The sequence below is a fragment of the Macrotis lagotis genome, chromosome 6 (assembly GCF_037893015.1).
Source record: "Macrotis lagotis isolate mMagLag1 chromosome 6, bilby.v1.9.chrom.fasta, whole genome shotgun sequence".
In the NCBI taxonomy this organism is placed as follows: Eukaryota; Metazoa; Chordata; class Mammalia; order Peramelemorphia; family Peramelidae; genus Macrotis; species Macrotis lagotis.
This window is the reverse complement of record NC_133663.1, coordinates 231,842,818-232,419,533: the sequence shown is the minus strand read 5'-3', so window position 1 is coordinate 232,419,533 and position 576,716 is coordinate 231,842,818. Positions and strand designations below refer to the sequence as shown.

The 576,716-nt window shown below is 35.3% G+C and overlaps 3 protein-coding genes, 3 long non-coding RNA genes and 3 pseudogenes across 17 annotated transcripts; 4 read left to right on the top strand and 5 right to left on the bottom strand.

Moving 5' to 3' along the window:
• Nucleotides 1-21,732: 21,732 nt before the first annotated feature.
• On the bottom strand, nt 21,733-160,684 carry LOC141491482 (uncharacterized). Of its 5 annotated transcripts, none has more exons than XR_012469624.1 (4): nt 155,616-160,684; nt 55,669-55,846; nt 34,249-34,436; nt 21,733-31,802 (listed from the first exon to the last, which is right to left on the bottom strand). It is a non-coding gene; the product is annotated as an uncharacterized LOC141491482 (long non-coding RNA). The 5 variants fall into 5 exon arrangements; XR_012469626.1 differs by having other exon boundaries at nt 21,733-34,436; nt 155,616-155,714; nt 157,470-160,684; XR_012469623.1 differs by having other exon boundaries at nt 21,733-34,436.
• Nucleotides 66,069-88,504, top strand: LOC141491481 (uncharacterized). Its single transcript, XR_012469622.1, has 3 exons — nt 66,069-66,120; nt 66,586-66,752; nt 88,289-88,504. It is a non-coding gene; the product is annotated as an uncharacterized LOC141491481 (long non-coding RNA).
• LOC141491535 (transcription factor A, mitochondrial pseudogene) lies at nt 88,607-100,641 on the bottom strand (annotated as a pseudogene).
• A 1,334-nt stretch (nt 160,685-162,018) lies between the features above and the next one.
• Nucleotides 162,019-174,076, top strand: HCCS (holocytochrome c synthase). Of its 5 annotated transcripts, none has more exons than XM_074192463.1 (7): nt 162,019-162,089; nt 162,913-163,064; nt 165,952-166,094; nt 168,112-168,260; nt 168,874-168,993; nt 170,758-170,844; nt 173,802-174,076. In XM_074192463.1, the coding sequence occupies exons 2-7, from the start codon at nt 162,953-162,955 to the stop codon at nt 173,998-174,000; spliced, it is 810 nt and encodes a 269-aa protein (XP_074048564.1). In that variant the 5' UTR covers nt 162,019-162,089; nt 162,913-162,952; the 3' UTR covers nt 174,001-174,076. The 5 variants fall into 5 exon arrangements, with proteins under 5 accessions (XP_074048564.1, XP_074048568.1, XP_074048567.1 ...); XM_074192467.1 differs by lacking the exon at nt 162,019-162,089 and adding an exon at nt 162,113-162,146; XM_074192466.1 differs by lacking the exon at nt 162,019-162,089 and adding an exon at nt 162,144-162,203.
• Nucleotides 174,077-191,363: 17,287 nt separating this feature from the next.
• Nucleotides 191,364-192,197, bottom strand: LOC141492364 (crooked neck-like protein 1; annotated as a pseudogene).
• Nucleotides 192,198-193,544: 1,347 nt separating this feature from the next.
• LOC141491476 (crooked neck-like protein 1) lies at nt 193,545-194,188 on the bottom strand (annotated as a pseudogene).
• A 411-nt stretch (nt 194,189-194,599) lies between these two features.
• Nucleotides 194,600-274,696, top strand: LOC141491479 (uncharacterized). The gene is made up of 4 exons (XR_012469621.1): nt 194,600-194,673; nt 251,335-251,455; nt 253,080-253,311; nt 274,433-274,696. It is a non-coding gene; the product is annotated as an uncharacterized LOC141491479 (long non-coding RNA).
• On the bottom strand, nt 198,777-546,823 carry ARHGAP6 (Rho GTPase activating protein 6). Of its 4 annotated transcripts, XM_074192459.1 has the most exons (14): nt 546,753-546,788; nt 462,881-462,982; nt 337,002-337,161; nt 291,229-291,300; nt 263,598-263,854; nt 261,185-261,380; nt 256,181-256,236; nt 253,093-253,243; nt 251,573-251,721; nt 242,809-242,988; nt 227,408-227,505; nt 210,728-210,990; nt 209,070-209,150; nt 198,777-207,338 (listed from the first exon to the last, which is right to left on the bottom strand). In XM_074192459.1, the coding sequence occupies exons 3-14, from the start codon at nt 337,138-337,140 to the stop codon at nt 206,617-206,619; spliced, it is 2,364 nt and encodes a 787-aa protein (XP_074048560.1). In that variant the 5' UTR covers nt 337,141-337,161; nt 462,881-462,982; nt 546,753-546,788; the 3' UTR covers nt 198,777-206,616. The 4 variants fall into 4 exon arrangements, with proteins under 4 accessions (XP_074048560.1, XP_074048558.1, XP_074048559.1 ...); XM_074192457.1 differs by lacking the exon at nt 462,881-462,982 and having other exon boundaries at nt 546,753-546,823; XM_074192458.1 differs by lacking the exon at nt 546,753-546,788 and having other exon boundaries at nt 462,881-468,137.
• AMELX (amelogenin X-linked) lies at nt 394,038-400,876 on the top strand. Its single transcript, XM_074192462.1, has 6 exons — nt 394,038-394,173; nt 396,049-396,117; nt 397,294-397,341; nt 398,777-398,821; nt 399,122-399,634; nt 400,733-400,876. Exons 2-6 carry the CDS (start codon nt 396,064-396,066, stop codon nt 400,736-400,738), a joined length of 666 nt encoding a protein of 221 aa, XP_074048563.1. The 5' UTR covers nt 394,038-394,173; nt 396,049-396,063; the 3' UTR covers nt 400,739-400,876.
• Nucleotides 546,824-576,716: the final 29,893 nt, after the last annotated feature.

Below are 576,716 nucleotides of genomic sequence, written 5' to 3'. Positions count from 1 at the left end.
AAATCCAGACTTCTACAGAAAGCCTTCCCCATTCCCTCTGAATTCTTGTGCCTTCCCTCTGTTGATTATTCCCTATTGTATATGTTGTAGCTAGCTTGTGTGTTCATAATTTTTTCCTTGTTGTCCCCCTCATTATATTATGGATTCTGCAAGGGCAGAGGCTTTCTTTGTCTTACTTTGTATTCCCAGTCTCTGGCATATAGTAAGCACTCAATAAAAGCTTACTGCCTAACATGAATGAATGAATGGGGAAAAAATTATTAAATACTATGTGCAAATCATTTTGTTAAGTTTTAGGAATACACATTAAAAGTAAGAGTGCCCATTCTCAATGAATTCACATTTTCATGAGGGGACAACACACATAGGAGGATTCAGAGCAGTCACAGGGAAAGATTCCATGCTCTATAGGGCACTGTGGCAAAGTGGATGGTAAAGCGTTTTCTACAATGCCTTTTCTTCTGATGCTGAGTTTCTGATGCTGAATTATTTGAGAGTGAAAAAAGATCAGGGGCAAGAAATTTCTTCTCTTGATTTATTTTCTTTGCTTACTATTCTGTGTGACTTGCCTAAGGTTCCTATGCCTGGGTAGGGCAGAGTCAGAGTAAACTCTGGTGGAGGTCCAAAGGTGTTCTGATGTACAAATCTGTCATCCAGCCTGGGATTCATCCCTCCAAAGTTTCCCTTTAGGATAGCTGAAACTCTCCCATAGCTCATCATCACATGAAGCATGGCCCAATTCTAAGTTTTATTCAGTCAAGATTATGATTAGAGATACCTTGAGGCTGAAATGATCTCAACCTATTCTCAGAATTTAAATGGGTAAGAAACCTGGCTTGGAGCTGGCTATGGAATGTGGGTACCTAGTGAACCACTTTTGGTAACCAGAACTAGTGCTGCAGGATGAACTGAATGTTGGATTAAGGAGCCTGATACTGACACTCATCAGACCCCAGAAAAGATGTTGGTTGATACACTGGTGCTTGCCTGGCATTGGTGGAGCACCAAGGTGCTTTGTTGATATGGGAGGAAGAGAAGCAAGGAAAGCCAAGGAAAGTCTGAGAGGCAGGGATGTTCTGACAGTCCACTGAGAGACAGATTCTGTCCCTAGATATCACATGCTAATATACTGATAGTACACAGTGTTGCCTCACTGATATGGGAGGTAGAGAAACTATTCAAGGACAAGACCATCTCCAATATTCTTGTTTCCTATCAATCATCTGGACTGATTCTGGGTGAAACAATTTTCGAAAAGGCAAGTGAAAAGGATGCCTTGCCCAGCATACTCCTCATTATAATCAACATAATTATTATAGCTCACACATCCAATAATTTGGTTAGTTGGTGTGGTCCTCTATTAGTAGTAGTAACATAAATAAGGACTACTAACAGTAGGAACATAAGTAATCAAAGCTGACATTTGAACCCAGGTCCTCTGATCCCAAATCTAGGGCTCTACCACACTAGACATTGTTACCAAAATGCTACCTTAAAACTTAGGATTGTTCTTAATTCCTTTGGCAGCATACACAAATAAGGCTGTCCCCCATTAGAATCCCCTTAATCATACTGCATAAAGCAAGGCTTGATGCCAAAATTTGGGTCTTTCCCACCACTAGGCTCCTGATCCCAGTCTTACATATATTACATCCCTAAATGTGTCCCCCCAGCTTCTACCCCCACAATGTAATCAGAATGCAAGCATTCCCTTCAATAGACTGTGTAGATATGTGCCTTTAAGTCACAACTTGTACCAGTAAATACATCTATTTACTTGCTTTCCTCACATTCATGAAATTCCACTTATCACATCTACTTCTGTGAGAAAAATAAACATCAAGGAAAGGTCCCAGAGTTTCCCTTACAATTCACTAGGAGTATGAATGTCATTAAGACCATGAGTCTACCTCAGTTTGGCTTGCAGCTATTGATTGCTCAATTTTAACCTTTATACTTTGTGTCAGTCCTTCCAAAGGAACAAAATAGCTCCCGAATGTACCTTTGGTAAATCTTAGCCCTAAGGTCCAAATTATCCTAGGGGTTTGGCAACATGGAATCATAGTGTGTCACAATAAGAAGGGATCACAAACTGCCTCTACCTTACCCCCCTCTTCCTGGATACACTCCCTCTCACAGCCTCTTTTTCAAATCCCTTTGTTCAGTCATGTCCCAGTTCTTCAAGCCCTTTCCTGGAGTAGTTTGTTATTTCCTTCTTCAGTTCAATTTACATTTACAGTTTTTACTTACATTTACAACTGAGGGAAACAGGGCTAAGTGACTTGCCCAGGGTCACACAGGCCTGAGCCCTGATGACTCCAGATCCAGGACTCTATTTACTGTGTCATCTTGTTGTCTTCAAAATCTCTTATTTCTTTTGCTGGGGTGGGGGTGGGAAGACAATTGGGGTTAATTGACTTGCCCAGAATCACACAACTACTAAGCCTCTGAGTCTGAATTTGAACTCAGGTCTTCCTGATTCTAGGGCCAGTGCCCTCTACTATACCACCTAGCTGCCTTTATCTCTTGCTTCTTTTAAAGAATAACTTAAGTCCCACCTCCTCCTTGGGATTCTTTTCTGAGATCCCCAGCTACTATAATTTCCCTTTTTTTTGTCTTTCATTCAGTTGTATCCAACTCTTTGTGTCATCCACAATAAAGATCTGATGTCCTATTGCGATGTGTAGATGTGTATCTAAGACCTCCCAGAGATAAGATAGTAAAAAAAACCTCTCCAGGCTTGTGATCCATATAGGTATAAATGGAACTTCCAGAAAAAACTTTAACAAAATTGCTAAAGTTTATTAAATCATTGTCAATGAACTGAAGACTTTAGTGATACAGAAAGGTAGATTTAGGAAGTGAACAGCAGATTAAGAAGCTGTTGTAGAAGATTATTTATTTAATTATAACAAATGTAATTTAATATGTTATATTTTATTAAGTATACAATTCAGAAATATTATTTAATAAGCAATGCTTAATAAATGACTTGACAATTGATCTGTATAGATAATACTCATGCAGATAAAATTAAAGATCCTTGAAAGAATTTTCAGGGCCTCTATGGCATCAGGCAAGTGGTAGCTTGATATAGTGGTCTGAGATGCCAGGAAGATATGGTGTCAAGTCCTGCATATTGCCTGTATGATCCTGAGCATATTATTTCACCTATCAAGGCTCTTGGAAATTCTCTTAGATACAAGTTACATAGAATATACTAAGCCTATATTGATAAAAAGAATATCCTCACCCAAGAGTACACCATACCAATGAATAATCAATTCCTTCCTAGCACATGGCACATTGATTGACTTATAGTAATAAATGCTTGTTAACTAATTATTCTTATGTGCCAGTTACTTGAGCTAGATGATGGGGATACAAAGACAAAATGAAACCATCATTACTCTCATGAAGCTGGCATTCGATTGGGAGAGACAACCAATTATGTAACTCTTATTCATATGTAACTATTATTATTGTAACTATAAATACCATGAAATTCAAAAGTATTTTGTGAGTGGTGAGACCAAGGCTTTGAGATGATCAGGAAAGGTTTTCTATAGAAGTGTTGCTTTTGCTGAGTTTAAAAGGAAATAAATGATTCTCTAAGACATATTTGAAAAGACTTGGGGGACATACAATGCAATTACATAGAGACATGAGAAAGAATACATTTTGGCTAAATCATAGAGGGCAACAAGAAGAGCAGTATATAATGAGACTGGAGAAATAAGTTGGGGCCAGGAAGGCAGAGGGCTTTAAAAATCAAATAGAATAGTCTATATTTTATCCTAGTGACAAAAGGGAATCACTGAAGTTTATTAAGTAGGGGAATGACTTAGTCAGGGCTGCACTTAGGGGAAATCCCTTTAGCAGCTGTGAGGATGATGTATTTGATTGAGGAAAGGGACCCTATCAATAGTCTAGGTGAGAGGAGATATCCATTGTGCAAACAAAGTACTATATAAATGTCTGCTATTATTATTAATTTTATTTATGAACTTTTAGGTGCAGGACCCACAATAAATAGCACAATGTAGTCTGAGAAATTCTTGAGGTACCACATGCTATATTCCTACCTTTTTGAGTATCATGCTTTGAATCCACCTTCTTTTCCTTTATTATTGTTGTTTTTCATACTTTCTTTCTATTGTTAGTTTTAAAAAAGTTTTTGGAATACATGTAATGTGCAAAGCACCAGCCAGAGCACTAGGTTCTTTGCCCCATAGCTGCTTTTAATAAAGCTGTTATTCTATTAGCCATTTCATCTTTTCTATTGCCAAACCTGCCTTGGTCTTTTGCTCTATCTTCCTTATCTATCATCATTATCCTAAAAAATAGTCCCTATAAAATAGGTACCTTAGAAACATAAATTTATACCAGGAGCCCAAATCTGGAAATTCATCTGATTTTGATGGTATATTGGAAAGAGAGTGGACCCTCCATTTGACCCTGAGACTATTCTATTTTTCTACTGTTAAATGGCACAGTGGATAGAATGTCCATTCTGAAGCCAGGAAGACTCATCTTCCTGAGGCCACTGACTGTGTGAATCTAGGCCAGTCACTCAATCTTGTTTGCCTTAGAAGCTTCATCTATAAAATGAAGTAAGAAGGAAATGGTAAACCATTTAGTATCTTTGCCCCCAAAAAAACCCAAAATAGGATCCCAAAGAGTCATATATGACTGAAATGACTGAACAACAACATTATATATATATATATACATATATATATATATATAACAACACACATGTGTAAATGTGTGATTATAAATATATATGCAAGTTAACTATAAAGTTTAAGTATATAATAAAGCAAGAAACTCATCAATAAATGCAGAAAAGCATAAATATTAAACACTTACCACAACACAATAAAGTTATCATCAAAAAGGAGTCTGAAGTAAATTCCAGTTGGAAATGAAAACTAAATAATTTAATATTACAGAATGGATTTATCAAATAAGAAATGATAGAAGTGATAAGTCATTTCATTAAAGAAAATTATATCAATGAGACAGAATTAAAAAAAATTGGGATATAGCCAAAGAAATATTTCTGAGAAATTCATGTTATTAAACACTTTTATCAATATAGGAGGGAAAGAACAGATCAGTGAATTTGGCATGAAAATTTTAAAGTAGTAAAGCAAAAAGCCCCAACTAAACTTGAAAATAGAAATTGGGAAAAATCAAGAAATAATAAAAAAATTGAAAGACTACTAAATATTTTAAATAGATACCTAAAATATACTAATCTAATATGATCTAATTTTAAAATGAAAAGATCAAATAACTAGATAAAATAGGAAGGAAATTGAAATCTTTAGCCAAAAAGGGCTCGAACTCCCTAACAAGAGAAATGGACATTAAGACAATTTTAAAAGAGTACCTTATATCCACTAAGATGATATAAGTACAAAATTAAAAATCCAGTATTAGAGAAATGGACACTCAAATACATTATAGGTATGACTAAAGATTGATGTAAATATTTTGTTGAGTGACATGGCAATATGCAATTTCAAAAAACTGATTATACTTTTCACCCCAGGTATTCAATGCTAGAGCTCTGTAACAATTTTTTTTTAAAAAAAGACCCTATCTTTACAAAAATATTAATAGCTATTCTATTTCAAACAGTAAAGGATGAGAAATAACAAACAAGAGCAAAAATTAGAGAATGGTTGAATAAATATACAATGAAATATTATGGTATTAGAACAATAAATAGAAAACATACAAAGAAATAAAGACCTATATTTAATTATATAGAATAAAATCCACAGGGGGGGGAAGAGGGTCAGAAAATAGGGTTAAATAAGGCCTGGACTATGATAAAAGTGTTTTTTTGGTTATTGGTTTATTTAATTTCTTTCTTAATTCTTTTTTGGTCCTGCCTTTTTAAAGACTTTCCTTTTATGCCAAATATGTACAGTTGGGGGGATGGCATTACATTTTGCTCCTTGTTTTGAATGTATATGTGTATACATGATATAAAACTTATTTATATGTAATATATGTAAATATATTTATTTACATGTTAATACATTTATATGCATATGTACACATCTATGTACATGTTTACTGATAGTTATTAAGGTCGTAATAATTTTTAAGAGATACCTGGAATGTAAGCACTCATTACTAGAGAACTGACTGATTTGCTATTATGACTAGTGTCTTGATGGTTTTAAGTCCTGATTCTTTTGTCCTACATATCTAATCTGCAACATTTAGTTTTGCCTGCTTCTCTTGACAGCTCTCCAGTTTGCTCAGACTAGTGCTTGGTTTGGGTTCCTTTCTGCTTCTTTGAATTTTAATTCCTAGCTCCCTCCCCACTTTGCTTCATTCCAAATGATTCTCAATGCTTACACTTGATTTAATCATTATTACTGGGAAATCAGACATTCCTTTTCTCTTTGGGCTGCTGACCACTAAGCTTTCACATGCATATATCCATACACACTGCTCTATTCCCCCCACTCTAAAATGGTAGTACTTTGACAGTGAATATCTAACAGGGTAAGCACAGAAATCAGAATAATTCAGACAACTAGAAATATAGTGCCAAAAGGAATCAAGACCAAGGATGATTCCAAATCCTAAAAACCAAGAAGTCTAGGAAAGTCAAACGTCAAGGTAATAAGGAGAGGAAGAACAGTCATACATTATATCATAGAGACCTTGTATCTTAGTGTTCTGTCCCTGCACTAAGATTTTTACATGGTCTCTATGTAGTAAGAACCAATTCTGGGAGAGCCAAGCTTTATGTGCTGGCCCAAGCAATTGGATGCATATGGTAGAGATGGGGTGTGCATGTATGGGGAAAGGAAGAGGTACAAAGATTAGCAAATTCTGACATCCTGACCTGGTTCTATTTCAGTCTCTTTAATCATGTGTTGATGGTCTGTTCTCATTCTACCCCCCAGCATCCTTGAATTTCTGCTACCTTATGAAACTATACAGACAATCTAATCCAAATGTATGCATTTTGTAGGGAAAAAAAGCAAAAAAAATTAATCTTGGCATAAGCCAATCAAAATAAAGGAAATTCTGGTTCAAATATACCCCCACAGAATTTTATGTACATATGTTCTTAGTGATACTGCTAAAGCTGACTTTCCTTTTAATGAATCCCATAATGTAAAACTTTCCAAACCCTTTTGAAAAGGACATCACATTGTAATGTACTAAACATTTAATCCATCCAGGAAAATCTTTGTACAAATAGTGTATGTTTGTCTGATGTGTCCAAGGAACATGAGGACTACAGCATGTATCTTCCCAAGTCTTGGTAAAACTTAGTCGACTTGTATTCACAGATCTATAGTGGCATTAAGTAAAAATGTTTCTTTGACATGGAGGCAAGAGAGGAAGGAGGCCATACCTTTAAAGCCATTTAAAATGAGTTTTATTTATTTTGCCAACAACAGGTCTTGGATTGCCATTATTTTGGTATTGTAAATAAGGTCTCCTTAGAGGTGCTGACAGCTTCATGAGCTGATTGTGACAGCACTCTATGTCCAATGAAAGGGAATAGGCAAGTGGGGAACAACTATGTTTTTTACAAGCTAGAATTAGAAGGAAATTGAGTGAATAAGCAAATCCTGTTACTATTTTTACAATTTAGGGATATTAACTCTTTGAAATACCCTTGTTTTATAATTATTGTTGTTGTTGTTGTTGCTTTTTAAAGAACTCTGTTTTGATACTTGGAAAAATCTGTTAGTTAAAATCTTTCAAAGCCAATAGGTTTCAGGGTACCTGCCCTTTTGCCTTACTTTTCCCCTTCCCTAAGGACCACTCATACTGGCAGGTTGCTAGTCTCCATACAGTTTGAAGGGAAGCAACAAAAAGGGGTGGCTTTTCTTCTTCTGTTCCCCTCGCTATATCCCCAACCTGGGCTTCTCCAACCTCACAGAAGAACTAAATAGGCAGGAGCAAAATAACCATTCATACTACTTGGATGAACTAAGAGTCATCAACTACAAGGCTTCTAGAGAGATGGAACTACACTTTGCCAGCAGCAAATACACTGTATTCTAAAGTCATCTGGATCTTACAATCTTTCTTGATCTATTCTTATTATCTATCCTACCCTCTTGATCCCTTGGTACTCTCATCAATCCTATTGATGCACCTATCTTAAGAACCCCTACATCTTACCAACTATCCTGTCATTGAAGCCTAAGATATCTGAACTTTTCAATTTTCCCTGCAACTCAATTCTTTTAAATGTGTTGGAGCTCTTTAAGAACAGGATTTTCTTATTTTTACTTTTATCTGCTTATACTCATATTTTAGCACAAGTCTTGCACACAGTAATTCTTTAATGTTATATTATTTATTTTGTGGATGGAGTCTTTTTTTTGAAGAACGGAATTTCATGTTTCATAAGTTGATGGAACTCAAAATTTCAATAAATGATGGCCAGCCTTCTGGTGACTAGGAAGACTAGTGATCAGAAGACATAATGTGAAATGTTTCCAACTTGACAAAATCCACCAGAAAATGAACTATATTAGCACAACTTTCAGGATCCTAAAGCAAGTCCAAAATGAGGTATCAAAGTGATTTCAATGAAGTAATAAATAAAAACTCCATATTAAACAGTTCCATTCAAAAACAAATTGAATAAGGCGTATGTATAGGCACTATATTTGATACTTCCCAAGAAGATAAGGCATGAGGTCGGTCCTCAAGGAGCTTAAGTTAGTAAGTGTGATATGACAATTATAAAAAATATGTAACAAAAACTTGACTCTGAATGTGCATAACAGAAGCATAATACAAGCTATTACTAAAAATTTCAAAGTAATAATCACTTTTTAATGAAGGGATTAAAGTTTTCAGAGACGATGCCTTTTTAGATGGGATCAGGTATGTAGAATTTCAAGTGGTATAGATATGTGAAATAGAAAAGGAAGAATCAAGACATAGATATGAGTTGTGATATTAAAAAAGGAAATAAAGGGCATATTTGGGGCATAGCAAGTAATCTGTTTTAGCTAGATCATTTGGAATGAGAAAATGAACATTGGGAGATAAGAAAGAAGCATTAGACAGAGGGTAGAGGAACTCAAATACTAAATTGGACTTTATTTGGTGGCAATGAGGAGTTATCAAGTCTTTGAGCAGGTTAAATGGGTACACCAAGAAAAGTACTATGGCAACAGGATACAGGAAGAATTAGACATGTTAAATATAGCAGATTAAAAGACATGTTAGGGGCAGAGCCAAGATGGCAACAAGGGATCCAGTCTTAGGCGCTCTCTGATAAAACATGAAACTAAGATCTCTAACTAAACTTTTGAGAGACAGAACCCATAAAGGGACCCAATGAGGCAGTTCTCCTACTCAAGGTAACCTGGAAAAGAGCAGAAAGGCTTTGCTCCCCGGGGTTGGAGGGGCAGCCCACGAGAGGGGTGGCCCGCCAGAGTGAAAGAACTTCAGCCTCCCGGAGGCAGCCCCAGGGCGCTGGGATCCATGGCTCACAGCAGCGGGGGAGTGTCCTGAGCTGCACTCCAGGGAGCACCAGGCACAAAGTGGGGGAACAGTGGGGGACCTCTGCCAGAGCAAGCAGGTGGAGCCCAGCCCTCAGGGCACACAGCCAGCAGCTTGGTTTTTCCGCAGCCCAAATACAGAAACAGAAGCAGGCAGAGCCGGTAAGCAGGAGCCTCCAGGGCATGAGCCCATTGAGCTGAGGGAGGGGAGTGAAGAGAGACTACAGAGCTCTGTCTTCTGCCTCTGGAACAGGACTCTGGGGCTTTGACCACATTCAGATCCTGATCGCAGTCTAGGCCCCCCATAGAACAGCAGGGACCTCCCCCACCTCTGTCCCGTGGCAGAGGGGGGCACATATGGTAATTCACACATCAGGAGAAAGGACAGAGCCTAAAACACTGAGACCCTTGTGGGAGTGTCCCAAAAGCTCAGGAAGCACCCCAAAACCAGGCCCAGGCTGGGAAAATGAACAAGCAGAGAAACAAGAGGAAGACCATTGAGAAATATTTTGAATATGAGCCCAAGAAGGATCAAAATACTCAGTCTGAAGAAGAGGGAGCAAAAGCTCCTGCATCTAAAGACTCCACGAAAAACAGAAATTGGGCTCAGGCTATGACAGAGCTCAAAAAAGACTTTGAAAATCAAATGAGGGAATTGGAAGAAAAACTGGGAAAAGAAAGGAGAGAGATGCAGGAAAAACATGAAAATGAAGTCAGCAGCTTAGTCAAGGAAATCCAAAAAAATGCTGAAGAAAATAGCATGCTAAAAACCAGCTTAGGTCAAATGGATAAAACAGTTCAAAAAGTTATTGAGGAGAAGAATGCTTTAAAAAAGCAAAATTGGCCAGATGGAAAAAGAGATAAGAAAACTCTCTGAGGAGAACAAATCCTTCAGACAAAGAATAGAATTCAGGGAAATTGATGAATTTACCAGAAATCAGGAATCAATACTTCAAAACCAAAAAAATGAAAAATTAGAAGAAAATGTGAAATATCTCATTGAAAAAACAACTGATATGGAAAACAGACTTAGGAAAGACAATTTAAAAATTATTGGAATACCTGAAAGTCATGATCAGGAAAAGAGCCTTGACATCATTTTCAAAGGATTACTACAGGAAAATTGCCCTGATATTCTAGAAGCAGAGGGCAAAATAGAAATGGAGAGAATCCACCGATCCTCCCAAGAAAGAGATCCCAAAAAACCAACCCCTAGGAATATTATAGCCAAGTTCCAGAACTCCTAAGTCAAAGAGAAAATGTTACAAGCAGCCAGAAGGACACAGTTCAACTATCATGGAGCTGCAGTCAGGATCACACAGGACTTAGCAGCAACTACATTGGAAGCTCATAGGGCTTGGAATATAATATACCGGAAGGCAAAAGAGCTTAGAATGCAGCCAAGAATGAACTACCCAGCAAGGCTGAATGTCCTCTTCCAGGGAAAAAGATGGACTTTCAATGAACCAGGGGAATTTCAAATGTTCCTTTTGGAATGGTCAGAGCTGAACAGAAAGTTTGATCTTAAGATACAGGACTCAGGTGAAGCATGGAGATTGGAGGAGAGGGGAAAAATATGAGGGAATTAATGATGATGAACTGCATGTATTCCTGCATAGAAAAATGACACTGATAATACTCATATGAACCTTCTCAGTTAATAGAGCAGGTAGAGGGAGCTTTTATTGTTGAAGCACAGGAGAAAGATGAATTTAAAGATAAAATATGGTGTAAAAATGGAGTCAATAGAAAAAAGGGAAATGTAATGGGAGAAAGAAAAAGGAGAGGGGGAATAGGCCAAGATATTTCATATGAGAAGATTTTTTTTATTACAATGAGCTATTGCAATGATATGGAATGGGGGAGGCAAGGGGGAATGAGGGAACCTTTGCTCTCATCAGAGATGGCTAGGAGAGGAAATAGCATATATACTCAATGAGGTATAGGCATCTGGAGTAAGAAGGAGGGGGGAGCAGGGGGAAGGGGTAGGGATGTGAATAAAGGAGGAGAGGATGGAGCATGGGGGGAGAGTGGTCAGATATAACACATTTTCTTTTTTACTTCTTGCAAGGGGCTGGGATTGGAAGGCCTGTCCAGGACCATAGGGCCAGGTGGATTCTGGGCCTAAGGGGTGGCATGGGGGCTCAGGGCTTCTTGACCCCCGGACCAGGGATCTGTCTACTGCGCCACTCAGAGACCCTACAGCAGAGTCAGAGTCAAAGGAGAGAGAAAATATAGTACATGGTAGTGGAGAAATAAGAAAGGAGGGAGTTGCAATCAGCAATGGCAACGTTAGAAAAATATGGAAGTAACTTTTGTGATGTACTTACCATAAAGAATGCAATCCACCCATGACAGAGTTGTTGGTGTTGGAACAAAGACTGAAGCACATTTTTTTTATCATTATTATTTGGGGGAGGGTGCAGGGCAAATGGGGCTGGGTGGCCTGCCTGGGGCCACATAACAGGGTGATCTTTGGGTGTCTGAGGCCGGAATTGGACCCGGGTGCTCCTGGCTCAAGGGCCAATGCTCTGTCTGCCACCCAGCCACCCCTACTATTATTACTATTTTATTTTATTTTGGGTCTTTTTTTTCCTTCTTTTAGGTTTTTGCAGGGCAGTGGGGATCGGGTGGCTTGCATGTCACATGGCTGGGTGACTGTTGGGTCTATGGGGCTCGATGTGGGCTCAGATGCTCGTGGCTCCAGGGCTGGTGCTTCATCCATTGCGCCACCTGATCATACCTACAATTATTACTATTATTTTTTTATTTTAATTTTTTTTCTCTCCCTTTTACTTTATCACCCAAGCAAGTCTATATTCATGGGGGGGTTTGTTTTGTTTACTCTTAAACAAGAATATTTTATTCATGTAAAAAAACATTTGTACAAAATGAAAATTAAAAAATTAAATTAAATTAAAAAATAAAAAAATTTTTTAAAAGATTTGTTGGAAGGATATTGAACACTTGGAATAGTACATTTTGCTAAGATGACATATAGAGAACTTAGGGAAAAATCATGATACATAGGTTTACATGGAGTTAAAATGCAGGGTTACAATAGAATTTATTATGCTTCAGGCAATATTTTTTAAAGTTCTCAGATAAAACAACAGCAAACAGAATTTAATAAAAAGGATAAACAAAGAAATTACCACATACTTAAAGGCACCATGGACAATAAATTAATGTCAAAATTTATCAAAAAGCTTGACATCTAAAGGAAATATTGTTTTACAGGAATAGACAGTAAAACTATGATATATGCAATCTCACCCTATTCAGACATATATTAATCTAACTAAAAGATTTTAAAAAGTTAAAGATCTAAATAGAATTTTAGAAGAGTTGAATATGACATATCTCTGACAATTGCTAAATGAAAACAAAAAGGAGTAAATATTTCCTGGCTAAACAGGACACCACTACAAAAGCTGAGAACTTTTTAAGGCTCTCATTTATAAAAAATCAAAATATTAAACACAATTCTTATTGACATACATATATGTATGCATGTGTGTATATATTATATATATATATGTTTATAGTGTATATGTATTTAAACTAGAGCATTTGAAGAAAGGATTAAAATTAATTGGAGGCAAAATAATTTAATGCTGAAGAATTCATGAGTCAAAGAATAAGTCATAGAAACAAGAGAAATTCATGAAAAACAATGAATCAATATGTCAAAACTTTTAGAATGTAGTCAAAATAATCTTGGAAAGGAAAATATGTATTTCCAAGCACTTTTCTCAACAAGTAAACGTGGTAGGAAAAAACAGATCAATAAACTGGGCACATGATGAAAAAAACAAAAATATTTAAACCCAAGTAAAAGCTAAAATAGAAATTCTGTACATTAAAGAAGAGATTAAAGCTTAACTGGCAAATAAAAGTAGAAGTTGCTCTTTAAAAAACTAGATTAGTCATTATCTAGTCTATTTTTTAAAAAGGAGAAAAAATTCAAGTTTTCTAACATCAAAAATGAAAAAGATGGTACAACAAATGAAGAAGAAATATAGGGAATTATTAGAAACTTGTCCAAGTATACTTCACCAAAATTTATTATTTAAGTGAAATGGATGAATATGTAAAAAAATACAAAATAGTCAAATTTAGAAAATAATAGGGAATTTAAATATTAAAATTAAAGAAAAGATATTGAACAAACAATGAGGGAACCTCTAACAGAAAAAAATTTAAACAAACCATGACCACATAAATTTACAAATTAATGTATTACCCAAAAAACCCACAATCAGTTATAACACGGTCAAATAATAATTCTGTTTACAAAAAATTTACAACACCATTTACAAAAATAGGAAAAGGGTTCCTAATTAATTTTCTCTATGATTCAAATATGCTCTTGATAACTAAAGTATGGAGAGAGAGAGGAGAGAGAGAGAGGAAATGTTAATCTAATATCTCTAAGGAATGTTAACTCAAAATTTTAAAAATGAAATGTAAGCAAAGAATATATAACTACACACCAGAAAGATTATAAACTATCCATTCAGAATTTATTTTAGGACTGAAAGGTTCATTCAGTATTAGTTCAATACAATATATTATGCTAATAAAAATGAAATTTCATGATTTTATCATTAAATGCAGACAGGTTTTTAATAAATGCATTTCTGTTAAAAATATTAGTTAAATGGTTTTTTCTTAATTATGGTGAATAATATCTATCTAAGACCAAAAACCAGCATTATATATAATGGAGATCATCTAGATTTATTTCCAATAACATCAGGGATTAAAACAAGAATGTACATTGTCATTATTATTGTTATGCAATAACATAAGAATAGGAATAAAATAAGAAAATAAAAATAAAGAAGATAAATAAAATAAGAAATAAAACAAGAAAAAAGAAATTGAAAGAGTAAGCATTGCCAAAGAAGAAAGAAAATCACCACTTTGTTCAGATGATATCCTACTCTACAAGAGAACATAGAATGTCAACTAAAAATTAATTGAAAAGATAAATAATGTCAACAAATAATCATGATATAAAATAAATCCCCCCAAATCAGCAGCCTTTCTATACCATATCAATAAAATTCAGAAGGAAGAGATAGAGAAATTTCCATAAAAACAACAAGAAAGGGGCAGCTAGGTGGCACAGCAGATAGGGCATCAACTCTGTAGTCAGGAGTACCTGAGTTTAAATCTGGTCTCAGACACTTGATAATTGCCTAGCTGTGTGACCTTGGGCAAGTCACTTAACCCCAATGCCTTAAATAATTTTTTAATGGGAAAATGTATAAAATATTTAAGAGAATATCTAAAATAAACACAGGAATTATGGAGGTGCTAAAGAATCATGGACTAGTAGTATGATTCCAATAAAGTCGGGGGGGGCAGGGAATGAAGGAAAGGGAGAGAGAGAAAGAAAAAGAGGGAGAATAAAAAGAGGAGAGATAGGCACTAGTCTCACAGCAACTTAATTTTATGTGTATTAACAAATCATATATGGGAAGTTACATGAATAGAGTACCAGGCTTGGAATCAAGAAAACTTATCTTTGGGAGCTTAAATATTACTTCAGACTAACTGTGTGACCCTGGACACTAAGGTCTCAATTTCCTCATCTGTAAAATGAGCTGTGGAAGAAAATAGCTAAATTACTCCAGTCTCTTTTGCCAGGAAAATCCCAACATATGGTCACAAAGAATCAGACATGACTGAAATAACTCGAGTACAGCATCATTTTTCTAAAATTCCACCTTCTACAAGTTATAGCATATGAATGTTATGAAGTACTAGGATTCTATAAGAAATCATGAATGGTTGGACTCTAGAGAAGGTTGAAATGAATTACAGGAATTGATGCTGAGCAAAGGCAGAGAACAAAAGGGAGAGAACACTGTACACATTAACAACAACATTGTGAGTTGATAATACTTGATGGATGCAGCTCCTCTCAGCAGTTCAGGGAACTAGGACAACCCTAGGAGATCTGCTACCCACATCCAGAGGAAGAAAAACAAAACAAAACAAAACAAAACAAAACAAAACAAAACAAAAAACCCTACAAAATCTGAATGAACACTACATTCACTTTTTAAAAATTTCTCTTATATTTTTCTTTCCAAGCTCATTGTTTTCTTTCTTTTCCCTTAATCCTAATTCCTCATACCAAAAATGACTAATCTGTAAACATGTTAAACACAAATGTGTATGTACAGTATACACCAGATTGCTCACAGCTGAGGAGACAGGGGTGGGAAGAAAAGGTGGAAGGAAATTATGTAGCTTAAAAATGTGTATATGCATGTAGATGAATGTTGAAAAGCTTTCATAACATGTAATTGGAAAAATAAAATAATTATCAATGGGAAAAAAATTCCATCTTCTACAGGAAGTCTTTTCCAATCTCTCTTAACTCCAGTGTTTTCCTTCTGTTGATTATTTCCTATTTATTCTGCATATTTATTTTTATATATTTGTTTACATATTGTCTTTTACATATTTACATATTGTCTCTTATATTAGACTGTGAGCTCTTCAAAGGCAAATAAATACTGCCTTCTGCATGTCTTTGTAGCTGTGTTCATTTATATACAGTGCTTACAAATGCTTATTGATGGGTTGACTTTTGAAAGAAAACCAGGTATTTTAATTTATTTCTGATTAATTTTCCTGAGATGTTGATGTCTTCACAGTGAAAAACTACCACTTTTGAGCCAGGAGCATTTGTATAACTAGAAGGATCACCAGGAGATTCCAAGTTATGGCTAAAATACTTAGTCATGAGTACCTACCATCTCCTTGTAAAAGTCAATAATCTCTTGATTGCTAAATTTAAAGGCCCTAAGACCTCATCCTTAGCTTCTCAGAAGTTTGTGACACTGTCATGCATTCCCACTCTCATTATAGCAAGCATGCTCACTCCACCTTCAATTTTCATGACACTTCCATGACAATTCTTTCCTGTTTTTACTACCTTTCTTATCACTCTTCAATTTATTTTTTGCTGTTTGTCATCTATCTCCCATTCACTGACTATAGGTGTTACCACAGGTTTGTCCTAGACCTGATTTTTCTATAATGTCTTAGTCATGTCATTAGTTCTCATGGGTTAAAAAAAAGACCAAAAAAAAAAAACCCCATGCAATAATCAAGATGATTCCCAAATCTATATATAGTCCTTAACTTTCAGTTGAGTTCAAGTACTACATCAATTGCCTGTAATACCACTGACATCTTAAACCTGATATATCCAAAAATAGAATTTATTTCCTTCCTCATTAAATTCACCCGTTTTTCCAAACTTTTGACCACCCTTTCATTTGCTTGGTCTCAGATTCTCCAATGAATCCTGACACTTTCCTGTCCTCACCTGTCCTGAATCCCCTCTCCATATCTCCATATGCTAAATTTTATTCTCCCACAACTCTTCTCTACTATGTACTAGCTGCAATTCTAGTTCAGACCCTTATCACCTCTCACCTGGTCTGTTAAAGGGGCTTCTAATTGTCTTTAGTTTCCCCTTTCCTCTAATCTTCTAGTTTCTCTTTCTCTAGTTTTATATTCTAAACTTATATTCCTAATGCATGGTTCAGACCACATTACTGCCCTCTTGAAGAAAATTCAGTGCCTCCCAAATTGCATTTTGATACCAAAAGAAAAAATGGAACTTTTCTGTTCAACCTTCACAATATGGCTTAATCCAATATTACCTAGTTTATTACATATTTTTTTCTTCTTTCTTTCAACTTTTTCAAAATTTTTTTACTATTTTATTTTTTCCCAGTCATATGTAAAAACAATTTTAACATTCATTTTTAGCCCCTAGGGTTCCAAAATCTCTCCCTTCCTCCCCTCCCATCACCCCCCCCAACTAAGAAGACAAGCAATTTGATATAGGTATACATGTGTAGCCATGCAAAACATTTTAATAATCATGTTGTGAAAGAAAATATAGACCCCCCCAAAAAAAACAAACCTCAAGAAAAACGAAGTAAAAAATGTATGCTTAAATCTGTATTCAGACATCATCAATTCTTTCTCTAGGGATGGAATGCATTTTTTCATTATATGTCCTTCAGAGTTGTCTTAGATTACTGTTCTGATAAGAATGGATAAATTATTCATAGCTGATCATCTAACAATACTGCTGATACTTTGACATTTTAAACTTGATAAATCCAAAATAGAATGTATTGCCTTTCTCATTAAATTCACCCATCTTCCAAACTTTTCACCACCCCCTCAGTCACTTGGACTCAAGATATTTCACTTTTCATCAGTTCATGGAAATCTTTCCAAGGTTTTTCTGAGAGCATTCTGCCCATTATTTCACACAGCAGAATAGTATTCCATCATAATCACATGCCATAATTTGTTCAGCCATTCCCCAATTGATGGACATACCTCAATTTCCAATTCTTTGCACTCGAAAAATAAAGGCTGCTATAAATATTTTGGTAATATAAGTTCTTTTCCCTTTTGCTTTTTTTTTAAATCTCTTTTGGGTTGTAGATCTACCTACTGGTGGTATTGCTAAGTCAAAGGGTATGCATGGTTTTATAGCCCTTAGGACATAGTTCCAAATTGTTCTACAGAATTATTGAATCCATTTACAATTCTACCAATAATGAATTAATGTGTCATTTTCTCCACATTCTATCCAACATTTGACATTTTCCTTTTCTGCCCTATTAGCCAATCCAATAGGTATGAGGTAGTACCTTAGAATTGTCTTAATTTTTTCTTCTACAATCAATACTGACTTCAAGAATTTTTTCATATGGTGATAGATTACTTTATTACTTCATCGGAAGACTGTTCATATCTTTTGTTCATTTATAAATTAGGGAATGATTCTTATTTTTATAAATTTGACTGTTTGGTAAATAAGGCCTTTATAAGAGAAACTTGCTTCAATATTTTTTCATTTACTATGCCAAGTTTATTTCCCTCCATCGGATTCTTTCCCCTGTTTATTCTATATTCTCTCTCTCTCTCCTTTCACCCTATCCTTCCTTAGAAGTGTTTTTCTCTGAATACCCCCCTTCCAATCTTCCTTCCTTTTTATCATTCCTCACCCCTCTTATCCCCCTTCCTTCCTACTTTCCTATAGGGTAAAACAGATTTCTACACCCAATTGAGTGTATATGTTATTCCCTCTTTGAACCAATTTTGACTAGACTAAGTTCCACTCACTCCCTTCTTTCTCTTCACTACACAGGTTTTTCCTTGCCATTTTTACATAAGATAATTTACTAAATTCTCTCTCTCTCTCTCTCCCTCCCTCTCCCCAATATATTCCTTTCTCACAGCTTAGTTTTAATTTTTTAGATATCATTCTTTCATATCCTATTCACACTTGTATGCTCTGTCTATATATATATTCCTTCTAAATTCCCTTAATAATAAGAAAGTTCTTATGAGTTACTAGTATAGAAATCTTCCCATATAAGAATGTAAACAGTTTAACCTTATTAAGTCCCTTATGGTTTCCCTTTTCCCTTTATCTGTTTATGTTTCTTTTTGTATTTGAAGCTCATTATTTTCTATTCAGCTCTGGTCTTTTCAACAGGCAAGTTTCAAAGTCTCCTATTCCATTGAATAATCAATCATCTTTTCCCCTAAAAGATTATGCTCAGTTTTGCTGGGCAGGTGATTCTTGCTTATAATCCAAGTTATGTTATCTCTCCAGGATCTATTTTCCATGTCACTTGTTTTTCTCCTAAAGTATCTCACAATGTCTTTTATTCTTTCCTTTTTTTTATGAGATGCTAGTATTCATTGAGTGCCTAAGGTTGGATTTAAACTCAAGTGCTCCTGACTCCAGGACCAGTACTCTATCCACTGTGCCACCTAGCTGTCCCTCCTTTTTTTTTTTGCTTTATTGTTTCTTGATTTCTAATAAAGTCATTAGCTTCCATTTGCTCAATTCTAATTTTTAAGAAATTATTTTCTTTTTTTAATTAAAGATTTTATTTGAGTTTTACAATTTTCCCCCCAATCTTACTTCCCTCCCCACCCCCCCCATGGAAAGCAATCTGTCAGTCTACTTTATTTCTATGTTGTACATTGATCCAAATTGAGTGTGATGAGAGAGAAATCATACCCTTAAGGAAGAAACAAAACGTATAAGAGATAACAAGATCAGACAATAAGATATCTGGTTTTTCTTCTAAATTAAAGGGAACAGTCCTTGAACTTTATTCAAACTCTATGGTTCTTTATCTGGATATAGATGGTATTCTCCATTGCAGACAGCCAAAAATTGCCCCTGATTGTTGCACTGATGGAACAAGCAAGTCCATCAACGTTGAACATCACCCCTATGTTACTATTAGGGTGTACAGTGTTTTTCTGGTTCTGCTCATCTCACTCAGCATCAGTTCATTCAAATCCCTCCAGGCTTCCCTGAATTAAGAAATTATTTTCTTCACCGAGCTTTTACACCTCTTTTTTTCATTTGATCAATCCTGCTTTTTTAAGGCATTCTTCTCATTGCTTAGGAGTGTTTAACCTAAGGTGTTACTTTCTTTGAAATTTTTGGTGTCTCAAAAAAAAGAAAAAAGGAAAAGAAATTTTTGGTGTCTCCTTTACCAACCTGTTGCTTTGTTTTTCATGATTTTTCTTGCATCATTCTTATTTCTCTTTCCATTTTTCCTCTGCCTCTCTTACTTGATTTTCAAAATCATTTTTGCTCTCTTTCCTGGCTTTAGGCCAATTCATAATTTTTCTTGAAGGAGATGGATGTTGGAGTTTTGACTTTGTTATCTTCTGGATGTGTGTTTTGATCTTCTTTGTCCTCATAGAATTTTTTATAGTCAGATTTGTTCTATGGTCTGCTTATTTTCCCATTCTATTTACTTAACCATTAATTCTGTTTAAAGATACTTCTAGAGATCTCTAAGTTTTTAGTTCATCTAAGGTAGTAAGATCTAAAAAGAGGTGTTTTTACTTACTCTCCTGGCCTGTGAATGACTACAAAACACTCTTTTCTGCTGGATATGTGAGGAGGGTCCTCACTCCCCTGAGATCACAAGCTCTGGTGCTCCTCCTCACCTTGGGACTGTCACCTGGGACTGGGACTTGGATCTGAGTCACATAGGCAAAGCAAAGAGTTAACAAAGACTCCTATAATCTCCTTCTGATCAATTGTCCAATACCCCTTACCTGTGACCTGAGAGTTCCAGAAGGAAGTTCTGTGGTTGCTAATTCAGTGACTCCCTAGACCTATGCTTATTTTGTTGGGACCTGACCCAGGCTGGCTCTTACTGTGTTGTATTGCACTTCTCTTTGCCTCTGGTGTAACAGACCCTCTCTGCTGACTCTTTAAGCTGCCTTGGGCTGGAAAAATGTTTCACTCCACCTTTTGGGGGATTCTGGTGCTCTAGAATTTGTTTAGAGTCATCATTTAAAGATATTTGGAGAGGTTTGGGGAGAGCTCAGGCAAGTCCTTGCCTTTATTCTGCCATCTTGACTCACCTTTCCATGCTTTCAACTTTCTACCCACACTAATTTAATTGTTGTTAACTATATGCACCAATTCATTTCCCATCTCTATCTCTGTCTCTCATTCTCTAATAGAAAAATATTACCCTGATCTCCAAAGTTGCTAATGTCTTCTCATTGGAAATTAATTTGTAGTTATTTTATATGTGTTCATAGTTATGTTGTTTCCCTCGATTAAATGTAAGTTCTTTGAGAGAAGGAACAATTGTTGATTTTGTGTCTCCAATGCCTAGAATAGTATCTGGCAAGTAAGCTGGTCCTTAAAAAAATGTTCTTTCAAAGCCTAAGTCTTTTTAGGCAATATCTTAATATAGTACAGGCTAGAGATCCTAGTCAATGAAAATAGACTCCATAAAAACATATGACTTTCTTCAATCCTCAAAGCAAAATTTTTTTATTCAGTTCAATTATTCAACTAGATTAAAGCTAAGGTTTTTTTTAACTTTAAAGAAAAGATTTGAAGATTTGTGCTTTCAACCCTAGAGACTTTTTATTGACAGATTCCAGGAATATGTATCCAATTTTTTCATCTAAAGTATTCCATTTTATATACTATAAAAGACATTTTTAGTGAATGAGCCATATCTGTGCTATTCAGGTCTCTGGCATAGATCCAGGCTGTTTTTAGTTTTGTATGTGTATATACATATACATATATATATATATATATATATATATATATATATACATACATACATATAAAATTGTTGTTTAACAACTGGCTCTCTGAAAAAAAGTAGTCAAGGTGCATTTCTAATTTCATCTTCATTATTAACATTTTCTTAAGTCTAGCCAATCATGAAAACATTAAATCAAGCCCTGAGTTGTGGAGTTGGCTGAATTCTAAAGTATAAATGAAAATTTACACTGAAAATTTAACACGTGATCTTCAAGAGTTGGTCAAGTTGGCTCCAGCAAGCCCCTGAATATGGCAATTTACATAATGGTAACTGCTTCTTGGGGGAAAGGGGTCATATTCTCTATTTTCCTAGAATCATTTGAGTTAATAAAATTTCTCAATCTCTCTCTCTCTCTCTCTCTCTCTCTCTCTCTCCCCTTCCCACCATTCTTCCTTTCTTCATATTCTCTACTCTTTCTCACTGTCTTTTCCCTGTAAGTTAACACAATGTAAAAATGAAGTATATTTTAAAGTGTCAGTATTACACTATGACACTAAATATAATTCAATTTCAATCAAGATATAAAAGGCATCTAGCAGATTACCTTCATGTGATAATATATACTATATGGATGAATAAAAATGTAAGAAGAATATTTTATGTTTCTCTTTTTAAAAAATTACCTCCTTCTTTAAGTTGTTCATTACTTACCTAGTCCCAAAATATTTTTCTTTTCTGTAGGTTATTGAGAATCTATGGATGACAGTAATGCCAATTTTTTATGTTTCTCTAGGAGGACTTTAGGAATATGTCACCAGGACAGTGAGGCTACATAATCAAAATTACCATTGCTATGCCTCACTGATCAGTCAATAGGTAAAATTCCATTAGAATTCAAATTTGAGCACAATACCAAAGCAAACTGAGATTGCTGTGAGCATTAAGTATCATAAACAGACAGAGGCAAATTGCAAGCTGTCTGTGGAATTATAAAGATGTATGACAGGGTGTGAGTTGGAGAGTGAAAAAAACAATAGGAGAAAAAGAGAATAAAAACAGGATTGGGGGTGCAGTTGGAAGGAAGAAGATACACTGAGCAAAGTATGTCTTACATTAGCTTAGTTTGTTATATAATAAAGGAGCCTATTTGCCATATGATCCTAATCTACTAAAAAGCTCTTTCCTCTGCAATATAAAGACAAATTCTTATTCTTTGTTCCATGTTCATATTTTGTTCTTTGTTTAAAAAGGAATGAAAACAACATATCCCATCTGGCATTGGTTCACTTTGCCAGCTTTTTGCTTTTGGTACCAGAGCTCAGATTGCTATTTAATTAATTAAGGAATTCCCATAAATCACATCTGTTTGTCCCATAATTAATTGGATGTGAATCCTTCTCTTGTGAATGAGATGATTCCATCTATTACAATTTCATTTCAACTGGGAAAATTTCTGTTTCATTTGTTCCACCCACACATTGCTGTCAGAAGAGTTTTTTAATTTTTTTAACTTCCTCCTGGACTTTTCTACATAAGAGCAAAATATCTACCAAATACAAACTAAATTATGAGATAGAAACCATCAAGGGAGAAAATGGAGGATATCCTAATTCTTAGTGTATTTTCTCCCTAGGGGGAAGGTATAAGACAGAGGAACCAGATGTGAGGCATGCAAGTGTATAAGTCTCTTGTATTTTGGTATACTCATAGCTTGAGGTATGACCTTCAGAGGAACTACATTTCAGAATAAGGCAAAGAAAGAGCCTTCTAGTCAACCAAAATATATGTCCCAAAAGGAATGGAGCCAGACCTTTGGCTTTGTCCCCAGATTGCAAATCCAGACATAGAATGAGAAGCTGTCTCTCTTCTTCATGATTTCTAAATGATTATTCCCTCTCTCCTATTATATCTCTCCAGGCTCCATCTGATGACATTAACACAGTATCTGGGTTCCTTATTCATCCTGTCCTCAACCCCTTCAAAGGTCGAGTTTCTTCCAATCTGCCACACCCTCTTTGGCTTTCTTTGTCTTCTATTAAACTGCTTCCTATTTTCCTATAGATTTCTATTGAAGACTCTAAGACTCTGAATTTCATAAACATAGCAAACTTGATCCTCTCAAATGCTCTAAATAACACCAAATATTTCATGCATTAACCATTAGCTAGATTACAGTTTTGGAAGATATAGCTATTGAATCATAACAGCACTGTCTTTCTACATTCATTTTATAATCTCTCCTTCCTTGTAACTCTCTATGTTTTTCTGTACTCACCATATCCTTTTCTGTTTTATAGCTTTGGGGGTCTATATTTATCTTTCCCCAAACTATAAATTTCCTTGAGAACAGGAGATTTGCCTAATTTGTTTGGTTATTTATGATTGGCAGTGTGGAACAGTGAAAGGTGATGGATATGGAAAGCTCTGAAACTTTGCTCCCCCTATGACTTTGAATGAGTCACTTCTGCTCTTAGAAATCATACTTTCCTTGGTACTGCACATATTAGGACCTAAATAAACATTTGTTGGACAGTGTTTTGCTGATAGCGATGAGCCCAGTGATTAGAGAATGGAAATACCATTTGTCATCCTGAATTCAGTTGGCATTATTATTTTAAGCACAAAATTTAAAAACAAGGTTTTAAATTATCAAGTTACATGTGGACTCTCAGTGTACCTATATTTAAAATGGAAACTAAGAATTTCCCATGGAGATTTCATAAATTGACTCTAGAATTGTTAAATAGTGTGGTCTATTCATTGTTATGTATATTTGTAATCCCATGTTCCCATATAAAAAGGTTATATTCCAAAGATAACCTTTGGATTGATCAATAACAATTTACCAAAGCATATATATTGTACCAAAGCCACTATATTTTTTCACTTTTTTATAAACCCATTCCTTTAAGCACCTAAATTGCTACCTAATCATTGAGTAGTAATAACACTAAAATAACTTGGCTGGTCTGATTCAGTTTTACTTCTTACTAACCTTGGGAATGTGGAAGAGTTTTACTCAGTCTTCTTTCCACTATCTGTTAAATGGAGATAATAATAATTACTCTTCCTATTTCACAAGTTCCTATAAAACACTTTCATTCCCACTATTCTACATAAAAGATGAATTACTATTATTTTGTTATTATCATTGCCAATAATAATAATAATAGCCTACAAAACATGCAGCTTACATTTTAAGCGCCTACTTCATGACTTAAATAATTTAGGCATTTACAATGTGGCTTCTTATGGTATGGTTACTCCTCAAGGAGTTTGTAATTAGAAAGAAATATATTTCCATTTCCTGATCTTCAGAGGTTAAGAATTTTTACTATGTTTCTCTCTTTATAAGAATGTGTTTTTTACCAAAATTATATATTAAAGTAAAATTGCTGCCTTGATTTAAGTGGAAAAGAATTCCAAGTTCCAAGACATATGGCCTCTTGTGGAACATTTACAAGGGAGTAGGAGTTTTACATACATCTGCTCATATATCCTTGAAAAATTAATAGTTTTCAATGAACCTGGCCAAGTTTCAATTTTGTAACTGAATGATAAACCAGGTGAGCTTAACACAGTTTTAGTTCACAACACACACACACACACGCGCGCGAGTGCCGTACAAATAAATAAATTGAGATTTATTTTTCCTTTTCCACAGAACCTTAGGCAAAGATAGGAACAATTTAATTGCTTTAGCTAGCTAACTCATCCATATAGCAAAGCAGATCTCATTTAGATGGTTAATTTAGATGCATATCTTTACAAACCTAATTTTCCCCCCAATTTGCTTATGTTTTATGTTAAAATGTTGTATGGGATACATTAAATGTCAAAAATACTTTAATGGGTAAAAAATCAAGAGTCAGGAAATTCCTAGTTAAGAATATTATAGGGGTGGCTAGGTGGCGCAGTGGATAGAGCGCCAGCACTGGAGTCAGGAGTACCTGAGTTCAAATTTGACTTCAGACACTTAATAATTACCTAGCTGTGTGGCCTTGGGCAAGCCACTTAACCCCATTGCCTTGCAAAAAAAAAAAAAAAACCAAAGACTATCATAGACAATGAGAACTTAGCACATTACACATCCTGTACAAATTTTGATGCACATTTGACAACATAGATACAAGGAATATTTTTAAAAGGGAAGCAGAGATTTAAAAAAATTACATATGTTCAGTAAATCAAAGTAATTATTCTATAGAAACTTTTGGAATTTCCTGACTGACTTTCTAGGGCTTGGATTTTTAGCATTCATATCAGAGTAATTGAGTACTTGCATTTCATTTCAAAGGGCTTATTAAGGTTCAAAAAGCCTGTTAGGTTAATCCTCAATTGAGAGATCCCTGACCAAAACATTCTTTATTCAGGTGTCTTAAATGAACTGCTAGGAAATTGAGGGGAGTGGAAAGAAACAGAGGGTGAACTAAGTTGCAATGTGTTCATAGGCTGTTCATTTAAACAATCATTAAAACTTGCTATATTCCTTTAAATATCATTTGATATTCTTTCCTAAACAATGATGACAATCCCACCACAGTAAATATATAACACTTTGCTCATTTGGGAATCTGAAAGCAGATATCTGAACTTCCTTTTTTTGGCAAGGAATAGAGCATATGGTTGAAGGAGATAGGGCCTAACTTATGAACCCATTTATCCTCTCTTAACAAAAGCCTTCTTGTCAATGAATTAAGTTCTTATCCTGACATACCTGTAATAAACTTTCTGGTTTCAAGTATCCAAAGAATAACTATATTTGAGAAAAGTGTATCCTTATTTAAGAAATGAGTAGATGACTGATAACTTCTATGTCTTTTTGTTGTATTATAAATGTATATTAGTTTATATCCAATTTTGCATTATTGAACTCTTTATTGAGCTAAATAGCCTTGCATAGAAAAAAGAGAGCATGCAATGTTTTGTAAGCTCAATTTGATTTTAGAAGGAGAGAGAAGAGGAAGCCCATGACTGTTTCTCTCTCCCAGATCAGTTAAAGAGAAAAGGAAACAAAGCATTTTAGGCTTTAACAGAACTCACAAGAGCAGGAGTAGTGCAGGTACATCTAAAGCTTAGGTGGTGAAAACTGTATAAGAGGGTTTGCTTAGACACAGAAGTTCTTAACTTGAAATCCATCAACATTTTTTAATACTGTACCTCAATAAAATTGATTTCCTTTGAATTCCTATGTATTTGTTTCATTGTGTTTAAAATATTATGAAAAAGGATCCTTAGTCAAAATGGTTCACAATACTAAAATGGTAAAGTACCTTTGATATAATTGAATTAAATGGTAATAAAAAAGTTAAAAGTTCCTACTGATCTATAGATTGATATGACTATTAACATATTACAAAGATTATATTTTATTTTATTTTTCCAGAACTAGGATGAAACTGAATGCTTCATTAGTAACAAATTTGATCTACAGAAGTAGATTGTAGAGTCATAACTAGCAATTTCTGCTGTGGCTGGCTGCCATTGGAGAGTTTCATCTGAGATGCTCAAAAAGGGGTAAATGTGCCTCCCCTATCTTCCTAAAGCCATTGTGAACAATACCATGACAGGAGCTGACAGAACAGTGCCAGAAGCCACCCTTTCAATTTCAGAAACCTTTAAATTGTCTAAACCCAATTCCTCTGCCCCAGTTAAAACTACAAAGGCTTATTTCTTGAACTCTTCCCAAATATCCATTTTATAAAGTATTTTTCCCTTAGACATGAGATTCCGTATATATGAACTCTATCAATGATGGTCAACATTTTGTCTCTTATTATCTTAGAAAATTGTCTAGGACACTGAAAGTTTAGTCTCAAAGTGTTATTAGTTTCATAGCGAGTATGGGTCAGAGGCAGGATTTGAACTGACATCTTTATGCCTCCTATATTAAGACGTCCCTAATATAGAAGATAATTAGGATATCAAAGATACACAAGTACCATCTAGTGGAGAAACAGGAATACTGCAGATGCACTACAGAATATAGTATAATGTTACATATGTTATAAAGTATATGTACTATGAAATTTTTATATATGGATATATTTTCTCATTTATACATGTTAAATATAAACATATATGTGTAAATGTTTATGTATGTGTATATACACACATATGTATATACTTATATATTTACATTTTGACATTTAGGTCAATAATTCAACTTAATAAGTAATTTTTAAGTATCTACTAGGCTTACTATGCTAAATCCTGGGGTTACAAAGACATACAACAGTCTCTGACCTCAAGGACATTGTACTAAGGTAAAAAACATGTAAATAAAAAAGTACATAACAAAGTAATTTGACAAGGCCAAGTCACTAGATTTTATGGCCAGGAAAGGCACATAGGAAAAAAGCATTTGAGTTTTGATGGAATTAGAATTCTATGAAATAAAAGTGAAGAAGGAATGATTCCAAGTATGGAACATAGTCTAAGCAAAGGACAGATATGGGAAAGACAGTGTAATGTACAGGAAAGAGGTCTATTTACCTGGCAAGTAGAAAATACGATAGAATAACATATAAGAAAACTGGAAAGGGTGGTGACAAATTTTAAAGGTTTTCTTAAAGTCAAACAAAGGTTTATATTTTATTCAAGAGGCAAGAGATTTGGAGTACTAATGATTATGGTCATACACGTGTTCTAGGAATAACAATTTGGCAGCTGTGTAAAAATGGATTGGAAAGAAGAGACTGGGCTGGAGGCAGAGTCCAATGATAAGTAAAGAGGTAATATAAAACTCCAAATGAGAAGTTATAATGGCATAATCTAGGATAGTTGCTGAGTAAAAGGAGAAGAATTGGATGAGAGAGATATTAGGATAGAAATGGAAGGGAATAAGCATTTATAAAGCACTTTTCTAAATGCTTCAGAAATATTATCTAATTTTATAGTGACAAGTCTTAGCAATCATTGGAAGTGTAAGGTTAGTGTGAGTGATGAATGAAAGTGATGATGACAATGCTGAGATTGGCTGGCCAGTAAAATCTACTATGAATGCACTTTGGGAATGTCTGAGAGGGGCAGCTGTAGGTCACATCATTCAACAGCTTCATTTTTATAGCTACCTTGTCTTTAATAAAGGAAACACAAATAGAATCAGGCTTTTAATTTCAGTCTAATAGTTTGATTATTGAACAAATAGATAGTAAATGTGGTTAGGGAATGTTAATACATTAAAAAAATCTTCTTGAATTAACCTCAAGAAATAAGGGCAAGTATAGCTACAATAATCAATCTTTTGATGTGCTAAAATTTAAGGAATAGACCCTATTGTTTTACTACTCATTAAATAGTCAGATGGACATAAGACAATCAAACTGGGAATTAAAAATATTATCTCACCCATCAGTAGTTATTTAATCTGAATTTAACATTAAAAATTTATGCTATCATTGGTCTTCAACTAATACCACAAAACACCAGGAGGTTCATTAGAGTTCACCTGCATGTTCTAGTTTGTTCATGGAACTAGAAAATGTCAGCTTAGCCCTTTGCATAGCATTTAGGTGATTCGTTAAAAAAAAATGTGAGCTGACCAAATTTTGTAGTATCTAATTCAATATAACTAATAATCACTGACATTTAAAATTCACTTTAAAGTTTACCAAGAACTTAATGTAGATAATCTCATTTGATCCTTATGACCAGAGTCATAATAAGCAAGGGTAACTGAGACTTTGCTGCAGGAGACAGCATCCTGGAGTTTTCCTCCTCCCCCAGTGAAATATCAGCCACTCTTCAGGGATGCCTCACTCCTCCTTCTCCAGTCTCCTCTGGTCATCATGTCCCTATCCCAAGACTAGCCTTCTTATCAGGGTAGACTGCCTTTGATTTGCCATTTGACCTGTGTCAAACAGTATCAAGCACTTTGGATTACTTTTCAATCACTGGGGTGGGGGAGACGTCAGTGCAAGCCCCCAAATATCTATAATAAATACAACCATAGTTCCATTCAGTTCCTTTACTTCTTTAACCTTCTTTTTTCTGTTGCATGCCCTGGAGCCCTCCTCTCTTCAACACAAGCTCTCCTTAGACCTAGATCTTTTCTTTTTATATTTATTTCCTGTGTTTGATACTTGTTAAACCCTAGCTTACTCTAGAATACACTTTTTGGCACCTTTTCCAAAGCTTCCTTCCTCATATTCCTAACATAGGACCAAGATAAAGATATGGAACATTCTTATTCTCAGCTGTCATTTTCAGACCTTCCTTTGCCACCATCCTATAAATACCACCTCCTCTTTCTTTAAATCTATTCCATCTTGTCCAGATCCTTATAACTGTCATCTATGGTTTTTGCTCATAGTATTTTCATCCTCTCTCATACTAGCTCTTCAATTTCCTCCCCTTCCTTGGCCCCTGTTCTCAGTCTGCACTAAAACAATCATAGGAGTGGGAATATTTTAGGACACACACTCAATTCAACCTAAGTTGCCCCAACTTCCAGAATTCCTGGTTATGAATCTTATGACAACTACCCTGTGAGTTGTCATAATACCCATGTATCATGGGTATTATCCCTATTTTATACATGAGAAAATTGAACATAGATCAGTTCAGAGGGTATGTTCACGATCACAAAACTAGTTTTGGAGGGAGAATTCCAGTCTAGTCCTTTCTGACTCTTTCCAGTGTTTTTTCCACTGTACTATACTTTTTTCACTGTACTCAAATATAGCCAATACAAAGGAGGGATTTAATTAGTGAACAGTATTTTAATCTAAGCAAAACAAGATAGTTATCTCAAGGTCCAATGTTTATGGCAAGAATTTCTTAGTGGAAAGAGTGCTGGTCTTGGAGTAAGATGACTTGAATTCAAGACCCTGCATCAATATTTATTAGCAGTAAGAAAATGAAAAATCTGTTTCATGTTGGGAGGCAGAGCAGTGGGATCACTGGAATTACAAGCAAAAGCCTAGGTTTAATTTCTACTCATCAATTCTTATCTTCAAGTTTATGGGCAAATCATTACCTCAGTGTATGTAATGCGGAAGTAACAATACACTATCGATTACACAATTTTATTGTGACAAATGAGTTTTGTAAACTTTAATGTGTAAATGGGACAGATAGCTTTACACTGGGATAAGATTTGAGACATTTGATAAGGCTATCTTGCCTCATACAAGATATATTTACATACTGTAAATTGGTATGAGTTCTACCATTGGTATGATTAGAATAAACCTGCTCTGTGCTAGACTAGCAAGTCAATTCTAATCCTCTGAAATCACTGGTTTAAATCAGTTGTCGAACTAGCCAAAGTGAATTTTCATTAGCCAGTGTGAATTACAAGCAGATAACCCCTGGATGTTGTTAAATTAATTCAGTATGCTAGTGGGACATTACATCATTTCCCTATAACATGGATTACTGTCTATGCTCATTTCCTTTGGCACAAAATTGATCTTTCCCAGGAATATCACTCATCATAGTTCATGCTAACCCAGTTGGATGGAAGAAAGTGCTAATGAATCCGAAGTTATGAGCTGAGCTTAGCACTGCTCTGTTTCATGACTAGAGGTGTCACCCCTCACACCTAATTATCTTGAAAATGCAAGATGTTGTTCATAAGAGGCCATAAAACTTGTATGGATTCATCTAAGGTTAACAACTCTTCTAGAAAATAAGAACTCAGAGAGGAGAAGCAGATTTTTATAAAAGGAAAAGAGTAACAATTCTGGAGCTAGGGCTTCACAAGTCATCTATTATAATCACTTCATTTTACAGATGAGAAGACTGAGGCCTTAAGAAGTTAAAGTACTTGTTCAAGGACACACAAGTAGTAAGCATCAAGTAAGATTTAAATATGGAACCTTTGATTCCAGGGCCAAGTGATATTTCTACTACCCCACAAAGCTCAGAATTATTTAAAGTGAAATAGAAAAATTACATAATAAGATAACATTTTTTAAATTAAAGGTAATAGTCTTCAGTCTTTGTTCAAACTCCACAATTCTTTCTCTGGATACAGATGGTATTCTCCATTGCAGATAGCCCAGAATTGTCCCTGATTGTTGCACTGATGGAATGAGCAAGTCCATCAAGGTTGATCATCACCCGCCCTGTTGCTGTTAGGGTATACAATGTTCTTCTGGTTCTGTTCATCTTGTTCAGCATCAGTTCATGCAAATCAATCCAGGCTTCTCTGAATTCCCATCCCTTCTGGTTTCTAATAGAACAATAGTGCTCTATCACATACATATACCACAGTTTATTAAGCAATTTCCAATTCTTTGCTACCATAAACAGGGCTGCTATGAATATTTTTGTACAAGTGATGTTTTTACCCTTTTTCGTCATCTCTTCAGGGTATAGAATCAGTAGTGGTATTGCTGGATCAAAGGATATGCATATTTTTGTTGACCTTTGGGCATAATTCCAAATTGCTCTCCAGAAATGTTGGATAAATTCACAGCTCCTCCAACAATGTATTAGTATCCCAGATTTCTCATCATTGTCCTTTCTGGTCATATTGGTCAGTCTGAGCTGTGTGAGATGGTACCTCAGAGATGCTTTAATTTGTATTTCTCTAATAAGTAGTGATTTAGAGCAACTTTTCATATGACTGTGAATCACTTTGATTTCCTCATCTGTAAATTGTCTTGCATATTCTTTGACTCTTTATCAATTGGGGAATGGCTTGTTTATTTTTTTAATTTGACTCAGATCCCTGTATATTTTAGAAATGAGTCCTTTGTCAAAAATACTAATTGTAAAAATTGTTTCCCAATTTACTACATTTCTTTTGATCTTGGTTACAGAATTTTGTCTGTGCAAGAGCTTTTTAATTTAATGTAATCAAAATTATCTAGTTTGTTTTTAATGATGTTCTCCTTCTTTTCCTTGGTCATAAACTGCTTCCCTTTCCATAGATCCGACAGTTAAACTATTCGTTGATCTACTAGTTTGCTTGTAATATTGTTTTTTATGTCTAAGTCCTGTATCCATTTGTATCATATCTTGGTATAGGGTGTGGAGTGTTGATCTAATCAAAAGTCATGTCTAACACTTCATGACCCCTTATGTGATTATGCCCCATATTCTTGCCCTAGATATTGAAAATTTGCCATTTCCTTCTCCAGCTCATTTTACAATGGGAGAAATGAGGGGAATAGGATTAAATGAGTTGTCCAGAATCAAGTAAGTGTCTGAAGCTGGATTTGAAGCCAGTCTTTCCTGATTAGACTGAGCACTTTCTCTACAGCATCACCTAGCTTCAAGTAATAAGAGAAGACTTTTTTATTATTTAAACATAATCCATGTTATGGGAAAAGAAGGAAGAAGGGGGAGGAGGAGGAGGAAAAGAGAGAAGGAGAAGGAAAAAAGAGGAGGAGAGATGAAAGAGGAGAGAAGGAAGGAAGGAAGGAAGGAAGGAAGGAAGGAAGGAAGGAAGGAAGGAAGTTAAATGTTTTGGAACGTTTGCTTATTTTCATAGCACACAATTCTCCATAAATTGTGACAATGTTAAATCCACATGGCATGATTATCAATTGCCTATAAAACTAAATTTTTTCCCTTTAAAATAGCAGGATCAGCTTAGAATTTCCTAAAGGGAAGAATAGCTATTTTTAGAAAACAAAATTTTGTTTCATTCTTGATCATCAAAACAAACTCAAGGATATGGCAAAGAAAAAAAGTTTTTTTAAATCATCCCTGGCTAAAGAATTAACTCTGGTAGCCTTAAAAAGCAAGAAAATTGTAAGTAATTAGTAGAGGTAACCCTGGCAGCCAAGAAAAGAACTAGCTATTATTACTTTCTACCTTTTTCTAGAAGTTTGATTTGTGTTAGTCGTATTTGCTCCTTATAAGTGTGCCTCAATTTTAGCAAACTTTTTTCCTCTGATACTTTGGACATTTGTAGGAGGATAAACCTCAAATTTATAAAGGGAATGTTTTCTCATTATTATTCTTATTATATATTTCAGCAAATGCCTATGCTTTGAGTTGACTGTCTCTCTAATTCATTCCTAAAGATAGAGGTTATGTATGTTTTGTAGTATTAAATTTCAATTGTTTACTAATTTAATGAACACCAAAAATCATTTCCATATACAAAATAGAACAAAAAAGAGATTATATATGAAATTGTGAGTTTCTATATATGTAGTTTTTTTAAAAGCACATAATGCATTCAATGTCATCTTCAAAGCTTTTTTGTGTTTCTTCTGAAATTCCTTGTAGTCTATTCTCAGTATTTAAATAATGTTTAAATGACTCATTTTTCTTTCTTTTCTTCTTTTTTTCCCCAACACTATAACTAGCTCACTTCAATTCCCTTCTCCCCAAAAAAAGAAAGAAACATGCAATCCTTGTAGCAAATAAGCATAGTCAGGCAAAATATCTTCACACATTTTTCACATCTAAAAATGCTTCATTCTGCACTTTGAGACCATCAATCACCCTTCAGTCAATAATGAGAAATGATGCTTTATCAGTTATCTTCTGAAGTCATGGCTAGTCATTTCATTGGTCAGAATTCTTAAGAGTTTTTCTTTACAATATTGTTGTTTTTGGCAGAAAACCTCAATCTGGGCCTGTCTGTTCTGAATGGTAAATTCCACTGTAATCCTAAACCCTTTCCAGTCACCAGTTGCCTTGACAATGTCATCACCTACCTTTTTTTGGGAGACAAACCCAAGAGACCAATTTTGGGGGCCAGAGCTGATGTGGCACCAACTTCACCACCAGTGCACCTTAAAAGCACAACTTTGATTTCATTAGGATCAAACTTGGGAGACATGGCAGCAACAAAGGTGGAGGTATGGTCTGGTGGCTGCAGGGTGGCTGCTGGTGTTGGATGAACCTGGATTTGGAACAACCAAAAGAAGTTGTACCTTCACCATCACAAGCTGGAGACAAAAGTATGACATCAAATTTAAATCTCCTTTGCTTCTTTACTCATTCTTCTTATTTCTTCCCTATGAGGTTAAACAAAGAAAATTTTCCTTTTCCACATGACAGTCCTTCAAATATTTTGAATCAGTTATCATATAGACAAGTAGAATATCACTAGTCCTTTAATTAAACTTTTTCTGGGTTATTTCCATGCTGCCACACTACAAAAATCCTTCAGATTCATCTAATAACCAAGTATATATTTCTCTATCTTTTCTAAAAAGACATCATAAAATTATTTAATAATAATGATAGTGTTGATTGATATATAATGATGGATAACAATATAATAATAATTGAAGCACTTATATGGTGTTTCAAGATTTGTAAAATACTTTACATATGTGATTGCATGTACTACTCATTACCTCATATGTTATCTCATTTATCAAACACTTTGCTAGAATGTCTACAGCACTCATACTGATACTTAGGAATAGTGTCCATATTGGGAGAATCACACAAATCTATCAGTTTACCAGGAGGGCAGCTAGATGACAAAGGTACAAGTCCTAGTTTAGTTTGTCTTATTAGAACACTTCAGATGAGAATAATAACATTCAGCTTGAACAAAAAAGATATGAATATCTATATCTTCTTATATTAATGACTGTGCATTTACAAGCCCATGTTTTATTATAATCACGAATATAATTTGAGGGCATTAGTGTTTTGAATTCCTTAACCTGTGTGAGTTTCAAAATTCATTGTTTTTATTACTACATACTTTTGTTATTTTTCTGAGGACAAGGTATGTAGGAGAGAGTTGAGTGGAAAAAAAACATATAGCAGCAATTTTTTTAGTAACTTTATAAGAAAAGTAGAAGAAAAAATGTGGAATTCCTTTAACACACAGGTAAAACATGCAGCTATTACTTCTAACAAAAATGCAAATGAAAGTAGAGTTTTTATTCCTTAATGTTTAAATGACTCATTTTTCTTTCTTTTCTTCTTTTTTGATATAACACATATATTTTTAAAGCATTGAATTTTTTCCAAAGTAATAACAATTTTAGTTATACTCTAGTTGCTGTAGGATCTTGGTCAGATTGACAGATTAAATAATTCCATAATACATTTCAAAGGTCTTTCACATCATTTTGTTCTTTGGCATTGTTAACATGTAAAAAATGCTAGGAATCTTATTTTTGGTTTGTTTAGTACATTGAAAGACTTGGAAATAAAGTTGGTGTCTATCAACTGTGGAACATGAATAAAATGGAATATTATCACACTAAGAAATGATAACTATGAAGTATTCTGAGAAGTATGGGAAGACAAGCTGATACAGAACCAGGAAAGCACCATAAACTATGACCATAAAAACTTAAATGGAAACTTTTTAAAAAAAAATGAAGCATTGTGTAATTACAGTGATCAAACTTGACATCAAGAAAAAAGCTAAAAGTTTTTGCAACTCCCTTCTTTATGTAGGCTGAACCATGGGGGTAAAATACTGCATATACTGATGTTTCCATTTTCTTTGATTGAATTTTCTTCCTCTTTCTCTTTTATTTGTTTATTCTATATATTAGAGTACAGTTTTTCCGGGTAGGGGAGAAGGAAAGGGTTTATGAAACAAAATATATCAAGAAATATTAATAAGCTTGATTGATTCTACAAATGCCTACTATTATTATTAATTTGTCTGGAAGACACAAGAACAAAGAATAGTATAAGAGTTAAAAAAAATCTCAAACCCAGAAGAAAACAAAGGGAAATGTGAAGTTATTCAATGCATTTTCTCTTAGAAATTATTCAGTCTCTCTGTGTGTGGTGTATTGTATAATCTGGGAGTTTTGTTCAGTTTCAATAATTAGAATGTTTGAAGTATGGAGCAATGGATAGGGTGTCAGGGTCAAGAAGACTTATTTTACTGAATTCAAATCTGCCCTCAAACACTTATTAGCTGGGTGACCCTGGTTAAGTCACTTAAATCTTTTTGCCTCAGTTCCTCATTTATAAAGTGAGCTGGAGAAGGAACTGGCAAGTCTTTGCCAAGAAAACCCCAAATGGAATGGATCACAAAGAATCAAGACTGAAACAACTCAATAACAACAGAAGCACCATGTTAGAGGTGGGAAGAGTTGAAAAATTTGGAAGATAATGATTAAGTGAAGGTCAGGAAAAAAATCTATGGTCCTGGATTGGCTGAGGTAAGATAAAACATGAGGAAGATAATTGCAACCTTGTCCCAAACGCTTTCAGCGTTGTGTACATCTCTAATAATAATTTCTAAAGTTCTGTTCAAGGAGTAGAATTATCTAGGATCTTTACATGGAAAAATATTGATAGAGTACTCTGTGTGTCTATATTTGCATATTCATGAGTATATATATATATGTATATATACAAACCGATATAAAATATTAATGTATTAATAACATACTAATTAGTAGGACATAGTACTAGTATTATACTATAACATAATATGATGTCTTATTTGAAATAATATGGTCTATATTATATGAAAAGGGGGAGAGAGAGAGAGAGTTGAAATCACCTTTCCCTTTAAAAGCTTTTCTGCTTATTCATCTATAAGGGGTTTGCTTTATCATCCAAAATATTGGGCTGCATGCCTAACCTAAAGTGGTTGGGGAACTAAAGTGCTAAGCTTCATGCATTCTCCTTTGAGGCTGTGTATTCTAGCCAGAGTAGATAAGAGCAGATTACCTCCCTTCCAAAAAAGAAAAAAGAAAAAGGAAGAAACAAAGAAAAGAGAGGAAGGAAGGAAGGAAGGAAGGAAGGAAGGAAGGAAGGAAGGAAGGAAGGAAGGAAGGAAGGAAGGGAGGGAGGGAAGGGAGGGAAAAAGAATAATTTGATTCTGGAAATTACATTAATTTAAGTAACACAAAGACTATTTGGTTCTATCTTTATGAATTACTTGTAATGAATAAACTGCAGTTTTTAAAACTAGAGAGATAATGCATTTTAATTAGTTAAATATTCTAATATTCCAGTAAAATACTAACAACAACAAAAGCACAGAAAATGAATCTACTCCAAGCCCTTGGCTTCTCCACTGAGGTATAGAGGCTGCAGAAGGGAAATTCTGACCTCTGACTTGGCTTTCACCCTTACTCCTTTCTAAATAACAAAAGTTCAAAAGTTCTAATCTGGGGAATGAATTAAATGAAACACTTGCTGGTTTTGCTTTGAGAAAAGATGAAACCTTAGAGACTAGAGCCAAAGAAGGTCAGTTCAGAAAAACAAAGTTAGGATTGGGGAAGGACACTAGCCTCTTAATAACAAAAAAAAAAATAGATGAATAATGTAAGATAATACCTGGGGATGTAGAAACTAGTGTACACAGAGACTTGTGGTACTTCTCTTTTTTTGCATTGATTAATGTAATTTTACTTATTTAATTTACTTATTTAATATTTAATGAAAATTAAATATTCCCCAGTTATGGGGCAGCTAGGTGGCATAGTGGATAGAGCAATGGCCCTGGAGTCAGGAGTACCTGAATTCAGATTTGATCTCAGACACTTAATAATGGCTTAGTTGTGTGACCTTGGGCAAGTCACTTAACCCCATTGCCTTAAATAAAAAATTAAAAAATATTCCCCAGTTATATTATAATCATTTTTACCATTCATTTATAAAAACATTTGAGCTCCAAATTCTCTCCCTCCCTCCCAATGCACCCCTCCCCCTTGAGATTGCAAGGAATATGATAACAATTATACATGTGAAGTTATACAAAACACAATTTCATATTAACCATTTTACAAATGAAAATACCCATGCAAAAAAACCAGAAAAAATAAAGTTTAAAAAGTAAGTTTCAATTTGTACTCAGAATTCATCAGTTCTCTCTGAAGGCAGAAAGCCATTATAAATCCTTTGAAATTGTCTTGGATTATTGTCTTGATCAGAACTAAGTCATTTACAGTTGATCATCCTTACAATCTTGCTGTTACTGTATACCTTGTTCTCTGGTTCTACTCACTTCACTTTGCCTCGGATAATATAAGTTTTCCCAGGTTTTTCCTAAACCATACTGCTCATCATTTCTTATAGTACAATAGTATTCCATTACACTTATATACAACTTATTTGATTGACATCACCTCAATTTCTAATTACTTGCTACCACAAAAATATCTGCTATAAATATTTTTGTACAAATAGATCGTTTTCTTTTTACTAAGGCAGACTTTAGAATTCTCCTGACACCTCCACAATTTAATTTAACACAACCAATAGTAATTATGCAACTTCTATGAGCAAAGCCCTAAGTCGGGTGCTGTGTAAGCTAAAATAAAGAATATTCAGGTCTCATTTCTTCAGAAAGTTTAAAATCTAGTAGGGGGACTAGACATATGTACGTGTGTGTGTGTGTGTGTTATATATATATTTTAAAACAAAATTTGAGAAATACAAAAGAAAGGTACAAAATATTAGTATAATTCAGAGACAACAGAGATGTCTTCAGGCTATGGTACTGAGTCTTCAATTAGATTCAATAAGAATTTATGTTCCTACAAGAACAAGAATAGTCTCTGCCCTCAAGGATCTTTCAATATAATGAGGGCAGGGTGGAATATTGTTCAATTTCCATTTTCAAAAAGGATCAATGACATCATATTTTGATTTGATATGAATTGGATTTAAGCAAGGATTCTGCAAAGACATTCACCTCATACTCTCTTCCAGAGTCATTGAAGATCAGTAGCAAGACAAAAGTCAGAATGACTGACAATGGCTCATGATATGGTGGATGACCTGAGCATTTTCCATGTCTGACCAAGTGCTAAGTGTTCCTCAGAGTTTATCTCATCTGTCTTCATGGGCATTGGAACAAATTGTTCTTATCTACCTAAAGGTGGAATGAGAAATGCTAAGGCAGATATACAGATATACAAATGAGTGGGGCAATATATAACCCTTCTGCCAAATGCTCCTCCTGACATGAAATACATTTTGGGAACTTTAACTTTTCTAACTCACTTTTCCCCAACCAAATAGAATCTGGGAGTTAACTGGTACTTCTTTATTGGTGTCACCAACTCTCCTAAAGACACTTAAGATCAAAGGCCTCAAACATAAAATAGATTTTATTGACCCAATAAAGCTAGGTGGTACAATAGATAGAATGTCAGACCTGGAGTCAGGAAGACTATTCCTGAGTTCAAAAACAGTCTCAGAAATGTACTAGCTATGTGACCTTGGACAAGTCATTTAACCCTGTTTATATCAGTTTCATCATCTGTAAAGTGAACTGGAGAAGGAAATAGCAAACCAGGTCAGTATGTTTGTCAAGAAAACCCCTAATACAGTGATGAGGAGTCAAAAATTACTGAGAAAAACAACTCTACAATGTATACAACAAGGACTCAAGAGAGATTTCTATTCTGTTAGGTCTGCACCTCCAGTGCAGGTCATTTATAATATTTTAGATATTCAGGAAAGAGTGTCATAATTAGTCCACTGAGAATCAAGAAATACATACCCTCATTTTAATTATACCACTGTCTTCCTCTAGAAGTCAATGTCATCTATGTGATAAAAAATAATGACCTGGCAGACAGAGAGGGAAGTAAAAAGGAAAAATGAAAGTTAATTCTTCTGCATCAAGTTTCCCTTTAGAAGGTTACAATGCCCTTTCATTAGTAGCACTTCCTATGAGTACTTTCTATCATGATTTTCCATTTTCAACAGATAATGTGGATTCTTCATGATCTTTGCACTCTTCTAATCACTGGTTCCCTTTCTCAGGAAATGGTGCCAGGTCTTGAATAATTGAACTTGACATACTGCAATAGCTAGTGCCCACCGGCTACCTACATTTCCTAGAGATTTTGTTGGAATTTTTTTCTATCCGGTAGATAGAAAATTATTTAAAACATTTTCAATTGTTCAAAATAAATGTTCCTTTAAGCATTTTTCCTAGGATTGAAGTTATCAGGGCTGAAAAACACTAGGTAAATCTTCTCTAGCAACAGGGAGGATAGTTCAACCTGGGTAGAAAGGAGAGAGACCAAAAGTATCCCGACAGTCATAAAGAATTTGTGAAAAGACTTCCAGCCAAGATGGCGGAGAGAAGACAGGCACAGTTCTAGAGTCTCCTGATCTCTTCCCCATCTATCACATGAAACAAACCTCTTAGAGGAAGTCTGACTCACGGAACCCAGAAAGAAAAGCCAGGAGAAAGAGGATCTACCTCAGGATTTGTCTTCCACTGCAGCTTTGGTAGAATTCCGGTGGGTGAGTATCAGCCCAGATCAGCCAGAGTAACGGCTGAGTTGGAACCGGGAGTCTGAGGGCCGGAGAGCCAAACCTGCTGGATCAGTGGTGGGGCTGGACAACAGGGGCTTGGGTCCGCGGGGAAGGAGAGGTACTGGTGTTGGTACTGTCTCACTGGAGCTTGGGGAGGGGACTGCGGGGAGAGGTCTGGTGCAGGAGAGTTGCGGACGCCATCCCTGGGCTCCTCTGGTCTGAGAAACTATGAATCCATGCCTCCATTGCACTGAGGCCTCCTTCCAAATAAACAATTGCAAACTACATTTGCCTCAGGTCCAGGTGTGTGAGCCAAAGAACCAGCCCAGCTGAGGAATGACCTCAGGCCAGGGTAAAGCCCACCACTGATTGAAAGCAAAAGAATTCAAAAGTTCCAACTCCTCCCTTTGAGCAAAGGGAGAAGGCCTCGCAACACAGGTAACAGATACTCCAGAGAGGGCAACCAGCACCTCCTACTGGCCAGCCAGAGAAACTGCACTCAATAAAGCCTTTAGCGACCCCAAGGCCAGGTGAACCAGCCCCCCCCCCAATCAAGGTCTTACCATAATGAAGAAGGGTCAGCAGAAAGGTGGATCCATAGAAAAATTCCTGGAAGGGAAAGACCCCAACTCAGAAAGACCTGGAACCTCTGAGGAGAATACAATCTGGTCTCCAGCACAGAAAGACTTCCTTGAAGAAATAAGGAAGGAGCTTAAAATTGGGGAGAGACAATTAATACCTTGCAACAAGAAAACAAAACCTTTGAAAGCACAACTGGACAAACACAAAAGGAGAATAAATCTCTCAGATCATCAATTGGACAATTACAAAATGAGAATAATTCTCTCAGATCCTCAAATGAGCAAATGCAAAAAAGAAATTAACTCTCTCAAAACATCAATTGGTCAAATGGAAAGCTCTTTCAAAAGTAGAATTGACCAATTAGAAAAGGAGTTGCAAAAGGTTAATGAAGAAAACTCCTCCCCCCCCCCCCAAAAAAAAGAATGGAGTCTACAGAAACTAATGACTCCAAGAGACAGCAAGAGTCAGTTAAACAAAATCAAAAATAGAAAAAATAGAAGCAAATGTAAAATACTGCATCAACAAAACCACTGACCTTGAGAATAGATCGAGGAGGGGCAACCTGAAAATTACAGGACTTCCTGAAAACATTGAAGAGAAAAAAACCCTGGACTTAATATTACAGGATCTAGTGATGGAAAACTGCCCTGATATCATGGAATCGGAGGGCAAAGTAATTACTGAAAGAGTAAATCAATCCCCACCAGAAAAAGATCCTAAAATGAAAACACCAAGGAATGTTGTGGCCAAACTGCAGAATTATCAGATAAAAGAGAAAATCCTGCAAGCAGCCAGAAAGAAACAATTTAAACATCAAGGAGCCACAGTAAGGATCACTCAGGACCTGGCTGCATCAACATTAAGGGATCGAAGGGCCTGGAATGAGATATTTTGAAGAGCACAGGAGCTTGGAATGCAGCCAAGAATCTACTTTCCTGCAAAGCTGAGCCTTCTCTTCCAGGGGAAAAAGATGGACATTTAACGAAATGGAAGAATTCCAAAAATTTCTGATGAAAAGAACAGAGCTAAACAGAAAATTTGGACATCAAACAGGAGGTTCAAGGAACACATGAAAAGGTAAAAAAAAAGGGGGGGGCGGTAAAAGAAAAAAAATGCAATCCAATAAGTTAGTTGAAACTGGCTATATCCTAGCATGGGGGTAAAAAAAAAGATCCTCATGAATCTTGAGAAATGTAACTCTAACAGAGAGAATACATCTTGCCAGAAATGATGGACATTCATGACCTATCCATGAGACTACTATCTAATGGGATATAAGTGGCTTTAACCCCATTTGGGAGAAAGACTCTGATAACTCTCAGGAATTTTGACTCTATTCGATAGAATATACAGAACTAGAAGGGTCAGACACTCAGAATTTCCTATGACTTATATAGAATGATCTAAAAAAAACACTACCACCCTAAAAAGGGGGACAGGAAAGAGATAGGAGGAGGGAGGGGATTGAATGGGGTAAATCTCATTACACTAAGAGGTACAAAAAAACCTATGATAATAATGGGGAAGAAGGGAGCAGAGGAGAAACACCTGAATCTTCTTCTCATCAGACCTGGCTTAAAGTCAACCTACACATACTCAATTAACTTATAAAACGTCTAACCTTTCAAGTATTAAAAGGGAAAAAGGGGAGGGGGACAGACAGGGAAGGGGAGTGGGGGAAATAACAAAAGGAAGGGAAGGGAAAAGGGAAAGAAAGGGGAGGGTGTGATATAGGAGGGCAAACACACTGAAGGGGGTGGTTTTCAGAAACAAAAGACTGGGGAATATAGATAAAAAGGGGGAAAGGGGGAAAAATACAAACAGAGGGAAGATAGCATGGAGGGCAATAAAGAATTAGTAATCATAACCTTGAATGTGAATGGGATGAACTCTCCCTTAAAACTTAAGCAAATAGCAGAGTGGATTAAAAACCAGAATCCTACAATATGCTTCTTACAAGAAACTCATTTGAAGCAGAGAGATACATACAGAGTAAACGTAAAAGATTGGAGCAAAATATATTTTACTTCAGATGAAGTAAAAAAAGCAGGGGTAGCAATCCTTATCTCAGACAAAGCAGCAGCAAAAGTAGATAGCATTAAAAGAGATAAGGAAGGAAACTTTATCCTCCTAAAAGGTACCATAGACAATAAAGTCATTTCAATATTGAATATATATGCACCCAGTAGGACAGCATCCAAATTCTTAGAGGAGAAGCTGAAAGAATTACAGGAAGACATAGATAGCAAAACTCTACTAGTGGGAGGCCTCAACCTCCCGCTATCAGATCTAGATAAATCAAATCATAAAACAAACAAGAAAGAAGTTAGGGAGGTAAATAGATTGTTAGAAAAATTAGATATGGTAGACTTATGGAGGAAACTGAATGGGGATAGAAAGGAATATAACTTTTTCTCTGCAGTACATGGAACTTATACAAAAATTGACCATGTACTAGGACATAAAAACCTAATGATCAACTGCAGAAAGGCAGAAATAGTGAATACATCTTTCTCAGATCACAATGCAATAAAAGTCATATGCAATACTGGGCCAAGGAGATATAAGGAGATATAGACCCAGAACAAATTGGAAACTGAATAACCTCATTTTAAAAAATGAATGGACCAAAAAACAAATTGTAGAAAGAATTAACCATTTTATCATAGATAATGATAATAATGAAACAACATACCAAAACCTATGGGATTCATTCAAAGCAACTCTCAGGGGATATATTATAGCTTCTAAATGCTTATATGAATGAATTGGAGAAAGAGGAGATCAATGAACTAAACATGCAACTAAAAAAATTAGAGAAAGAACAAATCAAAAAGTACTAAATTAGAAATTCTAAAAATTAAAGGAGAAATTAATAAAATTGAAAGCAAAAAAAACTATTGAATTAATAAATAAAACCAAAAGTTGGTATTATGAAAAAACCAATAAAATTGATAAACCTCTGGTGAATTTGATTAAAAAAAAAAGAAAACCAAATAGCTAGTATCATAAATGAAAAAGGTGAACTCACCACCAATGAAGAGGAAATTAAACTAATAATTCGAAATTATTTTGCCCAACTCTATGCCAATAAATATGATAATCTATGTGAAATGGATGAATATTTACAAAAACATAAATTGCCCAGGTTAAATGAAGAAGAGATTAAATTACTAATCACAGCACTTTTAACCGATGTAAGTACTGTTCCAGGTGCTATGAGTATTTTATCTCAGAACAATAGTTGAAACCAGAGGAAGAAAAAAAAGTCCTTTGTCAAAGGAAGTTGGAAGAGCTAGCTGTTGAAAATTTCTTTAATCATAGTGTTCTCTCTGAATGGGAGCATTTGGGTTTTTAGTTGGTAAAAAAATTGTAACCAGTTTCTGTAGTGGACCTTGTTTCAGAGGACCCTGTAAATAGAACTGATGACTAACTGGCATGTAAAAAAATGTTTTCCAGAAAAATTAAAGGAATTAGAATTGGGAAGGAAGAGACAAAACTCTCACTCTATGTAGATGGCATGATGATCTACCTAGAGAACCCCAAGAAATCATCTAAAAAACTACTGGAAACAATTAGCAATTTTAGCAAAGTTGCAGGTTATAAAATAAACCCTCATAAAGCCTCAACTTTTCTATATATGTCTAGCAAGAAACAGCAGGAAGAGCTAGAAAGAGAAATCCCATTCAAAGTAACCTCAAAAAATATAAAATATTTGGGAGTCTATTTGCCAAGACAGACTCAGAATCTTTTTGAAAACAATTATAAAACACGTCTCACACAAATTAAATCAGATTTAAATCACTGGGCAAATATCAATTGCTCATGGATAGGGAGAGCTAATATAATAAAAATGACAATTTTACCAAAACAAAACTATCTGTTTAGTGCCCTACCAATCAAAATCCCAAAAAATTACTTTAATGAGTTAGAAAAAATTGTAAGTAAATTCATATGAAGAAATAAAAAGTCAAGAATTGCCAGGAGCTTAATGAAAAAAAAGTGCAAAAGAAGGTGACTTAGCCCTACCCGATCTAAAATTATATTATAAAGCATCAGTCATCAAAACTGTTTGGTATTGGCTAAGAAATAGAGTGGTGGACCAGTGGAATAGACTAGGTGTAAAAGCAGGAGATGATTATAGTAAGCTCCTGTTTGATAAACCCAAAGAGTCTGGCCATTGGGATAAAAACTCCCTCTTTGATAAAAATTGCTGGGAAAATTGGAAGTTAGTATGGAAGAAACTTAGATTAGATCAACACCTCACACTCTTTACCAAGATAAGATCCAAATGGTTACAGGACATAGACATAAAAAACAATACTATAAGCAAATTAGAAGATGAAGGACTAGTCTACCTGTCAGATCTATGGAAAGGGGAACAGTTTATGACTAAGGAAGAGTTGGAGAATATCACCAAAAAACAATTAGATGATTTTGATTATATTAAATTAAAAAGCTTTTGCACAGATAAAACCGATGTAACCAAGATCAAAAGAAATGTAGTATATTGGGGAAGATCTTTACAACTAATGATTCTGACAAAGGACTGATTTCTAAAATATACAGAGAACTGAGTCATATTTTTAAAACAAAAAGCCATTCCCCAATTGACAAATGGTCAAGGGATATGCAAAGGCAATTTACAGATGAGGAGATCAAAGTAATCCATAGCCATATGAAAAAATGCTCTAAATCATTAATTATTAGAGAAATGCAAATTAAAGCTTCTCTGAGGTACCACCTCACACCTCTCAGATTGGCCAGTATGACCAGGAAGAATAATGATCATTGTTGGAAGGGATGTGGGAAATCTGGGACACTATTACACTGGTGGTGGAGCTGTGAACTCATCCAACCCTTCTGGAGAGCTATTTGGAACTATGCCCAAAGGGCAACAAAAATGTGCATACCCTTTGACCCAGCAATACCACTACTGGGTCTATACCCTGAAGAGATGAGGAAAAAGAGTAAAAACATTACTTGTACAAAAATATTTATAGCAGCCCTGTTTGTGGTGGCAAAGAATTGGAAATCCAGTAAATGTCCTTCAATTGGGGAATGGCTTAGCAAACTGTGGTATATGTATGTCATGGAACACTATTGTTCTATTTGAAACCAGGAGGGACGGGATTTCAGGGAAACCTGGAGGGATTTGCATGAACTGATGCTGAGTGAGATGAGCAGAACCAGAAAAACACTGTACACCCAAACAGCAACATGGGAGTGATGTTCAAGCTTGAAGGACTTGCTCATTCCATCAGTGCAACAATCGAGAACAATTTTGGGCTGTCTGCAAAGGAGAGTACCTTCTGTATCCAGATAAGGAGCTGTGGAGTTTGAGCAAAGTGCAAGGACTATTCCCTTTAATTTGGAAAAAAAAAACAGATGTCTTATGGTTTGATCTGGTTACCTCTGAGAATTCTGTTCTCTTTAAGGATATGATTTCTCTCTCATCACACCCAATTTGTATTGAGGTAGTAATGTTCCCCCAGTGTATAGAGATAATAAATAGTACATAGGCAATGAACATTTGGAAGAATGAATATACTATTTATAACATTAACTATATCTACAATATTAATGAATCAAAGATGATCATAGGATGCCATCCAGCTAAATCTCAAATCTGGGGGTAGCTAGGTGATGCAGTGGATAAAGCACCGGCCCTGGAGTCAGGAGTACCTGGGTTCAAATCCGGTCCCAGACATGTAATAATTACCTAGCTGTGTGGCTTTGGGCAAGTCACTTAACTCCATTTGCCTTGCAAAAACCTAAAAAAAAAACCAAACAAACAATAAAACAAAAATAAATCTCGGATCTTATTCTTTGGTGAGATATAAGAGAACATATTTATAAAGTAGAGAAGAAAGGGGGATACTCCTGGTGTTGCTTCTGCCTTTTGACATTTTTTTTAGGTTTATCAGCCTTTCTGCCAGGTAAAAGAATTCAGTTCATCAGATGTTAATAAAGTACCCACAATAAAAGTTCTCTGTGCTATCTCCTGGAGAAGACATGAAGAGAAACAAGACAAAGTCCTGTCATGGGATCATGACTTTACAGCTGGAAAGGACTTTATAGGTAATTTGGATATTTAATGATCCTCAGAGAGGTAATGTGATTTTCCCAAAGGTAGTGTATGGTCAACCTGGGAAGAGTTGAGAAGAAGCTGAACTTTCAGGATGAGTCAGTTGGTGAGACACAATTTCTGAGAGCTTGGAACACATTCAGACTAGTCTTTTGATGCTAAATTCCAGCACCACTTTCTGCTGTACTATGTTGTTTGTAGAATTTGCCAAGAAAAAATGAAATTCAAGTTGTTATACAGAAATAGTGGAAATCATTTTGAGGTTTATCTATGGTTTAAATGTTTTACATGCATGTGCATGTATGTGGATAAGTATGTATACATGTTAGATATGGGTGTATATATATATGTTATATGTGCATGTGTATATATTATAACTCCACAAATAAGATTGAAACTTCAATAAGACTTGTACAGGGTTAAAACTACATGAAAAATTTTTTTTACTTAATTTTTTATTTCTCCCCCCAAATTGGTGTTAGGCTATTTCCCCAATATCATTTTACACATAAACACATACATGTGTATATGTATATTAAATATATAAAATTCAAGATGGAAAATTCTCACCAGGAAGGCACTAGCAACTGCATAAGATAGGAAGAAGTTAATGGAGATAATAACACCTATGTACATATGAGATTGGGCTGCTAGATGGCCTGAAGACTCATTTTCCTGAGTTCAAATATGGTCCTATATACTTTCCAGCTATGTAACCTTAGGCTAGTTACTTAACCTTGTTTGCCTCATTTTTTTCATATGTAAAATCAACTGGAAAAGAAAATAGCAAATCACTCCAATATATTTGCCAAAAAAATCCCAAGTGGAGTCACAAAGAGTCAGATCAAACTGAAACAGCTGAACAGCAACATATAATAAATACATGCATGTATGTATATATATATACACATAAGTACACATATTTTTTCTCTAGATTGATTCAGCAGAATATGAATAGTAGTGAAGGCAGTAGATGGTGGGTGTAATAATCTAAGACTGATATGATATGGACAGTGACAGTATAAGGTGACAAGGCACTCAAATATAAGTGCAGTCAGTGAAGAAGTGACAGCCTGGGAAAAGATTAAAGAACAGAAAGATTCAAGGATACAATGATAATGAAGAGAAAGGATTGGGGATGGTAAGGCAGATAGAAAGATGACATAATAACAGATTATGATCGGGTAAAGGATTGGACTCCTTGAGAGCAGGTTCTGCCTTTTACTTTCTTTGTATCCCCAGAGCTTAGTACTACACCTTATCAAATAGCAAGTACCTAATAAATGCTTCTTGACTGATTAATAGAGGAATTTCAGAGTTAATGGCCTTGAAGTGAAATACCTGGGAAGATAATCAAGAAATAATGGCAAGATCAAGGCAACATATCCTGGTGTGTAGCTGAAGTGCAGTGGAAACATGGGAACTGAGAGATTGAGGAATTGAGAATTTAAAGTATTTGAAAAAGTATGCAAATAGATATAATACATATGTATATGTCTGTATATCCCCTGAGCTCCAACACTAGATTTGTTGAGGAAGGAAGAATAGTATAAACTTGGATTGAATGGATCTGGAAGGAGGAAATACTGAATAATGATGGAGTGAAAGATTGGAAGTGGCAGTAGGAAACTAGAAGTATCCCAGCTCCTCCTCTAGGATCAGTGAGTTGGGGGATGTAAGTGGGAGTATGAGTGAAAATACAACCATCCCTGGAAACAGTAAGCAGAGATGCCATGTCATCAGGAAGGAAACTTCAGTAGCTTCATTGATCCCTACAACTGTGAAGATCAAAACTCATTCGTGCCTTCTCATTTTGGTTTGGTTTTGTTTTTGCAAGGCAATGGGGTTAAGTGGCTTGCCCAAGGCCACATAGCTAGGTAATTTTTAAGTGTCCAAGGCTGGATTTTGAACTCAGGTACTCCTGACTCCAGGGCCAGTGTTCTATCCACTGCGCCACCTAGCCGCCCATGCCTTCTCAATTTGTATAACCCTTCTCCAAGTTTTCCTGAAAATTCCTCACAACGGGATACATTCAACATTCTGGGAAGTTTATTCTAAGTCTCTTAATATTATTTTGGCAGTATCACACAGGAACCAATATAGGGGTAACAAATACATGGAGATTATTATCTAAGTATCCCTAGAAAGACAATAAAATGAGAGTAATTAAGGTACAACTACTCTCCTACCTGAAAATGATATTAAAATGTCTCTTAAAGGAAGGAAACAGAGTCAAGAAAAGAACATGAGGCATCTAGGTGGAACAGTGCATAGAGTAATGGAATCCAAAGTCAGGAAGATCTGCTGAGTGTCCCTGGTCAAGATACTTTACTTCTGTTTGCCTCAGTTTCCTGATCTATAAAATGATAATAATAACACATGCTATATGAGTATCAAATGAGATAATTATAAAGCACTTAGAAAAGTCCCTGGTACAGAGTAAAGGTTAGCTATTATTATTATTATTATTATTATTATTATTATTATTATTATTATTATTGCAGCACTTATAACTTTAATAATTAAAAATTGCTTAGTTCAGTGTCTGGTTTACTTAGTAAGCACTACATAAATATCAGTTGTTATTAGCTATTATTATCATTAATGAAAAGTGACATCACCTATTAAAATCCATTATTAAAGAAAATAAAATAAAGGCCAGGCTATTTGTCTCTTACTCCTGATATCATCATCCCTCCTCCCACAACCTGTTTCCATCCTGAAAGCTATGGTTTTAATCATAATCTTTTGAAATTAAAATCTTGGCTGCATCCTGGAGAGTTCACCGGGTCAGTTGAGTGTCATGAATGCCCATATCAGCCCCATTGCCCAAAAGGAAGGAAACAGAATGGTTATGGAAGAATGTTGAACACTAGGAAGAGGTCTGTGGAAGGGACCAGAAGTGCAGCACTGGTTACAGTGAGTTAATACAAAAGAGAAAGAAATAGTAACCAGCATAAAGTTTGGGAGACAGGTAGAAAAGGGATTCAAGAATGAAGGATTTTTGGAATTTTGCCACAGTCATATCCTGTAGGACTCTCCTCCATTGGTTTCCAAAGTAGTTCTCTCCTGGAGTTACCTTAGGGACTGAAAAAGTTAAGTCACAGCAGAAAGAGAAAAAAAGCCATATATAGCAGATTCTCAGAGTTTCTATGTTGCCCTGTCCCAATTGGTTATGCTCACCCCTCAAGGGCTATACATATTTAATTCATATTTTTAATAAAAAACAACATAAATTTCAGGGGCTGAGAGATAGAATCAAAAGCACTATTCCTGTTAAAGTAAATGATAAATTTCAAAAAACAATTTTATGACACCCTTTTCAAAAAAAGTCATCAAGGTGGCTGATAAAGATAGACAAAAGCCAATTGAGAATTACAAATGAATACTTTCAAAAAAAAAAGATAAACTTTCTCAATGGAACAGCATTTCACAGTGAAGAAAAATGAGTGAAAATCACATAAGCAAATTGAGTATATTTTGCAAAGCCCACTGAAACAACATTAGAACAGTTCCCAGATACTCCAGAATGATTCAGGAGAGCAAGCAAAAAAAACTAAGAGAAAATGCCAAAGAAATAAGGAGGGGGACAAGGAGAAAGTAGCAAATCTAATAACGATTTAGAGCAAAAGAAGGATAATCTACAAAATAGGAGAGGTCCTGAAAATGAAGATAACAGAATTAGCACTCAAAAAATGCAGAGGAGAAGAAAAATAAATGACCAAAACACTGGAATATGAAAATCTATAAAACAAGAATAGAGAATTTTGTAAATAGGAAACAAAATATATAATCTAAGGAATATAGATCTTCCCAAAAACATTTTTAAAAGAAAAAATGAATGTTATATATACTCCAGGAAAATCAAAACCCTGCTCAAGGTCAGAAGTATTAGAAAAGGGTATCAGGGTCCAATACTGGGAGAACAGGTAAAGTACAGATTCAGAGAATTCACAATATATACAGAGAGAGAGAGAGAGAGAGAGAGAGAGAGAGATTGATTAAATTCATCAAGAAATACAATAGTGAAACTTAAGAATTACCATATCAAACAACAAATTTTATAATAAACAACAAAACATCCTTCCTTTGAATTCCAAATATAATCAATCCTAAGAACATAGAAGTATTACTTATATATAAGAAACCAAAGGGAAAATGACAATATGATATTCCAAAAAGCAAAGAAAAATAGTTGGCAATCCAAATAAAATATTCTACAAGGATGTTGCTAATGATCAAAGAAAAAAATTCCATTCAACAAGAATTTGCGTCTTTCCTTCAAAAGAACTCAGCAACAAGCAGGGATGTCAACATGAAAACTGACCCAAACAAAAGAAAATCAAATTGTCTTTTCTTATAGTAATGAAAGACTAAGAAAGGAAATGTTTGTTTTCTTATGATGGGTTAGACAATGCCATGAGGTGTGAAATGCGGGGGGGGGGGGGCGGGGTGTCTTTATTTTTTTTTTAACTTTGTACTTAAAAATTGCATATTGAGGAGGCAAAGAAGACAAGAATGAACTACAGACTCCAACAAGCTAACAATACAAAGGAGGAAAAGATCAACAGACTGCTCTAAGAGAGGATGAAGCAGAAGCTATCAATTAAGAAGGTCTAGACAACTCTCAGAAATAGTTTTGCCTCTGTTTCAGAAGTTCTTGGTCAATCTGAAAAGGAATATATTTCAGTCTTAGACAAAGAAAAGAAATACTTCAAGAGAATAATAACAGGCTTTGGAAATTTAAAATTAAGGTACAACAACACCTTGTCAGGGGTTCTTAATTTGAGGATCTATGAACTTATGTTTTTATATATTTAAACACACACAAAACTGTACTTCAACAAATTGGTTCCCTCTGAAAATCTATGCATTTAATTTTATGTATTGAAAAACACTCTTCTGAGAAAAAGTCCATACGTCTCACCAGCTTTAGGAGTTCATGATTCAAAAAAAATTGAGAAGCCCTGCCTAAAGCAAACAATTGGTACTTAGTCTTCAGTTGTAATAGGCACAAATACAGCATGTATCCATAGACAGAAACAGTATATATTATATGTAATATTCAGTCTTCATAGTTCTTGTGATCAGTTTGATTGAGAAAAGATCTTTTTTTCCAAAGTGCTTTGGGTAAGGATGATGACGAAAGAAAAGAAAGGAGGGAAATGCAGGGGGGAAATAATTGCAAGATGATCATTTTAAAATGATGAATTAGAAAAGATGGAAAGCCATCCAAATAATAATATTAACTTCAAAAACTAAAAAGAGATTTATTTTATTGACCAAGGTCAACAAAACCTCATGAACACAAACTTGCCACCACCATGGCTCTAATTCATCTGCTCCCAACTATGTAAGATACAATCACCAAGTTAAACAAGGCAATCTGATTTTTTTTTCTAGGTTGCAGATTTTTTTCCCTATGCTTTATGTCTAGGACGATTTAGTTTAAAACTTATATTATTGACATTTGACCTTTTTTTCCAAATGGTATGAAATTTTGATTTCAAACCTGAAAACTTTTCTAATTTTACTTACATACACACCACAAAACCCAAAATAGCACATGAAGTACTTAAAAATCTCTCTTGCAGAGAACTTCCAAACATTTTTCAGCCCACAAAAATCTTCCCCCCATCTGTGTATGTGCTCTGGGAAAGCTCTGCTACCAGATCCCCAGTCCCTGGCCCCTGTACTAAAAATCTGATGATACCATGGACCCTTGGGAGCCTCTCCTCCTGCACCCTAGAAGAGTCTTCTAAAATCTATCCTAAGAACACAGAACTATTTCCCAAAACAGACCCAGAGGACTCTTGGGTCCAAAAGATGAAACTACTGTCTAATTAGATTCCAAACTCTACTTGATATTAATTGAAGAATATTCTCATTAAACTTCAATGGACTCCACCTCAGACAAAGTTTACCAGAAAGCCAGAATTTCCCCTTTTAAAAGGGGAATTATTTAATAATAATTTAATAATAATAATTATTATTTAATAATAAGCCTTAGTAGATACAATTCATTCTTTTGAGAAAAATTCCAGGAGTTGCTCCTATTTCATCACATTCATGTAGTTCTTCACATTTGGTCTAAGCAACATGCTATTCTCTAAACTTATCATGTCAGATTTCACCATTGTGACTTTGCAAAGACTGTCAGCCATGTCTAAAATACTCTTCCTCCTCATTTCTACCTCAAAGATTTCCCAGCTTCCTTCAAAGAACATATTAGGTATCACATTCAACAAGAAACCTCTCCTAATTCCATTTTTTCCTTAACAAAATTATTTTGTATGTATTATGTATCTATTTTGTATTAATTTTTCTGTGTATATGTTTTTTTTCTCTGCTATACTATAAAGTTCTTGAGGGCAAGGACTTCTTTATTTTCTTTAGGTTTTATGTCCCTAAAACCTAGCATGGTACTTGGTATATTTTTCCCTTGATTTGATTTCTTTAATGGAGAGAACTTCCAATTGGATTGCAACTTAGACTTTGTCTAGTACAAGAGGTTAGCTTAATATGAGTAAATAATTATCTTTCCCCCAATTACACTTCTATCTTTATAATCTCAGTATTTTTGCTGAAGGAACCACTATTCTTCTGGTCTCCCAGGTACAAAATTTCAGAATCATTCATGAATCTTCCCTCTCATTGACCCCACATCCAATCAGTTTCTAAGTGTTGCTAATTCTACCTCCACACTGCCTCTTACATCTATCTAATTTCCCCCATCCCTTTTTCTCTCAACTCATATGGCCATATTTTAAATCTGTCTCTCCTCATTTCTAATCTTAATGTTGTTTTTAATCATTTTGGTATTGTCTGGTTCTTTGTAACTCTATTTAGGATTTTCTTGGCAAAGATACTAGAGTGGTTGCCATTTTCTTCTCCAGTAAATGTATGAAACTGAATTTGAACTCAGGAAGATGAATCGTCCTGACTTCAAGCCTGTCATTCTATCTACTATATAGCTTTCTAATTGTTCTTCTTGCCTCCAATAGTTTCCCTCCACAATTCAACTTCTTCACCACTGCAGATGATATATTCCTAAAGCACTAGATAAATCCTAAGCTCTCCCTTTTTTAGAAGAAGGGAGAGAAAGAAAAAGAAGGGGGGAAGAAGAAAATAAGCATATTTAAATACCTACTATTTTCTAACCTCATCTGTTTGGTTGAGTGGTTTCCAATTGTCTCTCGGATAAAACAGAATAAAAATGTTAATTATTTCCTATTTATCATATATAGATTTGCTTTGAATTTGTTTGTATGTTGTCTCTCCCATTAGAAGGAAGCTCCTTGAGAGAAGAGAATATCATTTGCCTCTTTTTGCAGTGCCCATCACATGGTAAGCACTTACTGACTGACTAAAATATGAACTCCTGTTTGGCATTTAATGACCTCAAAAATCTAGATCCTATCAGTCTATCTTTCCAGGATTGTTTCACTATTCTTCTCCTTACAACCTATATTTAAATTTGTTCTTCCTTGATACAAAATTACATTCTCTATTTCTTCTATCCACATGAGACCTATCTTGCTATCCATATTTGCTAGTGCCCCCCACCCGGAAATTACTTTGTTTCTACACTGTATATATTTTATATGCACTTACTTGGGTATATGTATGGTGCTTAAAAGATAAGTCACAAATTGTACAGAATTTTCACTTGCAATTGAGTATACATGCACAAAGCTGCTAACTCTCCCATAGAGTGCAAAGAATAAGACTGAACACTGAGCAAAAAAAAAAAAAAAAGTTTGAGAATCTCTATTGTATTTGTTGCTTTTTCCCTCAATAGAATGCAAAGTTCTTAAGAGCAGAGACCATTTTTTTAAGTCACAGTGCCAAGCATAATGCAGTATAGGAATGTAATAAATGCTGATTAAATAAAAAAGTTTTCCCAGAAACACAGAACCAATGTATGCCAGGGGCAACTCTTGTCCCTTCTTCATAGGATTTCTTTAACTCCTATCATTTTAATAGTTCTCTCAGATATTTTCTTCTTTCTGGAAGAAGCTAGGTCTGTTCCTTAGACATCACTCCAGATGGTTTGAAAATCAAAATATTCATGTATACCTCTTTGATTCTCAGTCAGTCTCTTGAACAAATATAATAAGTTATTAGAGAGATTCTTCACCTAATCCTGCTTGTATATATAAAAACCATAACACAAAAGCTATCCCTTTAATCAAGCAAAATTGGGCTTCCTGAATAGCTTATTGACATGGGAAGTCATACCTACTTGAATAAGTCCTCTATATGAGGAGATCAAGCAGCTTGAGATATGAGAATTTCACCAATTTTATGTAGGTATCCAAAGATCAGAAGGAGGCCATCTAGTTGATCTGGTGGCTCTAGCATGACTGCAATCCTTCATAGGATTGAAATCTTCAAATTTATTCTGGCCTTGTGCCTATAACCTGGTTGGGAAAGAGAGACAGCAGAGTCTAGTGTAAAGAGCATTGACTTGGAGTTAGGATATCTAAAATAACATCTTTAATGTGTTGCTACTTATCACCAACAAAAACAAATCTTCTTTTCCATGACTGCTTGCCTATAATGGTTCCATCTAATTGTGGAGACAAAACACTCTCTTTCATGCAAACTACATATTCCAAACAACATAATTCCCTGCACCCATACTCCTCACTAACATTCCAGCTATGAAGGATCAAATTAGTTAACCTCAAGCAACATTGGAGAATGCTCTGCCAGACCATAGCAACCTAAAAAGCCCCAATCAAAGGCAGTTCCCAAGTGAGAAAACTAGTAGAATTGGTTATGCTTTTTGACACAATGCCTCCATTCTGTCTATCCTTCCAAGAATCTGAATGGTTGTTAGCTGAGTTCCCTTTCCCACTATTACATTCAGATTTTGACAATGTCACCATATTGTATTCTCCCATAGTGCTACCTTTCTTATTTCCAAGACTACTGAAGGTCCGGAACTGAGACCTTCATTGTTTTTGTTATTCAGTCATTTTCAATCATGTCTGCCACTTTATGACACCACTTGGGGTTTTCTTGGCAAAGATAACTGGAGTAGTTTGCCATTTCCTTATCCAGTTCTTTTTAAAGATAGGGAAACTAGGGGCGGCTAGGTGGTGCAGTGGATAGAACACTGGCCATGGAGTCAGGAGTACCTGAGTTCAAATTCGGCCTCAGATACTTAATGATTACCTAGCTGTTTGGCCTTGGGCAAGCCACTTAACCCCATTGCCTTACAAAAATCTAAAAAATAATAATAATAATAATAATAATAATAATAATAATAAAGATAGAGAAACTGAGGCAAACAGTGTTAAGTGACTTTCCCAGGGTCACATGGCTAGTTAATGTCTGAGACTAGATTTAAACTCAGGAAGATGAGTCTTCCTGACTCCAGGGTCTAGCACTCTATGCACTGTACCATCTAGCTGTCCATTTCAGAGACAACTGAAAGACAAGAACTAGATCCTTAGACAACGCATATTATATAGGATTGTGCTGATAAGAACCCCAGAACAGAAATATTTCTGTGAGATGATATCAATTCAATTCAATAAACATTTACCATGTGACATGGGAAAACTACAGTGCCTAAAGTACCAAATCTGGAGTGCCAGAGATATAAAAAGAGACAAAAAAATATCCTACCCTCAGGAGCTTACATTCTAATGGGGAAAGACAACAAGCAAACAAATATAACCAAACAAGCTATATACAGTACAAATAATTGAAATAAGGAAGGCATTAGAATTAAGAGAGGTTAGGGAAGACTTCTTATAGAAGGTATAATTTTAGTAGGAACTTAAAGGAAGTCAGAGAGCTCAGTAGTTGGTGCAGAGGAGGGAGAGCATTCCAGGAATGGGGACAGCCAAAGAAATGAAAAAGTGATGATAATGGGGATTTTTTAGATTTTTTTTTTGCAAGGCAAATGGAGTTAAGTGACTTGCCCAAGGCCACACAGCTAGGTAATCATTAAGTATCTGAGGCCGGATTTGAACTCAGGTACTCCTGACTCCAGGGCCAGTGCTCTATCCACTGCGCCACCTAGCTGCCCCAATGATAATGTTTTGTTTGTAGAACACTCAGGAGGCCAATGTCACTTGATGGAAAAGTATGTTTTGGGAAGTAAGGTATAAAAAGACTGGAAAGGAAGGAGACAGCTAGACCATGAAGGGCTTTGAACATCAAACAATGCATTTTGCATTTACTCTTGAAAGTATGTACGACATGATCAGGACCTAGAACTTTAAATTTTTCACTCTATTCACAGTCTCATAAATCAAGGCTTACCTTAGAAGAGAGCCTAGTTTTGTGGGGAGATACATAATAATAGCAGTTCTTAAAGGTTTGCAAAGCATTTTTATATGTCTTATCTCACTTGATTCTCATATCAACTCTGTGAGATGGCTGCTATTTTTATCCTCATTTTGTAGATCAAGAAACTAAAGCTGATAGACTGACTTCCCATTATCTGATAGGTATCTGATAGTAGACTTGAACCCAGTTCTTCTTGACTTCAAATCCAACATTCTTTCCAGGTATCTCTCACATCTAGAAATAGCCATAAAATTTCCAAAGAGGTCTATCCTGACAAATCCATAAAAACTCATTCATTAACTCACAATTTCCCAGTTTCTACATCATTTCATCCTCCTGTAGTGATGGCCTTCAAACGTGTGGGGATGAGTTTGTCTCAATAGAGTATTTTTTCTCTTAGTCTTAAACCATCTCTAATTGTATTTTTCTGTCCTGGAATCTAGCCCTCTCCACCCTCCCCCCCCCAAAAAAAGAATGTATAAACATATATTCAACTTTTACAGAAAAATCACCAAACTACTAATCAGAGGCAAGGATTTGGACACATTAATTCTCCTATTTGTTCCTGGCTTTGGAACAATTTACATAATCTACAAGTCTCCAGCCAACCTGTCACAAACTGCCATTCTCCCCCACTTCCTCCAACTATAAATTGTAGATTTGCTTCTCTGCAGATGCAGTCTTACTCCTGGGAAAGAAAAAAACTGAGTTCACACACTAACTGAGATAATTCTCATTATCTTTTGAACTTGAGGATTGTTTCATTTTTCAAGCTCTTCTAATCAGCCTACTTAACATGCCGACATTGTCCTAAACCCATCCTAATCCTTAGTTAACCCCACTATTCTATACCTCCTTTCTTAGTCATAGGTGACTGAGTATTGTTGAAAAAGTCACAAAACTGAACCAGTTGGCTCTACTCTACAATTCAAATTATCTGACATCAATTGGAACTTCAGTACTGCTTGGCAATTATTTTATTCAGAATGGCTTCAATGATATATTTTAGCTAGTCCAAAACTTTGAAATTTTTCTCAAATCCTTAATCCCACTCCTCTACCTCTCTCACTCTCTGTCAATGACTTTATCACTAATTTTACTGAAAGGATTTTCCTTAACTTCCTTTCTCTCCACTTCAAAACTTCTCTGGATTTTCATGCTTCCTCTCCTTTTTTTCTCATGTCTCAAAGGAAGAAACAATGCTAACCCATCCATTTATATCCTGTCTTCTCTTTTCTCCCTTCCTCTGGCACTTTATCATTCATACACACAGAACTGGATGGAATCTTTGAAGTCATTGAGTTCAGCTTCCTCATTTTTCCAGATGATGGAATTTCAGTCAGAGAGAGATTGACTTGTCCAGGGTCACACAACTAATAACTAATTGAGTCGGGATCTTGATTTTAATCTAGTTCTCTGTCCACCATATGCCATATATCCAAAAAGCCCTTGCTCCTTCAATTATTCCCTTTCCTCTATCAAACTCTTTTCTCCTTTTCCTCCATCAAACTCTTTTTTCCCTTTCCACTGACTCAATATATTTCCCACAAGAACAATCTGATTCTTCCATGTATGAATGTTTGTGTGTGTACACATACATACACATATACACATATACAAATATTTTTATTACCAATGTGTGGTCACTATAGCTATAGTTATACATATATCTTATATATTTGTAAAATATATACTTATACACACACACATACACACGCACATCTATATGCACATGTATATTTGTTTTAGCCTACTACCCTTCATAGTTTACTCTTGCCTTCCCTTTACCATAATTTTTTTAAATAGTCTGTCTTCATTGATTTCAATTCCTCACTACTCATTTACTCTTTAAGCTCTTTGAAATCTAGCTTTTGGACAGCTAGGTGATGCAGTGGATAAAGTACCAGCCCCGGAGTTGGGAGGACCTGAGTTCAAATCTTACCTCAAACACTTAATAATTACCTAGCTGTGTGACCTTGGGCAAATCACTTAACCCATTGCCTTGCAAAAAAAAAAGAAATCTGACTTTTGCTCCCAGCAGTGACTTAAAATAGTCCTTCAGTAGTAACTAATGGTGGAAACATTGAAAACCACATGGAAAACCACATGGAAAACAACTAAATTCAAAAAGGTCTCATACTAATCTAATAATGATCCAAATATACTAATTATGCAAATGGAACTCTGGTTTCATTAATATGAATGTGGTTTTTTTTCCCAATAAAGCAGATCATTCTCTATGTCTGTCTATCCTATGTCACTCTTGTCCATATCTTCCCAAAAATTCGTAATAAAGGATCTACCCAAATTGCCAAGTCATCTTCCTCAGTTTTTTCTTAACATCACAAGGATATCAGTATGGTTCATAATCCTCTATTCATCCCTTACTCTTAAAGTCACAAAGATAAAATTGAATAGCAATAAACACAAAGTCTTAGGTTTTAGTTTAAAAAATCATTTACATGAGTATGGATGAAACAGGTCTGATTAAACAAAAGTTTTGAGGCTAGGATTTGAAGGTTTTAGTGAGTTATAAATTCAATACGTGTGAAAAGTAAAACATGGGGAAAAAACAAACAAAAACTCATGATGCCATGAACTACCAAAAGAGAGTAATATTGTATAGAACTCTGGATCAAACAGTCCAATTGAATACTTGCCCTAATTATGTCCCATGTAGAATATTACCTTAAGATTTGGTTGGAGCTTTAATGGAAGGAAATGTCAACTTTTACCTTTCTTGACCTCTCTAAACCATTTAATACTTGATTACCTCTCTTCTTGGATATTTCTTACTATCTGGATTTTCATAGCACTTTTCCCTCTTATCTCTGTAATCCTCAGCTCAGAAGGCTATTTGCATAAAACACTTTATTGATAGAATCTGATCATTCAGTTTTCCTTGCCTGCAATGAGGAACAGTGTTGTTGACAACTGGAAAGAAAGAGGATCTTGGCTTTTTAGAACCTTCTGATTTTGAAAAAAGAAGTTACATAATTTCAGAGTCTCTTCAGGTCACTTGAAGGACAAAAAATTTAGGAAGAAACCAACAAAACTCAGTGCTTTGAACATTACCCTATAACTAGTCTACTATACTAGAGATGTTAAGGACGTTTCCCCTGAGTTGAAATCTGGACCCCTCTCTTTTGATTGAGCTTTTGTTACCTTACTCCCAAAGGGAGAATTCATTTACTTTTTTTTTTTTTGGTATGTATTCTCTTATGTAATTAGGGGTAACTAGGTGATGCAATGGAATAAGGAAGATCCATCCTCATGAGTTCAAATCTGGTGTCAGAAACTAACTAGCTTCAAAAACAAAATACTGGGGAATATGGATAAAAGGGGGGGAAAGGGGGAAAAATACAAACAGAGGGAAGATAGCACAGAGGGCAATAAACAATTAGTAATCATAACCTTGAATGTGAATGGGATAAACTCTCCCTTAAAATGTAAGCAAATAGCAGAGTGGATTAAAACACAGAATCCTACAATATGCTGCTTACAAGAAACTTATTTGAAGCAGAGACATACATACAGAGTAAAGGTAAAAGGTTGGAGCAAAATATATTTTGCTTCAGCTGAAGTAAAAAAAGCAGGCATAGCAATCCTTATCTCAGAAAAAGCAGCAGCAAAAATAGATAGCATTAAAAGAGATAAGGAAGGAAACTTTATCCTCCTAAAAGGTACCATAGACAATAGTCATTTCAATATTGAATATATATGCACCCAGTGGGACAGCACCCAAATTCTTAGAGGAGAAGCTGAAAGAATTACAGGAAGACATAGACAGCAAAACTCTACTAGTAGGAGACCTCAACCTCCTGCTATCAGATCTAGATAAATCAAATCATAAAACAAACAAGAAAGAAATTAGGGAAGTAAATAGATTGTTAGAAAAATTAGATATGGTAGACTTATGGAGGAAACTGAATGGGGATAGGAAGGAATATACTTTTTTCTCTGCAGTACACAGAACTTATACAAAAATTGACCATGTACTAGGACATAAAAACCTAATGATAAACTGCAGAAAGGCAGAAATAGTGAATCCATCTTTCTCAGATCACAATGCAATAAAAGTCATATGCAATACTGGGCCAAGGAGATATAGACCCAGAGCAAATTGGAAACTGAATAACCTCATCTTAAAAAATGAGTGGACCAAAAAACAAATTATAGAAAGAATTGACCATTTTATCCTTGATGATGATAATAATGAAACAACATACCAAAACCTATGGGATTCATTCAAAGCAACTCTCAGGGGATATATTATAGCTCTAAATACTTATATGAATAAATTGGAGAAAGAGGAAATCAATGAACTAAACATGCAACTAAAAAAATTAAAGAAAGAACAAATCAAAAATCCCCAATCAAATACCAAATTAGAAATTTTAAAAATCAAAGGAGAAATTAATAAAATTGAAAGCAAAAAAACTATTGAATTAATAAATAAAACCAAAAGTTGGCATTATGAAAAAAACAATAAAATTGATAAACCTCTGGTCAATTTGATTAAAAAAAAGAAGAAAACCAAATTGCTAGTATTATAAATGAAAAAGGTGAACTCACCACCAATGAGGAGGAAATTAATGTAATAATTCGAAATTATTTTGCCCAACTTTATGCCAATAAATTTGATAATCTAAGTGAAATGGATGAATATTTACAAAACTATAAGTTGCCCAGGTTAAATGAAGAAGAGATTAAATACCTGAACAACCCTATCTCAGAAAAAGAAATTCAACAAGCCATTAGTGAACTCCCTAAAAAAAATCTCCAGGGCCTGATGGATTCACAAGTGAATTCTACCAAACATTTAAGGAACAATTGGTTCCAATCCTATATAAACTCTTTGGAAAAATAGGGAAAGATGGAACTCTGCCTAACTCTTTCTATGAAACCAATATGGTACTTCTACCTAAACCAGGAAGAGTTAAAACAGAGAAAGAAAATTATAGACCTATTTCCCTGATGAATATAGATGCAAAAATCCTAAATAAAATTTTAGCAAAATGACTACAACAAGTCATCACTAGGATAATACACTATGATCAAGTAGAATTTATTCCAGGAATGCAGGGTTGGTTCAATATTAGGAAAACTGTTAGTATACTCAATTATATCAATACCAAACCTATCAGAAACCATATGATCATATCAATAGATGCTGAAAAAGCTTTTGACAAAATACAGCATCCATTCCTATTAAAAACACTAGAGAGTGTAGGAATAAATGGACTGTTCCTTAAAATAGTGAGCAGTATCTATCTGAAACCATCAACAAGCATTATACTCAATGGGGAGAGGCTAGAGGCATTTCCAATAAGATCAGGGGTTAAACAAGGGTGCCCATTATCACCACTACTATTCAATATTGTATTAGAAATGTTAGCATCAGCAATTAGAGAAGAAAAACCAATTAAAGGAATTAGAATTGGGAAGGAAGAGACAAAACTCTCACTATTTGCAGACAACATGATGGTCTACCTAGAGAATCCCAAGAAATCATCTAAAAAACTACTGGAAACAATTAGCAATTGTAGCAAAGTTGCAGGTTATAAAATAAACCCCCATAAATCCTCAATTTTCCTATATATGACTAGCAAGAAACAGCAGGAAGAGCTAGAAAGAGAAATTCCATTCAAAGTAACCTCAGACAGTGTAAAATACTTGGGACTCTATTTGCCAAGACAGACTCAGAATCTTTTTGAAAACAATTATAAAACATTTCTCACACAAATTAAATCAGATTTAAATAACTGGGCAAATATCAACTGCTCATGGATAGGTAGAGCTAATATAAAAATGACAATTCTACCAAAACAAAACTATCTGTTTAGTGCCCTACCAATCAAAATTCCAAAAAATTACTTTAATGAGCTAGAAAAAATTGTAAGTAAATTCATATGGAGAAATAAAAAGTCAAGAATTGCCAGGAGCTTCATGAAAAAAATGCAAACGAAGGTGGCTTAGCACTACCAGATCTAAAATTATATTATAAAGCATCAGTCATCAAAACTGTTTGGTATTGGCTAAGAAATAGAGTGGTGGACCAGTGGAATAGGAAAGGATTATAGTAATGTGCTGTTTGATAAACCCAAAGAGTCAGGCCACCTGGATAAAAACTCCCTCTTTGATAAAAAACTGCTGGGATAATTGGAAATTAGTATGGAAGAAACTTAGATTAGACCAACACCTCACACCCTTTACCAAGATAAGATCCAAATGGTTACAGGACATAGACATAAAAAAACAATACTATAAGCAAATTAGAAGATCAAGGACTAGTCTACCTGTCAGATCTATGGAAAGGGGAACAGTTTATGACTAAGGAAGAGTTGGAGAACATCATTAAAAACCAATTAGATGATTTCGATTACATTAAATTAAAAAGCTTTTACACAGATAAAACCAATGTAATCAAGATCAAAAGAAAAGTAGTAAATTGGGAAACAATCTTTACAACTAATGATTCTGACAAAGGACTCATTTCTAAAATATACAGAGAACTGAGTCATATTTTTAAAACAAAAAGCCATTCCCCAATTGACAAATGGTCAAAGGATGTGCAAAGGCAACTTACAGATGAGGAGATCAAAGCAATCCATAGCCATATGAAAAAATGCTCTAAATCATTAATTAGAGAAATGCAAATTAAAGCTTCTCTGAGGTACCACCTCACACCTCTCAGATTGGCCAGTATGACCAGGAAGGGTAATGATCATTGTTGGAAGGGATGTGGGAAATCTGGGACACTATTACACTGTTGGTGGAGCTGTGAACTCATCCAACCCTTCTGGAGAGCTATTTGGAACTATGCCCAAAGGGCAACAAAAATGTACATACCCTTTGACCCAGCAATACCACTACTGGGTCTATACCCTGAAGAGATGAGGAAAAAGAGTAAAAACATTACTTGTACAAAAATATTTATAGCAGCCCTGTTTGTGGTGGCAAAGAATTGGAAATCCAGTAAATGTCCTTCAATTGGGGAATGGTTTAGCAAACTGTGGTATATGTATGTCATGGAACACTATTGTTCTATTAGAAACCAGGAGGGACGGGATTTCAGGGAAACCTGGAGGGATTTGCATGAACTGATGCTGAGTGAGATGAGCAGAACCAGAAAAAACACTGTACACCCTAACGGCAACATGGGAGTGATGTTCAAGCTTGAAGGACTTGCTCATTCCATCAGCGCAACAATTGGGAACAATTTTGGGCTGTCTGCAAAGGAGTGTACCATCTGTATCCAGATAAGTTGCTGTGGAGTTTGAACAAAGTACAAGGACTATTCCCTTTAATTCGGAAAAAAAAAAACCAGATGTCTTATGGTTTGATATGGTTACCTCTGAGAATTCTGTTGTCTTTAAGGATATGATTTGTCTCTCATCACACCCAATTTGGATAGAGGTACAACATGGAAACAAAGTAAAGACTGACGGAGTGCTATCTGTGGGGTGGGGGTGGGGGGAGGGAAGCAAAATTGGGGGAAAACTGTAAAACTCAAATAATATCTTTAATAAAAATTTAAAAAAAAAGAAACTAACTAGCTATGTCCCTGGGGAAATCATTTAGCCCTGTTTGTCTCAGTTCTTCATCTTTAAAATGAGTTAAAGAAGGAAATAGCAAACTACTTCATTATCTCTGCCAAGAAAATTCCAAAATGGGATCACAAAGAGTCAGATACAGCCAAAACAATGGACCAACAATAGATTAATGGGTTTATTTGCTATATGTTATATAGAAATGGCAATGAGTAGAAAGGAAGACAACCTTGGATATACAGCTTTGGCTCCTCCTTCCTCATTAAGGAATAGTAGTCAGGAATGCAGTATGAGATTAAAAATTATTTCTCCTAGATTAACAATATATAAGAGAGAAAAAGATTTAGTTCTAGTCCAGGGATCAACTCTCTCTGAGAACAGGGTGACTAGTCCATCAACTCCATCTTCCAATAAAAATCAATCTCCTTTAGAAATCTCCTTTAGAAAAGAGTAGGGGAAAAACTCTGGAGAGATCTATTCTTGTCTCTTTTTGAGTGGAGAGACCCATTAGATACACAAAATTCACATGGGCAAAATAATAACAGTGCAACTGCATATCACTTCCTACAGTTGTTAAGTTGAATTGAATTAAACTGATGGGAAGAAAGAGTGAGAGCTTGTTTGATTGTTCCTCTGAGTATCCTTTGCTAGGTCATCATACAAATTCTGTTCCCCTGAGTAACCAAAAAAACTCTATCTTGGACTGTTTTCTCTTCTTTCTCTTTGTGACCTCATAAGCTCCCAAGAATTCATCTCTCATCCTTAAAGGAGTTGGAGGTAAAAGGTAAGCCTTGGAAGAGCAGCATTAAAGAGATGGCTCCCTGGGAGGGAAGGAGGTAAAGGCTTAGAGACAGTTGTGCTACACAGAACCTTGGAATGATGATTAGGGAAGAAGCCACCCATGCCATAGGAAGAAGTAGAATCTCTCCCTACAAGAATGAAGGGCCTCTGCTTACTCCCAGCAATGGCATTTTTGAACAAACCTTTATTTACCTTAAACTCAGTGGGTCCAAAGTGTGACATGAAAAATTTGAGAAATATAGTTTCTGGGTAAATAATAATTTTATTAATCATACTACGAATGATTAATAAAGGTGAGTAGTGGCACTTTGAAGTGTCAAAGACCCGTCATGGAACCCCACTCAATTCTAATAAGTCCTTGGAAGAGAAGGTATTCCTGAGAGAGGCAATCAACTTTGATTGGTTAACAAGTAATGAGAAGAATGAATATTATAATGAAAGGTGGGCTTATTCAAATAAGGAATTGGGGAACTTAATTACTCATTTCATCTCTTATCCAGATTACCCCCCACCTAGGGCAATCTAGACAAAAGGAGATCTATCTCTATTCTAACCTGCTGAGTGGAACATAATGGATTGGAATTCACCTTAAATTATTTGTAAGGTTCTCTAGTTGGATGGGACAATTCCAAAATTTCATCTCATCATCTGCCAGCTCATCATAAAAGTAAGCTTTGACCTAATCACCAAAAGAGGAAGGAAAAAATATACTGGATCTCCCCAATATTTGGTTATTTAATAATGATTTCTCTCAAAAGCTAAATTCATCTTCATCCCAGAAACTATTCCTCTTCCTGACTTCCCTAATATTTTAATGACTCATCCTTTTTCCATATCTCCCATATCTGATCTATCATTAAGTCTCAGCACTTTCACCTTGGTGTTTTTTTTTTCCATTCTCAACTCCTTTTGTGATTAACATAGATCAATCCTTCTCACTTGATATCATTAACACAACCTCCTAAAAGGATTCTCTTCCTCTAATCTTTCCCACTACCAATTCATCCTGCACACCATTGTCTGATCAATCTTTTTAAAAACAGAACTCTGATCATGTGATCTCTCCTCATTAAAAACTTTGAATGATTTCCCAAATAAAATCAAACCATCTGGAATTTAAGATCTTTAGTAATTCAGTTCTTATCTGCCTATCTAGTCTTATCTCCCATTGCTCACTCTACATACTCATGCAGTGCTCTAACCAAATAGTGCTTCTTATTTAAATTTAGCCTATTCCCCCTTTGTTCCCCCTTAGCAATTGTTGAATTTAGCAAGGGCTCACCAAGTACCTACCATGTGTTGGACATTGTCCTAGACAAAATCAAAGCTGTCCCTGTCTTCAAGGAGCTTACATTCTCCAAGGAGGGGGTGAGAATCTGGGAGTAGAGATGGTACAGGTACAGAAATAATTCATAAAATATATACAAAATCAACCTGAAGACAAATCAAGGAGAATATCAACAATGGGAAATCAGGAAAACAGTAGAAATGAGGAGCTGCAACTGAGCTTTTAAAATGAATTATAGGGGCAGCAAGGTGACCCAGTGGATAGAGCACTGGCCCTGGAGTCAGGAGGACTGAGTTCAAATTCAGCCTCAGACACCTCTGTGGCCTTAACTCCATTGCCTTGCCATTAAAAAACAAAAAGCAAATAAATAAATAAATAAAATGAACTATGGATTTCAAAGGGTGGATTAGTGGAAGGGTGGGGTGCTTTCTAAACATAGGGAACAACCTGGGTAAAAGCAGGAAGACTTGAGCTGGCATGTCACATATGGAGAATAGCAAATGGGGTGAAGGGAAAGAATGTGTGTGCTTGTGTGTGTGTGTGTGTGTGTGTGTGTGTGTGAGGTAATATGTAAAGCAGTTTGAAAACTAAATTGAACTACTTTGGGAAAGATTTTAAATATGGCAGATAGGTGTTTTAAATGCACTCCTTCAGCTGCCAATATCTCACCAAAATTATTTCAATATCCTCCTAATAGGTCTCCTGATCTCAATAAACTGGTAGATGTTTTGTTCACATATTAACTATTTATAATCATGTTGTTTCTTTTTTCAGTCTAGACAAATAGCTATGTTACTTCAGCTTTAAACGTATACTCATTTCACATTTCTTCCTTAGAGACAAACCTCTCTAATCAAGGATTGTACATTCAAATCCTTGACTTTTATAATATGTGAGGAGGATAGCATGAATCTTGTATCTGATCACAGTATGGCCCCTTCTGCAAGTTTATTTTTTTGCCTTTAAGCTGGGAACAAAATATACTTGTCTGCTCTCTATGCAAATTAGATTACCTTTAACCCAAGTTGATGGTGTTTCAGAACAAATTCTTAGAATAAAATGCAGTCAGAACAGATCACAGATATATAATCTTATATTTAAATGCTCCTTTCATGCGTCAAGTTTCACAAAGAAATGAAATTTCCATATACAAAAACTATATCTTTGCATGGAGAATGATGTACAAGCTAAATGGAAATTTTCTTTGCCTCCAATAACTCTTTTGATTACCTGAGAAATCTAAAGCATTTCTTAAGATTTCATACTATATGTTTGCAATTAACCTATTCTGAGCATTAAGGCTGTGTGTCTATGTGACCACAAAGGAAAGAATTAATTATATCAGTTATAAAAATAAGCATTTGGGGGTAGATGGGATGTAAATCACTTGACCAACTGTATCAGTTGAATTGGGTGATGATAGTTCTAAAGAGAAATAAAGTTCCTGCCTTTTATAAGACTAAGGAATTAATTTTTTAAGCAAATACTTTCTTAGAGAGCTTGGCCTAGAATGAGGATCCAGAAGAGTTTATCTAATACAAAGCAAAGTCTTCTGTTCTGTTTGAGACTATTATTATAGATAGAATTCTTTCATGTTTCAGGATGTTCCTGAATGATTTCATTCAATTCAACAAACATGCACGAAGCAGATACTCTGGGCAAGCCACTTTCCAGGCTAGGTACAAGTCATTTCTATTTTCTGTAAAATATTTATTTCTGTACTAAGACCCAACAGGGACTCACTCTGTAGAACAGAATGACAAAATAAGACTTTGGATATAGATCCAGCAAGCATATCATCCATAATCAAAATTCCTGACTGTTAGTGTTTTGCTTTCCCCCTCTGAAACTTCTACAGAAAGACATGTTGAACAAGTTAGCTATGTCAATAGATGTGTGCTAAACTTATGGACTTGAATTCCAAAAACCTGAAAGAATTTTTTAAAAAATATTGTACTAGCATTGTTGCTGTGTTAATATTGCTGACCCAATTAAAAACATACATAGATGGTTTTGAATTTGTAATATTGGTTGTGATTTAAGTGACAAGGTGAATTTAAATAAAGAATAAAGATTAGTTTTGCATTTTCAAAAGTTATTTTTCTAACGCAGTGAGTCTGCTTCTCACATCATCTGTTCTGAGCATAGATTTACATAAACCTGAGGCAGAATGGATGTTTTCTGTAAATTTACACAAGGTCAAGAAAATGCCCTTGTACAACAATGGACAAACTTTCTCAGTTTTCTTTTCTGACCATGATCTGAGATTGAGGGATGCTCAAACATTAGGATTTTTCTTAGTAGTAGGGCAGGAACAAATTTTGGAAAAATATCATTCCTTCCTGCTATGTCTTAGGTTAATCTGCTTGAGCCTGAGACTGCCTACTAGAAAGAGAAATAGATGTTTTGCTGGGTTCCCCCACACACACTTGTCCCTTCTCCAAAATCTGCCTCCATGAAGGTAGCCCTCCCTAACATTTTCAGTTATATAGTGGAGCCTTAGATTGTGTGGATAACCTGCCAGAATAGATTCTTCAATGATTCACAAACTCAAAACCCATAACATCTTCCCCACTCTAGTGATTCTGAACCTCTCACTGTCATCGCTCAAATCTTGTCTCTTTCCCCTCTTCTTGTTCACTATTCACATCCCTCTGAGCCCAAACCAAACAACATCCCATTCTAGCTGCCCACTTCATTCATTCTGCTCTCTGGAATGCCTGCTTCATAAGTAACAAACTTGTTTTCATCTTGGAACTTTTCCTCTCTCATTCCTTCCATCTTCTGCCTCTCACTGAAACATGACTTCCTCATGATGATAAAGCTTCCTTGACCAATCTTTTCAGCAGTGGATGCATTTTCATTTTTATCACCAATTTGCTTATTAAGGTACTCTCTTCTTCCTATTGTCATTTCCTCTTTAGAGGTTCATTCACACCATTATTTACCACAATCAAGATTCTGGTAGCCATTATCTACTCACTCTCCTTCCCTCCGTTCTTTTAGAGTCTAGCTCACAAATCTTTCCTCTTCAACTCCTGTCCTCATTCAAAGGGACTTCAACATAAGAACTGTTATTCCCACAAATACCTTAAATTCCCATTCCCAAATTTACTCATTTCACATGATCTACTTCTCCCCTACTCACCTCTGCAACATAGAAAGTTATATCATCAATTTTGCCATCACCTACAAATGTACCTCTTCCATTTCAAGATCTCTAAATCTCTATTTCAGTCTTATATAGCATCTCTTAAACACACCTTCTTTCCCTTGATTTTGCCATTAATCTGGCATAGGCCCTTTACTTAGATTATTACAAGTGACTTACAGTATTACATTTCTCTTCATTTCAGTTTGTCCTTCACTCAGTTGCAAAATGATATTCCTAAAGCACTCACCTGATTATATCATTCCCCTACTCATTAACTCCAGGTTCTATTACTATTGATCAAATAATAAATTCTCTGTTTAATGTTCAAAGCCCTTCATATCCTGTCCCTCCCCACCCCACCTTTCCAGGGTTTTTTTTTTAACATTTTTCCCCCAAATTACATATTAAAACAATTTTTAAATTTTATTTTTATAGTTTGGTGTTCCAATTCTATCCTCCTCCTCCCCCCTCCCTCCCTGAAATGTTAAACAATGTTTTTACCCCTTATCCCTATTCCCTTACTCTAAGAATCAGTAACACTGGTCTCCTTTGTTCTTCCTTAGTTAAGACATCCTAACTCTAGACTCCACAGATTTTCACTGGCTTACCCTCATGCCAGGAATTCTCTCCCTTCCCATCTCTGCCTCCTGGCTTCCCTTACTTCCTTCAAGTCTCAGCTGCACTTGAGCCCCCCCCCCCAAAAAAAAACAGATAATTGGCATATTAGCTAAGATATAAGAGTAAACTTAGCTTGCTATATAGAAAATCAGCAATTCTGAAGTCAATTAAGTTCCAACCAGCTTGTAGCAGACCCTGAGTCTATTTGGTGGCTCAATTGTAAGTAGTATCTAGAACACCTGGGCAATGAATACTGTTTTAACCTCTCCTTGGGACTTCCCCTGTGGCATATGCCTTCAGGAACAACTGAAGTCAGGTGATAAGCCCCTCCCCAAGCACCACCCTTGTCCTAACAAACTGAAAAGGTGTTAAAGTAGACTTCCTCCAAGGGCTCCCCTTTTACTTCTTTGCTTCTCCCCTAGCTATATGCTAGCTCCTTTGCTCTCTCTTTACAATATGGCTCCAAGCCCCAAGCAGCTGGATCTATGTTGATCTAAGCTTTTCTCTCTCTTTCTCTTTTTAATTTAACTACTTCTTTCCCAGTTAGTAACTACCAAGATGGCCCCAGCTCCATGCTGGACATGGGTTCAGTCATTTCTTATAGCTGTTTTTGAATTCCTTTCCTCTTTCCCTTTAGCATTTTAGCTTCTACCTTTGTTATTTAGACTGTCCTTAAGTAGCCTGATGCCTCTCAGGAGGCATTTATACTCCTCTTTTACCTTTGTCTCACATGAAGAAGTGGACTTTCTCCTTCAGGCAAAACCCTCTAAATGAATATCTCATTCCATCCTACCTTCTCCAGCAGATTTCCTCTTCTATGGTCTCTATATCATCACCACTATTTCACTTATCTTCAGTCCCTTTCTGCTTGTTTTCCTATTGCCTACATGCTCATATTTGCCCATCCTCAAAATTCTCATCAATGCTAAAAGTTCTCAAATCCATCCAGACCTAAGCTCTCTTTCTAACCTCCAGACTCAAAACCCCCAGCTGGACCTCTTTGAATAGATAGTAGATAGATCTTTCCCTTCAATTTCCCCTCTATTTCAGTCTTATATAGCATCTCTTAAACATACCCCCTTCTTTCCCTTGATATTGCCATTAACCTGGCAGAGAGTTCAATTTGTGAACTATTTGTGATCTATAATATATGTGAACTTTGCAGGTTTGTGAATTAAAGTCTGAACTTTTCACACCTCTGGGGTCAATCTGTGAGTTTTTCAATTAGCCTGAACCCTGATCTTTAAGCTCTTTCTCTGAAGGAACCACCCTTTCCCATCATCACTTATTTCCAAGACTCCCCTAACTGTTGGTTATGAGGTACATCCTGGTTTGTGTTTTCGGAGACATCCTCTTATTAACTGTGCTCAGCCTTGAACTGTGTTCAGATTGTCACCAAGAATGCACTCTGATTTGTGTATCAAAGGGCCACAGCTCAGACACCTCAAATTGCTCCTGGATCTCCTCCTCCCCTCAGGGCTTCCTGATTCCTTTCTAGAATTTCCCACTTTTCTCCCCATTTCCTGGCCTTTCTTTGCTTCAAAAGCATATATATATATATATATAATTCTCCCCATCCAATACTTTGAGAGCTGCTCAGCATAGTCTGAGCATACCCTTGCACATGTTTTACTTCCCTGCTTAATTAAAAAAACCTTCTTTAATATCACAGGCATTGTCTTCCTCTGGTTTTCTTCTCTTTAGAGAAAAGGAGGATACATATTTCAAACATTGGCCTTTGGGTTCTCTAGATATCTTCCCCTTTTGGGGGAAAGGGATCTAAATTTCCTAAAGAGAGCAGCTGACTCAATTTACACAACTAATGGCCTACCTTCCATAAGATAACTTCTCCAATTCACTTCACTGCTAATGCCTTATTTCTGTTTTATCTTCAATTTTTTCTATTCATATCTTGTTTGTTCATAGAAAAAAATTGAAGATAAAACAGAAATAAAGCATTGATGATCTTCCATAAACTCCTGGAGATCAAGGACTACTGTATCCCCAGAATTTAGCACTAAAACAAAAACCAAAAAAAAAAAAACCGACTTGCTAGCTTGTCTAGAGGTAGTCTTCTTTTTAATAAGTAACTTGCCTTCACAGAAGGGCTTCATCCTTCCAATGACTCACTGAAATGCCTGGGCTAACTGGATTGACACACCATCTCAGGGGTCTACTCTTTCTTTCAGGGAGAGAACAATGAGCCTAAGGACCAGCTCCATTACTTGTCTCTGTAGCTTTCAGAGCTAAGGCTCCCACTAGTAGCAGAGTTTTAGGTCAGTTATTCTCTTCCAAAAACAGACACTAGGAGAAAAGTAGTGAAACAGATTTTTCCAGTTGCATCTATGTAGGACACAAGGTTCTAGGGAGATGGGGCAGAAGGAGAGCATCAGATAAAATGATCTACTCCCCTAAGTAGTCCTTGGACAAATACAATAACAAAGATTTAAAATTATAATAATAGTAACATATACCAAATCCTGTGGAGAAAATGTTTAAGGAATGTTTTATGAAAACATAACATCTTTGGAATGTGTATGTATTTATATCCATGAATGTGCACATATGTGTATCTGTAAATGTAATGGCTTGAACTTGAATTGAGCTGGGTCCTCATGATTCAGAACTAAAACCAGAAAAATGAGATGCTAGTAGTTTATCTAACAGCCAAGGAAAGGAGGCCACCTTCTTAGCCATAGCAAGGGAAGGATATTTAGACTAGACAAGGGATGCTCAGACAGGATTAAGTATAACTTGTGTTGAACAGTTTACCAATGTTGTTCATAATAATGGTCTACAGTTTAAAAACCTCAGGAGGCCTTCCAACTCAGAGAGGGGCTATTTTGTATCTAAGTGTCCAGAAAGCTATATCAATAGTCCAAGTCTTAGACCCCTCATCCAGTTAAATCTCAAAAACAAACCCCATACCTTTTAAGGAAAAAACCCAGTCTAACTTGGGGACAGGAGGTTGTGGCAGACTTAGTATATTTTTTCAACCACAAGATAGCCATCAGAGGCAGAATGGCATTGTGAACAGTTAGGAAAATCTGAGTTCAAGTTTTGTCTCTGCCCAGTATCTACCATTTGACCCTGAGTAAGTTTTTGGTATACCTTCTTGGTATAGCTTATCTGTAAGAAAAAGCACTACCCCCAAGGTTACAGACCATGCAGATTAAGCTGGTTTTTCTTTTAAAAGTGTTGAAACTATCCTCAAGACTTATAAACAACAAAAAGTTTCATACTTAGAGGCAGCTTCCTGATTGTCTAAATACGACAAGAAAGGAGAAGCTCTAGTTCCTCCCAGATGCTGACCAATGGAACATCATTGCTATTTCAGAGGTAAAGGAATTATGTTCCTTGATGAATATTCTTAATAAATATCCTTTCCCTACGAAGTAAATTTCTTCTCAATTGTCAGATCTTTTCTAAGTGCTTCATTTCATTCCAATATTAAACAGGCTTTGTCAACCCTGGCCTACAACACTATCAAGTTGCAGACTAGGTGCCAATCTAATAAAAGGAATTTATGCCTAGGGAGTTGTCTGCATAATAAAATCACAGGTTCAGCCCTAAAAAATTCCATACCTAAACTAAATGTTGTCAAAATGACATTTGACATTTATATGAGACAGAATAGTACTACAGAAATAATTCGAGCTTTGTAATCACAATATGACTCTTACTTGATATGTGTAATATTGAGCAAACTAACTTTTCTGGGCCTTGCTTTCCTAATCTGTAAAAGGAATTAGAATAAATAAACTCTAAAGTCCTGTCTAATTCTAAATCTATAATACTCTCATCTTTATGAATTAAGGGTTATAAAGAACTATTCTGACATCTCATTATGATTTGTTCCTAAAATCTATGATAATTGCCCCATTATATACAAACAATGATGTAATTGATTAATGTACTGTATTGTAGTAACAGGGCAGATAGATTGCACAGATAGAGTATCAAGCCTGAAGGCAGGCTTGACTAGCTGTGTGAGCCTGGACAGGTCATTTAATGCTGTTTGCCTCAGTTCCTAATTTGAAAAATTAGCTGCTAAAGAAAATAACAAGTATCTTTGCTGAGAAAACCTCATATAGGCTCCTGAAGAATCAGACACAATTGAAACAATTGAAACAATTGAACAACAAAAAAGTTGTTCTAGGAAGTCCTACTGAGCTAGAAAGTGTAGGGCCAGTGATAGACTGCATATCTGTTATCCAAGGGTCAGTTTAGCTAAATTAATTCTGATTCATCACCAGATAAGTCACAGAATGGTGAATTCTTTAATTGTAAAATTTTTGAACAGGTGGCAGTATTTGTTGAAGTATCCACACAGACAAAATTACATATCTTTGAAGTATATATTTCAGAAGATCCTATTGGTCAATTAGGATTAGTCCTAATTAGTCCTAATTAGTCCTAATTAGTCCTAATTCCTCATTCACATAATCGTGATTTTTCAGCAACACTTGTTTGCATCCACCAGAACTGCTTAATCCTTAGAATGTCTCCATTCCTCACACAGGACAATCTATTTCCTGTCTCCATCCTTCAATAAGCATTTATGAAGAGCTTATATGTTCTAGCTGTGTTGAGTACTAGTTACATTAAAAAGGGGTCAAAAATAAGATCCCTCAAGAAGTTTCATATTCTATGGAAAATACAACATGCAAATTATGTACATATAGGACATATAGTGTAATTAAGAGACAAGTCTCAGAGGAAGATTCTAAGGGATAAGAGAAGGGAACCAAGAAAGATCACCTTTGGAAGGTCCGATTTGACGTGAGTCTTGAAGGAAGCCAGGGCCATGAAGGCTTGAGGAAAGAGAGCATTTCAAGCATGAAGACAGTCAACGATAAAGCACAGAATCCATATATGGAAACATAAGGGACATCAAGAAGGCCAGTGAATTTTGGGGTTTTTTGTTCCCCCCCTTTTGAATGTTATTTTAATTTTCCTAATTACATACAAAGATAGTTTTCAATATTCCTTTTTTTGTTAAGCTATTGAGTTCCACATTTTTCTACTACCCTTCCTTCCCTCCCCCATCCTCATGAATCTGTTATTGGTTATACTTGTACAATTGTGTTTGACATATTTCTATATTGGTCATGAGGTGAAAGAAGAACCAGAACTAAAGGGGAAGAGCCATGAGAAAGAAAAAACAACCATAAAACAAGTTTTAAAAAGTGAACACAATATGCTTTGATCTGTATTCAGACTCTATAGAATTTTAGAATTTTCCTTAATCACTGAATTGCTGAGAAGAGCTAAGCCCATCATAGTTGATGAAGTTACAAGTGTTGATAGTACTAGGACTGCCTAAGCAATTTCAGTCATTAAGGCATAAGCAATTATTGCCTCCCCAATACTGGAACCCTCAAAAACAAATGCACAGTTTAGGATATTTTTCTTTTTGAGATGCTTTTATTAATGGTGAAGGAATGACTGTTGATGAACCTAACTGTGTTGACTTAGTTCCCTAAAGAGAAGTCATAAAATATGAACTTTCAGCAGCAAAGATATAAAGCTGGAAACAAATATTTATTTTCATGTCTTGCTTTCTCAAGACATCTTTGTGATAGAATGTGACATAAAGCTAGCTGTGACTAAAGTAACTTGTATTAAAGTTCTTCACTGGTTAAATAGTTAAGTCCCACTCAACACCTGAGCCAGTATTTATTTGGGTAGGCTTCAGAAAAGAGACAGATGCATTTAGGTGAGTTCAATTTTCCCAATTTTGCTGAGTAAACACAATTTCTCTCCATGTTTCAAACAAAGAAGAACAATATCAAATTATGAAGCTGTCAGATTCCTAAGGCAAAACAGAGGCTACACAGAACTGCCATAGAAAAACCCCATTCTTTATCATCAGTGTCCTCAAAACCATTATCAACAATCATGGAATTCTATAAGATCAACTAAGTTTAGGTTAGATGTGGTCTTTTAGTTTCCAAAACGTTATTTCTATGAGCCTCAGAACAACTGTTTTCAGTCACAGACCATCTCTCAAGCTATCTCAGAACTTTCACAATTTCTCCTTTGCTTGGAACAGCGCCCCAGCTATCGAGGAAATGACCAATAGTTTAGAGTCTCTACTTCCATCATCTGTGTATCTCTTGAAAATCTAATTTGGTTGATAAGTCCCCTGTGTATACACATTGGTGTTTTAAGCCATATATATCCTTTGCCCCACTTCCATCATATTGGTTATCTGTGTCTTCAAACATCCAAGAATATACACATATATGCAAATTATCATTAAATGTATTTACCTGGTTCTGTTCTCCATTCCAACAGAAGGTAAATTGATAACTGTTTTCAGATGGCCTTTATCTAACCCATTGTTGAATCAGTAGAATTTGGAAGCACAACATTCTTCAAGATAGTCATTGCTGGTTTCATAATACAGGCAATTAAATAACAATTGCATTCTGTCATCAGGGGCCAAAATTTCAAGATAATATAATAGTTGGACACAGAATATTCTCTATCCTCACATGATCCTAAAATCCTATAAAAACTATTGAATGACAATTACTTTGCATGTAGACTAACAAATGAATAATTTATGACTTTATTTTGTAATTATTGGTGAATATCATGAATGGGATGAGGACAGGAATTGGACTTGTGATTTTACTGATATAGGGAATTCCAAAAAAAGGAGACTCCATGGCCATGGTAACTGAGTCAAAAAAAAAAACCAAGGTAGTTTGGGATCTCTCTGCAATTTATAATCTTAAACCGTTGCTTAAAGCACTGGAAGGGGATGTGACTTACTAAGGTCATAAAGACAACATGTGTCAGAGACAAGATTTGAAGTCAAATCTTGACTCAGAGCCTAGTACTCTATCATGGCACTGCCTATTGAAAATATACCACTGACTACCACTGGCAATGTTCAAGAAAAAATCCGTTTACTCCTCTTTAATTCTCTATCCTCCTCATGACAGTAACTGTTCCAAATCTCTCTCTTCTTAAACTTTCTATCCTATTCCCTCCCCCACCCTCAAAGCTGAGGAATTTGCTTCATATTTTACTGGGGGCAGGGGGGGTAGGGAAAGACATTCTCTGTGAGTTCTCTTTTTTTTCCTTCTAGAACGACGTTATCTCCCATATTCTACTCTTTACTCCAGTCCCTGATTTTAAAAGTACCTGACCAAACCCTACACATTTTCTAAATTTTCTACATGTATCTAGTTTGCCCCCACAGTTGTTTACAACTCCTCTGATCTTTTTTAAGGTATTTATTTATTTATTTTGAATTTTACAATTTTTCCCCTAGTCTCAATTCCCTACCACCCCCCCCACAGAGGGCAGTCTGTTAGTCTTTACATTGTTTCCATGTTGTACATTGATCTAAGTTGAATGTGATGAGAGAGAAATCATATCCTTAAGGAAGAAACAAAGTATAAGAGATAGCAAGATCAGACAATATCAGTTTTTTTCCTAAATTTAAGGTAATAATCCTTGGTCTTTTTTCAAACTCCACAATTCTTTCTCTGAATACAGATGGTATTCTCCATCACAGATATCCCAGAACTGTACCTGATTGTTGCACGGATGGAATGAGCAAGTCTATTAAGGTTGAACATCACTCCTATGTTATTGTTAGAGTATACAGTGTTCTTCTGGTGCTGCTCATCTCATTCAACATCAGTTCATGCAAATCCTTCCAAGCTTCCCTGAATTCCCATCCCTCATGGTTTCTAATAGAACCATAGTGTTCCATCACATACATATACTACAGTTTATTAAGCCATTCCCCAATTGATGGACATCCCGTTCATTTCCAATTCTTTGCCACCACTAATAGAGCTGCTATGAATATTTTTTCACATGTGATATTTTTGCCCTTTTTCATGATCTCTTCAGGGAATAGACCCAGTAGTGGTATAGCTGTATCAAAAAGTATGTACATTTTTGTTGCCCTTGGGGCATAATTCCAAATTGCTCTCCAGAAAGGTTGGATGAGTTCACAGCTCCACCAACAATGTATTAGTGTCCCAGATTTCCCACATCCCTTCCAACATTGATCACTGTCCTTTCTGGTCATATTGGTCAGTCTAAGGGGTATGATGTGGTACCTCAGAGATGCTTTAATTTGCACAATGCCACTCATCTTCAATCTCCTGCTACCCACTAGATCATTCCCTACTATCTACAAACAAGCCTAGGTCTCCCCATCCTTAAAAAAAATTATGTAGGGACAGACTTCTGGCCAAGATGGCGGAGAGAAGACAGGCAAAGTTCTAAAGTCTTCTGATCTTTTCCCCATCTATCACATGAAACAAACCTCTTAAAAGAAATCCAACCCACAAAACCCAGAAAGAAAAGCCAGGAGAAAGAACATCTACCTCAGGATTTGTCTTCCCCAGCAGCTTTGGCCAAGTACCGGCCAGTGAGTCTGGGCTCAGAGGGAGGATCAGCCCCTATCAGCCACATTAACAGCTGAATTGGAACCAGGAGTCGAAGAGCACGGGAGCTTGGAATGCAGCCAAGAATCTACTTTGCTGCAAAGCTGAGCCTTCTCTTCCAGGGAAAAAGATGGACATTTAATGAAATGAAGAAATGCAAAAATTTCTAATGGAAAGACCAGACCTAAACAGAAAATTTGGACATCAAACAGAAGGTTCAAGAGACACATGAAAAGGTAAAAAAAAGGGGGGGGGCAGTAAAAGAAAAAAATGCAATTCAGGAAGTTTAAACTGACTATATCCCAGCATGGGGCGGGGGGAGATTCTCATAAACCTTGAGAAATGTAACTCTAACAGAGAGAATACACCTAGCCAGAAATGATAGACATTCAAGGCCTATCCATGAGACTACTATCTAATGGGATGTAACTGGCTTTAACCCCACTTGGGAGAAAGACTCAAATATCTGTCAGGAATTTTGACTCTATTCGGTAGAATATACAGAACTAGAAGGGAGAGACACTCAGAATTTTCTATGACATAGATAGAATGATCAGAAAAAAATACTACCTCCCTAAAAAGGGGGACAGGAAAGAGATGGGAGGAGGGGGGGACTGAATAGGGTAAATTGCATTACACTAAGAGGTACAAAAAAACCTATGGTAATAGTGGGGAAGAAGGGAGCAGAGAAGAAACACCTGAAGCTTCTTCTCATCAGACTTAGCTTAAAGTCAATCTACACATACTCAGTTAACTTATAAACCATCTAACCTTTCAAGTATTAAAAGGGGAAAAGGGGAGGGGGGAAGGAGAAAGGGAAGGGGAGTGGGAGAAATAAGGGGAAATAACAAAAGGAAGGGAAGGGAAAAGGGAAAAAAGGGAAAGGGGAAAGGGGAAAAGAAAGGGGAGGGTGTGATATAGGAGGGCAAACACACTGAAGGGGGTGGTTTTCAGAAACAAAAGACTGGGGAATATGGATAAAAGGGGGGGAAAAGTGGAAAAATACAAACAGAGGGAAGATAGCACGGAGGGCAATAAAGAATTAGTAATCATAACCTTGAATGTGAATGGGATGAACTCTCCCTTAAAACTTAAGCAAATAGCAGAGTGGATTAAAAACCAGAATCCTACAATATGCTGTTTACAAGAAACTCATTTGAAGCAGAGAGATACATACAGAGTAAAGGTAAAAGGTTGGAGCAAAATATATTTTGCTTCAGATGAAGTAAAAAAAAGCAGGGGTAGCAATCCTTATCCCAGACAATGCAACAGCAAAAATAGATAGCATTAAAAGAGATAAGGAAGGAAACTTTATCCTCCTAAAAGATACCATAGACAATGAAGTCATTTCAATATTGAATATATATGCACCCAGTGGGACAGCACCCAAATTCTTAGAGGAGGAGCTGAAAGAACTACAGCAAGACATAGACAGCAAAACTCTACTGGTGGGAGACCTCAACCTCCCACTACGGATCTAGATAAATGGAATCATGAAACAAACAAAAAAGAAATTAGGGAGGTAAATAAATTGTTAGAAAAATTAGATATGGTAGACTTATGGAGGAAACTGAATAGAGATAGAAAGGAATATACCTTTTTCTCGGCAATACATGGAACTTATACAAAAATTGACCATGTACTAGGACATAAAAACCTAATGATCAACTGCAGAAAGGCAGAAATAGTGAATACATCTTTCTCAGATCACAATACAATTAAAGTCATATGCAATACTGGGCCAAGGAGATATAGACCCAGAACAAATTGGAAACTGAATAACCTCATTTTAAAAAATTAGTGGACCAAAAAGCAAATTATAGAATTAACCATTTTATCCTAGATAATGATAATAATGAAACAACATACCAAAATCTATGGGATTCATTCAAAGCAACTCTCAGGGGATATATTATAGCTTCTAAATCCTTATATGAATGAATTGGAGAAAGAGGAAATCAATGAACTAATCATGCAACCAAAAATATTAGAAAAAGAACAAATCAAAAATCTCCAATTAACTACCAAATTAGGAATTCTAAAAATTAAAGGAGAAATTAATAAAATTGAAAGCAAAAAACAACTGAAGTAATAAATAAAACCAAAAGTTGGTATTATGAAAAAACCAATAAAATTGTTACACCTCTGGTCAATTTGATTAAAAAAAGAAAGAAGAAAACCAAATATCTAGTATCATAAATGAAAAAAGGTGAACTCATCACCAATGAAGAAGAAATTAAAGTAATAATTTGAAATTATTTTGCCCAACTCTATGCCAATAAATTTGATAATCTAAGTGAAATGGATGAATATTTACAAAACTATAAGTTGCCCAGGTTAAATGAAAAAAAGATTAAACACCTAAACAGCCCTATCTCAAAAAAAGATATACAACAAACCATTACTGAACTCCCTAAAAAAAATCTCCAGGGCCTGATGGATTCACAAGCGAATTCTACCAAACATTTAAGGAACAATTGGTTCCAATCCTATATAAACTCTTTGGAAGACTAGGGAAAGATGGAACTCTGCCTAACTCTTTCTATGAAACCAATATGATACTGTTACCTAAACCAGGAAGAGTTAAAATAGAGAAAGAAAATTATAGACCTATCTCCCTGATGAATATAGATGCAAAAATCCTAAATAAAATCTTAGCAAAACAACTACAACAAGTCACCACTAGGATAATACACTATGATCAAGTAGGATGTATTCCAGGAATGCAGGGTTGGTTCAATATTAGGAAAACTGTTAGTATACTCAATTATATCAACCACAATCCTATCACAAATCATATGAGCATACCAATAGATGCTGAAAAAGCTTTTGAGAAAATACAGCATCCATTCCTATTAAAAACCCTAGAGAGTGTAGGAATAAATGGACTGTTCCTTAAAATAATTAGCAGTATCTGTCTGAAACCATCAATACACATTATATTCAATGGGGAAAGGCTAGAGGCATTCCGAATAAGATTACGGGTGAAACAAGGGTGCCCATTATCACCACTGCTATTCAATATTGTATTAGAAATGTTAGCATCAGCAATTAGAGAAGAAAAAGAAATTAAAGGAATTAGAATTGGGAAGGAAGAGACAAAACTCTCACTCTTTGCAGATGACATGATGGTCTACCTAGAGCATCCCAAGAAATCATCTAAAAAACTACTGGAAACAATTAGCAATTTTAGCAAAGTTGCAGGTTATAAAATAAACCCTCATAAATCCTCAACTTTTCTATATATGTCTAGCAAGAAACAGCAGGAAGAGCTAGAAAGAGAAATCCCATTCAAAGTAACCTCAGACAATATAAAATATTTGGGAGTCTACTTGCCAAGACAGACTCAGAATCTTTTTTGAAAATAATTATAAAACACTTCTCACACAAATTAAATTAGATTTAAATAACTCAGCAAATATCAACTGCTCATGGATAGGTAGAGCTAATATAATAAAAATGACAATTCTACCAACACTAAACTATCTGTTTAGTGCCCTACCAATCAAAATTCCAAAAACTTACTTTAATGAGTTAGAAAAAATTGTAAGTAAATTCATATGGAGAAATAAAAAGTCAAGAATTGCCAGGAGCTTAATGGAAAAAAAGTGCAAAAGAAGGTGGCTTAGCCCTACCCGATCTAAAATTATATTATAAAGCATCAGTCATCAAAACTGTTTGGTACTAGCTAAGAAATAGAGTGGTGGAACAGTGGAATAGACTAGGTGTAAAAGCAGGAGATGATTATAGTAATCTGCTGTTTGATAAACCCAAAGAGTCTGGCCATTGGGATAAAAACTCCCTCTGATAAAAACTGCTGCGATAATTGGAAGTTAGTATGGAAGAAACTTAGATTAGACCAACACCTCACACCCTTTACCAAGATAAGATGCCAATGGTTACAGGACATAGACATAAAAAAACAATACTATAAGCAAATTAGAAGATGAAGGACTAGTCTACCTGTCAGATCTATGGAAAGGGGAACAGTTTATGACTAAGGAAGAGTTGGAGAACATCACCAAAAACCAATTAGATGATTTCGATTACATTAAATTAAAAAGCTTTTGCACAGATAAAACCAATGTAACCAAGATCAAAAGAAATGTAGTATATTGGGAAACGATCTTTACAACTAATGATTCTGACAAAGGACTCATTTCTAAAATATACAGAGAACTGAGTCATATTTTTAAAAGAAAAAGCAATTCCCCTATTGACAAATGGTCAAAGGATATGCAAAGGCAATTTACAGATGAGGAGATCAAAGTAATCCATAGCCATATGAAAAAATGCCCTAAATCATTAATTATTAAAGAAATGCAAATTAAAGCTTCTCTGAGGTACCACCTCACACCTCTCAGATTGGCCAGTATGACCAGGAAGGATAATGATCATTGTTGGAAAGTATGTGGGAAATCTGGGACACTATTACACTGTTGGTGGAGCTGTGAACTCATCCAACCCTTCTGGAGAGCTATTTGGAACTATGCCCAAAGGGCAACAAAAATGTACATACCCTTTGACCCAGCAATACCACTACTGGGTCTTTACCCTGAAGAGATGAGGAAAAAGGGTAAAAACATTACTTGTACAAAAATATTTATAGCAGCCCTGTTTGTGGTGGCAAAGAATTGGAAATCCAGTAAATGTCCTTCAATTGGGGAATGGCTTAGCAAACTGTGGTATATGTATGTCATGGAACACTATTGTTCTATTAGAAACCAGGAGGGACGGGATTTCAGGGAAACCTGGAGGGATTTGCATGAACTGATGCTGAGTGAGATGAGCAGAACCAGAAAAACACTGTACACCCAAACAGCAACATGGGAGTGATGTTCAAGCTTGAAGGACTTGCTCATTCCATCAGTGCAACAATCGAGAACAATTTTGGGCTGTCTGCAAAGGAGAGTACCTTCTGTATCCAGATAAGGAGCTGTGGAGTTTGAGCAAAGTGCAAGGACTATTCCCTTTAATTTTGAAAAAAAAACAGATAGCTTATTGTCTGATCTTGTTACCTCTTAGAATTCTGTTCTCTTTAAGGGTATGATTTCTCTCTCATCATACCCAATTTGGATCACAGTACAACATGGAAACAAAGTAAAGACTGACAGCATGCTTTCTGGTGGGGGGAAGCAAGATTGGGGGAAAATTGTAAAACTCAAATAATATCTTTAATAAAAATAAATTTTAATTTTAAAAAGTGATATAATCCTCAGTCTATCAAATCCTCAATCAAAATCTTTGAAAAAATTGTTTACACTAATTCCTTCTGTCTTTCCTCTTCCTCTTTTTAACCTTTTTAAATCTGACTTAACTTTATCAGTTATCTGAAACTATTCTCTTCATAGTTAACAATATTTATCTGATGACCTCTTCTCAATCCTTAATCATCATGATCTCATTGCAGGTCTGACTACTCTCTTCTTACAGATACAATCACTACTCTCTGGGTTTTTCTCAAACTATTTGTTTTCTCTGGGTTTTTCTCCTAACCATTTGAATGTTCTTTATCTCTTTTATTACTTTTATCAAGTTGGCTTAGTATCTCAGATACTTTTAAGAGGACTCCCAGGAAGGTACAACTAAATAGAGAAGTGGACAGAATACTGTCTCAGGAAGACCTGAGCTCAAATCTGGTCTCAGATACTTACAAGCTGTGTGACCCTGGGCAAGTCACTTAATCCTTCTGCCTTCATTAAAACAAAAAAGATTTCCATAGAAGGAAGATTATAAAGTCTCTGAGGGAAGGAATTATTCTTTTATACTGTCTCAAGTACAGTTTTTGTTAAAATAGTCCATTTTTCCTCTTAGCTATATGTGCGCCCCCTTTCCCCTTCCCCATTGGGTTCTAGGCTTTCTTTTTTTCTCCCTACATTGTTTTAACTTGTGACTTTATCATCTCTTGAGTTCATCATTAACTGTTATTCAGAAGAACTTGGAGGCTTCCCCTACTCTTCACTCTCATCCTACAAATCCAATCCATTGCCTAAGTTGATCATTCCTATATAACTGTTCCCTTTTTTTCCACATGAACAGTCACCATTCTAAGTTGGGATGTTACCTGTCTGTCTCTCATCTGCTCTACTTGTAAAGTAGATTGGTCTCTTCTGATTGGTCTCCCTGCCTCAAGCCTCTGCCACTCCACTCCATCCTCTATACAGCTACCAAAGAGATTTTCCTAAAATGCAGGTTGATTATACAATTCCCTGACTCAAGAAATTCTCTCTTGACAGAAACTATACTTGAGACAGTACAAAAGAATTATATGACCTAGTCCCTTACACACTTTATAATTACCACATACTAAAAATATTTTGGGGGGCAATCAGATTTTTGCTCAAGACCTATGACTTCAGGGCTGTGATCTATCCACTGTACCATTTAGCTGCCCCTCCCTTCTTAAAAACATCTGAGATATTCAGGCTACCAGGTAAAGGTAAGTTCCTTCCAGGAAATGAGTGGGTGTTGCTAGATATATACCCTAAAGGGGTGAGGGATCAAATGAAAAGCCCATATGCATAAAAATATTTATAGCAGCCCTCCCCCCTCCATGAATTAAGATCGATAACTATAATAACAATAATAGCTAAAATTTATACAGCATTTTACATTTTTCAAAGAGTTTTACTTAACCTAGTCTGCAGACCACAAGCCCTGATGGACTCCTAATGCTAGGAAGAGATTGTTCTGTGGGAGGAATACATGTGGAAAATGTGAGTAATATAAAAAGAAAATATATCAATAAAATCCATTTTTAAATAAGTAAACATTTTCAGGAAATAGAAGAACCATATGCCTATTCCTCCCACGTACAGGCAGGACCTGTAAAATCTTCTAGGATGGGAAGATACTTCATTAGGAATTTTCTGGTCAGCCCCTAACATAACATTTTTTTTAACTAGCATCTCCCCCCAGGTTATTCTCCCAACCCTGGGAGAATAATCATAGTAAAACAATCTAAGAGTTCAAGTAAGGGCTAAAGTCAATCAATGGACTCACTACGTACTACCTCTGGGAATCTGCTCTGAATTCTATTTGTTAGAAATGTCTGGCTCTGTGTGTGTGTGTGTGTGTGTGTGTGTGTGTGTGTGTGTGTGTGTGTGTACTTCAATAAAGGATGTAGTTGGTGATCTACATAATATATTAGAGTTTGATAGCCCAGGGACTTAACTCATCAACCAGATTTGTTTGCATACTAATATAATATAATAGAAAGAACAATGTTGTAGAATCAGAAGTCTTGAGTTTGAATCTCAACTTTTCATGTTATCAAAAGATAACAATGATCTTTTACTTTTTTACTTTCTTCTTTTCCTCTCTTAATTCTACTTCCTTTCCTCTTTTAATTATTTACTATTTATCCTACATATATATATATATATATATATATCCTATATATAGTTTGCTATATATTTGTTAGCATGTTGTCTCCCCCCATTAGACTCATTAGACTGCAAGTGCACTGAAGTATCTGGCACATTTGGTAAGCCACTTTCCAGTTGTGTCTGACTCTCTATGATCTCATTTGGAGTTTTCTTGGCAGAGATATTGGTGTGGCTTGTCATTTCCTTCTGTAACTCATTTTATATATGAACAATTGAGACAAAAAGGGCAAAGTGACTTGCACAGGGTCACACATCTAAGAGGTATTTGAGGTCAAATTTGAACTCATGTTTGACTAACTGATCAGGAAATAATAATTTCCATATTTTACATTTCCTTGTTAAGTCTAGAGTCCAAATCCAGTCTCATGAAATTAGCTGCATGATCCTGGGTAAGTTACTTCATCTTTATTTGCCTCAGGTTTTTCAATTGTAAAATGAGGATAATAATAGTATCTATCTTTCAGGGATGTTGTGAGAATCAAATGAGATACTTGTAAAAGTGTTTTGCAGGCTGCCTGGGAGAGAATAGTCACTACATAAATGCTTTTTCTCTTCCACCCATTTTATTTTATTTTTTTAATTTTTATTTTTTTCATCCATATGCACATGTATATTTTTATGTTACAAAATTGCCACCCTCTTCCCCTTAGCATCAAACAGTCAGGTCAGCATTGTATATACATATTTTTGATAAACATGATTACAGATTAGTCATTTACAGTATGAGAAATTAAAATTAAGAGAAAGACATTGAGATATTTTTTATAAACTGTTCACCAAATTATGAAGGGTTGTTTTTTGTTTTGTTTTGTTTTGTTTTTCATCTTCTGGATTTCTTTCCTCCATTTTAAAGTTTGCACCTAATTCATACAACAACCCCATGAAGTAGAGTAAGGTAATATAACTTCATAGTTTCATAGATTTAGATGATCCTGATCACCTGCTGACCAACTGTTTACCCATGGGTTAGGCAAGGCAACCCAGATGAAGCAGCCAAAACCTTAAGCTGGTAGTCACGTAACTTCCAGTTCTAAATAGATGATTCAAATTGGCATGTGACTCTACTATGGAGGGATGTTCACAAATGAATTTGTTTCTATCATTCTGTACTCCTAGAGAATGGTTTTAAGAATAAAATGATATAGATATAGATATATAGACATATATATGTGTATATATTACAAATACATACATATATATATATATATATATGCTAGCATAATTTTCCTCTTGTGGGGAAACTCATGTTATCTTGGGAAGTCGTGTTATATGAGTATGTTTTGTATCTTCCTGAGTGCCTCAGTTAGTTTACACCTATCTTTCCTGTGGCAACAGATACATCAAGAGGCTTTTCTGCTCAGGGCTGTGGAACCAATTGTCAGAGAGAGCTAAGACATTCACCAAATGGACTTGACTGTATCAAAAAAAAAGTCTACATATTCACCTATGTCTGCCTTGGAGCACATACCCAGGCAGTATGAAGGTAACAGCTATGGTAGAAGTTTCAGTGATATTCCCATCCCCTACCACCACCATACACATCTTTTTTCTTGTTTAAAAAAAGTGTAAATTCCCTCCCCACCCCCCAAAAAAATCCCAACTCCTCTACATCACTCAAGAAATTCCTTGATAAACACTCAGTTTCAAAATGTGTCAGAGGTGAGATTTTTTTACTTCTTAATTACTTAAGCATGAGAAAAGTAATGAAGTGCTATTTGTCAAGAAACATAAGAAAGCAAAAGACATAGTTAAAGGGTGGGGAATTGCCAAGAATCAATTTTAATTTTTAAAAAGCAAAAATAACTCTCCTCTAGAGGCCCAAGCATATCTCTAATCAGAACTATAATTTTCTTGGCTTAAATGTACAGCAGATGAGTGATTTCTTTATGGCTATAAGATTTGTTTAATGGTAGCTGTGTTTCATTTTGTTGTGTTTTAAATCAACTCTGAAGTCCTTGTGTTCTCTGCTCTTGCATGTTAAATTTTTCAATAAATAGCTGTGGGGTATCATATGCCTACTTTGGATGGTCACTTATTGTTAGCATCAATCAGTATCATGATTGCTTGAGTTCACTACAATTACTGAAGGACATTCAAAGCTTCCTTGTTTCATCAACTAAGAGGCATAACTAAATCTGGAAAATTTATATCTTGTTAATTCTTCCATGTCCATGAACAAGAATCTTTCCTGGCATATTATAAAGTGCAGAAAGAAGATCCTTTCATGGCTAACTCTGTGTTTTATTCATGGAGTTTTAGGGGTTTGGGGAAATCCTTAGCATGGGGAGAGTAGGCTTGAGATTACAATGCAGGGGTAAAGATGTTTTTGAAGCCTAGCTCTTGGCCAAACAAAAAAGTAGGACAAAGTATACTGGTATGAGCTGAAGGACAAGCTAAGGCTTACATAGCCAAATAAACTCCCCACCATCAGCCTTTTTCCTTCTATTTTCCACCTTTGCTTTCCTGTATCGTACAAATTCATAATATGAAAACTCTCTCCACTTATATGAGTCAGTCACTGATAACTATAATTTATAGTCTTGATAATTTATCTGTGGATCTGATAGATTAACTGATTTGTTTATAATCAATACTTATCAGAGGTAGGTCTTAAATACAAGTTTTCTCTAACTACAATAGTGGTTTTCTATCCATTACTCTGTCTTGCCCTCTAATAACTTGTTTCCAAGACATAAATAAAAGCATGTCCATGTATAAAAATTTTTTGATTTAATAAATGCACAAGGTATGTATTTAAGTATTCAGACTTGGTAAGGAAAACTCATTGCCTAAAATGAGAGCAATAAAATGATAAGTTCATAGTATTCTGGAGGGAATATTGACCTTAGAGATGATTTAATACATACACCTCTCATATTAAAGATATGGAAAATGAAGCAGTGAGAAACGATATGACTTGCTCTGGAGTGTAAATCAAGTTAAGACTAGAATCCTAGAATCCTTTACAACATATCTACAGAGAAAAATTAACCATAATAAAAACATTGTAAAACATATTTATTAAGTCAAAAATAGTGCACACTTGTTTCTTTTTTTCTTAATATTGCTGAGAGCTTTTTGCCATAGCACACTAGAATGACTTACAATGGAAATGGAAACTTAATGGTCACTTCTGTTCAAAGAAAAATTACTTTGATGTAGATGGGAAATTCTTGAGCAAAGCTGGAAATGAAAACCCAATATACTATGAAGTGACTGGTATTCTTGTAATGGTGAATGTTGGGGGAAAATGAGAAGAGAATCGTACATAATACATGTGGGTAGTAGGAGGCCAACTCATCCCAATCATCCACTCTAACAGAATTTCAAGTAAAAGACACAAATGGAGAAAGAGAAGGATAGTTAAAGCCAACCACCCTTTGAATTTCATTGATGTCTCATAACAAAAGTGTTTCGAAAATGATTTCACAGAGGTTAAAAGGTTAATTCTCTAAGATATGATCAACACTTAGACTTCTAAAGAAGACTAAGGATGATATTAAGGACATCAAAAGATGAAAGACCAGGGAAAATGTCATTTGGGATTAGAGAGAGTAGGTAAATGTTGGAGAAAAAAATGCTCACATTTTTTAATCCATCCAAAAGTGTTTTATGAGTTCAAAGGCTGTCATCCAAATGTAATAATAAAATTGAAATCTAGGAAGAATGTGTCTGACATCCCAAACAAAATTATGTGTATGGAACTATTCTAAGAACTGTGAAATGAATTAGCCTTTAATTTAGAGGATAGTATTCTCTTAAGGAAGCAAAGTAAAAAAATTAATGCACACATAAATAATCACATAATAAAATCATGTTTCTCTTAGATTATCTTGAGAACATCTTTAAACCAAGACAGGCTTTGCCCTGGGTCCTCAACAAATGGATGTGCTATCTCCTTTCAGCTGTCAGTAGATAGGATGAAACTACTGTATAACTATATTTGAAAACTATTAGGGGAAAAAAGCTATTGGGTTTTATAATTTCAAAGAATTCTAGATTTGAATGTTTAAAATGAATTTAAACTATTCAAAAGAAAAAATAGGTTGGTCTAACTGTGGCAGAAATTATAGTAAGCTTCTGGGAGCCTCACTCCAATAAAGAAACCTTTTCAATAAAAGTAGCATAATTATGTGATGTTTTGTAGTTTACAAAGCACTTTCTTCTTAAACTATTTGGTAGATAATACAAATATTATCAACCCCATTTAGCTGAAAAAATGAAACTACTTTACTCAGAGATTAAGAAAGATGACTCTTACTGCTCCTTGTTGCTACCTCTAGTTTGAGATAGAAAAAATAATGAAGGTTTTATAGAGACCCTGGTATCCAGGTTAGTTGGTATAATCAATCAACCTGAATTGTGTTGCTATAAACTCCATTCCGATTGGACAATGTAAGACTAAATGAATATCTGGACTGGGTTGACTAGACTGGCCTGTATAGTCCAGAGAAAGTCAATTTTATAAGTTTTGCCATTTTTTTGTCTTTAAAAAGTACAACTGTTCACATTAAGACCTAACAATTTCTAAAAGTCCTGGGATGATTAAGTTGAAAGTTTCTCTGTATTATTTTTGAGTAGAAAAGCTTTCTATACTTAAAAAGTAGTAAGGATCAACAGTCAAGCAGTTTGCATAAAGGCAGTATTTGTAGTACCAATATTCTTGAATGAACCGATAATATCAAAACATACAATCCAAAGCTATGAGCTATAAGCACTTGGGTCTTCTTCCCTCATAAGCTTCCAGGTTCCTTAACTATGTATCCATACATCATCGCAAATATTTTCTACAAAAGAGGGTATAGTCCAATTTTACATATGTATTGTGATATATTCATTATTTATGCACTGACTTTAGGATATTGTGTTATTTCTTTTTGTTAAATAAGTAGTTATGTTTATGATCTAAGAATATCATTATTATGCTTGGATGGATATGTAAATACTTTGTACTACAAGGATGCATTACCTTGTAAATACCTAAACATGTAGATTAAAAAACACATTGGATGGGAGTTCAAGAGCTAGAGTAGTGAATAGGATGAGTGTATTTTCCCTTATCATGGTTAACCTTAAGAGCATGAGTTTGATTCTGTCTGGTAGGTATATCTCTGGGAATTTACTAGGGTAAAACATAGGTAGGAGTGACATCACTGGGCAGAGAATAACAGGTGTTGGCATGCTTAGGTGAAAGATATGAGGATCTGATACTATGTTGTTACCTAACAATAACACTTTTAGTATGTTACACAGGGAACCTTAACTACCCAAAAAACTTTAGGCAAAGCTTTGCTCTGTCACTAATTTGTTCAACAAATATATAATAAGTTCTGCATTTCTATGTAAGATACTATACTATAAATAACAATTTAGAATCTATTGTAAGAGGAAGATATTAGAGATATATATACACAGATGCATAGAATATGAAATAAATGTGACAAATATAAAAAGAAGTAGAAAATTTTATTCATTTAGGTGAGAAAGAAATTACTTCCAACTGAAGAAATAGGAAGTTTGGGAAAGAAGAATATTTGAGGTGGACTTAAAGTATGGGGAAGAATTTCAAAAGGCAGGAGGAAGGCATTCCAAGCATTAAAAATAGCACAATCTAGTAATCCAATTTTGATGGAACATAGAGAGCAAGAAGAGTAAAATAAAGCAAAAATTGTAGGAAGAAGCCAGATGGAGAAGTCCTTAAATATCAGACTAAATAATTGGGTCTTTGCTTAGAAGGCAGTAGGCAGTCATTGTAGATTGTAGTAGTAGCAGTAGTAGAGGTAGAACATACTCTATTCTGTCAACTAAGTCCTATGTCTAATATCTTCATCATTATTAGGTATGGACTTCAACTCCCTGTCATAAACTGGTTTAGTGGATCTCCTCACCTGGAAACTTTTGGAGACATGTAAAATCAGCACTTATTCTGCATGTACTCAACCGTATATGAAGTAAGCAATATTTCAACCCTCCTTAACCACTCAACTTCTAGATGGGGCCCTGTCAAGGGCCAGAGTCTGCATCACTCAGCTTGACCAGGAACTAAATGTATGCTCTACATACAGGATGCTTCAGGGTGGGTGTATCATTTCCAATTAGGGAAAGGCATTTCCCATTTAAGAAAGACAAAGAAATTGTCACTAAATATAAGTTCAGCCAGACCCTTGGTAATTTAAGGTATTTGCCCTCTTGGAAACTAGACTCAAGCACCTGCTGACTCAAATTTTGGGTTCTTGAAGTTCAAGAAAGAAAAAAGATAGACCAAAGCTGACTTCTTTCATAATCATAAGATTTCAGAGGAACCGATAAATAGGCCCCTCTCCAAGGACTTGCAAACTTTATACCCATATGATCCTAATCTCTTTGATTTAAAGTTGCAAAAAAAAGGAGAAAGCCCCCTTCTATTGCTACCATTCTGCCCTCTTTCAGTTCTAATAAAATCAAACCCATCTCTAGTCACTGATTTTTTTCTTTCTTTGCCCTATCCTTTCCTTGTACCCTTAGAAACTCTAACTCTATTGTTAAGAAATTTATTTTTGGTCTAGACCTTTTCATTTCTTCCTATTTTTATTTTATGATGTTCATGAAAAGTTAGTTCCCTTCAAAAGATGGTCCTGTCTTTAATAAGGGGGAATAGAAATTGTCCATATTCCTCACAGCTACTTCCAGGCCTTCCCTCCACTTCAAGCATATGCTTCCTTTGAAGTTCACTCAATCCATCTATATTACTCAGTCCAGATTCCTGTTGCTTTCATCAAGAGACCTTCTGATCACACCCCCTCGTTTTCTTTGTTGTTCAAAATCTCTTGGTTTCCCTCTCCACAGATATACCTGTCACCATGCATGTTGTTGACTTGAATACTTAACTTTCACAGTTCATCAAAATTTTCATCTTCCATAACTTGAATATTCCCTGTACATCAATCATCCACAAAATGATCCTACTTTAGTTTTCACCATCATCTATATAACCATGCCACCTCCATGATTATGAACTCTGAACCCCCATGAACTTCCTATCCTTCCATGTCTCTCTTCCTCACTCCTATCAAACCTATTTATCATCTTCTCTTCTAACTACTGCTACTCCATCCTATGCTGTTTTCCTAGTCTATCACCCCTGCTCTAACCTTAATTCCTTCCCTTCACAGTTTTGGCTTTCTAGTTCAACAGAAGTGGATAAGAGTACTAAACTTCCAGTGGTCAGGAAATTATTGTTGTACAGTCATTTCAGGCATGTCCAACTCTTGGTGACTCCCTTTGGGGTTATCTTGGCAAAGATATTGGATGAATTTGCCATTTCCTTCTCAGAGGATCTGAGCACAGATCTAGACTTGGACACTTACTAGCTTTGTGACCCTGAACAAGTCACTCAATCTGTCTTCTTCAGTTTCCTCAACTATAAAATGGGGAAATGAAGAGCAATCTACCTCACAAGGTTCGAGGGTTTTTTTATTTTTTTTATTTTTTTTAGGAATGGATTAGAAGATTTTATTCTCTGTGATATAAACACAAATGTGCACAGAGTTGACATAATCTTTTTACTTTACAAAAAAAGGATGGACAGAAACATCTACAAATATCCTTCAGTAGTTTTTTTTTAAAAAGTCATAAATGAAATCAGCAATTCTATGTGTGTCTACTTGTCATCTCTGAATACTACATAAGCTAGTATTACCTAAGAATTAGAACCTGCCTAGGTATTGAAATTTACCCAGAGCAGTTAAAAATACACTAGTGATAGTTTAGACCACTGTGCCTTTTATAATTTAAGACAATTTGAGAAAAGCAAATGCTTATTTCCTCATTAGGGAACAAGAATACTTTCTTGTCGTCATCCAGTATCAAAAATATTTCACAGTTTGATTTACCTTTAGCCAAGGGTAAAATTAAACTCTCCTATACCTAGATGAATTTTTTTTGGCATTCAGTAGTTCCAAAAGCAAATTCTGTCTGAACTTCGACTGAGTATATACCAGCAGAGTATCCGTAACTAGGTACTAATAAAATATATGTCAGCATACTGGCTGAAGTCCATGCGTTAACAAAAAGAGATCAATATAAAATGTTCACCAACATCATTCTTGGAAATTTTGCCAGTCCAGTATAGTGAAACCTGATTGATTCCTTCAGTATTTATCACATTCATTATGAAGATACAAACATCAATAGATTTCTTCAAGGTGTTTTCCAATTTTGGCTTTTAGCTTTCTAAAACGTAAAAGATCTTCTCTTCCAATTGCAAGCATTTTTTCTTCCCATGATTTAATTTCATGTGCATAATGAATTTTATCATCTTGAGCAAGCTGCATATATACCTGCTTCCGAGATAATGACAGAGCTTTCCACTCTTCATTTAAAACCTTCATCATCTCCTGTGATGAAAGTCCTTTTGATTCCTTAAAGTGTTCAGAAATAAAAATATTACAACCTGAACGAGGTTTTGGGGGCTTTCCAAAGACAGTTAACTCCCTTTTTTCTTTATTATTTCTTTTCTAGCCTTTCTTCGATGCTTTTCTTCTTTCAAACTTTTTTTCTCCTCAGGATTAAGCTCTGCTTTATACTTAGAGACCTCCTCTTTGTATACTTTAAAATCTGCCTTGGTGGCCTCTTCATATACTTTCTTCTGTGATTCTGGAAGCTCCCTCCAAGCTTCAGCAAGCTTCTTTATTATCTCTTTGCTTTTCAAATCTGGATTTTGTTCTTTGAATACAGGTCATTGTTTCATTGTAAAACCAATGTCAAAGGCTTCTTTGGAACATTAGATAAAGTACAGTCTTTCATAAACCATTCCAATCCACAGATAGCACTGGGCCACTCCAGCAGCCCCCGGGCCCTCAGGCCCCCCCACCCTGGCCTCCATGGCCCCGGCCCCTCTCCCGTCCTCCCGCGGCCCACAGAGGCGGCGGCGCCGAGAGTCCGACTGCGAGCAGCCTCCGGGCCCCGCCACGTGCCAAGGGTTTTTTTTTAAGGATAAAATGAAATAATATTTTCAAAATGCTATGTGAAATTAGAACACTACATGTTGTTTTCGCTCAGATATTTTTTCAGTTTTATACAGCTCTTCATGACTTCATTTGGGGTTTTGGAAAAGATACTGATTTCCTTCTTCAGTTCATTTCAGGGATGAAGAAACTGAGGCAAACAGTGTTATATCAGAGTCATATGGCTAATAAGTATCTAAAGTCAGATCTGATTTCAAGGAGATGAGTCTTCCTTATTCTATCCATTGCTTTATGTAACTGCTAAAAAAAGTAATATATAAGTATGTTATTATTACTATTATTAGAAGGGTGTATTTCAAAGTTACACTATTACAAGTTGAGATGCATTCTAAGAAAAGGGATAGAAGAATAAGGATAAGCTAGAGTCATTCCCAATAAGATCAGGGGTGAAACGAATCTGACTGTTATCACCACTACTATTCAATATTGTATTAGAAATGTTAGCTTCAATCTCTGAAGTACCACCTCACACCTCTCAGACTGGCCAACATGACCAGAAAGGATAATGATCATTATTGGAAGGGTTGTGGGAAATCAGGGACACTGATTACACTGTTGGTAGAGCTGTGAACTCATCCAACCTTTCTGGAGAGAAATTTGGAACTACACCCAAAGGGCAATGAAAATGAGCACACCCTTTGACCCAGCAATACCACTACTGGGTCTATATCCTGAAGAGATGATGAAAAAGGGTAAAAACATCACATCATAGCAACCCTGTTTGTGGTGGCAAAGAATTGGAAATCAAGTAAATGTCCTTCAATTGGGGAATGGCTTAACAAACTATGGTATAGTATGTCATAGAACACTACTGTTCTATTAGAAACCAGGAGGGATGGGAATTCAGGGAAGCCTGGAAGGATTTGCATGAACTGATGCTGAGTGAGATGACCAGAACCAGAAAAACACTGTGCACCCTAACAGCAGCATGGGAGTGATGTTCAACCTTGATGGACTCACTCATTTTCCATCAGTGCAACAATCAGGGACAATTTGGGGCTCTCTGCAATGAAAGACCGTCTGTATCCACAGAAAGAACTGTGGAGTTTGGACAAAGACCAAGGACTATTACGTTTAATTTAGAAAACAAAAACTGATATCTTATTGTCTGATCATACTTTTTGTTTCTTCCTTAAGGATATGATTTCTCTCTCATCACACTCAATTTGGATCAATGTACAACATGGAAACAAAGTAAAGACTGATGGATTGCTTTCTGGGGGTGAGGTGGGGGGAGGGAAGTAAGATTGGGGGAAAAATTGTAAAACTCAAAGAAAATCTTTAATAATAAAAAAAGTTAAAAAATAAATTAAAAAAAAACAGTTAGAGGGCAGCTAGGAGGCACAGTGGATAAAGCACCAGTCCTGGAGTCAGGAGTACCTGGGTTCAAATCCAGCCTCAGACACTTAATAATTACCTAGCTGTGTGGTCTTGGGCAAGCCACTTAACCCCATTTGCCTTGTAAAAACCTAAAAAAATCCAGTTAGAAATGTTAGCTTCAGCAATAAGAGAAGAAAAAGAAACTGAATTAGAATTGGGAAGAAACAAAATTCTCGCTCTTTGCAGATGAATCCTAAAAAAAAAAAATCATCTAAAAAACTGCTAGAAACAATTAGCAACTTTAGCAAAGTCATAGAATATAAAAGAAACTCTCATAAATCCTCAGAATTTCTATATATTACTAATAAGATACAGCAGCAAGAGCTAGACAGAGAATACCACTTAAAGTAACTTCAGACAATATAAAAGCTCTATGAAAAAGAACTATAAAACACTGCTCACATAAATAAAATCAGATTTAAATAACTGGGCAAATATCAACTGCTCAATGATAGGCCAAGTTAATATAATAAAAATGATAATTCTACCTAAATTAAACTACTGTTTTAGTGCCTTACCAATCAAACTCAAAAAAGTACTTTAATGAGCTAGAAAAAAATGCAACAAAATTCATATGGAGAAACAAAAGGTCAAGCATATCCAAGGATTTAATGAAAAAATAACTGCAAAAGAAGATGGCTTAGCCTCATCAGATCTAAAATTATATTATAAATCATCATTCATCAAAACTGTCTGGTACTGGCTAAGAAACAGAGTGGTGAACCAGTGGAATAGACCAGATGCAAAAGAGATAGCAGGGAATGATTATAGTAATCTGCTGTTTGATAAATCCAGAGTCTAGCTTCTGGGGAAAAAAAATCTCTCTTTGATAAAAAAAACCATTAGGAAAATTGGAAGTTAGTATGGCAGAAACTTGGATTAGACCAACATTTCACACCCTATACCAAGATAAGATCAAAAAGGGTACTGGATTTAGACATAAAAGACAATATTTATAAGCAAAGGAGATCAAGGAATAGTTTATCTGGCAGATCTATGGAAAGGGAAGCAGTTTATGACCAAGAAAGAGATGGAAAATATTACTAAAAGCAAACTAGAGGGGGGAGGCTAGGTGGCGCAGTGGATAAAGCACTGGCCCTGGAGTCAGGAGTACCTGGGTTCAAATCCGGTCTCAGGCACTTAATAATACCTATCTGTGTGGCCTTGGGCAAGCCACTTAACCCCATTTGCCTTGCAAAAACCTAAAAAAAAAAAAAGCAAACTAGAGGGGTGGCTAGGTGGCACAGTGGAAAGAGCACTGGCCCTGGAGACAGGAGTACCTGAGTTCAAATCCAGCCTCAGACACTTAATAATTACCTAGCTGTGTGGCCTTGGGCAAGCCACTTAACCCCATTTGCATTGCAAAAAGCTAAAAAAAAGAAAAAAGAAAACTAGATAATTTTAATTACATTAAATTAAAAAGGATTTGCACAAACAAAACCACTGTAACCAAGATCAAAAGAAATGTAGTAAATTGGGAAACAATTTTTACAAATAGTATTTCTGACAAAGGACTCATTTCTAAAATATATAGAGAACTGAGTCAAATTTTTTATAAAAAAACAAGCCATTCCCCAATTGACAAATGGTCAAAGAGTATGCAAAAGCAGTTTACAGATGAGGAGATCAAAGTAGTCCATAGTCATATGAAAAATTGCTCTAAATCATTACTGATTAGAGAAATGCAAATTAAAGCATCTCTACCCTCCTCACACCTCTCAGATTGGCCAATATGATCAGAAAAGACAATGATCAATATTGGAAGGGATGTGGGAAATGTGTGATACTAATATGTTGTTGGTGGAGCTGTCAACTCATCCAACCTTTCTAGAGATCAATTTGAAATTATTCCCAAAGAGCAATAAAAATGCACATACCCTTTGAGCCAGTAATACCTTTACTGGGTCTATATCCTGAAGAGATTACGAAAAAGGGTAAAACCATCACTTGTACAAAAAGTATTCCCAGCAGCTCTGTTTTGTTGTAGCAAAGAATCAGAAATGGAGTGAATGTCCATCAGTTGAGGAATGCCTGAACAAAATGTGATATAGGTATGTTATAGAACACAATTGTTCTATTAGAAATCAGGAGGGATGGGAATTTAGGGAAGCCTGAAGAGATTTGCATAAACTGATGCTGAGTGAAACGAGCAGAACCAGAAAAACATTGTACACCCTAACAGCAACATAGGGGTGATGATCAACCTTGATGGACTCATTCATTTCATCAGTGCAACAGTCATGGACAATTTTAGAGTATCTGTGATGGAGAATACCATCTGTATCCAAAGAAAGAATATGGAGTTTAAACAAAGACCAAAGACTATTATCTTTGATTTTTAAAAATTGTCTTATGTACTACATAATTTTGCTATCTCTTATGTTTTATTTTTTCCTCAAGGATATGATTTTTCTCTCTACACATTCAATTTTGATCAATGTATAGCATGGAAACAATGTAAAGATTATCAGATTGCTTTCTGTGGGGGAGACAGAGGGAGGGAAGGGAAGTTGGGGGAAAATTGTAAAATTCAAAATATTACAAAAATGATATTGTATATAATTGGAAAAAATATTTATGTTAAAAAAGGGAAAGGGGAGAAGAAAGAAAGGTAGGGAAGGGAAAGTCATTTAACAAGGTAAGTACTCTAACTTTAAATAGAACTATATATTCTTTTGTTTTTTTGCAAGGCAAATGGGATTAAGTGGCTTACCCAAGGCCACACAGCTAGGTAAGTGTCTGAGTTAAGTGTCTGAGGCTGGGTTTGAATTCAGATCCTCCTGACTCCAGGGCCGGTGCTCTATCCACTGTGCCACCTAGCTGCCCAGAACTATATATTCTTTATAATACAAGAAAAGTAAAAAATATTCAATTCATTGATTGCTTATGTGTTTTAAGAAAAAAAATACTTTAGTTAAAAAACTGAGAATTTTTCAAATGGTTTACAAAAGCAAGGAAATACTGATATGGAAAAAAGGCTTTAAAATAATAGTATAAAAGTAAGAGCTTTGGTGGAGCCAAGAGGGTGGTATGAGGGCAGGAATTCTCAGAAACTCTCCCCCCCAAAAGCTCCAAAAACTGTAAAATGATGACTCTAACCAAATTTTAGAGGGGCAGAACCCCCAGAAAGACTGAATGAACCAATTTCCCAGTCCAAGACACTGTTCTGTTCCACCGGGACCTAGAGTTGGAAAAAGTTGCAGAGAAGCCACACTACAGCCACTCCACATAGGAGCAAACCAGCTCCAGCCTTCCAGCAACAGCCTGTTGGATACTTGGCTTCCTGGAGGCGCTTAGGTCCATGACAGTGGGAGTGGTTTCCAGACTTCTTGACCTGGGGATCACTGGAGATGGCTTGGAGGGTCTACAGGAGAACTGCAGCACCAGAGTAAGCAAGATTGGCACCAGTCTCTGGGCAGTGGCAGGAACCTACAGACCTCACAGCTCCTCACAACTCCTCACAACTCCTCACAACTCCAGGGCATAGGGATGGGCCTTTGGTCATCCACAGACCAGAGCCCAAGCAAGAGAACTGTCAGAGATTCTCATAAGTCATTGGAGGAATAAAGGTCCCTGGGGGAAGGGGGGGTTCCAAAAACACCCCAAAGCTTTGGAAGTGTGATAAATCAGTCACAGGCCAAGGAAATGAGAAACAATCGAAAAAGAACAATCTGACCAAAAGAAATCACTTTGGTCCCATGGAGGATCAAAATATATACTCAGAAGATGATGACGTTAAAGCTTCTATATCCTAAGCCTCCAAGAGAAATAGTCTCAGGCTATGAAAGAGCTCAAAAAAGGCTTTGTAAAGCAAGTAAGGGAGGTAGAGGAAAAGCTGGGAAGAGAAATGGGAGTGATACAGAAAAATCATGAAAACCAAGTCAGCATTTTGGTGAAGGAAATACAAAAAAAAGAAAAACTGAAGAAAATAACTTGTTAAAAATAAGTTTAGTTCAAGTGGACACGTAGTCCAAAAGGTAAATGAAGAGAAGAATGCCTTAAAATACAGAATTTGGTCAGTTGGAAAAGGAGATTAAAAAAACTCTCTGAAAAAAATAGGGCTAAAAGAAGCTGATGACTTTGTGAGAACAAAACCAAAAGAATAAAAAACTAGAAGAAAATGTGAAATATATCATTGGAAAAACAACTGACCTGGAAAATTGATCCAGAAGAGATAATTTAAACATTATGAAACATGAATGTCATGACCAGTAAAAGAGCCTAGACTTCATTTTTCCAAATATAATCCAGCAAAATTGCCCTGAGATCCTAGAAGCAGAGGCTAAAATAGAAACTGAGGTAATCCACCAATCACCTTCTGTAAAGATATTCTTCCCCCCTCCCCTCCAAAAAATAAGCTCCCAGGAATATTATAGCCAAATTCCAAAACTCCCAAGTCAAAGAGAAAATACTAAAAGTAGCCAGAAAGAAACAATTCAGCTACCATAGGGCTATAATCAAGATTACAAAAGATTTGACAGCATCTACATTATGGGCTCTTAGGAGTTTAGAAAATAATATTCCAGAATACAAGAGAGCTTAGATTACTGGGAGTCAGCTATCCAGCAAAACAACATTATCATTCAGGAGAAAAGATGAACATTTAATAAAATAGGGTTTTCAGACTTTCTTATTGAAATGACCAGAGCTGAACAGGAAGTTTGATCTCCAAGCATAGCACACAGGCAAAGCACAGAGAGTGTGAATAGAAAGGTTGAATTATGAGTAATTTAATGATATTGAACTGCGTGTATTCCTACATGGGAAGATAATACTGATAAGTCATGTGAACCTTCTCATTTATAAAAGCAGTAGGAGGGAGCTGAATATATGTTATAGTTATAAAGATGGAGTCAATGGGTGATAAAGGAAAGAAAGGTAAAGGAGAGGTAAAATGGGCTAAGATATTTCACATAAAAGAGTCAAGAAAAAACTTTTGCAAGGGAGTGGAAGAGGAGAAGGCAAGGGAGAATGAGTGAGCCTTCATTCTCATCAGAAATGGTTCAGTGAGGAAATCACATATGCACTCAAAAGGGTATAAAAATCTATCTTACCCTAGAAGAAAGGGATGGGAGAAGTGGGACACAGGGAGGGGAGGGGGGAAGTAGGTGATAGAAAAGAGAGGAAATCATGGGAGAGAGAGTAGTCAGATATAAGACATTTTTGAGGAGGGACAGGGTGAAAAGAAAGAGAAGAGAATAAATGGAAGTGGTGAGGAATATAATGGAGGGTAATACAGCTAACAATAGCAACTGTGGGAAAAAATATTGAAGCAACTTCTTTGATGGACTTATGATAAAGAAAGTAACCCATCCCAGAAACAGAACCAACAGTATTTGAACACAGACTGAAGTACCCTTTTTTTTTCCTCTCACTTCATTTCTCTTGAGGTTTCTCTCTCTTTTTTTGAGGTGGGAGGGGAGTTTATTTTTATTTTCACAACAAGATTATTGTAATAATGTGAAAATAAATAAATTTAAATTAAAAAGTAACAGTAATGTTGTAGGGCAATCAGCTGTGAATGACTTCCCTTTTCTCAAAATTCTATGACCCAAGAGAACTCTAAAGGATTTATGATAAAGAATACTATCTATCCCAAAGACAGAGTTGATGGTGTCTGAATACTCATTTCTTTTCTTTATTTTTCTTGAGGTTTATCTTTTTGGAGGGGGTTATGTTTACTTTTACAACATGACTATGGTGGTAATGTTTTTCATGACTATACAGTTAAACCTATATCAAATTACTTGCTTTTTCAATGAGGGGGAGTAGAGTGAGAGGAAGGGAGAAAATTCAGAATTAAGGTTTTAAAAGTGAATTTTGAAACTTGTTTTTGCATGTAACTGGAGAAAAATTAAGTTAAATTAAGATTAAAAATAATAGTATGAAAAAAACAAACAATTAGAGAAACTAATTTGAATTTGGGCTAGATATTTGGTAAATTTGCAGACAGAATCTTTTCCATAAATGCTTCATAAGAAATGAGTCTGTGACTGAGATTAATATTTGCTTAGATATGAGAATATATATTAAATAACACGATTTTGATCATCATTCTTGTGAATCATTTTATGAACCATGGACCAAAGATATGATAACATATAGATCTCTTTCTGATCATAACCATCCTCCCTAATCCCCTCTATCCAGACACCTACATGATTTCATGAAGACAGAACAAAATTTCTAAATTAAAAAAAAAAAGCAAACTCCTACCAAAAACTATGAGGCCTTTTGACATGTAAGACTACTAATACCCACACACTGCTTTAAGTACCTGTCAGACATTTATGACTGAATGGCCATTCTTTTTTATAAAAATCATGAACAAGCAATATATGTATGCAAAATAATTAATGCAATAAGCCTGTAATCAACTATCCCACACAAAGTCACTTGTCACCATTCCACTTAAGTTGTGACCTGGAATTTGGAAAGTTTGGTGCATACAAAGTCTTCCTTCTGTTAGGAATGCAATCCAAACAACAAGTTTTCTCTTTTGGTTTTTAACATAAAACGAGTCATCTTAGGACTTGCAAACATATAAAGAGTTGTTTCAGAACTGTAAAATTGGCACAGAAATAAGAGACATAATTAAACTCATTTCAAAAGAACATTTACCTAATATGAATAAGTCAGATGTTGTAGGTTCTAAGACATGAAGTTGCAAAGTCTAAGGTCCTGAGACAATAAAGAGGAAATGCACCCAAACATCTGACTCTAAATGAAGTTAAAAACTATCTCATCAGGAAAATTTGGACAATTAAATGGAGTAAGCAATCTTGAGACATGATTTTTTTAAATTAGTAAAGCTAAATTAAAAGTGGCAGTGAAAATACAACTGTCAAAGAATTATGGAAGAAGGGGGCATGTTAGGAATTAGAAGAGTCCAGACTTCCCACAGCCACCCTAAAATGTACCAGTTTAAAGGAGAATAAAGAGAATTACCTGCAGACTCCTCTACCTAGATTAGGGGTGCACAGAGAAAATTCTACTGAAATGTGGACTACAGTAATGTCAGGAACCCAGCCTAGATTTAGCCCCTAAATCAGAAGGTAGGAGAAAGGGTTCCAGGCAGCCCTATGACAAGAGTGAGGTCCTAGGCTGAAAACACACAGGAGGTACTCCAGAGTCCCTTGGCAAGAGAAAAATGAGGGGTCAACCCCAGTGTCCAGTGACAGGTTAGACAGAGAACAGATCAGGGTGGTCTAGAGTTTCATGGCAAAAGTCAAACTTCACAGCAAGAGAAAGTATGGTTAAGGGTTCTATGGATCTCTGTCGATGGAAAATGTCACTGAATCCCATGGCAGGGGAAATGAAAGAGGGTCCCTGACCATAGCTGAATGTAGAGGGGCCCCAGTAATCCCCACAACAGTAGAAGAAAAAGGCTTTAAAGGAGTGTATCTTAGAGCCTTGGCTGTAGCAAAGGAGGAATCCATGCAACACTGATCCAATTGAGCATCCAGGCAGCCTAGACCTGACCCAAAGAAGGAGACAATTTTTCCAAAAGGAAAAGCCTAGATTGGGTGACTACCCACAGAATTAAGCAAGGTCTTCCCATGATATTCAGGAGTACAAGAACAAAGATTGACCTAAGCTTTCTCCATCCTTAAATTAGACTCCATGGCTTCTGAGTAAGTCAACCAAAGAAAACATTAATCACTACAAGGAACTTGTACTGAAATATGCTCAAGGGAAAAAAACTCAAGGAAGTTCAAGTAGAGCAACAAAAAATATCCTAGGCACAAGGATTACAAGAAAAGCTATGGAAGAAGAAAGAATTGCAAGGTGAACTACTCTTCAAACAAATTCTTTGAGGAGGTAGATGGTGGAGTGATAGGAAGTAAGACAATGAGCTCCTCTTCACAAACTCCTAACAGATCTGGAAAAATGCAACAGACCAAATACTGATGAGGAAATCCAGAAAAATTCATAGCAAGTCATTTATCCATCTCAGCTTCATATAGGGCGACAGAAAAGGCTGCTGAGACTTGAGATAGGGTTGGGCCAAGAGTACATAGTATGGACCATTTTAGACCCAGGGAAAGGCGGTGGACTGGGTCTCTGACATATATGAGGACATCTCTGGAAGACACTAGGGCACTGTGGGGCAAACAGGAGCCAACTGTTGGTGTTGTCAGCCTCTACATAATACCCTGGAGCGGGATGAAAAGAGATTTCCAAGGTAAGGAGGCCCTGAGCAGTGTATGGAGGAAAGAAAAAGGTCAGAAGTCAACAGTAACAGCAACAATGTGGTTCAGACATTAGATAAAAACCAAGGTCTCAGGTCTAATATCTAGCCAAACCTACAGAGAAATAACCAGGGCAGGAATCCTAGACCAAAGGACAGCCTGTAATTTTGCCATTCTGAGTCAATAGTTTTCTGCCTGATCATTAATGGCAGAGTATAATAGCAGTCTGCTCTAGCTCAGGCCCAAACCCAGGTCAGGAACTTGCAAAGCTCACACTGGGCGGGGGGGGGGGGGGGGGGGGGGGGGGGATTGGCAGACTTTATCCTTGATCAGATGACTTTGGGAGCACTGAAAGCTTCCTGGTCTTCAGCTATCCCTGAGATCAATACCCAAGAAAATAACAATGGTGCCAGCCAGTCCAGATATTTCTTCCAGAAAGTGTTTCAGAGCTCAGCCCTAACATCAAGTCCTAAATCAGGAAGCCAGCTGGAAGAATGGCCATACGAATAAAGAACCACTCCATAAAAAGCTATTTTAGTGGCATGGATACTCAAGGAAAAAAAGCAAAAGAAAAGAATGAATTCAAAATATCCCAGGGTCTCAGATTAAAATACAACTTGTACAAAAACTCAACTAGAATTCCTGGAAAGGATTAAACAAGAGTTTTATAAATGAAATGAGAACACTTGAGGGAAAAAAAAAGAAAAAAGAAAGCCAAGAAAGGAAAGAATTGTAAAGTAAAAGTAAATTTTATCTCAAGAGATTCAAGCCCTTGTGTAAGCAACAAATGCCTTGAAAAATTGAATGGAATAGAACCAAGACTCAGGAGCAATAAGAAATATTAAAACAAGTTCTAAAAAAAATGGGGGGGATATAAGTTATCTCATAGCAAAACAAGTGACCTGGAAAACAGATCTAGGAGCAAAAAATGTTAAAATCATTAATCACTCTGAACATCAACATGACCAAAAAGAGAGACCATACATCATATCTCAAGAAATCTTAAAAGAAAACTGCCCAGATTTCTTAGAACCAAAGGGCAAAGTGGAAACAGAAAGACTCTATCAGTCATCTCTTAAAAGAAACCCCAAAATGAAAAATCTCAGGAACATTATAGTCAAAATCCAAAGCTTCCAGGTCAAAGAAAAAATACAATTAAGCAACCAGAAGGAAAGAATTCAAATTCTAAAGAGCTATGGTCAGAATTGCACACAATGTAGCATGCACCACTATAAAAGAGAAGAGTATTTGGAGTATGATATTCCAGAAGGCAAGGAATATGGGCTTACAGCCAAGAACAGCAACCCATCAAAAATAAGTATAATGCTTCAGGGGGAAAATGAACCTTTAATGAAATATAGGACTTCCAAACATTCCCAATAGCAAGACCAGAGCTTAGAAAATCTTTCAAGTTCAAACATGAGAGGTAAGAGTAACATAAAAGGCAAACATGAATTAACTAGACAAGTATAAAGTGTTTACCTTCAAATTATGGAGAAGTACATGTGTCCCTTCTGATACTTACCATAGAGGGAGTCCAATTAGGCAAGGAATGGGAATGGTTATATTTTGATGATTTTAAGAAAAGAAATGAGGGTAAGAGGAAGAGGAATACATTGGACAAGGAGGGAAAGGAAAAAAAGGCTAGGGTAAATTATCTCATAAAATTTTCTTACAAGGAGACATCGCCATAAATAAGGAGGGAGTGAGAAAAAGAGTTGGATCCTTGAACCTCCTTAACTAAACTGATCAAAATACACATACAGAGTTGGATATGGAAGTACATTTTATTCAACAAGAAATAGGAGGGAAAGGAGAGGAGGAAGAAGGGGAAATTAGAGGGAATTTAGATTAAAGAATGATTATCCAATGCAGAATAAATTCTAAAGATGTGTGAAAACATTTATGGCTCTTTTTGAAGTATCAAAGAAAGGGAATCTGAGGGGTTACCATAAATTGGGTAATCAGTAAATGGGTTTTGGCATGTAAACACGATGGAATACTATTGTACTAAATTCTTATCAGTGTAATGACCAACAAGAATTCCAGAGGACTAATGATGAAACATACTAAACACCTCTTAAAAGAAAAAATTCAATGCAGAATGAAAAATATTTTTTAGGGTAAATCTAAATTGGAAATTTGTTTTAATTGACTGCATGTACTGGCTTTTATTTTTCTTATGTTCTCAGTGTGTGTGTGGGAGGGATTTAAAATGGGAGAATGGGAAAGGGGATCTTGACTGATTAAAACTATACACATATGTATGTGTGTATTTATATACATTGATGTGTCTGTGTACATATATGTATATATACATATATATATACATATATATATATATATATATATATATACACAAATATATCCATTGGGTCATTCAGTTCTTGTGTTTTCCATATATTGTTTTTTAAATTAAATTTTATTATCAAATAAAGATCATCCTTTTTTCCCTTCCACTTTCCTACTCACCCAAAAAAGATGTCTTAAAGTATGTCTCATCCTGTCCTCTGAATCTGTTAGGAGGTAAATATCATGAGTCCTCAAAAATTTTCATTCATCAACATATTGATCAGAGTTCCCAAGTTTTTACACACATACACACACACACAGAAACAACATTGAAAGATTTTAAAACTCAGATCACTGCAGTGATAAATCACAAAAAAAAGCACACCATCTACCTTCTAATAGAAAGATGATGGACTCAAAATGCAAAATGAGACATGTTTTTGGATGTGGCCAATGTTTGCTATTCTATGCATATTTGTAATGAGTTTTTTTTTCTTTTTTGTTGTTACTGCTGTTGTTCAATTGCAGGGAGCAGTATTAAGATGAAAATTAAGAAGAAATAATAAATGCTTTTGAGAATAAATAAAAACAACTAACAATCAAACCAATAGAAATAAAGAGAAAAAACTACAGTATCCAATTTTCTTAATAAAAATATAATGTCAGTATATTGGATTGAGTGGATAAAGCACAAGTTCTAAAGTCAGGAGGACCTTAGTTCAAATCCAGTCTCAGATTCTAGCTATGTGACACTGGGCAAATCACTTAAGCCCCACTCCCTCAAAAAAAATTATAAAAAGCTTGCTATGCCAACAAGGAATCAAATTTCAATTGTAGATCATAATATGAAAGAAAGGGAGGAAGAAAGAAGGGAAGGACTGGACAAAAGGGAAATGCAGTCAGGGTCAATAAAGAAGGAAGATAATTAGAGGAAATCATTAATAAATATGTTCTAGTTCTACTATCAGGTGCTAATAAGGCAAGTCCTATGGTGCTCATAGCAAGGTATAGTGGGAAAAGCATTTAATAATGTGAAATCAGAACTCAGTTAAAAAACCAACTCTGCTATTAATTTTTTCACATAAATATTTCCATATTAGTTATTTTAATTATGTGGAAAAAATAATATCCTCTCATTGGACCTCAGTTTCACCATCTATAAAATGGAGATAGAGTACTAGACAATTGCTTATCTTTTTCAACTCTAAATCCTATAATTCTATCTTGCAGTGTATCTTCTCCCACTAAGGAATGTACCATCCTTCAGGTCAGGATGCTGCTTCATTTTTTATCTTTGTCTTCCCAGAGATCTACAAAGTACTTGGAACATAGGGAATACTTTAAATATTCATTAGTTGATCTTAATATCAAAATGTGCAATAGGGACGGACAGCTAGGTGGCATAGTGGATAAAGCACCAACCTTGGAGTCAGGAGTACCTGGGTTCAAATCCAGTCTCAGACATTTAATAATTACCTAGCTGTGTGGCCTTGGGCAAGCCACTTAACCCCATTTGCCTTGCAAAAACTAAAAAAATATATGCAGTAGATTTAAGTAAAAATTTTATTTAAGCCAACTTTAGGTATAAAGGTAAAAATGATTGATAGTATTTTAGAATTTAGTTTAGGTAAATAATCAATTTGTGCCTGTTTTTGCTAATGGCAGATTGATATAGCTTGAATAAAAATATAGAAACTTCATTTTTTTCAAGGGCTACTTCAAAAACACATTTTTCCTATGGAATTTACCTTCTTGTCAAAATCAATGTGCAGTGGAAAGATGGCAGAATAAGGTAGGAAATTACTGGGATCTCCCTAATTCCCCCTCCCTTAAATAAAATAATATCTCAAAGTAAATTTTAGAGTGGTAGAAATAAAACAAAAGTCAGGGTAAAACAGTTGTCCAGTCCAAAATAACTTGAGGCAATGTTAAGAAAGATCTGATCTTCTGGATGATAGTTTGACCTGACTGGAGTGCAACTACCTCCTGGTAGATAAATATGGAGTTCACAGACTTTCTCCCCACAAAGTATTTGAGTGATTGATCTAGGGAAGATTGTAGTGGCCCTCCACTGATGCTGGACCAGATGGTGTTGTAGTCTATGGCCCAGTGCAATGCAAAGCACACAGAAGGTGAGTATAGTAACAGACAGTTATGGTTGCAGGAGAGCTAAATGCCTGGTTTTGGTTCCTAGTTTGCAGAAAGAGTGTTTATGGTAACAGTGGTGCTTTGGATTCTGGTCATGACTCAGGAAAGAAAAGAGTACCCACGGTCACTCGTAAAGTAAGGCTTGAGCTAAAGGAGATCCCTGGTCTTTGAGTATAGAACACTGGAAGAAAGAAGAGATCAAAGACCCGCAGAATGAGCTCATAAAACAACAGTATGAAAAATCTGAAGCAGTAGACTTTATTTCCCATACCCTGAGAACAGAGCCCCAACTCTAGCATAAAATTAATAGCAAAGAAATATCATTTAAAAATGAGTAAAAAACTGAGAAAAAACCAGACCATAGATAGGTACCATGGTGATAGAGAACAATGTTCAAACTAGGAAGACAAAACTTGTTATAAATTTTCAAAGAAAAATGGTTACAAAAGTAAAATGATCACAAGCTCAAAAAAGAATTTTTGAAAAAGCTTAAAGGGACTTTTAAAATCAAATAAGATGATTAAGAAAAAAACTAGGAAAACAAATAAGTAGTATAGGAGGAGCAAGAAAACTATGAAAAATAAAGTCAATCAATTGGAAAAAAATCCAAAAATCTTACTGAAGAAAATAACTACTTAAAAATTAGAACTGGTCGGGGCGGCTAGGTGACACAGTGGATAGAGCACCAGCCCTGGAGTCAGGAGTACCTGGGTTCAAATCCGGTCTCAGACACTTATTAATTACCTAGCTGTGTGGCCTTGGGCAAGTCACTTGACCCCATTTGCCTTGCAAAAAAAAAAAAACTAAAAAAAAATTAGAACTTGTCAAGGGGAAGCTAAAGGCTTCATAGTGTAAAAAAATTAATAAAATGTGAGACATCTTAGTAGAAAAACAATTGACATAGGAAACAGATAAGGAGAAATGATATAAGAATTTTGGGACTATCTGAAAGTTAGGATCAAAAAACAAGAATCTAAATACTATATCTGAAGAAACTGTTCAGGAAAATTCCTCTGACATTCTAGACCAGAGGTAAAATGGAAAGTGAAAAAAATTCATTGATCACCACTTGCAAGAGATCCCAAAACAAAAACTCACAGAAACATTATAGATACTTTCAAAGCTCCTGAGTCAAAGAAAAAAATATTACAAGCAATGGAAAGAAACAATTCAAATATTGTGGGACTATAATCAGGATAACACAAGATTTAACAGCTTTTATATTAAAAAGCTTGGAGGGCATGGAACATAATATTCTGAATTTCAAATGAACTGATTTGGCTCAAATGAACAAGAATAATCTGCCCAGTAAATCTTAGCTAATTTTTCAGGGGAAAAGGGAATATTTAATGAATTAAGGACTTACAGGTCTTTTGAAGACCAGATCAGAACTGAACAGAAAATTTGACATATAAGAATCAGGAGAAGTCTAAGAAGGTAAATTTGAAAAACTCTTCTTAAAGGATTTAATAATGTAAAACTTTACTTTATGGGAAAATAATATTTGTACCTTTTGGCTGTTTGGTTCTTGTACTTCATTATCAAGGAAGACCAAAATAACATCACTATATTTGAAACAAATTACATTGTGTCCATCTATGGCTGATCAGACCAATATGAGTTCAGAATGCTCTACCACAGGTTGGACACAAATAGTCCATGAGAACACCTGGGGTGGGGACTCTCAGCTTACGTATGTCATGTTTCTTTTGAGCTGCTTCAATTCTGCCTTCCTCATAGAGTGAAGTACCCACACTGATGAGGGCACCCCAGGATGGGCAATCCTGTACCAGTGTCTCCCATGCTGTACAATCAATTCTAAAGTTCTTCAGTGTGTCCCAGTATCACTTCTTCTGACCCCCTTGTGAGCACTTGCCCTGTGTGAGTTCTCCATAAAATAGTTTTTTGGAAAGCGTACATCTGGCATTCTAACAATGCCCATCATGTTGGAATGCTAAGCAGTTTAGCTAGACAAAGGACCTCAGTGTGTCTGGAATTTTCTCCTGCCAGGTGATCTTCAGAGTATTCCTAAGACAATTTAAAGGAAGTGATTCAGTTTCCTGGCATAAGACTGGTAGACTGTCCAGGTTTCACAGGCATATAGCAATGAGGACACAAACTAATGAATGATCATAAAAATATATGAACAACTATCAGATAATATTAAATGATGGGATCCATTATATCCTTTATAAAAATGCTTCTCCTTTCTATTTATTGGCAATATGACATTTCTAGTTAACTACCCAAGAGTTCTGCTCTTCATAAGAGACAGAATCTAACAATGGAAAATTTGCTATTCTAACACAAAATGTTGTCTATGTGCGCATATGTATATTTCATGTATATACATATTCATACATATCTATACTATATACTTATTTTTATATATGTACACATGCACACATATATCTTATTATTGATATGTCTTTGAGACTAAATTGTTAGTGGCAACTAAGAAGGAACAGAGGAATAAATAAGTTATTCCCAAAATTATGGAAAACTGAGAAGCAAATAAAAGGAGAAAGCAATGAGTTGATGCAGATATTTTGATGCCAAATAAACACATTCCTATTAACAATAAAAGATCATACAAGCTTTTATAAGACTTTTCTCAGTGTGCATAATTAATCAGAAGATTTAAAAATGCATTTTCAAAGAGCAAGTTAAGTTTACAATAATAAAAACTGGAGGCTTAACATGAAAGAAGAACATAGAAAGAAATGGCAATCACTATAACATGATGAAAATTAAAACCTTATTGCCATCTACCATTTCATTTCTTGGCTGGGAAATATCTATTAAATTTAGTCTTTTTTTTTTCCTTTCTGAAGCTACTAAATGGGTGATTTTTTTATATATGATATTCATAAAGGAAAAAATTCCCAAACTATGTAATTGCATACCAGTGAATGGGTGGAACAACTCACCATATAATGGGGATTAAGTTTCAGATATTTGTAGAAGGAACTGCTTTTTGAAGCATGTAAGGATTCTAATTCCCACAAAGTACAGCTGGCTTTTATACTTAGCTGATATCTATTGTCATTCATCAGCAAACTACTTAAATAGAACTGAGTGAACAATGTCACATACAGTCCAATCTATGCTCAGTCAAAAGATAGACCGGTTTCCACTCACTGTGTTCTTAAGTTGGTACCCATTCTTGATGGATCAATGGAATAATCAAAAGGATTGTTAAAGTAGGTGAGAAACATCTACCCAACACATAGCAGCTCATGAGAGGTGATAGAAATGTGAACTTGAAGCACAGTACATAACAACTAAAAAAAAATCCAAATCTCATTTTGGAACTAGTTCCCTAATAACATCACCTCCCTAGGGTGCATTCCATGGGAAAGTACTCCAGGATCCTAAAGTTTAATTTCACCCAAGATATATTTTGAACTATCAGTATTTGTGGAGAAAAAAATGCATGAGATTAGTGTTGAGAAGAATATATTATTTCATAAAATACTAAAGAATAAAACTTCTGTCTTCATGAAACTATGAACACTAGCTTATTTGAAGAACTCTTTCTAGGCACAGACTTCTGTGGTAAATTCAAGTTTTCATTTTAAAGTTCCCTTATCATGATACTCAAACATAATAATTGCATACATCATAAGCAATGAAATTCTTTATCAAGTATTTATATAATAGGTATGAAGGTATAAGTTGAGGTTGATAAGGATAAGATGTTTCTGTCATAAAAAATCCTCAATCATTTCGATTCGATTGAGAGTGAAAAAAGGAAACAGCAAGTAGAATTGTAAAGAAATCCAAAAGAGGACCCTCAAAATACTCAAGACAAAGAAACTCCTTTCTTCAGACAGAACTGACTTACATATGCCCCCAAAAAGTTTATCGAGATGATATCTAGGGAATTTTGTTTCATCTTGGGATATTAATCTCTCTGCTTATCTTTTCTCCTTTAAATCAATCTTGCACTGACTTAAAGTGTCATGAAAGATGTGTGACAATCCACTCATGTCTCTGAAGCTTCCCTCTTTGCCAATTGAAGCTACACCTGTCTTAAGCTTTTTCTTCTCGAACCATCCAAATACAAAAAACATAACAATGCTTGGCAGTCACTATTTTCTTTGCATAACATTAGAGATAAATGGTAGCAGTAAAAAAACAGGGAGTAGTGGGTCAATAAAGTCAGCACCGGATATGGCTATCTGCATCAAAAACCAGATTTTCTTGCTTTAACTCTTTTTTTATATGGTAGAGAAGAGTTGAAGTTGCCTTCTTAAGAAGTGAAGCAATTAAGCCACTTCCTTAAAAATGAATGTCAAGAATTGTTTTCAACCTGTAATTGGGGCAAAATAAAATACTAAATAAGTTTTTTAAAAAGAAAAAACTAGTTGCTTTCTTTTCCTTCTCAGAGTCACAACTGAAGTAATCCTACCAAACCTTGCCTAATTAGTACATCTTACCCATCCCCTTCACATCAGCAGCAAAATAGCCAACACCTTTCAGACATTTTTTTTAATTTTATTTATTTAAAGGCAATGGAATTAAGTGATTTGCCCAAGGTCACACAGGCAATTATAAAGTGTCTGGGGCTGGATTTGAACTCAGGTCCTCCTGACTGCAGAACTAATGCTCTATCTACTGTGCCATCTAACTGCCTCCCTTTTTAGAGAATTTAAAGGGAGTAGCAGAACACAAATTCAGGGATCTGGCTAAATACTTGACTCTGCAAAACCTACATGATACCAGGATGGGAGATAAACTCCATTCTCTCTATATCAAAATTCAATTTCATTCTCCTAGCTATTTCTTAAAAGATGTCTAAAAGCTTTGACACTGCCCTTTTCAGGAATCCAAGTGATAAACATCTATCTACACCTAGTGAATTATGCAGTAATGTCTTCCTCACAACACATGGTGCCCCATAGATAGTCAACCTCAGTATTTTTGGAATCTGTCACTATTTAACAAAAGTACAGATTACAATATTTCATATGTATATATATATATATATATATATATATATATATATATATATATATATATACATATATATATATATATATATATATATATATATTAAGGGCAATTTTCCTGGCATTCCACATAACTATCCTATAGTAGCATTAATTTCAGGCCTGGAACTCTCTCTCCTGCACCACCTAGCTGCCCCTCTGTCTACTTCCATTTTCTCAATGTATTGATAGTATTTATAGTAGCCACCTGGGGATATAAACAATGAAATTTTGTTATTGTTTTATAAAATTTAATGCATGCTTTTTTAAAAAAATTGATAATGTAAGAGAAATTCTTGACTTCTTTTATAGAATACTCTTTTTGTCCCCATTTGGAATGTTTTTAGTTATGATTGCTTTAAATTTAATTGAAATATCAAAATTTTTAACTTTTGATTTAATTCAATTTAATTTTAAAAGAAATTTTAAGTAAAGAAAATTTGCTTAGAAAAAAAGCATTTTTAATGTAGTCTACTAGTGAAGTAGCTACTTATATAAGCAACTATATGGGTAAAACTACTGGTGTAAGAGATTCATACTTTGAAATGTCAATATAGCCTAAATAACTCACCAATACTTCTAATACTAGGGCATATAATCTTAAGGCAATGCAACATTCCAAAAACAGTACTCAGAACATAAAACAGACTAGACAAAGTAGAATTCACATTGGGGTGAAGGTTGACAGTTAAGACTTCACAGAAATAGGCAGTATTTGAGATAACCATGAAATCTATGAACTCTTTGAACCCCTGATTCTCCTAAAAGTCCTCCTAGCCTTTGCAGGAGCAGAGATATAGCAAAGCGACAGCTAAATGAAAGGATATTTTCTGGAATGTTCCTTGGACTCCTCAGGACACTTGACCACCTTGCTTTGCAGTACAAAGTGACAACGGCAAAAAAGCCTTTGGAATCTCAAAAGAGCTTTTGGATTTAATATATTCAGAAGATAAATTTGGGCTGGAGGCAACACATTTTCATATAGACATGCCGGGAATGATTTTTCAAGATATCTCAAAGGGGAGACAACTATAAAGGGAAATGATCACAAGACTATTTTTACCAAAAATAATTACAACCAAAAAAGATAATGACCCATATGCCTACTTTTTCATGCCCATTTGAGAGTATAGGAAATGGTCAAAAAGGAATAATTGAAGATGCAATTGTAGTTACCTTAAGACATATTCATCATTGGCAAAACTTTTGACTATATATTAGTCTTCTTTCTATTGTGGATGACAGCAACATAGAGGAAACCTGGAATTATCTTTACAAAAATTTTTCTATTTTAAGTTGTAGTTTTTTTAATTCCAAATTCTCTCCTTCCCTCCAGTCCCCCAACCCCTACCCACTGAGAAGGCAAGCAATATGCAACCCATCATATGTGTAGAGTCATGCAAAACATTATTGATTCAATATAATATATAACACCAAGGAAAATAGAAAAGTTTTCTGGGATGAGGAAAAGAAGTCCTCATACTCAATAAGCTACTTCTTTATTCATTCCCAGATCATCTCTCACACCTACCCAAATGTCACTCAAATATGAGTCCTAGATGTTCTGTCTTTTTGACTGTTTCCCTCATTATAATTATATTAATATTCATGAACACAGTCCTTCACAGGCTCAGTTCAGACTCTCTATTTTATTAGACATCAGGATTGTAATGGCTTGAATTTCAGTGATTCAGTTCATCTTCCTTGTAAGGTACCTTGAACTGCTCTCCATTGATTCTGAATTCCTTCCCCAGAATAGTGTAGGATAAATTCTGTGTCTCAACCCCAGGAGTAAAGAATTCCTACTCTTCCCCTCTTTCTTTCTTCCTCTGTATACTTGGGTTAACAGGCTTGCTATAATACATTTTGAGAGTGAAACTAGGAAGATATTCCAAATACCAGTAAGAGACCTTCTCTTTTACATCTTTGAAGCATGTAGAAACATGTGCTCAGGGATCCATCCCAACACTTAGCCATTTTTATCTCTTGAAAATCAAATTATACAGCCTAGTAGGAAAAAAAAATTTTTCCATGGATACCCATAGGAGAGAGAATTAAGAGGGGAAAAACAGAAAAAGCTACCTAAGTCAATGGATTTCACAGTCACACTTTTCTTCCACAAAGAAGTTTCACCTAGATCAATACATTTTTCTCCTCCCACAATAAAAATGTAGCAGTTGTGTGATGGCTCAAGCTTTACTAATACCAACCAAAAATGATGTTTTTCTGAACTTTTATGAGCTGCTTGTAGACAAAGATAAGGAGTCATCTCAGGGTTACTGCCTGATATGGTGGGAAGGGTATATGATTTGGAATCAAGGAACCTGTGTGACTTTGGTCAAGTCATTTAACCTCTTTTGGTCTTAGTCTCTTAATCTTTAAAATGAGGGAATTAAAAGGCACAATGGATATAGTTCAGGACTATAGACATAGATAGTCAGGAATGTGAATATAGAGTCGGGAATACCTGAGTTCAAATCAGACCACAAATACTAGTTTGACCCTCGGCAAGCCTCTTAAAGCCTATCTGACTCAGTTTCCTCATCTGCTAAATGAGCTGGAAAAGGAAATGGCAAACCACTCCAGTGTCTTTGCCAGGAAAATGCCAAATGGGGTCACAAAGAGCAAGATATTACAAAATGACTGAACAAAAGAAACAGCAAAAAAATTGATGATCTCTTAGGTTACAAATATAAATTTGTTAGCTTAAGATTTCTGATTCACATATCCAACAAGACAGAGAATGAAACATTTTCTCCAATTCTCAGTCTCTCAAACCTCTCAAAACCAGTAATATGTGCAAGAAATAAATCAGTTTCAACTACTACCCATGATCTATATCACATGAACCCTCTAGTGAAGTAATTCAATAATATAAAAACAGAGAAGGCTAATTCCTAATCGTAATATGATCACTTAGAATGACCTCCCCCACCAACCTCTATTCTGGTCGTGTTGTAAAGTGAGGACAACACTGAAACAGAGTGTAATATTCATGTGGCTGCAAGGTTCAGCCAGAGAATTAAAGAACAGAGGAAATGGACTGGGCACCAATGTGTAGGGACTTCATCAGACCTGAAGCAAAGGAATTCACATCCAGCTAACACCAGTTCTTTCCCTTCAGAAGTCATTTTTGGGGGGGGGGCATGGCTAGGTGGTGCAATGGATAAAGCACCAGCCCTGGAGTCAGGAGTACCTGGGTTCAAATCCCATCTCAGACACTTAATAATTACCTAACTGTGTGGCCTTGGGCAAGCCACTTAACCCCATTTGCCTTGCAAAAACCTTAAAAAAAAAAAAAGAAGTCATTTGGGGATAAAGACTGAGATCAATGAAAAATAGATTTTCCAAAATGTGAGGAGGCAGAAATAACTTTGAGGTTTTATTCCTGGGAACCTGCTTATCCAAGGGAAATCAGTCAAAGAGTGAGAGATACGGGAACATTCATAAGTGGAAAAGATTGAAATCACCAGACTTCAAGAAGAGAAAAACTAAACAATCTCGATCACAAGCACTTAAACCAAGCAGGAAGATCTCAAAAATGATGGGAATATGGTCTCCAGATTATCTAAACTAATTTAAATAACTATGGCAAATATTGCAAGACAAAAGAATATGAATCAACACCTGGTGAGGAAAAGGACCTCATAGTTTTCCAAGAAACTATGAAACTATAGCAAGAAGAACCCAAATGATTCAAGACAGAAGTAAGAATCATCATGAAAGATGACTTACAAAGCAGAAATAATCAGAAGGAAATTTTGAATCCATAGTGACAAATCTTAGCACAGAAAAAAAAAAGGAGAACAACTGACTAGGAATGTGAATAATACAAGAGTGAAAAATAACCTGTAGAAAAGAAACAAAAAGTAATAGTATTAAAAGAAAAGATAATTTCTGTACAAGCAAAACAATTACCTTGGTGTAACAATGCACAAAGATATCATAAGGATTATAGGTCTTTCAGAAAAGCCCAAGTCCAAAAAGCTGTACATAATGATTTAAAAAAATACAAGAAAAATACCTAGAATGTATATAACAAAATCAGAAAACAAAATGACAATCACAAAAAAAAAAAATCTATAGATTACTTTCAGGAAAAACAAAGCAAAAGCACTTATGCTGTAAACTCCACAATTCAAAATGGTTAAATAAGTGAAAACCAATACATTTTATAAATATAAAGGAAAGGAAATGCAAATAACATAAATCTGTGAGCCTAATACAGTGTATGAGATTGGAGGAGTTTGGTTTAACAGGAAAGCCAGAAAGCCAGTTCCTCCAAGACCCAATTTCATGTGAGTAGTCACTTTTTCCCCAGTTTTATCCTCCAGTGGTCTCCATTGGCATTATTTTCCCTTAGTCAACTCCTCCCCACTCTAAGCTCCCATTAATCAGAAAATAATTTTTTTTGGTGTTTTGCAAGGCAAATGGGGTTAAGTGACTTGCCCAAGGCCACACAGCTAGGTAATTATTAAGCCTCTGAGGCCAGATATGAACTTAGATACTCCTGACTCCAGGGCTGGTGCTCTATCCACTGCGCCACCTAGCCATCCCCAGAAAATAAATTTTAAAGGACTGGAGAATTTGGACTTTGTCATTAGCCTCCTAACAGTGTCTCTTGGAAGAGCAGAGATTGGTGTTAGTGATGCATCAGGAGCCAAAATCAAATGAGACATACTAAGGAAAGGCAGTTTCAAGATTCTGCAGGAAGCCTAGAAGAAAAAATATGTAAGGGAATTCTTAGGCTACTCATCTCAACAAAGAAGAGAAAAATACTTCCACTCACCAGGAGCTGAGTTACCCTTTTGTCACATAGGATCCCTAAACTGTGTCCACTTTATCCTACATCTTTATGGACTGGTGAGAGTGTGCCCAAGACTTTTGGGAGAATATTTTGCACTAATTCTCTTTTGTTACTATCTTAGTAAACACCCTTCTAAAAGCTACTTGTCTGGCTGATTAATTAACATCAACTGATAATCATAAGGAGAAGTACACTATTGGGAATTTATAAATGATAGCATTAAAACAGATTTACCTGCACCTCTATCCAAGAGGGCCACCAGAGCTTTTGAAGGAAGAAATACCAGCTGCCCTCTAAAGATCCATCCTATTAGTTTAAATTGGGACAATCTATGTATTTTGTTTTGGGGTGAAATATGGAATATGAAAATCAACAGAATCTTCTTTCATTTAGCTCCAGAAACTCCAGTCTAACCAAAAGCTCAAATAATTTTCAACAGAAAATCTACTTAGCTCTATCTCATTTCCTTTCTCTGTATACCATAATTATTTCTGTCCTTTCCAAATCCTTAATCCAAAAACCAAAATACATACAAATCAGAAATTATTATTATTGATGATACTTTCTCTTAAGCCATTAGTTTATACTATTTAAACAGAAATGTAAACAAACCTTAAAGAACAGATAAGCTTAGGATTTAATAAACTTTTCTACTAGGCTGGGAGAACAGGAAGACTGGTACAAACAGGCAAATCCCCATCTATTGTCAGTTGCCCTGTAGAGACAATGCTATAACTATACTCAAGCATACTTCACATCACAGCCTCAGGCTGTTCCTCTGGTTATGGTGGGGCTTGAGCCAGCTGGGCTCCAGTGGCTGCTCAAACATCAACCAGACTCTTGCATTTCTCTGAAAAACTCACTGAGAGTCTCAACTTACCACCCTGCACCTGCCACATCCTGCCTTTCTTAGGAGTTGCACTTCGTCTTCTTTTTAATACTAGAGGAGGAAAAAATTGTCTTTTCAATCAAATCCAACCTCCCTCTCTCAGGTAGTCTGAGTTAGAGGAATTTACTTATGACTGTAGAAACTGATTTTCCAATTCTTTGCTACAAATCTGAGACCCAGCTGCTAGCTAGCCACACACTCAGCTGCCCCTACTTTCTTAAGTAGCAGCATCATAAGACTAGAGGATATATAATAAAAATCATTAAGACAAAATTGTACCTCAATCTAAGGAGGTTGAGTTAGTTCCAACAGCTCATTTGACAGAAAATAGAAGATTTCTGCATTGTTTCTTTAGGGTGGTGAGTAATAGAATGCTTAAATTACAACTGTGTGTGCATTCATACAGCCACAGATTCTTGCAAATAAAATACAAGTCTCGTGGTCAAATAGACATGCAGAATAAGCCACCTGTTTCTTATGCACCAAGAATCTGCTGTACAATGAGTTACCAAGTCCTGACACTCAACACCCAGCCTGCCCCCTTCCCTAATATGGGGCAATGGAAAAACTGCCAAATTTAGAGCTGCAGGAACTGAGTTTAAACCTTGGTTCTACCATTTGTAACCCATATGTTAAATGATCTGGTTTCAGTTTTCTCATTTGTAAAACTATGGGGTGAATTAGGTGATTACAGAGGTCCCATCCAGATGAACTTCTATGATCCTATAATTAGAGCTTGTTTATTCATCATTCTGGCTCATCAGAATTATTCCTGTTCACTCCTCTTCAGTCCCTAGAGACAAGAGTCTGAGAAACCAAGCAGACAGAGAATAGTGAAGGGTCTCCTTCCTTAATTTCTTTTAGTCTGGAGAGTCTAGGAAAGAGTCAAACTTCCACAGAGGACTGAGAGGGTAACCAAATAGAATTACAGGCTTCCATTTGTTCAAGGGACTTGAAAGCTATGGCAAACTGATGAGGGGAGCATGTCCCTGGACATTTTACTGACCTTTATGTCAAGGAACTGAAGGCAGTGGCTAATTAGATATGGACCAAAGGCTACTCTAGAGAGCAGATGAGAGGAACAATAGAATTGTTGGGGTCAGGTAAAGAGAGCAGGTAGAAACCTTTGTTCCCTCTGCCCTTCACAGGGAGCATAGTCCAAAGAGAACATATCCCTATACCTCCATTCTTATTTTTTCCCCTCCTAAAGTACAAAAAAGGGTAAAAAGTGAAGAGCGAGAAAGAAAAAGGGACTCAATCACCTTCCTGGCTGTTATCATTGGAGTCTGGACTTGGGAGCTTCTTCCTTTAAATTCTTAGAAATTGCACTCCTGCTACTTTATGCTACAGATCAACCAGTTATTTGCCATGCTTATCTCTGAGTTTATGAATGCTTGGAGCAAGAATTGGTGATGGGAAGCATAGGATGCATAGGAAGCATGGAAAGTATGGGAAGAATAGGAGGCAATAGGAGGGAGAAGTTGAAGACCAAAATCAAAAGCTAGTGTGAGATAAACACTTTTTTGTAGCACCTATTCTATAACTATCACTGGTGAGGTAAAATATTTATAAAGCTAAGTAAATAGAAGATAATTTGATAATGTGAAGAGGCAGAAAGTACTAACTCTCTTTCAGGTTGACCTTCATTTGACTTCCCTATACCTCCCATGTGCATACCCCTATGAGAAAGACTTCAGGTTTATTACCTGTCTTTTCTACCTGATCAAATCATAGACCTCGGGTAAAGAATTGCAGGACTTGCATTTGATTACCAGTTTTGCTGCTTGACCTTGGGCAAATCATTTAAACTCTGTTTCTTCATCTCTCAGGTGCTTTTCAGTTTTATGTCAATGATGGTATAAATGGGCAATGGTTTACAACTATAAATCATTCATTCGTGTAGTCTGAAATTATTCAAGATTAGAATGAAGATACCTAGAGGAGAGATTCTTCTAATATTTTTTTTGTCTTGTGATCCCAGCATTTAGCATGGTATTTTTTTTTGATTGATTGAATCAAGGTGGAATAAAGATTCTATGAAAGTACATTATTGGGGTGGCTAGGTGGGGTAGTGGATAAAGCACGGGCCTTGGAGTCAGGAGTACCTGGGTTCAAATCCGGTCTCAGACACTTAATAATTACCTAGCTGTTTGGCCTTGGGCAAGCCACTTAACCCCATTTGCCTTGCAAAAAAACCCTAAAAAAAGAAAGTACATTATTCCAACATAGAATATCTATAATGATGCAATAAACAGAGCACAGTCTCCTCATAGTAATCTTATCATTAAATTCCATCATGTTGCCTATCTCTTTATAATTCCACTGTCCATCCTAGCTCCTCAGAATTTCTGGTAGCAAGAGGCAGAACAGACTACATCAAAAATCTTTGTCAGGAAATTACTAGCCCCCAGACCATAGTTGAAAGAACTTTATGTAGGTGAGGTTGATTTTTAGAAGGTTTCAATTATACAAATTCCTCATTGTTAAAGTTATATGTTTGTATTCAATTGTTTTTTTAATTATTACAAACATGTTACATGCCCAGAATAAGATGAAATTACAGAGTTATTTGTTCCTCATCACACATAAAACAGAAGATATTGTTTTCTCATCTGAGAGTTACTTGGTCAGAGCTCAGACATTCTGTTGAATAAAACCATACTGATTAATTGGTGAGTGGTGGGATCACTAGTCATGCAACAGATGTCCACGGACTAGTTATGCATTTGTTCGGTATTTATATTAAAAAGAGAGGCAGGGGGTGGAACTCAACTGCTTTGGAAGAATCTCCTGCATTCACTAAACCTTGGGAAAGTGAGGAATTAGAAAATGTTTGCAAATGTTTATTCAGGTGCCAAACTCAATGCAATAGTAAAATATGATATATCTGAATTGTGTCAGGTGAGAAGATGGGAGTTGGGGAAAATATGGAATGGTAAATGAGGTAAGGAAGAGAAGGAGAAAACAGGGGAAACAGAGGTAAAAGTTACTATATTTATTTTAGAGGTATGAATACTGATTCAGTTTCCCTTACTTGGATGAAAGCAACATCATAGTCAAACCAGTGATTTCATACACAGATGACAAGAATTCAGAGAGAGGCAGTGAAAAATCATTTGTTTAGTGTTAATTATTGACAAAGCATCACGGGGGCAGCTAGGTGGTACAGTGGATAAAGCACCGGCCCTGAAGTCAGGAAGACCTGAGTTCAAATATGGCCTCACACACTTAATAATTACCTAGCTGTGTGACCTTGGGCAGGTCACTTAACCCTACTTCCTTGCAGAGAGAGAGAGAGAGAGAGAGAGAGAGAGAGAGAGAGAGAGAGAGAGAGAGAGAAAGGAAGAAGAATCATGGAGGAAGAATTTTATAAGCTATTTAATTTAAATAATAAAAAACAAAGCAATACTATTTTTTTCAACAAGAAAAATAAAAGTAAAAATCAAGAAGATAAATAGATACAGATTTAAATCTAGTTAAATATATTCACTAAATCTCCCAGAATAAGACATGGTTAGATGTTTGAAATGACCAAAAATTACTTCCACAGTTAATTCACAAAGTAGAAATTTCTGAATCTTTTCTTTCTCCAAAAATCTGGCTTTTAATGAGTTGTGTATTTTTTTAAGCTCTATGCAGATTGTGCATATCTATGAGTGCATATGGATAGCTAATATGCATGAATGTTTATGCATTGTTGTGATTATGGTGATACTATTTTACATATTAAGGAAAGATCTAGATTACTATGAAAGGGAATAGAATGTAAAATGATTACCTCAGAATATTTGTATATTTCTGCTGGAATATATTCAAAGATATTTCTTTTTAGGCAATGCATTTTCTTTCATTTTTCTTTTTTCCCTTTTTTTTTCTTTTCTTTCTTTATTTTTATTTTTTGTTTTTGCAAGGCAATGCGGTTAAGTGAGGCTGGATTTGAACTCAGGTCCTCCTGATTCCAGGGTCGGTGTTCTATCCACTGTGACACCTAGCTGCCCCTAGGTAATATATTTTCAACATACATTTTCTTACAGGTTTTAAACTATATTTCAATACCTTTTCTTCAAAGGCTATAGAAACTTGTTATTATCTCTTTAAGGACAGACAATCAAAAGTTGCCATTTTTAACACTCTGACATTCTAAAAAGTCAGGACATTCATCAGTTCCGTTTCTATTTATGAGGATCACTAAGGTAAACTATAGAGAACACAGAGAAACATAGTAAGGAGAAATTTCTTTCTTGTTATAATTGTTATTTTATTAAGAAACATAAAGAGAAACTAAGCGATGAGTGAGTCTGTTGAGAAACTATTTAGAGAGAGTGATTAAGGGAAGCTGAGAGACAGATGGACATGGGAACAGAAAGAGAGACAGACAGACAAAAATATAAAGAGATGGGGGAAAGAGAGGAAGAGAGGGAAAAGTATAAAGGATGAAGTGAAAAGAGGAAAGGGAACAGAAAGAAACAGGGAGTTAGAAAGAAAGGGGAATTAGAAAAAGTGAGAGCGAGAGAGAAAGAAAGAAATATAAATCAAGTTATGGTGATGTTTAGCATTAATTCTCATTGTTATCTTTCTTATAATTAAAGCATTTAAAATACTTATTTGTGGATCTTTGTTATTATTGCTTCCATTAATAAATTATATAGTCAGTTGCTTTCACATTGAGATGATTCTAGAAGATTAGGAGTTTTGATATAGACATAAAGACCTACTTACAGGAGGCAAAGTTTCATCCAGTTTATTAATTTGTGAAATTTAATATTATTTATATAATTATTAGATTTATTTTGTTAAATTTATTAAATAATATTTAATAAGATGGGGTGGAAGCCATGAACCAATTCATTAGTTAATGCAAGAAAAATTAATCACTTATGCTGGACTCTCTTCCTGGACTTTTTCCTTTCCTCTTTGTCTGCCATCATGCTACCCTGGAGAAACTTCTGCTAAAAGACCCTTTTCTCCACATTGGTGACTCTCTCCCAGGTACCAACATTAGAAAAGAAATTAGCTAAGTTTCACCCCTCTCACACTAGTATTCTAGTATACTACTTTGTCTCTGATCCAGTTAAGCCAATTTCTCAATATTTCCATTTGTTCTTTAAATCTCTGTTCAATCAAATCTAAATAGCTGAGGTTATGACAAGAAGTGTCCCACTTTTATATGTAAATCTTTCTATCTTTTAAAAAATTATTTGAAAGCTATCCCTTTCAGAGTAGAAATTATCTCCTCCATATTAGGAGAATTGGGTCCAACAGTGAATAAAAATACTCTTCAGTAACTTTATACAGTAGATAGATTTTGGCAAATAGAAAAGAATAATTTATCTTTTGAACTAAAAGAAAATAACTGCCACTAATATAAGAAATTAATAAGAAGAGTTTTCATTCTTTAAAAGTGATAAACTTTTGTTGTTTTAGGAAAAGATGTAAACTAAGGGTTTGGGGAAAGCTAAAATGAGCTTTTGAGTAAAATTTCTTTGATAAAAATTTTTTAAAGGCTTTCTATTAGCCCATTTCCACCATGGATAGGGAAAGTATTGATGAGAAAAGAGAATTCTCAATTTCTAGAGAGATAAAAGGAAGTACTGAACTATTAAATGGTCATCAATAATTGATTAAAATTGACTTAGAGATCTTGGGTATATACTGAAAATACTTTTTTAGTATTTTCCTCAGTTATTTTTATTTTGTCACACAGCCCTGTAGTACTATCCCTGAATTTTTCTCATTAGTATTACTTGATCTTAATCAAAGGAACTGGTAGTGGTTTTATAAAGTTCTTTTATACATGAAGAAAGTGAAGCACAGAGAGGTTAAGTGAGTTGCTGAAGTCACAAAGATACTAAAAGAACCAGAGGTAGAAACCAGGACTCCTATTGCTCCTAATGAATAATGTACCCATTACTAAGGGTACATCCAGCAATTAAAAATCTCAGTTTCTCTTTTCTTGTCTGTCTGTCTCTATCTCTGTTTCTCTTTGTGTGTGTCTGTCTCTCTCTCTATCTCTCTGTCTCTGACTCTTAGACTGTCTTTCTCTCTACTTCTATGTGTCTCTATCTCTTTGTCTCTTTTGCTCTGTCTCTTTGCCTTTTTGTGTGTCTCTCTCTGTCTCTCTCTGTCTCTGTCTCTCCCCCCCTCCCCTCTCACCAGTCTATATCACGCACTTCCCCTTTAATGACTTACAATCTGGAGCAACAGGCTACCTATGCTTCCAGGAAACACCCCTATTCTAATAACCCATTCCCTTTTCACTGCTCACTTGGCACTCTTATACTTTCTCTGAGGATCCTACATACACCAGTCAAAAGCATTTCTCTGCTTTCCCTTCCCAATTTACCTGCCAGATGTTTCTCCCTCCTACCACAATTTACCTGGTCCCCATTTTTCCCAACTATATTTCTAGATACAATAGTTTGCTCCAACATAGTTGCTGAGAAACCTGCTTAGTTCTCTATTCCCTTAAGTAAGCAGTTTTTCCTCTTATTAAAGTGACATGTGAATAAGACATTCTAGATATCAGTTCACACTATTAATGTATAGAATACAGTGTAAAAATATTTTAATGCCATGCTTAGATTCTGAGGCCCTAGTTCCAGTAAGATTCTTCAATTCTTGAAAAGAAAAATATTTTCACCAAGCTCCATTTCTCCACTGGAATTTTTGGCAAAGGTTTTCTTCCTGATTCATTGCTGCTTTTACCAACCCTCTGTAGGAAAAAAGGCCTGCATAGTGTAAAGCAGCATAAAACTAATTTGTACTTCCTTGCCAACTTCTGTTCATTCTCAGTTTATTGTTATTTATTCTAGAAAAATCCAATATGCAGCTCCAAGTGAAGGGGATCACATCTCTTGTCATGCACATCCATGTGCTTGGCTTTAGAAGAAAGTAACTAACTGTATATACTCAAATGTAATTTTTTAAAACAGTGTAGATATAATAGAAGCACATTAAACTAAAGACATTTGGTTTATTTAGACAACTTGGTCTTCTTGCCAAATACAATATTAAATACTATCTTGATCTTAAGGAGTTCCTTTGCCAAGAAATTTGCCAACCTTTACAGATGTTAGTGCAGTTCAACTAATATCCCTTAGTAACAGTATAGATAATAATTTCCTTTTACTTGGATTGGTTAATTCTGTTGGCTAGATGATAAGAATAAGTTCTGTTCTCATATAGATCAGATAATTTTGCACAGAGAAAAATTCTGTTCAGTAAGTCATATACCATTGCCCTTCATCAATTGTGCATGGTTAGACATGATGGGGAAACAACTAGGTGGTACAGCTGGGTATGGTGTCAGGAAGACCTGGCCAATTCACTTAACCCTGTTTGCCTTAATTTCCTCATCTGTAAAATGAGCTGGGAAAGAAATGGAAAATCAATCCAGAGCTTTGCCAAGAAAACTCCATGTGGGGTTCACAAAGAGTTAGACACGACTGAAATAACTCAATAACAATAGCAGCAGCAACAACAAATTCTAATGGGGTGTATAGATAGCTTATTGTAACCAACCAATTACTATTACTGGGAAAATAGCACTTTATTTGTACCACTAATAATGAATGGTCAAAGAAGAAAAGAGCAACCTTAGGAGTTCATATGCTTTTAATAATGTTATACAACCAAAGTCCATGGTAGTACCTAGTTAAAATTCCCTGAATCTCTATAATTTATAGTCTTAATCATTTAAAAGTACTTCATCATCATTTAATTCCTTCTAATTATTCAAATGTATTTATCTTTCTAGGTTTCCCTTTTTTGTTTTTATTTCAAAATATCTATTCAGTTCTATTTTTTTAATTGTCAGAAATGTTTGAAGTAGCTCTACATTATTAAAAATCCATTTCCCTCTGGGACATTAATACATTGTTGGTGGAGTTGTGAACTGATTCGACTTTTCTGGAGAGCAATTTAGAATTACACCCAAAGGGCAATAAAAATTGCATACCCTTTGATCCAGCAATACCACTACCAGGTCTATACCCTGAAGAGATCATGAAAAAGGGTAAAAACATTACTTGTACAAAAATATTCATAGCAACTCTGTGGTAGCAAAGAATTGGAAATTGAGTGACTGTTCATCAATTGGGGAATGGCTGAACAAATTGTGGTTTATGTATGTTATGGAACACTGTTGTTCTATTAGAAACCAGGGGGGATGGGAATTCAGAGATACCTGGAAGGATTTGCATGAACTGATGCTGAGTGAGATGAGCAGAACCAGAAGAACATTATACACCCTAACAGCAACATGGGGTTGATGATCAGTCTTAATGGACTTGCTCATTTCATCAGTGCAACAATCAAGGACAGTTTTAGGGTATCTGCAATGGAGAATACCATCTGTATCCAAAGAATTGTGGAGTTAAACAAAGACCAAAGACTATTAACTTTATTTTTTTTAAAATAAAGTTATCTTATGTAATTTTGCTATCTCTTATATTTTATTTTTTCCTTAAGTATATGGTTTCTCTCTCAACACATTCAGTTTTGATCAGTGTATAACATGAAAATAATGTAAAGACTCTCAGACTGCCTTCTTTGGGGGGAGAGGGAAGTGAGATTGGGGGGGGGGAAATTGTAAAATTCAAAAAAACAAAAACAATAAAAAAGAAAATAGAACAGTCCATTTCTCTCCCTATATAGTATTATGTTCAGTTTTGCAGGGTAAATTATTCTTGACAATAAGCCTTTATGATTGGTTATTTGAAGTGTATTCTAAGATTCTCTTTCCTTTGTTGTAACTGTAGCTTATTGGGATAATCCTGACTACAGTTTATTGATGCTTGAACTCTTTCTTTCAAGTTGTATTTTTTTTTAATGTGGAAGCTCTGAATTTTAGTTATAACATTCCTGGGTATTTTCAGTCTGGGGATTTATTTGAAGAGATAATTCATGGAGTCATTCTTTCCTTTTTTCACTTTGCCATCTGGTTTTAAAAGATCTGGGCAGATTGTTTAAATGACTTTTTAAAATCAATATGGCACTCAAGGTTTAGTTTGGTCATGATTTTCAGTTAAATTAACTCTTCCTTGGGACTTCGAGGGGTGGAGGCAAAATGGTAACATGAAACTAGGAAGCTCCTGGAGCTTTTCTCAAAACAACTTTAAAATGAAGCCTCTAAACAGACCCTAAAGTGACAGAACCCACAAAAAAAGAGAGAGCAAAAAAAAGTTCTCTACTCCAGATACTGTGGAGGGATTTCAGTCAAGGTCTGCCTTATGTGGGTAGAAAGGGAGTGTATATAACCCAGTGTAAGTGGGAAAAAGCTGGAAAGCCAGTGGAAGCTCTCAGACACAGTACAGCTCAGGTTTGGGCTTAGCAAGCCAGAGGTGCAACAGATCAGCAATGAAGGTCCCAACCCCAGCTTGGAAGACAAAAAGTGCAACAGGTGGGACTAGGTCGGGCTACTGTAATGCAGAGAACAAACTACTAGCACCTGAAGTGCCATTGGCAAGCAGTAAGCCAGGGATCAGATCTACACAAAAAATTTGGGACTGTTCTCCCTTTACCCCAGGAGCAGAATTCAGCCATCAAAATGAGGAAAAAACAAAAACAAAAAAGCACAAACCATAAAAGGTTACTATTCTAATCAGGATTATAAAAACAACATCTTAAAAGAGAAAAGCAGTATCAAACACCTACATGTGAAGCCTCAAAGGGGTCTTTGAATTGGTCTCAAATTCAAAAAGATCTATTGGAAGAATGCAAAAAAAAATTTTTTTAACCAAAGAAGGGAGGAAGAAGAAAAATGGAGGAAAGAAATGATAGTCATACAGGAGAATTTTGAAAAATTGACTGAAGAAAACAATACATTTAAAAATTAAAATTAAAAAAATAAAATTGGCCAAAGGGAAAAAGAAGCACTTGGAAACACAAAAGCTAACTGAAAAAAATAAAATCCTAAAAATTAGAATTGGACAAATGGAAACTACTGAATCTATAAAACTCCAAGATCCCATCAAATAAAACCAAAAGACATTAGAAAATAGAAGAAAATGTAATGTACCTCTTAGAAAAAATGACCAACCTAGAAAATAGATCTAGAAGAGATAATTTATAAATTATTGTTCCACCTGAAAGCCAAGATCTGAAAAAGATCCTGGACAATATCATCCAGGAAATTATCATGGAAAGCTGTCCTAATATCCTAGAACAAGAAGATAAAATGAATCTATTGATCACCCCCAGAAAGAAATCCCAAAATAAAACCTCTAGGGAATATTGTAGCCCAAAATTTCAATATTCTCAGTTAAAGATAAAATACTGTAAGCAAAAAGCAGCAGGCAAAAAGAAGCAATTTAAATACTAGAGATCCACAGCTAGGATCATGCAAGAGTTAAGAAATTAAAATAAAGGACCAGAGGATCTGGAATATGATATTTCACAGAACAAAAGAGCCTGATTTACAACCAAGAGAATCAACTACCCTGCAAAATTCATCATATTCTTTCAGGTAAAAAGATAGCTTTTCAATGAAGAAAGGACTTTCCAGCTTATCTGATAAAAAGACCAGAACTGGACAGAAAATTTGATCTTCAAATATAAGACTCAAGAGATGCATAAAAAAATCAAACAGAAGTTAACTCTTTGAGAACTATTTCTCTTAGAACAAAGGGTGTAGGTATTTGACTGTGATGTGATCAAACTTTTAGCTCTTAAATGATTTTTCTTTACATGATACTTTAGCTCATGAGTATTGTATTTCTAAAGAAGGTACTTGGAAAGAAGGTGTGGTAGAAATTGTAATTTGATGATGTTTATGGTTCTTGAGAATTATAGTTCTAATGGGAGCACACTAATTAGAATACACTTGGGCAGAGACTACAGCTAAGAAGTGACTGTGAATTAATGTTGCTTATAAATCATTCAATAAAACAAACAATCCTTTAGAATTGTACAGATAAAAGGAGTATATCTTGATAGAGGTTGTGTATACAAGACAAGTTTTAAACAATCAAGACAGGAAAAGAAAGATTATTCTAGGGGAAAACAAAGCATTAGAGGATAAAGCAGAGGGAAAGAGTGTGAACACTGAATAAATCTTATGCTCAACAGATTCAGTCCAAAGAGGGAATAACATACATTCTCAAAATTTATCCTACCCTTCAGGAAGATGAGGGGAAGAGGAAAGAAAGAGGAAGAAGGGACTGATAAAAGGGAGGGTAAAAGTAAAAGCCAAGGTAAAGTTAAAGTTAAAGTAAAAGTTATAAAGAAAAGTTAAATGGGAAAGGGAGAAGAAAAGGGGAAAGGACTGATAAAAAGAAGGGCTGATCAAGAGGCTGGTGCAGAGAAATAAGGGGAAAGGAAACAGAAAAGTATAAATGGGGGAAGATAGCATGGAGAGAAAAATATAGCTAGTAATTATTACTGTAAATGTGAATAGGCTGGGGGGTTTTTTTCTTTCTTGTGAGATTTTTTTTCCTCTTAGTTCTAATTCTTCTTTCACAACATAACTAATATGGAAATATGTTAAGCACAAGTATACATATACAACTTTTACCAGATTGTTGCCATGGGGAGAGGCGAGGGAAGGGAGGATAGTTGAAAATGTGGAATTCATAAACTTGCAAATGGATGAATGTTGAAAACTACCTTTGCATGTAGTTAGAAAAATTAAATTAATTTAAAAAAAGAAATCATAAGGGAAGAGAATTCAGAAAAGCCTGTAAAGACTTGAATGAACTGATGTTTAGTGAAGTAAGCCAAATCCGAAGTGTACACATTAACAGCAATATCTTGTGATGATCAAGGTAGGGGAAAAATGTGAAACTAAAAAAGCTACCAAAAAGTGATTATTGAAAACCATCTTTGCATGAAGTTGGAAAAATAAAAAAATAAAATATTTTTTTTAAAAAAGTGTTTCTGTTGGCTTCAGATGCATTTTCTGTATAGGAATGCTGACCTAAGGTACAACATTTCACATAATCAAAGTCCTCAATGTTCTTTCTATAAGACTGTCTTTCAGAAAAAGCATAAGAGGGAAAGGAACAATGAGGTGATAGGCTAGAATTTTTTATGTTAATACATATTACATATGGATACAATATAGCTGTAATATATATAACTGGTTATGATAAATTTTCAATCCCTCTTCTCCAAAGTTCTATACAAAGTTCAGACAATCAACTTGGGACAAACAGCACATAGTATCTAGTTAGATGAAAATAAGAATGGCAGGGATTGGATTGGAACACTTCCCATGGAATTAGGTGTGCCCAATACAATATCCTACTGCACAAGGAAAATCAGATATTACCACGGTGTTTTAATACTTTCCTGAATCTTTGCTTTTGTTAATGTAGATACTCCCAAAGATCAAAATTCATTCACACTTTCTCATCCTGTTCATTTCTTGTCTATATATTCCATAGTCCTTTTAATAAGGTTCATGCATCCCAAACATTAACTTCTCTAGCATGAACCTCCCTTGTGTTCACAAAGACCCTAAAAATCAAATAAGTTAATGAGTTACTCCTACTTTCAGAGTTGAAACAACTTGTTATTATTGATTTTATTCTGGTTCACTCAAGAAATACTAAATTTATACCCAAACTAGTAAAAATCGCTCAAGATAAAAAGGATGGGTTGAAATCTGTGTCAATGGGGAGAACACTAGCATCATTGAGGTCACACAGTCTCTGAAGCTCTAAAATAATTTATCATGTAAATAAAATAGCTCAATTGATTCTTTCAATCAATGAAATTTCAATGTTGCATTTCTAATTTAAATTTTCCGATTTGAAATATATAACACAGAACCATTGTCAGAGCTAGAACTACCACAATTTAGTTGGGGCTCTCCTTCAGATGCTGAAAATCTGGGGCTGTGCGTCTTCCCCATCTTCCAGCCCCACCTAATACTTGCTTCCTCCAAAGACCTCTTGCCTGGTCCCTGGATTGCTATATCCCAGAGACCCATGACTGCCTCTCTTTAAGATCATCTTCCCATTTAGGATCCATATCCAATATCACCAATGGATTAATGATGAAAGAAAGTACTGACACACTGGCCATACCAGTCACTGTATTTCCTATCTCCTCTCTCCACAACAATAAATTCAACCCTGGCCATGTTCAGGCTCTAACCTCATTTTTTAAAATATTATTTTACTTTAATTTTTTCAATTATAAGCAAAAATGGTTTTTAACATTATCTTTTTCTAAACTTTTGCATCCACATTTTTAACTCCCCTTCCTCCCCACTCCCCATGGCAGCAAATAAATAACATATGTGCAATCATGTAAATCATTTCCATATTTAATCATATTGTAAAAGAAGAATAAGAACTAAAGGGGAAAAAAACATGAAGGAAAAAGAAAAAACATAAAACAAGTTTTAAAAAGTGAAAATAGTATCTTTTTTTATCTTCATTCAGATCCATAGCTTTTTCTCTGGAAAGAGATGGCATTTCCCATTTCAAGTCTTTTAGAATTGTCCTTGGTCACTGAACTGCTGTGAGGAGCTTGGGCCATCATAGTTGATCATCTCACAATGTTGCTGTTAATGTGTATAATGCTCCTGGTTTTGGCTTACTTCACACAGCATCAGTTCATGCAAGTCTTTGCAGGCTTTTCTGAGTTCATTCTGAGAAATCATTAATCATGATTTCTTACAGAACAATAGTATCCCATCACATTCATGTACCATAAGTTGTACAGCTATTCCTCAACTGATGGGCATCCCCTCATTTTCCCAATCCTTTGTCACTACAAAAAGAGCTACTATAAATATTTTTGCACATGTGAGCCTTTTCCACTTTTTATGATCTCTGTGGGATACAGACCTAGTAGTGGTCCTACTGGATCAAAGGGTATGCAAAGTTTTATTGTCCTTTGGGCATAGTTCCAAATTGCTCTCCAGAATGGTTGGATCAGCTCACAACTCCACCAACAGTGCAACAGTATTCCAGTTTTTCCACACCCCTTGATCCACAACCTTGATCATTTTCTTTTCTTGTCATTTTAGGCAATTTGTTAGGTGTGATCAGAATTGTTTTAATTTGAATTTCTCTGCTCACTAATGATTTGTGCATTTTTTCATATAACTATAGATCACTTTAATTTCTAATTCATATCCTTTGATTATTTATCATTTAGGGAATGACTTGTATTCTTGAAAATTTGACTCAGTTCTCCCTATATTTTAGAAATGAGTCTACCTTCATTTTTAAAAGTGTTTTCTGTAACATTTCTCTCTTTTGCTAAAAGGAAATTATTTCTGGATTTAGGGTCAGAAAAAATTATTTTGAATCCCAGTTCTATTGCTACGAGTTGTGCAATGTTAAGCAAGTCACTTCAACTCTCAGGGGCTCAGTTTCCTTCTCTACAAAATAAAATGGTTTAACTAGAAACCCCTAAGAATCCTTCTGACTGTAAACCTCTGATCCAAGTTCTCTTCCTCTCAGGACAAAAGAAAGTCTGCATGAACCTTGCTCCCCATTCTTACTTTAAGACTCTCTATCTACCTCCATCACTCAGCAACCAATGTAACTCCTTTAAAGTTCATGGCTACATGTCTAGATCTTTATTGTCAAAAACTTGGATCTCTAGGTTATTTTCATTCCCCTCCATTAAGTTCAATTCTAGGCAAAATCTTTACCCCACATCAACTCCTGCCCTTTCAAAGACCTTGGGTTCCCAGTTCTTAACTATCTCAACTCCCATGACCTCTGTTGCATTCTACTCCAACAACAAACAAAGCATTTATACCTCAGGACTGCCCTCCTTCTCTGATGAACTGTAACCCAAACCCACTATCATTAGCTGCTTAGTTGCTTAGAATACAACACATAGTTCTATTGCTTACAATACAACACATAGTACAATATAGGATAAATGAATTAAATAGACAAAATAAGATGTTACATACATGAGAGGTCATTACTAACACAAAATCAGGGAATAATTCATGAAATATATGTATGAGTATATACACACAAAAATATATTCAGAGAGAGAGAGAGAGAGAGAGAGAGAGAGAGAGAGAGCAAGAAGTTTGGCCAATATATCTGAAGTATTAAAGTTTGAGACAGGGAACACATTACCATGCAAAATTATCATAGGAATAAAAGATTTCAAGTTAGAAGAGAATTTGAGTCTTTTGTGCAATTCTTTTGTTTGATAGATTGGGAAACAAGGGAGTGAGGTGACTAATTGTTTATACATTTCAACTTCAATATACCATTATCCAAATGGTATAAAAAGATTTATCACTTTAATTTCTTGTGCTAAACCTCCACATAAAGAATTGCAACAATGAGAAAACATTATTTATTTGCATTCTTATCATCATTGCTTTTTTATTAGATATTTTGCAAATTAAAATTACAAATGTTATTTGCCTTTCACTAACATTCTATTTAGTTGCTTCTTCATGGCAGTGATCCTCAGTTCTAAAACACTATGTCAGTTTAGCAATTCCCTTACAGACAAAACTAGAAAACTTCAAGTACAGTCCCAAAGATGACAGTGTGACTACCCTTTGTGAACAAGTCCAGTTAAGTTCACAGAAACTCAAATTACCAAATGGATGGTTAATAAGAATTCTTTTTTTGACAAGGAGTGGGGACTCAAGAAGACTGCCTCCACTAAGGCATGAGAGGATAGGGTTTCCATAGGGTTTCCAGGGGAAGGAAGTACCCAACCATTAAATAGCATCTTTTGAAGAATTTAAATTAATGCTTTGTGTATTTAAGGCCATTTTTTTCCATAGACAGGAATCATTTTTAACTTAGGAGAAATGTTTACTTTAAGATAGCATTTTTCCTGTTATACATTTTATACATTTCTTGTCATGCATATTTTTGAATCTGAATTCAAATTTATAAGACCTTAGGCAGGAGTTTGGCTGAAGTTTACTTTACCACTTTCTATGAAAGAAGGATTTGTTAAGAAAATTAATAGTTTAAAGAGATGTCATGAGAAATGTGACAATCTATGAACTTAATAGAAAAAAATCTAAATAATTAGAAGCATGTTTTCAAATCATTCCTTCATTGATATGCTAATTTTACATTCTGAAAAAATGTGGATTCCTCAAAGTAGATTCCTGTATTTATGAAATATCCTATTAGACAACTTCAAGCAACTGAATATATAAGAAAACAAAACTGCATCTCTAAAAAATACATAATCTACAATTCTGATTTTTCATGAATTCCTTCTGGTTTCTTCTTAATGAAAATAAGTCAAGTTTTCTTGGTATATGCTTAGCATAATGCATCCTGATTAACAAACAAAATTAGTAAAAGATATAAAAGCCAAGACTAAAACTAAAATTAGTCATGGATTAGTCTGAAGCATCTGAGAACAAAGAGCCTTATTTTGCTTTCAATCTTATTGATTTTAAATAAATTTATATGAATATAAAGCTCCAAGTTTCAATATTCTTATTTCTTTACTAACTGTTCTGTGTGATGCCTGTCTAATTTAGAAAGGAGGCAAAGTTTACCATAGACAGCTTCAAACTAAAAACTAGACAGTATAGATGTACACTACATAGACATGTCTTTGTAGTTACTGCCTTCTCATCTTTCCTCCCTCAAGCTTCTTCAGGGCACTGCTGTCAAAGTCAATATTCCTTCCTCATTTTTCATCTTAGTGTCACGTATACTGCAGAAAAATCTACTTCTGTCACATACTACCTAAAATTGACCTTACTTTTTTCTAGCTTAAACTTGTTTTTACTTTGAGCCATACCTCATATATCTTCCTATTTTTAATATATTTTGTATGCCCCCAATAAATAAAACCTTATTATCAAATACATTCACAATTCAATTCATCAACCACTTATTAATAGCTTAATGTATATATATATATACATATATATATATATATACATATATATATGAGAGAAATCAGGGATTTGAGATGGAAATAGGAATAGGGATGGGGATAGGAACTGGACCTTTAATTTAACTGATAAAGGGAATTCGTTAAATGGAAATATTCTATCAATTCTGCTTGATATCTTCTCTATAACTTAAAGTTTTAGAGAGGTATCTAAAACACTGAAATGAGAAGTAATTTGTATAATCAGTATATGTTTGACTCAGAACTCTAACCTGAGTCTTAACTCCAAAGCCAGGTATCTATTCACTACTCTAAGATAACTTATATAATACATGAGGGTACGACTTAATGTTCAAGGACTAAGAGAAATAATCAAATTGAGATTAAAAGGCCCTACCTTAATGAAGCTTGTTAATAAAAACATCAACAATTATCATGTGGCATTTTTTTAAAAGGAGGGATGAGCCTACATATGGTATGATATTAGTGTGAGGGTATTCGCAATGTGGAAACTCTGTCCACAGATACAGTTCAGCAACTTGCATGTGATTTACAGCTTAGAGTTGCTTAGAATACAACACATAGTTCTATTGCTTACAATACAACACATAGTACAATATAGGATAAATAAATAGACAAAATAAGATGTTATGTGACATACGTGAGAGGTCATTACTAACACAAAATCAGGGAATAATTCATGAAATATATGTACGTGTATATATACACAAAAAATATATTCAGAGAGAGAGAGAGAGAGAGAGAGAGAGCGAGCGAGCGCAGTTTGGCCAATATATCTGAAGTATTAAAGTTTGAGACAGGGAACATATTACCATGCAAAAGATCATATCTGTTTATTAGAGAATATAAGACAGGAATATACATAGAATTAATAACTCAGTTACACTCAAATCTGGATATGTACTACCATAGGTATCATCTAAGTATTCATCAACCAAGAAGTTCTTAAACATAGATCAAAACTGGAATATGTATGATCTATAAGAATCACAATACTTGAAAAAAGTTAATTGACAACATTAATAAATGACCCATCAAATTAAGCAATTCAGAATGACCAATTATGGATAAGCATTAAGCTTGGTCATTATAACAGAGGAACAGGATACCTTCCAATTAGATTTGAGTAGAGGTATATTCAAGTTATATTTTATGCTTGTAGAGAAAAATATTTCTGGGCTTCCTATCTGGATCCGATATGCATGTAAAAGCATAGGAAAAAATTCTAGGAAACCAAGTTGGGGCAGGAAATAACAAAACATAATGACAATTTTGAGGGTGTGTCCTCAAGAGTGGGAATATGCGAAGTCATGAAAACACAAATATTATTTTGAACAAAAGTCCCACAAATATCTGTATTTTATGATCCACTATAAATGTGATATTTGATATGGGTCTTAAGAAGTATTCAGCAGGGGAATATGGGAAGTGAGTATATTCTAAACATAGATAACAGCATTTAGAAAGGCAAAGTTCTTGAAGAGGGAACATGTTCAGAAACGAGAGAATAGGTCAAATTAATTGTATAGAGAATATTATACATGAGATGAGGTTGAAAACTTGAATGGCAGTAAATAAATGCTAGGCAGAGGAATTTGAATTTTATTCAGTAAGCATATTAGCTTCTATATATTATGTGCTTAATAGTTGTTTGGTTGAATTAAATAGGCAAATTAAATAGGTAGCCAATAAAGATTTCAAAATAGAGAATTGCCTGATGGATTTGTCTGGCAACAATGTGAAATAGGATGTGAAGGTAGAAAATGAAGGTAGAAAGCTTCCAAATTTCTGAATGATAACAAATATTTTGTATTCTCAGATAATATCCAATTTTTTCAATTCATATTTGAAATAAAATTCCAGAATAGTCCAGTAATTTGCACAGCATTTTTATCTTTTGTAAAGAGATTAGATCTTTAGAAAATGGATGGCTCAGGGAACACAGCCTGTGTCTGAAGACATGAAGACATGAGTTCAAGTCTTGTCTCATCCACTTACTAGCTTGGTAACACTGGGTAAGTCATTTAACCTGTATTTGCCTGAATCCACTGGAGAAGGAAATGTCAAACCACTAAAGTATATTTGCCAAGAAATCCCCATGGAAAGCATTGACAAGCTATGGTCAAAAGGGCCACAAAGAGCCAGATATAACTGACTGAACAATTGAATAACCATCACAAATAAACTAAACCTTCAGAACTCCCCTACAGATTCCCATAAAGATGTGTAGGGTGTATTTCCTTTTCCCAGTTACCTGGTCACCAGAAGTTAATATATTTGGCAAAAAAAAAATTCAAAGAGAAAACTGATTATGTTTTCCCTTCCATATACTAGGAATCCTTAAAAATACAACTGCCATTATTCATTTCAGTGTCTTATCTTTGATTTCTATGACCCTTTCTTATATGTATCAGGTTGTTTGCATTTTAGAATTTTGAAATTTTAATTGTTATCTTTCCTGAGGGGAATTTAAACTGATTGATATCTCTTGCTATAAAATATAAACACACATACATATATTTATACACAATTATATTAATCACAAAGCCTTTCTTCCATGGCTAGAATCTTTCTAGATATCATTTGAAGTTTATTCTCTCCTTCCCTATAGAATCTGAGTTAGCTTTCCTATATTGAATCCCCACAGGAAAAGCCTTAAGTATCTTCCTTGAGCCTCCAAAAGAAAATAGCCCAAGGATACTTTCTTTTCATTGGTCTGGAATTTAAGAAACAGAATTCCCAGGGAATACCCTTTTCATATTAATTGGCTACTCTCCAGTATACCTATGTAGTTTTAATTGCTTATTGTTTTCTTTAACTTCACTCTAGAAACCAAACTTCAGATAAAAGGCTTATTTTGATGACATACCACCTGGGATCATAGATTAGATCCTCCAATCAACCACTGCTAGCCCATCTCAAGTAAATGAGGAAATATTCCAATATTTAATTCATTTGGCTCTCAAACAATTACAGTATTCAAGGATTCCAAAGAATATATCTGGAAGCAAAAGGTAATAGATAACACAGTTACACACCAATCTTAATATATTCAGAGATGAGCCTTCTATACAAAAAAAAAAAAAGAAAAAGCTGGGAAGTCCTCTTGGGATCCTGTAGGAACTTGCTGTACTATTCCTCCCAATCTGAATGCAAATCTGGAGGACTTGGAAACCTACTCACATTTCCATTTGATTGTTTTTAAAAAATCCTCTAAGAAATGTCTTATAGATATCTTGTGCTTGGGTTTCTTTCAATCCCTCCTTCCCCCCTTTCTTTTCCTCTTCCTTTCTCCTCCCCCCATCCAGGGCAGATACTAGGTTACCACACAATTATTCATTTGGAGAGGCATTAGCCATCAAATGGAGATATTAAAATGGTTGGAAAAGTGGATCAAATCTCCTCAATTTTAAACTGGTCACACACAAAGAGCCCTCATTCTAGCTGCACAGCCAAGAGTGGCTAATTTATCTAGTGATACTCCTTTGCTCCTAAGATTCTTGACTATGTGCTGGAACTCTTTTTTTTCCTCCTTGTATATTAAAAAAAAAACACTTAATATCATTAAATAGAAAGAGCACTGATTTTGAATCAGAAGACCTGAGGTTGGGTCCCAGCTTTTACACTTTACTTGTTCATGATATCTCATCTGTCAAGAGGAAACTATAAGACTTAGACTATTTTTGTTGAAAGGAAAGATGTTGATAAACATCAGCATCCTGTGTTAATATGATTTATCAAAACTCTTCACTTTGCCTAATGTCAACAATTTCTGGGGACATTGGTAATTTCCCTCTAAAAACTGGCCCCCAAAGGATGACTCAAGTAAAAGGGTAAACTGCTGCCCATCCCTCCCATTTCACCACCCTTTCAATTGATGTTGATGTTTAAATCATTTTGTCAGTCTAACACATCATAAACTTCTCAATTAGATACAAAGTCTCTGCTTTAGAAAAATTACAGAAATGTGTAAGCACAGGTTTAAACCCACTTAGACTCAGAAGGAAAGAATCAATAGATTCTGTATAACAACAAATATTTTCCTGGAAACAGATGGTTGATCAGAAACACTTCCTAACCTCTCCCTCGCTATGTTAAAATGAAAAATGAAAAAAAAATTTACAGATGAAACAAAAGCACTGAGGCAGAAACACAATTTGAGCTCAGAGGGAAGCCAAAGGTGATTTTGGTTTATTTGGTATAGTATACAAAACCACAAAGCATTTGGGTCATCAGGTACTTTTTAAATAACTTAAAGCCTAGAAACATAAAACAAGAGCCTGCCATGTTTGTTCCAGAAGCAAACAAAGTAATTCAGGCACTTAAGTCAAGCTTGGCACTCAACTTCTTAGAGTTCCAGGACCACAAATGAAAAAGTAAGTTGCAGTGAAGAAGACAAATAACCTCTCTAATCATCTCACTAGAATAATTAAATATTTGTCAAGAATTTTTTTCTATGCTTCCAGACATGTCCAGGCTTTCTCCTCTTAAAACACACACACACACACACACACACACACACACACACACACACACACACGACGTCTTTTTCCTTTTCCAATATTCATTAAGAGATGAAAGATGTGCACTTGGGAAGAAGTAGAAAGTTCAGGTCTTGTATCCCTAATGCTAAATGCAAGGATCCTAAAAGATCTTTTTTTTAATCTCAATTTATCCTTTGACTGAAGCATAGAAAATAGTGTTTTAATTTCTAAAAACAGTGTACTTTGAATTCTTTATGGAGAGCAGTAATCTTATTCCTTTCTCATAACCACCTTCTGACACAACTAGTATGTGAGGCAGAATGCAAACCCAGATACTTTGGACTACACCTTTAGTATTCATTCACTATAGTTAATAACATCCAGGGTCAAGCTGAAGCCCACCTTTATCAGTGATTAGAATTAATTGTTAAATTTGCAGTGTTAGTATCTATACCTTAGAAATTGGGATATGCTACAAATCATGACTTAATTTATGTTTTGTGGACTGTCCAGATTTAATAAAGTGATGTGAAAATAGTAATACAGCAGATTAAACTTAAACTTTTCTCTTGGGAATAGCTTTTTTGGAGAGTCAATTGTTAAACATTTACCAGTACACTCTTGATCTTCCCTTCTTTTTTATCAGCTACAAAGCTTTTAACTAGACCTTTAGTTGTTGTATCAAAAGAAGAAAAGATCAGGCATATGAACCGATTAACTAATGGACAGTATCTACTCAGACTACTAGAATGTTCATTTGGATTGAGCTGGGTTTAAGGTTGTTTCACACAGTACTAAAATAAATAGATTTATTTAAGTTTAGTTTTAAAAAAAAATGAAACCAGGTATTTAGCTGAATTCACTTCATAGCATTCACACCACTTAACCTCTTTTAGTTTTCTCACTTATAAAATGGGAATGATAATACATCAGAGTGTCTCAAAAATCCTTTGTATAGATTTAAGTCACTAAAACTTCCAACAGCAGTAAGACTTTGGGACACTTAGAATTAATATAGGTATTTTGTAAGAATCAAATTATATAATGTACATAAAATCTTACATCAATTTCAGCTTTTTTTGTTGAAAGTTAACCTTATAGATCATCTAATTGAGCCTTTTTAATCAGTCAGTCAGTCAAACATTCACTGAGGATCTGCCATGTGCTGGATACTGAAGACTCAAAAAAAGGCTAAAAAAAATCTAATGGGGGAGACAACATACAAATAACTATGTATACACGAGCTACATACAGGATAAATTGAAGATAATCAATAGAGTCGAGGCACTAGAGTTAAGAGGGCTCAGAAAGTCTCCCTGTAGATGTTGGAATTTTAGCTAGGACTTGAAAGAATTCAGAGAAGCCAGGAAAATGAAGCCTAAGAAATAATGATTTAACCAATGTCTCACAAAGGCAATAGGCAAACTCAGGTCCTCTGATTCCACACTCTAGTCCCAGCACTTCATAAAAAATGTAGTCATGCTAGTCAGATATGAGCCTCAGTGGTATTTAGAGTTTTTTTCATTAATTCACAGCCATTTACACATTTGACTGATAATTATTAAAACCTACTATATAGTAAATAACAGCTGAGTGGTAAAGTGGATAGAAAACTGAATCTGGAGTTAGGACAACCCATCTTCCTGAGTTCAAATCTGTAAGCCTATGTTCATCACTTAACCTTATTTGTCTCAGTTTCTTCATTTGTAAAATGAGCTGGAAAAGGAAATGGTAAACCATTCCTGTATCTTTGCCAAGAAATCTCAAGTAGGCCCTGAATAGGACACAACTGAAAAATGACTGAACAACAACAATATAGGAAAAGATACTATCTTAAATAATCTCCAAAAAACATTTACCCCTTTTCTCTGTAATCTGTCCTTGTTTTGGACCCTTCTCAATTGTATCAATAGAAGCCAAAACCAGACATAAAGACTGATTGGTTAATGGACAGTATCTACCCAGACTTCTAGAATATTTATTTGAACTCAGGTACTCCTGACTCCAGGGCCAGTGCTTTATCCACCTGCACCACCTAGCTGCCCCTAGAATATTTATTTGAACATGAATTGGATTTGGTTAAAGCTATTTCATATAATACCAAGACAACTGAGTGATTAAATTTAGTTTTTAAAAATCAAATCTGTTATTTAGTTGAATTTATCACTTCATTGATTAAAATGGCTATATATATATATATATATAACTATCTATCTAGATAGATAGATAGATAGATATATCTGAAAGAGAGAGAGAGAGAGAGAGAGAGAGAGAGAGAGAGAGAGAGAGAGAGATGATATAAGCAATAGGTCAACCTAGGTCCCGATTCTACATTCTAGTCCCAGCACTTCATGTAGAATGCAGCCTTGCTAGTCAGAGATAAGCTTCAGTGATCTTTAAAACTTTTTATTAATTAGCAGTCATTTACCTATTTGGTGGATATTTATTAATTATATTAAATATTATTAATTTGTAATTATTTATATTAATTTAGAATTAAATAATAAATATTATTAAATAATTATTTATTACAATGTAGTAAAGAGCAGCTGAGTAGTATGGTGGATATATATATATATATATATATTCCAACTTTATTGTACAAAAGAGAAAATTAAAGTAATTTTGCCTTAATAATAAGGTTTCCAGATGATAAGACTTGAAAGAGTTGATAAGACTTAAAGGGAACCATCAACAAAGAAGCAAAGTTCTTTCTTTCTTGAATCGTTATGTTTATTGAATACTCCCTATATGCTTAGCACTGTTGGGGATTTTTTATTATATTTATTATATTTTTTATTATAAGTTATAACTCTGTCTTTTCCTACAGAAGTATAATTATAGGGTGAAAAGAAAAGGCAATTATCCTTGGAGAGCCCGGAGAGAAGTAGAAATGGAGATATCTCCAATGTACCCTAGACCCCAATATAGCTCAGCATCAGATTGTAGAGCAAGAGCTAGAAGGGACCTCAGAATCCAGGTAACCCAACTTTTCATTTTACAGATAAGGAAACTGTGGATCAAAGAAGTAAAAAAAGGGTTTGCACAGAAAGTTTCAGAAACCAGATCAGAAGCCAGGTCCTCTGACTCCAGAATCAATATCTATAACATTCTGATCAAGAAAATAGAGCGGAAACACCATTCTTTGTCCACCTCTGTGTGAACAAATAAATCAAGATTGCTTGCAATATCATATATCCATGCACATGTACTTCCTCCAGCAACAATAACAATTTTAGAGTGGGAACAGATGGTGGAGGGATCCAGCATAATAGGAAGAGAGAAGTCCAAAAGTACCTCTATAAAGCTTTTGATTCTTCATCTGTAAGAATAAACCTAGGCCCATTTTTCTGCCATTTATTAGATAATTTAAGAAATAGAATGTTTTGGGTAGATTCATACCCATAGTACTTGTTAATTTTTCTGGTACTGTTAATTGTTCCTTTTTCTTTTTTGCTTTCACCTCTAAAATCAATTGAGAAGATTTCCCATGTTCTTCTTTAGGTTTTTTTTTAGGTTTTGTTTTTTGTTTTTTTTTGCAAGGCAAATGGGGTTAAGTGGCTTGCCCAAGGCCACACAGCTAGGTAATTATTAAGTGTCTGAGACCAGATTTGAACCCAGGTACTCCTGACTCCAGGGCCAGTGTTTTATCCACTGCACCACCTAGCCACCCCTTCCATATTCTTCTAATAATAATTTCATAGATAAATTTCCATCTGGGCTCAGATGAAATCCCCTTATTAGCTAACCTTGAGTAAGTCAGAGGACATTCTATTTTCATGCTTCTGCCCTTACTGCCCTTAAAGATTGCTAAAGTGAAGAATTGCTGCCTCTGTAACTGCAAATCACAACTTTTCTGAACCTCTGTTTACTCATCTTTAAAATGAAGATAATACTGTAATTGTTTTATTACTTTCTTCATTGTTCTATGGGAAATGAAATTTGTAAACCCTCCAATGCTATATAAATATCAGTTATTATCATTAAGAGAAGGGGAAGATAATAAGTCAGAAATATATTAGGAACAATTACTTCTGACACAGACAGTATTCTTTCCTAAGTCATTTCACTTCTCTTCACCTGAGTTCAATTCAATTCAAATGTCTGCAAAACACACAAGGTACCAGGAAAGATACAAATGAAATATGATCCTACCTTCATGGAATTTATACTCTAGTAGGGTAATTACTTGTGTAATATAAAATAATATATGATAAGTACCTTTAAAATGGTCAAGCAAAGTATTCTATGATATCCAAAAGGAGAAAAAATCATGATTCATTGGGGGAAATTGAGGAAGGTTTTCTAGAAGAGACAGCATTTGAGTTTAACTTAAAAGTATGGATAAGAAATAGGCAGGGAGTAGGTTAAGTCATGCCAGGAATAGGAAAGATCATGAAGAAAGGTGCCAATGTGAGAAGGGTGGATCAGTTTGGCTGAAACATAAATCATTTTGATTTTGAAGGAAATACCATGAGATAATTTTGGAAAGCTGGTATGGAAATTGTGGAGGTCTTTGAATGCTAAGTTATGGAACTTGAAGTTTACTTGATAAGCAATAGTGAACACTTGAAGATTTGGGGTTGGAGGAATAATATGATACAGTCTATGAAAAAGAAAGATTATTCTGCTGATAAAGTGGAAAATGGATTGGAGACAGAGGAAAATGGCAGCAAGCAGATGTAATTGTAATGATATGTGCACTTGAGTGATGGCAGTGGGAACAGAAATATGGGATGGTTTAGAGAAATCTTGTGCCTGTCAAATTCATAATGCATGGGAAATGTTTAAATATGATATGTGAAAGTGAGAAATGAATCCAAAGTTTTACTTAAATTTGTAATGTGAGAACCTGGATGAATGATGTTGCTACATTTATAGTAAAAAAGTAAAAAAAGAGAGATTTTTTTTTTAATTTGACAGGAGCTAGGAGAAGGGGTTGAGGGCAGAAATGACTAGCCCTGTTTTAGATGTGTTGAGTTTAAGGGGCTGAGGAATAAAGAGGTAGAAATATTCTGTAGATAGCTAAATAAGTATAAATAAGTATAAATAAGTATATATGGACCTATGTGTGCAGATAGTTATATTCAATACTAGATCTGCTTTCTGCAAGACCAAATGCCTATCCAAGTTGACTGATGTATTAATGCCATTGCTACAAATAAGGCCTTAGTTTGGTGTTTGCAGAGTTAAGCTTTAAAAAAAAACAACCTCATATTGAATCATGGAGAAACATGGGTACAATGCGAAGAAAGCTAGATTTAAAGTCAGAGGACCTGGACTGGAAGCTACTATACCTGTGTGACCTTGGACAATCATATGATATCTTTGAGCCTCAGTTTCTTCATCTGTAAAATGAAATCTGGGTTATATGGCCTCCCTGATTTTTTCCAGTTTGAAATCTATGGTCCTATGATCCTATCATTCATCTCAGTCTCCAGTAGCATAAGGACAATATTTGTTTTCAGGGACTATATTCCCCTAAGCATATAAAATGTGTTTTATATAAGGTTATATTTTAATAAGAGAAAGTTAAGTTTCTTTATTTGAATATCCCTGCAAATAATTATGCAGATCCAGGGGAAAATTTAAAGATCAGTTTGAGAGAAGGGATTCTCAATCCAAATGCTACTCTTTGTCATTAATTTGCATCAAATTTCCTTTTCCTTTCAATATTTTGCTTAGACATTGCCTTCCTTAGTTATATAGGCAAAGAAACCCTGGAACTGCATCCTGCATTTCTTCCATAGTCATAGATATTAGTCAATTTGGAAGTAATTCCCAAATTTTCATTTTTGGCACTCAGTACATCCTTTTTTAATTAGGGTAGATATTCTTCAAATTACCTATAAAGGTAACCAGATCTGTTCTATTAGTACTATTTAAAAGTGGGGGGGGGGGGAGAAAAATGCAATTTTGTTATGTAATGGTGCATGATTGAGGAATTCCCTGATCAATTTGATGAGTTCTCCAATCAACCTCCCCTTGCAAATATATGTCACTATGGATACATCTTTTACAATCATTTTTTTTGTCAGTCTCTTTCTTTGGGGAAGTCCACATAGATCAGATTTTTCTAAATGACATAAGGCATACATGGAGTATTAGAAAGTCTTTTTTGTTCTTCAATTTCAGAATCTCAAGTGCTACAAATCATAGAATCTCAGGGTTAGAAGGGATCCCAACCACTAATCCAACCCATACTCAATAAATAATTCTTACTACAATTCACCCAACTAGTGTCTTCTTAATAACTTCCAATGAGGGGGCACCTATTCCCTCCCACAGAACCTTGTCCTAATTTTGGAGAAGTCCAAGAAGTTTTTATAGAAATCAAGTTGAAATTTCCTTCTTTGCAGCTTCTACCCATTTGTCCTAGTTCTTGTAGCTATGGACCGGATTAGCATCTTAACTATGAGTCAGATAAGCTTAACAGGGCCCTGTGACAGGTAGAAAATAAGGTCCACCTATCCCAGCCAAAACTCTGATCTAAGTGGTTGGGGAAAATTGCTTAATGTTATTTAAACTGTGTGTTGACATGTGTCTGCAGGTGAAGATAAATAAACCCCCTTTTTCCTTTGTTCTGTCATTTCCTTGTAGTTGAACTTTTCCCTCACTGTTACAGACTGAAAAAGGGAAAAAAGAGAAATAGGTTCAGATAAAAATATCATAGGAAGAACACATTTCTATGATGAAATGGGATGGGAAGCAAACAAACATTTTATGTGATAGGCAGCATGCTAGTTACTTTACAAATTATTTATCTCATTTGATGAAATCTTACCAAGATGATAATTTCATCATCCCTTCATAATTTCTCCTCTAACCCCTATCCTCTGATTACTGTGATGTCTATTGTCCAAAATCAGGATTTCCCCAACCTTTGATAATTCACTCCTTAAGAACTAGTCTTAAATAAATAAATAAAGGTGATCTTTTGGCTATGGGGATGATGTTAGTTTATGAGCTTCCACTACCCTCTGTTGGCTGTAGGAGCAACCAGCAACTTCTTAGTTCTTCCTTTGAAGCTTTAATTCCAAGACTTCTGTTAGAGGTTATAGTCCTCTGTTCCTCCCAAGATGATAAAAAATTTCACACGTTGTCCATTATAAAGTGTTAGTTGCATGCGACAGCTCACTAATTAGTCCTAGTTAATAGCTGCTGGACTACAGGGGAATAGAATCATGCAACTGATGGACCTCACTAGCCAGAACTCTCCACTCAAGTATCATTCAAACAATCTGTTCTGTTATTTGCTTAACTGCAAAACCCGATTTAAAAATGATTAGTCCCAAATGATTTGGTTAAAAGGAGCCAGAGGACCTATATCTGAGTATGCTTCCTCTAGACCAATTAAATCACCCTCTCCTCAGCTGTTTTTGTAAAGATGTGCTTCTGAAAATGTCACCTTTCACAAAATTCTTTATAACATTTTCCAAGGAGGTGAGAAAATATTTAAAAGAGGAAAAAACATGAGGAACTGCACTGGAGTACATTTACACCAGCCAAGAGAAATACACAAAACAAAGACAAGATTCACTCTTAACCATTTGTCAGGTCTTGTTATAGACCAGTTCCTTTGCAGCAGAATTGGAGTGCCTAGGAAATTGCTACTCCCATTTGCTACCATGAATCTACCCAGTTTTAAAGTCAAGAGAAACCAAAAGTGGCAATCATAGAGTAATCTTTCCTTAGAATAAGTCAATCGTTTTGATTGGTGCCTATTGCCTTCCATATAATACCTATTTTTGCTACAGTAACAAAGCTATCTCTTTCTGAAAATCGTTCTTTTTTCTTTTAAAAGTTCTATACTGAACAGTCACCAAAAAATGAACATTTACCTATATAAAACAGAAGAAAAAGGGGTTTAAATGTAAAACTGTGAATATGTTTCTCATATTGCTTACTTAAAAAAAAGTATTTAAATTCTACACACTACTTTCAAAATTGTCCTGCTTGCCTGTGTTTTCATCTGAATTTTCTTTTGCTTTTTTCTATGCAATAACAAAAAAAAAAAAGTTTCAGTGTACTCTTTTTTTTTGTCTTTTTTTCTTGGCACCACAAATGCTAGTTCCTTCTACCTAAAAATCATTATCTCTCCAAAAAGAAATTATCTTTAAAACACCCTTGTAATGTAGAAGTCGGTTGGTTGGTTCTTGTCTTTTGTTATCAAAAAAGACCAAAGTGACAAGCTATGTTAGTGTATCCAATTATGACTAATCAAACCAATGCAAGGGATGCTTTATCACAGGATGAACACAATTGCTCCATAGGAACACCTGGGATGGGTACACTAAACTTAACCATTTACATTGCCTTTAAGATGCTTCAATTCTGCCTTAATCATAGAGGACAGTATCCTCTGATAAGGGTACGACAAATTACTGTCCTGTGCCAGTGACTCCCAGCTGCATTATCAATCCCAATGTTCTTAAGAGAGTCCTTTAAAGAATCCCTGTATCACTTCATCTGACCTCACTGTGAACAGCTTTACATAAAATAGTCTTTCTGGCAAGCATTAGATTTGGCATTCAAACAATGTGGCCAGTCCATCAGAGTTGTACACTCTGCAGTAATGTTTGAATGTTTGGCAGAACAAATAATCACAAACAAAACAAATTTCCACAATGGCTGTATTCAAATATATATGTCTCTCCACATTTTGAATCCATCACCAGGAAGTGGATAACAAGCTTCATCATAGGTGCTCTGGAGCCACAATTGGTCATCACATTGATCAGAGTACTTAAGTCATTAGAAATTGTCTTGTTTTATATTGTTGTTTTTATCACATAAATTGTCCTGATTCTGCTCATTTCATTCTATATTAGTTTATATGTCTCAGAATTCTCTGAAATGATCTTTTTATTTCTTATAGCAAAATTTGCTATAACTTATGAAACATAATATATTCAGCCATAGTCTTGCCTTGCTATTCAATAATATAATCCCTATCAAGTACTCAGATAAATTTTCCTTTCTAGGTTACCTTTGACTCTTGGTTCTGCCTTTTCAAAGTTTCTTCTCCGTTAGGGCCTCCTCATTTTGGGGGTTTTGCTCCAGGGACCAAGCTCTGCCACCTGCTATATGTTTAGACGGGATAATTAGTTCTGCTTGGTCTCATTCAGAGTTAATCTGCATTCTTGCCCTGAAATCCACCTCCCAGGGTGTACCTACAGTAATAACACTAGAAGGTTTTAGGCCTTCCGGGATTGCTTTTCAAAGTCCTCATGGTATCTCTAGTCAGAGCATTATAGACTTCAAAGCTCTTTAGTCTGATTTGTCCCAGTATGAGTACTGCCTACTCATATCCCCATATCCCCAATCATTTCCAAATTCTATGCAGTGGGTTTTCAACCAATCTAGTGATTATTAAAGGAGCCTTTGCTTCTTATTGCCCCTGAATATGGAGCCTTGCAGACTATATCACTAGCCCATCTCTGGTCATGATGGAATTCTTCTGGGTTTTGCACTTGTACTTTTTTGGAAGATCATTTTCCTAATGTTCCTGGGTTTCTGGTTAATTTTTTTATAATCTAAGAAAGATGATGTCCCCTTATGTGGTTTCTCATTAGATTTCTTGATCATTATTTAGTTTGGCACTCTTTTTAGATTTTTACTGCAATATGTTCTTGGGAATTAGAGTGCTGATATCAGTTGAGGCAGCCTGAAACCTATAAATATCTTTTTGTTGGTAAAATAGAAAAAATAGAAACCTATAAATATCTTTTTTTGGTAAAAAGAAAATTGAAAAGGAATGGTGGCAACAACAATATTGACAGAAACAAGAAGAATTGATTATCCCACTCAAAAATATAGTGGGGGGAAGATCTTGGTCCCTGGAATAAAACCCCAAATTTAAAAAGTAAGGCTGGAGATAGAAACAGACAAAGTCATCTATCACTATGCAAAATTATATATACACAAACACTCCCCCTCAAAAAAAAAAACTAACAAAGAAATTATTTCTACAATTTCAAGCAAAGATTCAAAGGAAAAATAGAATTTCCATAAGGACTACACAAATATCTAGACTAAATTATATACTCTGATGTAACCTTATGTGTGATGTAGGAGTCAGGAGTCAGGAGTCAGAAACAATCTGAATTTTCATCCTAATTCTAACTTTTACTGGTTTGTGACTTTGGGCAAACAACTTCAAATTTCTGGGACTCAACTAAATGTAATAAATGTATAATATATTCAAGTTCACTTTCAATTTTAAGTCCTGGAATTCTGTTGCTAGACTATAGCAATGGTTACCTAGGTCTAGTAGCAGTCTAGGACCTCTTGATCTCTGTGTGATAATGGTGGGACTAAATCCAAAGATGATCCATGGGCTCCCACTGAGGAAGTATGGATTTGTTTAAATCATTCTTTGTCCATGTCCATGAGACGAACAGTAACCCTGCTGAAAAACTGCCTCTGAGTCAGCTGTGCAAACCTTCAACTACTAACAACCATCGGATATCGGATAAATCAGAATGACTCCCTTAGCACTCACAAGATTTTAAAGACTAAGCAGATTAAAACAGAAGTTATGCTAATTGTGATCTAGCTATCTATCTTCCATCTATCTATATATCTCCATTTTATCTATCTATCCATCTTATTTATCTATCCATTTATCTATTTGTCTATCCATCCTTTAAAAGACTGATGCTTAGTGTACATAAAATCAAGACACTGAGTCTATCTGGAAACTGTATTTTATAGTTGGTTATTGTCCTTTCATCAAATCTCCTCTTTTTCTAAATAAGAGCTGTACTCATTAGTCATCTTGTTCAAATTTTAACTACATTACAACTTTTTCAAAAGTGTGAATAAAGTTTGCTTTTCCCTGATGACCCAGATATCAAACAATAAGTGTACTATCTGTAAAAATGCTATAAGTTAAGTATTTTGAAGAATGGCAAAGTAAAACTGATGTTTTACACTTTCTCAGAGTTGAAAAACTTGAAAATCTCAGATAACTTGGAATTTCTAGAACGGGGGAAAAAAAAGCTATTTAAGCATTCAGGTACCTTTGGGCATTTGCATAAGACTCTCCTAATTTGTGGAACAAATGATTTTTCAAGCTCTCTGCTAGCTTAAGGGGGAGTTGTCCTGAGGTTGTGAGAGGAGGATTCTTCTGGCTCCAGGTTTCAAGGGAGGACATACATAGTTCACAATTTGCTTCAAGGAGACGCTCTTGGAAGGAAAGAAAGACTCAAAGAAAAAGCTGGCACACAAAGACCGAGGCACCTTGAACTAGACCTTATTTCCAACTTGCTACAACAGAGATTTTAGTAATATTTCCCCAAGGATAAGGTAAGGGAATTTCTTAGTTGAATTAAGATATCTCAGTCCCAATGAGAAAGCTCGGAGAAGTAGTTTATAGATAGATAGACGAGAGAGAGAGAGAGAGAGAGAGAGAGAGAGAGAGAGAGAGAGAGAGAGAGAGAGAGAGAAAGAGACAGAAAGACAGAGAAGACATAGAGATATAGAGAGATAGAGATATATGTGTACTTCTCTATTTTTGTTTGTTTTTAGCTTGAATAATTGTGTTCATTCATTATGATGATGATCTTTGAACAACAGATCTAACTAACATTTGGTGGGAAAGAAGTTAAAATAGTTTCAGCTATAACTTGAGGCACATTTTCACCATTAAAGGATAGTAACCAGGGGCAGCTAGGTGGCGTAGTGGATAAAGCACCGGCCTTGGAGTCAGGAGTACCTGGGTTCAAATCCAGTCTCAGACACTTAATAATTACCTAGCTGTGTGGCCTTGAGCAAGCCACTTAACCCCGTTTGCCTTGCAAAAACAACCAAAAAAACCTATTAAAAAAAAAGGATAGTAAACAGAAACAGACGTTTGAAATTAAAAATCATTTCCCCTAGATTAGTAATATATTGGGGATCAGATAGATATAATTCTAGTTGGGTACTCCTTTTCTAAGGGAAGTAGAACAGACTAACTTCTTGAATAGACTAGCTTCTCCCACTCTTTTCCTACCTGGCAAAATCATTTTTCGTTGGGGAGAGATGAGTAAGATTCCAAAGATATATCTCTATGTCTCTCTGTGAGCCATACAAATAATGTACATGAGTAAAAACCTTACCCTTGAAGCCTTTATCAACAATTTGAGAGGGTTGTTGGTTTGAACTAGCCAAAATGTTGTCAACACATTGACACCTTTTCTGTAACTTAAGAGTTTCCTAACATATTAAGACTTGCCCAGTCACACAGCCAATATGTTTCAGAAAGGGAGTTTTTTCCCTACTTGAAAATTATATTAATGTGATCATAGGTCTAATCCCTATCTGTATCCCAATTCTCTTCTGGTTGATGACATAACACATCTGAAAAAATAATTTAAGTTACTGTACTAATGTTTTAGTACCTCATTTCCCCTCTGATTATTTGCTTGTGTAAGTTAGTATTCAATGAAGTAAATAACATGAAAACCTAAGTACCAAGGTAGGATTAGCAGAGAGGATATTTTGGGCAAGGAACGTTATTCATATGCTCTTCAAATCATACCAGGCAGATGGTTACTTATTCCAATTACATATAATGGCTCAAATTTATTTAGCAATTTAAGATTTAGAAGTTCTTTACTTGATAAAAACACTATTGAGATAGATAGATAAAACAAAAATTATTTCACCCATTTTATAGGTAAGGGAAATAAAACTCAGTGAGATCAAGTGATTTTCCCCAAGATCATGTAGCTAAATAAATGACAAAACCCGAGATTTAATTTCAGGGCTCCTGACTCCTAAATTTAGACTCCTTAATATTATGCTACATTTCCTTTCCAGAAGAAAATACCTTCTAACAGTCCACCTGAGAATAAGAAACTCTACAACATTTCTAAAAATCTTATAATGTTATGAAAGGGTATCAGTATTCAGATAGGTCTGTATTCTCCTTGGTGTGGGTACTTCCTAAATGATAGCAAATGCAACCCATCCTTACTTTCTTAGCCTTTCCGTAAGTATTTGAAAGGACTCTACCCTACATTGTCAGGACTTTCCTCTGATTTTCATCTTGATGTTGTATGAATACTAATAGAAAGTTTGGGTAATTCTTTTGTTATCCCTTACTCACTACATGACCAGTTCACCTTTGTGATAATATCTTTCATATCTCATTTATTTTTCTCCAAGATCTAAGAGATATAGACATACACACACACAAACACACACACATATATAGATGTATATATCTTATGTATGCATCAAAAGAGACATACGAAAGTATACAATATTGAGATATATATCACAAGAGATATATACATATAGATGTATACATATGCATATGTATATCTCTTAGACCTTTATAAGTTTATAGAACATAAATTGAATATATACACACATAAGCATATATTTATATTACATATATACATACATCTATATGTATATATATATATATATATACATATATATATATGAAGAGAGAGACAGAGAAAGAAGTAACAAAGTAACACCGATAATCTGGAATTTTTCAGAATTGGAAAGCTTGGAAAACACTGAGATAATCTGAAATATCCAGTATCTAGGGAAGAAAAAAAACACTTAAGCAAATTGTTAACTCAAGGCTCAAACCTGGGCATTTGCATAAGACTCTCCTCATTTATGGAAACAATGATTACTCACACTCTGTGCTAGCATGTGGAGTTGTTTAGCTGTTGGGGGAAGAAAATTCCTCTGGCTCCTGGCTTCAAGGCAGGACACACACACATGGTTCAAGATTTGCTTCAAGATATAGATAAAAAGATATACATATATACATTTATGTATTTGTATATAAAGATATATATAGGTGCATATTTATAATCATACTGATATATGAAGGATACATCAGACAGAAGGATATTAGACAATACTAGCTCTAGAGATTGTCCATCAAACTGCAAATCATATCTTAGACTACAAGTATCTTAGACTTCAAAGGTATGAGAAGGAAATAAAATTTTGAATCACTAGAGGGGGTCGGAGCCAAGAAGACAACAAGAGAGGATTGTCTCTCTTGGGCGACCTCTCATAAAAATTCTAAACTAAGGACTCTAACTAAATTTTTGAGAGACAGAACCTACAGATTGACCCAGTGAGGCAGTTCTCCTACTCAAGGTAACCTGGAAAAGAGCAGAAAGGCTCTGCTTCCCGGTGTTGGAGGGGCGGACCATTAGGCCTAAACTGGTTTTTAACATATTATTTTCTTCAGTATTTTTTTGTATATCTTTTTATTTGGTTTTCATGATTTTCCTGCATCGCTTTCATTTCTCCTCCCAATTTTTCCTCCACCTCCCTTAATTGCTTTTCAAAGTCTTTTTTGAAGTCATCCATAGTCTGAGCCCATTTTCTATTTCTTTTGAAGGTTTTGGATATGGAAGCTTCAACTTTGTCATCATCTGAGTATGTGTTTTGATCTTCTATGGGACTAAAGTAATTCTCCTATGGTCAGATTCTTCTTTTTCTGTTGTTTACTAGTTTCCTCAGCCCAAGACTAGTTTGCAGCACTTCCAAGGCTTTGGGGTTGCTTTTGTGGGGGGGACACCCCACTGGGACCTTTATTCCTCCAAGGTCTTTGTGCTTTGATATGTAGATAGCCAGTACTTCCCTCTGTCCTGGGGCTATAAGGAGACATCCAGCTATCTTAGTATGGAAGCCCAAATGGCAGTATCTGAGTGTAGGCAAAGAGCAGAGTCCTACCCCAGGGAGAGTAGAGAAATCTCTGCAGACTTCCCTTACTGTTTCTGGTGGTTGCAGGCTGCTTTCTCCTGATTCTTGCTGCATATTCTACAGCTGTGCTGCTCACTCCACACTAACACAGGTGCAGCAGAGTTCTCTCACCACCCCTTCAAGCTGTTGTTGGTGATCTCTGGGCTGGGCTGGGCTGCACCACAGTTTTTTTCCCAACCCCCAGTCCTGGTAAAACACACCCTTCCCATGGAACTTCTAAGTTATCTTGGACTGGGAAAACATATCACTCAGTCTTTCTGTGGGTTCTGCCCCTCTAAATTTTGGCTAGAGCCATCCTCTGTTTGGGGGGGGGGGGGGTTTGGAGAGGCGGAGGTCCTGGGATATGCTGCCTTCAAGCCACCATCTTGGCTCCACCCCCAAGTATGTACCTGTGCCTTTAATGCTACATAATTTTGAATTTTTTATTTTCTTGACACTTTTCACTTTCACACAATTTTTACACTTGAATATATGCTCCACTCCTTTCCTACCCAGCAAGGTATTTGTAACAAAGAAGGAAAAAGGTGGATAAAATAGGTTCAGCAAAACTAATCAGCTTATAACATTAATTTGACAGCATAAAGCTGAATTACCTTTTGTAGTGCTATGGACTCATATTGAGCTAATTGTCTAACTATGAAACCCCTCATTCTTTACTTGGGCAGTTATCTTTTTGAATCCAACTTAATGAATACTTTTTGATTGACTGGTGATTAATCTCAAATTCAACATGTTAAAAACAGAACTTACCCTTCTCTTCAAACCTACCTCTGTTGAACATTCTTATTTTTTTCAACGGCACCAGCATCCTTCCAATATCCCAGATTTTTAGTCTCAGTGTTATCCTTAATTCTTCATACTCCTTTGACCAAAATATTTAATCCAATGTCAATTTTTTCCATTTGTATCTCTTCAACATTTCTCTCATCTGTACCTCTTTATTCACCCAGGCACTTTTTTTTTTTTTTGCAAGGCAATGGGGTTAAGTGGCTTGCCCAAGGCCACACACTTAGGTAATTATTAAGTGTCTGAGGCCAGATTTGAATTCAGGTACTCCTGACTCCAGGGCGGGTGCTCTATCCACTACATCACCTAGTTGCCCCCACCCAGGCACTTCTTATGGCTATTTTGCTTTCTTTCTTTCTTTCCCTCAGACATTCTCACCTAGACCTTTGTTTTTCAGCCTATCCTCAAGTAACTTTCAGCCTATCTACAAGCTCTTGGGAAAATGTTTAATCTGTGAATTGTGAAAAATTGATAAAAATCCTAAGCTTTCAATCTTCCAAGACTAGTCATAAGTTTTTCTACATCCAAGAACCCTGATCTTGTGGTGGCACCACCAATTTCCCTGTCACCAATTTCTCATTTCTAGGTATCTTTTTAGGCTCCCAAGACTCATCACTTGATGGCTTTCACTTTTACACAATTTTTACACTTGAATATATGCTCCACTCTCTTAGGAAGACATTTCACAACTCCTCTTAATTCTAGTGCCTTCCCTCTTTTAAATACTTCCTATTTGTTTTATATGTAGTTTGTACAGATATACTTGCATGTTTTTTGTCCCATGAGATTGTAAGATGCTGGAGGGCAGCCAATCTGTATCCCCAGTTCTTAGCATAGAGATTGTAATATATATGTGCTGAGTAAATCAATTGGTCTATTTCAAATACCTCATAATTATTTTCTTTGCTTCAGATCTCTCTACCCTTTTGGTATCTTCCACATAGCTTGCAAAGTGACTTTTTACATTAAAAAAATGAAAAATATTTTCTCTCTCTCTCATCTCCTCACTGACAGAGAAAAAGCACAGAAAAAACCCTTGTAAAAATATGCATAGCTAAATAAAATAAATTTTTACATTAATCTGTCAAATGATCCTCTTAAACTGGGACAGCAATGTGACAGTGGATAGAATACTGAGCCTGGAGTCATAAATACTGAGTACAAATCTAATCTCAAGCTTATGAACCCTAAAACTGAAAAAAAACCCATAAGGTTAAAATAAAATTGACAGAAAGTATAGTTTAGACATGCAGTATCATTCTTTGGGCTTTACCATCTAAACTTAACGCGGAGGCTGTTTCAGAAAAAACAGAGAATAGAGAAAATCATTAACCTGCTTTATAGCCTAACCATGAAAGTTGCACAGTATCTCCCAAAACTGCTCCTCATCCACGTCCAATACTATCTGGTCCTTTGTTGTCTCTCCCCGGCAGGGCATGTCTCCTATGATCATTGTCCTCTTGAATTTGTAATTAACATAGGATAAGGTACATGGGATATATAATGTCTTACAGTTTGGCAAGGTGATTGATAATAAGGCTGTGTACTCTAAAGAAACCAATCTTTTAACAGAATTAAAGATTTGGCAAAGAATTGGAAATCAAGTAAATGTCCTTCAATTGGGGAATGGTTTAGCAAACTGTGGTTATATGTATGTCATGGAATACTATTGTTCTATTAGAAACCAGGAGGGATGGGAATTCAGGGAAGCCTGGAGGGATTTGCATAAACTGATGCTGAGTGAGAAGAGCAGAACTGGAAAAACACTGTACACCCTATCAGCAACATGGGGGGTGATGTTCAACCTTGATGGACTTGCTCGTTCCATCAGTGCAACAACAAGGGACAATTTTGGGCTGTCTGCAATGGAGAATACCATCTGTAACCAGATAAACAGCCATGGAGTTTGAACAAATTTCAAGGACTATTCCCTTTAATTTAGGAAAAAAGATATATTATTGTCTGATCTTGTTATCTCTTATACTTTTTGTTTCTTCCTTAAGGATGTGATTTGTCTCTCATCACATTCAGTTTGGACCAATGTACAACATGGAAACAAAATAAAGACTGACAGATTGCTTTCCATGGCGGGGGGGAGGGGAGGGAAGTAAGATTGGGAGAAAAATTGTAAAACAAATAAAATCTTTAAAAAAAAAGAATCATAGACTTGGGAATATTATACTTTGACAATCTCTTATTGGCTGTGTTGCCTTGGATAAATCAGTTAACCTCTGATTCTCTTTCCTCAACTATAAAATAAAAATAATAATGATACCTACCACCCAGGGTTGTCCTGAGGATCAAATGACAAAACATTTTTAAAGTACTTAGCACATTTCCTAGCATATAATAGAAAGTATATGTTCTTATTCTTGTTCAGTTTGTTTCAGCCATGGTAGATTCTTCATGAATCCATTTGTAGTTTCCTTGGCAAAAATACTGGAATTGTTTGCCATTTTCTTCTCCATCAGGCAGAGGTTAAGTGACTTGCTCTGACTCATGTCATATAAAGTGTTTGCCATTTCCTTCTCCAGTGAATTTTTCCTAGGGTCACACAGTTATTAATTATTTCAGGACAGATTTGAAGTCAGGTCTTCCAGATTCCAGACCCAATGCTTTACCTAGCTATCACTAAATGCTTATTTTTCCCTTTCTCAACAGACGTGAGATGAGGAGTTTCAGTATTTCTTGTTCCTTAAAGCCTTTCCAATAACAAAATGTAACTTTAATTTCCATGTTCTGTGGGGGAATGTCCAGCATTAAAAACACACACTTCTCTGGTTTGGCAATTACAAGTTCTTCGCAAACCTGATTCCAACCTACTTTTCTACTTTGTTGCCCTTCATATACTCTGCAGTACAACCAAACTGTCTTTCTTGCCTTTCTTCATACATAATGGTGCATCTCCCATCTTTTTTATTTTTGCAAAATCTATCTTTCAGGCACAAAATGCATTCCCTTTCTTCTTTGGCTGGTCAGAATTCCTAATTTCCTTTAAAGACTATTCTGAGACCTTTCTTGAGTCCCCTCTCTCCAACAGCCCAAGAGACATCCTTTTAGGGAAAAACTTAGCCAAACCCATGTTTGGGAGTTAGACAGAGGATTCTATTATATCCACCATATAAAATCTTTTATAAGATATGAAATGTTATAATAATATGCATAATATAATTATATAATATAGGCATATAATTATGGATTATATATAATGTATAATAAATATAAAGTATATATAAATATATAATAAAAATATAATGATTTTATTAGAAAAAATTATAAACAATTTTATAATTTATAAAACAATTTTATAAACAAATTATAATTATAAATTTTTATAAAATACAAATAAAATATAGATAGCATTATATTTTAAAAATTCAATCAATTTAAAATACAATGTATGTGGACACTATTTCTATTTGATTTTTTAAGGCTAGTAATTCTTTCTCTTTTTGTGTGAGGCAATGGGGTTAAGTGGCTTGCCCAAGGCCACACAGCCAGGTAATTATTAAGTGTCGGAGGCTGAATTTGAACTCAGGTTCTCCTGACTCCAGGGCCGGTGCTCTATCCACTGCGCCACCTAGCCTCCCTTAGGCTAATAATTTTTAGGAAAAAGTTATTTAATTCAACCCACAAATGCCAATCAAACTAATGCCTTCTTCCCTTCCTCAAATTGCCCTGTATTTACTTTGAATATAACTTGTCTAAGATACTATGTATAGAGGAAACATAGTTTTCAAGTTAGAAGATCTCAGTTCTCTCTGAAACAGGTGACCGGGTCACCTTGATTCAGCCATTTAAGCACGGCTCTAAACAGTTCTGTAACTTGCCTAGGGAATGCCAATGCCGTTGAAGTCACAGGTCCAGTTCCTAGTTGGTTGTGGGCACCCCTCCCACCTGGGCAAGTAAAGACGGCTTCCCTCTTGTGTTTGTAACCTAGATGGGCAGCAGAGTGCCAGACACAAAGACCATTAATAAATGCTTGCTGATTGACAGGCTACTATCCACGTTCACTCTGCTCCCCAAAGAATTACTTGTACACAGAAACCATGGCCCTGCTCGGTCTGAAATCAAAACGAAAAAGTTGCACTTATTTAAAAGTCAAAGTCAAACAATTTTTTAAATGTCTACAGCCTGTGCATATTCTATACCTCCTCCGTCTGTTAGCACTGCCAATTTGCCCCTGTACAAGCTCTGCCGCTTCTATGGTCCTTCTCCGTCCAGTGTCCTCTGCACGGGGCTGCAGGCTCCGGGACAGGAGGGACCAGCTTCTTGCCTCTCATCGCCCCGGACACAAGACCAGGTCGCGCCCCCGCCCTCAGGGAGCCCACAACCTAAAGGGCCGGGATTTTAGGACCGGATCCTCCCTAACGCTCCGAGAGAGGCTTCTTTTCTGCCTTTTATCCTTTTCCCTAAGTGAACACGGCCGCCGCCTCCCCAAAAGCCCAGGAGACGGCGGAACGGAGAAGACACGGAGCGGGGAGAGTGGAGGGAAGGGAGGCCGAGAACGCGGAAGGACAGGGGCGTGGCGGGCCCGGAAGCCCCGCCTCCAGAGGAGGAAGTAAGGCTGGGAAGGGAGGAAGCGCGAGGAGGGCGCTGGAGGTGAGTGGGGCGGCGGCGGGGAGGGGTGAGTGGCGGAGGCGGAGCCAGAGGAGAGGGGTGAGTCGGGAGCGGGGCGCAGGGTCGCGGGGACGCGGCTGCCGCCGGGCCCAGCAGGTGGGCGAGGGGCCGCCTGGAGCGCCGGACCCCGCATTTCCCTCCCTGCCCCCCGCTTTCCGCGCCGCCCCGCAGCCCTTGCTGGCGGCGCCCCAGGACGGGCCCGGAGCCGGGGGGGCAGCGGAGCCGCCCTCCCCTGGGCCCCTGCCCTGCGGAGAGCCGACCCTCCCTCCCTCCCCATCCCCCCACTTCTTCCTCGCTTTCCTTAGCCTTCACGGGCCTCCCTCCCTGAGGTTCCTCACTGAATCCACAGCATCCCATGGACCATTGAGGCTTCCACCACATCTAGTTACTTGTGTTTTCTATCTGCCTACCAGGCTCTGCCCGAAAATGGAGGTCATTAGCACTAATAATGTGAAGGTTGGGGGGGGGGGTAGCCATAGGTTTCCATCTTTCACTGATATGGCAATAAGGAGATTTTCTAAAAAGATTGCCTCAAAGTGATCCTCTCAACTATGTTGCTGCCACGTGAGTAAATGAAATGCCCTGTTGTACTGGTAAAGAATATGTTTCTGATTTTCATGTGTTCCTTCATTAATCATGTGGCTTGGTGAAAGTTAATTTACCTCACTCGTCTTCATTTTACTCCTTTGTAAAGCAATCTTTGCTGTTCTGACAATTCAGATTTTATGTAGGCTGGGTTGTGGATGAAGAGGGGATCTCCTGAAGGGCATTGTTAAAAGTGAATTGTTTGGCTTTGTTTTAACAGATGTCTATTTAGAATCATTTTCCAAAAGAAGGTTCAGACCATGGGTATGTCCACATCCACTCCTGCTGTTGCGGTGCAGAGCTCAACTGCTTCAGAACATCAGACGGGCTCTCTACCATCAGGATGCCCAATGCATCAAGGAAAAGAAAAAGGTGACTTTTTCTTGGATAACCCCAAAAGTTTAAGACTTCTTAAAATCATAGTAGCAAATCAGAGATTCTACTTCATGTTGTTTTCTTCTAGAGATCTAGAGATATTGTTGCATTATAATGATAATGTTCTTCATTTTCAAAGAAGACCACATGGTGATGCCATGATAAGTATACGAATTGGATTTGAGGGAGGGATGCTGTGCCAAGTCACCGGCTTCACTTTCTCCTCCAGAGCCATCTGGGTCTAGTGGCCAGATATGAATCTGGAGGAATGGAGATGGCTCTGGATGTGAAGCAGTCAGGGTTAAGTCACTTGCCTAAGGTCACATAGCTATTAAGAGTCATGTGTCTGAAACCAAATTCAAACTCCTATCCTCCTGATTCCAAGACCAGTGTTCTATCCACTGCAACACCTGGTTGCTCTTTTGTTGCATTATTTAAAAATAGTAGATGTGTCAGATGTCATTTAATTATTATATTTTCTGTAAAACCATTATTAGGTAGGTATATAGTACTTAGATTTACACACAATATGCAAATCTTAGAACTTATTTTTTTATTTTAAAGATTTTATTTATTTTGTTTTACAATTTTCCCCCTAATCTTACTTCCCTCCCCCCACCCCCCACAGAAGGCAATTTGCCAGTCTTTACATTGTTTCCATGGTATACATTGGTCCAAATTGAATGTGATGAGAGAGAAATCATATCTTTAAGGAAGAAACATAAAGTATAACAGATAGCAAGATCAGACAATATCAGGTTCGTTTTTTTTTTCTGAATTAAAGATAATAGTCCTTGGTCTTTGCTCAAACTCCATAGTTCTTTCTCTGGATACAGATTATATTCTCCATCACAGACAGTCCCAAATTGTCCCTGATTGTTGCACTGATGGAATGAGCAAGTCCATCAAGGATGATCTTCATCCCCATGTTGCTGTTAGGGTGTACGATGTTTTTCTGGTTCTGCTCATCTCACTCAGCATCAGTTCATACAACAAATCCCTCCAGGCTTCTCTGAATTCCTATCCCTCCTGGTTTCTAATAGAACAATAGTGTTCTGTGACATACATGTACTACAGTTTGCTAAGCCATTCCCCAATTGAAGGACATTTACTCGATTTCCAATTCTTTGCCACCACAAACAGGGCTGCTATAAATATTTTTGTACAAGTGATGTTTTTACCCTTTTTCATCATCTCTTCAGGGTATGGACCCAGTAGTGGTATTGCTGGATCAAAGGGTATGCACATTTTTGTTGCCCCTTGGGTGTAGTAGAACTTACTTTTTATTTTTTTTTATTTTATTTTATTTTATTGTAAGGCAAACGGGATTAAGTGGCTTGCCTAAGGCCACACAGCTAGGTAATTATTAAGTGTCTGAGACCAGATTTGAACCCAGGTACTCCTGACTCCAGAGCCGGTGCTTTATCCACTACGCCACCTAGCTGCCCCTGAACTTACTTTTTAAAACCTAAAAATTCTCTTAGTATTTAAGTTTACTTCTGAATGAATTATGTCTTAACACAAGACTAAATTGTACCCCATAGGTATTTACTTACCATTTCAGTTGACTCAAGGACAGCTAGGTGACATAGTAGGTAGAGTACTGGCCTTAGAGTCAAGAGGACAGGAGTTCAAATCAGGCCTCAAATACTTTACTCTTATTAGCCTTGTGACCTTAAACAAGTTACTTAACCCTGATCACATCTAGAGCCATCTCCAGTTGTCCTGATTCATATCTGGCTACTGGACCCAGATGGCTCTGGAGGAGAATGTGAGGCTGGTGACTTAGAACTTAGAACTTGTTTTCTCACATGCATACCTCATAGGTCAGATTCACAGTGATGGTTGCATGTTTTCAGCTATTACAACTGGACCTTTAAGTCCTTGTTGAGTTCAGTCATTCATAGTCATTGTTGTAACTTCTTTCTTTACCTAGTCAAGAAGATACTTTAAATCAGTGTTTCAGAATACCTAATTATATGTAAAATCAGTTACATTGGGCAAAGCACTCATTTCTGAGATTGGAGAAAGACGCCTATTCTAAACTTTATTCACCCTATTTATATCTTCTTCTAAAAAATCCCCTAGAAAATACTGTTTGCCCAATCTTCTGTCTTCAGAAAACCTCCTCAGAATGAAGGGGGGTGGGGCAGGGCTTAGTGTTGTACATCTGTACATTTGTAATACCAAGTACCTGAAGTTAGAGCTCTGAGTAAGAGTAGGCTCAGCTGATTTAGGATCCATAATAAGTTTTGTATTAAAGGTGAACCCCTGGAAATACAAGACTATGCCAAGCAGACCCAGGTAAGAAAAATGGAGTATATATCAAAACTTCTTTCCAGCCAGAACGAGCTAGGGAGGTTCAATTTAAAAAAAAAGGAAAAAAAATGAAGGATTGGTGGGACCCCTCAGGATTTGCTCACTCCTGCTTAAGTACCAACCCTATCTCTCACGACTATATAAGAAATTTAGAAATTCCTCCCAATTGACTAAAATTACTCCAGTCAGGTTTAGCAGTTGGGCATTGAGTTGCAATAAAGTCTTCCTGTTAAAGTATTCTTTCTCAGATTAAAATGTGTGAGTATGTGATGTATAAATTTATCTAGCTCCTGAATTTGAGAGCTATAACATCAGGCTTTGCCTTAGATGGTATTTCTTTTCCCTTGTAACTCTATTTTTTTGAGTCTAAGTTTATTTTTAAAAAAACCATTCCCCCTTACATACATCTTTGTAGAACTGAATAGCAGCCTGCTGGTCGTTAGAGCTTTGTCTCCTTTTACTATCTAACTCAGGCCCCAAATTAAGGCAGGTATTTCACTGTAATAAAGAGTAAGATTATCATCGTCTATGATGATTCTTTTCCATATTTTTTTTTAAATTTCAGGTTGTCCAAATTCATCTGACAAAAGTTGTGAAAGTCAATCTAACTCAGGGCCTGCACATCAGGATCGAGCATATGAATATGTGGAATGTCCTATAACATCAGCTGCTTATCAGAATAAAGATAATATAGATCCTTCAAACTTGGTATGTTTGATGCCAATTCTCAAAATATGTTTTTTTTTGTAAGATTTTTAAAACTCCCCATACTATAAATTGTATATAATATTTGGGGATACTAGTGTCAATTATCTATTTTATGCCATAGCAACAGAGAAAGAACAAGAGATAGCTGTTGTCTAGAAAAAAAGCAAGTTGAGATTCCATGAAAAATTTGTTGGAGGACAGTGGTCTGGAGACAAACAGGCTAACAAACAAAAGTAAACTTCAAAACTAGTTAGTGCTACTTATAAGGCTAATAATTTTACAGCCCTTTTCTTTTTTAGAGAAAAGGTTGTTCCCCAACCCAGTATTTTAAAAAAACTCGACAATCTCATTATTTGTTTAGATGCCACCACCTAATCAGATACCAGCCCCTGGTCAGCCATTTGCACTGTCAACTGTAAGGGAAGAATCATCAATTCCTAGGGCAGATTCAGAAAAAAAATGGGTTTACCCTTCAGAACAGATGTTTTGGAAGTGTTGAGCTATAAATAACCTGTAGAGTGAAAGCAGCATATAAAGAAGAAGAAAAGTATATTTCATTCGAAAGTCTTCATGGCTTGGAAAAATGAACAATTATTTTTGCAAACAGCTTTTGTTAAATAGTTACATACCTGGGAATTAGGTCCTACTTATTCCCTAAATGGATTTGAAGACTTACTGAATTTAAATGTGGAAAAACAGAACAATATAAAACAATTGGTCTCATGACAAACATTTGTTAGGCATTTACTAAACTTCTTGAAATAGGGAAATTGATGCTACTATGAATTTGAGGTAAGTTAATTATTGCAATTAAGCACTAATTCTGAGTTTACTGGTAGGTAAGACAAAAGGAAAAACATCTCAGGTCATAGTACCTTGTACCCTAAAAGAAAGTATGCATTTTTACTGAGATAATCTTTCCTGACACTGAATTTAGGAAATATTTATTATATGGATCTTTTAAAGAAGAGGTATGATGTATAAACATCTTTAGCTATGATTTTACCAAAAAAAAAAAACCCAAACATAAAATTCCTCAAATGAACATTTCTTATATTAAGTTATATATTAGTCCAAACCATCATTTGAATCATGTTAAAGACATTTATGAAATAATTTGGTTCAATTAAGTTGCTTTCTGTTTATTTGATCATAATTTTTCACAAAAAAAAAAGCTTTGAATTTCCTGAAGTTTTAGGAATTTCAGGAGTAAAACTTAAGTGACATCCATTACAAAACTTACATCACTTGAGTTGAAATGTCCCAAGTTCTGTGCTGTTCATCATGAAAGATCTTTTGAGTTATGAGCAAGAAAGAATATGTTTTATTCAGTTATATTTTATCAGGTATATTTTATCTTCCTGTTACAGTTACAAATTAAAAGTGTATGCATTTGGAGACCACCATCCTTATCAAATGGGGTATCATTTGAGGAGGTGGGAAGTATTTATTAAGTGCATATGCTTGTTTTGGCATTACCTCCCTGAAGTCATGGTCTTCAAGAATGAAGGGCAAACATCATTTGAGGTTGTATACTAGGCACTCTGCTAAGGAGGAAACTGAGAAAGAGATTAAGTGACTTCCAGGGTAACACTTTATATTTAGCATACATTTCTAAAAATTAACATCTTAAAAGTATATCATACAGGTCCTCATAATAGCTTATAAAGTCATACCTTTTTTTAAAAAAAGAGAAATTGAGCAATATATTTTCAATTCAGAAGAAATAATAACCACTGGAGAAAACCAATTTATATTTGATTGTCTTGGGTTGTTTAAAAATGCAATATTGTGTCCCAAGGATAGGTAGTATAAATGTTGGAAATTTTAGTGTGAAAATTTGAATAGTACTGAGCTTATGTGACTGGTGTGTATATATGACCAAAAAAAGTGGTCAAACTATAATTTTTCTAATTTAGCAATTAGGATTTGATGTTTACATTTATAATTTATATTTTTTATATCAGAATTTCCCCAGTATTTTAAAAAAACTCGACAATCTCATTATTTTGTTTAGATGCCACCACCTAATCAGACACCAGCCCCTGGTCAGCCATTTGCACTGTCAACTGTAAGGGAAGAATCATCAATTCCTAGGGCAGATTCAGAAAAAAAATGGGTTTACCCTTCAGAACAGATGTTTTGGAATGCCATGTTAAGAAAAGGGTAAGTAAATAATGATGTTAAGTAGAATATAAATATAATTTTTTTAAAATTCCCTGAAAGATGTGTAATATAGAGTTACTCCAAATATGTGGTAAGCATCTGAAAACTACTTTAATATTTATCATTGACTTTAAGTATGATTTAACAAAATACATGCAAATTCAACCAAAAAAGAAGCAAGAATTCCTTATTTTCATATAAAATACTCGAAGAAATAATGGGAATATTAATCAATTTTATCAATTAAATAGGTAAATTGCTTCACATTTGACAATGAGTGTTTCCAGAGTTCTCTTGCTACCTCTAATTTTGGGAACTTGCAAAATAATATAGTAGAAGTATCATTTCCTTTCAGCTTATATACTGAATAAATTTGGGCATACACACACACACACACACACACACACACACACACACACACACACACATAACGTATTTATCAACTGTATAAGTATCATCAGAATGCCTGAGATTTAAAGCAGTGAACCAAACAATTAGTATAATTGCTTGTATGTTAAGCACATTTGTATATGACTTCTTAAAATGTTCTTCGATTAATTTTGTGGCTGCATTTTAAAGTAATTAGGAATTATGTAAAATACTTTCTTACCAGATGGAAGTGGAAAGAAGATGATATCAGTCAGAAAGATATGTATAATATTATTAGAATTCACAATCAGAATAATGAGCAGGCTTGGAAGGAGATTTTAAAATGGGAAGCTCTTCATGCTACGTAAGTGCTTTTATGATAAACTTTTTTTTTTTTAGGTTTTTGCAAGGCAAATGGGGTTAAGTGGCTTGCCCAAGGCCACACAGCTAGGTAATTATTAAGTGTCTGAGACTGAATTTGAACCCAGGTACTCCTGACTCCAGGGCCAGTGCTTTAGCCACTGTGCCATCTAGCCTCCCCTATGATAAACTTCTAATGAATCTGGTCACACATTTTGTGGATATGCATTATTTCTAAATCACTGTTGGCAGGGGGGGGGGCTTTATTAGGCACCTATTTTCTTTCTGAAATCAAAGCCCTGCGTAACGTGACTTCCACCTACCATTACCATGCTTCTTATACATTCCTTCAAAGTCAACTCTTATTTTGTATATGTTTCTATGTGTACATGTTGTCTCCCTTGATAAAGTAATAGTTGGGTCTGTTTAGTAATAGTAGGGTCTGCCTAATAAATGTTTGTTTGTATAATTGTTATTATTCAGCAGGTATTTAAAAAAGTAGTTATTGCATATTTTAGACTTGGTAGGAACAACTTTGACTGAATTTTGTTTTCAATTCTTTGGCCACCCTGTAGAAGAAATTAAACCTGAAAGAAGAGGAAAGGGACCCAACTAGACACATAAAGCCATAAATAAAATTAAATAAGTTTTGGATAATAAGGAAACAGTTATGTTTTAGATTATTCCACCTATATAGTCTTAATATTAAATCAGTAAGGGAGAACATCAAAATTAAGTCATATCTTCATCATCTCAGTAGTTAAAAGTATTAAGTTACATAATTTACTCATCCAGTCTTCTTATACATGCCTAACTTTGTATTTCTAAAATCTGTATTTCCTGAACTTTGGTCCCCAGAACAAGTTTAATTTTTATCAGATCATCATTATTCACAATTAATGCTCTATTACAATAGGGAATTTATGTCCTTAGGTGTGATTTGAAAAAAAACAGAAAAAAAAAGCATCAGTCTTCATAGAATCCTTTATACTTTCATTATATCATTTCATTCACAGGATCTTAGATTTAGAGTTAGGATGGAACTTAGAAGGATGAAAATAATGATGATGATGCATGATAGCAGCAAGAATTTGTACAGTCCTGTAAAAGTGCAAAGCCCTTTACATATATTATCCCATTTTATTGTCACCACAACTCTGTGAGATGGGTATTCTTATTCCCATATTACAGTTGACAAAATTGAAGATCTCAGCTTAAGTGTCTTGAATAGGATCACACAGCAGATAGGTATTTGAGACAGGATTTGAATTCAGATTTTCCTGACACCAAGTCAGCATTAGCCACCATCCACAGTCTCAAGCCCATCACTTTATAGATGAGAAAACTGAGGCCTGGAAAATTAAGTGACTTTCTCAGGATCACATAGTAAATATCTAAGGACAGGATTTGAATTCTAATCTTTTACTGACCCATCACAAAAGGCCATGAAAATAAACACTTCTCTTTCTATAATACTTCTAAAATATGTCCTCTATTCAGACTATTATAAAGGAATAAGGAGAGACTTGAAGCGCCTAATTCATGAATAAAGGCATATTTTTGTCATAACTACATTGCTTAACTAATAATATTGTTTATTACTATTATTAATAAAGACCACTAGGTTGTCTTTACATTATTATAGAATATAGTATGGAATAGTAGTTCTACACAAATAATACATTTTATTTTTCAAGAGTCTTAGTTTTACTCACCATATTTATTAAGAATAAATTATGAATGTATGTCTTTTCATTTGTATTTACAGTGAGTGTCCATGTGGACCAACACTGATTCGATTTGGAGGTAAAGCTAAGGACTATTCACCAAGAGCAAGAATTCGCTCATGGATGGGGTAGGTTACAGTCCAGAAGTATTTTTAATGGTTTTAAGTTTGCATATTGTTCTAAAATGTACCCAGAGTGTTAGAAAATGTGAATTGACATATAGTTTTTTTTTAAAGGAAGTAGTGCTTGATTGCTATCTTTTCTAACTTTAATCTCTATTTAACTGTATATTTTATCTTGATTTTTAGTAGTACACTCTGCTTTGTGGAAGATTGTATTATCCTGGAATATATAGGGATACATGTTAATTAATATTGATTAGATGTTTAATCATCTTGTACATATTGCATCCACCTACCTTTAGCATATGTTCAGGATTAGGTACTTCATTAAAAAATAACAATTTAGCACATTTTAGTCATGGTTATTCCTAGAATTTGACTTATAGCATAAAGCATTTGTGGAAACTCATCTATCCTAATTTGTTTCTATTATTAAGCACTTAGGATAGGCATAGCACTAGAAATAAAAATGACATAAGATACAGCTTATCAGTATAATAGAAAATGTGCATTGAAAAATGTAAGTGAAAAAAGAGAAGTTCAAACAAAAGAGCTATGACTAATTTCAAGAAGAAGAAGAAGAAACAATTTACTCTTGAAATGATTGGGGAAAGCTTCATAGAGGAAGTGTTATTTTAAGCCTTCGAGAAAAGGAAAGATTTCAGCAGGCAGACATTGTGGAAGATTTCTTTTCCAGTAACTAAAAATTCTATGAGGAAAGATAAAAATAAAAGAAGGCAGAGAATAGCAAGAGAATAAATAGCCTAATTTGCATGAAAGATAGACTGCATGAAGGGGAATTGTGAAATAAAGTCATAGAATAAATTGGGGTTATATTGTAGAAGACTTTGAATTTCAGGCCAAACGAGTTGCTGAATAAGCTTCAAAAACATGAGGTTTTTCAAGCAAGTTAATAATGTACTTCTCTGTTGCTGAAACTTGAGAGAAATTGGGTTGGGAGAGCTTGGAGAGGAAGACCATTAAAGAGCTTTTTTAGCTAAAAATCTGGATGAAGAGTGAGATGATTCTAAATTATTTTGTAGGATTAGATAATGAAAAAGCAAATTCAGTGCAATTTGATAATTTTCTCATTCATACTTGACATAAAATCATAAATTTCTATCTGGATGTTTGGAGCATGTTAATTTGGAGGTATGGGAAGATGTTTATATAGAAATTTCCTTTAGGAATTTGGAAATATCAGACTGGAGTTCTTCATATGAGATTGGAGCTAAAGAGATGGAGATTTAGAAATCATCTAAATGATGTCATGGCAGTAGAAACTATGAAAGTAGATAATGAGCCTAACAAGAGAGAAAAGGGCCAAGCACATTTTGGTAGTTTTTTCCTAAGTTTAGGAGATAGAAGAAAGAGTGACAATGAAAAAGGAGTGGTGAGACAAATAAAAAAAAAGGGGAAACAGAAGATTTCATCATTACAAGTAGATGACAGAGTAGCAAGAAACACATATCAAATCAATATAAGCAACATATTTATAACAGAATAGTTGAGGACACTCTTCATTCTCAGAAGTCTCCAAATAGGTCAGATGACTAGGTTAAAAAATGTTTTAAAGGAATTGCTGTCAGGTTTGGGGGTTCTGTTCAACTGATATTCTCTAATTTTCAGGATGGGGAGAGTTGACAAGATTATTTGCTACAGGAGCTATCATAAGACTATTGAATTAGACATTGAAGTTGTTTGGAGTTAAATATTAAAGTAAATGGCTCTGGGTAGGGTTGTTTGATGTTGGAATAATTAGGTTAATAGTCTTTCTTATACCTTTTGCTTCTTAACCATGGGTAACACCTTGTCCTCCAAAGTCCTTTCTGATTTTTTCATTTCATACTTTCAGGGAATTTATTCACTTATTAGTCTGACTTAATATTATGCCAAATGACTTATATATCTACCTTTCCTGCTCCAAGTTTTGCTCTGTTCACTAATTACCAGTTGCCTATACAAACAACTTTTTTCACTTAATATATCAGACTAACAAGACCAAGATGAAAATCTGTATCATTCCTCCTAAAAACTGACTTCTATCAATTTTCCCTAGGATTGGCAATAACCATTCTTTGGTTTTGGACCTCATTTCTCCTACCACATGACCTGTATTACAGGTTCTTATTAACTAATCCCTAGGTTATCATGGCAAACTCTTAGCCAGTCTTGCCTTTCAACCTCTATTTCATTCCCTGTGTCTTTGCCAATCTAAACTATATTAACTCTATCTCATTGTATTATTTCCCTGTCCAACAACATATTTTCTTTCTTCATCCTACCATGTCAAGTCATTTCCCCCATCTGACTTTCAAGGTCCTTGATAATATATCCCTATCCTATCTGTCCAATCAGTTCTACTACTTTCAGTTTTTTCATTTTTATTAATTTGTTGAAGCTGTTCTCATTTCTCCAGATCCCAAAATATTGTATCCTATTTTCCATATTCTTGACTTTTTTTCCTGTTGGCACTCTTATCTGTAATATCTTTGTCCTTTTCTACCCAACCCTAACCCTTCAGAGTCAAGTTGTCTCAATTCTCCCATGAGGCCTTCATGAAAACTACAGCCTTATACTGATTTATTACTGCATTTAAAATCATACCACTTCTACTAACTTGATATTATATGATGAATCTTTGCTTTCTGTGTTAGCTTCATAGAATCTTTGCTTTCTGTGTTAGTTTCAGAAGCTAACTGCATAGAATTGGTAAGTTCCTTGAGGCAATATAATTGTTAAAAGTACTTCACTTTTTTTTTTGGCAAGGCAATTAAGTTAAGTGGCTTGCCCAAGGCCACACAGCTAGGTAATTATTAAGTGTCTGAGGATAGATTTGAACTCAGGTCCTCCTGACTCCAGGACCGTTGCTTGATCCACTGCACCACTTAGCTGCCCCAAAAGTACTTCACTTCTTAATTGATAATACAAAACCTGTACTGACTAGCATGTTTGCATTTCAGATATGAATTGCCGTTTGACAGACATGACTGGATTGTTAATCGTTGTGGAACAGAAGTTAGATATGTTATTGATTATTATGATGGTGGAGAAGTAAATAAGGATTATCAGTTTACCATCTTGGATGTCCGTCCTGCTTTTGATTCTCTTACAGCTGTTTGGGACAGAATGAAGGTAGCATGGTGGCGCTGGACTTCATAACCATTGTGATATTTTCCTTAAAAAAAGAAAACTTATTTCCTTTAAAGAGACATATTAAACTATTTTCTCAATTTGATGTTCAATTGATGATGTGGTGTGTGATTTAAACCCATAATAATGTTTGTGTTGATATTTATGCAGTCCTTTTGTGAACTTACATACTACCTTGCAATGACAAAAATTATGTGAAGGGTTCTGTTATCCAATTTGAATTTCCCTTATTTTGTTTCCATTGGGATTCAGTATCTCAAAGGAATTGTATTATAAAATTGATGAGATTGTATAAAACATTTAACTCTTGTTTTTAAAAATAAAAATACTTATTTAACCGTATTTTAAGTATTTGAAAGTAGATGTGAAAACTAAACTTGATGCTGCCTCTTTACCACTATATTAATTGCCTAGGAAATATACATGTTTTTGTGTGACAGATAATGTTTGAAGATAAAATATAGTATAGTGCTTGCTGAATATTAAAAATATAATGGAAATACATTTAGTTCAGTTAAATTAGTTTTGAGCCTCCACATTTTGAGATAGAATTTAGTTTTGTTCTGAAGTAATTTGAATTCCAAAATGGTTCAATGATAGAAATCTTATGGACCATGATAAAAGAAACAGATATTTTGGACCATGATAAAACAATTTCTAGTATAACATATTCTACTTTGAAATTTGACAGATTATGTTTTAAGGCTGTAGGTGACTTTTTCAGACAGTTAACAGCATGATTTATTTAATTCATGAAGAGGGGCAGAGCCAAGATGGCAACAAGAAGGGATCCAGTCTTAGGAGCTCTCCGATAAAACTCATCAGCTAAGGACTCTAACTAAACTTTCGAGAGACAGAACCCACAAAAGGACCCAGTGAGGCAGTTATCCTACTCAAGGTAACCTGGAAAAGAGCAGAAAGACTCTGCACCCCAGGAGTCAGAGGGGTGGCCCACCAGAGCAAAAGAACTTCAGCCTCCTGGAGGCAGCCCCAGGGCTCTGGGAATCTCAGCTCACAGCAGCAGGGGAGTCTCCTGAGCTGCACCCCGAGGAGCACCAGGCACAAAGTGGGGAAACAGTGGGGAATCTCTGCCAGAGTGAGCACATGGAGCCCAGCCCTCGGGGCACACAGGGAGTAGCTTGGTCTTTCTGCAGCCCAGATCCCAAAATAGAAGCACGCAGAGCTGGTAAGCAGGAGCCTCCAGGGCATGAGCCCATTGAGCTGAGGGAGGGGAGTGAAGAGAAACTTCGAGCTTGGTCCTCTGCCCCTGGAACAGGACTCTGGGGCTCTGACCACATTCAGATCCTGATCGAAGTCTAGGCCCCCCCATAGAGCAGCAGGGCCCCCACCACCACCACAGCCCCGTGGCAGAGGGAGGTGCTCATGGTCATTCACAGACCAGGAGGGAGGACAGAGCCTCACACACTGAGACCCTTGTGGGAGTGCCCCAAAATCTCAGGAAGCACCCACAAACCAGGCCCAGGCTGGGAAAATGAGCAAGCAGAGAAACAAAAGGAAGACTATTGAGAAATATTTTGCAAATGAGCCCAAGAAGGATCAAAATACTCAGTCTGAAGATGAGGAAGCACAAGCTCCTGCATCTAAAGACTCCAAGAAAAACAGAAATTGGGCCCAGGCTATGATAGAGCTCAAAAAAGACTTTGAAAATCAAATGAGGGAGTTGGAAGAAAAACTGGGAAAAGAAAGGAGATGCAGGAAAAAACATGAAAATGAAGTCAGCAGCTTAGTCAAGGAAATCAAAAAAAATGCTTAAGAAAACAGCATGCTAAAAACCAGCTTAGGTCAAATGGACAAAACAGTTCAAAAAGTTATTGAGGAGAAGAATGCTTTAAAAAGCAAAATTGGCCAGATGGAAAAAGAGATAAGAAAACTCCCTGAGGAGAACAAATCTTTCAGACAAAGAATAGAATTCAGGGAGATCGATGAATTTACCAGAAATCAGGAATCAATACTTCAAAATAAAAAAAATGAAAAATTAGAAGGAAATGTGAAATATCTCATTGAAAAAACAACTGATATAGAAAACAGACTTAGGAAAGATAATTTAAAAATTATTGGAATACCTGAAAGTCATGATCAGGAAAAGAGCCTTGACATCATTTTCAAAGGATTACTACAGGAAAATTGCCCTGATATTCTAGAAGCAGAGGGTAAAATAGAAATGGAGAGAATCCACAGATCCCCCCGAGAAAGAGATCCCAAAAAACCAACCCCTAGGAATATTATAGCCAAGTTCCAGAACTCCCAAGTCAAAGAGAAAATGTTACAATCAGCCAGAAGGACACAGTTCAAATATCGTGGAGCTGCAGTCAGGATCACAGCAGCAACTACACTGGAAGCTTGTAGGGCTTGGAATACAATATACTGGAAGGCAAAAGAGCTTAGAATGCAGCCAAGAATGAACTACCCAGCAAGGCTGAATGTCCTCTTCCAGGGAAAATGATGAACTTTCAATGAACCAGGGGAATTTCAAATGTTCCTTTTGGAATGGCCAGAGCTGAACAGCAGGTTTGATAGTCAGATACAGGACTCAGGTGAAGCATGGAGATTGGAGGAGAAGGGGGAAATATGAGGGACTTAATGATGATGAACTGCATGTATTCCTGCATAGAAAAATGACACTGATAATACTCATATGAACCTTCTCAGTTAATAGAGCAGGTAGAGGGGGCTTTTATAGTTGAAGCACAGGAGAAAGCTGAATTCAAAGATAAAATATGGTGTAAAAATGGAGTCAATAGAAAAAAGGGAAATGGAATGGAAGAAAGAAAAAGAGGGGGATAGGCCAAGATATTTCACATAATAAGATTTATTACAATGAGCTATTGCAATGATATGGAAGGGGGGAGGCAAGGGGGAATGAGGGAACCTTTGCTCTCATCAGAAATGGCTAGGAGAGGAAACAGCATATATACTCAATGGGGTATAGACATCTGGAATAAGAAGGAGGGGGGAGTAAGGGGAAGGGGTGGGGATGTGAATAAAGGCGGATAGGATGGACCATGGGGGGGGAGACTGGTCAGATATAACACATTTTCTTTCTTACTTCTTGCAAGGGGCTGGGACCATGGGGCCAGGTGGATGCTGGGCTTAAGGGGTGGTATGGGGGCTCAGGGCTTCTTGGCCCCAGGACCAGGGATCTGTATGCTGAGCCAGTCAATGACCCTACAGCAGAGTCAGAGTGAAAGGAGAGAGAAAATATAGTACATGGTAGTGGAGAAATAAGAAAGGAGGGAGTTGCGATCAGCAATGGCAACATTGGAAAAATATGGAAGTAACTTTTGTGATGGACTTATCATAAAGAATGAGATCCACCCATGACAGAGTTGTTGGTGTTGGAACAAAGGCTGAAGTACATTTTTTGTTATTATTTGGGGGAGGGTGCAGGGCAAGTGGGGCTGCATGGTCTGCCTGGGGCCACATAGCAGGCTGGTGCTTCGTCCATTGTGCCACCTGGCCATACCTATAATTATTACTATTTTTTTTTAATTTTAATTTTTTTCTCTCCCCTTTACTTTTTTCGCCCAAGCAAGTCTATCTATATTCATGGGGGGGAGGGATATTTTGTTTACTTGTAAACAAGAGTATTTTATTAATGTAAAAAAAATCTGTACAAAATGAGAATAAAAAAAGATAAATTATTTAATTCATGCAAAGCTCCTTCCCTTTAGACAAGTTTAGTAGGCATGATTTATACTTAGCATAGATTAGATACAGATTTAAAATGCTAAATTCTTTTATCATATTCAGATTGCTTTTGTGGGGATTTTTACTCTTTTTGTGAAAGTCCTTAAACGAATTTGTTTCATAAAGAAAGAAATAAAGTTAATAGTGAACTTTTCATTTTTCTAGTAAGATTTTTTTTTTTTGGCTTGGTGAGTTGAATAGTCTTGACACAGTACTTGTTGCATTGTAGCAGGTAAATACCATTCTGGACTTGGAAGCAAGTCCTGCCTTTACCACTTCCTACTGTGTCTCTTTAACCTGAATTTTCTTAGCTAAAAAATGAATTCTGAAATCTTTGGCTAGATAATCAATTTGATATGTAGATATAGCACTAGCCATATGGAGCAAAGACTTGGTTCAAGGGATAATTCTAATCATTAGCTGCATAACCATGGGTATGTTACTTAACCTTAGTGTTCTAGCAACTCTTTAAAATTGAAGTTATAGAGGAGCTGCCAATTTGCATATGTCGAGAGAGTTTTTACCCTAGTTGCTTCCCAAGGATTTCAAATCAAAGGTCCAGATATAGGATTGTTGTGAAGCTAAAATTTTAAGCATAAAAACATAAAGCCTTGAAAACTTTAAAGTACTAAATCCATTGTAATTAGTTGGTTAAGCACTTAGAAAAAATTAATTTTTTCCCCTTAACTTCCATGTTTTAATTTCATTTGTATGTATTTTAAAATGTATACATTTCTTTCATTTTTTTACATCACTTATTTCCAAAAGATAAATTTGCAAATTTTAGAATAGATTAACCGAATTTGACACAATCTGATAAAATAGAAAGAGTGCTGGAAATGGAGATATGAGTTAGGTTTGAGTATTTTCCTCTCCTGCCTTCTTAATTCTCTGGATGAGTTGTTGCCCTGTCATTGGTTTCAGTTACCATAAAATGACTTTTCACGCTATTTCCAATCCTATATCTCTGATGATTATATTAGTAACTTAATTATAACATTTTCAAAGGTGGAATTTTTTTCCCTAAAAATGTATGCAATATAGCACACTTTGTCCTTTGTAATGTTTAAAAAGTTTGAGACATAATTTCTGAATAATTTATTTTATTAATAATAACAGCGTGTTTATTAATAAAAGAATGGTCATTTGATCATCTCTCTCAAATCAAAGACAGTCATGACAGGCCCATGGGTTATATGCCATTTGGAAGAGTAATGGTAATCAACTCTGATTGGTGAGCATTTTTTTTAAATGTTACTCTTTTATATTTTTTCAACTATATGCAAAGATAGTTTTTAGCCTTCATCTTTCTGTAAACTTTTTAGTTCCAATCCCTCTCATCCTCCCTCCCCATGACAGTGAGAAATCTGATATAGGTTATACATGTACAATCATGTTTAACATATTTCCATATTAGTCATGTTGTAAAAGAATCAGAAATAAAGGGGGAAAACACATGAAAAGGAAAAAAAACAAAACAAGCTTTAAAAAGTGAAAATGGTATGGTTTGGTCTGTATTCAGACTCCATAGTCTTTTCTTTGATTTCACATGGCACTTTCCATCATGAAACTTTTAGATTTGTCTTTGATCCCTGGACTGCTGAGAGGTACTAAGTTCATTATAGTGGTGTATCACATAGAGTTGCCGGTAATGTGTACAATTTTCTCTTGCTCTTTCACTTCACTTAGCATCAGTTCATGGAGTTCTTTCCAGACTTTTCTGAAGTCTACCCATTCATGATTTCTTATACACTAATAGTATTCCATCACATTCTTATACCATAATGTGTTCAGCCATTCCCCAGTCGATGGGTATCCCCTCGATTTCCAATTCTTTGCCACCATAAAAAGAGTCGGTAAGAATATTTTTGTGAATGTGGAATTTTACCTTTTAACATGATCTCTTCAGGTTACAAACCCAGTAGTAGTATTGATGAATCAAAGGGTATGCAGTTTTATTGACCTTTGGGCATAGTCCTAAATTGCTTTCCAGAATGGTTGGATTGGTTCCTGACTCCAGCAGTGCAGTAATGTTCCAGTTTTCCCACATCCCCTCCAACATTGATCATTTTCCTTTTTTTGTCATTTTAGTCAATCTAATAGTTGGGAGATGATATCTCAGAGTTGTTTAAATTTGCATTTCTTTGATCACTGATGATTTAGATGTTATATGACTATAAAAAGCTTTAATTTCTAAAGCTGAAAACTACCTGTTTATATTCTTTGACCATTTCTCAAAAGGGAAATGACATATCCTTATAAATTTAACTCAATTCTCAATATATTTTAGAAATGAGACCTTTATCAGAAATACTAGCTTTGAAAATTGTTTTCCAGTTTTCTGCATTCCTTCTAGCTTAGTTGCATTGGTTTTATTTGTGCAAAAACTCTTTAAAGTTGATTGGTTAATAGTTAATGAGAGAAGAACTTAACAAGGAGAAGTGAGCTCACTCCTGTCACTCTTGGACAGAGACTATACCTACACCCAGATCATGCCCAGCATAGGGCTATCTAGACAAAAGGATCTATCTTGATTGAATGGAATTCACCTTAGACTGATGTTTATCCTTTTTTCTCAAAGAAGACCATGACATCAGGGAGGAGATGTCAATGCAAGCACATGAATTGGATTTGAATTAAAGGGTGCTGTATTAAGTCAGAAGCTTCACTTTCTCCTCCAGAGCCATCTGTGTCCTTATGGCCAGATATGGATCAGGACCTGGAGGCCAAGCAATCAGGGTTAAGTGATTTGTCTAAGGTCACACAACTAGTTAATGTCTGAGGTCACATGCTTCTGACTTCAGGGCTGGTGTTCTATCTACAGTGCTCTCCTTGTAAGATTGGGTGGGGTCAGAGGAAAAGCTTACCTCAGCTTTCAGAGACAGATATTGAAATGAGAATAAAAGCAAAAGGAGGAAATCTGAATCCTCCCAAATCATTGGTTATTAATAATCATTTCTTTCACCTTATTTCACACAATCCATTTATTCCTGTTAACCATATTCATTCATCCATCCACACTGAATGGATGAAAAAATTGCATTAATATTTATAGGTTTCTCCATCAACTATTGTATCTAAATGGGAAAAGTTTGAAAAAAATTAGTTGTAGTAAGCTAAGGATGTCAAAAAGGCAATGGAAAGAGTGCTGGCTTAGTCACAGGACCTGGGATCAAATTGGGGCTCTGCTGCTTAGCTGTGTGACTTTGGGTAGGTTTCATCCATCCACACTGAGTGGATGAAAAAATTGAATTAATATTTATAGGTTTCTCCATCAACTATTGTATCTAAATGGGAAAAGTTTGAAAAAAAAATTAGTTGTAGTAAGCTAAGGATGTCAAAAAGGCAATGGAAGAGTGCTGGCTTAGTCACAGGATCTGGGATCAAATTGGGGCTCTGCTACTTAGCTGTGTGACTTTGGGTAGGTGACTTCACCTCTCTAGTAGTTCTTCAACTTTAAAATGAGGGGTTGACCCAAGTACCTCTCAATTTCATTTCTGCTCTCAATCTGTGAACCTACTTTAACTTCCTTGAAAATAGAGTCAAGTAATCCTCATTGGTTCACTTCATTTATGGGCCTGTCCATTTCCCAGAAAGAAAACTGCTCTGTGGTTAAGTATCCTATAAAAATGTGCTTTTTGTCATGTGTAGTTTGTTGAGAATACATAGAATTTCTGTGCCATTATGTCTAGTTACAGTTTTGTATCTACTTTCAGTATAGTTTAAAGGTATGGTATTGAGATATCACAAAGATTAATTACAAAGATATGCTGGTTCAGGAGATAGCTATTAGCTACAATTATCTCAGGTCCCACTATTCCTGATTGCAGTATATGGAAGGTTGATCAGTGACCCAAAATTAGCTATATTTCTCCCTTCACCAATAATGGTCCTTCTGTATCAGGGGTGGGGAACCTCTGGCAACAGGCTGTATTGGTCTGGTTGGTTGTTATTGAGGACCCGCAAGAGGGACTCAAAATTCAAAAAATCTAGTAGCTTTTCAGGGATGAATTAAATACATGCTTGACCAAATGGAAAATGGTGTTACATCTAAATGGCCCTTGGCAGAAAAAAAAGTTCCCCACTCCTACCCTAAATGACTTTTTAGCTTATGGTGTGGAGATGAGTACTTCCTCATGTGGTTAGACCCTTATCCAGGCCTAGAAATAATTTCTGAAAAGTTAGTGTAAACTCAGTATGATGGGTAATTGTAATTACTTTCCTCTACATTTTCATAAGAGTTCATCATAACTACTGGAGAAAATCAGTTCTGGAATGTCCTAATGAACAGGAACAACTTCAAGGATAAACTTGGTGACAGACTTTTTTTTTTTAACCAATTCTTTTATTGTTTTTTAAATTTTCCCCCCTGGTAACATGCAAAAGCAAGTTTCAACATTTACTTCCAAAATCTTGAGTTCAAAATTCTCTTTTCTTCCCACCCCACTTCCCCCATTGAGAAACCAAGTTATTTGATATAAGTTAAAAATGTGTAGCCGTGAAAAACATTACTACAATAGTCACATTGTAAAAGTAAACATACCTCATGTAAAGAAAAAGGGAAACCTCAAGAAAAAGTGAGGGGAAAAAAGTATCAATTCTGCTTTTGGGATGGATTGCATTCTTTATAATAAGTTCATCAGAGAATCTCCTTCAGTATTTTCTTCTCACAGTTTTATTGTTAGCTAAATTTCCCTCCATCCTATTCCCCTTACCCCCATATATTCTATTCTTTCTCCTTTCAAAAAGTTGTCTCTAACTACCCTCTCCCATGTTCTCCCCTCTCTTCTCCAACAGACCTTTCCCCTCCCTCTGTCCCCTCTCCCATCCCTTTCCTCTCCTATTTTCCTCCAGAGTAAAATTGATTTCTATATCCTATTGGATGAGTATGAGTATTCAAGAGTAAGGCTTATTCTCTCATCTTCCCCCTCTTCCACTCCACTACAAAAGCTTTTCCTTGCCTCTTTGATGTGAAATAACAACATTCTATCTCATTTCCCTTTCACCCAGTACATTCCCTTCTCCACCACTTACTACATCTTTTTAATATACCTTCAAATTCAATTCCCTCCTGTGCCTTGTCCATATATACTCCTAACTGTCCTAATAAATGAGAAAGTTCATATCAGGTATTAGTATCATCTTCCCTTACAGTTCAATATCATTATGTCCCTCATAATTTACCCTTCCTGTCCACCCTCTCCTGTGCTTCACCTGATTCCTGTAACTTGAGGAAACTTTCTCTTCATCTCTGGTCATTTCATTTGGAAATTTTGAAAGTCCCTTGTTTCATTGAATGTCTGTCTTTTACCCTGAAAGAGCAGGTTTAGTTTTGCTGGGTAGTTGTTTTTTTTTTTTATTGTAATACAAGCTCTTTTGCCTTACAGAATATCATATGCTAAGCCCTACAATCCTTTAATGTAGAAGCTGCTAAATCTTGTGTTATCCTGAATATAGTTCCATGATAATCTGAATTATTTCTGATTGCTTATAATATTTTCTCCTTGACTTGGAAGTTAACAAAATTTGGCTGTAATATTTCTGGCAGTTTTCCTTTTGGGATCTCTTTCAGGAGATGATCCATGGATTTCTATTTTACCCTCTGCTTCTAGGATATCAGGGCAGTTTTCCTGGATATTTCTTGGATATTTCCTGGATATTTCTTGACATATAGGCTCTTCTTTTGGTCATGACTTTCAGGTTGTCCATTAATTTTTAAATTACCTCTTTTGGATCTGTTTTACAGGTCAACTGTATTTCACATTCTCTTCTAGCTTTTCATTGTTTTGGGGTTATTTTCTTGATTTTTCACAAAGTCATCTTACTTACCTTAGCTCCATTCTACATTTTAAGGAATTATTTTCTTCAGAGAGCTTTTATATATCTTTTTTTTCATCTGGCCAATTCTGTTTTTTAGGGCATTCTTCTCCTCCTAAAAGATCAAAATCTTTTAGACTGCTTTTTTTTCCATTCGACCCCAAACTGTTTTTCTTTTCTTTTCTTTTCTTTTTTGCAAGGCAATGAGGTTAAGTGGCTTGCCCAAGGCCACACAGCTAGGTAATTATTAAGTGTCTGAGGCCGGATTTGAACTCAGGTACTCTTGACTCCAAGGCCGAAGCTCTATCCACTGTACCACCTAGCTGCCCCCAAACTGTTTATTAAGATGTTATTTTCTTTATTTTTTTTGTATGTCTTTCACGAAGCTAATGACTTGGTTTTTGTATTTTTTCCTCATTATTCTCATTTCTCTTCCCAATTTTTCTTTTTTCTCTCTCACTTGACTTTCAGACTCTTTTTTGAGCTATTCCAAGGCTGAGAACAATTCATATTTTTCTTGGAGGCTTTGGATTCAGAAACTTTGACTTTGTTGTGTTCAGAGTATATATTTTGATCCTCTATTGGAACAAAGTAATTATCTTTAATGATTTCTTTTCCTTCTGTTGTTTGCTCATTTCCTTAGCTCTTTGTTAAGTTGTGGCTCTGCTTCCTGGGTGGAGAGCATACTGTACCAAGCTTTTAAGAGTTTTGGGGGGTTTTATTGCAGCGATTTTCAGGGACACCCCATCCTCCACACCCCCTGACCTTCAAGTTCTCAATTCCTCCAAAGTCTTATGAAAAACTGACTGCTCTCCTAGCCTTTTGTCTGTTCTGTGGATGACCACAAGCACTTCTCTCTGCCCTGGCACTGTGAGGAGAGTGAGGAGAGTACCTGTTCTGCTGCTGGCAGTAAGCTCTGTTGTGCTTTCACTCCTTTGCCTGAGCCTGGGATCCAGACAGTGACTTGGATCTGAGTGTGGGCAGAGCAACAAAATCTTGCCTCAGGGATAGCAAAGAGACCTCTGCAAACTCCGGTACCTCCTTAATGTCTGTGGGTTGTCTGGAATAGCTGCCAGGTGGCTCCCCAGGCCTGCTCCTGGTCCTCTGGGGTCAGGTCTGCGCTGAGGCTTGCACTGAACTGGACTCCTCTCATTCTGATACTACAGAATTTTCCTGCTGAGCTTCCCAATTGTCCTTGGCAATCCCTGGGATGAGAGATCTGGAAACTACCTCTGCTGCCCTAGGCACCCCATAGTCTGTTCCTGGATGGCTGGATCCAGTTTCCTTCAGCATGGTCCAAGTTGTGTTGCTGTCCCTTTCTAACCCCAATATAACAGACCCTTCTCACGGATCTTCCAAGTTGTCTTGGACTGGATAATTGTTTCACTCAATCTTTCTATGGGTTCTGCCATTCTAGAATTTGGTTAGAGTCATTATTTAGAGTTTTTCAGAGTGGTCTGGGGGAGAGCCCTGGAGTCCCTACCATCTTGGCTCCACCTCCATGACTTATTCTTGACCAAGAACTATCCCTAATTTAGAGGAGACCTCACCAGGTATTATTTACCAGGAGATTTTTTTTTAACTATTTCAACTCATGAAGACTACTTATTAAGTTTATAAATGTTGCAATTTCTTTTTGTGAAGTTGGTTGTCATTGAGAAAATAGTGATGTATGTATAATAGAACAGATGTAAAATTTATTTCTGGTTCCAGTAGCAGTTTTATGTGTAATTATAACTAGTCATTTTTGTGTCTCTTTCTGGAGAAGCGAATAATATTGGTTATCAATCATGATGTACATTGGAACAAATGTTTCCAGAATGAATCAACAATAGGCATTAAACACTTTTTCTTTTAAGGCATTTTGAGTTTTGTCTCTGGGATGGGAGAAGAGATAAAGTGATTAAAGCCTCCTAGAGTTGAAGTAGGGAGAAAGAACATAAAATCTAATGATGTATATTCTATAATGACCTTTAGTTTTCATTGAAATAGCAAACAAGATAATGTTACCTTCTTGTCTAGACTCATTGATAAAGTTCTTTTATATTTTTGTTATCGCCTAAATCTACAAACAGATCAGTATGACTCCAGGCTGAGATTCATTTAACATTCAGCAGGGATTAAGAAAATCCTAATAAACACCGGAAATTTAAAACAAGTTGGGTTGTACAATTTATTTGCCATAAGAAGCAGCATGGTTGCTCTAAATGACAAGCCTTTAAAATTAATGAAATGCTATGCAATTTATACAACATATGAAAAACATTTTATAAAAGAAAATGTATTAGTAACTTGATTCATATTTATTTGTTCTGTTTGTAGTAAAAGTATTGTTAAAGTAGAGATATTTTTCATTTTTAAAACCTGTCCATTTTTATTTGAAAACAATTACACTATAACTAGCAAAGGATGTTCTATACCAATGCTGTCTTATTCTTTTATTTAATTTTAGAAAGGTTTTATTTGAGCTTTACAATTTTTCCCCCAATTTTGCTTCTCTCCCCCCACCCCCATAGAAGACAGTTTGTTAGCCTTTATATCATTCCCATAATATGCATTGATCTAAGTTGAATGTGATAAAGAAATCATATCCTTAAGGAAGAAACATACAGTATGAGATATAGTAGAATTACATAATAAGATAATGTTTTTAAAATTAAAGGTAATAGTCTTTGTTAACAAAGTTAGTAATATCTAATTTTGTCAAGTGTTTAAAATTTCAGATAGAATGAACCAATCAGACCCTGTGCTAGGTTGAATCAAAGATCTATAAGCCATGACTCTCAAAAAACAAGGGGGAGGGGGTGGAGCCAAGATGGCAGCAGGAGAAGAACCTCTCCTAGGTGCTCTCACCAAAATATTTCAAAAATCTTAAAATTATGACTCTAACTAAATTTTCAAGAGAAAGAACTCACAGAAAGATCCAGTGAGGCAATTCTCCAGCCAAAGGTAACCTTGAAAATAGTGAAAAAACTGTTCCACAGGGCTAGAGGGGAGGCTCCACCAGAGTGAAGAAACTTCAGCCTCCCAAGAACAGCCCCAGGGTGCCTGGGAGCTGTGGCTCCCGGTAGCAGAAGCAGTTTCCTGACCTGCACCCCAGGGAGCACAAAACACAACTTGGAAGATCAGCAGGGAGAACTCTGCCAGAGCAAGCACAAAGCCCAGGCCCTTGGTCGTGGCACTCAGCATGGTTGCAGCATTCAGCGTGGTCACGGCACTGGGCCACAACACTTAGTGCAGCTGCAGCAGCCCAGATCCAAGAAACAAAAGCAGACCTGTGGAGCCAGCAAGCAGGAGCCTTTAGGCAGCAGCACCCTGAGTGCTCAAGCCACTGAAGGTAAGGGAATGGAGGGAAACTTCTGAGGTCTGTCCTCTGTCCCTGGAACAGAATTCAGAACTTTGACAACATTCAGATCCTGATCGCAGTCTAGGCCCCCCATAGAACAGGGACCCCCTCCCCCAGTCCCATAGCAGAGGGGTGCACTTGTGGTCATTCACAGACCAGGAGAGCAGTCAGAGCCTTACACACTGAGGTCCTTGTGGGGGTGTCCCAATAAAACTCAAAAGCTCAGGAAGTACCCCCAAACCAGGCACAGGTTGGGGAAATGAGTAAAGAGGGAAAAAAAAGGAACTTGACCATTGATCCCAAGGAGGACCAAAATCTGAAGATAAGGAAGTACAAGCTTCTGCACTCTAAAGACTCCAAGAAAAATAGAAGCTGGGCTCAGGCTATGACAGAGCTCAAAAAAGATTTTGAAAATCTTGTAAGAGAGATAGAAGAAAAACTGGGAAAAGAAATGAGAGAGATGCAGGAAAAACGTGGAAAAGAAGTCAGCAGCTTAGTCAGGAGATCCAAAAAAATGCTGAAGAAAAATACCATGTTAAAAACCAGCTTAGGTCAAATGGATAAAACAGTTCAAAAAGTTATTGAGGAGAAGAATGCTTTAAAAAGCAGAATTGGCCATATGGAAAAGGAGAGAAGAAAGCTCTCTGAGGAAAACAAATCCTTCAGATGTAGAATGGAGCTAAAAGAAGCTGTCGACTTTATGAGAAATCAAGACACAATAGTTCAACACTAAAAGAATGAAAAATTAAAAGAAAATGTGAATCATCTCATTGAAAAAACAACTGATCTGAAAAACAGATTCAGAAATGATAATTTAAAAATTATTGGGATACCTGAAAGTCATCAGGAAAAGAGCCTTGACATCATTTTTAAAGAATTCCTACAGGAAAATTGCCATGATATCCTAGAAGCAGAGAGCAAAATGGAAATTGGGAGAATCCACTGAACTCCTCCAGAAAGAGAGCCAAAAAAAAAAAACCAGCCTCCAGGAATATTATAGCTAAGTTCCAGAACTCCCAAGTCAAAGAGAAAATATTACAAGCAGGCAGAAGGACACAATTCAAATATCATGGAGCTGCAGTCAGGATCACACAGGATTTAACAGTATCTATATTAAGGGCTTGTAGGGCTTGAAATACAATATTTCAGAAGGCAAAAGAGCTTGGAATGCAACTGAGAATCAAATACCCAGCAAAACTGAATATCCTCTTCCAGGGGAAAAGATGGACTTTCAATGAAATGGGAATTTCAAATGTGCCTCTTGAAATGAGCAGAGCTGAACAGAAAGTTTGACCTTCAAGTACAGGACTCAGGTGAAGCATAGAGAGTGGAGGAGAAGGGTAAAATATGAGGGACTTGATGATGATAAACTGCATGTATTCCTGCATAAAAAAATGATACTGATAATACTCATATGAACCTTCTCATTTAATAGGGCAGGAAGAATCTAGGAGCTTTTATAGGTGAAGAACAGGAGAGAGCTGAATTTGAAGATACAATATATTGTTAAAAAAATGGAGTCAATGGCCAAAAGGGAAATGTACTGGGAATAAGAGGAGAGGTGGAATAGGCTAAGATATTTCATGTAAAAGATATATTTTTTTTGCAATGATATACTTTTTTGCAGGGTGCTGGGACTGGGTGGCTTGTCGGGGACCATGGGACTGGGTGGTTGCTGGATCTCTGGGATGGTATGTGGGCTTGGGGCCGATGCTCTGTCCACTGCACCATTCAGCTACCCTGTAGCACATTTTAGAAGAGGGACATAGTAAAAGGAGAGAGAGAATATATGGTAATGGGGAGGAATGAATGGAGGGAATTACAATCAGCAACAGCAACTGTGGAAAAATATGGAAATAACTTATGTGATGGACTTATGATAAAGAATATGATCCACCCAAGACACAGCTGATGGTATCAGAACACAGACTGAAGCACATTTTTTTTCTTTCTTTTACTTTATTTCTCATGAGGTTTTATATTTTGTGGGGGAGGGTATATTATGTTTACTCTTAAACAAGAATATTTTAGTGATGTATAAAGTCATGTTAACCAAAAAAAACCAAAAAAACAAGGGGGAGAGAAGTGGCAGGACAGCTGTATAAATTCAGAATTGGTTGATTAGCCAGATGAAAGAAAACCTATTATTGGTTCAGTGTCAGCTTGGAAGGTCTTAAGTAAGCTATCTGTGTTTGACTTGGTGCTATCCTGAAGATGGTACAAAGTTAATAGGGATAAATGAAATAGGATTCAACAGTATTTTACTAGGATAGTGTGTTGAACCAAATTAATTATTTAAAGGGGATCTATCAATAAGCATTTATTAAAATCCTGTAATGAGTCAGTCAGTCAGCTAGCATATTGGATAGAGCAACAGGACCCAGTTTGTCTCAGTTGCCTCATCTGTAAAATACACTGAAGAAGGAAATGGCACACCAGTTGAACATAACTGAAAGAATACTGAAAAAATGTGCTACACTACTAAATGTTGGGGATACAAAGCATAATGGAATGGGGATATATCAGACATAAATGTAAAAATCTCATTCTATTATAAAAAAATTAATTGAGTCTCACTGAGTTGAGTGAGACTTGGCTAGGCCATCTTCGAAAAAAGGATTTGGGTTGGTGGACTAAAAGTCCAATGGGAATCATTGGTCTGATATGACCAAAAGAGCTAATGAGATTCTAGGATACTGCTCTGGGGATTGAAGTGATGATGGACATACTGTACTTGGCTCTGCCAGAACATATATCGTATTGTTCGTTTTTCATTGCCACATTTTAGAAAGAACTGGAGAGTTCCCAGAAGGAAATCAAATAAATTGTGTATGTATGTGTGTGTGACACACACAATACATACATATATACATACATATAAGGGAAAGTGGAGTTATTTAACCCAGAGAAGACTTGGGGACATGATAGCTGTTTGAAAGTATAGTGGGCTTAGTCTGGGTTTCTTCACTGTTTAGGAGCTACTCTGAGACTGATGATAGATTCACTGAGAGAGAGGGGCACCATGTAGCAAGCAAGAGACAAGTGACAAGAATTTTCTCTTAGATGACATTGCTATTCATACAAGTTCTAAGACTAAGTTTGATGAGTTGCAAACAAGCACAGATTGATGAAACATTTTTTTTTTCTTATCAGAATGCAACAAGTAACAGGTTTGACAAATTAGGAAGTTAACAAATATTACTGTACTTAAAAGGCTATCATATGGAAGAAAGATTATTCCTGAAACATCTTAACAGTTATGGTCTACCTTGAGAGGATATGTTTCCCTTCCCTGAAGATCTTCAAAGCAAAAATTTGGATGACCACTTGCTAGATATGTTGAAGAGAGTTCTTGTTCATATATGGATGGGACTAAATGACTTCTAAGGTACCTTCCATTTCAAATTTTATGATTCCATGATATGTTATTCTTATACATAAGTCAATATAATTATAACCAAATTTATTTCTACAACCCTAGTTGGCAGTTTTTTAAAATAATTTTGTTCCTTCTTTGTATCTTCAATCTCATACAATGCTTGACAAATGATTACTGCTTGTTTCTGTTTGGTATTTGTTGATCAGTCCTGACTCTTTATGACTCCATTTGAGTTTTAGGGTGGGGGGGTTGGCAGATATTAAGAGTGATTTTCCTTCTCCAGTTCATTTTATAGATGAAGAAACTAAGGCAAACAGAGTGACTTGCTCAGCATCACACAGCTACATAGATGTCAGATGAGATTTGAACTTAGGAAGATCAGTATTACTTACTCCAGGCTGTGCTATCTTATTGTCTCAAAGTATGTACTTGACATATATTTTCTCACTTGATCCTCGGTCCTAACAGGTAGGTGGTATTATTATTTCCAGTTTACAGATGAGAAATAGGCATTAAAAATTAAGAGATTTTCCCAAATATTATACAACATGTAGATAATTCACATTTGGGCCTTCCTGACTCTAGTACTCTAAATCAGTTTAGCTGAAGTTGAATAATTTTTATCATGTTTCTGCTCTCAATGTTTGTAATCATCTGAGTACAGTCAACAATTTTCCATAAAGAACTGTATATGTATTAAAAAAATAAGATATAGTCTATAGTTTACACAATAAAAATGACACATTGGTTCTTTTAACACGGAATAGTATAGAAAAATGAAAGCTTAATATTTGCTACCTGACAATAAGACATTTCAGAAGTAAAACTATATAATCAAACCAATCTCAGACATCTAAACATTCTGTATTTTGAAAAGACAGTAAATATTATGTATAAAACAGATAAAACTGTGTCCTTTAAATTTTAATGTTTTATATCCTCTATATCTCCTCGCTATTTAGCATTTTATAAAAAGCATGAAAAGGTACAGTAATAAAATATGTGCATAGAAGATTCCTAATTCACAGTAATTGAAGAATTTATAAAATATATATTAAATATATTTTATAAATATAAAAATAAAAGCAACTAAAAAGTACAAGGAAAAAACAAGATTCACTCTCATCTGTTACTATCTGGGTCTTGTTCTACAGTATCCTTTTCTTGTCATTTCTTTCTAAATTTGACTATTGCCAACAATTTGAGTTTGGGCTGGTTTGCAGCATCTTCTGGAAAGGTAATAATCATAGTACTCTTTCCAGTCAGCATCAGACCCATCTTCTGCCTGCCTTTTTTCTTCTCAACTTTGTCTAGCATGAATTTATCCACTCTCTCATGAGATTCTGTTTTATAATCATCTTCATAATTTCACCAGGATTATAACATGAATCTTTCTTCCTTCTCTTCAGTTTCTCATAGTTTTCTTGGCTTCCTTTTAAATTTGTCTGCATGTAATTAAACTTCATTTTCTGTAGACAGCTCAAATTGAGCAAAACTGATCCAAACTTTGACTTGTGTTTGTTGCAGTAATCTCCAGTAAAGACTTCTTGTTTTTCAGATTCTTCTTGTTCAAATTCAAAATCAATGTAGGATTTCCAAAACACCACTGGCATGTCTAAATGGCTAATAGCCAATTCATATATTGTCCAGATTTTCTCAATAACTCCAAAAATTTTCTCTAACTCATCAAATCTGATCTGTGACCTGTAATTTTCTGGGACAAATTCCAGGAACTTTTCATAAAGTTTCTGCCACTAGTGAGATTCTAGAAGCTGCAGCTCCAATTCAGTGTGGACTTGAAGCAATTTGTTTTTAGTATACTTGCCAATAGAAGTTCTTAAAGTTCTTTTGGCAAATGATAATTTTTTTCTGTTTTATTTCAAACTGGGCATACCATAGCCATATTTTGGCAAATATATACTTTTTACAAGGAATCAAATCCAAACATTCATTCATTCATTATTCATTCATTCATTCATTTATTTATTTCTTAGTTTTTGTAAGGCAAATAGGGTTAAGTGGCTTGCCCAAGGCCACACAGGTAATTATTAAGTGTCTGAGGTCAGATTTGAACTCAGATACTCCTGACTCCAGGAATGGTGCTCTATCTACTGCGCCACCTAGCCACCCCCCCCCCAAACATTCTGTCTGGTCCTCTCTGGATCCTTTCCCCATGTATAAGATGCACCTTAAATTTGGGGCCCAAAAATTTGAAAAAAAATGTTTTACATAAAATTATTGAACTCAAGTTTTATTCATCATGAAATTCAAGGAACTTCTGCTCATAGCTTTGAGGCATCTTTTGGGCAAGTCTGGTGCATGGATACATGCTTAGTCCATTCCATTTCATAAACCTGAAGAACCAATTATGTCCTTTGAAATCTGTAACTTCTTTTTCATCAACAATTCTTTTTGCCTCATGGTGAACCATCTTTGTGGATACAGGAATTCCAATTGCCCTTTGTTCTTCAATCTACCGCTTAAATTCCCTACCTAAGGCCATTGGCCGATTTGCCTCTCATGGCCTTCTTCTGCTGGGGTGTTTTCAGTCAGATTTCTTCTTCCCATAGCCAGTCTCAGTTGGAGGAAGTCCAAGCTTACATTCAGCAGCATGATTTCCATTTACTTTTTTTTTTTTTTTAGTATTTTGCAAGGCAGTGGGGTTAATTAAAGCTAGGTAATTATTAAGTGTCTGAGGCCAGATTTGAACTCAGGTACTCCTGACTCCAGGGCCAGTACTCTATCCACTGCGCCACCTAGCTGTGCACCCTTGATATTATTAAGAACTGGGTCAAATCTTTGACTTTTGCAAACTGGATTACACTGAACTTGAACTCAGCACTGTATGAAAATCTTTTCTGAGACATTTCTGGGCAGAACATGGCAAAACATCACCTAATATACTGGTAACAAATGTGAAACAATGAGCGCAAAGCACAAAAAAGCAGGAAATTAAAGTAAAAAAAAATCTACAATAAGTGCAAAAATAAGCACACACACAGAAAAACCCCAGGAAATTCCAGTAAAAAAAAAAACACAAAAAAACTACAACCATAGGATAAGACACTCCCAGTTTTTAGACCCCAAATTTTTTGAAAAAGGGTGCATCTTTTTTTTTAAGGTTTTTACAAAGCATTGGGTTTAAGTGGTTTGCCCAAGGCCACACAGCTAGGTAATTATTAAGTGTTTGAGGCTGGATTTGAACTCAGGTATTCCTGACTCCAGGGCCAGTGCTATCTATGCACTGTGCCACCTAGCCACCCCAAAAGGGTGCATCTTATACATAGGGAAATACAGTACCTCTCAAACAATGTTTAGTTTCATATCACTTCTACCCAAATAACCAAACCAGGAATCATAATTGTTTGGATTAGCTTTCACTTCCTCTTAATAAATACTGGGATCTCCATTTGCTCATAATGTTATCTTCAATACCTCACTTATCCCCAAATTTCTTTTCTAAGGTTGTCTAATTTTTGAAGAGTGTCTGAGCTTCCTGCTTTGAAATTTTATCCAAGGCATGTTTGTAGATCACTCAGACCCTTTCAGATCCTTTCTTACTTTATTTAAATTTTGCAAAGGCCACAGGGAGGTGTTCATCCACATGCTCATCTCCAAAGAATTCTACAGACCTTTCATATATTTTACTTGCATGAGGAAAGTAGAAATATTTTTCTTCAAAGATTTGACCCAGTTCTTAATAATATCAAGGGTGCACAAGGTCAAATCTTTCATATATGCTGTGTGCCCAATCCACCTCTTTATATTTCAGTTCAAAGTTGATGTAGGAGTACCAGGCCTGCTCCTCAGGTTGCCATTCCATCCAGGCTTCAAATACTTCAAATTCAGCAATACTTGTACCAGAATTGGTTGAACCAGGGAAGAGTTGTGATGCTCGGACCCCAGATATCTTGAGCATAATTTACTTGGCGATTCTTCACTTCCATTTCTGCACATTTCAGCCTGAGGGATATTTCGATAATCCGCTGGTATAGGGGAACATGCCCTTTGAATTTCTTTTAGACTTTCCCCGTTATGTATGTTTTCCAATTATTAATCACAATTCTGTTTTTTCTAAGTTTATAGTGGTTTAATTCATCAGTAAGGAGGCGGTGGGAAAAGCTCAAACTCTTTAGCTTCCCTTAAAAGCTGTGCCACTTTGCTTTTCACCTTAGCCACTGTCCCTCAAGGCACCCAGAAAACCCCCGACCGGAACCGGAAACGGAATTGTCCTTACCCAGATGCGACCCTTCACTCTTCGCAACCGCTCCGGAAAGAACGCCGTTTCCACAGTAACCGGCTTTTGGCGTCTTCTCTGGAATTCGCGGGGGGGGGGGGGGGGGGAAGCTTTGGCCGGGATGAGTCAAGTAAGACGGCTTCGGCCCCGTCCCCGGCGTTCGGGTGGCGGGGAGAAGCATTACGGATCCACCAGGTAAAGGGACCTTGCACTGAAACTAGGAATAGTCTCGCCCACTCTGGGGGAGGAGGGAAGCACAGACTACCACTCCCAGAATGCAAAGCGTGGGAAACGGAGGGGAAACGCGCCCTTCTGGGCCGTGTTGCATCCTGGGTTGTGTAGTTTCGCTCTCTTAGGCCGCTGGGGGGTTTTTTTGCCTCTACAAACTTCGGTTACTTTTGCTTGGTTTATACCCTCAAGGAATTTAGATTCTATTGGAGGGGATTGCACGGATTAAGTAACTCTGTAGAAGTCAAAAGGACATTTCATTTCTCCAGGTGCGAGCATAGAGAGGGTGAGGCCTTGCAGAAGTGGGAGTGGGCTGAACGTGGTCATGCTCCCCATTTACAGAGGATTATGAGCCTCTGCTGCATTTCTTCACGGTGGGCCACGGCTATCAAGCAGTTCCTGTGATCCGTGCTGGAGAATGCATTTTCAATAGTCTAGTTTTTATATGACAATTAAGAGATTTTCCTGAAATAATCAAAATGCACAGACTCAGGAAATAAGTTAGTATTCTATTTTGCTGGCAGTATTTTAAGGGAAATTTTGCTAGTTTTTACCAGATTGCATGGGACTCTGCAATGGACTGATTTTACGCTATTATCTTATACCTGGTTGAGTATAAGGGTTTACCACAATTGTCAATAATAAACCAAAAAAATATAAAAATAATCCCACTTTTATTATTTGCCACATCCCTAAGATGGAACCCAGTTCAAATCTTACTGCCTGGGGATAGAACAAGGTGTGGACACAGTAGTTCCAGAAATCATTCTTCAAACTTGGAGGGTCTGAGTATCATCTGGTCTTAAAATGTATTATAAAGATGAACTATGAATAATATTGAATACTAATTAAAAATAGAAATTATCAAGGAAGAGTAGTTGAGTAATTAATAAAAATATTAAGTGCCTACTATGAACTAGGCACATGTTAGACATTAGCAGTATGAATAGAAAGAAAAGGAAATCTTCCTTCCTTGCGATGAGTTTACATTCTAACAGAAAACCCAGCAAGTGCACATGTAAGTAAATACAGAACACATTTTAAAAAATAAATATGAGGGGGTGGCTAGATGGCACAGTGGATAGAGTACTGGCCCTGGAGTCAGGAGTACCTGAGTTCAAATCCAGCCTCAAACACTTAATAATTACCTAGCTGTGTGGCCTTGGGCAAGTCATTTAACCCCACTGCTTTGCAAAACCTAACAAACCTACAAACAAACAAATAAAAAATGTGAGGTGATTCCCCGCCCCCCTTCATTCTCAAAGTAGGCCATGACATCAGGGAGGTGATGCCATCACAAAGCAAGCAAATTGGATTTGAGTGAGGTGGTGCTATGCTGTCACCAGCCTCACTTTCTTCTCCAGAGTCATCTAGGTCAGGGACCAGATGTATCAGGACAACTAGAGATGGCCCTGGATGTGATGGAATCAGGGTGAAGTGACTTGCCCAAGGTCACATAGCTAGTATATGTCCAGTGACTTAGACCAGATTTGAACTTCTTGACTTCAGGGCCAGTAGAAAAAAAAAATACAAGGTAGTCAAAGAGGCTAAATGCTGGGGGCAGCTAGGTGGCACAGTGGGTAGAGTACCGGCCCTGGAGTCAGGAGGACCTGAGTTCAAATTTTGCCTCAGACACTTAATAATGACCTAGCTGTGTGGCCTTGGACTGAATTTTGTTGAATAGGGGAATGAAATAGTCACATTCATTCTTCAAGAAAATCACTTTGTGTGAAGGAAGTGAAGTGAAGAAGGATTCTTGCATGCACACCAATTAGGAGACTTGTAATAATCTAGGTAAGAGGTAATAAGAACATGAAGGAAGGAGGTGTTTGTATAATAAAAAGAAAGAGTGAGATATAAGAGTTTGAGCAGGTAGAAGTGACAAGATTTGGTGAATGACTGGATATGAGGGGTAAGGAAGATTAAAGAACTGAGGATAACACCTCAGTTATGAACTTGAGAGACTAGAAGAATGATGGTGGAATTTCTTTGACAGAAATAGGAACATTTGGAAGAGTAGTGAGTTTGAGAGAAAGATAAATGAGTTCCCTTGTGGATGTGTTGAGTTTGGTATGCCACAGGGACATCCAATTTCCAATGTCCAATAAGCAGTTACATAACTCTAGTGCTTAGGGGAGAAATAAAGACTGTTGAGGATGTGAGTAGGAGTAAGTGAATGGTGGAATCAGTCAAGAAATATTACTTGCCTACTCTGTTCCTGGAATAGTGCCAAGTGCTGGAAATACAGAAGGTAAAAGACCTTGTTCTCAAGAAACTCAGTCTAATAATAAGGAAGAGAAGATGTAAAGAACTACACACAAACAAGATGTACACATACATGGGCACATACAGATATATATAATATGATAAATTGAAATAATCCATAGAGAGAATTAGCATTACTAGGGGATTGCAAAAGGCTTAATGTAGAAGACGGAATTTTAGCTGGGACTTGAGAGGAGCCAAGTCTCAGTAAATATAAGTAGATGGAAAGATTCTAAGAAAGTAGTCCAAAATGAAGGAAAGTTTGTTCATCATGGAATGGGAATAAAGCAGCACATAGGAAAGATGTCAGCAGTACTCAAAAATGGACAGTTGCTTAGTGATCAATAAACCTTAAAAATTAACTACAAGGGGATGAGGTGACATTCCTTATTTAAAAAGTATTTCTGGAAAAAGAGAAATAAGTGTTGAGAGAAATTAGGTTTAGACCGACATCTTAAAATATGTTTAAATATAAAATGACCTTAAAAAAAGAACAGACAAATAAGCAAAAGAGAATGAAAGATTACCTGTACACAAATAGCTAGGGATTTTAACCAAAATAAAGTAGCTATAATTATAAAAGCTAAATAGATTATAAAATTTATAAGCTTTTGTATAAGCAAAATAAGTGCAGATAGAATTAGAAGAACACTGATAATAGGAGAATAACATCTTTGCAGTAATTGTTTCTATTGTTTTGCTGTCAAAACTATATAGAAAATAGGGGCGGCTAGGTGGCGTAATGGATAAAAGCACCTGGCCTTGGAGTCAGGAGTACCTGGGTTCTCTGTCTCAGACACTTAATAATTACCTAGCTGTGTGGCCTTGGGCAAGCCACTTAACCCTATTTGCCTTGCAAAAAACCTAAAAAACAACAAAACAACAAAAAAAAGAAAGACTATTTAAAGCATCAGAATGGAGTTTCAACTGATAAGGCTGACCTAGGACTCTTGCCAGTTATAGAGAATTCCTGGAAATTATATTGGTCTTGTACTATCTAACAAGGAAGTGAATGTGGACCCTAAGAGTTCAGAAAGCTCATCACCTGAATATGTCCCAAGAATTTTCAAGAGATGAAGATATTTTGAGGATCCAGTGACTACAAATGACAAATTTTGAAGAACTCACTATGAAGTCTTTCAAGAATTTCACCCATGAGCATATGACTGAGAATTATTAAAAAAAAGAAATGACAAATGGGAGCAATCTGGTCCAAATCCTTTGTCATTATTTGAACATCCTTGGAGTGAGAGATGTGATCAGCCTCTTAAGATCTTTATGCTTCACCTAAGTACCAGTTCTGACTTCTGCAGACACACAAAGTCCTTTTTTTTTTTTGCAAGGCAGTGGGGTTTAAATGACTTGCGCAAGACCACAAAGCTAGGTAGTGTTTCTGAGGCTGGATTTGAACTCAGGTACTCCTGACTCCAGGGCTGGTGCTCTATCCACTGCGCCACCTAGCCGCCCCACGAAGTTCTTTTTATAATACCCTGTTGTCACCTTTAAGGGCTTGAGGTCAGTTTATAGCAAGACAGTTAAGAAATTTATTATACTTTCCAGGAAAGATCTGTAAGAGTGAAACTGGCTCACAAATTCTTGGTTTTGAAGTAAACTGTATTATATAAATAACTAAACTTAATTCTTAATATGAGTGAGTAGCAAGTCACAGAGAGATTCAGGCAAAGGCTAATTGAGGGGCAGCTAGGTGGCGTAGTGGACAGAGCACCGACCTTGGAGTCAGGAGTACCTGGGTTCAAATCCAGTCTCAAACACTTAATAATTACCTAGCTGTGTGGCCTTGGGCAAGCCACTTAACCCTGTATGCCCTACAAAAAACTTTAAAAAAAGGCTAATTGAATGTCCCCAGCCAGAGCTAGAGTAGAGATAAGAGTTGAATATATGATGCATTACCTGGGAGGGAAGACAAATATAGGTGAAGATGCCATATTTCTTAGGTCTCATATATGATATATTTGGTCTCATCATGATATATTTGATAAAAGGGATTTGTAGTAATAAAGATAATTTGTGATAAGAGGGAACTAGGCACAAGAAAGAGAGCCATTAGTGGAAACAAATGTAGTACTGTACCAATTCTCCCTTCTTGGATTATCCATGGACAATTGAAGACCTACAAAATAATGACATAAAGCAAGAGAAAGGATTATGGCACCTGGGAGCAAAGGACTAGTTTCCTAGAGGACACCTGATGCAGAACACTGAGCTTCCCAACAGAGGATTGCACAGAACCATAACCAATCCTATAAGAATCTTCTGTCCAGACAGGGATTAGAATCTAGTTCACTCAGTAAAATGAACCTATCCAACCAGAAATTAAAAAGCTTCCACAATAGCTACAGAATTTAAGCACAAAGTGATTGTCAATGTATGGCCTCTCTAATCAGGATTCACTGTGATCAGATTTGAGATTTTGAACCCAAGACATTGAAGAATGTATTCAATTTGGCAGAGATCAGTCTGGGGCTTACTTACCTTCTGCCAGCCTCATGGAAACTCACTCTCAGAATTTTTGAATTGCACATTAGTGAATTGACTTGACCAGTAGGCCCTATTGCTTCTATAATATCTTTTTAAGTACTTGCTTCCCCTACCCCAATGATCAAGACTATTTACTGGTTTTACTTTGCACATCTTGATGTTTGTGTGGTTGCCATGACTTCCAATTGATCTGTATTTGAAGCTTTTGAAGTCCATTGTTTCTGATTGCCAGCTCTACAATTCTGTTCTGGTTCTGATTCTGATTCTGATTCTGGTTCTGGTAATGTTATGGTTCTCTGTATGGAGTTGCCTGAGAAAACCTTGCTTTTTTTCTGACTTTTTATACCTCCCCTAATGTATTCTACTTGGATGACTGATGACAAAAGGGCAAAACTGATTAAATCAATTCAGAAAATGGTGTCAGACACAGGAAACCTTTCTTACAGAGTGAATATCCCTCTTTTAAATGCCACTGGTTATAGAAAAATCCTTGCCTATGATAAGTTCCTTCCATTGAACATTCTTGTGTTCTCTCTCTGTTAATTAAATTTTATCATAAGCCTTCTAGAAATGTCAAAAAATTGATACAGGGCTGTCTCAACAAGATAAAGATAATTATTCTACTTCTTGGTGTTTGTCAGTGTTGAATGTTTCCATAATACAGCTCTGGGGAACTTGGCTAAATTGTACCCTAACATCCATGGTAATTCTTCTGACAAGTTGCCAGGAGGCAGAGTCAAAGGAACCAAATACTTCCAATGAAGCTAACTGTGTTCCCACAGGAGGATCTGGTCTCCTCCTTGTCAAGTTGGCAATTTTTTCCCCTTTCTTTTGGGTACCAGGAGGACAGAGGAGAAAAAACATAAAACAAACAACAAATGTCCCTGCCCATGGTCATTATATTTCCCAAATAAACAATAGGTTCTATAAAGACCTTCTTTGAATAAATGAAATTATTTTAAGAACTATGCTAAATGCTTTAAACTAATTTGACTTTTTTTCATGAATTTGGAGGTAACTTGAGTAAATATGAGTAGTATCCTGTTTCAGAGGGGTCAATGGTGGACCAGCAACACTGGAACCAGATTAAAATGTAATTGGTATATCTTTTAAAAATAAATTGAACATATTAACATGTGATTTTTTTCTAAGTTAATACATGACTGCAGAGATCCTTAAATATAGTTAAGGGATTCTGTTTTTATTTGCTTTTGAAACTAGTCTCACATCATCTCCCTGACCTTCTCAGAAGATTGCAGTGGTTGTTAGGATCATTGGCAAGGATCCAAAAACCAGTAAAAAAGTTTCTTGAGGCCAAGGATCAGAAATCTAGTAGATAGGAAGAATGTTTAAGGCTCATTGGCAGTTCATTAATGTCCAAATATCAAAACACACAGATGTGATCAAAGTTCAGGCTGATCAAAAGATGTGATCAAAGATCTGAAAAACTTTGTAACTCAAATGTGATTGATCCCAAAGAGTATCTAAAAGATACACTTGACTCACTTGTTGCCTAAGATAATATTGCTACTCTCCTGAAACCTTGTATCTTCTACTAACCCTGCAGTTTCTAGTACTCTGTGAATTTGAAACACTTGCATTTGAGTAGTTTCACCCCTGATTCATTAAGTAGAAATTAAAAAAATCAAATATTTTATTGATGTCTTTTTTAATTTTTTAAAACTCATAGCCCCTTATTTTGTGTGGAGACACTTCCTGAATCTAAATTTAACCATTTGGTTATAATAAAATTAAATAAAACCATCTATTACTGTATCCATATATGATAGTGCATACAACATTTTGCCCTAATGATCACCTGTTCCACTCATAAATGACAGAGTCAGGAAAAGGAGTGTATCATTCCTACCCCCTACATTAGATATTTAGTTAGGGTCGAGCCTCTTGCTACCACTTGCTGAGATTTGATATTTGGACTGAATGTGGCTGGCTCTTTTGGTCATTGAATAGTTAACAGAAAATTTACTTAGCCCTAACACAGTAAGGATATGCAATGAAGATACAGTGGCACTTAATTTCAGTAAATGCAATCCACCACATCTCCATGTGTCTATGGGGCAAAGTATGGCGATTCACCAAATTGGAAGGGCACTAACTTTGTGTGTGGGGGGGGTCACTTTTTATGTTCCTAGATAATTAAGAAGTCACATCAATACTGTAAGAAGCCACTAGAAAACTGCATTACAGTAAGCATAGCTTGAGTGTTCTACCCCAAACCCCAGATCAATTATAAATCCAAAAGTATATTGTGAAACGGTAAAAAGGGGAGCTGGTAGAAAGATATTGGTCTTATTACATATGATAATCACAACCATTACATTCCCAATCTACTTTTCCTGAACATATGATTACATATGATAGGTTCCAACTAAGTTGTTGATATTGCCGTTACTTTCTCTCACAAAGGAATTATTTCCGTTTCTGTCCAAATTACATAACTGGTCCCTGGACATTGACCAATGAGCCACCTAGTCTTTTTCAAATTTATTAGATTCGAAAAATCTATTGGATCTATTAGACCACACACTCTAATGAAACTAGGCAGGAAATTAATGGAGTTGGAACTGTGGAGGTAATTGTTTGCATAGGAGATTAGATTGCTGTGGTCTTCTTTGTGGTTACTGTGATTTAAGGTTTCACCCTGTAGTTCTCTTCTCCTGATGGTCCCATCTTCTTCATTGCCCCATTTTCTTCATTGTCCCATTCCATGTTTAATGCTCTTGGAAAGCATATCTTTTCCTGGGAATCTTTCTCCTCCCCCCACCTTCAATCATTAGTACCACCTAAAGCTGAGAATGGTACTCTGTCATTCAATCATATTTTATTCAATATTAGGCCAGCAGGAAAGATAGGGGGGGGTTGTGTTTTTTTTTAAATTTTTGTAAGGCAATGGGGTTAAGTAGCTTGCCCAAGGCTACCACACAGCTAGGTAGTTATTAAGTGTCTGAGGCCGGATTTGAACTCAGGGATTCCTGACTCCAGGGCCAGTACTCTATCCACTGCGCCACCTAGCCGCCCCAGAAAGATAGTTTTAATAAATCTAGGATTTTTTTATATTTTTATTTTTACATATCTGGGATGCTTTTATTTGGAGGGTAAACTTGGATACTGTAACTCTTTATTTTTTTTGGAATACTGTAACTCTTTAGAGTTAGCTTTATATCTGTAACAGTGTAACCTATTATAATGAGATGTTTGTGATATCCCACCTATTCTGGGATACAGAATAATTTTTTAAAAGTTTAAATACATGATTATTTATGCATAATATCAGATCACTCATTGTGGGGAAGGGAGAGTGGGGAGGGAAGGGAGAGTAGAAAAATGTGTAGCTCAAAAGCTTACAAAAAGATGACTATGTAAAACTAATTTTGCATATAATTAAAAAAGAAAAGAAAATATACAACAAAAGAAGTTTAAATTATATACTAGAGATTAGTACAAATAAATCTTTTTTTCCAATCCAAGATCACATTCACACCCACCCCTTGAAATTTATCCACTCAGTCCTTGAACACTCATGCATATCAGGTCAAAAATCCTTGTTATAGATCATGGTGTCCTTGTTATAGATAATTATATACAATGAAGTCCTTCAGATAATCTTGTTCCCAATATTATGTGTTGATTCCAGGAATCCAGTGAAAAACTCACTGAGCTTGGTATTAGAAAACCTGGGCTTGAATCCTGGCGTAGGCTTCAGTGTTCTTATCTGCAAAATGGAGGCACTCATATTTAACCATCTAGCTTACCAGTGTTCTTGCGAGCAAAACTTTTTTAAAACCTTAAAACATGATAAAATCCAAACTATGATTATTTCATCAATTAGATAAATCATGTATTTTTCAAGTATGTACTATGTACAAGGATCTGTCCTGTGTATGATATAAAGACCAAAATAGCAGTTCCTTCTTTTCTAGAAAGAAAAGGTCAAGTGGACTAAAGTCTTATATTTACCTATGTCCCTATTCAACACATTTCTACTCCCACATCTGTCCTCTCTTCTTGTGTCCTTCATTTTTTCCTTTTCTGAATCCCCTTCTACTTTACCATTGTTAGTCTATCTTCCCTAGTAGCTCCCTCCTTTTGCTTTCATATAAGTGCAGTTTTTCCTAGACTTGGAAACAACCAAAAATGAAAACAATATCTCTACTTAACTCTGATGACCAACAAAGCTACCATCTTATTTTTTGTTCCTTGGGCATGAAGGAGTAAGCTCCACAGGTTGATTCACTTACTGACCATCCACTCCTTAATGTCTAACATCTAGTTTCATCCCCAGTCTCTGCTGCAAGTATCTTCTAATAGGCATCCAATAACTTTATAAACATCAAATCAATATCCTTTTCCCCATTCTCATTCTTTTTTATTTATATATTTATTTACTTATTTATAATTTTTTTTTGCTCCAAATGACCCAGTTGACTTCCTGAAGCTAAAGTTTTTTGTTCACCTATAATTGTTGGCATCACATTCCATTGGTTTCCCTTTTAATCTCTCTGCCTACTCCTGTTTCCTGCACTGAAATATCTTTTTTCCTTCCTGAAAATTAAGTACTCAGTGATACTATCATTTGAGATATAGATATATTGAAAAATTGAGATTTAGCAACCTAGAGAAAAAAGCACTGGACCTGGAGTCAGAAGACTCCTTTTTTTTTTTACTTCAGTTTTCTCCACCAAGGAAAATTATCCTTAGACTAGAAAGAGGTTAGAAGGAATTGAGGGGCAGCTTGGTGGCACAGTGGATAGAATACTGGTCCTGGAGTCATGAGGACCTGAGTTCAAATGCAGTCTCAGACACATAATAATTACCTATGTAACCTTGGGCAAGTCAACCCTATTGCCTTGCAACCCCATCCCCCCATGGAAATGAATAACAGTCTCAAATAATTGAGAAAATTATGAGAAATTTTTTACCTGATATTGAAAAGAATGAAAACTAGATGGAAAGTATCTTGCTACCTTCAATGATTCTAAATCACCAGGGCTAAACCATATCCCTGATTACTCATAGAATTGGTAGATAAGATTTTTAAGAGCTATGTGGTGATCCAGAACTCTGGATATATATGCATGTACATAATACATATGTACACAGTATGTCTATTATCTGTAATATATACATATGTGTATATTATATACATTATATACAAATCTATGTGTTCCAAATTTTGTTCCAAATCTGTTCCACTGTGTTTATGTGTCTCTGTGTGTGATCACCTGTGTTAGGAGCAGAGATCACCTGTGATAGAAATCCTACAGGAAAGTGAAAATCCCAGTGAGCTTTGCTTTTCCTTCCCATGGTATTTCTGAGTTTGCAATGGTCCCCCCAAATTCCTCTCCTTTTCTACTGAAAAGTCTGTTTTAATGTATTTAGACTATTATTTGGATGAAAGTCCCACAGTCTGTCTGTCTCTAGGGCTATATCTGCATTCTTTCTAGGTTGGTAGAAAGTGATCAAAGCATGAATTTCTCTGGGCAGTGCTTTCATTGCTGTCATCATCTCTCTCTTCCAAGGAAGCAAGGAAAGAACACTTGAGAGGAAGGAAGTTTGCTTACCTGCTTTGGGTCCTAAAATAATCACTTTTTTACCTTTTTAGCTATTTCCCAGTAACCTCACATATATGTTCTATATTATATTTGTATTAGTAGTTTTCTGGATATAATATTCCAATTTCTTTTATGAATTTTCAATGATATCTGATACCAAAGAAGATATGGTTTGCTTAGCTCTTTATTCAAATATGGCACATAGAACTCAAAGACAACATCACTGAAAAAAGTCATCATCTCCATTAAAATTAAGACTAGCAAGTTTAGAAAAAAAAATTTATATATATAATACACTTTACCTTATCAAGTGAAAAATTTCTTAAAACACTGAAGTAAATTGCCAAGTAAATGGCCATGAAATGAAATGATTTTATAGTTACTTGAAAAACACCCAAACATATATTGTAACACTATAAAGTATTACTGTTGTTCACAAAGCAGCTTAAGAGCATCCAAAAATTATTTCCTCAGCCTTTGGTATCATATATATGCAAAGTTGAAATTTTTCCCCAAACATAATTTTAATACCCAAAGCACTGCATTTATCTATTTGTTTTTAATACTGAATGCTTGTGGGGTAAAAGGAAAAGCCACATTCAATTGTAATGTGTATATCTTAATTTAGGCTTTAAAATTTCAGAGTTGGATTCCAGTTTGTTGTTTTGAAAAATACATAAAAGTCATACATTATAAATATATAATATATTATATATACTGTTAATATAAAATTGTGCTTAGTGTAGATTGGGGAGAAGGGCTTTTGAATTATTTTTCCATCTGTTAGGCACGGCCTTACTCCTGACTGGTTAGCCGAACATCTTCTAATGCAATCTAAAAAAATATTTTTATAATTAATCCATTTTTAAATTTTGCTCACAAGCATTTTTATATGAAAAAAAGATTGTGGTGACTATATTTTCCCCCTATACTATTATTATAAAAAATACAGCTTTCCCTGTTTCTCTAAATTTAGTGTTTTTCTCAGGCAGTGACTAAAGGGCTTTCCCCTATTTACAGACATATATTTAAAAAGCACAGAAACCTGCTTGTGCACACTCTATAGAATTCAATGCTTATAACATAAGTGCAGTGAGTAAAAAACAAAAACAGAAAATAGTCAAAATTGTTCCTTTTGTTTTAGGCTTGTGAACATATATATGATTATCATACATAACTCAATGCAGAATATACAATCATCAAAACTGCAGACATATAAATACATTCAGCTATACTAAAGCAATAGATTTTTATCTTACACACAACCAATGTGGGCACAATTGTTAAAAATAGATAATTTCATTCCATTTTTTCTCAAATGCTGACTATGCAACAGAAATTATTTGTAAATGGACATTTAACAGTGCTATTAAAATCTTAAAAGTGAAAATAGTATTGATTTTAAAAATCACTAATTTAGTTGGTGTAAAAACAAGAATAAGAATTCACCTGATTGTCCAACAGCATCATTTTTCTTTCTTTTTTCCTACTGGAGGGAAGAACGGACATTCATAGCAGTTTGTGTGTATGTGTGTGTATGGGATGGGGAGGGAGAGATGGGTTCGGGATGTGGTCATACTAGAGTTTCGGGGAGGGCATCTGGATTATCAGCAGAAAGGAGCTCCCAAAGTTGCCATCGCTCCCTCTGCCAATCATGCCAGTCTGGATTTGCCAAGTTTTTACTGTTCTGATCACTGGCTTCGATGGAATAAGCATTGCCCAGTTTTTTCACTGTGTCCTGATTCTCCTGACCAAGATCTGCATTGTCAGTAGAGACAGTCATTTGTCCTTCCTCCTTTGCTGCAGTCTCTGAACTTTCCTCTGACCTCCGAAGTCTCCACAACGGTTTCTCCATGGGCTCCTGAGACAATGCTGAAACTTGCTTCCCTGGACCTGGGTAGGGAGGTGGAAGCCTCTGTTCATTTTTGCCACTCTCTGTTACTCTCAGATACAGAGACTTAGCTCTGTTTTGCAGCCAAGTCATATCAAAGTCACTCTCACTGAGATCTTCTGCACTACTCAAAGTCAAGTACTGCTCAGATCTTGAATGAGATTGTTCTGAGCCCCTCCTGCTTGCCTGTATCTGGGGTGTGCTGCAAACTCGAGATACTGGAGCATGAGGCTTACACTCTGGGATGGTGGCCGTAGTCTGAGTTCTTCGGATAATCTGCTTCCCACTGTCCAATTCTGCGGGACTACCCTGCCAGCATGGGCAGTTCAGGGAGAGGTTCCCCTGGGAAAGGGAGCACTGCCCTGGACGAAGGAAGCTGCTTTCATAAATGTCTCCATAGGAGCCTTGAAGTCAGAATAGGAAGGGGAAGAATATGAAAATATGGTCACTGGAGTAGGACTTTTCTTATCTTCCCTTTTCCCCTCCCACCCTCAAATCCTTTAAACAAGAATGCTAGCCTAGCCTTTAGATTGTTGTTACCCAAAGCAAGGTCTTGTTGTTCATTCTTTTCAGTCATGTCCTACTCTTCATGACCCTACAGGAAGTATTCCTGGCAAATTTCCCATTTCCTTCTTCAGCTCATTTTACAGATGAGGAAACTGAATCAAACAGAGTTATAAGTGACTTGCCCAGGATCAAATGACCCCATTTCAAAGAATAGCATTCACATTTGCTGATTATTATTTTCTTTAAGAGACAGAGAGATGGCACAATGTAGACAATTTAAAGTTTAAAGTCAGAAAAATCTGGAACTTAATAGCTGTGAAAATTTGTCAGCTCATTTAATCTCTCAGGCTGTTTCCTCATCTGTAAAAAAGGAAACATTAGCACCTATCTTACAGGTTTATGATAATAGAATATGTAAAATGGCAAACTTATAACACTGTATATTTATTATTGATTATAATCATTCCTGCTAATTTGACTTTTTAAATGTCCACACTGTACATAGTATTGATGTGTGCTCAGGAGAGCATAGGAAAATAATATTTTCCTCCTGTTTAAAGTCATTTACAAGCTAGGGGAGACAGAAACAGTTCTTTTCCAAATGACTTTGTTATCTATGGAACCTATTAGAAGAGGGCCAGAAGCTAAAATAACAATTCAGGTCCAGAAGATGGCTAGTAAAGAGCAGAAGTGTTTACCTTCCTACCCTTTCTTCTTGAACTTGAGGGTGAACACATTTCTCAAGACAATTGGATCTTGACATAATGCTTTTGGAAGTGACCTGACATCTCTGTGTCCCTGTTTCTCTTAGAAGAAGGGGAAAGCCTTTTCCCCTCAAAGCAATGCATAGACAAAAAGAACAAGGATATTTTTGGAAAGCAGAATTTTCAGAGCTGATAACAAATGAAAGATAAGGTGAGAGAAGACCCAAAGTTTAGAACCAGCTGGATAAAGGATCATCTCCATTGATGGAGAGACGCATAGTGGATGGAGGTAGCATATTACCAATATATTGGGAATGTTGTAGCATATTACCAATATGTTGGGAATGTTGTAGCATATTATTAATTAAGTGCCAGAGTATACATTTATATGTGGTGGATTGACTTTAACAGGTTTTCTTTGTTCCAAGGAGGAGTTCAATGTCAGGGGTATAGTAGGGGAGGGGGGAATTATATTCAGCCTTGACTGATTTTCAGCACTATGGTGGACATAGAAGGTGATTTAAAAAATACTTGTTGACTTAAAAAAAAAGGGCACCCTCCCCCTTGAATAAACAGTGACATATCTAGTGGCTATCTGTAACAGATAGACACTTCCAATACTGTCCTGGAATTCAAAGTGATTTCCAATAGAAGACTTACAATGTGCTAGGTCAATCTTTGAAGGATGAGTAAGAGGTGTGAGAGATGAGGATGGGTTATGATTTCCACTTCTAGAGGGAGTATCTTTATGATTGAGCTTAAACAGCATTGAAGAAGGGAAGCCCTGCCCTGTTTGTCTCAAGAAATAATTTTTTGAATTATTTCCAAATTCAATTAGAGTGAAAGCAAATCAACAATATCCCCTTCCCTCCTTCCCACCACAAGAGTTGCCAAAAATTGTATTTTTTTTTAAAAGCAACATACCTGTCATTCCTGGGCTTTTGGATCCACTTTTTAATGTTGAATGCCAGGTTCCCCAAATATGAAAGGACTCTTCTGACACATCTAAGGAAGAGTTAATTAAATGTTATAAAGTGATAGTCAATTAATCAAGATCAATTATCAGAAATTATAAAGTATTGACATTAGTAAAAGAACTAGATATCTGGGAAGATACAAAGAGTTTGAAGACTTGGCTCTTGTCTTCATGAAACTGACAAAATTGAGGCAACAAAAAATCCTTATGTACAGGTTACTAGGGCTATTTCTGTCTTTATGGGAGCATATGCAAGGTACATATGATTTCATCAGTAAAAAATGTCAAGTGTCACACGAGTAATACAAACACATGCTATGAGATCAGTTTATAGTAAAAAGAAAAAATAGTGACAGCTGATTATGGTTTTTTTTGACAACTCTCAGAAGAAATTCAAACACTTGAGAATTTGCTAATTTTCAAGGGATCAACACATGGCTACATCCCACTGTCTGATGAAACAACTATTATGACCAACAAAAAAAATCACTCAACCAAACTTGAAAACATTTATATATGAACTGTGAAGATCTCAGAGAATAACGACACTATTACATATAAATTCATTAGGAAGTTAGGTGGCATAGTGAAGAGAATATTGGATTTGGAATTAGGAAGACCTAAACTTGAATTCTGCCTCAGATATTTTATCAACTATGAAACTATAAGTAGTATTGATGTCTTGCCATCTTAGCTGCTGCCATTTATCCCTCACTACTAAGATCAGAGACCTTCCAGCCTATCTAGATGATCTTCCCAACCCATTCAGCTGTGGAATTCTCTATGTTCCTTCTTTATTCTTTCTCCTCCATAGGTTTTGTAACACTGCTTTGTCATGTTGGTACTCTTTCTCCATGACTAACCGATTCATCTCAATCTCCTTTAGCAGATCATCATTCATACTATATATACACCCTTACATGCATATATCTTATAACTGTCCTAGTCTCTCTCCTCTTCTCTTCCTACATTTTCACCAGGTGGTCTCATTACCTTCTACAATTCAAAACCACAATTTCTATATATAGACGATTCCTAAACTTACATATCCAGTTCTAGTAGTCCCTCTCTTGAGCTGCAGTTTTGCATCTCCAGCTACCTGTTGGATGTATGTCTCTCCTGATGTCATGTTTGTTGTTTTCAGTCATTTCTTTGTGACCCCATTTAGGATTTTCCTAGCAAAGATACTGGAGTAGTTTGGCATTTCTTTCTCTAGCTCATTTTACAGATGAGGAAACTGAGGTACTATCACTCAGATAGTAAGTATCTGAGGTCAGATTTGAACTCTTGAAGATGAATCATCCTAATTCTAGATCTGATACTCCATTCACTGTGCCACCTAGCTGATCTCATAGATATCCTTTAGGCATCTCAAGCTCAATATGTCTGTTTGTTCATGGAGCTTAGGATCCATATACCTAATATGTAATTCTTCAGAGTAAGCAAACAGTGCTTACATCATCAATAAAAGATAGATGAAACAAGAACTATCTCTGTCATAAGCTAAAAAACTATTTTGATTCAATGAGAAAAGAACCATTTCTGTCATAGGCTAAAAAACAATTTTGATTCAATGAAGGTTGCACTTTTGATAATTAAACCATACCTTTTCCAGCCCATAGTCCAGGGGAACTTTCCCTTGATTTAGACTGCAAGTGGCCAACCAACATATATTGTTCAGGCACCTTGTAAAGTTTCTCTGAACCCAGGGCAATGTCTTCTTGCAGAGCCAGCAATGAGCGTTCAGACAGCACTGGGGAGTTATTATCATAAGGGGAGACATCTCCGCTTGAGGCTTTGTTGGAGTCAGTAGATGAATGTCTCCCTTCCGTGGAAAAGGAACCCTCTGATCTCAGCAGGTGGGGGCTTCTGCCAGGATGAGATCATTATATACAGTGTTAATAATCACTATTTGCAATCATCCTTAGTACAAAAACTATGCCAACAATGGAAGGTAATGCACAAACATAGGTGATGCTGAAACATAAGACCTTTTAAACGATGTCAACATTCTCTATGAAGAAAATGAAGTTGTTTCAAATAATAGTCAGCAGAGGTCAGTACAACTCAACAGATGTTTCAATAAAAGACTAACCAAGGAGGGGATGAGAGGAAAGAGACAGAACAGTAAATGGATTCTTATACTATCTTGACCACTTTGTACTGCATAAGTATTGATAAAGCCATTCTTTTTTCCTATTTTGAAAGCAAAGTCTAGGATATAATTCCCATGAAAATTAATACTGGAAAATGACTAATTCTTAGCTTTCCCAGCATGAATACAATAGCTTTTAAATCCAAGTTAAATCCCATTCAGATAGAACAATGCATATACATCAAATTTTGCTTGAAATGTAATAACCACTCACATTAACTTTGTTCTAAGCTTTGTGAGGTGAATGGTTTCATGTATGTGTATTGTTTTCCCTTCATATTAGACAGTAACAATAGGCTACCATCATGTGATCCATTTTGAAAATTTATCTGCACATGTTTCTTGAGATGAATTCTTTTCATAATCTTTGTAAAACATACTATTATCCCATGCCTTAAATATAATATATGCATGAATCTGTTATGGAAATGCAGCACACACAACAATGAGAAAATGTAAGCAGGACAAAAAAACCCAAGAACTTCCAGAACACCAAAGGAGGTCTTACCTTGAATAATCTGTTATTTTCTACCCTCCTCAATACAGTGTCCCTGATAACATCTTAAAGTGAAATTATCACAGGTTGATAAAGAAGTGCAAAAATAACCCTGTTTCTCCCCATTCTCCATTTCTCTTGGTCATTCTTTGAATTTTTTGGTCTAATTTTCAAAAACATTTTTTATTATGAAAAAAGAAAGGTAAATACTTGCAAGCCAGTATGTTCTAATAGTATTGAATCACCCAGAATAGAGCAAGATAGAAGAAAACAGCTTTAGAAAGAAGACCTTTTCACTGTTGTCTTGCCATTAGTTATTATTAAGCATAATAAAAACACGTGGGCTGCTTTTCTTTTCATTTTCACCTATCCCTGAAATTTTGAGGAACTCAAAAATGTTCTACTAAAAGGGCATTTACTGCCCACCCAGGAATCAAAATTCCACATATCCAACCCTCACCTTTGATAACTCATGTCAGATGATTTATGTAGAAAAGAACCACCAGAAAATTCTGAATTATTTCCCAGATCTTGGAAGAGTTTGAGAAAAGAAAAAAACTTAAAATTCTTTCATGAAAGTGAAAAACAAACAAAAAACAAACCCCCAAAGTTCATTTAATTAATAGCAAGCAACCAGCCCTGTTGCAAACATACAGATGATTATCATGTACTATAGCCCAATTTGAGGGAACATTGAGGAGGAATTCTAGTTACTGAAAAGAAAGTCCAACACCTAATCAGTTATACTTGATAAACAAGTAAAAAATGTAAAATATTGCTGGCAAAAGTGCTAGACTGTGAATATGAGTCTGGGTTCAAGTTTAAGCTGTATGACTTAGGGTGAGTTATTTAGCTTCTCAACTTGGCTTCAATAAGGATAAGATGCATCATATATCCCCAAAAATAAGACAGCCAGGTGAGAGTAAATAAAAGCATTAGACCTGGAGTCAAGGAGGCTTGAGTTCAAATGTGACCACAGACACTTACGACTTGTATAACACTGGGCAAATCACTTAATCTGTTTGCCTCAGCTTCCTCATCTGTAAAATGAGCTGAAGAAGAAAGTGGCAAACTACTCTAATATCCTTGCCAAGATAACCCATGAGGTCACTCAGAGGAGTCTAAATTGACTGAACAACAATGGTATCAAAGTATTTTTTAAACTATAAAAACAATAAATGTATTTTTTACACTTTCATGGTGTTTTATGCATACTTCTTGCTATATTTTGTTCAGTAGACATTTCTACTAACATCATACCTACTAACATCATACCTACAAGAAGCACAGTCTTTAAGTACTGTTAGACAAACAGATACAGTCATTGTATATATTCCAAAGCATGGATTTCCAGTGCTTGAAAAGGTTGGGTAATACAATGAAAAGAGCACTGGTCCTGGAGGACCTGGATTCAAATCATGATACTGATGCTTACTATCTGTCAACCTTGGGTAAGTCACTCAACCTCCTCTGACTTTGGTTTCCTTAACTGTAATATGAGCCTAGGGTTTGCCCCCCCCCCAAATTTTGTTAGTTATATTTCAATGTAATTTGTCTCCTTATTATCCTAAATATTTTTTATGCATTTAAAAAATATTCTGAGGGATCTATAGACTCCATCAGATTGCCAGTGGGGTTACTGACATAAATATGGTTAAGAATCCCCTTTGCTAGATGATAATTTGGCAATTCTCCCAGCTCTTCCATTAACCTATGATAATTCTTTGTTGTTATCCATACGGTTGGAAGGAAAGAAAAATTAAGTTGGAAACTGGTATCTTAATGCCAATCTCAGGCTCTAAGCAGATATATCATTGGTGCTTTCACTCTACTCAACCACTTTAAGAGTCAATAGCCAAATTTGAGCTGAGTGATTAAAATCTGACTTTGAGGCCATGGATAAAAGTATCAAGAACTCTAGGCTAATAGATAGTACCTGCTTTTTCTCTAAGCATAGCTGCTATCTGTTACGGTTGCTACTCTTGTTTTTCCTGAGATACTATAAGTGATTACTTGGGACTCCAATACTCCAGCAGAAGGTAGTGGCCATATTCAGACTATTCATGCAGGAACAGTATGATAGTGATCATGACTAAGGATTTAGCATTCAGAGTGGAGTTGCCAACTGGCCAGTCTTCCAACTTAACTGAGTGTTGGTGGTGGCCCCATCTAGATCTGCTAGCTCCAGATCAGTGCAAATAATAAATCTTCTGAATTGATCATATTATTCAAATTCATAGCATATTTCCATTGAATATGGCCAGTTGCTATATTTTATATAATTATAACTTCAATCAGGGTAAATTTGAATACATGCAACCAGTTTAGGAAATTCATCATTCTCACTAATTGAGATCTGTCTGTAATAGACACATAGGAAAAGAAAGGCATAGAGTTGCTAATACTCTTCCATAGGTTAAACTACCAGGCATATCTTGTCTATATATAATTATGGGGATGGAGGCAATGTGGATTACCATGGTAAAATAGCTTTGTGAAAATCAATTTATGGAAATTGTCTTTTCAGCCCTTGCACTACTCTTGTCTTACTGTTCCTGGCTTCTTGGTTACCTGATGGATGGACTTCCCATGTCAAAGGGCTGATAAATAGTATATCATAGTCAAGCATGTACAACTGCTTTAGGAAAATGACTTACCACCAATGCAGTTTACTGGTGGAGAGAAACAATGTTATGTTTGCTAAGGTTAGCCTTTATTAGGCCTTTGTTTTAGAAATCACTATGAATCTAGAAATAATAATAATGATGATAACGTAGTTATTACTGAGTCATTTTCAGTTGTGTCTGACTCTTTATGACCTCATTTGGGGTTTTCATGGTAAAGATCTGGAGTGGTTTGCCATTTCCTTCTTCAACTCATTTTATAAATGAGAAAAACTGAGACAAACAGGGTTCAGTGACTTACCCAGTGTCTCACAGTAAGAGTCTGAGGCCAGATTTGAACTCAGGAAGATGTATCTTTCAGACTCCAGGCCCAGCACTCTATCCACTGTGTAATTTAGCTGCTCAAAGATGATGATAGCTTAGCATTTATATAGTGCTCATTATGGCAGCTATGTTCTTTGCTAAGCATTTTACAATTATTGTCTCATTCGATATTCAGAATAACCCTGGGAGACAGATACTATTATCACCCCCATTTAACAAATGAAGAAAGCAAGGTAAACTGAAGTTAAATGACTTGTCCAGGGTCACACAGCTAGTAAGTCTCTGAGGTCAGATTTGATCTCAGGTCTTCCTGATCCTAGGCCACTCTATCCACTGTGCCACCTATTGCTATCAGTTTGGTCATCATTATGCCCTGCATATGTTGTATTGTCCCTAAAAAGAATGTTAAGTTTTTTGAGGACAGGCACTTTTGCTTAGTCTTTGTATCATCAGCATCTTGCACATGCACATAGTGGGCATGTAATTAGATTGGCTACAATTTTAAAACTTCACAAAGGATAGTTTCTTTAGAATTTAAGAACTTATAATAATTTTAAAAAGTACTTTCATGTTAAGATTTGCATGAACTGATGCTGAGTGAGATAAGCAGAACCAGAAAAACATTGTACACCCTAACAGCAGCATGGGGGTGATGATCAACCCTGATGGACTTGCTCATCCCTTCAGTGCAACAGTCAGGGACAATTTTGAGTTATCTGCGATGGAGAATACCATCTGTATCCAAAAAGTGTTATATTAATATTATGTAATTTTACTATTTCATACTTTATTTTTCTTCATTAAGGATATGATTTCTCTTGTCATCACATTCAACTGAGATCAATGTATAACATGGAACTAATGTAAACACGAAACAGAATGCCTTTTGTGGGGGGGTGGGGGAGGGAAGCAAGAATGAGGAAAAATTGTAAAACTCAAAATAAATAAAATCTTTCTTTAAAAAATAAAATTACTTTTATGTTGATGATCTTACCTTCTTCTCTCAGCTGCCTATTGTGAGATAAACATTGTAATCATTATTATCCATGTGGCAATTGAAAAGATTGAAAGTTTCTGAGTAATTATTCATTTTATTAATGATGCTAGCATATTGGTAGATGAGAAAAATGAGGCACAAAGATGGTCATAGTAACTTGCCTGAGGTGGCATATATGTCTGTTCTGCTGTCTTTCATTGATTCAAGAAAGAGAATTTCATTATCTCTCAGAATTCTATATAAAAAGGGACATACATTATGCTATGAAGACAAGTGCATGATCTTCTAATCCAGGCTCTATCTCCTACTATGGGACCATGGACAAATCATGGCATTTTGGAAAACATCAGTTTCTTCATTAGTAAATTAGAATTTTGATCATTATGATTTCTGTTATATATGTCCCTCCTAGTTCTAAAATATGATTCTGTGAAACATTCTGGTAGTTCAAATGTAGAGTAGTTCTTTATTTTTTAAACTACTTGAAAAAAAGCCAGAATTTTTTAAAAATTACTTGTACAAATTGGGTAAAAGGGCAGGGCAAAAGGAGGAACACAAATCTTGTATAGCTAAAATATGGAAGGCAATAAGATGATATGGGAAAAACAATCCAGGGAACAATAACAAAAATGATCAAGCCAAGAAGTTGATTAAAAACATAGAGTAACTACCTGACCCAAAGCAAAGAACATTAGCAGCCAGGACAGTTTAGCATTAAGAGTCAGTTCAGAAGTATTCTTGAATAGGTCCTCTTACCTCCATAGAGGAGGCAGGTAAATGATGCAATGGATAGAGCATTAGGCCTGGAGTCAAGAAAACTTGAGTTCAAATCCAACATCAGACATTTTAGAAGTTATATGACCTTGAGAAAATCACTTAACCACATCTGCCTCAGTTTCCTCATCTGTAAAATGAGTTTGAGAAGAAAATGGAAAATCACTCTAGCATCTCCACCAAGAAAATGATTCAAATGGGATCATGAAGAGTTGGAAATGACTGAAATGACTCAACCAACACAACACCACCACCTCCATGCAGGCTCCAAAACCAAATCCAAGCAGTGCTCTCTAATCATAGAATGTTCATGAATCCATCTAGGAAAAGGTGATTCATAATATCAAAGTGGACACTCAATGCCCAAAATTAAGAAACCTAAATAAAGGATGTGAGAAAATGGTGCTCCTTTGGAGATGGCTGGAAGATCAGATTAACATCATATCTTGGCTTCTCTCTTCAGAAGCAAAACTGACCCTGAGAAAGACCAACTTGACTTCAGTCTTAGGAAGCTACAGGAAATGACTTCCAAGTTCTAGTCTAGGAGGACAATAAATTCCACTATCATAGTCCCTATCTTTTTTTTTAAGAGGAAACTTTTTTTTATTTTTTATTTTTTAGGTTTTTGCAAGACAAATGTGGTTAAGTGCTTTGCCCAAGACCACACACAGCTAGGTAATTATTAAGTGTCTGAGGCTGGATTTGAACTCTATCCACTGTGCCACCTAGCCACCCCAAGAGGAAACATTTTTAATCAGCAGGGTTAATTGCTAGAGGATGAGGGAGTCTAATCCTTTCTTTAATTCTGGGATGGATTCATATATATATATTCAGACTAAACACTTCTTTGGTGGGATGAGCTATCCTTGGATTTTTTTTTGTTTGCTGCCACAGAAAGAAAATAGGCTGCCAAACACTTTAGAACCAAGACCACTATAGTATCACCATTTGCATTCTCAGCTAACTGAATCAAGATAAAATGAGCATGGAGACCAAATAGCACGCTCACCCTTAGTGTGGTCACTCCAGGTCAGGGTGTAAACACACTGGCTGAGTACTGTGGGCAAGCTTGCACTGCATCGGGGAGTACAGTACTTGTTCTGTGAACAAATGGAAAACCTCTGTTCAATTCCCCTTAGGCTTCCAATAGAGAGTCATGCTGACCTTCCCGAAAAGAAATACCCAGAGAGTATTTAAAAATATGCTGGCTTACACTGTAACTTAATTATTCAACTGATAAACCTCACTCTCTTGGAACCTAAAAGGACATAACCATGTCTCTGAAGCACTTAATTGTATTGTGGAAAGAATGCAACACCCACCACAAAAGCTTTGTGCTTATTGAGAATTTCAAGTTAATTTTTATACAATTCTATATAAACAACGCTTTGTGCAATATCCCAGAAAAAGAGTGGAAACATCTTTAACTCTCTTAAGATCTATGAATGAAGACACAATTTAGCAGACAATGGAAACTTCCTGTGCTAATTGGCAATAGCAACTTAGTTGGTCAAGGTTTTTAATCTAGTTACATCACCATTGATAATATGTCAGATGAAAACAAACAAACAAAAAAAGGGGGCAGCTAGGTGGTACAGTCAATAGAGCACCAGTCCTGGAGTCAGGAAGACCTGAGTTCAAATGTGACTTCAGACACTTAGTAGTTACCTAGCTGTGTGACCTTGGGCAAGTCACTTAATGCCATCACCAAACAAAAGATTTATGTCAGTAGAAAATGCCATTGATTTAATTTATTTCTTATATAGGATATCTATGATAACTTTTCATATTTCTTTTAAAGAAGGTTCCAAATCACTCTTAGGAGATTCTTTTATATTCTAAATTTATTTTTCAAATACCTTTCTCTTTTTTTTCCATGCCTTTCACAAATTGAACATTCATACATATGAAACCTGTCAGTAGAGATTTTCCTGTTCCATGTTACTACCAAAAGTGTTTTTATTTTTATTTTTTAAAAAAATCTTATCCTCAAACTTTCTCAGAGGAAAGACTTTTTTGATTCATCCATCACTTTTAATTTTTTTATGGAACTGATAGTCATTCATACATATTGGATATATGTGGCCCATCAAAGTTGTCTTGAGCAGGAAAGAGTGAATATCAGAAGCATTATAAACGAAAAAAAACTGTTTGAAAATGAATAGTAATTGATTGGAGTAAAGAACAAGAAGTTGGTACCACCAGTCAATGGTCCTGACTCATAAATGACCATTTGGAGTGTATTCATTTCATATACATTTAAAAGCCATATCATTGGTGTATATATTCTACACACACACACACACACACACACACACACAATTTATCTGTTATAATAGAATTAGAAAAGTAAGCCAATCATTTATTGAGAGTGAGGAATAATAAATAAGCAGCTTAAATACTGCTTTGATGTTCATAGCATAAAAATCCTTCTGTACTTGGGTTTATTAAAGCAAAAGATCAAGAATCATAGAGGATTAGAAGGTCATATAGATGAACTACAAAAATTTCAGTGTCTTGCAATACTCCAAAGACCCATGATTTCATCACCATAAGGCACTTACTTGGTCTTCATGAGTTGCTAGGACCAAAAACCAAAATAAAACTCTTATCATCTGGTAGTAGACTTTATGGGCATGTACCTCTTGAAATATAGATAGATTTCATTTGGGACAATAGAATGTCCCCAGAACCATAATTAAAGCCTTTTCAACTCAGTAGGTCCAACTAGAGTTTGCGTTTTCCAGACATAGAAATTCAGAGTTGTTCCCCTGCTATCATAAAGCATCAGAGTAGAAATTTAGTAGTCACACAGTATAAAAAGATGGCAAAATCATGCTTACATTCTTTCAAAACTTCCTGCCATCTTTTTGGTGTCACATTATTTAGCAATGAGAGAGTATAAGCTCTAGTTAACATTGTAACTTTCAGAAACTTGTCTTTTGAGGAGAATCTCTCTTGCTATTTGTCTCATCTCTATCTCTGATTCTTTTTTTCTCTCTCTTTCCACCCCTTATCTTTCTTTCTCTCTGTATTTCTCTCTTGCTGTCTGTTTATCTCTCTTTCTCTCAACAATTAACTGGCAATAGCCACAGTTAGCAGTACCCAAATGTCTATTTTCTTTTTCTTTCACCTAAGATCTTAAAAGAGAGATGAAACTGGATTTGATTTTAAGAAAGCACCAAAATTGAGAGATTGAGATTGAGAATCAGGATATCAGATGAACTGCTGGTAAGTGTGGTAATTAGGGTAAATAGTCTACATGATCTTTTTAACATTGTCAGTATGATAAAGGATAGGTCTTGGAGGAAAATATTTCATATATTTATACTTAAATTTATACTTAAAACTACTTGGGCTACTGATTTTGCTTTTTCTTATTAGCTCTGAAAAGAGGTTTGATGGGAATGGAGGTTGTCAAATTTAACTAAAATGAATCCAAAATATTATCTATAGATCTAAATTATTCACATTATTCTTGTCCTCTGTTGGATGTGAATAAGCTATATTTTGAACTTTTTTTCAGATTATACTATACATAAACACACAAACACATGATTTAGGTCTTTTTAAGCATGCTTAAAGATCTTAAAATCATGCGTAAAAAATCATACCAAGTTTGAAAAAATAAACACTAACTCCCCTAGTTCAATTTAAGCTATAATAAATCTACTTAGGAATTATACATACAAAACACTGTTAGCAAGATCTTTCTGTTTTAGTCTCTGGGCTGTTTTTCCTTCAAATAACTTCTCTCTAAACAGTCAATATTCCTGTTCTTTGGAGGGGTGGAGACAAGATAGCAACAAGAGAGGATCATGCCTTAAGCTCTCTCTCATAAAACTTCTAAACTAAGGACTCTAACTAAATTTTTGAGAGACAGAACCCACAGAGGGACCCAGTGAGGCAGTTCTCCTGCTCAAGGTAACCTGGAAAAGAGCAGAAAGGCTCTGCTCCCTGGGGTTAGAGGGGTAGCCCACCAGAGGGGTAGCCTGCCAGAGAGAAAGAACTTCAGCCTCCTAGAGGCAGCCCCAGGGCACTGGGACCTCCAGCTCACAGCAGCGAGGGGAGTTTCCTGACCTGCACCCCGGGGAGCACCAGGTACAAATTGGGGGAAGGGGGGGGGAACCTCTGCCAGAGCAATCACATGAAGCCCAGCCCTCAGGGCACACAGCAAGCTCAGGGCACACAGCAAGCAAAGTGGCCAAGGCAGTCCAGATCCAGGAAACAGAAGCAGGTGGAGCCCATAAAAGCAGGAGCCCCCAGGGCATGTGCCCATTGAACCTAGGAAGGAAAGTGAAGAGAGAGACTGCCTAGCTTTCTCCTCTGCCCCTGGAAGAGAACACTGGGGTTCTGATGACATTCAGATCCTGATTACAGTCTAGGCCCCCCCATAGAACAGAAGCCCCCCCCCCACCTCAGCCCCATGGCAGAGGGTGGGGTACATATGGTCATTCACAGACCAGGAGGGAGGACAGTACCTCACACACTGAGACCCTGGTGGGAGTGTCCCAAAAGCTCAGGAAGCACCCCAAAACCAGGCCCAGGCTGGGAAAATGAACAAGCAGAGAAACAAGAGGAAGACCATTGAGAAATATTTTGAATATGAGCCCAAGAAGGATCAAAATACTCAGTCTGAAGATGAGGAAGCAAAAGCTCCTGCATCTAAAGACTCCAAGAAAAACAGAAATTGGGCTCAGGTTATGATAGAGCTCAAAAAGACTTTGAAAATCAAATGAGGGAGTTAGAAGGAAAACTGGGAAAAGAAATGAGAGAGATGCAGGAAAAACATAAAAATGAAGTCAGTAGCTTAGTCAAGGAAATCCAAAAAAATGCTGAAGAAAATAGCATGCTAAAAACCAGCTTAGGTCAAATGGATAAAACAGTTCAAAAAGTTATTGAGGAGAAGAATGCTTTAAAAAGCAGAATTGGCCAGATGGAAAAAGAGATAAGAAAGCTCTCTGAGGAAAACAAATCCTTCAGACAAAGAATAGAACTCAGGGAGACTGATGAATTTTTGAGAAATCAGGAATCAATACTTCAAAACCAAAAGAATGAAAAATTAGAAGAAAATATGAAACATTTCACTGAAAAAACAACTGATATGGAAAACAGATTTAGGAAAGATAATTTAAAAATGATTGGAATACCTGAAAGTCATGATCAGGAAAAGAGCTTTTACATCATTTTCAAAGAATTACTACAGGAAAATTGCCCTGATATCCTAGAAGCAGAGGGCAAAATAGAAATGGAGAGAATCCACAGATCCCCCCGAGAAAGAGATCCCAAAAAACCAACCCCTAGGAATATTATAGCCAAGTTCCAGAACTCCCAAGTCAAAGAGAAAATATTACAAGCAGGCAGAAGGACACAATTCAAATATTGTGGAGCTGCAGTCAGGATCACACAATACTTAGCAGAAAATACATTAAAAGCTTGGAGGGCTTGGAATGTAATATTACGAAAAGCAAAAGAGCTTAGAATGCAACCGAGAATCAACTACCCATCAAAACTTAATGTCCTCTTCCAGGGAAAAAGATGGACTTTCAACGAACCAGGGGAATTTCAAATGTTCCTGTTGGAATGGCCAGAGCTGAACAGAAGGTTTGATCTTCAAATACAGGACTCGGGTAAAGCATAGAGAGTGGAGGAGAAGGGGAGAAAATATGAGGGACTTGATGATGATGAACTGCATGTATTCCTGTATAGAAAAATGACACTGATAATACTTATATGAACCTTCTCAATTAACAGAGCAGGTAGAATGAGCTTTTATAGATGAAGCACAGGAGAAAACTGAATTTGAAGATAAAAATATGGTGTAAAAATGGAGTCAATAGAAAAACAGGAAATGTAATGGGAGAAAGAAAAAAGGGGAGGGGGAATAGGCCAAGATATTTCATATAATAAGATTTTTCTTTATTACAAAGAGCCCCCTTCCCCCTGTCGCCCCCTCTCCTTACTCTGAATGCCTATACCCCACTGAGTATATATGCTGTTTCCTCTCCTAGCCACCTCTGATGAGAGCGAAGTTTCCCTCATTCCCCCTTGCCTTCCCCCCTTCCATATCATTGCAATAGCTCATTATAATAAAGAAAAGTCTTATTATATGAAATATCTTGGCCTATTAACCCTCTCCTTTTTCTTTCTCCCATTACATTTCCCTTTTTTTCTATTAACTCCATTTTTACACCATATTTTATCTTCGAATTCAGCTTTCTCCTGTGCTTCAACTATAAAAGCTCCCTCTACCTGCTCTATTAGCTGAGAAGGTTCATATGAGTATTATCAGTGTCATTTTTCTATACAGGAATACATGCAGTTCATCATCATCAAGTCCCTCATATTTTCCCCTTCTCCTCCAATCTCTATGCTTCACCCGAGTCCTGTATCTGAAGATCAAACCTTCTGTTCAGCTCTGGCCATTCCAAAAGAAACATTTGAAATTCCCCTGGTTCATTGAAAGTCCATCTTTTTTCCCTGGAAGAGGACATTCAGTCTTGCTGGGTAGTTGATTCTCGGTTGCATTCCAAGCTCTTTTGCCTTCCAGTATATTGTATTCCAAGCCCTACCAGCTTCCAATGTAGTTGCTGCTAAGTCCTGTGTGATCCTGACTGCAGCTCCACAGTATTTGAATTGTGTCCTGGCTGCTTGTAATATTTTCTCCTTGACTTGGGAGTTCTGGAACTTGGCTATGATATTCCTAGGGGTTGGTTTTTTGGGATCTCTTTCTTGGTGGGGGGGGGGGAATCGGTGGATTCTCTCCATTTCTATTTTGCCCTCTACTTCTAGGATACCAGGGCAATTTTCCTGTAGTAATTCTTTGAAAATGATATCAAGGCTCTTTTCCTGTTCATGACTTTCAGGTATTCCAATAATTTTTAAATTATCTTTCTTAAGTCTGTTTTCCATATCAGTTTTTTCAATGAGATATTTCACATTTTCTTCTAATTTTTCATTTTTTTGGTTTTGAAGTATGGATTCCTGATTTCTGGCAAATTCATCAATCTCCCTGAGTTCTATTCTTTGTCTGAAGGATTTGTTCTCCTCAGAGAGTTTTCTTATCTCTTTTTCCATCTGGCCCATTCTGCTTTTTAAAGCATTCTTCTCCTCCATAACTTTTTGAACTGTTTTATCCATTTGACCTAAGCTGGTTTTTAGCAGGCTATTTTCTTCAGCCATCTTTTTGATTTCCTTGACTAGGCTGCTGGCTTCATTTTCATTTTCATGTTTTTCCTGCATCTCTCTCATTTCTTTTCCCAGTTTTTCTTCTAACTCCCTCATTTGATTTTCAAAGTATTTTTTAATCTCTGTCATAGCCTGAGCCCAATTTCTGTTTTTCTTGGAGTCTTTAGATGTAGGAGCTTGTGCTTCCTCATCTTCAGACTGAGTGTTTTGATCCTTCTTGTGCTCATTTGTAAAATATTTCTCAATTGTGTTCCTCTTTTTTCTCTGCTTGCTCATTTTTCCCAGCCTGCGCCTGTTTTTGGGTGCTTCCTGATTTTTTGGGACACTCCCACAAGGGTCTCAGTGTGTGAGGCTCTGTCCTCCCTCCTAGTCTGTGAATGACCATATGCGCCCCCCTCTGCCACAGGGCCGAGGTGGGGGGGGGCCCTGCTGCTCTTCCTGGGGGGCCTAGACTGCAATCAGGATCTGAATGTGGTCAGAGCCCCAGAGTCCTGTTCCTGGGGCTGAGGACAAAGCTCTGCAGTCTCTCTCTCTTCACTCCCCTCCCTCAGCTCAATGGGCTCATGCCCTGGGAGCTCCTGCTTACCAGCTCTGCCTGCTTCTGTTCCTGGATCAGGGCTGCAGAAAGACCATGTTGCTTGCTGTGTGCCCTGAAGGCTGGGCTCCACGTGCTCGCTCTGGCAGAGGTCCCCTGCTGTTCCCCCACTTTGTGCCTGGTGCTCCCTGGGGTGCAGCTCAGGAGACTCCCCTGCTGCTGTGAGCCGCAGCTCCCAGCTCCCTGGGGATGCCTCCGGGAGGCTGAGGTTCTTTCGCTCCGGTGGGCCACCCCTCTGGCGGGCCACCCCTCCGACCCCGGGAAGCAGAGCATTTCTGCTCTTTTCCAGGTTACCTTGAGTAGGAGAACTGCCTCATTGGGTCCCTCTGTGGGTTCTGTCTCTGGAAAGTTTAGTTAGAGTCCTTAGCTTATGAGTTTTATCAGAGAGTGCCTAAGACTGGATCCTTTATTGTTGCCATCTTGGCTCCGCCCCCTGAGGTTCATTCTTTATATCCTACTGCCATTACCTTTGACTAAGATCTCATGTCCCAATACCAGATTATTATAATATTTTTTCTGCCTCCAGTCTCCAAGTTTTGTCTCCCATTTCATTATACATTTTTCTACTATCTGTTTTAAGGCAACTTGATTGGCTTAGTGAATAGAAATTAGGGCTAGGAGCCAGAAAGACCAGAGTTCAAATCTGATTTCAGACACTTACTGTGTGACTCTGGCTAAATCATTTGACCTCTGTTTGCCTTAATTCACTGGAAAAGGAAATGGCAAATCACTCTGGTATCTTTGCTAAGCAAACCACATGGACAATATGGCATGCTGTGCCCATGGGGAAACATAGAGTTATACACGAATGAGCAACAACAATATCAGCTATTTTAGAATACTCTTCTTATAATTTCATTATGCTGCTATATTTCTCCATGGCTTATGAGTTTAAATATAGGTGGTCCAATGCTTTTAGATCCAATGCATTCTTGGAGATTATCAAAACCCCTCACTATTCATGTACTGTATATTCTGTTCTTCTTCTTTTCAACATTTTGAATAGTCATGGAAATAGTGGAATAAGAATGGGCAATAAGAAGGTTTTTTAATTAGGTAATGTCATACAAATAGAGTAACAAAATTCTATTTAGTAAAAAATGAGAACTCCAAAGTAATCAGTTCAACTTGATTCTTTTAAGTGTATCTCTTATAGCTCTAGAGGAAAAAAAATCTAAAATTGTTCTTAAAGAACATTAGGATTTCATTAGGAACAGTATTCCTCAGTCTGGCACCCAAAACACTTCATAATTTGATTCCATCTGATTTCCATCCAACTTTCATTCCTGCTAATTCTACCTCCAACCCTCCTAATATGAATTCTTTCTAATTAGATCCATTTCCTTATTGTTCTCCACTATATATTATGTCCAGTATTGCCTTTATTCATACATTTATGTACATATATGTATGTGTGGAGAGTTTATTTCTATCACATTAGTCTAAATCAAAACAGAATATCTTACTGATTAGTGTTGCTAATAAAAAGGCAAAATTCTCAGTACTTAGTAGGTATGAATAAAGACCGGTTGAAAAAATGAGCCATCAAAAAATTCTTCCCTTTCTGAATACCACATTTTAATTTAGTAGTTCTGAAAGGCAAAAAAATGTTTTTTGACAGAACACCCTAAAAGCATTTGAAAGAAGAAGGAGGGAGACCTATAGTACTGTATCCTTGCTTTTCTATAAATTCCTTAACATGCTCTAGTAAAAGTTTTTTGTTTTGGAGTTTGGTTTTTAAAAAAAGGAGAAAGAAAAAGAGATACTTGACTAGACACTGTTCTCTTCCTATTATGTACATTAGGTAATAATTAAATTATATATTAATATAGAGATCAGAATATTTTGTGATACTATACATTAAAGCCTTCTCCCCCACCTCCCCCTCCCATAATGACATTCCTCAGGAGTGGAGATGATTTTATCTTGAATACTCATTATTATTCTTAAGCTATATCTCTATAGAAAATTAGACATTTACTCATTAACTTGAATGGCATGGATAATCAGTACCAATAATTGAGGGCCTGGGTTTTTTTTTTTTAACCCTTTAGAGTATGTTCAAGTTGTTTAGCATTTTATATGCTCTGTAGTTAAAAAGTACAATGGTGCATGTAAGATATGCTTTACAGGCCTCAAAGATACAACTATCTTAGTTCAGTTATAAACATATTGAATGTAGTTCAATTTTGCACTATTTGCTAGCACTTAGGTCTTTTTTATATTTTATATATTCCCTAAAGTACCTTAACAGACATGAACATTCTAAGGTTTCTTGAATGAATTATCTGATTTGAATGTTGGCCTTGATCAGATCAATCAAATGACTGCTTACTATTTTGTGTATTACAAAGTCCAAGTATCCGGGGCATGGAATTTTGCACAGATTTCATTTCATTTATTAAAACCAAGTGCATAGTATTTAATGTGTGCAGCCAGTGACCCAGAACAACTTATATAAATAGAAACAATGAAGTTAAAAATGCATGAGAGCATTAATAGGTAACAGATTGACTTGAGTGTACATAAACTCAAATAAATAGGGTTCTGTTAAAGCTGTTCAATATATCCTTAAATTTTTCAGCAGTATGTAAGCTCTACAGTTAAAGGTAAAATGGCATCATTGAGGAAAGCATGCTTTAAAGGCCTCTACAAAAGAGCTACCCCATTATTTTAGTGGTATATCAATGTGCCTTGGAGTTCCTACTAGCTAACACATGGTTCTTCCTCCCCTCCCCTCCCCCATCTAAGAAATGTAAAAAAAAACAAACCCCTAAACAATCCATGAAATGCCTAATTTCCTTAGCAAAGTCAATATAATTAAAAGGGGAAATAGTCTATTGTATTTATTTAGATGAAATGAAATGGAGATCCGGCCAGCAATAGGGTCCTATGATCAAGGTAAATCACTAAAGTGGAATTTTTGGTCTAAATTATCTGGTCTGGGTATTTGCATCAATATAGTCAGCCAGATGCTTGCCAAGTCTCCACTAAACTTTGTCCTGTGTGGGAACAGCCTATGTTTAGAAAGAGAGCACAAAATGCCGTGGAAACTGGCAACCTTTCTAATTCTTCCCAACAGAAACGGAAATTCCCAACACAAAGTTATTGGATAAAAAACAAGAGTACTCACAAAGATTGGGAAGCTTTTCTTCTGAGTAAATAGTCTACAACATCAGGGTCAGTCTCTAAAAGGCTGATCAAAACTTCATTCTGGAGATCCGGAGGGACCTGAAGAGATACAAACAAGTAGAAAAGAATATTAGGGAGAAATGACTTTGAAGAGTATGGAAGTGGTTTTTTTTGATAGATTACAGAAATAAAAAGCAGTATCATAGATTATTACTTTATTGACTACAAATCATACTCTGATCTCCAATTTCAATTGTCACTATATTTTTTATTTAAAATTATATTTTTTTCACTTAAAATTATATTTTCTCTCCCATCTTTTTCCTTTATCCCTGCTCCCAAACCCTCTTATAACAAATGTGCATAGTCAAACAAAATAAATAAAAAAATAAGTCTCATTCTGCAACCTAAATTAATCTCTTCCAGGAAGTGGGTAGCATAATAGAATTTGGTCATTCAAAGTTTTTTTTTGTTTATAATGTTATATCATTGTATAAATTATTCTCTTGATTCTTTTCACTGTACTTTGCATAAGTTCATTCAAGTCTTTTTTTTTTCATTCAAGTCTTTAAAGATTTCTCTGAAATCATTTTCTTATTTCTTATGAAACATTATAATTTTATCACATACCTATATCATTTGTCCAGCCATTCCCCCAATTTCCCTTAGTTTCCACTTTTCCCATCACAAAATAAGTTGCTATAAATATTTTTGTACTTAATAAGTTCTTTTCTTTTTCTCTTTGATCTCTTTAGGGTAAGGACCTATTTATTAATAATATTGTTCCAACTTTGTGGATACTGTCATCTATGTTAAAGAAGTATTAAGAGTATTAGAGTGGGGTTAAGAATATCTCAGTTCATTTTTACTAAATTACATTTAAAAACAATTTTTAACATTTTTTTATAATTTTTGAGTTTCAAATTATCTCCTTTTCTCCCTTCCTTCCTCCTCCTTGAGAAGGTAAGCATATTAACATAGATTATACATGTGTAGTCATGCAAAACATATTTTATTAGTCATGTTGCAAATGAAAACAAGAACAACAAAAATGGAAAAATAAAATAAATATGCTTTAATCTGTATTCAGACTGTAGCAGTTCTTTCTCTGGAGTTGGATAGTATTTTTCATTATAAATATTTCAGAATTATCTTCAATCATTTTATTTTTGAGAATAGTTAAATCATTCACAGTTGATCATGGTACAATATTACTATCACTGTGTACAATGTTCTCTTTTTACACTTTACTTCGAGTTAGTTTGTGAAAGGCTTCACAGGTTTGTCTGAAACTATTCTGCTCATCATTTCTTATAGCACAATAGTATTCATCATACTTATTTACCACACTCTTTGTTATCACAAAAAGAACCAAATAACTAATCTTAAAGTTACATTCCTACAGTAATAGATACATGTATTTAGAGGGTATGCTTTCAAGGCCTCTAAGACAGTTCCATATTTCAGTGATAGAAATACTGCTATGTTTCAGATCCCTTTACATTTCTATTTTAAAGAAAATGTACAATATGTCAGAGATATTTATCAAATCATCCAGATGTGGACTGACTGAGAATCTCATTTTTCATCTGTAAAATGGACAACTGGAGCCTTTCTGAGCAAGCTCATGGAATTGTATTGATTTAAAGCTATTTAATTTTTGCTGAACTTTCAATATTGTTCAGAAATTTTTAACTCAATTGCATCAATTCCCATATTTCATAGTTATATTTAAATTTTTAAATTAAATTTTCAAGTTAAATTTTTTCATTCTCTTTAAATTCTTGCTTTGAATCATTCATTTTCAGCAGGTGACTTCAAATCCTCCTCCCTCAAATACACCTCTACACCCTTAATCTGTTGTCTCCTAACCCACATTAGTCACATGTTTTCCTCAATATCAAACACAGGGCTTATTGGCAGGAGATGGAAGTCACCAAGTCAGAAAAACTCTAAATTGAATAACTTGAGGGAAAATGTTGAACGTGACTTTTGTAGTTTTTTTTATGTTTAAGTGCACATAAAATCAATCAATAAAGTAAAAATGAAGTTATTTAAGAATAGAATATTATTCCAACAGAGACAAAACTGTCCTAAACTTATGGAAAGAAGTTGTTTGAGGGCCTTTAGTGGACAAAATTTACTCTTGCTCCGTTTTTCATTTGATATGTCAAGGGATTATCTCTCATTGGTGGCCCCAAAGTTTGTTGCTGAGTTGTAAGGACCTGGAAAAGGAGAGTCATGCTACTTCTGTTAATAAACAGAGATTAGATGTGAACCAGAAAACTATGGTTTGTAGAAATAAGGGAACCTCTTCTTTTCCTGGGAAAATCTGCAATAGTGTGGAAGAGAAAAAGTGCTTTATTTTTTAAAAAATGGCACCATATATACAATTCCATTTTTTACTATTACATACTTTCACATACTGCTTGCCCCTTCAGAGGTCTGAATGTAAATCTAAATTGGTCGTACACAAAATTGTCCCTTTTCTTGAGTGATCCAAGAATCCTTTTCTTAGAAGAGTTCTTTTCTTAGTGTGTTTTCACTATGCCTCCTTTTACTCAAAGTCATTCTTTCAGTTTAATTGGTTTAATGAACACTAAGACTTAATCAACCAAAAATTTATCATTAGCAAAGTCATGTAATCTTTCCATTGTTTAAATAGAAGTTCAAAAAAATGATCTTTTGGGCCAGAAACCTTTTCTGCCCTGGGTTTAAAGCAATTGTGATCTTATTATTTTGTGGGATTTCATAGGAATACTAGCATGAGTGATGATATTGTGCTGTCTTTCAGGAGTGATGAAGAGCTAAGATTCTTTACTTCTTAATGGAAAGCAATTTTCAAGAAATGGCTATTGATTTTTATTTCATTTTTTAAATAGAGCAAGAACTATAAACAACAACAAAAAGGAAGAGGGATTTCCAAATAGCACTTGTTTACTGAGATGATATTGAGTCATGAAAATAAACTAACTATACAATTTTAAGTAATCCCTAGGGGGAGTTGAAAATTGAAAGGGGGAGTTGAAATTGAAAGCAATAAAAAAAAAATCTCAGCAATTTATTAAATTGTTTACTGTGTGTAAAGGATACTAGGATCTAGAAATAAATCTATTTCCATTCTTTTTTTTTTTTTGTAAGTCCACACAGCTAGGTAATTATTAAGTGTCTGAGGCCAGATTTGAATTCAGGTACTCCTGACTCCAGGGCTGGTGCTCTATCCACTGTGCCACCTAGTTGCTCCTCTATTTCCATTCTTTACCGAATCTATAATCTTTTCTAAGTAAGTATATCTTCCAATTGTGCAGATGTCAATAATCTTGTGGAATTCCTGTTCATATTTTTTCATAAATTCTTTTTTAAAATGTCTACTTAATATTCTAGGAGACTTTCTTCTATGTCTTTTAACCTTTGAAGATATCACTTAGGAAAAAAAAATCTGCTATTTCTTGTCCTCTGTCCATATTAAGTGACCCATCTCCTTTTCTAATCATAGATAGCTTTTACACTATTTCTACATAAGTTATTACTGATAATATATTGCAGTCAGCTTATACTCTTCCCAATTTTCCCCAATGCTCTTTGAATCAATGACAATTTTTATTCTTTGAAGATTGTGATACATGATACATAGCCACAAAATATAATCATAAGAATAAACACATTAACAAATTTTGTTTCAGTGGGAATATATGTACTAATGAACCAACTTTATTAGTTATACACTTCAAGAATATTTCAGTCTAGAGCAGAGATGCCAAATATGCCCACCCATGGAGTGTGAACTCCAGAGTACAATTTGAACCAGATTAAACTGTAATTGAGAAATATACATACTGGACTCAAATTCAAGGTCTGCACTTTAGTAACTAAGTAACCTTGGGCAAGTTAAATTCTTTGAATCTTAATTTTCTCATGAATAAAATAAAAGACATCAAATAAATTTAGAGATAGTAAAGCACTGCAATGGATTTGGTATTGAAAAGTTCTGGTTGGTTTTGGATCATTTTTAAGTTATATCCAACTCTTTATGACCCCATTTAGGGATAGTCTTGGTAAAGATGCTAGAGTAGTCAAACATATAGGTCCGAGGTCAGATTTGAATTCAGGAAGATGAATCATACTAAGTTCAGAACTCTGATGATGTTTGTCCTTCATTCTCTAAGGCAACCATGAAGTCAGAAAGGTGATGTCATGACAAGCACATAAATTGGATTTGAATGAAAAAGTGCTGTGCTAAGTCACCATCCTCCTTTTCTCCTGCAGAACCATCTAGGTTTAGTATCCAGATATGAATCAGGATGACTAGAGATGGGCCTAGATGCAAGGCAATCAGGATTAAGTGACTTGCCTGAGGTCACGTAGATAGAAAGTAGCAAGTGTCTGAGGTTGGATTCAAACTCCCATTCTCCTGACTCCTGACTGAACTCTATCCACTGTGCCACCTAGTTGCTCCAGGAATTGGAAAGACCTGAATTCAAATGTCGTCTCTTACTAGCTCTGTGACTCTGGGAAAGTTGCTTAAACTCTATTAGCCTCAAGTTTCCTCACCTATAAATTGGCACCTATTTCATAGGTTGTTCTAAGGATCAAGTATATTCAGTATTTTTCAAATAAAAAAATTTAAAGTACTTTTTTTGATGTTGGTGATTATTATTAGATTCAAAGTCAGATAGATCCTCTGAATCCTATTCCACTATTCTTTCTACCATAATGTTTGGTTGTTTCAGCTGTGTTTGACTTTTCATGACCTCACTGGGAGTTTTCTTGACAAAGATACTGGAGAGGTTTGCCATTTCCTTATCCTGCCCAAGAGATGGATACCAATAACCACAAACATGTCTACATATGCAAAACTATTTTAAACATTCTTCTATTCATTTACTTTATTCCTAAAGTGATATCTGAAGAACTGAAAAGTTAAATGATCTGTCCATGGCCATACAGCATGTGTCAGAGACCAGACTTGAACTTAGGTTTCTTTTACTCTAAAGTTGGTCCTCTATTCACCCTACCTTAATGAGATGAGGAAATTAAAATCAAGAAAGGAGAAAAAAAAATTGGCCTGAACAATGAATGAATTGATGGGCAGAGCCAGGGTGTCAAGAAAGATCTTTTGACTCCCAATCCAGTGACTATTGCCTTCTCCCACTTTTCCTGGATCATTCTTCATTTTGTTACTGTCCTCCCCTTTCTTCCTTTCCTATCCCAATCACTTATATGTGGTTTCCTTGCTATGCTCCAGCCAATAGAGCCAACTAAGGAAGCCAACTTATTGTCCTCATAGATGACTCATCTGTTCCTGCCTCTGAGTATTTGCTCATTCCATTTTTCCTCAACCTGGAACAGCCCTCTACTTCCTCTTCTTTAAAACATATACCCCCCACCCCCATTTCTCTGTGAAGCTTTCACATCATAACTTGGTTCCAGTTATTTTCATCATTCCAACAAACCCCCACAGAATTTGGACATAACATTGGTTTTATATATATGGCTGAATACTGTACATATATTTCTGCTGCTTTGTTGTTATTGTTCTTTAAGGATTTTTAATGTTTCACAATGGAGAGGATTTGGGAACAGAGGAAGTGGTTTCAAATTCTGATTCTTCCACTAAGTTAACCTATGTGACTATGTCACTTCAACTCTCTGGAACTCAGTTTTTAAATGGCCTCTGAAATTTTTTCCATCTCTAGATTTATGATATTATGATCTCTTGTCTCTGAGTTCTTCTTTTCCTCTGTTCCTTCCAAATGGATTGAGTTTAAGCTCCAAGAGCATAGAACAAGTTCCCATAGTGCTTGGTATAGTTTAATGCAGGGCAAAGTTGATGCCTAAAAGAAATGTGCATGTGTGGTATCTGTTGTTCAGTTATTTTTCAATCACATTCATTTCTTCATGATCCCTTGTGGAGTTTTCCTTGCATAAATATTGGAGTGGTTTGCTATTTCCTTCTCCTTACATCATTTACAGATGAGGAAATGAAGGTAAACAGAGTTAAGTGACTTTCCTAGGATCACACTAATTAGTGACTGAAGTCAGTTTTGAACTTGGGAAAATGAGTCTTCTTCATTCCAGCCCTGATACTCTATCCACTACAGTACCACCTATTACAATATGTTGTGTTAGCAGATGCCATATATAGATAATAATGTTGATACTGTCATAGATGCAAATATATATATATATATATATATATATATATATGTCTGTCTCTATATACATATACTTATGTAAGCAATTGCTCATTCACTATTGACTATGGAAAAAACAATAGCGTAGTTTTGTAGTTCTTCATGGAGTTCTGTGGTTACATGCTCTGGCCCAGATGATTCTCTGTTTGTAAGTAGTACAAATGTCATGCTATCAGTATAAACAAAAATTGTCCTTTACATTTTTTTTTCTTCCTGGCTGGGATCACCAGAAAGAACTCCTATACATTTTGCAGAGTTTTTCCCCTCCATAAAGCTACTCTAGAAATAAACCCTATAATAAATGACTCAAAGGTAACTGTTTTTGTATTCTTACCAACTAGAAATTTGCATTTTGAAAAAATAAGGATGATTGTTATGAATCTTACTCTCAAAAACCTTACTTGAAAGTGCACATCAATGAAAATGTTGGTTTAAAAAAAACAAAACCTTAACACTAAACTTTAGTTTACATTTTCAATTCAATGCATCTGCATTGCTTGTCAGTCATAAAATAGCTTTTTAGCAAATTGGAGTTTTATTTCTGGTGTTTCTACAGCAATGTTAACCCTACAAGGCAACTCTTTAGATTTTAACGTTTCATTTAATTGCAGAGCTATCTCTAAAGGGAAAAAAAAATTATTTTCATTTCCTCTGTCTTGTCTCAGAGTGAAAGTACAAACACTTCAAAGATAAAGAATAAAATCATTGAGACTAAGAAGGTCCACCTTCAGCATGGCTTGTCCTCTACATGAAATTAAAAATTGAATTAACAAGGCTTCTCTCCCAGTATACTCAGATGTGGAAAGAAATGAGAAGCTTCTTGTACTTTCTAAGCTGCTGTAAGGAAGTCACTAACAGAATTGCTTTGGAGGGCAGTTCCCAGGGCACTCCAATCTGTCCTTACTAAGGCCCTTCCACCAAAGTCTATTTTGACTATTTTCATTTTGACTAAGAACATACTTTGGATGGTTTTAGAATTGCCATGACAAATGGATAAAACCCCACTTCGAGTACTGGTAGCTAATCATCACAGGATACTAAAAATCATATTCCCAACCTATAGGACCTGGAAATAAAAACTGAATTCAGATCTTGCTTCTCTCCACTGACTTAGATTAGTAAAAAGTGATGGACAAAGATTAGAGATGTATAAACTACCCTGTCCCTTGTATGTGATGAATAGTTGGTAGAATTAGATTGTTTTTTATCTTGGTGTTTGAGATGTCTGAAGAAGGAGAAAATGAACAAGAAAGAAAGGTAGCAACCAGAGAGGCAGGAAAATAGAGTGAATAGAACAATGAATTTGAATTCAAAACAATGTGGCTTCAAATACCACTTTAGATTCTTACCTGCCTGGGCCTTAGTTGTTGTTTTTTTTTAATTTTTAAAAGGAAGGAGACAGACTTCCTTTTAAAAATTAAAAAACGCTGGTTTCTGAAGCCCCTTCCAGTTTAAATCTATAATCAAAAACTAGGTAAAAAGAAGCATTAATACTCATATGAGATAAGTAGGGTAGCCAGGTAGAGTAGTGGTCCTGGAGTCAGGACAACTCATTTTCCTGAATTCAAATCCATCCTCAGACAATTACTAGCTGTGTAATCATAAGTAAATTGCTTAACTATTTGCCTCAATTTACTCATTTGTAAAATGAGCTGAAGCAGGAAATGGCACAACACTCTAGTATTTTTGACAGAAAACAAGTGGGGTCATAGAGAGTAGAAAATGACTTAAACAGCATCAATAATTAGACAGGTAATAAAACTCTGGGAGTGTTATATATCTTGCTTTAACACAGTGTCTGCCTCAAGACTGGAACTTGGTAATGTATAAACTAACTCAATTTTCTTTTTCCTTTGCCCATTATGCAAAGTGCTTTCATTATAGAAATGTGAGATTAAATGAACAGAAACCAGAAAACAGCACTTGTTTTGATATAAACAGCTTGTTGTAATCATATCAACAAAGTCTGAATCCTATGAACAATTTGCTGGGACCACAAAATAGCCTGTTTTCAAGGTACTGGTTGTGATAGGATTTTGCTGATTATGTCTCTTCCTTTTTTTTTGTATTTTATTTTTTTAGTCATGTAAAAACTAATGGTCCCTTCCATTGGTTTTGGAAAGAGACCTCAAAGCAGAAATACCACCTAAAAAGAAATGCTAAATTAGAACTAATTCTTAGGATTATGGAAATAGGAAAAAATAACAGGTAATTAATTGCAATAAATTTATAAATGAATGAAAAGAAAAAACCTGCTAGAGTGAGAGAAAATTGTACATTTTATTCACAAACCTTGCAAGATACACCTTACAAGGTATGGGTACCTAGGCATGAAGCATGAATTAGTTTTCAAAGTCAGGTAATTTATGGTCTTTAGAAACTTTCCCCTCCCTCTTGGATGTTCATAGGCACTCAGAGTTTGATTTACAATCTAAGAGGTCCACCCATTCCATGACATGCCCCTAATTAGATTCCCCCCCACATCATAGCATGATATGCTAAAGAACCCCAATCCTCACAGGGGGTGTGTGGGTTAATATTCAATTACCTAATTGTGAAAACTCAGTAGCATTAGGTCAAGATCTCTAGATGATTCTTGACCAGTTGAGAACTGGTTTGGTGTTTGGTATCCCTGGAATGGGATTAGGAAGACTCTTCCAGTCTTATGATTGGCTGGGCCATTCCCCCTTTGTAATGGATTCCCTAAAGGCTCCCCTCCACACCTTGTGAAGACCAACACCCTACATTTCTCACAATAAATAACCAGATAAATGTAACAATTAGGTTTAGGGTATTTTCTGGTTAGATTAACTGGGCAATTGCTTAGGTTTTTCTCTTTGAATTTGCAAGCACTGATGCCAGACAAAAAGATTTAAGAAAATGCAATTTGCTTTAGCTAAGGAAGAGAATATAAATCAAAGCTTGGCCCAGGGGCTCTAATCCCAGAATCTGACCCTTGCTCCCAGTAATCCTCCTTTGGAATTTCCCACGTGCAGGGTGCTCTTCCCCAGCTCAAAGAGATGCTGCTGTATTATGGGAACACCCTGGCCTTCCCACATTTGCCTGCTCCATTCCAGCAATCATGGATGAATGGGGTGGGGCTTGTTTTTTCCCCTCCCTCTTGTCTCTGAGAAAGCAGAGCTAGTAGGAAAAAAATATGCTACTGCATTTTTATAGTATGATGTGGATTCCTTCTGATGAACTGAAGTTCTTTTCCCAAGACATTTGCCCTTGTTAACGGCAGTTAAACCTTTCACTGTGGTCCTCAATTCATTGCCAAAATCAGTATGGATTATCCAAATTCAGGAGGGATCAGCTTTCAGAGAATGCCTAGTTGTAATAAGAAACTGAGTTGGTAACCTAATAGGGGAAACTTTTCTGCAAAGATGATAAAAGTAAGAATTTCTGTCTCTTAGATTTTTTTTTCCTTTTCATTCTTTCTTTTTTTAGATTTCATGGTAAAAATCATGTTAAGCTATTCACTCAACACCATCAAGTTAATGATGTTTAACATGTTGCCCAGTATACAATAAGCACTTAGTAAATGACTGTGGTCCTCCATAAAGTGAACAGTATAGTTTTAGTCAATATTCCACTTATTTTAAGGATTTCCATGGAATTCCTTTCACCCATGTATATCACTGAATCATTGGATCAAAGTGTTAGCTTTTGAAGATGCTATCTAGTCCAATTTAATTTTACTGATAAGGAACCCACAAGGTTCAAAATATTTGTGATTTGCCCAAGGTCAAAAATGACATAAGCATCAGAAGCAGGATTTGTACTCAGATCCTCTGGATCTGATTCCATTTCTCTTTCCACTAAAGAGATAGATATCCTAGCTTCTAAGAAGCTAGGTAGGCCTTTTTTTTTTTTTTGAAACAATGGGGGTTTAACCAACATACCCAGAGTCACATAGCTACTAAGTCTTTATTTATGCTTGTAACACAATTGGCCACAGAGAACTTATCTCCCTCTTTTCCTCTTATTTGAAAGCCTCATAAGAGGTAACTTTATCTTTCTGACTGCCTTCCTCCCCTTTGCAAATAGCAGCTCTCCATCATCTTCTTCCTCCTCTTCTCTTCTCTGTTGGCATCTCTTAACATGTCTACTTCTGTCTATTCTCAGCAAGCTAGAAGCCTGAATGTACTTTCTGATAGTTGCTATTCACATTTCTTTGGTTTCTTTCCTGGATTTGCTAAGGTCTTTTTTTTTTTAGGTTTTTGCAAGGCAAATGGGGTTAAGTGGCTTGCCCAAGGCCACACAGCTAGGTGTCTGAGACCAGATTTGAACCCAGGTACTCCTGACTCCAGGGCCAGTGCTTTATCCACCAAGCCACTTAGCCACCCCTTTGCTAAGGTCTTTATCTCTTCTCTCCTTTTTTTCCAAGTCAAGTCAAATCAAGTCACCAAGCATTTATTAAAGAATTTCTGTGCTTCAGAAACTGTGCCAAGTTCTGGAAATACAAAGAAAGGCAAAAAAAAAAAAATCCCCTGCCCTCAAGGAGCTCACAGTCTAATGGGAAAGACAACAAACAAGATATATACATGAGAAATTGGAGAGAAACTTTTTCTCTCATTAATAATTAATTATTGAATTAGGACCAGATTTTTTCCAGAAGTTTACAGTTGTTTAATCTCTAAAGGATATTGCTGATAATAAAACTGAATTAATTTTCTCCTCACACTTGTTCAGACTCCACCTCTCATTGTATTATTAGATCTTTCACTGATTGTTAACCAATCTGAGTTACTCTCAGAAACATTCACTCTTTCAAGGGTGGAAGGGCACATGAGCCCACCACCATAATTCGTCCTCAGCATTTCAGGGTATCCCTACTCATTTTATTTATATTATCTAGCATTATTAATAAAATGATTAATTACCCAGAAGCTATGTCTCAAACTTTTTAAACATCACAAATTGGAGATGTCAAGGGGAAGGCACTAACATTAAGGAGGACTGGGAAAGACTTCTTACAAAAGTAAAGATTTTAGTTGAGACTTGAGGAAAACCAGGGAAGCCAATGAGGCAGCGGTAAGGAGGGAAAAGATACTGACATGGGTGACAGTCATTGAAAATGTTGGGAAATGGAATGTTTTGTGTGAAGAAGTCAGGATTGAAACATAGTCATGCTCTGGGCTCACTGATATTATTGGGGCTTAGGAAAGATACTGAGTCAATGTTAATCTTCCTTTCTTAGAACTCTGGTTAGTTAGGTAGTATTGAAGAAATATATCTTCAATTTAAAAAGGCTATTTATGGATGGACATATATAGTTATATTTATCTAGAAAATTCTCCAAAGTCCATATATATTTTGGTCCTGTGATTTATAAACAGCATTTGTACCTCGAGGAAATTAATGAATATGTTATTTTTATTCATTTTACTGACAATATCTCATTGGTCACTAGATGATGGATACCAGTAACTGGCACAAAGGTGATATTTGTCCTTCATTCTTGAAGAAGATCCTGACAGCAGGGAGGTGATGCCATGAATGCATATGAATTGGGATTTGAGTGAGGAGGGCGCTATGCTAAGTCATTATGATGCAGGGAATTATGAATATAGGAGATTTGTAATTAGAAACAGATTTTGTAATTCTTTATACCACTAAATTTTGTAAAAATGTTATCTGCTCCTGGGATGTAAATTGACTCCTATTGTTCCATTGTTAAATGTAAAATTTGTACTATCTTCTCATTCCCAACCCCCCAGCTCCTAATCTTTTACCTGGTTTCAGTCACATGAGAGAGAGGGATTTCCCCTTTGCCCTCAGTCTCCAGACCCTTCAGTACAGAGAGAATGGTCAGATTATAAAAACCTGTCCTAAACTCCCTTTGTGGCCCCTGTTGCACAGCAGATCTCGGCCCAGTCAGTTCTTCCTGGCCATCTGTCTCTGTCTCTGTATCCCAAACAAACCTCGCCTAGACTTTTGTCATTCACTTCTATCTTCAAAATGCTTGTTACTTTTCTGGAAGGAAAAAAAAGGTTTTAATCTGTACACTTTGTAGGCTTCTATAATAAATCCTGAGCAGTTTTAAATTCTGGAGATTGAGTGGATTCGTTCATCATTCAAAATCTTTCAATCGGGTAGCTAGGTGGCACGGTGGATAGAACACTGGCCCTGGAGTCAGGAGTACTTGAGTTCCAATTCCTCCTCAGACACTTAATAATTATCTAGCTGTGTGTCCTTGGGCAAGCCACTTAACCCCATTTGCCTTGAAAAAACCCTAAAAAAAAAGTCACTCAATCTTTAATTTGGTGACACCAATCATCTGACTACAATCAGGTTCATTTTCTCCTCCAGAGTCAGCTGGGTCCAGTGGCCAAATATGAATCAGGATGACTGGAGAAAGCCCGGGAATTGAGGGAATTGGGGTTAACTTATTTGCCCAAGGTCAACAGTAAGTATCTGAGGTCAAATTTGAACTCCAGTCCTCCTGACTTCAGGGCCAGAATTCTACAAACCGAACCAACTGACTTAACTATCAATGACCGAACTTTAGCAAAATTGATTAACAGTCACAAATAATATGCATGTCAAAGACAAATGAAGACGATAAAGGTTTGACATTAATAGCATTGTTCAACAAGAATTTGACCCAATTAATAAGTTGTAGTAATTATTCAAAAATCCTTGAATTTCTCAATCAACATTTATTAAACACCCAATCACTTTGCTAAGTGTGCAAAAAAGTCAAAAGATAGTCCCTGCCTTCAAGAAGCTCACAATTTAATGCGATCAAAGATATTCAAGCAAGCTATATATGACATAGATAGGAGATAATTTGAAGAAGAAAAACATTAGAATTAAGAGGAATTTGGGAAGGTTTCATGTAGGAAAAAATTTTGACTTGGGACTTAAAGCCAGAGAGATTAGTGATGGGAGAAAAAGAGCTGGAGAGTCTTGTTTGTAAATACCAGGAGTCACTGGATTGAAGTGTATATATGTGTCTGTGTGTGTGTGTGTGTATATATATATATATATATATATATATATATATATATATATATACACACACAAAGAGAGAGAGAGAGAGAGAGAGAGAGAGAGAGAGAGAGAGAGAGAGAGAGAGAGAGGAGTAAAGTGTAAGAAAATTGGAAAGGTAGGAGAGGGCTAGTTAATGAAGGGTTTTGAATGTCAAACTGGGCACTTTATATATTTGGTCCTGGCACCAAAAGGAAACTACAGGAGTTTATTGAGTGAAGGAATTAGATCATTAGATTAGATTAGTGTTTTTGAAAAATCATTTCAGTGTTGAATGAAAATGGAATAGAGTAAGGATATACTTGAGGTGGCATACCCATCGCCAAATTATAAAAGGGGATGAAGTGATGATGGTCTGCACCAGAGTGGAGGCAATATCAGATTTTAGAAAAGCCACAAAGGTGAAATAGACCTTCACAATACTTGGATCTGGGAGAGGGTGAGAGAAAACATGGAGTCAAGGATGACACTTAGGCTTTGAGTCTGGGAGTCTGGGAGAATGTCCTCTTAGAAAGTCTGAGCAACACAAAAGGAGTGAATTCAGAATCAGTTGCAACCTCAGCATTGGAAGGAGAATCTACTTCATCCTATATTTGAAAAAGTTTTCCATTCAACAATGCACAACTAGTGGTCATCCATCCTTGGCTCAGAGACCTCCAATCCACCCCTCTCTGAAAGCAGTTTTATCTGCTTTTGGAAAGCTCCTTTTAGGAAGGGGTTTCCTCTTGCATCAAGCCATCCACTTAGCACAGCATCTGGTACATATTAGGTGCTTAATAAATGATTTTGAATGAATGAGCAAATAAACACTCCCAAATTTATTGCTCCTATTTCTTTTGAGGTCATCTTGAAAAAAATGGCCACAGGATTATAGAGAATTAGAAAGAATCTCAGTCATCTTGTCCAAAGTCCTTATTTTTTCAATGAAAGAACTAAGACCCAGGGACTTCTGCTTTAAAGCATTTGATCAGAGTAGGGATTTGAGCACAGGTTCTCCAACTCCAGGTCAATGCTCTTTCCTCAGCTGTCTTCTATGATGGTCCTTTATTTCCAGAAAAGTTTTTTCATTTTATACTATACTTTCTGTGAAAAAATTTTTTTGGAACAAAAATACACTTATTTGCCAGCTTTGGCTGCAAATGACTTTTGACTATTAAAAAATTAGATCTCTCCTTAAAGAATAAAAGTTTGCTACAATTGAGCATATTCAAAATAATAAGCTATGGAAACTAACAGAAGTTTCAAAAACATTTTGAGCAAATGTAGGAACAGCAGGATAGCTCCCTGAAGCTTACTATGAGGTTTCAAGGGAACCATATCCATTTAAGTTGAAAAAAGGTCTGGTTTGTTTCATTAAAAACAGTCATTATTTTATCATCATACCTTAAGTGACTAAATTTTTTCTTAACTACGAATTGAGTTCATTATCCAACTATATTCAGTTGTAGCATCTAGGTGGTACAGTGGATAGAGTGCTTAGTCTGGAGTCAAGAATCCTCATCTTCCTGAGTTCAAATCTGGCCTCAGAAACTTACTAGCTGACTACCCTGGGCAAGTCACTTAATTCTGTTTGCCTCTCTTTCCTCATCTATAAAATGAACTGGAGAAAGAAATAGTAAAACAATCCAGTACCTTTGTCAAGAACACCCCCCCCCAAAAAAAGAACACCCCAAATAGGGTCAGAAAGAATTGTACTCAATGGAAATGATTCAACAACAACAACAATAAAAATAGTAATAATGGTAATAATAATAATAATAACATCATCATCCAATCTTAATGGATCAGTGCAACAATCAGGGACAATTTTGTGGTAACTGCAATGGAGAATACCATCTGTATCCAGAGAAAGAACTGTGGAGTTTGAACGACAAAAGACTATTAACTTCAATTAAAAAAAACCATTATCTTATGTAATTTTTCTATCCCTTATATTTTATTTTATTTTTCTTAAGGATATAATTCCTCTTTTAACACATTCAATTTAGATCAATTTATAGCATGGAAACAATGTGAAGACTAACAGACTTCCTTCTGTGGGGGGGAAGTGAGATTAGGGGAAAATTGTAAAATTCAAAAATACATAAATTAAAAATAATAACACCATCATCTCAATTCAAAGCAAGCTGGAAGAAGAGCTACTTTTGATTTTCTTGAGGTGTTGGGTAAAAACCATTTAGTAAAGATATAGTGGCAAGGAAGAGTCACCTACCATGAAAAGGGCTTCATAATTCTCAATCATTTTTTGTACCACAGCAATGATTGCTGTGCTCTCCTCTGCTCTGGCCGAACTCTGGACTGAGAATTCTTTGTCTGAAGATTTCTGCTTGTGCAGCAAGTTAGGTCCAAATATGGTGGCCAAGTTAAGTGATGTCATTTTGTTCCCAGTGACCTAGAACAACAACAAATATAACTTAATGGTTTAGCTTTTCAGAGTCCTTAGCCTCAGACATTGCTACTATTATTTTTCTGTTGTTTTTCTCCTATATAATCTCTGAAATCCCTGTTCAATATAATTCCATAAAGCATCATAGCATCATAATGTTTAGCTCATATATAGTAAATATTTAATAAATTGTTATTGCTTATTGATCATAGTGCATAGATGCAGAGTGTGGGGATGGGGTCTTAAAAGTCTAGTCCAATAGCTGCAACCCCACTTTTCAGATGAAGTAACTGAGGTCCAGACATTAAATGACTTGCTTAAGATTATATATGGAATAAGCAGAGACAGGCTTTGAAACTAGATCCTCTGACTTCAAAGCCAGCATTCTTTTCACTGCACTATGCTGCCTATTAGGCAACATTATTTTTGATTTCCTTAATGCCTTCCAAGTAAAATTCAGCAAAATAGGAAGTCCAATAAGTAAGGTTATACACCATCTAGGCTGTTGTTAAGAAAACTTGATTTTACTAATTCTTCAAATTTATTGTTCTAATAGAGTTCACACTTTACTGGCCTTGATTAGTTGAAAACCCAGGAACCCTTCCCTGATTGCTGAGTCTGTCATTTACTAATAGATTCATTCCTGGAATGGATTTCATTTGTTCTAGCAATCCAAGGAAATCTTGGATTAGGTTCAAAATGTTAAACTCAAAAGGTCCTCAATGGTACTCCAGAAAATTGAACTGAATCCTATTCTTGCCCTGCAAGCTACTGGGCTGGCATCTGGCCTGGTACTTTCAGTATAGTACTCCAGTTGGTTTATTTTTAGAAAATAAGGCTGTTTTCAGGTGAATGGCCAATGACAAGTTCAAGTAGACTATTGGGTAAGCAGTGGGGATTACAAGGAAAATTGTGCTTACACAGTTGTTCCATTCTTCCCAATCTACCCTGCCCCCTTCTGTTTTTGGATTCTTTCCTTAAAATGTGTCAAGTGCAATAGCCTTTTTACCATTTGAAATTTATGACTTATGGAAAAAACCCCCACTAAATTCAAATGAATGATCAATCACAATATATAATTTCAAGGTGTTATGTTTTAAAGTATCATTAAAAATTCATCATTTCATAGCTTTTTAAAAGGATTTTTAAAAATAATTTACAGAATAAAAATAATCATAAAATTAAGATAAACTCTTTTGCTATAATGGGAGTATGAAATATTCCCAGTAAAACTTCAAAAAAAAATCCAGTTGTTAATTGCTAAATTATGGGTATTATTGTTTGGCAATAATTTTTGTTTGTTTGTTTTGGAAAAGCTGGGACAATAAAGTTGTTCAAAGCCTATAATTATCATTGAATCCCAAGTCTAATACTATATATTTTTTAGTCTGTGGCAAAAAACCCCAACAAAATAAAAAGGCAATGTGTATGAGAAGTTTGACAATTGCATGGTTAATTTGTTTAATTCAGACCCAAAGAGAGATTATAAAATTCTGAATTACCTAATTTACTCTCTATATTGAACCAACAGAGAAACAGTATAGTACAATGGATAGAGGATTGGCCTTGGAGTCAGGAAGGTCTGGGTTCAAATTTTGCCTTGGATCTGGGTAAGTCACTTGAACACTTAGTGATACAGGCACCTCATTAAATTATAATGTATTGATTTGCATTAGTGAAGGGAGTTACTAAACCAGCAATGCCCTATACCGATGAAATCCCAGATCAAAGTCCAGAAACTACAAAACAATCTAGACAGTCATAAGACAGTTCTTAACCATATAGTGTTTTAAAGCTTAACTTTTTTTTTAACTCTTACATCCCTCTAAGTAAGAGAATGAGCACTGATTTTGGAATCAAAAGAACTGAGTTCAAGTCATGACAGTTACACTTTTTTTTAGCTATGTGACTCTGGATAAGTCCCTTCACTTCATTGACTAATTTTCTATAAATTGGGGAAATAACATTTGTACTATCTACCCTCTTAGGGTGAGGAAAGATTTCAAAAGGTTAAAGCATCATAGAAATGTGAGTTCATCATCATTTATTTATTTGTTTTATATACACACACACATATATATATGTATTTTATATGCAATTTCTTTATTATATTTGTTTAGATTCTTTGCGTTCAACTCTTTGTGACCTCATTTAGGGTTTTCTTGGAAAAGATACTAGAGTGCTTTGTCTGAGGCAAACAGGCTTAAGAGGTTTGCCCAGGGTAACCCAGCTGGTAAGTATCTGAAACGAGATTTGAACTCAAGGAAGAGGAGTCTTTTTGATTTCAACCCTAATGCTCTACACGCTGTATCACCTAGCTGCCCATTATTATAATTACATATATTTTGCCAATGAGGAAAATGAGATTCAGGGATGTCAATTAAATGCCTAATGCTAATAAGTGGCAAAACTTGTACTCTGCTTCTGGTCTTCCAAATCTAAGTTTGGCATTCTTTTCAAAGTACTACTTAGGGGTAGCCACCCCTAAGGTGGCATAGTGGATAAAGCACCAGCCCTGAAGTCAGGAGTAGCTGGGTTCAAATCCAGTCTCAGACACTTAATAATTACCTAGCTGTGTGGCCTTAGGCAAGCCACTTAACCCCGTTTGCCTTGCAAAAAAAAAAAAAACAAACCAAAAAACTTAAAAGTACTACTTAAGAAAATTTCCAGATCTACTTTTCACTATGAATTACATGACCACCAGGATAGACAAAAAGGGGAGATTATTCCATACTTCAAATTCTAGAATTCTACTAGCAAGGGTTATACCTGGTGACACAAAATTATGGCAACTAAATATTTCAATGAGTATTTTTATAATGGAGAGAATTAGAAAGGCAAGAAGGTACTACAAGTGAGAAAGAAAATGAAGCTCTTGTAGAGTTGCTGGTTTCTTATAAACTATTTATAAGCTTCTAACCTAACGGTTCTATATTCTTTGTTATCTCCCTCTTCCTCAGAAAACAACAATTTCACTTCTTGGTTCTTTGGTTCCAGGATCAAACATCTATCCAATAATAAAATTGCTTTTACTAATGGATAAATAACTATTCTACCTATGAAGTTCCAGAACTTTCCTAGTAGGATGACATAAAATTATGGGTCCAGAATACTTCAATTTGTAATTTTACTATAAAAATAATTAGAAAGGCAAGAAGGCACTGCAAGTGGCAGAGAGAATTTAGGACAGACAGCTTTGTTATGTAAAAGATATAAAATGTACACATGCTATTAATTTGAGGAAATTTTGTCACTTGTGATACATCTTTCTGTTCTTATGAGTTGTACATTGAGAAGCGAAGTCTTGAGTTTTAAGTCAGCACCTTCACATTTTAAAAATAATGACACTAAGACACTAGACACTAGAGAGATTAGCTGATTCGTTTAATTGGGAGAGTCAGAGGTATCTGGAGGTATCTCTAGAGGAGATAGCTGGAGAACACTTTGGAACTCTGCCCAAAGGATGATCAGGCTGTGTGACCCAGCAATACCATTACTAGATCTGTACCCAAAGGAGATCAAAGGAAAAGAAAAGGACAAAAGTTTTTATAGCAGTTTTGTGTATAATACAAAAGAATTGAAATTGAGGGAATGCTCATCAGTTGGGGAATGGCTACACAAGTTGTAGCATATAATTGTGAGGGAATAATATTATGCTATAAGAAATGACTTGGGGTGGTTTCAGAAAATATTAATATTATATTAACTGATGCAAAATGAAGTGAGAAGAACCAGGAAATCATTGTACACAGTAACAGCAATGTTGTAATGATGATTAACTATGAAAGACCTGGATACTCTAAACAAAACGATGATCCAAGATAATTTTAAAGGATTCGTGATGGAAAAAAATGCCACCTACCCCCCCAAGAGAGAAAACTATTAAAGTCTAATTTTCTCACTTTTTAAGTGTTTGTTTTTTCTTTTTATGATATAACTAATATTGAAATGTTTTACATGATGTCTCATACACACACACACACACAAACACACACACACACACACACACACACACATATATATATATATATATGATTTCTTAGAAGGTGGAAGAGAGGTGAGAGGGACAGAATCAGAAATTCAAATTTTAAAAAGAAAAAAATGTTAAAAATAAATTAATAGGGTGGCTAGATGACACAATGGATAGAGCACTAGCCCTGGAGTCAGGAGTACCTGAATTCAAATCTGACCTCAAACACTTAATAATTATCTAGCTGTGTGGCCTTGGGCAAGCCACTTAACCCTACTCCCTTGCAAAAACCTTAAAAAAAGAATAATATATTTTTAAAAGATAAGACATTAAAGAACATAAAGGTTTATAGGTTACTCAAAAGCCTCACACAGCCCCAGTCTCTCCATATATATGTATACACCTACATATGTGTATATATGTATATATATAAATATGATAAGCAATATTATATATTTATTTTTCCTTTCATGAAGGATTTGAGAGACAAGAAGGCATAATAGAGAAAATGATGGACTTAGGAATCATAAGAATTAACTTCCAATGTTACCCTAGATGGGTTTGATCATAGGCCAATTTCTTAGCCTCAGTTCCCTGATCCATAATATAGGAATAATCATACCCATAAAGTTCACCTCAAAAGGTTAAGTATTTTATTATGATCATTTTAATAGGAATACCAAAAAGTAGTAGCAGTCTCTGATGTTAGTCTAGCTTTCCTAGATGACTGCATCACTTTAGGATCAATATGTCTTCTTCCTTTCCTAAATTATTTGCAAAATGTCAGGTAAATGAATAATGGATCCAATGAGAAAGGATTCTTCCTTCCCAAGTCATATGGAATAATGTGCAACCTCTACTATATCTATATCTCAAAGGCCAAAGATTCAGTCACATATATCAGAACCAGACATGAACCAGATTAAAATATTATTTGGAAATAGTTTACAAAATAAATAAAAATATGACAGAACATAAAAAATGTTAATATCTAAGTTAATGTGTGGCTCACAGAGATCCTTGTACACAGTTTACTGGCTATTTCTCTTTGAATTTGATACCACTATGTTATATAACTATTCAATAATTACTGTGACTGCCTCAAAGGTGAATGTAAGCTAAAATGTCTTAAGGTGTAGAAGTTTAGCTAACAAGCCATTAGATTGTAAACATCTTGCCTCTTTTTGTATTTTCAGTACCTGGAAGTAATAAGTGCTTAATAAATGCTTAATGATTGATTGACTATGGCAAATTCAGAAGGACTACTTGATACATATGTAGTATTGGGGACAGGATCCAGTTGGATTCATCTTTTTTTTTTTTTAAAGGCAAGGCCCTTGGTTTTGCCTTTCTTTGTAATCTCAGCACCTATTTAGCCCTTAATAAATTTCTGTTAAATGAATGATTAATCCTGACTTGTAATACTAAATAGCATTGTAGAGAGATGGACAAGCTAGTTTTCACAGAAAACTAGTCCCCTAAATTCAGAAAAACAGGATTTCTTATTTTAAAGCTTCTAACATTTTTCTTTAAAAATAGTATTTTTATTTTTCCCAATTACATGTAAACATACATTTAAAAAATTTGTGTTCCAATTTTTTTCCCTTTCTCCATGTGCAGTTAAGTAAAACATATTTCCACATTGGTGACGTTGTGAAAGAAAAAAGACTAATGGGGAAAATCATGAAAAAGATAAAGAAAGTGAAAATAGTATGCCTTGATTTGCATTTAGAGTCTATTAGTTCTTTCTTTGGAGGCATTTAGCATTTCCCATCATGGGGCTTTTGGAATTGTCTTAGATTATTGTTTTGCTGAGAAGAGCTAAGTTATTTGTAATTGATGGTCACAAAAGGTTGTTAAAGTTTCCAACTTCAAAGCTTTAAAAAGTGCTTGAAGACTTTTTGGGACACTCAAATAGATGTGAAGAAGTAGAAAGCTGCAATAAACAAGGATATTTTTGAATGAAAATAGCTACTGTAATCTCTTCTCCTCCCATGGTCTAGAAAAATCCTCATAAAAATTTTCAGCTCTTCCATGCCAGTGAAGAAGTCTGAATTATTGTGGTATTAAAAGATAAATGTTGTTGAAATAATACAATGCTACATATATATTTTATGCACTTCAGAGTTGCTAAACTTTTCCCTTGTTGTATACAGGTTTTCATGTACCATCGGTGGCTTCCACAGACCTACCCCCAAATTCCCATTTAATTTTTTATGCCAATTTATGATATATGGAAACCTTGATCAGGTAGTCGTGATGTAGAATGGACAACAGTATATTAAATGTGGAATTCCATTCTCCTCTTCAAGTCTGAGGGTGGATTTGGTGGCATGGTGGGGAGGAGCTGTTACATTTTATTCCTCATCAAAATGAAACAATAATAGTTCATATTCATGTAACAGTTTACAATTCATAAAGGACTTTGTTACAACCAACTCATATGCATTGCTTATCATTTGTAATTACAGATTAGGGAACTGAAGGGTAAGGGAGATAGTAAGAAGTCAAGCTGTTTAGTATGCAACAAAGAAAGTACATACAGACCTAACACCATCCTCTCCTGACTCTATCTTTATTGTTCTTTCCAATACACCAAGATGAAGAAGACTCTTCTCACACTGTTTTTCCTTCACTAGACTTAGACTTCCAAACACCAGAATCCCTTGGCCAAAAGCAGGCAGCTCTCTTTATGTAGCTGCTGACTATCAGAGGAGAGCTATACATATACTATGAAGTTGATCTAGGTGGTGCAGTGGATAGAATAGTTACTGTGTCTGGACTTGGGGAAACCTAGTCCAAATCTGGCCTTAGACGCTTTCTAGCTGTGGGACCCTGAACCAAATCATTTAACCTTTGTCTGCCTCAGTTTCCTCAATTGTAAAATGGGGAAGATAATAGCATATACCTCATTAGGTTACTTGGGAGTCAAATGAGATAATTTAATTAAGTGTTTAACAAATATTTGGAGTTACACCAGACAACATACACTGGAGAGACTGGTCTAGAAGATGAGGGGCTGTATTTACTGGATAGGAAGGGAGAATCAGTTTTTGCAATCTCTTTTATTATCCTTTCTCCACTACGGGAAAGTCATTTGAGGTACCCAAGAGCAACTTTTAAACTCTGAGGGCTACTAGCCAGAATGAAAACCTCCTTAATGTACAGAATAAAACATTACTATTTAAAATAACTATAATGAGTTTTCAGTCATTCTAATTCAGAGACTATATTCTAAAGATGGTTCTGGCCTTGTAAAGCTCCTTATTCAATAAACTCCCATGATTCCCTATTAGATAAACTCCTCTGACTGGCTTTTAATTTTCTTTTAGGGATTTGGCTAAAATTCTGTTTTGGCTTTTATAAGCTGGCTTCATCTGACTTTTCCAGTTTCATTCACCTTACTCCTTTCCAAATGCCCTGACATCCAGTGACCCTGGTCTTGTTCTTTCAACATAATACTCTTATCTTCTGACTTTGGACATTTTCACTGACAATACCCTGTACCTGGAATTCAATGTTTACTAGTTTCCTTTAAGTCTCAGTTAACAGCAATATTGTTTTAAAAATAACTTTGAGGGAAGCTAGGTGGCACAGTAGAGCACTGGCCCTGGAGTCAGGAGGACCTGAGTTCAAATTTGACCTCAGACAATAATTTCCCATCTGTGTGACCTTGGGCAAGCCACTTAACCACATTGCCTTACAAGAACCAAAAAGAAAAAAAAAAGAAAGAAAAAAGAGTAACTTTGAGAGAATAATTCATTTTGCTTCTGATAAATATTCAAATTAATTTCAAAAGACACGTGAAGCAAGACACAGTCTGCATCTAGAGAAAGAACCAATAAATATTAGTATGCATAGAATGATTTTATACATATACATATATATGTATATATACACACATATATACACACACATACAAATTTGTGTCTAATGGTAGTCATCTGTAGATTGGGAGAGGAGGGAAATAAGGGAAAAAGAAATTTGCATAACAATTAAATGTTTAAAAGGAATAGCAAGTTGTACATAATAGATTTGCAGTTTCAGGTATCATCTTTTAAAATTATGGTATAGAGATGGCAATTATCATATTTTAAAATTATAATATATTATAGAAATGCTTGTCTTATTCCGTGAATTAAAAATAAATAAAAGTTAAAAGTCTCAACAAAAAAATTAAAAAATTAGAAGTCTCAGTCTTCTCAAAAAATGCCTTTCTCAATCCTCTTTAATCTTTATGCCTTCCCTGTGAGATACTCTGAATTAATCCTCTTTATATCTTTTCATAGTACAGTTACCATAAATTGTCTCCTCCACTAGTGTGTGAATTCCTTAAGAGCAAGGACTTGTTTTATTTTTTTTCCCTTTCTTTGTCTCTCCAGAACTCAGTACTGTCCTTAATAAATGCATATCAACTGGTGCATTGATCTTGAATTTTCAAAGGAAGAGTGAGAAGCATAGCACTGTTTGCATTATTTTATGACTAAGGATAATCTCTCCCAGGTGAATTTTCACATCATGTTTTTTTTTTACATAATTTTCAGTATGTATGTGAATTAGTTAATTTGGCTCTCTTGGAGCTTGAATTGAACATATATATATATATATATATATATATACCTCTTGTCCATCTTTGTCAACATTGTCTTCTGCATGTCTGGCTACTGTAGAGAGGAACTGCAACAATCTGTGGAGGGTGTCACAATTGCAGGGAGGTAGAAGGTAGATGAGAAGCTGTAAGGTGCTCAACTGCTCCTCAGGATCTAACACTAATGGCAAGGAAAAAAGCAAGTGAATTCTAAAAAAGCAGTAAGCATTTATTAGGCAGGTATTATTCTAGGTGCTGAGGATACAAAGAATTAAACAATTTCTGCCCTCAAGGAATTTAAATTCTAAGGGAAGGGAGGCAAAATGACATAAAATATATATAACACAAATATAAAGTTAATAAATACAAACAAAACATTGTTAAACATAAGATAGTTCATAAAGGATTGGTTGTTGGGGGAATTAGGCTTTGTGTAGATTAGGGGTCCTTAATCTTTTTGTTTTATGGACTCCCTTTGATTGTCCAGTGAAGTCTATGGACTTCTCAGATAAAGGCACAAAATAAAATGCATACTATTACAAAGTAAAGCAATTACAATGAAATAGTTATCAAAATACTTAAGATGAAAGTTCATTAATCCTACTAATTTAGGGTCTTAACAAGTAGCAAGTCTTAATAGATAATGAGGTTTAAGCTACATCTTCAAGGAAGAGAAGCAAGCTATGAAGTAGAGGTAAAAAGTCAATGAATTACACATGTGAGAAACAGTACATAGGAAAGGAGATAGGAGATGTAGTTCCATGTGAAAGAAACAAAAGAAGAGTGTTTGACTAAATCAAAAAGTGTAAAAGGGAAAGTGATGTCCAGTAAGTCTGGAAGGAAAAGTTGGGGCAAGGTTATGTAGGGCTTGGGCTTTAAAAGCTAAACATAGAATTTTATATTTGACCCTAGACACAGTAGGAAGCTACTAGTATTGGCCAGTGAAGGTTTTTAAATTTGGTTTTACAGCTCATCAGAGGTTTCTTTGTTATACCAACCAAAAGACCAAGCTTCACAGAAATAATGCATTTCTTTCAATTCATGATTTCTTCTGCTATTTACTTACATAGGGACATTATCTAATCTATCCCCCACCATGCACTTAAAGTTCATAAATAAACCAGAAATAACATTCTTATGAGAGGAGATACTAGATTTTAATCTCACTTTTCATATTTCCTTTTCTATTCACTCACCCCCTTGTGGTTTCTCTCCTAATAACAAAGATAGAAACATTTTATTCCTAGGTATATAAAGCAGAAGCTCTTTTAATGGGACAATTAGTCTCACTTGATAGTACCTTCTGGGATTCATTTGAAGACATTGTCATTATATTTTAAACATTTCCTGCAAGTTTGTTTCTCCCTATTCAATCTAAGAAATCATGAAAATGTCTCCCAGAAAAGTTGTTCAATGGGCAGAGCTATGAATACTGATGGAAATAAACACTGAAACAAAACAAAACAAAAAAGCTTTATCAAGAAAGGCACAGAGTGAGTTGTATATTTTTCATATATTTTTCTATCTTTTCCAAATAAGGCCTGGGACTTACGGATAGTATTGATGAAGGCAGTATAGAGTTCCCTGGTGAGAAGGGGGTCTGGCATGTCCCTTAAAAACTCTTTCAACAATGCAGCCACATCATGGACACTATGTTCTTCTTCCAATGGAACATCAACACCACGGTCAAATTCCTCACGTAACTGGAAGAATTGAGGATGCAAAGAACAATTATATTACAACACATTGAACTTGCATTTCAAGAATCCAGGTAAGGAGGTGGAGGGTGACCAGACAATTGACAAATGGTTTATGAAGAACTTTAGCAATCTCTCTTGGCTAACTATATACCAACTGGGGTTGAGCAGATGTCTTCTCCCTTGGTCAGAAAGACAATGACCTGGTGCCAACACTGGGGAGGTATCTTTAAAGGTACTTTTTATGACAACACTAGAAGTTTGATAAGTGCCCTAGTTTCAGACTTTAGCTTGTACTATGGGTAGCCAAACCATAATGTCCAACCTTGTCCTCTAGATTAATCCCAGGGACATTTCATCTGGTCCTAACCCTTTTAAAAGATGATAATTTGAGGAGAAACAGCTTAATAAAACAAAAACAAATATAAAATAAAACAAATGCATTTTTAAAAGCAGGAGATTTTGAATTTGAAGTCTTGGATTCAAATACTAGCCCTATTATTAATACTTGTGAGACAAGAGCAAGTTGCTCAGTATCTTGGGCCATTTAAATAATATTTAATAAATATTTTAATGAAAATTTATTTAATTATTATGCCATCTAAGGTGAAAATAAATATTTGAAATGAGGGCCACATGGTATGTCAAGAAGAACCCAGCTCAGCCACTTATTATTTTGAGTCTCAGTTTTCTCTCTCATAAAAATGATGACCTCAAAGGTCTCTTCCAACTCTAAATTCATGTTAGAAAGGCCCAGAAAATCTCTCTGTTCCTGTCCTTTCCAGTTCTAAATCCTGATTTCCAAGTTCTTAGAATTGTTGGGGATCTCTTCCAAATATTAATCTAAAAATCAATATCCTGTAACTACTGCCTGTTGTTCCTGGTTCTCTCTTGTGGAGTAAAAGAGTAAATTTATTCCCTCTTCAACTATGCAGTATTTTTTATATTTGAAAATTATGATCATGTCTTTCTGTTTTCCCTAAATTCCTGATTTCCCTAGATGCCTCAAAACTTTCAATCATTTCTCATATAGTATATTATAGAATTCTTCCACCATCTTGCTTGCTGTCATCTAGATACTGTCCAACATTTTAATACTTCAACTTTTGTGGTTTTAGTGATGTAAAGAGTGATGCTGATTACAACCAATTTATGACTTAGCAAATGGTCATTGAAACCATCGAATTTAACTCTGAGCAGTTAACCTATTGATGAACTTCTCTGAATTGAACCAATCTAACAGGCCTTCCCACATAAAAACTTGAAACCCTTGCAGTTTAGTAAGGCTATGATGACACACAGAAATTATTTATATTCTTTACTTCTTTTTCTTCCTTAACTTCCTTTCTCCTTCCCTTCTTTTTCTTTCTCTTTTTCCTTTTACTCTCCTTCCTTCCTTCCTTCCTTCCTTCCTTCTTTCCATTCTGCTTTCCTTTCTTCTTTCCTTCCTTCTTTCTTCATATCTTGCCTAAGCTATTCACAGGCCCAATGCCAGTAGTGATAATCAGCATGGAAGCTTTAACCTGCTCCTTTTTTTTTCCAACCTAGGCTCATTCTTCCTTCCTTATGAAATTTGATAGCCTTCTCAACCTGAAAGCCCACTATATTTATGTGAGATTTAGTGGGATTGTTCTGGGTTTCTGTGTAACATTCACTGGTTTAGATTTTCTAGAAACTGCCATTTTCCTCTAAGGAAGGAAGAAATACTAGGGAAGAGAAGAGTGATGACAAAATGTGATTTAAAAAGAGTTTCTTACCCTGGATGAACTGACACCTCTGCTTTTGAGCATGACAAGGTCTTTTGAAATCCTCCTTAACCTTAACAACTCAGATAAGTGAATGGACATTTACCCAAGGCAGGATCAGGTATTGTAAATGAAATGTAATTTCTTAAGCTCTATTAAATTTGACCTTTTTTTTACAAACAGTATGTGAAACCCCTTATTTTTTTTCATTAGGTCCAAACAAACAGAGGGCATTATTTGAAATTTCCTTTAACAAACAAATGAACTATTTTAACCATAAAGTCATGGATAGGTACTGCTACTTCTCAAACACTACTTCACAGTTGAAAAGACATGACAACCATTTTTATTTGCAAGAATGCTGCTGGCTCAAGATTTGTTTCCTCATCTGTAAAATAGGGATAATGAGATTTATACTACTCCACAGGGCTGTCATGAAGAAAGAAAACAGGTTGTAAAATTTAAAAAAAGTATAGAAATGGGACTGTGAGTATTGCTACTAAACTACCAACGGGGGGACTTTCTTGATTCCCCCAGTTGCTAGCTCTCTCTCAAACCCAAAAAGTTTGAAAATATTTTGCATTTACTTATCTGTATACCTGTTGTTTCTCCTAATAGAATTTTAAGTTCCTTGAAGGTAGAGGCTAATTTATTTTGGTTTTTATATCCTCAGTGAGGAGCATAGATTTGGAGTCAAGAAAATCTGAGTTCAAATCTGGTTTTGTGATCCTGAGCAAATTACTTAACCCTGTTTGCCTCAGTTTCCTCAACTATAAAATGAAGTTAATAGCATCTATCTCTCAGTATTATTATGAAAATCAAAAGTACTTAACCCAATGTCTGACACAGTGCAAACCAAATATAAATGCCTTTTCTATTCCCCTTTCTTAGCTTAGTGTCTGATTCGTAATAAGTGTTTGTTAAATTCTTGTTGAATGGATTAATAATACTGGGCAAAGTTTTACTGATATTACGCTCAACTGGAAAAGGCATTTAAGAGTTATTCTTCTTGGGGTGGTTAGGTGGCACAGTGAATAGAGCACCAGCCCTGAAGTCAGGAGGATCTGAGTTCAAATGTGGCCTCTGACACTTAATAATTATCTAGCTGTGTGGCCTTGGGCAAGCCACTTAACCCCATTGCCTTGCAAAAACCTAAAAAACAAAAACAACAAAAAAAGAGTTGTTCCTTTTCTCTTACCTGTCTTACTCTTTTTTTTGAACTCCCAACTCGGAATATTCCCACTGTCTGAAGACCTGCAAACACAACAACATAAAGCAAATAACCCTGTTTCATTGTTTCATATTCTTGGAAGCCAAACAAAAACAAAACAAAAGAATACCATTTAAAAAAAGACATCATGACCATAGTGATAGAAGGTAGTGAAGGGAGATTCTGGAGTAGGCAACCAAAGTTCAGAAATGACTCACTTTTTCACACAGAATAGGGGAAGTACTATTGAACATAAACAAGTTTCCAAGGTAACTGAACTTTATCTAACCTTTAGACATTTTTAATAATTATATTGGAAATCTATCTAAGATGTTTTAATGTTTCTTTGTATATATAGAAACAAAGCATAAGGAATCTTTTCTTGATGACTCAATGTCATCATTATGATTATCCATTTGTTTTTGTTATTTTTTTGGTGGGTGTCTTGTTCCTCATGGTCAAGAATTCAGCTTTTTTTCTTTACAATCCTCAGAGAATCCTTTTCTCATAGCCTAATTTAGCCCTGACAAGATCAGTCAGCCTTTTTTTTTAGCCCCATTCTGAAAAATAAGAGCCATAGATTAGACTCTTCCAACTATTACAGAATTTATTCAGTTCCCACTTTTAACTTCTACTTACTGTTTCTAATTTGCTAAAGTAATGAAATAAAATGACCAAGTTCTTAATCTTAAGTTAAATTCCAGAACAATGATTTCAGTTAACTCCCTCTATCAATGCAGATCAGCAATTGCTTTCTAATTTACAGTCTTAACTGTACTGACAGGTTCTGACCAGGGTCAAATGGCCATTATGTGTCAATAGGATAACTTGATCTCAGTCTGCAGATTTTCAAATTATACATAATAGGTGCTTATTAATTATGATGGAATTTCCACAACCGAGTGAGACCTAGAGGGGCTCTCCTATGAGAAAAGTATAATGAGCTATTAGCACATGGACTTTGTAAAATGCATGGTAACTGCCCAGCTACCTTTTCTTCCTTCCATCCCTCCCTCCTTCCTTCCCTTTCTTCCCTCTCTTCCTCATTCCTTTCTTTCTTCATGCTCTTTTATTTAGTTAGTTTTAAATTGATCCAATAATCATAAGTCTAGTACTATAAGGCATTTCAAAAGTCATTTAGTCTAATCTTCTCATTTTACAGATGAGAATAATTTGGCCCTGCAATTTGCCCATGGATACATAGACAATAAGTGGTAAAGATATTTTTGAAATAGGGTTCTAGTTAAAGATGTTAGAAAAGGACCTCTGAATAAATGAGGTATTATTTTACTTTCTTCACAGCGAGGAAGTAATGGTTTGACCTGAATCAGAAGCTCCAAGTTACTTTTATTATGATTGACCAGGGATTCATAAGCACCCAAGCCTTTAATAGTCTTTTTCATCTCCACTTCTTAACTTTCCTAGCTTCTTTCAAGACTCAGTTCAGATCTCATCTTCTGAAAAAATCTTTTCTGATTCATCCAGATGAATGCCTTGTCCCTCCTGAGATTAAGTTCTATTTTAAGTTGCATTACCTTTTTCTACTCTATATATCTAGCTAAAAAGTAAATACATTTTAGAATGTAATATTTGTGAGGGTAGTATCTGTATTTGCCTTTCTTTGCATCCTCAGCATTTGGATTTAGAACTTGGGACGTAGATTATTACTGTTGTTGTTCAGTCATATTTGATGCTTCATGGCCCTGTATGAGGTTTTCTTGATAAAGATATTGCAGTGACTGTTCACCATTTCCTTCACTGGTGGATTAAGACAAATAGAGGGTAAGTGACTTGCCCCAGGTTGCATAGGTAGTGAATATTTGAGGTCAAATTCATATACAGGTCTTCTTCAAGTTCTTACCACAGTGGCCAACACATAGTAGATGCTACATACATATTAACTATAATTATTACTTCCCAACTCCAGGTTCAGTACTCTTATCCACTGAGATACTTCCTAGTATCAAGAAGAGTACTAAGTAACCTTATTAAGTAACCAACTGATCTGAACTCAAGATAAGTAGTGGCAAAAGTAAGTTAAGAATATATTGATGAAATTCTATTTTTTTTTATGAGTTGGTTGACAGGAATAGGAACTAATCCACTGGTCCAGTAGATTTGAGAATTAGAAATATATGTACCTTGTAACTGTATAACATAAGTTCTTTATAACTGTTTTCTTTCTTGTTTTTACCTCTGTCTTACCCATTTTAGTATAAAATGCTCTACCTTAACTGTTTATTTTTCTTTTCATAATTTAAGATATAATCCTCAGCATGAGGTCATTTATTTGATTGCATTTTTTAAGTATGCTCATAAAATAGCTATGGCAAAGCATCATTTCCTACAAAATTGTTTCTACAAAATTACTTCTATAATTCAACAAGCCAACCCTTTGCACTTCAAGCAGGTCTTTAAAAGTTGATGAAGTCAATTCCTTGCTCACTGGCAACTTTCTTTCCAATGATGAGCCTCTCTGAACAAAGTGTATAAGTCCATACTCTCAGCATCTCCAACATGGTAGAATCTGCCAAATCTACTGGAGACTTCAATAATCCTAGGTTTTCTCCATAGCACAGATGATGCAATGGAGCAGGGCTTTAGTGGAAGTTATGATACTGACAATATTAAAATGGATTGTACTATTTTTATTTATTTGGTTCTGGGTTAATACTTCTTTTGCTTCTTATGAGAGATCACTTTTCTAGTATGATATACATCCAAGATAAGGAATATTCCAAAGAATCAACATTCCTTATTCAAAATAATGAAAATATAAAATTTTTTTAAAAAAAATAATGAAAATAGGCTATCAAAGAAAACATGTCAGTCAAAGAAATGCAATTTATAATACATTTCTAAATATGAATGTAAGTAGATAGAATATATAACTTGTAGTTATCTTTTTCTCTATAAAATTTCTGTGGTTCCATTCCTCTCTATTTTAGTCCAAAACAAAAAAAAATGAAAAGATGCCTCTAACTCAGCCATTAAAAAAACCCCAGAACTAGTTGGGAACACATGACTATAGAATTGGAAGTTAATTATAAAAGCTGTGGTATCATATTGTTTGATTCTTCTTTTCACTTTGTTTTATACTGAAATTTGTGTTTAGGGGAATATAGGATTTATTATCATGCCTACAACCTAGTGGGTCCTTCATAAAATGTTTAAAAATTGAACATAATCATGGTATGTCAGTTTGATATAGATTGTTATAGAAGGCATCTATAAACAAGTGAACTGATAGACATTTTATAGGTTAAATTAATTTGTGGGAGGATTTAAGTTTTTTTGATACAGTTTGTAAGATTTTTTAAAGTCAAACCTTATTTTGAACATATAATCAGTGCTCTTCACTTGAAATAATGGTGGAGAAATTTGGTTGAGGATTAAAGGAGAGAGAAAAACAGTTGGTATATTATTTTGGGCTGCAGACCACTTAGATAATAGAAATTAGATGAGTTTGGGAAAGAGATCACAAACTTTGCAGAGAAGAATGAAATTATATTAACAGAGTCCTTTAACTATCTAAATATCTACTGGAAGTGTCTCATAGCCAAATGCAAGGAAACTGAAAAATTTGTGATTTGCTTTAAGAATAATTTCATCCAGGGCAGCTAGGTGGTGCAGTGGATAGAGGAGCAGTGGATAGAGGAGCAGCCCTGGAGTCAGGAGGACCTGAATTCAAAGGTGACCTCAGACACTTAGAAATTATTTAGCTGTGTAACCTTGGGCAAGTCAATTAACCCCAATGCCTTGCAAAAACCAGATAAAAAATGATTAAAAAGAGAATAATTTCATCCTATTGGCCTTAATTCTAACCAAAATAAGGAAATAGCTGAAAGAAAAACAACCTAAATCTTGGAGACAGAAGAGTGCTTTATCAAGGAGATTGTTACATAGAGAGAAAAGAAAACAAGATAACCCTAGATATTGAGAGAACAGATTTAAAACAATTCAGCAGCATGGGGGCGGCTAGGTGGCGCAGTGGATAGAGCATGGGCTCTGGAGTCAGGAGTACCTGAGTTCAAATCCGACCTCAGACACTTAAGAATTACCTAGCCGTGTGGCCTTGGGCAAGTCACTTAACCCCATTGCCTTGCAAAAAAAAAAAAAACTAAAAAAAAACCCAAAACGATTCAGCAAAATAATTGGTAAGATTTAGTTGTCTCTGTAATGCCAGTACCTGAGACAATCTCTGTAAATATACTAACTAATTTGTTCATTTTGTTGAATTGGACAGAATTAATCTAGACCATTGAATTCTTCTGTATAATAATAATTTTTAAAATAGATACTACTTTAGAGGCAAACAAAAAATCCACATGGTAGCAAAATCCCTCAATTGCTATTTTCATCTCACATAAAACATATTATTGTGAAATGATTAATTCCATTAAGCACTGTTAGTGTGCTCTATAAAGACATAGTTGTGTAGTGAACCACAAATATATAATGATGTTATTATTATATGATAATATATAATATATATATTAATATAAAAGACTGGAAACATTTGCTTTCTTCTAAATCTTCACGAGTGTATGTGTGTTTTTAAATATATCTACAGTAAAACCTATAAATTCAGAATTATGAAGACACCAATCAGGAAGAGTGCAAATTTGAAAAACAGGCTATTTTTCAAGAAATACAATTTTATTTTCTTTAATTACATCAAATATACAAATGTATATTTGACACAAGTTGTTTTCCATATTTTTAATACACAGTTGCATAAGTCTGAATAATTTATGGATATACCAATTTCTTTTCTGTAATTATGCTAACTAGTTTACCTTAAAATCTTGTCCACCCTTTTAAGTTTTTTGGGGAAAAAAATTTCTTCACAGTGATAAACTTTCTTCAGAAAGAAAATATCTAAGCCAGAGCATGTTCAAATTATTGTAAATTTCAAACCAGCCTGGGTAGAATCAATGGAGTTCTCACATGAATGCTATTTATCTTTATCTGATATTTTTCGACACTTACCATGTTTTTCTAAATGCTGGCAGCAGCTGTCCACAAGTCTGGGAACCTGTCTGTAAATAGGGTTTAGACTCAGTTTTTTATCTCTGGCTTTTTCTTTTTTGTTTTGAACCTCAGCTGGCAAAGACAGTTGTAATGCTTCTAATAGTCGAGACTGATTGTCATCCAGATCTGTAATAGAGTCCACAGACATTGCACCCTGTAAAGTACACACATACACACACATATATGCAATCAGTACAGCTACAGATCACATCAAGTAAATATTTTTACTCACAACTGTTGATAAACAACTTGAAATAACTCTGCTTGATTTAATTAGGATGTTTGTGTATTACAGTAATATAAAAGAAAAATGCTTTCTTAAAGACCTTTGGAAAAAAGTTACCAACCTACCACAAAGAAGGGGTAGGGAGATAACATCATGTTACATGCAATTTCAAGAAGAGACCACATTTTCCAAAGGGAAAAGAGATGAGAAAGAGCAATTAAAGCATTTTTGACTTGCCCATCAAATTTAAGGGAAAAAAATAAGCAAATAGAATCAATTCAAAGGAGTCTCATAAGACATTCAAGAAGTTATATTCATCAGAAGGCTAAATTTTAAAAGACAATAGTACCATGAGAACAATTCCTTAAAACTGAAATAAAAATGTGAACTAACATATTCTTTTATACCTTCTCAATAAGAATGGGAGCAGCAAGGTTATGACTGTGGATTGCTGTGTCTGGGGTCAGGAAGACCTGAATTCAAATCCAGTCTTAGACACTGACTAGCTATGTGATCTTGAACAAATCACTTAACCTCTGAGTTTCTTAATTTGTAAAACTGGGGGAAATAACAACACTGACCTTTTAGGGTTTATAAGCCTCAAATGAGATAACAATAATGAAGTTTATCAAGTACTTTTTCTACTGTCTGGCACATAGTAGGTGCTATATACATATTAGCTATTATTTTCATCATCATCATCATCATCATCATTATTATCATTATTATTGTTATACTGCAGGTCTCAAGAGAGTTGGTGCCTATGCATTTATTACGATTTCAGTCATATCCAACTTGTCATGACCCTGTTTGGAGTTTTCTTGGCAGAGATGCAGGAGTGGTTTGCCATTTCCTTCTTGAGTTCATTTTACAAATGAAGAAACTGAGGTAAACAGGGTTAAATGACTTGCCCAGGCTCACTCAGCTAATAAGTGTGTCTGCAATTGGATTTGAACTCAGGTCTTTTTGACTCCAAGGCCAGCATTCCATTCCCTGTGTCATCTAGTTGTGTATTTACTGATGACATGTACTTAATTAGGTACATGAAATATAATGGGTAGAATGTAGGGTGGAGTGATGTATATAGTGAATAAAAGTCTAAAAACCAGGGATAACTTTGTCCATTAGTCTTGAAGTCACTAATTAGAACAAAGTTGTCAAACAAATAATCCATGGACCATATGTCAGCCCTCAATGTTCCTGAACCAGATTAAACTGTAATTGTTTAATTTTAATTTAAAAAGTTAAATATAAATACAATAGATAATGTAAATGTGTAGTTTTCTAAGTCAATATGCCTCCATAGGAATACTTACTGTTAATGCCTCTTTTTCTATTTGAGTGTGATTAGAAGATACACAAAAGAGATAATGTTGCTGGCTTAAATGGACAGAATATTTTGGGTGAGAATATTGCCTATCTTAACCAATTATCAACAAGATTGGTTGCAAAACATTTTCATTGAATTAACAAGGTATTTACCATTGCTTCCATAGCAAAATTTGATTTAAAAAAGTAAAACACAACAAAACTCCTTTATTTAGGGTTTACAAAGATGGCTTAATTGAAAAAAAAATTAAGACATATTGACAAGAACTAACAACCTATGTAATGCTACACTGAACTATCGATAATGTCACAAAATTTGACAGAACTTCATGCCTTACAGAGTGTTTTTCTCATAATCACTTCACTCTATGAAGGTACAGGTATTATTATCCCATTAAAAAACGGAACTGGACATAGAGATGGTCCACAAAGAACAAAAATCTCAGTTGAGATTTGAATTCTGGTTTCCTATTTCCAATTCTGTTTGAAATGATGGAAAAATTGTTGTATTTGGAGTAAAAGGCATATGGATAAATACCTGAGAAGTCATATGACTTCTCTAGGCCTTAATTTCCTAATCAGAAATTTAAAACAGCTGGATAAGATAATGGAATCTTTCCAAATTTTGGCTTATTGTTCCATAATTAGTGATCTAAGAGGTCTCTTTCCATTAAATTATGCTAATAATTTCTTTCTTGTTGTATGGGGAAGAGCTAAAATTTTAGATTCCGTTAGGGATTGCATATGGTTCTTTAGCTTATTTACCATCTAAACTTTGGATATATAGGCATCACAGAAGAATAAAGGCAAGCTTACCCTCCTCCTAGCACGTGGAGCAGGTTCTGGAGTGTTAGGGGATGTTGACTCATTTGGTGTTTCTGAGGTTGAGCTAAGAGATGAGTTACTGCTTGAGAGTTCTTTGTTTTGTTTCTTGCTTCCAAATGGTAAAAGTGAAGCTACAAAATCAGATGCATCTTTTTGCTCCTCTCTCTGAGAGTCCTGTTTTAATTTGTAGGCCCGGTCATTGGCAATTACTTGGGATAATGGCATTCCAAAAGCCTGGGGTATAAATTCTGGAATTAAAGAATAGTATTTCACTATTAATAACCAAAATCAAAGACACAGCAATTCTCTTACTTCAGATCAACTTTTCAAAGGTAGAAAAACTGAAATGAAAGTTTTCATAAGATATCAATTTATTTAGCTGGCAGCCATCTCATACTGATTAAACCTTCTTGAATTGAATTTCCTCTCTCAAATTTTCTTAATTCCTTTAAATTTCTCTGTTAATCCTCATACCATCCAACTTGTGTTTGTTAAAACATATTCCTTTACCTCATTCCCTAGTAGAATAAAAATTACTTCATGAGAAGAACTGTTTTGTTTTTATGTTCATACTTACCTTAACTAGTAAAATGTTTTGCACATTTGTTGTTCAGTTGTGCCTGACTCTTTGTGACCCCATTTGGGGTTTTCTTGGCAAAGATATTGGAATGGGGTGCCACATCCCTCTCCAGTTCATTTACAGATGAGGAAACTGAGGCAAAGAGGGGTAAGTGACTTGCCCAAGATCACACAGCTAGTAAGTGACTGAGGTTGGTGAGATGTTTTTATTATTATATAGTACCTGCCACATATTGTGCCTTCTAATTCTTATCTTGAAAAAATATTTATAATGTAAGACTTTTCTTTTTTAATTGATATTTCCTTTTATTTTTCAACATTTATATGCATATGCATATTTTTAAGTTACATGATTTCCTTCCACCCTCCCTTTCTACCCTCCTTCCCTCAGCAGTGAATAGTCAGGTAAAAATTGGACATAGATATGTTTAACATGTTAACAGATTAGTCATTTTTGGTATGAGAAATTAGGATTAGGGGCAGCTAGGTGGCACAGTGGATAGAGCACCGGCCCTGGAGTCAGGAGTACCTGAGTTCAAATCTGACCTCAGACACTCAATAATTACCTAGCTGTGTGGCCTTGGGCAAGCCACTTAACCCCATTGCCTTGCAAAAACTAAAAAAGAAAGAAAGAAATTAGGGTTAAAGGGGAAAAGAAAGATATCCATGAGATAGGAAAGAAATACATAAGAGAAATTTTTAAAAAGTGAATGTAGTGTTCATTCAGATACTATAGGGTTTTTGTTTTGTTTCATTTTTCTTCTATTGGATGTGGATAGCATTGTCCATAACAGGTCTCTGTGGGTTGTCCTAGATCACTGAACTGCTGAGAGGAGCTGCATCCATCAAGGTTGATCAGCTCACAATACTGTTGTTAATATGCACAATGTTTTCTTGGTTCTGCTCCCTTCACTCAGCATCATATCCTATAATTCTTTCCACACTTCTAAAGCCTGAACATTCATGGTTTCTTATAGAACAATGTATTCCTTAAAATTCATATAACATAACTTTTTCAGTCATTCCCCAATTGACGGGCATCCCCTCAGTTTCCAATTGTTTGCCACTACAAAAAGAGCTGCTTTGAATATTTTGGAACATGTGGGACTAGACTTTTCAATAGCCTATAAAACTTTGGCCTCTTTCATTTTATTTCCATTAACTCTCTTTGTATTTATGGGTTTCCCTTGCAACTATTTTCTCAGTGAAATCACCAGATATATAAATATAAACTGACTTAAATGTGTAAAATCTCCAAAGAATGGGGCTAGTTCCTCAACCTTTGCAAGTGATATCGGTGAGTTAAAATTAAGGTTATAGTATCTTTTTGTTTGCACTTGGAAACACAAATGTCTGAAGAAATGATGTTTCTTGAAGGACAATGAAAATTTCTCCAGTGTCTTCACTTTCTTCACCTAGGAGAACCTGGTGAACCATCTTTTCACTACTCCACTATTCTTTTCACTCTGGTAGTTATGATGCTTTAGTAGTATTATAGTAAGATGGTCCATGAGGATGTTGTGAAATTGCTATAGCAGTGCCTGAAGTTGCATGCTAAGAACATTAACCATTGTGCTATTTGTAGATGCTGTGTAAACTATGTGATCCTGAGCATCCTCTGTCCCCTTTCTGTCATTATGTCATTATTCCTCACAAGACACTTTGCTTTTGTCGTTTTTTCATGGGTTACCACAACCTTTCCAAATAAAAAAGACCTAGATGCCAAATTCTGAATTTAATGAAATTGCTTCAACTATCTAATGATTACAGTGTCAGAACAACAATACATCAGTCAACAAACATTTATTTAACATCTCTTATATTTCAGGATTTCAGTGCAGAGGATATAAAGAAAGACAAAAGACAGGCCCTGTTTTTTAAAAAAAACTCAAAAAGCTCACAGTCTAAATGGGGAGAAAATATTCAAATGACTATGTACAATGAAGCTACAGGCAATCCTCAACATTCTTGCATTTAACTTTTGGGACTTCATTATTTTATTGGTAATCTTAATTTCACTTTTGCATTGGTAATCAGTGTATGAGAGTAACTATGAGAGAAAAGAAAAAGATGATACACCTGCACAAGTTTGTGGAGTGATTGGTATATTACTAGGTGCATCATTGGTCTGGTTCCCCCCACTGTTGTAGAACAAAGAGCTCCTTGGGCATTTCTTGCATGCTTTCATTGTTTGCCTTTAGAACTCAAACTTTGTGCTGTAATTATGCACCACAGCATACTACAAGTCTTTTGGGTTCTAAAGAGATTGACAGCTGAGTGGAGGATGAATTAGTATGGATAGAGTCTTGTGGCAAGAAAAACAATCAGCTATCTTGATGTCTCCTGATCTCAGTGACTACAGTCCCAGAAATCTCTCCCTCAGTTTTCAGAAGGCAGTTTTCAGAGACATTTAAATGCCCTCATATAGCCATCAACACATTAGAAAGTAAGCTTCAGGGTTAAAAGTGTTGAAGTTTATAAGAATTTTGTTTATTGTACTGTATTTATGGTACTACAGTTTTGCAGGTAATGAAAAGTGAATATTGCCTGAAATGAATATTTTGTATTGTTTGAGCTGTCAGCACAAAAGGTCACAGAAATCTAGGGAAATGCTAATGATAAAAATGTCTTGAATGTTACTGGTTTTATTTTGTATACTACATTTTATGGGTTATTTTATGATTACTGTGTCAGAAAAAAGTGAAAATTATCAGAATTAACATTTTGTTGTAAAGAACTGTTTGCAGAGAAGTATATTTCAGCAATATGTTACAGTCCTTGGTGCTTACAGGAACCTAATCTCCTCTTTCCCATTTGGGGGAGAATGTATCAACATTAGCATTTTTTACTTTTTCAACATTTTCTAGAAAACATTAATTTCTTTAAAGCTGAGGATTGAAAGGGACTAGAAATAAAGGGGATTGCAAAGGCTTCCTGTAGAAGATAGGATTTTAACTACGACTTGAAGGAAGTCAGAGGAAGTAGGAGATGAAAATGAATAGGGGGTTTTGCTGGCATAAGAGGCAGTAAAAATGACTGGCAGTGGGACATTGAGCTCTTGCTTAAGACTATCTCTTTGACAGTTGAATGAAGGATGAATTGGTATTGGTAGAAATGTGGCAAGGAGACTAATCAGCAGGCTATGTCTGCACCATGATGTTGATAGGGTCAGAAAAGAGAAGGGAATATTTAAGAAGTTTTATGGCGGGAACTTCCGGCCAAGATGGTGGAGAGAAGACAGGCACAGTTCTAAAGTATCCTGATCTCTTCCCCATCTATCACATGAAACAAACCTCTTAAAAGAAATCCAACCCACAAAATCCAGAAAGAAAAGCCAGGAGAAAGAACATCTACCTCAGGATTTGTCTCCCGCAGCAGCTTTGGCTGAGTACTGGCGGGTGAGTCTGGGCTCAGAGGGAGGATCAGCCCCGGATCAGCCAGATTAACCCCTGAATTGGGACCCAGAGTCTGAGGGCCCGAGAGCCAGACCTGCTGGATCAGTGGTGGGGCTGGACGAAAGGGCTTTGGGTCCGTGGGGAAGCAGAGGCACTGGTGTTGGTGCTGTCCCCCTGGAGCTTGGGGATGGGGCTGTGGGGAGAGGTCTGGTGCAGGAGAGCTGCGGACACCATCTCTGGGCTCCTCGGGTCTGAGAAACTCTGAGTCCAGCCTCCATTGCACTGAGGCCTCCTCCAAAACAAACAATTGCAAACTACTTCTGCCTCAGGCCCAGGTGTTGTGTGAGCAAAAGAACCAGCCCAGCTGAGGAATGACCTCAGGCCAGGGTAAAGCCTACCAATGATTAAAGGCAAAAGAATTCAATAGCTCCAATTCCTCCCCTCAAGCAAAGGGAGAAGGCCTCTCAACCAAGGTCACAGACACTCCAGAGAAAGCAACCAGCACCTCCTACTGGCCAGCCAGAGAAACTGCACTCAGTGAGTAAAGCGATCCCAAGACCCTGTGAACCAGCCCCCCCCCCCAATCAAGGTCTTAGCATAATGAAGAAGGGTCAGCGGAAAGGTGAATCCATAGAAAAATTCCTGGAAGGGAAAGACCCCAACTCAGAGAGAACTGGAACCTCTGAAGAGAATACAATCTGGTCTCCAGCACAGAAAGACTTCCTCGAAGAAATAAGGAAGGAGCTTAAAAATTTGGGAGAGACAATTAATAACTTGCAACAAGAAAACAAAACCTTAAAAAGTACAATTGGACAAACACAAAAGGAGAATAAATCTCTCAGATCATCAATTGGACAATTACAAAATGAGAACAATTCTCTCAGATCCTCAAATGAGCAAATGCAAAAATAAATTAATTCTCTCAAAACCTCAATTGGTGGTTTTCAGAAACAAAAGACTGGGGAATATCGATAAAAGGGGGGGAAAGGGGGAAAAATACAAACAGAGGGAAGATAGCATGGAGGGCAATAAAGAATTAGTAATCATAAACTTGAATGTGAATGGGATGAACTTTCCCTTAAAACGTAAGCAAATAGCAGAGTGGATTAAAAACCAGAATCCTACAATATGCTGCTTACAAGAAACTCATTTGAAGCAGAGAGATACATATAGAGTAAAGGTAAAAGGTTGGAGCAAAATATATTTTGCTTCAGCTGAACTAAAAAAACCAGGGGTAGCAATCCTTATCTCAGACAAAGCAGCAGCAAAAATAGATAGCCTTAAAAGAGATAAGGAAGGAAACTTTATCCTCCTAAAAGGTACCATAGACAATAAAGTCATTTCAATATTGAATATGTATGCACCCAGTGGGACAGCACCCAAATTCTTAGAGGAGAAGCTGAACTACAGGAAGACATAGACAGCAAAACTCTATTAGTGGGAGACCTCAACCTCCCACTATCAGATCTAGATAAATCGAATCATAAAACAAACAAGAAAGAAATTAGGGAGGTAAATAGATTGTTAGAAAAATTAGATATGGTAATCTTATGGAGAAAACTGAATGGGGATAGAAAGGAATATACCTTTTTCTCTGCAGTACATGGAACTTAAACAAAAATTGACCATGTACTAGGACATAAAAACCTAATGATCAACTGCAGAAAGGCAGAAATAGTGAATACATCTTTCTCAGATCACAATGCAATAAAAGTCATATTGCAATACTGGGCCAAGGACATACAGACCTAGAACAAATTGGAAACTGAATAACCTCATTTTCAAAAATCATAGAAAGAATTAAACATTTTATCCTAGATAATGATAATAATGAAACAACATACCAAAATTTATGGGATTCATTCAAAGCAAATCTCACAGGATATATTATAGCTCTAAATGCTTATATGAATAAATTGGAGAAAGAGGAAATCAATGAACTAAACATGCAACTAAATTAGAGAAAGAACAAATCAAAAATCCCCAATCAAATACCAAATTAGAAATTCTAAAAATTAAAGGAGAAATTTATAAAAGCAAAAGCAAAAAAACTATTGAATTAATAAATAAAACCAAAAGTTGGTATTATGAAAAAACCAATAAAATTGATGAACCTCTGGTCAATTTGATTAAAAGAAAGAAGAAAAGCAAATTGCTAGTATTATAAATGAAAAAGGTGAACTCACCACCAATGAGGAGGAAATTAATGTAATAATTTGAAATTATTTTGCCCAACTTTATGCCAATAAATTTGATAATCTAAGTGAAATGGATGAATATTTACAAAAATATAGGTTGCCCAGGTTAAATGAAGAAGAGATTAAATACCTAAACAACCCTATCTCAGAAAAAGAAATTAAACAAGCCATTATTGAACTCCCTAAAAAAGAATCTCCAGGGCCTGATGGATTCACAAGTGAATTCTACCAAACATTTAAGGAACAATTGGTTCCAATCCTATATAAACTCTTTGGAAAAATAGGGAAAGATGGAACTCTGCCTAACTCTTTCTATGAAACCAATATGGTACTGTTACCTAAACCAGGAAGAGTTAAAACAGAGAAAGAAAATTATAGACCTATCTCCCTGATGAATATAGATGCAAAAATCCTAAATAAAATCTTAGCAAAATGACTACAATAAGTCATCACTAGGATAATACATTATGATCAAGTAGGATTTATTCCAGGAATGCAGGGTTGGTTCAATATTAGGAAAACTGTTAGTATACTTAATTATATCAACAACCTATCAGCAATCATATGATCATATCAATAGATGCTGAAAAAGCTTTTGACAAAATACAGCATCCATTCCTATTAAAAACACTAGAGAGCGTAGGAATAAATGGACTGTTCCTTAAAATAATTAGCAGTATCTATCTGAAACCATCAACAAGCATTATATTCAATGGGGAGAGGCTAGAGGCATTCCCAATAAGATCAGGGGTGAAACAAGGGTGCCCATTATCACCACTACTATTCAATATTGTATTAGAAATGTTAGCATCAGCAATTAGAGAAGAAAACAAAATTGAAGGAATTAGAATTGGGAAGGAAGAGACAAAACTCTCACTCTTTGCAGATGACATGATGGTCTACCTAGAGAATCCCAAGAAATCATCTAAAAAACTACTGGAAACAATTAGCAATTTTAGCAAAGTTGCAGGTTATAAAATAAACCCTCATAAATCCTCAACTTTTCTATATATATCTAGCAAGAAACAGGAAGAGCTAGAAAGAGAAATCCCATTCAAAATAACCTCAGACAGTGTAAATAAAATATTTGGGAATCTATTTGCCAAGATAGACTCAGAATTCTTTTGAAAACAATTATAAAACACTTCTCACACAAATTAAATCAGATTTAAATAACTTGGCAAATATCAACTGCTCATGGATAGGTAGAGCTAATATAATAAAAATGACAATTCTAAAAAGTTTTATGGCATTAGGTAGCACAGTGAATAGAGTGCCAGGTCTGGAGACAGGAAGACCTGAGTTCAAATTTAGCTTCAACCGTTTGCTAACTATGTGATCTGGGGCAAGTCACTTAACCTATTTTTGCCTCAAGTTTCTTCATCTGTAAAATGGGGCTACTGATAAGAAGAGTAGTCAGGCAAGGGAAAAGAAATTAATATTGCAGAATATGTCTTCCCTGGAGAGACAGGGAAGAAAATGGAAGGCTCTGGATGAAATTCCTTCAACTTTCTAGACAAAGAGCATAAAACTCAGATAGCTTGCTCTAATTACAAGTCTGATTAAAAAAGATAATTACCTAAATTGCATGCTTTTTTCCTCTCTTTCATCATTTATGTGAGCTTGAAGAGAATATACATGTACCCCTTAGTAGACAAAGTCCAGAATTTTACTGATAATGCCTAAAGGAATATAATTAGTTTATATAAAATGGTCTTATATTTCCAAACCTATTCAGTGATAGAAATACATTAATTCAAAGTAACATATGCAAAATTGTGCCTTACATCAAATCCTGGCAAACAAATCTGCATGAGGCTTTATAATAAGTACTGGGATTTTTCAAAAAGATACAAAAGGCAGTTACTATTCTCAAGGAACTCCTATTCTAATGGGGAAATGACATGTAAACAATTATGTACATATAAGATGTATAAGAATAAAATTGTTTATTATCAAAATAATTTTTAAAAGTCTTTCATAGCAGAAACAAGGAGAAAAAGGACAAAGTCATAATGTTTTTCATTCATTTCAGTTATATCTAAATCTTTGTGATCCCATTTGGGGTTTTCTTGGCAAAAAGTCATAATAGCATAAAAATAGAAGGATGTACTTCTATTTGTCACTATATCAGGATTGAGGGAAGATAACAGACAGCAAGTTTAAAAGTATTAAGTATTCAATATGTGTCATTTTTGTATAATGAGCACTTGCCCTCAACACATTTGCATACTTGACATGGAAATGTCTGGAACTGAACATCCACATGCAAATTAGCCTTCTAGGTAATCAAATAAATATGAATTTAAATCAAAATAAATAAGGTTTAATAACCCAGAAAAATGTTTTTGTGTAGAGGGAACTCTTTGACTAGCATAACTCTTTGACTTGCATAAAATTATAAACTATCATTGCTAGAACCCAAATCCTTAAGTTTGTAAGATAAAAATTTTCAAATTAATTTTAGTTGTCAGTAAGTATTAATTAAGATCTACTATGCTTGGTTCTATATTAGATTCTATGGACAACATAGAATAACAATAAGATATGGTCCCCATCCTTAAGGAGCTTCTCAGCAAATTGGGGAGAGATATATTAAACAAGAAGAAGTCAGGGGACATGAATCCAAATTAAAGGGTTAGTTTAAATGGTTTTTGAAGTCTAGCTCTTGATCTTGCAACCCATGAAAAGATATAGTACAGTCTATAATTAAGGGCTAAGACATGTAGTTTAAGGAATTCAGGAGTGTGGCAGAAGAAATAAAGGACTCATGGCCTTGAATGCATTTTGAAATATGGGGAAAGTGTGAGATTTGTATGGATGAAGAGGAGAAGAGTGAATGATTATAAGAACAGGAATGAAAGCAGGAGTTGATTATAATATTTTTCATCAGTATGGATGAGTGGAGCATATAGATGTTTTGTATAAAACTAAGAACACAGATTACCAATATATTATGGAATATTAGTTTATGAAGAGTTTTAAAAGCCAACTAAGCATAAAGTTTGCATACAAAAGGAATGAGTGAAAAACATCTGGGGCATGGCAGGATGAATGCTTCCCTAGTCATTTAGAAGAATTATTTTGCTCTGATTATAGGCTATTTGTAAATGAAAATACATTCATATTTTTATGAATATATTGGGAGTTCTTCAAGCTTTATATTTCATAATGGGGAGCAAATTACCAGTAACATTTTAATTTACCAAGGATGTATCTGTTAAATCAACAATTAATGATATCTGGGAAGAGAAAAATAAACTTAAAAGAATTCATTGGGGCAGCTAGGTGGCATAGTGGATAAAGCAACAGCTCTGGAGTCAGGAGTACCTGGGTTCAAATCCAGTCTCAGACACTTAATAATTACCTAGCTGTGTGGCCTTGGGCAAGCCACTTAACCCCGTTTGCCTTGCAAAAAAAAACAAACTAAAAAAAAAGTATTCATCACTTTTGTTATCATTTTTCCCTGACTGTGGACATTAACCAGAGATTAATATTGTGATAAAAAAATCTGTCATTCATATAGAGAGCAACTCCAGAAACAACTAGGTGGTGCAACAGATTGTATGCTAGGGTTGAAATTAGAAAGATCCTATTCAAATTCATACTCAGACTAGTTGTATGACCTTAGGTAAGTCACTTAACTTCTGTTTGCCCAAGTTTTCTCAACTGTAAAAATTTGGATAATAATAGTATCTATGTCTTGGATTGTTATGAGAATAAAATGAGATATTTTTTTGTAAACTGCTTAGTGCCTAGCACAAGGCTTAATACCATTATTTTCCTTAAGTAATAAATTAAAGTACTTTTTTCCTAAAATGTGGACACTTTAAAATTTTTTTAGCAATTTTGGCTGTAAGCATATGATTTTCTATTGCTTCATTTTCATTTGTGGCAGTAGTGATGGGGAGGAGCTGAATTCAGTCAATTAGGTGGTAATCATTTACACATTTGTCCTTTTCAAAATGGTTGTTTGAACAAATAGAACTATAGTTTTCCGAACAGTTTATGCATGTGAACAGATGTTCTAACTACCCTCAGTAAAATCAATAAATCAAAATCATGTTAGTTTCTCGAAACATAGAGACCATTTTTTTTTTTATTTGTAGTGATTTCGTTACAAACTCTTTCCTAAGTAAATTTACCCCAGTTCTGGAATTTCTGCTCTGAATTTATCTCAAATATTATGTGTCATTGTTGGGCTTGAACCTGGGTCCTTAGAAGTCTGAACCTAATTTGATATTCAAGTCATTCAATGAGATTATTATTATATATTGCCAATGCTATGAGTCCAATACTTGAACTAGGGATAGTATATGTATTTGAGATTTTGCATTATAAACTATTCTTCCTCTCCCCACTCCCAAACTAGTAAAAATCTATTCACAGTATGAGCTTAGTAATTACTAATTATTGGCCATAAGAAGGTGTTGACTATATCTGGAAATTAAAATGCTATTATACCAATACAGATATAAAGTCATTACTTTCTCCAATTAGTCAACGAAAGCAGATATGCAATGATAAGATTAATATTACTTCCCTGTAAAATTGAACAATAACATCTTTCTCCTGAATTAGGGTTGTAGGAAGGGAAGGAGATAGTTCAGGAGACTGCTGTCAGTTTTTAACAATAACTGTCTTTTTCGTTTAGGAAACAGTATGTATTGACTTTAGAAGGAAATGAGGTGAAGGAATGCAGGTCACCTCAGCAGCTTGATTGAGAGATGGAAGGTTGTAATATATACATGAATGGCATTTGCCTTTTTCTACATGCTTTGACAATAAAAATGCAAGAAAAGTCCTAGAACAGAACATTTGCTTCAGGGATTAAAATCATTAATCCAGAAAATGTGTTTGATGAAATCGTCATGGGGAAGGTATAATTTAACAAAAAAGTAAGCATTATATGACCCACGAAGATTGTATTCAACTCAGAACAGGAACAAAGGTAAAGATGCCTATCACTATAGGTCAAATTTCATAACTATAAACATCTTGGTAAAATGCAAAGATTTCCAAACTATGGTCGATGTTTCATTATTTCCTAATAATATTCACTACAATTCCATTTAGTACAATAAAGTAATTTTGACAGTACCTTGGAACTCATAGAAAAAGGGATGATTCATCATAACATTTTTAAAAATCAAATTACTGATTTACAATGATGCTCATGATTTTCAAAATAATCTTTCTTTGATGTGCCAGAGAAATAAACAAAGCTGTCTAATTTTCATTTCAATAGACATCTAAGAAAAAGTTTTTATCCTTGCCACTATCAATGTACACGTTAAAAAAATGCAAGTACACACACACACACACACACACACACACACACACAGAGCCTTTCCACAAAGGTCATGTAGAATTCCAGTGATGTCAATAACCAAAACAAAAAAAATCTGAAAAACATTAAATTGTGACTATACAATGGTAAATATTACTATTTAAAGAACTGCATTGCTTTTGTGGTGGTTGTTCAGTCAGACCCATCTCTTAGGGACCCTATTTGACATTTTCTTGGCAAAAATACTGGCATAGTGTTTTACTTCCTTTTCCAGTTCATTTTACAGATGAGGAAACTGGGGCAAATAGAGTTAAATGACAGAGTCTCACAGCTAATAAATGTCTGAGACCAGATTTGAACTCAGGAAGATCAGTCTTACTGACTTCAGCCCTGGCATGCTATTCACTGTGCCACCTAACTGCTCCCATTTAAAGCAAACCTTTATATTATATGAATATACTCTGGGAATCCAAAAGCCTCACAGAATCACTTTGAAAGGACATTTTTAAGCAATTACTTTAACTTCAGAGACTACTAAAATAGCCAGTTTATTTTACATATTTCTAGATCTGATAAAAGGTCATTTCTACTGCCATTAACACTGGAAGAGAATCAAAAAAGGAAAGGATCTTGAAGGAGTATCCTGGGCACACCCCAAGGATATATTGCAGTAATCTATCCTTTATTCTCAGAGAAAACAAAAAAATATTCCTCTGCCAGCAAATCAAGGAAGAGATTAGAAATATACAGAAAGTAGGACTAGTAACTACAAGAAATATGAATCTAGATTCAATAGATAATAAACCAAATGGGTATCAGAGTGACAAACAGTGGAATAATAAAGGCAAAATGAAGAGAAAAGAATGTTCAGTGGTTCATGGCAATACTGTGTGTGATAAGCAGAAATCCTCACATAGTGACTCAACCAAAGTAGGCAATAATAATCTGCTGGCACAAAGAAAGCTTTAGGCAAATATGGAAACCTTCAGAACATTTGCAAATAAATAGAACTGTTCTGTTACTTTTAGCATCTGGAAACTTACAATGTCACTATTTATAAATCTGAATAATTAATGATGGGTAGAGATTACACAGATGAAATGGTTGAGACTTTGGTTCTGATTTCCATCAAAATTTTGTTCTTTTCCACACAACAGGCTTAAATGTTGACAACAGCTTTGTTCTCTCCAAAGGGCTTTTTCCTGCTTCTGTGTGCAATGTTATTCATTAGCTTATACCATATTAATATCAGCCCCTTTGTTTCTTGCTTTCCCTAAAGGAAAGCACTCCCTTTCCTAGGAGGTTTAAGGTTAGTCACTGCTTCATCTTTAGTTTTTTTTTGTCAGAGATTGTCCTTTAACTTCCTTGCAAAACATATGAAAAAGTTCCTATTGTTTTTCTTAGCATCTAGGCTTCCTAGGACTGAAAGGAGAAGTTTCAAAGATGCCTTCATAAATTCCTATTTACTTGTAAAGAAAGGCTGATAGGATAAGGTAAAAAGGGATATTGGGTTAGGATTGCTTGTGTGTGGAGGGGTGGGTAAGGAATCCTTAAGAGCTTTTATGAGGTAAATGACTGCTGAAATAATTGTTGGTTGTTCCACCTACAACAAATATTAAGTCCTTACTAAGTGAGAGATCTTTCTGTCCACCATAATTAAAAAGCCACAACAGAATCCCTCTCCCCTTTGCACCCCACCTTCCCAACTCCAGTCCACACATTCCTCCAAGGATGGGATGAAGGAGTGGGAGGGTGAAGGGAGAAGATTAGGCAGCAGAGATAAGGTAAAAAAGAGGCAGTGAAAGAAAATAGTGAGCAAAATAAGATGAAGGGAAATTCACAAATAGTCATTATAACTTTGAATGTCAATGGGATGTTTATGGCAAAGAACTGAAGATTTCAGGGATTCCCATCAATTTCAGAATGACCAAACAAGTTTTGGTGTATGGTTGTTATAGAATGTATATACAAAACACAGGAGTGCTATAAGAAATGATCTTAGAAAGGTACAGAAAGACTTGGATGAAAAGATGAAGAGTGAAGTGAGTAGAACCAAGAGAACATTGTGCACAGTAACAAAAATATTGCTTTAAGAGCAATTTTAAGTGAATAAGTCAATTTGACTATTATTATATACTCAAATTAATAACAAAGAACTTAGAAAGGAAGACAGTATCTGCATTCAAAGAAAGAACTGAAAAAAAAGTATGTACAGAATGGTTTCTGTCTAATGATAGGCATCTCTAGGGTAGGGTGAGGAGGGAAGGAAGGAAAAAAAGGAAAAATATTTACATAATACATTTTAAAGACTGTGATTTCTGGGGTGATCTTACTAATACAGCATTTACAGAAGGCAGAATCAAAATGGTGTAGTAAAGGGAGCATTCTAGCTAAACTCACTTAACATTTTCCCTCTTACAACTTTAAATTAAGATGTGAAATCAAACTCTAAAGTGGCATAATCAACAAAAGGTCAAGGTGAGACATTTTTCCAACCCAGAACAACTTAGGCCTTCAGAAGGAGAGGTCTGTGGCACTATAGTGGGAGTTGACAGGGAGTGTAGAATGACTGGCAAAACCAAATTTAAGCCTTGGAGGCAGTGGCAACAGCAGCAGTAGCAGTATTACAAACTCTCACTGCCCATAGGTGGTAGGACAATGGAAACCTGAAACACAGAACACCTGAATGCAGAGATTTCAGTTGATCTCAGTATTAGCACTAGGTGTCAGATTGGGCATCATTTGGTAACCCTACCGCCCATTACTCAGTTCCAGGTCACAGTTAGAGGTAGGCAAGAATTGTTTACTGTCACAAGGAAATAGGGGCACTTTTTCTGAGTTGCAGATATAGGGAGAAGAGTAATTGTGAACCTGAGAGAGCAAGACTGAAGTTTAGAACAGGAAAATAGTGACCACATGTTTCCATGGATCATATCAACTTTGGAAGCACCTAAAATTATTTATAGGTCCCCAGAACTAATTATGAAAACAGCAAAGGAAAAAAACCTGAAGCTTGGCACAATGATACCCTGCCCCCTCACCCTTCCTCTTCACATGAACTAAGCCCAGTACTATCATAAAGTTCTAAGTCAAAAAACAAGCTAGAAAAATTATGGTGATAGGCTCAAGACACAAACTCAGAAGACAACTATGTGAAAACTTCTAAAAGCAGAGCCTCAAAGGAAAAAGTGTATCTTAGACACAAATTCAACAAGAATTCCTAGAAAAACTAGAGAAGAGACAGAGAAGAGAGAGACAGAGACAGAGACAAAGATAGAGAGACAGACAGAAATTTTTAAAAAATCAAGAATTATAGAGGAAAAATTGGGGAAATAATTGAGAGTGCTGCAAAATAGAAAAAAGATGAACAAAAAGCACTGAAGACAGTAACTCTTAAAAACCACCATTGGTCAAATGGAAAAAAGATATGTAAAAGCTCAATGAAGAAATAATTCCTTAAAAATTAGATGTGCAAAAATGGAAGCTGATGAATTTGTGAGTTACTAAAAAGCAATAAAAGAAAATCAAAAGATTGAAAAACTAAAACAAAATGTGAAATAAATCATCAGCAAAAACAAATGACCTGGAAAATCGGTCAAGGAGAGATAATTTAAGAATTGGACTAAATAAAAGCTATGATTAAAAAAAAAAGCTAGACATCACATTTCAGAAAATTTTAAAGAAAACCCCCAGATAGCTGGGCAAACCAGAGGGCAAAATAAAAATGGAAAGAGTCCCTGCTTACTGATTGATTAATTAATATAATAGCTCTGTCTTGTCCCCACTCCTAAATCTCTCCTTAGTTAAAAATGAATATTGCAGAGAATCAAAGGGAAAGGACATCATTTAAAGAAACAGGATGACAGGGCAGCTAGGTGGCGTAGTGGGTAAAGCACCGGCCTTGGAGTCAGGAGTACCTGGGTTCAAATCTGATCTCAGACACTTAATAATTACCTAGCTGTGTGGCCTTGGGCAAATCACTTAACCCCATTTCCCCTTGCAAAAACCTTAAAAAAAAAAGAAACAGGATGGCACAGTGGATAGAGTCATAGACTTGGAGTCAGGAAGTATTAGGCTGAAATCCTGAATCAAGGCAGCTAGGTGGCATAGTGGATACCTCATCTGCCCTGGAGTCAGGAGGACCTGAATTCAAATTCGGCCTCAGACTTAATAATTAACCTAGCTGTGTGACCTTGGGCAAGGCACTTAACCCCACTGCCTTGCAAAAAAAAAAAAGGAAAAAGAAATCCTGAATCAGACTTATTGGCTTTGTGACCCCTAGGAAAGTCACTTAACCACTCTTTCCCTCACTTTCCACATCTGTAAAATGAGGATAAAAACAACATTTCCTTTATAAGTTGCAGTGAAAATGAAGTGAGATAGCATATGAAAAGTACTTTGTAAACCTTAAAATGTTATATAAATACTAGTGATGATGATGATGATGATGATGATGATGATGAAATGTATCTAGCTTATCAATTAGGTCAGAGGAAATAGTAATTTTATCTACAGGTCAATGGAAAAGATAATTTGAGCCTTTTTGGTACCAAATTTCAATCATATTGATGACTCCCTACTCCATGTACACACATACATACATACATACATACATACATATATATATTTTTTTTTACCTGTCCAGGTGGAATATACAGGTAGATTGAAAAGATTGTTTTTGTTTTCTTTCATACTTATATATTGTCCTTGCTTTTTATTATCCAAATACTGCCACTATGTATAAACATTTCAATTTTTATCCTTTGTGGGTTTCTATGTGTTGATATTTAATGTCAAAGAGCTATAAAAGCGTCAATATATTACTATTACAATGTTTCATTGCTTCAAAACTCTTATATAAATTAGAAAAAAAAGAATGATTTAATAAGATTTAAGCAGGAAGAAAAATGGCCAGAACTTAAATGCTCCCCATATTAAAATAATAACAGCAATAACAATTTTATATAGATTATAAGCATGAGGTATATATGAAATAATCTAATTCACATGCTATATAGTCATAAGAAAACCAATTTAGTTTAGATTTCCAGTTAGGAGAATTAGTTGAATTTTAAAGCCCTTGAGAGAATCAGTTGCAGAAGTAAAATTACTTTTGGGGAAAGGCTGGAGAAAAAGCTCAAGTTTTATATGACAAATTTGCATTTCAACTATCAATTTGGAATTAGTGCTTGAAAAATATAAATGACAATATAGGTTACCTGTATAGACAGAAACAAAGCAATATTACTATTGACCTGTAATTATAAAAATGGCATTTGTAATAAAACATTGAACATGATTCATTTTATCAGACCAATTAATATATGGAGCATTTATGAACCACACCCTCTTCCCTGGGAGAATCATTCCATTCTGAAAAACTGTTCAACTTTATTTTTAGATGATCCAGTGAGAAGGGTCATTCAGAATTTCCTTTTTTTTTTTAATTCTCTAACTCTTAAACTGAAACGATTATCTTTTTACATGTGCAGCTGTTAGAAACCCAAATGCTAATATTCAAGTGAAAGGAAACAATATGAAACTGTTGGTTCTTTGCCAAAATAGCACACTGTTCCTATCCCAGAACACTTAGGCAGTGCCTCTCAAAGTTTCCATATAGTTTCCATAAATATGAGCTTCTAGGGTAGAGAAGTGAGTCCTAGATATGCAGTTAGAAAAGCCTTAGATTTTAAAACTGGTTCTAACACTTACTAGTTTTGTGAGTTTGGTGAAGTCTATGGACCCTTCTCAGAATATTTTTAAAAGCATAAAATAAAATACATAAGATTACAAAAAAGGTCAATTATGTTAAAAATCCATTGTCTATGTTATCTATGTATGTTTGTATCTATCAATGTAACTATGTATCTAACAATGTATGTATGTATGCATGCATGTATGTATGTATGTATCTATCTATGTTAATGGTCCACTCCAGATTAAAAACCCCTGTTTTAGGCAAATCACTTAAACCTATATGAGCCTCAACTTTGCCATCTGGAGTTAGAATAATACTAAAAATAATACTTGTAAAATAATTTCACAGGCTTCTTGGAGGGGAAGGATTCAACAAACTGAAAGGTGCTATGTAAATGTAAGTTATTTTTATGTCTGGGATTTCCCTCCCCATTCCCTCCTCCCACCCCCACCCCATGGACCCCTTAAATTAATCATCTTTTGACATAAGACAGAATAGTTTACCCTCTCCTACTGGTAAAAGTACTTATCTTCAATACAACATTGAATGCTATTTTAAAATTTGTTTTGAAGTTTTTTTGCAAGGCTAAATTCATAGTTCACTGAAGGAAAGGTAAAGACTCTGAGAAATTGTGAAGATAAGTACAATGAAGTTAAAAAATTCTATTTGGTTGTGAGAATTGGCAGTGGTCTCACTAATATTAGCTTGTCATGCCTTCTGAGAGAAGTGGATGCATAGACACACACATGTGTACACTTCACAGTTAAGATCAAAGTACAAATTTTTTTTTCTAAAACTATGTACAGGCTCATCTTCCTTTGGTGGGGGCAGCCTGCTCCGGGTGAGTGTGGTTCCCCATATAATCTCTCTTCTAAATTTTTCCTTATTGCTCTTCCTTCCTTCCTTCCTTCCTTTCTTCCTTCCTTCCTTCCTTAGGTCTTTGCAAGGCAATGGGGTTAAGTGCCTTGCCCAAGGCCACACAGCTAGATAATTATTAAGCATCTGAGGCCGGATTTGAACTGGAGTCAGGTTCTGACTCCAGGGCTGGTGCTCTATCCACTGCTCCACCTAGCCACCCCCTTTTTGCTTATTCTCTCAGGGTGATTTAAGTTGCTTGGATTTTTAGGTTGCTTAGGAATCTATAGTTCCCTGCTTTAGTCTGATAAAATTTTGTTTTATAATGAGAGTATTTTTGGTTAGACATTCTTTTCTCTTTGACTTAGAAAAGCTGAGCCACCTTAAAAACCTTAGCCTCAGAGCAACTTGGTAGCACAATGGATAGTGCACTGACTGTGGAGTCAGGAGGACTGGATCACTTAATTACCTAGCTTTGTGATCTTGGGCAAATTATTTAATCCCATTGCCTTGCAAAAACCAAAAACCAAAAACAAATGAAAGTCTCCTTGCCATGACCAAGGGAAAATGGTACTTGGAAACTTTGTAATAAATTCTGTGAAAAATTTTCACCTGAATATTAAATGACTATATTAATAATTCTTTATGCAAGGGAACTTGGAAATGTCTGATAAGAAATGAGTTTGATTATGTTTTATAACTGCCTGAAGTTAATCAGAAATTATATCTACAACTATTTGATTGCCACTTACAAAAATGTAAGTTATTTGAAGTTATTGTAATAATGTTGAAACCTAAACTAGTAATTGATCAGTTTGTGGGGACAAAAGGGGGGGGGGATATCAAAGCTTATGGTCCCTCTATGGGATGCCTGCCAATTCTCTTTATTTTTCAAGGTCATCAACTTGGGAAAAGGAGCCTGCTTTGCTTCATGGAAGTTCTAAAGAGTGAACTGAGCTTCCTGTAGATCTGCAGGTTTATATGTAACATAATAATCATTTCTAATGATTTGGCCTTTCATCAGGACAAAGTTAAACATGAAAAGACAAGAAAAATGTTTTGTTTTGATGAAATCTCTTGTATCATTTCAGGACATAACAATAATATTTAATAGTTGAAGAAGCTCTTATTTAAGGGGTTAAAGTTACAAGCATCCTTTTTTTTGTTTTATTTGTATTCTAAGAAATAAAAGTAGTAAAGAATAATAATTTCCATGTCACCCTGTTTGTAAATCTGATTTTTCTTATGATTTTTGTTTCATTTGGAATTATATATACTTGGTAAAATTATTTAAAGTCACCTAAGAAGTTTTAATTGTTTAACAAAAGATATTAACAATTTGTTTTTATAAAAAAAAAAAATTTGGTTCTAGATGCAATTTGGGATTATTGTATTTTTATATCCCAAGGTTTTTTTGGCTTATATTTTTTAAAAGCACATTGCTTATATGCAGCAATGAAAAAATGTTTTGTAATTTTTCTGTGGATCTCTTGCTGATATTAATGAAAGATTATAATAATCACATGGCACATTTTGATCCTTTAGACCAAAGATGAATCCACCTGAAGTTCTGATTATAAGAAATTAGTATTTTGCAATATATGTGGCTACTAATCAGTCTCATCTGTGTATGACATCAGGTACATTAATCACTGCACCAATGACGCCAGTGATCTTATGAGGTTTGACATGCATAACTGCAGGTGGAGTTCTCATGAGAAAGTTTCCTTAAAGAAATGACTCTCTCAGTTTGGCAAGGCAATAGGATTAAGTGACTTCCCCAAGGTCACACAGCCAGGTAATTAGTAAGTGTCTGAGACCAAATTTAAACTCAGGTCCTTCTGACTTCAGGGCCAGTGCTCTATCCACTGCTCCACGTAACTGCCACAGTAGGTTTCTCTTAACTAGATGTAAGGTCCCACCTGGCAAACCTGAAGTCTGGCTCATTGCAATGGACTGTCTATATGACCTCAGTCTGGAACAGACATCAAAATATTTAAAGGAGTATATCCTTTTATATTCCTGCTTGCTCTGTTGCTAGCTATGTATTCCTGTTAGTTGAGTTTCTTTAACTTCTCATAAAGTTACCTTATATATAAAGGGATATTTAGGCAAATGAAAAAGTTTTATGACAACAGTACATGATTCTTTATCATAATAAGTCTGTTTTTTAAGGAAAGAAACATTAGCAAGGATGGCCTGTGGTCTATTTTAAAATTGTCTTAAAAAGAGATTCATTTTTCAGCTAGGAGTTTTTGCTCATTTTAAATATGACTAAAGTTAAAAAGCAAAATTTATTGCAAAGCACTTATTGGATATTTGCTGTTCTGAAATGATTACTTAATGTCCCTGAGCCTTTGGTTACAACTCAGGTTGATCTGGCAATTTTTAATGAATTCACTTTTCTACTAGGATCTATATTCTTTTTTTTTTAAGGCAATGGGGTTTGAGTGACTTGCCCAAAGTCACACAGCTAGGCAATTATTAAGTGTCTGAGGCCACATTTGAACTCAGGTCCTCCTGACTCCAAGGTTGGTGCTCTTTCCAATGAGCCACCTAGCTGTTCCTAGAATCTATATTCATAAGAAAATATTCTGATATTAGTTTATTAGTGAAAACACCCTCTAAGTCATAAACTGGGTTTTAATTGAATAATAAAAACTATAAAGAAGTGAGTTTTCTATGTATATCAGTTGACCAGAGTTGTGGATTCCCTGGTCTGGGAGGTTCTGAATTTCTTTTTCTAATAATGGACAATAACGGTCTGACCTGATTATTTCTCAAGGAAAAATTTGCATTGAGATGTTCTCTTTCCAGAAACCAATATCTTCTCTCCACCCAATCTGAATAGGAGGAAATCTCTCTCTGAGATCGAACCTGAATTGGACATGTTAGGTTCACTTTGATTCAATTACTAAATGGCCCATTTTTGTTGGGATCATGGAATATGATTTTTAATCTATTTCCCTGCAATGCTATTTTTCCTAGGTCCTTCTTCCTGGGATTCCTGGATTTTCTCCTTACTGGTCCCTCTCTTATCTGGGAGGTTTGTTTCCTCCAGACTACAAGTGTTACATCTTAATATCTAGTGCCCTGTACCTCAACCTGGGAGCCAGCTCCCCTTGGATCCTGCTCAGTTTGATTCTTGGATCTACCCCAACTCCCCTTCAAAAGAACCAGGATGAGTTCTATTGCTTCTTTTCAACTGGAAGTAGTTTTAGAAGAAAAGAGACCTTTTCCCTGACTCCCAAATGAATTTGATCCTAAATTATTTGAGTGTGGAATGAAGTAGAGGAAATATTGGACAGAGAAATATGTTTTATAATTATTAATCTGTACCCTCTTACTGACCATGTATCTTCCCCTACCCCCCTTCCTGTTGTTCAGGTTTTTGAGATGAGATCAATGAACTTTAAATTCTGCCCCTCCAGGTGGCTAGGTGGATAAAGCCTTGGAGTCAGGAGTACCTGGATTCAAATCCAGTCTCAGACATTTAATAATTACCTAGCTGTGTGGCCTTGGGCAAGCCACTTAACCCCATTTGCCTGGAAAAAAAACCTAAAAGTAAACAAACAAACAAATAAATAAATGAATGAATGAATTCTGCTCCTCCCTGAAATCCTATCACAAAAATAATGTTCCTTGCTTTAGCTTAAAAGAATTAAGTCTTTGAGCTGCTGCCCCTCTTCAACATATCTCCCTATGTCTCTATGTCCTCCTTAAAAGCTTACTCACTCCTTAGTTGAGTTGTTTGTCTTCCTTTGGGAGGCCAGCCCACTCTGGGGGAGCATGATTCCCCATGTAACCTCTCTTGTTTCTATACTTTTCCTTACTTCTCATCCTTTCATGTTGGCTTAGGTTGTTTAGGTTGCTTGGGGAAAAATGGTTTCCTGACTTTAGTCTTTCCTGTAGATTCTGCTAATCACAACAAAACTTAAATAAGACTTTCGCCCCCCCCCCCCCAATCAAAACAAAATGAAAATCCATGTGCAGTTTATTGAACTGAGCCTGTACATATTTTTTATGAACTACTGGAATTTAAATTCTGAGCATTTTAGTCCTCAAGTTAAGTTTATATTCCATCAAAAAATTCATTAAAATTATTATTTATTATTTATTAAATTATTAAAATAAAAATATTTAAAATTGGGATCTATTAGAAACAATTTCTCCTGTCCATGCTCCTTATACATGCCTACTGAAATCCTACTGACCATAATAATACTTGTATTATATATTGATCAGGGTTATATGTTGAGAGGTAATGGGGTTTTAGTAGAAAGTATGCTGTACCTGGATAGGTACCTCTGACATTTTACAACTCTGATCAAATCATTTAACCAATCTGAGCTATAGTTTCCCCATCTATAAAACAGGAGCGATAATACACCCATTTCACAAGGATTTATAAGTATTTAATGGGATGATACATGTATATATGCTTATAATTTTGATTATTATTTTCATATAGTTTTGGAAAAATACCATTTTCTCAGTCTCCTTGCTGCAGTGATCCCCTGGTGATTGCCTCCTGTTCATCCTGTCTATATCTTGTTTGTACAAAGGTATTTGCACATGATCTTATAGGACCATGACTCTTTTTTTGCCTCTCTAGTGTTTTACACAGTGTCTGGAAATTAATAAGTATTTGTTGATTTGACATGAAGATTATAACATTTAATAAGATCCTACTAATGTCAGACATTGAACTAAACAAAAACAGGGTTACCAAAAAAACCCTTTATTTAACATATGGGAAAACTGTGGCCCAGATAGACAAAATATTATCCCTAGACAAGAAGCATAAGTTATAAGTGGAGATATGGGGAAATGTTAGAAATTATAATAAATATTAGGTATTGCTCAAAGGGCAATAAAACTGTGTATACTCTTTGATCCAGCAATAACACTACAAGGTCTACATCCTAAAGAAATAATAAGAAAGGGAAAAAACCCCACTTGTATAAAAATATTTATAGCAGCTCTTTTGGAGTGGAAAAGAATTGGAAACTGAGGGGATGAACTTCAATTGGGGAATAGTTGAACAAACTGTGGTATATGAATGTGATGGAGTACTATTGTTTTGTAAGAAAGTATGAGGGGTTGGACTTCAGAAAAATTTAGAAAGACTTGCATGAAATGATGATGAATGAAATGAACACAATCAGAAAGATATTGTACACAGTAATAGCAACATTGTTTGATGACCAACAATGATGAACTTGCTGTTCTCAGCAGTGCAATGATCAAAGATAATTTTAGAAGACTTGTGATGGAAAATACCTTCCACATCTAGAGAAGGAACTATGGAGGCTGAATGTAATTCAGAGCATACTATTTTCAATTTTTAAAATTTGTTTTATGTTTTATTTTTTCCCTCATGATTTTTTCCTTTTTAATTCAGATTCTTCTTTCACAATATAATTAATATGGAAATATGTTAAACATGATTGTTCATGTATGACTTACATTAGATTGCTTGCTGTCTTGAGGAGGGGAGAGGAAAGGGAGAAAATTTGGAACTCAAAATCTTACAAAAGTGAGTGTTAAAATTCTCTTTATATGTATCATATTAATAATATTATATAAATATATATTTGTATATATAAAGAACACATAAATACATAATAACATTATTTAAATATATTAAAAATATATACAAATAAAATATTATTAGAAAAAAGTAAATTGGGGCCATGACTCTCAAGGATTCTAGGAATGTAGAGACGATATCAATTGCTGCTAAAGAAAGTACATTATAGTAGAGATCTCTAAGAAACAAAGCTGGTTTAGAAAGGCCTTAATCATTTGAGTCCTTTCTTTATAGAGATGCTATTTTTTCCCTTCTCAAGCTCACATTTCTATAATAATAACAATGATAGACAATTATTTAATTCTTTAAGATTTACAAATCATTTAAAATCTCATTTGGTTCTTACAACAACCCTGAGAATTAGGTGCCAATATTATAACTATAATAGATGAGGAAACTGAGACCTGAAATGTGAAATGATTTGCTCATAGTCATGTAACTTGTAGTATCTGCAAAAAATATTCAAACAACAATAGGTCATCCAAGCTTAGTAGTTTTTTTGATAGTCTTTAAAATTCATAAAATATGTTCCTTACAACAACTCTATGCAATAGGAAACCCAAGTATTATCTATCTTATTTTGCATATGAGGACATTGAGGTTTAGAAAGGAAAGGTGGTCTTCTGGCCAAGATGGCAGAGAGAAGACAGGCACAGTTCTAAAGTCTCCTGATCTTTCCACATCTATGATATGAAACAAACTTCTTAACAGAAATCGAACCACAAAACCCAGAAAGAAAGGTCAGGAGAAAGAACATCTACCTCAGGATTTGTCTTCCACAGCCATGGGTGAGTCTGGGCACAGAGGACAGATCAGCCCAGATCAGCCTGATTAGGGGCTGGATTGGAGTCCCTGGTGCCTGAGGGCCGAGTACAGCACCTGCTTGATCAGCAGCAGGGCTAGACCATGGGGGCTTGGGTCTACTAGGGAGCAGAGGCATTGGTGTTGGCGCTGACCCTCTGGAGCTTGTGGACAAGGCCAGGGGGAGAGTTCCACTGCGGACACCATACCTGGGCTCCTTGGGTCTGAGGAACTCTGAGTCCACACCTCCATTGCAGTTGAGGCCTCTTCCCAGAACAAACACAATTACAGACTACTTCTGCCCTAGGCACAGGTGTGTGAGCAGAGGAACCAGCCCAGCTCAAGATAGGGAGAGGGATGACCTCACCCCAGGGTAAAGCCCACCATTGACTGAAGGCAAAAGAATTCAATAGCTTCAATCACTCCCTCCAGGCTAAGGGAGTAGGCCTCAATCAAGGTCACAGACCCTCCAGAGAAAGCAACTAGCACCTCCAGCTGGAGAAATTGCACTCATTGAGTAAAGCCTCTAGGGATCCCAACACCAATGCCTCTGTGAATCAGCCCCTCCCTAACTTAAGGTCTTAGCAAAATGAAGAAAGGTCAGCAGAAAGGTGAATCCATAGAAAAATTCTTGGAAGGAAAAGACCTTAACTCAGAGACCTAGAACCTCTGAGGAGAATATGATCTGGACTCAAACATAGAAAGACTTCCTTGAAAAAATAAGGATGGAGTTTAAAAATCAATTGGAAAATTTAGGAGAGACAATTAACACCTTGCAACAAGAAAACAAATCGTTGGAAAATACAATTGGTCAAATACAAAATGAGACTAATTCTCTCAGATCATCAATTGGACAAATACAAAATGAGAATAATTCTCTCAGATCCTCAATTGGATAAATACAAAATGAGAATAGTTCTCTCAGATCCTCAATTGGGCAAATGCAAAAAGAAAATAATTCTCTCAAAACCTCAATTGGTCAAATGGAAAGCTCTTTCAAATGTAGAATGGACTAATTGGAAAAGGAGTTGCAAAAGGTAAATTAAGAAAACTCCCTAAAAAATAGAATGGAGTCTGAGGAAACTGATGACTTCACGAGACAGCAAGAGCCTGTTAAACAAAATCAAAAAACAGGAAAAAAAATAGAAGAAAACACCTCATCAGCAAAACCACTGACCTCGAGAATAGATCAAGGAAGGGCAACCTGAGAATTATTGAACTTCCTGAAAACACTGAAGAGAAAGGAAAGGTGATTTGTATCAGTTACTTAAATGGTGAGTTGTTAAAAAGACAACTAAATCTAGTTTTCTTAATTATAAGTGCAAGACACTGGAATGGTTTCCCATTTCTTTCTCCTACTCATTTTACAGATGAGGAAATAGATGCAAGGAGGATTAACTGATTTGCCCAGGGTCACACAGCTACTATGTGTCTCAGGACACATTTGAACTTAGGAAGATGAGTTTTCCTGATTCCAGGTCCAGTACTCCATCTACTACACTGCTTAGCTGCCCTTAAAAAGATATATATATATATATATATATATATATATATATATATATATATATATATATATATATATATAAAAATATATATATATACATATATATGTATATATATATCTGCATATATAGATATATAGATATATGTATGTATATATATATACATACATATATATATGGGGGTATTTATATACATATACATACACATGTATATATATCCACATGTATATGCATATATGTATATAAATGAGTATATGTATGCATATATATATATATATATTAATCTATATATACATGTGTTTCCATCTATCTCTCTTTCTAACTAATTTGGATTCAGTATTGAAACCTCTGGATAGAGCACTGGCCCAGGAGTCTGGAGGATCTGAGTTTAAATCCAGCCTCAAACACTTGATAATTATTGGCTGTGTGACCTTGGCCAAGTCACTTAACCCCACTTCCTTGCAAAAAAAAAGCCAAAACAAAAGAAAAAAATTCTAGTCTTTCTCATTAATGCATATCTCTAGACATTAGCCATGGCAAAATGACTCATACTGATATAGTCCACTTTGGCCTTGGTTCCATAAACCTGAATCAATCAAAGGAAAGTCTAGACTTCACTCACACCCATTTGTTTTTCTAAACTTCACAAATACCAATTAGCACCATCATTTCTGTACAAAAAATGTAGAGAAAAAGATATTATATGAAATCTTGAGTTGTTATTTAAAAAGCATGTAAAAATTAAGCATATTATGTTTCATAGCTGTCCTGTTTGTTGGTATTTCACTCTGAACTTTTTTCCATTCTTTTCTGTGGCTTTTAAAAAATGCTTCAGTCAATTTCTTTTTTTTTCTTATTTTTTTCTCTTTCTCTTTCTTTGTTTTTTTGCTCCTTGGTTTAGTGTTTATGACTGGCAAAAAACACAGAATGAGACTTAAGTAGGAAAATTTAAACAGAGCCACACACTTAGAGTTGATCACATATCATAAAAATATATAATCTTCTAACATGAAAATGAGAAAAGTAAAGCATGTCTACTGAGGGTTTGAAGTTAAGTTATATGATTTCTGAGGTTCTTTCTAGCTCTAAGTCTGGTAGGAAAAGTCAATCATACCCTCATCTAACACTTCCCCTGCTTTCCTATTATTTTTTTTGTCTCTTTCCAACATTAATAACATGAATTTGCTAAATGGCTATTCACCACACATAGCCTCAGTTCAGTCAACTGATTTGTATATGAGTCCTATTTTTGATGTCATTAGGGTCATGTCCTAACCAATTGAGTTCACGAAGTCACTATATGGTTGCTTTGACAATAGACTTGATGGATGGAATGATAGTTCTGAATTCAGGGAGTCCTGAGTTCAGAGTCACCTAACCTTTGACAGCTTCAATTTCCTCATCATCTGTAAAATGGGGATAATATTGGCATCTAATTCCCATGGTGGTTGTGAAGAGAAAATTGATAAAATATGATAAATGGTGAAAAATATTTTTTCAAGCATTAAAGTAATATATAAATATAAGTTATTATTAATCCAATTAATCTCAAATAGTCAACCTAAATTTAAATTCAAGACTAAGTATAGAATTTTATATTAATTTAATGTCTCTGAGTTATGTATAGAATTCATGAAATACAAAAATTCCATCAAATCCAATGCTACTGCTCAGTGAAATATGCTTATACTTTAGTTATTGAATACTTTACCTCGATCTTTGTTTTTCTCCTTTCCTAGTGAATCCAGTTTCTTTCTTAAAGATTTCTTTCTTTTCTGTCCATCTGTAAATATTAGAAAAATGAGAAATTTTAGGATAGGATTAAATATTTGCCTTATAAACAATAAACAATTTCTTTGAAAAAATATGAATTCAGTCTATTACAAATATCATTTTATTAATTCCCCTGCTTGGTCAAAATACAAATATTAATTTCTCAGAGTCCCAATGACTTTAAAAAGAAGGTATAAAAATAATTTAGATTAGGTGACCATGCCTTTTAACTTTCTTGTATTCAAGGAAAATATCTCCCTTTACCTTCCTTTAGAAGCAGTTCATTCTTCAATAAATTATTTATTTTCAGTGATAAAAGATAGCTCCAAATCAGTAAGAATGAGAGAGACTCAATTGAAACAGCTCTCAAGTTTTACCTCGGGTCCAGCAATTTAAAAAGCATAGGAATTGATAGGAATTGTCAATGTAAGAGTACTTCAATACACTGTTGGTAGAATTATGAACTGGTTTAATGATTCTGAAAAGCAATTTGGAGTTTTGGGAAAAGTCATTAAAATAATCATTATTTGGCCCAGATATTCCACTGATAGGCAGGTATATCAATGAGATAATTAACAAAAAGAAATGTCATATAGGCATGTAAAATATTTATAGGAAACCTTGGATAGTAGCAATGAGTTCCCCATCTACTGACTTGGGGGGAACAAATTTGATAGATATCCTATAGATATCCTAGACTGGATATCCCCGCAAGGTTCTATCTTTGGTCCTACTTTCTTCTCTAATTGTTGTACATGAATACAATGGAAAATTACTATGTGATTAAAAAAAGTCTTGAATATGATGGACACAAAGAAATATGGGGAGTCTTGAATTAATGAAAAGTAAAATAAGTAGAAAAAGGGAAACTGTATGTCCTGACTACAACAATATACATGCACACAACAACAACAAAACAACAGAAACTAAATGCTATGAAATAATATTGTCTAGTCTTGGTATAGAAAAGATATACAAGCTGGTACACCTTCACAGAATTGGAGGACTATGAATAAGAAACCTTATATGTAATATCAGATATTTTTAACATGTCATTTATTTTAACTATATTTCTCTCTTCTTTTTATTGTTCATTATAAGGGATGGCTTTCAGGGACAGAGAAATCAGGAATATACTAGAAAATACAGATGCAGGGGTGGCTAGGTGGTGCAGTGGATAAAGCATCGGCCCTGGAGTCAGGAGTACCTGGGTTCAAATCCAGTCTCAGACACTTAATAATTACCTACCTGTGTGGCCTTGGGTACACTTAACCCCATTTGCCTTGCAAAAAAACTTAAAAAAAAAAGAAAATATAGATGAAGCAAAACATAAGACATCAATAAATTACTTTTTTAAAATGAAACCAGGAGACAAGGCTTAGAATATTATTTTTCTTTGCTGTTTAGTCAAAATTCCTGATTATAATGGTAAAAAAAAAACCCTTCCAGAATAAAGCAAATTTACCTGAAGTCTAATTAAATAATAAGTATTTATTAGAATGTATTTGAAATTTATACTGACCAAATCAAATAGCCTGGTTCTTGGAGTTGGTAACAATATTGTTCTTTTCACATTTGCTGTTCTGGCTTGGCTATTTCCACCTCAATCTAATTTAAATTACAAACTCTATAGAAAAAGGAAATATGCAACCTCCCTCCCCCCAGTAAAATAAATTTCTATATTCAAGTTTTTATAGTAAATTTTTGGTGACAATTATAGTAATACTTGAGATCTAAATCAACCAGTTCTTCAAATCCAACTAGACAAATAAAAATATGTTTGCAAGACTCACTAGCACCACCAGAAAATAAATACTTCTAATAATGGTCCTCTTGAATTTGATGCCTCTTAATACCCATCAATTTTCTCTGAGTTGACTTAGTTCTCTTCATTTATAGGCCATATCTAAGATATCATTTTAGGGGTTTAAGCATATATATCAGTGTAGTATTACAGAATTTCAAACTAGGAATATCATTCAAAAGTCATATAGTTTAACCTTTAACTTTTTTGGAGGGATGGTGTCTGTAATATAATGCTACCAAGGAAATAGTTTTTGTATTATTCCAGTATCTTCACCCTAGGGATAAATTGGTTTTATCTATCTATGAGATTCTCACCATTCCATGACCCATGGCTTTAAAAAAACAAAAGGAAAAAATTATGTGTCCAAAATTAACTCTCTGCTTCCATCAGATGATATGGCATTTTATAGCTTGGGATCTAGTTGTTCCAATTATCTGTAAAACATTGAGAAATTTACCTGCCTTCTTTGGGTCTCAATGGCACTATGGGAAAAAACATTGGCTTGGAAATCAAAGAACCTGGGTTAGAAATCAGAATGATTGCCCATGTTATTTTGGTCAAATCAGTTTCTTTGTCTGTAAAATGAGGAAGTTGTACAAGATTAGAGGTGCTTAACCTTTTTAGGTCATGGATCCCCTTTGGTGATCGTGAAGTCTATGGACCTCTTCTCAGAATAATATTTTTCAATGATTGAAGTAACTTCTGAACTTTAATCTGATGTAGGCAAAAATAAAGATGTAATTTTCCCTTCATTCCAATCCTCTGAAATCTATACACGAAACTGACTCTAAGTTACAAATCCCCGATATAAATATCCTGAGGTTCTTACAGTTTCTGAATCTATGACACAATGACCTTGCAGGCTGTCCACAGCACTAAAAGTGGAGGATCTTTTTTTGTGCTGAATTTCTATTAGTTATTAAACTGTAACAAGGCAAGGGTATGAGCATTGTGCTAGATATATTAATCACTTTTTACAAACATTTTCTCAACATCCTTTTGAGATAGGTTGCTATTATTATCCAAATTTTTAAAATTGAGGAAATAGAGGCAGATAGAGGTGAAGTGATTTGCCCAGGGTCATACAACTAGTACGTTTCTGAGGTTAAATTTAAAATCATATCTTACTGACTTCAGATCTGGCACTCAAATCTCCACCCAGCTGCCTTCAAAACCAAAAAAAAAAAAAAAAAAAACCATGCCCCAAAACATCACCATTATAGAATGGCTAAACCTCTCAGCTCTCCTGGGTATCCTCCAAGTTTTTCTAGCTTAATAGAACCTGCCAGAATATGTCCTATATTAATGGAGCCTTGGAGAATACTGTACCAGCTCTGCACTATGAAGAAACACTGGACTGCATGCTGGTTCTACAAATCCCCTTTTGCTTACATTACTCTCCTGTAGTAAATGAGACACTGATGGAGTCACACAAACTTTCTAGATAATATGTATTTAGTACTAAAAACATAGTACACTTCTATCAATCAATTAATTAATATTTCTTAAGCCCTTATAGTGTACTAAGCCTTATGCCTAAGTATGATGATGCAAAAAAGAAAAGAAAAAAATCTGGCCCTGCCTTCAAGCACCTACAATCTAACAGGTGAGAACATGTGGTTATCCATAACTTTTTATTCTACTTTGTCTTTATGAAAGAATTCATTCTTCTTTTGCTTATTAGCGTCTCCTTATCAGTGTCCCACTCTCTAGTCATGTCAATATCTACATTGTTCCACTGAAGTCTTTTTAAAAAAAATTTATTTATTTTACTCTGAACTAAAGAAACAAAATAAATTTTCACAGTATAGCAGAATAGATAAAAAGATGATTGTACATGAAACTGCAAATGTACAACTTGTTATTTTTAAAATAAGAAAGTTATCATTTAACATTTTCTCCTTTTTTTCCTTCCTCCATTCCCCCACCCTCTTTTATGGCTACCATCAGACATAAATACATTTATATGTGTAAATATATACACACGTATATGTATGTAAAATCATTCCATACATATTTCTATTTATCAGTACTTTCTCCAGATGCAGATAAAATCTTCCTTCATATGTCCTTTCAGTTAATTTGAATATTCATAATAGTCAAATGACTCAGTCACTCAAAGTTGTTCTTAAAACAATATTTCTAGCTCTGACAACCCTAGGGCCATTCTGTCAAGAAAGTGGAATTGGGAATTGATAACCTGTTTCATTAGGGCTGGATCAGGTAAAAGGCTAAAGGTAGCATTCATAGCAGAAGACATTTACAATGGGATTGACTTTAGAATAATAAACTAAGAAAATAAATCTGAACCTTAATGTCTTATGATACCAGCCAGGATCTAGATTAGTGTGAACAAACTCAATTGGAAATGGGGCTATTAAACCATGCATATAGATGCCAGTTGTTTCTGTTCAGTCATTTTTTAGACATGTCTGACTTCATGATTCCATTTGAGGTTTTCTTGGCAAGAATATTGAAGTAGTTTGCCATTTCCTTTCTAGCTTACTGATAAAACAGAGGCAAACAGACTTAAATGATTTGCCCAGGGTCACCCAACTAGTAAATGACTGAGGTCAGATTCAAATTCAGGAAGATGAGTCTTCCTGGCTCCTAGACACCCTAATAAGAATCCTTCTATGTCATATATCTACTTAGAAAGACACATATTAACATTATCTTTGTTCTATTGTACATTTTTATTTATTAAGTATTTCCTAATCACATTTTAATCTGATTTAATTGTACTCAGGAGAGTTTTGGGGAAGCAATGGACTGCATATCTGACATCTCTAATTTAGGTGATTGTTGAAGTTTTAGTAAAACTGAATTTAAGAGGTTTTATATGAGGAGGAATATAGAAATTAGTACCAGGTTGTTATTCAGTTATCTTTTGATTATGTTCAACTCTTTGTTACCCCATTTGGAGTTTTCTTGGCAAAGATACTGGAATAGTTTGCTATTTCCTTCTTTCAGTTCATTTGACAGATGGAGAAACTGAGGGAAACGGAGGTAAATGACTTGCCCAGGTCACACAGCTAGTAAGTGTCTTTAGTCAGACTTGAACTCAGGAAGATGAGTCTTCTTGACTCTAGACCAAAATTCTATCCCTTAGTTGCTCACAACCAGGTAGGCAAAAGAAATTCCAAAGTAGGCTAAGGGAAGAGTACATCTGAATAATAGGTTAGAAAAGCAGAGTAAGAATGACAATGAGATCTCAGGATTAGAGAGAGAATCAAAGCTTAAATTGGTCAAACTAGAAAATCTGAGTATTCCTCTTTCATCTCCTTTAGTAATTCATCTTTCTTTTTTAGCCTAAGACTGATTATCTCCCACAGTTTTATGTCTGGTCCTATTTCCTTCTCCCACTGTAATTATAATCCTTGCAGTGGCTTAGGTAGATAGAAAGGCTGATAGATGGATAGATAGATGATAGATAGATAGATAGATAGATAGATAGACAGACAGACAGACAGACAGACAGATATAAGTATAGATATTTTCTGCTCTGTATTCTAGCTCTTCACCTAATGGAACAAGATAGTAACTATCAATTCCTTCTATTTGTAGAGATGACCTTACAACAATTTAGTACGTACTATTAACCATGAACTAAGCTAAGTGCTAGGAATATCAAAAAAAAAAACAGAAAAGAAGATGTTTCCTCTTCTCAAAGGCTTATATTCTAAAAAGGGGAGCTGGAAATAGGGGAAAGGAGGGAAAGAGACTACCTATTAGGCAGAGAAATGGTTTTTAGGTGGTGCAGTGGATAAAGCACTGGCCTTGGAGTCAGGAAGACAGGAGTTGAATCTGGCCTCAGACATTTGACTCTTACTAGCTGTGTGACCTTGGGCAAGTCACTTAACTCTGACTACCTTTTCCAGGGTCATCTCCAGTCCTGATTCATACCTGGGCACCAGACCTAAATGACTCTGGAGGAAAAAGTGAGCTGGTGACTTAGCTCACTCAAATCCAATTTACATGTTTGTCAAGGCATCACCTCCCTGATGTCATGGTCTTCTTCAAAAAATGAAGGATAAACATTATTATTATTGTTAATGAAAAATGATTTAAAGGGATCCAAAGTTCTTCCTTTTTATCCAAAGTCCTCATTTCAAGCTTCCTAGGATAGGATTGATGATAGTTGTTAGGATTAACATTCTCTTTAATCTAAGCTACCCCACCCAATTTTACAAAGAATTTATTCTAAGAAAAAATTCTGGTCCATTTTGTTTTGTTCAAGCTTGGGTGGGTGGGGGGTATAAATTCTTTGTACTAGGCTGGCCAGCATTTTTTATGGTGGTTTCCATGAAGGTATGATAGCATCCAGGGCTATTTCCCGCTGTCCTGATTCATATTTGGCTCTGGAAGAGAAAGTGAGGCTGGTGACTTAGTGCATCCCCTATCACCTTCCTGTTGTCATGGTCTCCTTCAAGAACGAAGAACAAACATCAGCTATGATGGTATCTGATCATCTTAGTACCTTGACTTTCTTTCTTGATTAAAGAAAACATTCTTGGAAAAGGCTTAGCTCTTCTTGTCCATTTTGTAAGTCAAAAATTTCACCTCTAGTAGCACAGTATGAATGCCCTGGCCATCCCTTTTAATCACAACCCATTTTGAAAATCAACAAAACTTTTGTTTTCCCTTTTTCCTAACTTGGCACTCAGGTATAACTCAAACCTACTTTGATGACATCATATCTATGATCCACCAGGCAGTTTCTGACAAACCAAAATTTTTGGTTTCTGGTTGTAAAGTTGGGTGAAACAATTCAATCACATTACTGATTATTAAACCATTGAGAGACAGGTTAGCTATACCATGTTGCAGCACTGGTGTCACCAGAAAAATCACCATAATGGTATTATATCTGGCATTGCTGGAGGGAAATCCCATCTATTAGGCCAATGAATTTGGCAGCATTCGGACATCATCAGAAGTCTTGTTTCCTATCAAATCAGGTCAAGGGGTAATGATTCTGAAAAAGGCAGTGAGAAGGAGGTCTTTGTACAACACTCCACTCACTATAATAAACATAATGGGAAAAACACGGTATCTTATACATGATGATACAAAGTGCTCTTCAAATATGAAGGACAACTACCTACTAAGGATGGCAATTTAGAATTAGTTAACATAAAGATACATCCCCTAACCTCTTATTGAAATGGATCTGCCTAATAGTTTTTTCCTCTCATTACTTGTTAACAAATTAGAGTTGAATACCACTCTCAGGAACACCAACCAAGGGCATATAAACCATGAGTTTATCACTATGGGTAGTCTTGGGTCCAAGAAAGAGACAAGCCAAATGACCATTCCTTTTATTAATAAAATGCCAGTATAATTAATAAAGTGTTATTACCCAGAAATTATGACTCTTGAACTTTTTAAATATCACAATAAAAGCCTAGACAGTAGGATGGAGAGGAATGTGGTACTGGAAAAGTCCAGGGAGTGAACAGGAAGTAGAAAATGCTTAGTGTAGGTAGGCCTCCTCAAATCGTGGCAGCTCCACCCAATTAGAATTCAGCCAGTCTTTTTGAGTTGTTCTCTGATCAGAGTTATTCCCCAGGGGTTCAGATAGTTGAATGGGGAAGACAGTAAAGATATATATATATATAATATATACAAACTCAATACAAGGCAATTTTGGGAAGGAAGGCACCAGGACCTGGTGGGATGAATCTTGTTGTAGAAGGTGATGCTGTTATGGTTGTAAAGGTTCAGTGAGTGTGAATGAATTTATGCATTCAAGACTCAAAGCTGTTAGGGACATATTGACTTTATTTACATAGTATTTTGGACTAGATTCCTTAGAGGAAAATAGCAAAATAAAGAGAAAAAGTAAAGTCTTTTTTTGAAGATTTTATTTATTTAAGGCAATGGGGTTAAGTGATTTGCCCAATAGCTAGGTAATTGTTAAATATCTGAGGTCGGGTTTAAACTCAGGTCCTCCTGACTCCAGGGCTGGTGTTCTATCCATTGTGCCACCTAGCTGCCCCCAAATTTAAGACTTTTAAAGGGAAGCTGGGCATGCTGAGTATGATAGTTTGTGGAGCTTTGAGGAGGACCTAGGAAAGAACTAGGGAAGGACTTCGGAATGGCCAGGAATATGCAGTTTCTATGCCTTCTGTGCAAACATGGTTTAAGGAATTAAGCCAGAAATCTAGTTATCAAGGAGAGTTAACTCGTTATTGGAACACCTGGGTTGGAACCAGGTATCTAAGTAAATTTATGTGCCTTAGTCTCCCTTTTTTGGTGAGATGGCTTTGAAGCACCAAATGCCAAGTGTTTTTAGTATAGATAACAAGATATACAGGAAGGAAGTCAGCTTAAAATATTAGATACACAAAATGGTGCCTTATTAGTACAAGGTCAGCACAGAAAGGAACAAATTAACTATTTGCTGGCATACTATTTTTTTTCTGCTTATCATTTCCTCTGCTACAATGCTGACCTGAGTTTTAGAAGAAGCAAAGAATTCTAAAAGGAAGAGATGAGGAACTATTCTCCAGGTGTGGGATACAAGCCAAGGCAAACACAAGGGCTAAGGGAGATGGAATATCATGACTTTGCCACTCCCCCACCTTTTCCAGACTCTAATGGATTCCTGTTTCTTCTAGGACAAAGCACTAAAACATAGCATCACATGGAAAGTGATAATCTGGCCCCAATCTATTTTTCCTATTTTGTTTCACATTCTTTCCCTTAACCCCTTTGGATTTCACATACAGAACTAGCACACACTTTTAAAAAATTGAACTTCATTTCTACAAAGGGACTATTGCATAAAGTAGTTATATTGAGAATAAATGATCATAAAAAGAGTATATAAGTAGGGTCTCCAGGATGGGTAAAGAGAGAAAAGTAATTTGTTTTACTTTGCTTCTATGTTAGGATGCATAACATGTGTTCTGCTGGCACAGATTACTTCTACAGGTGTTTCCTGATTGCTTTTGCTTTCTCCAAATATAAAGGAACTTGTTAGGACATTTGTCAATGGGATGTGAATTGAGGTCAACTAAGGTCTACTTGGTCTCCAAAATAATTTTTTTCCACCAGATTTTCTCCAATGGTGTTCATTTGTATATATTTATATCCTAGCTCCCTACCATATTTAATATGTCTGTATCACCCCCAAATGATGCTGGAAGGCAGCTGTAATAAAACTCCTGAAATATAACAGAATGTTACCATGCACCATGTTGGGAATATGTCTCAGGATTCTGCAGCTATCAAATATGTGGGAGGTGTGCAATAGGAATGTTGGCAACATTGGAGAGCCCTTGGCTCAGGAATTAGGAAGACAAGTTCAAGTTCCAAAAGGACATAGATGAAGACACTGAAAGGAAGAAGGGTCAATCTAATAAAATCTAGGCCAAGATTCTGGTATCTGGAAAAGACAAACTTTTCAAATACTGATGAACAAGCTCATAATTCTAGAGGATGTTTCTAATGTTCTCAAACAGCATCTTGACCTCTACTTTTTTTTAATCCACAGAAGATTACTTTTGGGGACTTAAATTCATATTCACTCATAAATCATCTAAGAAAGCTCTCAAAAACAATTCTCCCATGCTTAAATGGAAATTCAAAAAGGTTTATTAATGTCTTTATACAAACATATATATATATATATATATATATATATATATATATATCACATAAACAGAAGAATAGAATTAAGAGCTGGAAGAGACATTAGGTAACATCACAAGCAGAGGGTCCTCAACTAAGCAGAACTACATCCAAAACCTCAAGGACCCCAAGACAGTAAAGAGTCAGTGCTTTCAGGGTTTAGGAGACTATGAATTGATTGTGTTTCATGAAAGGGGCCTTCTTGATTTTCCTTATGCCTTGTTATCTTGGAATGATGCTAAGGAATGGCATTAAATATGAATTAGACCAGATTAGCTTACCTGAACACTCAATAGATTTACCTAGACAGCAGTCTTTGATTCTTTTACCTGCCACCTTGATCCTTAGCCTCCCAGTGATCAGTAATAGAATATGACACCAGTGATTTTATACTTGCTTCATAATCATTCATCAGGACCAGGAAAGAGTGGAGGAATTTTAAATCAACTAGTTCTCCCAGTGGGCTACATCTCCAAAACTCCAAATTTCTGTTTACTTAATCTCTTTATTCAAAGGTACTGCTTAATGGGGTGAAAAATCCTTTCCCACCCCCAACCTTTCACCAAACTCTTATTCCTCCCTACTCTCTTAGACTCAGCTTCTCATAAACTTCCTCTGCTCTTCCATTCATTATGTCCTTTGAGACCTCCAATCTATTGTTAGCCAACTCCCCTGTATTCTAGATCTCTTCATCTCATAATTTTCCTATTTTCTCTTGTTTCGGGGAACCCTGAAGCAGCATAGTGGGTAGAGCAGTGAAATGAGGAACAAAAAGATCCCACTTGATATTTACTTGTTTTGTATCTTTCAGTGCCTCAAAGCTGAAATGCTATTTTAAAAAAAAAAACTTAAAAAAGGTTTTATTTATTTTGAGTTTTACAATTTCCCCCTATCTTGCTTCCCTCCCCACACTCCCCACAGAAGGCAGTTTGCTAGTCTTTACATCATTCCCATAGTATGCATTGATCTAAGTTGAATGTGATGAGAGACAAATCATATCCTTAAGAAACATATAGTATGAGATATAGCAGAATTACATAACAAGACAATTTTTTTTAAATTAAAGGTACATAGAAAATCTTTGGTCTCTGTTCAAATGCCACAATTCTTTCTCAGGATACAGATGGCATTCTCCATCACAGATATCCCAAAACTGTGCCTGATTGTTGCCCTATTGAGCAAGTCCATTAAGGTTGATCATCACTCCCCTGTTGCTGTTAAGAGTGTACAGGGTTCTTCTGTTTCTGCTCATCTTGCTTAGCATCAGTTTATGTAAATCTTTCCAGGCTTCCCTGAATTCTCATCCCTCCTGGTTTCTTATAGAACAATAGTGTTCCATGACATACATATACCACAGTTTGCTAAGCCATTCCCCAATTGAAGGACATTTATTTAATTTCCAATTCTTTGCCACTACAAACAGTGCTGCTATAAATATTTTTATACAAGTGATGTTTTTACCCTTTTTCATCATCTCTTCAGGGTCCCAATAGTGGTATTGCTGGATCAAAGGGTATGTACATTTTTGTAGCCTTTTGGGCATAATTCCAAATTGCTCTCCAGAAAGGTTGGATGAGTTCACAGCTCCACCAATAATGTATTAGTGTCCCAGGTTTCCCACATCCCTTACAACATTGATCACTGTCCTTTCTGGTCATATTGGCCAATCTGATAGGTGTGAGGTGGTACCTCAGAGATGTTTTAATTTGCATTTCTCTAATAATTAGTAATTTAGAGCAATTTTTCATATGACTATGGATCGCTTTGATTTCCTCATCTGTAAATTGCCTTTGCATATCCTTTGACCATTTGTCAATTTGGGAATGGCTTGTCTTTTTTTTTAAAATATGACTGAGTTCTCTGTATATTTTAGAGATGAGTCCTTTGTCAGAAACACTAGTTGTAAAAATTTTTTCCCAATTTACTACATATCTTTTGATCTTGGTTACAGAGGTTGTAAGGTGTAAAAGTTTTTTAATTTAATGTAATCAAAATTATCTAGTTTATTTTTGTGATGTTCTCCATCTCGTTCTTGGTCATAAATTGCTTCCCTTTCCATAGATCTGACAGGTAAACTATTCCATGATCTTCTAGTTTTCTTATAATACTGTTTTTTTCTGTCTAGATCCTGTATCCATTTTGACCTTATCATGGTATAGGGTGGGAGGTATTGGTCTAATCTACGTTTCTTCCATACTAACTTCCAATTTTCCCAACAGTTTTTATCAAATGAAATGCTTTTTAAAAACACCTTTAAAATTCTAAATCTATGAACTTATGACTCCATTCTCTTATATCCCTTAACACAGAGTATTGAAAGGAAGAAGTAACATTTATCATTATTTCCAAGTCTCTCAATCTCTCTCTTCTTCCTCCCCTCTCCTTCTCCTCCTCCTCCTCTCTCTCATTTTCTCTCTCTCTGACTTTAACTCTTTATATCTCTTTCTCCTCTTCCTTATTCCTTTCACTCCACCCCCACCCCTGTGTGCCCATATATGCATATTCAAGTCTATCTCCTTATGTGATTGGAGTGAAAAGACCCTCCCTCCTTCTCCTCTCCAGTCCCTTTCATTTCTCTTTCTTCCTCATTCATGCTAAATATATTCTTTATATGTTTCTATATTCAATTCTAATTCTTCCAATCCATCACTCATGCTCTAGTTCCCCCTTTTTTGCTTCACAATCTTAATCCTTTAGTTAACCAATTCAATTATAGCTTCTCCTTTTCTCTTTAATTTCTATTTTATGCCTTGACAACTCCCAACTCTATGTTACTTTAACCATTTGCTTCTATTTGCTTAGTGCCGAACAGTGATGAAGAAGAATGTTTTCCATGCCCATTGGTCCATTATTTATTTTATAATCTTAATTGGAGCCCTATTGCCTATGATAATACTTTTAGTCATCCCTAATTAACTCTATTGCTATTTGCACTGGCTATTATAATTATGTGTGTGTGTTTAAGTGACTTGCCCAAGGTCGCATAGCTTCTAAGTATCAAGTCTTGATATTGGATTTAACTCAAATCTTCCCCTCCAGGGTAGGTGCACTAAGTCACCTAGCTGCCCCATGCCTCATAATAGCTGCCGATTACAGATTTTCTAATCTTTCTTCAAGCTTCCTATGCCATCTCCTCTTCCCTCAGCTGAAAACTCTTACTTTTCTGAAATATGCAGTCCATATACCCTGAGCTCTCTCTTTTCCCTTACACAGACCATCTACATATATTCTATTCTCCTCTCTTTAGTTTCAGTCTGTAGAGGAAAATGGTCCTTTTCCTTTTACACTCTGGTGTTAGGTGGCCCAAATCCTCAACATCTAACTATGAGTCTATTTTCCTTCCATCCCCTCTCAGAAATTGCACCCTCAAACATTTTTCCTCTCTTTCATCTTCAATCTTTCCTTATTGACAAGTTATTTCTCAAAATAACAGCTAGATTGTATATAATGCCTTAAAGTTTGCAAAACACTTTACATATATTTTTTATTTGACTCTAAAAACAATCCAGTAGGGTAGATACTATTACTCTTATTTTACAAATGAAAAGCTGAGAGGTTATGTCATTTGGGCACACAGCTAGTATCTGAGACAAGTTTTGAAATTAAGGCTTTTTCACTACCTGTTCTGTACTCAAAGTCTATTAAAGCATGTCATTTGTCAGTTCTAAAAACAAATGAAAACAATCCCTTCTCTTCCTTCAACATACACAGAAAACTTCACTTGTCCCTGTCTTATCAATTCTGTCCCCTTTCCTGGATTATCACACATTTACCTCCTCCCCTTGTTCTGCCAACTATCATACAAATGTTCTCCCAAAATTTTGTGTCATGAGGCCCCCATTTTCTTGCTAATCTCACTGGCTTCCATGAGTTTAATTATCTCTACATAGGTCACATCAAATCTAAAAATACAGTCTTAATCTGAGTTCCAGTTCCACATCATCTAGTATTTGCTGAACATATCTACCTAGAGGTCCACAGGCATTTCAAATTTAATATGTCCAAAGTGGACCTCATTATCTTTCCTCCTTAAAAACCACTCATCCTTCGAATTTACCTGTATATGTTTAAAGTATCTTCAGGTTACAACATCAGTTACAAAATGGCATCCTCACTTGAGCAATTACAGTCAATACATTTTTTTTTTAAAGAAAACACTTGGGGCGGCTAGGTGGCAGAGTGGATAGAGCACGGGGTCTGGAGTCAGGAGTGCCTGAGTTCAAATCTGGCCTCAGACACTTAATAATTACCTAGCTGTGTGGCCCAGGGCCATGCCACTTAACCCCATTTGCCTTGCAAAAAATGAAAAAACAACAAGAACAACAACAATCATTTAAATTAGACCACCTTCTTAGAGCAAGCTAATTATAATTCAGAACATTTTTTAAAAATATGCTAATTCCTATTTGAATGATCCTAAAACTTAAAGGCTTAAAGAAAGAAAATTAAATAGAATTGGAGCAAACAAAAAATGAGAGTCCTAGTCCTTTGACCTAGAAGGCACTTTGTTCAAGACAAAAACAGCAAAACAAAACAGCAAAATTTCAAGATGTTTTCTTTCTATACAAAACCAGATTTCAAATTGTAAATAGAATCCTTATGTCTACTAAGGAAAGAAAGTTGTTCTTATCAATATTTGCATGTATTAAAAATAATGATAAGTATTTCCAAGAAAATTTGATTTTTAAAAAAGAAATCATCTAAAAAGACATGCTTTCAGTCAGAAAATTAATTTCTTTTTCTTATTGCTATACATTATAAAAATCTCAAATTTAATGAAACTGGACATACTTCTGTGTCACAGTGATTTAAAAAAGTTTTCTTGATACATTAAAGTACATAGAGGAAAAGTTATTCTTCCTTAATTTGTAGTTTTAGGAATTTGCTTAATGAGTCATCAATGCTTCAAATATTGGATTGTAGAATGGTAGTTATAACAGAAGGGAAATTCCTCCCATCCCCATTCCTTCTTCACCCAATAAAGTAGTAACATTTAGTTCCACATCAATATGGTGAGTTTCTCAGAGCCAGGAAGTATAAGACTGCCTAAGAAGGGGTGAACCTGCCTTGTTTGGAAAAATGTCAGGTTGTTGTGACAAGTCAGGTTTTTGTGAATCTGCAATGGAATTAGCCCATGAGTGGCTGCTGTTCCTTCAACTTGGGAACAAGAAGGAGACAAATATCAAGCAAAACTACAACAACAGAATAGAAAGGAAACATATAAAATAATTATCAAAATTTTAAGGCACTGAAAGGAAAAATAGATAAATAAACTAAAGGAATAGAATAAAGATAACAAATATCCATCAAAATATGCAAAAGATTATTATCTGTTAAACCTATAGAAAATAAAAACTTGGGAAAGAGGTTACTACTTAACAAAGGGGGCTTAATTTTTTTTGAGAACCATGAAAAATAATTTTTAAGAACCAGATATGAATAGAAAGATGTATTTATAACAATTATAGGAGGGTAGTGGCTTCCTATTAGGCAATTAGGAATAATCATCAAGAAGAAGAAAAATGCTTGATCATACTGACATTTTAAAAAATCAATTGAACAGAAAAGGAAATTATAAATGGGGAAAATGTTTATGAACTAAAAATTTTCAAGAGGAAATAAAAAGTGTTAATCCTGAAAATATTCTCAACCATAATTAAAATAATCAGAGATACAAATTAAATGAAAATCAAAAGTAATAAATTACAATTTTGTTTAGATTTAAGAGAAAATTATACCCCCATTTGTTTATGGTAGAATTAGAAATTTGTAGATTTTTTTTGAAAAGTAATCTGGGGATGATGAAAAAGGGGCGGCTAGGTGGCCTAGTAGATAAAGCACAGGCCCTGGAGTCAGGAGTACCTGGGTTCAAATCCAGTCTCAGACACTTAATAATTACCTAGCTGTGTGGCCTTGGGCAAGCCACTTAACCCCATTTGCCTTGCAAAAACCTAAAAAAAAAAACATCACTTGTACAAAAATATTCATAGCAGCCCTGTTTGTGGTGGCAAAGAATTGGAAATCAAGTAATGTCCTTCAATTGGGGAATGGCTTAGCAAACTGTGGTATATGTATATTATGGAACACTATTGTTCTATTAGAAACCAGGAGTGATGGGAATTCAGGGAAGCCTGGAGGAATTTGCATGAACTGATGCTGAGTGAGATGAGCAGAACCAGAAAAACACTGTACACCCTAACAGCAACATGCAGGCAATGATCAACCTTGATGGAATCACTCATTCCATCAGTGCAACAATCAGGAACAATTTGGGGCTCTCTGCAATGGAGAATACCACCTATATCCAGAGAAAGAACTGTGGAGTTTGAACAAAGACCAAGGACTATTACCTTTAATTTAGGAAAAAAAACTGATATCTTATTGCCTGATCTTGCTATCTCTTATACTTTATGTTTCTTCCTTAAGGATATGATTTCTCTCTCATCACATTCAATTTAGATCAACATATACCATGGAAACAATGTAAAGACTGGCAAATTGCCTTCTGTGGGGGTGGGGGGAGGGAAGTAAGATTAGGGGAAAAATTGTAAAACTCAAAATAAAAAAAATCTTTAAGCAAAAAAAAAAAAGAAAAGTAATCTGGGCTGGGCATGATGGTACTGGGGAGGCTGTGAGTGGTGGATCACAGTTTTAATGTTTTGAACTAGTGTAGGGTTAATATTAATTGAGACTGAGTCTGGAAGAAAACATGGTGAACCCCTGGGAGCCGAATGCTACCAGTTTGTCAAAAGGGAAGGTGAATGGGTTCAGAAAAACAGAACAGGTATTTTATAGAATTATTTTAAAATGCCAAACAAACAATCTTGGAAGTTAATTAGTATCCAATAAAAGAGCAGTTAAATTGTCTCATAATGCAATGGATCACAAATTGTGTTTTGTTGCAATGCAATGCAATGCACAATGAGTCCACAATACAATAATGAACAACAAAGATGAAGAATATAAAGAAATACGGAAAGGGGGCAACTAGGTGGCCTTGCAAAAAGAACCAAAAAAAAAATACAGAAAAGGTTCATGGATTAATGAAATGCAAGCAACGAAACCACTTAAAGAAATCAAACCGAAACATAAACAGTTGAACAAGAACAGATTACATGATAATTCTGGCTATACAAGAGGAAAAATGATCAAGGCAAAAGTTTCAATTCTTGAAATGTAATTACAAATCAAGTCTTGATGGTATATATAATAAATCTTAAAAGAAAGGAAATATAATAATACTCATATTTTTTATTTATACCTTCTACAGCATAAAGAATAAGTTACTTCTCAGTTATCCAAATAAGGTCCATCCCTCTCTAAAATGTCTCTTTGTATAGTCATTCAAAATAATTTCCCCATAAAAAGATTTGAAAACTATGCCATATACTTGTCAAATCCTTAGTGATTTATGTTTGATGGAAGCAAAAGCTACTAAAGAAAATTAAATACTAAATCAAGGGAAAGATTAATAAAATTGAAAGCAAGAAAATTATTGATTTCATAAAAAACTAAAAGTTGTTTTTATGAAAAAGCCAATAAAAGACAAATCTTTGGTTAATCTGATTAAAAAATAGAAAGATGATAACCAAATTACTAGAATCAAAAAAAAGGGCGAACTAACCAACAATGAGGAGAAAATTAAGGAGATGATTCTGATCTACTTTGCCAAACTGTATGACAATAAATTGGATAACCTGCATGAAATGGATAAATATTTACAAAAATATACACTGCTCAGATTAACTGAAGGAGAAATAAATTACTTAAATAACCCCATTTCAGGAAAAGAAATTGAAGAAACCATCAATAAACTGCCTAAGAAAAAGTCTCCAGGTCCAGATGGATATTTAAGGAACAATTAATTCCAATTCTACATGAACTTTTTAAAAAATAGGAGAAGTTCTGACAAATTCTCTTTATGACAGCAACATGGTGCTGATACAAAAACCAGGAAGAACCAAAACAGAACAAAGAAAATTATAGACCAATCTCCCTAATGAATATTGATGCAAAAATATTAAATAAAATTTTGGCAATGAGACTACAGCAATTTATTACTAGCATAATACACCATGATCAGGTTGGATTTAAACCAGGTAGGCAGGGATGGTTCAATATCAGAAAAACACTCAACAAAATTGAACATATCAATAGCAAATCCAACAGAAATCATATGATTATTTTAATAGATGCTGAAAAAGCCTTTAATAAAATACAACATCCATTTACTATTTTTTTAGGTTGTTTTTTTTTTTTGCAAGGCAATGAGGTTAAGTGGCTTGCCCAAGGCTACACAGCTAGGTAATTATTGAGTGTCTGAGACTGGATTTGAACTCAGGTACTCCTGACTCCAGGGCCCATGCTTTATCCACTATGCCACCTAGACGCCCCTATTTACTATTAAAAACACTAGAAAGTTTAGGAATAAATGGAGTTTTCCTTAAAACAATAAATAGTATCTAACTAAAACCATCAACATATATTATGTAATGAGGACAAACTTGGAGCATTTCCAATAAGATCAGGGGTGAAACAAGGATGCCCATTAATAAAGTATTAGAAATTCTAACCTTAGCAATAAGATAAGAAAAAGAAATTGACCATCTGAAAAGCTAATGCAAATTTAGGGAAATTTAGGTAAATCTGTCATGACTGATAAAATAAATCACTGCACTAGGATAAACATGAAATAGATTACTTTTTTTGTTGTTTTTTTGCAAGATAATGGGGTTAAGTGACTTGCTCAAAGTCACACAAATGTCTGAGTTGGATTTGAACTCAAGTCCTCCTGACTCCAGGGCCTGTGCTCTATACACTGAACCACCTGGCTGCTCTAACTTTTAAGGTTACTTCCTACTTAAAGATTCTATGATTTTAAGTGATGTGGTCAGGTATATAAATAATTCACTTTTCTTAACGTGAATTTATTTTAAGATGCTGTTCACAATGTCTTGAAGAAAACTAGAATATTCTTCTAATTGTTAACTTGTTTCAGTGAAGCAACTATTCCTCTTCCCACATGACTTTACTGTGTCCAGAAAAAGAAAAAAAAGGCATTTATTTGGCAAAGTGTTTTGTCTACAAGGGTTGTGTTTCTTGACCATTTAAGGAATGATGGGTTTGTTGTGTACAGTATATAAGGGAATTATCCAGGAGATAAGTGTCATACCCACAGCTCATCTATCAAACTCAAATAGCAGAGACTACTGTCTGCATAACTCATGATTTTTCTAAATTGTGAAAGAGCAGTTAGTTTCCTAACTGGTATTTTGTGAATATTTATTTTTGTTGGTCATCCAATATACTAAATTACTAAACTTAAACATTTTATCAAATAAAAAACTCAAAGGATGAATTTTAAAATTTTTAGATTACCCATGAGTAGGTATTTGATGTCTTGTTAGCCAAAGTATATCTGGAACCCATAGTTGGGAGATAAAAATGTAAAGCATGAATGAGAATGCCTTAAATGATGGGGTTTCTGTTTCAAGAACATTCAGAGATATTTGTGGACTATTAGATTATAATGACTGAAAAAATTTCATCAGGTCTACATAATCCAGTTCTAAAAGAAATTATACATGCAATTCAATCATGCCTACAATTCTTTTGTTCTCTCTTTTTTTTCCTTTTGGAAAAGGAAAGGACGGCAAGGAAGATTGATATCATTTAGCATTTTGTTAGTGGTCACCCCCACCCCCCCCCCACCATTTTACTGAACAGAATGGAAGTTACCTAACATGTTGACTGGGACCAATATAATTTCAGGTTAAAAAAGTTCAATGGGTCCTCACTACAGCAAGGTACTTTTACTACTTCTTTTTAGTTTATTCTTATTTTACTTCCCTCTGAAGCTCTTCAGAGCATTCTCTTCACTCCTTAGGCATCCACCAATTCTTTATCCAGCTCCCCCGAATTAAGGATCTCTCCCTGTACTTTTATGATTTGGAAGCCTTTCATTTTAAGTTTCTCTTCTCCCCTTCTCTAATTCTAAACATCTTAATATCATCTCTCATTCTTTTGTTTCTCCCAGTCTCTGATAATGAGGTGGTCCTTTACCTTCTTACAGTCAAATGCCCTTTATATGATCTTCATACTATCTCCTCCTTCCATCTTCTCAGTATAGATTGCCCCTTCATCGTCTCTCTCTTTCATCTTCAGTCTTTCCCTAATTACTGATTCCTTCTTCATTACCTCCAAAAATTTCCAGGAGGCCCATCAACCAGGGAATGACTAAAAAAGTTGTTCAATATCATTTTGATGGAATACTATTGTCTTATAAGAAATGATGAATTCAATGATCTTAGAAAAATCACAGAAATACTTGACCATGAACACTCTTTATATAACAGCAGTATTGTTTGAAGAATGACTGAGAAAAAAATAATTTTGACTATTAAAAATACCCAAATTAAATATAAAAAATAAGAAGATGTTATCTGCATCTAGAGAAAGAACTGGTGGTGGGCAGGGTAACTATGTGGCTCATTGGAGTACCAGCTCTGGACTCAGGAGGACCTGATTTCCAATCCATCCTCAGACACTTAATAGTTACCTAGCTGTGTTACCTTGGGCAAGTCATTTAACCCTACTGCCTTGCAAAAAGGAGAAGAAGGAAGAAGGAAGAAGGAAGAAGAAGAGGAATTAGTAGAAGAAGAAGAAGAAGAGGAAGAAGAAGAAGAAGAAAGAAAGAAAGCAGCACTGGATAAATAGGATAATTTTACATATATATCTAATTGTGATAACTATCTCTGAGGTGGGGGGAAGGAAAGGAAAAAAAGTGAAAAAAGGAAATTTACATGATAACTTTGTTGTGTATTTAAGAGGACAGCAAGATGACTACAGTGAATTTGTGGTTTCATGTGCAATTATTCTCTTAATGTACTCTATTACGAAAATGCTTATTTTATTACATAGATAAATTTAAATTTACACACACACACACACACACACACACACACACACACACACACACACAGGCATCCTATCCTAAAAAAGAACAAAAACAAAAAAGGTACTTTATCATTCCCTCAAACTACTGTTCAACATCCTTTCCCAACCAATCTCCTATAAAAGAAAAGCTATCTACATTAATTACTTCCATGATATCTCTGCTGCCTTTGACATAACTGATGACTTCTTGGATACTCCATCAAGACTACCCCCTTCTGTTTTATCTGATCTGATCTGATCACTCTCCATTTCCTTTGCTGGCTCATCCTCCATATTTCGCAGTGACTCCATTAACGTTCAATCGGATTAATTATCATCTCTATGCAAATGATATGGGAATTGTGGGAATTGAGTGAACTATACCAACTCTATCTTGTGATTCAATTTTGGATTCAGCCCAGTTCCCTTTTTATTCAGGCATGGGGTCTAGTTCAATTTCTGTCTTGTGAGAAAACTTTGTTCAATTATGGGAACTGTGAAAAAACTTTATTGTATTGTGTGAGCCAAGCCCTGTGGGACTGGGAAGCTAGACCACTTCTACCTGTGGAATAGAAACCCTTAACCAAGGATATAGATTATGTTGACCAGAAATCCAGTCAGATACAAAGACTGATACAAGGAATTTTCTCACAATTATTAATTCTGAGTAATCCATATGTCTTATCTGAAAACTGATCTCAGTCTGGTAAGTTACTGTTTCCTTGTTCCTTTAATTTAATACAGACTCTTGGTGAATGGGGAGTAGGGTACCTCTTTTTCTGATTTCAGAGAATTATGCCTGTTCATTCTCTCCCTATTCAGAAAGATCTTAATTTTACCTTCAATTAGAAATCAAATGATCTAATCTTATATTCTGATTTATAACCTGTTTTTTGCTTCTTATTCAAAAAAAAATCTGTCTTCCCCTAAATTCAGTCCCAGTGTCACACTGGGGAGGCCTGGTTTCAATGTGTTTGGCAATTAGTTTGCACTACTTAATCATACTTGGAATATACTTGCTCTTGTCTCTCTTTTGAGCTGCAGTCCTACATCATCAAAAGTCTAATAGATATTTCAAACTAGATACCTCATAGGCAACTCAAACTCAAGATGTCTAAAAGAGAACTTGTTCTCTCCACACAGACAGCTAGTACCTTAGTTTACACCTTTATTCCCTCCTGCTTGGATGATTGCAAAAGTCTCCCAATTGATCTCCCTGCCTTAAATTTTTCCCCATTGCAAGTCTCTCCTTCACATCATTACTGGAGCAAAAAGCATTAATAAACTTCAGGCAACTACCAGATCTAAAATTATATTATAAAGCATCAGTCATCAAAACTGTTTGGTATTGGCTAAGAAATAGAGTGGTGGACCAGTGCAATAGACTAGGTGTAAAAGCAGGAGAGGATTATAGTAATCTGATGTTTGATAAACCCAAAGAGTCCAGCCATTGGGATAAAAACTCCCTCTTTGATAAAAATTGCTGGGAAAATTGGAAGTTAGTATGGAAGAAACTTAGATTAGACCAACACCTCACACCATTTACCAAGATAAGATCCAAATGGTTACAGGACATAGACATAAAAAAACAATACTATAAGCAAATTAGAAGATGAAGGACTAGTCTACCTGTCAGATCTATGGAAAGGGGAACAGTTTATGACTAAGGAAGAGTTGGAGAACATCACCAAAAACCAATTAGATGATTTCGATTACATTAAATTAAAAAGCTTTGCACAGATAAAACCAATGTAACCAAGATCAAAAGAAATGTAGTAAACTGGGAAACAATCTTTACAACTAATGATTCTGACAAAGGACTCATTTCTAAAATATACAGAGAACTGAGTCATATTTTTAAAACAAAAAGCCATTCCCCAATTGACAAATGGTCAAAGGCTATGCAAAGGCAATTTACAGATGAGGAGATCAAAGTAATCCATAGCCATATGAAAAAATGCTCTAAATCATTAATTATTAGAGAAATGCAAATTAAAGCTTCTCTGAGGTACCACCTCACACCTCTCAGATTGGCCAGTATGACCAGGAAGGATAATGATCATTGTTGGAAGGGATATGGGAAATCTGGGACACTATTACACTGTTGGTGGAGCTGTGAACTCATCCATCCCTTCTGGAGAGCTATTTGGAACTATGCCCAAAGGGCAACAAAAATGTGCATACCCTTTGACCCAGCAATACCACTAGTGGGTCTATACCCTGAAGAGATGAGGAAAAAGGGTAAAAACATTACTTGGACAAAAATATTTATAGCAGCCCTGTTTGTGGTGGCAAAGAATTGGAAATCCAGTAAATGTCCTTCAATTGGGGAATGGCTTAGCAAACTGTGGTATATGTATGTCATGGAACACTATTGTTCTATTAGAAACCAGGAAGGATGGGATTTCAGGGAAACCTGGAGGGATTTGCATGAACTGATGCTGAGTGAGATGAGCAGAACCAGAAAAACACTGTACACCCTAACAGAAACATGGGAGTGATGTTCAACCTTGAAGGACTTGCTCATTCCATCAGTGTAACAATCGGGAACAATTTTGGGCTGTCTGCAAAGGAGAGTGCCATCTGTGTCCAGATAAGGAGCTGTGGAGTTTGAACAAAGTGCAAGGACTATTCCCTTTAATTTAGGAAAAAAACAGATAGCTTATTGTCTGATCTTGTTACCTCTTAGACTTCTTTTCTCTTTAAGGATATGATTTCTCTCTCATCACACCCAATTTGGATCAAGGTACAACATGGAAACAAAGTAAAGACTGACAGAGTGCTTTCTGAGGGGAGGAGGGGGGAGGGAAGCAAGATTGGGGGAAAAATGCAAAACTCAAATAATATCTTTAATAAAAATAAATTTAAAATAAAAAAATAAACTTCAGGCAATCCCCAGATTATTGAAGAAGGATTAATACCTCTGGTGTGTGGGTTTTCTTAGACCTTTTCAGAGAAGCTCATTTACCTTTGATGTCTACCTTCACCCAACTCTCACCTGTGGCTTCAAGATGCCATAGAATACACAGCTGTCATTACCAAGTAAACAATCTTGGCAGACAGGTTAAACCAGGTTGAAGTTAACTGATAGGCTTCAAATCTGAAGGTGAGTTATGTCTACCCAAGAATATGAAGACATCCCTGGTGGAATGGACAGATGAGAACAATTTGTTCCAATGACCATGAAAGTGGCTGAAACAGGCAGAACACTTGGAACTTGGTCAAACATTGAAGAGGTCAAGGCCATCTATTACATCCCAAGCCATTATCAGTCAGTCTGCCACTGGACTTCTGGGACTAGAATAAAGAGTGAGGCTGACAAGCCTAGGTGACTGGGAAGATGGTATTAATAGGGAAGTTAAGAAGAGGAGATAGTTTTATAGCAAAAATAGTACATTCAATTTTGGATGTGTTGAATTTAAGACATCTATGGAATGTCCAGTTTGAGATGTCTAATACATAGTTAGGCATATGTATATAGAGGCCAGAAGTGATGTTAGGGTTGGACAGCTAAATCTGAAAATCATCTGCATAGAGATGATAGATGAATCCATGGACACTAATGAGAATACCAAGTACATAGTTTAGAGGGAGAATAAGAGGGCACAAGGTGAAATCTTGGGGACTTAACCCATGGAAAATGATAACAATGGTATTCATTCTAGTTCAAGAAATAGAAAAGATTGTTCACTAGGAAGTCATACCTATGACTTCTAGACTGCTCTGAGGCCTCAATTTGCTCAGGTACTCATTTAATACTTAGCACTGACAATCATCTCTGTCTGAGTTTTCTCCATTTTTCTCAACTGCAGATCATAGTCAACACCCTCGACCACAGTTTTACCACTGGAGAAATACAACAAGCCATGAAGTGTCTAGAAATGAAACCTTAAGGTTGTGTCTCTACATGTTTAGTAACATACTATATTTATAAATATGATGCTTTATAGCAAGCTGTCTTTACTTAAAAAGAATTCCAGCAGATTCTCTCCTTTCAGCATTAAAAATAAATAACAGATGGAAAGTTTTCAATAGCACAACATTTTCACTGTGCTATTTGGAAGGTACGTGTAGACATGCCCTAAAGAGCTACATTTAGCGTTTTCAAGGATCTACTGAAAAGGAATGGAGACAACTGCCCAACTAAATTATGTTCAAGTTTCATTACAAGAATAGAAGTTTTATTGCAAAAACAGTTCTGGTTATTGTGATCTTCATAGTTTGGAAACCCAGAACTACATTTCAAATGCCTCAGTTCAAGCATTTGAAGCATGATTCCAGATCAAAGTGGTTTTTTTTTTTAATCATGCAGGTTAAATTCAATAATTTCAGCTTTCTTTGATCTTTTAATATGTTCAAGCCATAATAAATAGCACTAAACATGTGCTTATTGTTATTAAATATCTTTTTAAAACTATCTGGCTTTTATTTACATATAAGAACCCTAGACAATTTACAAGATATGAGTTGAATTTTGGAAATCTATTTTTTCTAAAAGTCCACACCTCTGTTTCTTCAGGTTCTTTTGTAACCTCTCAAAAAAGGGTATGTAGAGACACTACAGTAGAGTATTTATGGAAACTCCAAGATAAAAATGCAGGATTTTGGTAATTGAGAAGATAAACCTTTTTTAAGACTTAAGAATTACTTTTGAGCCAGACTGTCTTAATGGATCTAAATGGAGATCTTGATCATTTTCAGCTATTTAAGACCCCAACCCACAAGACATTGATTCATATCCAGTGCCTAATCACTTTGCTGCTTTTGCAGGATGAAATATTCTCTTGGCATTGCTGATCTCAAAGCAATGTCTTTGAGTAGAGATAGTGGTTATAGTCAATGCAACATACTATGATTTGGGAAAATCCAACTTTATGTCAATCACAGAAACCACCATGGTGGACTTAACCCTGGATAGGGAGTGAGGAGATCTGGTTTTTTGTTATTGTTGTTTTTTGGTTCTCCTGCTAACTAGTGATATGACCTCATATAAATTCATATAAATTGCTTAACATCTCTGAGCCTTCATTTTCACAATAAGAAAAAAATGTGAACTGAACTACACAATTTGTAAAATTCCTTCTATCTCTAAAGTCCTCTGACTACAAAAGGCAGACTTCAGAGGAAGAAATGAATTCTTTAAATCACTATTGCTTAGAGAAATTAAAATTAAAGCAAAATAGAGCAGAAAAGAATATATAGAAATGATATTTTTTGAGGAAAAAATGCTAAAACAAACACAAAACTTTTAAATGGAAGGTGGCAATAGACTTCTTGTAAAATTATAACAGTCCACTTTTTGAGCTGAAACTTGGAATTCTGATTATATTTTTACTACTTGAGATCATAAAATCTCAGATATAGGTCATCTAGCACAGCTCTTATCCAAGTAAGAAACTTCTTTAAAATATTTCTGAAAATATTTTTTTAATCTGTCTTCCACTTGGTTCTCTAGTGATGAGACGCTCATTGCCTTCTAAACAAGCCAATTTTACTTTTCGAAAATTCTATTTCTTAGTAAGCTCTATTTTAAATTAAACCTAAACCTGCATCTGTGCAACTCCTGCCCATTGCTTCAAGTTCAGCCCTTTGGAGTCAAACACAACCAAATCTAACTTCCCCTCAAATACTCAAAGATCATTAATTCTCTAAGTATTTTCTTCCCTAAACTAAGTGAACCCATCTCCTTCAATCAGTTCACATTTGGCATAGTTTACAGTTCTCTACCCACTTTGACCTCATACTCTGGATGGACTCCAGGTTGTTATTGTCCCTTCTAAAATGTAATGCTCAGAAATGAACATAGTACTTCACATGTGGTCCAACCAGGTCAAAGTATAGCAGGAAAACTCCCTTGTCTTGAAGTCCTCAGATCATTTTTCGTTATTCGGTCACCATGTCCCATTGCTGACAACTGCTGCCCACTGAAACCCTCAGGTCTTTTCCACATGAATGACTTCCCAGTCAAAGTTCCAGTGGCTTTTGCATAAACACTTGATTTTGTTTTTAAGCCAAGTATAGTATTTTAGATTTATCCCTGTTAAAGTTTATTTTATTACATTTGGCCCATCATATCCAGAGATATTTGTGGTTACTGAGTTTCTAACTACCAGTTTTATGACATTCACAAATTTAATAGACAAGTTTTCAATCCATGCCTTAACTGACAGATGATGATTTTCTTTAATTTTCTTTAATATATGTGTAATATATTAATATATGGATTGACTCATAGGATGAAAAGAAATTTTTTGGGGGGTATTAAGCTAACTTGAAGCATACTATATTTGTTCCCAACTAAATACATTAATAGTATTTCCCTGATCATCATAGTTATGCATTTCTCTCATTAAGTATAATAAATAAAAATAATATAAAGTCATGAATTTAGCTGATTTGGCCTAAGTTATTAATCAACAAACATTTATTGAGTCCCTGCTATGAACCAGTTTCTGTATTAATTGTTGAAATACAAAGACAAAAAAATGGATGTCCTTAATCTCAAGGAGCTTACTTTCTATGGTGGGAGGGTGAACTATATGTATATTTTCCAAATATATCAACTGCTGTTGGTATTCTACCCCCAAACAGCATTGAACTTATTTTTTATGTATTTTACTTATATGGGTACCTGTTAACTTTCTCATCAGAATATTAGTTAACTGTTGTTACCTAATTGTTCTCCTTTCCCTTCTCAGTTGCCTTTTCCTTCCATCAGTATTCCCAAAGAACATGCTACTAATACTTAATTAGCATGTAGATAACACTCAATGTAAATGTACAATGGCACTTAATCTATACCTTCCCCTGTCCCCCAGAAATTAGGACTACAAGAAAGAAAAATCTACAAACAGATAATTCTTCCCCCCCAAGGTTTTGTTCTCATTTTGTTTCCTTTTGAAAATTAAATTAATTTTTGAAAATTTTAAAGAATTTCAAAATTAATTTTGAAAAATGAAACTAAAATACTTTCATTAATTAGATTTTATGGCAATCAACTTTATTTCTCAGTCCCACTTGAAGCAGAAAATGTAGAATTATGCTCTAGATTTTGGAATATGCCAAATAGTTGTTTTTTTCCTCTGTGTTTTCTCTTCATCTCCTTCTAACTCAATCATGAAAGATGTAGGATTATAATCCCCAATACTCTTTGGTTATTTCTAGTCTGAGATCTCAATCACAATTTGAAGACTTTTTTTTTTAGATTTTTCAAGGCAATGGGGTTAAGTGGCTTGCCCAAGGCCACACAGCTAGGTCATTATTAAGTGTCTGAGGCCGCATTTGAACTCAGGTACTCCTGACTTCAAGGCCAGTGCTCTATCCACTGCGCCACCTAGCTGCCCATTTGAAGACTTTTAAGGCTTAAGCAGGCTTTCACAAGAGCCAGACATGCCAATAATGCTTAGAATAGTAGGACTTTATTATGGTACATTTTAACTCACACTCGGGAAGGATTGGGACCTAGCATGAAACACTCTGGGATGGAGACATTGGAAAAAAGGGACAAGGGAAGGGTGATATAGTGTATATGAAACCAACTGAGTCTTTACTCTGGATGATGAATGACATAACTCAGTCTTGGTCTTCAAAAAGGAGGTTACTCAGATTCAGCAGTTATCAGATCCCATTAGCAGGAAGGACAAGTCTCAGCAACAGTTCATTGAGAGGTACCTATGAATCTGGAACTCTCAGGTTCTACCTATTTAATTTGTGTCCTTTTTTATATTTCCAACCAAGGCAAGTTTCTGAAGTAAGGAAATCCCACCAGTTTTATAAGAAGTGTTTATCTTCTTTTGAACTGTTACTGTGGAACTGAAATTTCTAGAAAATGTCAGAAATAAAGGATTCCAGGGAGAAGGAGGTAGGACCAGAATAGAGGTAGCCTGTCTCCTTCCAAAAGAGATTTTTCAAAAGATCAAGCTAGTTGCACCTGACAACCATTTGTTTTAAATGGGGAATTCTAGAGAGTAAGCAATCCTACCCTTCAATAACCTATAGTGAGTTCCTTATTTTATTGGCTGTTTATCACAATAAGTATTTTGTTGTTGCTGTTGTTAGACTAACTGCAGCTGTGGGATTATATCATGTGGAAGATGCAAATATTCTACCATGGAATAAACCAGATACTTTTCCCATTCCTCTCCTCTCCTCTCTCCTCCCCTCCCTTCCCCTCCCCTCTCCTCTTCTCTTCTTAATCTCCTCTCCTCTCCTCTCCTCTCCCCTCCCCTCTCCTCTCCTCTCCTCTCCTGATCTCCTTATTACAAAAGAATAAAAGATGTAGGATTTAGAACCCTCAAAATTCCTTAGTAACTTTTTAAGTTGAGACCTCAACATGAGGGCCTAACTTTCAAAAGAACAAGATCAGGGGGTGCCTAGGTGGCACAGTGGATAAAGCACAGGCCCTGGAGTCAGGAGTACCTGGGTTCAAATCCGGTCTCAGACACTTAATAATGACCTAGCTGTGTGGTCTTGGGCAAGCCACTTAACCCCATTGCCTAGCAAAAACCTTAAAAAAAAAGAACAAGATCATTTAATACAGAGAAGTTAGATAACTCGCTTAGAGTTGTATAGTTAATAAGTGTCTGAGTTGGGATTTGAACCCAGCTTTTTATGATTCTAAGTCCATCAAACTGAAGGTTAATCACTGGAAAGTAGCACCATGATGACAAGGAGTTCTTTATAAAAATATATTTTCAATAACTGAATCTTAACATCTTAGTCTAAACTTTCCTTATTTTATATTTGTGAGATATATTGTGTTTAGAATCATAGAATATTAGAGTTGGAATTGTTCTGTTCCAACTTCACCTTTTGCAGACGAGGAATTTCAGATTTACTGAGGTTATATATGGCTAGCTTAACTAACTCTAGTGATGTTTGGTATATGGTAAAATGATTAGCAAAAGACAGAAACAAAATTTGAACCCAGAGCTCTTGATTTTTTTTAATTTGCTGCCTTACTTAATATTAAAAAATGAGACTGAATATTCTAAACATGAGGAATGAATGGAATTAAAGAAGAGATTTTATCACAGGATGGCTACAATGGTAGTAAAATTCTTTATAGGTTACTTAATGTTTAATCCTAAATAATGCAAATATTCAATTTCCATGTATATGCTTTTTAACCTGACATTTTGACTGATATCAGAACGATTTAGTGACTAGGTAACCCCTCTCCTTAGAGATAGGCATGAACTTAGAGTGCAGGGTGAGAACCATTTTTTTGACATGGCCAATGTAAGAATTTGTAACAGGAATTTTTTTTTCAGTATAGAAAGAAATGGTAGGGGAGGAATAAGAATAACTTTGTTTAGAAAAACTAATAAAAGAAGTGAAGGCCCTGAAAAGTAAGAATTTTATGTCTTCTGAACAGAAAATAAAAACTTTTTTTGAAATTTATTTTTATAATTTAAGTTGGTTCTCCTATTACTTTTGTATGTCCATTTAACTATGCATTTGATAGTTCTAACACAATTAGATGCTGATAAATCAACTATACAATTATATTTTAATACCACAATTATAATGATGAATTTTAAACATTAAACATTTTTTCAATATGAAGACATCAATATAGAAATGTTTCTTTGCTTTTCACATATATACACACACACACACACACACACAAAATAATGGGTAAAAGAGGAAGGGGGATGGGGGAAGGGGGAACTAGATGCCTTCTAAGAATTTAACTCACTGATAAGAGAGTCAATACTCAGTATACCATGGTACCTGGCTTTATTCCTTTCAGCAACAGGTCTGAACAGCATCTACTTCATATCTTTGATGTAAATTGCATAATTTGGTATGCAGTACAGGACACAACTATTCTACTCAAGTTGGCAACCTAAGCATCTTCTTTCATTCTTGACTCCCTCCAACTACTAAATCACTTGCCAAATTTCATCAGTTCTACCTATACAACATCTCATACTTTTTCTCTTCTTTTCATTCAAACAGTTACCACCATAGGTTCATTTAGATTGATCCTCTCATTGCCTTTCATCTTACCCCAGTCCCTCCCTCCCCCTTCTTCCCCCTCCCTCCCTTCCCTCTTTCCCTCCCTCCCTCTTTCCATTCCTTCCTTCCTTCATCCTTCTATTCCTTCCTTCCATCCATCCATCCTTGTATGCAGGTTCTTCCATGTCATTCTTCTTCTAAATGAACTTAATCAGCCACCTATAACCTCTAGAATCAAATATAAACTCTTTTATTTAGTTTTTAAATACTTTTGCAACCGGTCTCAATGCTTCTTTCTAATCTTTATCAACTTGAAATAAAGAAGACTTCCCAAACAGTAGAATTTAGGGTCTTTTAATCGAGAATTGCCATCTGAGCTCATTACACAGCACCAGAGTGCAAGTGTCCAAGAGAGACAAAGGGAGAAGGGTTTAAATAAAAACAAATAGAGAGTCTCAGGAAAGGAAAGGCACAGACTCAAGAGTCTGTTACATAAGTTGTTTTACAAGCAACTGAAAGTTCACAGAAAAGGTTGTGGGAGGGAGTGGCAACAACTGAATAGAACTGCAGGCTTCTTTTTCTTTTTTCTTTTCAATTGGTTTCTACCACAATTTTTCAACTATCACTTTTTTAAACTTTTTAAACTATCACTCTAAGGAAATATAGAGCTCTGAGATCTGGCAAGGTCTCAGCTGCATTCAACATCTTATTATACATTACTCTGTTTCATATAACTGGGGTCAACTGAACTGGTCTTTTCTCCATGGTCTTTCTCCAGCTGATCTTTCTCTAGCTCATCCTGGATCTTCAGGCTTTCCCTAAACCAGGGATGCACTTCCTTCTCATCTCCACCTCTTAGCAGTTTCCTTCAAGGCTAGGTTTAAGCAACAACTTCTATTTGAAACCTTTTTACAAGCCTCTGTATCCCCTCCCCTACTTTTTCAGCTCCTACTGTATTTCTTTTAAAATGTTCTTGTATCTACTTTGACTGTAACCATATGAGTACCCCCTGTTTTTTTTGTAAGCTTCTTGAGGATAGGAATTGTTTCACTTTTGCCTTTTTATCCTATAAAACTCCCTATACCTAGGCTTTAATTAATATTTGACATATGACTCATTGATTTTCTACAATCCAATAAATAAAATAGCTAACATACAGGGGTTGAAGACTGTGTCTATATCACAATTAATTTGGTTCTTTTGTTATCCTTGTTCCCATTTTTATCTTACCTATGATGACCAATGGTGTTTTCATAAAGTGACAGTAGACAATAAATGTTTATTGATTAATTATTACATCACCTGGTAGACTATGAGTCAGATTTTGTCTAACACATATCTTTACCCTAATTTTCCAGCAATCCTAAGTAAGACAAAGGAGAAAGATAGGGGAACTTAGAAAAGTATCAGAGGGAGGGGAAGACTGCTTTATTTAGACACAATTCAAGTGCTGAATTTACTCTACTTCTTTCTCTCTACTTTCTTTTACTTAGGTAAAAACCTGATGTTTTTCTTTTTAATGTGTATTCAAGTATTCAAATTTGCCCTTGGTAAGAGATGTTTTATAATGTAAGACAGCTATTCTGCTCAACAATGTTGCTAGGATTAAGAGGCTTCTTAAAACCTTTGTGATATACAAATAAATGTGTATGTATATATGTAGGCATATGTTTATATATGTATTTGTGGATATATATGTATATATACATACATGTACATATATATGTATATATACACACAACATCATAATAGTTTCCATGTTGATATAATGGTTTAAACAGTCCTAAACCTAAAAATGGATTGTGAACTAGATTGTAGTTACATTTTATTCTCCTTCCTCAAAATCCATCCATCTTCCAAACTTCCCTAATACTGTTTAAAGTACCAAGATGTCTTCTAGTCACTCAGATTTTCACTTGACTTCCCTCGGTATCTAATCAGTTCTTAAAATATGCCCTATCCAAAGAACTAGAAATTGAGAGGGTGCCCATCAATTGAGGAATGATTAAACAAATTGTGTATGTGATGGAACACATTGTTCTGTTAAGTAATCATCAGGGATGGGATTTCAGAAAAGCCTGGAAAAACTTGCATGAATTGATGCTGAGTGAAATGAGTAGAACTAGAAGAACATTATTGTACCTTAGCAACAACATGGGGTGATGATCAATCTTGATGGACTTGTTCATTTCAGCAGCACAATAGTCAAAGGAACTGTGGATTTTGAATGAAGTCCAAAACTTATTATCTTCTATTTTAAAAGTTGTCGTGTATTAACTCTTTTTTTCTCTCTAATGTTTTCTATCTTGCATTTGGATTCTATACTTCTCTTACAACTTGTTCAATATTGAACTCTGTATAGTATGGGTTTTAAATATAGCACTTATATAAGATTGCTTTCTGTCAGGGGAGGGGAGGGAAGAGATGGAGTGAGAAAAATTATAAAACTCAAAACCTTGTAAAAATGGTAAAAACTACCATTATATATTTATATAAAATATGCCCTATCTCTGCAAACCCTTACACAGATTTCCTTCTCTCTATAACCACCACCCTAATTTAAGCCTTTATCAGCTCTTATCTAGATTTTTGTAATAATCTCCTTGGTTTCCCTGATCAAATTTCTTCTCATATGGATTCATCTTCCATCTAGCTGTAAAAGTGATTTTACAAAACTGCAAATCCAATCATGTCATTCTAGTGCTCAATAAATTCTAATGACTCCCCATTGACTCTAGTATCAAATATAATTTCATCTTTATTTCCTCATTATTTAATTTATATTACATGTGAGCTTTCTAATGTACATTATTATTTATATGTGTATATTTATATGAATTATAAATAAATATATACAAATAGAACATATATTCATTTGGTTTTTTTTACCCAAGATGATTTGAGTGATCAAAAGAAGTTTATAGATGTCACAGAAGATGAAATCACAAATTTTTTTTTAGATTTTATAAAAAATATTTTAAAGTGCTTTTCTAAAAATGAAATTGTAGGTCCTTTTTCAGACTGTATTCCACATGACTATCCTATTTTTGATTCTGGTGGTGCTGTGCATAGAATGCTGAATCTGAAGTCAGGAAGATTCTTCTTGAGTTCAAATGTGGCATCAGACATTTATTAGCTGTGTGACTTTGGGCATGCCACTTAACCCTCTTTGCCCAGTTCCTCATTTGTTGTTATTGTTAAATGAGCTGGAGAATGAAATTGCAAGCAACTCCAATATCTTTGCCAAGAAAACCCAAAATGAGGTCATGAAGAGTCTGGAAAGACTGAAGAACCATAATTTGTCTCTATTTTTATGGATGAGAAAACCTAATCTCTGGATCCTCACTTTCTTCCAAAGCTCAGCTTAAGCTCTGTCTCCTTCATAATTTTTTGACTCCTATTCAAATCACCTTGTAGAATCTACCTATACATACATATATATTTATATGTTTATGTTGTCTCTCCCTGCAAGTCTCAAAACATCCTTAGAGCAAGACCTATTTTTGTTTTTTATCTTTTGTATCTAGCATATTGGCTGGCATTTAATAAATACTTGCTCATGGACTAATTATCCTAGTAGTTTGCTATTTCTGCCCTGAGGGAGGAGATATGCTTCATTTTCTCTTCTCCAGTTCCTTTTTAGTGATGCGAAATAAATCAATACAATGATCATGCGGGTGTAAAAATGCATGCATCATTCTGTATGTCCAGAGCATCTCTATCCTCTCCTGTTTCCTCAATTCCTGACTGTTTTACTCATGCTTCAGATTCATGCAAAATATAAATAAAAATGTACAATCCCCAATGGTTTTCCAAATATAGGTAGGAAGATAAGTATTTGAATTTTAATGTTTTGTCCTTCATTCTCAAAGAAGACCACAACATCAGGGAGGTGTTGCCATGACAAACATATGAATTTGATTTGAGTGAGGGGGGCCAACCTCATTTTCTCCTCTAAAACTATCTGGGTCCAGTGATCAGATATGAATCAGAATGACAATTCTGATGATCAGGGTTGAGTAACTTGCCCAAGGTCACACAACTAGTAAATTGTCCCAGGCTGCATTGGAACTCCTTGTCCTCCTGACTTCAAAGATAGTATTCTATTCACTGAGCCATCTAGATGACTTATTTGAATTTTAAAAGATTCCTCAGGCAGTAAGCAAGATTAATTGGGAACTCAAAGGTGTCAACCCACAATTATTATCATTAAGATAAAAAAGTATCAATAATTAACAGTCTTGAAATCAATAATTGTCACATATAAGATTTAAAGGTACTATTTCACTGGCTGTTGGGGGCCAAAGGCTTTTGCCACTTAATTTAATGAATTATAATTGATATTAATTATAAACTAAATACTAGTATGTGTTATGTTAAAAATAAACAGATGTCTTACTTTTCTTCTTTTTGAATTCCATAAGTTAAATATGATATTTTGAAAAGGCAACTAATCAAAAAAATGCATACATGATTGAAAATACCAGAAATACTTTACAGAGGTTAAGGTCTCAGCTCAAAGAAAAGTACTAAATAATTCTTTAATATAATGAGAGAATCATACCGAAAATGACTAATCTGTAAACATGTTAAACACAAATGTGTACACACAATATTCACCAGGCTATTTACCACTGAGGGGAGGGGAGTGGGAAGGGAGGGTAGAAGGAAATTATATAACTTAAAAATATGCATATGCAAATGGATGACTGTTGAAAAACTTTTATAACATGTAATTGGATATATATCAAATAAAATATCAATTGAAAAAATATAATGAGACTGTAAGGGAATCTTTTAGCATAATTGGTACAAATGATTAGAAAATTCAAATACCTATGACCACTTCATAGGATTCATCATTCATCCTATTAGGACCTCACTGTAATTATGATGTGAAAATAATAGAAAATTTCTGTCATATGTAACTTAATAAAAATGACTATATGAGAGCTTTCAGTTTAAAAGTTTTATTAATGTTCTCCCCTACAGGAACACTCACTTAAAAGTTTAAATTTTTAATTATTCCATTTCTATATCTCCATTGGCCTTGAGGTAGCTTGTGGCAACTAGACTCACACAGAACACAGAATTCCCCTTCAAACAATGATTTCCTTTTATTTGACTAATGAGGAAGGATGAATTGATTACAAAAGTAGCAGTTCTTATTCATAATTCAAATGCTGGATCATGTCCTTTATAATTGCTTATGGTTTACAAGTGGGCGCTGAGCCTACTAGGATTCTGATAGTGGGACTATTATACTACTGAAATCTGCAAAATGTGCCAAAGAGTTCCAAATCTCCAGGAACAGGCAACATTCTGTGAAAGTATCCAAATCTTATGCAATGATAATTGCTGATCCAAAGAAGATATGTAAATATTGTGCAAATTTGACCAGTGGAGACAGGATCTTGGAGAGAAAACTATATTGCCTGAAGACATGAGGAGACCATTAGTGAAAATTAAGGCACAAAGTGTATGGTTTTAAAAATTATATTCCATTGTGGGCTACTTTCAAATCCAAAGAGATGTGAGTTTCTCAACATATCATTGTTGGTGAGTTTTTGGAATATATCCTTGAGCTCTACATGTCTCTCGAAAGTGAACTGAAGAAGGCCAGGGGAAAGAGAGAAACTGAAAATATAGCAACAGACACCAGAATTCTGTTTTGAAATAAAAATGACAATTTCACCTACATGTCCTTTTTTGATAACCCCAATTCTATTTGTTAGAATACAGTAAATGTGATGTCATCTTTCATCAAATTACAGCAGTGAAACCAGAGAAAGGAAAACCCTGCCCTGATACTCTTTAATTCCAGGAAACAATGGTATATATAGTTTAGGACAAGGAGAAACTTTTCTTCTACTACCATCTTTCTGATCACTATTTCATTGTTCACTTGCTTCAGTTGGGTCTGATTCTTAGTAATCCTTTTGGAGGTTTTCTTGGCAAAGATACTGGAGTTGTTTGCAGTGTTCTTCTCCAGCTCATTTTATGGATGAGGAAACTGAGGCAAATAGGGATAAGTGTCTTGTTCATGGTACCAAGTTAGTAAAAGTATCTGAGGTCAGTTTGAAAATCAGGAAGATGAGCTTCTTGAATCTAGACCCAGCACACTATCCACTGTGCCACCTATCTGCCCTCCTGAGTAACATAACACGAAAGAATAATTAGCATGAAGTTAAGTAAAATTGTCTTTAAAAAAAAGTAAATGATATATACATTAAAATTCAAATTTGCAGGGCTACTATGAATATTGGTATAAAGTACAAACAATCAACTCAGAAGCCAAGAATGATCAATAATACTGATTTGATTACTTTTGCTTTTTTAATATACATTTCCTTCTTACAATGACAATTTCTGGGTATTTGAACCACATTTTCCCTAAAAAATATAATTTTTACAAGGACAGCACTATTTCTGATAGTGCTGATATTTTTTTTCCACAACAGGACAAGATGGTGGCAGGTAACTGTAATTGTTAACAATCATAGGAGTTATTAATGTAACATTTTTCCTTTGGAGATGGGAAGTGAAACACCCAAAGCAACTTTTTTTGCTTATAAATTATCCCTTGTTTTCTAAAGAAACATTTTAGACAACACAGTCTGAAGAAATCTGAACTGTCATACTACCAAGAATATCATTTTCCTAATTTCAGTGAGATGTTTACTTTGGTTTTATGTCACCTATGGGACTATGTGCGACCACATTATAAACAAAAGTTAGAATTGAGCAATTCTAAGTAAGAATTCTATTTTATTGGACCATGCATACACATTTTCTCAAAACATCAACTATTTTTCATTCTACAATATTGTTTCCAAAATATATAAATACAGCTTTTCTTATTTGTGATAGAAGAAATTAACTGAAGCAAGAAAACAAGTTCATGTTGGGGAAAAAAATATCATGAACTAATTAAAATCTCTCTCACAGAACTATTCTGCTCTAATGCTTGTTTGCAAAGATACTGTGCTATATCACCTTAACTGCTCTGAAATACTGATTAATGTACAATGTAAATTGTTCCACATAATTTCAAATAAAAAAAATGGACAGTGATATTTTAAGTATATGTATACCAGTTATTATTTTACCTATATAAAACTGGCACCTGAATAATCCCTTGCTACATGCATCTAGTTATTTATATGTTAGCTCTCCCATTAGAATGCATTCTTCAGAAGGAAAGGACTCATTTGTTTCCTTTATATCTTTATGTTTAACACAGTTCTTGGTCCATAGGGAGTGCATAATAAATGTTTATTGACTGATCTACTAAATGGCTATACTGCTTGGTTAATGTGGGTATGTCAATTTTTTTTTCAATGCAGATCATATTGTCATTTTTTGTATTTTTTTGTATTTCTTCTTTTACAGCATGACTAATATAGAAATATGTTTTTAAATGATTGCACAAGTATAATCTGTCATATTTTTCACCATACTGGGAAGGGGGGAGGAAAGGGAGGGAAAGAGAAAAATTTTGAATTCAAAATCTTTCAAAAATAACGTGGAAATTGCCTTTATATGCAATTAAAAACAATATTATTTAAAAATACTATTAAATAAACTAATAAATAATAGAAATAGAAATTTATTTTATATTTACATGTATATAAATAATAATAAATAAATAGAAATATTAAATGAAATACCATTTAAAAAGACAATCATTAGAAAATAGAATACAGGACTTTGAAGGAATAAGGTATCTGACAGTTCAGTCCTAAGTGGAATATGTGAGTTAGATAAATTCAATGACATAGGACTTCCAGGGCAATCAGGTTTATAGTGTGGATAGCAGAGAACTAAGGTCCCAAAGGAAGAATAGGAATAGGAAAAGTCTTGAATGAAAACTTCTGCTGTGTTCAGATTTTAATCAATGTAGTCCCAGGAAGGCAAACATTGACTTTTTATTTGGATTCCTGTGCTTTTGATCTGTCCTGAGTATCCAGTTTCCTAATCTACTAATTAATCATCTGGTTCCTGACCTTTTTGTTGCTCTGGAATGCTCAATAGAGTGATAGTTCATGACCTTACTGGACAAGTTCCGTTCCTCTTATCAAATTTTTCTCTAAGGTCATTATTGTTTGATCTGTGATTACCAATGACTGATTACAAATGCAAAACATTCAAGTCTCTCTCTAGACTATACAGAATACTTAATATTCTTTTTAAAAATTTATTTTTTATTTAAGGCAATGGGGTTAAGTGACTTGCCCAAGGCCACACAGCTAGGTAATTATTAAGTGTCTGAAGCTGAATTTGAACTCAGGTCCTCCTGACTCCAGGGCCATTGCTCTATCCACTAACTGCCCCCAAAATATTTAATATTCTTAAAAAATAATGCTATTTTGAATTTTTAAGCTAAATTGTCTTGAATGATATAGTAGGTTTTGGAAAAGTTAATATATCTCCATTGAAAAGATAGGGCCATAACATAGTGCCAAGCAAATCAGTGTGCATCATTTTAGTAAATCCCAGATCTTAGGGTTCTAAAAATAGTTTAAGGGCCTTTCGATACATAGATTATCCTAAATTCTTAATAGTATCAGTCTAGTCTTTCACACTGACTTACAAACAAAATTCAAAAAGATTTACTGATTTAAAAAAATTATGAAAACCTTTATTTTTATATCACTTCATTTCTGAATGTATTTAACTACCCTTCCATATTCAGTGAGCTATCCTTTGTAATAGAAGGGACATTATATTTTCCTCAACAACTTGACCTACAATAGTCTGAAGTAGTCTAATCCTCATCTAAAGTTTTTTCTTCTTACTCTCTGGAATGATGATGTTCACTCTACATTCTCTGGCTGAGAGTCTCAAAACATCTCTCTTATAACCATTAGCTCAAAGGGTCTCCAACAATCCTCATCAACTTCTCTCCAAAACACAACAGAACACTCCAAGTCTGAAAAAGATACATGATAACTAAATCCATTTCTAACCAAAAAAGGGGGCCAAAACCAAAAAATTGGATATATTCCTGTTTTTATTAAAACCCTCTGTCTAATCTTCATTAGGTTTACTATTATTGTACTTCATTTAGTTTTGGGGAATTTGAGTCAATGTTTACTTTCCCGTAGGGCTTCTTCAGGTAGATGTAGCCCAGTTTAAAATTACCAAAAGGAGAATGAATAGGAACAAAACAAGAGCCACATAATTAAAGCATTTAACACAATGCCAGATGCACTGTGGGTTCTCAAAAAAATTTTAAGATAATAATGACAACGATCCAATTATCACTTAGGTGAGTTCATGTCTGATCTCTCCTCTCATATGCTTTCAACTTTTCTCCTTCTAGAAACTCAACAGTAAGCCACTGAATGTTTTTGTTTTTGACAAAATTAAACTATTGAAAGAGTATGAAAATGATAAAGTTTATTATTTTTACACAAAGGGCATCATCTACCATCCAAATATAGGTTCCATTGGAAATGTCACATACAGAATGTTAGCATGTTATTTGTAATAAATAAGGTAAATTATCATATAATTTTTAAACATTTTGTCATTTATGTCTATCATATATCTAGTTGATACATTGAAAATAAAACAAATAAATTAAAAAATAGGCAATTGATCTCAAATTATAATACTTTAGAACAAAAGCAAATTTGGTAACCAAATGCAATCTGTTATCTGGCTTGCATCATACATACATATATTTTTCTAAAGTAATTAGGTCTTTTGCCCCAAATTTTATTTTTAAGCAAAATTTCAATTGTTAAGAATTACAAAAATTACAACAGCAGGCATTTATATAATACCTTAAGGATTGCTTTGCATCTGTTATTCAAGTGAAATAAATAGGCATAATTAGCTACCAAGGAAACAATGAATTAATCTGAGATTCGTAGAATTTAAGAAACTTCCTTGTGGTCACACAACTAGAAAAGCAGAATCAAACCCAAATCTCCCTGACTCCAAATCTAGCACCCTGGCCAAAATAGTATACTCTATTACTGATAACCTTGAGAAGATTGAATTCTGGCTCTGTGACTAATCCCATGATGATAGCTGAGCAGTCTTTCAGTGTTTTACTGCATCTCTGTACCTTTATTTAGAGTCAGCTAAGTGGTACAGTGGATAGTATGCAAGCCCTCGAGTCAAAAGGACCTGAGTTCAAATTAAGGCTCAGATACTCAGAAGGAAATAGCAAACCACTCTAGTATCTTTGCCAAGAAAACTTCAAATGGAGTCACAAAGAGTCAGACAGGACTGAAACAACTCAACAACAAATGTGACTTAGTTTCCTTATTTGTACAAGAAGTATAGAATCATTAACAACTTTTATGTATTCTTATATATAAAAGAACACAAATAAAATATGAGAAAAGTACCAAGTAGGGGCGGCTAGGGGCGTAGTGGATAAAGCACCGGCCTTGGAGTCAGGAGTACCTGGGTTCAAATGCGGACTCAGACACTTAATAATTACCTAGCTGTGTGGCCTTGGGCAAGCCACTTAACCCCGTTTGCCTTGCAAAACAAAACTAAAAAAAAAAAAGTACCAAGTGTAAATACAAGGTAAGAATATCATTCTCAAATTAAAGCTTCTCTGAGGTACCACCTCACACCTCTCAGACTGGCCAATAGGACCAGAAAGGACAACAATCATTGTTGGAAGGGTTGTGGGAAATCTGGGACACTAATGCACTGTTGGTGGAGCTGTGAACTCATCCAACCTTTCTGGAGAGAAATTTGGAACTATTCCCAAAAGGCAACAAAAATGTGCATACCCTTTGACCCAGCAATACCACTACTGGGTCTATACCCTTAAAAGTTGATGAAAAAGGGTAAAAACATCACTTGTACAAAAATATTCATAGCAGCCCTGTTTGTGGTGGCAAAGAATTGAAAATCAAGTAAATGTCCTTCAATTGGGGAATGGCTTAGCAAACTGGGGTATATATATATGTGTGTATATATATATATATATATATATATATATATATATATATATATATATATATATGTCATGGAACACTATTGTTCTATTAGAAACCAGGAGGGATGGGAATTCAGGGAAGCCTGGAGGGATTTGCATGAAATGATGCTGAGATAAGCAGAACCAGAAAAACACTGTACACCCTAACAGCAACATGGGGGAGATGATCAAATTTGATGGACTCGCTCATCCCATCAGTGCAACAATCAGGGACAATTTGGGGTTGTCTGCCATGGCGAATACCATCTGCATCCAGAGAAATAACTGTGGAGTTTGAACAAAGATCAAGGACTATTAAATTTAGGAAAAAACCCTGATATCTTATTGTCTGATATTTCTATCTCTTATACTTCATGTTTCTTCCTTAAGGATATGATTTGTAAAGACTAGCAAATTGCCTTCTGTTAGGGGTTGGGGGAGGGAGTAAGATTAGGGGAAAATTATAAAACTCAAAATAAATAAAATCTTTAAAAAAAGAATACCATTCTCAAAAGTTTTCATTCCTCTGACACTGCTATAAACACCTTAAACAAAGCAACAAAAAAGTCTGGGAGGAAGTACAGTGAACTAATATCATGTTATCTATTTTACTCATTTCCAAAATGACTTAGCTTTTATTAGATTATAGTTAGTTCTTATTAGAGTTATGGTATTTTGATTCAAGGGTAGGTTGAGTTAGAAAGACAAGAAGCAGGATGAGTTAGCAGAAGAAACTATGATAATAGAGGAAAATGTGTGGCGAGGGAAAAAGGGGAACAAAAGTGACAGTAGATAATTTTATGCTAATTACACTCCCTGTACCTCTTGCCTTTTTCTGCTATGACCTTCCAAATTTTTCCAAGAATACAATTAATATATTAGATGCCAATGCCATATTGACACCATCACTAGGCATGCATTCTTTTCAATGGGTTTTTTTTTTAGGTTTTTGCAAGGCAAATGCAGTTAAGTGGCTTGCTCAAGTTCCACACAGGTAATTATTAAGTGTCTGAGACCGGATTTGAACCGAGGTACTCCTGACTCCAAGGCTGGTGCTTTATCCACTATGCCACCTAGCCACCCCCTTCAGTGGGTTTCTTATCAATACTGTAGCCTGGATTGGATTTATGATCACCTGGAAGCCAGAGAACTACAGTGCAACAGTTGTTCTAAGTGTTGAAGAGCCAGGGCTACCTATAGCTTTGCCTGTCCACAAAGCCTGGTATATGTAGTTGTCTGACATGATGATACAGTTTCTATAGAAAAGTAGAACCTAATTCTTCTTTCCTTATTGTGTGGGTTTATAAGTCTTCTATAGGACCATAGACTTCTCTTTCAGTGTGATGCTGCTGTTAAAAAAATTCTCTTATCCCTTAGATGAAGCTAAATATGTCATGCCCCGTGCCTTAATTTTCTATCTGTAAAATGGAAGGATTAGTTTAGATGACCTCTAAGATTCTCCTATTTCTAAATGATCTTGTGCTGTTGAGGTGATCAGTGGTCCTCATTGGCATAGTCGTGCAAGAAAGAAGCTATTAGACAGGGCAGCCAGGTAGCTCAGTGGACAGAGCACTGGCCCTGGAGTCAAAAGAACCTGAGTTCAAATTTGACCCCAGACACTTAATAATTTACCTAGCTGTGTGAGCTTGGGTAAGTCACTTAATCCCATTTCCTTGCAATAAACAAAAGCAAAAAGAAGCTCTTAGATCACTGTTTAGAAGAAATAGGAAACTAGAGAATAGAGTAGAAGTAGAACCAGGATACCAAGGCCAGCTCAAAAAGCAACTGAAGCCCCACTCTGATGAACTATATATTGAATCACAAAGAAAACACAAGAAATCTCCCTAATGCTTCCCCGAAAGCAGCTACTACTTTTTAAAGTGACCCTCAGTTCACTTTTCTGAATATAGCTTCCTTAGAGTAATTCTTAAAGCTAGGTTAGATGGACCTTAATCTTATGATAATTCTGCCCACCAAATATGGGGAAGAGGCAATATGATCTAAGGAATAACACAGTGGTCTTAGAGTCAGGAATGACCTTGATTTAAATCATTCTTCAAACAGTTACAAGCTGTATGACTCCTGGAAAGTCACTGAAATTCCCTTGTCCTTATTTTCCCCATCTCTAAAATGGTGATACTAACAGCACATACCTCCCAGCAGTTATTGTAAAGATGAAAGGAGATGATAGGTGTAAAGTGCTTTGAAAATCTTAGTTGCCATATAGTTAGATAATAGCTATTTTATGTGGCAAAATAGCATTCAGGCTAAATGATCCAATTTTTTTTCTTTAAGGGCTGTAGGGTCCCTTACAGGATTCTTGGGCAACCAGATAGGAAACATTTCAACACCTCTAACACCAACTGAAGAGACTACCTCAGTTATAAAGCTTTTTAAAGCATACAATTTACTTACTTTCTTCATAGTCATCTGGTAAGGTAAGCAGTCTAAGTATTATTTTATAAATATTTTTTATTTATTTAAGGCAATGGGGTTAAGTGACTTGCCCAAGATCACACAGCTAGGAGCTAGGTACTTATTAAATATCTGAGGCCAAATTTGAACTCAGGTCCTTCTGACTCCAGGGCCAGTGCTCCATCTACTGTTCCATCTAGCTGCCCTGTGTAAGTATTATTAATAATCCTTTTTCACATATAAAAGAATCATGTTTCAGAAAAGGCGAGTGACTTGCTCTAGGTCACATAACTTATAAATGTCTGAGTCATAATTTGATATCAAGTCTATCCTAACTCTAAGCACTCCCTCAAGCATATCACATTAGATACTTATCTCTCTGTGTACAAACACACACACACACACATACACAAACATACTTCAAGAAAATATAGGCATAGAGATATGTATATAGAAATATACATATATATATTTATACATGTTTATGTGTGCACATATACATACATCTGCATGTCTATGTATCTATCATATGTTATTTTTGAGGGAATTGTTTATTACCCTTTGTTTTTGAAGAGAACCAGTAGAATAATGGTTAAAGGAAAATTGGATTTATGTGAGACAGAATTATACAAATTTGTCAGTTTCACTCTTTCTTCTAGATTTACTGAATTTCAATGGCAAAACAAAAGTCAAGATGATGGCTCAAGAGGTAGTAGATGATCTTGGTATCTTCAGTGTCTGACCAAAATCTAAGTGCTCCACAGCCCCTGCTTTGTCTGGCATTGGAACAAATTGTTTTCATCTGCCCATTCTGCTGGGGGATGTCTTCACATGCTTGAGGTAGAAACTCCCCTACATCACCAATAGATTTGAAGGCTATCCATTGCACTCAATCTGGTTTAGTTCATCTATTGTTTTACCAAGGTGTGCCTGTTGTGCACTCTAAAGGTTCGGTGATCAGGAGAAAACATAAGGGGTATGAGCAACCCTGAAAAGGGCTTGGCAAGTCCTCACAATTCAGTTGGCAGGTTCCCTGAACACTTCACAAACCACTTTGAGTCAAGACAACCCTAGTTTAAGGTATTTGTACATATACATGTATATAAATATACATATTTATATGTGTATATCTATGTAGGTATCAAGTGTAGTATGTCTCTCTCTGTGTATACAAGTTAGTATCCATCCAACCATCTATCCATCTATCTAATCTATGTCTATCTGTGTCTATCTATGGGGAGAACCTTTAAATAATTATAAACCTCTATAAACTATACATTCATAATTCTTTCACAAGGTTTCCAAGAAAAACAAAGGGAAAGAAAGGGGAAGCTGATTATATATTTTTTTAACTTAACCTTAAGTGGTCCTGCTTCTCTGAATTTTCCTTAGATTTCTTTGAAATTTCATATATAATCTGATACTTATTTTCATGGCTGATTTATGTAGTTCTGTAAGGTGCATAATTGCTCTCTCAGTCATAAATAAATTTGTTAGAAACATGGTGATATAGAGCAAATGACAGAATATTTAATAAGTGTTTGAAACTAGATATAAAGATTTAAAATCCATTAAGGTAAATACTTCATAAGTGCAAAAAATAATGTTAAAATAATGTTAAACATAATCAGTTAGAAACCCGTATCTGGGTTGAATTCTGTGTTTCTTTGGTCTCTATTATGCTGACTAACAGATTTGACTAAATTCTTCACTTTCTAACTGGTTACCTTGGCATCATGTAGATGTAGTGTTAGACAGTACTTTTCTCTTGAACTCTGCATAAATTGACCTTTTCCTTTACATAAACATATTAGCTGACATGCAAGTTGTTCTGCCCAAACACAAGTTTCAAAATACATCCTAATGCCAGCCAGTGACCAAGACCCTGTACTTTTCTTCCTCTGTTAATAGGAGGTTTGAAATAAATATGTGCTCCGCGGTTTGCCAAAGCAGATGTTTAGTTTTCAACATTCCGCAGTGAAATGGCGGACAGAGCCCTTACCTTTGGGAATGGTAATCTGACAGCTGAGGTCGCAGTCCTGCTGCAGCTGATAAAAAGCCACTTCCTGAAGTCGGGCACGCTCCAGCTCTGAGAGGCTTTGTATGGGAACTGACTTCAGCCTAACACTGCGCCCTGACATGCTGTTCCAAGTAAAATCACCCTGTAGATCAAGCAGAAAAATATGAAGTGTTACATGGTTCACCTCCTTTAACAAACATATTCATCTTTTTTTTTAATCAGGAAGAAAAACATGACAGAGATTTTTTTTTAAGTTTATTTTCACTTGGAATTATCATTAGCAATGTGGAATAAATCTCATCTTTATTTTCAGATAGTCTTCAATAATTTTATATATTAATCAAAGAAGCTAATGTACAGAGGACCCTGCTAGAACTGGAAAAGCTAAGTCTAATACATTCTGAGTTTATTAGAATTCACTAGGGGAAATTGCCCATAAATATGGAACTGTCTATCTACATGGTGAGATGAGGGAGAATAATTTAGCAAAGGCAATAGGAGGCAGTTAAATTGCAAAGTGAATGGAGTTCAGGATGCATATTCAGAAAAGACAAATTCAAATTCAACCCCAGATATGAATTTTGTGCCCTAGAGCAAGTCAGTCATTCTTTTCAAGTCATTCCCTCATCTGTAAAATAAGAGATAATGATAGCACCTACCTCACAAAGTTGATCTGAAGATCATGAGATAATATCTAAAGCCCTTTGCAAACCTTAAAATTCTATCTAAATGTTAGTTAATTTTAAGGATCATCATCTAGACATAGACATGTCATAGAGTCAGGTGACTGAAACTGCTCTCAGTTCATAAGAGAATGCACACTAAAAATGTTTCAGCATGTCTGATGCTCCATAGCGATATGGTCCTGTCTCAGGACACTGCATTTACAGATCTGCCTGCTGCAAATGAAATGAACCTGGGCTCAGGAAGAAAAAGTCTTATTTCAGGGCTGCTTTGCTACTGTTGTACAAATGAAAAGAAGTTTTTCATTCTGCCTTTTGCCTCTTTTTCAGTTTTCAACGCTAAGGACAGTGCCTGATACATAGTAAGTTCTTGATAAACCTGTATCAACTGTCTGACTACTCTCTTATTAGACAGATACAATGGTACAAAGGAGTATGCAAAGTGGTGAAGTAAATATGCTTTCTTTAACATCCCCAAATCATGTCTATTTGCATTCTTGGGTAAATTGGGTATGGAGATTAACTTAATTTTTTTTAGTACTGTTTATTTTAAGCATGAAATTTCTTGCAAAAAGGTTATCTTAAAGAAATTAATGTCTGAGTGTCTAGAGACAAATCTATTGCATGTCAGTCTAAATAAACTTTTATCCAGCTATGCTAAGAACTGAGGAGAGAGAGAAAAAAGGCAAAAGTCAGCCTCTGTTCTTGAGGAGTTCACCTTCAGGAGGTCACTGCTAATGGGGGAGATAATATACAAACTGGTATGTCCAAATGAACTACATTCAGGAAAAATTGAAACACTTTGCAGAGGGAAAGAAATTAAGAGGTAATAAGGAAGGTTTCTTATGAAAAGTAGGATTTTAGGTAGGACTTCAAGGAAACCAGGAAAGCCATGAGGCAGTGATGATAAGAGAGATTATTCCAAGCACGGGAGACAAATAATTATAATGCCCATGCATGTTCAATGGAAATTGTTTTGTGAAAATGAAATGATGTCTCATTAGAGCACTTAAAGGGTTAATGACTTTGCTACAGTAACTTGTTGCACAATTCTGTCACTATTCAATTTTAACTTAAAGTTTGTACATATATATTTGCTGTCAAAGTAGTCCCCCAAAGTCAAAGCAAATATTTTTATGTGCACCTGAAAATAGCTATGTTCTCATCCACATAATATCTCTAAGTATAGAATCAGAGACATGAGAGCATGTAGTCCAACCCCTCTCATTTTACAGATGAGGAAACTAATGTTCAAAGAAATACTGCCTAAGGTCAAATAATGATTAATAAAAGCCAGATGCGATTACAGGTCTTCTCATCACTGATTGAATAGTATTTCCAACACACAAGGTTGCCATTCACTTGCATTCCCAAAAAAGAAATCTGCAATAGCAAGAACTAGTCCTCACTTTCATTAACATAGTTTTCCCTACTGCACACTGTATGGCCAACCTTTCCTTGAAACTATAAAAATTTTACCCAGCAATAATGAATGAGATAGCTCTAGGCAGTAAGCATTCTTAGGGAGATCTGTAATCACAGAGGGAGAATTACACATCTGCCTCTTTCTTAATTCATGGAAATGCCAAGCATTCTCTAGCATCCCAAATTGTCACTGTTCTTGCAAAAGCACGAAAACTTCCTGTAAAATTAGACTGGCATGTTTAAGTGGCAAAACTTGATCTTATATTAACTATCTAAAGAGATGGCAAAAAAGGAGCTATCTTGAGAATATTGAGACCATTTGTAATAAGTTCTCTCTTTATCTTAAAGCCCTTGACCTCACCTCCTAATCTCTCCTTCTTTCTTCCAGTATCTCATAATGAAAATTATGATATCTCTCTCTCTGTCAAAAGTCAGCTCTTCCATATATGTCCATGAGCTTCCCCCCATCTTTTCCAGCAGATTGCCTCCTCAATGTTTCTCATTGCTTTCATATTTTCAACTTCTCCCTATCTCCTGGTTCCTTCCCTACTGATTATGCTCAACCAAGCTTAAACAAAACAAAAAATGTTCATTAGCCTTTGCATCCCTTCAAGTCATCATCCCCTCTTTCTCTTCTTGGTCAAACTCCTAGAAATTGCTGTCTGTATTCATTGCCATCACTTTTGTTGTCTTGCTTCCAGTTTTATGACTTAAGTGAATTGCTCTCTGTGAAGCTATCAGGGATTTCCTAATGGTCAAATCTGAAGGCCTTTTATCAGTTTCCATACTCCTTGACCTCTCTGTTTCATGTGTCATTCTGGACTAACCTCTTTTCCTGAAAGATTTTGCTGAAAGAGAAATTCTCTCCTCTCTGGAATTTCATAATAATACCTTTCCTAGTTTTTCTCCTAGTCTGGAAGCTCCTTCTCAGTCTTCTTTGCCAATTATGATAAATATTCTTTTTTTTAGGTTTTTTTTTTTTTTGCAAGGCAAACAGGGTTAAGTGGCTTGGCCACACAGCTAGGTAATTATTAAGTGTCTGAGACCGGATTTGAACCCAGGTACTCCTGACTCCAGGGCCGGTGCTTTATCCACTACGCCACCTAGCCGCCCCTATGATAAATATTCTGCCTCCAGTTATGAGTATTCTCCCAGGGCTCTGTTTGAGGCCCTCTTCTCTCTCTCTCTCTCTCTCTCTCTCTCTCTCTCTCTCTGTCTCTGTTTGTCTGCTGTCTGTCTCTGTGTCTCTATTTGTTTCTCTTCACTTTCTCTGTATTTCACATTGAATTCATCAGCTCCCACAGACATTTTAGCATCTCTTTGCAACTGACTCATATACATCTCTATAACAAGTCCTACTGTCTCTCCTCAGATCCACATCACCAAAAAACACTTTGGACATTTTAAACCAGCTGCCCTAAACTCAATATATCCAAAACATAATTATATACCTTTTGTCCCCAATCCAGCCTTCTTCTGAACTTTGCTATTTCTGTTGAAGGTATCATTATTCTTCCAGTCTTTCTAATTCATAATCTCAGTCATTTTTGTCTCAGAATTTCTACATCTACAACATTTCTCCCACCATACTGCTTCTTTGTACTCATATAACCCTCACCTCAGTTCCGTCTTGCCTAAATTATAACAATAGCCTGCCAATTGGCCTCCCTGCCATTAAGTCTCTCTCAATTTCATTTATCCTCTACATAGCTGTCACAGTGATTTTCCTTAAGTTCAGATGCAACCACCCCCTACTGATTAAATTCCATATCCCTAGGATAAAATATAAACTCATCTCTTAAGCTGTTTAGTTTTACATAGTTTTGTATCAATCATTTTTTCAAGTCTTCTTGTACAGTACTCTCCCTCACATACTCTGCTCTCTCAAATGAGTCTGCCCTGTGATTCTCACAATGTTACCCCTTCCCCCATATCAATTCTGCTTCATAGAATCCTACACTTTCTTTAACACATAGTTCAAACAGTACTTTATACATGGAGCCTTTCCTGATCCCTCCAATGACTAGTTTTTATTTCTTTTAAGTGTATTTATTTGAATTTTTTCTCTTTATATTTATTCTATATATACATATAATAAGTACATATAGAATATATATGTGAATACACACACACATGCACATATATATATGTATAAATATATTCTTATAGTTTTCCTGTTAGAATTTGTGTGAGATCCTTGTACTTACTTAGGGACTACTTCATTCTTGTATTTATATGATAGATAAAAGTGTAAAAATTACAGATATAAATATAAAAATTAATAAATATTAATACCAGGCAGAGTACTAAGCAAAGAATGTATGCTCAATAAATATCTATTATTCACAGTTTTAGCATTAAGGTTCCTTCTAGCAGATCTAAATCCAATGAAAATACAATTCTAGTTCCATTACCTTCTGACACCCATTGACTGAAAAGGAAACTTGCAATTATAAACAAGTTTAGCCACCCTGAGAAGCTCACCCACATCTCAAGTAAACTCTAAGATCATACAATAGATAAGGTCATGATAAATGGTTTTATCTGACTCATTCCCTATTAAATTAAGCAGAGACATGTAACAGGCCAATTTTATTCAATCTTTTCTATGTATACCCATTTATAATACAGTTAAATAGCATTTTATGGTTACAAAGCCCTTTAGATGCATTATCTCATTTTATCTTGATAACATTCTAAGTAAGTAGTATATTATTATCCCCATTTTATAGATGATGCAAAGAAAAGTTAAATGGCTTTAATTCTAATCCAAAGTTCTTTCTACCTTTCCTTTTTATTATACAGAATCTGTCAAGCACTTAATTTTCATATGGTTGGGAAACTCAATAGAATGCAAGCATTATTAAAAATCATGGAGAATATCACAAAAGGATTGATGTATGTGGATGGGTACTTGTTCCGTAGATATCCAAGAAATCACAAGTGGTTTGCAGATCCAACAAAACACTATAAACTGTTTCTACCTCTTTTTCCCCCCTTCCCTCTCTCCAAGCTCATCTATGATTTCATTGGTATTGGAAACTACTTGTGAGGAAATTTCATCTACAAATAAGCAACCCCTCTGCAGCTTACAGACATAGATAGTGACTTACAAAGACAATGAATGCCAGAGTTAGAACCCAGGTTTTCCTGACCTTGAGACTGGTTGTGTATCCACCATAAGAGACTGTATGCCTCTTACAGAGTAATAGCTTTTTTTTTTGAAATTCACATACTGATAATAAGCCAAAAGAAAATGAAAATTATGTACTGGCCTGCATCAAGAGAAAACTTTTCCCTTAGAAACACACTGAAATTGAATTCACTACATAGGAATCCCATTAATCAATAATGTACTGGGGTGGCTAGGTGGCGCAGTAGATAAAGCACTGGTCCTGGAGTCAGGAGTACCTGCGTTCAAATCCAATCTCAGACACTTAATAATTACCTAGCTGTGTGGCCTTGGGCAAGCCACTTAACCCCATTTGCCTTGCAAAAAAAAAAAACCCTAAAAAAATGTACCAACCAAACAGAGAATTGAATTAGGAAGGCAGGCTACCTAATTTGTAGTTGTTATTTCATATCTTGCTCTTTGTGACCTCCTTTTGGGAATTTTCTTGGCAAAGAAACCGGAGTATTTTCTGTTTCCTTCTCCAGAACATTTACAGATGAGGAATTAAGACAAACAGGGTTAAATGACTTGCCCAGGGCCACACAGTTAGTAAGTATCTGAGACCAGATTTGAATTCATGAGTCTTTCTGGGATGAGCCCAGTGGTCTATCCACTACACCACCTAGGTCCCCAGGCTACCTAAAAGTAGCATCAATATGGTTTTTTCTTTATCAAACTAAAAGTTTCTAATGCCCCCCCCCCGCAACTTCTTAGCTGTGTAACCTGGTCTTAAATTCACCATATCAAGTTTCTAAACTGTTTTCTAGCAGTGCCTTATATCAGCTCTCATTAACATAAAGACAAGATCCCTGATAACCATGTCCTAGAATGTAACCAGGCTACTGGCAAAGAAATGATGCTCACTCCTGAACAACTATGTGAAAAATGTAGCCTCCCCAGGCAGCTGTTTTACTCTGCATTAATGAGGAGTAATTGCATGAGGGAAAGCAAGAAGAAATACTTTAGGGATTCACAGAAGTCCAACCTCATGCAACATATCATAACTGTGGAAGACTGTGAAACAGCTGCTGCAAAGAGATCAGCCAAATCTGTAACTATAAGCAAAGGAACTGCTCCATTTGGAGCAAAAGGATTCACATCATTATACCATTTGTGAAACACTGACTGAGAGATTTGGCTTCTAGTTCCAATTCCTTACCCTGGATTCCTGACTTTACCTCTCTAAAATTCAGTTCTTTGATCTGCAAAACAAAGACGATGAACTAGATGACCTTTCAAGAACCTTCCAGCTCTGACATTCTACGGTCCTATGAACACTAAGAGATCCTTTGGGTGGTTGCTGTTATCAATAATCAAAACAAGAGAGGGTTTCTGTGATTGATATGAACAAGACTCTTGATACTGAGCTGACCTTTTTGGTCATGTCTAAACACAAATGTTAACAATTTCTGGACAAACATGAAGGACTTCAGAAACAAAAAAGCAACAACTATAAAACATACAGTTTGCCACAGTAATAAAAGTTTATTCAATTGACCTAGAAAGTTAGTTTGGGATGGATAGGTGGACACTTTTAATACCTGTTATTTCTATGGTCTATTCTAAGGAATTTACCAGAGTGCTATGTCAGGGAGATGAAATATGAAGATGTCTTTACTACCCTAAACTTTATTTATATACTCAGCATCCTGTTCAACTGTTAGTAATTTCAGAAGGTCCTTCCTTATGAAATTTTAGTACATAATATTTCGTCATATTATGCAATGCAATTATAGGTATCTACATCTACTTTTTTTTTTCCAAGCCAAATTTACTTGTGAGGAAGTATCTAGTTGTGAGGCTACTGGAACACCCTACTTTTGACCAGAATTCTTTGACTACAAAGGGAATATATCTGACTTGATATCCTTCTACCAATCCCAAACTAATTTTGCAGGGCAAGGGAGGATATGGAAACAATCAATCTTTTTATTAAGTTACTTATTATATTTTTCCTACTTTGTAAGTTACAACTAAAATCCATTAGTGGTTAATTAATTGTTTCCACTTTAACCTTCATTTTCTAAACAGTTTCTTTCTACATATAAACTAGTAAAGAAAACAAGTATAAACATCAAATCTAACAGTCCATGCACTCATATGCCGATTAAGAAGAAATATATATATATATATATAGAGGAATATGACAAGGATAAATAGTTTTTCCCTTTATCGGTCTAACATCATTCAACATTTGATAAAAAAGGGATGGTATTTGGGGCAGCCACAAAATTTTCAATGGAAATTTCGTTGAAAATGTGCAATATTTGTGAGACTTGAAAATCTATGTCAAATATATTCATTGCTCTGCAGAAACAGTCAGCAGAAATGGTCTGAATTGGTGCATGGAGTCCTGGATTTGGATTAAGGAAGACCCCATATTTGAATCCTGTTGCAAACCTTTACTATTTTGAGACCTAAGTAAAGTACTTGGAGGTAGCCAGTGGCACAGTAGATAGGTCACTGGGCCTGGAATTATTTTGAAGACCGTTGTTCAAATCTGGCCTCTGATACTTCCTAGCTGTGTGGCTTTGGGTAAGTCATTTAACCTCTGCCTGGATTCACTGGAGAAAGAAAAATGAAAAAAACTCCAGTATCTTAGCCAAGAAAACCTCAAATGGTGTCATGAAGAGATAAATACAACTGAACAAAAACAAAATTTCATAATACCTTTGATTACCTCTACTTTTATGTCACTCACTTCTTTTTTTTAATTGATATTTTATTTTTCCAATTACATATTATGAAAGTTTTGCAACATTCATCCACAAACAAATGCATATTTTTAAGTTACATAATTTCCTTTCCACCCTCCCTTCCCACCCCACCCCCCTAGCATGAACAGACAGACAGGTGAATATTGTACATACACATTTGTAAATAACATGTTTACAGATTAGTCATTTTTGGTACGAGGAATTAATCTTCTAATCCCTTTGTAATTTGACATAGGACTTTATGTCCCAAAGGGAGTTCTCTTAAAGGCTGGGTTTTTTTTTCAGGTTTTTGCAAAGCAAATGGGGTTAAGTGGCTTGCCCAAGGCCATACAGCTAGGTAATTATTAAATGTCTGAGGCTGGCTTTGAACTCAGGTACTCCTGACTCCAGGGCCAGTGCTCTATCCATTGCAAAACCTAGCTGCTCCGAGACTTTTGTTAAAATCACTGTCTTAATTGCCAAATATAATGGCCTTTTTCTCAGCTCTTACCATTTTTTGAACTCACAGTTATCATTTTCTTTCTCCAGATGTTTGTGACTCTATTTTCTTCTTTGTGGGTTCTTCATCCACACTGTGTGTGTGTGTGTGTGTATGTATGTATATATATATATATATATATATATATATATATATATACACACATATATATATATGTATATATATATGTATATATATATATATAGATATAGATATATAAAATCTTTTCTCCTTTTTTTCTCTTGGTGATCTCTATGCAAATAAATGATTCTTAGATTCATATATCTAACCCTAAACTTTTTTGAGTTATGGGACCATATTACCAAGTGCCTTTGAGATATCTAGATGTTCTGTAGGCATCATAAATACAGTATATCCAAAACTGAACACATCTTTCATCTCAAATCCTCCCTTTTTCTAACCTTCCTTATTATGACTATGACAGAATGCTGGACCTTGAGTCAGGAAGACTCATCATCCCAAGTTCAAAGCTGACTTCAGATACTTTCTATCTCTGTGACTCTGACCATGTCACTTAAAGCAGTTTGCCTCAGTTTCCTCATCTGTAAAATGACCTGGAGAAGAAAAGGGTAAATCATTTCAGCATCTGCCAAGAAAACTCCAAATGGAGTCTTGAAGAGTTGGACATAACTAAGAAATGATTGAACAGGAACTGTCTCATTTTTCTATCTGTATTCCTAAAGAGTATAGTCCATGGCACATAGTATGAATTTAATAACTGCTTTTATGTTCCTTCATTCAAATGTATGTTTTCAAAGTCATGCTAAATATATACATATTAATAAAAGCAGGGTAACATAATCTAAATTACTTTTAAGCATTTTATATTTTATATGTATATATGTACAAATATACTCATATATAATATATATATTTATATACATATATGTGTATGTACATGATTACAAATGGACTTTGTATTTCAAATTTCCATATCTTTCTAGGTTCTAAACTCCTCATTAGATTTAGAATTTTTGGCTACTAGAGATGAAAAAGGTTATATTAATCCAAATCTTATATAATCTTAGAGTATGAAATTAATTTGTAGATTATATAATCTAATTTTATGGATAGAAAAAACTGAAATCAAGGCAATGTGCCTAGTTACCATCAATACTTGGATTGCAACCCAGGTCTCCTGAAAATTCTGTTTTTCAAATATCCGTCTTCGCACCCCTTGATTGAATTTATAGGGTAGATTTGTTTTCTTTTTAAAAGAATTTATTTACTTCAATTATTCTTATGAAACCTATTTATTAGAGTTCTTAACTTTAGCTAGTGAACAGATTATAGGCATATATATTTAATGCATGTTATACATATACACAAATATAAATATATACATATATGTATGTATATAAATATGTGTATATACATATACATAGAATTTCACAATGTTTGGTTTCCTTTGTGATCCTGTGTATTTTATTTTATGCCTTTAAGACCATTATTATGAGAAGGGGTCTATAGATTTAATGAGACTGCTAAAGGGATCCATGACTTTTAAAAAAAAGATGGGGCCCTTCAAAGGATGGGAAACCAAAGATAGAGTTTATAGTCATCTAGAAGTGACTTGGGAGAATCAACTATCAAATTTTCTCAAGAGGCAAATTCAACAATCAGGACTTGATTTACTGTTTTGCTTATTATCTAGATTTAAGTTAGCATCAACAATGCAGTTAAATTCTACAAAGCATCACATGACAAAATTGTAGTCTGTTTTCTCCTCTACTTCCTGGTAGGGAGCTGATAGTTAAATCTTCACTAACAGGAGCTTGTTACAATGCTTTTACAAATAGTGTGATGATGTTTATCTTTTGTTCATGAAGAAGATCATGACATCAGGGAGGTGATGTCATGACATGCATGTGAATTGGATTTGAGTGAGAAGGTACTGTACTAAGTCACCAGTCTCATTTTATCCTCCAGAGTCATCTGGGTCCAGTGGCCAGATATGGATCAGGAAAACTGAAGTTGGCCCTGTATGTGAGGCAATCAGGGTTAAGTGAATTGCTCAAGGTCACACAGCTAGTAAGCATCAAATAGGCTAGATTACAACTCAGGTACTCCTGGCTCCAGGACTGATGTTCTATCTACTGTACCACCTAGCTACCCTCAAACACAGAGTGTTTGTTAAATGTTTTGAAATTAACATGACAAAAGGAGAAAGAATCAACATCACTGAAGCATAAAATTTGATTTATTAGGACCATACTCATTTAGAATTTTTTCCAAGTCAGATAAAAGTTTTTGAATTTTATTACTGCCTTTTCTATAAGACTCAGAAGAATATACTACCACAGGTAAATATTCCTACTATAATTCTGAAGAACGAGGGAATTGTCTACATCATTTTTACGGTTATTTCAACTGTGCATATGCACATAACCCACTACACCATTCTATGACCAGGTGCTACACAATATAGCAATACAAAAATACAAAAAATTGCAATAGAATATTGCTATACAATAACAGTAGATTAATGATGATTTGGTCAAGCAGTAAGGACGTGGAGTACCTGCTACTATGCCCTACATCTCGACTAGGTCTTTGACCTCAAATACAGGAAGAAAGGTTGACATATATCAAAATCATTATTATAGGTGCAGAAATGTTTACAGTATAAAGAACTATTAAGAAAGGAGATGACCTTTGCTTAGGAAATGACTGAATAAATTGTCAGATATGAATGCAGTAAAATATTGATGTGCCATAAGAAATGATGCATATGAAGGATTTAGAGAAGCAGGGAGGAATAATATGGATTGATATGAAATTATAAAAGAAGGGGATATAAATAAAAATTATTAATAAAAACAGAGTTTTTTTTTTAAAAAAGACACCCTGTAAATATTTGGAAAGTCTTTCAATTCTAAGTTTATCGTTTTCATTAGAAAACAGCAACAAGTTGATTTAACTAGTGCAATTAGGAACCTGGTAGAAAGCAAAAATAATTAAAACCAAAGAGGAGGAAGAATCTCAGTACTGAATTGTCAAGTTATTTTTGTTATAGTCACTGAAGAGCTTAGTCTTCTCCATTCTGAAATACAGAAACTGAAGTTAACACTTTTATCAAATTTTTGATGCATAGTTTTCTTCCAGAATCTAGAAAGGATAGCAAAAACCCATTTCGGCTTTTTTGTAGTATTTTCAGCATAAAATGCCAACTTGGCTTTCATTAGAGAAATATTTTCAAGCACACAATGTTCATAATTATCTTAGTTCTATGTCAGTGTTATGAACTGACCCTCCAGAAATCAATGAACATAGACAAAACGTATTATATAACCCATGATACAGTGGCTTTGCACCAAGGTTAGTATTACCTCTGAAGATAAGACAAAGATGGCACAATTCCAAAAACACTACCTCCACAAATGCCAAAAAAGTGATAAAAAGAGGATGTGAAGTTATTTCCATAATCAGATATTATCAGAAACAGCTTATAGTGTATTTCTGGCTATTACTAACATCCTCAAATTTGGTCATAGGTCAACATAATTCTTTGTTTTCTGATTTTCCTAAAAATGACTCAATCATGTAAAAGTACTGTTATATACATGTAATCTAATATTTTACTTCTGTGTATGTTTTAATCGCCAGGATAATAACATTTTTAAAGGGAGACAAATTGGAGCTAATAGCTATGTCATAATTATTGTAAATAATGAATCCTCTAAAGTGCTCATGTATATTCTAATTTATACCATTTAAAGTTATAATTATGTAAAAAATAGTACTTGATTTCAGACAATCCAAGGGAAATATTTAGTGCGAATACCTGACTACTACATGGGATTCATTGGTTTCACTAAACAGGACCTAACTTTATCTGCAGCTTTGTTTTAGGATTTTAAAAAGGTGGCACAGTGGATAGAGCACTGGCCAGAGCACTGGCCCTGGAGTCAGGAGTACCTGAGTTCAAATCCAGCCTTAGACACTTAATAATTACCTAGCTGTGTGGCCTTGGGCAAGTCACTTAACCCCATTGCCTAGCAAAAACCTAAAAAAAAAAAGTAAATGGAGTTGAAATAGCAAAATCCTTTTGGGCATAAGAAAATTCTGACATTTACAATAATTGAACATTCAGTCACTGTCAATACAAGTTTTAGGGATAGGATTGAGCGAGCCTAATAACATGGTGTCAGTGGTTAGAGAGCTACTCCAAAGAACATGGTACTGGCATGAAGCAGTATAGTCACTTAATTTCTCAGTGTTTTCTACAATTCTCTAGGAATAAAAGTTCAGGAAAGGTGTCATCCTGTATTGATAATGAGAATTTTCTCTTATAGAAATTCCTTATATGAATGAGATCGTAGGCTTAGTCCTTATCCTTATCATGGGTAAAATGTGACAGAAATTAATTTTTATTGTGATATTGATGAAATGAAATGTTCTCTGAAAAAAAGGAAAGATTTCAAATATCTTGGCCAAAAAAAAAAACTTTAAAAAATTTCTAATTTTACATACTTAAATTTCTCAGGAAAAAGCAGAAAACATTTTACTTCAATTTAAAATTCACTGTCTCATGGGCTCATTAAAATGTTAGTTTTGAAGGTTACTTAGCCCACTTCTTCATTTTACAAACAATGGAATAAAGGTTAAGAGAAGACAAAAGGGATTTGTGTAAGGTTATAAAACCAGACAGAGACCAAAAATAAAACCAAGGTCTTCTAATTCCAAGTTCAAGAATCACTTTTTGAACTAAACTCCAGAATCACAAAGTAAATTTGAAGCACAGAAAAATATAACTAATATAAAAATAGTAAATCTTAGATCTAGAAATTAAATAGCCAGAAATCTCAATTAAATGAAATATTTTTTACTCTATGCTACATATTTAATAGAAATCGACAATTCTCTATGAAGTGAGCTGTTTATTGAATGTCTTTGATTTGAACTGGGTCTAAAAGGACTATCAAAAATACTTGAAGGGGAAGCTAGGTGGTGCAGTGGATAGAGCACTGGTCCTAGAGTCAGAAGGATTTGAGTTCAAATTCCTCTCAGACACTTATTAACTAGCTGTGTGACCTTGGGCAAGTCACTTAACCCCATTGCCTTGCCCCCCCCAAAATACTTGCAAAGGAATCTCCTATATAAAATTACCTGTAATTCAGCCTTTGCTTAGAGATCCTTAGTAGAGGAGGATACATTGCATCTCAGAAGTCAATTCTATTTGTGAACATCTCTAGTTCTTAGAAAGTTTCTCCATACTAGATCTATCTTTTGGGCAACTTCTTTACATTATTTAAAATTCTGTCCCTAGGGTCATAGAAAATAATCATAAATGCCATTCCACATATGTGAAAGGACTGATATTTAGGAGAGTTCTTTCCCTCTCCCACCACTCCATAGAGATTAATTTTCTAAAAGGTGACAAAGTTGTCCCAAGTACCTTAGTGTTCCCTAAGGACCTAGATGCCTCCCTTGATACTGATTCCAGGTCATCTAAGGGCATAAAAAGTCTCATCCATGTGGAGTTGGGTTCTTCCAACTTGGAAAATATCTAAAAGTCATGAAGTCACTATACCCTGTCCTGTTGACCAGATGTATTTCCATATTAAAGAAGGAAGTGGGGCCCTGTGCCTATGGAAGTTAATTACCACTATAAGTTTACTAAATATTATTGCTATGATAAGGTTAAACAAACCTCACTCTGTTAATTATTGGATATTTTACACATGTCTCTTTTCATCCTCAACTCTCACAGGGTGCCAGCATTAGGACTGCTTTTAATAACATGACAGTCATTCAAATACTTGGAGACAGTTGTTATATCCCCATTATGTTTTCAGTTTTTCTAGCTATCTTTCCCAGTTGTTTTAATTGAACCTAATTTGACAAATTCTCAAGGCCCTTCACTATTAAAGACATCCTCCCCTGGACATTGGCCAAGTTATTAATGGTCTTTCTAAAATTTGTTTCTCAGAATTAAATACAATATTTCAGTTACGGTCTGAACAAGTGAGATTGGACTAGATTTATCACCTCCTTAATCCAGACTATACCTCTAAATCAGCCAGAGGAAAAATGTGTCTGTTTTTCCTGCAATATCAGACACATATTGAACTTGTAATTTACTAAAACCCATATCTTCTTTAGACAAAAAATTGTTGTAGTCATGCCTTCTTGATCTTACCTATTTGTAGAATTGTTGAATTGAATCTCAGAATTGTGAAGTAGATGTTAATGAACCTAGGAGTAAGACTAAATTTAATTTAATGCAATTCATTTCACTAGATTTGGCCCAACAGTCTAGCTTTTCAAGAGCTTTTGGGGATCCTAACCTTGTCAGCAAACCTTTTAAGTATCTCTTAGATTTTTGTTAATTGAATGTTTGATTATTATGCCATCTTTTCCTTTATTCAAATAATTTATAAAAATGTTTAACAGTTCTGGGCCAAACTCTTCCAAGTTGGCATTGAACAGTAAGTGACTAGTTTTTGGGTCCAGCCATTCAACTAGATCTGAATCTAACAGATATGAAGGAATATTGAATCTGAACATTATTACGTAAACAATGAGAAGCCAATGACAGTTTTTGAGTAGAGAAACACAACTATAAAAGCCATGGTTTACAGCATTCTGGCATGGGTTAAAAAGATTGGCTAGAAAAGGGAAAACTTTGAAGATAAGGAAAACAAGTTTGGAGGCGACTGCAGTAGTTAAAAAAAAAGAGAGTATCAATTGCCTCTTTTAACTGAGATTCAGCCATTAGGTAACTTCAACTTTCAACTTCATAGGTAAGAGACCCATAAGGAAGGGTCATTGTATTGTGGAGTGATGATAGAATTGCAAAGAGTATCCCTAAAGAATTTGACCTCTGGAAGGTCGCATCAAATTTGAACAGGTTAAGAACAAGGGACTAGTGACAAATTATATACTTGCTGACTGATGATCAGTCTATCTAAGATCAGATAGTATCCTGACAATGAGGTCATCAGGTAGAGGACCTTTTTTTACCTATAACATTCATGAAGACTGAACTACTATGTCAATGAGGTAATCTCTCAGGGATTTTTGAAATTGAATTCTGAGATTAAATCAATAATATTTAAAATTAAATGTTGCAGGATTATGAAGAAAGGACTTAGTGAACCAGTCAAATCAATTCAATTTATTTCAGTAAACATTTATTAATTGCCTGCTATGTGATATACTCTATGTCAGGCTCTGGGAACTTTTCCTATATACAAAGAACAGCTGTTTATCAATGTTTGCTAAGTTCTTAATAAAAAGAAAAAGGAGAAAAAAAACCAAAATGTTTGTCATGTTTGCCTTTGACCAATAGAATATAAACTCCTTGAGAGCAAAGCAAGTATTATTTTTAAGTGTGTTGTTAAAAACCGATTTCACCAACCACTAACCCCAATGAGGTAATTGTGTATCTCCTTCTAACATGAAAAATTTTCCTCTGGTATAGTTTGTCTTTCATGTTTTAAACACAAGATGTATGATGTATGTAGCAGAGTGAATAAGAGTGGGTGAACAATCTTGATCATTGCTCCTCTCCACCACTGTTAAATAGAAAAAAAGGGATCATAAATAAACTTTGACCTGTTATGCACAGTTCGTTTTAAAAATCATGTATTTGTATATACATATATGTAATTTAACTTAATAATATCAATCAACACTTTTCTTATTTTTGTTCCTTTTGCAATAGTCTATCTGCTCTTTTCTTGATTTAAAATTTTTTGTTGACGCTTTCCTTTCTCCTCTATTTAAAAACAAATCATTATCACAACCTTTACACAGCCTTCTCTCCTATCCTCCAAATAAGCCTTCTCCTATAACAAATAAACATCATTAAGTGAAAAAGATGCATACATTATCCAGATCTGAGAATATGTGCTTCATTCTGTTGGAGAATTGCCCTGCCCCTGCTCATTGTCTTCATATAAGTTCATGCAAGTGCTACTAGTTTTATCTGAATCCATTCCTCCCATCTTTTTCCTTAGCAAAATGATAATATCTCTATTTTGCTAATTTTGCTAATCTCTAATTTGCTTAATTATTTACTGAGGTGGTGCACTGGATAGAGCACAGGCCCTGGAGTCAGGAGTACCTGAATTCAAATCTGGCCTCAGACAATTAATAATTACCTAGCTGTGTGGCCTTGGGCAAGCCACTTAACCCCATTGCCATGCAAAAAAAAAAAGAATCACAAAGACACAAATTTCTTTAGTTCTTTGCTACAATAAAAAATTCAGTGAGAATATATATATATATTATATTTGAATATATATTAAGATATAGTTCCTTTCTCTTTGCATTTGACCCCTTTACATTCCAAACTATTTAGAAGCCTACCACATCTCATTCTTTTTTCAGAATCCAAACTAACTGGAGGCTAAATTAGTACATTTACAAAAAGAAGCAAGATAAATTGATAACCTTTAGAAATTAAGAAGCATATTAAAATATGAACTATTTCTTCAAGTAGTAATCTAAAATAAAATTAACAGAACAAAATTTCAATAACTCTTAGAAGAGGTTAGAAGGATAATAATATAAATATAGTTTAGCTGGTATTAATAAAGCATTTTAAAGTTTGTAAACCCCTTTATGTACATTAACTCATTTGACCCTCCTAACAACCATATGAGATAGGAATTTCTGGTATAATTGTCCATTAATACTTAATAAGCATCTACTATATTATAGGAATTTTACTAAAATGGGAATACAAAGAATAGTCTCTGTTCATAATTAGGGGAGACAACACACAAACAGCTATGTACAAGCTCTATATACACCTGATAAATTGGGAGATGACCAACAAAAGGAAAGTATTAGTGTGGAGAGGAAAAGCTTTGTAATAGAAAGTATATATCCTTAAGTGTGTGAAATTCTTTATGTCAAATACAAATTATTTATTCTGCATGACTCTAAAGGACAGAACTAAGACCATAGGTAGAAATTACAGGGAAGAAGATTCCCCCTCATTTCAAGGCACAGCTTCCAAATAAATAGAGATATTCAAAAATAGAAAGGGCTGAGTTGTGGGGCATTGAGTTCACTAGTAGTATGCATTAAGATTTTAATTTGGTTAATAATTACTGAGCATATTGGCAGAAGGTATATAGGACTTTCTCTGGGGAATACTGCAGAAGAATGATCAACATTTAAACTCTATCCCCTTCCAAATCTAAAATTTTATTCTAATCCTTTTTTGTATATCATGGGATTATAGAATATAGTGCTAGAAGGACTATCTAGTCCAAAACTTACCTTTTTTTTAGATTGGAAAACTGAGGCAGAAATAGATTAATTGAAATGTATCTGAAGTAGAATTTGAACTCAAATCTTTTTGTCTCCAAGATTAACACTTTATCCACTGCACCACCTAGTTGATTTCTTTTTAATTTTTATTTTTTAACATTCATTTATAAAATTTTGAGTTCTAAACTCTCTCCCTCCTTCTAGACCCTTTGCTACCCAAAGAGAAGGCAAGCAATATGATGCCCATCATACATGTAGAGTTATACAAAACATGTTGGTTAGCTAATTGACTTGTAATAGCTTTATAATAAACTTTAACATACATTTTAGATTTTAGATGACATGGCTGACATATATTAAATTTTGCTCCATGGATTCTTTACCTTGAATTAGGTAAGCATTTATAAATTATTCACATAATATCAAACAGCTCAATAAATGGGAAAAGCTAGATGTTCTAATCAAATGAATAAAAAACATTTCAGTGACTGAATTATTTTTTTCTTTATGCAGATGCCTGAAATTGAGTATAAATATTCTACTAAGAAGAATGTTGCCATTAAGTTACTGGTAACCATAGCTGCAACCCAATAATGTTTACTTCTCTATTATAAACCGCCTTCTGCATTGCATCAAAATGGCTCACCTGGCCAAGGGAAATCTTTTAGATTCTTAATAGAAGCACCAAGTTCAAATTTTGGGGCTTCCTGCCAAAATGGAAGAAAAAACCCTTTTCCTCCCCTTTTATTAACCACTGAAGAACAAGATCTCCAAAGATTAGGGACTTGTCTATTTTTTCTTGGGCAATTCTACAAAGTAGTAGCTAGGCACAATCAGAAGTGTAATGGAACCACTGCTACTGGTTAGGGTTAGATGACTTGGGTTCAAATTCAAGCTCTAATCATTTATTATGTCTATACCCCTTTTCTTTTTTTTGTTCTTTTTTTAAATTTAATATTTATTCTCATTTTGTACAACTAATGTTATTTTTACATTAGTAAAATATTCTTGTTTAAGAGTAAATGAGATACCCCCTCCCCCCCATAAATATAGACTTGCTTCAGCAATAAAGTAAAGGGGAGAGAAAAAAAATTAAAATAAAAAAAATAGTAATAATTGTAGGTATGGCCAGGTGGCGCAATGAATGGAGCATCAGCCCTGGAACCACGAGCACCAGAGCCCACATCCGGCTCCGTACACCCAACAATCACCCAGCCGTGTGACATGCAAGCCACTCGATCCCCACTGCCCTGCAGAAACAAAAAAAAAAAAAGAAAAAAAGACCCAAAATAAAATAAAATAGTAACAATAGTAGGGGTGGCTGGGTGGTGGACAGAGCCAGGAGCACCCGGGTCCCAATCCAGTCTCAGACACCCAAGGATCACCCTGCTATGTGGCCCCAGGCAGGTCACCCAGTCCCATTTGCCCTGCACCCCCCCAAAAAATAATAATAATATTAAAAAATGTGCTTCAGTCTTTGTTCTAACACCAATAACTCTGTTGTGTGTGGATCACATTCTTTATGATTAGTCCATGTCAAAAGTTACTTCCATATTTTTCCAACGCTGCCATTGCTGATCACAACTCCCTCCTTTGGTATTTCTCCACTACCATGTACTATATTTTCTCTCTCCTTTCACTCTGACTCTGCTGTAGGGTAGCTGAGTGGCACAGCAGACAGATCCCTGGCCCTGGGGCCAAGAAGCCCCGAGTCCCCATACTATCCCTTAAGCCCAGAATCCACCTGGCCCTGTGGTCCTGGACAGGCTATCCAATCCCAGCCCCTTGCAATAAGGAAAAAAGAAAATGTGTTATATCTGAACACTCTTCCCCCATGGTCCATCCTCTCCTCCATCACTCATATCCCCCCCTTCCCCCGTCACCCCCATTCCTTACTCCGAATGCCTATCCCCCACTGAGTATATATGCTGTTTCCTCTCCTAGTCACCTCTGATGAGAGCGAAGTTTCCCTCATTCCCCCCTTGCCTTCCCCCCCTTCCATATCATTGCAATAGCTCATTATAATAAAGAAAAGTCTTATTATATGAAATATCTTGGCTTATTCCCCCTCTCCTTTTTCTTTCTCCCATTACATTTCCCTTTTTTTCTATTAACTCCATTTTTACACCACATTTTATCTTTGAATTCAGCTTTCTCCTGTGCTTCAACTATAAAAGCTCCCTCTACCTGCTCTATTAGCTGAGAAGGTTCATATGAGTATTATCAGTGTCATTTTTCTATACAGGAATACATGCAGTTCATCATCATTAAGTCCCTCATATTTTCCCCTTCTCCTCCAATCTCTATGCTTCACCCGAGTCCTGTATCTGAAGATCAAACCTTCTGTTCAGCTCTAGCCATTCCAAAAGGAACATTTGAAATTCCCCTGGTTCATTGAAAGTCCATCTTTTTCCCTGGAAGAGGACATTCAGCCTTGCTGGGCAGTTCATTCTTGGCTGCATTCCAAGCTCTTTTGCCTTCTGGTATATTCTATTCCAAGCTCTACCAGCTTCCAGTGTAGTTGCTGCTAAGTCCTGTGTGATCCTGACTGCAGCTCCATGGTATTTGAATTGTGTCCTTCTGGCTACTTGTAATATTTTCTCCTGACTTGGGTTCTGGAACTTGGCTATGATATTCCTAGGGGGTTTTTTTGGGGATCTCTTTCTCGGGGGGATCGGTGGATTCTCTCCATTTCTATTTTGCCCTCTGCTTCTAGGATATCAGGGCAATTTTCCTGTAGTAATTCTTTGAAAATGATGTCAAGGCTCTTTTCCTGATCATGACTTTCAGGTATCCCAATAATTTTTAAATTATCTTTCCTAAGTCTGTTTTCCATATCAGTTGTTTTTTCAATGAGATATTTCACATTTTCTTCTAATTTTTCATTTTTTTGGTTTTGAAGTATTGATTCCTGATTTCTGGCAAATTCATCAATCTCCCTGAATTCTATTCTTTGTCTGAAGGATTTGTTCTCCTCAGAGAGTTTTCTTATCTCTTTTTCCATCTGGCCCATTCTGCTTTTTAAAGCATTCTTCTCCTCCATAACTTTTTGAACTGTTTTATCCATTTGACCTAAGCTGTTTTTTAGCATGCTATTTTCTTCAGCATTTTTTTAAATTTCCTTGACTAGGCTGCTGACTTCATTTTCATGTTTTTCCTACATCTCTCTCATTTCTTTTCCCAGTTTTTCTTCTAACTCCATCATTTGATATTCAAAGTCTTTTTTAATCTCTGTCATAGCCTGAGCCCAATTTCTGTTTTTCTTGGAGTCTTTAGATGCAGGAGCTTGTGCTTCCTCATCTTCAGACTGAGTGTTCTGATCCTTCTTGGGCTCATTTGCAAAATATTTCTCAATTGTGTTCCTCTTTTTTCTCTGCTTGCTCATTTTTCCCAGCCTGCGCCTGTTTTGGGGTGCTTCCTGAGCTTTTGGGACACTCCCACAAGGGTCTCAGTGTGTGAGGCTCTGTCCTTCCTCCTGGTTTGTGAATGACCATATGCGCCCCCCTCTGCCATGGAGCTGAGATGGGGGAGGCTGCTGATCTTCCGGGGGGGGGGCTAGACTGCAATCAGGATCTGACTGTGGTCAGAGCCCCAGAGTCCTGTTCCTGGGGCTGAGGACAAAGCTCTGCAGTCTCTCTCTCTTCACTCCCCTCCCTCAGTTCAATGGGCTCATGCCCTGGGGGCTCCTGGTTACAGGCTCTGCCTGCTTCTGTTCCTGGATCAGGGCTGCAGAAAGACCACTTTGCTTGCTGTGTGCCCTGAAGGCTGGGCTCCACGTGCTTGCTCTGGCAGAGGTCCCCCGCTGTTCCCCCACTTTGTGCCTGGTGCTCCCTGGGGTGCAGCTCAGGAGACTCCCCTGCTGCTGTGAGCCCCGGGGAAGCAGAGCATTTCTGCTCTTTTCCAGGTTACCTTGAGTAGGAGCTCTGCCTCATTGGGTCCCTCTGTGGGTTCTGTCTCTGGAAAGTTTAGTTAGAGTCCTTAGCTTATGAGTTTTATCAGAGAGCGCCTAAGACTGGATCCTTTATTGTCCTTGGCTCCGCCCCCTATACCCCTTTTCAATTAACTTTTCTGAGTCACTTATATACCTGGCAAAGTAGGCTGAGTATCAAATCAGATAATTTATGCAAAAGTGTTTCATAAACCCAAAGTACTCAATAAATGTAATTTTTTTTCAGTTATGTTCCAACTCTTTTTTGATCCAATTTGGAGTTTTCTTGACCAGGATAATGGAGTGGCTTACCATTTCATTCTCCAGTTCATTTTATCAATGAGGAACTGAAGCAAACAGGGTTAAGTAACTTGCCCAGGGTCACATAGTTAAGTGTCTGAGGCCACATTTGAACCCAGGAAGAGTTATATCTACTGAGTCATGTAGATGGCCTTACCTTATAAATGAATGCTATTTTTTTTTTAATATAAGCTCTGGTAGATTCAAGCAGATTAGAAACAGAGGAACAGTGAAGGACCTTACTATATCTGTTATCTATGTATCATTCAATTAATCAGCTGTTTTTTAAATAAAGCACCTACTTTATGCTGGGAACTAGGCTAGAAATTGGGAGTATAAAGATAAAAGTCAAAAAATCCTTTATTTTAAAGAATTTACGTGTTTTGTGTGGGGCAATATGTATATATATATACATATATATAGGCATATACAAAATAGTCATAAAAGAGATACAATATAAATTTTTTGATAGCTAAAGAGTCCAGAAATTTTTTTTTTAATGTATGAGTTATTATTTGAACTAAATCTTGAAGTAAGTTGGGATAAGAGATGAGAGAATATTATCCTGTTTAAAGAAGTTTATCTCTGGGTTGGGTCCAGAGTGATTTGGGGTAGTGTTATAGCAACTTTGGAAAACCAGAATTAAAATTAAATGGGGATTGGAAAGGATTATTTACAATGATGAAATTACAGTTCTTGTGAGTTGTGCACTAACTAAATAACACTTGAGTTTTGTTGACTATTTTCTTCTTGATTCAGATTAGATAACATAAGAAAGACTTACAAAGGGAAATAAAAATGTAGTTCATTATTGATTTTTTTAATATATTGCAATTCAATAGAAGTTCCCAATTAATGGATGATTCAACCTACTTATGGCTTAAAGTTACAAGTTCATAGTCATTAAAGCATAGAACTGAAATAGATCCTTTTGTGCATTTAAAATATTTTATAAATAAAATTCTTGAATAATTCTGGGCAAAGAGCAAGCTATTTTCTTTTATTCTGATGTAAAATACATTGATTTTCTCTTAAAAGAATTCTCATTGTGTCACTTGAAGTCTCATAAATAACTCAGCACTATGGCACAATTTAAGCTTCCAACACATTAGTATAGACATACTAGGGAGAAAGGCATCCTTTCCCTCTTCCATATGGACAAAACTTCCAGCAAAAACAGAAAAACTAAATAAATAGGAAAACAAGACCAGAAACAGTGGCATCCACATAAAAAAAAAACCTCCTGCATATCTAATTATTGTCTATGAGATACTGGCAAAGGTCTCCCTTCCAAGATATGGCCACCAAAAAAATCAACAAAACTAGATATTACCATGCTCAATGCTGAACTACATTAAAAGACCAAATAAACTTAAGTATTAAAAATGTATTTAATATCCATTCTTCCTTTTAGTACAAATAAGTCTTCAAATGAGGTACATAACAAAGGAATATCAGTACATATTAAGAAGCCTTAGGTGAGAAATCTCAAAAAAAATGAGTCTCTTGTTTTTGAGTTTCACAAAATTGAATGGAAATTCTCTGGCTGGTCCCCAAATCAACTCTACACTTCAAAACTGCATTAACAAAAAGATGGACAGAAGGGAAAAATAGTCCATAAATTTATGGTGTTGTAGAAAATAGAAACATTTGCTAGCATTACATGCTTCTCAATTACAAAAACTAACAGCTGATGGTTTTGCCTTCTCCATTACAACTGATTTCTGTTACATAAAATTAAAATCATAGAAGGTCAGACTTATTCATAGCTCTGGAAATCATTTGTATAAGCCCCTCATTTTACAATAGAGAGACTGAGGCCTAGGGAGTTTAAAGCAGAGAACAGGGTTCTTTTCACCAAAGAGAGTAAAGTAGTAAAAATATAGTTCATCTAATGCTAAACAATCCAGAAACTCTTTTATAAAAGAGAGAACATGCACCTTATCATTGTTTCCGAACGGATCTAACTACTACACTTTGACTCAGAACTATGACAATTTCATAGTGTCCATGAAGTCAAATAAAATAAACATGTTCATATCCTGGACTGGAAAACTACATTTATTCAAATCTTTTAGCAATAATCAAGCCAATTATGCACACCCCTGCTTTGTCTGCTATATGCTGACATAAAAACAATCTAAAAATAAAGACTGCTTAGATATCCTGACCTGACCAGGGCATACATGATAATCAAGCAATCACAGTATTAAACATTTTTTTTCTTTACTCCTCATCTCAAAGAGTTTAACCAATGTTAAAAGAGTTTTACCTGTCCTAGATACACTCTGAAGAATCTATTACCAGAAAAAAAGAGTGATACAAATGCACACATGCCACTTACCCATGAACTAAATTCAGTTGCACCTCTGCTGTCTTCTCTAATTGAATTCTGTTATTCTTGTTATAGGAATTTAGGTCTGATTTTTTTTTGGTGAAAAATGCAGTTGTTCTGAAATTGCATATCAAGTGCCTGAGAAAAAAACCATCTGGAGCTGCTATGGCTCCCACGATACCTTCTGTTGCCAGAGACCTCCACTACCATAAATCTTGGGACTAGAATGGGGAAAAAGGTGGAATCATTTCACTTGACCATGAAGTCTTGTCACTTCAGAAGTGTGGTAAACTATGTCACTGAATGAGAGAGAGAGAGAGAGAGAGAGAGAGAGAGAGAGAGAGAGAGAGAGAGAGAGAGAGAGAGAGAGAGAATGTGAAGGGGAGGAAGAGGGAGGGAGAAGGGGGAGAAAGGATGTAGAAATTGAAACTAGATTCTCTCCTCCTCATTTCAATAGTTTTTTTTACAGGATAAGGACAATTCCAAAGGGCTTGTCTCCCATAGGGGAAAAAAATTCTTCTTCCACATGGATCTACCAACTGTAACTAGCCTGTAACTATGCAGACTTTCCTTATTAGGAATCACTCAAAGAATGTTGGAAGCCTCTGGTAAAATCCCTTGGAGCATGGTAAAGAACATTTGACATTTCTTCTGTCTTAATATATTTACTCAGTTTTCAAAGTTGTATTCGAAAGTTATTCCCTCCTTCATTTTTTCTCTGCCATTATTCCAAACATAGACAATAACATTTTTTTCTTCTTTTATATTGAAGCACAAACACACGGGATGAATTGTATGTTCCTCATGGAACAATAGTCCTTGAAAAGAAGTTCATTTCCTAAACAGAGTTTGTTATGGTCAGAGTGAATATAAAGCCATAGCTGTATTTAAAGGGGAGGGAGGGAAGAATGATCAAGAAGACAAAAGAGATTTCAAACAAACTCTGAATAACCAATTATGTTGATCCCAGTCACTCTCCATGTGGAACCTTACCAAATAATAACTCCAAATAACATCTTTATTTCCCAAGTTGATATGAATTTACGGTTCTCTATTTCCCAGACTAACTCTCCTAACAAAAGACTCATTTTGATTACAGTTCATAAAATAAACAGAAAATGATTTAGGAAAAGCCTACTGATAGGACATCGAAGAAGCTAATATTGCTTTTAAAAATAAAATCATTGAGATAATAGTTATTTGATATAAGCCACACTCTTCAGTTGTAGCCTTTTGCATTTGTTTCACATAAGGAAACAATAAAAACAAATGATGTCAGCACTGCCACAGTAAAACCAGTTAAACATTAATGAATCTCAGAATATAATAATTTTTTGTTCAAAATAATAGTACAGGTCAAATCCTGTTTCAACAAATACCATTACATCAAAACACTCCTCTGAATAATGAATTCACTTCTCAACCATAGCACTTGCTTCAAATAATATTTGATATACAAAGTTCTAGCACACTAAAAATTATGAACAGTTCCTTGAAGTTCTTTATGATAGTATTTGACCTGTGATTATATATTTCTCTCCTGTCTTCCCCCTTCTTTCCTCCCCCCCCCAATCTGGCCCCCCCCCTCCATCCTCCTTCTTGGCTAAGAGTTTTTTTTCTTAATCAGAACACAACAATGAAATGGAAGTCTAAGTTTATATTAGAGCTTAATATTTTTCATGTTTACAGCCCTACAATGAATGCTCATAGTACAGTGAAGTCTAGTGTTGGACTATAGGTGTGTCTGTTGTCTGAGAATAGATAGCCAGGCAAGATTTGAAGATTCATAACCAAGTTGGTTGAAGGGAAGAGAATGTTTTAGTCACAAACATCCTCAAGGATTCTTCAAGGCCAAATTAAGTTGGAAGGACTTCCGAGTTCCATTGATGATGGTATAAAAATGACAAAAATATGATTAAAGTCCCTATTGATAACAATAAACTTTTCTTAGCACAATAATAATTTTTTGAGGTAGACAATACATGTATATCACTCATATTTTGCAGATGAAGAAAATAAAGTATAAGGTAGTTCAGAGATTTAATGCTGGTCATATTGGGGATACATGAAAACAATGTTCTTTGTTTTTTCTTCTACACAACACTGGCTAAATATTCCTTTTATACTAAGATATATATGAAGAAAAACAAATCCTTTCACAGAGTTGTTTAACTTTCACTTCATGATCAGAAATGGCCAAAGAATGAAATCTCTTTACTTTCTTGTCCCAATATGAATCAACCCTGTGCTCATGAGAGCACCAAATGTCGTGCCTCATTCAGAGTAGGAATACAATAAAGTATTGTTAATTGATTCATATTGAGATAAGAAAATAAAGGGATTTCATTCCTCTTGTCAATTGATGTCCTCACTGAAACTGAAATCTAGTTGGAGGATCAAGAACTATTTATATATCTAGTGAGATATGGAGGAGTAACAAGTCAAGGTAACAAAACAAATGAGCTTTGAGGGGGGAAAAACTCATGTATGACAAGTTTGAGAAAGGCAATTTCTGATCATATTCAAATGGAAAAAATAAAACAGTGACTACCCTCAAGAAGCTTGCAAAGGAATAGGATGCAAGGACAAAAATAGCAATAATATATATTACAATATGACAACTACAACTATCAGTTTTGAGGCATCTGACCTATAAATGTACTGCAATTTCATTTAACATTTCTCATAAATAGGACTATTTATTCAAATTAATCATTGTGGGAGACTGTATCCTCACTAAGTCTTGTGAAATTCATTGTCTGTTTTAAAGATGGTGCCAAGTCAGGTCCATAGAGGATATGCAAAAATGTAAAAGAAGTGTCTCCTGGGAGCTCTTTGGATGTTTTAGACAGATGAATCTAAGCTAAATAAACAAGAAGTGGAGATAAGGAGCTCCCTCAAATGTTTTCTTCCATGACTTAAATATCAACTATGCAAGTTTTACCAAATAATAGACCAAGAAAGTTTACCCAAACATCCTTCAAAAAAATTATGCATATACATGCATTATAAAACACACACCTGCATATACATACATATACCTATGTATATAAATAACACACATGCACACACACACACATATATTGATCAGATTACAATCTAGGAAATAATTCTGTGTAACAGTGCTCTGTGAGGGTGGGGGAAGGACAATCAACCCTTAGTACCACTGTAGCCTTTTATAGGCTGTGAATTTCCAATCTGTTGCCAAAGTTCTGAATCTTCATTTTGCTTCCAATATCTTGTATAATGATGTACATACAATGTCTATACATTTTTGGTCATGAATATTAATCTAGGTAAGTGAGTTCAGGGCAGAATATTACATAAGAATTTTAAACTAATTTTAACTGAATGAAACAGCCATGGTAAAAATCTTCACAGATCCTCATAGACATACCTTTGATCTATATGGATTTGGCATGTCAATGTTATTTTGCAAATTTAAATTTAAAAAAATTAAACTGTTTTCCTCAAGTTTCTGAGTCTGCCTTGACAGGTAAACTCCCAGGTATTTTATATTGTCTGAAGCTACTTTGAATGGGATTTTTTTTTCTAGAGCTTTCTGCTGCATCTTGCTAGTCAAATATAGAAATGTTGAGGATTTATGAGAGTTTATTTTATATCCTGCTACTTTGCTAAAGTTGCTAATTATTTCTAGTAGTGTTTTGGATGATCTTTTGGGATTCCCAAGGCATACCATCATGTCATCTGCAAAGAGTGAGAGTTTTTTCTCTTCCTTCCCTATTCTAATTCCTTTGATTTCTTTTTCTTCTCTTATTGCTGAAGCTAACATTTCTAATACAATATTGAACCATAGTGGTGATAGTGGGCATCCTTGTTTCACCCCTGATCTTATTGGGAATGCCTCTAGTCTATCCCCATTACATATAATGCTTGTTGATGGTTTCAGATAGATACTGTTTATTATTCTAAGGAACAACACATTTATTCCTATGCTCTCTAGTGTTTTTAGTAGGAATGGGTGCTGTATTTTGTTAAAAGCTTTTTCAGCATCACAATTACAAAACACTTCTCACACAAAATCAGACAAATAATTGGGCAAATATCAACTGCTTATGGATAGGTCGAGAAAATATAATAAAAATGACAATTATGCCAAAATTAAACTATTTGTTTAGTGCCCTACCAATCAAAATTTCAAAAAATTACTTTTATGAGTTAGAAAAAATTAAAAGTTAATTCATATAGAGAAATAAAAAGTCAAGAATCCCCAGGGATTTAATGAAAAAAAAAGTGCAAAAGAAGGTGACTTAGCCCTACCAGATCTAAAACTATATTATAAAGCATAAGTTATCAAAATTGTCTGGAATTGGCTAAGAAATATAGTGGATCAGTGGAATAGCCTAGGTGCAATAGCAGGAAATGATTATAGTAATCTGCTGTTTCATAAACCCGAAGAGTCCAGCTACTGGGATAAAAAACTCTCTCTTCGATAAAAACTGTTGGGAAAATTAGAAGTTAGTATGGAAGAAACTTAGATTAGACCAACATCTCACACCCCATACCAAGCAAGATAAGATCAAAATGGATAAAGGATTTAGACATAAAAAACAATATTATAAGCATACTAGAAGATCAAGGAGTAGTTTACCTGTCAGATCTATGGAAAGGGTAACAGTTTATGACCAAGGAAGAGATAGAGAACATCATTCAAAACAAAGTAGATAATTTCGACTACAATAAATTAAAAAGCTTTTACAGAGGCAAAACCACTGTAACCAAGATCAAAAGAAATGTAATAAATAGGGAAACACTTTTTGCAACTAGTGTTTCTGACAAAGTACTCATCTCTAAAATATACAGAGAACTGGGTCAAATTTTTTTTAAAAAAAGGTAAGACATTCCCCAATTGACAAATGGTCAAAGGATATGCAAAGGCAATTTATAGATGAGGAAATGAAAGTGATCCATACTAATATGAAAAATTGCTCTAAATCACTAATTATTAGAGAAATGCAAATTAAAACATCCGAGGCACCACCTCACACCTCTCAGACTGGCCAATATGACCAGAAAGGACAGTGATCAATGTTGGAAGGGATGTAGAAAATCTGGGACACTAATACATTGGTGGTGGAGCTATGAACTCATCCAACCTTTCTGGGGAGCAATTTGGAATTATGCCCAAAAGGCAACAAAAATGTGCATAACCTTTGATCCAGCAATACCATTACTGGGTCTATACCCTGAGGAGATTATGAAAGAGGGTAAAAAACCTCACCTGGATAAACATGTTCATAGCGGCACTGTTTGTGGTGGCAAAGAATTGGAAATTAAATGAATGTCCTTCAATTGGGGAATGGCTTAACAAACTGTGGTATATGTATGTGATGGAACACTATTTTTGATATTAGAACCAGGAGGGATGGGAATTTAGGGAAGCCTGGAAAGATTTTCATGAACTGATGCTTAGTGAGATGAGCAGAACCAGAAGAACATTGTATACTCTAACAGCAACATGGGAGTGATGATCAACCTTAATGGACTTGTTTATACCAATAGGGCAAGAAACAGGCACAGTTTTGGGATATCTGTGATGGAAAATGCCATCTGTATCCTGAGAAAGAATTGTAGAGTTTGAACAAAGACTATTACCTTTAATTTTTTTAAAAAATGTTGTCTTATTATGTAATTCTGCTATATTTCATACTACATGTTTCTTCCTTAAGGATTTGATTTGTCTCTCATCACATTCAACTTAGATCAATGCATACTATGGGAATGATATAAAGACTAACAAACTGCCTTCTGTGGGGGTGAGGGGAGGGAAGCAAGATGGGGGGAATTATAAAACTCAAAATAAATAAAACCTTTCTAAAAAAATTAAACTAATTTGTTTTAGGAAAAATCCTGCAAAATAAAGTAAATGTCCTTCAATTGGGGAATGGCTTAGCAAACTGTGGTATATGTATGTCATGAAACACTATTGTTCTATTAGAAACCAGGAGGGATGGAAATTCAGGGAAGCCTGGAGGGATTTGCATGAACTGATGCTGAGTAAAATGAGCAGAACTAGAAAAATACTGTACCCCCTAACAGCAACATGGGGGTGATGATCAGCCTTGATGGACTCACTCATTCTATCAGTGCAACAATCAGGGACAAATTTGGGACTTTCTACAATGGAGAATACCATCTGTATCCAGAGAAAGAACTGTGGAGTTTGAACAAAGATCAAGGACTATTATCTTTAATTTAGGGGGAAAAAACTGATATCTTATTGTCTGATCTTGCTATCTCTTATACTTTATGTTTCCTCCCTAAGGATGATTTCTCTCTCATCACATTCAATTTGGATCACTGTATACCACGGAAACAATGTAAAGAAATAAAATCCTTAAGGAAAAATCCTGCACCAAAAAAGTTGGGGTAGAAAAGAACTCTGGATTGGAGTTGGAAAATCTGAGTTTGAACTGAAGCTCTGTTTTTACTACCCATATGACTTTGTGCAAGTTATTTCATTTCTCTAGAGATTAGTTCCTTCAGATATAATATTTATTATATACTTTCATTTGTTTTTATTAAAGCCTTATATAAAATGACTAATATAGAATTGTTTTACATAATTGTACTTGCATAAGCCATATCTGATTGCTTACTGTCTCAGACTCAGGGGAAGGGAGGGATAAAATTTAGAACTCAAAACTCTGAACTATACACTTTCTAAGGAAATTGTAATAAATATCATCTGAAGTTCTTCTCCCTCCTCTCATTTCTATGAACCTAAATATTTTTAATGCATGTAAAATTTTACATGGGACAGTGGCATGGTGTGGTGGAGAAAGCACCAGGCTTGGAGTCAGGAAGACTCAACTTCCTGAGATCAAACATAGCCTTAGATACCAAGTAAGCATCTTAATCCTGTTTGCTCAGTTTCCTCACCTGTAAAATGAGCTGGAGAAGGAAATGGCAAACTTCTTCATTATCTTTTCCAAGAAAGCCCCGATTGAAATAATTCAAAAACTACAACAAAAACACATTTTAAATTTCATAATTTAGAGGGGGAATTTATTTCTAGCTGAATTTCCCCCCACAGGTTCTATTTTATTAGGATCAAACTCTGAAGATCATTGTTAAGGAATATTGTATTAGATCTTTCTTTCCTAAACAGTGCTGCAAGAAACCTGAAACACCCCAAAGTTTTGTTTTGTTTTATTTTGTTTCTTTAAGATAAACTTACATTAATTAAGGCTATTTAAGTAATAATTTTAGACAATTTACTAAAACGTTCTGCATTTTTTTATTTAAACAGAATGAAGTGTACCACTTGAAAAAAGATTAAGAACTACTGTACTAAATTAGATTGGATAGGCTAAAAGGGCTGCAAAAGTGTATCTTCAGGAGCAGCTAGGTGGTGCAGTGGATAGAGCACCAGCCCTGGAGTCAGGAGGACCCGAATTCAAATCCAGACTCAGACACTTAATAATTACCTAGCTGTGTGGCTTTGGGCACACTGCCTTGCAAAAAACCTTTAAAAAAAAGTCTATCTTCCATACACTATCTATTGGGAGACATGGGTAGCTCTGGAATCTGGATTCATTGTCTGAGTTAAGATCCAGCTTTAAAGCCTTTAACTGCTGTCTCTCTTAGTTTCCTCCTTCTGTAAAATGAGGAAACTATATGCATTGACCACACAACTTGTTATCAAGATGAAATGAGATAATATTTATACAACTCTTTACAAATTTTAAAATACTAAATGCTAGTCATTACATTTCTTCTGATGAATGAGGCAAACTGATTTTGTTTACATATTTCTATAAGCCTTAAGCTCAATGACAAAGGCATATAAAATATGTCCACATATATATTTATTATATATGTGTGCATATCCTCTGTAAAGCATAATGTGGTAGAGTGATTAAGCCATTACATAAACTCTTTAAGTATGCTCACCATTTATTAAGGTATTAGTTGACTCAGTTCAACAAAGCTAACCACAGGAGAAAAATATCTAAAAGATACTGACATGCCTAAATAGCATTACCATAGTTGAGAACCAAATCCAAAATCAGATAGTTACTATTCAACAGGAAATAACCAAGCCCTGAGGTTAGATGGATATCTTATTTACATAGAAGAAAAACTCAATATGAACATCAAAGACAGTTGCATATTGGAAGTGATATAGAGGCATAAGACATTATCCTCTTTTTTTATACTTTATCCTATGTTAGGTTTGTTATCTTTTTAGTTATTTTAAAAATCATTAATTTAACTTTTACTACTTTGAAAAATATTCCTTTCTCAGTGAAGTTATATACTCAAATCTCTATCCATATTTAAGAATTTTTCTATTTGGAAAGTCAATCAATCAAAAAGGATTTATTAAATTTACCCAGTATGTGTCAAGAAGGTAGCCAGATGGCTCAGTGCAGAGCACTGTGACTGAAGTTCAAATCTGACCTCAGACACATACTAAGTGGGTGACTCTGGGCAAGTCACTTTTGCCTTAGTTTCCTTATCTGCAAAATGAATGAGAGAAGGAAATTGCAAACTGTTCTAATATCTTTACCAAGAGGGCACAAAAAATGGGACATACCTGAAATGATTGAACAACAAAAGAAAAATAACTACTGCATTTATATAGTGCTTAAGGGCTTATAAAGAGCTATACAAATATTATTTCCATTTAGTCCTTACAACTATATTAGGAGGTAAGGACTATTATTATCCTCATTTTACATAAAAGAAAATTGGGGCAGTCAGTGGTTAAATGATTTGCCTAAGGTCACCCAGCTATTAAGTGTTATCAGACTACTTTTGAACTCAGGTTTTCCTTCCTCCAGTTCCAGCACTCTAACTTCCTATTTGAAGATGAATTAGAGAATAAATCCAAAGGCTAGTGTGGTAGTCCATATGAGAAGTTATGGGATTAAATTAAATTAAATTAAAGTGGAACATATATGAGGAGAAAGATGTTTAAGAAATAATTCTGTAACCCTAATAAGAAATTAATTTGCTGATGGTGAAAGGAAAATAAAGAGTTAAGAATAGTTCTGGGGTTGCAAGCTTGGGTAAATGAAGAGAACAGTGCCTTGGATAGAAATAGGGAAATTAGAAAGGAGGGGTGAATTTAGAGACAAACATGAGTTTTGTTTTAGATATGTTGATTTTGAGATGCCTACAGGGCATCCAAGGAAATATAATCTGCTGAAAATTTAATTTGGTCAACAGGAAAATATATTAGATCACAGACAGACCTAGAAGAGACCTTAGATTTTCTCTAGGCCAGTGGTTCTTAACCTGGGATCCATAAATCCCCAAAGGGTCTATGGATAAATTTCAGGAAGTCTCTGACCTTGGAGGGAAACTACATCTTTATTTTCAGTGACTTGTTTTCCTTTGTAATTCTATGCATTTTATTTTATGCATTTAAAAACATTATTCTGAGAAGAGAGCAGTAAACTTTACCAAATGCCAAAGGGATCTATGATTAAAAAAAAAGGTTAAGAATCCCTGATCTAATCTATCTTTTTCATTTTACCACAAAAATATTAAAAGTGGGGGGCAGGGGAGTTGAACTACTTGCCTAGGGCCTTATGTGGTAGAGTGGGCCTTAAAACCTGACTCTTAACTCTAACTCTAGTTGTTTCCCCTAAGTCATTGGTTTATTTTTATGTTCTCAATTATATAAAAATTAATAGCTTCCAGATTTTTTTTCATGACTCACATTTGGTAGAAGGTGAAGGGCACTATTTAAGGTACTGTGGATATGTACTTTATTAACAAAAGGAAAAGATGATCCACTCCACCCTTCTTTCCTTATCTTCCTCCCTCCAAAGGGGGAGAGTTTAAGTAGTTTCATTTTGGGGAAGCATAGTTAACACATATAATATTTAGTTTCTTTTTCATATTGCTCTAAAGCACAGACTAGAAATCTATTAATTAGCAAGCATTCATTAAGGGACTTCTATGGGTTGGGTGAAAAAGTAAAATAGTTCCTGCCCTCAAGATGCTTACATTCTACTAAGAAAAACATGTGTACACATATGTATGGGCACATGTGTATGCATGTACATATAAATTCATGGGGGGCAGGGAGTCCTAGGAGCTGGAGAAGTTAGGAGAGGCATCATATAGGAGGAGGCAATTGAGCTAAGTTTTTAAGGAAGATAGAAGGAGGAAAACAACCTATACAGGAAAAAAAAACTTCAGAAGCAAAAATTAATTGCCTGAGATGATATTTAGAATGTCCATATGGCTGAGTTGTAGGCCAACTTGTCATACAAACAATACAACTTTTCTAGTGGGTACCACACCTCCTACATCCCATTGTGTCTTTGTCTCTTTTGCCATGTGACATTTCTTCTCTTGTGGCACAGGTATAGTGTAGGAAGAAACTCTCAGTTGAGATATACAACCCTCTCAAATTTAACTTAACATGAAGGCAAAGCCAAGATGGAAAGAGTATAGATCTCTCCCAACATTCCACTTCAAATAACTATAAAATTTTGTAATGGTAAATCCAATAAAAGATCAGAGGGAGACATTTTTCTAGACTAAGACAACTTAGGAGGTTTATAGGAGTCTGTAACCCTAAGTGGATGCATCACCCCCCAACAACAGTGGACCTTGAAGGTGACATGGACAGCAGCAGCAACAGCCCCTTCAAGAGATCTAAGTGCAGAGACCATAAGGGGTTAGGATAAGTATTCAGAAGTAGATTACAGGACACTCTTTGGTAGTACTAGTATAGCTGGCACTAACTGGCAACTCTAATGCCAGTTTTGGGTCACATATCCAGGGCTGAGAGGAATTCTTATGATCAGTCACAAGGGAACAGAGGTCCTGCTCACATTTCAGAGCCAAGAAAAACACTAATAGTTACAGTTGAAGTAGGAACCCTTCACAAGCAAAAACCAGAGCACAGACCAGGAGAACACCAAACACCTCTCTCTCTCTCTCAGATTATACTACCTTAGAAACAAGGAAAACTTGTAGACTCCCAGAATTAGCTCTGAAAACAGCAGCACAAAAAAATCTGAAGAGTGGTAAAATGCCTCCCCACCCTGGGGGAAGCAAAATTCAACTTTAATATAAAGTTCAAAGATAAGAAATAGATTGGGAAAATGTTCAAACAACAAAGAGCTTGATCATGAAAAGCTACTTTTGTGGCATCAAAGACCAAGACATAAACTCAGAAGACAACAATATGAAAACAGATACAAGTAAAGCTTTGAAGAAAATCCAAATTGAACCCTAGACCAGCAATAGTTCCTGGAAGAATTAAAGAAACAGTTAAGAGGGGTAGAGGAAACAAAAGGAAAAGAAATGAGAGTGATGCAAGAAAATGATGAAAAAACTTTAACTTGGTAAAAGAGACACAAAAATTCACTGAGGAAAATGGAACTTAAAAAGCAGAACTGGCCACATGGAAAAAAAGATAGAAAAGCTCACTGAAGAAAAGAACTTAAAAACTGAATTGGGCAATTGGAAGCTAATGATTCCAGGAGACTTCAAGAAACAATAAAACAAAGTCAAAAGAATGAGAAAAAATGAAGAAAATATGAAATATCTCATCAGAAAGATAGCTGACCTGGAAAATAAGTCAAGGAGAGAGAATTATTTATTATTATTATTATTAATATTATTATTATTAATTATTTATTTTCTGAGGCCAGGAGGTTAAGTGACTTGCCCAAGGACACAAAGCTAAGTAAATATTAAGGATATGAGGTCATATTTGAACTCAGGTCCTCCTGACTCCAGGGCCAGTGCTCTATCCACTGTACTACCTAGCTGCCTCTAAGGAAAGATAATTTGACAATTATTATTTTACTTGAAAGCCATGATCAAAGAAAGACCCTTGACATCTTATTTCAAGAAATTATCAAGAAAAATGGCTGCAATTCTTAGATCCAGAGGATAAAAAAGAAATTGGAAGAATTCACTGATCATCAAGGAAATTCCAGAATTTCCAGGTCAAGGAGAAAATATTGCAAGCAGCCAGAAAGAATCAATTTAAATATGGTGGAGCCATAGTCAGGATCACATAAGATTTAGTGTTACCACATTAAAGGAGCTGAGGGATTGAAATATGATATCCTAGAAGCAAAGGAATTAAGATTACAAACAAAAATAACCTACTAGAAAAACTAAGTATGATCTTTCAGAGGATATTTAATAAAATAGAGAATTTTTAAGCATCCATGATGAAGAGACAGAGTCAAATGGAAAATATGATTTTCAATCTGAAGATTCAAGAAAAGCATAAAAAGATAAACATGAAAGAATCTCCATAAGGTTAAAGCATTTGCATTCCTTTAAGGAAGATGACATATATAACTCCAGTCTATGGACAGATTCAAACTCTCATCCTCCTGACTCCAAGGGCAGTGTTTTGTCTACTGTGTTACATAGCTGGTGATTTAACACAGCACCTCTTTACTCAATTCATGTGTTTGTCATAGCATCACCTCCCTGATGTCATGGTCTTCTTCAAGAAAGAGGAAAAACATCATCATCATCATCATCATCATCATCATCATCATCATCTAACTCCTAAGAACTTTTTTTATTATTAGGTCAGTTAGAAGAAATCGACATAGATAGAAGGTATGTATGTGAATAGAGTATGTTGAGGTGATCTTTAAAAAAATAGGAATGAGAAAGAAGAATGCATTGGAGGAAGGTAAACAAAGGGAGAGGTCAATTTAAAAAATTTTCTCAAATGAAAAAGGTGTTCAAGAAATAACTTTAATAGAGGAGTAGGCAATGTTAGAACTTCACTCTCATCAAAATGGCTCAAAGAGAGGAAAGAACACACCCATACACACACACACACACACACACACACACACACACACACACACACACACACACACAAACTTCTTTTCCCCTTTCCTTCCTATTTTTCTATTGGGTAAGGTAAATTTCTTTCTGTTCACCAATTGAGTGTGTGTTGTGTGTGTTTGGATGTGTGTGTGTGTGTGTGTGTGTGTGTGTGTGTGTGTATGAAATTATAAAAGGAAGCATAGATTAAGAGAGGCAAGAGTCAGAAGCAAAGCAAACTTTTGAAGAGAAACAAGATTAAAAAAAAGAGCAAAGAACAAAGAGAAGAAAATAGCAATGAAGGGAAATACATAATATAAGGGAATGAGAATGGGATTGAGAAGGACTACAGAAATGGAAGCAAATAGCAGAATGAATTAGAAACCAGAATCCAACAATACAAGAATCACATCTGAAAAGAAAGACACACAGAGGTAAAATAAAGGACTGGAACAGAATCTAAAGTGCTTCATCTGAAGTTAAAAAGGCAGGAATAGCAGTTATGATCTTAGAGAAAGCAAAAGCAAAATAGACCTAGTTAAAAGAGATAATAAGGGAAACTACATTTTGCTCAATGGTACCTAGGACTATGAAATAATATTAAAAAATTTATAGCAAGTTTCTCTGAAAAAGGTCTCATTTCTCAAATAGATAGGGAACTGAGTCAAATTTATAAAGATAAGACCCATGTTAAAGGATATGATCAGGTAGTATTTGGAAGAAGAAATCAAAGATATCAATAGTCAAATGAAAAATCCTCTAAATTACTATTGATTATGAAAAACAAATGAAAATAACTCTGAGGTACAACTTACACCTATCAGAAATGGTAAATGCTGGAGAGAATTACAGAAAATAAGAAGATTAATGAATTGTCAGTATATCAGTGAATATACTGATGGAGTACTATTGTGCCATAAGAAATGATGATGGAGGGGTTTCAGAAAATCAACAAGGAAAGACCTTTCTGAACTGATAGCAAGTGAAATAAGAACTAAGAAATCACTATGCATGTAACAGTAATATTTTAATGATGGCCAACTGCTAAAGACTTGGCTAATCTGACCAATACAGCGATTCAAGATAATTCCAAAGGATTCAAGATGAAAAAATGCTATTCACCTTAAATACAAATTAAAATATAATTTTTTCATTTTATTTTTCTTTTTGTACTTTATTTTTGCAATATGGAAATAGATTTAGCATTATTTCATGTTGTAAAAATAATAAAATTTTTTTTTACTTTCTCCTTAGAGGTGAAAGAAGGAAGAGAATATTGAACTTAAAATTTAAAAAGAAAAGAATTTTTAAATAAATAATAAATTTGAAATCAACATGTAAACAACCCTTGGCTTATTTCTTTATATAGCAGAGTTGTTAGCTCTCCCTTCTTTCTGTCTTCCCTTCTCCCTGATTTCAAATCGTATTTCTTTACCTAGTTATTTGTTACATTTCCCAAGCAAAACAAAAACTACTCCAGTAACAGAAGGTGTTCATTTTTGTCTTTGTGTCACCTTGTATCCAGTATTGTGTCTGGCACTATACAGAAGATGCACAAATGTTTGCTGAATCGAATTGATTTGATAGAATTGGAGGACGGAATAAAATTATATCAGTAATTTAGAAAGTCATTAAGTCAGTCTTTTGTTTTTCAGTTTACTTTATCTGGTACCACCTATGTACCCATTCATAACCAATGAAAAGTAAACATTTGGAAACATTGAAAAAAAAGATCAATGATTACATAATTAAAATAGTTATCGATTAACTGAAAACTTCTGTCAATTTAGCTAATCCAAACAGCTTTCATTAGAAGGTCCCATCAGTTCTTGTCCTGTTTTACAAAACTCAAAGTATATTTGTTCACTGGAGGACCTTTATAGCCTCTTCATATCTTGTTTATTTTAATTATTTTAATGACTTTATAATAGAAAATCTCAGAAAAGAAATGAAAATTAACTATATGATTTTCCATATCTGACATGAGACACTTGATAGAAATAGAGAAGTAGAACAAGATTTCTACCTACTTAAAATATTGACTTCTCAAAGACAAAAAGAACAATTGCCACACACACACACACACACACACACACACATACAGTGTATTAATCACAGTACTGAAATTTACATAGTTTTTTCCATGTGGTTTTAAACTATTACTCTAGGGTTATTAAAACATGTTATTCATCAAACTTTCTTCCTATCTTTGCAGAGGTAGGGGATATTTCACATAATGAGGAATTCATTTGCTATGCTGGTAACTTCTGAAGCATCAATTTTTCTTTTTATTCTTGGCTAAAATTACCATTTCAATGGGGATGGGAAATTGAGGGATATATTGGTAAATGTAGATGATCTAAAGCCAAAAAGGCTCAACATTCGCTGTGTGACCCTGGGTAAACCATTTAACCACTATCTGCCTCAGTTTACTCAACTGTAAAATAGGAATGGCATCTACCTTATTGAATTGCTGTGAAGAACAAATGAAATAATATTTGTAAAGCACTTAGCACAGTGCTTGGTTCAGGTTTGGCACTGAATAGCTTCCTTCCTTCCTACAGGAACCACAGGCATGGCAATCTGAATGATGAACAATTTTTTGGAAGTATACTCTGCATCATATAGGCAGTAAAATAGCAAAGAACCTCTTAATGCCAAGGAAAATATTAAAACATGATTGAATAATAATGGCTGATCTTTATGTGGTAAAGCATTTTATACCTCTCATCTTAATTGAGCTTCACAAAAATCTAATAATACAGAGAATAATATTATCCCCATTTTATAGATAATGGAATTAAGGATCAGAGAGGTTATACAATTGCTTAAATTCCTAGAGTTAAGTGATAAAATGTAGATTTGAACCTGGGCCTCAGCTAAGAAATATACATTTCACCCACAAATGTCAATTTGATATATAGGGTTGTTAGATCAGGGTAATTATTACATTAGGGTAATTTCACAATCAAATTTTAAGATTCAGATTTATTTCATTATCAAAATATCCTTTCCACTTAATGAATACGCCATTTCCACTGGTTTATTCATTCACTAACTCATCATAATCTGCATCTAATGTAGTTCTACACTGATTGATGAATTCAGTTATCACCAAAGCCACCATTCACTAACAGTTTTCAAGACTGTCCTTATTATCCTTATAGATATCATTAAAATTAGATGGAATGTATAAATTATACTTTCTAGAAGTATTTTAAAGTTAAGCCTCTAACCCCACCCCCCTTAATCTTTTCACAGTCCTTTCAAAGGATATCATTTTATACCTAAGGATTGGTGGTTTTGTACTGTTGAACATTGTACATTGAAATCTTGGCTGGAAGGTCAGTCAGTGACCTTGGGTCTGTATGCTTTGGGGACCAAAGCTCTAGAGGGTCTATATGACTGGCAAGATTTCAACAGCAGTCCTGGTGAAAGACTATTCATCTTCAAGAAGCCTTTCCAAATCCCTCTTAATGGTAGGTTTTTCCTTCTGGTGACCATCTTCAATTTATGTTGCACACATCTTGTTTGTATGTAATTTGCATATTATCTCCCCTTTTGGATCATAAACTTTTTGAGTTAGGATTTTTGGTTGTTTTTTTTTAATCCCCAGTGCTCAGCATATGATATAAAATAGATGCTTAATAAATACTTCTTTCCTGGTTGACTATTATCAGGAACATGACTTAAAAACTAACTAAATAATATTTGTTTTGCATCAGCAACTTGTTAAGGACATAGATGTGAACAAATGATAATTTTTTGAGTATTGTTATATTATTGTTTTTATTATTATTTTTGGAATGGATCTATAATTTTGTTGCTATTGAAAACTCCTAGTTAGAAAACTCTACCTAATGCAGATCTATGATCGGCTCTGCAGCTTACATTCTTAGAGAACCACTTATTTGCCTTGGGTCACACAGCCACAGTGCATTTATCTGTGGCAAAACTAGAACCCAGGTATTCCTGACTCCCATCTTGGATCCAATCCATTATCTACCTCACATGGCCTCCAATTATTCTTAAGGTGAGGGAAAAAAGAGGACCACAAAACCATTTGCTGATAATGATTTCATAGTGCAAGAATTAGCAATCAGAAGATATTAAGTATCTCCTAAAAACTGTTCCTTTCCCACTCTCTAGAATATCATCCTACATGTCTAGACCTGTGGGAAAGAGAAGGCTGGTATGACAGATAGAATCACAGAATTTGAGGGTTGAAAAGGGAACTTGTCACCGTTTCTAACATGCAGATTTCAAATTTGGTACAGTTTACATCCCTCTGCCCCATTTCAATTCAGCAAAGGATGGATACAAGCAATGCTTTCCCCACAAGTATTTAATATGTTCCTAAGGAATCTGAAAACTGCTGCCAAGGTCTTCTTTCCACAAGTCTCAGTTTGTGAATTTTCAAATTTTGTAATTTTTTTTCCTCTTCTTTGAGGGTGACTACAGAAGGGTGGGGAGGTGAAACCTAATGGCATTATTTTCCCCACAAAGCAATAAATTAATGCCTTTTCCAGAAGCATACTTTCTGGTGAACATGAACCCACAGCTTTGAAATATTTTCTTTGGATGTTCATTTTAAATAAGCCAAGCCTTTTTCAAGTCAAGCCTTTTACAAAACACAGGTGGGAACTATTTGTTGGTTCTTGGTATTCTTTAGAATGACATGTAGATTTTTAATGAGTCATTTATTGTTAAGCAAGGGATTTTCATTTCCATATTGGAAATGTGTGTGTCTCAGAACACTTACTACTATTACAACCTGAGGGTAGGAAAAGTCTGTCAAGTACAAGATATGCATGATTCTGCTTTTCATTAACTTGATTGACTCAGGAAACAGAATACATTATGCTAATTCTTGTTGGATCAGAGATAATGACAACAATCTGAGGGGAAACACCACCATTGGGTTTGTTGTGAAGACTAAGATTAAAAACCAAAGGGAAAGAAAAGTATTTGCTGGTTCATCAACAGAGTGAGAACATTTAATCCACAATGCAAGTAAGAGGGGTAATAGTTCAAGGAACTAATAATAATACACATCAGATTAGATTGAACCTAGCAAAAAGAGGTCATTGCATTCTACTTCTGATCATCTTAACAATTTACTGAAATGAAGGCATTATTGGTCAGGTCACTACATATCCAGATGGATTACATGGGACTGGCAGTGTTGAGCCACTAATTCCTAGGTCACAGCTCCACTGAGTCAGCACAAAGACAAATTCAATTTGTGAGTCTGTGAAATTCAGTAAAGCAATTCCTCAAATTACTGATGATGGTAAGAGTGGGTGGGGGGAGAGAAAATTGAATTGGTCATTTTATTCAATTGACCAGCTAATTAGTTGAAAATAGTCAGTCCATTTCTGTCACATGGGCTCAGTTACAAATGAAACTGAGGTCTCAGTTTCAAAATGAAAAAATTGCTCTTGAAATAAAAGACAAACAGATTGAGGTCTTAGAAGAATTCAACTCATAATCATTGGAATACAGTAACTGCACACTGCATTATGGTTTTAATTTTTCCTTTTGTAGTCTTATAGTTCAAAATGACCTGAATTATGTAGGATCAGAAGTTTCCATCCTACTTTAAACCTCCCAAGAGAATTACATAGAAACTAACCTAGTAAATACTGCAATACTAAAAAAGATATGGAAAAACTTGTTAGACTTAGATTTCATCTCATTTTAATATATTCATAACATATTCTCTGTTGCATGATATTTTTTCCAAATAATGGTTTCAAGGAAGTTTTATTCAATTTAAAAAAAACTGAAAAGGATGGATAGCAATGAGAAAGAGGTGAATAGTCTACCCCAAAAGTTAGAGCTGGTAAACAATGACTTTTTTGAAGTCATATCTTTGTGTTTTCCTTATCCCAAGAGGTAGATATTGGTATTACACTGGGAGAACTCAAAATAAGACAATAGAATAACATTTGATATTTGGAAAAGCCTTGAGAATAGTGACACTGCAATAAAGATCTTATATTTTTTTAATGAAAAGAGCATTGTAAAACTTAAAGTGATTATATAGCTATGAATTAATATTATTGTTGTTATTACTGTTTCACTAGTGTGAACATGGAATCTTCTGATATAGTTTATAATGCTTCCGTATTTCATACATTATTATGGCTGAACAATTGCATCACCTGTTGCACCAAACTTTTGGGGATGAGCCTATCCAAATTCAGTTCTCATATGACAGATACACAGACAGTTTTTGAAGTTGTTTTTTAAAAATCTTGGTTAGGGGCAGCTAGGTGGTGCAGTGGATAGAGCACTGGCCCTGAAGTCAGGAGTACCTGAGTTCAAATTTGACCTCAGACACTTAATAATTACTTAGCTGTGTGAACTTGGGCAAGTCACTTAACCCCATTGCCTTGCAAAAAAAAAAACAACTTAAAAAAATAAATAAAAATCTTAGTTAAAATTATAAAACCCGCACTCTGTTGGCAAGGCCATTAGGAAAGCAACAATAACTAAGACAAAACTATTTCCAAAGTGAATACAACAAGCATTTACTATGTGTTTTCTTTGTGCAGAAAATTAAATGTTTCAGATTCTGAGGATAAAATGAAAAAAAAGTTCCTGCCTGCAAGGAATCCACTTTACTGTCTTGACATTTCATAGTTTCAGATCATTGTGGATTCAGTTCCAATAAATAATTCAATATGATGTTACATAAAGCCTGTACTAATAGATTCTCTGACAGACAAAATTCCAGACTATGTAGCATTGGTTAAGTATAAGCCAGTACAAGCACTGGATAATAGAGACTGAAACTTTATCTGACAGCTAGGATGGAGAACTTAAGACCAACCGGATGGTTCAAATGCTCTTGCTGGATGTTTTTTGCTCTGTTCTGTTCTCCACCCCTGTGCCTTAGAAGTATAATTTTTGATAAATGCTCATTATCAAAATAGACAGATAAAAGTATAATGTGATCAAAGTGCTAGACCCTTTGCAGAGTTTATTGAGAAAGGACGTGACCCTGACTTATCTTACTTCAGAGATGTAGTGAACTGACTTTGGATTACTTCAGAGAAGTAGTGAATATCAATATTATCATTTATATCAAGTGACTGCACTGCTTAGGAGATATGTTATTTCAAAAATTTCACATAAAAAAGAAAATGAAATGAAATTAAAAAAAGAAAATAGCAGATCTGTTTAAAACAGAACTATCCTAGATTAGAAAAGTCTTTCCTTCTTAATTCTTGCCTGACTCTGAGAAAGTTACATTTCTTTTCTTAGTCGTAGTTTCCTCAATCTTTTAAAAAAAGGTTGAATTAAATGGTCACTAAAAATGGTATAAAATCTGTGAAATATTTCTTTATTATTATATGAATGTCTTGAGGATAAGATCATATCTTTATGTGATTGAAATTTCATTTCAGAATTAGCTAAAAAGATTAGTCCTGTCCCCAAAACTAGCATAATGAAAGCTTAATTCATATGAATTAATATACAAACCTACATTTATACAAACCTACATGTATATATGATATATGTATATGTGTGTGATATATATTTGTTCAGTCGTTTTCCAACATGTCTGACTGTAATCTCATTTGAGTAGTTTGTTATTTTCTTCTTCAGGTCATTTTACAGATGAGGAAACTAAAGCAAATGATTGCTGTTACTTGCTCAGGGTCACACAACTAGTAAGTGTCTGAGGTCACATTTGAACTCAGGAAGATGAGTCTTTCTGACTCTAGGTCCCAAGGTCTATCCAATATGCCACCTAGCTGATACATTCATACCCCCCACACACACAGAGGCACATATGTGTGTGTGTGTGTGTGTGTGTGTATATATTTATATTCTTTTATGCTAGTTTGGGAAACAGGAGATCTGGGCTTTTCTTGTTCTACCAGAGTTTTAAACAAGCTGTGTGATGTTAGATTATTTATTTAACTTGGATTAGGCCTCAATAGTCTGTTTCCTAATCCATAAAGTGAAAGGACTGAACAGGATATTCACTAAAACTAAGGCTTCTCTCACCTGCTCTAAAATTCTATGACCACCTAGATTTTCTTCATTCCTAATCTTTTCAACAAGTCAGATTAAAATAATTTAGTCAACTCAAGTATTCACTTGTCGATTATTGTGACATCCTTTAAATGTCATACTTCTTTCTGACACAGAGACCTCAAATTAATTTTACTGTTGACCATTTTAAACAAAACTTACCCTTTTAAATATAACCACGTTGTGTGTACTGCAAAGTCAATTGTAAATAAGTTCTCAGTTATGATTCTTTCTCATTAGTTCAGATACTGAGTTTGCCTATAATCTCAAATTTTACTTTTGAATGAAACATTTTTACTTTTCTTTTGTAATTTAGAGAAAGAATAATTTTCCTATGTCATTTAAATGATGATCTAAACTTAAAAAAATGACTTATATATTCCTTTTTCCAGTCTTCTTTACAACCTTAATTCTCAGGCAAGTCCAGAAACTTCCCTTTGTTCAATTTAACAGTAACTTACAAGCACCTATTTTGTTCATATAATTCATAGAAATTAGGTTTTATATCCTCATTTTTACAAATGAATAAAAAAATCTAGTTGAATGGAAACTCCTTGAGGGTTAAGGCTATTTGTTAAAACTTTGTCTTTTTATCTTCAACACACTTCTTCCCACATAGTAAGCATTTAATAAATGCTATTTGAATAAATGGAGGCAGCTAGGTGGCATTGTGGTTAGAGTTCTGGGACTGGAATCAAGAGCGCTCATTTTCCTGAGTTCTCATATGGATTCAGGTACTTAACAGCTGTATAACCCTTGGCAAGTCACTTCAACCTTTTGTCTTGCTTTCCTCATCTGTAAAGTGAGCTGGAGAAAGAAATGGCAAATTACTCCAGTATTTTTGCTAAGAAAACCCCAAATGGAATCACAAAGAATCAGACATGACGGGAAAAAACCTGAAAAATAATAGTGACATGAATGAAGAAACTCTATCCTAGAGAAGTTAAGGACCTGGCACAATATCATAAGAATATGGAACTGTTCAGCTGGTATTCAGAACCAGGTCTTCTGGTTTCAAATTCTGAATTTTTCCTACTGTATGCTGCTGCTCATCTTTCTGCTAGGGTAATGAAGTTCTCATCAATTCATTAATGAATTAAATATTTCTTACCTTTTACATGCTAGTGTTAATCACTGAATATACAAATATGATGATAGAAGCAATTCTTACAGGCTAAGTACTTACATTCTAATTTTGAAGATCATTAATACCTAGGTTCAATGGTTTCAAAGACTCAAATCTATATTAAATGGGAGAAATTGTTGTCAACGCTTTCAGCAATAAAAATTCTATAAGCATGTATTGGGTACCAATAGTTACGTATGCAAAGTTTATGCTAGGAAGTTTTACATAAGACAAATAAAAATCCACATTTTGTCAACCCAAATGCAAATTTCTCACTCCCTTCATTTACTAGTTAATTATCACCCGAACAAAATACTATCCATCTACATGTAATCTCACTTACTGAAAAATCCCTCATCATCTAATTAAGCAAATGCAAACAAGACTTTAAAATTAAAAGCTCTATAAACACTTAGACATGCTATTAGTAATGGACAAAGTCCTCTTTTGGGGGGGTGCTTTTTTCACACACACACACACATACACACAAACACACACACGGTGAAGTAGGAAGTTTTGTGCAGAGTTCAACTATGAAGTGCGCTGGAATTGCTCATAGACCTAAATCTGGGGCATGATGTTCAGATTGCTGGTACTCCCCTCTATGCCCCATTGAATTGCTTTGTTTGTTGTACTTAAAGTTATCTAGTCAATAAACATTTATTAAGTGGTTACTGTGTTCTAGACACAACACAGGTACTGTGGTCAGGAAGATCCAAGTTCAAATTCAACCTTAGACACTAGTTGTTTGTCCCCAGGCAAGTCACTTAACCTTGTTTGCCTCAGTTTCCTCATCTGTAAAATGAGATAGAGAAGAAATGAAAAATTGCTCCAGGACGTTTGCCAAGAAAATCCAAAATGGTCACATGTGACTGAAATGACTAAATCAAAACAAACAACAATATGTGCCAGGCCTTGTGTTAAGCGCTTAGGATACAAAAAAAAGGGCAAAAAAAAAAAGTCCTGATCTGTGGACTTGTCTCATGGGAGAGACAACTTGCAAAGAACTATATAAACCAGATATAGACATATTAAAGTAGAGAAAATTAATAGAGGGAAGGTGCTATCACTAAGTGGGAGCAGGAAAGGCTTGTGGTAGAAGACAGATTTTCTTAACCTGGGTTCTAAGAACTTTTTTTTTAATATTGTGATGTTTATTTCAACACAATTGGTTTCTTTTAAAATTCTATGTATTTTATTTTATGCATTTAGCAACATTATTCTGAGGAGACAAGTTTCATCAGATTGTCAAAGTTAAGGTATGAAGAAGTTAAGAAGTCAATGATCAAACCATTCTGTAAAATAATCTAAACCATGCCCACAGGGCAATCAAACTGTGCACACCCTTTGATCCAGCAATACAGCTACTTGGTCTCTATCCTGAAGACATCAAAGAAAAGGAAAAGGGACCTACATGTGCAATAATATTTATAGCAGCTCTTTTTTGTAGTGGCGAAGAATTGGAAATTGAGGGGTTGCCCATCAACAAGTTGTGGTATATGAATATAATGAAATATTATTATGCTATAAGAAGAAAAACCTAGAAAGACTTATATGAAATGACACTGAGTGAAGTGAGCAGAACCAGGAGAATATTGTACACAGTAAAAGAAAGATTGTGGATCAACTATAAAAGACTCTTCTCAGCAACACAATGATCTAAGACAATTCTAAAAGTTGCATGATGGAAAATGCTATTCAGATCCAAAAAAAGGGTGTCTGAATGCAGATCAAACATATTATTTTCTTTTTTGGATAGGGGGAGGGGTTTCCTCATGGCTTTCCCCTTTTTACTTTGATTCTTCTTTCATAATGTGACTAATGTGGAAATATGTTTAACATGAATGCACATGTATAACCTATATCCGATCACATGCTGTTTTGGGGAGACGTGAGGGAGAGAAATGTGGAACTCAAAATGAACATTGGCTATTATTTTTACCTGTAATTGGAAAAATATCCTATTCCAAAAATTGGAATATACTATTAATTGGGTAAAGAAGTTTTAGAGGATACTGAGATGCAAACTCATACAGTCAAGATGTCACCATCATGATGTCATTAGGCCTCTTTGAGGACAACAACAACAACAAGAGTAGAACTCCATTCCTATGCTTTCAAGGACTACAATGACAGCACATCTTTAAGCTCATATGACAAAGCTGACCAGCCACAACACACTGGCTTTAATCATCTGTCTTTTGTATTCATCTGTTTTCCTCAGGGGATTAGAGTTCCTCTTTCTCTCCAGATACTCCCAAATCCACATCCATCATGTTCTGGGAGGCTATACCGGATTTTTGTTGTTGTTGTTTATCATATTGAGTCAAATTAATCAATCACAGAATATTGAACTTCAGAAATCTCCTAGTATCATCCTTAATTGAAATATGAATTCCCTCTGAGTTCTCATGAAATCTTAGTCTATGCTTGAAGACCTTTACTACTGGGGTCCTATTTTCCAAGCATTTTTAATTTTTACAAACTATTCCATAAGAAAAACAAATGAATTCTGTCTGATTATTCAAATATAGCTCCCCCCATGTTTGTCTTTATTCTTTTATAATGAATTTTACCTAAAAGGAAAATGTCAAACATAGTAATCATTGAATGATGATCTATTTCCAGATTTTCCACAATGTCTCTTCATGTGGATCATTTTTACATAGGATCAAACAAATGGACAATGGTAAAATTGAATCATTCAACTTAGCTACCAAAAAAGTCCCCAATAATATCTATATCACTGAATGAACATTATCGCATTTTTGAAATAGTATTTCTCATTTTTGTCTATAAATGAAATTAAAGGTCTGACTATGGCAATCCAAAATTATTGTTATCTGCCATGATAATAATGATTATATCTTAACCATTTTGCTTTATCTTAGACAATCTTATTTGTCATATTTGCAAGTTAAATGACCAGGCAGTAGAATAAAAGTAGCTGATAAACGAGCCTTTGGAACACATTTTAGCCATCCTACAATAGAAAGAGCAATGAATTCAAAGTCAAAAGTCCCGAATTCAAAACCTGCCTTTGTTATATACTGTTTGTGTGACCTTTTCCAAATAATTTAACTTCTATAGTCTTTAGTTCCTTCACTTGCTAAATAAGGCTGGTTATGTTAGAGGACCTTTGAGGTCCATTTTTCTCTAAAGCTATGACTTGTTAGACTTAACTAAATAATAACTAATAGTAACAATAATAAATAGCTAGCATTTATGTGAAGTTCTTTACAAATAACATCTCATTTTATGTTCACAACAATCCTAGGAGGTAGGTTCTATAATTATCCTCATATAACTGATAAAGAACTGAGGCAGAAAGAAATTAAATATCTTGGCAGAGTAAGATAACCAGTAAGTTTCTTAGATGAAATATGTATTCATCTTTCTGATTCCAGGTACAGAACTCAACCCATTGCACCACCTTGCTACTTAGATTTGGGAAATAAAAAATTAGTAAAAATGACTCCTATAGAGTCAAATAGAGTTCATATAGAATATGCTCTAAAGCTCATGAGCCCCACTTACAGTACTACTTACAGTACTTGCAGGGTTCCCTCAGATTCAGAGTTTATTGGAACTTCTTTTATTCACAATACCTACAAGTAAATTTTCCAATTCACTGACAATTAAAAGCATCAAACTGCAAGGAGATGTGACTGTAAAAAAGCAAACCTATTTGATAACAAGAAATGACAGCTTGCTGTTAACAAGGGAGGTGACTGACAAGTTAATAAAAAGCACACTCAAGATCACCAGGAGAGCCAGAAAAAAGTATATCATCTACCTCTTAAAATATTACAATATGGTCCAATAACTGAGATTCATAATGCTGATTATAAAATGTTGATCAACAAGTGGTAAAACAAACAAATAAAAACATGTTAAATATTCATGACAAGAAAAACAAGAACAACAAAAAAGAACATGAAACATTTTTGAAAGATTTCCATAAAGAATTAATGTTTTGAATTCTTAAAGGCATGCATTCCCATTTTCTTAGAAATATACCTCAGGCCTCTACAATGTCCCATCAATGAAAAGTTAGTGTATTTCCTTTCAGATCTTTGTAGGATAGAGTTTTGCCTTGATTTTAGATATTTTTACTATGATTTAAGGGCACCCAATTCTTTTTTTTAAGGTTTTTGCAAGGCAATGAGGTTAAGTGGCTTGCCCAAGGCCACACAGCTAGGTAATTATTAAGTGTCTGAGGCCAAATTTGAACTCAGGTACTCCTGATTCAAGGGCCAGTGCTCTATCCACTGCACCACCTAGCCACCCTAAACCAATTCTTTAATCTAAAATAGGAGGTCTTAAACTAGGTCCATGAATTTTAATTAATATTTTAATTATTACATTTTAATTTAATGTTTTCCCTTTTTAAGCTTATCATTTTACTTTATTTTATTTATTTAAAAACATTATTCTGGAAAAAAACTCATAGACTTTATCAAGACTGTTTCAGAGATCATGACACTGAACACACAAAGAAATCCTGGATTAAAAATATATTTCCTAGAGAGATTCATTAAATCATACAGTGGACAACAGAAATGTCCAATTATTATATATACACAATAAGTATTTACATACATACATAGTTATATTTTTATTTATGGATGTTATTATTATCATTACATATATCTTTAGTACTACTATCCTATTCAAACGGTCTTATCATTGTATAGAGAGTGTCCTGGATTCTTCTTCTTTTTTAATATTTAAATAAAGAACAAAAATAAATTTTCTCTCCCTCTCCTCTTACCTCTCCTCTACCACAATGAAAAAGAAAAACTAAAGTCTTATAACAAATTTATATATTTAAGGAAAATTAATTCCTGTATTTATCATATCAAAAAATATATGTCTTCATTTGTAGTTTGAGTCTATTATCTCTCTGTCAGAAGTTGTATAGTCTATTTCATAGTCCTATGGAAACACGGTTGGTCTAGTCTTTCAGAATTGATGGCTTTTATCAAGTGGTTATTTTGTATATATTGTTCTCCTGATTCTACTCACTTCACTCTCAATCAAGTCATCTAAGTCTTCTCAGGGCTCTCTGGAATCATCCCCTTAATCATTTCTTTTGGAACAATAGTTTTCTATTATACTATTATCCCATAAACTCCAGATTCTTAAAGGTGATGTTAGGGAAATACAATCTCTGCCCTATGAGAGACGGTTGGAAAGATTTCAAGCACAGCATTCATGACAGACTATTAACTTATGTGTATAATAATAAAGCAACAATAGCAATAATGACAATAGTTAACATGTATAGATTTCCTGTTAGGTGCTAGGCATTGTGCTAAGTCCTTTATAATTATTATTTCACTTGGTCCTCACAACAACCCTGAGGGTTAGGTTCTGTTATTATTCCATTTTATAGCTGAAGAAATCAGGGAAGACAAAAGTTAAATGACATGCCCAGGGTTAAACAGCCAATAAAATGTATGAGGCTAGATTTGAAGTCCTGCCTTCTGAACTCAAGGGCCAGCACTTTATGTCCTATAACACTTACCTGCATCCTAAATTAGAATATTTTCATTGCCAGGTTTGTCAGAAAGTGAAATATGATAACAATATTAAATAATATATTTACTACTAAAATGTAAATATATTATTATTATTATTATTATTAATTTATTTATTTATTTATTTATTTGTTTACCACAGAAAAAAATAACCATTCCATTCAAGAAGAGACAGGAGCTATAATATGTATCTGTAAAGGAAGTTGTCTCAACAATAAAATCATAGATCCTTGAAGAAATTGCTTATTTCATGAAATATGATTAAATTTACAGGTAAATCTAGCAGTTTTATCACAAAGATATTATTAATAATCAATTTATCAATCTCTCTGTGTGGTAAGGAGAAATATTACTTTCTCTTGCAGATGAAAAAACAGGATTGTTTTTCCTTCATGTTAGCTTAGGCAATTAAGTGAACCCTTGGATCCTGGGATGAAAGAACAAATATGCCAACAACATGTCCAGAACCACAATACCTGATACTTCAAAGAAAGCTTTGATAACTTTGGTCATTGAGTGAATATTTAGTTTCATATGAAATACACACTAATGAAACTGCTAAATACCCTATAAAATATAGCATTTATATTTGTAAGCAACTGAAAGAAAAGATAAGATATGAAGAAAATAACTGGCTTTATTTTAATAAATTAACAAATGTTAAAATCAGTTGATTATGTTTTTGAAGTCAAATGATTTGAAATCATTTTAAAAACAGAATAGGGAATGAACTGAGCATGGAGACTTCATTTTAAATGCTGTTCTGCATTATAACTTACAGTTGCATTGCTCTAGAAGAGTAGTTACACTACTCTAAGTACTTACTGACTTACTTATACTACTCTATATCGTATAGTTTAAGAGAGTTACTTAGAATAGAGAAAAATCATATGACTTGCCGGAGTAACACAGTATGCATTGGGGTGGGGGGGAACCTTAATGCAGGTTTTTCTGACTTTGAAGTCAATCTACCCTTTTTAATGCACTGTATTTCAGAAAAAAAAATTAAACATTTAACATTTTATGAAAATCAAGTCAATTTGGTCAAAACTACTTAAGGTCAAAAATAATGATTCAATTGACTTTTAAAGATTTTGTAATTAGTCTTTTTGGCATTAAATTACAGCTACATTGCACCATATTTCAAGCAGAGAAATAATTAGCAACTAAGTCCCTGTCATTCAGGAAGCTGCAGAGTAAAAGTCATCCTATAGATTGCTCATCAAAACCTGGAAAACTATCAGGGCTTAATATATTTAAAGGGCTCAACTTCCTATCCAGTTGCTGAGATGACAATGACATAGAATGTAAAACATTCTGTAAAAAACTCTTGCTGAGTACATAGGTGCCCCCTTTATTTTCAAAAACAGACTTTGAAAGGACTGAGGTGAATTACACAATCCTACAGGGTTCCCTCTCTCATATCACTGCCCTCAGCAGTAGAAATCTGTCACATTTGATGGAGAAAGCATGCTCTCTGTATCCATTCACAATTTATTAGTGTTTTTGAAAGGGTATGAATTAGGGGTTACTCGAGCAAAGCTACTGGGAGTAAACTGCTGAATTGTATGCCTAGAGACAAGAATTTAGTTTAATTTTACATTGGACTTTTAAAAAAATTTTCAATATGACTTAACATTTTTTAATATTTAATTATTTATTTTCATATTACTACAATAGTTTTGTAAAAGAAAACAATTCCCCCCCCCAAAGATAGAGAAAACTCAAGAAAAATAAAGTGAGAGGAAAAAACACACTTTTGTCTGTGTTCAGATAGGATGGGTCACATTCTTAATCATAAGTCTATTGGAGAAGTTGCTTCAATATTTTTTTCCCACAGCTGTCATTGCTAGTTGTATTTCCTTCCCTCCATCCTATTGCTGCCCATCCCTACCACCATTTATTCTATTCTCTCTTCTTTCACCCTGTCCCTCCTCAAAAGTGTGTTGTTTCTGACTACCTTCTCCCACGATCTTCCCTCTCTCCTATCACCTATACTCTCCTTCCCCTCCCATTGTCCCCTTTCTCCCATCCTTTTCCTCTCCTTTTTTTTTCTCTAGGGTAAAATAGACCTTTTTGAGTTCAACAGTTTTTCTTAATATTCTTAATATTATTCCTTATACCCTCCACTACAAATCTAACAACCGATTGACTAATTATAGAAGATTGTCTTATATTGTTGTATCTATTACAAAGATAGTAATCTTTTTAATTTTCCATAGTTTAATAATACTTGTAGCTAGCTATTGTAGAATGAAAATTTTTTGTAGACAAGTATACATTGTCATAAACTTAGTACAGTTTATTTTTAGTATAAAATTTGTATAGAATATACAAAGTATATAACTCCTTATTGTCTTATTATAGTATCCATGCTTTTATTAGAAATGACTTCTACTTAATAATTTTAGGAACACAAAATCATAAATCTAGAGCTAAAATAAACTTCACAGGCAATTTAATTCAATACCTCCCTACAGGAATGAACAGTAATAGCAAACTTAATACCTTATTTTTCCACTTCTCTCCCCCCTGTCAAATGAGGGAACTCTTCTCTATTGTGAAATGCACAATCATTGTGTCTTCAGGCATACCACAATGCAGATGGGGTTGATGATGATAAGTTGCATTTATGCCAATATAAGGATAAAAAAAGACAGTTGGCAGGATCTGTATTTATCCATTCAGCAATATTTAACAAACCTGTATTTACTAAAAGCTTACTGTGTGCAGAATATTGTGCTGGGTACAAGGGAAATTCAATAATTAGATAAGACACAGTCTCAGCCCTCCTGGAGTTTATGGCCTAACAGACAATTAAGACAAGAAGTGTATTTAGTGCTCAGAAGGACTAGTACCTCTGATGTGAGGGTATGTCCATCCCTTTTGAGGACTGCTTATTCACTTTTGGTGTCTTCTTGATTCACCCAACTCTCACCTGTGGCTCCAAATTGTAGCATGTATAATAGCCACAGCCTAGTAATACTGACTTGGTAGATGGGCTAAACCAGGTGGTTGGTAACTGACAGGTATCAGACACAAAGGTAAGTTAGATGAATATCTACTCTAAGCATGTGAAAACTTCCCTTGACAGAATGAGTAAATAAGAACAATTCGCTCTAATGGCCATGAAGACAGCCAATGAAGGTAGTATGTTCAGAGCATGGTCAAACATCAAAGATGCCAAGGTCATCCAATGCATCCTGATCTATCACTAGCTGTCTTGACTTTTGCATTGCCACTCTGACATAGAGAAAAAGAGAAAAAGGCTGATGACCTTGCATAATTCTGTTCACATAAATCCAATTCATGTGCAAGTCAAGACATCATCTATCATTGATTTTCAAAAACCAAGGATCAACAAAAAGGCAAGGACATACAAATCCCATCTAATATGTCTGAATCCTTACTCTTTTAATATACACAGTCTTTATCTAATTCAGTCTTATCTTTTCTACTCTACTCATGCTGAACCAAAGCACCAAAGTGACTAAACTAAGAGGCAGTTAGGTATAAAAAGTGATGCAGTGGATTAAAATTAGGAAGAAATGAGTTCAAATCTTCAGATGCCCCCATAGTCAGTGTCCTGAAGTTCATAGGTGCCTTTGGTTCATGAGTTTATAAGGATCCCCTCTTTGGCTTTGTTAAGTCTGTTCAAGCATACATATATATCTAAAGGATTCAATATATTTCAAAACATGATGTATTCAATATAAAAATAAAACAAAAAGCTCCATGGCTAGTCCCTTCTCCTAAGCACCACACACATTACACTATATCCCATGCCTCAAGTCTAATCCTTATAAATTAAGAATAATTGACTTACCACATTCTCTAACTTCCCTTTTGGAATTCTCTCAGTCACTAATACCTCATTTTTAAGGAATTGTGGTTTAATGATTTGAACACTGGACTTGGATTAGGGAAAAGGTTCAAATACTTCCTCAAACACTTACTATCAGTATAAGTAGAGACAAATCATTTAACTTCTCTGTGCCTCAGTTCCTCATCTATAAAATGAGGGGTTTAGGATTGAAAGCCTTGAAGTTCTCTTCAAGCTCTAAATCTATGCTACCTCTTGCAAAAGAATCTTTCTTGCCTGTCTATGACAATGCTTCTCCATCCCTTTGAATGTTATTTTGGTCCCTATTACTAAGAAGCTTTAAGACAAATCTCTAGATCTTAAAATGCAAGACCTAATCTCTCCATCTCCATTCTTCTCATCCTCTCCTTTCTATTCACTATCCATATTTTCTGCTACTTTAAAAACAAAACTCCAATTTATCTACTATATAATTTGATTGCTCATAATTGTGTCTATGTTGTTTCCCTTGTTAGATTGTATGAGTCTTGAAAATAGGAACTATCTCTTGTCCCTTTTTTATATCCCCAGGCCTTCACATACTATGTGACACATAGTAGTCACTTAATATGTTTAGTGATTTTTGTTATTGTTGTTCAATCATTCTTGACCTCATTTGGGATTTTTCTTTTTTTTTGGCAAAGATACTGGAATGGTTTACCATTTCCTTCTCCAGTTTATTTTATAGATGAGGAAACTGAGGCAAACTGAGTTAAGTGACTTGCCCAGGGTCAGACAACTAGTAAGCATCTGAGGCTAGATTGAACTCAGATCTTTCTAATACCAAGCAACTGACACAGGCCATCTAGTTGCCCATATGGCTTGAAAGCTTGTTTTATTTTAGTTAATTATAAAATATTAATAAATTATATAAAAATAATACATATGAATCAATTACAACTATTTATTCTAGATGAACTAGAGTCCCTACTCCCTTTGATAACCAAATTTTTGATTTTCTAGAATAGTATTAATTTTATGTGACTTGATCAAAATTTGCTATGGATTCCAGTATGAAGCATACATTATCTTATAAAGGAGGCTAAAAGTAAATTTTGTGTAGAAAAAAGGAGCAGACATATATGCTGACTTGAAATTTAATACCAAAGCAGACAGTAGAAGAAGAGTAAATTTCCAAACTGATTCCAAATTAACCAGTATGTACATGCAAATAATCTGCTTACTAAAACACTAAAAATGACACTCATTTGATGTGATAAACCTATTATTTGTCCATAATGAAAGGCCCCATGCGTTCTAATCATAACATTCCAATCTTTTGATTGATAATGACCCTGAAAATCCATGATGTTAGAATTTTTAGCTGAACTCAACTCTTTTTTTTTTGGTTGTTGTTGCTTCTTCTTCTGAATCCTGATTGGTTGCTCTATTGGAGGAGAATGGTATAAATTGAGCTTGGAGTTTGAAGAGAATCACAGCATCAAGGTTCTCAGAATTTACAGAAAGCAACTGTCTCTGAAAACTGTTACAGGTAAGTATGCTTTATTTCTACTATTTTAATTGCAATTATTTCATAAAACTGATAAGAAGGAATTTGTTTGACCTTGAATAAGTCACTGTACCTCTAAAGGACAAAGTTTGATCATCTGAAAAAAGAGAGGGTCTGGAGACTATGTGATCCACAAGGCTTTTCTGATTCCAAACCTATATGAAACTGAGATCTTAATCAATTCTACATTTCATATCCCTTAGGAAGGCATATTCTAAGTTTCTGAAACGTTAACTTGAAAAACTCTACAATTTCTTCCATAGTGTAATCTCTAAAGTGAACTTAGATTTTTAGATAATTTATCTTACTTTTTAAGAAATTCATGTTTTAATCTTCTTCAGCATTAATTCATACGATTCCTAAATATGGACCTGAAGTCAGGATGACTCCTCTTCCTGAGTTCAAATTATATCCCAGACATTTACTAGTTGTGTGAGCCTGTCACTTAATCCTGTTTGTCTCAGTTTCCTCATTTATAAAATGACCTGGAGAAAGAAATGGCAAATTATAGTATCTTTGCCAAGAAAAACCCAAATGGGGTTACAAAGAGTCAGACACAACTGAAATGACTGAACAACAATAATAATAAAAAAAATGGCCTCCACCCCTACCACAAAGCCCAATTATTTTCTGGGCCTAAAGCTTAAAATTCAAACTATAGTATATTTTTATGTTTTTGTACATTAAAGTGAGAGAAATATTTTTGGATGATATATACAAAATGCATAAAAATTGAGCTCTAAATTGTTTTTGAAAAACAAGTTAGCTGTGTTTGCCAATCAGTTACCTTGGGAAGAGGCTATGGAATTCAGCAATAACCAAACCAATAAAGAGAGTGATGACTCTGAAAATTGTTTTTATTCTGAGCAAAAAGCAATCAATTTGATGTCCTCTTAAAAATATATAAATGAAATATTTTGGCAGATAGTACATATTGTGGAATCACTAAATTTAAAACTTAGATCATCCAGTTTAATCCTTTCACTTCATAGGGAAGGAAATTGACATCGAGGAAACTCATAGAGGAGATGGTTTATCTAGAATTCTAGCTTGGTTATTTGAAGAATCAACTATAAATCTTGCTTAATTCCCATCCAACTCTCTTTCGACTAATCTTAGTGTGATGCACAGGAAAAATTTAATGACTGCAGACTGGGTTCAAATCCTAGCTCTGCCACTGACTGACTTTAGAAAAGTCATTTAAATTACTGATGTTTCCTCATCTGTAAAATGAAAATGTTGGACTAGGGTTCCTTCTAACTCTAAATCTATGTTTGTAATTGTTATAAAGGAAATTATTTCATTTTCCCCTTAAAAAATTAATCTTTTATTTGTGATATCAGTCATAACTTATGAAAACCAACCTAGAAAAATAACAGATAATAATATTTTTAGTTTACTTAAAGTTGTTATAAAAATAGAGTAATAACTAAAGCTCCTGAGGCTCTAAATATTCAATAAGAAAATCTCTTGTCAACACTGGTCATAAATTATGTTTTAGCCAGTATATTCTAGGCTCCAATGTGACAAGAGAATGCCATTTTACCTATATAACGAAATATTCAAATTCACACAGGGTATGCTTTTAAAAATTTAAAGTTTTTATGCTACAACTCAGAGAGTTATTCTCAGAAACCAATGATCAGAGTATACCCTAAATCTAATCCAATAAGGATTCCAATAGGGATTTTATGAACAACTCAAGGTTGAATATTGTATGCAATCATATTAAAAAGTCTAGGGATGCCTTGGTGGCATCCCTGTGTTAACTGAAATTTCAATACTAATTGTGTACAATTAAAAAAACACTTATAAATAAGCAAAGATTAAATCCTGATGTATGATCCTATATTACAGGTAACCTTGAGAAAAATGAGGACTTGGATACTTCTGGCCTGTCTCTTGGGTGCAGCATTTGCTATTCCAGTGAGTATTATAGTTTCTTTGCAAATCAATGCTCAGTGGAGCAGCTGGGTGGTGAAGTGGATAGAACACTGACTTTGGAGTCAGAAAGAGGAGGAGGATGATGGGGGTTCAAATCCAGCCTCAGACACTTGAACTTGGGTAAGTTACATAACCTTGATTACCTGCCAACCAGGGCCATCTCCACTCATTTCATATCTGGCCAATGGATCCAGATGGCTCTGGAGGAGAAAGCAAGGCTGGTGACTTAGCCCAACACCCCTTCACTCAAATCCAATTCAAGTGCTTGTCATGGCATCACCTTCCTGATGTCAGGGTCTTCTTTGAGGATGAAGGACAAATATCAATGCTATCTCAAAAGCCTTGAAATAAGAATCTGGGAAATATTTTTCATTATTTAGCAATAAAAATTCATGACTGATGGAAATCAAGGACCACTGGTAGATTGGAGTTTTATAGATATATTTTAAATCTTGAATAACAAGTGAATAATTCCCTGAATAACCATAAAACCTATCTTAGTAAAATATTCCATGATGAAGCAAATTTGAACTTCCCAAATTTCCTTTAAAAATATGCTCATCAGGGGCAACTAGGTGGCACAGTGGGTAGAGCACCAGCCCTGGAGTCAAGAGTACCTGAGTTCAAATTCAGCCTCAGCCACTTAATAATTACCTAGCTCTGTGGCCTTGGGCAAGTCACTTAACCCCATTTCCCTTGCAAAAACCTAAAGAAAATATGCTTGTCTTCATCTCTGATTTTGTATTTTTCATGTCAGTGAAGTAAAGTGATGGTTGAGATAGAAAATCTCTGCCTGAAAAGACAGGTAAAGGACTAATTTTCAGAATAGAATATCCTAGTTCTATGTTGCTCAGCTGTCATTCTGGGGATAAAGCAATTTTTGATCTGGGAAATTTTCCACCCTTAAATTTACTATTGGACTAATCAGAAAGCTTGTTTTTAGGTACATTTAGTGACAGAGGAACTTGTTTATATGCCTATACATGATAGTACCAAAAATTTAATATATTAATATATCAATGATAAACTCAATTTGAGTTATTTATATTCAGAAGTATTCATGATGACATCCAAGTTTCCTTCTATCTTTGAGTTTCTACAGTATTAGAGTGTATAATTCTACACTAACTGAATCTCTTTACTCTTTCCTTTGAAAAGTTGCCCCCTCATCCTGGACATCCTGGTTATATTAACTTCAGCTATGAGGTAACTTTCCTTTTTTGTTAATTTTCCTCCTTGTCTTATACTTAGCAGTGAAGTCAGAGGGATAATTGTACAGATTTTAGTATTTAAATATGACTCCCAGCTATCTTTCCTTTGCCTTCCCTGTCAACATCCAAATTCCAGTCCACATACCTTGGTAACTTCAATTGGTTTCTCTGTCTCTAATCTTTGTCTTCTCCAATCTAATTGGCATATTGCTTCCATGACAAGACATTCTTCCTAATACGGCACTTTGGGAGGTAGTTTTGGGTTCTTTAGTTCCAAATCTGCTAGCTTTTTCACTCTGGGCAAGTAAAAACTTCTCTTGGTCTCAGTTTCCTCACTCCAGGGATTTTAATCTAGGTGATTTCAGTGATTCCTTAAAATTCTGTGACTGAATATTTGATTGCATTTCAATAGAAGGTGCTACATTGATCAAAAACAAGTATATAAAGCAAAAAGGACACTGTCTTCTAAGTCTGCTCTGATTTGTGTTCAAACTTCACTTCTGACACTACTGATAAGACTTTAGCACAACTTCCTTGTGTCTCAGTTTCCTCACCTGTGAAAATGAGGAGCTTGAATTAGATGGCTTTTGAGGTCCCTTCTGGCTCCTGATCTTTGATCCCATTACCCTTAGGTTAAACAAATTTTGTTTAAAAGGGAAGTAAAAGGCAATGGCCAATGGCTCAGGATATGAAGGTGACAGAAGTCTGATAAATATAGCAATGGATCATAGTGACTCATGCTTCTCATCTCTCAGGAAAGAGAAAGTGGATTAGAGACATGGAATTTCAGGCATGAATATGAAAATTCTGCCTCCTTTGTCTATCTTATTTGATTCTTTTTTCTTTTTTTTCCCCTCATTATCTTACTTCTGAGGATTGGGTTGGCTGATTTATTTTGAAATGTGGTATGTCTTTAACCCACTGACCCTTTAATAAAAGACAACCATATTTTCAGAAAAAATAATTGACATTATTTAATTTGTAGTTACAGGTTGCTGATAGTATAGATAAGACTACTGGTAAAGGCATTTCTTTTCCAAAAGGAAGAACCAGAATAGGTTGTGATATAAGGAAGCCAGGACCAAGAATATTGCCTCTTATTTTTCTTTTTTTTTAAATTCTGAAGTATTTGTTTTTATTATTCTTTTTAATTTAAGGCAATGGGGTTGAGTGACTTGCCCAAGGTACACAGATAGGCAATTATTAAGTGCCTGAGGTCAGATCCAAATGTGCCATCTAGCTGCCCCCTTATTTTTCTTAATTATATTAGACAAAGTAAGTTAAAGTAAGAGAACATATTATATAAAATTATATTCATGGAGCTGCTTTAATTACTATAAATATTGAAAGGACTGTTAAATATATGAAATTTATTTAATAAATAAAATTAATGAAATTGAATACTATTAATTAGTATTTTTCCTCCTAAGGTGCTTACCCCTTTGAAATGGTATCAAAGCATGATGCGGCAGCAGGTGTGTATTTTTAATTTTTTTACCCCTTAAATTTTTTTTTAAATAAGTACATTTAAATTCCCATAGTAAGCCAAAGGAAAAAAATCTACTTTACAAAGCATTCTTATTGGGAAAAAGCTACCACCAAACAAAACATTTAATGCTACATTGTAACAAATTATCATGATTAGAGATATCATTTTTATTAAAATATCCCTATCATTACAAATATGATATTATCATTTCTCCATTAAGGAGGCTTAGGAGTTAGAAGGAAAGGAAATGAAGCCAATGATAAACTGACTTTCTATTTCTCACTAGTATCCCTCCTATGGTTATGAGCCCATGGGTGGATGGCTGCACCACCAAATCATCCCAGTGCTGTCTCAGCAGCACAGCCCAAGTCATTCCTTACCGCCTCAACACCAAATCCCCATCATGGCCGCCCAGCAGCCAGTGCAACCCCAGCAACCAGTGATGCCAGTACCAGGACAGCACCCCATGGCACCAACACAACACCATCAACCCAACCTCCCACAGCCTGCCCAACAACCATACCAGCCCCAGCCAGCTCAGCATCCACAACAGCCTCACCAGCCTCACCAGCCTCACCAGCCCATCCAGCCCATCCAACCCATCCAGCCCATCCAGCCCATCCAGCCCATCCAGCCCATGCACCCCATGCAGCCCCAGGCCCCAGTCCATGCAGTGCTTCCCTTGCCACCACAGCCACCTCTGCATCCAATGTTCCCCATGCAGCCAATGTCCCCCATGCTGCCAGATCTGCCTATGGAAGCTTGGCCAGCCACTGACAAGACCAAGAGGGAAGAAGTGGTAAGTGGTCATTTTTTTATAAATATTGCATTAAATTAATCCCAGGTCCTATGAAGGATATTTAAAAATCATGAGACTCCTCTCAAATCCTCTTATAATATTACTTTGACAGCCATCAGTAATATGTACTTACAAATTCCATTAATCTTAATGATAATCCATTCAATGAGTAAATAAATATTTATTTATTGACAACTATTTATAAGACATTTTGCCAGGAATTTGGAGGGTAGAGGAGTAAGAATATATAAATATATGTCCTTGTCCTTCAGGAATTTTCTGTTTCCACTTAAAAAATGAACTGGAAAAATGAATTTGAATTATAATAAGATATTCAAAAGATCTATTAGTACAATGGAATGATTATCAGTTTCATAGTCAGAAGATCCAAGTTTTAGTTTTGGTTCTGTCCCTATATGACTATGGACAAGTAACATAGGTCTTAAGTTTTCTCATCTATCATAATGGGAATGGACTAGATGATCTGTTTATATGAACTGTACAATTCCATGATTCTCTGAGACAAAGTATGGGGCATTTTAAAGATTATCTTGGGTTTTGAGACCTCAAGGAATGATGGTTCCTTCTCACATTCTGAAGGTTTTGATTTAGTTCATTAGATGGTCTTTAAATTACTTTAGGTAAGAAATTCTAGGATTATTCTATTATGCCTTCCAAGAATTCAACTCAAATTAGTTTCCTCTTGAAAATCTTTACAAATTAATATATGCCTCTAGTCAACTCACCACTTCAATGCAATGATCCTGACCTGTCTTCCAATACTATATCAACAGTGACTTTTCAAAATTCACTTAATCATTCATTTGTTTACTTGTTTTGGAAATCATTCACCTGCTTTTTCTCTTAGATTTAAAGCCGACTGAGGCAAGGGGCTATAGCTTCCTTAAACTAGTCCTTGTTAGTCTGAGTCTTCAGTATTTAATGCTAGTGATAGTGACAATCAAATCTGAGTTTTACTTAGATTCTATTCAAATGAAATTTCCATTTCCAAAGTAGACGAAGCTATGCTTCTTGCTTTGGATTTTAGTAGAAATGCCAACAACACAATTTTAATTATTCTGTTTGCATGTATTTCAGGACTAAATGGAGAGCAAGAAATCAGAAAAAAAGGAGAATTTAGATATTTGCAGTTACTTTCCAGAACAATCATGAGAATATAATGATTTGTGCTTACAATAACTCTTCTCCTTAGTAAATTCTGTAACTAAAATTGAATGACATTAGCAGACAATAAAATGCTTTAAACACTATTCATGCCTTTTATTTTTTTGTCAAAGATGTCAAAGATACTTGTGGATTTAACTTGAAGATGGTGCTTTAAGAAATAAGATCACTTGAGGTGACATATTTTAAAGACATGAAAATCATGTAGTCCAAGTTTACAACCTTAAAGTAAACATTTCACAATGCAATAATATCCATAGCTCTATTTTTCGAAAGTACAAATTATGATCTTTCAAATTATGAATGGAAATTGTAATATAAGTTATAAATAGGAGATAACATAAAGTTATGTGATACTGGCCTTCACATGAACTTGAAACAAATGGAGGGAAGTTTATAGGAAGAATCTTTACATTGGTACAAAGAAAACTGTTACGAAGATATTTATGTTACAAAACAAATTAAGATTTATAATCTTTTTAAAATATATTTACAAAAAATGAAGGGGATAGGCTAGATATTCACCAAAGACTTTGTTCTCATTTCTAAAATCATCTTACTAACTAAAATCTGATTTGATACCTGACTATATTATTACTCCCTTTGTTCAAAAAGCTGCTATGGTTCTCAACTGGCTTTTGAATAAAATTTAATCTTTTTATTAACATTTAAAATCCTTAATAACCTGGCTCCAGGCTGTCTTTTCAGTCTGACTCCCCTTCATTCATCTACACTTCAGCTAAACTGGCTATGTTAAACAGAACTAGCTGAGAAAATACCTTGGGGGAGAGTGTTTGTGTGTGTGTGAGAGAGAGTGATACTTTTCTAAAAAGTAAAGCACATGGATTTATGACAACTATTTTCCCTGATCTTTACAGAGTTAGCTTTCTTCCCTTTCTCCTTTCCCTTTTCCCCTCCCCCAATTCTATCCCTTCCCCTTCTCTTCATCTTCTTCCCTTCCCTTCTTTTCCTTTCCCTTCTTCCCTTCCTTCCCTTATCTCCTTTCACATCTTCTCTTCTCTTTCTTTCTTTTTCCTTCCCTTTCTTTCCTTTTCCTTCCCTTATTTTCCCCTCCATTCCCTTCTTCCCTTTCTTTCCCTTCCCTTTATTCTTCCTTCTCACATTCTTAAGACTATGTTTTAGATGGTTGAAACTACTAGAATTCTGACCTCAGGATGTCTGAGCATTACTGTATAATGACTTCTGTTTACATATTGAGACACCAAAGAATAAATATGTCAAATTTTATTTGCTTAAAACCCAGTCCTAATTATTGCCCAATGAAGTTGCATTTGAAATAAAACATAGAAGAAAGAAAAAAATATGTATATATATACATATACATATACATATACATATACATATACATATACATATACATATACATATACATATATATATGAACCAGAGTCATAGAATCTAGATTTAGAGCTGGAAGGATCTTAGAGGAGATCTTAAAACTTAGATTGTATATTGCATTAAGGAGAGCTTTTCAGAAATACATGCACCCAATAAACTTGTTTCTGTAGATGTCTTAAATTTGAAGAACTGAAAAACAAAGTTCTTCACAAAGCTATGCATTTGCAATGTGCTTTGCAATTACTACTTCTAATTAGGAATAAATAAAGCAAGTAAAACAGCCAGATGTATTCTTAAAATATACAATAAATCAAGTCACTTCAATTGAAACCATGCCTTCCGAAAGTCTGTCTTTTCTTGTTGACAAAATCAGTGTGCCAAACTTAAAAACGTTTTACATTTATAATGTCTGCCACTTTTCCTCCCTTCATAGGCATCTGTTTCCTAGGTTTTCCTTTAGTGAAATCTTTGGGTAGCAAAATGTAATCTTCAAGTAAATTTCAAGTGGAATTCAGTTTCATTAGTACTATGCCAACTTGATTTGCATTCATGAAATTTCCCTATTCTTTCTGGAAGAAGAAATTTCTAAGCAAAGAACAACAACAATAAAGAACATAGGAAGAGCAGAAAAGTTGTATAAGATAGGTACTGGCAATAGAAAGGGAGTAATAGTAAAAGAGGAAGAAAAGAAACAGTTGAGAAAAAATTGAATGAAGAAGGATAAAGGTAAAATGGATAAATAGATAGAGTTAGGAGGTTTGAATTTCAACTTGGCTACTTATTTCCTATGTGACCTTAGACAAAATAGATTTCTTCTCTGATCCTTGATGTTCTCATTTGGATGAAGCTGTAAGTAGCATAAACTATATGATCTCTGAGGTCCCTTGCATCCCTATGGTCCAATAAGATGGGTTCTATAGCCCATAATCAATACCTTTTGGAACTCATTGATGGTCTAACCATATTCACAGCTTCAGGCAAATAAGTCATCACCTGAATGGAAAAATTCCTTGGAAATGGATGTAAAAAGATACTTCATTAATCTCCTAATCACTTGTTCAAATGTACAATCTATATTCAATCTTTACTTTTAATAATTAAAAAACATGTTCAATACATGGAAGGACATAGAGACTATTTAGTCAAAACACTTAAATAAGTGACTCTAAAACTCTAGGAGAGATATAATCCAAGGGTTATGATCACTTAACCAATCAATAAACATTTATAAGAATCTACTATATGCTAGCCACTGTGATGTGGCAATAAAGAGACAAAAAAATAGTTCCTGCCTTCAAGGATCATACAATCCATGTAAGAGAGCAGAAAAGGATGACTTCTGGCTGAGGAAGAAAAGTTACACAAGCCTTCTTAAAGAAGATGAAATCTGACTTAGCCTATGAAGGATGGAGAGGATTACAAAAGGCAAGACTCAAGACAGAGGGACATTCCAGGATTCCAGGTAAGGGATATGAGACTACAAATGCATAAGGATTAGAATGCATTAGAAAGACATCTTATCTGGTCAGAGTACTTAGGCATTCTAGAAGTATAACATGATTTTTTTCTTTCCTCAAAGATCTCGTGCAAGCAATGCAGACCTGCCTCCTTGCTAATTTGCCTTTAAAAACAGATATGGGCACATTTCAGACTTTAAGCCTTGTTTGGATAGTAGTCTTTCACTGTTACTGTTATATGGGAAGAGCAACTCAGTAGCTCTTGAATAAGCTGAAGGAAACTTTATCTAGATTGTATAAATCCCCACATTCCCTCTGGCCACTTCTGAGGCATAGGGTTTCATTTTGATGAGATGGTGAGACTGCCTGCCCTGAGTAATGGAAGGGTTCATCACTTCATTTGGTGATAGATTTCTTCTTGTCAATACTTAAAGTATTGATAGTACTTAAGTATTAATTGTGACCTGGGGATTATTTGGAAAACATTTACATTCTTCATCAACACCCCCACCCTTTCACTTCCAAGTTCAAAACATCTGGGGAATTCTGAACTCTCTATATGAAAACCTGTAGTAAATGAAGACCAATTTCTACTTCTGAATAGACTGTGTTCCAAAAATTTCCAAGCATGTTAATTGTTTTGAAATTTAGGATGTATATTCATTCACATAGTAACAATGTTATAAACAATAATTACTAAAACAGTAGCCATTTATATAGAATTTTATATGGTTTAAGAATAACATTTCAATCTAATCTCTCAGATTGAGTTTTCTGTCAAAAAGAGAACTTACCTTGAAGGCTTGTTTTAAGAATCAAAAGAAGAAAGCAGTTACATGACTTGTTCAGAATTACATAGCTACTAAGTTTCTGTGACTAGACCTGAACTCCAGGCTTCCTGACTCTAGGTTTAGCAGCTCTGTCCCCTGTACCACCTGTGCTTGAGTCACAAAAGATGAAAGGAATTCTAAAAGATGGGAGTTAGGAAGGGAGTGCATTACAGCATAAAGAGGAGCACCTTGGCCAAATGTGTGGATGATGTTTTCCCTCCATTCTTGAAGAAGACCATGACATCAAGATGATAATGCCATGAAAAACACATGAGTGTTTGAGTGAGGGAGGTTGTGCTAAGTCACCAGCCTCACTTTCTCCTCCAGAACCATCTGGGTCCAGTGGTGAGATCTGAATCAGAATGACTGGAGATGGCTCTGGATGTGAGGAAATCAGGGTTAAGTGACTTACTCAAGGACACAGAGGTAGTGAGTGGCATGTGTCTGAGACTGAATTCAGACTCTCATCCTCTTGCCTTCAAGGCCAGTGCTCTATCCACTGTCAACCCAAGCTATTTGGAGGTGGGAGATGGAGTACCAAATCTAGGGAATAGCAATCAGGTGGGCTGTGATATAGAGTGAATGAAAGGGGAAAATCTGCAATAAACCTGGAAAGACAAGTCATATGAAAATCATGAAATACCAACCTGTATTTTATTTTAGAACTTCAATGTCTAAGATTGCCACCATTAATGAATGAAGGTAGAAATGCTGAAAGGATTCAAAGGATCATAATCTTAGACCTGAAAAGATTAGTCTAACTTCCTCATTTTATTACAGATAAGAAAACTCGGGCCAGAACGGGGCAAGGATTTGCCTGAGATCACCCAGAGAATAAGTAGTGGTAAGAGGCAGAATTCTGACACACTTTTCTCCAGTCCTAGAGTTCTCTCTAGTTATCCTGATTCATATATGGTCTCTGGATCCAGATAACTCTGGAGAAAAAAGTGAGCCTGCTAACTGCAAAAATTACTTAAAACTTACTTCAAGATAATAAATACACTTGCATATTATGGCATCACCTCCCTGATGTAATGATCTTCTTCCAGAATGATAAGGATCAAAGGAGATAATAGGTGAAAAGCACTTTGTTATTGTTATTACTACTGTTGCTGTTAGTATTATTATTATTAATCCTCACATCAACCACATAGGAGCAGAGAATATGCATTTTTAATCCCTGTTTCTTAGGTGAGGACAACTGAGGCACAAAGAAAGATCAAGATCAGTGTCAGTAAATGAAAGGAGAGGATGCAAATGAGAAAAGACCAGCCCCCAGAAGCTATTTTTACCCAAATGGTGTTGAAGTTTCGAAGATTCTAAATGCACTGTAGAACCTATACAACCATATTTCAATGAGGAAAAGCATTTGCAAGGTGCCTTGCACACACTTTTTAAAGTGTGAGCTGCAACTTTCTTTTCTCCATTCTTCCTATCAGTTAGAAAGGGAACTTGGGTTATGAGACATTGGCTTCCAAGTTTAGTGAAATGAATCAGGGGAAGGGAATGAGGGAGAGAGGATTGGGAAAGCTTATGTGTGGAATAAGAATAGGGCTGAGAAGCAGGAGATTCCCTGTAAATGATAATGGTGTGTGTCTGAAGCAAAGGAAATTTGAGGAATTTGAAATAGAGAATGAAGGATTATAACCTCCCAATCATTGTAGGTTTCCAGTGACATTTTCTTTTCTTTCAGAGATGACCTTTCTGGTTCTTTCTATAACCTTATTTAATTTCTACCATTCCCTATTTTTCATTTGCATGGAAATTCTTTTGGGGTTTCTGAACATACAAGCAAGGTGTGTCATCTACTATTTATTATTATTATTATTATTATTAATATTATTATTATTATTATTATTATTATGTTTTTTGCAAGGCAATGGGGTTAAGTGGCTTGTCTGAGGCTGGATTTGAACTCAGGTACTTCTGACTCCAGGGCTGGTGCTCTATCCACTGCTCCCCCTAGCTGCCCCTTCTATGTATTATTATTATTTTTTTTAATTTAAATTTATTTTTATTAAAGATATTATTTGAGTTTTACATTTTCCCCCAATCTTGCTTCCCTCCCCCTCCCCCCCACAGAAAGCACTCTATCAGTCTTTACTTTGTTTCCATGTTGTACCTTGTTCCAAATTGGGTGTGATGAGAGAAATCATATCCTTAAAGAGAAGAGAAGTCTAAGAGGTAACAAGATCAGACAATAAGCTATCTGTTTTTTTTCTAAATTAAAGGGAATAGTCCTTGCACTTTGTTCAAACTCCACAGCTCCTTATCTGGATACAGATGGTACTCTCCTTTGCATACAGCCCAGAATTGTTCCCTATTGTTGCACTGATGGAATGAGCAAGTCCTTCAAGGTTGAACATCAGTCCCATGGAGCTGTTAGGGTGTACAGTGTTTTACTGGTTCTGCTCATCTCACTCAGCATCAGTTCATGCAAATCCCTCCAGGTTTCCCTGAAATCCCGTCCCTCCTGGTTTCTAATAGAACAATAGTGTTCCATGATCTATGTATTATTATTAATAATAACCAGTATTTATATAGAACTTTAGATTTACAAAGTACTTTACAAATATTATCTCACAACAGCCCTATTATCTCCCTTAATTGCATTCTAATGAATAATCCAAATTTTTTTTTAATCTGGAATTTTGTTGAATTTAATATTAAAATAAATTACTTGGATTCTATGGTAGGGGTTAGTGGTGTGCTTTTTTCTTCAAAATATTTATTGTAATATGATTTAATCACTAAGTTGTTTTCTTAAAGAGGCAGTATAAGATTCTGTAGATTCTGTAAAATATCTATTCAAAACAAGATTTACACTTTGAATTCAGAAAAAAAATTCTGTCAGTGAAATACTTTTTGTGTTTCCAAAACAAAGCTTCTTGATGGATTATCACTGAACCAGAGTCTAATTTGCTGTTTATCTTTAACAACTTATAATTTTACATTTTTAAAAAATTCAGGTGAATAGAAAAATGAAATACATTTTTGGTTCAAAACCATATTCAAATTTGTAAACACTTGGTTTACCAGCCCCATATAGTATGCTTAGTTGAAAGTTGTATTCAAAAGAACTTGAATCATTCAATCAACCTAAAATGACATTGTCAGGAAAATAACACAAAATAGAAGGTTCCTGGATTCCCTTATATATTTCTACTTGGCAATTCAAAGAATATACATTTTACATTTTCCTAAAACAGCTTAATTAGTGTTCTTTCCCTCTCTAATTAATTTTCTATGCTTCACATCTGGCTTTGGAATGCAAATACTATGAGGTCCATTACTTATTTACAAAAATGAAATTGTACAATCCCACTAGTCAGACAGTAATGAACTTCCTTTAAAGTTTCATGTCCAACTTTAGAGAAGATCTATTCCCTTTTCATGACTCTTATTTTCCTAAATACCAAAAGCTTCTAACTTTTCAATGGAATCTCTTTGTAGATGTACCTATGGATAAATATTGAACTAAGGTAATACAAGAGAATTTTCCTATTTAGTAGATTACAAAGTTAGAGGATGTCTTAGTATATTGTCCATATACCTGCCACTTTGTGAAACCCAACTTGTTAAAATTATGTACAAATAACTACTTACAAACTCCCTCCCATCCTGAAGTTACACATATTACCAAGAACTTTATTAATTGCAAAGCTGACATCCTCCAGTTCTATCATATTGTGAGCAGCTCAGGGAATGACATAGAATTTCTTTCTTACCCCAAATCTCCCCAATTTTACTCCCCCCAATCCTCACACCCTTCCTGTGTTTTTTCATTGCACACAACCCAAATATTTTCATATCTTGCACTATTCTCTGATGCTGGGCAATAAACAGGAATAGTGCTTATGATATTTCTAAAGCAAGGGAAAGTCACAGAATTAGAGACAATGTTTGGTATCAAGAGAGACCTAGAATTTCTGACACATTACCAACACTAATTACATCTTATTTTAAAATAGAGGATAATAATAATACTTAATAATCTACCTTAAAAGACAGCATGGTACAGTTAATTGGATCTTGGAGTCAAGAAGTTCTATGTCTTACATGCTGACAGTGTGACCCCTGGACAAGTCAATTAACTCTTTAACACTATAAGTTAATAAATGCAGAATGCATTGGAATGTGTGTGGGGGATTCCCTCTGAAAAAACTTCTCAGACTACTGAAAGCTCAGATCTGTGAGTGGAAATTTTAGAGCAAGACTACTCTTAAGTATTTATACAAAAAGAAAACACAGTGCCGGACTTATTTCTGCGCCCTGTGCATAAGAACAAACATCTGTTTAACGGAATTGAAATATTCATCCTGTATCACCAGGTATCCAAATCTGGTTATGCTAGAGTGAAGAATATTTCATCATCTTTAATGAAAACATCCTTTTGAGAGAGGTTTCAAGAACATAAAGGATGCTAGAGGGTATACATAAGAAGGAAGGCAAGAAGAGGAATGAAATCGTTATTAGCTAAACTCCAATTTCATGAATTCAAAAATTTATGAAAATAATTAAAAGGAAATGGAAATGTCATATAGATCAATGTTATGTTTTTTACTTTAGAATTCAATAAAAATAGTGATCTTGCAACTATCATAATACACTCTATCTTCCTCTGCTTCTAAGATACTGAAGCAAATTACAGAATTAATTGCCTGTCATCCAAACTATCTGAACTCTATTCTTTTTTTAAAAGATTTTATTTGAGTTTTGAGTTTTACAATTTTTCTCCCAATCTTACTTCCCTCCCCCCATTGAAAGCAATCTCTCAGTCTTTATTTTGTTTCCATGTTGTACACTGATATAAATTGAGTATGATGAGAGAGAAATCACATCCTTAAGGAAGAAACAAAAAGTGTCAGAGATAACAAGATCAGACAATAAGATATCTAGTTTTTTTCCCTAAATTAAAGGGAATAGTCCTTGAAATTTGTTCAAACTCCACTGCTCTTTATCTGGATTCAGATGGTATTTTCCATTGAAGACAGCCCAAAATTGTCCCTAGTTTTTGCACTGATGGAACGAACGAGTCCATCAAGGTCGAACATCACATCCATGTTGGTGATAGGGTGTATGGTGTTTTTCTGGTTCTGCTCATCTCACTCAGCATCAGTTCATGCAAATCCCTCCAGGCTTCTCTGAATTCCCATCCCTCTTGGTTGCTAATAGAACAATAGTGTTCTATGACATATACCACAGTTTGCTAAGTCATTCCCCAACTGAAGGACATTTACTTGATTTCCAATTCTTTGCCACCACAAACAGGGCTGCTATGAGTATTTCTGTACAAGTAATGTTTTTACCATTTTTCATCATCTCTTCAGGGTATAGACCCAGTAGTGGTATTGCTGGATCAAAGGGTATGCTCATTTTTGCTGCCCTTTGGGCGTAGTTACAAATTTCTCTCCAGAAAGGTTGGATGATGAACTCTATTCTTTAAGAGATATGAACAAGAATCAGTTCAAAACAAAGTACTGGATTCCTCCTACATCCTCACTTTATTTACTTTTAAATTACTTTTGCATCTTCACTGAATCTTGTCTGCATCTTCTTTGCAACTTGTCTGCATCTTCTCTTTGTTCTTTCTGTAATTATATGATGAAGTCTCCCATCTCCTAAAGTCTTTTGTCCTGTTGTAATTTCCACAACTATTGGGATTAAGTGAGTTTATAGCCAACTTCCTCCCACCTTAACAATTGGCTAATCTTAATCACTAATAATGTAGCCAAGTGATGAAGAGCTCCAAATGGTACCATTCTAGATAAGCTCCTTATGCACAAAGGACAAATAACCAATATATTTAATTAATTAAATCATTCATTAAATGAGAAACACAAAAATAAAACTACAGTCACTATGCTTGAAAATGTTATATTTAATTGTTCCTGTATTTGCTTTATACATTTTGAAAGCATTCTGGAATATATTTATCACTAATGTCTATGAATTTTGGCACATTTCTTAATTCCTCTGAAAGCCTCTAGACAAGCATTAGTTTAAAACTTGTCTTTTCTCCCATAATGGGATGGGGGATTTCATAGGAATAACTGACTAATTTGATTGTATCTTTCCTAATCTATTTTTTAAACTTTTGAAATAGAAGTGGAAGTGAGAAATATTAACATATTTTGGGTGAAACAACATTTACAAAACTTTTATTAAAAATCTACTTTACTAAACTGGGATGCTTTTAAGAACTTTTAACCTTATTCTTGAAAATGAGGCTTACATTTCCAATGTCAATTTTTTCTTGTATATATAGTTACAAATTATGAAATAGTATTATATAAGCAAAGAATTAAACTTATATAGAACCTAAATAGAAAATGTCATATTCTTTAAAAATTAAAGGAGAATAGACTTCTGGCCAAGATGGTGGAGAGAAGACAGGCACAGTTCTAGAGTCTCCTGATCTCTTCCTGATCTATCACATGAAACAAACCTCTTAGAGGAAGTCCAACTCATGGAACCCAGAGAGAAAAGCCAGGAGAAAGAGCATCTACCTCAGGATTTGTCTCCTGGTGCAGCTTTGGTAGAATTTGGGAGAGTGAGTATCAGACCCGGATCAGCCAGAGTAACGGCTGAATTGGAACCGGGAGTCTGAGGGCTGGAGAGTGGGACCTGCTGGATCAGCAGTGGGGACGAAAGGGGCTTGGGTCCGCAGGGAAGCAGAGGTGCTGGTGTTGTTGCTGTCCCCCTGGAGCTTGGAGAGGGGGCTGCGGGGAGAGGTCTGGTGCAGGAGAGCTGCAGACAACATCGCTGGGCTCCTTCTGTCTGAGAAACTCTGAGTCCAGCCTCCATTGCACTGAGGCCTCCTCCAAAACAAACAATTGCAAACTACTTCTGCCTCAGGCCCAGGTGTGTGAGCCCAAGAACCAGCCCACCTGAGGAATGACCTCAGGCCAGGGTAAAGCCCACCATTGATTGAAGGCAAAAGAATTCAATAGTTCCAACTCCTCCCTTCAGGCAAAGGGAGAAGGCCTCTCAACCCAGGTCACAGACACTCCAGAGAGGGCAACTAGAACCTCCTACTGGCCAGCAAGAGAAACTGCATTCAGTAAAGTCTTTAGTGATGCCAAGCCCAGGTGAACCAGCCCCCCCCCCCATCAAGGTCTTAGCATAATGAAGAAGGGTCAGCGGAAAGGTGGATCCATAGAAAAATTCCTGGAATGGAAAGAGCCCAACTCAGAGAGACCTGGAACCTCTGAGGAGAATACAATCTGGTCTCCAGCACAGAAAGACTTCCTCGAAGAAATAAGGAAGGAGCTTAAAAATTTGGGAGAGACAATTAATACCTTGCAACAAGAAAACAAAACCTTAGAAAGTACAATTGGACAAACACAAAAGGAGAATAAATCTCTCAGATCATCAATTGGACAATTACAAAATGAGAACAATTCTCTCAGATACTCAAATGAGCAAATGCAAAAAGAAATTAATTCTCTCAAAATCTCAATTGGTCAAATGGAAAGCTCTTTCAAAAGTAGAATTGACCAATTGGAAAAGGAGTTGCAAAAGGTTAATGAAGAAAACTCCTCCCCCCAAAAAAGAATGGAGTCTACAGAAACTAATGACTCCACGAGACAGCAAGAGTCAGTTAAACAAAATCAAAAAATTAGAAAAAATAGAAGCAAATGTAAAATACCTCATCAACAAAACCACTGACCTTGAGAAAAGATCAAGGAGGGGAAACCCGAAAATTGTAGGATTTCCTGAAAACAATGAAGCGAAAAAAAGCTTGGACTTAATATTACAGGATCTAGTGACGGAAAACTGCCCTGATATCATGGAATCGGAGGGCAAAGTAGTTATTGAAAGAGTACATCGATCTCCACCAGAAAAAGATCCTAAAATGAAAACACCAAGGAATGTTGTGGCCAAACTGCAGAACTATCAGATAAAAGAGAAAATCCTGCAAGCAGCCAGAAAGAAACAATTTAAATGTCAAGGAGCCACAGTAAGGATCACGCAGGACCTGGCTGCATCAACATTAAGGGATCGAAGGGCCTGGAACGAGATATTTCGAAGAGCATAGGAGCTTGGAATGCAGCCAAGAATCTACTTTCCTGCAAAGCTGAGCCTACTCTTCCAGGGAAAAAGATTGACGTTTAATGAAATGGAAGAATTCCAAAAATTTCTGATGAAAAGACCAGAGCTAAACAGAAAATTTGGACATCAAACAGGAGGATCCAGAGACACGTGAAAAGATAAAAAAAGGGGGGGGTAAAAGAAAAAAAATGCAATAAATGTAACTCTAACAGAGAGAATACACCTTGCCAGAAATGATACACACTCATGACCTATCCATGAGACTACTATCTAATGGGATGTAACTGGCTTTAACCCCATTTGGGAGAAAGACTCTAATAACTCTCAGGAATTTTGACTCTATTCAATAGAATATACAGAACTAGAAGGGTCAGACACTCAGAATTTTCTATGACGTATATAGAATGATCTAAAAAAAAAACTACGGCCCTAAAAACGGGGGCAGGAAAGAGACGGGAGGAGGGAGGGGATTGAATGGGGTAAATCACATTACACTAAGAGGTACAAAAAACCTATGGTAATGGTGGGGAAGAAGGGAGCAGAGGAGAAACACCTGAATCTTCTTCTCATCAGACTTGGCTTAAAGTTAACCTACACATACTCAGTTAACTTATAAAACATCTAACCTTTCAAGTATTAAAAGGGGAAAAGGGGAGGGAGGAAGGAGAATGGGAAGGGGAGTGGGGAAAATAAGGGGAAATAACAAAAAGAAGGGAAGGGAAAAGGGAAAAAGGGAAAGAGGAAAGAAAGGGGAGGGTGTGATATAAGAGGGCAAACACACTGAAGGGGATGGTTTTCAGAAACAAAAGACTGGGGAATATGGAGAAAGGGGGAGAAAGGGGGAAAATACAAACAGAGGGAAGACAGCATGGAGGACAATAAAGAATTAGTAATCATAACCTTAAATGTGAATGGGATGAACTCTCCCTTAAAATGTAAGCAAATAGCAGAGTGGATTAAAAACCAGAATCCTACAATATGCTGCTTACAAGAAACTCATTTGAAGCAGAGAGATACATAAAGAGTAAAGGTAAAAGGTTGGAGCAAAATATATTTTACTTCAGATGAAGTAAAAAAAGCAGGGGTAGCAATCCTTATCTCAGACAAAGCAGCAGCAAAAATAGATAGCATTAAAAGAGATAAGGAAGGAAACTTTATCCTCCTAAAAGGTACCATAGGCAATAAAGTAATTTCAATATTGAATATATATGCACCCAGTGGGACAGCATCCAGATTCTTAGAGGAGAAGCTGAAAGAATTACAGGAAGACATAGCAAAACTCTACTAGTGGGAGACCTCAACCTCCCACTATCAGTTTTAGATAAATTGAATCATAAAACAAACAAGAAAGAAATTAGGGAGGTAAATAAATTGTTAGAAAAATTAGATATGGTAGATATATGGAGGAAACTGAATGGGGATAGAAAGGAATATACCTTTTTTCTCTGCAGTACATGGAACTTATACAAAAACTGACTGTGTACTAGGACATAAAAACCTAATGATCAACTGCAGAATGGCAGAAATAGTGAATACATCTTTCTCAGATCACAATGCAATAAAAGTCATATGCAATACTGGGCCAAGGAGATATAGACCCAGAACAAATTGGAAACTGAATAACATCATTTTAAAAAATGAGTGGACCAAAAAACAAATTGTAGAAAGAATTAACCATTTTATCCTAGATAATGATAATAATGAAACAACATAACCAAAGCCTATGGGATTCATTCAAAGCAACTCTCAGGGGATATATTATAGCTCTAAATGCTTATATGAATAAATTGGAGAAAGAGGAAATCAATGAACTAAACATGCAACTAAAAAAATTAGAGAAAGAACAAATCAAAAATCCCCAATTAAGTACCAAATTAGAAATGCTCAAAATTAAAGGAGAAATTAATAAAATTGAGAGCAAAAAACTTTTGAATTATTAAATAAAACCCAAAGTTGGTATTATGAAAAAAACAATGAAATTGATAAACCTCTGGTCAATTTGATTAAAAAAAAAGAAAGAAGAAAACCAAATAGCTAGTATCATAAATGAAAAAGGTGAACACACCACCAATGAGAAATTAAAGTAATAGTTTGAAATTATTTTGCCCAACTCTATGCCAATAAATATGATAATCTAAGTGAAATGGATGAATATTTACAAAAATATAAGTTGCCCAGGTTAAATGAAGAAGAGATTAAATACCTAAACAACCCTATCTCAGAAAAAGAAATTCAACAAACCATTACTGAACTACCTAAAAAAAAATCTCCAGGTCCTGATGGATTCACAAGTAAATTCTACCAAACATTTAAGGAACAATTGGTTCCAATCCTATATAAACTCTTTGGAAAAATAAGGAAAGATGGAACTCTGCCTAACTCTTTCTATGAAACCAATATGGTACTGTTACCTAAACCAGGAAGAGTTAAAACAGAGAAAGGAAATTATAGACCTATCTCCCTGATGAATATAGATGCAAAAATCCTAAATAAAATCTTAGCAAAACGATTACAAACAAGTCATCACTAGAATAATACATTATGATCAAGTAGGATTTATTCCAGGAATGCAGGGTTGGTTCAATATTAGGAAAACTGTTAGTATACTTAATTATATCAACAATAAACCTATCAGAAATCATATGATCATATCAATAGATGCTGGAAAAGCTTTTGACAAAATACAGCATCCATTCCTATTAAAAACACCAGAGAGTGTAGGAATAAATGGACTGTTCCTTAAAATAATTAGCAGTATCTATCTGAAACCATCAACAAGCATTATACTCAATGGGGAGGGGCTAGAGGCATTCCCAATAAGATCAGGGATGAAACAAGGGTGCCCATTATCACCACTACTATTCAATATTGTATTAGAAATGTTAGCAGCAGCAATTAGAGAAGAAAAAGAAATTAAAGGAATTAGAATTGGGAAGGAAGAGACAAAACTCTCACTCTTTGCAGATGACATGATGGTCTACCTAGAAAATCCCAAGAAATCATCTAAAAAACTACTGGAAACAATTAGCAATTTTAGCAAAGTTGCAGGTTATAAAATAAGCCCTCATAAATCCTCAACTTTTCTATATATGTCTAGGAAGAAACAGCAGGAAGAGCTAGAAAGAGAAATCCCATTCAAAGTAACCTCAGACAATATAAAATATTTGGGAGTCTATTTCCCAAGACAGACTCAGAATCTTTTTGAAAACAATTATAAAACACTTCTCACACAAATTAAATTAGATTTAAATAAATGGGCAAATATCAACTGCTCATGGATAGGTAGAGATAATATAATAAAAATGACAATTTTACCAAAACTAAACTATCTGTTTAGTGCCCTACCAATCAAAATTCCAAAAAATTACTTTAACGAGTTAGAAAAAAATTTAAGTAAATTCATATGGAGAAATAAATAGTCAAGAATTACCAGGAGGTTAATGAAAAAAGTACAAAAGAAGGTGGCTTAGCCCTACCCGATCTAAAGTTATATTATAAAGCATCAGTCATGAAAACTGTTTGGTATTGGCTAAGAAATAGAGTGGTGGACCAGTGGAATAGACTAGGTGTAAATGCAGGAGAGGATTATAGTAATGTGCTGTTTGATAAACTCTGGCCATTGGGATAAAAACTCCCTCTTTGATAAAAATTGCTGGGAAAATTGGAAGTTATTATGGAAGAAACTTAGATTAGACCAACACCTCACACCCTTTATCAAGATAAGATCCAAATGGTTACAGGACATAGACATAAAAAAGAATACTATAAGCAAATTAGAAGATCAAGGACTAGTCTACCTGCGAGATCTATGGAAAAGGGAACAGTTTATGACTAAGGAAGAGTTGGAGAATATCACCAAAAACCAGTTAGATGATTTCAATTACATTAAATTAAAAAGCTTTTGCACAGATAAAACCAGTGTAACCAAGATCAAAAGAAATGTAGTAAATTGGGAAACAATCTTTACAACTAATGATTCTGACAGAGGACTTATTTCTAAAATATACAGAAAACTGAGACATATTTTTAAAACAAAAAGCCATTCCCCAATTGACAAATGGTCAAAGGTTATGCAAAGGCAATTTACAGATGAGGAGATCAAAGTAATCCATAGCCATATGAAAAAATTTTCAAAATCATTAATTATTAGAGAAATGTAAATTAAAGCTTCTCTGAGGTACCACCTCACACCTCTCAAGATTGGCCAGTATGACCAGGAAGGATAATGATCATTGTTGGAAGGCATGTGGGAAATCTGGGACACTATTACACTGTTGGTGGAGCTGTGAACTCATCCAACCCTTCTGGAGAGCTATTGGGAACTATGCCCAAAGGGCAACAAAAATGTGCATACCCTTTGACCCAGCAATACCACTATTGGGTCTATGTCCTGAAGAGATGAGGAAAAAGGGTAAAAACATTACTAGTACAAAAATATTTATAGCAGCCCTGTTTGTGGTGGCAAATCAAGTAAATGTCCTTCAATTGGGGAATGGCTTAGCAAACTGTGGTATATGTATGTCATGGAATACTATTGTTCTATTAGAAACCAGAAGGGACGGGATTTCAGGGAAACCTGGAGGGATTTGCATGAACTGATGCTGAGTGAGATGAGCAGAACCAGAAAAACACCATACACCCTAACAGCAACATGGGAGTGATGTTCAACCTTGAAGGACTTGCTCATTCCATCAGTGCAACACTGGGGGACAATTTTGGGCTGTCTGCAAAGGAGAGTACCATTTGTATCCAGATAAGGAGCTGTGGAGTTTGAACAAAGTGCAAGGACTATTCCCTTTAATTTAGAAAATAAAAACAGATAGCTTATTGTCTGATCTTGTTACCTCTTAGACTTCTCTTCTCTTTAGGGATATGATTTCTCTCTCACCTCACCCAATTTGGAACAAGGTACAACATAGAAACAAAGTAAAGACTGACAGAGTGCTTTCTTTCTGTAGGGGGGAGGGCGGAGGGAAGCAAGATTGGGGGAAAAATGTAAAACTCAAAAAAATTAAAGGAGAATAAAAGCAAGCATCATTCAAATGCATAGTTAGGGAAGAATCCTCACCTAAGCAAGGGATAAAAAGTATCCTGGAAGTTTATATATTTCTGTTAAATAAAACTGGCACAAAAAAATCAGTGCATTAAGATAAAAAGGGACTATCAATTAGGGGGAAAATTTCATGAATGTTATAGAAAATATTTCTGGTAAAGACATGAAATTTAAACTATATAAAGAATCGATGCAAATATATAAGACCTTGATCCATTCTCCAATTTATGTGATTAAAAGACATGAAAACAGTTTTAAGAAAAATAAATACTAAAGATCAATAGCCATATAAAATCCTTCATATCACTAATAAGGGGAGATGCAAATTAAATTTATCCTGAAATTTCCCTTTATACCCATCATACCCATGATGATAAAAAATCAAAAATATTCAATGTTTGATGAGTAATGAAAAGAAGGTATAGTATTGTACTGCTAGTGTGTCTGTGAATTGGTTAAACTATTGTGGGAAAAAATTTGGAATTATGAGATGTCACTAAACTACTCTGTTACTGGTCGTCTACTACAATAAAGTCAAAGACAAAAAGTTCTTATATAAGGTAAAGTATTCATAGCAGAACCTTTTATGGTCAGAAAAACTTAAATAAAACTGGAAACAAAAGTTACCAATTGATAAGGATAATTGAAAAAATTCCAGCACATGAAATTTATATAATACATTTGTACTATCAGAAATAATGAATACGATGAATTCAGAGAAAAATGGGAAGATCTGTATATATTAATATGAAGAAGGCAGCAGAAGTTAGAGAACAATATATTCAAATATAAAAAAATGAAAGTAAATAAATCTGAATTCACATTTGGTCAGTTTGCTGACTCATTAGAGTGACAAATCTGGAGTAAGATTCTTTCTTTCTTTCTTCTTTATCCACTGTGCCACCTAGACTCTTTTTTTCTGAGTTTGAGTCTAGCCTCCAACATTTATTATCTCTGTGACTCTGGCAATTCATTTATTCATGTCTGCCTCAGTTTCCTTATTTTTAAATGAACTGGAGAAGAATGGTAAACCAGTCCCATATCTGCCAAGAAAATTCCAAATGAGGTCATAGTCAGATAAAATCGATATGCCTGAAAAATAACAGGGAATCAACATTAATTGTTGCAAACAATATTGGTTCCAGAAAACAGATATTGAAAAACCAGAAATATTTCTGCTCAGCCTTTGATTATGGGTGTGGAAAGTTGAATGTTCTGTCTTCTTTGTTCCTCATTTTTTCACTTATCAGTTTTTCTTTGTGATAAGGGGGTTTCCAGTGGGGTGAAAGGGGAGAAAGTATATTGCTAAGTAATTACAACATTAAAACATTAAAAAAAATTTACTAAGCTTGCAGATCACTCATACTGACAGTGAAGAGACATATGGTCAATCAAGTCAATGGGTGTTTAAAGTCCCAGAAACTGTGCAGGCTGAATTATATTAACAACCAAGGTTTAGACCTAGAAATTGTAACATAATGTGACTTTAAAAGGAAGTTGATCAGTTGTAAAGATTGAAATGTAAATTGTAGTATTACTACAGCAGACACCCTGAACATATCAAGAAATCTAGAGAAAAGTCTGGTTGAGTGTACACACCTGAAAGTGTTAAAGGAAAGACAAGATGAGAACCCCACAGGATAAGAAGGCAAGGATAGATTATAGTCTGCATAGTTAGAGAGAGAATTCACATCACATCACCAATCCAATGATGCATATCAAAATAAAATAGAGACTAATGTTAAACCCAAGATGACAGTCTTTGACTGCAGAATATACCTACCTATTTGCCTTAAATAATATAAAAGTTTTAAAAGACATTACCTAGGGCATTTTTATCCACACAGTGGCTTAGAGTACCAGACCTGGAGTCAGAAAGTCTCTTTTTAAATTCAAATCTAGTCTCACATTCTTACAAGTTGTGTGACCCTGGTCAAGTCAGTTAACTCCGTTTGCCTCAGTTTCTTCAAGCCAAGCATTTCTAGCCTAGGCTAGATTGACCCAATCTTAAAAAAAAAACCAGTTAAAATGGGAAGCTACCAGATGGCATACTTCTTTCCCTTTCTCCTCTGGGAATCCTTCCCAGTATCATTGAGGGCAATTTTATGGAGCTGGAGAAGAAATAGCAATCTACTCCAATATCTTCCACTCCAAAATTTATCAGGAAAATCCCAAATGGGACCAAGAAGAGTTGGACACAATTCAAAACAACTGAACATACCCTATTTGTCACACTTAACTCAGTGTAATTGTAACTAAACAGGGCGATGTTCTATAAAGAAGAGAGTGGTAAATCTGGAGTCAGATAATGTGTTCCAATCCTGCCTCAACCCCTTTGGTATTTACATGACCTTGGGTAAGCTGCTTAACATCTCTAGGTCTCATTCCTCATTTAAAAACTGAAGGAGATGGAGTAGATGATATTTATGGTCCCTGAGATTATAGCCCTAAATCAATGAATGTTTCTGTGAATTAAGACTTTGACCCCAAATACTGAATTCTGACAACAGTAAAAGTCTTTCAGAAATAAGAGAAGCAATTTTAACCTTAAATTATGGACTTGTTGAACTAGGTAGAACAGTGGATAGAGCATTGAGCTTGGAATCTGGAAGACTCATCTTCCTTAGTTCAAATTTAGCCTTAGATACTGCTACGTGACGCTGGGAAAGTCACCTAACCCTTTTTTGCTTCAGTTCCTCATCTGCAAAATAAGCTGAAAAAGGAAATAACAAACCATCTAGTATCTTTGCCAAGAAAAACCCAAATGGGATTATAAAAGAGTCTAACTGAACAATAAATAAAGTTTTGTTAGTAGGGGAATAGTGGTGGTGGTAAAGTTGTTGGTCTTATGATTTCCTCATGTAGAGAATTCCTCAAGAGGAAATTCTTTTACCAATATAAATCAGTGGCAATATATATTCTAAAGAGGGTTTCTCACTCCAGGATAAACTCATTAATCCCTATATCACAGTGCCTTATAATTCTCTTATCAAGAATATATAAAAGCTGATTAAGTAGTAGTGGCACAATTTTATAAACTCTACTACAAGGGAAGGCTGGGGTTGGTGAATTTCTTGAGTTAAGGGTACTGAGATATAGTAGGGCTAAGGCAGTTGAGTATCCATACTAAGACTAGCATTAATATGGCAAGCCTCTGGGACATGATAATAAGGTTGCCCATAGAACTTCACACTCTACCAGAGTCATTAAAATTCAGCGTCAAGACAAAAGTTGGAACTGGTGATGGCCTGGGATGCAGTGGATGATTTTGGTGTTTTCAAAGTCCAAAAAATTCCAAACTGATCCAGATCAGAAAAACAGAAGGTTAAAGGTTCCATACTGATCAGCATTGGGATTGGGTCCAGGAGTGACTCAATCCAAGCATTTCTAGCCTAGCCTAGATTGACCCAATCTTAAAAAAAAATCAGTTAAATAGGAAGCTACAAGATGGCATGCTTCTTTCTCTTTCTACTCTGGGAACCCTTCCCAGTATCATTGAGGGCAATTTTATGTCATTTGCCACTGCACAAAAGTTGCTAGTGAAAACTCTGCTACTCACTTTCTGTTTACTCAAATATTGAGGTGTTATAAACAACAGATGTCAAAAGAAGACCCTGAGATCTTTAGTCTTTGCAATGAAATGGAAAGTAAAGTTCTTAACATAGTTCTCTGAAAATGTGACAACTGTTCATACACTGAAAATTCCTATTGAAAATAAATTGCAGGGCGGCTAGGTGGCATAGTGGATAAAGCACCGGCCCTGGAGTCAGGAGTACCTGGGTTCAAATCCTGTCTCAGACACTTAATAATTACCTAGCTGTGTGGCCTTGGGCAAGCCACTTAACACTATTTGCCTTGCAAAAACCTAAAAATACAAAACAAAACGAAAATAAATTGCATTTGGTAAACCTATCCAAATAGCAAGTTGGTTAATGTGTTTCATTCTTTCAAGATCCATGACATCTATTGTGTGGGATTTGATTTCACAGTTTAAATATCAATGTGAACATTAAAACTAACCAAGTCTTCTATACTTGTATGATTCATAATGATTCTGTTTATCTTGATAGTTACAATGTAAATTTCTCTTTTTTAATGAGCAAACATCTAATAGGGTTCTGCCTAATTAAGCAGAGGTTCATGGATCTCTTTATGTATCACAAATGTCAATGAGTTTCTTTAGAATATATTTTGAAATTTGTCAAATTAACTAAAAACTCTGAAATTAAGCTTGTTAGGAGGCATCCCTTAAAACTACAGGAAGTGATTTTGACAAATACAAAGCTCTTTACATAGCAGGAGCTTATTATTCAATGGAACCCTGTTGTGAGGTTCACTATTAAGCAAACAACTTAATTTTCCTGTTTTTAAGTTCAGAATTTTATATATTGTTTTATTATTGTAATTATGAAAGATACCATTAGAATTTTTATATGAATGAAAACACAAAATTAATTTATATTATTTAAGTAATTTAGATCATAAAGAAATTGTCCTTTTCAAAAGCAGTGTTAACAGTTCTTTCTTAGCAAATGCCAGAAAAAAAATATACCTATGTATTTCCTTAGAGAGGAAGGATGAGACTATTTCGCCACAGAGAAAAAAAAAGTAATGACAAGTACCTTAGCCTGTGGGTCAGCTATATTTGGATACATAAGTGGACAATGTTAAGAAAATTAAAAGTGAAGGCAGGAAGAGGCTTCATTCTTTATTCACTGGCTCATTTACAGAGAAGCATAGCTGTTTTTTTGAAGTTTTCATGTGGCTGATAGCATCATTTCAGAACATGAAAGAACAGGCTTAAGTTTAAAATAACAAACAAAATATATGAGCGAGGCAAAATTTTTCTTTGATTCCGAGTAACAAATAATTATATAAACACCCATTCATACTATCAATAAATCTTTTGATAGGAGGTTGATCATTAGAAGATAGCATCTTAATATGAAAATTGTTTCATCCTACTGTGTACTTAGCTTGCACATATTTGCTGTCCAATGAGGTAGTTGTTGAAATGATATTTACTTTGAATTCTTGATTGAAAACATATCAAAGAGAAATTCATATGGCAGGTTGTCATGAGAACAACTTCCATACAAGAGGGTTTCAGAGGCAGAAAGAAAAACTGAGAGGTATCAGATATTTCATTTGTTGAATTATCTTTGACTTGCTGGAATGTTCAGGTTCTTCCTAAGGTATAAGGAACAGTATGATTCTTCCCAGTTCCTTCACCAGAGAGAATAGTTAGCCAAAGTATTGAGAAAACAAAGCTATAGGGAGCCAAACTGATGTTTCATTAGTCAGACAGGTAGAGAAGAAGTGAAGGAATCAATCAATTAACAAGTATTGTCTTAGTGCCTGTATACTAGGTACTATACTAGGCTCTGGAATAGAATGATGAAAATTAAACAGCCTCTGTCCCCAAGAAGTTTATATTCTACTGATAAGAGGGTAAGTATGAAAGCTACGTGTGTACCTAAGCAGTACCTTGTAGTCAATTCCTACCTCAGCCTATATGGAATTATAATGTGCTCTTCCTTTATCATCCATCAGGACTGAGTTTATCCCCTTAATATGTTTCCTAGGTTCTATTATACAGCTATGCCTAGGGGAAAAGGACAAAAAAAATTGCTAGGCTGAGTACATTCTGATTTCCCTTTGACATAACCCCATCTTAGGGTCATACCTATGCTCAGGTTGAGAAACTTTGATTTTTTGAAGGTTAGTTAGTCACTATTATCATGCTCTGTTCTGTCTAATCTTTAACACGCTCTCTAGAATGGGACGATTTCTCTATTGCTAGAGAAGGATCAGAAGGGAAGAAGGAAGAAGAAAGAAAAGAAAGGAGAGAAGAGTGGAAAGGAGTGGGGGAAGGAAAGAAGGAAGGAAAGGATGGAAGGAAGTAAACAGAAGGAAGAAAAGAAAAAATGAAGGAATGGAGGGAGAAGGAAAGAAGGGGAAAAGGAAAGAATAAAAGGATTGAAGGATGGGAGGAAGAAAAGGGGGAAGTATCAAAAGAAAGAAGTAAGGAAGAAAAAGAGGGAGGAAGGCAAGGAGGGAGGGGAAAAGAAGGAAAGAAAGGGGAATGGAAGGAAGAAAGAAAAAAGAAAGGAAAGAAAAAGAATGAAAGGAAAACCACAGTGCTAATGCAATTCATATAAAGGAATATTTTTTAAATGAGAAAACAAAAAAAGTTCTTAGCCAACTGAACCTTCAACACATTCTACTCATTACTACATATTTTAGGCAATTTTATAGGAGCAGAACAGGAGCTTCCTATTCCTAACCACACACTTAATAAAAAGAAGCAGTTCTTATTCTGAGATTCTAATTTGTATAATGCTAAATTCAAACTTGAGAGATCAAGGAGTCAAACCATATCACTCTAAAGATAAAGAACTGAGATCCAGACCAGCTAAGGGACACTTTAGAATATCAATTCAATTCAAAGAACATTGAAGATATGATTGTGCATAAGGAACTAAGAGAGACAAAGGTGAAGAAAGCATAAAAAATTGCAGCAAATCATACATTAAAGTATGTTAGAACTAGAAGGTACCCTAAAAATGGATGAAAAAACTATGACTGCAGAAGTGGCAAGTGATGTAACTCAGGTCTTATATGTTATTAATGGTATGTGGGATTATCAGAACTCATGATTTCCAGTGGATGTGTTTAGACAATTGTAGAAATAACAATAGAAAAATAATAGTATAATATGACAAGTACTATAGTAGTTGAAAGTAAAGTTAAAAGTAGTTTAAGATTATATGGGTATATTGTTAACCCACTCCATGCCAATTCATATTTATTTCAACAAATTATCCCAGCAACATTTGCAAAAATCACTTGTTAATGGCAACCCATGTGAGCCTCATGTTAGTATATGGTATAAATGTTTACCAATTAGATCAAAAATGTGCATGATACACTTTTAGGTTTAATCTGTATTACTAAACATTTCTCCATCTTTTTCTTAATTCCTGAAAATCAGAAAAACCAGAAAATACAAATTCATTTGTAACATTCTCCTAATTACCAAGGTGTAAATGCTCACATTGAAAATTTAACAATCAGTTAGTTCTCTATGTAACCATTTAGGTGGCACAGTGACTAGATTGCCTGATCTATAGTTAGGAAGACTTATTTTTTCTGAGTTCAAATCCAGTCTCAGATATTTATTAGCAATGTGACCTTGGATAAGCCAATAAACCCTGTTTGCTTCAGTTTCCTCATCTGTAAAATGAAATGGAGAAGTAAATAGCAAACCATTTCAGTATCTTTGCTAAGAAAACCCCAAATGTGGACAGTCAGATGTAACAGAACTAAACAATAACAACAACAAAGGGTCTCTATGTCTCATTCTTTCCTCACATTCAAAACAGTTGACAAATTCTGTTAATTCAACCTCCAACATACTCTTTACCATCTCCTCTCCTTCATTCAGAACCTTATTAACCTAGTTTAAATCCATCCCTTTTTGGATTTATTTTAGTGGTTGCCAGTTGGTTCTATTTTCTCTCTCTCTCTCTCTCCCTCACTCACTCACTCCCTCACTCCCTCTTTCTCCTCCTCTCCTCCTCCCCCCTCTTCCTTTTAACATGGCTCCTGTACCAATACCCATTTCCCCCCATAGTTCTCAAAGCACTCTTCCTAATAAATAGATGTTACCAGGTCATGACATTGTTCAAAAGGCTTCCCTTTGTCTAGAAGATAAAATAAAAACTTCTGGTTTTGAAAGATCTTTATAAGTTGGCCTCCACCTACTTTTTTAAGTGTATTTCACCTTATTTTTTCAAATTTGGGGTAGCTGTCTCCAACTTTTACGCTTTTGCAAAGGACATCCTCCACACTTAGAGCTTACCACTTTTTATCTCCCACCTCATTTCAGTATCTTCTAATTCTTTTCAAGACTTAATTAGGTGTTGCTACTCTGCTCTGCCCCACCCAGGCAAAAATGCTCTCTCTTTGTCCTCTTCAAAACCAGTTTTGTATTGACACAAGTCATAGCCTCCTAGTAGACTATAACCTTCTTGAGGCCTAGGACCATGTTATTTTTCAACTCTGTTTGCTGAGGACCTTGCATAATATAACCCAAAGAACTCAATATTCATTCAATTGGATATGCAAAAGAAAACTTTAAGCATTTTTCAGTTTTCCTCAAAACATTTTAAAAAGTAATAAACTGATTTTTCCTCAAAGAGGAAAACTGAACTACAGTGCTTTAACTTGCTTTTACATAGTTTTCACAGACATTGGCATTTAATTTAAGGTGTTTACATCACAATGATACCACATATTTTCCCAACCAGTGAGACTCAAAACACTGAAAGGATAAAGGCAACTTCAGCTAAAAATTGGCCAGGATTTATAAACAAACCTCTTTTGTTGTAATAACTTTGAATTCTTTAAACAGCTGGGGGGAAAATCATAGAGTAATACAGATGTTATTCCACTAAAAATAATTCTTTAAGGTTCCTAATCTGTGGCTACACAATTCTGGCACAGTCCCCATTACCTAAAGTAAATTTTGGCTTTTAAGATGTCAAACATGTTAGAGTAAGGATGTAAAAGGTTGTTCAAAAACAAACTTTTTCAGAGTTCAACAAAATGGCAATGCGGGTCAATGGCAATGCGGGTCAATAGCAATCGATGATGTGTTCTTTGGTTTTCGGGTTGATGATTTGATAAGATCACATGTATGACATTTGTAGTCAAAACTATGTTCAATAGACACAATAAGCATGTGTATGAATATGTACATGAATGCAAATATAAATAAAATCTGAGTACCATTTTCCCACTAAATCATAAATGACAGAAGTCAAATGTACTTTCAGGGTTTTTTTCTTTGTTTGTTTTTTAGTTTTTGCAAGTCAATGGGGTTAAGTGATTTGCCCAAGGTCAAACAGCTACATGATTATTAAGTATCTCAGTCTGGATTTGAACTCAAGTCCTCCTGACTCCAGGGCTTGTGCTCTATCCACTGCACCACCTAGCTGCCCTCAACTTTCAGGGTTTTTAAGTACTAAGATACCTTTTTTCCCCCATTGATGTGTATAATTCTGAAATTCTGGCATTGGAGGTTCAATTTTTTTAAAATAAATTAATTATCTAATTTTCCTTTTTTCTTGTTCTCCCCTTCCTTCTCTGCCTCCTCCCTTTTTTTCAAGGGACAATCAGTTTGTCTAGGGTCATACAGCTAGTGTCAAATTGCTGAGACCAGATTTGAACTAAGGTCCTCCTGACTAGGGCTGGTGGTCTATCCACTTCATATTAATTTTATTATTATTTATTTGTTCTATTTTATTCTTTCAAGAGTCAATGCATTAGGAATGATTTGATAGAATATAAGGCAATTAAATGACACAGTAGATAAAGGTGTCAGGCTTATGGTCAGGAAAACTTATCTTCCTGAGTTCAAAATCAGCCCCAGGAATTTACCAGCTGCATGACCCTGAGCAAATCACTTAACCCAATTTGCCTTAGTTCTTCCTCTGTACAAAGAGTTTGAGAAGGAAATGCATATCAAATCAGTGTCTTTGCCAAGAAAACCCCAATTGGGGTTACAAAGAGTTAGACAGGAGTGAAATGACTGAACAACAAAAAAGTATAAAGAAAAAAATTTGTATGGCTGTATCCTCTCAAGGTGTTTGACTAAAATATTTTATATAATCTTTTTATACACAATGGAAAGATCTATGCTTCACAAACATATAATTTGATGAATGTGAAGCTGGTCAAATAACTGAACCACCTAAAGAGTAATAAATAAGAAACACTGAGGATGTTTTGTGCAGGGTACTTTCCTTGGCTTTGCTCTGTTCAGATTTTTATCAATGATTTCAATGAAGATTAAAATGACATGTTTGGCAAATTTGTGGATGATTGAAAGGTGGAAGAGATAGATAATATACTAGACAATAGAACTGGGGACAAAAACTAAGAGGGTGGATGCTGAATTGAATAGAATAAAGAAACATTTAATAGGGAAAATTATAAAATTTTATATTTAAATTTAATAAAAAAAAATCAGCTCCATGGGTATATGATTGGGTAAATATGGATAGCAGCTAGGCGGCATGGTAGATAGAGTACAAGGCCTGGAGTTAGGAAGACTTGACTTCTAATTTGGTCTTGGACTAAGACCCTCTACTTAACCTTATTTGCCTTATTTTCTTCATCTGTAAAATGAAGTGGAGAAGGAAATGGCAAACTATTCCATTATCTGCCCCCAAAACCTCAAAACAGTTCATTAAGAGTTGGACAGGACTGAAAAGACTTAACAATAACAAAAGCATGGAAAGGGACTAGACCTTGTTGATTGTTCTTTATTCTCAGGGAGGACCATTAACATCAGGAAAGTAATATATTGACTTGCAAGGGAATTGAATTTAAGTGTGGAAAGTCACCTGCCTCATTGATATAGATGGGGAGGACTGGAGATGACCCTGATGCAGTGGGACACCTTGGCCTTTATAAGCTAGAATCTTTCCCAGGTTTCAGTTTGTCTGAAGCAATAACCATTCAGGGATGAAAGACCTGGTAAAAGAAAAGAGGCCAAAAAAAAAAAAAATATGACCTTTTACCTACTCAAAAAAAAAAAAAGAAACCCAATCTGGGAGGGGAAGACCCTCAGGGTTTCTAGTGGGAACAGAACTTCTAGGTGTGGAATTCCCTCAAGTTAAGAAGTCATCACATTATTAAGTACCTAGTAAAATGCCAGATATTGTACTAAGTGCTGGGGATATAAAGAAAGGTAAAATTTAATCCTTGCTATTAAGGAGATGACAGTCTAATGGGGGTAGATACCAGGCAATTATGTGCAAACAAAATATGCATGAGATTATCTCAGAGGGAAGATGCTCCATTAAGTGAGATCAGGAAGGGCTTCTATAGAAAGTAGGATGTTAACTGAGACTTGAGGAAAGTCAGGGAAGTCAGAAGATGAGGATAAAGAGGAGATTACTTGATTAATTTTGGTTGATGAAGACAAGCAAGTCCTCATTGAGAAAACAGAACTTGAATAGATACTTAACAACCAGAAGGTAAAAGGGAGTTGACCATTCCAGATGATGGTGATAGGGGATGCTACAGAGGAGTGTTGGACAGGAAGGTTATAAGCAAAGACAACCCAAGTACAAATTCTCTTATAGATACTAAATATAACACTGAGTATGAGACTGAAAATCCTTTGACAACTGCAATTATTTGATATTTTAGAATAGATTGAAATTTGCAGTTATTCAAAAAATGTCTTTGATTTGAGAAAAGGAAAAAATCCTCACCTCCTCAAATCTTTTTTTAAGCCTATTATTAACCTTTTCCCTGGTTAAATTACTTTCTATTTTCATTTGTTCAGCTTTACAGGCAAAGTAGGATCTAGAAAGTTGAGATCAAGACTAATATTTTGCTAAAGGACATAGATACATAATTGTATATAAAATTTATGTAGGCTAAATGATTCCACACTAAAATATAAATATGCATAAAATATGCATATATAAAATACACTATGCAAACACACACACGTTTTCCCTAATCTCTACCACTATCACTAATTTCCCCATATAACAGGAAATACTGCAGAAGATCCTGAAAACCAGACCTTCATGAAACAATCTTAACACTGTTACAGAGGTATGCATCTCCCTGGAGCAACAAGTATGTATTTTGATAGTGAGTCAGTGTCTCTGCTTTTGCTGTGGAAAAGGAAGTGCTTGTAATGATAAAAAACAAAACAAAACAAATGCTATATAAAAACAATCACCACTAAATCCTGAGCTTCCAATTAGAGGAATTTAAGTTCCTTCTCATGTCAAACATCAGAGGCATTTTCTCTTTCTTAGGAGTCACTATTAAAATTAAACTTAACAGTCCTTAAGTAAACAGTTTCATTTTTCCATGAACCAAAGTGATGATAGAGAAATGTGATTGCTTACAGCTGTCATTGTCTCAAAGTTAACAACATATTTCTTAAACCTAACAGCATCTTCTCTTGGAAAGATTGCAGTTTCTTTTCCAAACACAAGTAGTCTCTACTACTACTCATAATTAAGCCACTGTAATATTTTGGTTAATTTTTTAAAAAGACATGTCATATACAGTACTTTATGTAGAACAGCTAGTTGGCAGAGTGAGTGGAATCAGATGAAAACTTAGTTTGAACTCATTCTCAGACATTTGCTAGCTGTATGACCCTAGGCAAGTCATTTCACCTCTGTTTGACTTCATTTCCTCAATTGTAAACCAGAGATAATAACAGCTACCTCCCAAGATTTCTGTAAGATTTGAATGAGATAATGTTTGTAACACACTTAGCATATTGCATATACTAAATGAATGGCTATTCCTTTCATTTCCTCTCTAACCAACAAACTCTACATATTTAGATATAAACAAGTCAGCAAGGACGAAGGGTTTGTTCAATATTTTTACAATATAAACTAAGATTTTATAAAAATTACTCATGTTTCACTTTACTCAATATGAAAGAAAACAAACTCTAAAATATGAGAAATTGTGAACAAAAGAATCACTATGCATTTGTCTACCAATTTTTAATTTGATTATGAGATAGCAATCTTTCAGCTATAGGGTTTAACAGTGGTAAAATAAGCAAAGGCTATCTTGAAGTCCCTACTTTTTGATATTAAAAAAATCTTTCTCACATAATTGAACTTAAAAGGAGTTTATTAACAAATTGTACTATTAAACACAAATGCACAACTATTTCCTTAAAATGACTATTCCCATCATGTTATTTATCCCATTGACCATTCATATTTTGTGGTAAATTGCTTTAATGAGACAATTAGATAACATTCCCCTCCCCCCTCTTTATAACTTCTATAGGATCAGACTATATTGTGGGGAACAGATTGGGGATGCTCAGAAGTGGAAACTCTTGATCTCAATAGTATGGGCGCTCTCTCTCCTCTGAAATAGAAAAAAAAAAATCCACCTGAGTCTTCTCAATAAGGGGAATGGGTATCTTTCTAATACAATCCCACAGGGGATCTCCCAATTCAATAGAGATCAGCTTCTGGTCTTTTAACATTTCATGTTTTAGGAGTCCAGTAGTTGAGCTGTCTCTTAATTATTGCTACTAAACTGTTCACCGCTCTTTTCTGGTCACATGTGTCCTTGATATCTTTAATGAGATTTTTTAAAGGAAAGTTATCTTGCTACTAATGTGCTACATATTACTAATACTCAGTAGTCATCATTACCTTGACTTTTTTGTCATCTGTACTTTACTTCTTTAAAAGAAATAAATGACAAATGAGAGCAACAGTTTAACTTTTATTGTTAATAAAGAAACAAGACTAAAATTTATAAGGCCTGGGCTCAACTTCTGTATTTAATATATAGAGCAAGCCTTTTAATCTCTCTGTATCTCTTCAAGACTATTACTTTGTTACCTCTCTTCTCATTTAGATTTTTAATTTGCTGATGAAGTTTTAAATTTTAATGTCAGGACAATGAATTTAGTACAATACGACATCTGTTACCTGAAAGAATTTTGAACTTAAGAATTTTTCAGATAATTAAAGGTAAAACTGTAAACTTTTTTTTATTAACAGAAATTTTTCACAAGTGCCATTACAATGAATATGATTTTTTCTTGATAAATAAGCATCATCAAACTATACTGTGAATGTAAATACCACGTTTTCAGATTTATTAAAGGTTATTTATGGCTTGTTACTTATAAAACATCAAGTTGGTTAGGTGGCTCAGTGCTTAGAGCATATGACTTGTTCAAATTCTGACTCAGACATTTAATTAAACTGACCCTAGACAAGTCAGTTAAACACTGTCTCAGTTTCCTCAACTGTAAAATGGGGATAAAAGCACCTTCCTACAGGATTTATGTGAAGATCAAGTAAAATAATATATACAGAGCATTTTGCAAAGTTTAAAGTAGTATGTAAATGTTGGTTATTATTGCTTTTCTTTGTGTACCATACCATTTAGCTAAACTGACTGTTGTTTACACACAGCATTCTATCTCCTATCTCTGTTCTTGTACCTTAAAATTGGAATTCACTTCCTCCTCACACTGCTCACTTAGAGCCATCTGTTCCAAAAGCTCAGCTCCCAATCCATCATCTCCTTGAGGTCTTTTCTGATTTCCTCAGCTGCAAATGCCTCTTCCCCAAATTACTTTGAATTTATTATATATGTTGTTTTTATATTTTTCACATAATTATAAATGTATATGTCTCTCCTAACAGAATGAATGCTCCTTGAGGATGGTGATTGTTTTATTTCTTCTGGAATCTTCGGCATTTAGCACAGTACTTAAAATATATGGTATTTGATAAATACTTACTGTTGAATTGATACCACAAATTTAGGAACATAAATTAAAGATGAAGTAATCTCAGAGACACTCTGATCTAATCTTTTCATTTTACAGTTGAGGAAAATAAGACCCAGAAAGTTGATTTGTCCAAGGTCACACTGATATGATATCCAAAGGTCAACCCAAATTCTCTAACTCCAAACTTAGCACTCCCTTTTTTTTTTAAGGTTTTTGCAAGGCAAACGGGGTTAAGTGGCTTGCCCAAGGCCACACAGCTAGGTAATTATTAAGTGTCTGAGGGTTAGGGTTAGGGTTAGGGTTAGGGTTAGGGTTAGGGTTAGGGTTAGGGTTAGGGTTAGGGTTAGACTAACCCTAACCCAGCTACTCCTGACTCCAGGGCCAGTGTTTTATCCACTGCCACCTAGCTGCCCCCTTAGCCCTCTTTCTATCATACTTTGCTTTATTTTGTGTGCAAATTTTCTGTCTTTGTCTCTCTCTTGCTGTCTCTGTCTCTAACTCTCTATCCCCCTTTGTCTCTTTCTGTCTTTGTCTCTCTTTTGCTTTCTCTGTCTTTCTCTGTCACTTTCTCTCTTTTACTGTCTTTGTCTATATCTCATTTGTTCTCTCTCTTTGTCCTGTCTCACTGTCTCTATCTTTCTGTCTTTATCTCTGTTTCTATCTCTCTTGATTCTCCCTGTCTCTCTTATGCACTGTCCTTCTTTGTCTCTGTCTCTCACTCACTCTTCCTTTGTTTTCTGCTCATCTCTGTCTCTCTCTGTCTTTTTGTCTTTCTGTCTCTGTCTTTGTCTCTCTGTCTCTCTCTCCCTCTGTCTTTGTGTGTGTCCTTCTCTGTCTCTCTGTCTTTTTGTTTCATCTCCTCACAATTGTTTTACTTCTTGTTGCCAGAAGTATCCATTGCTTACAATCTGAATCATTTACTTACATCATGGTTTCTAAGGTCCACTGCCATAGCTATTATATCCTTTCTGCCCAATTTTCTTGTGTCCTATCTTCATTTTCTATCATTATTTCTCTCTCTCTTCTTGGATTTTACCTCAGAAAAATCTAATTATTTTCAATCATCCCCCAAAACTTTTTTAATTCTAGTCAACCTACCTATCAATCATTATATACCAAGCATCATCATCTATTCTACAACTCTTGGTTGGATGCTCATAGATTGTCTCTTCAGTACCAAAAAGCCTTGGGGGAGGACAAAGAAATGAGCTTGTGAGTCCTAATTTATTACAGTCACACTGTAAGTGCCAGAAGTCTAGTCTTCAGATAACTATGACTTTACTGTAATTATATTGTTTAACATCGATCTGTTTGGGTTTCAGGAAGAACCACAAAGTTTTCTAATAAAAATGTACTAGTCCTTACATGTTGTTAACTATGAAACAAAGGCTAATTCTGAATTCTAATTCTGAAATGAACAATTCACTCCAGCATATTAGAGTGACTCATCTGGAGAGACAAGTGCTCAAAATGAATTTTCCCTAAATGTCAGTTCAGGTACCTTTATCATTTCACTAAATCTACTACACCTACACAGGAACACATCTAAGAACTTAATCGTGAATTTCATTAAACCTGAAAAACATGGACTACTGAGAGCTGAGTAGGCTCTGAGATCATTACAATGACCCCAGGGGCCACACTAAGTGCATGATTCATTTGTACTTTGCAGATGCTAAAACTTCTGTGGAATAATAATGCACATTTCACTCAGTCAGTTGTTTTGATCAGCAGCTCTAGTTTTCAGAAAACTAGCAAAAAATCACTTCATATCAAAAGTTTCAGCTTGTCTAAGACAACACAGGTAAATAAGCAACAGTTAGGATTGTAGTCCTTCTCATTACAAAGTCTGTAAGACATTTTTAAAGCTCTTTAACCTTCTTCCTCACATCTGTCTTCTTTACTTCCAAAGCTATTGTGCAGGACAAATGCCACTTAAATAAATTTCGGAGATCTCTCAAGGTATGAAGAGAAAGCTTTATTCATTTCTGGAGGAACAGGCCACAATCAATTACAGAGATTGAGGCAAATGCCAAAGGCCCAAGAATCACATTTATCCTAACTCGATTCCAGCCACCCACTGACCCACCCCAGTTAATGAGGAATGTGGTTTTACACTCTAGACTGGCAAGCTAATCTAGGAAAAAGAGCATAAAATTCAAACCGAAACCAGATTATCTCCTCAGCCCCAGGGATTGAATGGGCATCCCGACTTCAACAGATAAAGTGGGGTCAGTTGACTCTTCACCAATATCCCAGAGGTTGCTTTGTCAACTGAGGAGGGACACATAGTTAACTATTCTCCAATCTATAATATTCTACTGAAGAAATCTCAGACTTTATCCCACTCACTATCAAATGTCTTTCTCAAATTATAATGAAACGAATCATAGCCATCATTTATATCATATCTTCTACTATGGATGCCAAAGGATGCTGAAACTGAAGGAAAGGGGGTGGAACTAGAGGGTACCTTGCCAGGGAGAGGGGTAAAATTATGTCCAAAACAAGCAAATGAGCTGGCGGAAAATGAAGAAATGAAAATTCTTCACATATTACTTCATTTGATCGTCACAACATCCCTGGGAGGTAGTTGCTATTATTATCTTTTTACAGATGAAGAAACCAAGGCAAACAGAGGCTAAGTGACTTTTCCAGAGTCACAGGGCTAATAAGTGTGAAATTAGGTCTTCCAGAGTCCACAGTGTCTTCTCTACTACCTAGGTTAATGTGATTATTTGGAAATAATTGCCTTTGGATAGAGGGAATCACAAGAGAATCCAATCTTTGGGATAACATAATTGCTAAGTGTTATCAAGAGTATAAAACTTCAGACTCACAAATCAATATTCGGCAAAAAGGGAGAAAAACTCCCCCCCCAACCCCCACCTTAGTTTATATTGTCAAATTTTAAAGGAAGGGATATTTCCAAAGAATCTTTTCTGATTCTCATATGAGAACTGTTATTATCATGCTGGGACCTGCATGCAGTTCTAGGGGGATGCATTGGGAGAAAGATGCTCATTGGGAAGATTCAGGAGCTATAGTTATTCTTCAGCTCCTTCATCTCTAACTCCATCTTCTGTCCTCTTCACAACCCAACCCAACCAACTAAATCCTTACTTTCATGACAATAGTTAGGATGATTTGGGAATGCTGAAGTGCACTTGATACTAAAGTCTCCCCCCTTTGGACTTCACACGGTACTTCTTATGACCCCCGCCTTGTGACATTTCACATAGTTACATACAAGTCACATCTCTCTCTTAGAATACAGTCTAATACCCAGGGATCATGAACTTGACTGTATTGTGTGGCTCGTGACTTGCCCAAATGATGTTTTTTCTTCCACTAAGGACCCCTCACTTAGTCCAGCATGCAACAGGTGATTAATGAACATTTGTTAAATTGAGTTGAACCTCAGGGAGACACTTGCTGGACTCTTGTGAGTTATGTGAGCCCAGTCAAAGTTACTTAACCTCTCTGGTTTGGTTTACTCATGTGTTAAAAAAACACTCACTACAGAATTTACCTGGCAGGGTTATTGTGAAGCCCAAATAAGAATGATCTATCTTTAAGCACTTTGTAAATGTTAAAGTGCTATACATCTGGTATCATTGTTGCTTTAAGGAGGACAGTTGATAAGTCTTAGTGATCAATCTTAATCCAAATGGCCTGTTAATGTACTAGTTAATCTCTTTCATCACTATTGGTATTCTCCTTTCATATTAAATCTAATATTAAATATCAGGATAATACTTCAACCAATGTCCTATTTTCCATCACCTGCATTGCTTAGTTTTCAAACATCATGTTTGCTACAGGATAAATTCATCATCAGAAATATCATCATCATCATAGAGATTGTTACAGTTTTGGTACTCAACACCTCCTCAGTACCCCTCAGTTGTTTTGCTTTTCTGCCTGAAGGGCTGGAGGCAAATGATAAACTCTTTCCAGTCTTCCACTTAAGAGGGTTCAAGATTTCCAATTCTTCATTTCCCACCAGATGCCTGGCTTGGTTTAGACTTCAGAACCTCATGTCCTTTCCTTTGGTTCTTGCCCACCTCCCCCTTTCCATCTTGCTTCTGGGTTTTGTCCTCCTCCTTTAGATTGTAAGCATCTTGGGAACAAGATTATCTTTCTTTTTCTTGTATCTCAAAGGCTTAGTACAGTATCTTACACATAGTAGGTGCTTAATAAATGTTTACTGTTTACAACTGTTTGCATCCTAGAATGAGTCCTTAATTATCTGACGTTTGAATTATTACCATAACTGGTCTTCCTGTCCTTAATATTAGATTAATCCAATTCTTTCTAAAGAACTACTCTTCTAATAGAATTGTTATAAGAATATCATTTACCTCCTCAAAAATCTCCAATGGGAGGTACTCACTTTCTACATAATAAAGTCTTAGAATTCAAAATCTTCCCTAATCTTATTTCATCTTTCCCTAAAGTTATCTTCTTCATCATGACGCATAGGATCATGACATTTTAAAGCAGGGAGGGACCTTTGAGAACATCTAAACTCTTTGTTTTTACTGATGAAGAAACTGAGACCCTGAGATTTGCTGCAAATTTTAGAGGTAGTAAGTAGAAGAGCTAGAGTTCAACCAAGGTTAAAATTGAAAGTCATAACTCCCTCTTTATTTCAATTTTCAAGTTATTAGGTTACTATTATTAAGATATTAAAATTTTCTTTCTAGAAAATTTTTATTACCTCCTGCTGCAGATAGTAAGAAGAGATGGTGAAGGATTTTGTTAGGAATGGTTTACCCACTGGGCCATGATGGTTTTATGTAACTTGATACCAGATAAACCTTCACCAGGACTCTAATGCTAATTTAAAAGCCAAATATAAAGCTTTATTTGAAAGAATTTTGACAGTGTAAATATTCATTATTTCATCTGTCTATACACCCCCTTCCATCAACAAAGATTGTACCTTTCTAATATTTGGTTGCTAAGTCAAAAAAAAATCATCTCCTTTTGGTCTTTCTGCAACTTAGCTAGGCTGATCCTCAGACAAAAGGGAAAAATTCATTCTGTGACCAAGACTATACTCAAAAGTTGTATGGACTTGCCAGAGTTTACACCCTACAAGTAATAGCCTTCCAGTACTCTGTATTACTTCCACTTTAAAATGAGGCATGGTGGAAGGGCTGGTTAAAGGTATAAATTTTTATTTAACTCAAAAAAAATTGTTCTCAAAAGTTGTCACCATATTAATAAAACAGTTCTAACTTCAGTGCAGTACAGTGATTAGAAAGAGAACACTAGTTTTGGAGTGAAAAAAGTTAGACTCAAATCTCCCACATGGATCTCTTGGGGGGGGGGGTGGATCCAAGATGGCAACAAGAAGGGATCAAGTCTTAGGAGCTCTCTGACAAAACTCATAAGCTAAGGACTCTAACTAAACTTTCCAGATACAGAACCCACAGAGGGACCCAGTGAGACAGTTCTCCTACTCAACATAACCTGGAGAAGAGCAGAAAGGCTCTGCTCCCTGGGGTCGGAGGGGTGGCCTGCCAGAGGGGTGGCCAGCCAGAGCGAAAGAACTTCAGCCTCCCAGAGGCAGCACCAGGGCGCTGGGAGTCACAGCTCACAGCAGCGGGGGAGTCTCCTGAGCTCCACCCCAAGGAGCACCGGGCACAAAGTGGGGGAACAGTAGGGGACCTCTTCCAGAGCGAGCACTGGGGCTCAGCCCTCAGGGCACACAGCAAGCAGCTTGGTCTTTCTGCAGCCCAGATACAGAAACAGAAGCAGGGGGAGCCTGTAAGCAGGAGCCCCCAGGGCATGAGCCCATTGAGCTGAGGGAGGGGAGTGAAGAGAGACTACAGAGTTCTGTCCTCTGCCTCTGGAACAGGACTTTAGGGCTCTGACCACATTCAGATCCTGATCGCAGTCTAGGCCCCCCCATAGAACAGCAGGCCCCCCCCACCTCAGCCCTGTGGCAGAGAGGGGTGCTTATGGTCATTCACAGACCAGGAGAGAGGACAGAGCCTCACACACTGAGACCCTTGTGGGAGTGTCCCAAATGCTCAGGAAGCACCCCAAAACCAGGCCCAGGCTGGGAAAATGAGCAAGCAGAGAAACAAAAGGAAGACTATTGAGAAATATTTTGCAAATAAGCCCAAGAAGGATCAAAATACTCAGTCTGAAGATGAGGAAGCACAAGGTCCTGCATCTAAAGACTCCAAGAAAAACAGAAATTGGGCTCAGGCTATGACAGAGCTCAAAAAAGACTTTGAAAATCAAATGATGGAGTTGGAAGAAAACCTGGGAAAAGAAAGGAGAGAGATGAAGGAAAAACATCAAAATGAAGTCAGCAGCTTAGTCAAGGAAATCCAAAAAAAGGCTGAAGAAAATAGCATGCTAAAAACCAGCTTAGATCAAATGGATAAAACAGTTCAAAAAGTTATGGAGGAGAAGAATGCTTTAAAAAGCAAAATTGGCCAGATGGAAAAAGAGATAAGAAAACTCTCTGAGGAGAACAAATCCTTCAGACAAAGAATAGAATTCAGGGAGATTGATGAATTTACCAGAAATCAGGAATCAATACTTCAAAACCAAAAAAATGAAACATTAGAAGAAACTGTGAAATATCGCATTGAAAAAACAACTGATATAGAGAACAGACTTAGGAAAGATAATTTAAAAATTATTGGAATACCTGAAAGTCATGATCAGGAAAAGAGCCTTGACATCATTTTCAAAGAATTACTACAGGAAAATTGCCCTGATATTCTAGAAGCAGAGGGCAAAATAGAAATGGAGAGAATCCACTGATCCCCCTGAGAAAAAGATCCCAAAAAACCAACCCCCAGGAATATTATAGCCAAGTTCCAGAACTCTCAAGTCAAAGAGAAAATATTACAAGCAGCCAGAACGACACAGTTCAAATATCGTGGAGCTGCGGTCAGGATCACACAGGACTTAGCAGCAACTACATTGGAAGCTCGTAGGGCTTGGAATACAATATACCGGAAGGCAAAAGATCTTAGAATGCAGCCAAGAATGAACTACCCAGCAAGGCTGAATGTCCTCTTCCAGGGAAAAAGATGGACTTTCAATGAACCAGAGGAATTTCAAATGTTCCTTTTGGAATGGCCAGAGCTGAACAGAAGGTTTGATCTTCAGATACAGGACTCAGGTGAAGCATGGAGATTGGAGGAGAGGGGGGAAATATGAGGGACTTAATGAGGATGAACTGCATGCATTCCTGAATAGAAAAATGACACTGATAATACTCATATGAACCTTCTCAGTTAATAGAGCAGGTAGAGGGGGCTTTTATAGTTGAAGCACAGGAGAAAGCTAAATTCAAAGATAAAATATGGTGTAAAAATGGAGTCAATAGAAAAAAAGGGAAATGGAATGGGAGAAAGAAAAAGGAGAGGTGGAATAGGCCAAGATATTTCACATGATAAGATATTTTTTTTTGTTACAATGAGCTATTGCAATAATATGGAAGGGGGGAGGCAAGGGGGAATGAGGGAACCTTTGCTCTCATCAGAGATGGTTAGGAGAGGAAACAGCATATATACTCAATGGGGTATAGACATCTGGAGTAAGAAGGAGGGGGGAGCAGGGGGAAGGGGTGGGGATGTGAATAAAGGAGGAGAGGATGGACCATGGGGGAAGAGTGTTCAGATATAACACATTTTCCTTTTTACTTCTTGCAAGGGGCTGGGATTGGAAGGCCTGCCCAGGACCATAGGGCCAGATGGATTCTGGGCCTAAGGGGTGGTAGGGGGGCTCAGGGCTTCTTGGCCCCAGGACCAAGGATCTGTCTGCTGTGCCACTCAGCAACCCTACAGCAGAGTCAGAGTGAAAGGAGAGAGAAAATATAGTATATGGTAGTGGAGAAATAAGAAAGAAGGGAGCTGCGATCAGCAATGGCAACATTGGAAAAACATGGAAGTAACTTTTGTGATGGACTTACCATAAAGAATGTAATCCACCCATGACAGAGCTGTTGGTGTTGGAACAAAGACTGAAGCACATTTTTTTGTTATTATTTGGGGGAGGGTGCAGGGCAAGTGGGGCTGGATGGCCTGCCTGGGGCCACATAGCAGGGTGATCTTTGGGTGTCTGGGGCTGGATTTGGACCCAGGTGCTCCTGGCCGAAGGGCCAATGCTCTGTCTGCCACCTAGCCACCCCTACTATTATTACTATTTTATTTTATTTTGGGTCTTTTTTTTCCCTTCTTTTTGGTTTTTCTAGGGCAGTGGGGATCAGGTGGCTTGCATGTCACACGGCTGGGTGATTGTTGGGTTTACAAGGCTGGATATGGGCTCGGGTGCTCGTGGCTCCAGGCCTGGTGCTTCGTCCATTGAGCCACCTGGCCATACCTACAATTATTACTATTATTTTATTTATTTTAATTTTTTCTCTTCTTTACTTTTTTTGCCCAAGCAAGTCTATCTATATTCATGGGGGAGGGGTATTTTGTTTACCTGTAAACAAGAATATTTTATTAATGTAAAAAAATCATTTGTACAAAATGAGAATAAAAAAATAAATTTAAAAAATCTCCCACATGACCTATGAAATCTTAGGAAAATCACCTATATCCTTTAGGCCTCAGTTTTTATCTGTGAAATAAAATTGAACTAAATGGCCCCTGAGTTCAAGATTTCTAAAGTCTTGCTCTATAAACTTATGATTTGTCTATTTCTTATTAAGTTATCTTATTTTTATCTATATCTTATTAAGTTATTCTTATTAGGTTATCATCTTTCTTAAAAGGATTTCACAGATTTTTTTTCTTTTTTTTTGGCAGTGTTCTGTCCATTGTTCACACCTACTCTCTTTGTATATTTTGAGTTAATCTTACTAGTCTACCTTTTCCTAATAAAACGAACTCCTATTCAGAAATAATTGGATAGTCTCTTTCTATCCTAGAGTTCTGCCATACAACTCCATGTTTCTCTCCAAACAAAGACAGTCTCAGCATACATTTGTTTCTTTCTCTCTTATTCTTTTTTTTTTTTTTTAGGTTTTTGCAAGGCAAATGGGGTTAAGTGGCTTGCCCAAGGCCACACAGCTAGGTAATTATTAAGTGTCTGAGACCAGATTTGAACCCAGGTACTCCTGACTCCAGGGCCGGTGCTTTATCCACTGCCACCTAGCTGTCCCTTCTTTCTCTCTTATTCTTTAGCAAATATCATCAAATTAGCAAAACTTAATCACAGAAACAAAACATTTTAGTGTAAATAAAAATTTTACCACAATGTTTAAGTATGGAGAAATTGGGTGGTCAGTAAAACTAATTGGTTCTATATAAATTAGCATTTATTGACCTCTAATATGAAGGGTTTGTATATTATCAGTAGACTGTGATAGAGTAATTGCATAGTTGTGCCCATTCTCCTGGAGCTCTAGAGTTGACCTAATCTGAAGTTTGAAAAGCGAAATCAGTTACAAATAATGACAGGTCACAGTGACTGACAGTAATCTGAATGGTCTTCTGACACATAAATTTCATCTTCCCTGATATCTGTCTTTAACATTAAAGATTATTTTTAATTACTATGACTAGCATCTATGGTCTATAGATTTGTATTCTTACTACTGCAATTTACAATAAAATTTGATGAGAAATTATAAGCAATTCCTAAGTAGGGGTCTATATAGAATTGTCTATAGAGAATCATGAAGTTCTAGAGGTGATGCGGATCTTAGAGATGACTCAAGTTAAGAACCCATAATACACATGAAGAAACAGAGGCCCAAGAAATAATTACAAAGGAGGAATTACATAAAATTACCTGGATAATTTTAGACAAAACAAACACTTCCTTCAAAGAGCAGAATTATTTTGGGAACAAGAGTCTTGCTTCTCAATTACCTGAATAATTATATTGATTCTTCATTTTACTTTACACAGAAAGATATATTCTTCAAGTAATGTGAATCATTTAGGGCAATTAATAAAAAACAATTTTCAGAGGTTAATCTCTTTGACATTTAGAAAGTGATAGTTCAAATAAAATTTTTGGATTAGTATCCTACTGCCATTGTTCTAAATTTTCTGCTTCCTTTGCACCTATGAAATGCTATTTTGGGGTCGTCTAGACAATTATTCTAGATTTGAATGTCTTCTTTTTTCATAACAATGACATGGTCACATGGTGAATAAAAATAGAATTGGAATTTTCTTACATGATTCTTGTTTAAACAGCAATAGGAATAAGGAAACTTGCAATGACTCAGAAAATATTATATCCCTCAGAGTTGAAGATAATAGTTATCAAAACAAAGAGTTCTCAACATCTATAAGCCAACCAAAGTAGAAATGATAAATTACCAAATGACAAAAATCATAGAAGTAGAAGGGACCAGTGGTTATATGATAAAATATTCATTCACAACTGAGCATGTATTTAATGTTCAGTTTCCTTCGCGGTCATTGAAACAAATTATTCTCATCCATTCATTTCACCAAGGGAAGTCTTCATTATTTTGAGGTTTGTCAATTATTCTAGACCTGGTTTAGCCCATCTACCAAGATGGTTTTATCAGGATGTGATCAATACACATGCCTTAGCTTTTTGGAGCCACAGATGAGGGGTTGGGCGAAGGTGGACACCAAAGTGCCCCCCCCTCAAAAAAGGGCTGGGAGAGCCATCACACCAAACTGCTAGTCCTTCCTGGATGTCTCATATACCCCTACTTATCCTTACAGCTGTATCAAACACCTGGGTTCCTTAGAAGTGGAGATCATTTACAGCAAAAATAACTTTGTATAAGTGCTCAGCCAGAAAGAATTGGAAATGAGTGAATAGCTGGGGAATAGCTGAACAAATTGTGGTACATGAATATTATGGAAAACTATTGCTCAATTAGAAACCAGGAGGGATGGAAATTCCAGAGAAGCCTGGAAGGATTTGCATGAACTGACGATACTGAGTGAGATGAGCAGAAGCAGAAGAACAATGTACACTCTAATAGCAACATGGGAGTGATGATCAATCCTAATGGATTTGCTCATTTCATCAGTGCAACAATCAGGCACAATTTTAGGGTATTTGTGATGGAAAATACCATCTGTATCCAAAGAAAGAATTGTAGAGTTTAAACAAAAACTATTGTTTTTAATTTTTTAAAAAAGGTATCTTATTATATAATTTTTGCTATCTCTTATATTTTATTTTTTCCTTAAATATGATTTCTCTCCCAACACATTCAATTTTGATCAATGCATAACATGGAAACAATGTAAAGACTATCACACTGTCTTCTGTGTGGGGTGGGGGAAGGGAAGTGAGATTGGGGGGAAAATTGTAAAATTCAAAAATTCAAATAAATTCAAAAAGCAACGCATGCTTGGCCAGGACTCTGTTGTACTCTATTCACCTAGGATTTTGTCACCTTCTACTACTCTTTCATTTATCTGAACCAGATTAGCAAGTCCATGATAGACTGTCCAGTTATATACCTTAGCACAAAAGAGTCCCTAAAAAGGAATATTCTAAGGAAGAGGGAAAGTCTAAAAAATATATTATTATCAAGTCTATTATGACATGTTCATTTTTCTCCAAGATTTCTCCTTATTCCAAATTACTAACCAGACATCAACAGATACAACAGTAGTAAAACTATAAAATAGTTTAAATGATAAGCATTTGCATAAGGTCATTATGGATCTGTAAATGGGGGGCATTTAGTTCAATTCCCTCATTTTGCAGATGAGGAAGGTGAGACCCAGAGAAATTCAGTGATTTGCCAAAGTTCACACAGGTAGTAAGTGGGAAAGGCAGGCCTGAGCCCAAAATCAGAATTCTTGTCTCACAAGAATTTATTTCTTCTTAGTGAAGGAAGGATTAAACCTTATGGGATTGGACTTGAACCTAAATTCCTGGCTTTGTGATTCCAATACCTTATCATGTTACTTGGGTTGTTCTTTGATAATCTCAAGTCAAAACCAAGTCCCTCTATGGGGGGAGGGTGAAAGAAGATTAGAAGAAATTTTGTCTTTTTGGCAAGTAAGAAAACTGAAAAAAAAAAAACCCAAAGATCACTGTTTTCTGAACTACATCAAGAAAGTAAATAGGATTCTGGGAAGAGAGCAATTTCCTCCTATAAAACAGAAAGGAAACATTAAAAACCAAGTGAAGGGAGATGGTGAGAATGACTATTTCCTATTTTTGCAAATGAGCTACATGGGATAGAAATGTAACAGATTTAGGATAGATAAGTCAGTTTGTGTTTGTCATCATAAGAGCCCACTCAACACTTCAAGGGCCTTTGCTTTCTATAAGAGTTCTTTCCCACAACCAAATTCCCACCATTAACTTCCCTCTCCTCTCAGTGAAGCTGATAGTGACTAAGCTTCATAAGTTATGCTGGCAAGAAATAACCCTTCCCTGGGGGGACTATTGTGCAGAAAAGAATTTTCCTTTCACAGAAGGCTCAAAGTATTTCTTTCTTTAAAAAAATGTCAAAACTGTCATTCATTAGTACTATATTATGTATATTTCTAACTATAAACTTTCACTTATTTCATTTCATAAACATTCATTTCAGCATTTCACATTTGCCAAGAAATCTGTAATCATAAACTCATCCACACAGCTTAGGTGAATGAGTGTACCATCACATCTAAATAAGACAAACAGAGCTAATACAGATGTTGAAAATTTCTCAACATCAATCATGCATCCATAAGAAAGCAAAAAACACATGCATTTCATTTAACAACTCTTTCCCCTCTATTTACTTTTATCCAGCAGAACATATTGGTGTATGTTTCATTTCAAAATGGATTTTTGGCTATCTCAGTTTAATTTTGGGAAAAGGGAAATGGTGAGTTCATTTCCTCTCTTATCAAGTCGAATCACTGAATGCATTCTGTTGCTATGCACTCATAAGTCAGATGCCATAGCAACATTACAGCTCAGTATTAAACACAAACCAGCGCAACTGGGTTGATAGTGACATTTCTCTCTTTTGATTTTACTATCCTTGTTAGGAGTTGGATTTTTTTAATACCATTTTTACAGTGTCACATTAAAATTCAGTAATGTAAATTTAGCTCTATTTTTTTCTAAGTCATTCTTTAAAGAAAGTTTTGCAATGCATGGAAAGGAGATCATAAGTATGAAGGCACAAATGGGAAGCTGTTTATCTCATAATGTGGTAAAATTTAAAGAACACCTAATCTCTTGCATTCTCTTTTTCCTTTCTGAACTTCTCATATTTTCCTCTTGACTTACTCCCTTAAGATTATAAATGCTTATTTCAAGTATTGTAGGAATGGTGTAGAAGGAACATTCTTTTTACTTATTATTTGAAGTTTAGTTTTGCAATAAGCCTGATTCATAGGAATGGGGAATTAACTTGATAAGCTATGAACCCATAGTACTTATGTGGATTTAACCATCACATGTTGAATCCCCAACTATAAAAATGACTTAAGAAGAGGGATAATGGCCTCTGAGAAAGAACTCTTACAGTTTCTCTGATGCCATGTTCTGCAGAGTAAAGATGTAGGAAGCACAAACTCTGAAAAGATCTTACCTATAAAAATATTAAAATTCTCACTATTTCAGACTAAAATATATAGATGACATTTTATACATTATTATTTTATACTCAGGAGAATTTATATACCTAACATAACTTTAAGCCCAACTCTTTCCCAGTTTATTACACATTTTAAGTTGGAAGGGTTGAAATAATGATATTTGCTTGTAATGCCTAAGATTTACTTAATCAAACATCTAACAAAGAAGGCAGTTCATTTAAAAACTGAAATTTTCATCAAGCAAAGCACTAGATATTGTTAATCTCTGCCTATATCTGGCTGAGGAGCAAGTCACTGACACCCTCAGAGTTTTAGTTTCACATCTGTTAAACTGACATTAGCTAATATACTGCCTACTTTCATAGGGTTGTAAGGAAAACATTTTCTCCAAACTTAAAGACTTGGAAATCTCCTGGGAATCATATGGCAAACTTAATGGGAAGAAAAAACTTCACAATTTCCTTTAGAGCGTTCTACAGAACTCATAAGAAATCCGTCAACAAATAGATTCTGTGACCTAAAAACAGAAAGTTGACCTTGAATCAGGAGACCTGACTTTAAGACTTAGCAATTTTATAATCCTGTTCAAGTCAATTTCCTTTCCTGAGATCTCAGTCTTGTCATCTGTAAAATGGAGTATACTGCCTATCACATAAGGTTATTGTTGACAATACATTTTGCAAACCTTGAGCAATGGAAAGAGCCCTGAGATAGGCATCAGGGCACCTGAGTTTCTGTCCCCGTGCTGTCATTAAACTTCTCTAAAAATGGAAACTGATCTGGTCCTCACTTTTCTTTGCAAAATAAAAGATAGGATGACTTTTCTAAGATCCATTCTAGATCGTAAAAGCTAATTGTTCTTAACTGATGAACATCCCTATAAACTGTGAAATCAGTAAACTCTCTCATCCCGATGAAAGTCTTGCTATCATTATTTTGATAATCTTAAGGTCTTCAGACTGCATTAATGGTGCCAGTTTGATGAAGAGATATGTGACAATCTATTCATTAAATTTTGAGATATGTTACAGATATCCAACCCATCCTTTAACAGCTCTATGGTTAAGGCATGGTTAGGTGTGATTTATTGTATTACACTACTTTCTAGTTTCTTTCAGAATGCTAGTTAAGCATTGAAGGAGAGAATCTGTCTTAATTCTAAGCTCCTTGGGGCCATTTTCTGTTGTTCTACTCTTACAAGAATAAGTCAAATGTTTAATTCTTTATTTATATCTCTGCAGTCATTGAATAGAAAGGCTGTGCATTATAGAATCCCTATGAAAATCATTCAAGTAGTTTTACAGTAAACTGAAAGGATAGTATCGGTGATTTTTTTTAAAAGAACTTCCTTTACCTCTCTTCCCTTCTTCATTCTCCTTTTCATTCTTTTGCCTCATGCTTCCTTTTGCCTTCTTCCTTTCCCTACTTTCTCTTTCCCTCTCTTTCCATTATTTCTCTTTTTTCCTCGCCATCTACTCTCCTAAAGGAAAAAAAATATACTATATAGCTTCTAAAGTGTGTTTCCAAGCTCACAAAGCAGAGGCAAGATAGATACTGGTCTCATTTCTCTCTTTTTTTCTTTTGGAATAATCTTCCAAAGACTTCTATGAATTACATAGAAAACATCATGTATGAGATATTATGTAACTATTCCAACCAAACTAGGATGCCTTAACTGTTCAGAGGCAGTGTAGTACAGTAGATATTCAGTTAGGACAACCTGGGTTTGAGTCCCGGGTAGGACAATTCTGGCTCTGTGATATGGGGTTAGACATATCAGTGTTAATCTCTCAGTCATCTCTTCAAAGCAAGATATAGCAGAACAGTTAAAGGATTTGGATTAGTAAGAAGCACCCAGCAGAGAGATCCCTACAACTAAGCACTTCCTATTATCTCCCCACTCTTCTCAAGTGATAATCTCACTCATTTCCTACAGATCTTCTATGCAGAGAAATAAGTTCTTTTCAAATTAATAGCAGATCCAGGACTAGAACTCAAGTTTTCTAGTATTACTCCAATACTATGGCATGAAACCATGGTTTTTCCTCATAAAGCTTAGTAAAGTAGTGAGTATAGTAATGACATATTTAGATAGGACTGAAGATTTAAACATTGCTTCCTTTGCAATAATCTAGAAAGGAAGGTACTAAGTACAAGTCTTACTACTGCAGTTTCACAGATGAAGAAACTGAGGATAAAGGCATTTAAATGGTTTCCTCCTGATAGACAGATACAAAGCATCAAAACCAAAGCCAGAATTTGCTGTCTCTATTCTTTCTATTCTACTCCACTGCCTCTCACATAGTAGACAATTAATAAATTTTATTTCACAATGGTGAACAAATCTAATTGAGACAGAGCTATATAGTACTTAATTATTTTCTTATTTGAGCCTCAGCAACCTTGAGAAGGAGATGCTATCATTATCCTCATTTGACATATGAAGAAACTGAGGGGAAACAAGTCAAGTAACTTGCCTAGGGTCACATAGCTAGTTTCTGAGACTGGATTTGAACTCAGGTCTACCTGGTCCTAAATGCAGTACTCTATGCCACCTAACTGATCAATGAATTTAAGTATGGTCACAAATTATAACATGAAACATTCTTATTAGTTTGTTAGCCTCTCTGGTTTCTTTCTAAAAAGTAGGGGAAAATTCTGATGCAATTTACAGCAAATAATATCTATTTAAAAATCTCATATGGAGATGAAAAAATTACCCTTTACAGGAAATATGGCATATATATATATATATATATATATATATGTACTAAAATAACTCAGAAGACTAAATATGTTGACAGTTAAGTAGTTCAGTAGGTAGAGTGCTAGACTTTGAACCAGGAAGGCCTGAGTTTAAATCCTACAGCAGATTCCTACTATCTATGAGCTTTGTGGCCCTGAGCCACATATTCTGCTTCCTCATCTATAAAGTGGAAATAATAATTGTACCTATCTCACATAGTTATTGTGACCACTAAAACCAAATGAGATAGTGTATTAGAAATATTTTACAAGTATTAAATTGTTATACAAATACGATTTATTTTTATAATATTATTAGATATAAAAACCCATAAAGTTGGGCAGCTAGGTGGCGCACCTAGAGCACTGGCCTTGGAGTCAGGAGTACCTGGGTTCAAATCCGACCTCAGACACTTAATAATTACCTAGCCGTGTGGCCTTGGGCAAGGCACTTAACCCCATTGCCTTGAAAAATCTAAAAAAAAAACACCCCATAAGGTTATATATGTTTAAGTTATTCGAATTAAGAATTCAAGCTAGTACAGAAATTACATTTTCATGGATTTTCCAAATTTTCAACACGAAAGACCGAATTCTTGCTTTCTGTGAGGCACCTTAATCTGGTCACCTCCACAGAATACTATTTTCATTTTTTATATAAATATTATTTTTGTATGTAAAGATGCTTCTCTACCAAAAATGTACCATGGAGAATGTATTTTCTAAGAGTCTCAAAGTGAGAAAATACTAATTCTATATCATAATATTTATATAGGGTCTTAATGATAAGATCAATAATTTATGGTCCATTCAATTCAGTTAATATCTCTTGACAATCTAACATATATGAGGTCATATGGAAAAAAGGCTAGCAAAGTCAGCATAGCTAGATTCCAAACTTTGTTCTGGAATAATAGCTATGTGATAAGCGACAAATTACTTCGTAACCCTAATCTTCATTTTTCTCATTTTATAAATTCAGTACAGCATCACAGAATCTTAGATAGAGGAATCAGATCATTTAGACCATCAGTATCAAATTCAAATAGAAATGGGAACCACTAAAACCAAAAAATAAGGATCTCTGCAGGTTACAAAACAGGTGATGCAGTGAACAGAACACTAAGTTTGGAATTAGGAGGACTCATCTTCTCTAAATTCTTATGGACTGTGTGACTCTAGGCAAATCATTTGATCCTATTTGCCTCAGTTTCTTCATCTGTAAAATGAGCTAGAGAAAGTAATCACAAGTCACTCCACTATTTTTGGAAAGAAAACTGCAAATGAGGTTACAAAGTGTCAAACACAATCGAAATAACTGAATAACAATAAGCAGATCACATATTTACTTAGAAAATCTAATATTAACATTATCTATTTTCTATTTTGTTTTTATTTTTTTGGTCAAAAATTTCTCTGTGTTTCTGTCACCTCTGATTTACACCAATCCATAGCTGCACAAGAAGCCCTCTACAATATACTGGATAAATGAATAAAAATTTGTCAGACACTAAGGCAAAATTCTACCCCCTTTTTTTGTCTCTTGGTCTCTTTGTAAAGACAACTATTTAAATTCTAAATAAGGATGATGATATTTAAGTTTTAAAGTAACTGGATATTATCCTATTTTTTACTTTGCTTTGTATATTTATAGTAGTATTTATTTCAGGCAAGCCAAAGTCCTGTAAAGGAAGAGGTGGATCAACTCTATCTAATTGGTGGCAGCCATTCCTAAACTAAAAATGATATCTCACTAAAAGTGTTTTTCATTTCTCTCAAGGTAATCTGAGAAAATGAAAACAGTAAAGAATAAACCAGGGGCGGCTAGGTGGCACAGTGGGGCGGCTAGGTAGCACAGTGGGGCAGCTAGGTGGCACAATGGATAAAACACCGGCCCTGGAGTCAGGAGTACCTGGGTTCAAATCCGGTCTCAGACACTTAATAATAACCTAGCTGTGTGGCCTTGGGCAAGCCACTTAACCCCACTGCCTTGCAAAAATCTAAAAACATAAAAAAAAGAATAAACCAGAGTTATTATTATTATCATCATCATTATTATTAGTTTATTATTATTATTAAAGGCTAAGGAGTCCAAAGTAACCTTGGATCTGTCTGCAAATCAACATTACATTTTCTTTTCTGCCTGAAGTATATTTAAGACTCATAACCAGATTCTTAATATAGAACCTTTTCAGGGTTACTTCTCCAATTCTCCCTTGCAATGTTAGCCTGGGTTCTTAAAGAGTTAATGGCAAATACTCCCCATCAGAGTTATAGGGGAAACTCACAGAGGCTTTGTTTTTAATTCTCTCATAAGCCCCTACTAGGATACTTTAATGATTTGCCAAATAATTCATGTAAAAATTACTATTGCAAAAAAGTGATCACTAAGGAAGTACAGCAAGAACACTTGGTACAAAACATTTCTTTCAAACTTGAGATACATTTGTCTCTTGCACATACAAAGTCCCTAGGTGAATGAGTTTAAACTTATAATATAATAATAGCAATGCATATGCATGGAATACGGGTTACTTGCAGTCCTTTTCTTTCTTTACAGAATTCTCAGGAAGTTCCCTTTAAATTCAGCTCTACTGACAATCTTCAAGTCAGTCTATAAGGGTCAGGCTTCCTGAATCTTCTGTGTCTGTTATTGACTATTACCACTTGGGTAGCCACACTTCTCTCTCAGTACTTCTGAGATTTCAGAAAAAAAGGGAAAAAGCCAGCTGTCCCAGATTTTGCTACTACTGGCTAGTCTTCTACAAATTGCAAAATCTCTAGGCTTCAATGTTCACAAGTTAGCTATCCAAACACTTCCATTTCAAAGTTTCTTCTCTGTCATGTTGTGACTCCTTTAGTTACTATTATTAATTCTGATAGACATTGATTTATAATTCAATTGCAAGTGAAGTAATGACTCTGATGAGACCTCTGGATTTCTCAAATTCACAGTCACCTAAATATTCTCTTTTCAGGTCAGGATGGAATGAGCATAAAGGAAACAGAACTACCATGTGTGGTTGGGCTGTGTGCCATCTGACTGCGCAAAGCAGTTTTTGCCTCACTCATCACCAGGAAGGAAAAAGTGACTGAGAGATCAGTGGGTCACATATTTTGTATGAAATCTCAGTTCAGACTCAGAAACTCTTTTCTTATCACTTGCTCTGGCTCAATGGTCAATAAGAGAAATTTGTTATCATGAAATACCAACCTCTTAGCCATTATGATTAGAAGCGAATCATGATTAGAAGCAAGCTCTCCCAAACTTTTCATGCATTTACTTGCCCTAAGGTCTGGTCCAGACTAGTTTTATTACATTACTGTTTCTAATCACAGAGCTAATGATGGAGTTATGGGGGGGGGGGGGAGAAAGAATGTCCAGCGTGTTCTGTATAAAACAATTGAGATGGGAGAATTCTAAAGAAAGGAAGTGTGTACTAGAAAGAATATTGGGCCTAACATTAGACAAACTGAGTTTTATTTAAAGTCTTGGCATTCATTAGTCATGGGACTTTGTTATGCAACACATCATCACTCTAGTTCATAGCCTGTTTCCTCAAAGGTAATGAAGGGGTCAAATATTAGGATTCAGTCTCTTCCAACTTTCAAACCTATGGCATGTCTAGATATAACTCTATTTTTTTTACTAATAATATAATAATTTTATATGTAGTTTTATATAATTTTTTATAATTCTGTCTATATATTTTACTAATATAGCCTGTTGGAGGGCAAATTGAAGAGTAGAGGAAGAGTTATATAATGATTCTTAGTTTCCTTCCTGATTTGCAATATGAGAATTGACATTTTACAATAAAAAAATGAGCTGCTATCCATTAGCAGATTACTGTAGCACTATAGAACATCAGCAGACAGACCACATGTAATAACCAGTCTGCACAGTCTTAAACCACCACTACATTTGTGAGGGTATTTTTCTTAAATGTGATGATTTGGATTCATAGTAAATACAGAAGAAAACATGCCTAAAATTTAAAGAAAGCATTAATTTTCCATTTTCATTTCATTTAGCCTTGGTTACTAAAGATACTGAAGGGTTTGCCAAATTATCTTTAAGGTCTGGCAACTGTTGGTTTATTAGCCCACAACAAAGTCCTGACTGGCGTTTTCCTATCCAGACTGTCTCCTCAACTTATGAAAAGGTTATGCCCTCAACGTTCATTATTTAGAATGCATTTTCCCCTAGGAAAAAATGTTATTCATAATAAGGAAGTTATGAGACCAGCCAACAACAGCCAATTTAAACAAAACCATGAATACAATGAGAAAACAAAAGGTATAATAGATAGCAAGCCAGCCTTGGAGTCAGAAAGACTTGAGTTCAAGACTCAGTGTAGATCATAAGACTCCAAGTATTCTAATGCTGTGATTCTTGTCCATATCCTCCACTTAGAAATAGATTTGAGCTTTAGAAGAATCCAGTACCAATACTGGCTAGGCTTCTAATTGGTAATGTGACTGTGAGAAACCCCACAACTTCTAAGGTCCTCAGGGGAAAAAAAACGACCTAGGTTCTTATTCTGACATTATTGTAATTTAGCTATGTGCCACTGGACAAGTTATCCAAGCTTTCTGGGGTCATTTCTTGTCTAATAATAAGAATTGTGATTAAACCAGTGCTTTTCAATCAATGAACTTTAGAGCTATCACAGATTTGCTTCAAATATTCTGGGAATTCACATGTATTGACATATTGGTCTTTTTATTTCACAAGCAAATCTGTATACTGAAAAGATATTTTCTTAATACATATATATATATATATTTCTTTGTTTTTCAAATGTATATTGATACTGTTGTGATAAACAAAATGTAAATACATTTAAAAGCATTATTGAATAACTGCATTTTTGTTAACTGGATCTATAATTTAATCAACATAGGGAGCTTTCAATAAGGAACTTTCTTTGACATTTCAGATGAGCACCTCTTCTGAAACTTGATGCTTCTCATAAGTTTCAAAAGGCTTTTATAATTATATTTCATCTATCATATATAATTGCTCATGTATAATCTATTTCTGGTTATTATCTCAGGGAGGGGGGAAAGGGAGGGGTAGAATTTGGAATTCAAAACTCTAAATAAAAATGGTTAAAAATTATATTTTATCAATCACTAGATCTATGTAGAGGTCAGTTTTTTCAACATTAAAAAGGGAAAATTATTATTCTAAGTAATATTCTCAAATATAGACAACTTATAGACAGTCTGGATAGACAAATATAGACAAATATAGGCATAGTAGGTGTAATACTAGACTTGAAGTCAGGAAGACCTGAGTTTAAATCCTGCCTCACACACTTATTATCTGTGTGATCCCTGGACAAGGATCCTTAAGCTTTGTCTTTTTTCAGTTTCCACATCAGTAAAATGTTTATTTATAATAACTCCTGCCTCCTCATGATTATTGTAATAATATTTTAGAAATATTATTTTTAACAAAAATATTTATAAAATATTAGTGAAATAATAGCTGTAGAATCTCTTTGCAATTTCAAAGCACTATATAAATTGTTGTTGTTGTTCTGTTATTATTATTTTTATCCCAAGATATTTTTTTTGTGCTTATAAACACTTGGTATCTCTGTCCAATCTTATAAATAAATGAGTTGGAAACAATTTCCTTATTCAAATATGTTTGTACATATATTAGCCTGAAAAAAATGATTTAAGAAGAAGGTGACTTTACTGTCAACAAAGTCTCTTCGTGGACATCATTGGGTTTGGAAACTTGGACTTGAATATCCTCTATGGCAAATCAAGCACTAGAAAACTTGTGAGGGGGAAATGGAAGATGATTTGGCGGGGAGGGAGAATGGAAAGTGACTGATGGAACCTAAAATATTAAAAATGAATGGTACTTGATGAAGTATCTTGTTTCACATTTAAAAAAAATGATAGACTCCATAATGGAAACATTATAGATCATATAGATGCATACATCAATGGGCTTTCTAAAAATCCAGCTGAGTTTTTTTTATATATGGTATAGTTAGTTTATACCTAAAAATCTGTTATTCATTTACAATTCCTCACATCTTTATTGCCAAACATGAGATGAATTTGACAATCTGTGATAGAAAAGAAATTAAATTATCAACAAGTCAAAGTCCTCTTTGATCCTATGCATTATATGAGATAAAGCCTACCATTTAGAAATGTATTCTTTAGGAAGGAATACAAAAGTATTCACATATTTCCACAGTCTTTTGAGATCACTTGCTTGATTTTAAAATTTTTCTACAAATAGCACCAAGAAGAAAATAAATTACTTTAGGTATTTCCTTTTATCAGCAAACACTTTCAAATGCTAGTCCCTTAAGCTCATGATTATATTTTTTAGTGCCTCATGCATATCTCAAGTTGGATATTATACTTTTTGGTCATATTTATATTCACAATTAAAAATATGCCATTTATATTACTGTTTCCTTCTGTGCCTAGAAAATAAATACTTTACTATATCTGTGAATTTCTTTTTCCATATATATCTATATAGATAAATATACAGATATAGATATATTATCCAAAACAAATTTGTTATGCTGCTACAAGTTCCCAATGAAAGTCTCAAGATCTGAAATTCTACCTCCTCCCATTTCACCCCATCCTAGTCCAGGTAAGTTTGGTCATTTAAAAAATAGTAGCCTTTAGAAATAGTTAACTCAATAATTTGATTATATAAAATATATAGAATATTTTGAAAAGGACTTATTCTAAATAACCTAGAGAATCACTTTAACTTTATGAATTTTCAAATTATAAATATAGGAATATCAGAATCTGAAAAGGGGAGGAAGTATAGATAGATGTCAATCATTTAGGATGAGAATTATTATATTCAGATAGTCTGTCAAGCACTTAATAAATGTTAGCTGATGAGTAGATTTATAAAATTCTATTTTACCCAAAATGCAATTGACCTACACATAATACACAAATATAATACTATGAATACTATTTTTTCAAAACATGCTTATAGTTCTAATAATGCAGAATTAATTTAATATGAATAATTCAGTTACAGGACTTCTTTAAGTGGTCACTATAGAACATATCTCCCAAAGACAGAGTGTTGTCATGCCAACCTCAGACAAAGACATGAGATTAATCTAATTTTTCCACAGAAAATAACTTAAAATAATTTTGTACTAGAGCATGATAGAAAAAAGAATGATATAAGATAGAAACATTATTTTTTTATAGTAAGTATGGTTGTCAAGTGAAATGGCAAAAGTTAACATAATAATATTTTCAGGTTCAAGCTTTGTTTCATATCAGACTCATTTGGTCATCTAAGTGGAAATAATATAGTTTGCCAAATAGCAAGTTTCCAAACTGACAGAAAGTTGCCAGTATCTGTGTTTTTTACATCAGTATCATTTTAACTGTAGATGGAGTTCTTGTACAAATCTGTCCCTCAGAGAAGGTACAACTCCATGGAAAGGACTGCATTTGGTTCCCTCAGAGTTAAGCTCCAGACCAAAAAAAAAAAAAAAAAATTTCACAAAGACACTAAAGGAAGGAAGAAAATGTTTTCAGTGTCGATTAAGTTCTTCACTGATATAGAAAATGGTGGGAGTTTAGTTCCACATAATATTCTTTTACTGGTAATGGAACTTAAAAATAATTAGGCTAATTCAGAAAGTTCCAGTTTAAAGCTACTGTGTCTGTCTTTCTTTATAAAAAAATACCATTTCTTTCAGGAAACTTTCCAGGCTTGGAGGCTTGGTGGAGATACTAGATGGAAAGAATTTGTTTGCTCCAAGGAAGATTACAGTATTAGTTGCCCTGGTTTAAAAATAAAATCACTGAATATTGGAGGTCACCTAGTTCAACTCATACCTAGGCAATACATCCCCTCTACACAAAATCTGACATGTGGACATTCGGCCTTCACTGGAAAACCACCAGGGAAATTAAACTCATTATCTCTCAACAGTCTATTCCACTTCTGTATAAATGTAACTATGATATATATATATATATATATATATATATATATATATATATATATATAAAATTAAATTAATCTCTAATTTCCACTTATGGATATATTAGTTCTGCCCTCTGGGCAGCTTTGTTGTTGTTCAGTCATTTTTCAGTGTTATCCAACTCTTTGTGACCCCATTTAAGATTTTCTTGGCAAACATTTCAGAGTGGTTTGCCATTTACTTCTCTAACTCCCTTTTTCAGATGAGGAAACTGAGGAAAACACAATTAAGTACCTTGCCCAGGGTCACACAAGCATCTGAGACCAGATTTGAACTCAAGAAGATGCATCTTCTTGACTTCAGGCTGTTACTCAATTTGGAATCAAGCAGAACATATCAAATTTCTCTTCCATGTGACATCTTTGAAAGCAGTTATCATATCCACTCCTAAGTTTTCTCTCCTCTAGGCTAAAAAATCCTAATTTCCTTCAATCAGCTTCATTTGACATAATTCAAAGCCTATTGCTATCTTGAATGTTCTCATTTGTACAATTATGCGCTTATCATTATTAAAATGCATTTGCGACCTCATAAATTCAGAAATTATCTCCAACAATTTCCTGTAAGACTGCTCAAGTAATATGTTCACTTGAGAGTCTTGGTCTAATATGAAGAAGGTTATCTCATGGTACCTGACATTACAAAGGCAGATCACTCCAAATGTCCATTTGTTATCCCTGTTCTTACCATCTAACTAGTTCATCTTTGTTTCCTGTCATATAATTCCTTAAGTTTATCATTTATTTCTTAGTCTTTTTCAGAATTCTTCATTGATGATATATTATAATATATCCACCCACGTCGCAGACCTCTCCATTGTGCTCTCTGTGTATTGTTTAATTTTTCGGAGTCAGTTGTATTACATATCTTGTGGCTAAGCAGGATTATCTCATTCAACTATTAACTTCGGATATTTTTTTCTAAATATACTTTAGATGAGGAGGAGAAAGGAAAAAAATAAGAGTCACCAGGAGTATTGAAGAAACAACTTTGAAAGAACATTGATGTCTCTCTCCCTGGTCATATGGATAAAAGCATTCTGAAAAAAGTATAAAAGAGAAAGTAAACTATAAGGAAGAGATAGTAATTTAAAAAGAAAGAATTGAGAAAGAGAAAGAAGAAATTGGGAAAAGTCTACTTGAGTCATATAGTCAAATTATTTGCCTTAATTTTAGAAGGAAAAAATAATCTCTCTATTCTCCATATGGTATTTTTCAATTCCCAAGAAACAGAATCAGCTTCAGAGAGCAAAATTCAGCCTCAATTTATGTTTATAATCTCTCATTTCTTTTTCAATAACATTTTCCAGATAAATAGTTCAGGGGAATGCTGTATTTGAAGTTTATCTACATTGTCAAAGGGGAACCATAGAGTCTTGGAGTCAGGAAGACTCAAGTTTATGAGTTCAAATCTGAACTGTGTGCCCCTAAGCAAGTCACTTTACCCTGTTTGCCTCAGTTTCCTTTTTTTGCAAAATGAGCTGAAGAAGGAAATGGCAAACCAGTATCTTTGCCAAGTAAACCCCAAATGGAATCATGAAGAGTCAGAGACAAATGAAATGAATGAATAATAACAACAGATTAGATTGCCTTTGAGTTCTCTTCCAGTCATAGGACAAAAACCATTCTTTCATTAATGACATTCTCCTGCTGTTCACCCTCAGGATCACCCTCTAAAACCTCACCCTCATTTGGATATTCCTCATTTCCTCCTTTCCTCCTTCTTTCATCAGTTATTATCCTCAAATTACATTTACTAGGTCCCAACCAATGATTCTGTTTAAAAATTTAAAAACAAAAATTTAAATAATACATAAATTCTGCCTTCTGAGGTTTTGAAACTCATTCATTCATTCAAATTCATAAATTGATTCAAGAAGCATTCTTATTAAGTGCCTATTTATGTGCCAGCTTGTGGTAGGTAATGGAACTCAGAGGTGTAGAAATCTAATATTTAAAATGGACAATAATGATACAGAAATTCTTTAGAATGGTTTATTAAGAGGGTAAATGACAAATCCATCTCTGAGTATTAAGTAGAGTCAGTATAGTTAATCACTTTAAGGTTAGTGAAGTTTCCAGAGACTGCTATCAAATTTGTCTATATTCATAGGAAGCCATTATTGTGAACAGTTAGCATCTTGTTCTCTTCTGTAAATCCATGAAGAACTTCATTCTGAGACACCAACATCTTACCCTGTTTTCTTCTTTTCTTTGGAGCAAGGAGGATTATACAGAGTCCCTTCATATGACAATGTGACCCATTGATATTATTAACTGTTGGAAGCTTTGTTGAATTGTGATAACACATAGGCTTTATAATTTTCAATATTTGGTTTACAATGAATGACTCCAAAGGGAGAAGACACTGACATGAGCAGGATCCATTATGCTACTGCTGTTGATCACTGTAGGAACCAATGATTGCCAAGCAGCTATTTTAACAGAAGCAGTTTTTAAAATTTGATTTCCAATCTTTGCCAGGCATTAAGATAACTGCAGGCAGAGCTCCCATTGTTAAGAGTTTTGTAGTTTACAAAGATATTTCCCACAAAGGTCCTATCATATAGGTAGTATGAATATCATGAGAATATTATGAGGCAGATGAGAAAATTGGTGCAGAGGGGTTAGGTGATTTAACCATGAACATGCAGCTAGAAAAGTCAGTCAAATTCCAGGTTCCAGACCCAAAACTCTTTTCACACAACGATGTAACTGTAGTAGAGTTAGACTATTTTGAAACCTTAAAATAGTACTATAGCTACTTAATTATCTCAAATATACTCCTTTTCCCAAAGACAAATACAAAAGAAACAAAATTCCGTCCCAAAGCTGGTGCTTTTTATTCCATGGTCAATAATGTTGTGCCTTGGGGTCCAATGTGAATTATTACAGAGTTGGGATTTTTTTGTTTGTTTTGATTTTGTTTGGGTCTAGCTATATATATATGATTTTTCCAGAGCCAGAGAAATTCTTCCACCATGCAGAAGGGAAATGAGAATATATTTGAAACTATCTTGTTATCTACTATTTTATAGTTATTTAGAACACTGAGAAGGAAATAGGACTTGTCTGTAGTCACAGCTAGTTTATGTCAGAAGCAAAGTATAAACTTAATGCTGGTTCTTGGTCCACAATGACATGCTTACTCTCAGTATAGGCACTTACTTTTGTAGGCAATTTTGTAGGGTTGTGACTTTCCCAGTATCCCATAGCTAGTAATTGGGTGAAGTCAAATTTGAACTCAGGAACTCCTGACTCCAGAGCCAGTATTCTATATCCAATGTGTCTCCTAGGGGCACATTTGTCCCAGAAACCATTTACTGGTTCTCACAAAACATAACCCTGGGTGATTATTTTCATATGAGAAGAGCAAAAGCTCTCAGTAGGGCAGTAATTAAGAGTACTAAGCTAGAGTCAGGAAGATCTGAATTCAAAGGCAGCTACAAGCACTGACTAGCTATACAATTTTGGACAAGTGTTTTAACCTCTTTCTCAGTTTCCTTACATGTAAAATGGGGACAATAATAGCACTTGTTATTGTGAGAGTCCAATGAGATATTCGTAAACATGTACAGTATACTACTAGTGGATCAGTAAGGTGGTGACACAATGCATAGAGTGACATCTTCCTGAGTTCAAATCTGTTCTCAGATACTTCCTAGTTGTGTGATCCTGGACAAGTCATTAAACCCTGTTTGCCTCAGTTTCCTCTCCTACAAAATGAGCTGGAGCAGAAAATGACAAAATACTACAGAATCTTTGCCCAAAAACATCCGAAATGGAGTCTTTAAGAGTTTGACACAACTGAAAATGGCTGGCAGCAGCAACAACAATAATGGTAAATATATTCCTTTCTTCTTGTCCCCTACTTGAAACCACTGAAGTAGAAGCAAAAGAGCAGGAATGGAATTTGTGTTGCTTTCTTATGGTAAGTTTAATAATAACATTCGGGTTACCAGAAGGTTTACGAAGGGGAGGATGCCTATAATGACTGAAAGACAGTATTGTCTGGCAATAGCAGTTGAAGTAGAGTTATATGAAATATGTTCAAAAACTTTACAATGGTTTTTGAATAAGGTTTGCTACCCTTTTTATAATGCAGATGTTTTTTCTTTATGGAGATAAGGCTTCCCTGCTCCTTTGAAATTCAACTTCAACTTCTCATTTCTCAATCTTTGAGAAGTCCAAATTTGTTAGTGTGCCTCATTACCCCCCCCAAGGAAAATGGGAATTAAAATATTAAATCTGACTTTTACGGTATCATAAATGATAACTATGGTATCTGGGTCCAGTTCCACACTCTAAAACCAAGAGCTCTGGGAATAGCAAAATTCCACAAATCACCATCAAATCTGCCCTGCCTCTGCAGCCAGCCAATGAGAGGTCAAATCACTGTGGAGAAGGATGCCCTCTCCTGCTTTACCACCAGCAACTACTGGTTATCACCTACCACTAACAGGTAGATCAACAAGATCACTGGCAGGGACAGTACTCTCTGAACCAGTGTTGTCCAATTCAAAGAGAAATAGGGTGACTAATTCATAGTGTAAAACTACTCAGAAAATTAAAACTTAACATTATCTGTGTTCTAATGTATATTTATTTTGTTAAATATTTCCCAATTACATTTTAATCTGGTTCAACCATTCCAAGGGACAGTATGTTTGCCACCTCTGCTATAGATTGCTGGTCCTGCTTCTAGTCAAACTCTCACAGCCATCATCAAGGGAAACAACCCCTATAGAGAAGGAGCTAACCATTCCCAACAAATGCCAATCAACTAATACTCACAGCCCATGAGAATCAGTTTAGTAGAAGCAGAAAGGTGCTCTAATGGAAAGAGGAGACAGTATGTGCCAGCAAGTCAAACTACCAATACCATTAGCACCTTGAACCATCTCCTGATGAAGACATCCCAGTATCCTGAACCCAAGAACCTTGGGAAATAGCAATGTTTCTAGCTCAGAAACAATCTCTGTGGAGGGATTAGAACATTGTTTTCTACGTAATCATTATTCAAATCCTTCATTCTATTGTTTAAGACATATAGAACAATTATGTAGATGATAAAATAATAAAAAGTAGCTTTCTTTTTCCTCTATAGAGGTGAAGGAATATGGATCTGGAACAAGACCTATACTATGAGAACTGGAAGATGTAGTTTTGGTGAACTGCTTTTTTTAAAAAAAAACCCAACTCTGTTATAAGGGATATACTGGATAAGGGAAAAGGAAATGAATATATTCAGAAATTAAAGTGATATGAAAATAAAATGTAATAATAAATCATTAAAAATAATCACAAGATCAATGGGTGAAGAAGGAAAAACTGATAGGTGAGATATCTAATATAATAGATATTAGAATCAAGATTTATAATTTACGATGTCAGAACCAGCGCCAAAACCAATATACAAAGTAAAGTAGGAATAAATATAAAATTACCACATTAAATTTAAAAATGAATTGCACATACTTGATAAAACTTTTAAGAAGTGAAACTGAGTGAAGTCAATAGAACCAGGAGAATAATTTTTATAATAGCAACAACATTGTAAAGACAAAGAATTTTGAAAATCTTAAGACAATTTCAGAGGACTTGGGCTGAAATAGGCTTTGCAACTCATGACGGAGAGGTGATATAGTCAGAGTGTAGACTGAGACATATGCTTTTTTTGGAACATGGTCAATGAAGGGAAATTATTTTGATAGATTATACAATGTTGTTACAAGGACTTTGTCTTTTTCAATGGTGGCAAAATCTGCTAAGGAGAAAAGATGGATTTTCATTAACTAAAAAACCAATTTCATTTAGAAATTGTCCAAGTATGCAATGGAGGAGGATTTACAGCAAAGTCATTATTTTTTAAATGAAAAACAAAAGAAAGTTAGTGCTTTAGTTGGTCGAAACCTCAGCATGAGTCAGGATGATACAGGTACTAAAAGAATCTAATTCTAGGCTATGTTAATAAAAATACTTTGTTCTAAGTAAGGAAGATAACACCTTCCTAGATATGTACGACCATCTCTAGTTAAATAATATTTAGACTGTCTATTCATGTCATTGTGACCCATTTTAAGAACTGATTATCCAGAGGAGGGTAATTAGGATAATAAGAGTTATTAAAACCCCAAAATATTAATTGAATAATTATATCATGATTTAAGGTCTGCTAATCACTTTCCATACATAATCATGTGCCCAAATCATATTTTTAAGTTGGGTAACACACATCTATATACATATACAAATATATGCACGTACACACACACACATATATACTTCTATTCATATGCATTCATTCACATATATATAATATATATACCAAAACACATGTGTATATACCAAAACACACACACATATATACATACACATCTCTCCCTGTAAATAAATATATATATATATATATATATATATATACATACATATATACATATACATATATTTACTTCCATTTTTTAGATGAGGAAATGGTGACTTAGAGAGGATGGATGACATATCCATGATGACAAAAGACATAACTGAGGCAGGATTTAAATTGCATGCAGCTTGATTCCAAGTCAAGTATTATTTCAAACACATCATATTGACTGTTATGTGTTATTAAATATCAGCTAGATGGAGCATTGGGTAAAGCACTGGTCCTAAAATCAGAAGGACCAGAGTTCAAATACTTACTAGCTATGTGACCTTGGGCAAGTCACTTAACCCTGATTGTCTCATATCCAAGGTCATCTCCTGTCATCCTGATCCATATCTGGTCACTGGACTCAGATGGCTCTGAAGGAGAAAGTGAGACAGTCCTCACTTTAATCCAAAACATGCTCAATATGGCATCACCTCCCTGATGTCATGCTCTTCTTCAGAATGAAGGACCACCATCATCAATCAATCAAACACTATTGAAAGCTGGTGTTGTTCAGAAAAAAGGAAACTAAGGGAATCTTTGATAATAACATCTGATTAGCTGAAGGAATATCTTGTTTAGGAAGGGTTAGCTTATTTTCTGAAGCCTCAGAGGGCAGAACTAGGACTACATGATGGAAATTTCAAGGATGCAAATTTCTGCTTAAAAATAAGGAATAATTTTTTTCTAACAATGAATCAGAATCCAACAATGAAAATACACTATCAGTTTACTATGATACAAAAGCCCGGTATCATGTATGGTTCTATTTTTTTTAATTTGAGTATGTTAGTGGAGGTAGGAGGGATTAAAAAAAACCAAACATTTATTAATCTTTCTTTCTTTAAATCTAAAAACTGTTTTGCCTCTCTAAGTCATGAATTCCTCATCACTTGAAATCTTGATTAGAAATCAAACCACTCTCTAACAGGGATGTTACAAAAGAGTAGTGGATGTTTGAATCTAGTTTGGTTCCTTTGCCTCTCATATTCTAAGGGAAAACTTGAGAGTTGAATTGAAGATCTGAGATGAAAATGTTCATATGCTAAGAAAAGCCCAGGGAATTACACAAAGTAAGCTTCCAAATGACAAATTCTGCATGCTTTAGAAGTTAATCTTTTCAAAGAACCACCTGAGATTTGTCAGTGTCTTAATGCTTACTTTTAGAGGGAGGGTCCAGGGAACATGCTTCTCTATCTACCCATAACACCTAGCATAGTGTTTATGAAAATAGAAGGTGTGGGATGAACATTTGTCGGTTGACAATGTACTTTTCCTTGGAGGAAAAAGAGTTTGGGATGAGGAAGAGGAAGTTTCAATGGTCAGCTACCAATTTACAACCCTGGTTTGGCACACCTGCCTGTTATTTTCCCAGTCTGCTCTCTGTAGGGAATCCAACTGGAACCTAACTCAAAGGATTGTAACTTTTGCTGTTCATGAAACTGGGTTTTTACCATTTCAAGGCAAAATGCCAAGGTAGTCCAAGTGTATTTAACTCTTTGTTCACTGTGAAATTTCCCTTTCAGCTATTTAAAAATGAAAAGACATTTTCATTTCTAAATACATTTTTGCATTGTTTAATATTTAATAATATTTTCTAGAGATTTTGGAACTTCATTTCCAATGACATTATCTAGTTATCCAAAAACCATATGAATCACATAATTAAATCATCCTTTTAAAAAAATTATTTAAGCCAATGGGTTTAAGTGACTTGCCCAAAGTCACACAGCTAGGCATATTATTAAGTGGCTGAGGCCAAATTTGATCTCAGATCCTCCTGACTCCAGGACCAGTGCTCTATCCACTGTGCCACCCACCTGTCCCTAAATCATCCTTTTGAGAATCAAGATGTCCTTAACTAGGCACTCTGCATTCTAGGGCTGACTGAGCCATTGCCATAATGCTCTATGGAGTATATCTATATATAACAGTTATTTCATTTTGTTGTTATATTAGTAACTTAGATAAGCACATTACTAATTCTGTGCATTCTAACTGAGCACCTCAATTTTTATTTCCTTCAGATTTTGTAAAATTAATCACAGTCATAAAGCTCCTAATGCAGTGGGTTAGAATCAGCTTATACATACTTGAGACAGTCAATAGTGAAATTTTCAATTTTATACTTGGAAATCCTCAAATACTACAGATCAGGGCTTGATTTGTTGATATGATTGTCTACACTAAATTATGAAGCAAATATTAATAAAGCAGATTAAATTCAAGTACCAGTACTTTTTTTTGGAAAGCTTATTGTTAAACATTTACCAGCACACCCCAGCTTACAAATTGCAGAGACTCTTGATCAAGATACATAAGAACTCAAATGTTTTGCCTAACCTTCCACAAAGGAAAAAAGCCATGTGAGTGAAAAATGTCCTATTGAGTATTGTCCAGGCTAATGGCATGTAGTTTCATGGACAGGACAACCTATAGGACTCATCCATTAGTATAAATATCTCAGAGAAATACTGCAAATAGTCAACACAGTGGACCCAGAATAAAATCAAGGGGTAATGTGAGCTGGATTGCCTTTGGGGATTTACAAAATTCCTTTAAAGACCCCAAATCTCTCCCTTCAATAAAGGCTAATCTTTTTAATATGGCTATTCTGGGATTGTTGAGTGACTCTGATTCACAAGTACACTAGTCTTTACAAAATGAAGATTGAGTATTACTCAGAGGATCATGAAGAGGAAAATGGTGGGTGTGAACTGGTTGCAAAACTTAACCAATGAAGAACTATGCAAAGGAATGGAGTAAAGGGTGTAATTACATAAAGGTATGATCAAAAATGAAGATAGCAACAGAACTAAGATATACAGCATGTCTCAAAGTTCTTAATGGAAATTTAAGCTATTAAAACTTATTGAACCATCAAAAAAAAACCACCTAAAACTGCACTGACATTTTAAACCCCTTGTATATATTGTACATACTGACGACTTAACTTAATGTCTACCCATCTCTAAATGCGATCAATAAATTTTTACCAAGCTGATTTTCCTTATTATGTGGTAAATTACTTTTTAATAGTTATTGATCTTGGAGCAGCTATATGGCTAGACTTGGAGTAAGGAAGATCTGAGTTAAGATCCATCCTTAGACACTTACTAGCAAGTCCCTTAAACTCTGTTTGCCATCATCCAAATGGCAAACAGCTTAGTATCTTTGGGCAGGTAGGTGGAAACAATCAATACACTGAATATAGCCTTTGGGATTTACAAATCTCTTTAATGGTCCCCTCAAAGCTCTCTCTATAATCAAGGCTAATCTTTTAAATATGACTATTCTTCTGGGATTATTGAGTGACTCAGATTCACAAGCACTCTTGTCTTTCAAAATGAAGATTGAGTATTACTCAGTGGATCACCAAGAGGAACAAGATGGGTGGGAGCTGGATCTTTGTCAAGAAAACTTCATAGACAGGATGGTCCATGGGGTCCCAAAAAGTTGGACATGACTAAACAGTTATAAGACCTTTCCTGGGAAGGTAGTGTTTCAAGGTTTGATCCCTAAACACTCTATTTTTTCAAATAATTAAAATGGAAAGTGTTTTTCAGAAGACAAAGGTTATAAGCAGGCTCTACCACTAAACAAATAGTGGTTATGAAACAGAAATAATTGGAGAACCATACAAAGGAATTCTTTTCCATCTGAATTTGGCACAGTACATTCTCCAAGATAGGGTACAAATGGTTACAAGTATGCCTCTGTTTTATAACTCCATTAATAATCAATGATCACTGAATAATGTTCATGACCTTAATATGTACATGACAGATATCTTGTTACATTGTTGCAGGACAAACATCAAGGTGGCATTTTCTTCTACTGAATGCATCTTTGTGTCTGTGTGTGTGTGTGTGTGTGTGTGTGTGTGTATAAGTATCGAGTGCAAAAATGAATATTGTTTTTCTGTTGTATCTGGCTCTTCATGACTCCATTTAAAATTTTCTTGGCAAAACAGTAGTTTGTCATTTCCTTCATTTTGCAGAGGAACAAACAGGGTTAAGTGACTTGCCCAGGGTCAAACATCTAGTTAGTGTCTGAAGCCAGATTTGAACTTAGGTCTTCTTGACTCCAGACGAAGGGCTCTATTTGCTGAGCCATCTAGCTGTCACATAGTTAAGTATACATTTGCTGGGAGAATGAAGAAGAATGCTAATATTAGCACTGATCTCACAGGTTTATTGTGAGCATTAAAAGATACAGCATATAGGGGCAGAGCCAAGATGGCGACAAGAAAGGATTGAGTCTTAGGAGCTCTCTGATAAAACTCATAAGCTGAGGACTCTTACTAAACTTCCGAGACACAGAACCCACAGAGGGACCCAGAGAGGCAGTTCTACTACTCAAGGTAACCTGGAAAACAGCAGAAAGGCTCTGCTCCCCGGGGTCAGAGGGGCAGCCCTCCAGAGGGGTGGCCCGCCAGAGCAAAAGAACTTCAGCCTCCCGGAGGCAGCCCCAGGGCGCTGGAAGCCCCAGCTCACAGCAGTTGGGGAGTCTCCTGAGCTACACCCCAGGGAGCACCGGGCACAAAGTGGGGGAACAGAGGGGGACCTCTGACAGAGTGAGCACGTGGAACCCAGCCCCCAGGGTACACAGCTAGCAGCCTGGTCTTTCAAAGCAGGCAGAGCTGGTAAGCAGGAGCCTCCAGGGCATGAGCCCATTGAGCAGAGGGAGGGGAGTGAAGGGAGACTGCAGAGCTCTGTCCTCTGCCTCTGGAACAGGACTCTGGGGCTCTGAACACATTCACATACTGATCGCAGTCTAGGCCCCCCACCCAGAACAGCAGCAGCCCCCCCACCTCGGCCCCATGGCAGAGGGGTGTGCATATGGTTATTCACAGACCAGGAGGGAGGACAGAGCCTCACACACTGAGACCCTTGTGGGAGTGCCCCAAAAGCTCAGGAAGCACCCCCCAAAAAGGCTTAGGCTGGGAAAATGAGCAAGCAGAGAAAAAAAGAGGAACACCATTGAGAAATATATTATCTATGATCGCAAGAAGGATCGATATACTCAGTCAGAAGATGAGGAAGCACAAGCTCGTGCATCTAAAGACTCCCAGAAAAACACAAATTGGGCCCAGGCTATGACAGAGCTCAAAAAAGACTTTGAAAATCAAATGAGGGAGTAAGAAGAAAAACTGGGAAAAGAAATGAAAGAGATGCAGGAAAAACATGAAAATGAAGTCAGCAGCTTAGTCAAGGAAATCCAAAAAAAAAGGCTGAAGAAAATAGCATGCTAAAAACCAGCTTAGGTCAAATGGATAAAACAGTTCAAAAAGTTATGGAGGAGAAGAATGCTTTAAAAAGCAAAATTGGCCAGATGGAAAAAGAGATAAGAAAACTCTCTAAGAAGAACAAATCCTTCAGACAAAGAATAGAATTCAGGGAGATTGATGAATTTACCAGAAATCAGGATTCAATACTCCAAAACCAAAAAAATGAAAACTTAGAAGAAACTGTGAAATATCTCATTTAGAAAACAACTGATATGGAAAACAGACTTAGGAAAGATAATTTAAAAATTATTGGAATACCTGAAAGTCATGATCAGGAAAAGAGCCTTGACATCATTTTCAAAGAATTACTACAGGAAAATTGCCCTGATATTCTAGAAGCAGAGGGCAAAATAGAAATGGAGAGAATCCACCGATCCCCCCCAAGAAAGAGATTCCAAAAAACAAACCCCTAGGAATATTATAGCCAAGTTCCAGAACTCCCAAGTCAAAGAGAAAATATTACAAGCAGCCAGAAGGACACAGTTCAAATATCACAGAGCTGCAGTCAGGATCACACAGGACTTACAGCAACTACACTGGAAGCTCGTAGTGCTTGGAATACAATATACCAGAAGGCAAAAGAGCTTAGAATGAAGCCAAGAATGAACTACCCAGCAAGGTTGAATGTCCTCTTCCAGGGATAAAGATGGACTTTCAATGAACCAGGGGAATTTCAAATGTTTTTTTGGAATGGCCAGAGATGAGCAGAAGGTTTGATCTTCAGATACAGGACTCAGGTGAAGCATGGAGATTGGAGGAGAGGGGGAAATATGAAGGACTTAATGAGGATGAACTGCATGTATTCCTGCATAGAAAAATGACACTGATAATACTCATATGAACCTTCTCAGTTAATAGAGCAGGTAGAGGGGGCTTTTATAGTTGAAGCACAGGAGAAAGCTGAATTCAAAGATAAAATATGGTGTAAAAATGGTGTCAGTAGAAAAAAGGGAAATGTAATGGGAGAAAGAAAAAGGAGAGCGGAAATAGGCCAAGATATTTCATATAATAAGATTTTTCTTTATTACAATGAGCGATTGCAATGATATGGAAGGGCAGAGGCAAGGGGGAATAAGGGAACCTTTGCTCTCATCAGAGGGGGCTAGGAGAGGAAACAGCATATATACTCAATGGGGTATAGACATCTGGAGTAAGAAGGAGGGGGGAGCAGGGGGAAGGGGTGGGGATGTGAATAAAGGAGGAGAGGATAGACCATGGGGGGAGAGTAGTCAGATATAACACATTTTCTTTTTAACTTCTTGCAAGGGGTGGGATTGGAAGGCCTGTCCAGGACCATAGGGCCAGGTGGATTCTGGGCCTAAGGGGTGGTATGGGGGCTCAGGGCCTCTTGGCCCCAGGACCAGGGATCTGTCTGCTGCGCCACTCAGATACCCTACAGCAGAGTCAGAGTGAAAGGAGAGAGAAAATATAGTACATGGTAGTAGAGAAATATGAAAGGAGGGAGTTGCGATCAGCAATGGCAATATTGGAAAAATATGGAAGTAACTTTTGCGATGGACTTACCATAAAGAATGTGATCCACCCATGACAGAGTTTTTGGTATTGGAACAAAGACTGAAGCACATTTTTTTATTATTATTATTTGGGGGAGGGTGCAGGGCAAATGGGGCTGGATGGCCTGCCTGGGGCCACATAACAGAGTGGTCTTTGGGTATCTGAGGCCAGATTTGGACCTGGGTGCTCCTGGCTCAAGGGCCAATGCTCTGTCCACCACCCAGCCACCCCTACTATTATTACTATTTTATTTTATTTTGGGTCTTTTTTTTTCTTCTTTTTGGTTTTTGCAGGGCAGTGGGGATCAGGTGGCTTGCATGTCACATGGCTGGGTGATTGTTGGGTCTACGGGGCTGGATGTGAGCTCGGGTGCTCGTGGCTCCAGGGCCGGTGCTTCATCCATTGCGCCACCTGGCCATACATACCATTATTACTATTTTTTTATTTTAATTTTTTTTCTCTCCCCTTTACTTTATCACTCAAGCAAGTCTATATTCATGGGGGAAAGGGGGTATTTCATTTACTCTTTAACAAGTATATTTTATTAATGTAAAAAAAACCATTTGTACAAAATGAGAATGAAGAAAAAAGAAAATTAAAAAACATAAGAAAAAAGAAAAAAGATACAGCATATATAAAGTGCTTTGCAAACAGCTAAGTAAATGAAAGATAGAATAATTAGCATTATAATTACTATTATTATCTGGCTTATTCCTAAACCAAAATCCTACCATTATATTATACTGTATTCTCTAGGCTCAAATGGTGTAGATTGTCCTAATGGCCTAATGTCAACAAAGTGTTGCTTTTCCTTGTGAGTCATGAATATCACTGCTTTACATTCTATTTCATCACTCTGCAGGCCATTAAGTCTCTTACATCTAGTAAAAGAATATTTGAATAGAAAACTCTTCAGCTCTAAAGAAAGAAAAAAATATATACTCATCTCAAAAGCAAATGTACAACATATTCATCTTCAGAATATTTCCAAATGTTCCAATAGAACAAAGTCAAGTTTTCCTCCCCCTTCTCTATCCTAGAGTAGCAATTTAAGTGTTCAAGAAAATGGACTGGGGTGTCAACTTTGGAAATCATTTACTCCCTCATTTATGAATGACTGAAGCTCAGGGAGATAAAATATTTTAAGTCACAAAGTGAATACAAAGGCTTACACTACTGGAGTTCGATTTAGGTCTCCAGATTCCCAAAGTGATGCTATTTCCGGTATTATTCTGCCATTTGAAACAAGATTTCTAAGGTTTATTTCTTTAAGAGAGCTAGCATTTTCATTTTCAAATATTAAAACCACACTTTAAAAACTCATATCACTGGAGCAGCTAGGTGGTGCAGTGGATAGAGCACTGGCCCTGGAGACAGGAGGATCTGAGTTCAAATGTGGTCTCAGTCACTTAATAATTACCTAGCTGTGTGACCTTGGGCAAGTCACTTAACCCCATTGCCTTGCAAAAACAAAAAAAAATTAATTGAGAAATATTGAACAAAATAGATAAGAATATAGTAGAACATGTTAATATGTGGTTATTAATTCAATATGCAGCCCAGAGCATTCTTTATTTGCCATTTATCCCCGCCCTCATTTCCATTTGAATTTGATACACCTATTGTCAATCAAACTCTTAGCTGAAATGTGCATCTTCCTAACAAGATCCCCAGGTAAGTTACCATCCAACCATTTCTCAGTAAGGGACATTCATTGTATTGTATAGGGACATTCATTAGCATCTCTATTATAACAAAACATATAAATTACTGCCTCAAATAATTAAACTTAAAACTTTTTCAATACATTGGCCTTTTATTTATTTATCTTTCGGCTACACATTTCATGATAAAAATGAGAGTACCATATGACTTTCCTAATTTGGATTCAGTTTGGATTAGTTTCAGGTCAATCCAAATTAGACTTAGTGATATGGATTTTTTTTTAGTTTTTGCAAGGCAATGGGGTTAAGTGGCTTGCCCAAGGCCACACAGCTAGGTAATTATTAAGTGTCTGAGACCGGATTTGAACTCAGGTACTCCTGACTCCAGGGCCAGTGCTCTATCTACTGCAACACCTAGCTGCCCCTCAATTAAATTGTAATCTAGTACCATGATCCCTGACATTGGACCCTTTTAATTTAAATTAATTGGTGCAGAGACCAGCTTAAATCATTGAAGTTAAAAATTTAGTTTATTTTTCTTTTCTTTATCTTTGATTCTTCAAGGGTCTGTGGCTTGGCAGTGTGGATACCCCTAACTGCAAGACTCAATACCCTTAAAACTTTGTAGATATTTCCAAGAGTAGCCTTGAAAAAAAGAGAAAGCATTCTACAGTTTAAACTAGGTTCTTACTGATTTTAGATTTAGCACTTTATCTACTTCAAATACTTCTATTACTGTTGCTACTGCTTCTGTTAGTAGCACAATCATCACCCACCATCACCATTTTAAGGTTCATCTTAAAAACAAAAGTTCTTTTTCATCTAAGATGATAGTACTAATCTACTGAAGGCAATAAGGTATTAGAAAGAGAAGGCTTTCTTTCCTTTCCTGCCCCCACTCTGTACCAATTCATTATCCTTCTTTGGATTCAATTTCTTCATCTAAAACGAGGGACATTGAGTATGATGACCACAGATATCTTCCATCTCTAAATCTATAATCCTATGAACAACAGGATATATGCCAACCATTAACACTCCAATTCATCCATCTTTCAACCAAATCATCAATCAGTTAAAGTTACTAAAGTTGAAATGGATTTAGTTGTTGGTTAACTTGTAATTCTTACGAGGAAGAAGAAATTCTCAATAGATTAGAAAAAACAATAATTTGAGAGATAAGTTAAACTTTTAAGTGAAACAAAAAAAATTGAAATTCTGAGTTCTATAAGATTCATGCTAAGAAAGTCAGGCAATTAAACTGAAGACAAAAAGATGAGATATTCTGGGTGTTCGACTAACATGTTATCAGATAGATTTATCAATAAACTTTGTTCATGTTAAGTAATATAAATTACTGATTGGAATTGGGGCAAGGTGAAAAGGAGGAAATGCTTCTTCTCTGATTTATTCATTTGAAGGTCACAATTAGAAGAAAAATATCCTTTATAAATTCTTTGTCACTCTGAGAACTAATTGACTAATTTCTTCTGCCTGAGCCTTCATCTTAAAGATGAAGTTTCATAGTCAGTGAGGATGACCATTCTACAAATATAGTGACTGACAAAATGGGACAGAAGTGCCATGAAATAATGAAACATTTTAAAGCACATTCATAAAGCAAAATTGACAATTAATTTTGCCATTAGATTGGAATAATGGGTGTGGAAATGACTTTTGTTTATTATCTGAAACAATTTGTTTGATTTATATGTTGTGTGAGAGAATTAAGGAAAATGAGAAAAGAGAAAAAGAGGTAATGTGAGAAAAAAGAAAAAGAAAAGGAAGAAAAGGAGAAGAGGAAATTAGATAAATGAGGAGAGTTTGCTCCAACACCAGAATTATCTCAGTTCCCCCTCCGTGCTTGTCTCTCCTCCCTCTGTCCATACAGATCATTCATGCCTAAAAAATGTACACTATTCTAATGTTGGCCTAAGCAAAACAGAATAAGGAAGGTAAATTAGCTACAGAAAAAAATCATCTAATGCATTCCAAAGCCAAATAAATTAATTTTGGATTACTTGCTCCACTGCTCCCTTCCCATTAACATGGGTAATTGAGAGTGGACTGTATTCTAGAACATTTCCACTGTTACTGATCAGCAACTTTGGACAAGCTCCACCATCTGCATCTGCTTGTATTCCAGTAGTACCAAACATGGCTGGTGATGTTTAGCTTTGTCCTCACTGCTACATTAAAGTCTGTGTAATCACATCTTTCTTTACCTCAGACCATCGAATTGCACATACCTTTCAGAATTAACAAGGTATAAATCAGTGGCATCAAACTCAATGGAAATGGGTGCCACTAAATCATAAATAAGGACTCCTATGGGATGCATATAGACTTAAAAGCTCCATATTATATATGTTTTATTATATTTTTATTCATTTTATTAAATATTTCTTCAATTGCATTTTTATCTGATACAGGTTTAAAGATTCCTATGAGCTACATATTGACTTAGAAAATCACATATTAGTGTTATCTATGTTTTATTGTATTTTTATTCATTTTGTTAAATATTTCCCAATTGCAATTTTATCTGGTTTAGTCAGTACTCAGGAGTATTATAGGCTGCTTGTATGGTACACCTGAATTGAGTTCTGGTCTTAATCATTCATGTAGACTTGGGTTCAAATCCTCTCTCAGAATTATTAGTAATATGACAAGTCACTTATCACTTTTGGACTTCAGTTTCTTAATTTTTTTAAATAAAGGAATTGGACTCAATGACCGCTAGAGTCTGCTCCATCTAGAAGACACTGAAGGTTATTTTCAACTCTAACTCTATGTCTATTAACTAATGATTTCTCCATTGCCCTAAAACATGCAAGCACAAACAAAATCCCATAGATTTTAACCCTTGCCTTTCTCTAGTTAATATTACCTCCGACTTATTTATCACAAAGCTTCTAAAAATAGTCCTCTAAACTCTATTGTTCCCACTTTCTGACCTAAATACCCTCTAGCTTCCTTTCTCTATCCATGGTTTTTGTTTTGGGTTTTTTTTTTTGCAGTGTTTATTTTCTTTGTCCTCTCTAAAATATTTGACACTGATCACAATCTCCTCTTTCTTGAAGCTCTCTGCTCATCACATTATTTCCAGGATGCTACACTTTCCCCCCCCAGCTCTGATATATTAATTTGTAACCATGAGCAAATCATTTAGAATCTCTGAAACTCACTTTACTCTTCAGAAAAAGAGAAAGATAATAGTTTTTAAACTGTTTATCTCAAAGAGATTTTTATGAGTGCAGTAACTTCTTTCACTAATCCTCAAATTCCAAGATATCTATAACATAGTACATAGGTCTTAAGAGACTTCCCTGAGTTAAGTGGTTTGCCATTGGTCATACAACTAGGAAGAACCATAAGGAATTAACAGGCAAGGAAATTACTTCTGCCAGTTCAAATTAGCATGTTTTCTGCAATTTGTAATCTCAGAGTCTTGCTTGGATCACTAGGTCCAGTCAATATGTCAAGAGAAGAAAAATGCCATTCTTTGCTCATCCTGTAAAATCCTTTAAAACTAAGATCAGATCTGGTTTTATTTGACTGCATAGACATGCGAACTCTCTCTCTCTTCATCTCTTATGAGATTTAGCTTGTACCTTTGCAGAATTCTAACTTATAAATTACAGTTATGAATCTACCACCTCCTAAAATAAACTAAAAGTTGTCTATCAACTTCTCAAATAGATGATAGAATCCTTGATAGTTGGGGCCTTGATTTTAGTCATCTTGGCTCTTTAGAAGCTAATGTTGAGGGCAGCTAGATGGTACAGTGGATAGAGCACCGACCCTGGAATCAGTAGTACCTGTGTTCAAATCCAGCCCTCGGACATTTATTGTGACCTTGGGCAAGCCACTTAACCTCATTGCCTTGCAAAAAAACAAAACAAAACAAAACCTAAAAAAGAAAGAACCTAATGCTGGTTGGTTATTATCCTTAATTCTTTTTTTTTTAGGGTTGTTTTTTTTGCAAGGCAAATGGGGTTAAGGGTTTGCCCAAGGCCACACAGGTAATTATTACACGTGTCTAAGACCGGATTTGAACCCAAGTACTCCTGACTCCAAGGCCGGTGCTTTATCCACTACGCCACCTAGCGCTCCTATTATCCTTTATTCTTGAAGAAGGCCAAAACGACATCACTAAATGGGATGCGAAGTACAGTGTAACTGATCAGAACAATATGAGCTCCCAAAGACTCTACCACAAATAGTCCATATGGTAGATAATTAATAAACATTTGTTTATCCCATGTGATTTCAAGTCCCACCTATGACATATAGTGGTTGGGCAATCAACTTGGGGCAACCCTCTAAGATTATTAGCTACAGAGTAGGTGCCTCTCTGCATTGGAAGATTAACTGTCCTCACTGGAATTCCCTTTAACAATGAAATCTATACTATATATGTGAATGTGTATATGTTGTACGTGTGTGTGTGTGTGTGTGTGTGTGTGTGTATGTGTGTATGAGGGTATATAACTAGATACTTCTAGTCAATATGCTGATAACTTTCAATCACTTGAAAGGAAGAAATAGAATTATGGAAACATTTAAATTATGAGTAAGCTAGATGGAATAGTGGATAGAGTACTGATCCTAGAATCTGGAAGATTCATCTTCCTGAGTTCAGATCTGGCCTCAGACACTATTTGTGTGATCCTGAGCAAGTCACTTAACCCTATTTGCCTCAGTTTCCTCATCTGTGAAATGAACCGGGGAAGGAAATGTCAAATCATTTTAATATGTCTCCCAAGAAAACCTCAAACAGAATTCAAAGAGGCTAATAAAGTGTTGGACACCACAGAAAAACAACTAAAAAACAATTCAGGTTATGTGGAATCTTACTAGTAATATAGTTCAACTTCCCATCTAATATAGGAATATCATGAAATGGTAATCTATCCTCCACTTGTGTGTTTCCAGTGATGTAGAAACTAACTACAAAAAGCCAGTCCATTCAATTTTTAGATTGCTAAAACTGATTCAGTTCTTCCTCATGTTGGAACAAAATATGTTCCTCTGTAATTTCAACACCAATATTCTAGTGCTATCCTCAATGGCCTCTCAGTAAATGAGTAATTCTTCTTCTACATAATAACTTTTCAAATTTTTTTAAAAAAAAATTATTATGCTCCTATGTCTTCTCTTTTCCAAGCTAAAATTCTTGGGAGATGTTAATTCCTTCAGATGATTAGTCTACCATCTATAAGAATATATGATTTAGAGCTAAATTTATAAATGAAGGAAAAAAACTGAGGTTCAGGAAGGTTACACAGATAACAAACCCGGGATTAAAAATCCTTTATGATTCTAATTTAGTATTCTTTCTTCTAACTGAATGTATATTGGTTTCTATGGGATTTCCATATACAATCCTACTATAGGAATGTAGGGAAACTATTGTTAGTTAAGAGTTAGTATTAACCCATGTACTATAAGGAAACAGAATAAGTAGCAATTTAATAATTATTCTAGTTAAAGTTCAAATATACAAGATTTTAACTTTGTATCATGATTATGGAAAATATTGGCAAAGGAAATTATAATTTCATCAATGTGTGGATTTTATAAGCTTTACATATTATATACAGAATAAAAGACAAATTCAAATAAGCATGATGAAGGTATAAAATGTTCCTTAAACAAAACTGAAGGTTTTGAAATTCAAGTTCCAATGGTTGATCAATGAATTTGCTAATTGCTCCCATTAGATGTGGACAAAACTACTAATTTGTTTTAGTTGTAATTCATTGATATATGTAAAAGAGATAGCTTCTTTAGTAATAAAGACTCCCTATCCAAATACTGAGGTTAAAAGTTCACTTAGAAAGCTCCTTGTTAGATCAAGGAGTATATTTCAGATTTTCTGCCTTTCCAGGACTCCATCCTATCTACTGGAACATCTGTTTTTCAGATGAAGCAAACAAAACTGGAATAAAAAAAAGAGTTAACAAAGTTATAATGTCATCTCTTCTCCTGGATCCTACATACAAATTTGGACCCTTTTAAATAAGTAAAGGATACAATTTGGCACATTGGGAAAAAAATAAAAGAAATGTATAAGAATTGACTAATACAACTGTCCTCATTTGAAATCCCCCCAAATGCCATCATATGAACTTAAATCATTGACTTTTCTTGCCACCTGTTCAGTGTATGTAGACCAACAATTGTTACTGTTTATCCAAACAGATACATTTTCCCTATCTGTCTAAACAGATGACTTAACTGTTTATAGTAGATGAGGTTGTTGTTTGTTTTTTCCAATATGGAAGATGAACACATACTTCCATTTACTAATTGAATCTCAGGGAAGAAAAATTCTCAAGAAAGCTCTTTTCATAAACTGATACCTAAAGTCAAAATTTACTAATTTTTCCCTTTTTTGTGTATATAAGCAAAGCAAAATAAAATGAGATAAGTTATCATTACAAAAGGGGCAATCTTATTATTCCCTTACATACTTTATTATTTCAACTTCAATAACTGAAGGATCTGTTATTTCATTGATATGGAGACTCCTATCAACAAAGAGTAAACCCTCTCTAGAATTAATAAGACATGTACAAGAGTTTCTGTGGCTAAAAAGTCACCATCCTGGGGCAATGCTAATCAAGAGCCTCTCCAAACTTAACTACATTAATTATCTCATCCATTTCTGAAGGGTTCTTTTTAGGGTTTTTTTTTTTTGCAAGGCAAATAGGGTTAAGTGGCTTGCCCAAGGCCACACAGCTAGGTAATTATTAAGTGTCTGAGACCAGATTTGAACCCAGGTATTCCTGACTCCAAGGCCAGTGGTTTATCCACTACGCCACTACGCCACCCCCATTTCTGAAGTTTTTAAAAAGCATTAAGTTCTCTGATGCAGTGTTTTGAAATTCTAGGATTATCTCCATATTATTACAGAGCATATGAATCAGGTTCAAGGGTAGCATTCCCCAGCAAGCAAGTAAATGTAAAAATTTCAGAGAGTTTTTTCCACTCCCATTAACATCATTTTAAACAGTATTTTGCATTCAATCAAAAATGCTTTGAATTTAGTGAACCTGTGCAAGATTCAGTCAGTTAGTAAATTTGCATTTATGCAGTACCTATTATATACCAAAAATTGTGGTTAGAAATGGAGATACATGGAAAGGCAAAAACAGTTCTTTTTCTAAAGGAGTTTAGTCCAATGGGGAAACAATGTACAAACAATTATGTACAAACAAGACACAGAGAGGAAAAACCAGAGATAATCAACAGAAGGAAGGCCCTAAAGCTGTAGCAGATCAGGAAAGGTTTAATGCAGAAGTAGCCAAAAGATTGCCCTCCAAGGTCAAACCCATCATCCATGGACCACAAACCAAAGAGGACACCCAGGGATACATTGAAGGAAGGCAGAGTTGCCTCTCTGACAACATCAACAAGATATATTCCTTAAATGAACTAGTTTCCATTAATAAGTCATTATGAATTCAAGATCCGTATTTTTGTCTAAAACAAGAGGTTCTTACCTTTTTATAGGAAATGGTTCCTTTTAGCAGTAAGGTAAAGCCTCAGAATAATGTTTTTAAATACATAAAATAAAATTCATAAGATCATAAAGGATATAATTCATAATGAAAAAGAGTTATCAAAGCACTTTAAAAGTTAATTGATGCCAGATTACAGACCCTGATCTAAAATAGTTTTTGAAATGATTTTTCAGCTTATGTCCCTTCTATGTAAATACTAATTTATTCTTGTGCTGAGGAAAAAATTCATTCAATTTTCCTCATTTTATCTCTGTAAAGCTTTAAGAGGTACCACTTGATTTAGGTATATAGAAAATTAATGAATAAGCCAGGTTTTTCCCCTATTTATGATTCTTTTTCTTTCTGATCTGAAAAGGCCTAATATTTTGCAGGGTGGAAATCCCTCCATCTCTGATTTTTTTGTTGTTGTTGTTCTCTTCCCTAGAACATCTCTAATTTCTTTATGATTTCTCTTGAGGTGTACTGACTAGAATAATAAATGGTATTTCAAATTTGAATGAAACTATGATTTTGTATGAGTTTGGAATAATCTTTTATGTTGTTTCCAAAAACACCATTGAAGATATTCAGCATTTTCTTGGATCTTTGGGTCACCCAAACACTGGTTTTTGGGTCAGTACCTTCCTTCTAAGAATAATCTTTTCTCTCAGAAATTCCACCTGGTTAACCAAGAATTTTGAGCCAATTCCCTACTTGCAATTAGTTATTAATAGGTGTCATCTTTTTTAAAATGACACAATACCTCACATTTAGGTAGCACTTTAAAGTTTACAGATATCTCTTTCCACTAATACTAGAATTATGATCTCAGTTTTACATATGGGAAAACAGAGGTTCAGAGATGTTGTGACTTGCCAAAGGTCACATAGCTGGGTAATAGAAGAAAGGACTCCAATCCAGGATTTTTTGACTCTAAGTTCAGTTTTTTCCCTTTTTCCTTAAATTTTCCCATTCTGAAGACCATTTGTTACTCCCCTCTGCAACAGAATAAGAAAAGAGAAATTTTCTTTCAAAGTTTACTAATTCATGATAACTTATTTTGATATTTCTTTTTTTTAGGTTTTTGCAAGGCAATGGGGTTAAGTAGCTTGCCCAAGGCCACACAGCTAGGTAACTATTAAGTGTCTGAGACCGCATTTGAACCTAAGTACTCCTGACTCCAAGGCCGGTGCTTTATCCATTGTGCCACCTAGCCGCCCTGATATTTCTTCTTCTAATAAACAATAGGGCAGTATTCCACATGGTACCTTGAAAACATAACCCATGATTCTACTGAGTTGAGGGTTAGTCAGGAGATAAAGATCACCATAACTAGACATCCACACAAGAGAACCTATTCAAAATAACTCTCATTCTACAAGTCAGTCTTAAGTTGAATGGTCTCCTAGACCTTGGTCAAATGTTTTGCCATGGTCCTAAACTAAGTCTAACCTTGATTTTGGGTTTTTAGACCAATTACTTCAAATCTCTAAGCACACAGTTCTTCTTACCAGTTTTCCTTTTTCCTTTTCCCCCATAACTTCCCATTCCTACTATCCCTTTCTCACACACCAGTCACACCATTTGTCAAGGTGAGCTTTCTAACAAGTTTATACACAAAGAAGGAATAAAAGAGTTCATATCAAAGGTAAACATTCTTAAGTGTTTTACTGGTCACCTCTAACCTTGCTAATTCTAGGGTAGATTCCTCCACCCTTAATCCTGGGATGAATTGGATCAGGGGCTCTTATGTCATGTCATCTCCTTTATCAAGGTCCAATCCAGAGTGTCAAAATACCTGCTATAGCCTTGGAAAGGAAGTTTTCCTTGTCAAGATGTTCATCTCTTGTTTTAGCTCTGACAAGTTTCTGGCTTTCTGTGGTTAACTCAGCATATTGCTTAAAAATCTACAATGACTGAGAAGGGTCATCATGATAGATGGTTTGGCCTCACATACTCATGCAACCTTTATCTCATAGATAAGGCACATATTATCCAAAGATTAACACATGATGCCTATAAGTGTACTACATTAACTGTAAGAATAGTTAAATACTGTTTACACATCTTTGTGTAATTGAGAGCAATCTACTGGCCTCTAAAACTTCCCATCTTCATTTCTCCTTCTGATAGAAATCCTAAGAAATTATATAGAAATTTGTTTCTGATCAGGAAGTGCCTAGCTAAGAGAGATGATATTAACAACCAAGTCTTATGTCAATGTTGGGTAGCAACTATTGTATGATGGTTAGAGGGTTGTGTTTAGAGTCAGGAAGGCCTGAATCCAAACCTGAGTTCACTCAGTTATAGTTTTCTAAATATAAAGAGGGGATTGTATTTGGTGGCCTATAATATCCCTTCCAACTTCTAGGTCTATTGTCCTATCTATGTTCTGAACACCATGTGTAAAAGAACCATTCTTTTTTCTTCATGCTACAATTCATTCATTCACTTATTCCCTCATTCACTAGTTCACTGATGAGTAGTAATTTAAGTGTCCAGAACTGTATATTAGGTTTTTGGAGTGATATCTAAGAAATATGTAAGATCATTCCTTGTCCCAAGGAGGTTAGTGGAAATTACAAAGTATGCCAGAATCCAAAGGATACTTTATTTTGAGTTGTCATTTATCTTGTATTGAAAAACAGTCATCCAAAGCAGTTCCAAAGAAATGAACATAACTTTTTCATAACAACACAAATATCAGAATGCTTAAAGAGTTCAACTTCTTTCTCAATTAAATATCCAGAATCTAGTGTATCCTCACGAACTTAAATATGAGGGAGTTCATAAATTTATGGCATACATCTCCACAATATTGTTTGTGAAAAACCTTGTATGGTTTCCATCTATCTGAACAGAAGGATATAGTTTCCAAAGAATGATTGTACCATTACAATAACTGAACATATCCAGGCAAGTTATCCTGATCTGTTCCCCCCACCTCCAACTGAAATTTTTTGTTACAGGCATATAGTTGTTTACTCCCAAAATCACTAACTAAAATGTCACTTTCTTTACCACTAAAGTTTTCCTTGGACAAATTATTAGTTAGGCTGAAAGAACTCATTAACAACTTTAACAGCTTATAATCATTTTAATATGGTTTACGTTTTTAGAGTTAAGATAGAAAATATAAAAACTAAAATTGCTTATTTTTTAAACTAGATCACAAGAAAATATTGAATATTTCCCCTATATTCAAAGTTTGAAATAATATTTGAGAAAGTTGTTGTCCACACTAAATAAATATCTAACAGAAGGATAACAACATTCTGAAAGGAAATGAAAAAATTAACTCAAAAAAATCCATAACAACAAATATGACATCTGCAAGAATATTTTAGCACAAATACTAATATAGAAATATTTAATGATGTGTTAGAATGTCTGTATAAACATGCATTCAAGTATATTTGTGCAAATTATTTAGCAAGACTGAACTAATTTAAGGCTAATGTCAAAGTAAAATGCCAGCTTACGGAAGTAAGATGTTTGGCTTAAATGATTAAATTCCTTTAACAATGTAGATGCTGAAACCATCTGAGTCAGAAAGGTTAATAAGGAGAAAACAGGAAAGGGTCATTTCTCTTTGCATTATTTTGCCAAAGTTTTTTTTTTCAAAATGGAATATCTTTTTTAAAAAAAGTAAAGAGAGAAAACAAATCATCTGTCAGGAATTATTTTGAGACATTCTGCATTCTCCCCACTTATTCATATTCTATGTCTGGAATATATGATAGGTATTATAACTGAAGAAATTATAGAGATTGTCTAATATACCATCCTTATTTATAGATGAAGGTCCTGAAGCTCTGAGAATGAAATGATTGGTTCAGGGTCAGACAAGTATTAAAAAGACAGTTAGGAATTGAACCTGAGACTTATGAATTTAAATTTTTTAATATTTAACCCCGCATCCCCTTCTATTGGAATTATTTATTTAATTCAAGATACAATTGAGTGCCAACCCTTCCATAAAAATTTACCTTATCTCTTCCCCTCTAAGGGTTAAGTAATCGCTCTCTAATTTTTTTTCCTGTTTGATGATCTCAATCAATCAATAGAAAATTTCTTAAAATTCTACTTTAGCCAGTTACTACTGTTTTATGAATTCTTTTTATTATATATCAAAACTTATAGTTTTGATGTAGTTGTGTTAGACTCTCAAACAGTTATAAATTTCTGGAGGTGAGTTTCTATATAGTGTTCTATTTGTAGGTTCAATATCTAACAGAATACATCACACACATAGATGCTTAATATATTTGCTGAATGAATGAAAGAATAATATTATGGTTGATCAGTTACTTTCTTTTTTATAAATACTTTATTTGTTTTCCAATTATATACAATAGTAGTTTCTACCAATTTTTCTTTTGCAACGTTTTGAATTTTACAATTTTCCCCTTCCCTTCTCCCCCCCAACAGAAGGCATTCTGATAGTCTTTTGTTTCCATGATCTGCATGGATCAATATTGAATGTATTGAGAGGAAAAACATATCCTTAAGGAAGACAGAAAATAAGACAGAGATAGTGAAATTATGTAATACATAAGATGACTTTTTAAAAATTCAAGATAATAATCTTTGCCCTTTGTTTAAAGTCCATGGTTCCTTCTCTGGATACAGATGGTATTCTCCATCACAGATTCCCTAAAACTGTCCCTGCACTGATAGAGTACGGAAGTCCATGAAACATCAAGTTTGATCATCACCCCATGTTGCTGTTAGGCTGTAAAATAGTTTTCTGGTTCTGCTCATCTCACTCAGCATCAATTCATGCAAAATTTACTTTCTAAATATTATTGTCTCAGGCCCTTCCAAACCTTTTAAGTATCTTCAAATATCCAGAGTCTTTCTTTTTCAGAAGAGTGCAATGAAATCATATTCTCTGGGAATATTTGTTTGCTGTGATGCCCTAATTTTTCATTTAGTATAAATACAAATGAACTAAAAAGAACCTATGAAGAAAGATCCTATCTGTATCCAGAGAAAGAACTAGAAGTATGCACAGAATCATCTTATAAAGACACACACACACACACACACACACACACACATACACACACACTAACCTATCTGTGTCTAATGCTAGCCATGTGGAAGGTTGGGGAGGAGGTTAGGAGGAAGGGAAGAAAAAGAGAAAAAAGAAATATACATGATGACTTTAATATATATTTAAAAAGAAGAGTATGTTGCACATAATAGATTTGCAGGTGCAATCCTCTTGTCATATAATGTGATAGAAATGCTTGTTAAACTCCACAGATTAAAAATAAAATAAATAGAACATTTCAAATTAAAATACTTCTCATATATATATATATATATATATATATATCAATAAAACTGGAAAATAATTTGAAATCTTTATTGACATAAATATTGCTGACTGTGATGGAATACATCTATAATCCCTACAGCTAGAAAGGCTGAAGCTGATAGAATTTAGGCTCAGGAATTCTGAGCTGCAGTGGGCTAAGCTAATTGAGTACTGAAACTAAATTTGATATTAATTTGGTAGGTTATGGGGGTAGTGAACCTCTTAGGCAACCTGCAGAGGTTATAAATAGAATAGGTCAAATCTCCCATAATGATGACTTGAACTTATGAGTAACCCCTACATTTTTAGCCTAGGCAAGATTTTAAAATCTACTCTTAGAGAATTAAAAAAAATAAAGCAATTAAAAATGCTGGAAAGACTGTGAGAAGACAAACATGCCAATATATTGTTGCTGGAACTTTAAAATGGTACAATTGTTTTATAAAATAATTTAGAATTGTGTAAAAAAGAGAAAGTCTTTAAATTCTTAATAGATTTTGATCCAGTGATTTCACTTTTTGGCATGTGCTCCAAAGAGGTCAATGACAGAAAGAGAGATGCCATAAATATCAAAAGATTCATACTGTACTTTTTGTGTTACCAAAAAACAAAAAAGAAAACAAAATAGGTATCCAGCATTTGGGGAATGGCTGAACAAATTACATGAGACATGACTGCAGGATTGTCCTATGAAAATAATGGATATAAGGAATTCAGAGAAACAGGAAGAATTTTATAAACTTATACAAAGTAAAATAAGCAGAACTAAGAGAACCCTATATACAAAAATAATAATAATAATAATGTGAACTAAATAATCACATGATTAGAATGAGAGCTGATTCAAAGGAGATGCTTACTGACTTCTATTTATATTTCCAGTTCTTCACTATTGTCTGTCCTTCCTGACATTTTTTTTTGACTTTCTGTCTGCCCCAAAGGCAGACAAACTCCCAACAAATAAACTGTAATGATTACTTTTGGTCCTGGAGAACCAATGATGACACTTCCTGCACTGATAGACAGGAAATTATGGGTGTAGAAAATGGTATACATCATCAGCCTCAGTTGTATAAGTTTAACACTTTTTTTATACCATGAAAATAGTTTAGTTGAGGGAGACCTATCTGAAAATAATTATGGTATAAAAACAAAAGGGATTAATAACATTTCTTTTTCACATGAATTTATATCAGCTTTGTTTCCATTTCAGATTGCAGTTAAGTGCAGATGATAGTTACAAAGAATTTGCCTACTTTTTATTCTCTAATTGCTGAGTGAGACTATTTACCAGAAAAAAATACAATTTACCACATCTTTACAACATGGGAATACTTGCCACAGTTTGTCATCTGCTGGCATATGCAATCTTTGATGACTCAGAGTCACTTTCACTTTGTAGATGTGTTTAGAATGAGACTTTAATTAGGGTACATATTTTAAGAGGCAGAACTCAGAAAAATACCTTTTAAACATTAAACTCTGTGAGATTTTTGTCAAATATATATGCACACATATATTAAAATCTTTACTAAAAATTACTGTATTTTCAATTTCTGAAAATTTTAACTTTTTTATCTTACTTCCCTGTTTTAAAAAATTAACTATACTTGGTATTGGAAAATCGTAAGTAAACACTTCTTAACATTCTTTAACTTTTAAAAGGAAAAAAGGCAAGTTTTTTTCGGTTTTGGAAAACAGTGATACAGAGGAAATATCCTAATATGAACTGTGCTCTCCCAAGCTTTATGCCAAATTAAAGGCATCTTAATCAAATGTGATTATGGATTCACTTTTTAAATTTCTAAATTTTAAATGATTTTTCAGGAATCTTTATTAATCATATTGGAAGCAAACAAAAAGATCAAGGATCAATATTTTCCTTAGATTGAAAGATTACTGGTGACTAACGATGAAGTGATAACAAATATATATTCATATCCTACCTGTTCCTGTTTTCACTACTAAGGATAAAGAAATGCAGTTTGAGAAGGATGGAATTAAAATGATCAGTTCAAAACCCGAAACCCAAGATTAGTGGGGAAACAATAGAGATTTCAGGAAGTTTGATGTCAATTCCTGGAAAAATTCTAGGTCAGATTGCTGAAGAGATGTTATGTGAGTACTTTAGAGAAGAACACACCACATTAGAGTAAGAATATGGGAATAGAACAAAGGTATCTTATTTGTGTTATTTATTTATTTGTTTGTTTGTTTATTTATTTATTTATTTATTCTTTCCTATCGTTTTAAAGATCAGAGGTTTTAGATAGGGTTTTGTTTCTTATTTTTATATGGAATTTTTTTGGTCACTTAAAAATTTATTTGCTATTTGTATACGTATGTGTATTCATATGTGTACATGTAAATATAAAATACAAACATATGCCCATGTATATAATACATATAAAAATAGGAAAGTTCATATATATAACATTAACAAATGTATATAATAAAATATAGCAAATACAAATATTTGCTAAATATATACACATGCATATAAACATGAACATGTTTATATAAATATATTAATACAAATAAATATATCTATAATTAAATGTTTATAAAATATATGTTATATATTGGCATATATATGTATGACTAAAAAACACATTGTGTCAACAATACCTTTGTTTTCTTAAACAGATTTGCTTTGTAGTTCAGGGTAATACTGTGGAAGTCAAATGTTTGAATTTTGATTTTGTATTTCATTTTGGATTCAATAAACATTTATGAAATGCCTATTGTGTGCAGATCAACTATAGGTAAGTGTGAAGAGCAAGCATTAGAATAAAGAATAGGTAAATACAATATTTCTGATATCCTTCTATACAGAAGCAGCAAAAAAAGTTTCAAGATAAACTACAAAGTAGTCAGTGGATCTCATGTGGCCAAAATATAAAGAGCTTAAATAGCATCGTCAAAGTGCAAGAGATGAGAATATTTAGAAGACTGCACAGTCCCTGTATAAATTCTTACATTTAGATCAAATGACAATTTCTTAGTGGTCTTTGGAGAATCCTGAACCTCAGTAAATTTGAATCAGAGAGCTAAGATTGGAAGGAAAAAATTTAGAGGTCATTTATTTCAACCACTTACACCATTCAAGAATTTTCCCTATATTCCTCTGAGTGACAGAAAATTAACTGGTTTATTAGAAACTCTTGGTGTTAGTTTAGTTTCTATGGTCATACTACTTGAATTCAGTAATCTGCCTTAATTTTAGCCCATTTTAGTAATATGGTAACAAAAAATTCCCCAAACCCAGTAGTTAGTGTATATATAGTACACAGACCCAGTAGTTAGTATATATCACATATATTTTCAAATGTCACTATATTAATATCTAGAAATAATTGTACAGCAGAAACAAAAGTATTAATAAAACTTGTTTAAAGAAAAACTCCTAAGTACTCTCAGATGGGTGTAATTAAGTTTTCTCATCTCAACATAATAATTTCTGGGTGCAAAGTTCAGTAAATAAGTACTTCATTAACCCAGTAGGGAAAATATCTATATATCTATATATGAAACATTAAGTGACTTGACCAAAGTCAAACAGGTAGTAAGTATCCAGTGTCTCAGGACACATCTGAACTCAGGTCTTCCTGATTCCAGGACCAGTGCTCCACCCACGGCAACACCTGCCTGCTCTTCTTATTTTATTATTTCTACTTTTTGATCATTAAGTCACTATTGGTAAAATGTTCCAGACTCATTCTATCCAATGGCAATTTTACATTGTTTTTTATAGTTTACTTGCAATTTTGATTATTCCAGAATCAAGCTAGCCTACAATACAGTCATATCACCTTGTCAGGAAGTAGTAGCCTGGGATTATCATGGTGCAGTGGAAAGAATACTTGGAAGACTTGAGTTACATAAGAAAACAAGAGTTAGAATTTCAGTTCTGACAGTTATTAACCATGTGACCCTTGGGAAATCGCCTAACTTCTCTGAGTCTATTTCTTCCTCTATAAAATGTAGATAAGATGATTTAGGCTACCCTGACAAAGACTGGGTTTTTTTTCACTTATGAGAAAATAATTTTACAAATTTAAAATAGATATATAATGTATTTATTTTAAAACTTATCATTTAAAACCCTGAATAACTTGAATTTTAAATCCCATCTCAGTCTCTTCCTGTCCAGTAGTCCAGTTGCAGTTCCTGTCCAAGATATATTTTACATAATTAGGTAACCATCTAAATGAATAGAACACTCCAATCAAGACAAAACAAACCACTTTGTTTTACTAGCATGGATGTTAGATCAATCTGCTGTTGCCAAGGATTCAATGAGAGGTCATGCAGCATTCTAGGATTTGGGTACAATTTGTGCAATGACATATGTGAAGATTGACTTCTAGAAACACTCATTAATAACAGGGAATTCTGCTTTTGTTTGGATTATATGAGGTTCAGTTTTCATAGTACTAATGAACACCTTAGGGGGAACATATATCACTCTCCCTGTCTTAGAACTCACTTGATATCAGTACTCCATAATTATCATGTTGTGGACATGATAAATTCAGTTAAACTAAGTTCTCTGTAGGCTGATTTTCCCCTTAACTGTTTTTCAGTGTTTTAGAAGATAATTTTGTTCTTATCTTCCTGTTATTCTCCTCTATAATAGTTTGAAAATAAGCACATACCATAAATTGTCATTTTCCTTAGTTACCATGTCTTTTCTATCACACTGTTTCATATCATCCTTATTACCACATAGTCCCATTCAACTCCAGTTTCCTTATTTATAGAATGAAGACAACTTAACCCACAGGATGGGGTAAAATCAAATGAAATTAACTAGACACTATCATTGATCTCATTTTTCTTATTTTATAATCAAAGACATTCAGAAAGAGAACTAAGACAAGTTGGTACTATGATATTCTTTTATGTATAAGTTAGCAACTCATAAGAAATTTACACTTGACAATTTTTTTATATGAAAAAAATGTCTGCTTCTGAACTAAATTTTCTCTTGACCAAGTTCACTTCTCTGGAGGCATAGGTCTACTCAGAATTCTTCAGGAAGCAGGGTTGCATTTGTTCATTTGAATATGACTAGATGTAGAATATTGAAGAGAAGGCAGAACACAATTTGAAAAGATAGATAATTTTTCAGGTTAATAACTGGAAATTTACATACCAAAACTGTCCTGTGATTGTGAAACAGAATACTATCTGATCAAGGATAGAAGATGAGAATTTGACTTCCTATTATTTATTTAAAGTGGGAACATTGAGAGAGAGAGAGAGAGAGAGAGAGAGAGAGAGAGAGAGAGAGAGAGAGAGAGAAGACTAGGGCAGATTTGAGTCATACAACAGAAAGACACATATACACATACACACACACACACACACACACACACATACACAAACACACACACACAGTATTCTTGCTTATAATCATTTATTCCTGGGCAGATTGATTCTTTAATGAGATCCTGGAGGGTTCTCTTCTGTCACTTGCTACAAAAAGAGAACAGTAGAAAAGCAGAAGGTATTTCTTTAAACTGTCACCTATTCTAGGGGAAAGAGAGCAGTGAAAAGGAAAATAAGAAACCTGCAAAGAAAAAGCTTGAAGGTTTTTTTTGCCTATTTTAAGAAAACGGCCATCAACTTTTCCTAAAATAGTTTAATAATACTTCAACTGAAATTAACTCTGAAAGTTAGAAGTGATGGATCCTATAAATTGCTGCTGAAAAAGTCCAGTTGTGCAAAGGGATAACTTTCTGAGGTAAAAAGAAGCTTCTGAAATTTACAGTTCTAGAATTATGAGATATTTTGAGAAAATGAATTTTCCTTACCTAAGTGCTTCCGTGCCAAGTTTCTGGCATTCTTCCTCACAGATCATGAGTGCAATGAATAGTAGGGCCAATGTTTAGGAATATTGATATATTGATTTTTGTAAAATTAATCTTGAGTATTTAGGATGTTCTTATTATTTCTTTCACTTTTTAAGTAAATGAAATGGTTATTTTAAGATCCATTGGAGTTTTATTGTTAATGGTTAGTTTTGTGTAAATGGAAGTACACGGAGATTTGAGAGCTATTGTGATCAGTAAAGGGAATGTATTTATCTGCAATAGAATCAGTACTTTGGGAGACTTTGTGATACTTCCATGGGAACCAAGAGTTACCAACATGAGGACTGACTGAGGTTATTGACTCTGCACTAAATGTAGAGGTTCATGCTAAGGACATTTCACACACCTTCTACATGTTCAGTATTTGAAAGACTGCTGCAGAAGGGATTAAAATATACATGGAGAAAGCCTAGGTGCCTAAAATATCTCACAACTCTGTAATTGTAAACTTGCTTCTCCTCTTTTTTTAAAGTTTTTGCTAGGCAATGGGGTTAAGTGGCTTGCCCAAGGCCACACAGCTAGGTAATTATTAAGTGTCTGAGACCGGATTTGAACCCAGGTACTCCTGACTCCAGAGCTGGTGCTTTATCCACTGTGCCACCTAGCCACCCCTGCTTCTCCTCTTTTTACCTCAGCAGCTCTCCATTAAAATTCTTTAATGAACATTGCTTTTGGGTTGAACAAGATTTCTCATCTAAGTTCAATTAATCCTCATTTGTATTTGCCTCATACCTCACTAGTGTCCCAGTCATCCTGTTGACTTTCTATGATTCTCTACTTCTAAGCTTTTTGTAATGAAATATAAGTATTGGGATATATGTTTTGTTATTTTGTTATTTTCACTAGACATAAATTAAAACTTTATAGTGAGTTAAAAAGCTCATTTTCTTTAGATGATAAAAAGGATTTGGTTCATAAATTTAGAGCTGGAGACCTAAGAGGCTTTCTAATCTAATTCTCTAATTTTATATATCAGGAAACTGAGACTTCAGAAGGTGAAATGACTTGTCTAGATGATACAGGTAGTTGTGTCAGAGGTAGACACTGAACAGTCTTTCTGACTACAGGAGCACCACTCTATCTACCATAATACATTGCCTTTCTTTGGAACTGTACCCTGATTCATCTCCAAGTCCTTTCATAAAATTGTCTAAAAGCATAATTTAAAGAAATGCAACTCTAAATTCTGAAATCCTGTGACTAGGTCCAGGTTTTTTGCTGTCATCCTGTCATTCTTTCTTGCTCATCTCTGATGCAAGTTCAAAGAGATAGATTTTACAGGAAATGCAGCGGAAAGTAGAAGAAGCAAAGCAATGTGTACTCAGAGATAATCATTTTTGGTGAATCTTAAAGTTAGAAAAGGGAAATAAAGGGCATAGAAAAGAGGTTGGATAAAGTCCATGCTGTAAATAGAAATACAAATGTGCTCACAAGACAGCGATAAGGGGAAATGAATTAAAAGGAAATGAAAAAGAAGACAGTAAAATATGTACTTCAGCACACTAACGGTGACAAAAGAAAATAAATCAACATGTAAAATAACAATACAAAAATACAGAGCAAAATCAAAGAAGAATGGAAAGGTTAAAAAAGATTAAAATGAATATGGAGAAAGGTGTGTGTGTGTGTGTGTGTGTGTGTGTGTATTAAGACAATTCCCTAAAACTAAACCCAGTAAGCAGTGAAGGTTCATTTCTGTAATTTTGGTATCTCTTCTCCTTTTCTTCCCATCACCCTCAACATAGGCTCTTTGATGGAACCACAAACTATGACAACTGGAAACGACATTCAATATCAGGGACCTAGTTCATATGGTCTGATGAGAGATAGTTCCAGAGACAGGAAGACCTCTACTAAAATTCAATCACAAACACTTATTAGATGTGAAACTCTGGGAAAATCAATTGACCTCTGCCTGCCTCAGTTTCCTCCACTATAAAATGAGAGGACTAATAATATCTACCATTTGGTGATGTTGTGAGGATCAAATGAGATTATATTTGACAAGTGCTTAGTACAGTATCTGGTTCATAGTAGACTCTTAATAAAGTGTTTATGGCCTACTCAGTCTTATTTATTCATTTTTAAAAATTGAATTGAATCCAACAAACATATTAAGAGACTATTGTGTACAAGATATTATGTATGCTAGGCACCAGATAATGACAAAAAGGTAGTACAGAGACACAGACTCATCCATGGTAGCTGACTGCTTGGAAGAGAGGAGAAGAGAAGGAAAATTTAAAGTAGTCAATACTGTATAGTATAGAGGATCATGCCTAGACCCTGCTGCTCAGGAGGGTGAGGCTGGTAGATCATTTGAACTTAAGAGTTTTGACCTAAAGCCAATTTCATGTTTGTATTTAATCTGATTTTTCCTTGGGAAAGGAGGACTGCCAGAATGCTTAAGAAGTTTCAAACCAGCCCAGGTTGGAAAAATAAAGCAAGTTAAACCTTGTTTGCAGATCTTCATTTGGAATGAGAACATGAGTGGCCACTGCATTTATAGCCAGAGTGTAACAGAATTAAAGGGGGAAAAAAAAGGAAAAAAAAGAAAGAATTAATTTAAAAAGAGTTAAAATGAATCTTGAATAACAGGTTAGTTGTTTTACAGTCAAACTATCTCTCCTTGTCAACAAAATAGTTTTTGATGAAATTAATATTTTTATTTAAATTATGTCAAATAGTATACAAAAACACTCCAAATTCATTTTTAACCCTTTAAGAAATTCCAAGTTGCATGAAAATTAAAAAGAATGACAGAAGCAGGGCAGTTGAGTTGGTACTGTGGATAGTGCACTGACCCTGGAGTCAGTAGGACCTGAGTTCAAATCCAGCCTCAAAACACTTAATAATTGCCCAGCTGTGTGACTTTGGGCATATCACTTAATCCCATTGCCTTTAATAAATAAGTTTTTTTTTTTAAATAGAATGAGGGGTAGCTAGGTGGCGCAGTGGATAAAGCACCGGCCCTGGAGTCAGGAGTACCTGGGTTCAAATCCGGTCTCAGACACTTAATAATTACCTAGATGTGTGGCCTTGAGCAAGCCACTTAACCCCATTTGCCTTGCAAAAAACTAAAAAAAATGGAATGAAAGAAGCTCCTAGGATTCCCACAAGGTCATTTTCTAGGTTCTAGAATGGAAACAAATTTGGCCATGAATCAATCTTGTCTAGTTTTTTAATTTATGTAGAAATTTTATTTCATTTTTCTCATCTGTTTAAAGATTAACTTCTTTCCCCATTACCTCTTGAATTAGAAGATAATGGGGAAACTGTACATGGATGTAAAATTGTTTCTCTAAGTCAGATTGTTTTAGATTCAAAATACTCTCAAAACCCTATTTAAGCTTGTATAGATATAATTTAATATTTATTCTCATTTTGTACAAATAATGTTTTTTGTTTCTTTTACATTAATAAAATATTCTTGTTTAAGAGTAAACAAAATACCCCCTCCCCCCAAAATATAGACTCACTTGTGTGATAAAGGGGAGAGGAAAAAAATTAAAATTAAAAACAAATAATGGTAATTATTGTAGGTATGGCCAGGTGGCGCAATGGACGGAGCACCAGCCCTGGAGCCAAGAGCACCCAAGCCCACATCTGGCCCCATACACCCAACAATCACCCAGCCGTGTGACATGCAAGCCACCTGAACCCCACTGCCCTGCAAAAACCAAAAACAAAAGAAAAAAAGACCCAAAATAAAATAAAATAGTACTAATAGTAATGGTGGCTGTGTGGCAGACAGAGCATTGGTGCTTGAGCCAGGAGCACCTGGGTCCAAATCCGGCCTCAGACACCCAATGATCACCCTGCTATTGTGGCCCCAGACAAGCCACCCAGCCCCATTTGCCCTGCACCCCCCCAAAAATAATAATAATAAAAAATGTGCTTGAGTCTTTGTTCCAACACCAACAACTCTGTCACGAGTGGATCACAGTCTTTATAAGTCCATGGCAAAAGTTACTTCCATATTTTTCCAGTGTTGCCATTGCTAATCGCAACTCCCTCCTTTCATATTTCTCCACTACCATGTACTATATTTTCTCTCTCCTTTCACTCTGACTCTGCTGTAGGGTATAAGCTTGTATAGATATAAAAAATAAATTAACAACACTGAGTAGAAAAGAACTAGAAGGAAACTGAATTCCAATGAAGAATTGCTGAACAAGTTTAATGCATGAATATACTAGAATATTATGTTGTATGAAATTATGAATATGAAGAATTCAGAAAAACTTAGAGCCATATTATGGAAATAAGCAAAACTAGGAGAAAAAAATTACAAAATAATATAATAAGAAAACAACATTAAGAGACTTGTGAACTCTGATGAATGCAGTGTCCCTTTGGATCTTCAAAGTCCTGACAACCAAATTATGTCTTTCATCACAGGTCAGATTGGTGGCGTGGACCAAAGAGTGTAGAACGAGGTATACATTTTCCAATATGGCCAACATATTGATTTGTTTTGCTTGACTATAATTATTTGCTACCAGGAATGGTCTTATTAGTAAAACAGTTACAGTGCTATAAAAAGAAAAAAAAATCAAAAGAATATTTTAAAATAAGATCCTAATGTCTGTAAGAAACCCTTCTCCATGCCCTTTAATGCTAATTCTAAGCACTAGCTTCACTTTGTCTTCTCCATAACTCATTTCTAATTTTTTAACATTAGACTGAGTTCTTTGATATCAGGAGCTGTGTCATTGTTGTTTTACATTGTTAGCACAATACCTAGCACATGGGAGGTACTTTTTGACTTAAGGAAAAAAAAAACTTATTTTAATTAAGTAGGTTTATAATCAAAAGGGTAACTTCTACAGACTAAGTAAAAGATATATTCTATAGATAGAATTATGACTATTCAGAAATAAAAATCTAACTCCTACATAATCACAAGACATAGGAACCACAGCACATCTGTGACTATGAGTCTAAATCTGTTATTGTTCTACTGTTAAATACCTCAATTTAAAAACAATTCCCCGAAAATAAATTTTACAAAGATGAGAGCAATCAAGAATCATTCTTTGAAGGGAAGAAGGGGGTCCTAGGTCTCCAGGTACATTCCTAAAGAGTGCAAAATGATGTCATCCTACTACATAAATCCCACAGTACTGTTGATTCTCCTTTACATCTATTGCCTTGCTCAGTTTAAACTCTATGGAACAGGATCCCCTGGTTCTGGTTCCTAAACAACCCATCCCATTTCCTGCCTCATTTTTTGCATCATCTCCCCTTTAAAATGTAAGGTCCTTGATTATTACAATTAATTGATGATTGTTCATTTTATCCCCAGCCCAAAACAAAATGACTGGCATAGAGCAGATGTTTGCTGAATGTTTGCTGGATTGGATTTGGATTTAGATTATACAAGTCATGTGTGGTCCTATAGAAAGAGAAGAAAAATCCTTGACTAATTTAGAGTGGCAAAGCTGTCAACAAAAAATTATAATGATATGCCAATATTCTAACGATGTTATGACAAATTATATTAGTCATCCCTAGGGATAGTTCACTTTGGAGTACTGTTAATAAAACTGTATGATGAGTTCTTCCTCTCTCCATCAGGAGGCCATATAACTCTCATTCTGCACTGACAGTTTTCAGTTGTTACTTCTGAACAGAAATCTAAAGTTTTAATTTAGAGGATAAACAAAAATACTGATGTTAAGTCAACAAAGAAGGGTTTATGTTATACTTCTATTTACAAGAATCCTTTAGACTTTCTTGCTCATAACATAGTAGTTATTTTTGCTCTAGAGAAGGTCAAAAGGATGCTATATATTTATTGACATTTCCTCTTGGAATTCCTTGTTTCTTTAGTTTTGAGGAAATCTGATATACAAAAAATAGTTCAGCACAGAACTCTAATATGGAATTGAGATACTTAGCACTAGCTAAGTATATGAGAAAAGTGAATGATATAGGCTAAAACCACCAAAGGTCAAAGTAGCCCCTATCATTTGGCATCTGGAATCTCTATTCACTTGAACCTACCTAATAAAATACCTTACCTCTATTCTCTGTCACCCTCCCCTTATGGTTACATTTAACCTTTCCTTGATTACCACATACTATTACTATTTGTATACTACATGTATGGTCCAAATGTACTGATTTCTTGCGAAACACAATATCCCTACTTTCATCACTGTTCCTTTTCATCCCCCACACCTTAAAGGTATTACTTCCTCTACTCTGTCTCTTACAATACCTAATCTTCTCTCTTGCAGACTTACTGTGAGAAATCAAATAAAATAACTCTTGGAAGCTCTGAAGACTTAAAAAGCTATAAAAATATAAATAGCAACTATAATTTTTAAAAATCATATAGAATCCAGAAGCAAAAATAATATATCAATGTAGACTGACCAGAAGAGATTATAATAAGGTTCTCTTCAGTTTCATTCTGCAGCCACTCTTCTATTAAGATCATGATGTGGTCTTGCAAAAAATTATTTGAACAACTCTTCATTAAGAAAAGTATTCAAGAAGTAGGAAATACTTAGTTGGTTTTTTTTTTAGATTTTTCAAGGCAATGGGGTCAAGTGGCTTGCCCAAGACCACACGGTTAGGTAATTATTAAGTGTCTGAGGTCGAATTTGAACCCAGGTACTCCTGACTCCAAGGCCAATACTCTATCCACTGCGCCACCTAGTAACCCTGGAAATACTTATAATGTGGAAACATCCAGTATAAATTCACTGGAGATGAGGCTGAAGGACATATTTTTTCTTTTTTTTATTTCTTTTTCTTTTTTTTGTTTTTCTTCCAATTACATATTCAGTTTCCAACATTCATTTCTGTAAATTTCCTTTCCCTCCATTCCTTCTTCCCTCCCCATGACAGCAAGTAATCTGATATTGGTTATACATGTACAACCATGTTAAGGATATTTTCATATTAGTAATGTAAAAAAATCAGGACAAAAGGAAAAAAAGCCATGAGATAGGGAAAAACATAAAAAATGTTTTAAAAAGGTAAAAATAAGGGGCAGCTAGGTGATGCGATGGATAGAACACAGCCCTGGAGTCAGGGAGATCTGAGTTCAAATCCCACCTCAGACACTTAATAATTACCAGCTGTTTGACCTTACGCAAGTCACTTAACCCCCTATTGCCTTGCAAAAACCAAAAAAAAAATATTTTTTTACAGTGAAAATAGTATTCTTTGAGCTGCATACAGACTCCATAGTTCTTTCTCTGGATGTGTATTGGTATTTTCTATCATAAGTATTTCAGAATTATCTTTGATCACTACACTGCTGAGAAGATCTAGCTAAGTATATCATAGATGATCATCACACTATGTTGCTGTTATTATAGACAATGCTCTCCTGGTTCTGCTCACTTCACTCAGCATCAGTTCATTTAAGTCTTTCCAGGTTTTCTAAAAATCTACCTGGTCTAAGGGACATCTTGCAATATTTGGAAGCCAGAGTTGAAAGAGAATCAAATCGACCTAACCAGTGAGGCAATGGATGATTTCTTTTGGAAATGCTCTCTGGAGAAAGAAATTTAAACTAATAACTGGGTTTTATAATAGTTCATTTAATAATACTGAGAACAAAAGACATATATTTTAGATGCTCAGTGGTTGCTAGAAAATAGACATAAATCCACAGTACTGTAAGTCAGCTGAAGGAAACTGGAGATTGGAGAAGGGAAATCTGACACAAGAGATAAAATGGGTGGGGGTGGCTAGGTGGCACAATGGATAGAGTAGTGGCCCTGGAGTCAGGAGTACCTGAGTTCAAATTCGACCTCAGACACTTAATAATTACCTAGCTGTGTGGCCTTGGGCAAGCCACTTAACCCCATTGCCTTGCAAAAAAAAAAAAACAACGTAAAATAAATGAGATAAAATGGGGACACTGAGATAAATCTCTACCAAACTTAGCTGACGCAGAGAAGATATGCCTACTCTAAATGGGAACTGAGAGAGTTTGTAAATTCTCTCAATGATTTTTTTTCTTCTTATTGTGGAACAGAAGAATAAGAACATTATAACAGCAGAATTATCATTATAAAAGCAATAGAATGATGTCAGTCAACATGTATTTACTGAACACTTACTATGTACTTGGCACTGTGCTATGTTTAGGGGACAAAAAGCCATAAAAATAAAATAGTGCCTGCTCTAAAGAAACTGACATTCTATAGAAAAAAGAATGAAGTCTCATGTTAAATTCTCAGATTAGACAAGAGTAATAGTAGAAAACAGACAGGAGGGTCAAGAAAAATGGGTTGACGGGGTGGTTAGGCAGTGGATAGAGCACCAGCCCTGGAGTCAAGAGTACTTGAGTTCAAATCAGACCTCAGACACTTAATAATTACCCAGCTGTGTGGCCTTGGGCAAGCCACTTAACCCCATTTGCCTTGCAAAAACCTAAAAAAAAAAATGGATTGTGAAAGTTATCAATAGCATTTGAAAAAGTGCTAATGATAATCTGAAAATTACAAATTAAAACAACATTTCATTTTACACCTTTCAGTTTGCATAAAGTTGACAAAAAAAAGAAAACATTTAATTTGGGAATATGTATACATTAATGTACTGTTGATGGAGCTGTGAACTGACTAGCCATTCTAGGAAGTGATTTGGTACTATGCCCCAAAAGTTATTAAACTGCACACATACTCTTTGATCCACCAGTACTACTACTAAATCTAAGCTACACCCCAAAGAGATAAAAGGGAAAAAAAGATAAGACTCATGCATTGCTTTTAATAAATTGAAAAATTAGCAATTATTTATGTGGTGCTAAAGAAATAGAAACTTAGAAATCAGAAAATTCCATCAGTTGGGGGATGGCTAATGATATAATGTTACTGTGCTTTAAGAAGTGATGGGGATGACTTCAGGGAAACCTGGGAAGACTTGTATGAAATGACCCAGAGTGAAGTGCTCAGAACCAATAGAACAACTAATACAAAAGCAACAACACTGTAAAGACAAACAAATGAAAAAGAAGTGGGAAAACTGCAATTTTCAACCATGATTCCAGAGGATTCATGAAGAATTGAGCTATCAGAACACAGAGTGATAATAAACATACTGACACACACATACAGGCATGTGTGTCTATATGTGTATGAATATATTCTATGAAGATATGTATATATGTATGTGAATATTTAATATGGTCAAAGTGGGAATTTCTTTTCTTGACTATATGCTTGTAATAGATTCGTTTTTCTTGCTTTCCCATTATGTGTAGTTGGTAGGAGGTAGGAAGACAAGACAGTAGACTTTGCATTTGAAAAAAATTTGAAATACTTGGGAAGCTTCATATATATGTGTGTGTATGTGTGTGTATACACACACAATATAGTACATAGATACATCATATATCTATGTCTATTTACATATTTTTCCTCAACATACCAGGAGCCAGAAAAACAACACATTACTTTTCCACATACTACTACATTTAAGAAAAGCTTAGGGGGCGGCTAGGTGGCGTAGTGGATAAAGCACTGGCCCTAGAGTCAGGAGCACCTGGGTTCAAATCCGGTCTCAGACACTTAATAATTACCTAGATGTGTGGCCTTGGGCAAGCCACTTAACCCCATTTCCCTTACCAAAAAAAAAACCCCAAAAAAAAAAGAAAAGGTTAGTAGTCTGTGGTCTCAATAGTGTCACATATTATTTTCCTTTGTGGGAAAGACTCTAACTTCAATAATCTAGAAGTTCATCAATCATATTCTATAATCTCAATGAACTTTAACTCTTCCACAATCATTGAAAAATGGAGAAATTTCCACTTTCTTAAAACACTGGGATAATCCTCTCAACAGGCTTCCTGAATGATTCAAATTCAAGGAAATGATCTGTTAAAGTTTTATTATTCCAAGGATTTCTAAGCAATCATTACTTCCTTATTTAAAGAAAAGGGAAGATTGCAGATGTACTTATTTACAAAACATCAGTATGTGAATAAGGACAATATATAGACATTCCTAGTACCATAGTTACAAATTCTTAAAGAGAAAAATTGATTTTGAGCATTAATGAAAGTTGACTCCAAAAACTGCTACACCATGATTACTGCCAGAATACCTCTGCAATTGTGTAATAATTCCAGAAACTGTGCTTGAGAATAATTGAGTTCATATGTGAATTCAGTTTAGTGCTTTGAAAGTGATATAATCTTTCTCAGGATGAAGGCAGCAACCCATAAAACTTTGGATTCTAAATACTTGCACATAATTAATAAGAGAACCCAAAAGTTTCTTCATAATTGACTGTAAAGAACATTACATAATAAAACTTGTAATTAAGTAGCAAAATGGACCAGATAATATCTGTCAATTTTTTCCTAAACCAACATACTTTACCCCCAAGAAAAGATAAGAGTAGACTGAATTAGGCCCTATTTTTTTACTACTAATAGAGGGAAGGATAACTCATTCTTAGCAAGTGGCTTTTTTTGAAGTTGCTAGAGTAATTGCTCACTTAATTGAAGATTTGATTTTTGTTAACTATAACTCTCCAGTACTGTAAATATGAAAGAAAGACCTATAATATTAGAAATAGTCAATACAAAACTAGTGAGCATAGGAATCATGCATTCTACTTATATGATGAATTTCCCAATAGGGCTAAATGCTCAGGGTCTCACTCAACTGCAATTTATTTTGCGGGAAAGCTGATAGTAGAATGGATTTCTTTTCAGTAGAAACCTCATCTTTTGGACATATTCCATGGAAAGTTAGCACTTTAATTACATAAAATAATATTTATATTTCTCTTTAAGGTCTGTAAAGAATTATATATATATCATTTTTTATATTCACAATAGCTATGTGAAGTAGATGCTATTATTACTCCCATTTTACAAAAAATGAAATTGAGACTGAGAGGCAATGTGACTTATCATTAAGTTTCTAGTACAGGATTTGGACTCAGTTCTTCCTTCCAATAATAACTACTATTATTTGAAGGAAATGAAGAGCTACTCATAGGAATTGTTGAAATGAATATAATAAATGCATGAACATAATGGAGTAAAAGAAAGAAGAAATAGTCAGAATGCTTTCTTTTCAAACATTTTCTCTCATGAATTCTTTCCAATGCACTTGAGTAATTAAGAAAAAACAAATGGTAGCCATTCTTTCTTTTAATGGTAACAATAAACAATTTCCTTGAGGAAAGAGAATATAAAGTTGTTTTTTAAAACCCATATTACCACTGATCACATTCAAGTTCTAGCTTGGGCTCACTATTATGAAAGGACAATTAAAAAAGATGGGCAATATGTCACAGCCATAATTCCATAAGATTCTACCAAAAAGTAATACAAATATATATTAGTATGGGATTGTACCTGAAAGACATAACATATTAACATCTTCATAAAGTTTTGTTTAGCATCCCACACATTTGGTGGGTTGTGGACCAGCATGAAAGGAGTCCTAGCCACATCACTTTGTGGCATTTGCTGGTTTAACAGAAGGGACAAGAATATTTTGGAGAGAACTGTCATACCCAGAAATCTGTGAGAAAGTCAGTGGGCAGAAACTATCCAATCTGGAGTATTCACAGAGAAGTAACAGGAATTGGAACCAAGTTATCAGGACACACAAATTCTAGCATGATTTAGCACACAGTGTCTAATAATGCTACTTCATCAGCTTCTATGCTTTTATAACAACATATGAACAAGCATTATCTTTTCCCCTAGTCCATCACATCTGTACCAGTGGCTGGTCTGACTATTTTTTGGTCATTTTCTTGATGGTTAATTGCCTAGCAATTTTTCTTCCATGGAAACAAAAAGACATCAAGGATGGTTGTACCTTTCCACTAGTGGCTATTTGCCAACTAATGGAATGGCACAGGAAAGAGGGTTACAGGCTGAGCTTGCCATTATTAGTCAGGTAGAGAAGGTTCAGTTTCTTTGTTGCAAAAGGTTGCCTTTAAAAATCAAGCATTTCTGCCTGAATACAAGGTATGGCCCTATGTGAACAGAACTCTAGAATAGTCATTATGTTTATTGGAATATATACTCATTTTTCATCACTTTCTCAGTGCCTACACAGTGATGATGTGTTGTTTTATTCTGACAAATTTTCTTTTGCATATATTTATTTCTAACACAGTGTAAATAAAATATATTCAAGACTAAGTTGTAGTCCTTTAAGTTTGGAAAGGGAGAAACTCTTATAAGTCATCATTAAAGCGCCAAACAAAACAAAACCCAGAAAAAAACCATGGATTATTTGACTTCCATTAAATGTCTTGAATCAAGTAGATACTTGGTGAATTTTTTCCTGACCAAATCAAGTAAGCAAGTTATTACAGTTAATTTAGAGTTGTTGGACTGCAGAGAAATAGTGATATATTTAAAAGCGAAAATGAAATTTTAAAATCTTAAACTCAATAATTAAGAAAGAGTTCACAGGACAAGCAATGTGACAGAACTGGTTTATGAAGAATGAACCTTAGAGAAAGTCATAATCTTTCTGAACTTTACTTTCCTCATTCATGATAGAACTAGAGCTGAGAAGGATCTTAAAAATCATGCAGTTCAAAACCCTCCCCATTTGACAAAGTAGGAACCTAAAGTCAAATTACCTGGTAAAAATCACAGAAAAAGTTATCCGGGTCCTCTGAATCCAAATCAAGTACTTTTCTCACTTTACCATACTGTCAGAATCAAATATATACATATATATATATATATATATATATATATATATATATATAAAATTTTTAAAAATATATTGTATAACTGCATCCTTGTCTATATCTATGGACAAGAAAACAAATCAAAGAAATGGATCTGACATTTAATCAAAAAAAAGTCAAGCAAAAAGAATTTATTAAGTGCTTACTAGATATCAGGAAATATACTAAACAATAACAAATAGAGGTTGAAAAAAATATTCCTACCCTCAAGGATGTCACAATATGAGAAAGACAATATCTCAAAAATTATGCATGCAAAAATTGAGAATTTCAGGATGAAACTGAAGTTGTAAGTCTGACTTTCTGAAGGGATGATGATCCTTTGTTGGTAAGATTGGAAGTTTGGAAGAGTGGTGAGCTCAGGGGACAAAGAACAATGAGTTCTTTGGATATATTGAATTTGAGATACCTTTTTGAATGTCAAATTTAACATGTTTTCAAGAGGCAATTGTCTGAGGAGGGAGGGAAGAAAGGGGAGAGAGAGAGAGAGAGAGAGAGAGACAGAGAGAGAGACAGAGTTGGGGAACATTTGCATAGAGATGATCATTAAATCCTTGGGAGTTGAAAAGATCACCAAGAAAGATAGTTTGAAGGAAAAAGAGAGGACAGACACCAGAACAGAACCTTTGGAGATTTCCACAGTTAGTGGCTCTTACTGGGTGAAGACTCTAAAAGAAATCAGAGAGATGAGAAGAGGATTAACAAACTAGAATCTTAAAAATATAGAAAAATATGATAGTGGATAAATGTGACAAAAAAGATCAATAAGAATAAGGATTGAGTGGGGCAGCTAGGTGTCACAGTGGTTAGAGCACTGGCCCTTAGGAGTACCTGAGTTAAAATCCAGTCACTGACATTTAGCTGTGTGACCTTGGGCAAGTCACTTAACCCCATTTTCTTGCAAAAACACAAACCAAAGTAAACCAAAAAGAATAAGGATTGAGGAAAGGACATTAGATTTGGCAATTAAGAGATTATCAGTAATTTTTGGATAGAGCAGTTTCAATGAATGATGAGATTAAAAGTCAAACTGAAGATTTAGTATACAAAAGAGAAGTGAAGGAATCCAATATAATGGACTTTCTCAAGAAGTTTAGTTGGGACAGCTAGGTGCCAAGGTGGATATAGTATTGGCCCTTGAATCAGAAGGCTCTGAGTTAAAATCTAGCCTCAGACACTTAACTGTGAGGCCCTAGGCAATTCACTTAACTCTAATTACCTCCCCCCACCCACCACCACCGTGGAAAAGGGAAAAAAAAAGGAAGTTTAGGTGAGAAAGAGAAAGAAGATGTAAGACCATAGGTCTTGGGCAGGTAGGATTAAGTGAGGCTTTGTTGTTTTTTTTTTTTTTCAAGGTAGTGTAGACATAGATGTTTTGTAGGTAGCAAGGAAGGAACTAATAGAGTTTGGAGAGGAGAGATAAGAGTATTAATGGTAGGGACAATCTGCTGAAGAAGACCTAGAAAATGGTATGGGATCAAGGGCATATGTATAGGGATTGGCCCTTTGCAAGAATTATTTCTGTCTCATCTCCAATCAAAGTCACAAAAGAGATAGTAAAGGTTGGAATTTCTATGCAAATGGTCTTTTCTTGGAAAGTTTGAGATATAAGGCTCTCAGCAGAGAAGGGAGATGAGATTAAAAAGAGTGGGTAATGAAATTACTTATTGTGGATAAGACTGCCTTACTGATAAGACTGCTTTATTGAGGTCCCAGTTGAGGGCCTGGTTGAAATTTTAGATAACTTAAGCTTGTAGTGGACCCAAGTAGCAAAGTTTCTTAATTTTCTCCAGTACAGAAACTTCCTCCACCACACAAATCAAAACAATCTATATCTTAGAAGGTAAGGCTTAGAAAATTACTTGAAGTTAATTGACTACCACACAGTACATAACTAATAAAGTAAGCAATGGATTTGATCTCAGGTCTTCCTGAAACCCCAGTCTAGCACTTTATCCAATATACCAGGATGCCTACACACACATATATAGACACGCATTCACATACAAATTTTCATGCATGTATGACACATATGCCCATATATGAAAGCACATAAAGCTTTAATGTTTGTATATTCAAAGTCTATTCTGTGAAAATAATTTCTGTATCATATAAGGTCTAATACTTAAAACAGATTAGAACCTCAACATAAAATAGAACAATAATAACTATTCAGATTTTGAGAGAAAACAAATGAATTAATCAATGAGAAACAGAACATTAAACAGAATTCTCTGAACTTTAAACAGAATTCTCTACTTAAGAGGAACCATGATTTTAAAAGTTTTGTTTTCCATCTGTGGAGAGACAAATGAAAATTTCAAACAGTAGCTATACTTAAGAATCAACAAATTAACACTACTGTTTCATGAGTCACCATTTCAAAATAACTCATGTTGTATTTAAAATGTTACAGCTAGAAATAATATTGGCATTTATTTCTTTTGCATATTTGCTAAGTGGGATTAAACATGAAAGCCTAGAGGAAAATCATACTCTGAATGCTAGAACAGTTAGACTCCTGAGAATCTATTTTTTTCCATTAGGGCACAGGAATAATTAAAATCATATGTAGTTGGATCATATTACATATAGGACAGTTTCATAAATAAAATGTATGTAAATGTCTCCCATTAGATCATGTCCTCCTTGAGGACAGAGATTGTTTTTTGTTTCTTCTTGTGTGTTCAGGGTTTAGAACAACACCAAGAATAAAGTAGCCACTTTAATAAATGTTTGTTGATTGATTGAAATATGTATTTTATGTATACAGTTTCATGGATTTAGAGTTAGAAGAGGCATCAAAAGTCATCTAGTCAAAAACCCTTATTTTGCAGATAAGGAAATTGATGCTAGAGAAGATAAGTAACTTTCCTAAAGTAATACAGGTGCTAAGTGGCAATTAGGATTTCTACTCAGATTCTCTAATCATACACCCTGAACGCTCTTTCATTTTACCAAATAAGTACCCATAATGCAATTGGTTGGGCAATTCCCAGAATGAGGAATTCTCTTTACAAACACAGATAACAGTATATTTCTTGTAACAGAGTTATGCAAGTCAATGTGTGTGTTTGTGTGTGTGTGTATGTGTGTGTGTGTGTGTGTGTGTGTGTATGTATCTATTGTATATGTAAAGAGTTAATGTGAATTATGGAAAAATTATAATCTAACATCTTTTTTTGAATTATAAAGATTTTATTTATTTTGAATTTTACAATTTTCCCCCTAATCTTACTTCCGTCCCCCCACCCCCACAGAAGGCAATTTGCCAGTCTTTACATTGTTCCCATGATATACATTGATCAAAATTGAATGTGATGAGACAGAAATCATATCCTTAACGAAGAAATATAAAGTAGAAGAGATAGCAAGATCAGACAATAAGACATCAGATTTTTCCGCCGCTAAATTAAAGGTAATAATCCTTGGTCTTTGTTCAAACTCCACAGTTCTTTCTCTGGATATAGATGGTATGCTCCATTGCAGACAGCCCCAAATTGTCCCTGATTGTTGTGCTGATGGAATGAGTGAGTCCATCAAGATTGATCATCACCTCCATGTTGCTGTTAGGGTGTACAGTGTTTTTCTGGTTCTGCTCATCTATCTCAGTATCAGTTCATGCAAATCCCTCCAGGCTTCCCTGAATTCCCATTCCTCCTGGTTTCTTTTTTTCTTTTTTAGATTTTTGCAAGGCTAATGGGGTTAAGTGGCTTGCCCAAGGCCACACAGCTAGGTAATTATTAAGTGTCTGAGAGCCACCTAGCCGCCCCCTCCTGGTTTCTAATAGAATAGTGTTCCATGACATACATATACCACAGTTTGCTAAGCCATTCCCCAATTGAAAGACATTTACTTGATTTCCATTTCTTTGCCACCACAAACAGGGCTGCTATGAATATTTTTGTACAAGTGATGTTTTTACCCTTTTTCATCATCTCTTCAGGGTATAGACCCAGGAGTGGTATTACTGGATCAATGGGTATGCACATTTTTGTTGCCCTTTGGGCATAGTTCCAAACTGCTCTCCAGAAAGGTTGGTTGAGTTCACAGCTCCACCATCAATGTATTAGGGTCCCAGATTTACCACAACCCTTCCAGCAATGATCATTGTCCTTCCTGGTCATATTGGCCAGTCTGAGAGGTATGAGGTGGTACCTCAAAGAAGCTTTAATTTGCATTTCTCTAATAAGTAATTATTTAGAGCAATTTTTTCATATGACTTTTGATTGTTTTCATCTCCTCATCTGTACATTGCCTTTGGCCATTTGTCAATTGGGGAATGGCTTTTTTAAAAAAATTTATTCAGTTCTCTGTATATTTTAGAAATGAGTCCTTTGTCAAAAACACTAGTTGTAAAGATAATCTAACATCTTAATTTCAGTAGTAATAAAACCAGGGGGACACTAGTTGAGTATGATTGTGCGTATTTTCTTGAGATGGTACGACATCCTCAAGAATCATGTATTATGCTGAGACTCTGGCTTAATGCACAAGGAGTTTGGATTGACTAGATTTATCAAAAGATTTATATTTTGATACCTTAATGCACTCATATATTTGAATATGAAGTAGAAAAACAAGAAAATTCTGAGGACAGAAGAAACAGGAAAAAAAGGTAGAACAATAAAAAAACAAGGTTCTCTGGAGTCTCACTATAATAGAACTACTATTCTTGCTACATTGGAATTGAATATAACACTTGGATATTTTTTGCCCAAGCCCATGGGACATTATTTCCATTCCCATACCCAGTATAGCTAGCTTACTCTCTGCTTTTCACACACAACACTCATCACACAACTTGATCACTTTGCATTGACTATCTTTCACATCTAGAATTCATTTCCTCTGTATTTCTATTTCCTGGAGTCCTCTAAATTTAATATGCAGCTCAGTAACATCTTCTACATGAAATCCTTATTAATTTATCCACTTGCTAGCTCCCTCCTATTCAAATTAACTTGCATTTGGCTATTTTTTAATGTTGATATTTATTAACTTTCTGACTACATAAAGTCTATGAGTATAACCTGTCTATATTTGGATCTAATTTATCATCTCATCCATTAGAATATTAATTCATTATAACTAGAGAATGCTTCATTCTTTGTTCTGGTATACTCAGCATTTATACAGTGCCTGACCTATAAATAATAAATACTTGACTGATTTTAAGACTTATAAAAAAGTATGATCTGTAAGATAGTTCTCTGGTAGGAATGCCTGAAATTAAATATTCTTATATTTTTGGTGTCACAGACAGCTTTGACAGTCTGGTAAAATCTCCGGACATCTTGTTGGAACATTTTGTTGTCTACATTGATAATTGAAGGAAATGCTAAATTTCACACAGAGAATTGCTATAGAAATTGCTCATTTTCACATAGGGTTTTGGGCCTTTTGTGTATTATAGATCCCTTTAGCAGTCTGGAGTAGCTTATGGATCCTTCCTCAGAATAATATCTTTAAATTATAACATAGGGTACATAGGAGTGCAAAGAAAACTAGTTATCAAGATAGATTAGATATTTAAATCAGAGAACCTTGGTTTAGAATCTTTGCCTAGGATAGTATTAGAACGAGACACTAGTGTGATTACAGAAACAGAGGATTTGCATCTAACATTTCATTTCAGATATTTGATTCACTTTAATGAACATTTATTATATGACTATTGTGAGCAAATGACTATGCAAAACACCTTAAACTATAATTAAGGAGAATGCTGTTACCCAATGTTATTTGTCTTTATTTGTTAATAAATTATTATAAATAACCAGAGTTGACATTTATCTAGCATTTTACAGATTGCATAACATTTTTTGAGACATCACCTCATGTGACTTTTACAACAATCCTATAAATTCAGTATTATCATTACATCATTATAAATTCAGTATTATCATTCCTATTTTATAGAGGAGGAAACTGAGATTGAAAATGCTTAAGTGACTTCTAACATAATGTAGTATGAGATAGATTGTACTCTAGACTTCTACAATGATCCAGCTCCCTCTTCATTCTGAAAACTTATTCCAGCCTAGAATTCCCATGCTGCAAGTTTATTCTCTGACACTTTGATCTCTGCCTCTAATATGAAGGCTCTTCCCAGACCTTCCATTTAAGGAGGGTAATCAGTCATTCCAGGCAGCACACTGTACTTTTTGGCCATATTCTGCACTAGATATTCTTCTACACTCCCACTCCTTTTAGTTTCCTTTTATTTGATGTCTTCTCCCACTAGATTGTAAACTCCTCCAGGGCAGGAATTGTTTTTAGTTCTATTTGTGTTTATATTTCTTGGCTTTCTGCCCCACACATAGTAAGTACTTAATACTTTTTGGCTGACAATATTTTCATTATAATATTATAATTATATTATATTATAATAGCTAGAATTGTCAGAAGCAGGACTTAAAACCAGGTCACCTAGATTTACAACTTTTCAAAAGGTGAATTATGGGGCACTGTAAGAAGATCACCAATTTAGAATTATCATTCCTTTCAGAAAGCTATGTCCTGGGGCGGCTAGGTGGTGCAGTGGATAAAGCACTGGCCTTGGAGTCAGGAGTACCTGAGTTCAAATCCAACCTCAGACACTTAATAATTACCTAGCTGTGTGGCCTTGGGCAAGCTGCTTAACCCCATTGCCTTGCAAAAAAAAAAAAAAAAAAAAAAAAAACGAAAAAAGAAAAAAGAAAAGAAAGCTATGTCCTGGTATTCCATGCTTTTTCTAGGATATACAAATAACAATTCTCAACTTACCCATTAGAAGTAAGATCATATCCTATTATGATTCTATTGTGAATGAGGCAGAAAACCCATAATGGTTGAGGAGAATGGTTGTGAGGCTTCCTTCAACAAGCAAAGGTTGGAGAACCTTAAGAGTTGGAAGATATTTCAGAGGTCCTTAATCCTGGCAGTTAAAGTGAATTATAAAGCCTCTGCTCACTCTTTCATTTTAGTTTTTAAAATTTTATTCTGAACTTAAGAAAGAAAGCAAGCAGTTTTCATAACACAGTAGAATAGAAAAAAAGAATTCATATTGCAAATCTATATATAATTTGCTATTCTTTCAAAATATATATTAAAGTTATTGCATAACTTTTTTTACTTCTCTTCCCCTCCCCCTCAGCCTTAGAGATGGTTACCATTAAACAAAAACAAGTATACACAAATATATAGTCATTCTCTATACATTCTATTTATCAGTTCTTTCTCAGAATACAGATAGCATCTTTCTTTCTAGGTCCATAGACCACAGCACTTTGTGTAGCTTAACTGTCAGAAAGGATCTTCCCTTACAAACTTTCCAACAATGAGCAAGCAGATAGAGATCAAAGAATCTAATCTATTTAAAATTCAAAGAGATAACCAGAAGCATCAGAAACTAAATAAGCACACTGAATCAGATTCAAGACAGACCATCAGAAATTGAACTTTCAGGAGCAAAGAGGTCATCTTTGATCAGTGTCACCTAATGTCTATACCAAATATTAATGCTAATTTTCACAGTACCTCAATATTTCCAATGATCTGTTGTGTGACCTTGATTATATAATTTAGCTTCTCTGGTTTTCAAATTAATTCATCTGTCTTATGAGGGTATAGAATCTTATTCTGCTTTTTCATCTTAACATCTGTTTTTTAACGACAAGGTAGCTCTTTTAAAGAAAAAGTCTTCAAATAACTTCCTCAGTCACAAACTGAAAGTGATTTTCAGAACACATGTGAAACAGATGCTCAAACTAGTTGCTGGTCAAGCATCATTTTGTTCCACAACACTTGCCCACATGAATAGCAACAATGTTGGCAGTCTTTGTAAACAAATAAAGACAATATTATCAACTATTTCTTTTATTAAGGTGCAATGATTTTTTCTTTTTAAGTTAAGTTCTCCTAAAGTCACCTTGCTAATTTAAAAACTCCTTAAAGCAATCTAGTTAATGAAATAAATAAATATTTGAATCAGTCTTTTAATTTCAGAAGAAAAAATTACTCATTTTGCAGTACAAAGAGGGTTATGGTTACTTATAATCTGTGTAAAATTGGAGAAATTTCTCTGATATCATCTCTCTGACCTCCATTTCCACCTCTACAGAATGATGAAGTTCTTTGTCTAAGATTCTATAAGCCTTTACTTTTTATCAGCCCTTCCATGACAAGTATTTATTAAGCATCAATGAAATATGAAGAATAATAATATTGCATGACTGTGACACAAAGGCAAAAGGGAAAAGCAGATCCTATCCTTAGCAAGCTAACTTTTCTTATGCACAAAGGTGCATTAATCTATCTTTATCTAGTTTAGAGACAGGGAACTGAGCTACCTCTACTAATTTACTAAATTCTGAATTCTTACTGGAACCAAAAAAAATATAATTAACAACCAGATTTTCATGGTTTAACAAGTAAATTGCAATTGGAACAGCTAGCCTTGACTTTTAGGATAACTAACTTCACTCATAACTTTCTTTTTTCCAGTACCCTTTTATATAATGCTTAACCAGGGCTAGAAAATAATTTGACATCAACTGTGTCAGGCTGTGGGTGGGTGCCTAGGTTACCTTTTAAAGTACTCATTGTATTTATAAGGCAGACATCTATTTATACAGCAAGATATACCACCTGCAATTTGAGGGGAAGGGGGAGAAACAGCAGCCAAATTAGTGGGAAATTTTACTTGAACAACTTCTGCTGAAGGAAAATTCTTTTGACAACATATTGCCTCTATTTCATCTTAGAAAGTAATAAGTATCATTATGTATAGTAGTATCTATCAGCTGAACAGAATTGGAAAATACTTAATCCCTTTGAAACCAGAGTCACTATAAAGTCTAAGAAAAATTTTTGTCCTTTTTCATTTAAGGAAAGAGCCTAACAGAAGCAATATGTTGTAGAAAAAGTTTGGTTCTGAAGGTCAGAGGATTTGGATCTGAAGTCTGATTCTATTTCTATATCTTTGTAGATATAGGCATATATTGTAAATATATATATATATATATATATATATATTGAATAACTACATCTATATGTAGTTAGAATAGATTAATAGTTGTATGATCTATTATATTTATATTCTCTACTTGCTACTTGTGAATCTTGTGCAAGTTTGTTAATATCTGTAAACTTCAATTTCTAGATTTTTAGATTTTTAGATTTTTTTTTTGCAAGGCTTAAGGGTTAAGCGGCTTGCCCAAGGCCACACAGCTAAGTAATTATTAAGTGTCTGAGGTTGGATTTGAACTCAGGTACTCCTGACTCCAGGGCCAGTGCTCTATCTACTGCGTCACCTAGCTGCCCCTAAACTTCAATTTCAAAAAGGAGAATGAGATTAAATTATTTCTAAATTTCCATCCACATCATGATCCTTTGATCAGATGGGGATTACACCTATGATTTAATTAGCAATGGGGAACCAGAAAAGCAAACTAGCCCTAGTACAAGTAGGCACATTTTCTGTGATTTATACTCTTAACAAGTTACCTGAAGCAAAATATCAAGTCACTTGCCCAGGGTCACACAACTAGTATGTGTTAGATACCACATTTGATCCTAAGTATTACTGATTTTGAAGTCAACTCTTTCTCTGTCTCATCATCTCTTTCCATTAAAGCTCTGCACATAAAATCTTGAATTTATCATACATCACATGGGGATGATGATATTTTTATGTGTTAAATAATATTTCTTTTTTTCTATAACTGCTTTTACATTCACAAATTCATTTGATCCTATGAATCTAAGCATTGCCCAAGAGAGAGCAGTTAGCAATTTCAATAATTATTCTGTTTTATAAAAATATTATTTTAAATTATAGGTTTTGCCTAATCAAACTAAAAAATTTACATATTAAAGTATTGATTAATTTTGGTTTCCTAATAAAAATCAAGAATAAAATTCAACTGTATTCTAAAAGAATTAACTTTATTCACTTTATTCTGGAGAATATCTGTTAGAAATAGAATTAACCTGATTTGATTTGTTGGTAGAGATAAAATTAAAAATTTAATAAACTATTCTTTCTTTCTTTCTAAAGTCATTAGCCTCTGTCAAACCAGAAAAATGCTGATATTAAAAACCCATAGTGGCACAAATCATGAAAGCAAAAGAAAAGAATATGAAAACAGGTATTCTTAGAGTTTCAGACAGTAGCCTGAGCAATTGAGAATTTAAATGACCTTCTCACAATCAAAGTCAAGATATATATTTATAGGCTTTTTTCTGACCCAATATCATTTTGCCATGCTACTTATCTTATGAATTTATTAAATATTATTTTTGTTATAGTTATTTATAAATGTATCAACTTTCCCAATGAGACTCTAGGCCCCATGAAGACATGAACTACTTCCCTGAATTATGCATTTTCTTAACCTATTAGCAGAGGCTAATATCAAGAAGCAAATAAAAGGAGAAATAAGAAGGAAATCCAAAGAAGGCAAACCAATATAGAGTAGGACAAAAATAAAGTAGAATCAACATTTCTGAGACCTACCCATTCTATTCAATTTGTTAAAAATTGTGCCAAGTTTCTCTCCAAACACTATATAAAACACTTTCCAATTCTCCTTTGTAAAGTGAAGAAGTTGGTGAAGAAGACCAAAATTTCTGAGTAATGATATTTCTTAGGCAAAAATCCCTATCTAAAAAGACTGAATTCCTACTAAATTATTTTGCACTTTGAAGATGGAGCAAACAAGACAAATCATACTCTGTGTTTTAAGCTATATAAATGCTTAAACATAAATAATAGCTTTCCCTGCTATTCTGTTAAATCCAAACCAAAAAAAAATAGATCTCAGAGATATTATGACAGTGTTTTCCAAAAAAAGAGAATTTTTCTTTCCAGTCTCATGATTATTATATTCCTCTAAAGCCTCATCTTTGGAAGTAGTGTGTTAGCAGTGACTTGTAATTATCGTTTTTTGGTGAAATCAAACTAAATGTGGTTAATGGATACACTTTGGGTGACCTCAGGAAAATATATTTTAAAAGACAAAGAAAAAAACCATACATATTGCTCTGAAAACAAAGCATAATAAAACCCCATCTGGGGAATTAATAAGTTGCTCTGGATAGGCAAACTTGTCAAACCAAAGGATCTGATTTGGATTATTTTAATTGTTTTTAATGTACTGTATATTCCCTTTCCTTTCTATTGTCATAGTTGTAGCTTTTATAGGACATAAAGCTTCATGATTTAGTTTGTCATAGTGCATAAAAGAAATCCTCATCCCCACCCTAGAAGCCTACTGAACTGTATTGGTATTCATGCCTACCACTGGCTGTGCCATCACCCTTGAGTGGAGGTGATTGTTTGCCCCTCCAGAATTCAGGATTGTTGTATATCCTCTTTCTTCCTCATCGGCTCTCTCTTCTTTATGCTTGGCACATCATTGACACTTTAACAAATGCTTTTAAAATTAATGTATGCTTTCTGAGTGACTGTTTCTAAGCTCCATGGTTATATACCATTATGGTTGTTCCCATCCCCATCATACCATCTACATTCTCTTGGTAAGGCCTTCTGCTCCCACTTTTATTGATAGATGTCTGTCATCTTCATGACTCTTTCTTCTTCTTGATTTTTAGGTATTATCACTTCTGCTATACTTAAATTTCAATAAGCAATTTTTATGGGAGGAGTAGGGATCATTTGTCTTTATATTTCTCCAAACTCTCTCTTATGTGTCCAAAGTGTTCAAAATATCCATTGATATTTATTAAGTACATTCTCTGCACAATATGCAGCAAGGTGCTAAGAAAATACATACTTCAGATAAGATATAGTCCCTGTCTTCAAGGAGCTCATTGGGAGCTTTGACACATTTACAAATAACTGTGGCAAAAAATGATACATAGTAAATCCATAAAGAGAGACAGAATGGCATAATGAATATTGGGCCAAGAATTAAGGTTCTAAAATATATATTTTCTAAAACAGCCTCTAAATATTTTGACTGTGTGACCAAGGGCAGGTCACTTAAACTATCACTTGCTTAGGCTATTCTCTAAGATGCTAGGTTACAAAAGAATTTCAGGATTTCATTTGTAGAGGGATTGTCTTTAATTTTCTTTAATTATAATGAAAACATAATTCTGACCTTAAAAAAGAGCACAAGAAATACAAATTATTATGTGTGGAGAGGGGAAATAGTTATTAATATGAAGGACTCAAAGAAGACTTCATAGCAGAAGTGGTCTTTTTAAGTAAGTAGAAATTCAACAGGTGGAGGGGCAGAGAGTCAACAAATATTTCTAAAGCCTATGAGTCAGACAATTTGTTAGGTATTAGATTAAAAAGAAGGGGAAAAAATAAAAATGAATCCCTGCTCTCAATGATTAAACCATCTAATGAGGGTGGTAAGGACAACATACAAATAACTCCAAGCAAACAGAAAATCTTCTTAAAGAAGGTAGGACTGGGCATGGCTAGGTGGCACAGTGGATAGAAAGCACTGGCCCTGGAGTCTGGAGTAGCTGAGTTCAAATCCGACACTTCATAATTACCTAGCTGTGTGGCCTTGTGCAAGCCACTTAACCCCATTGCTGTGTAAAAAAAAAAGGTAATAAAAAAAAGAAGGTAGGACTGTAGTGGAAACTTGAAGGAAGCCAGGGAAATGCAGATGAGGAGGGTAAATTCCACACGTGGGGAAAAGACAATAAAAAATATAGAAAGATGAGAGGAGGGATCACATATTCCAAAAATCAGAGCATATGGAGTGGGGGGAAAAGATTAAGACTGGAAAGATAGGAAGGGATAAAGTAAGGAAGGACTTTAAAAGTCAAAGAGATGATTTTATATTTGATCCTAGAGGAAATAGAAGACACTGAAATTTGTCAAATGGGAGAAGGCTTTATGGAACACTGAATGAAATTAAAAGCATAGCAAATAGTAGTGATGATGTGAATGAGGGGTGGAGAACACCAAAGACATTTTAGAGGTAAATTTTGGGAAAGTCACTGCTCCTTGGGCCACAGTTTTTTCATCTATAAAATGAAGTTGTTGATCAAAATGTCAAACCAGTATTCCAGATAACAAAGATCAATCACACTACCCATTTCCTGATAAGAGAGGATTCAGATGAGCTGATCTGAATTGCATAACACAAGATATGCTTTTGGACATGGCCAATATAGGAATTTGTTTCGCCTAAATATGCATATTTGTCCTTTTCTTTCCTTCTCTTTCTTTCATTTTTCTTCTGTTCGTTCTCTCTCTCTCTCTCTCTCTCTCTCTCTCTCTCTCTCTCTCTCTCTCTCTCTCTCTCTCTCTCTGTTTTTTCTGCCTCTGTCTGTCATTCTAATGGGGGACCAGGAAGGTTTTTCAGTTTTAAAGACATTCCAGGTTCTGGGAGGCTAACGTTTGAATAGTCATAACTTCATGGTGCCTTTAACAGAGTACTAGTTAAATGACCTCTGAGGTCCCTCCCTCTTAGAGTCTATGATTAGATAGAGATTCATAACATAAACTTCACTAATTTTAGAGATGGTGCCTCTGAACACTGAGTTCACAGCTAGAAAGTTTTAGTTCTTATTTTTAGTCCTAATATGGAATTACTTATTAACCCTCTCTATTTTATAGACGAGGAAATTAAGGCTCAGGGATGCAGTAATACTAGGATTTGTAGTTTACTTTGATCATGAAATCAGCAAACAGTTCCTAAAAAATACTAAAGATGGCTCAAACTTTTCAATACCTTGTTGGTTCTCAACACATTGTAACGAAAAGCTAATTCAAGATTTCAGCATTCAAGCCACTTGTCAACTAAGAGGATTTTGGTTGATTTTTGTTGTTGGTGGTGGCAGCACAGTGGATAGAGACTGGGACCTGGAATCAGTAACATTCAAGTTCAGATCAGGCCTCACACACTTACTAGTTGGATGACCCTCGACACACCCTTTCTGCTTTAATCTACTAGAGAAGGAAGTGGCAAACCACTCCAGTATCTTTGCCAAGAAAAGTCAAAGATATGGTACTTGGGGTCACATATGATTGACATGACTGAACAACAACAACAATAAACAGGGTATCCCCAAGCGCTTTGGAGCAATTTTAATTTTATTATTATTAAAACTAAAACTATGTTAAGGCCATTAGAGCATCCTGCATTTTGGCTATATATGAAAAGCCAGTTATTATTAAAGTCAATGTATCTACTATCCAAAAGTCATAGAAAATATAATGAGACAGGTTTATCGTCAGGAAGTTGATCATTAGACAATACATTACTTTTGACCATGGCAATTTGTGACATCATCTACTAAGGCATAAAATAGTTGTGATTCTCTACCACTGAAGATAATTGATAAATACTTCTGGAAGGATTACACAAAGTTCCTTAATGTTAACTTTGTAGAATAGAAATAATTCTTTCCTTAATTAATTAATGTAAGATTCTGCTTGGCAGATTTCTTGTTCTTTAGCCCCAGAATACTGCTGACTCACCAACAAACTACGGGACTTAACACTGAGTAAGCTATTTCCTTGACCACAGTACTTAACCACTTCCCCTTTCCTTTTATTTGCACCATTACTACCCCAGTTAATTTTCTTATTCCCTTTTACCTACACCACAGTAAGTCTCCTAACTTTTCTCTCTGCCTCCAGATTGCAGAACAATTCATCCTTTAAATTAAGTAATCTTTGTATTCCCCGTGACTCTGCAACTGCAAGTGTCATTTTCTCTAAAGTTACTTTCTATCTACATTCTAAGTGTCTTGTATGTTATGATCTATCTACATGTGTATCTGTCTCCTTTAAAATATATATATACTTCTTTTTTTTTTAGATTTTTTGCAAGACAAGGGGTTAAGTGGCTTGCCCAAGGCCACATAGCTAGGTAATTATTAAGTGTCTGAGGCCATATTTGAACTCAGGTACTCCTGACTCCAGGGCCAATGCTCTATCCACTGCGCCACCTAGCCTCCCGAATATAAACTTCTTGAGGTCAAGGAAAATTTTCATGGTCTACTTGGAGCTTAGCAAATAGCATGGCTTTGGCATACAGAAAGGGCTTTTTAAAATGCATGTGGATTGATTGATTCAAACTCATATGTGTCATCCTTACCATTCATTCCTCAGACCAGAATCCATCAGTAGCTTACCATGGTTTATCATGATCAGTTGCTGAAAAAAATAAAAACTGCTTAGCCTGATATTCATATGTCTCTATAGTCTGGCTGCAGTTTGATTTTCTACACATCTTCTCTGCACTCATGCTATGGGCAAACTGAAATACTCGTTTTCTAATTTAGTTCTTCTCAATTTCATTTTTGTCCATTTGCACATATTATTCCCCAAGTAAAGACTGCTGAATTTCTTCTAGATCTACAATGGCCAATAGTGGTGCTTTCTATCCCATAAAATTCTCCCTGATTCCTTACCTGCTAACTAGAAGCAATCCTTCCTTACTCAAACCTCTTAAGACACTATAATTAATTATTTGAGCTTGTATTAAAATTATTTGGGCCTATGCCTCTTCACTGTTCCTCTCACCCAGCCAGATAACAGCTCCTTGAAGCTAGGGACTATATAATTGTAAATTGTCTTATTAATGTATTATTTTCTTATTAATGTATTATTTTCCACATAGTATACATTTAAATATCAGTTCAAACAAATTTTCACTTAGTCAATAAAACATTCTGGCTTATTTTATTCATATATTTTATTTGCTTATTTTTAATGAGTATGGAGCTAATAGTTTCTTCAAAATGAAGAAACTATTAGCTCTATATTCATTAAAAATTTCAAATCTTAATTATGGAAAAGGACTTTGAAGGCAATTAAGTTCAATCACCTAAAATAATCCCTGAAAATAGCCATTTATTATCCATCCAATTGCCTTCAGTGTCAAGAAGGTAATTAATTTCTGAGGCAGTCTATTGTTTTTTTGGGAGTTCAGGGGTTGAAATATAATTGGGTCAAGAAGATCTGATTTCAAACCCTGACTCTGATATGCAGCTCCTAGGGAAGTGAGCTAAGCAATTCTCTGATACTAATGACATATACCAATGAAATCATAGCTATAATTCCATACCTATCTCTATAATTAAGAAGCATAATTTTCAATTAAGATGATCTCTCCTTTGCTGTCATTTCCATTTAATTGCTCCTACCTCTGATCTCTGGCACCAAACTGATCATGTAAGAAGTTTCATGTAAATCTCTTTCAAAAGAAAGCAGTTATGCCCCTTTCCTAAAACCCTAAGATCTGCTTTTCTCTGGGCTGAACATACTCCTGAACCTATTTTATATGGCATGACTTAGAGAATATGTTAATGGAAAATCATTTCAGTAACATGAAATTCTGAGACAAAAGTCAAGAGAAGGTAGTTTCTTGGCTGGTCTCTACCTCAAATTTACTTGGAAAGCTGGACTAGAGGACCTTAAATGTCCATTCCAGTTCTACAATTCAATGTTTTGAGGATCAGTATTAAAAATAACTAGGAAGGGTAGTGGTTAGAGTATCAGGATCTGGAGTAAGGAAGCCATCCTCCTGAACTCAAATCTGGCCTCAGTCACTAACTAGCTGTATGACCTTGGGCAAGTCATTTGACTCTGATGTGCTATCTTAATTTCCTCATATGAAAAATGAAATGGAGAAGAAAATGGCAAACTTCTCCTATCTTTGCCACGAAAACTCAAATGAGATCACAAAGATTCAGATACACCTGAAAATGATGCACACAGCAAAATTAGAAATACCCACAATTTTTTTTTAAAATTCACACTTTAGATAATTGTTCCAAAATATTTCTTCTTCAAGCCTTTTTAAAAATGCAAAATAGAGCAAACTAGAGTAGATAACAGCACCTTTGCTTTATCCCTTCATACCCAATGATAAAGAGAAATGAAGCAGTCTAATAAAGGCAAATAGCAAAAAAAAAACCTAAAACCAAACCCCAAATCTCAATGATGATGATGATGATGATAATAATAAATTTTTCCTTTCCTATTGTACTTTATGTTTTAAACTATATACACAATCCTTGAATAATTAAGAACAGACAATAGGGCATTCTTAAAGGAATTAATTTGTTTTCCTCTTAGTGGTTTCAGACTGCCAAAAATAGAACTTTCTCCCTGAAGTTTGACCTAAGACCTTGACATTGAACCTTCTACAGGAGAAATGTTATATGCCTTATGCTGTATTTGTCCATAAAAATATTCACATAAAACATCAATGAGTTTTCTGCACTGTGCTTAATGGTTACCGATAGCACATTGGCCTTGGTTATGGATATTTTTGGCCATTTAAGCATTACAACTAACATAAGCTAACTGGCCAGAGACTAAGTAAATAATTCTCCCTAATTCCATCCTTTTTCTGTTTCCCATGAATTAACCTGCTACATACATTCTGTAGATTTGCTAGGTGGAATAATAGATAGAGTGCCAGACCTGGAGTCAGGAATTTCAAATTTAGCCTCACACTTACTGGTTGTGTGACTCTGAACAAGTCAGTTCACATTGTTTGCTTCAGTTTCCTCATCAGTAAAATGAACTAGAGAAGGAAACAGCAAACCACTACAGCAAAGTAAAAAGAAGTGTTTATATACATGCATACATCATATGAACAGATAACTGGGAAGTATCTTACTTGTGAAATAACCTAAATCAAATATATTTAGTATTTCTAAGTTTTTAAATATACACACAACTCTCTCACTGGTATTGGCAACAAGAGAATGAAGGAGGAACCTGAGTATGGAAACATATCACAGTCATTTTTCCCCCTTCCCCTAGTACATATTAATATACTGTGTTCAATTACAGTTGTGCTGCTTACTACCTCTGTGACAAAAAATTAATAACTCATTAACCCTGTTTCTTTTTCTATAAAATGCAAGTCAAAATAGATAGCCTTCATATTCCCTTCCAGTTAGATATGTATAATTATGTATAGTATTATACTATTCTATTTTGATCTCACTAAACTGTGATTTCATCAACAAATCAAGTTTTGAGACAAGAATTCATCAGTCAATTACAAATCACTTAACCAAGGAAAGTTCTAATATTAGTAGACTAAAAAGTTGAAATAAATAAAATTAATGAACTAAAATAATTTAATTACCTCATAGCCTAACTAAAAATATTTGTCCTAAAATTAAAACTACATTTAATGGAATACCATTGATATACCAGTCAATTTTCAAGTCCCCATAAAGGCAAAACAAATGAACAGAAACCCCAAATTCTGTTAACCTATAAGGAAAAGTCAAATAGAGGTTTCAATCTGTAATCAAGTGATTAATATCTTTCTAAGGGGAAAAAGGCAATTTCCTTTCAATATCTCTCTTATAATACTCTACTAAAGTACTATTCCAATGACTCACTGTAGGTGATACTAGTTCTTGAAAGCAATTATTTCCCACTTGAAGCAATATCCTCTAGACTCAACTTTCAGACACCATGAATGTAAGCTCCTTTTTCCTGAGGAAACTGAGTCATTTATCTCTGTCCATAGACAGCATCATTCACTGAGAAAAGTAACATTGATGGATTCTACAAAAGAATGCTACCTCTGTTAACTAAGGACAAGCCTAACCAAAGTTAAAAAAAAATACTTTTCTAAAGCTTGGTATGCACATGGTAAATTTGGACCAAAAACAAAAACAAACAAAAACCTTCAAACAGACTAATTAAAAAAGCATTCACAGGTTACCATATGTTTTAGTGGAAGAAGTTCCCTGTTTGCTGCAACTATAGATGCTATGAACAAAAAGTGAAGGAATATCACTTTTTCAAAAGCCTAATTTTATTTTAGACAAATATGCACTCATATGTAGACTTACATATTCGCTTTCAAATTATGTCAGAAAATTTTTAAACAAAACTCATCATCTGTTTCAGGTTTTTTATTTTCATTTTCTTTTATTCAGAGACAAGCAAAAATACATGAAAACACCAAATAATAATAACATATATATATCACTGTAAATTATAATAGAGATCTACAATGTAAGCAGAAAAAGTAATTATCCCCATAACTAAATTATTATCATGTACATATCAAATTGAATATAGAGCCTTATAAGAACAGAGAGTAATGAATTCCTAAATGAATTAATCTTTTTTAAAAACCTGAAAAATTACTGAATAACAACAATAATCTACATATTGAAGGGAGAGTTCAAAAGAGTTCTTGTAGTCTTCTTTCATTCCAAAAATAAGTTTATCAAATTAGTTGTCACCTAAGAATAAAGAAAAAGCCAAACCCTGAAGAAAGATGAAAGAAACATGGTTGTAATTGGTTAGAGGTGACCGTGTTGCTTCCTAAGGGAGGAAATAATTAAGGAGAAAAATATAAAAATATCAAATAAGCATTCATGCTTTAGTTAGAAGCAAGTTTGGGTGGCTGAGGCATAAAATGAGAGCTACTCCAAGACCAGTGACTTCCTAGTGGTTGACTTAGTACTAACCTGGTTTCTGAACACTGTTATAAATAGACAAGAAGCGGGGAAGAGATTTCACTCCTGTTCCATTAAGGTATCACCTTAATAAACTTTGCTGTGTAATCTTTCACTAAGAACCAGGCACTTTGTTGGGTATTGTATATAATGAAGACAAAAATGAAACCACCCCTGTGTTCAGGAAATAACCCTCAAGAAGTGTAACCGTAGAATTAATCATGGGTGGCTGGAGTCAATCTAGAAAGAAACAAAAGGATCTTATAGGATAACATATAGCTCATGTGAAGGTTTACATCATTTTATGTAATCAATGCATCTATGGATAACTATAGTTACAGACTATCATCTCTTGCTTCATGAATTCCTTTCATCTACTGGGACTCTGCCTCCACCAATGATTCAAAACAAGAAAGTAGTTTAATGAGTTGCAATGACCAAAAGATTTATCTGGTAGTCCACCTGTCTATTGATTAGAAACCTTTCTAACTTTGGTTTATATTGGTCTTCAGGCAACATACATAGAATTTGCACACTGCCATACGTGCGGCATTTCTGGATTGGTGAAGGCTGTCTCAGATTGTGTTCTGCCAGCCAAGCCTTCAAGAGCCCAAGAGAAGCCCCTCCCCATCTCCATCACAATGAAGAAAATTTATTTTTACAAAATCAAACCTATTTTCAAATGTCCTATATGAGTTTTTCCTATAAAAGAACTATAGAGTGTGTTCTATTTTATATAAAGTTAACTATGACCTCTCAAGCTGACTATTGTATACATGTGAATTTTTCTATATCAGATTTACCTAAATCATGATAACTTGTATACATGCCTTCAGACCAACATGTTATCATCTAGGCTCTGAAGTGCCTGTGAGATTTTCTAAGAAATTTTACTGAAATTAGTTCCAGTGATAATCAGTAATAGTTTAAACTAAACTAAACATATTAACAGTTTCGTTATATGTAGAAAGATGAATCTTTCTGTCACAGCAATTCTCCAAGACCATTTTCTGAGATGTAAAGAGACTGGGAACTAACTGAACTGGTAAAAGGAGTACACATACTGATGAAAATCAAGAATTCTTGAAGCACTGAAGTATTTACAAATGTTTTGAAAAAAAGTCAGTGTGTAGGGAACTGCAAGGTCACTATGACCTAGGCTTTGAGAAAGGAGAGAAAAATGGAAGGATATGAAAAAGGAAAAGTTGGAGAGAGGGGAAAATCTGTGATTATAATAGAAAATAAACTAACAAGAAAAACTGGATAAATGAGTTTTTATAACGCTATTTTTAATCAGAGTAATTTTTAACAAGCCCTCAGGAAACTCCAGAGTCAGGTACATTATCTCCCAAAGAAGGCAAACAACAGAGCAAGGCTAACAAAAACTGACTAAGGTCCCGCTGTCAGTCAAAAAGAATTTATTAAGCACCTATTAAAATGCCAAACTAAGTGTTAAATTCCAGGGATACATAAAGAGGCAAATGACAGTCCCTTCCCTTATGAGGTTCACAATCTAATGGGGGAGAAAATAATCAAACAAAAATATTTAGAAATAAGCTAATGTTTGTCCTTCATTTTCAAACAAGCCCACAACAACAGGGAGGTGATGCCATGACAAGCACATGAATTGGATATGAGTGAGGGAGGCTGTGCTAAGAAGTTACCAGTGTCACTTTTTCCTCCAGAGTCATTTGAGTCTAGTGGCTAGATATGAATCAGGATGACTGGAGATGGTCCTGGATGTGAGACAATCAGGGTTAAATAATTTATCCAAGGTCACACAGCTAGTAAGTGCCAAGTGCCTGAGGTTGGATTCAAGTTCCTGTTCTCACTCCAAGGTCAGTTCTCTATCCCCTGTGCCCCCCAAGCTGCCCCAATATGCAGGATAAATGGAAATTAATAAAAAAAGGGAAGAGACTAAAATTGAGAGAGATTGGGAGAGGCTTTCTGTGGAAGATGACATTTTAGGAGGGATTTAATGGAAAGTGGGAAGCAAAAATGAGGAGAGAGAGCATTGCAATCTTGGGATACAATCAGAGAAAATTCCAGAAGCTCAGAGATGGAGTGTCTCGTATGTGGAACATACAGGAGGCCAGTGTCCCTAGATCTGAAGAGTATGTGTGGGGGAGTAACATGTAAGAAGAATGAAAAGGTAGAAGGAGGCTATTATGAAAGTCTTTGAATACCAAACAAAGCAGCTTGTAGCCACTAGAGTTTAGTGAAATTAAGAATGAATTCTGCTATAATGAAGTTATCAGAAAACTTGGACTAACAATATTTTTGTCATCCTTGCATTCTTCTTCAATATGCTTTTCTTTGCTCAGTTCTTTATCTACACTAGGAAATTAATTTCTGTAAGGTTGTTTTACTTCCCATATAATAACAAACAAGTTAATGGTTATAGAAAAACCTCTTAATCTTAATTTTGCTTCCTTTCTACAATTTAAAAATTTTAATTATTAATTTTTTTAAATTCTTAAAATCAACCATGAAACATCACAATAGCATTTCTCAAATATAACACTAGATCTTAACTCCACCCAACACCACCTCCCCAAAGTGATCAAAAGTGAACACTGGCCAAGCTACTTAAAGTAAGTATGGAGCAACTTAATTGACTTAAAAATCCCCAAGATGCTTGGTTTCCACCAAGCTTTGCATATTGAATTAAGCAAAGAACACTTCTCAAATGACTTCCTGTTCTGAAGTTTTTGAAGGGGTCACCTTAAAATCTTCCAGGAATTAAACTTATTTTAAAGTGCTACTAGAAACTAGATTACTCCCATCAATCCAACCACTTTTTGACTTAAAAAAAGAAAAACCCTTTGCCAGGATAATTACACATCTGTCACCTCTGGGGCTAGACATAAACTGAGGGGTTTTCATTTAATTAAGAGAGGAGAATCAGCAGAAAGCTCACTTTCCCATCCTAGAATATACAAAAGCTCTTTTTCTTCTGAAAGCAGCAGTTAGAACAAAATTTCCACAAAAATGATGATACCTCTCCTGATTCATTAGTTCTTAAGAGAAATGAGTCTTCAAATTTGTTTTTCCTCATTGCAGGCAACTCTCTCCTTCTCCCTCCTCTCTGTCTGTCAGTCTCCTCTCTCTCTCTCTCTCTCTCTCTCTCTCTCTCTCTCTCTCTCTCTCTCTCTCTCTCTCTCTCTCACACACACACACACACACACACACACACACACACACAAGAAAGTGGCAAATGTAAAATAAAGTATCTCCCTATGCTTGTAATTTTCTATGTAATGTGTAATCAAATAATGTATAACTCTTGGGTGTGTTCTCCTATTATACCAGACCTAGATAACTGTCCTGTAGTGCTAACTTAATCATGAAAAAAGAAAGGGCACAGATTGTAGGGAATTCAGGTTGTGTGACCAAATTTAAAAAATTCACATAAACCTTACAACTTTTTTTAAAAAAATTAAGCTTTTAGGTTGTGACTCTTACTGTAGTGCTGACCCAATTTCTACTTTAAAGTAGAATTTCCTCCTGTTTGATCAGGATAACACACCCTTAGGTATACAGTTTTGGTTCTCAGTTCAGGGATACTATGGAGCTTCTTCAATATTAATGAAAGTGGCTAAGTCCCTGAGCATTTCATTGGGGAAGGAAAAAAGTCACCCTGTGTTACTCTTTTAACCTCAACTTTAAGGAAAAAATCTTCCTGATAGATAAAATACAAATAAAAATTGAGACACATTATATATACATACATACAAATTCTTATTAGAAGATATATTAAGGTAATTTTTGCCCCAAGAGACTTAATAAATGTGAAGCAAGACATCTGTCCTCCTGAAGGAATGAGGAATAATCTGAAATCCTACTGTAGAAGGAATGAAATTAAGGCTTCTTCTTTGGAAGAGTCACAGGAATGTAGAAGAGTTTGCCAAAAAAAACAGTGGGGGTAACAAGCATTATAGAATTTTGGGCAGGTCCAGAAGTCTGACCACATCCCTTGGCAAAACAAGGGATGTACGAAGAATGTGTGAAATACTCTGTAATTTCTTTCAATATGCTATTAGCAGTACATATAGAGGGGTCTGTAGGTCAAAAGGTGGTTTTTCTACAGACATTCCCTTAAGACTTTAAATTCTTTCCAATGTAGGAGTATTTGAGGTCATATTGTATGGCACTAAAGTGAAAAACCTGTAACAGCCAACACTTGGGACCAACTAATAAGTGCCAAATGTTCAGCTCCTGAATTTGTTAGACTCTGTGCGAATAATAGTGCTTTGAAAGTTACCATATATAAAATAGGCTATCCTCTGAAAAATAATCTCTTTTAGTATATGGTTGCATTAATTTAAAGAGATGCACTGTTGTCCAAGGAAGAATGGATGATCATAGCACACTTCTGAGGTGTGTTATTTTGGTTTCAAGAAAAATCCATGGAAGAGTGACTTGATACAAGCATTGGGCAGATTTTCATTTACATAACATTTAGTTTATGATTTACAAAGCACTTTCCTCAAGACCACCCTGTTAGATGAGTAGGACAAATATTATCATTAATTTACACATGAAGCAACTGAGGCTCAGTGAGATGAAGTCATTTAGTTGTTAACATACAGCTGTGTAACTGGGACCAGAAAGAAGATTCAAAGCACTACAAATACCACATTGACTTTCGGGCACAAGTTGACTGAACCTATTAACAAACCTCCCCTTAGATTTTGTAAGTACCATCCCTGCCTCCACATTATGATCTGTGGCTCAGTTTAGAAAGTATCTTTACATAGCAAAATGGAAATCTGCACTCTTTCAGTTACCATTAGGTCTATGGATAGCCACAGCCAAAGCAGATAACTCAGTTTTCTAAGGAGTTACTTGGCTAGATCTGAAGATGGGTACTTACGTTATCTAGTTTGGCCATCTGCACTGATAAAATTAGCCAGGTGATTTGTCAAATATCCATTCTACTTTAGGCAGCATAGACATAGCCTCTGGCATGAAAATTTCCTCTCCAACTGAGTCAATGTATCTTTAATTTCCACTTAGTTTTTAAAACTGAATCTAGGTTTACAAAGCTTTCTATTCTATGAAATGGAATAAAAATGTCATTAGAGAAATGCCTGGATTTTTTTTTTAATTTCAAATGTATGGACAGATAAGAAATGTTTCAGAGGTATGGGTCTTTTTTAAATCCCCATAGTTTTAGTACAAGTGCAGATCTTAGGTCTAAGAAATTAGGAAAAGATTATGGTAACTCATGTGAAATTTCATTCAGCCTAATCAGTAAAGGTTTAGTAAAAGGAGCAATTGACAGGAGTCAAGATTTTTCAGACTCTGATGCTGGGCAGATCACTTAGCCTTTTTTTTTTAGGTTTTTGCAAGGCAAATGGAGTTAAGTGGCTTGCCTAAGGCCACACAACTAGGTAATTATTAAGTGTCTGAGACCAGATTTGAACCCAGGTACTCCTGACTCCAGGGCCAGGGTTTTATCCACTGAGACACCTAGCCACCCCCTCACTTAGCCTTTCTAAGCCTCATTTTCTGAATTTATAAATTGAAGGGATCGTCTTTTTATGTTTCTACATGACCAACCTCAATACAGTATTGCTAGGATAGACATGGTTTTGAGATTAGTGAGACTACTGCTGGAGTTAGGTTACTGAGTAAAAAACAAAAACTATATAAAAGCTTCACACAAGAATCATAAACACTTGTCCTCAAGAGGGAAAACAGAGGTACTAGATCTGGAGAGTATTGAAAATCATTGTCAAAAATGGAATCTATTATAGTCTAAGAGAAAGGAAATGTCTAGTTATCAGTGTAGACATCTTTCTGAATGAACTCTGAGAAGACAATCTAACTTTTACCTGAGCAAAGATTAAAATCAATACTAACATTTTTAAAATGTGATATGTGCAATTGAGACAACTCCAAATCTACCTATTTAAATAAAGTTCTAATATTGAAAGATTAGAAAATGGGTGCAGTGATTTTGACATCAAACTTCTTCCTAAACAAAGGTTCATTTTAATTAAACATAAATATCCTTGCAGTTGTGCAATATGTATGAGAATATTATTCTATAGTCTTCAAAGAATTAAAATTTAGTCACCTAAAGGGCCTGGTGGTGTGAGTAGACTGCAACAAATTACTACATGCTACTACGTCTAAGAAGTAACTCAAAGGATATAATTAAGGAAAATGTATGTCAGAAAAAGAAGCGGAGAATTAGGTGTGAGGAATAGCAAGTAGTCTACGATGTTGTTGTTTAGTCATATCTAATTCTCTATGATGCTATTTAGGATTTTCTTGGCAAAGATACTGGAGTGCTTTGTCATTTCCTTCTCCAAATCATTTTACAGATAAGGAAACTGAAGTAAATAGGGCCAAGTTACTTGCCTGGGTCACATTGCTATTAAGTGTTTGAAACTTGTAAGTTTTTGAGTAAGTGTTTGAGACTAGAGTTTGAGGCAGATTTTAATTCAGTAAGATGAGTCAGGAAGACTCTCTAGGTCAAGAAGTCTATATACCATGCCATCTAGCTGCTTGATGTTAAGGTTGGCTAGACTAAAGAACAACATCTATGATGACTGGAAAGGTAAGAAGGGCCTACCTAGGTTTTGAAGAATTTTGAGTATGTATATTATGTATAAAAAATAAAGACTGAACCAGTGATTTCATTAATATAGCATATACCCACATGAAGAAATTTCCTTTTACCAAAGTAAGTCAGCATCTTCTCTGTACCTTAGATAGTTGCCTAGGTCAAAGGACATCAAGTTAAGTGACTTATCTAGGATCACATAGGATTACTCAGGGTTAAGCAACTTACCTAGAGTAATACAGCTAGTAAATGTTAATGGAAGGCCATGAGCTTTGACTCTAAAAACCAGCTTTCTACTTATACCACTATGCATAGAAACATATATATATATATATATATATATAATATATAAATATACACAAACATATAGATGTATATGTATATATGTATGTGTATCTATGTATATACAAATATGCACATACTTATATCATGTAATGCTTATATATAGCCACATGATGTAACTATAAAGAGATGATTATGTCATTTATGGAATGAGTCTCTTTGCTCTTTCAATGTACCTGGTCTATGCATATACATTCTTCATTTCATGGACTTTATCCAAAGGGAAGATTCTACTGAATCTGAGGGCTACTGAAATTAATTTGGGCACTTCCATTGTGAACAAAGAATGACAGCTTGTAAGAGAAATTGTGTGACATATTAAAACAAAAACTAGTTTTGGAGCCAAGATGGCCTAAGGGGTTCAAATTTAAAAAAAAAAACACTACTTAACAGCTTACTTAAAAGATAGGGAATGGGGGTGGCTAGGTGGCAGTGGATAGAGTACCAGCCCTGGAGTCAGGAGTACCTGAGTTCAAATCCGGCCTCAGACACTTAATAATTACCTAGCGGTGTGACCTTGGGCAAGTCACTTAACCTCATTTGCCATGCAAAACCCCCAAAAAATTTAGGGAATGACCTGTAAAACTTTCTTCATAACATTATAATCTTTAAAGTTGAACTTAGGAAAAACAGTTTGAATCCTGCCTCAGACACCTCCCAGATGTGTGATCTGGGATAACAGTTAACTTCTACTTACCTCAGTTTCCTCACTTGTAAAATGAGAATAAAAACCTACCTCCCTGGGTGGTTATGAGGAAAAAAGTGAGATAGTATTTGTAAAGCTCTATACAAAAGCCCTATATAAATCCTGGTTGTTGTTATTATTATTAGCTAACTATACAGGAAGTATGAAAGTACCTTTCAAAAAGTCAAAACATAATTCACATTAAAATGCCATGGGATAATTAAAATAGCCAAAAAAGGATGGACTGTACTTGCTCACATAGAATCATCACTCCAGTTCTCATCATCACTCTAGTTCTCAATACTAAGCTTGGTGTTAAGTAAATGCAGGAAGTCTTTCTAACTGTTTCTCAGTGATAAGGTTTTATACCACAGTCATCACTAATAAAAACAGCTTTTTTTTTTCTTTTGAACCAATGAATCTTGATAAAGTTCAGGGTTTTCTTCCAAGAGAATTTTATGAACTGGCACTCCCTTTAGGTCTAATGAATAGAAAAGGTATGCAAGGTTTACATAATAATTAGATTTACTTTGTCTATGATATAATCTGGGCACCTTTGCTGTATATTTTTTGTCCCCCAATAAATTCAGTCTTTATTTATATTATTTTTCTGTTCATTAATAATTTAATATGTAGAAAACCATGAGTGGGAAAAAGTTTCTAGTTTGACCAACTTCTCTAGGCTACTAAAAGCTTCATTCTTCTATTGTTTCTGAAATAGGGGTTCTCTAGCCGAGAGCATCCATTTTGGAGAGCATTCTGAGCAGTGGCACAATGTATGCAAACCTTAAGTGGTTCCACAAAAGACCCATTCCTGGCAAAAACCCAACATTCAGAACTACAAAAATAGCCCCCCACACTTAGCTAAAAATATCATCAGGCAGACTGGTCTTTTTGTGAATACATTTATCAAGAAATATTTGGGGTTTCTGATGTTGTCAGGTCACCCATCCACTGATTGCTTCACTTCCCATTTTTCATGATTTTGCTGGGATGAAATATCAGTAGAGTTGTAAAAATTGTGTGAAGGAAGGGGATGACATGGAATTTCAGTTAAACTAATTTGCCCCTATTCAGATGGCAGATTAATGAAACAAGGATGATTGTAAGGAAATGGCAAAAACCACTCTAGTACCTTAGACAAGAAAACTCCAAATGGGTTAATGAAGAGTAGAATATGACTGAAATGAGTGAGCAACAACAAAAACTCTGTTAAAAAGTGGGGACGTAAAAGCAAAATTAAGTGAAATAATGCCTGCCCTCAAAGAATATATATATAGGAGAAGTGTAGAGATAAACATATAAAGAGCATGCTGGTAAATATTTAACGAACAGGTTCTCAAAATGAAAAGAATAGCATACTTTTAAATTTAACCTTCATTATTAATGCTTTCTCCACATCACTTTAAAATCTAGTCAACAAAACAATAAATCGGGCTCTGATTTGTAGCATTTGCTGATTCCAGAGATGTAAATGTTCACACTGAAAATCTAACAAATGGCTTTCTCAAGCTAGTTCCAGTGTACCCCCTGAATAGCCATATATGTGTGCATATGTTATATATGACTATGATAATGATCCAAAATAATCCCAATGGAATCATGATGAAGCATACTATCTGCCTCCAGAGAAAGACCTGATACTATCTGAATATAGACAGAAATATGCTGTTTTCCCTTTCCTCTCTCTTTTCCTTTTTCCTTCCCTTCCTTTCCTTTCCCTTCCTTTCCCTCTCCTCTCCCTTCCCTTCCCTTCCTCCCTCCCTTCCTTCCTTCTTGTTCTAATATTCTTGTACAAAATGAGTCATCTGGAAATGTTTTACATGATTACACACACATAACCTATATTGAATTGCTTATCATATTTGGTGGGGAGGGGAGAGAAGGAGACTGGGATAAAATTTGGAACTGAAAACTCTAAAAAATTTTTTGATTTATAGTTTGGAAAAAATTAAATGTTATTAAAATAAGTGAACATGATATATATGTACACACACACACACACACACACACACACACACACACACACGTTCCCTTCGTTTACTCAAATAGCTGTCACCATAGAATGACCCTCCATATTAGAGCTAGGCTATTGTAATAGCCTCATAATTGGGAGAATTCTTATCTTTAACTCCAATCCATTCTCCCACTCAGCTACCAAAGAAATTTTTCCTAAAAAAGCAGGTCTGATCATGTTGACTCCAAGCTCAGCAAACTCCAGGAAATCCCTATTAACTCCAGAATCAATATTTCCATTTGTCATTTAAAGCCCTTCAAAACTGATCTCTTCCTACTTTCCATTCTTACATTTTACTCTATCCATAACTTCTATGGTGCAGCTACACTGGTCTTCCTATTGTTCCTCACATAGAATTCCTATCCCAACCACCTATTTTCACTGACTACCTACCTCCTCTGCATGCAATTCTTTCTCCTCAGCTCTGACTTCTGGTTTCTCTGTCTTCCTCAAGACTCAGCTTAAATTCCATCTGTTGTTAGAAGCTTTTTTCTGTCCTTACCAGTGTAGCCTACTCTCTGTACTTATACTCCATTTAAACTTAAATATCTTTTATATACATAGTTATTTGCATGTTAACTCTCCTATTAGAATGTTACATCCTTGAGAGTAAGGACCATAATTTTTTATACATATATACATACGTACATATGTGTGTATATGTATATACACACATACACATATGTATATATGTATGTATATGTAACACAAGGTTAATGCTGCACCAGGTGCACAGGTGAATTTAATAAATGCTTGTTGACTAAATGATTGAATAGTAGTTTGCAAAGGAGGGTACTAAGGAGGTGAAGGAATCAGGAAAAGCTTCACATAGAAAGTGGTATTTTGAACAGAATTTTGAAAGAAATTAAGAATTCCAAGAGGCAAAGCAGTACAAATGTACAGAGATGATAGACGGAATGTGACATGTGAAGAATAGCCAATAGGAGACTATTAGAATTTATTGTGGGGTAGGAGATAGGGTCATATTTCTTTTTATTTAAGAAAATGAATTTGCCAGAAGGAGAACTGACTGCAAAAAAGAATGCTATTGCAATAGCATGGCAAAATCATGACTGGCACCAGAGTGCTGACTATGAGAATGGAGAGAAGGAGAAATGTAAAGATGAAGTTATGAAGGTAAAAATGAGAAGACATGAGAAAATATTGGTTATGTGGTATCACACTCAGTGTGAGTGATGAGTTGAAAATGACACCAAGGCATATATGTGTGCATATGTTATATGCCTCAGGGACTGGGAAGATGGTAACATTATCGACAGTAATAGGGAAGTTTAAAAAAATGAGTTTAAGGAGAAAGTTAATGAGTTCTCTTTTTGCGTTTGAGGTGCCTGTGGGATATATGATCCAAAATGATAAATAGTTAGGAAGCTGGTAAAGCAGGAGTAGATTTCTAGAGAGAGGGCTAACGCTATAAATCTAGGAGTTATTTGTACAGAGATGACAATTGTTCCAATAGAATTAATTAGGTCAGAAAGTGAGAAAGCACAGAGAGACAGAAGATCAATGCAATTCATAATTGAACATGAAATTATGCAGTTATTGAACCTTTTTGACACCATATGCAAAATGGTTCTGTTTCAGAAGCCTCATATACTGTCCTTTACACAAGAGATAAATCTGACTGAATTTGCTGCATATGTGTTGAATTCCTTCACCTGAATTAGGCTTAATATGAGGATAATTATGAATTGAAAAAAATAGCATTACAGCCTCTAGTTTTCTTACCTTGCCACAGACCTTTCCAGGTTAAAATATTTTATCTGACAAAAGAATTAATAGATGCTATCACTATAAACTCATAACCATGAAAAAAAACCCTTCTTCATCTTGTCATGAAGATATAAGGTAGCCAAACGAAAACAGTTGTGAATGAATAAATTTGTAAGATTAAAAGTTACTTAGCCCTTTTATCCACTAATTAGACAAATGGCTGGAGCCAATTCTTTCTTTCTCAGTTTGCTTTAAAGAAATTTAAAAAAAATCTATATTTAATTTAACCTTGGATTATGATTTCATCCATGTAGGAATTACTTTTGCAAATACTCCCTCTACCTATGCAGATTTGCCACTTTTTTGACACTTTCAATTTTAGATAATTGCCTGAAGCACTGAGAGGTTAAGTGATTTTGAATCAGACAGTTAGTATGCAGTACATCAGAGGCGATGTTTGAACCTAGGTATTCCTGACTCCAAGGCCAGGTCTCCAGACTAAATCCTAAATTCTAGTTTATTTTGACTAGATTTGTACTTCTTATACTGAGGATTTTGTTACATATTAAAGGCAGAAGTGTTTCTGAATTCTTGTGGTCTCAAAACGAACCCAAATAATTTTTTCATTGAATAAGAAAGAGGGAGTACATCATTGATGTCAACTTGACACACATATAAAAGGTCATAATTAGAATTATTGGCACATAATCTGGGAAGATGTTTTTTGTTTGTATTTTCCCTAAATCTCAAGAAAACTTCCTGATATGAAATCAACATAGTTTTTAAAAGATTACACATTCCACAGTTACAGTATGACTACATTCACCAACAGTAATGAACATTTAATTTATATAGCCAGGCAGATAAATGGCATAGCAGATGGAGCTCTAGAGATGGAGTCAGGAAGACTTGAACTCAAGCATCAAACAGCTGAAGATTTGTGATCTTCAGCAAGTTTCTCTTCAAGAAAACTTCCATCTGCCTCAGTTAACCTCATTGGAACCTCCCTCCATGATTTCTTATGAGAATAAAGTTAAATAATATTTTTAAACTTCATTTTGTAAACTATCAATTCTAGGTATCATTATTATTAAATACAAAGCATAACATGGGGCAAAGGGGGAGCAATAAAATATAGCTAATAGGATCTATAGCTCTCAACAATCTTTTAGTCTAGGACCTTATGAGTAACAAAACTACCAACACATTTTAAACTGAAAAACCAAATGCAATGTCCAAATTTTACTTTAGAATATGCACAACTTAGCCTGTAAGTATAGGAAAAAGAGAACAAATAATTCTGGGGACTGGGATTCTTAGGAATTTGGGAGTGCTTCATATTCTTGCCAATGAACAACAAATAATATCAGAACTGAGTCAAAATTATAAAAATAAGTCATTCCTCAATTGATAAATGTCAAAGACATAAACAGGCAGTTTTCAGAAGAAATCAGAGCTCTAAATAGTTATATGAAAAAGTTCTCTAAATCACTTATGATTTGAGAAATACAAATTAAAACAATTTTGAAGTTCCATCTCATACCTATAACATTACCTAACTTAACAGAAAAGGAAAATTATAAATGCTGGAAGATATGTAAAAAATTGGGACATCAATGCATTATGGATGGAGTAGTTAACTGTTTCAACCATCCGAGGTAATATACCCAAAGTGCCATCAAATTGTGCATACCCTTTGAGTCATCATTATCCCTACTAGATTTTTATCCCCAAAAAGATCAAAGAAAAAGGAAAAAGTTCTTATATGTACAAAAATTATCATAGCAGTTCTTTTGGTGTTGACAAAGAATTGGAAGTTAAGGGGATGCCCATCAACTAGAAAATGGCTAAACAAGCTGACATACATGACTATAAGGAAAATCTATTGTGCTATAAGAAATAATGAAGGAGGAGGGGAAAGAACAATTTCAGAAAAACCTGGGAAAAATTAAATGAACTGATGCAAAGTGAAGGAAAAAGAATTAGGACATCACTTATACAACAACAGCAAGATTATAAAGATAATCAATTGTGAAAGACTTGGCTACTCTAATTTATACAATTTTAAAATACCCATAATGAAAAATGCTATCTCCCTCCAGAGAGAGAGAACTCTGAGTATAATTTTAAGTATAATTTTCTCACATTCTTTATTTTTCTTGCGTTTCTTTTGTAGCACAGCTAATATAGAAAGATGTTTTACATGATTTCACCCATATAATTGATTCCATATTCCTTGTCTTCTCAGTGGTTGGGGGAGGGGTAAGAGAGGAAGGGAGAGAATTTGAAATTCAATTTAAAAAAGAAATGTTAAAAATAAATATTTTTTAAAAAAATAAGCACAATCAAAACAAAGTTATTCATTGATTTTAATGTTACCATACAGGGTTGAATCTAAATTTTAGCATGATGATCCTACAAATTGGCATATGATTGAAGAGACCCAACAGTGGTCCAAAGTCTTCATCCTTAGTTTTAAACTGAGAGACTACTTACTTCTTGGCTTGGTGAGCAGAATTCCTAGGGGGTAGACTCCCTTGGGGATAAAGTCAGGATGGTGACCCTTATTCTGACCTAACTAACAATGTGACATCATCCTACAAAAAATACTATTTGAAGTCATGTGTGTAAATATTTATAAAAATGATGCTATGTGTTAGCATGTTCAAGTTCTTTGAACAAACTAAACATTCCATTCGGTTACTAGATTATTATTACATTGTCAGTCTATTTAAAGTGGCCTGGACAAATGAGAGCCCAAAGCAATATCTAGGAATGATGCCTGTGTCCTGTAACAACCATTGTGGCACAAGGAATCTAGGGCATATAGAATAAATGTTCTCCAAAAATTGGTGAATTTTTAAAATAATTTCTTTCTAATTTATTTGGAGAGGCTAAGAATATCTTTACTACATATCATAGCTGCAAAAGTGTGTTGGGGAATCATTAAAAAGAGGTATTTTATCATATGGAAAAAGTTTATCAAGTAGATCTGTAACTGCTTTTGATTCTCCTGAAACACACTTTCCCCAAAACTACAACCCCCAAACTTTATTTTAGGAATCCTATTTGGTTGGCACCTTAACTGTAATTTAGAAAATGAAAAAAGAGAGAGACATAAGAAAATGTGTTCATTATCCAAAGAGAAGAAAATGTTGATTATTTTTTGTTTTAACATTTACACTCTAATTCCTCCGAGATGCCTTTTAAGTAAATGGAAGTCAAGGCATGCTTAGCATTGACTTTCTATATTTGGACTAAAAAATTAGTCTACTGTTTTTGGTATAATTTATCAGTATATAGTATAGGTTTTACTACAATAGCATCTTTGAGCCATAAGGAAGACTCAAAGACAACACTATAATATATGGTGAGAGTTTATAACTTTTGACACAGCAGAATCATGCTTTTGGAGTACAGTGTGCATACATAAAACATATATACATGTGTATGTGTGTCTATGTGTATAAGGCTATCTAGAAGAATCAGTTTGAAAAAATGCTTAGGACAAGAAAAAGGAAATCTCAAAAATTAAAATGCCTTAACAAATTCTTAAATTCACTAAATTTGCTCCTAAGTCTTGGTCACTTCAGCTTTTCACTTTCTCATACACCAAATAAAATTTCAAGCACATATAGATCCAATTTTCTGGGTCTCATCTCATCTCAAACAGATTACAGTGATACAGCATTCCTGAACATTTTGTGACTTTACAAGTTCCAAAATGGTTCATACTTAATTGACAAGAAATGATTACAAATGCCTTAAACACATTTTAGGAAGGCTTTTACATTAAGGGAAAAGAGACTGTCATTTCTTTTACTCTTTCATTTGCCTGCCCTCTATTACCTTTTGGGCAAATAACTACCAACAAGTAAGTAAAGTGAAAATAAATCTGTCTATTTAAAAATCTAAACCTGTTGTTTATTTACAGAACAATGCTTTGTGCCCTCAAATAAAGCTCACTTATTCTTATTTTAAATGCAATCATAAAGGGAGAGGTTCTTTGTTTTCCAAGATCATAGAAGGATTAATGCAATAAATTAACTATTTACTATAAGGATTAAAAGTGGGTAGATGAACAACAACAAAAATGACAAACATTAAAGGAAGAAATAGGAAAAACTACTAAAATAGACATATTTTTTTAAAAAGCACATACCATGTTGTATCATTTCAGAGAGAGAAAAAAGCTTACTATATTTCTTTACCACAAGAACATAAATATATTCTACAATGATATGAAAAGTGATGATCAGTATAAGACCTTTTTTTGTTCTATAACTTAGTCTTGTCTGACTGTGATCTGATTTAATGTGTTCTTGGCTCATCTGAAAGATGAAGAAACTAAAGTAAACAGGGCAAAATGACTTGCATAGGGTCACAGAGCTAGTAAGTGTCTGAGGCTGGATTTGAACTCATAAAGATGAGTGTGCCTAGTTCCATTCCCTTACTCTATCCAGTTGTCACCCAGCTGCCCCAGAATAAGAGTTACATAATCAAAAAAGGGTCTAAATTATGCTCTATAAGCATTGTTTAGGATGGCAAGAAAATATTATGAAATGATCACCTTTATTTTTTAAGGTTTTGGTACTTGAATGTTTAAGTCTTAGTTTCCTAGAAAATTAACTTTCATATAAAAGCATTTCATTCTCAAACAATAAAGTATAAATAAGGAATTATAGTACTTCCTCTATATTTGTCAGACTAAGCTGAAGTAAACTGTAATTTAGAGTTTTAATGGTGTCTGATAACTCTCTAGAAATGTTTCCTGCTAAAATGAGTTGAACCTTAGAATAGATAAAGGGTAATGACCTGGCAGAGAAATAGATGGGTTTCATAGAAAAAGAAAGGAAGAACATAAAGAATTCACTTTGAAAAATGTTCAGAGGCATGAGTAAGGAAAGCAATTTATGGAGTTTTGAACAAGTAACTGTAATAAGTTGAGAGGGCCACCCTTAGTTAAGAAGATACAATAAACTTGTTTTTACATAAACCTAGAGAAGTTTACATCTTATTCTTATGGGCAAGTAAAATAGTAGAAAAAAGTAAATAGGCTATTAGTTATTTAGTCCACAAATAGGTCATATATTTGGGAAAGATTAAACTCAGTCTCCTACACCTTTGAAATCAACAATATAATGCAATGATAATTGAGTTGCTTTAGGTACAATAAGTATGTCTCCCTGAGAATAACCCATTTATAAATAGATAAATCATGAAAAGTTTAAGACTCTCTATTGAATTATTAAGACCAAATTGTTTTCAATAGATTTAGAATTATGGATGGATTTTACATTATACATTTTTTTAAAAAATTGTTCATCTTCCTCAGTCATATAACATTAATTAGAACATCAACTTATTTTGAACAGTCTATTTCCTTACATTCTGGATAAATAAAATTAAGGGGGAAAGTTTTAGCCCTTTGGTAGTGAAGAACTATGCTTGAGTAACCCAGTGTATATAGGACAAAATCGTTACCAGGTTAACAGATTACCAGGTTATAGTCAGAAATATGGATTTGGGGAAACAGAAGCAGAAAAAAAAAGTGAGGTTGGAGTTAAGGAAGTCAAAAATCTGGAAATTGTTGTATGAGTGGTGAGTATCCTGTGTCATATTTGGGGCACACAGTAGTGTGAACAACTCATGCAGGTTCAAATGCTGTTTCTATAAGCCTACAGGAAAATAGGTTAACACTTTACATAATTTTCCCCTCAAGCAACACTATACTTGAGAGCCACCAGCCCAATGATCTTTGCAAAATCACTCTGACACATATAGAGTAGATCCTCTAGGACATACATTCTAGTCTTCTACCTGCACAAGGAACATACTCTCAAGTATCTGGGAACAAAAAAGAAACTCATTGACTGGGTTCTTTCATATATATATATATATATATATATATATATATATATATATATACACACATATATATGTATATATACACACATACACATATATGCACACATACATATTATATAAACACATATGTATATACTTGAGTATATATATATACATATACATATACATATATATGTGTGTGTGTGTGTGTGTGTGTGTGTGTGTGTGTGTGTGTGTGTGTGTGTTAGCAACTCTTCCTAGGAGCCAGAAAACAGAAATGAAGTACCTCTTTTCCTACTGGAGAATAACTAAATTGTATTATATGAATAATTTTAAATATTATTGTGCCATAGGAAATAATGAAATGAACAATTTCAAAGGAAACTGGAAAGATATCTATGAACTGATGCCTTCAAGCTAAGTAAGCATTATAAAGAGAACAATTTATGCAATGATAACAGCATTATAACAGCTTATACAAAAACAGAAAAAACAACTTTGAAAGAATTTAGAACTTTGACCAAAACAATAACAGTCTATAAATGGAGATAAAACATGCCATTCACCTTCTAATGAAGAGATGACAAACTCATAATGCAAAAAGACATATATTTTAAGGCATGATTAAGATGGAAATTGTAGATAAGTATAGGCAGATTTGCTTGGAGGAGTTGACATTTGCTTAAGGGTGGTGGGAAGGACAAATTAATCTTTTTTTTATTTGCTACTTGAAAAATAAAAGAGACATTGATATATTTTGGAAAAAATAAGTTGGATAGGAATTCAGTCTGGCACAAACTGATTAGAAAATAAACTTATTTATCCAATGCTGATATAAATGGAAAAATATGGATTTTTTCCATACACATTTTAAGATAAAAGAGATTCAGAACATATCTGAAGGATCAGTTTGGCCATGAACCCATTCAAGAAAGTTTAGTTCTCATTATGAAGTAAACCTCACTTAGGTTGCTAGGTTCTGTCTGCAGCTTTGTCAATTATTAGTTGTGTGACCCCAGGTAAGTCATTTTCTCTTACTAAACTCTATTATTCTCATATGTAAAATGCAGAGGTGGAATCTGATGTTCTCTGAAGTTCTTTGTTTTCTGGAAACATAACTTTGGTTCTATCAGAGATACATCTGAAAAAGGGGAAATCACTTAACCTTCTTGTCAAAGTAGAATAAATAATCTGGACCTAGCTTTTGGGGATTGTAGAAAGAAATAATATTCATAAAGCACTCAGATTTATTTTAAAACAAAAGTAGTGTTGCCGATACTCTAATATTAGTCTAAGAGTTTCCTGAAGTGATTTTAAATGTGAGGCTCCACTACAAACTCCATGTATTAAAATGAAATAAGGCATATGCTTCATGATCTTGGCAGGATATCAGGATTTGTAATATACTGTTTATATTGTGAGGGAGTCAGAATCTAAGCAGAGATCTGGAGACCAGTTTAATGTAATCTCTGAGATGAGTTCCTTTTCAGCACTGGCGAATCCATTTCACCTGAGCTGAAGTTTCTTCTTCTCTCAATTGAGAATGGCACAGTCCCACTCCAATATTAAGATTGAGAAGAATAATTTACAAAACTTCAGAATTTATACTATACCTCCTGTTTTCAGCCTTTCTTCAAAATTTAATATTTTACCCAGGTTACGATTTGTAACTTGCCCCTTTTTTTTTGTTTTCTCTCTCTCTCTCTCTCTCTCTCTCTCTCTCTCTCTCTCTCTCTCTCTCTCTCTCTCTCTCTATATATATATATATATATATATATATATATATATATATATATATATATATATCTTTAAGGCTTTTGCAAGGCAAATGGGGTTAAATGGCTTGCCCAAGGCCACACAGCTAGGTAATTATTAAGTATCTGAGACTGGATTTGAACTCAGGTACTCTTGACTCCAGGGCCAGTGCTCTATCCACTGTGCCACCTAGCCGGCCCTCACTCACATTCTCTTACACAAATAGTTACTGATAATCATAGTGCCACAAATATAGTAAACCCTCAATAGTATTCTTGGAGTAAATGAAATGAAGAATCAGACTCAACTGACAGTAGATGAGACTAATACTTAAACTGTTTAAGTTTTTTTATTTAAACAAATTTGAAAAAGATTCTTAGGTCCACATGACAGATTATAGATTACACTTTTAAGTGCTTTTTAAAATAATTTTCCCTTTTTAAGATTTGTTTTATTTTTAATTTATTGGTTCAAATTCATAGACTCCTTTTTTGCTTGAAGGTCTATAAAGTACTTCTCTCACTTTACCTTTCTAAAGGAGGAAATATGATGATGATGATTATCCTTATTTTACATGGGAGGACATCCAAGTATCAAAAGATTCTAATTTACTAAAGATAAATCAATCAACCAAACAATCAACAAACATTTTTAAATGCTTACTTCTATTACAACACAGCCATAGTGGTTCATAAGGTATTGTACTAGACTTAAAGACTAGATGTCTTGAGTTCAAACTCGGACTTAGACAGTAGCTGAATGATCCTGTGAGAGTTACTTTACCCTTTTTCTCTTATTCTTAGTGTCCTCACCTATAAAACAGGGATCATGATAATAATAATATTTACCTAGCAGGGATGTTTTGATGCTCAAATAAGATGAGTAAAATGTCTTACCAAAAAAAGTGCCATATAAATGATAACTAATGTTATTCTGGAGTCTTAGATTTTCTCAAGTGTTGGGGATAGAAAGACAAAGATCAAATACTAAGTTTAAGAGGTTAGATTGGCCAATGAGTCTGTTGCCTTATTAACTCCCTTTTTTCTTTCAACAAGAGGATATCATTCTGGGAGTTGGTATCAGGCAGCTTACTTAATTCCACAGAGGGAGACCCAATGTAATATTTTTGACCTAACTTGGTCACTTATTTTTTTACTGAATTCATTAATCTTAAGTAATCATGAAGGTAATAAAAAAAAAGAATTGTAAAAATTCCGTTTACTAGTAGCCTATATGCATTTTGAAGATGTCATTAGAATTAAATTGAAAAAAGTCTTCTATTGATACCAGTTCCAACCATATGTAAAGTTTCATCCATAGTATTTTAGGAGTCTAGGAATCTCTTTCTGGCCAGTGTAGCTAAGACTCCAATTGCTGACAGCAGGCAAATTTGGGATTATTGTTTTGGGTACAAAATGACACACCAAATTCACTGTGTACAGTATCTCCTTGATATAGCAAATGTGATAACTTTCATTCAGCAAGTAGCTGAACTAGTCCTTTGATTCATATAAGATAACTAAAATAACTTTTATCTTCAAAAGGGCACAGAGTACTACATTAGAATTAAACTGTGAATCTTCTGTCTCTGCAATCTGAAATGGAGTTTATTTGTCTGTTAAATGATATTCAAAGTGATAATTTAGAAAAAATAGAAATATCAATAAAATCTTCATTAAAGATGGAAATATTAAATGCATTTTTCATGCCTGGACCAAGTCAAATTTTTGAAAAGCTCACCTTGAATTTAGAACCGGTTGATAATTATTTTCTAACAAGGTTTTCAAATTATTTTTCTTTCTTGGATCAAATGTATTCCTTATACTTTGGCATAAAATCCCTGGTTCTATTTCAACTCCTTTCTCTTTGAAGTTAATTTGCATACAATATTCACTTCCCTATCTACTCAAGTGCACTTTTTTTGGTTAAGACATTTTGCTCATATTACCTTATGTGAGCATCAATAGAGTAAATATTGCCCGAGTCAGAGAAAATCAGAGAAAACTGGGGTAGTTAGGTGATTCAGTGCATAAAACTCTGCATCTGGAGTATGGAAGACCTGAATTCAAATCTGCTCTCAAGTACTTACTAGTTGTGTGACTCTAGGAAAATCACATAAATCCTATTCACCTGAGTTTTCTCATCTGAAAAATGGGAACAGTAATTCTAGGATTGTTGTGAGGATCAAACAAGATAAACATCATAAATCACTTAGCGTGCACAGTTGGCATTATATAAATGTTAGTTGATACTATTGAATTACTTGGAATAGTGTCTGACACCTAGTAGGCACTTCACGAAATATTCCTTCTATCCTCCATTTCTCCCACCCTTCCTACCAATTCTGTCTCTGACACTAGTCACATATGTGTTGGGAGACTGTTTCCTCATCTGTAAAATAAAGATGCTATTTATATAAAGTTTATATCTGATTACAAAGTTCCTTCAGTTCATAAAAAATGGGAAAAGTTACACATGTTCCAAAATATTCCATAGCAGCACTTTTTTTTTAGTGGCAAAGAACTGGAAATTGAGAGAGTGCCCATCAATTGGGGAATGGTTGAATAAGTTATGGTATATGAATGTTACAGAATACTATTATTCTATAAGAAACCAAGAATGGTTGGACTCTAGAGAGTATGGAATGACAGGAACTGATGCTGAGTGAAGGGAGAAGAACCAAGAGAACATTGTACACATTAACAACAACATTGTGAGCTGAGCAACCTTGATGGATGCTGTGCTTCTCAGCAGTTCAGAGAGCTAGGACAACCCTAGGAGACTGGCTATGGACAGTTCTATCTGCATCTAGAAGAAGAAAAACAAAACAAAACCCATAAAACCCTACAGAATATGAACACTACACTAATTTTTTTTTAAATTTCTCATATATTTCTTTCTTATGGTTTTCTTTCTTCTCCCTTAATCTTAATTCCTCATACCAAAAAATGACTAAAGCATGTTAAACTCACATGTATATGCATGATATTTACCTGACTGCTGCTGAGGGAAGGGAAGGAAGGAAATTAGGAAAAGTTAAAAAAATATGTATATGGCATGTGGATGAAAGTTGAAAAAACCTGAATAATGGGTCATTGGAAAAATAAAATAAAAATATCAATAAAAAATAAGTTCTTTCAGTTAAATAGCTTATTGAGGTAGGTATGAGTTGTCATAGAATAAAAGGGAAATAGATGTGAAAACAATTTGTATCACAAACTACAGATGTGAAAACAATTTGTATAACAAACTACTAAGTATTATATGAAATAGGATGAGATTTTAAGCCAATCTATGTTTCTAGTTCAAGGTAACTTAAGTGATGTACACAAGAGAAAAAAATAGGATGTTGATGGCAACTCCAAAAACTGCTTTCTCTTACCTGATTATTTCTATAATACCAAAAAAAACCAGATTTTAGATATGAAAGCAAAGATGACTTCAGCCTATAAGGAAAATATTTGTAGAGAGTCTTATATTATATAAGGATATAGTAAGGGTAATTTTTTTCAAGGAGACAGATCACAAGGCTCTGAGAGAGTTAGGAGTTCTGTAAAACCAAGTATAGATAAGTAAGTTGAATATTTTTGTAAAAATCTAAAGCAAACTTCTAGAAATATGTGAAGTAGAAAAAATAGACATGGAGCAGCAAGATTAGATTAAGTAATTCAGAACTTTACAAATATGGATAGACAGCAGTCATGCTTCATGCTTTTGAGTAGTATTTTATCTGTGATAAAGACCTGAATACTTTTATTTTGTCTAAAGTATGCATACCAAATGACCTAAGGTCTCCAGTAAAACTTTGATGCTTTCAACACTGAAGTAGATCCATAGAATTTTCCCTCTGAAATCTTCACTCTAAAATCCTTAAATTTATTAATGTATGTAATATTCAAACATAAATGTAAGGCAATCAGCATTAGAATAATGCTGTAATCTACCATCGAAGATATACCTTCAGGTCCTAATAGATTAGACTGAATTCCAGTGATGAACATTGGGGGGAAGGGGGAAGGAATAATGAATTAAATCTCTGAGTTAACAGTAAATGTCTACTACTCTCTGGTGTGTCCCCTTATGCCATCCCCCAGTCAAAGCTTCAAAGAAATTCCAGTTTTTTCCCCTAAAGTCTTATTTATTTCCTCTCTTGCTTTCAAAGTCTTGATATAGTGGGGGGGGGGGGGGCAGATGTGTAAACTAAGATATATCATTGATATTTAACCTCCTCTGGTCACTTACTTGTGTTCATCCTGATCTACACTAAAAAGAAATAATGTAGTTACTGCTATTTTCATTCTTGACAACTAAAATATTAAATTACCTGAGGTTATGTTCTAAGAAGATATGGGTAGGAGTAAAAAAAGGCTTTGCATTTTAGGCTATCTTTGAACTGGGAGTGCTTAGTTTATTTTTCAAGACTACTAATTGGCAAAAATAAAAGAAAACCTAATCCTTTTTTAGTTTTAGTTTTAAAAGATTACCCCTTGCTTAAAAAGAAACAGTAACACTAAAATAAACTTGCAAAGAAAGAATTTTGCAAAGAAAATAAGACTCAACACTTCTTAGTACTCACACACTAATACTTTCTTTCTTCTTCCAAAACAATAGAGGTCAAGCACTTATCTAGACCAGCATTAAACCCATAATGAAAAGCAGACTGTCAAAAAGGGAAATCTGAAAGTCCAACATAAACTCTCTATCATATTCCTGGATTGAGTCACAGGATATTAGGGGCTCTCCAAAACTTTTGGATCAACTAGATCAGGTTTTCAGTAACCTCTTTCTGTGACATGGATCCCTCTTTCAGATTAGTAAAGTCTGGGAAATCTCTTCTAAGAATAACATTTTAAAACACGTTAAAATAAAATACAGAGTATTATAAAAGAAACCAATTTTATTGAAATGTTTGTAAAATATATATATATATATATATAAAAACCCAAATTCTTGTACTCCCTGAAATCTTTCCACAGACCCTCGGGATAAGGAACGCCCTAACACTCTCACTTTATAGAGGAGGCAAGTGACCTATCCAGGGCCATAAAGCAGTAATGCTAAATAATAGAGTATCCAAGTCCCCAGTCTTCAAGCTCCTGTAGATAGAACAGGCTTGCTTCAGACAAGGCTATATTGAGAAAAAAAAATGCTTATTTTTAAACCTTGGAGAGGGAACTCACATCCCTCATAAAAGAAATAAATAAACCGAACCTCTACGTTCTTATCTATACCCTGAAGCATTTCTTCTGCGGTTCACTATTTCACATCCTGGGTCATTTAAAAAAGTATTTTTATAAAAAACTGACTGATCGCCAAATCTATACTTGTCTTTTCCACATATTTGACCAAAAGGCTGAATGGGTTGGTCCAGGCTGAGTCGGGGAAGGCGGCATCAGCCCGTTGGGCTGGGCGCACAGGGCACTCCGGAGCGGCTAGCTTCTCCAGGCGCGCCCCGTCTCTCGGCGCCCGGCCCCCCGTGCCGGTGCCTCCAGGCAGCAGCAGGACAGCGCAGGGCCCCCCACCTCCTCGCTAGGGCGCTGACCCCGCTGAAGTGGGGGGGGGGGGGGCTTCAGTACAGCCGCGCTCTCCCAGCGGTGCCTGGGGGCTGTCTGGCCCGCGATGCCCCTTCCCGAGGCGTCCGGGGCGCAGCGCCTGGGAGAGGCGGCGGGGCTGCCGGCATAAGTGCCCACAGGTGCTAGCGCACGGCCCCGCCACTCGCCCGGACCTCTGCCCCCTCCACGCCCAGAGACTCCCAGCCCGGGCCCGCACCCACCGCCTTCCCGGCCCCTCTGACAGCAGACGCCCCGCGGGCGCGGGCGCGGGGCGGCCCCTCCGCCCGCAGCTCCCCGGCCCGTGCCGGGGGCCATCAGCTTACCGCGTAGTGGAGCTGGGGCTTCTCGGCAAACACCGCGTCTCCCATGCCTGCCCCCGCGGCCAGGGCCCCCGGCCCGGCCCGCGCCGCCCCGCCGCTCCCCGCCGACCCTCAGCGCGCTCCGGGGCTGCCCGGGTTCACCGCCATCCCGCCGACAGCGCCGGCTCCGTGGGCGCGCGGGCCCCGCCGCTGCCGGCCGCGCGGCTCGCCTTGGAGGCAGCAGCCCCGCGGAGCAGCCGGGCGGGCTGCAGCCTGGACCCTCTCCCCGTGCCGAGCTGGAAGAGCGGAGGCGGGCCGGGGAGGGGAGGGGAGGGGAGCAGGGGGCGGGCGCTGAGTCCCTTCCGCCCGGGTCGGGCCAGCCCCGCTGCTCCGCGCCGCGCCGCCGCCCCTCGGGCTGCCCTGGCAGCCGCGCAGCTGCCCCGCCGCCGAACAGGTGCAGGGCCGGGTCTCGCTGCCCGCTGGCCGCCGGCCGGGCCCGCCCCTCGGCCCGGGGGGGGCGCCAGACCCTGGGGGCGCTGCGAGGCCGCGAGAACTGACCAAGGGAAACCAAGGGGAGTCCGGGGCGGGCTCCGGAACCCGAGCCCGGGTGCCAGGCTACTCCAACGAAGGGGGTGTCCCCTCCTTAACGGGTCGCTTTCATTCCACACAGCCTCCCGCTTCTGGGGACCACGAACGGGTGCCTGGATGGGAGGTGGTCCGCTGTAAGGACCACGGGGAGGGGACGGGGGCGAGCACGACCCGTGGGCGCTGCGGGCAGGCAGACAGAAGCCCGGCCTAGGGGGGCTGCCGAGGGGCTAGGCCGGGGGGGGGGGGGCTGCCGAGGGGCTAGGCCGGGGGGGGGCTGCCGAGGGGCTAGGCCTGGGGGGGGGGGACTGCCGAGGGGCTAGGCCTGGGGGGGGGGGGCTGCCGAGGGGCTAGGCCTGGGGGGGGGGGGCTGCCGAGGGGCTAGGCCTGGGGGGGGGGGGCTGCCGAGGGGCTAGGCCGGGGGGGGGCTGCCGAGGGGCTAGGCCTGGGGGGGGGGCTGCCGAGGGGCTAGGCCGGGGGGGGGGGGACTGCCGAGGGGCTAGGCCTGGGGGGGGGGGGCTGCCGAGGGGCTAGGCCTGGGCTTCCCGGGGCGCTGGGGCTGGGAAGGGGCTGGAAAGCTTCATTTCATGGAGTGAGCAGGAGAGCCGCCAGCCAGCAGGAAGGGAGCTCCTGGCGCGGATCCGGGAGGCGGCCTAGGAATGGGGCATGTGGCCATCCTGGCCCCGGCTCGGGATGAAAGGCGGAGTCGGGAAGGCGGGCAGGGAGAGCCGGGGCTTTTCAAGCAAAGAAAAACTTTGCAAAACCTTTAAGCTCAAAGAGCTTAAAGAGAACATACTGGAACATGCTGGAATGCTTAAATGTTCAAATGGATTTAGGATCTCTTGGAAGTTCCTTCTAAGGATGAGGATCACAACTGAGGGATGCTGGTTTTCCTGTGGAACTCTGGTCTCTATCACCTCATAATGTCTACTGCCCAGATTATGAGATGCACTCACTTGGAAAACCTATGGAGTTCATCCATTAGTTCAAGCATATTTGGAAGCCAGTTCAGATGAAATATAAATTGATCCTGCATTGAAGTGAAGTATGAGATCGGAGGAATAAGCTGCTCTAATAACTCCAAGCTTTACAGGAAAACAGAGATCTACCTTTTAAATATCATCTTCTAAGGTGTTGCTATCGGGCAGCAAGGCAGAGGAAAAATAGCAATGTTAGAAGAATTTAAAAGGATTAGAAAATATAAAGTCTAATGAAAAATGGAAAGTATAGTGGCCTTGGAACCAAAAGCCCTGGTTGAGGTCCAGGACTGGCTCTGGCACATTTGAAATGATTTCATCTCTTTTGGCCTCAATTTCCCCATCTTAAAATGACAGTTGATAATGCACATTTATAACTGTCTACAAACAAATACACATACACACACACATATGCATATACACATATCCTTTAAGGTATAGAAGGGCTTTTTCTCAGAACCACTAAAGCAGATGACACAATCATTATGATATTCCAACACCAGTCTTCCACGCAATTTGTACATTCAAATTCTTATCTGCTCATTATAGAATTTTTAATCTTCTAAGCATACCTGTATATAGCATGCATGATCTCCTTCATGAAGTCTTTTCTAGACCCCTAATTGTTAAGATATTTTTCATCTTTAAACTTATTTTCATAACTTTGCATAAATAATTTGCATGTATTTACCTTCTCGACCTCTTATAGACTATAACAGGAATATGACTACAGATCTGTGTGTGTGTGTGTGTTGGGGGAGGTGTCAGAACCTAAGACTTAAGCTTAATTTTAGTTCAGTCATCTCTGACTCTTTGTGACCCTGTGGATGATACCATTCATGGGGTTTTATTAGCAAAGATACTGTAGTGGTTTGCCATATCCTTCTCCAGTGGATTAAGGCCATAGAGATTAAATGATTTACCCAGGATCACACAGCTAGTAAGCCAGTCTTATAAATACAAACCAGAGCGATATGCCCTTCCTTCAAGGTTCTTACATTATAACATAAGATGAAGAAAACATATAAAGGAAACCTGAAAAAGGAGGGGAGGAAACATCGTGACATGGCTGGAAATGTACAAAATGTATTGCAGAAATCTGGAAACAGTCAAAGTAATACCAAAGATTGACTATCAAAATCCAAAATTTACCGTGTGCCTTATGGTTGATAGTAGAATATGAAAAAGTTTCCCTAAGGAATACATGGAGATGGAGGGGAAGAAAAAAATTAATAAGACTCAAGGAATTTTTGTATATTCAATCATCTATAGCTTAGACACTTTAAAATCCATAGGAACAAACATTTAAATGGGTGTAACCTATCATGGTCTCTGACCTCTCCCCAAGTCCTTGCTTCTCCCTATTCCAAAATTATAACTCGTACACACACCCACACAGATACCATAAGACTCCTTATAAGACTAGAGCTGGAGTTCTCATAATTTAATGATTTATGCATTTAAACAATATAGGATTTATTTTAGAGTTTTACAATTCAGAACTTTAGCCTTTTGATCTTTAGTCAGTGAGGGTACCAGTTTAATATTTTAAATGTCAATTGCAACTCTTACATTGTTGGTGGAGCTGTGAATTCATCCAACCTTTCTGGAGAGAAATTTGGAACTAAGCTCAAAGGGCAACAAAAATGTGCATACCCATTGATCCAGCAATACCACTACTGAGTCTATACCCTGAAGAGATGATGAAAAAGGGCAAAAACATCACTTGTACAATAATATTCATAGCAGCCCTGTTTGTGGTGGCAAAGAATTGGAAATCAAGTAAATGTCCTTCAATTGGGGAATGGCTTAGCAAACTGTGGTATATGTATATTATGGAACACTATTGTTCTATTAGAAACCAGGAGGGATGGGAATTCAGGAAAGTTTGGAAGGATTTGCATGAACTGATGCTGAGTGAGATGAGCAGAACCAGAAGAACATTATATACCCTAACAGCAACATGGGGGCAATGATCAACCTTGATGGACTTGCTCATTCCATCAGAGCAACAATCAGGGACAATTTGGTGCTGTCTGCAATGGAGAATACCATCTGTGTCCAGAGAAAGAACTGTGGAGTTTGAACAAAGACCACAGACTATTACCTTTAATTTAGAAAAAAAAAATAATCTTGTCTGATCTTGCTATCGCTTATACCTTATTTTTCTCTCTCATCACATTCAATTTGGATATATATATATATATATATATATATATCATGGAAACAATATAAAGTCTGACAAATTGCCTTCTGTGTGTGTGAGGGGGTGGGGGAGAGAAGTAAGATTAGGGGAAAAATTGTAAAACTCAAAATAAATAAAATCTTTAAAATAAATAAAAAATAATAAAATAAAATGTCAATTGCTTGTTATATCTTGGGTTTTATGTATGTTCTGTAATAAGAAAATGGTTGTATAGGTTCCCCACTATTATAACTGACCAGTGATAAACAAGCTTTACTTATAAACATATGATCACTTCAGGCATAACTTCAGTATTTTAATATATTATTGCCAAGTTTTCATTGCTACACTTGGGTGGAAAGAGGCAATGAGTTGTGGCTCATTTTCCACTTTTGAAGGGCTATCTACAGAGATGTGGCAGTAAGTGTAAGGAAAGAAATTAGACAATTCTCTATAACCTACTTGATTCAATTCAATTCAGTAACCGTTTTTAAAATATCTACTAGGTACCAGACACTGTGCTAAGCACTGGAGACAAAAAAAAAATGGGGCAAAAAGACTGTCCTCAGAGAGTTTATAATCTAATGGAGAAGATAATGCACAAACAAATATATACAAAGCAAGCTATATACAAGATAAATAGGAAATAACAGAAGGAAGGTCCTGGGATTAAGAGAAGTTGGAGAAGGCTTCATGTGGAGGTGGAATTTTAGTTAGGATTTCAAGCAAGTCAGGGGGACAATAGTTGGAATGAAGAAGAGAAGCCATTCCAGGTATGAGAGATAGTCAGACAGAATGCCTGGACTCAAGAGACGAAGCATCTAATTTATGGAATAGCCAGGAGGTTGGTGTCACTGGATCAAGGAATATTACATTGGGCAGGGATAAGAAAATTGGAAAAATAGAAAAGGCTTAGGTTATGAAGGGTTTTGAATGCCAAACAGAGCATTTTATGTTTGTTCCTGGGAGCAATAGGAAGCCGCTGTAGTTTATTGGGATAGGGGAGAGTGACATGATCAAGGTTAGGTTTTAGTAAAATCACTTTAGTAGCTGAATGGAGAATGGATTAGTTTAAGGAAATATTTTTGGGGCAGGCAGACTCACCAGCTGGTTATTGCGGTAATCAAGGTGTGAGATGATGAGTATGTGTACTAGAGTGATAGCAGTGTCAGAGGAGAGAAAGGGTATATTTGAGAGATGTGGCAAAGGTGAAACCAACAAGGTTTAGCAACCACTTGAATTCAGAATCAGGAAGTGAGAAATAGTGAAGAATCCAGGATGACTTCTAGCTTTTAAACCTACTGGAGTGAGAGGATGGTGATGCCTCTATAGCAATTGAGAAGTGGGGGAAGGAAGGGTATAGGGGGAAAGATGAGTTTTGTTTCGAACAATTTGAGTTTAAAATTCAAGATGTCTGAAAGTCAGCTGGAAATGTGAGATTGGACCTCAGCAAACAGATTGGGACAGAAAAGGTAGATTTGAACTGATAAAATCACCAAGTAAAATAGTATAGGGAGAAGAAAAGAGGAACCACAACAGAACCCCGAGGGACATCAAATTTCTTATTAAATATTAAGCAACTTAAGATACAAATATGACAATACATAAAAATGTGTTTTATATATAATATATTTTGATTGAAAACTTTTGTTTCTCTGCCACATTCATTATTCAATATATCTCTCCCTTGGAGCAGCAATACCAATCCTTTTAATTTAATTTTTTAAAAAATTTATTAACATTTGAAGGAGAAATGTAGTTAGTGTAGTATTAAATGATTAAATGTGCTGGATTTGGAATCAGAGAATCAATTCAAAACATGCTTTGTTATTTGCTACTTTTTAAGTGACTTGAGCAAATCACTTAATTTCTTTAGACTTTTTTTTTCCTTTGTAAATACAGGACCTGAATTAGGTAATTTCTAAGTTCCTTCAAGCTCCAACTACATGAAACAAATATTCTTTTCAAACTTCAAATTTGTCAAGTATTTGTAGGCTTTTTTTTAAAAGGGAAGGGTGGGAAAAGAGGGAACATAAATTGAGATTGCAAGGAAAGATACAACAATTAAGTTCCATGGAATTGTGACTAATTTAATTTTTTTGGTTAGTCAGAAAACTTTTTGATCAGCTTTTCCTGTTGAGCACTTTCTGAAATGATTTGCCCATTTTCCTGCTATTGGTAAAGGCATAACACACTGAAAATAACTAAATTTGCATTTAATAATGAAAGATGTAAAATTATATATTTAAAAAATCTTAATTAAAAAGTATGACTTTGTCATTCATTAATTGATAAATGGTCAAAGGATATGAACAGGTATTTTCAGATAAATTAATGCTTTCTATAGTAATATGAAAATATGCAATGCAATTTTGAACTATGTGCAAAGGACAAGACTGAGTAAAACAGTTCTTTGACCCAAGACAACTTGGAAGATCTGAAGGCAGGATCTGTTATTTTGAGGCTAGAAGGAACCCCAGGTAGCCCAGGTTGCAATGCAGCAAATAAGCTCTGACCTTCCAGGAATAGCCTGCAGGGTGCCTGGATCACTGAGGATGCCGAGGTCTTTGTCAGTGGGAGCAGTTTCCAGACCTCTCAGCTCAGGAATCACCAAGGACAACATGGAAGGTCAGTAGGAAAACTCTGCCACACCAGAGGGGAGCCCAGGCCAGTACAGCCCTCAGCTTCTCATAAGACCTTGAAGGAATTAAGGTCCCTGGAGATGTGTCTCAAAAACACTCAAAAGCTTGGGAAGTGTGTTAAATCCAGATCATAGGCTGGGAAAATGAGTAAACAACAGAAGAAAAATAATCTAGCCATAGATAACTACTTTGGTCAGATGGAGGATCAAAACACACAGTCAGAAAATTGCAAAGTCAAAGTGTCTGTATCCAAAACCTCCTACGGAAGAGCTCAAAAAAGATTTTGAAAATCAAGTAAGGGATGTAGAGGAAAAATTGGGAATAGAAATGAAAGCAATGCAGGAAAATCAGGAAAACTAAGCCAACAACTTGGTGAAGATACAAAAAAAATCAAAGAAAATAACTTGTTAAAAATCAGTTTAGGTCAAATAGTTCAAAAGGTCAATGAGGAGAAGAATACCTTAAAAAGCAGAATTGGCCAGATTGGAAAGGAGATAAGAAAGCTCTCTGAAGAAAACAACTCCTTCAAATGTGGAATGGAGCTAAGGGAAACTGATGACTTTGGAAGAAATCAAGAAACAATAAAGTAAAACCAAAATAATGAAAAACCTGAGAAGAAAACGTGAAATATCTCATTGGAAAAACAACTGATCTAGAAAAGAGATTGAGGATAGATAATTTAAAAGTATTAAACTACCTGAAAGTCATGACCAGGAAAAGAACCTAGACTTCCTTTTTATAGAAATTCTCCAAGAAAATTTCCCTGATATCCTAGAAGTAGAGGGTAAAATAGAAATTGAGGGAATCCACTGATCACCTCCTGAAAGGGATCCAACCCCGCTCCCCCCCCAAAAAAAAATTCCAGGAATATTTTAGTCAAATTCCAGAACTCCCAAGTGAAAAAGAAAATATTACAAGAAGCCAGAAAGAAGAAAATTCAAATATTATAGCACTACAGTCAGGATTACACAGGATTTAGCAGCATCTACATTAAAGGCTTGTAGGGTTTGGAATATGATATTCCAAAAGGCAAAAGAGCTTGGATTAACAATCAAAAATCAACTACCCAGCAAAACAGAAAATTCTCTTTCAGGGATAAAGTTGGACATTCATTGAAATAGGGGACTTTCAAACTTTCTTGTTGAAATGACAGAGCTGAACAGAAAGTCTGATCTCCAAGTACAGGACTTGGGTGAAACATAAGAGAGGTTGGACAGGAAAGGCAAATTATGAGGGATTTAATGATTCTGAACTGCTTGTATTCCTCCATGGGAAGATGATACTGATAACTCCTATGAACCTTCTCATTTATTAAAGCAATTTAGTACATATATATACATATATATATATATATATATATATATACATACACATACATACATACACACATACATACACACACATATATATATACACATAAGGCATAAGAGAGTTGAATGTGATGATATAATATATTTTTAAAATGGAGTTAATGGGCAAAAAAGAAATGTACTGAGAGAAAGGGAAAGGAGATATAGAATGGGCTAAAATATTTCATAGAAAAGAGTCAAGAAAAAGCTTTTGCAATGGAGTGCAATGGGGGAAGATGAGAGCAAATCAGTGAGCCTTCATTCTCATCAGAAGTAGCTCAGAGAAGAAATAATGTACCTGCTCAATAATTATCCTAGAGGAAATGGATTGGAGAAAAGGGGTCAGGGGGAGGGCTGGCAGGGTATAGGTGATAGGAGAGAGGGAAGATTGTGGGAGAGGGTATTCAGATGCAACACACTTTTGAGAAGGGACAGGGTGAAAGGAGGAAAAGAATAGAATAAATTGGAGTGAGGATGGATGGGATAGAGGGAAATACAGTTAGCAATAAGAACTGTGGGGAAAAAATATTGAAGCAACTATTCTGATGGACTTAAGATAAAGAATAAAATCCATCCAAGAGACAGAGCTGATGGTATCTGAATACAGATTGAAGTTCTTTTCTTTTTTTTCTTTTTCTCTTTATTTTTCTTGAGCTTTCTCTGTCTTTGTGGGTGGAGGGAAGCATGTGTTTACTTTTACAAAAAGACAATTGTAGGGGCAGCTAGGTGTCCAAATAGAGCACTGGCTATGGAGTCAGGAGAAGCTATAGTTCAAATCAGGACTCAAACACTTAATAATTACCCAGCTTGTGACCTTGGGCAAGTCATTTAGCCCCATTGCCTTGAAAAAAATTTTATAAAAAAGACTATTGTGGCAATGTGAAAATAAATAAATAACATTTAAAAAATTTCAAAGACCTGTACTGATACTGAGTGAAAAGAGTGGAACTAAGAGAACATTGTACACATTAACAGCAACATGGTGTGATGATCAAATATGATGGACTTAGCTCTCCTCAGTAGTGTAAAGACAATTTTAAAGGACTTGTGATAGAAAATATCATCCACATCCAGAAAAGGAACTATGGAATCTGAATGTACACAAAGCATGGTATTTTCTATTTTAAAATTTTGTTTTATGTTCATTGATTTTTTACCTTCTCATGGTTTTGTTCCGATTCACCTTTCACAATATGACTAATATAGACAATATTTAACAAAGTTATATATGGATAACCATTATCAGATTGCTTGCTATCAAAGGGAAGGGGGAGGAAACTCTCAAATTCAAAATAGCGAATTTTTAAAATCTATGGATCATTTTCCAACAAGATTAAGAAAAAAGGAAAATGTACAAAAATATGTGGTGGCAAAGAATTGGAAATGGAGGGAATGCCCATCAGTTGGGGAACAGCTGAACAAATTATGATATATGATTGTCCTGAAATATGATTGTGCTGCAAGAAATGGTTTTATAGACAGTAAAGGAAGTATTGTACAATGAATAATTCTGAATGACTTACGCATGCTGATCAATACAATGATCTAAAACAATTCCGAAGGATTTATGATGAAAAATGCAATCTGACTCCAGAGAAAGAACTGAAAAGCTTTGAATGCAGATCAAAAGTCACTTTGGCAGCAGGAGAACAGGCTTTCCTAGAAGCTCTCTCCAAAATATTCCAAAAACCTTAAAATTATGTCTCTAACAAAATTTTCAAGAGATATAATCCACAGAAGGATTCAGTGAGGCAATTTTCCAGTCCAAGGTAATGTGAAAGATCTTAAAGCTCTGTTCCTTGGAGGTGGAGGGGGCACAACCAGAAATATCATGCAGGAGTGAAAGAACTCTGTTCTTCTGGGAACAGTCCACTGGGTCCCTGAGCACCTGGGTCCCAGGGAGTAATGGCTCCCAGAAGCAGAAGCATTTTTCCTGACCTGCAACCCAGGGAGCATCAAGCACAACTTAGAAGATCAGTGGGGAAATCACTGCCAGAGTCAGCTCAAAGCTCAGGTCAGCATGGCCCTACTCAGCATAGCCATGGCCATCAGCTCAGCTCAGATCCCAGGAAATGGAAGCAGGCCAACAGAGCCACCTAGCCGGGAGTTGCCTGGTAGCTGCCTCCAGAGTACTCAGGCCATGGAAGGTAAGAGAGTGTGGGGAGACTGTCAAGGTCTCTGGTCTAGCCCTGGGACAGGACTCTTGTGCTTTGTCCATATTCAGACCCTAGTCACAGTCTGGGACCAACCATTGCCATAGAGCAGGGACCCTCCTCACAGCTCCAGGGCAAAGGGGTGCACTTGTGGTCACCCACAAACCAAAGCACAGACTAGGAGAGCAGTCAGAGCTTCTCATAAGACCTTGAAGGAATTGAGGTCCTTGTGGGGTGTATACCAAAAATATTAAAAAGCTCAGGAAGCACCCCAAAACCAGAGCACAGGCTGGGGAAATGAGTAAACAAAAAAAAGGAATCTGACCACAGACAATTACTTTGGTCCCATGGAGGACCACTACACATACTCAGAAGATGAGAAAATCCAAGCTTCTGTATCTAAATTTTCCAAGAAATATAGAAGTTTCTCTCAGGCTAATCACAGATCAAAAAAGACTTTGAAAATCAATTAGGGGAGGTAGAGGAAAAATTGGGAAGAGAAATGAGGGAGATGCAAGAAAAACATGAAAAACAAGTCAACAGCTTAGTCAAGGAGATCCAAAAAAATGCTGAAGAAAATAACATACTAAAAACTAGCTTGGATCAAATAGAAAAAAACAGTTCAAAAAACTAATGAGGAGAAAAATACCTTAAATGGCAGAATTGGCCAGATGGAAAAGGAGATGAAAAAACTCTCTGAAGAAAAAAAATCCTTCAAATGTAGAATGAAGCTAAAGGAAGCTTATGACTTTGCAAGGAATCAAGACACAATCAAACAATATCAAAAGAATGAAAAACTAGAAGAAAATATGAACTATCTCATTGAAAATACAACAGATCTGGAAAACAGAATCAGGAGAGACAATTTAAAAATTATTTGGCTACCTGAAAGTCATGATCAGCAAACAAGCCTTGACTTCATTTTTAAAGAATTTCTATAGGAAAACTGTCCTGATATCCTAGAAGCAGAGGGAAAAATAGAAATAGAGAGAATCCACTGATCTACTGAAAGAGATCCAAAATAAAACAAAACCCAGAAATACTATAGACAAGATCAAGAACTCCCAACTCAAAGAGAAAATATTATAAATAGCCAGAACAAGACAATTCAAATATTGTGGCACTGTAGTCAGGATTATACAGGATTTAGCAGTATCTACATTAAGGGCTTATAGGGATTGGAATATAATATTCTGGAAGGCAAAAGATCTTGGAATGCAACCAAGAATCAACTCCCCAGAAAAACTGAACATGCTCATCCAGAGGAAAAGATGGACTTTCAATGAAACGGGAATTTCAAATGTTCCTGTTGAAATAGCCAGAGCTGAACAAAAAGATTGATCTTCAAGTACTGGACTAAGGTGAAGCATAAAGAGGGTGGATGAGAAAGGGTAAATTATGAGGATATTTAAGGATGATGAACTATATGTATACCTACATGGGACAATAATGATAATACTCATATACATGTTCTCATTTATTAAATTGGTTAGAATGAGCTTATATAGGCACAGGAGGGAGCTGAATATGAAGGTATAATATATTACACAAATGAAGTTGAGTGGAATATTCCATCTTAAGAGTTAACATTCCTAGTGAAGCTCTCTCAGGGTTAAAAATCATTGAAACAAAGACAGACTATTACTCTTATACTATTCTAGAAAAAGGAGAGAGGCCTTGCATTCTTAGTCAGACACCCTCCTGATTCTGCTAGAGAGTGAAACAGTGGACTATTTCCAGAAAGACCTTGCAATGATGCTGTTAGGGAGGGAAATAGTGGAATACTTCCAGGGAAGAGACCTTGCAATCTTAGTTAGCCACCTTTTTGATAATAGACTGTAAGAACAGTAGCCCAGCTTCCCTTGTTTGATAAGTACTAAACTAAGAAGATAGTAGAGTTCCTTAGAAGAACTTACATTCTCAGACATTAATTCTTTTAACAGAAGGTCATTAGAAATCTTCTTCTGATACCCTCACCATCTGGATGGTAAGGTAATATTTTATGAAAATCTTTTATTCTTCTCTTTGTTGCTGGATAGATTTTTCATGTAAAGATGGTAACTCTGAAAATCTTAACCAATCAGGTTGGAAGAAAGGAGGCTAGGGAGGGGGGAAACGTGCAAGGCCATATAATCTTGCTTGACTGTCACCTTGGGGCAGCTCCTTGATTTTCATTACCTTTGAGAGACTTGGAGTATGCTCTTTTCTTGACAAAAGCCAAACTAAACTTTCCTTTTTGCTCAGAGGAGTCTCTCTATTTTTTAAAAATGGATTCTTATCCCACACAGAGTCAATGGGTGAAAAGGAAATGTACTGGGAAAAATGAAAGGAGCAGTAGAATAAACTAAGATATTTCATGTAAAAGAGTCAAGAAATAGCTTTTGCAATGGTATGGAAGGAGCAAGGTGAGGGGACTGAGGGAGCCTTCTTTCTCATCAGAAATGGGTCAGAAATGGAATAACATATACTTAATAGGGCATAGAAATCTAGAAGGAAAAAAGGGAGAAAGGGGATGAGGTAAGTGGGAGGGTAGGGAATAGAGGAGAGGGCAAATCATGTGAGAGAATAGTCAGAACAAATTTTCTTTTTTTTACTTTTTTGCAAAGTGGTGGGATTGGATGACCTTTCCAGGACCACGAACAGGGCAGCTGGGTCTCTGGGGTGGGTTGTGGGCTTGGGGCCTCTTGGCCCCAGGGCCAGTGCTCTGTTAGCTGCAACACTCAGCTGCCCCACAGCACACTTTTGAAGAGGGATAGAGTTAAAGGAAAGAGAAAATATAATAATTGGTAGTGGGGAGAAGTGGATGGAGGGAATAACAATCAGCAGCAGCAACTGTGAAAAAGTATGGAAGTTACTTCTCTGATGGACTTATGATAAAGAATGTGATCCACTCTAGAGACAGAGCTGATGGTATCAGAACAAAGACTGAAGCACATTTTCCCCCTCTTTCTTTCATTTTATTTCCTGCAAGGTATTTATTTTTATAGGGGAGAGGGGATTATGTTTAATCTTACAAGACTATTTTAATAATGTGTAAATTATTTTTTTAAAAAGTCACTTTGTTTTTTCTTTATTTTGGGGTGGGTTTGTTCTATATATTCTTTTGCAACATGGCTAATATGAAAATAAAAAAAGGAGTGGCTTACTGAGGGTGGAGGAATATATTTAGAAATTAATGAGACTTGACAACAAAAAGTATCAATAAAAACAAGATGAAATAAGCATACTTCATAGTTATTTTCTGTTTTCTCCAAAATATTTTTTTTTGCAGAAGAAATGAGTAAAGAACTGTGGTTAATTATGGGTAGAGGTCAATGATTTTATTGTTGTTTGGAAAGAATCAATAAAGGCATAATTTCTGAATTAAGTGAAAATGACAAGGAAAAAGAAAAGCATTTTGACATCCTCTGGATAAATGTGATTTCCCTTCTGGACACTGTTTATAACATGAAATCAGTTATATTTATCACATTTGTAATTATCAGTAGGATCCAAAGGTTGATGAAACAGAAGACTAGGATTACAAAAACACAATTCAGAAAGAAAATCAACTAATCAATAAGTACTATAATATGTCTGGCATTTTTCTAAGCTCTGGGATGCAATAATAAAAATCAAACAATCTCAGCTCTCAAAATGTAGATGTGGTGATTCACTCATATTCCTTTTCAGTGAATTAATTTCTGAGTTTTCTACTACATTGTACTTCCTTCAAACATAATATTAGCTAGTTGCATTGCTTTGGAAGTTTAAAATTGAAGGGTGACAGTGGAATTTCCAGATCTTTCTACCACAAATCACTATAGCTTTTATCACAATAACCATGGGAATATAAGTGATTGGAGAACATCATTTAAAATCCTTTTCATTTACTGAATTATCTAAGTTTTTCATTGAGTTCTTCTTTATTTAATGTAATTATGAAAGTGCTAGGGAAGATCTATAAAGATCAAAGGAGACTAGTTCCTTTTATTTGAACTTCACAGAACTAATATGAGGCAAATGATATAATCATGATTACATAAGAGAGTGATGCAAGACAAACCCAATGGGAAGATGATTACTGAATTGGAGGGAGGGATCCAAGAAGCCTTCATGGAAATCTCAGAGTTTGAACTGAAATTGAAAGAATAAGGTGAGATTTCAAGAGGGAGAGACTGTTATTCCAAATCTTCACAAAAATATAGGGGTAGAAGCAGTTGAATGTGCAGGGATAGTGAATTTGTATACAGCATAAAATAATGGAGATGAACAAATGTGAAATAGGGTTAGAAAGGTAGGAAGGAACTTGATTATGGCAGAATCTGAAATGCCAAGCATAGGAATTTGGATAAAAAGGATACCATCCAAGAAGGGAAGTTACCATCAGCTCTGTGAAGAAGGAAACAGTAGTGTGTAGGTTAAATTAAAGACGGGAGAGAATGAAGGAAGAAATACCAGTTAGAAAAGTATGATTATAGTCCAAACAAAAGCAGCAACATTAGAGTAGTGCAATGGGAATAAAGACAAAAAAAGTAGATATAAGAGATATTGTGGAGATAGTGACTGGATTTAATAATTGATTAGAAATGGAGAAAACAAAGAAAAGGAGCAGGAAAAGTGAATACTGATAATTTTTTAAATGGGTGACTACGTAGAATAGTAGTACCTCTGACAGAAATAGTGAAATCAAGAGGAGAATCATTTTCCTCAATTCTGTTTAGGACTTGTTGAATTTGAACTAATATTTAGGAGATGTTCTATAAAAGAAAAGTCAAGTCTAGACTCTGGGAATTACGGAAGGAAATCATATCTAAAGCCATGGGAAAGAATGGGATTACCAAGAAAAAAGAAAGGACCTTAGGCGAACACTAGCATAAGGATTTTAAAGGAGGAAAAGAAGTCATTAAAGAATGGACAGAATCAGTTATGTGTGTAGGAGTATCAGGAGATCAAAACATAAGGCAGAAAAGTATTCCCCCACCACCAAAAAACATCTCAATTAAAATTGAAAAATGGTCAAGGAGGATGAAATCTGATAAAAGGTCAATAGGTTTTAGTGAAAAGGGGCTCATTGATGACTTTTGAGAGAGTAGTTGTGGTAGATCAGTGGGGATAAAGCCAAATCAAAAGGATTTAGAAAAGGTGATATAGCCTATTTTCTCATGAAGTTAGGTAGAAAAGGGAGGAAAGATATTGCATGATAATTTTAAGGTATAAAAGAACGAAAAGAAGGATTTTTTTTTTAGACTTGGATTTTCCCAAATAAAATGTTCCCAAATTCCCTGGTTAAGTTATGGCTCTGTGAGCTATTTTTCCTTTTCTTCTTCTTGGTTGACTTTAAACCATTGGACTTCAACAGGAAGCTGAAGATGTTGAAAAGGATGAAAGAATATCCCAGGTTCATTTTCATTTTAGCTGTGACACCCACCCAATCCCCAAAAGCAGTTTTTTTGTGCCATAGAAGTAATGATTAAGGAAAATAGAAAAAAATTCTAGTGTTCATAAGGACAGTGGTAGTGTCCATTAGTTAAATACATGCAGGGAAGGTAATGAATTAATAGTCAAGGTATCTCCATGGAGTTCATTTTGATTTATGGGGTTTGCAGAATGATTATAGATTTATAGGCTATTATTCTGTCATTTAAAGTTCTAATCTACTTTTCTAGACTTATTTCATTTAGCTATCTTTTATACAACATGCATTTTACTTGTCCTCAGCACTCAACATTCCATCTCCTGTCTGGGCATTCACCTGGACTAATTTTCCTCATTCTCTCTGTTCTAAGTATTATTATCTTCCCTCAAGGCACAGTTCAGGTCAGGAATCGTTTGTGAAGTTTTCCTTCATCTCTTAGTAACTTTGCACTAGCCATTACTTAGACTTATAATGCTTGTCTACTCATCTCCACTTCTTAGTTTCTCTGGTATTTTGCAAGCTTCAAGTCATATCTGACCTTTTTTACTATGTTTCTATATTGTTTGTACATAACTATTTGCATATTACTTCCTCCATCAGACTGTAATCTTGAAAGCAGGGACTGTTTTTGTCTTTCTTTGTATCCACAAAGCTTAGTGTCAGACACACAGTCAATGCTTATTAGTTGGTAAACCCTAATTCAATGACTTTGTATTAACAAATTTGTAATTTGAAATTTGTATCTTCCCTCTCCCTCCCCCCAGGGAATACAAGTTCTTTCTGGTCAGGAACTGATTTTTGTCTCTCCATCCCCAAAGCCTAGCATAGTGTTTAAAGTCAGTAGATAATAAATATTTGTTGAATTGAATTGAATTAGCTTTGGAATAACAATTTCACTTGGGCTGATCTCATAGTAAAAAAATGCCAGGAAATTAAGTATATCTAGAAATGAAGATAATATGAAGATAATAAGCAAATTGACAATACAGATGAAAGTGATTTAACATATATTTTAGTCAGTTTCTTTCACTTGTACTTCCCTCTTCCTGTTCTGACCCATCTTGCTTATTCTGATCTTTTCAATAAGAATCATTTCCAGGGCAGCTAGGTAGTGCAGTGGATAGAACACCAGCCCTAGAGTCAGAGTTCAAATTTGGCCTCAGACACTTAATAATTGCCTAGCTGTGTGACCTTGGGCAAGTCACTTAACCCCACTGCCTTGCAAAATAAAAAAAGTCACTTTCATTTCAATTCAGAGAAGTGTAATGTGGTCAAGGGTATTACTCCCAATTAAAAGTCCCAGAAAAAGAATCACAAAGCTAGAACTTCCATACAATTATCTAGTGAAAAGATACACTCTCCTTTAATCATTAGAATCACTATTACTTCAAAGATAAGGCATGAAAAAATTAAGAAGCTATTTTTTATTTAAGTTCTCACATTAATTTTAGGGTTTTTTTAATACTTGCATTTACCAAATTTCAAAATCTTTATGACACAAAACATCCAAAAATTTTGAAAGGACTATGGAATATGCACAATGCAAAAGCTTTTAGAATGTTTCATGCTTCAAGGTATTAACTTGTATCTTCAGTAATGAAGGTTTTATCAAAAATCATGTTCCACATGATTTTTGCAAAGCAACCAAGTTGCCATATCTAGTATTGCGCTACATGAGAAAATGTATTTCTAATTTGGCACAAATTCAGGAGAGAAGATGAAATTTCCCTTCAAAAAACTTAGCTCACATGGAAATTGGGGGGGGAGCATTATATGGGTCTTTGGGACACAACTGATCTAGAATGGATCAAAGCTTTTATGGTACACCTTCCAATGTCAATCTGACCTAACATTCTGTTTTTGGAGTGGCATGCTTGGACACTTACAAAACACTTGAGAAAAGTATTTTCAATTTTATAACCAAAACAGAAAGCTGCAGGAGCCCTTTGTTTGTAGTAAGCCAACTAACAGTACTAATGAATTCCTAACTGAAATTCTGGTTTCTTATGCTCCTCAATAAAGAGATTTTTCAATTTTAACTTTGGGCAGAGAAGAAGACTTAAGTTAAAATTAAAAACAAAAACAAAAACAAAAACTGGAGCACAAAGAAAACAAGAGAAGAGTGTGACCTGTCAACTTGTTTACCTTCTTTGTCAGTGACAGATGTGATAGCCATGATAGACAATCACATACTTATGTATTTCTCCTAAGAATGGAAGGTGCAAAAATATTAAGGCCAAGCTGAAATTTACTAGTGACTTCCTTTGACTTTCTACAAAACAGGAACTAACTGAAGAAAACACTGGTTATGACTATTTAGTTCAACTCTTTTCCATTATGAAAGTCTTTAATGTTTTAATGGGTAAGCACTTCTTTAACCAGAGTATTGCATCAAAAATTGCAGCATTTTGTTTCTAAATCCTCAGACTTGCCCATTATATATATATATATATATATATATATATATATATATATATATATGTATATGTATATATACACATACACATATATATACATATATGTATATACATATAACAACATGTACATATAGAAAAATAGATTTAGCTATAGAGATAAATTATTTTAATGATATATGAAGAAACTGGTATACAAAATAGAAAAGTTAATAAAAGTCCTTACATACTATATATATGATTTCCACTTTCTCTCTAAATCATAGGTATATATATATATATATATAGTCTCTAAACATTATATATATATATATGATTTATAAGAATTCAAAAATATATATAGTCTAAATAAAAAAATAAAAATAAATGAAAAAGATTAGACTGGAAACACTTTTCATCTTTAGCTCAAGGCAGAATAGTCAAACAACTAGCACCTACCATGTCTAAGCACTGTGCTTACAAAAAAAAAGAAAGTTTAGGAGAGCCACAGATATATTATGAGACAAAAGTTTAAGGAAAAAAAAGAGATGAGGAATAGCCCTGTATGGAGAGTAGAGAAGATGTAAGAGTGAGATTAAAGGAATAAAGATCATGGAATTATAGTCTTAGATATGGAAGGGACCTTAGAGGTCATCACTGTAACACTCTTTTACAGATGAGGAAAATAATTCCTATCTAAGTGATTTGTTCAAGGTCATATAGATGAGTTGAAAGAGTTAAGATTTAAACTTATACCATCATACTCTAAATCTAGCACTATGCCACATGACAGATTATAGGTGCCAATCTTTATACTCTAATATGCCCCTGAATAATGTTTTTTTAAAAATCACATTAATAGATTCCCTAGATGAAAAAAATCCCATATAAGTCAGTGGCAATGCTAATTATAATAAGATGTTATAAAGAAGATTGTACTTTTTTCTTTTGAAAACTCAAAAAAACAGATGATACCTAGAATGTTTGTAATACACAGAAGACTCTTTATAAGGTTAATCAATGTGTTACATGGCATAATCATTGGAAGTGTGTTACTTTAAGCCATAGCATATGGCCATACTGCAAAGCAGATCAAGTGTAGTAGTGACCTGGTATACCTGAATTGAAAATGGTTGTTCTTCTATAAATTTAGTCCCTCAACAAGCTAATACTGCTACCATTTATAATCTATTATGCACTAGCTACTATAGGCAACTAGATGTCACAATGGGTGGAGTGCCAGCCCTTAAATCAGGAGGACTGGAGTTCAAATCCAACCCCAGATGCTTACTAACTATATGACTTTGGGCAACTCTCTTAACCCTGACTGTTTCCCATCCAGGGCTATCTCCAGTCAACCCGATCATATCTGACCATTGTACCCAGATGACTCCAGAGGAGAAAGTAAGATTAGTGACTTTGCCCAGTACCCCCTCACTCAAATCCAATTCACCTGCATCTCATGGCATCAGGGGCAGCTAGGTGGTGCAGTGAGCACTAGCCCTGGAGTCAAAAGGACCTAAATTCAAATCTGATCTTAGACACTTAATAATTAACCTAGCTATGTGACCTTAGGCATGTGAGCCCCATTGCCTTGCAAAAACCAAAAAATGGACTGAGTGCTTTATAAATATTATTTCATTTTATCCTTAAAACAACCCTGGAAGTAGGTGCTATTATTATCTCCATGTTTCTTGTTCAGAAATTTTAGATTAGCCACTTCCCAAGGGTCACACAACTGTTAAGTATCTAATGCTAGGGGCAGCTAGGTGGCGTAGTAAATAAAGCACTGGCCCTGGAGTCAGGAGTACCTGGGTTCAAATCCGGTCTCAGACATTTAATAATTACCTAGCCGTGTGGCCTTGGGCAAGCCACTTAACCCCATATGCCTTGCAAAAACCTAAAAAAAAAAAAGTATCTAATGCTGCATTTGAACTCAGGTCTTCCTGACTCCAGAGCTGGAATATTATGCAATAAGCCACTCATCTTCCTCCTTTATATTCTCATAGAAAAATAGTTGTGCATTCATATAATAAATCAAAGAAAGATTTCAGAAATATTTAGTTTAGTCATGAAAATCAACCTTGGTATATGGGTTCAGGACTTCAGAGAAATTTAGCTGGATATAAGAGAAATCATGTTCCTAGAAAGTAAAATTTTTAGTAAAAATTGACATTCTGATCTTCAAAGTATTCTAGCTGCTTCTCATCAAATATGTCATCACATTGAAAAATGTTTGATGACTAAGATGTGTGTGTGTGTGTGTGTGTGTGGTGATGAAGTATAGAAAGATTTCTAAAACAAGACAGTAGTGAATTTTTTTAATAGACCATGTGGCTGCAAAGCCTATTCCAAAGGATTCCAAAAAGAATGCTGTTTGTCTGTTCTTTGGCATTTCAGCTGAGTCATCTAAGCCCACTGAGAAGATCTAATGAATAAATAGGTAGGGTATGCAGGGATCATGTCTCTTCCTTGCTTCTAAGCCTCCTCAAAGCAGGAATGTTTCATGTTTTTAGGATTAACAGTCAAGGACCAAAGGGATATTTCTTCATTTTTAGTTAATGAGGAAACAATGAATCCAATTTTGCCCTACTTTGGCAAATTCAAAATACCCTATAGAACACATCACATTTCCTATGGTTTTGTCAGTTCTTATTTCTTGTGTTGTCTTTGTGACTGAGGATGAAAACAATTCTACATGTGATTTCTTTCAAAGTCTTTAGGAATGATTCCTGGAAACTCTTATTTTTATAAAACCATGAATATCTCCCTTTCTCACAGTAATCTACACTCAAGCAATAAAACAAAGTAAATAAATTATACAGGCTATTATTAGTATCATCAAACCTTCCAAAGCAAATCTACCTTCAAGAACTATTAAAAAAAAAACCTTCAAAACTGAAAAAAAATTATTAGTAATTCTCTCCCATGGGCAAAACAAAATGACTTAGCACCAACCTCCCACTGCTGAGGAAAAATTCTGAGTTGTGGAGTGGAAGAGAAGTCTGGCAAACTTCTCTTTCACAAATAACATCATTTCAAATTTTCCTCAACATTTATGTACTCAACTTTCATCTTATTCCTTTGAATTTACATGAATATGGTTTATAAATATTTGACATTTAAAGACACTGAGTATATTCAATCTGGAGAAGAGGCGACACACAATAATGATCTTCACAAATGATGGATTATTTCTTTTGAAATCTGGGGTCAAATTGGCATATAAGTTATCCATACTTGGTACTTCTCCAGTTCTACTAAAAATTCTTGCTCCATCCTTTCCCAGTTTCTCTGATTCAGAGTTTCTGTCTGCCAAAGCAAAGCTTCTTCATCCATTGTTCTCATCCTTATTCAACTTAGTCCTAACTTCTCTACCCTCCCCTTCTAAGTATTCCTTCTGGAACTTCTGATCTTTTGTTAACAAATTGCCCTTTGTCCCCATCTCTTCCTTTCACATTCTTTCCATCTTCTGGCACTCAAGAAAACCAGGCTTTCTCCTGAAAACATCTCATTCTTTACTACACTCTCCACCACTGGCCACTCCTTCCCCCAAAATAGGAGGAGTTGGCATGCTCTTTGTTCCCCATTGCTATTTCCAGTTCTTTCCTTGCCATCATCACTCAGCAACTTCTCCTTCCACTGAAATATACTTCATTACATCACGCCCATTCAGATCCTTGCTTCTGACTGATAGTGGTCTCCAGATCACTCTCTCTTCTTAATTAAGAAGCTCATTAACACCCACATAGTATTCCTTTCTATTCTCAACTCCTGCTCTCATTATTCCTGACCTCAATACTCATGCTGATAACTCTTCAAACTTATCCTTCATACTTTATCAACCTCCACCTTCATAAAGTCAATCCTAGTTCAGCTATCCTCAGGGGATGTCACACCTTAAATGTGATCATCACTCCAGTCTCTTATACCTTCATATTTTCAAGTTCTGAAATGTCCTCTTCTAATCAGTTTCCTGTTTTTCCCTCTATCTTATTCTCCTAACCAGTCTTTTACCTTCCTAAGATTTCTGGTTCCACAATCATTTCCTATTCCCTGAACCCACTTATCTATGTTCTAGATTTAATCATTCCAGTAAGATACTGTCCTTTATTATTCATATTCAGCCAATACTGAGCTCTGAGTCACTTTCACTATGTGTGCTCTATAATTTTAAGCAATTGAGTACTTCTGAAGTCATGAATTCATGCTAAGTATAAATACATGTTCTCTGAATTCTGGAGCCTACAAATCATTCCTTTGATTTATCTTTGGTTGATACTACCACACTACCTCCAGCAATAGTCCAAACATTATCCTCATTCCTCAAACTCCAAATGTCATTTTTACCACCCACTCTCCTTCAGTAAAGGATCCTGTCTTCCAAATTATTGTGAAAACTGAGACCATTTGTTGTGAGTTCCTTCAAATCCCCTACTCTACACTACAAACTTTCAAAATCTTCATCCAAGCAGAGACAATTTGGTAGCCCTTCTTCTATCGGTCTATTCCATGTGTTTATGAAGCAGCGTGTGTGTGTGTGTGTGTGTGTGTGTGTGTGTGTGTGTGTGTAGGGTGGCAAACAAGACTTTTCAGACACTCTTTTTTGTTTCTTACTCAATAATGAATTTATTATTTAGAGAGATTTCCTAGTATAAGCATTCTCTCTATACTTTAGGAAATTAGTTTTAAAAAATTGTGTGGGTGGATCTTCATCATTCCTTCTCTTAAAAGTGAAAACTCAAGGCCCCATTCAGAGGTAATTACCCTGATAAAGCATCTCTATTTTTTAATCCCCCTTGAGTTGTCTTCCAACTGCATTCTTAACATGTATACATAGACTAGCAATTGCTGTGGTTAATACTACTTATAAAGATAAAGTGCCCATGGGGAAAAGGTTTCAGATTCCTGTGAGGAAAGTCAAGAATACTCTGGATGCAGAATTATTGCCTTGGAAGGGAAGGTGTACGAAAGAGGTTTCCATAAACCAGGATCTGAACCAAGACTCTTCATACTCAGTCACTATATACAACCTTCCTGTACTCTGATCCTCCTCCCTCTGTACTTGTACTTTCCCAGATCCACAACATACCTTGTTTCTCTTGCAACCTGTGTAACAGCTCCTTCTGAGCTGAGGAAGCTAGGCAGGACAAGAAAAGCATAGGGCTTGATGTCAGGAAAACTTCAGTTAAAATCAAGATGCTTACTATTTGAAGCCAAACAAATAAATCACTTAGCCTCTCAAATCACTTAACCTTTAGGTTATTCTCAAAGATGTTAAACTCCATTGGTTCACAAATTTCCTCACCTGTGAGTTCTCAATGCCCACAAAATCACAGTTCCTACAGTTCCTGCTGCTAGTCAATTTGCACATTGAAAAATGAGATGAGAACCATCACTGGGTTTGTATCCTGAAGAGATCATGAAAAAAGGGTTAAAATCTCATATGTATAAAAATATTCATAGCAGCTATTTTTAGTAGTGGCAAAGAATTAGAAATTGAAGGGATGCCATCAGCTGAAGAATGGCTAAACAAATTGTGGTATATGAATAGGATGGAAAACTATTTTTATTTTTTGATATTTTTTATTATTTTTATTGTAATGTTTATTATAACAGATATTTAATAAACATAGTCAAGCAAAACAAATTTCCCCATTGACCAAAATCATACATATATGTATATATATATGAATATATATATACATATACATTTCATTCTGTTCTGAGTCTTTATTTCTCTCTGTCAAAATGAGAGCTGTTAAAGATCCTAGTTTAAAAACTCCAAGGACTTGCCTTGCATCTCGGGCCATTTCCTGTCATTTTGATCCATATCAGGTCACTGGACCCAGATGGCTTTGGAGGAGAAAATGAGCCTGATGACTTTGCACAGGCTTCCCTCACTTAAATCCGATTTACTTTCATGACAAGGCCTCACATCCCTGATGTTATGGTCTTAGAGAATGAAAGACAATAAACTACAACAGCATGTTTCATCATTAAATCTCTGGAATTGTGGTCAGTTATACTAATGGGAATTCCAAAATCTATCAAAGTTGTCTTTACAATATTATTGTCACTGTATGAGTTGTACTCTTGGTTCTTTTCACTTCACTCTACATCTGTTCATACATCCCAGGTTCCTTTGAAAGTATTACCTTCAGGGTCAGCTAGGTGGCGCAGTGGATAGGGCACCAGCCCTGGAGTCAGGAGTACCTGAATTCAAATCCGGCCTCAGACACTCAATAATTACCTAGTTGTGTGGCCCCCGGGAAGCCACTCAACCCCATTGCCTTGCAACCCCCCCCCAAAAAAAATAGTATTACCTTCATTGATTCTTACAGCACTGTGGCATTCTAGCACACTTATATACCATAACTTGTTTGACCTTTCCCCAATTGATGGGTACCCACCAAAGGTGCTTTTTATTTCTGCAAGCTAATAGCTCAAACACATAGCTCTCTTGTGGATAAACTTCTCCCAGGGAGACAAGATGATTTTGTTTGACTCAGAAGGGGTGGGTGTGGGGGTGTCATAACTGCAACCATTTACATCTTCAGATTGGATAGAGGGGAAAAAAGAACAGTATTTTATCTTATTTAGCCAATAAAACTAATCAATAAACAGAAAAATATATTCCATATATTTATATCACATCTCCTTTCATATGTATATTATGGTCCCTTACCAATTAAGATTTAAATGATTCCAATTACCCACCTGCTGAATTTTTCAAGATATCTGAATGTGAATCCTCTTCCAGTTATTGGTGGGTCTACCTTAGGCAAGCGACTTAATCCTGTTTACCCTATTACTCATCTATAAAAAGAGTTGGAGAAGGAAATGGTGAACCACTCCAGTATTTCTGCCATGATGACACCAAACAGGGTCATAAAAAGTTGGCACAATTGGATAACAACTCTTAGTCTAAAATGAATCCTGGCTCCATTGCTGTATTAGCTATTTGAGCAGAGAGCCAACCATCAGTAAGTCTCAGTTTCTTCATATATTACATGGTGATGAGAGAAATGATTATCAAATAGCCAAATATTAGGGAAATTCAGGAATTTCCCCCTTATTTGGAGATTATGTTAAAGTTTAGTGATCTGAAAGGCAGGGCAGATGGTGAGATGAAATCTTGGAGTTCTTGCCCTTCCCAACCAAAGAATCTTTCAAATCATTTAATCTGAGGTGAATTCTGACCCATTGTGTTTCACTCAACTAACTCTGAATAGAGTAGATCCTATGTTTAGGTTGCCAGGGGTTTAGGTGATCAGTCACAACCTCCAGCTTCCCATTAGAATGGGTCCTCCTTTCATAATACTCATTCTTCTCATGAATTGTTTTTTTTTATTTATTTACTTATTCTCATTTTGGACAAATTTTTTTATACATTAATAAAATATTCTTGTTTAAGAGTAAACAAAATACCCCTCCCCCCAAAAATATAGACTCGCTTGAGCAATAAAGGGGAGAGAAAAAATCAAAATTAAAATAAAAAATAATAGTAATAATTGTAGGTATGGCCGGGTGGCCCAGTGGACAGAGCAGCAGCCCTGGAGCCAGGAGCACCCAAGCCCAGATCCGGCCCCATACACTCAACAATCACCCAGCTGTGTGACTGCATGCAAGCCACCCCAACCCCACTGCCCTGCAAAAACTAAAAAAAAAAGGGGAAAAAAAGACTCAAAATAAAATACAATAGTAATAATAGTAGGGGCATCCGGGTGGCAAACAGAGCACTGAACCTTGAGCCAGGAGTACCTGGGTCCAAATCCGGCCTCAGACACCCAATGATCACCCAGCTATGTGGCCCCAGGCAGGACACCCAGCCCCATTTGCCCTGCATCCCCCAAAACAACAACAACAACAACAACAACAAACAACAACAACAATAATGATGTGCTTCAGTCTGTGTTCCCACCCCACCAACTCTGTTGCAGGTGGATCACATTCTTTATGATAAGTCCATCACAAAGGTTACTTCCATATTTTTTCACTGTTGCAATTGCTGATCGCAACTCCCTCCTTTTGTACTTCTCCACTACCATATACTATATTTTCTCTTTCCTTTCACTCTGACTCTGCTGTAGGATAGCTGAGTGGCGCAGAAGACAGATCCCTGGTTCTGGGGCCAAGATGCCCTGAGCCCCCATACCACCCCTTAGACCTAGCATCCACCTGGCCCTATGGTACTGGACAGGCCAACCAATCCCAGCCCCTTACAAGAAGTAAAAAAGAAAATGTATTATATCTCACCACTTTCCCCCCATGGTCCATCCTCTCCTCCATCACTCACATACCCTCCCTTCCCCCTGTCCCCCTTCTCTCCTTCTTACTCTGAATGTCTATACCTCATTGAGTATATATGCTGTTTCCTCTCCTGGCCACCTCTGATGAGAGCGAAGAGTCCTTCATTCCCCCTTGCCTTCCCCCCTTCCATATCATTGCAATAGCTCATTGTAATAAAAAAAATCTTATTATATGAAATATTTTGGCCTATTCCTCCTCTCCTTTTTCTTTCTCCCATTACATTTCCCTTTTTTCTATTGACTCCATTTTTATACCACATTTTATCTTCAAATTCAGCTTTCTCCTGTGCTTCACCTATAAAAGCTCCTTCTACCTGCTCTATTAACTGAAAAGGTTCATATGAGTATTAGCAGTGTCATTTTTCTATGCAGGAATACATACAGTTCATCATCATTAAGTGCCTCATATTTCGCCCTCTCTCCTCCAATCTCCATGTTTCACCTGAGTCCTGTATTTGAAGATCAGACCTGTTCAGCTCTGGCCATTCCAACAGGAACATTTGAAATTCCCCTGGTTCATTGAAAGTCCATCTTTTTCCCTGGAAGAGGACATTCAGCCTTGCTGGGTAGTTCATTCTTGGCTGCATTCTAAGCTCTTTTGCCTTCCGTGATATTATATTCCAAGCCCTACGAGCTTCCAATGTAGTTGCTGCTAAGTCCTGTGTGTAATTGTGTCCTTCTGGCTGCTTGTAATATTTTCTTTTTGACCTGGGAGTTCTGGAACTTGGCTATAATATTCCTGGGGGCTGTTTTTTTTAATCTCTTTCTTGGGGAGATAGGTGGATTCTCTCCATTTCTATTTTTCCCTCTGCTTCTAGGATATCAGGGCAATTTTCCTGTAATAATTCTTTGAAAATGATGTCAAGGCTCTTTTCCTGATCATGACTTTCAGGTATTCCAATAATTTTTAAATTATCTTTCCTAAATCTGTTTCCCATATCAGTTGTTTTTTCAATAAGACGTTTCACATTTTCTTCTAATTTTTCATTCTTTTGGTTTTGAAGTATTGAATCCTGATTTCTCATAAAATCAAAAATCTCCCTGAGTTCTATTCTTTGTCTGAAGGATTTGTTCTCCTCAGAGAGTTTTCTTATCTCTTTTTCCATCTGACCAATTCTGCTTTTAAAAACATTCTTCTCCTCAATAACATTTTGAACTGTTTTATCCATTTGACCTAAGCTGGTTTTAGCATGCTATTTTCTTTAGCAATTTTTTGGATCTCCTTGACTAAACTGCTGACTTCATTTTCATGTTTCTCCTGCATCTCTCTCATTTCTTTTCCCAATTTTTCTTCTATCTCCCTCACTTGATTTTCAAAGTTTTTTTTGAGCTCTGTCATAACCTGAGCCCAATTTTTGTTTTTCTTGGTCTTTAGATGTAGGAGCTTGGACGTCCTCATCTTCAGATTGAGTGTTTTGATCCTTCTTGGGATCACAGGCAAAGTATTTCTCAATGGTGTTCTTCTTTTTCTCTGCTTATTCATTTTACCAGCCTGAGCCTGGTTTTGGGGTGCTTCCTGGGCTTTTGGGGCACACCCACAAGGATCTCAGTGTGTGAGCCTCTGTCCTTCCTCCTGATCTGTGAATCACCATAAGCACCCCCCTCCGCCTTGGGTCTGAGGATCTGAATGTAGTCAGAACAGAGTCCTGTTCCAGGGACAGAGGACAGAGCTTGGCAGTGTCTCTCCACACCCTCCCTAGGCTCAGTGCACTCATGCCCTGGGGGCTCCTGCTAAAGGGCCTCTGCTTCCTGTTCCTGGAGCTGGCCTGCTGCAGCCCTGCTGCTCGCTGTCTACCCTGAGGGCTGGGCTTCATGTGCTCACTCTGGCAGAGGTCCCCCACTGTTCCCCCAAGTTGTACTCGGTGCTCCCCAGGGTATAAGTCAGGAAACACCCCCACTGCTGTGAGCCACGGCTCCCAGCACCCTGGGGCTGCCTCTGGGAGGCTGAAGTTCTTTTGCTCTCGCTCACCCCTCTGGCAGGCCACCCCTCTGGCAGACTGTCTCCAACTGCAGGAAGCAGAGCCTTTCTGCTCTCTTCCAGTTTACCTTGAGTTGGAGAACTGCTTCACTGGGTTCCTCTGTGGGTTCTGTCTCTCGAAAATTTAGTTAGAGTCCTTAGCTTACAAGTTTTCAGAGAGAGCACCTAAGATACAATCCTCTCTTGTCACCATCTTGGCTCCTGAAAACTATTTTTTTATAAGAATTTATGAGAGATAGGATTTCTGAAAAGCCTGGAAAGACTTGCATGAATTGATATGGAGTGAAATGAACAGGGTGATAATCAAGCATGATGGATGACAGTAATAAAAGACAATTTTAAACAACTTGTTATGTAAAATACCATCCATATCCAGAGGAGAAACTGTGGAGTTTAAAAATAAAGAGCAAAACTTATTCTCTTCAATTTTAAAAAGCTGTCATATGTATTATGTCATAGTTTTTTCCTCTGTTTTCTTTCTTGTTTGGATCTGATCCTTCTCTCACAACATTCTCAAAATCAATACATATTTTGCATGGTTCTACATATATAGCTTATATCAGATGGTTTTCTATCAGGAGTATGGGAAGGAGAAAAATTACAAAACTCAATACTTTGCAAAAAATAATTGTAAAAAAAATAGGGGCAGATAGGTGGCGTAGTGGATAAAGCACTGGCCCTGGAGTCAGGAGGACAGGAGTTCAAATGTACCCTCAAACACTTAAATTGTGTGGCCTTAGGCAAGCCACTTAACCCCATTGCCTTGAGAGAAACCTTAAAATAATTACCTAGCTGTGTGACTTTAGGCAAGTCATTTAACCCTACTAACTTAAATTAAAAAAAAAATTGGAAAAAATATTAGATTAGAATTGTAAGTGATCTTATTAAATTTATATTTTATCTAAATGATCTCATTAAACTGATATAAACTTATATTTTCAGAGAAAATATGTAGAAAATCAGATAACTTAGAAACCAAAATAATGAGTCAAAATAGTCAAATTCATTATAGTAGACAAAGTGTAAAAGACAAGGTGGAAAAAATAAGTACTGATTGAAAAAGATAAAGGGATTATGGGGATACACAATCTGGTCCAAAATCCAATATGTAGTTAAATAAGTATTATGTTATGGTGAATAAAGAATAGAATAACTTAATAAGAACTAGGAGTAATTGTTACAATTTTTTTAATTACATAGGTCAAGCTTTATTAAAGAACTATGTCCATTTCTACCTGTCTTTGGAAAAGGAATCATTTTTTTTCTCTTTTTCCTCCTTTTCATCACTGTTACTAGAAAATTATTTTTAAGTGTACAGTTATTACTGTAAAAAGTGAGTGTCTCTCTTCCTGAATATTCTATCAGGGCCTTCATGATACAATCAAATATAAAGACATTTGCAATATTTTTAGATAGCTTTTTAATTTATTTAATGGTTTCAAATGTTCAATTTCATTTATCCATAGTGTTTTTAATTTTCAGAATTTGTATTTTGGTGCTTTATTAGAGTTTTGATATTGTTCTCTACTCTATTCATTTTTTTTTGTTAATCAAAGTATTTAGAAATACACATTTTCACCTCAAAATAGCTTTAGTTACAACACCAAAGTTTTTCTATGTTATCCCATTGTTATCATTTTCTCTCACAAAATTTTCTATCATTTATAAACTTTATTCTCTGACCCATAAATCTTTGTAAATAAGTTAATTTCTAATTTTTATCATTTCATCAAAAGTCTTTTGTTGATTATAATTTTTACTGTGTTGTGATCAGCAAAGAATGTTTTCAGTTTCTGCTTTTCTTCATTTGTTTTTGAGATTTTATGTCCTAATACATGAGTAGTTTTTATAAAGGTGTCATTCATAGTTGACAAATATATAACATAATGCATTTATAAATATGTACATATGTAGTGTATCTATAATTATATGCATATAATTTATTATGCAAATAATCATTAATTTTCAATTATCACATATATATTTTCAAAATTCTATTTAAGACTTTAATTTTTT

Coding starts and splice junctions, on each gene's coding strand:
- HCCS (XM_074192463.1), top strand. CDS start 162,953: ATGGGTATGTCCACATCCACTCCTGCTGTTGCGGTGCAGAGCTCAACT. Junction 163,065..165,951: donor GCATCAAGGAAAAGAAAAAG/GTGACTTTTTCT, acceptor TTTAAATTTCAG/GTTGTCCAAATTCATCTGAC. Junction 168,994..170,757: donor TGGGAAGCTCTTCATGCTAC/GTAAGTGCTTTT, acceptor TTGTATTTACAG/TGAGTGTCCATGTGGACCAA.
- AMELX (XM_074192462.1), top strand. CDS start 396,064: ATGAGGACTTGGATACTTCTGGCCTGTCTCTTGGGTGCAGCATTTGCT. Junction 397,342..398,776: donor ATATTAACTTCAGCTATGAG/GTAACTTTCCTT, acceptor TTTCCTCCTAAG/GTGCTTACCCCTTTGAAATG. Junction 398,822..399,121: donor AAAGCATGATGCGGCAGCAG/GTGTGTATTTTT, acceptor ATTTCTCACTAG/TATCCCTCCTATGGTTATGA.
- ARHGAP6 (XM_074192457.1), bottom strand. CDS start 546,797: ATGGGAGACGCGGTGTTTGCCGAGAAGCCCCAGCTCCACTACGCG. Junction 261,381..263,597: donor CTCCACGTGCTAGGAGGAGG/GTAAGCTTGCCT, acceptor TGTACTTTACAG/GGTGCAATGTCTGTGGACTC. Junction 253,244..256,180: donor CAAAAAAAAGAGTAAGACAG/GTAAGAGAAAAG, acceptor CAATTCTTCCAG/TTACGTGAGGAATTTGACCG.